The 524,199-nt window shown below is 43.3% G+C and overlaps 2 protein-coding genes across 10 annotated transcripts; one reads left to right on the top strand and one right to left on the bottom strand.

Annotated features, from left to right (window-relative positions):
- Positions 1-44,479: 44,479 nt before the first annotated feature.
- ERG (ETS transcription factor ERG) lies at positions 44,480-320,560 on the bottom strand. Of its 8 annotated transcripts, none has more exons than XM_061193910.1 (12): positions 320,495-320,560; positions 243,709-243,811; positions 228,256-228,343; positions 106,475-106,692; positions 86,859-87,010; positions 67,275-67,478; positions 66,355-66,435; positions 64,347-64,418; positions 55,935-56,003; positions 55,187-55,243; positions 54,468-54,515; positions 44,480-47,321 (listed from the first exon to the last, which is right to left on the bottom strand). In XM_061193910.1, the coding sequence occupies exons 3-12, from the start codon at positions 228,292-228,294 to the stop codon at positions 46,801-46,803; spliced, it is 1,461 nt and encodes a 486-aa protein (XP_061049893.1). In that variant the 5' UTR covers positions 228,295-228,343; positions 243,709-243,811; positions 320,495-320,560; the 3' UTR covers positions 44,480-46,800. The 8 variants fall into 8 exon arrangements, with proteins under 8 accessions (XP_061049893.1, XP_061049894.1, XP_061049892.1 ...); XM_061193911.1 differs by lacking the exon at positions 320,495-320,560 and adding an exon at positions 319,404-319,498; XM_061193909.1 differs by lacking the exon at positions 320,495-320,560 and adding an exon at positions 319,301-319,365.
- Positions 320,561-461,332: 140,772 nt separating this feature from the next.
- ETS2 (ETS proto-oncogene 2, transcription factor) lies at positions 461,333-479,532 on the top strand. 2 transcript variants are annotated; one of them, XM_061193907.1, is made up of 10 exons: positions 461,333-461,589; positions 465,697-465,768; positions 468,771-468,882; positions 470,058-470,177; positions 470,495-470,701; positions 472,216-472,299; positions 473,322-473,546; positions 474,380-474,643; positions 476,324-476,442; positions 477,334-479,532. In XM_061193907.1, exons 2-10 carry the CDS (start codon positions 465,697-465,699, stop codon positions 477,547-477,549), a joined length of 1,419 nt encoding a protein of 472 aa, XP_061049890.1. In that variant the 5' UTR covers positions 461,333-461,589; the 3' UTR covers positions 477,550-479,532. The 2 variants fall into 2 exon arrangements, with proteins under 2 accessions (XP_061049890.1, XP_061049891.1); XM_061193908.1 differs by having other exon boundaries at positions 461,334-461,589; positions 470,495-470,695.
- Positions 479,533-524,199: the final 44,667 nt, after the last annotated feature.

Here is a 524,199-nt window from a genome sequence, read left to right as displayed (position 1 = left end):
TATGGGCTTCTTTTTTTGTTTGTTTGTTTGTTTGTTGTATTTTTTAGATTCCCACATATAATAGAGATCATACAATATTTGTCTCTCTCTGTCTGACTTATTTCAGTAGCATGATACACTTGAGGTCCATCCATGTTGTCAAAAATAGCAATATTTCATTCCTTTTATGGCTAAATAATATTTTATTGTATATATATATATATATATACACCACATCTTCTTCATCCATTCATCTATCAAGGGATACAAATAGTTTTCATATCTTGGCTATTGTAAATGATGCTGCAATGAACATGGAGGTACATATACCTTTTCAAGATAATGTTTTAGTTTTCTTCGAACAAATACCCCAAAGTGGAATTGCTAGATCATAAGATAGCTTTATTTTTAATTTTTTGAGGAACCTCCATACTGTTTTCCATAGTGGTTGCACCAATTTACATTCCCACCAAAGTGCATGAAGGTTCCCTTTTCTCCATATCCTTGCCAACACTTGTTATTTGTTACCTTTTTGATAATAGCTATTCTAATAGGTGTGAGGTGATATCTCATCATGGTCTTGATTTGCATTTCCCTGATGATTAATGATGTTGAGCATCTTTTCATATACCTATTGATAACTTGCTTGCTTTCTTTGGAAAAATTTCTATTCAGATCTTCTGCCCATTTTTTAATTGGATTGCTTGTTTTTGTTTTGTTATTGAGTTGTTTGAGCTCTTTATGTACTTTAGACATATTTTAGATGATCATATATATGATTTGGGAATATTTTCTCCCATTCAGTAGCTTGCCTTTTCATTTTGTTGATGGTTTCCTTTGCTGTGCAGAAGCTTTTTAGCATGAAGTAGTCCCATTTATTCATTTTTTATTTTGTTGCTTTGCTTTTGGTGTCAGAATCAAAAAATCATCACCAAGACCTATGTCAAGGAGTTTACTGTCTATGTTTTCTTCCAGGAGGTTTATGGTTTCAGGTCTTATGTTCAAATCTTTAATCCATTTTGAGTTAATTTTCAGGTATGGTGTAAGATGGTGTTCGAGTTTCATTCTTTTGCATGTGGCTGTCCAGTTTTCCCAACACCAATTATTGAAGAGACTGTCCATTCCCCACTGTGTATTCTCAGCTCCTTTGTAGTAAATTAACTGAGCATATACGTGAGGGTTTATTTCTGTGCTCTCTTTTCTGTTCCATTGATCTATGTGTCTGTTTTTATGCCAATACCATGCTGTTTTAATTACTATACCTTTGTAAGATAGTTTGAAATCAAGAAGCATGTTACCTCCAACTTTGACCTTCTTTCTCAAAATTGCTTTGGCTATTCAGGATTTTTTGTGATTCTATACAAATTTTAGGATTATTTATTTTATTTCTTTGAAAAATGTCCTTGGAATTTTGATAGGGATGGCATAGAATCTTTAGATCGTGTTGGGTAGTATGGACATTTTAACAATATTGATTCTTCCAATCCATAAGCACAGAGTATCTTTCCATTTATTTGTGTCTTCTTCAATTTCTTTCATTAATGTCTTATAGTTTTCAATATAAAGGTCTTTCACCTCCTTAGCTAAACTTATTCCTAGGTATTTTATTCTTTTCTATGTGATTTTAAATGGAATTGTTTTCTTTATTTCTCTTTCTGATAGTTTATTAATATATACATATTCAATAGATTTTTTAATATTTATTTTGTATCCTGCAACTTTACTGAATTTGTTTATTAGTTCTAACAGTTTTTTGGTGTAATCTTTAGGGTTTTCTATGTACAATATCATGTCATCTGCAAATAGTGACAATTTTATTTCTTTCTTTCCAATTTGTATGCCTTTTATTTCTTTTTCTTTCATAATTGCTCTGGCTAGAACTTTTCAATATTATGTTGAGAAGAAGTGGTGAGAATGGGCATGTTTGTCCTGTTGCTGATCTTAGAGGAAAGGCTTTCAAACTTTTCATCATTGAGTATGATGTTAAATGTGGGCTTGTCACATATGGCCTTTATCATGTTGAGATACATTCCCTCTAAACTCACTTTGTTAAGAGTTTTTATTATAAATGGATGCTAAATTTTATCAAATTTTTTTCTGCATCTATTGAAATGATCATATGATTTTTACCCTTCATTTTTTTTAATGTGATGTATCACACTGACTGATCTGTGGATGCTGAACCATGCTTGCATCCTTGGAATAAATCCCACTTGATCATGGGGTATGATCCTTTTAATGCATTGTTAAATTCAGTTTGCTAATATTTTGTTGAGGACTTTTCATCTATGTTCATCAGGGATATTGGCCTATAATTTTCTTTTCTTGTGGCATCCTTGTCTGGCTTTGTCATGGTAATGCTGGCCTCATAAAAAGAGTTCCGTCCTATTCTATTTTGGGGAAGAGTTTGAGAAGAATTAGCATTAATTCTTCTTTGATTTTCAGTGTGGCCCTCAAACATGCAGCTGCCACTTGCCCCACAGGCACACATTAATGTGTCTAAATATTAGCTGAGGTGGGATAGAAAGATCCAGAAAAATTTCCTGAAAGAACCTAACACTAGTGCAACAAGAGAACATACTCACCAATCAAACTTCATTGAAAGAAAACCAAACTATCATCTTCCTTCACAATGATAGCAACAGCAATAGCTACCACTTGCTGGGCTCTAAATGTGTCTCACAGTTTCTGAGAATGTTACTAATGGGTTTATTTGCCTCTTATTCACCCAGATGGTAAGGGAGAGATTCCCACCCTAAGGTTATGGGGATGGTCAGACACACAACATTCAAAAATGGAGAAATGAGATCAATAGTAGTTTACACATACACTCACAGCCCATGGAAGGAAGATACTGCAAACCATACAGAGGTTGCACTTGGGCACAGAGGGAACAAGCTGGGATTGTGGGGCAGGCTTGGTAGTAACAAGAGGGTAGGGGGGCCCTGGTTCCCACAGGCACCAGGATGTGGTGGTTTACTTGAATAATTCTGTAGGCTGTCAGGGAACTGAATAAAACCTGCTACTCAGGGGTTAGCAAGAACAGCACTTGGTCCATTTGATAAGGAGGGTTGCTTGTTTAGGAGGACTTCATCTGCAGGAGCAGCATTTGGAGGGAACTGGATTCAAAATTCAGGTCATTTGAGGCCCTCCTGATTTGAACAGATGTCAAGGAAACACATAATACTGAGCCTTAATTTTAGGCCTAACATCAAAACACTTCATCATCAAAACACTTCATCATCAAAACACTCATGAAATATTATCACACCGTTCTACACATGGTGGATTCAAGGCTGAAAAGGCTAGTAGATTGTCCAGTGTTGGCCAGATGATAAGCGACTGAGCTGGTATTAAAATCTGGGTTTGTTGACCCCATAAACCATTGCTTCCAGGGTAGATGTAGTAGACCACCTTAGAAGTGGACTAGCAGAGGGGAAGAGAAAGATATTAAGGAGATCAGCAAATACACCTCACCCCATAGACAGAAAGTGCAATTAAACAAACACGGTCACTTTTGCTGTTTACCATTTGACTTTCTCAGTCACACACAAACTTCCCCCAAGGCAGCTGGGTTAATAACACAGCCCCACCGACCCCTAGCAGCCAGGCTCTGACTCTGATGTCCAACGTATTTTAATCAGTGGCTCCTGAAATGCCTACAAGCCCAGCTGCTCCAGACACAGTTCTGATTACACAGCCCACAGGAAAGAACCCAACCAAGCAGATCACGTAGCTCCCAGGTGCTTCAAAATCCCAAGCCCAGGATGGCCCCGAATTAATCACCCTCCTGGATAAGCATGTTGGGCATGCCAGTGGGGCTTGGATTTCTACAATAAATTCCTTTGCACTGAAAGAGACCTTATATCTCATCCAATCCAACCTCCTCATTTCACAGTTAAAGAAACTAAAGTTAAGTGGCATCCCCAAGGGCACAAGCCTAGTTAAGGCAGATCCTGCTTGGGTCCCTTCCTTAAACCCTTTACCAACTCCCTCCTCCCTTGCACCCCTTCCTTTATAAAGGTCTTCGTAGTTAAGGTGACACTCTGACCCATTTCCAGATGTCGTGCCATGAAGGAATCTGCTGGAGGGAATCTGGGAGAGAATTTTCCTCCCTGATAGAAGGCAAGAGACACGCAAACAGAGCGCTATTGTTTCCCTAGCCACCTGTTATGGGCTGAATTTTGTCCCGCAATATGTTGAAGTCTTAACCCCCCAGTACCTTGGAAAGTGACTGTAGTTGGAGATGCAGCCTTTAAAGATGTAATTAAGTTAAAATGAAATCATTAGGGTGAGCCGTAGTCTAATATGACTGGTGTCCTTATAAGAGGAGATTAGGACACAGACACGCACAGGCAGAAGACTACACAGGGAAAAGATGGTCATCTACAAGACAAGAGGAGAAATCTCAGAAGAAACCAACCCTGCTGACACCTTGATCTTGGACTTCCAGCCTCCATAACTGTGAGACAATAAGTTTCTGTGTTTAAGGCCCCAGTCTGTGGTCCTTTGTGATGGCAGCCAGAGGAGGAATATACCATTCCCTGCTCCCTGGCTCCTGTAATGGCCTGGGAGAACGTGAAGCTTGAAACCAGAGAAGGTGTCTTTCAACCAGGAGGGGAACCCCCAGAAATGCTGACAGAGCAACATGGCCTGAGACTCTGCATTTCTGAAAGCTCCCAGGGGATCCCCATGATACAGCTGGTACACAGACTGCACTTTGAGGAGCTCTTAACCTCTGGGTGTGTTCTCTGCCTGTCCATCCTTCCAGCTGGTGGGTCTGCTCTAACATCACACCCAGACCTTCTCACTATACTCCTGTAAATCCTGGGGTCAGACTGTCCTGACATCCTAGCAGCAATGCCATCAAACCTCAAATCCTGCACCAAATCCATGATTCGCACCTGCTTCCCCAGGTCTAGGGATTGCCACAATCCCAATGTCACCCTCAATGTTTCATGGTTTAGTCAAGTCACAGGGAGCTTGATTTATAATAAGACAGGAATTTGGAGGCAATGTGGGGCTCTATGGAGATTGAGTTCAATGCAGAGGAGAGGAGTTCACACACTCCAGGATTCCTGGAGCAAGTTGGGGACCTCCCAGCAGGACCTTGATCCCAGGATGGTCCTTGGACCAGAATCAATCAGTCCCTTTGTTCCAGCACTGTGCCCTAGCCCTGCCACCTGCTCAAAGCCTGCCCTGACCCCATTCACCAGCCTGACTGCACATCTGTCACCTGCCTGTGCCAGCCACCCCATACCCATCCCTCCCACCCACGGAGAAACCAGTGCCCATTGAGAGCCCCACTCCCTTCAAATACCAGCCTCTGTCTGGTTAAAACAGTGGATAACTGAGACTCTGAGCTTGGTCTCCCCCTACCCTTCCTCCACCAAACTGTGGGTTTGTGCTGCAAGAGTCCTGGTCCTGGAATTTTAAATATACTTAGCAGGCAACCCAGTCGTATGGTTTACAATACTTAGAGATATCTATGTATGCACATCTTATGCAGTAGAGACTCCTAAGGCTGCATATTCAGTATGCAATTAAGAATGTATTTTAGATGATGTGTTTAATATAGAATATACTTTAGCTCAGGACTTGACTAAGATAACAACAAGTGCTGAATGTGAGGGTCCAGTTCATGTGCCTGTCCTGAGCTGAAGGCTGCTGGGCAGATGCCAGGCAGACAGAGAGGCCAAGCCCATGCCCCAGCTCAGCCTCAGGGGCAAGTCCATACCAGGGGTACTCTTGGTGTGGTCTCCCACATAATAGAGATTGTTCTGAGTCCAAAGTCCTGCCAGAGGCACCACTTCCTTCCAGGAGTCCTGGAATTTGTGAAGCTCTGTGCCCCACTTAGAACTAAATCCCCACAGGGTCCCGAATGCCTGTCTTACCATAAGTCCAGCTCTCTATGACCACTAAGAGTAGTCAAAGTTTAGCAAGACTTGTGGTGTATATAGGGCAACATTTCACAGAATTTTCTACCAGGAACCTCCAGCTGCCAAGGGGGTGAAAATGTACCCAAGATCTGGAGGATAGCCTGGAACAGCCCCATGTCAGCATAGAGTGTCTTTGAAGTCTTGAATTTATCCTAATAATTCATGAGAATTTTACATTCTGCTCCAAAATATGCCGTATCTATTTTAAATTAAATATAAAATTAGTGATTGTCTGAAAACTCAAAAAAAATATTGATGTCCCAGGAAGCTGTGTCCGCAGTTCGCCTGCGGCTTCAAGTCACCTTGGGTGCAGGGCACTGTGCCTTGGGGGTTAAAAAATGCCCCCGTTTGAGAGCACAGATGTAAGTCATTTACCTTACTAACTATTCTAGAACCTTCTCTGGTTCACACTTAGGAAAACCACAGGCCGCCAGAGGCTTGAACTTAAGAAACATGCACATAAGGTGAAATCAACTAGAAGGCAAAATTTCCAGGAGATATTTGCACATAGGTCCAGGAGACCTTCTAGGGAACTCCTCACCCCCACCTCGTGCTGCCAAAATTAAAAAACAGCACCTCACTGTGAGGCAGTGACCCCTAACATTTTGGGGTGTCTGAACACTGTTGTAGCTATGGAGACCCTCCCCAGAAAAGACACGCAGTTTCTCAGGTCCATGTGTCCTCTGAAGATTTCCAGAAACCTGAAGCCGTCCGTGGGTCCCTAAGAATACAGGGATCTCACTGAGACACTTTGTCCTATTCCAGTTGTGGTAGGCATGGGTTTCCTTAAAACGTTTTAGGCCAACATTTAAAAATTGAGAAAGTTCACATTAATGTCTGGAGATTAGGGCCTGACAGCCTTGCGGTTCCTTGCGGCTCCTTGATGATGAGGATCGGCTGCCCCTGTAGCTGGGGCTTTCCCGTCCCCTCCTCTACTGCATCTGATCTTTCTCCATCACAGAAGCTGCCCGTTCCCTGGGGCAACTGTTACTGCACTGCAGCCCCACTTAGGGTGGCCCTGGAAGACTACGGTGAGGGAAAATTCCACCGGGTGGAGCTTTGGGTGGTGCCCCTTGTCATCCACTTCATGTAGAAGTGGTTAGAATATATACAGAGTCATGGGCAATGAGGAATGGCCTAGTTGCTGATCAAGGAGAAAAATAAGACTGAAAGATCAGGAGATGAGGTGGCCTGGGTATGATGTGTGTGGACTGACACATGTGGGTACAATGTGAGGATATTTGTATGGTGTGTCAGCGCTCTCCAGAAAGCACTCACCACGGAAGATACAATGTATTCGTCTGCTTGCACTGCCATAACAGACTGGGGAGCCTAAATGACAGAAGTTTATTTTCTCACAGTTCTGGAGGCTGGAAGTCCAAGGACGAAGTGTCAGGTTTGGTTTTTCTTGCGGCCTCTCCTCTTGCCTTGCAGACTGCCACCTTCTCGCTGTGCCCTTGTGCGGTCTTTTCTCTGTGCACGTGCATCTCTGGTGTCTTTTCCTCTTCTTATAAGGACACCAGTCCTATTGGATTCGGCCCCACCCTTATAACCTCATTTAACCTTAATTACCTCCTTAAAGGCTGTATCTTCAAATACAGTCACAATGAGGGTTACAGCTTCAACATATGAATTTATGGAAGGAACAATTCAATCTATAACAAGCACTAAGGCAAAAATAGGCAGAGTGACTCACCCAGCTGATCATCAACCACTTCAGTTCTGACACAATGGGCTCGTGGACAGAGTAGCCATGGTGGCAGGGAAGGAGGGTACACATAGACCCAACAGCAGGGCTTCCTACTCACCAAGGCTGATCTAACTCCTACTTCTACTGAATGTTCAACCTGACATATTGGTCCAACAAGTGACCAACAAGCCACTTGTTGGCAACTGATTACATTGGCCCATTTCCATCAGGGAGAGGCAATATACGTCTTTTTCAGGAAAAGACATATATTGAAAATATGGGTTGGTCTTTCCTGCCCACAGCGCCCAAACCAGACTCACCGTCTGAGTATTTTTGAAGGTTTGATCCATCAACAGGGACTCTCAAGAAAAGGCAGTGCTATCCCCAAACCCAGTGCTATACAGCCTCCTCCCAGGAGCCACTGGTCTGAAAGACAGTGGAATGGTCTCCTAAAGATACACCTGAGGCTTGGGGTTAGGGATGACAATCTGTGGGGATAGGGTGCCATCATACAGAATGTGACACACTCTAAAGAATGATCATCATATGGTTCTGTGTCCAAAATAGATAATTTATGAGGGTCTAGGAACCAAAGGTTGAAAGTAGAATTTGTCTTGCTGATCATCACTACTAATGACTTACGGAATTTGTGTTTCATGTCCCTACAGTTGTAGGATTTCTGGGTCTAGAGGTCCTAGTTCCCAGAGTCGGGAAATGCTTCCCCCAGAGGGGGCACATCAAGAGTCTCATTGAAATTTAAGCGATGGCTGCCTTCCAGTAACTTCAGGCTCCTTATGCCCAAGGGACCTATGGGTGAGGAAGGGGGTTGCCATGCTGTCAGTGGTGAGGGACCTGATCTTCAGAAGGTGGTCGTGCTGCTGTTACATAAACAACATAGAATAAAGTATGTTTGGCACTTGGGGAAAAGACTAGGACATCTCTTTATGTTCTCATGCCCAAATTAAACAATGAAATTAGCCATGGCCTAAAAAGGACATGGGAGACAGGGACTCAGATTCCTCAGAGATGAGAGTCTGGATCATCCCATCAGGCAGTCTGCCTACACCTGCAGAGATGTAACCGAGAGAATCGAGGCTGGACAGTTGATAAGGGGGATGATAAGTACCAGTTTAAGACCAACTGAAGCAGTGGAAGTGGCAGTTGTTCTAATAGTGTTTCTCATATAATTGTCAGGGAAATAAGACCAAACAAAATCCTACAGAAGTTCTTTCCACACAGGGCAAACCTACTGTAAGAAGCAAGTAGATCTGGACAGTGCAAGGGGTAATGACGGTCTTAGTCCGTTTCAGCTGCTGTAACAGAAGACCATAGACTAAGTGGTCTATAAACAATAGACATTAATTTCTCACATTATGGAAGTCGAAAGTACAAGATCAGTGTGCCAGATGGTCAGGTTCTGATAAGGAACCTCTTCCAGGTTGCAGACGGCCAACGACTTCTTGCTGTGCTCCCACATGGTGGAAAACGGGCTAGAGAGCAATCTGAGGTTGCTGTTATAAGGGCACAAAGCCTTATAAGGGCTTCACCCTCATGACCTAATTACCTCCTAAAGGCCCCACCTCCTAATACTGTCAACTTGGGGGGGTAGGATTTTTTTTAACTTTTTATTTTATATTGGGGTATAGTTGATTAAAAATGTTGTGTTCATTTCAGGTGTACAGCAAAGTGATTCAATTATACATATACATGTATCTATTCTTTGTCAAATTTTTTTCCCATTTAGGTTGTTACATAATATTGAGCAGAGTTCCCTGTGCTAGACAGTAGGTCCTTGTTGGTTATCCATTTTAAATATAGTAGTGTGTACATGCCAATCCCAAACTCCCTAACTATCCCTTCCCCCTACCCTTTCCCCCTGGTAACTTAAGTTCGTTCTCTAAATCTGTGAGTCTATCGGATTTGGGGGGTAGGATTTTCAAAATAAGAGTTTCGAGGAGACACACACACTTAGTCCATAGCAGATACTATAGGGTTTCATCCAGACCCTGGGTGGAGCAGATTTACTCATCTCCCAGGGGATGGTTTGGCTGCTGATGGCTCACAGCTGCATCCATTGATGGGAACTTCCATCAGCCACAGGGACCTGCGTTGCCTAATCTTATACCTCCTCCCAGGGGACAACTGTCGTCAATGACTGGCTTCTGCAGGGACACATACACTCAACCTCTCTTCCTCAGTTTGGGACAACTATGAAGGATCATCCCAGCTGCAGAGCTCCTGGAGATCAACTGAGGCTCCACTTGTGGCTGTGCTGTAGGCCAGCTCCTTGCTCCTCTCACTCTGTCTTCCTCACCTCCTTAGATGTGCACATCCCAAGAACACTCCCTGATGAACCTCGACATCCAGCTCTCTGAGTCTATTTTCAAAGTACCTATGACAGTACCCTTTCCTAAAACTGATCAGTCTGAGAGTGAGCCTGCATTCAGAATAGCCCTTTTCCCACCTTAAAAAACGTGTGTCTCACCCACTTCGAATGTACTGTGGCTCTTTGTCCTCAACTGAAATACATCCATGGCACCACACAAAAAGGTATTTATTTCTTTGATTAAACAAAGGCCATCGAACCATATGGCTTCCTGTCTTTCCCTGCCTGAAAGATATGTCTGTTAATTGGTGAAGCTTGGTATTAGAAATAGTGTATTTGGACCTATATTGTGATATTTTGAATATAGAACAGTCAAAGCAGTTTAGGTCATTGTCACTTGTTCTTATAAATGTAAACAGAATGTGAGCTTATCGAATTCTTCATGATACATCATATAAAATGTGCAGATAAAAATTTTATGAGATTCCTTCTACAGTTGGTGTGTTTTATTCAACAAAATAGTTAACGCTATTTTATCAAGTCACATCATATTTATTCTAATCGCCATCCATCATCATCTTCTTATTTCATCTTATAGAGTATTGTATGTTTGTTTTATTTAATACCAAGAAGTAGACTTTTTCAAGTTTATGATGAAAACATTTAGATACTAACTTATAAATACACACAGGGGTAGATAGATTTTTCAACCTTCTCTTAAGATGTCTGTGAACAATATAAAGTGTAACTATCACCAGAAGAAAAGGGTACCACTCATACATCCCCATATTCTCAAGAATTCAGTAAATAGAAACAAGTAAGACAAATTAGAGGCCAAAGTACGTAATGGATATCCCTCCACATGGGGTAGGGAAGAAGCGTTACCTCCCCCCAGAAATAACAGCCACATAATTTAGATTTTCGGGGTAGACCCCAGACTCCAATACTTTGATCTGTTTTCCTTAGAGAGCATGTAGGGCTGTCAGACAACTTGTCTTCTTTGAGGGAGGAATATGGAACACATAGTCCCTGTGACTACACACCTTGCCCAGCCTACAGAGCCTTGAAGCACAGAGGCTGCAGTATCCTTGGCTTCCTGGCCAGGTGCTCCTGGCTGGCCCTTTCCCCAGCAGTTCCCAGCAGACCTGGTTCCTGGCAGTTATGCCTTCACTTTCCTTCCAGGTCTATTTGTGCCCAAATTTGCTGACTCCCCACCACAAGTCTCCATTCCTTTTCCCCAAGGACCCTATCAGTTTTCATAAAGGAGGGTTTTCCTTGCCCACTCCTGGTGCCTCTGAGTCACAGCCACCATCTTTGCCAGTGGGCCGCCAGCCCACTCTGCTAGCTAACCAACAACCCTGTTTTTCCCTCCGAGGAAACATCCCTCGTGTGATCATCAGAATTTCAGCCAGAGGACACATGTGGGCAAAGCTTAGATCAAGGGCCAAAGGCAACAAACCCCAGGTGAAAACAGATGTGAAGTCATCTCCAGTGACTGCTGAGGCTCCAAACATACCCCTGGTAGAGGCTGAGATGTCCCTGGGGTGACCAAGAGTCCTCATTTCCTTGATATAGCAAAGTCAAGTGTCTCAGCCTTGGAGAGGTCAGGAGACTTAAATGGATATTTTCTGTGTTGAGCCTTCACCCCTGTATCTTGATCCTTGAGGTTATACAAATAGTTAAGCATGAAAAGTGTCACACTCAGATCTCATATGTTCTCCACCAAAAGGTATAAAGCCTGTAGATCCAGAAAAATGTGCACCATCGTCTGTGGTAGCCATGTCTTCAATTAACTTCTGTTCCAGGGAATGACACTTTAGCTCAGTGAGGGCATGGACAACCCTGTCTTATTCCTTATTTTATCTGTGATGCACAGATCATACTGTTGACACCTAGTAAGTGCTAAACAAATATTGATGGAATGAACACTCACTCTGATTGGAAAGGGCATTTATCAAGATTTTTACTCCATCAAACACAGGAAGTCATTGATGATGACCCCTTTTGCTCTAACTTTTCAGTGTTTGTAAAGATTTCTTTGCAGGGCTTCATCACCACCCCAACAGGATAAGGGGTCAGCCTTATCCAGCTCACCTGTACTACTTTTCATCCCAGGCACTCATGCTCTCCAATGTTTCTAAGTGAAGGCCTTTTTCTAATCATAGTGAGGTAGACTAGGATTAGAAAATCCCACACTCTACTAGGTGAGCCCATTTCTACTAGGTTCATGAAAGGATGAAGTTGTACTCATCCGAAGTTTTTCTCCCTGACTTGCCCCCCACTTTCTGATAGGCCAGCCTCAGAATATCTCCAAGAGCAAATGTTGTCAGGTCTTTGCCCAGAGAGAAAACTTCAGCTCCTTATTACCAAGGTTCTGTCTCTAAATATGTTATTCATTAACTGCCTCACTCTCTCTCACCCACTTGTAGGACATGGATTGGAGCTCTTCTATTGTCTTACTTCTGCAGTTGATCTCCAATTGTGATCAGGAATATAGGGAAAGGTTCAGCCCAGGAATTCCTAAGCTGGCAGGGAGGGAACATCCCCTCCACAACCATCTTCACAAATTCCTTTTCATCTTCTGCACCTCAACCTCCTCACTTCCCCAAAACAGTCATAAAATAGAACCACAATTTAGGATTAAAAGGTTTCTGAAGCACCCTGGCTGTCTACTATAATACATTGTCATCAACATATTTATAATCATATTTACAACTACAGAGTTTTGGTCTTGCATTTGCTCCAGAGATGCTGACCTCAAATGCCCCAAAAGCATTACAGTAGACTAGAGTGAAGTAGGTCTTCTGAGAATGGCAGGGATTGTGTGAAGATTAAAGAACCAGCCCCTTTCTTCTGACAGTCTCAATAACTTGGACTGTGAGACAATCGTTTTGTTCAGTCTTTCCCACTTCATAACAATCAAATAGTCCTCAACCTCAATGAAATCAAATGCAACAGCTTCACACAATGCAAAAGGCCACCATTGACTTGAGTGAGAAATGCCCTTTCCTATCCATGAAAACAGCCCGGGAGGGAGAAAGAAACCTACCACAACTGACACTGGAGCAGTTATTTCTGCTGACACTGCTGTAAACCTCTCTCCCCAGAACACTTCCTCTGTTATCAAGTAGAGCAAAGCCAGGAAAAAGTAAGTGAATCAAGTGTTTACTTGGCTGTTGAGTGTTGATAAGATGTTGGCCTCTGTGTGGTTCTGGACCAGGCGTGCACTCCACAGCCCTGCCAGCCCCAGGCTACAGAAAGAGCTGAGGGGCAGGTGATAGCACTTAAACAATACCCACTTGCGGTTTTCAGCCCAGCGTTGGTTCCCTTATCCTGGACGCTTGACTCAAGAGGGACCGTGTTTATGCTGAGTCCGCCTCAGGGTCACTTTTGTTGAATGGTGTCCACTGGTGCGGGTCCCACAGCAACAGACTGAGCACTGATTCCAGGAGAGATTAGGAGACTGCTGACATGAAAGGAAAGGACACAGAGAACAGCCCCAAGTCACAGAGGCTGCCAGGTTGCTGAGCTGATGGGAACTTGTGTCTACTTGTGGAAAATGAAAATCAGTCTCGAGTCTAGTCAACATAATCTTCCAACTGTCTGAAAACCATGGATCGTGGCATGGATTTATAGGCAACATTTCAGATTGGGAGCCCAGGAGAGCAGAGAGGAGTGGAATAAAAACCAGAGCCAACCTAAAATTTCACTCAGTTGAGACTAGAGCCCATCTTTCCAGAGGGGCAAATACTGATGATAAAGGTAATTATTATTATAATTATTTATATTATTATAATGATAGTACATTACATAAACATCCACTGAGCTGTTTGCTAACTTCTGCTGGTGTCGACGCTTTCAGGCTACCTTGAGGTTCACAGGAGCAATGTGGCAAAAAATAGACTCTTGCCCTTCTGGCCCCAAAAGGAAAGCAAATTATCTCAAGTTTTACAGCCTGAATAATCTAATTGAAAAATAAAGAGAATCTAGATATTTGCAACAAAATTAAACCATCATACAAAAGGATATTCTCCTTGTGACTGACCTTGTTAAAAACCAGAAGAGTGAAAAGATCTGTGTGTTGAGAGACCCGTGTCTTCCTCCTGGCTCTGCAGTGAATTGGAACCATGGCTTTGAGCATGGTACTGACCTCTGTGTGTCCTCTAAGGTCCAGGACAGTGTTGCTACCTACTGTGCCTGCCCTGATAGAACTCAAGCAGGTGGGGAAGCCCTCTGAGTAGGACAAAGTGCAGAACAGAAGCAAGGTCCGTGGGATGTAGATCCTATCACTGCTGGGCCTTTTACAAGGATATGCATTATGTAATCATTCAGTTTTGTAGAAATTAAACTTACTGGAATAGGAACTGTAGGTTGGAAAAAACTCTAGTGGAAAAGGCCAAGTAAGTTCCTTTGACCTTTACTTTTTATTTTTGATTACTTAGGCCCCACGATCACTCTAGTATCAGATATCACAGATGAAGAATCCCACACATTCAGACACACAGCCACCCCCAGATCATTTGGTCATATACCTCTAGAGACTCATTTGGGAAAATTCTTTCCAGACTGCTCAGTGATTCAGGAGGAGTAGGAGTAGGAGCAAAGGAGGAGCCATAAGTTAGGCATAGAAAGCAGGAACCTTAGACAAGCTTAGTAGAGTGTGGGATGCCTGCTCACACTCCCCCAGTGAAGGACATCTTGCCCCAGCTGCCAGGAGGACTATCAGCTCCTACTTGGATGGCCCCAGTTGCAGAGAGTTGCTTGACCAAGGTGGCCCAATGATAGATCAAGGGGAGAGTATAAAGGCCTAGCATTTTGGCCATTTTAACCCCCAAGGTCCCCATAGGGTCAGCTGAGACCATCTCTCTCATCCCACTCATGCTTTCCTTCTCCTCCCTTCCACGGGTGTCAATCTCAAGAGCACTCTTTAATAAACATCCTGTACTTTAAACTCCATTTCAGAGTCTGTTCCCAGGGAACCCAACTTGTGACAACTAGGAAATAGAACAGATGAAATTCCCCAAGACAAAGAGAAGAATAAAAGGGCAAAAGACAAATCTGCTTTCTTTTGTACTGTCATCACCTTTCCTTGCCTGGGTTTATGCAGCAGTCAGACTCTGGGGCACAGTGGAAAGGATACAGGAGTTAGGTTCCTAAGGCCACATTCTCATCTGAGCTCTGTCAGTCACTAGCTGTGTGATCTTGGATAAATCAATTTCACAGGGACCCTGTTTGCACACTGGCAAATGGGGAGACTAATGATCCTACATGAGAGTTGATTCATCGTGAGGGTCTATTAAGATAATGAATGTGAACATGTATGGGGAACCATAAAACTCCATCAGCTGGTGACTTCTCTTCCCTCCAACCAAAGCTTGGAAAGCCAGTGGCAGCTTGAAAACAACAGCCTGAAAGGAAGAGTTTCTACTCTGCTCTTCAATCCCCCAGCTGGTGGAGAGATTGCAGGGAAGAGTTAGGGGCCAGAAGTGATGGGAGGGGAGGACATGTCTCAGTAAACTCTCCTGCAGCAGGTAATTGAGTACCTGTTATATACCAAGCACCATGTTAGTCCCTGTCTTCAAGGTACTCACATGGGGGGTCGTGAACATTAACTAAAAACATCCCACAAACAAATAAAACCTCCCAAGGATATAAGCCAAGTAAGAACAGTCAGCGAAAGCCTCCCCAAGGAAGTGATGCTTGAACTGAGAAATATATGATGGGTAGGAGTTATGTCAATAAAAAGGAAGGGAAGGTGATTCCTAAATCTGAGAAAATGCAAGAGCAAACTAGCCCCCGTGGTAAGGAGATCAGTGAGCACAAGGCCTGGAAGCATGAGGGTGAAGCCTGGGGAGTCTGAGGAGTGAGGGGTGAGACAGGTCTGCAGAGGTGGGTGAGGGCCATGGTGATCAATTCCTGGCAGATCAATTAAAGGCCATCATCTTTATCCTAAGTGCAATGAGGAGCCATGGATGGGCTCTAAGTAGAGCAGTCAGATGATTATTCTGGCTGCAGAGGGAAGGACAGATAGGAGGGAGGACAGAGTGGATAATATTAAGGACAGCTTGCACTGATTAATTTACTATGTGCCTGGCACAATTGTAAGTTTAAATGAAGTACAGGCACCCAATAAAACAGGTACTCTTGTGATCCTCATTTTAACCATGAAGGAATGAAAACACAGACAGAATAAATAACCAGGATTCCAACCATGCTGTCTAGCTGCAAAGCCACACACTTAACAATGACACAATACGATACGAGAGGTAGACCAGATGGACGGTTATTTCAGTAATCTAAGTTAGGTGGTAGCAATGAAGCTGGGGAGAAGTGGATGCATTTTGCAGAAGTGTGGGAGATTAAAAGGCAAGACAGAATTCAGTTATAAATTGGTCATAAGGACGTGAGGGAGACAGTCTCAGGGATAGTGCTGCGGTGGAAGTGAGAAAGGGGGTACCAGTCACTGAGATGTGGGGCACTGGAAGAGAACCAGGGTCGTGGTGTTTCAGGGCTGGGGCAAGAGGCTGAGAACAGCGTGAGTCCACTTGGACCTGCAGAGCACTGAGGTGCCTTGGCGACATATTTGGTTGTACTGAATTCTTGGAAGGAGAAATGGTTCTATCCTCCCACGGGACAGCAGCTCCTTCTGCTTGGTTCTGATCCATCTGGCACATTCATTTGTTAACATGGTTTACCTACTACACACACAGGGGAAAGGGCCACTACCTCCCTTAAAGTCTCTTTGCAGAGGCCAGCAAGTCCCCCATCCCTCCTCAACCCTGGAAATTAGCACCAAATCATCCTATCAAGCATGAAAGCATCTACCATGAGGACAGGTGAGTATGGGGGATGGTTAAGAGCATAGATTTTTAAGTCAGATGCTGTATTAGTCTGCTCAGCCAGCCATGACAAAACACCAAAGACCGGATGGCTTAAAAAAACAAATATTTATTTTCTTACAGTGCTGGAGGCCAAAAGCCAAGATCAAGGTGCCTTGATGGTTTGGTTTCTGGTGAGGTCTCTCTTTCTGGTTTGTAGATGGCTGCCTTCTCCATGTGTCTTCATGTGGACTATTCTCTGTGTGCATCAGGGAAAGAAGAAGATCTCTGTTGTCTTTTCCTCTTCTTGTGAGGACACAAGTCCTATCAGATTATGACTCTACCCTTAGACCTCATTTAACCTTAATTACCTCCTCAAAGACCATATCTCTGCAGACAGTCACATTGCTGGGTTAGGGCTTCAGCATATATTCCAAGCCCTATCATTTGTGAGTGTTGAGATTATGCCTTTGCACAATTCATTAATCTTTCTAAAGCTCAGTTTTTCTATCTGTGAAATATGGTTACTGAGAGAATGCAATGAGATAATATATATGTAAGATGTAGAGCACCCAGAGTCTGACATGCAGTGGCCGAGCAATGGTAGCAATTATTATCTCTGGTGGTGATCATAGTAGATGAACCCTCGAATTGTTGCTCATTTCAGAGCTTGAATCCCTAGAACCATAGGAATCCCCTCCAATTGCCTCCTGTCTTTAGTCTTTTCATCCTGTGCCCTGTCTTGCAAGGATAGTGGTCATGAGCTATGCAGACAGTGCTGAGATGTCTTCTCAGACAGGGATCCTCATCATCTCAAAAATGTTTTGTCCCTGTGCAGCCATTTGCTTCCTTGCATGAAAAGGAAGGCCCACATATGAAGTTTGCTTAGTGAGAGCAAGTGGGGAGGGCAGAGGGAAAGGAGTTTATCTGAAGACAGTCTTGGAAACTGAAAGGTAGTTTTTTAATGTGAATAATGTTTGGAGCAATCCTCTTTGCAATGAATCCTTCTCTTTCCTCAAGGTTGGTTCCAAGGAAAAAATGTCATCACTTCCTGTGACCCTGGAGGAGTCTTTTCTTGAGATGGAGGCAGGAGTGGTGTCTCGTCTCCACTTAGGAGCTTTCTTCACTGAGGTCTCCCAAAATACAATCTGTCTTGGAAGGCAGTGGGTCCCATGTGCTGTGGCCCCTCATGGGGTGATTACAAAGCAGGCAACTGAGTCATACACTTTATACCCACTCAGGACACTGGCGACCTCTCACCCCAAGGGTAGGACAGGAAATGGGGCGGTTGAATCCCTAAGACTCTGATTTCACAGTCTGATGGTTTGGAGGTAAGAGGATTCCTAGATACCCCAGATGCTGGGAGGGAAAGTTCTCTGCTTATTAACCTTTGTGGGGCACAATCATGTCTGATTTGGGGGCAGGACTTCGTGGGGGAGGGAGACATTTACAGACAGGTCTCACCCCCTTCTCTGCAGCCCATGGCACCAGCAACCCACAGGGAATAGTGCGGTGTCTTTGCTAAGATACCTTGAGATTCTATCACTGTTTGCATTAGAAATAAGTAGCTAATTTTCCCAGTAATTATCACCATCTGCACTGAGAGAAGAAAAACTCACGTTAGCACATTTTTTTAAAAAAACAATAGTTTTCTTAAGAGAAAAGAGAAAAACAAACACACAAAAAAGTAAACTCATACTTCTGTGTGTACTAGGAAGAGGAAACAACAACAACAAAAGGCACCTGACCCCCAGGTACCCTTTTTCAGGATGGGAGGATTGTGTCTGGAATCTCACAAACTGGGGCTTCGTAAGGCACCCCTGCATCCCTGTTTCCTGGAATCTGCTGAAAGAAAATGGCAAACCAGCCAAGATATTTGACTGAGGTTTGTTAAGAACACACATCTAAGTTTGGGTGGTTTTCTGAGAGGAGAGTCAGAGAGACATGGTTTAAGTAAGAAAATTGCTCATGGACAGTTTCAGAAATTATGACTTTCTCCACTGTCCCACACGTCGCTGGCTGTAGTTACAGGAAGCAAAGTGGAGCAGTGTTTACAAATTACCTGGGGACTTGGGCAGGATGTACAACTGATTGAGAAGGTGGAAGGCAGGAAAACATCTTCTGTGTCAGCTATCAGGGAAATTCCATAGCTGGAGCATGCATTTAGTTACTTAAGTGGAAGGAGGGAAGGTTCTGATATCTGGACCCTGGCTAGACTTTGGAATGGAATAAGAGAATCTACTTCATCTGATTTGTGGTCCACACTCCCCAGAGAAGATGTAGCTCAGGTCTCTGACATCTACCCATTGTGAACCTCAAAGGACCAATCTTCATGCCCTTTTAATGTAAGTCTATTACATGTTAACCAAAGTCTAAACTCTTTGACTTGACTTTGAAGATGATTTTAGACAGTTACAGCCCATAGTATAACTGCATAAATGTTACTCGAAAGTGGGGTTATTTTGGTGGGTATCAAACCAATAGACACAACCAAGCCAAAGATCGGGAGAAGGATTTATTATTACTTGCAGCAAATAAGGAGCCACCAGGGATCTTCTCCAAAGCGGTGTCTGCCCAAACAGCAAAATTGGGGAAGTTTTAAGCTAAGGGTACATGCATATTCATGAACGGGCTTGAGCAGAGGAGAATTCAAGTTGACTTGGAGCAAAAGTTGATAGAGTCCAAAGTTGATTGAAATCAGGAGGGTCAACATCCTTTTGTTCTCTACCTGGATGGGGGCCTTAGTTCCTGCAGAACTCAAAGACATATTATTATGTATATCCCTTGAGGGGAATAGGACTCGGTTTTGTCATTGTACTATTGTTTGACTGCCTTTTCTCTGTTCCTGCATTCCTTTATTCCCTTAAGATCACTGATTACTGAAACCTGTTCAAGGGCAAGCATTGTGGCCAGTCTTAGATCACAAAACGGCTTAGGCCAAAACTGGGTTCTCTTCTGTCAAGAAAGCCATGCCTGATTCTCTTTCTTTGGGGACCCCCTACCCTGTCTGTTTACATGAACAGTTTCCATAGCTCTGAATCAACCCAATAAATAATAATAACAATTCTAAAAAGCAGATAATTTTGGTTGTTTGACCATCAGAATTAGTTCTTTCTCTCCGGTGTATCTTTGTGGTTACCCTTTGCAGTATCGTGTGTCTGTTACCCTCTATCTATTTGGGGAAGGATAAACTGAAGTTGTGTTACACTTGATTTTGCATTTTGGTTTAAGGACTCAAAAATTCTACCTAACTACCTTCAGTAATCAGTGGAAAATCTTAAATTTCTAGATCATGAAACTCACATATCAGATCAGTCATTTATACATGGTCATTTGTTCAAGAATTCGTTCATTCCCTCAGCCTATCAACATGTGGTCCATACCTGCAGAAGTCTGACCCCACCCTGAATGCAAAGAGCTTTCCAGGGACACAGCAACATCTGTAACACCACGGGAGGTCAGGGGAGGGTGTGGTTACTTTTCAGGGATGTCCCCAGAGAGGGAGAATATTGCTGTTAGCCTACAAGGATGGGAAGGATTTTGACAGGAAGAAATAAAGGGCTTTTAAGAAGATGTAGGTAGATGATTTTCCAAGCTTGAGCAAACTGAGGAAGCAAGAAATGAGAAAAATTGAGTGATTAAAATGGCGGTTGCCTGTGTCGACTGAAAAAAAAGGTACAACCTAAAAGTTGAGAATTATGTTTTATTCAGCAGACTTGCTAAGGACTTAAGCCCGGGAAACAGCCTCTCAGATCGCTCTGAAGGACTGCTCTGAAGAGGTCAGGAAGGATCCAGGATATACAGGAGTTTTTGCAACAAAAACCAGGTAGTGAGAACATCAAAAGATTACTGTTAATTAAAGAAAACCAGACATCTCAAGTTAATGACTTCAGCGCTTTTCTATGTATGGGGAGATGCAAGAGTCTGGGCTCACTGAAATCACTCCTTTGATATGCACCTTAACTATCTAGGGCCAGTATCCTGCTTTTCTCCACCCTGAATCCGCTCACAGCGCACAGTTGGGGGCGGCTACAGTGGCTGAGGGCTTGACAGTGGGCAGCCCTTTTGTCTCATCCTGAGTCCCCTCGGGGCTCACCGATGGGGTGGCTGTAGTAGTGTGATGGCTGCAACATCCTTTGTTTACTGATATGGACGGTGACATTCTTCTTCCACACCTGGAAGATGCAGGATGGAGTGTCAGGTGACTATGATGGGAACAAGTGGATGGCAAAACATAGAGCATCTTCAGAAGATAGGAGTTTGGGCCTTTTTTTTTTTTTTTTTTTTTGGTAGCGGCTGGGAAGCACAGAAAATGTGTGAGTAGGAGCAGAAAAAAATAAAGGATCTGGGGAGAAAGCGTAGACTGCTGTCAGCGTGAAGAATGGATTAAAGAGCTGCATGAGAAATGCGGGGACAAGAGACAGGCCAGAGCAAGAGCCCAAGAGAGAAGTAGTGAGGACCTAAGTGGGGCATTGTGGAGGGAAGGGAAAGAGGGGGTGGCTGAGGGAGGAGCTTTAGACTAGGGACCCTCACCCCTGGGCTTAGTCCTGGCTCTACGCTCGGCAGCTGGGCCACCAAGAGTTAATGCTTCCAGACTTCAGTTCCTCCAAAGTGAAGGCAAGAGGCTGGCTGAACCCCAACCTCCTGTACAGCAGCCCCTCCTGTGAGCCTCTGGAGACATCGTAGGGAGGAGAGCTTGACTGGTTGGGAAAAGAGAAACTTTTAGAGCCGGAGGCGACCTTGGTGATGCTGGTTCCCAAACTTTAGTGCAGGTCAGAATCACCTGGACGGTGTGTCAAGAGGCCAGTCAGCCCAGGACCCACCCCTGAAAATTCAGATGTAGTCTGAGGTTGCCTTTCCCACTGCACAACATTTTGTGAAACGCTAATCTCACAACTGGAGTGTTGTCCGACTCTCTCAGACTGGAGGAATTTGAAGCCCAGGGGCGGCTCAGTTGGTGTCCAGCCCGAAAGGGGCACCTCCCGCCTCCCTCACCATCTAGCCAGGGGACCCCCCCCACCAAGATGCTGCCACTTCTACGGCTGGCTCTCCCTTTCCACCTGGTCCATCTCGCCAGGACACAAGGAGAGCCTGCTGAGCTCAGAAGATCCCCAAGAGCCGAGACACAAGGCTGCGGATTTCAGAGCAGCTTGAGGTGGCCCAGGGGCTGTCCCTCTGCTGCCAGCTGCTTTGCGCTGGCCAGGCCTCATCACCATCAGTCATCAAAGCGAGGAGGCTCGGCCAGCACACTCACTTTATCCTTTGGCACCTCTTCATGCCTTGCTGTGCAGAGCATCACCCAGCAGCGGCTTCTGGAAGCTTATTGGAAATGCAGAATCTCAGGCTCACCCGAGACCCATGATCTGGAGTTTTACAAGATCCTGAAGTGATTTATTTGTGTTGTGTGCACATTAGAATTTGAGAAGCTCTGGTTTCTGCCTCCTCTGCCTTCTGTACATTGTTCTCCCCCAGCACCCCCCGCCCCAAGGTAAGGAAAGAAGAAAATGGGAGGGGAGGGGAGGGAGAAGAGGGGAGGAGGGAAGGAAGGAAGGGAGGAAGGAGGGAAGGAAGAAAGGAAGGAAGGAAAGGAAGGAGGGAGGGAGGGAAGAGAGGGAGGGATGGAAGGAAGGAAGGAGGGAGGGAAGAGAGGGAGGGAAGGAAGGAAGAAAGGAAAGAAGGAAGGAAAGGAAGGAGGGAGGGAAGGAAGAGAGGGAGGGATGGAGGGAAGAGAGGGAGGGAAGGAAGGAAGGAGGGAGGGAAGAGTGGGAGGGAGGGAAGGGAAGGAGGGAGGGAAGGAGGGAAGGAAGGAAGGAAGGAAGGAAAGAAGGAAGGAGGGAGGGAATGGGGGGAGGGAGGGAGGAAGAGGGGAAGGAAGGAAGGGAGAGAGAGATTGAGAATAGCTAGAGCTGGCCTCTTAAGGTCAGTCCAGCCACAGGACACATCTTTTCTTTTCTTTTTTTTTCTTTTTTTCACATGTAAGCTTTGTTGATGTCAAGTAGGACCAAAGGGTGGGGAATTTAAGAACCCCGAAATCAAAGACCTCTTATGTTTGCTTCCCACTTCCTAAAAGGGGAGGCCTTGGTCCCCATTCCTGTTAGAGATATTAAGCCACCTAGATTATGGCTGATTCGTCACACAGCCACTTGGAGCAGGTAGTACCTTAAACCCTGGAGTTAGTCTGCACGCATCTAATTGAAACCCTCAATTAATCGGATTAGCTTCCACCTTTAAGAGAAAAGCAAATACTAAGAAAACAAAGCAGCACCTGGCATTTATCTACTACTCAGAGCCAGTGGCTCCGTGCACAGGCAGGCACCCCCCGCCATCCTCCGAGGCAGGGTGGCGCGGTGGAAAGGGAGCTGGCAGTGGCAGCAGGGCTTCCATCCCAGGGCCACCATACACAGGTTGGCAAGTTATCTCACCTCCCCGAGGCTTGATTTTGTGGCCTGTGCATTGGGGACTAAGAAAACCAATAACCTGTTCAGTAGAGTCAGTGTGGAGAGGATTAGGACTTTGTGGAACTGCTCACCTGATAGCTTCTCAATAGGAATAAATTCTCTTTTTTTAAAAAAATATAATTAGAAACAATGTACGTCAACAACATGTGTAAAATAAGCTGCAGTTCAAATTAAAGCTGAACCACGAAATCATGAAAATTACCCCAACTAATATTTGCTGTTATATAGAACATGGCACATATTGTCAATAATTTAAAAGTGAATGTCTATTCTTCACATCTCCTAATCCCCCCAGGATCAAGTTCTCTGTCTTAATTCCTGTATCAAATTGCCCTTGTCCGACTCAATGGGGAGCCCTAGGCTGGCCCCAAGGCCTCACAGACCTGCACGAAGCTGAGAAGGCTTTGATTATGGGCAGCCGACTGTGGTCTCGCTAACACCAGCAGAGCCGGATGTTTCCCACTCTGGGGAATCCCAGTCAAGGTTTCCTCTGTTTTCAAGCAACAGCACAAACAAAATAAGAGCCTGGAGACTTGAGGGGGAGCCTTGCTGTGAGAAGCAGGGACGAGTTGAGCTGGGTCTCTTTTGGGAAGCTCCAGCGCCATCTGCTGGCCTAGAGCGGTATTGACTCGAGTCCCTCGTGGGTTTGGCGGGTCTTTTCATTCCCTCAACTGTACTTTCTAATTAGAACCGCAGGGTTTCTTCCCTGAGACACGTTCTTCACTTATTTTTAAGAATCTTGCATATTTCTGTTTTTTTCCTCTCTTACATCTAAACATTTCTATTTCTCTCTTTTCACTGGCTCTTTGACCGGATTCTTCCAAGCTGCCACCCTAGTTCCTAAATTTATAAATCAGTCCAAACCTTCTAATTCTCTAAGAGGATTATGTTTATCCTCTTAACACAAAGGGCCTTCCTTCTTACATCTTAGCAGAGGCAGTGGGCATAGCAGCTAAGATCCTGGACTCTGCTGCTGGACTGCTGGCGTTAGGGTCGCACCTCCCCTCAGCCGTCCGTCGTGTGACCTTGGGCAACTTACTTAACCTCTCTGTGGCTCAGTCCCTCATCTGGAAGACGAGGCTGACTGCAGAAACCACCTAGAATGCCTGGTGTAGAATTGGATGAGTTAATACCTAAAGCACTTAGGATCCATCCATGATGGATCGGCAGCTAGGTGTTTGCCATCCTTGGTTTCAGGGCGATTCTCCCGCCTCGCAGTACCTACCTCACCGGCTATGATTTCACCCACCAGGCAAGTGTTTTCTGCAGTGTGTGTGGTATAAGTAGATTAGGTCTGGGCCACAATCGGGAACGGACATCACTAACACGCAGGCACAGGGATTCAGATGCACACTCACCTGTGAGCCCACCCCGGGCAGCGGCTGCCCCATCATCTGCCCTCCCCATACCTGTGTAGAGTGAGCGCCTGGCCCCTCGGAAATGCTCTGCTCATGTTGCTTTCCTTCTCCATCTCTTCTGCTACGTGGTTTTTGAATGAACAAAAGACAGACTGACTGGATAGTAAGTTAAAATAACAGGACATCTCAGGGCAACTTACAGTCTGAGTCCTGCCGGTTGTTTTCTCCATGAAGAATACACGTGAACACACTTTCCCTGTTAGATCTGAGCCGTTTTTATGAACGTTATCCGAAAAGGAGAGGAAATAATAAATGAGTCTCTCATGACACAAATATACAGAAACAGGTTATTGGTGAAAATGGCAGGGATTCTGGCTCTGAATTTAATGATGTTTTACTATAAAGGGATGCCGTTTCCCTGGTGCATCAACCACCAAACACATCTTTAGACTTAAGGACATCGGATGGAGAGAAGAAAAAAGCAAAACCATCCCTCCCAGACGTGTGTTGCTGAGTTACAAACGCACCGCCTTTTGTGAAGGACTCGCAAGCAGTTACAATGGGCAACGGGGATCAAGTCTGTGCTCTTACCAAAGAGCCAGAGAAGTTTTCTCTGTTTTTTTTTGTTTTGTTTTGTTTTTTAAACATCTTTATTGAAGTATAATTGCTTTACAATGGTGTGTTACTTTCTGCTTTATAACAAAATGAATCAGTTATACATATACATATGTTCCCATATCTCTTCCCTCTTGCATCTCCCTCCCTCCCACCCTCCCTATCCCACCCCTCTAGGTGGTCACAAAGCACCGAGCTGATCTCCCTGTGCTATGCGGCTGCTTCCCACTAGCTATCTATTTTACATTTGGTAGTGTATATATGTCCATGACACTCTCTCACCCTGTCACATCTCACCCCCCCCTCCCCATATCCTCAAGTCCATTCTCTAGTAGGTCTGTGTCTTTATTCCCATCTTGCCACTAGGTTCTTCATGACCTTTTTTTTTTTTTTTTTCTTAGATTCCATATATTTCTCTGTTTTTATTCAGAAACATGGCCGCAGCCCTCAGCGGTCACCGCTGGCCACGCTGGCCCTGTTTTTGGCACCTGACACCACCCTGTGATGCCGTGGAACGCACAGCCCTCGTGCCTGAAGGGATTCAGATGCGCCCAAGAGGACCACGCCTGGGTCCTGAAATTCACGGCCAGGGAAGAATCTGCAGGAGGCTCCGGGGTTCATTGACTGGAATGTCCCCACACCCCAAGGGCCATCAGTAGCTCTGCTGACCCAAATCTTCCAACGCTGGCTCTTCTCTGGGGGACCTACTTAAATCTTCTCCCCATCAGTATGAACTGATGAACTGAAAGGACATTTGAAGAGCTCTGAGGTTGCAGCTCACAAAATCTAGACACACACACACACACACACACACACACACACACACACACACACACACACACACAGGGAGTTTTAAAAAGAGAAGTGTGTGCCCACAGATTCAGTCCCAAGCTCTGTCTCCAAGCCCTGCCCAGGCTCACGGGGGAGCCAGCCCGCAGCACGCTGGAGGTAACCTCGCAACTGACCTCTAACTTATTCTGGAGAGATGAGTGATGCCTGAAAAAGAAAATGATCAAAGTTAAGAAGGCAAATGGTGAGGTAGGAACTGGGTCTTGGGTCCCCGACCGCAGTGGCCGTGCGTGCAGCTCCAGCGCCACCTAGTGGATGGATGGGAGTCGTCCCCGCGCTTTCACATCAAGACGTGCCGCCACCTCCTGCTTGGCACAGAGGTCCTCTCTGCCCGTGGGTCCCTACGCTTGGTGACAGCACAGTGTGTTCTAGAAGTACTTCTAACCTTGGGTCTTCTTTGGGGGGCTCCTCCAGTAAACAGGGGAACAACTGCAATCTTCTCCCCATTGCTATGAAGTGAAAAGACGTTTCAAAGGAATTAGAGCTCTGAGATGGCAGCACGCAAAACACACACACATACACACAGAACATATACACACACAGGCACAGATACACACACAGAGACACATGCAGACACACAGACATGTACACACAGGGACACAGACAGACACACACACACAGATACACACACAGAGACACATGCAGACACACAGACATGTACACACAGGGACACAGACACACACACACAGATACACACACAGAGATGCACACAGGGATACATGCAGACACACAGACATACACACAGACACACACATAGTCACACACATACAGGGACACACAAACAGACACAGGGGCACACACACAGATACACCCACAGGGACACACACAGACATACACACAGACACACACATACAGGGACACACACACAGACACGACATTCAGAAGAAGTGTATGCCCACAGCTTCAATGCCACGATCTCCCTCCAGGCCCTGCCCGGCTCATGGGGGCAGCCTCAGCAGACTGGCTTCCCCAGATCTTGCCAGATTCCAGAGTGGGGAAGAAATATTAAACCCGTGACCCCTGGTGGCCAAAGCTGCCTTATCAAGGTCCTGCCCCTGTTTTGTTTTTTTTTGTTTTTTTTTTAAGTCTCCTTTTCTGCCAACCCCAGATAAGGATGCAGGTCTGGGCGTCCCAGGAGAGGGAACAATGGAACAAGCTGGGAATCTTCCGGTGGGGGAGAGATGGCCAATGGTTTACACTCACAGGCTGGCCCTCCTCGGGGCGACGGAAGGTCCGGGGGTTGGGTCACACACCACCAGCCCCTGCCCTCTATCAGGGGCTGCTAGCCCACCAGGCTGTGGAAACCTTCCTGGTGAGGGTTGGCGAATCGGGGGCTGGTAACATGACTTAGAGGCTCACGGCCTCTTCCCCAGAAAGAAAAAAGAAAGTGAGTGATGATCTGCGCTTCACAAGATACAAGGTTTACCCTGCTGGAGCCGATGTGAAATAAGTTACAAGCGGCCAGGGAAAGAGGATTTAGAAAAGATGAAGGAAAACGAACAAACAAACAGAAAGTGACAAAAGTCTGCAAGTCCTGACAGCTGCAGGAAAAGAAATCGGCTCCCTTCTGGCAGGAAACCTTGGCTCTCCGTCGTGGGTGTGAATATCCTACTTCTGAGCTGTGTGACCTTGGGCAGACCATTAACTTCTCTGAGCCGCAGCTGCCTCATCCACAAAATGAAGATTCTGATAGCGTGTGCCTCATGATGGAGACCAGATGAGTCAACGATATGTGTTTATCTGAATAAAAGTGGCTTCTTTTAGGGCCACCCTACATGGTAATCTGTCCAAAAGACCCGGAGTTGAATCCGTACTCTTTGAAAAGTAATGTGGGCCTTTACTGATTGTCACTTGAAGGTAGGTGGGGAGGCAGAGCCACAGAATACACAGAAGCTAAATTTACTGAAACAAACCAACAAACCAAGCTTTACCAACTTACCTCGCCGAAGTCCCTGGCAGCGGGCAGCTGTCCCAAACCTCTCCTCTCTCTCCCCTGAAAATATTATCATCCTTTCCAAGCATTCCCCCACCCCACACTCATGGTTCCCAGCCCTGGCTGCATTTTTAAAATTCTTATTCATATAGGATAAATACATATATATTCTAATATATATGTATAACTGAGTCATTTTGCTGTACAGCAGAAAGTAACACAACATTGTAAATCAACTATACTTCAATAAAATTCAAAAGGAAAACCTTTATAAAGGGCCAACCCCTGGGCCCCACTGCGGATGAATGAAATCTGAATTTTTGGAAGTTAGGTCTTGACATCAGTAATTTTTAGATGCTCTGGGGTGATTTTATTTGCATCTAGGGCAGAAATCGCTGTTCTTAATATTTTTAAAACTGTTCCTTTTAAATGAATCAGTTGACCACCTCTGGCTTCTGTCAATTCTCCTCCGTGTGTCCGTGATCACTCCCTTCAGTGTTATTTGCATAACCAGTGAGTTGAAAACAACCCCAAATCCCTTCGACAGGGGACAAGTCAAATAAAAATGGCACCTCTAAGCAACAGAAAACCAGGCAGCTATGAAAAATGAACCAGGAAGCTTTCTCTGAATGGATGGGGAAAGTCTCCGGGGTACATTTTGAAGTGGAAAAAGCAAGATACCCAGCAGGTACCTATCCTGCCATCTTTCAAATAGAAAGTGAAGAGGGCAGGAGGTTTATTTGTTGGTTTTTTTGTTGGTTTTTTGGCCACAAGGCATGTGGGATCCTAGTTCCCCGACCGGGCATCGAACCTGCACTCCCTGCATCGGAAGCACGGAGTCTTAACCACTGGACCACTAGGGAAGTCCCAGGCAGGAGTTTATGTTCATGTTGTCTTGCATATGCATTTTTAAAACTATAAAAGATACACAATTGAACAATAGTTGTTATATGTTGAGGGGAGCCTGGGAGGGGGGAGGATATGGTGAGAAATAAGGCTTTTCACTGTGTGCTATTTTATATTTTCAAACATTTGAGTCATGAGATCATGTTACTTATGCAAAAGTTAAGATAAAATGAATTAAACACAAGAATAAATCAAGGGAGCTGGCGTGTCTAAAACTTGCTCTGACCATCCCATCAGGTGTGAATTGAAAGCAAGACCGAGTCCCTTCCCTAGACAGCTTCCCTTCTGGTGAGGAAGACACAGTAAACATGCAAACAAGTAAATGTAGTGGAGGTGACAGGTGCGATGGAGGACATAATGAAGCAGGATATGAATAGAGGTGCCCCCATGGGGGGCGGGGGGATGCAGGTTTCAGCAGGGTGGACCTGAAGGCGGTGGTATTTGATCAGGGCCCTGAAGGAAGTGAGGGATGTGAGCCTTGAAGATATTCAGGCAGAGAGAACAGCAAGTGCAGAGGCCCTGAGGTCAGGATGGGTTTTGAGGACCAGCAAGGTGGTCAGTATCCCTGGAGTGGAGTGAATGAAGGGGGTAGTGGGTGATGAAGTCTCATAGGTGGTCAGAGGCTGGCAGTCAGATTCTACAGGGCATTGTTGGTCACTATGAGGATGTTGGTTTTTACTTTTACTCCCAGTGGGCCAGGCACCATTGGAAGATTTGAACAGAAGAGCGATATGATTGGATTAAGGTTTTAAAAGGAATTTTCTAACTGCCAAATTAAGAATGGAATTGCAGAGTAGGTGGGGAGAATAGAAATAGGGAGACAAGTTAGGAGAGATGGTAGATTGTCTTACTGTCCCTTTACTCTCCCAGGAGTTTCCATCCTGGGCTTACCTGCCTCCCCCTGGCAGAATAAACTCTCCCACCCTGTTGACTGTACACTTGACTGTGTGACTTGTTTTGGCTCAAGGGGCCTTGGGCAGAAATCACATCTGAGTAGAAGTTTAAGGGGCCATTGCCTGACTGGCTCTTACTTTTTTCCCTCTTCTAAAAGAACAGACATCCTAAATAGGAAGAAATAGGGGATTGTCCTTCAGCCCAGGTCCTTGAACTAGAAAACACAGAGCAAAGCTGCAAGAACTGAACACAGGCACTGACATGAAGCATGAATGAGAAATAGATTGTTGTCAAAAGCTTCTGAGGTTTGGGGATGTTTGTTAATCAGTGGAGCTGACTGATACAGGGCTTGTTAAGGTATGACATTGCAGAGGTATTGGTGGAAGTAATGTGAAGTGAGCTGATTTTTGTACATTTTCTGTAAAGTTGAGCCAATCAGATTTCAATTTGACATATGGCATGCAAGACAGAGTTTGATTTTGTTTGGGGACAGGTTAAGTTTGAGATCATTAGGCAGCCAAGTAGAGATTGGAGCCCATGGAAGATGTCAACTAATTACAACTTGGGAGTCATCTTTTTGCATTTACAGCCTAAGAACACAGAGATAGTCCTCAAAGACATGAGACTGTGTGGGATCAACCAAAGACGAGTTCTGAGGACTGGACCTGGGGTGCTCAAAAATGTGAAAGATGGAGATCTGAGATGGTCCTTGAAGGACGAGTGAGCACCGAGCAGGTGGTGATGTGGGGGAAGCACTTCAGGGAGAGGGAGCATGTGTGTAAAGACCAGGAGGGTGAGACAGCCCACTGGGGAGGTGGGCAGCCTACTATTCACCAGCCTGCCTGCGCTCATCTCCAGGACCCTGCCCTTCCTTATCTAAAAGGCTTACCCTCCCATCACTCACATCCCCAGTCACCATCCTCTACTTGAAAGTATTTCACTGAGTTCACTCATGGTGAACTACTTCATGGACCCCAAGATTTAAGTCTCTACCACCAATGACAAATAGCCTTTCCCTGTCCTGGCTCAAGCCCTGGTCATCCTTCCTTATTCCAACCTAAACGGAGCTTCATCTCACCCAGCTACAATTTGGCAATGTGGCCCAGCCTTGACCCAGCTTCTACCTCTAGATTGCTTTTGTCACCAGAGAGGTTTTATCTTGCCATGAAAGGCATGCAATTTGTTCAAGACTCCTCTTCTGGGTCAACGTTCCCTGCCCTCAAGTTTATCATTATCTCCCAACAATCTGGCCAGAGCACCCATCAGCAGGTCCTGCCCTAAGGACAGTTGGCTGCACTTCTGTCCAACACTCCAAGAGAGTTAATCAGCCTGCAGACCCACGAGCTGCTCCAGTCACCCTGCAGCCAGTTTCTCCTCCCACCCTGACCTTTCTCTGCCAAACCATCAGAGCAATCCTCCTAAGATGAGAAGGTTGCCCTTCACTTCCTTCCCTTCTGCATCTCCACCAGGTAACTCCATCACAGCTGCTCTCATCATCACTGGGACCTCAAGTCCCTTGACAGTCCCATCTCTGCTAAGATGCCTGGAATGTTCAGGAAATATTAGGAAAAGTGTGTCTTATTCTTGGAGTTATTGGGTAGAAAATGAACTCTGTATGTTCACATATCTCTACTCTATCCCTGACACTTTTTCTGGAATAGGAGAGGAACAAGGAAATGGATGGAGTGGGGGATTAAAGAAAGAGGGGAGAGAGAAGACAAAGGAATACCTTGGGAGGCTGGGGAAGAAGAAGCAAAGCCATATGACCCAGTGGCAGGGACTTTGGCATGGTTGTCTTGGGAAAATTACTTAAACTCACTTTGATTCAAGCCTTCAGATATACACAGAGATTATGGTGATAATTATAGCACCAGTAAAGAGATGCCAGAGATCTTCCTCAGAGAAGGAGGCACAGAACTGGTCCTTCTAGTGACCATACAAAGGGCAGACATTGATTTTACCCCAATCCACTCACAGTGTATCCCGGGAACCCTATGAATCCAACCAGGTCCATGTGTAAAACACTCGCCATATGGTGTCAAAGACATCATAGAGCAGGACCAAGTGGCCACATGAGTTCAAAATCATAATGCAAACCAGTAGCATGATGGCATCTGACCCCACCATGATCTTCATTTCATGGAAGGTGCTACAAGGCTGTTTCTCAAAAGGAAGTTTTGTTGCTTGATGCTTGCTACTGCTGGGACCACTCACTACCTGGATTTCTCTAGCCTTTCAGAACAGAAGCAGGACCCCAAATGCTCATTACCTTCCTAACCAGTGCTCTCTGCATGAAATCACATCTTTAGGCTCTCCTGATGAGGACAGTCATCAACATTAAGGTTAATATCATCTAGTTTTAATTTCTTGGCTTCATTAGAGAAATTTAGGAACCTTGATTAATAAACTCACAGAGAACATTTGGATTTATCTAAACTAGTAATTCCATTATCTACAAATGCATAGTCAGTTTAATGTAAAAGGAGTGTTATTTGGGCCCAAACCAACAGATTTGGGTATGTGTTTAGGGTCATTCAATAAAGCACAAATAGCTCTTCCTAGGTTTGTACTTGATTCACCATTAAAAGGCTTGAAACAAGGTCAATCTCTAGAGCAGTTGTTTTTAATATTTTAGGGTGATAGTAAACTTTGGGGATTTGATGAAAGCAATGGGCCATCTCACCAGAAGAATTCCCCAATGCAAAAAATTTTGCTATGCAATTTAGAGCATTACCAGCCCCAGTTAAGGATCTCTGCTTTATGGATTAAAATACTGAAATCATCCGCACTTTCTCAGAGCATGAAGACTACCACAACATTGGCGTGAAGTGGGTCCAGCGCAGACCCCTGCATGTATGAAAAGAAAAATGTGGACTCTTCCAAAGAGACTTCCTTCAGACTAGCGGGAAAATTTTTCCCTTTTGGTCACAATTCCCTCATTTCCCTTTGGGTGACAACTCCTTCCTAACCATCAAAGGTTTGGCTGTGATTGAACCAACCCTGGCTCTAGGGTACATGACTCAGGCTGGCCAATCAATGCATCTTATTTCTTTGGCTATAGTGATGGGTTCAGGGAAGGGCATGTGACCAAAGTCCAGGAGTGACACTTAATTCCAGGTCTCCTCTTTGAACTACTGGGGAAAAACAAATGCTTTTCTGTTGGAGTGGTTGAAAGGCCATAGTGTAGCTGGTGATTCTCAACCAGTGGTGATTTTACTCCCCATGAGATATTTGGGAATGTCTGGGCACCTTTCGTATTGTTATGTCCAGGATGCTGGCAAAATGGTGGGTAAAGGCCCGGGATACTGCTGAACATCCTACAAGGCACAGGACAGCAGCCTCACAACAATCATTTGGCCCCAAATGTCAATGGTACTGATGTCGAGAGATCTTCTGTAAGCCTTTACCTGGAGTTTTGTTGTGGCGACTATGTTGATATGACACAAAACAAGCCTACCCAAAACCAAAGCCTACAGAGAGAAAATAAAGCTGAGAGATGGAGGAAAACCAAGTCATGAAGGCCCTGGAGGCATCTCTGCTTGAAGTCTAGCTCTGAACTTTCCAAATCTGTCTCATTGACAAATAAAAACATCCTTACTGCGTCAACCTGCCAGGTGCCAGGACACTCCTTCATGGAGGTTTCAACAACAATGATGATGAAAAACAAATATGTAAAAGAGGAGAAGGCCAGTGCCAAGGGCCTTGACGGAAGTAGCCCTGGGGATGTGGGACAGTGTAGAAGGCTGAGTTAGATGTGGTCAGAGACGGCTTTGCTGAGACCCACAGGACAAGAAGACTGCCGCGTGAAGATCTGGAGAAAGAGCGCCCCATGCAGTGGGAGCTGCTAGTGCAAAGGCCTGAACTCGGAAAAGGCCATGGGTTTGAGAGAGAAGGACAGCAAGGGGAGAACTGAGCCATGAAACTAGAGAAGGCGGCAGGGGCAAACCCTGCAGGGTCTGCAGACCTGGTGAGGAGTTTAGTTTTATTCTCAGCATGATAGGAAGCTTCCACAATCGAAAGTCCCCTGCAGCTCCCTTGTGAGAAGGAACTGGAAACTGAACAATCTCAGTTTGTATCCCTTACAGGCCAACTAGATAGGAAAATATAAAGGATAAAGTACGCAGTGTTCGGCTCTCCTTCAAAAGCGTGGCTGCGGTCATGGTCATCAGACCCTCTCAGCATCTTCACGAGGTCTCAAGTTCAGAGCCCCTCGAGGACTGCTACTGTAGGCACCTGTACAGGACAGAGTGCTTCTGACCTCCAAAAAGAGATGCAGGATTCTGCCTTCAAATGGCATTCTATCCCCAGCTGGGAGCGCAGGGCATACACTTGTTACAAAGGATTGCCAGCACTTAGCCCCATGTCTGTCCCAGTTTCTGAAAGGACCTTGACGCATTTACATTCAACAAAAAATCACTCAGGTCAGCAGAAAGAACAGACTGTTCTGAGCAGAAAGGTACACGGCTGAGGGGCGGGTGGGGGCTGATGCGGAGCCCGTGCTCCATCACCAAGACCTGCGCCCTGGCTCAGGGACGCGTTGCCTAGAGACCGGGCCACATTGCTGTGAACCGTTCACCCACATGGCTCGTCGGTCCAGAGCATGCACCTTTCCTGTGTGCTGGTGGCGGCCCTGCTGGGAAAAGCTAATAGTTACCCAATCTCCTCTCTCACTCAGTCTCCATGTGAGTGAGCATTCTTCAGACTCCCTGCTGCTACGTGCTATCAGGGGGAAGTAAGCACACTTCGTCACGTGCTTTTTGTCCCTCTTCTTTATCCTTCCCTCACTGGCGCGAGCTGGATTGCAGATGTTACTCAGCCAAAGACGCATGGCCTGATCACACACACACACACACAGGACCTACTGGGAAGCATTAATTAGAGAAAACTCAAGGAGTCAGAATCAGAAGTGGGCGTATGGGTCACCTGTGGACACATTGTTCTGTGGCTGCTAGGGCACACAGGGCTAGCAGGGCCTGACATCAGGCTGCAGAAGAGGGCCCTACCCTTAGAGGAGTCTAAGCTTGCCTCTTCCAGCAAGACGAGGAGCCGGGATCCAACAGCAGTAGGGGTGGCCAGACTGTCTCTCGAGCCCTGTCCCAGCAGCTTCAGATTCATGCCTGGGGAGCACTGTCCCTTTTCTGGAGAACCAGGGCTCAAAGTCCAAGCCTTGGAGATGCAGTTTCTATGATGTGGCAGAAGGGACCTGATTTGCCACCTCCAGCACTCAGCTGTAGCTGTTTTTCATGGAGCTTTGCAGGAGACCGACTGGTGGGAAATCAGTCTTAGACTGGACTTGTAGCCTGAGATGGGCAGTTTCATGTGCTCTTGGCAGTTATTCAAACGTTAATCTAGGTGTTACTCTAAGGTGTTTTGTAGATGTGGTCAACATCCATAATCTGTTCACTTTAAGTAAAGGAGATTATCTTTTAATAATCTGGGTGGGTCTCATCCAATCAGTTAAAAGATTTTAGGAGCAAAATTAGGGAAGAAAAAATTCTGCCTGTGGACTGCAGTGTCCACTCTGGCCTGAGAGTTTCCATCCAGCTGATTCACCCACCAGATTTCAGCCTCACCAGCCAGATGCCACAATGGCAGAAGCCAATTCCTTGAAACAAATACATACACACATTTGTACATACATACATACATTAATACACACATACAAGCATATAGACATTCATATTCTACCAGTTCTGTTTTTCTGGTAGAACCCTAGCTGATACATAATCCAAGTCCAACTTTTGCTTTGCTGTGAATATTTTGGAGTTAGAGCATCAACCTTTGATCAGAATAACCACACATAGTGGAACAACAAGAGACAAAGATCCTGGATTTCCTGACATCACGGATGCCACGTCAGCCCTAGACCATCTATCTACATTTGGATTTTGACATGGAAGAGATGCAAACTTCTACCTTGATAAAACCATTGTTTTTCTTCTTCCATAGCCAAACTTAATTCTAAGTAACTATTATTTGACCAACAGAGAAGGAAAGAGAACTTCTGAGAAGCTAAATGCTATAACCAAGTTCAAACAGCCAGCAAATGGTAGGACTCAATGCATGCCCATGGGGTTTGGAAACCCACACTATTTCAACTACAATCTGCAAAACCCAGAATTTTAGGGTGCTAGGTGCTTATAATACCCCTTTTACATCTGTGGGAAAAGTATTTCTTTAAGCAATATCCTTCAGCCTCAGAAAACCTGAGCGTTGACACATAATTTGTCAACGGAATGACAGAAGAATCAGCCCAAGGTATTTCAGAATCAGAGGAATATCCAGATCTGAGGTCAACCCAGGCTATATCGGCTTAGCCATTCTTAAAGTGTAAAGCAATTTGGTAGGTCGGGAAGAACTCATAGGCAGCAAGATTGAGAAAGCAAGTTGTATTCTTCATCTATTGCAGTGTAATCAATTTGCCCAAAACATAGTGGCTTAGAACAACAAACATTTATTATCTCACAGTTTCTGTGGGTCTGGAATTCAGAAGCAGCTTAGTTGGGGGGTTCTGGCTCAGGGTCGCTCATGAGATTTCAGTCAAAATGTTGACCAGGAATGAGGTCATCTGAAGGCTTGACTGGGGCTGGAGGACTGGCTATCAGCAGGAGGTCTCAGTCCTTCATGGCCCTACCACTGGGCTGCTTGAGTGTCCTCCTGACATGGCAGCTGGCTTTCCCCAGAATGAGTTATCCAAGGGAGAAGGCAAGGAGAAGGTCACCATGCCTTTTACCATGTAATCTCAGAAGTCACAAACTGTCACCTCTACAACTTTCTGTTTATTAGCAGGTCATTGAGTCCAGCCTACACTGAAAAGGTGGAATCTTAAACTCTGTCTCTTGAAGGGAGAAGACTCACAGGAGACTCATCTTAGAGAGAGACAGAATGATGTACAGATATTCATCAACAATAACTAACCAACAGAGAGCATTTGGCACAGGAAGAAAAACCTGGGGAATACCGAAACCCACTGTACCAAAAGTGAACTCTCAGTCACCTCACAAGAGGAAACGGAGCATCCTCTGCAAGGAGCAGTCAGAGGGCGGCATGTTTCTCAGTGCTGCTAAACATTGCTCCAACAGCACACTGCTGGCGGGTGGGAAACTGTGGCTTCATATGTGTTTATCCTCTTTGTGTCATAGCATTTAAAAAACATTTGAATTGGAAGATACACCATAGGTACAGAGAGTGTTTAAAATGAATATACATAGCAAATAAAGAAATAGCTTTCATGATGGAAAAAAGAACATGGCCAGATTTTTTAAACACCTGAGCATCCCTCCTTGACCCCATCTCTCTTCTTCCCCCTGAGAAGCAATCACTATCTTGGCTTTGAAATCATCAGTCCCTTGCTTTTATTCCTATTTTGGAACACTTTTGCATAATCTCCGAACAATATATTATTTGTCTTTGCCTGCTTTTGAAATCTAAATAAATGAAACCATATTGTATATGTTTTCCTGATATTTATTTCTTTGGCTCAATATTAAATTTGTGAGTTTCATTCACCGTTGTCTGTATTTCCCTTATGTGGATATGCTAAAACTGGCTTATCTAATCTAATGTAGATGGATTCTTGGGTTGTTTCCAGTTGTTATTATTACAAGCATGCTTATAGGGGCACTGTGGTTCATGTATCCTAGTGGACTTATGGAAGGTTCCTGGTTTCCTTTGGAATTTCCCTAACAGGATTTTGGGTATACACTTTGTCTGTTCTACAATGAATGCCAAACTGTTTTCCAAAGAGATTGTACCAATCTCTGCTCCTACCCGTAGTTCATGAGACCTCCCTTTGTTTTACATCACCACCATCACCATTCTTAATTGGACTTTTTAATGTTTGCCAATACGGTGGGTATAAAATGGATATCATTTTGGTTTTAATTTACATGTCCTTGATTACCATGAGCTTGATGACTGTCCATACATTTATTGTCTATCACATTTCCACTCTTGAGAAGTGAGCTATTCAACCCTTTTACATATTTTTCTATTGCTTTTTTCTTATTGATTTATAATAGTTATACTTTCTGGATACTAGTAATTTGCAGGTTATATGAGTTACAAATACCTTCTCCCAGAGTGTAGCTTGTCTTTTTGCTCTCTTGAAGGATATCTATTAATGAAAAGAAGTTCTTAATTTAAACACAGAAAATTTTATCAATATTTCTTTTATTTCTTGTATTTTTTTTGTCATGTTTAAAAAATTCTTTTGCACCTCAAGTTCATGAAGATATTTTTCTGGAAGATCTTTGAAAATCTTTGTACTTTTGCATTTTAAGTTTTAGTCCTTAACCACATGTAACTGATTTTTGTGTGGTATTATATAACACTCCATCATATTTTTTCCCAATATAGATTTCTAATTGTTTTAGCTCTATTTATTAAAAAATCCATTCTTTCTGCACTGATCTTCAGTATCATTTTTGATTATGTCAGGTATTCAGATATGTTGGATTTGTTTATGGACTTTTCTTCTATTCCATTGATCTATTTGTCTCTTTTTGAGCCATCTCACACTGTGATTCTTAATTACTATAACTTTGTAAGATTTAGTATCTGGGAGGACAAAACCCACAAAATATAGACTGTGTTTTCTTCGAGAGTGTCTTCTGTATAAATTCTAAAGTCAGCTTGTACAATTAAAAAGAAAAAGACTTGGGAGTTTTTGATAGGGATTGCAGTAAATTTCCAGATTTTGCAAATAATAAACATCTTTATGATACTGAATCATCAACTCCATGAACATGATTCACCTCTTTATTTATTTAGATCTTCTCTGATGTCTCTCAGTGAAGTTTTATTATTTTCCCATAGAGATCTTGCATATCTGTATTAGATTTATTCTTAGGTACTACATATTTCATGTTATTGTAAATAATATTTTAAAGTTTATTTTTCTAAGTGTGTGTGCTAGTTATGTAGAAATGCAATTGAATTTTTATTTCAACAATTTTGCTAAGACTCTTATAAATTCAAAAAATTAACCTAAGGATTAATTTGGATTTTCTACATAAACAGTCATATTTTTTGTGACTAATGAAATTTTTTTTTTTCTTTCCAATACTTATAATTTTTATTTCTATCTTTCTTGCCTTAGTGTTCTGGTGAGAACTTCCAAAATTATGTGGAATATAAATGGTACTAGTAAACATCTTTGTCTTATTCTTGACAACAAAGTAAATGTTTCAATTTTAAATCTTTAAGTCTGACATTTGCTGTATGTTTCTATAGCTGCACTTTAACAGGTTAAAGAAGTCACATTCTATTCTTAATTTGCTAATAGTAATATATACCTGTTTGATTATATTAAACACATTTTTTGTGTCTATCAGATGATCGTGTTTTACTCATAATGTACTCATTATGGGAGTTACATTAATTGATTGTCCAATATTAACCCAACTTTGCATTATTTTGATACGTCCAACCTGGTTATAATGTAAGTGCTTTGTTATACATGGCTGAATTCTATTAGCTAATATTTTGTTTAGTATCTTTGCATCTCACGTTCATAAGTGTGATTGTCCTTTTTGTACTTTGTTGACTTTTGTTATTTTGTACAATTGGTTATGTTAGCATTACGAATTATACTGGGTCCCACTGTTCCCCGCAACGCACGTTTCTGTGGAGAGGGCTTTCCCCACAGTTACTCTTGCTTGCTCCCCACCACTTCCGGTGTCTCCTACAGGAAGAGACAGGACTTACCCTCCCAGAAATCTATTCTGGTTGCTCTCTCCCTGGGCATCACCCTCTCTGAAGAAGGCAGGTCGCTCTGTACTCTGCTCACCTTGTGCCAGCTTCTTGGAATATCCTGGCCTTCTAGTCAAGAGATCTTACCAAATGGCTTCATCACTTCTAGCCCAAATTCTTTCTTGCATATTTAACCTCAGCTCCCATCCCTTCCTCAGCATCTTAAGTGGAAAGCCAGCCTTGTCTCCCAGCCCCCGATGCCTGCTGGGAGGTGGAAACGGTTTTAGTCCGAAGCTGGGTTGAGGCTCCCTGGGGCTGCCCTACACTCTTTTAGCTGAGCCATGACTAATGCTGAGCAGGCTGGGACCAACAACCCCACGATGTGTGCCTTTATGGAAGAGTGTTGCAGGGGGCGGTCTTCCCGTTAAGTGAGAAAATGTGGAGGGGAACTTCAGCGGTCCTACCAGGCGGCTGCCTCTCCCCATTCACCAGGTCTCTGTGGTGCTGAACGGATATGTACACTTTAACCTCCAAGCAAAGTGGGCTCAAATCAATCTGGAGACATAAAGCCACAGGACAAGCAAATTTGGGGGATTCTAGTGTCTACATAATGTTTAATCCCCAAATGTGCTCCTGCCCTTGGGACTAAGTGATACTGACCAAGAGTGAGACTTCTAAGCTGTCATGCATTTCAGACCCTTTTCCCTGATCGTCCAGGAACATATATATATGACATTTCATCATTTTGCAGAACCTGAATTCTGTAGAACTGGAAAAGACCTAAACAGCCAAGTGGTCCACCTACCGAATGCTGTTAAATATCTGGTGATAAATCACATGGTCTATACTTGAGCACCCACATCCAGCAACTGCTGGGCAAAGGGTTGGCCATTCCATATGGAGCTCCTCTGACTGTTAAAACGTTCTTCTTTGAGTTTGGCCAATGGGCATCCATACTGAGTCCAACTATGGTCCAGACAGTTACTTTTCTGGATGTTCATTCATGTTCACAGCCGAAGACATTTACTGACAGCTTAATACTTCCATTCACCACACTGGGTCCTGGATTGATGGACCATAAATATAATCCTGCTTCCAGTATAAATACTGGACAGTCCCTTCAGCTATTCTTCCATGCCATAATCTTGGGTTCCCTCATCCCCCTCTCATCTCTATTAGGCTTGCTCTAGCTGGCCTATGTATCTGTGCAAGGTTATGTCCAGAACTGATGTTGGAATCAGTTCAAAACAGCATAAGCAAATTCTCTTTCACAATCTTTTTAAAAAAAATGCAACCTACATTAGGGTAGTCATGTCACTTTCCCATATCCTGTCAATATGAGGCAACATAGCTTAAGATGAAGAATAGAGGTTTGGACTACTGATACTATGTATAAAATAGATAACTAATGAGAACCTACTGTATAGCACAGAGAACTCTACTCAATGCACTGTGGTGACCTAAATGGGAAGGAAATCCAAAAAAGACGGGATATATGTATACGTATAGCTGATTCACTTTGCTGCACAGCAGAAACTAACACAACATTGTAAAGCAACTATACTCCAATAAAAATTAATAATAAAAAATAGAATAGAGGTTTGAGAGTCAGTACTGGGACAAGCATTAGTTCACCCTCTCACCTTGGGTGAGCTGGATAAACTGTTTAATCTGAGTGTCAGGATTTTTTACGTTTGGCTGGTTTCCTGAGGACGCCTGGAAGGAGTAATGAGACAACGCGTCCGAAGTGCTCAGTGCAGTGTCTGCCCTGCCCCTTAGCTCATTAATATTGTATATTCCACACATCACTGTCGTCGTCTCCAAAACCCTCATGTGCTCTTCACATGTGCTTTTGCTCAGTCCCACTCTCAGGTGCTTTGAATGTGATGCAGCTCCTAACATCAGTAAGCTCCAGTAAGCCTGGAAAACTTGGCCCATCCCTTTAGCCTCCTCTTTCGGATCCTGAAATTGTCATGTAACCTATCTTCCTTTCAGCCCACAGCACCTGGAGTTGTCTTTGGTGTACCTCCTATATCTTCACCCTAGTGAGGTATAAATGAGTAAGGTCAAGGGCAGAGGCCTGGAGTCTGTCCCCGGGACCTCTCTTCCAGATGGGTATTGATCTCTTAATCAGTACTCTTTGGCTGTGCTCAACCAGTTATGACCTTGCAAAATCTCAAAACTGTTTTATGAAGTCCTCTCAGAATGAAATCCTGGCTACCATTTGTGTATTATTTTCTTTAGGGAACATGCTATGTGTATCTATGAGTCATGAAAAACTCCTGTTTCTTTTTTTCATAAAGGTCTTACATTTAACATGCTTCCTGCGTAAGTCTGTAATTCAACATGTTCTGACACAAATGATAATCAAGTAATATTAGGGCTTGCCTTGACAAAATAATATCTTGTCAAAACTTTTTATGAGAAAATGAATGAAGCCATTTCACTTTATAAAATTAATTTAAAATAAAAGTTATAAGTTAGAAGAGTTTGCACAGTGATTTCTATATAGAATGAAGTTCGGCTGCTTTTTCAATAGAATCAAAAGAATATGTAAATACTATGAAAAAGTTAGCATGAGCCCTTACATTGTCAGCATAAAGGTTTTCAGATTGGTCATATTAAGACCAATAGACTTGTTCAAAGAAGTCCACATTGCCAGTGGGAGAGGCAGCCCTGGAGCCCAGGGCGTCAGTGCTGCTGAGTCGAGCCTGGCCTTTTGAGCAATGTGCATTAAAAAGTTTTGACTGGCCAAAGGATTTTAGAAAATGCTAGAAGACAGGTAGTATATCTATGGTGTTAAGCAGAATTCTAAGATGGTCTCTAAGATTCCCAACCCCTGGTGTACATGCCCTACAGAATCCTCTCTACTTGACTATGAGCAGGACCTGTGAACATGATGGCTTATCACTCCCATGATTAGGTTACATTCTATGGCAAAAGGAATCTTGCAGATATAACTAAGGCCCTTAATCAGCAGACTTTGAGTTAATAAAAAAGGAGATTCTCCTGGGTGGGCCTGACCTAGTCAGGTGAGCACTTAAAAGAAGTCAGAGAAATTTGAAATGAGAGAGGTTCTCCTGCTGGCCTTGAAGAAGCAACTTCCTTGTTGTTGAGAGGGCCACAGAGCAAGGACCTCAAGTGGCCTCCAAGACTTGAGAGTGGTCCCTGGTGATGGCCAGTAAGGAAATAGGACTTCAGTCCTACAACCACAAGGAACTAAATTCTGCCAACAACCAGTGAGCTTGGAAAAGGACCCCATCCTCAGAGAAAGTCACAGCCCTGGCTGATTCCTTGATTTCAGCCTGGAGAGACCCTGAACAGAAGACCCAGCTAAGTTGTGCCTGCACTCCTGACCCACAGAAACTGTAAGTTAATAGATGTGTGTCGTTTCAAACTGCTGAGCTTGCAGTAATTTGTTAGTCAGCAGTAGATAACGAACACACATGAAGGCGAGTTAACAGTAGGGAGGAGGGTTGGTCAGAGGGAGCGTAACTCAGGATGACACTTCCAGAGTAAACTGGCTTCCCTGATGGTTGATTTTCATGTGGCCACAGACAAAAATGTTATGGGATTGAGATTTCACGCTGAACATTCTACACATAGATACAGATTATCTTTTCCTCTGCTGCAGTGGTTCCCAAACTGCAACATGCTTTCAAATCACCTGTAAGGTGTGTTGGATCTGATGGCTGAGCCCCACCCTCCAGAGTTTCCAATTCAGCAGGTCTGGGGTGGGGCCTGAGAATTTGCATCTTTAACAAGTCCCCAGGTGAGGCTGCTGCTGGCCCTGGGACCCCACTTTGAGCACCACTGCTCTATGATAAATGAAGAGGTTCCAGTTATTTTTAATATTTGATTTCTATAGCCAACCTTTTCCCCATTTGACATGAAAACATTTCACCAAGATTTTTTTTTAAACCAAGGTTAAGATAAAAAGAAGGAATGGAATGTGATATACCTTCGAGCAGTCCAAAATCTTTTTCATTCTCCAAGTAGTCATCCAAGAACTTCTATTTGGGTGGCATGATGGAAGACCAATAAACATGATGCTCTTTTCTTTAACCATAGGTTACAGGTCAATCCGGGGGCTTGCGGGATCTCCATGTTTCCCCTATTTGCCATCACCGCCCCACATCCCAGGTGTCAGTGGTCCCTGCAGCATCTTGCATCCATGGCATGCCCCTCCAGACCCTTGTTCCCAGGTGGCAGGGGCTGCAGCAGCGAAGAGGTGCTTTGGAGGAGCAGAAAGTCCTCTACCTGCACCAGTCCTGACAAGTTGCTTCATCATGAACCCCTCTGACACATAGCAAGGACATCAAACTGGGAGCAAAAATGAAGTCTTGACTGAGATTTGGGAATCCGCAGAGATTCCACCATGTACAAATCCCAAAAGACTATTTAAAACAAGAAGAGGGCCCATCTCTTGCCAGCAGAAGGGAGATCCTGCAGGGATCTTGAGTGTACATCAGGGCAAACCGAGAGATGGGAAAAGCAGAGAGGAAAAGGTTCTTGATGTCACTATGAATACGAACTGGAGACTGCTTTGGAATTCGATTCTGCAGGAGCAGAGAGTGAACGTTATTTTAAGATATAATTGAATAATTATTTATTTGGGAGAACTCAGCATTATCACATTATCCAAAATAATCCCAGTTGCTCATGCTTGTCATAAAGTTTGCTAATAATCTGGATGGCAGGGGGAGGTGGGACCCTAACTGAAAACATCTGTTAAAATTGAAAATGAGAATTACGCCTTGTTTTTATTATTTTGTTCACGATACAATCCTGAAAGAGGGGAATTGAGTGATTATCCGAGTAAATGTCTATTTATATGCAGAATGGAGGTGTGCTTCAACTTTGCATTGCAAAATAAAAATGACTGATCTTTCCCATTAAAACAGTGTGGGTCACCCCAGCTGCCAGCTTTTATGCTTTTACTTATTTATGTCTTCCCTAAGGAGATACAGGCACTTTGCGGGCCCTTCCCAAGCTGCTGTAATTGATGGACAGTTGGACTTATTTTAATCCAAGTAATACCGAGTGTCTGCAGCTTTGGTAATCGGATCCTACCAGCTTTAGAGACCACTGCCAAAATATCCAGAGCACAGAGGTTTGGCAACGTCATTTAATCATCGCAAAAGGATTACAGAGTGCAAAACAAGCCCCCAAACAGCTAGGAGATGGGCCAATTCAGAAACTGACTCAGGCTAGGGAGCTGCTCAGGCTCGCCCCCTCTCACACGGCCTTGCATCCCAGCTCTCGAACTGCCTTCACCTTGGCCAAGGCTGGCATCCTTTGTGGCACGTAGGAGAGAAAAGATGTCAAGGGGAATTGACTTCGGATCAGAGAAATAAACAGTGTCTGATCATCTGTCAGGCTCAGGGTTGGTGAATCCCAAACCAGGGTACCCAGATTATCCTGGTGTGGGAAGGTCAAGGCCACAGTCTACCTGGTGAGAGCCTCTGATGGAGAAGCCAAATGGCAAATTTAGAAGCTGTCCCTTGTCTCGTTAAAGGGAGCCATTGCTGCTATCTGTGATGCTTTATTTATCAACAATAATACAGTTTACATGGAGAGCAATAGCTTGTTTGCCGTTCAATGGATGCTTTATAGCAGGAATTAAGGGTGATTCGTGACTAGGTGTGGATCTGGAATTTCTCAATTACAACCCCAGCTTTAGAGGCCTCTTTCCATTCTGGGTCTAAATCTGGAGGCTCCCAAATGAAAACCTTTGGTCCTTCTGCTCCAGACGGCTCCAGCTGGCAACAAGGCCCCGGAGAGGCCGCCACTGTTTGCGTGCCAAGCGTGCCATTTGCTTGGCTCTCCCTTGCACGAGCTCCTGGACAAAGGAGAATTCTAACACAAAACCCGCCCCTTGCAGCACAAGTTTCTAAAAGGCAACTTTAGTCACTAAAAAAGTGCAAATGCAGACTCCTGTGTAAATCTGATTTGCCATGCTAGGCCAAGCTTATTTTATTACATACATTCTGCATTCTAAGAACTAATAACTTCATATTGTAAACATTAAGCATACAGAGTTAAAGTTCAAGGCCACATTAGATCATTGATTGTCCCTTTTGTCGTGTATCTTTGGCTGGCCGAGATCAACTCGTAGTGTATAAATGCATAAGTTATATAATTATTATATAAAAAGGAAAAAAAAACCCATTGACTTGTCTACTTCATTCTGACAAACGCACAGCGTTCGCGACTCAAAAGGAAACCTGGAGCCCGCCTCGCCCCGATGCCTAGGTGATTTCGGATCGCGGTAGCCCAGAAGGCTAGCTCTTACCTGACCCTGTGGAGAGCAGGGCCCCTACCTAAGGATGAGGTCCTGAATGTTTCTTTTAAATATCAGACAATTCCAGTTACAATTTTTCTTTTGATAAACAAACAAAGAGAGAGATGCATGATTTTGTTTCTGAATTCTACTACTTGCCCTGCCTCCGTGACGCTGTGTCCTTGCTCGTAACACTGGATTTGGTACAACACTGACCCTAAGGAGCCTCAAGTCTCCATGACTCAATTCTCTGCAGAACCGACACCGTCCTAAGTCCAGTCTTTACTGCTCGAGAAGTTTCTTTCCCAGTCCTTGCCTCCTCTTCTGCTTCCTCCTCTCCCCCCTTGTCCGTCTACACCCACACGCTTGCCCTCCAGACACGTTCTCAGTCCCTCCCTTCGGCTCCGAGTTCCTGTCCTATCGTAAAGGAGTTGGAAGCTTTGGGTTGTCTTCACAGTTGGAGAGAGCTGACCGCTCTCCATCAAATGGAATGAATCTGATTTCGCCCAAAACTGCAAGTGCTGATGAGTTCCCTATCAATGTCTATTGATGGGCCACAGTCTCTTTTCTTTTCTTCTTTTTCTGTGTTGATATGTTTCTCTTTTTAAATACAGGTAGTTTTTTTTTCCTTCAAATGACATTAGAAATGGCATGTTAGGTCCAGACTGTGTTATCTCTATTGCTTGAGTTTAATCCCAGTTTAATGCATGAGCAGGATCCCAAAGGCTACTCTAAGGTTTACACACTTCTTCAGAACATTTTCTTTGGCACTTCGTCCTTATGACTTCATGCTTCTACTTACAATGCCTTTTACAAGGTTGGTCCACAGATGATCTGTCCACGTACATTACATTTGTAGCATCCTCTTTATCTCTGTAGTAATATTTTAGTAATTCCCTCCCACTGAGAGTCTCTGGATCTCTTCCCCGGCTTCCTCCCCCTCAGCCCCAGTCAAGCTTTTTCATTCCTCTTGAGGCACTTCTGATTCATGGTCTCCGATAGAGCTTGTGGCAATTGGTTGGCGGTTGCATGTCGCTGGGAAAGGCCTCTCTCGGGTCTTTAGTAGTAAGTGCCCAGATGCGAAGGCATATGGCTGGCTGGGAGCCTAGTGTTAGGGTAGATCCCTCCTGTTGGTGAATTCCAGTATGGGTTTGGGGCAGCAAAAAAACTGGACGATGTCACGGGGAGGGCTGGAGGGTGGGGGGCCACAAAGTTCATCTTCTGCGGGTGGGTGTGATAGGAGCCCATGTAAGGGAGGTCCGAGGGGTACTTGTACAGGGAGGACTCTGGAGGGTGGGGCTGCAGGGCCTGGGCGATCCCGTGGAAGTCAAACTTGTAGGCGTAGCGCTTCCCGTGGACTTTGGTCATGATGTTTTTATCATAGTAGTAACGGAGGGCCCGGCTGAGTTTATCATAGTTCATATTGGGTTTGCTTTTCCGTTCTCCCCAGCGCCGGGCCACCTCATCCGGATCTGTCATCTTGAACTCCCCATTGGTGCCTTCCCAGGTGATGCAGTTGGAGTTCGAGCTGTCTGACAGGAGCTCCAGGAGAAACTGCCACAGCTGGATCTGCCCGCTCCCTGATGAAGTGGGAACAGAGAAGAAAACCCCAGTGAGAACAGGATCTGAGCTAAAGGGGTTCTTTCTTCAACGATAGAAGAGGGGGCTGTGGGGTCCCACCCAGAGTTCCTTTACCAGGCTGGGCGCCCATCCCTCAGCAGCTGGGGTATTGGCTACTCTTGTCCCCCAGCTCCCCCTGCTTGTCTCCAGAGAACTGCCCTTGGCCGAAGAGGAGCTGCTTCATCCACCCCCAGGTAGCCCACAGCCTGATGGACTGACACAGGGTACCAGAGGCCGGCCCCCTTGCCTCGAAGAGGGACCAGTTCTGTGACGCTGGTCATGCCCCGGGCTCCGCATGGGATCAGACTAAAGCAGGGTTCCAGCTAAGGCCACAAGCTTCCTTCACTTTCCCCTGTCCGATCCTGCGTCCTCACTCCCTCTCTCCTGAGAAATACCCTTAATTAATCACTTGCACAAGTATCCTTAGCCCAAGCTCTGTGTCTAAGGAACCTGCCCTAAGATGATGATCCTTGGTGACTACCAGGCTGATCTACAGATCCAAGTCCTTCCTGGAATGCAAAGAGTTCCTACAGGTCAGAGTTCAAGTTTGTTCCATCCATTTCTGACTTCCTTAGAAGAACAGCCAAGTCAACTTTGTGTTTTGGGGGTGGAAGGGCTTACTTTTCCTCTTTTGTGAGGCAGAAAGTGCTGTTATGTGGCTGGCAATAATGACTTAATACCATTTATATTGGCTAGGTCAAGTAAAATAATAAAAGTCAGATTTAGGAAATGAACTTCAAAAAGTTTATGGAAAAAAATCGAGAATGGAAGTAAACACCGTTATTTCTAACATAACATTTGGCTGGCATGCAGAAAGCCATTCTGTCAAAACTTTTCCTAGAACAGAATTAACCCACTCAAAATGAGGAAGTTTAGAAAAAAGTTGGCTCTGTTTCAAACCAGATCACCCATTTCCAGTATTTAGGCAAATGCATCTTAACGGAAATCCATGTGTTGTCCCTGCGTTGCAATGCCAATTGTGTTAAGCAGTTTCCAAAAGAAAAAACTGTAACAATGAGCGATTGCAAGCCCTCTTGGGGCTTCCAACAGAGTCAATGGGACCTCATTTGACTGGGTGGACACAGAACTCTCTTGATCCCACTGGAGACCTATAGATGTGGCTTTTAGGTTTTATTAAATTCAGAGAAAAGTCCAGGCACACCATTCTAGACTCTATGCTACAATACTTTAAGATGATTGATGGCTTCCTAAAAGAGAGAAACATGCAAATATCAACAGTCATACCAGGAGTACCAGAAGAAGTACCAGGAGAGGTGAAGTACCAGGAGTATCTGGTCCTGAGTACCAGGAGAAGCTAAGATGCTTTAAGCAGATTTTAGAAGCTTTGAAAATGGATACATGAGGCAGGCCTTTCCTCCCAAACTCCCAAGCACTGCCTTGGGCTTATTACCAAAAAGATTATCTTGTATTATACTATCAGTAAGTATCAGTAGATATGATAAAATCATTAAAGGAACTGTTGACTATTCAGGGCATTGAGGAAATGTAAAACTCAATTATAAATGTGTTTTCTCTAAATCCTCCCCACTAGCTCCCTATATAAATTGTCCAACTCATAAATCTTTGTTTCCATGTTGGCTACATGGAAATGGATATGTTTGTGAATTTATCCATACAATAGCATCATGAGAAAGGTCAGCCTTTTCTGAATTTGTTCTGGAAAATTAGCATTTTCAGTCTAGCAACACATTTGAAATGTATTAACAGCTTGTAGTTCATCGCAATGGAAGCCTTTGCTTTTTCGGGACCACATATTCAAACTGTTCTCAATCAAGTTTTCTTGCCCCCAACATTTCATTAATATGCATTTAAAAAATACAAAGAATAGTTTGAGAAAACCATATGGTTTCAGTATATATATTGTAACCAAAGGATTACTACTTGAAAAAAAATTCCATATATGACCTGGGAATAAGGAAAAACATAGATTTTTGATTTAACAGTGTAACATGTTTCAATATAAACACATAGAGTTGTTTGAAAATAAATATTCACTGTCAACCTCCTCCCATACAGAGAACAATCCCACAGATTTTGTATAAATATACAGATCTTCCTAAACAGTCAAACTTATACTTGGTATCTATTCAAGCCTTGGCATTGCCTCTTGGGAATCTGTCCCTCACCCACTTCCTTTATAAACATGTATAGGAGAGAACCAGTGTACAAAAGTGTTTTCCCATCTCTCCTGTTTCTGAAGAACTAGTAAGTCAGGGAACTAAATTCATGGCTAGAAATTCAAAGTTCAAAGAATGGATGAGGAATTTCTCCCTAGACGATTCTACCCATCAGCCCTTGTACACAGGGTTCAGGCCTCTGAGCATTTCAAGAGTCTATGGGAATAAGACACCTGTAAACAAAACTCATCAGCTTCTGAACCTGAGAACAAAACCATAAATGCAAATCAATTAATGTTTAAGTAGATGTTATAAAATGTAACATTATGTCAAGCTCGTTACTTGTTAAATTTAATATGACAAAATCCACAGCGTTCACGGTCTACAGCAGATTTTCTCGCTGTTCGAGAATCCTCAAGGGGGCACAATGTTTGCTGAGAATTTATAGTCAGTGGTAAATTAAATGAGTTACTCGTGGCCACGAATTTCGAAAGCAATTTACTAAATTCATTCACTGTCGAAACAATAACACTTACTGTGCACTGAAGGTGCATTTTAGAATATAGAATAGGGATTCCAGAACACGAATGCCTAAGATTTGGAAGCCTGAGTGGCTTGGGTATTCCACTGGCCAAACCAATAAGTAAAAGGAGAAGCTCTTATAAGACCGGACCTTCCACCCAAATAGACTCACCACCTGCACCTCAAGAATTACCTTCTTTGGAAAAACTCTTCATATCTATTTTCTCTCTCTATCCTGATAACCTCCTTTGGAACATCCGTAAGGAGTAGCTACTTTTGCCCTAGTTTTGTCCAAGGTAATTAACTAAAAAGGCAGGCCGGGGAGGAGGGGGGGGACCCAAAGATGTCGGCTGCCCACCTACAGGAGAGTCCAGTGGGGTGAAGGGGCGTGGGGCGTGGCTTCAAAGAAGACAGAAGGCAATCCTTTAATTCTGGGGAGGAAAGTGGTCTCCGAATGCAATTAAAAAAAAGAAGAGAAACATACTAGTGAAGAGGTACAGACCGAGCAAAAAAGGGCAAAACATCTAAACGGTTTATAAACCACAGAGAAAAGCACAGCTGGGAGTGACTCAGCAGCTGTGGGTCAAGTAGGAGGGGTGTCCCCAAGCAGGGCACTCAGCAGCCAGCTGATGGAGGAACAGAGCAGTAAATAAAGCAGAGAGGGTCTTTAAAGCAGCAAGCACCACGGTGGCAATCACTTGGGCTACTTTCTACAGTAGCTGGAGGTGCTGCAGAAAACCCCATGTGCACAGCCTGGACCCCCCAGCGCATCAGGATCAAGGCAGCAGGCATGTGTCTCAGACGGAAGGCTTTGTCTGTGGCTCAGACAGGACTTGTTGGGGGGTGGGAGGGGCAGGGCAGTATGGTGGCCGGAAGCACCCCTTTGGAGTTGGCACTGTCGCAGCTGAATCCTGGCTCTGCCACTCATGGGACGTGGGGCAGCTCACCCGGCTCTCCGTGCCTCAGCATCCTCGTCTGCAAAATGCGGGTGATGGTAATACTATAAAGATGGTAGTACTATCTTGTAGGATCACTATGAGGATGAATTCGGTACGTGAGTGCTCTTATCATGATTTGTTTGAGCTGGAAAGCAGGGTTTAAAGAAAGGTACATCCCTTGCCTAGAGCCAGGAGATGCCAAAGGAAGACAACCACCTTCCCCCAAAAAACCCCATGCTGGCCGGCCAAAAGCTGGGAATGGTGGTATTCTCAGGGCTGGCCAGCATCATTGAACGCTGACTGGTACCAGGCATCATTCTGAACATTTTCCATGTGTTTATTTAATCCCCCTCCCCCCAGAATCATGTGATAGCCCATTGTAGGGATGAGGAATTAGAGCCCAAAGAGGTAGAGTGACTTATCTTGCCCAAGGTCAGCAAGGGTTGGAACCCAGATTCTAGGCCTTGGTGCTGAATCACTGTACAACAACACTGCTTTTGGGCCTCGTTTCTGCACACACCTCTGCGGTCTCCTCCCGTCTTTCCCTGGGCCTGGAGCTCGGTGGGTTCCCAGTAGAAGACTGGCCACTCCCACCTCCTCACCAATGGCAAAACATCCCTAAAACTGGTCTCTGGTTCTGCATGAAGCAGGTTACACTTTCATGCCCATCATTAAAGACTATCCAGTGAGCACCGAGGCAGCTACTGAACTCTTGCTCCCAAGAAAGCTCTTTCACGGAAAGGCAATTTCTGTTCATCACAGAAGCCACACTAAATGGTCAACCATTCTGACGGGATATAAAGGGGCTATGTCGCTAACATCTGATCCAGGACATAATAATGCAGGGACACACTCTTCTCAGCAGAAGAAATACGGTCCAAAGTGCACCGCAAATGCATATTTTGGATGGAGATGTTGCGATGCTGTTATCATCTTGTGCATTCATACTATATGATGTCATCTTTCCATTTAAAATGGTTTAAAAAACGTCTGTATTGTGAAAAGAGGAGAGGCAGCAGTTTAAAGTGGTGAAGGATTTATTTATCAGAGACTGGGGAACTAGAATCAAACAGGAGGAAGCATTCTCATTAATAGAATGATAAGACATTCTGGTTTTAGCGGGAAAGGCCACATGAAAGTAACTGACACACAGCCTAAGGATAGATGGAGAGAAGGCCTAATTCATTATAAACTAAGTAAAAGAAATCTTTATCTTTGAGTCAAAAGTTGGATGTTGCCACTTTCCCCGGGCCCAGTGGGCACAGCCTCAGTGGGATAAAGTGCAGTCTTTGCTTGCAATGCCGGTGCTGCTGAACTCTTAGGTACCAAGACATTTTCCCAGGCCAGTGATGGGTCTGCAGTCTCCTCCTTGCTCAGTCCCAGGTCCCTCTACCCGCTGTGGGCAACCCCAGGCTGCTGGGCACAGCATGAATAGACACTAAGCCCTCTGCTTAGGGGCCGGCAACTCTCTTTGGCCCCAAGCCACCAACCAAGCCACACCTTTGAGCTGCTACAACATGGGCACAGACTTACATTTCACTTAACCAATTTGTGTGGGTGAAAAGGTCGGTTTGGTTTTGTTTGGTGCAGCTTGACATGTTCCTCCTCTTCATCCCTGACCTCAGCCTCATCCCAAGCATTGAAACAGTTGTTAAACTGAACGGAAATCCTTTCTTTCTATTCTCTTGGTCCTCATTCTCCAAGACCTCCCTCTTCCAGGCTCACTCAGTGGCACTGGAGAGCCAGAAAATGTCAATAAAAGCAGATTTTGGAGACAGAGAGTCAGGGTTCAAACCTGGCCTCCCTTCTTATGGGCTGTGTGACCCAGGAGAAGTTACCTAATTTGTCTGGACCTCTGATTCCTTTTCCGTAGGATGAAGATAATGACCTCCCAGGGCTGTTCTGAGACAGGCATTTGCCCAGGCATGATATGGGGGAGGGGTGGGGGGAAAGCTATTGAATTGTTATTTCACATTATTGTATTAACTTTCCCAGCATGTTCCAGCTTCCGTCCTGTTCCCCTTTCTAATCTATCCTGAACATTGCTGCCAGATCAGTCTTCCTGAAGCCTGACTAATAATAATCATCTCAAAACATAGTAATCGTTTTTATGTGAATGGTTATAAAGGCAGTTGCAAATAGAAAGCTGAGCATAGGCAGGAGGACGGACCAAGACCCAGGAGACGTGGCCACCAGGTGGATGCTGGGGTGAACCTGTGTCCATTTCTCCACCAGAATGTAAGCTCCTTGAGGGTCAAGGATGGTATCTTGTTAGTCCTTGCATTCATTTATTCAACCAATAATTATTTACCACCTGGTCTAGGCCCAAGGGGTAGAGCAATAAACAAAACAGACCTTTCTCACTTCTAAGCTGCTTAAAAAATATTTGCTGAATTAGTTAACATTAATCAAAATTTAATGTCAAAGACGTGGATGCCAAATAATGATGATATTTTATGTTTTCAAAAGTATAGATTCCCTGTGGGGATGTACACTGATTGAACCTAAATTTTCCCATTTTTCTAACCCCATTTTGGCCTCAATGTTTAGGAAATATACATTCCAGCTTGTATTTGCAATACGCCTATGACATCTTGGCATCTGAATTTGCTGTTGAGAATATGCAGCATATGCTGTGAATTTCTGAAGTGGATGCCAGCACAGCTGGTTCTGATCTGAATACAAACAAATCAAACAATTTGGTTGGCACTGAAGCGTGATGACAGGTGACAATCCTTGGCAAGGGACAGGTTACAAATGGGCCAATTAAGAATCTGCACTTTCTCCTGGCATCTGAGTTCAGAAATAGACCATTCATTGAAGATGATCCTAAATTTGAAGTCTTGTGGTTGTCATTATGGTTCTTTTTTTTTTAAGATATTATTTTATCTGCTAGTGTCATGGGTTGAATTGTGGCCCTCCCCCCCAAATTCATATGTTGGATTTGCCCAGTACCTCAGAATGTGACGCTATTTGGAAATAGGATCTTTAGAGAAGTAATCAAGTTAAAGTAATATCATTTGAGTGGGCTCTAATCCAATATGACTGGTATCCTTAGAAAAAGGGAAATTTGGACACAAAGACACATATAGAGGTAAAGAGATACAGGCAGAAGATGGCCATCCATAAGCCAAGGAGAGAGGTCTGGAATAGATCCTTCTTTCATGGCCCACAGAGGGAAATAACCCTGACCACTTGATTTTGGACTTCTGTCCTCTAGAACTAGGAGACAATAAATGTCGATGTCTAAACCCCCAGTCTGTGGTACCTTGTTAGAACAGCCCTAGGAAACGGATACAGTTTGGATTAGGTAATGATGCTCTTTGCTGAAGCTAAATCTTAATTTATAACCCGACCCATTTTTTTCCACTTAGGCAAATAGTCCAGTGAGACCTACAACTTCAATTTGTTCAGTGGAAGGCATTTCTTGTCTACACAAGTTCAGTTTCAAAATAGCTACAGCCCAAAAGATAACTTTGTAAGAGCAAAATCATCAGCAGTATCTCACCTGGATTTGCAAGGCGGCTACTTGTGGGTCCAAGAATCTGATAAGGATCTATAGCAAAAAGAAAAGAAGTCAGATCCCAAAGGCATAGTTGTGAGCAGGTAGGATGTAGCTCCAGGAATAATGCTGACCCACTGCTGTTTCCAGATTTCAGAGTTGAAAATGTCCCCCAAGCCAAAGTCCCCCAGCACCACTTCCTGTATTAGAAAAGATGTCACATGGATCTGAGTGATGCTTCTTAGTAAAGGTCTCCTAGCTCGTAGCTGAGCTCAGATTTGGCCCAGGGTTCCCAACACCTAGCCCAGCGCCCTCTCCATCCCAGGATTTAAACAGGGCAGATGTATTCTGCCCAGGGCCGTGTGGGCCGTGCTGCTCAGCACACTGGCAGCGGCACCCTTCCACTGTGTTTCCGCACTGGACTTGGCACACACGCTGATGTAGCTGTATGTGACCTGGAAGGTGAAAATCAAAGAATTGCTAGGCCGCAAAGAAGCTGCCTGTGTGCACGCAGCATGTTTTTTTCCATATTTATTGCATGGGTTTTGGAAATGTTTTAGCAAAATCTCAAGGCATTCCCAGTTGAGTAGACTGATAATTTAGTCCCTGTTTTACATATGGAGCAGTCCTAAAGAAGACAAAGGAACATTAGTTTAACTTAGAAAGTGACACATTTTAGAAAGATTTCTTCTTTTATGGCCACCAAGATGCTCTGTGAAACATACCTAGCTGAGGACGCTGGTCTTCAGTTTTGGGCACTGTGGAAGGAGATGGCTGAGCAGCTGAAAATCCAAAAAACAAAGAGACAATTAGTTATAACTTGTATTTGGCTACTAGACTTTGACGCTGTTGTATCATCATTCCATCATTTACCTTAGTTATTAACATAATAGCCTTACTCTTATAATAAGAAACATGGTAAGAAAAAAATTTCCTTTCTAATGAAACCAAATGTAAATGTGGTAGCAAAACGAGGGCACTTTAACTTATTTTAAAAATTTATTTTTACCCCACTTTTTGCAAAACTAAAAAAAAATTGAGATGGTTTACAAAACAGATTAAAATGAATCAACTCTAAAATAAAAAGATAAAGGGAAACCACCAGGAAAATATAAAGTACGGAATACTTTAAACATGGCCAAGATTAGGAAATCACCCAGTATTTAATCTGTACTCAAGCATCCTATGAGACATGCATTTGTCCAGAAATGCATTACATCATTCATTACATCATTCATTTCTTTTTGTTATAGAGATATATTACATCATTCATTTCTTTTTGTTATAGAAATAGGTATAATGCCAATAGAGAAAGAATCATTGCATTTAAAGATCAGTTGCGCTTTGTTGCCAAAGGGACAAATGTATGTTGAAAAAGCACAGTTTGGCTACAGAAATTATCATTTACTGCATCAAGAGTTATCCACTGCCTTGTGATGTGAGGATTCAAGGCAGTGGGAACCAACACTGTACCTTTCGACTGGGGGGTGGGGTGGCCGTGACTGGTCCAGGCTGATCTCCTGGGTGGTTCGTAAGGTAAATCTGTAAAGATAAATAAATTGACTAAAAGATCACTAACGTAACTTGATAACAGCTATTTTGTGTGCTTTTTTTGGTTTTGTGTTTATTAGAATAAATATTGTGCAAGAAAACCCAGTTATCCAAAGTAATATTCAACCTGGATTCCACGAAATTTGGGTTTTATCTACAAATGATAACTTTGTATCTTTTACTGATCTAACAGTTTCACCCATTAATCTGAAAAGTCCCATGGACAGATTCTCTAGGAGCTGGCTGACTCTTCTAAGGTAATTTCCTGCAATCGTAGGTCAAGACCATATCAAAAGTTTCTTACAATCTAATTTGTCCTGCTTCCAGCTGGAATTGACATAAGTCCATCACCCCTTTATCATCTTCATGACCTGTCTGAAACACAGCCTACAACGTTGATGAATCAACCGATTCCTACTTGAGGTCTGACACTAAATCCACCAAATGACATTCACGTTCCTTCCTTTTCTTCTTCCTTGGAAACGAGCACTGCCTTCTCTTATTTGCCAGCTGCCTCTCTCAGCCACCCCTCATTTTCCCTCATCCACTTATATTAAATCAGTCTTAAGGGTCTAGTTATTTTTCTTTTTTTTTTAAATTAATTTTTATTGGAGTATGGTTGCTTTACAATGTTGTGTTAGACTCCACTGCACAACAGAATCATCCATACACATACAGATATCCCCTCCCTTTTGGACTTCCCTCCCATTTAGGTGGGTCTAGTTATTTTTCTATGCAAATGTCTACTCTTTCTCCTTCTCTAAATGAATTTAGAATTTCTCTAAAATGAATTGTAAGACTGAAATAGTACTGCCCCCGCAAAACATCAGCAATGACCGTAGAGCTGAAGTATATGCCAATGATTTCTTTTTGTATTTATAATGTATTGCTACTTGTCCCATAAAACTTCATCACACTTTGCATATGCAAATTTAATAATTATACTTCTGCATCCTCAGTGCAAGTTCTGTTAATGACTATGACTCTAAGTCGTTTCAAGTTTCCTTTAAAAATATATTCCAGAAACGTTATTATGCATGTTCTTACTAACTGTGCCTACATAAAGCTGGGGAGTGGGGTGGCCAGCTACATGCAATTTTATTACAGAACCATTTCAAAACTACGACTTCTTGGATTGACGGGTCTCGGTCCAATGCCATGTGTCATTCTGGGCCAGCTGAAAGCCATAGACAGGTACTTCAGCAGGTGTTCTGCTGCCAGTCACCTGGAGATGACTATAAAATCTCACTTGGAGAGATTTTAAACTTTGTTTAAAATTGGCAGTTTGGTGGGTCAATCTGTGTTGCAGAAGACATGTCTCTTCCTAGTTTCATATCCCAGAGAGAATAGCAATGAAATGCAACGTGAAATCCAACGCAGAATTGCCTTAATTTATTTGGTCTGTTTGGCTACAAGCATCTCGACTAGTGTGGTCTGTGAAATCCTACCCTCCAGAGCTTTGGTTGAGTTCGATAATTTTTCTTTTGAAATTCTTCTATTGCTCACCACTCCCTCTCCACTGGCATTTCTGTATTTTTGGACTGTAAGCATTTCCCACCCAGTTCCTCAGATTCTCACTTTTCTGGTGTTGAGGTTACACATGGGAATTAAATCTGCAGTCGCTATCAATTTACAACTAAATTTCAACTTAAGTCGCTGGGAGCACTTGCACATAGATTCTCATCTAGTTGCATTTTGTCTAGAAAATGGTTAGGCAGAGTTTCAATTTGAGAATTGTCTCAGAAAGAAAAATCTACTAGCAGGGCAACTGTAACAGCATCTCCCCTACTTTAGGAGCAGACAGCCGTATCAACGTGGGGCTTCGGTCTACCAAGTGAAAAAGCAAGAGAATCCAGAAATATGTTCTAGGTCCTTGTTTCTCCGCAGACCAGCAATATCGGCAATGTCTGGGAGCTCGTTAGAAATGCAGAACCTCACTCTAGATCTACTGAATCAGAATCTGCATTTTACCAGATTCTGGTAAAAAAAAAAAAAAATAGAGCTACCATATGATCCTGCAATCACACTGCTAGGCATATATCTGAAGAAAAACATAATTAGAAAAGATACAGGTACCCCACTGTTCATTGCAGCACTGTTTACAATAGGCAAGACATGGAAGCAACCTAAATGTCCATCAACAGAGGAATGGATAAAGAAGATGTGGTACATGTACACAATGGAATATTACTCAGACATAAAAAAGAATGAAATAATGCCATTTGCAGCAACATGGCTGGACCTAGAGATGATCATACTAAGCGAAGTAAGCCAGACAAGAGAAAGACAAATATCATATGATATCGCTTATATGTGGGATCTAAAAAAAATGATACAAATGAGCTTATATACAAAACAGAAAACAAAAAAAAAGATACAAATGAGCTTATATATAAAACAGACACAGAAAACAAACTTATGGTTACTAAAGGGGGGGAGGGATAAATCAGGAGTTTGGGATTAACATATACTCACTACTATAAATAAAATAGATACCAACAAGGACCTACTGTATAGCACGGGGAACTATACTCAATATTTTGTAATAACCTATAAGAGAAAAGAATCTGAAAAAGAAAATATATATATACATATATATATACACAATTTTATATGTATATATAAAACTGAATCATTTTGCTGTACATCTGAAACTAACATGATATTGTAAATCAACTATACTTCAATTAAAAAAAAGAATCTGGGGGCTTCCCTGGTGGCACAGCGGTTGAGAATCTGCCTGCCAATGCAGGGGATGCGGGTTCGAGCCCTGGTCTGGGAAGATCCCACATGCCGCGGAGCGACTGGGCCCGTGAGCCACAATTACTGAGCCTGCGCGTCTGGAGCCTGTGCTCCGCAACAAGAGAGGCCGCGATAGTGAGAGGCCCGCGCACCGCGATGAAGAGTGGCCCCCGCTTGCCGCAACTAGAGAAAGCCCTCGCACAGAAACGAAGACCCAACACAGCCATAAATAAATAAATTAATTAATTAATTAAAAAAAAAAAAAAAGAATCTGTATTTTAACAAGGTCCCATTTGACTTGGGTGTACACTGAAGTTTGAGAAAGCCTGTTCTAGACAATTTCCATTATTCTTTTCTAAAAATCTGTGTTCCTACAGATAAGGATTTCAGAAATGCTATCTGAGTGTGTTAATACAAATAAATGTGTGGAAAGAGTTCTAGATTGAATGCTTTTACCTGAAATATGAGAAATGGAATTAATAGCAAGTGTCAGTAGTTAGTCTGTTACTACTTTAAACATAAAGACATTGCCCATGAAATGTGACTGGAAGAAATTAAACACCAAACTACTAATAGGAAAATATTTTGAAACTCTTAATTCATAAAGTCCTTCTTAGAGTGTGTAACCTCATCAAAATATTGAGTATTGTGTGTCTCATCCTCCCTTGAAAATCAGTCAGGACCTAAACAACTCCAAGTCTGATATTTTGCCAAGAACTGGAGATGTTTATATGAACAATGATTAATGTGTTCATGAACATATTGCCATGGAAGATAAGTGGGCTTTTGTTTTTGTTCATGAAATTCTGCTCCAGTGTTCTCTTATCAGCTACCGATCACATGCCATGGGCACCAAGCCCCACCCCCTCCTGTGGGATGTGACATTGGGGAATGTTGAACTAAGGCTTGCTGAGATGGGTGACAATCATCTCAGTGACCCTGTCAGCAGCTACAACACCTCAAAGCAGAGCCAGCTTTGAGCAGTTCTGCTTTTTGGCTCCTTGAAAAATTATTACTCTGTGTACATTTGCTATTTGCCCCTTATGGAGAGTAGATCATAAGACTTCTAGTAAGAACACAGTTTACATTTCATTTTTGGTGGTCATTTCAATCCACTCTCCATTTCTCTTCAACTTTAATCTTCAAGGTCATTAACTCATACACTTGGCAGAAGGTCCTGTGTCAGGGAAGGCTGTTTTCTGGCATGGGTTCTGCTATTTTTTTTCTGTAACAGACTGTGTTTTAAAACTGAACTTTATAAAAGCCATTTCATAGGCAGCTGAGGGTTACCAAAGAAGTATGCTATATGCCATGATCTAGACCAAAAACCATGAAAACTACAAATAGGGAGTTTGACTGGTGTTGGCTCCCTCCACCCCAGCACCTTTGTTTATTTTCTGGGAGTCAAGATCAGTTCCTGATTCTGAATGAGACTCCTTCCCCCCAACTACTCCCTTCCCTAGACATCAATGATGTAAGCAAGCATCGTTGCTGCCCTTCCTGCAAGATTAAGTTCACCAAATTTTACACTCTCCTTTCATCAAGATTACTGAAGAACAGCTCACTAGCCCTCTTGACATCCACCCACCACTTTATTTTTTTAAAGGGCCAGAATTTGGATCATGGGAGAGCTTATCCTCATTCTGGGGATCCATGCCACATTTTCAAAGTAACTCTGGAGGTCCCTGGTTGCACTGGATGTGAAAGGTTGAATTTTGCCAGCTCTCAATGAACTTAGATGCTAATGGCAAAGACAAAGACCGAGAGCTATTGACCTAAACCAATCTATAAACCCCTATTTAATGCAAGGAATTTTCAGGGTCAAGCCTACTAACATGATTAAATCACTCTCTCTTGTTTTCCTCTAGCTCTCCCTACAGTCTTCTAAACTCCTCTGTCAAAGACATGGAGATCTGGGGGCATTTTGCCTTCCCTTTTCAACTAGGTGTACAGATGTACAGATCTGTGGTTAGAGTACAGTTAGGGCAAAGCCAAGAATGCATTTTCAGCCATTTGCTGTGATACAGGCTTTACTTAACTGAGGAGACAGTGCATTGGCTGTGTCATCTTGCTATGACTAGAGATGCTGAATGGCACTGAGCTGCAAACTCCAAAGGAGGAATCATTTCAGATTCCGAGAAACCCTTGAGGAGCACCAGCTGAAAAGGGAAAGTCAAGACTGCACTTGCAGACCCAAGTCTCCAGTCTCCTTCGATAAAATCCTAGATGCGTATCATGGTGCGTGGATTACCATGGTGATGGAGGAGGAGAAGGTGGGGTTACAGATCGTCCTGGGCACACACCAGAGCTTTCACATACACTGCTCCTAGGATGTCAGGCAGAGTTCACATCATGAGGTCAAAAACCAGCTTGCAAGTTTCTCTGAGTCAGACCTGTCTCTGTTTATGCCACTTGAGGCCTCAAGGGGCCATGGCCATGTGTTCACGGTCAAAAAGCATGTGTTCAGCAAAGAATGAGGGTGTTTACAGGGGAGATGGGGAAAGGGCTTCTGGTCATAACTGACTACCCAAGAAACACATGCGACACCATGAAATTCAATCGTAAAAAAAGAACGTAAACGGATCTGCCTATGTGCTAGCACTTTCTAAGAGGAGAGGAGAGACTCATCTAAATGCTAATTCAACAAAGGGATCATGAAAGAGGGTGCATTTTGAATCAGGAAAATTTGGATAAAATTAATAGGAACAAGCACAGGCAGAGAGGGGATGAGGCATGAACAAAAGAGTATATTGTCCGTCATGTGTTATCCTGTAAGGTCACTGAACAGTCCCGGACAATTGTGGGGGGGGGGCACTGAAACGACAGGGCAGGCAGTAAGGGGATTCTGGAATAAATGATCTTTTTGGGAAGATGGGCCATGACAAGAAGAAAAGGTAGACAGGGGTGGTTACTTGAGGAGGAAGGAAAGGAAGGAAGTGGGGAGGGAACACTGGGAAGTTGGACTCAGCAGGATGACACAGGTGGGAGGAAGGAGTCCTCTGTCTCCGTGGATGTGGGATTAGAGAAATGGATGGACACCAAGAGTGTCCATAAGCAAACCAAGAGTGCAGGGGAATAGGAACTCGGGTCTCTGTCCCCAAGGACCCAAGGACCTCTCCCAAGGAAAGTCAGCAACCAGCTCTTCTGAAAGCAGTCAGATACCCACCAACCAAAGGGACACAGCCAGATTCCCAGTGACCCCCTCCCCCCATGATCTGCAACACCCATCCCCCCTGACCCATCACAAACTTCTCCAACTGCACCGTTATAAGCTTTCACACTCACAAGACCATTCCTGCAAGGTTGATCACTGGTCCACCCAAGGTATACAAACAAGTCTATTCTCCAAGTTTGAATCCCTCAGTCTGGCTGACAGCAAACCGTTCTCTGGCTCATTCACTCTGATTTTCAATTCTTTGTAGCTCAGACACTAATATTTGTATCTCCATTCAGAATCACAGCAGCAATCACCAAAACACGTATTTTGGTACAAATCAAGTCTCTTCCAAGTCACACTCGAATGACAGACCCAAGAAAAGAGCATTATCAGAGCTTTGCTAGGTGAATTAGTGTTTGCCACCCTTGTCTCCCCCTGGGCTGAAGCACAGAGGGGTGTCCCAGCCAGAGTCCTCCCGGCCACTCTCCTCTCTGACACCTGGACGCGCCATCTTCCAAATCCACCATATCCTCAAATAGGGAGCAAAGGAGCTCCAGGACCCATTGTTCCGTCTATGAAGCAACAGGCAGCTGGCCGGCTGCTCCGACCATCATGTTGAACGAACTCATGCGACCACACAGCCCTGACACCAGCTCACAATCCCTGGCTTTTGCAACTCAGAGGCATCCATGAAATTGCTTCACACAAACAAACAAATAAGCAACCCATGGCCAAATGTTTCACAGATAGCTTTGACTTCTGTGAGTATGTATGGAAACTTCTTTAAAACACTCACAAAACCATTGTGATTTTCCTACACTTCCCATGTCCTCCCAAGGGACCATTTACTGGCGGTAAACTCAGGAATGTCTAGAGCTAGTGTGACACATGCATTTTCATTGTCCTTTCTCAGTACCCACAGCGGGTTTCTTTAGGGTCAATCTAGTTCACTCCAGACCCTGGGTCTTGTCCACGATCAAATGGCCTGTGTCAGAGGTAACTAAGCACTATCGCCAAGCCTTTCCACTATGCTTCCCAGGAGGAACGGTGGCAGACTTTATGAGGTTAGAGGACAGAAAATCGCCAGCCTGAAGTCGCAGTACCAGGGCTGTGTCGGGGTGAGAAAAACTCTGAGAAGCATCTTCACCCGGGCTATTTAGCTCACTGGCCCCCCTGTCTTTTTCACTGGGAAGAAACAGCAGCGCCAAGCTTAGTGCCTGGGACCAGTTCAAACTAGGACTTGGGCAGCCTGGACACGTGACAGACGTTCAAGAGCAACAGCTTGGGTCTAAGAAGACGTGAGTTCTAGATCCACGTGTGAATAGGGAAAAACCATCCCACAGCCCTAATCACGATTCCTCAGCTGTGAGGCTGGCATGTGTCATCCAGCTCATGGGGTTGTACATCCCAGCGAGGGGACAGATGTTTGAGCCATGCTTGCCCAATGTCACCCCCTCCTTCTCCACCTGGCAACACCTAATCCTCCTCTGGCATATGGTCCTTCCTCTGCAACGCTTCCTTCCCCCTTTCATGGAGGGATGAATTCCTTTCCCTTCCTGTTCCCACAGCCTCTGTCGTTAGAGGTGTTGCCTCTACTATAAAATCAGTGCTTTAGGTTAAACATCCATATCTGTCTCTCCGGGTCTAGGTACCTAGCCCGTAAGGTTAAATGTATATGTGTGTGATGTTTCTGGCTCTAGGTGGCTTTACATCTAGAAACATCTAGAGCTTTAGGCTGTGTGCCTGTGGGCTTGTTCTCTGCTGCACCCCCGTGGCTAGCACTCAGGAGGCTCCACGGACAACTGTGGAATGAACAGGCCAGCTTTCTGAAGACAGGAACCTTTCTAAAGTCTGGTTCATCCTTAGATTCCCAGAATCTAACATCGTGCTTGGCACTAATAGACACTTGATAAATAGTGATTCTTTTTGTGAATGACGCGTAAATTAATAACCTAATCAAGTCATCGGGAAAGACACAAAGTAAGACTCAGGTGTAAATATGATTGATTACATGCTTCTGGTCTGAAAGACTGGCTCTCGTGACAGCTGGGAACCAGCCACTAGTGTTAGGGGGATGCCTCCTGCTCTGTGCTGTGCCTTGAGGATGGATAGATTACACTTATGTCCTTCTGTAAACTCGAAACCGGATGGATTCCTTATCGCCAGGCATCCAGGATGCCTTCTTGGCCCATCTGTCTTTGAGAGCAGCTAGTCAAGGGGCTGACCTGCTTATAATCCCACAGTTCAGGGACTGTTCACGTGATCTCTGAATGGAACGGTCTGATTCTAGGCGCCAGATCCACAGGCAGAATAAGACTGTTTAGAGGTCCGATCCAAGATCAGCTGTCTTTGTGTCTCGTGACGTAGGTCACGGATCTCACAGGACATCCTGGGATGTCTCTCAATAAAGAGATTACACAGGGGTGTTTTCGTACCTGGCCTAGTTGTAATTCTTTGCGTAGCTTCAGGATATACTGAAGTATTTGGAAAAATAAAAGCTGCACCCCCTGCAGACAAAAGGAAAGACAAAACATGTGAAGGTCTTTTGCTGTGGTCGTTAATCTGATCTCAGCAACAGCGCCTAATCTACTTTGCCCCGTGACAACCAAGGGAGGTGGCCTACTAGAACCTGCCACGCCAGACTTCGGGAGAAGGGACTAGCACACAGGTCAGAAACAGATGCTGAAGATGGAAGAGATGTGACTCTCTCTGTGCCCCACTTGGCATAAGGCGTCTTGTGTTTTGATTTTACAGCTTCCTCCTGAAGCCCATCTGTGGGTCTGCCCATCCCCCTGCAAGCTCATTTTATTAAAACAATTCTATGGTGGATGTTTTAATTTTCAAATTGTATAAAACCCATAAAACACTTAACAGAGCCCTTGGAAAGTAGTACCAAAGAATGATAAATATTTTGCCAAAGAATATATGGATCTTTTTAAAAATTAATCCGTATCTCTGTTCAGATGCACATTTTCCCTTTCTCTCTCTCCATCAATTCTCAAATTGTTAGTGGAAATAATTCTCTTTTCACAGGTCAGTCCGTTTGGAATTTGTTGTCCTGCTTTTTGATTGCTTCTATGTTTAGCAATAGGAAAAATAATGAAGTCAGAGCTTTCCTGACACTTTCATCCTCTGCTAAAATTTTTTTAAATGACTAAGAAATTATCAGAAAGTGTGTGTATCTCCAAGGCATTTCCTAAGGGAGGGGAATTACTTTGTCTAAGGTGCTTGTTATTTCTGGCCACAAGGTCATTAATAGGCTGATTGTGTAACCTACATTGAAAAAGTGTATTATTGACTCAAAGCAATTTTTTTAAAATTTCAGATTAAAAGCACAACATTCTGGCTATTGGAGATCAACTAGCAATCCCTTTGTAATACTCAAGCCTGGACTCACTCACATCATACATTTAAAAATAACATGGCAAGTATTTGGAAAATGGCTGTATTCCTATGTGAGGGCTGATCATGAATTGGCTGGCTTGTCTATGAGGGGTTACTTAAGTCTTTCCAACACTAGATGGTTTTCTCCCTAGCCTGGTGGTGGCAGAGGGTCCCTGCAGGCTGATAACAGTGGGGTGAGCGGCCTGCGGCCATGCTTCTGTAAGTGTCTCCATCACCAGGGAGGAAATGGGTGTGACCAGGACCACATTCATCCACAGAAAGCCCAGCCTCTACTCTCAGCCTTTACTAGGAGGGGAGGGAGGGGGGTTAGCCAGGAAGAAGCATCATGTTAAACTCTAACAGGCTCAGGCAAAAAAAAAAATAAAATAGATAAATAAATAAAATGTAGAATCAATGGTTAGACATAGAATAGCAGGTATTTAGTTAGTCACTAATTTCAAATCTTCCGAAGTCATAACACAGTTTCCCTCACAACAAAAGCTCCCCAAAAGTAACCAACATTCCCTCCTACTGCCTTTTGCAAATGTACAAAGACTGTGCAAGAAGATTCAAGTCAAGTTGAATGGCCTAAAACTTTACCAAAAAGGGGAAAGCAAAACTCCTGCTTGTCCTAGTAAACATTCCTTTAAGAATAAAAATTTTAAAAGGAGCATGCTAAGGGCCCCTTTATATGGAACATGTTTTTAGTTTCTACAGTCAGCACAGAGCATGTTTGAGGACTAATAGCAGCAGACTGTAATCCAGCAAATGTGAGCTAAGGCTATGGCTGAAGGCTAATTCTGCACATCTCCTGGTTGAAAGAAATCCTTTGACTGGCAAGGGAAGCGGGGGAGTGTTCAGAGACCAAAGAGTGCCTCCTGCCTTGAGGCTGTGGTACCGCCAACACAGAGCCTCAACCTACCAAGGACCCCTCAACCATCCACCTCTGACTTCTGCCTTCCTGATGCACTGACTGTCCCACATTCTACCTGTAAAGCATGCAACCTGTAAACAAAACCCTACACTTGTCCTGGGGGGAAGGGGCAGGGCCAGCATTACCTGTGTTTCTAGCATGCATTAACCGTGGAGAGTTTTGTAAGGCTTTATCAACATCATCTGAAGTCAAATGTGGAAGAGGTGCTACAAAACAAAACAAAAAGCAACATCCAAATGAAAAAAGAGAGAGAGAATTACCTTCCTTGAAAAAAAAAAAAAAGAAGAAAAAGAAGGAAAACATCCACCCCACTCCCCACCCTATTATCATGGGCTGCTTGGAAATCTCTCCATGGCCCTGCTACTGGTTAGCATGTTAAAACCTAGATGGGGATCCATATTGAGTTCAGGGAAGAAGTGGCTGGGATGCCAAGCAAAGCATTTACACCAAAGAGTTCACACCACCCACTGTTGCACTATCTCTACTATCTCCTTCTGATCATGCTTGACATTTGAAATATTAAAGCATGCAGCAGACTCTGTGGATTCATGCCTCTCATTGCCAAGACGCCATTCCCATTGTGACAGGCTAAGCCACATCTCAAGATACCAAGTGAAAATGTTCCTCATTTTGTGTTCCAGTGGGATACGAAGGGGAGCTTGGTTTGGCTTTAGGGAAGATAAACTCCACAATTCCCATCAAGTAGGAGCCTTTCCATAATGTTTTTATTTCTATTTGGGCATCATGGAGATGAAATAATGTGTGACCAGATAAAGCTCTGATTCCCTTTGGCATGTGATCTTCTTGGCTGGGGGACCCTGGAGGAGGCAGCTGAATGGTAGTTGACTTTGCCGCTTCTCGTAAAAGCGCTGACTACTTCTCATTACGCAATCACCTAAGTCATCACTTATAAGCATTCTCTCAGATCCTAATGGGAATCGGGTTAGGGCAGCAAGATGCTGTCAGCAACTGGGCTAAACCCTCGCATCTTACGTTAACAAGGACCTCTCGACAGTGCTCTCTGTGGGAGCAGGGACTGCCTTACTCTCTCTGAGGTAGTGGAGATGTGACAGAAGGATGTCAGCGTTGTAGCTCGGGGTGAGCCTCTGAAAGTCATCTTTGGTCATCTTGCACAGCTCCTTCCCGTCAATATTCTGGAACAATAAGATGTCGACGTCCGGAAGGCCATATTCTTTCACTGCCCACTCCAGCCACTGCCGGACATGGTCCGTACTCCATAGCATAGGATCTGAAAGGGGATGGAAGCGTATTTGGTCAACTCCTGAAGACAAATTTCTAGGGTACAGCCATATCCCAGGTGGGATCTCCCACCAGCCATAGCTTTCCAGAGCATCCCCTCCCACTCTTCCAGAAGCACAGCCTCAAGCCAGGCTCAGGGACCAGTCTGAGGAGAATGTCTGAGGAAGACCAACTGACTCACAGTCAGAGATCATTGTCTTTAAAGTGAATTGTTCTGGAAGTTTAGGATTATTCACACCACCTGCCCTTTTGTTGCTCAGATAATCTAAAGTTTCCTGTAGGGATGGGATTTTCTTTTTATTAGTTTCTTTTAATTTTTATTTATTCATTTATTCATATAAAAATATGTGTGTGTGTGTGTGTGTATATATATGTGAATCACTTTGCTGTATACCTGAAACTAACACAACATTGTAAATCAACTATACTTCAATTTAAAAAAGAATGGGAAAAAATGAATAAGAATAAATGAAAACTTTCTTTCCTCAGAAAACTACTGGTATCTTTATATGAAATAAGAGCAACACATATCAGGAAGATGTTAATTACAGATTACCAAAAAAAAAAAAAAAAAAAAAAATCCCATACAGTATTTGTATGAAATACTGAAAAATACTGACCACAGAATTGGAGACGATGTGCAGGTCAACCAGAACCCTAGCACTTCCCAGGAGCTAGTGTTTCTAAGAGAGAGCCGTCAGTTACATGCTTTTCCTGCAGAGAACTTGGTTTTGCAACTAACTCACACCTGCAGGAGGCAAGCTGGCTGGGGGGCTTTCACATTCCACAGCTGGGGCACAAACACCCCACAGGATGCAGGCAGTGTCATCACGCTCTGCCGCCACGTATGGGAGGGGACCCCTGTATGACCAGGAGAGCAGGTCTCCGGGGAAAAGGAGCAGGTGATCCCCAACGGAAACACAAGTTGGGACCACCCCACACAAACAGCCTGGGTGGAGGGGTACCCAGGGCGCCTCGCCAGCAGACGGGGCTCCTCCCTGGGGTCCCTGAGCACAGAGAGACACCTGGGCAACGGAGCAGGAGCCCAGAGTCCTGATCCCAGGGTCTCTCAACGCTGCAGCCTCCAGAGGCTGCTTCTCCTTTCTGTGTCTGTTTCCAATGTGAAATGAAAGCCTTGGTCTGGGTCCTCTGGACAGGCTCATAGAAGGCAGGCATGCCACGATACTCAGATCATCGTGAGTGAAAATATCTGCTGTGGGAATACATCACCCTTTTGAATTGCTTTCTAGCTAATAGTTTGAGAAGCGTGTTTGGTCTTACTAATGTTTCAGGCTGCTCAAGAATGGGCATGTGATGTGCTGTTGGGATACATTTTCGGTTTCCAGGGTCAGTAGCAGTAACAGTGAGAAACAGCCAGCCAGCCACGGTCACCAGAATTCTCCTCCCTTTCTCCCTCCCTCCCATCCTTCCTTCTTTCTTTTCTTTTTCTTTCTCACTCTCTTTCTGCCTCCCCCTCCCTCCCTTCTTTTGTTCATTCCCTACTTTTTCATATCTTTTTTAATAGAAAGAAATTCTTTCAACTCCAATACAATGCATCCCTAACCCATTCCCCTCCTGGACACTCCAGGAGGACCCACTATCCTGAAATGATACATGCATCATCCCTATACACATCTGAATACTTTTACCATATCCACTGTATATATATTGTTGTGTGCCTTTAAGTTAACATAAATGGTATCTGATTTGCTTTTGGCGTTCGGCACTGTGTTTTCAAGATGTGTCCAAGTCAATCCATGGAGGTATATTTCATCATTTAAGCCGCCCTCGGATATCCCCACCCCCCCACAAATATACCCAACTTACTTATCAATGAAGACCCCTGTGTCTCCCTCCCCACCCACATGTGAAGCAATCTGCATTGGTCCACAGCCTGGGTTCCACATTAGAATCATGGGGAGATAAAAAACTACTGATGTCTGGTCTCACCCACAAAGATTCTGAGTTAATTCTGCTGGAGGGCAGCCCGGGCATCAGGGTTGTTAAAAGCTGTCCAGGTAATTCTAAAGTGGTTCAGACCATCTACGCTGGGGCTTCACTACTCAGAGTGTGGTCGTGGGATCTAGCAGCCTTGGCAACCCCTGGGATCTAATTAGAAATGCAGAATCCCAGGTGCTGCCACAGGCCTGCTGAATCAGGGTCTATATTTTCATAGGATTCTCAGCTGATCTGTGTGCACGTTAAGCTTGAGAAAGTGCTGGCCTAGGTGAGTACCTAGATGTAGAATCGCTGGTCATAGGGCCCATGTGTAGAAGCTATAAACTAAGAACTCTGGTTCTGCTACAAAGCGCACAACATCTACAAAAGCTCAAATGGCAGTGTTGACAGAAAGCTGTGCATATTCCTTTGTAATCCAAACACATGGAAACATTTTGTTAGCCTGTGAAAACCGAATGTGTATTGGGAATGTTAACTCTGTCCAAGTCACTGAAGTTCAGATGGCTCTTTGCCATTGGGTCAGCATTCTGCTTTCAGGGATAAAATGTTCTAAACTCCAGAATGTTTCCATAGAAAGTCCTTTTTTTCCTTTTTCTCATGGTATGTCATGACTCCTCATTATTCAGGAACAGATCATATATTGGTCTTAGGATGCCCTGAATTCAAGTCCTCTTTCCTTGGTTCTGTGCAGAGGACAGTTAAACGGCCCTCTCGGAGAGAAGACCCTCCCTTCCACAGGGGTCCCCAAGCCATTTCCTATAAATTCCACCACTAGGTATTAGCCAAACTCTTCTTTTTGTTTTGTTTTGCCTTTAACAACCTGGAAGGACTATATTTTGGTGTAACTACTTCCTAGAAATCAGTTCATTCTAGGAAGGCATTTTCTTCTCTTAATGGTGGAAACAGATATTCTAAAAATGATACATAAACATCTTCCTGAAAGTTCCTGGGTTCATGTTAAAATGGTCAAATGACATCTTAGGAAGATAGCCAAAAAAGAAGTCCAGTCTCTCCAGCATCCCTTGGTGTGCCTGTTCATTGGTTTCCCTCGCTAAGCCCAAGGTTGTAATGGCTTATTCAATTTTCCTTTAAGGGAATCACATGCAAGACCCCAGAGACCAATTCCTCCTTGACCTGCCCTGTTATAATTCTTAAATTCTCACTTTGGATTGGTCAAATGGCCATTCTCTTGTACTGCTGGCCTGAGTGTAAATTGCTACAACCTTTCCAATGAACAATTCGGCAATACATTTCAAATGCCTTTTAAAAAACTGTGTGTATAGTCTCTAAACTAAAAATTCCACTTCTAGAAATTTATCCTTAGGAAATCAGAGAGGAAGTGCGCAATGATTTATTTTCAAGGATGTTCTTTGTAGTGTTGTTTATAATAGCAAAACATTGGAAACACCCTAAATGTCCCACAGAAAGAGAACTAGTTAAGTTGTTGTACATTTAGGAACAGTCCTGTGATATTTAGAAACTAAAAATTACACTGCTGAATGTAGTCATTGATATGAAAACTGTTCAAAATAGATTAAATTTAAACATTTGAAACATTATGGTAGAATAATTATATTTTGCAAAGAAATATAAACATAACCATGGAAAGAATTTTGGAGAGATATGCAGTGAAATGGCAACTACTGTCTCTGAAAAAAAGGAATGGAGATTTAAAAGTTTTCTTTTCACTAAACTTTATCTTCTCTCTTTCCTACAATACACATATAATACTTGGGTTAAAAAGTTATTTATAAAAAAAAGTATTCTCTCTGTTTCAAAATCAAAACAAGGTTTTATAAAGGATTATATATATATATAATATATATATATTTGTTAAAGTGTTTTTATAAAACTTTCAAGAGTATAATATTTTAATGTTACTTTCTCATAGTTTGTTAATGGAAATTGCTTCATTTGAAAAGAATAAAATTACACAAAGTCAGGTTACTCCTGTAGCCTTTTGGAATTTGATCTCCATACCTCTGCCCTATACGTTTATAAGCAAAGAATACTAAAAACAAAATACGGCCACTTGATAGAGTAAATGAGATGTTCCTTTCTAACCTGTCCATGGGGCGCCATTACTCTGGACCTACTCTACAGGTGTAAAGAGAACAGTCTGCAAGGGGCAAGTCCAAACTCTTCAGCCTAAAGCACGTGACTCTTAGGTTTTGGGGCCCACCGTCTTCATAGGTATCATCCCTAGTCCTTCCCCAACCCCTTCATCCTATACACATCCAGCTGCCATCTCCTGAACCCACACCCCCTGCCTGCGCCCACACACCACCCACTGCTTGAGGACTCGCCCCTTCTTGCATCCTCACCTACACTCACTACCCACTTTGGGTGTCTGTCCTCCACGCTCTTGAGGTGTAAGCACTTATCGTGAATCTCTGGGCAGGGAAGTGATAACAAGACAGGAGGCCCTGTCCCTGCCCTGATGGCAGAGCCTACCCCGGGCTCCCCACAAACTCCCTGGGCCAGGCATGGATGGTGCCACTGTAGACAGTGTTGTTTAGGGTTCAGGTCAGTGTGTGGGGTCCCAGCTCACTCCTCAACTCCACAGAGTGCCCAGTAGAAGCTTCCAGGTCTCCTCCATGGCCCATGATAGGTCAGCAAAGTTTTCTTGCTTCTGGCCCACCCACCATAACAGAAGGGAGCTCACAAGGTCCCACAAGATTCAAGAGGCCTTATCTCTTTCCTCAACTATGCATGTGAAGGAGAAAGGGGAGGGGGCAACAGGATGAGCTCCAACCAAGGGTCACCTTTGCCTCTGTTCAGGGGTGGCATCCCACACCCTCTGCCCCAGGAAGTGATGCAGCTCAGAACCTGCCACCTAACCTCACGACTGAGCCTGGATTTTTGTGGTTTTTTGGTCATTTTATTATTATTTTTTTAATTGAAGTATAGTTGATTTACAATGTTGTGTTAATTTCTGCTGTACAGCACAGTGATTCACTTATACTTATATATACATTCTTTTTCATATTCTTTTCCATTATGGTTTATCACAGGATATTGAATACAGTTCCCTGTGCTATACAGTAGGACCTTACTGGTTATCTATTTTATATATACTAGTTTGCATCTGCTAATCCCCAACTCCCAATACATCCTTCCCCTATCTCCCTCCCCCTTGGCAACCACAAGTCTGTTCTCTATGTCTGTGAGTCTGTTTCTGTTTCGTAGATAAGTTCATTTGTGTCCTATTTTAGATCCCACATATAAGTGATATCATATGGTATTCGTCTTTCTCTTTCTGACTTACTTCACTTAATATGATAATCTCTAGCTGCATCCATGTTGCTGCAAATGGCATTATTTTGTTCTATTTTATGGCTGAGTAGTATTCCATTGTATATATGTACCACATTTTCTTTATCCATTCATCTGTTGATGGACATTTATAAAACAATGTGTAGACTCCAAGGACCCATAGGATAATGACTAAGCTGAATTTAACTGAGTTATTGAGCATTTACAATATACACAAGTATTTCAGGGATTCAGAATTGGCCAAGACAAAGATGCTGAGAATCTACTGAGGTAGGCAGCCATGAAGACAACCCACAAAGCAGAATGAAATCTGTGTTATCCAAGCAGGACGGGAGTACCGAGAAGTAGCAACTGATCCTAACCAGGAAAAAAGGGAAAAGTTTCACCAGAAGGGTTTGGCTTGAGCCTGCATTAAGGATTTTGACAGAAGTAGGGTGACAAAAGCAGAGAAGACCTTCAGTTTAGGGGAACAGCTTGAGCCCAGCTTCACGCCCACCGAGGCATGAAATATCTGATGGTTTTGAGGGACATGTGAGAAGTTTGGTGTGGCTGGAGTGGAGGGTTTAAGAGGGAGCACAGAGACATAGGAGGATGGAAATGAAAGTTGGAGACAGACCAAGGAGAGCCTTGAGGATCTTGCTAAGAAGGCTAGACTTTATGATCTAGGAATTTCAGAGTCATTGAAAATGTCTGAGGAATCAAAGAATGTCTTAAATTACATCAAGCACAGCAAAGTTGGTGATCAAATAAAAGGCTTTATTGGGAGCCAGAATACCCATATTTGGGCTCTGATTCAACCGTTCTTTAGATGTAAAAGTTAACCTCTCTAGAATTTGTTTTCTTTTTGCTGTGGGCAATTAAGTGAAATGTTAGGGGAAGAGAAAAGTAAATGAGATAACTTATGTGAAAGCACTTTGCCAACAATAACACATTACAGAGCAATAATGCATCCACGCACTGGATTTTGCACTGCAAACTCTGCTAAAATGAAATAAACAATCTATTATCACAGGGTCAGCCTCTTCCTCTAAACACAAAAGTCTGATTTATCACTGTATTTTAAGAAGTTTTCGGAGGTGCTTCTGTGAGATGAACCAAGAGCCACTACAGATAAGTTGTTTTGTTTTCAGCCCTCCAGTCCAATTGTTTTGAAAACATCTGTGTCATCACTCCACATTTCGTGGACATCCAAATGGTAAACCCCCATGGTACAGGGTAAAAGAAAAAGGAAGCCATCTCTCTCTCTGCAGTTTCTTATTTGTATCTTAGATTACATGGTTAATATCCAAAAGTTTTACAAATGCTATTTCAGCAAACTGGGATTAAAACAATAAATAAAAGCAAAGCAGAGTTGCACCGTTTAAGGTTTGGGTGGGGAAGCAGGGGGAGGAGGGACAAGCAGTGGGTGGGATTAGGGTTGAACATTTTTTTTACATTTCCCTGAAACTGGATTCTGTTCCACTGCTGCCAGGAAAATATTAAGTAGATATTTAAATTAAGCAAAAGGATATTGCATTGCTGAAGACATACTGTGCCTTCTTGAAACAAAATACCTCATGTAGGCAAACATCCTGTTTCAGAGACCCCCAACCCCACCCCAGAGGAATGAATAAAAGTAAGATTAAGCAAGAACCAAATTGGTGATAATATAAGCTCTGAGTGTCATTTTTCTTGAACAATATCAATGTAAAATATTGGCTTCCAGAAAGAAAAATCACCCTTGGTAATGAAAAAATACCAACAAAAATAAAATGTACTTCTAAATCATATCAAAATCCTATGAGGTCTTTGTTTATAAAACCAGACCTTGGTGAGCCTGCCAGTCTGCTGTCCCACACACTCAGAAGCCTGCAAAAATAAGATTTAGCATGTTGCCTCCTCATTGGAACAGACTTTACATTTACAGACTTTACATTTATAAAGAAGCTTAATAAAGAGAACTAGCTCACATTTGAGCTTCACTCCACAAGAAATTGAAATTTGAGCTCAAGTAAAGAGCCTACATCAAGGTTACTTCTGAACCTTTTCATTTCCATACTATGAATGGGGCTCAGTTATTGTTTTGATAATCACTGATTTCTAATTTTATGGTACTTTGCCCAGTGAAGGAGGTATAAGATACTGATTTTTTGAATACTGGTTGTTACTCCTTTGGTGGCCAATTTCTGCAAATTGACCACGCTTAAAAAGAAGGCTTATCTTCTAATTGTTGAGTGCAGGTCTCTATGAATAATCACTAGATCAAAATTAGTAATGCATATATAATTTTCATGTCATTGATCTATCAAAGACTGAGAAAGGCAAATTTAAATCTCTCACTAAGGTGGATTTGTCTATTTCTCTGTACAGTTCTTTATGTATTTTGAGGCTATGTTATTAGGTATATACAACTTTATCATTGTTATATATTCTTCATAAATGTAAACTGTTTTTATTATGTGATAACCCTCAATTTTCTCCAGTAATGTGTTCTGCTTTCTGTTTCCATTCTTGTCAGCTTTATTTTGACTGAAATTTAACTACTGTATCTTATCCCATCTATTTGCTGTCATTCCTTCCCTGTGTTAGATGTTTGTGTAAATAGTATATACATAACTAACTTTAGAATATTTTTTAAAAATCTACTTCATCACTTTCTGTCTTTAATGGCAAGTTTGGTCTACTTACATTTATTGTTACTGATATATCTGATTTCTACCACTTTATGCTTTCTATTATTGCTATGGCTGTTCTTTATTTCTCCTTTCCAAATACCTGATTGGATTGATCTATTTTTCTTTGTTCCTTTTTTGTTTCTCTACTTGTTAATCTTTAAACAAAATCTAAAGCTAATCACCAAATGTCCTTTCCCAAAGAATGGAAGGAATTTAGGAACCCTCAACACTAGTCATTCATCCTTATAAGATAATGTTGGCCAATATTTTTATTCCACCTTATTAGAGTCTGTGGCAGGAAAAAAAAGAAAGGTTAAGAGCCCAGAAGATAACTAGAGTTTTGTCAGTTTCTCCCAGCTCACTGGAGATTTTCTTCTACTGCCCTCTGTGCCCTGTTTTGTTGTTGAGAAGTCTGCTGTCCTCATAACTGTCATTATTTTCAGATAGTCTGTCTTCTTTCTTTAGTACTGGCTCTAAAGTACTTTGTCTTTGGTGTTCTTCAGTCTCACCATAATGTAATTAGAGAAGATGAATTCTTATTTATCCTTCTCTGACTGGTGTTTCCTGTATTTGGAGAATGGTTTTGTCCATCAATTTTGGGAAAGTCTTAGCTTTTATCTCTTCCAATATTTCATCTCTTCCGTTCCCTTTATTTTCTCTTGCTGGACCTTCTATTAGATCTACATAAGACATTACTGTAAGTCCTTCCCAACTGCTGACTTTTTTTCTCATTTTCCACCCCTCTGTCACGTGCTGCACTCTGAAAACAATCTCAAGTCTCCCTTCTCTAATTCACTCTTTGATGTTTTCAAATCAACTGTTTAATCCGTCTACTGAGTTTTTGGTATTTTTTGATGCTGAATTTTGAATACTGTTTTGTGTTTCTAGGAATTCTATTGTTTCTTCCTCAAGATTATCTATTCTTTTCCATAATATCTTCTTCCTCTCTTTTTTGGTTCCTTCTTTTATGTATCTAGTCACTTTTAAATCTATTCACTTTATATTCTCTATCATACTTCAATTATCTAATATTCTTGAGGGTTTAATCATGTTGTCTGTTGTTTCTGCTGAATCTTGGTCTTGGTAGATTGTTTCTTCCTGTTTTCATAATTTGGGGTTGCAGAATCATTTTCTGTGGGTCTTTGTAGGAATTCTGTAAAGCCTGGATTGAAGGCAAGCTTCTCCAGGAAGATTTTGTACTTACTTCCACCAGGTGCCCAAGGTTATCACTAGCTCATAACTACTTTTCAATGGTTAATTTCTCAGACTCAAGATTGTTGGACCACACAGTTGTGTGCATGTGTGTATAGAGTAAGGGGAGGGATCAGGTCCAACTCCTGCTTTGTGCAAGACCAAGATCTCATTTCCTGCCCCTAATTAACCTTTAAAACCCAAATCTCTGTATTATAGACATTGGAACCCCACCCCCACTCATGCCACCTAAGACAACCAGGTGACAACATGAGAATGGGCTGCCCTGTTCTCAGTTCCCCCCTTTTTTTTTAGTCCCTAAGAAATTCACTGACTTTCTTCTCAGTTCAGCTATGCATTTAAAAGGATGTTAGATTCTATGCATAATTTCCAGGTGCTCTGCAAGAGATCCTTTTAAATTCAGTATTTTACTAGAACCAAGAGTCTTCTCTGCGTATTTTTTATCCATTTACTTTAAAACTTTTCCATTTTCAATGCAGCTGTCAACCTAGCTCCCACTATGCTCCACTTCATTCATTTATTAATTAATCAATTGTCAAAAATTAATTGTACATATGAATGGTTCAATACCCTACAGCACAAAAACTGTAAAAAAAAAAATGTGCCTACTTTAAACTCTCTGAGAATCAACAATTCCATTATGTATTTTATTCAAAACATACATGACTACATTATTTTTGTTGGGCTCTAAAGATACCTTTGAAATTCTGACATGCCAAAATATTTCAGTGGATGGAGACATTCTTAACTCCTCTTGAGTGGATTATCTAGCTTGGGGATTTTGTTTTTCTTTACTTGTTCCCCCATTACCTCCCCTTAGTTATTCCGTGACAACGTTGCGTATGCTCATCATGTTTTAGAAATGGAGTGACTTGTCCCATTTCCAAGTCTCTCCCGGCTTTGGTTTTCTTTCTTTGCCCCTCTTTACACGTTGGTGTCCCTGGAGTTTTGTCCTCGGTCTTCCACTCTCCTCACTTCATAGATATCCCTGGGCGTCTAGGCTCTCACGTTCCAACTACAACACGCATGCTGTATTGGTTTCCAAGGGTTGCCATTAACAGAGGACCACACACTAAGTGGCTTAAAACAACAGGAATGTGGTCCCTCATAGTTCTGGAGGCTAGAAGTCTGAAATCAAGCTGTCAGGAGGGCTATGCTCCCTCTGGGACTCTGGATAAAATTCTTCCTTTCCTCTTCCATCCTCTGGTGGTGGCTGGCAATCCTCAGCGTTCCTTAGCTTGCAGCTGCATCCTTCCAATCTCTGCCTCCATCTTTACATGGCCTTCTCCCTGTGTCTTCACATCATCTTCCCTCCATGTATGTCTGGGTCCAAATGTCCCCTTTTGATAAGGACACCAGTCATTTTATTAGGCCCACCTTTGTGACCTCATCTTGATCAAATCTGAAAATACTCTATTTCCAAATCAGGTCACATTCCAAGGCACCAGAAATTAGGACATCAACATATTTTTTTGTGAGGGAACAATTCAACCCATAATACATGCTTATCCCTTGAGTCTAGGGCTTTCTCCCAAACGCCTGACCAAATATGAAGAGAAGAGCTGCAATTTTTGGAGGTATCACTATAACCCAAGCACTGTTTATGCACTTCACACATATGTCTTATTTAATCCATACAGCACCATATGAGGTAGGCATTACTATCATCCTTATTTTAGTGCCAAAAAAACTAAGGATCAGCAAGATTAAATGACTTCCCAGAGCCAGAAAATGGCATAGTTTAGAACTCACGTGCAGTCACCCATGATAAAGAATTTTAACCCTATGCTCTACATGGGCCCACTGAACTGCCTTGTGTGTATCCCGTGGGTATCTTAAGTACAGGATGAACCAAACCAGAATCATCTATCTTAATTTTTTTTTCTACATTTACTAACATCCACCCAGCCATTCTTGCCAAATCAAAGCTATTTTCAATGCGATTCTTCTCTTGGTTGTCAGGAAAAACAGAGAAATCATTATCATCATGGAAATGTAAAGGTTAAGGGCTGAGCAACAGACGATTTTGAACATCTCCTTTATCCCTTGACTTATTACTTACATCTCCTTTGAAAAGGCCATTTCAGAATCTACAACAATTTAACAAATTTATTCCATCATTCTATTACCTTGTGTTCTTCCTGGACATTTTTGATCATGCAGGATAGGAATAAGAGCTCAGACTATGGATTCAGACAGAACTGGGTTAGAATTCTGGCTCTCCACATCATTGGCTAGGACATCTTGGGCTACTATCTTATTTTCCCTAGTTTTAGTTTCTTTATCTGTAAAGTGAGAATAATAAATAGTCCCTAGACCATAGGATAGTTGTGGGATTTAAGTGAGATAATCCCTTTTTAATAAAGAACATGGCCAACGCCTGACAACAGTGTGCCCCCAACAGATGGTGACTGTTGCTATTTCTGTCTTTATCGTTTCAGTCACACGTGTAACCCAATGGCAGTTTCCTCAATTCAGCTCATAGTTTAAAAATATAATTAGTTTTGACTTTAGGATTTAAGTTTTAGTTGGTTTGGTTGTTTAGTTGCTTGACTTAGCATAAAAAATTGTAACCAGAAGCCTATAGAAACACATTCCATAATGCAGACATAATGGGAGAGATCTTTGGAAGTGTTTAGAGGCATGACAAAGTAACATAAAGAAATGTATAGTTTATAGGAAACAAATGTGTGGTTACCAAAGGGGAAAGGGAAGGGGGGGGTACAAATTAGGGGTGTGGGATTAACAGATACAAACTTTTATGTATAAAACAGATAAGCAACAAGGATAGACTGTATAGCTCAGGGAATAATACCCATTATCTTATAATAACCTATCATGGAGTATAATCTGCAAAAATACTGAATCACTGTGTTATACACCTGAAACTAACACAATATTGTAAATCAACTATACTGCAATTTAAAAAAAAAGAAAAAAGAAAAAAGAAATGTGTAGCTTTACCAACAATTTCCTAAGTATAAATGAGCACAGGCCTGGGATTTGGCTCTGGTCTCACCCATCTCCGCGTGTGTCCTCGGGAAAGTTGTTTCACCTCCCTAGGGCTCGATTTTCTCATGTTTAAGAGTTTTATGATAGTTAATTGTATGTTTCCACTGGACTGGATCATGGGATGCCTAGATATTTAGTTAAACATTATTTCTGGGTGTGTCTGTGAGGCTGTTTCCAGAAGATACCAGCATTTGAATTGTGAGACTGAGTAAAGCACAGACAGGGAGAGGGGGACAGAGAGAGAGAAAGATTGGTTCTGCTTCTTTGAAGAACCCTGACTAATACAAAGCTGAACGAAGATCATCAAGAATCTTGTACATCCATCTCCTATGATTCTGTGATTCCCACTAACTAAAGCTGGATTCCCATTCACTCAAATAAATGCATGCTTACTGACTTCTGCACACGGGCCACGAGCTTGCTGCTTTGTCTGGTGGTGAAGAATATGCAAAAGACATAATCACCAACTCACGATGCTCACAATCTAATAGAACAGACAGGCTTATAAATAACGAACTCTAATAAGATTAAATCGTAGTAATATGTTGGTCATCTGGGCTTGGTTGGAGAGTGTATTCTTCTATCGCTTGTTATTCATCTGCTTTCAAGCCCAGCTTGGAGATGTCATATGTAGAAAGGACCCTGTGCAGGTGATGAGAGACTTCTGCCACTCTGAAAACTCAAAATCCTGACTTTCTAAGAAACCAGACCAGCAAAGACTCACATTGGGCATATGCTCTCTGTCTGCACCGAGCTGTTCGCTAATGTAACTCACTCTGTCCGTGGAGGATGTCACAAGAAGCAGGCTGCCACTACATGGTACTGCCACTGTGGCAGGAAGGTGGTCACGACTGTAGCCTCAGTGAAGCCCGAACATAAAGTCCAGGGATCCTGCTTTTAGGATTCTGCACCAATAAAAACATTGCCTTCCCTGTGAAACTTTTTTGAAAACAGGCATTAATTCCCCAAATGGCTCTTTTTACGTTGGCCACCAGGAAGCTCAGAGCCATCCTGGAATCTTAGCTACAGCATCTTGGCCAAGCTTGTGGCCAAAATGGCTGCATTCCTCCTTCATGTGACCTTGGTTTTCCATTAATATTTGTAATTGCCTTAGTACTGATCTCTAATTTCTAACCGAGCAGTAGCTTGGTTCACATGATTATCAGTAGTTGAGTTCACAAGGCATCTCAAATCCTTCATGGAATTAAATGCTATATCCAGTATACAGATGCATTATAGAATATAATATAAAACCAAATAAAGTGTGGCGATGAAAGAATTGGTAAGACGTTGGCAGAGAAGCAATGAAGGTGCCAGCAGATCAAGGATGGCTTCCTAGACAGGGTGGATTTCAAAGATGCCTTGAAAAGTGAGAAGGATTTGTTAGCAGAGAGGAAGGGCATTCCGTCAGAGGGAACAGCATGGGCGAGGACACTTGTGACAACGCAGCACAGGAGTAGAATGATGTGACTGGAGGGCAGGACAGGGTAGGGTGGAGGCTGCAAAGGGATTTAGAAATCTTGTCATCAGGGAACAAAGGAAGCTTTTCTTTACTAGTCATGTTTATAGTCATCTTGTTCCTCAGCTATTTTGAAACATTTGTCTGAATCACTCATTTGAGCTCTTAATCATACTCTCTGCTGTCACGAATTACTTAACTTCATGTGGCTGGGTCTTATCTGCTTCTCACAGGCTTTGGTCATTTCCTCTGTGACTGGTGTGAGAGTAGCAAGTACTCAGTAAATACCTCACGCATTGAGTAGAAGTTACCCAGCAGGGAGGGCCTGAGGAAGACACAATACAAGAAGTTCTAGCCGTGTGTGTTTGGGGGCCAGGAACAGGGGGTTTTAAATCACATAAGAGCTTTTATTCTTGGTGACTAGAATATTCTAAGTGCTCAGTAAATGAATGAATGAATGGATGGATGGATGGATGAATGAATGAATGGATGAATGAATGAATGAATGAATGAAGACAGGGAGCCAGTTAAAAGATGAATGTGGCAACTTTCTGTCTCTCAGACTTCTGACACCCATGAGCATTTGTGCTCAAAGTGGATATGTAGAAAATAAAAATGGAAGTGTTTGAAAAGCCCCATGCCTTAGCACCCATTTTAGGGAATACAAATAAAGAAAAAGAAAAATCTTCTCAAAATGATGTAAGCTGCTGAAACCAGAGGTTCTGTTGCATTTTGGTCAGCATTTTGCAACTCTGAAGAAAAGCGGGTGAAGACCGTGCCTTCCTCTTTGCCAGCTCTCTCAGTTAGCACATCGCTGAACATACTGTCAAGGCCAAAAAAATAACAGTGACTGCGGGAGGCCAGCCGGCACACGGAGGGACAGCATCACTGCTGCAGAGGCTTCCTCAGACATCACAAAACTTACGTTCTCTAGAACAGATTAGTTCCATTGTACAATGGGGACCCATTCTTTCTAAACATCGATCTGTGTTCACAGCCGTGGTGAAGAAGAATTGGAAATACCACCTGCAAGTCAGATTCCCGGGTTGTCCCCGAGTTGTCTTGGCTGTTGATGGGAACACAGTAAAATGTATAAGGCTGAGTACTGCGCTTGATCTGATCTGTCTGAATGGAGCTCAGCGCTGCCACCAATGAATGGAGCTGCGGGGCTTCTTCCTCAGCTCTCACACTGTGTTTTGTGCCTTAAATGGCCCTGGATTTCCCTGTGAGTGCCTTGATGCAGGATCTTTACAGAATTTATTGTGCCAGCCAATGACAGCCCCCAAAACACATCTAAAGGGAAAAGCTTTAGGACAATTCTTTCTTTTGCCAACTTCCTTTTCTAAATGATGCCTTTATTTCAAATAATGAAGGTGTATGAAAGCAAAATTTATTTAGTGTCTTCTATCTAGCTTAGAGCACCTCAAACCTTAGAATTCATGAAAATCACACAGGAATGTGTTACCAATGTAGAATCCTCAACCCCACACCGGGATTCATAAAATTTAGAGATGGGCGTTCTTAAATCACAAGTCTCCCAGGGAATCCTGGTGCAAGTGGTCTGATCATACTTGGGAGAAACATTCCCCAGTCAGCCTCCAAATTAAGCTGAGCCAACAAAGAGCCATTTAACTGGGTCCCATGTCTAGGGCCCCTCTTATTAAGACTGATTTCACTGAATGATACTTTGATCTACAACTGTGAACATAAGAAACAGCCCAACCCCCTGAGATGTAGACCTAGATATACAGATATTCACACCAAATAGATAGATAGATATAGACAGACAGACAGGCAGGTATGATAGATAGATATAAATGATAGAGACAGATAGATAAATGATAGATAGATATAGATAAATGATATACAGATGATAGAAAGAATAGATGATTGATAGATGATGAAAGAGAAAGAAAGAAAGAAAGAAAGAGGGAGGAAAGAAGGAAGGAAGGAAGGAAAGAAGGAAGGGAGGAAGAGAGAGAAAGAAAGGAAGAACAGGTGTGATGTACTGTCCAACCACTACACTTTGAGGCGGAGGGGCACAATCACCAACCTTGCCAGGATGACAGGTGTAAGCCAGGGCTTCCCAGAATGTCTGGCATCTCTACTGGTTATTTTTCTTGTGCCTTCCCTGTTACCCTCCTACAATAAACCAAGGAACACATTTTTCTCTCGACTCAGAATTAATAGCTGGGCCGTCTTTCCCACATTTGTTTTCTTTTTATTCTAGGGACACTGAGGCATGTATTGATTGAGGCATCCCCTTCACACAGCCTGCTGACACCTTGGACCCAAATAACACCCGCTTTTTGCAACTGTGCAGGATTTAAAAGTTTGCGTTAAACATATATACATATATACATAAACATACAAACCCCCCTCCTGGTATCACCGTCTGTTAAGTTCTTACTTTAGCCCATGTTCTCTATCCGTTTACTCTGAAAATGGATTCTGTCTTGTTCCTTTATTTATATTTGTGTGAGCTTTCTTAAATCCATTTGGAAACAAGGAGAGAGTGTAAATATATCCAATGAAGGTATATATTTATTCATTAGGGTTATTTTATGAGTTTCTTTAAAGCTCTTGAGTTAAAGACAGTGAGTCTCAAAACCAGGAACTTTGAGAAGTGAGGAATTCAGGTCCAAGAGCCCAGTCTGAACACAGACAATACCCCAGGTTCTGCTTTTTCTTCTCGCTAACACACCAATCTTCGGGCCAGTGTGTATCAGGACCATTTTTAGGTCTAGGACATGAATGTCAGTATGTAGGTGATTGATGGTGCAAGTGCTTCAGAGTAAATAATGGGTTTTTTTTTTGTTTTTTTTTGGTTATCTTTTTGATTGGCACTTATGAGTGCCATTCAATGTGTTTAAGTAGTAGGAACAATATGAACCAGTCAGAACCAGGTTTGGAGAATTCTACCTAAGTATGCAGAGTTCTCTACACCCAAAATGTGCCCGAGTGAGGTGCCTGGATCCCAGAGCTGGGGCCTAAGGTACAGAGGCAGCAGCTGACAGAGTGGTCCCCACGTCCTGCCATCTCTACACTGGGGGATTTTCTGGATTGTGCAACGCAGCTCTGTGTGTGTGTGTTCATCCGTGTGTCTGTGTATGAACACACACACAGGAGGCTTGACCAATAACTGAAAGACTCACAACTTGCAAAACCAGCCACAATGAGCTCTCTTACAAACCCTGTTAACTGAATAACTGCCTCTGCGTTGGCATGAAGCAACCAAAGGAGGGAACAGCTGAAAGAGGACTTTCTTCAGGAGATGAAACCAGCCTTTACACAAAAACTTAATATGAGCCAATCTGTGTGACCAGGCTTCCACCCAACCGACTGACGTTTAATGAGCACCTACTACATAGATCACAAATGGTGGATGCTCTGACTTGATTAAATTGCTTCTTTGTCTCTTTCCCATGTAAATATCTCTCCTGTTTTCTAAACAGTTTACTTAACATAGGAAGCCGCAAGTCTGGCCCTACTGGAAAGTATATTGATGACATCAAAGGCTATTGCTGGTGGGACAGAAATAGGACCTCGTCAGTTAAAAGGATATAATGGTACCAGGCTTAGCTCCTGCGTCTGCGATTCTACACGGAACCCAGATAAGCATCTTTAACCTGGGCTTCTCCTCAGATTGATTCTCTCACCTTAGAGGACTAAAGACTTTGTTTTGCTTAAACTGAAGAAAATACTTTCTTAAGGAGGAAGGCAAAGGGTGAGATGGGCTTGGGCGGACATCCTCTGGGTCTCTACGTCATACCGTTCAGCTTCAGCCAGTGTCCGAGGCAACAGCATCCCTGCCTTCCCACTCCTCTCCAGGCACATATCTGTTCTCAAGCCTTTTTTAGGTACCACACATCCAGGATGGGCATCTCGGACATCTGCCCTTCCATATTTTTTCCCATTCAACAGGAAATGCCTCTTGTTCTAAGTCACAGTAACAAGTAATGGGTCTCAGGAATGCAGCTTAGTTCCCACGATCAAACCAAATACATGCCCTCTGCATAAATGTCAACTGTCTCTCAAGAAACACGAAAACCAGCTTTGTCCCTCTCCTAAGGCACACTTGAGACTCTCTCCACTGTCTCCTATAAAAGCCGTACAACGTGTGCTTCGAGGTCAGGGATGCCTGATCCCTTTCGTACCTAACTAACTGCATCAAATCATTTTGCTGCAAAGCCACAGTGACAACCCTGAAGGGAAACCCAGTCCATGAACCCAAGTCAGATGTTTTGCCAAGGACTCTGCACTCTGAACTCTCCTGTTCGGAAAGCAATGGGAACACAAGTCCACTGGATGTGATCTGATGCAGAATAAGGGGCAGGGGTGGCAATCATGACACGGAGGGGATTTGAACCCGTTTGCCATCACACTTCATGGAGATGAATAGAGGTGACTTCTGGGGCAAGGGAGAATCAAGTTTGCACCAACCTCACCCATGCACACCTCTTATTACTCCGGCAACAAGGAGCAGCCCGGGCAGTACTACCCAGTGGCTAGGCACCCCTTCATCCATTCCTCCCTCGGTTAATATTCACTGAGCACCTAGTACACACCAGGTACTGCACTTGGCCACGGAGGTAGGGCCTTTGTGGGGCTTACATTCTATTGAGGGAGGAGATAATAAGAGAGCTTTCACATAAATGTCCACTATAGTGACAGATGGGAATAAAGGCAATAAAGGAAAATGAGGCAGGTGGGGGTCTGAGAGTCACAGTGGAGTGGGGAGGGGGCGACTCTGGATGGAGTGGTCGGGAAAGGCTTCTGAAGAGATGTTTGCACAGAGCCCCGATGAAGGACAGAACTCCCTGGAATCAAGGGGGTTTCGGGCTGAGGCAACAGCAAGTTCAGCCCCTGAGGCAGAACAAGAGGGGGACCAGGTGGCTGCAGTGGGTGATGGGATGGCAGGGGCTACTGCAAGGGGCTGAGATTCATTCCAACCCCCCGAAAGGAAGAGAACGAAGGAGTCAGAAGGGCCTGAGCTCTAACTTGGCCTCTTATTAACTGCAGGCTGACCTCTCCAAGCTTCAGTTTCCTCATCAGGGCACTTGTGACAAAGACACTACCTATTTCCCAAGATTTCATGACACCAAAATTTCTATGTCTCCACATCGCTTATCAAGTACCTCATATAGAGTCAGGACCCACTGAGCAGTGATGGTTGTCACTGCTGCTATTGTTGTGGTGATATTTTTGGTTTTATGTAGTGCATTTCCTCTGAGGAGGTTTAAGGCATCCTTCCTATTACCTTTAGTTTTGCTAAATAAATAAATTCCTGGCATTTTCCTCAAATCCAGAGCTATTGTTTTGGCTTGGGTTTAGAATTACTTCTGGTAAAGAATTTTTCTGGCTCTCAGAGTCTGTGTTTATAGGTCAGTGATAGCTGGAATTTCAGAGTTTGAGATCAAACAATATAGGGTTCCCAACTTTTAATTTTGCCAGATTAAAAAAAAACTTTAAAAGCCTACCTTCTATTATAAATAGCACTTCATAAAAGGAAGGATATTTAACACCAAATAACCTCAGAGAAAAGCCAATTCTTCCTTAGAGAGGTCACTTTTCATGGATTCTCTCTCTCTCTCTCTCTCTCTCACACACACACACACACACACACACACACACCCCCCCCAGAGCAGTGAACATTTCGCTGTGGGTGGACCAACTTCTGCTGGCTTCCATTTACAACCACTGCTCCAGGCAGTGGAGGGTGACCAATGCCAAGGGCAAGAAGAGAGAGCCTGAACGAAGCTCTAGGAAGGCGTGGGTCGCTGACCGAGCCTCTGACCTGCTGGGACGATAACTCGACGCTCGTTCGTGGTCATGTTTGGGGGCGGCATATGCTTCTCCTCCATGTAGCCGCTGTAATTCATCGCGACAGTGTCCGTGCTACCCACCATCTTCCCTCCTTTGGCCATGCTGCATTCATCGGGGGAGTTCCTGGAGGGGAAGAAGACACATCCTTCCATTACTGCAGCAACCCAGAGCCCTCCTCCCTGTCTCCGCGTTGATACCCAGAGAAGCAAGGAGGGGCAGGGTGGAGGGGCGTGAGGAAGGGGGAAGAGACTGTGAAAAGACAAATGCAGTGTCTCTGATGAACTGAATGGCTGTGTTTCTTCCAAATTTATATTTTGAAGCTCTAATCCCAACATGATGGCATTTGGAGGTGGGGCCTTTGGGAGATAATTAAGTTTACACAAGGTCCTGAGGGTGAGGCCCCTATGATGGGATTAGTGGCCCTTACAAGAAGGCGAAGAGACCAGATACCTCTCTCTCTCTCTCTGTCTCTCTCTCTCTCTCTCTCTCTCCTCTTTGCCACTGAGTTTACAGTGAGAAGGTGGCCATCCTCCACCCAAGAAGACAGCTCTCTCCAGACATCAACTCTGCCAGCAACTTGATCTTGGACTTCCAGTCTCCAGAACTGTTGTTTAAGCCCGCAGTCCATGGTATTTTGTGATGGCAGCCCGAGCAGACTAAGACAGTGCCCTTGCTCAGTGGAAGCAGAGGGCAGGCACGTGGGAAGCAAAGCTGCCACCTGGCTTCTATTTCTCCAGCCAGCCCCTTCTGAAACTGTCGTGTCAAACCCCCTTCCGTGACAACTGATTGGAAACACTTGCAAGGAGCAGGGAACTGGCACTTGTTCTCCCCGTGTGACTGTGAACAGGCCACGCACACAGATGCTGGGAGACGAGCCTCAGCAAGGTTTACCCTAGAGTGCATGCCTCTCCACAACCTCAGAACGAAATCCTCGTGCCCAATTTCAAATCCCTGCAGCCAACCTTTAGACACAGTTTGAAGGCCCCCAGTGTTCCTGGCTTAGGTGCAGGCAGGAAGATCAGAGGAGGGGGCAGGACAGGGGACCCCAGCAGCCCTGTAGGACTGGGATTGGGGGGGTGAAACCAGCTATGTGCCTGCAGAAAGGAGTCAGCTGCTGGGCCTTGGGGAACAGCTCACAGGGCTGCTGTTCATTAAGACAGCCACGGCCTCTCGGATAAAGACAAACCTGCCTTTCTAAAAAAAGAAAAAAGGGGAATATAAATTTTTAAGTGAGATTTGAAAGTTATTGGACATGGTGAAATCATACATAATGGGGAAACTCCAAACAGAAAATGCAGCTTAACCAGGAAACAGAAAAATGTTTTTTTCTGAGGGATCTTGATGGTTGGGTTATGTCTTCTAAGGTGGATTTCTGGAAATTTCCTCTCAAGTGCTACCCAACACAGGATTTTTCATACTCTTGGGAATCTATGCATCTCCACTGGATTTTAGATTTCCATCCCAATGTCTGAGGCCCTGATGGTTGTGGGCTCCACTCCAGTGAGCCTTCCTTTGTCTCCTCCACACTTTGTTTGCTGGAACTCTGCAGCCAATTTGCAGAACCTTGGAACTATAGGCCTGGCATGGACATGACCTTCAAGTCAGAGATGGTCTGAGGCATTGAGGCAGAAGGGCACTCTCTGGGTGGGGCAGGACTGAGGTGTGGTGGAAAGGGTCATTCTGACCCAAGAGCCGTGGCAGGGGTGTGGACAGGAAGAGAAGACCAAAGGCCCTGGAAAAAGTTTGTTCAGCGTCTGGGAACTTTGAAAATACAGATTTGTTCTCAGCATCCCTTGCACATGTCTGGTGCTGATGGAGGGAGCTTAGGGCTGATGATGAGGAAGAAGCAGGTATGTCTGTGGATGGAGGTTATAGTTGGGGTCGTCCAGGACTAAGTTCCTACCATGGGCCTGGAAATACACAACCCTGTTTCATGGCATCCTCACAGCTGTACTAACATGAAGGAAATTTAAAAATAATAGCAGTCGGAGTTCCCACGGTGTGAACCCTCTATATTTCCAATGCTGCCTACACGTGCATTATTTCCTCTTGATGCTATTTTTCCTGGCTTCCAACATTTATCTCTAAAAGACCCATCCTAATATCAAAACACTGAATGTCTTCACTTGAGACTTAGTTTCCTTTCCCTTTGGAAAATTCCATCAGTTGAGTGGAGTATGTACGTTTTGGTCTATTGGTCTCAAGGAGAGAAGTTACTAGGGAAGAGAGTTAAAGGGGTTTGTTTCTTTAGGAAAAAGACCTTAGATGCTACTTAGGTGATGAGTGTCACTCAAGTAACATCTGTAAGGTCTAAGATGAGCACTGTTCAGATTCATTCGTTCACGCCTCCATTTAGACCATTTTTTATTGAGTGCCTGCTGTATGTCAGGCACCGTAAATTCTTTCTTCTCCAGCAAGGCAGTTATCCATCTAAAAAGTTAAAAGTCAAAGAGATGTATAGAATTATAGAAAGAGGAAACATGGGGGATTATGGACCCTACATTCCAACTCTCCCATTTTCTTACAATTCTATTGTTCAATTTCCATCTCTGAGGACTAAAGCTCTAGGAACAAATCAGTTTTCCCATGGCATTAAAATAGATCCCTCATCAAATACAGAGATATAATGAGCTATTAAATTGCATTTTACCAGAGCTTTCCAAAAATATGTGTAAGTATTTAAAACAGGGGCAGTCTTCAATAAGGTTAATTTGTCTTCATCTTATAACCAGAAGACATAATTCATCTCATTAAGCTTTTCCAGCCAGCTTTCATTGTGAAAAAAAGCAGCAGAATGAAACCCTATTTTCAAATGTTGTACCTTCAGTTCAATTAAAAAATTGTCTTTTTTCCACTGTACTTTGTTTTAGCTTCAGAGGAAGACAGAAGGGAACCATGTTTGTGATCACTTCAAATAGTTTTTGAATCTAAGTAATAAATCTAACAGAACTCCAGCCCCAAAGAGGGGAGAGGTCACCCCATAGGGCCACTGACATATGAGACTCAAGGCAGGTATTCAATAAATACTGGTTAAAGGGGCCCCAGGTGTTCTATTCTCACTGTTCAGTCATTTCGCCTTGTTTATTCTCTTGGAAATTTTAATAGCAAAAGAGTAGCATATATATATGTCGCCGTGTCCTGAGAGCTTAACAGTTACCAATCCTCACAACAGCCTGGTGCAGCGGCCGCTGGCATTGGCTCCATTTCTCAGAGGTGTAAACTGAGGACACAAAAGAGAAGGGAATTGCTCCAGGTCTCAGAGCCCGGAGGAAGCAGAACTGAGGCTTGAAGCTGGGCAGCCTCTACTCACTGGCCACACTTATAACCCCCGCACAGACAGCCCCACCCAGTAAAGGTAAGATGGCTAGGATGGTGGCCCTTTAAAAGGTAAAACAGATCTTTATTTCAGAAAGGCATCAAGAACGCCCTGCCCCACATGTTACTCTGGCTTAAGGTGTGCACTGTGATACATACACGATTCATAGTCTAGGCCACCATCCTTGCCCCTGGACTGTTCATTCCCCAGCACAGCAGATGTGTGACCCATCCAGAGCGTATCTAAAAAGACGGAAATAAGAAAGAGAGGGAAATCCTGGGGGAGGATTTTTTTTTTCATGGAATTTAGACACTGTTATTTTAAGAAAAAGAAATCTTAACATGATTCAGAGAATTGCAAAGTGTAGGTTGAAAAGTCTCCCAATAAATGCGTTTTCAGCTCTTTGCCCAGCTGTGGTAAGAAAAGATCCACACTGGAAATCTGCCCCTTGCTTACTGCACTGTTTAGCTCTACCTTCATTGTGCATTCCGAGAAGTCACAGGGAGACGCTTCCCACAAACAGCCTGGTATCCTACCTGTACCAAGCCTAGAACAGAGGATCCCATGTTCTCTATTCTAACATGGTAAGGGTTTGGGCATTCAGTACACTACTTTGAAATGCACGTAGCAAAGAGCATCCCTTTAAATATGATATTCTTAGTATTCACATATGTGTTCTTTAACAGTTCCTGTGAACGTTCTAAGGCAATTCATTAGATGCCTGCTAAATGGGTAATTAACTGGTGAATATGAAAGTTCGCTGTCTTATTATTTGGGGCATAAATTTCTTTATTGCTAATAAGCATGGTTCAAGATATTTCTCTCAAAGACTCTACCTTTTAAGGGCATGGAAAAGTGATTATGCAAGTCAAACCACAGTGAGATATCACTTCACACCTGTCAAGATGGCTATCATAAAAACAAAAACCAAAAGATAACAAGTGTTGGTGAGGATGTAGAGAAATTGGAACCCTCGCATACTGTTGGTGGGAATGCAAAATGGTACAGCTGCACTGGAAAACAGTATGGCGGTTCCTTGAAACATTTTTTAAAAAAACAACCATATGATCCAGCAATCCCACTTATGCACATTTATCCAAAAGAATTAAAATCAGGCAAGAGATATTAGCACTTCTAGGTTCACTACAGTACCATTCACAATAGTCAAGATGTGGAAACAACCTATATGTCCACTGATGGATGAATAGATAGAGAAAATGTGGTACACTCATACAGCAGAATACTATTCTCCTTAAAAAGAAGGAAATTTGGAAATAGATGACAGCATGGATGAACCTTGAGAACATTATACTTAGTGAAAAAAGCCAGTCACAGAAAGACAAATACTGCCCGATTCCCCCTTATATGAGGTATCTAAAAAAGTCAAATTCAGAGAATCAAAGAGTGAAATGTTGGTTTCCAGGAGCTGGGGGAGGGAGAAGTGGTGAAGTTACTAATCAACCAGCATAAAGTCTCAGTCAAGTAGAATGAAAAAGCTCCAGAGATCTGCTGTACTACTTGGTACCTTTGGTCAACAATAAGGTACACTTAAAAATTTGTTTAAAAGGTAGATCTCATGTTGTGTTCTTACCACAATAAAATAAATAAAAAATTATTGTGTCTTAACCATATTCTCAGATTCACATTTTCAGGTCTGGCTTCTATTTATAACCCACAAAACACTGGTCTTGACAACCCCATACAGTATGTGGCACCAGTGAGAGGGAACAGAAGGCAGGAAGACCGCTCACAGCAGGAGAAATCCCACATTGGGCTGGGGCTGCCCTGAGAGGGGGAGGCTGATTCAGACTGAAGAATTTCAGGAAGGCATTGGACAACAGCTGGGGTGCCAAAAAGTTGGGTGTATCAGCCTCCAAGTCCCTTAAAACATCCTTGGGGCCACACAACTTTAGGAGTTTAATCTCTGCAGCAATCTAACAGATTTCCATGCCACTTGGGTGTAATTGCGGTCACTCTAGGAAATAGAGAAATAATGTAGAAAGACCCCCTCAACCTTCATGATGAACAAGATAGGGGGTTGGTGCCCTTCTGATAACTGGAGACACATGCCCAACTAAGATGGCCTGTTGAGCCTCAATTAATTAATCACTCTTAAGTAGCATTTGGAGAATTAAGGTGAGTTGAGAACATGATCATTGACTTCTTAAAACATACTAGTATTATGCATTAATGATGAAAGAACATGGCAAAGAATATCAAATAAATTGGAAAATCTACTATATTTAAATGAAGGTGAGAAGGCAGACATGCTGCCAAACTCCACTGGGTTCTCGTAGGGTTACAGAATCAGAGGGCTGGGAAACTCCATTCCCAAGCCCCCAGGCAGGACTCTCCAGAAGCTACTTGGATGAACAAATGCTTAGCTTACATTAACATTTTTCTAAGGAGGAGAGTCCAACATTTCCCTCTGCAACTCCAGTTATATTTATGTGTATGTGTGGTGGCTCTGAATATACCTTCTTCCCCTGTCCTTCCTCAAACTATGTGACATTTGAGGTGGACTGCAAAAATGCACACAAGACATAAATGATCAAAGGAATGGAAGTGAAGGTTATATGAGGGCAGAAAAGCAATTAATCAAGAGATAAAATCAGCACATTGAGTAAGCTTACTATTTATAGTTGTTCAAGGTAGGACATCAATCTATCTCTGAACTTTCTACTTGCCAAAGCAAAAAAGGAAGTCTATCCTGTGACAATTCAAGGTGTCAAAAAGATACACATGAACCAGTCATTCAGCAGAAGCAAAGCTTTTCCTGGGCTGAAACTTGAGAGAAGCTTCTCTCGTGGCTTCTCTTGAAGAGAACTGGGTGATGTGGCAAGCAGTATCCTTCCCAGCATCCCATAACAGACCTGAGAACATACCACGCATAAAGCAGGATGCTCCAATCACACAGCTCTCAGCTGCTTCAGCTACAGGAACTGGGAGACTGTATTTCCTCAGCCAGCACTCCATGCTTACCATTTCTTGACACTGATTTTGGAGAGAACCGGCCAACCAGAAAAATGGGTGCAAAAATATAAAAAATAAATGATTAAAAAATGAAAACAATCTTGAGAGATGGAATGCTACATATTCCAGTTTCCACAGTCTTCTAATTTATATGTTTTAAATTCAAATTTGCCTCTGGGAAATTTACCTAACGCATGGGTGGGCAAACAAATATTTACAGACCTTATTTGGTTCATCTTCTATCCCGTATCTGACTGCTTACTCATGATAGGGATGGCTCCAAACTCTCTTTATGTATTCATGTTATAGTGAAACATTCAAAATGGTGCTTAACACACAACACAGTAAATGCTATGTGTTAGCTGTTATTATTCATCTCATCCACACAATTCCACGAGGTCAAATACCAATAAGCAGCAGCAATATTACAGGTGACTTGCAGAGAGGATGGAGGCAGGTCGTGCCCAAGGTTACACGACCAGCAGTGGAGCAGCTGGGATTTGAACCTACAGAGTTGGAGTCCTGAGTCCAAGGACTTGACCACCATGCTATAGGACCTCCCCTGGTAACTCCACACGAATGGGCTCTTTCGCAGACATAACACATAATGGGATGGACCCTCAGAAGACTCAAGGTCATCACTCTTGGGTATTTTCTGAAGAATATCCTGGGAGTGGCCCTGAAGACAGTCATGGATAGGGCGGCAGATGTGAGATGAGTAGGGCCAGCCCTGTGCAGACAAAGGCAGGGCCTCCTGGGAGACGCTAAAGGCGGCAATGTTTATTTGGACATACATACGAATTTTGATTAAGTCTGGTTTAAAAAAAAGGTGGCCACCTCGATTTACAGTTCAACATCATATGTTCCTCCCCAAACCTTCCTTGAGGCACTCAGCAGGGTGCAAGCTCTACAGAGATGATGGGTGAACATTCATGAATGTGAGGAAATCAGACAAGAAGTGTCTGTGCTCGGAGAGGAGAGTGGGAATGCCTGTGACTCAGATCGTGGGTCTAAGAAGACAGAACTGAGGACCAGCACAGAAGCTGGACCACTGAGAAAGTAGTCCATCTAATTTTTTTAAGATTAAGTGGACCCCAGCCCAAGACAAAAGCTTCTTTTAGCTGTTTCCATACATCATCCCTTTCTTTGAAAAGGGGTAATGTGCCTATAAAAATGTACCAAGACGTTAAAATTAGGGCTTTGGTTTTTGAAAAACAAAATAAACTTGACATGTGACATTGGTTTTCTCACATCAGCGTCTACTTACAGCAGGGCAGATTCCATCACAGAAACAGCCCGCAGTGAAATGGCCTAGATGCGACCGTTAGCTTGACAAGGATGTGCTGTGCCCTGAGCTGAGTGTGAACGGACCTCATTTATCCAGGAATGTCACTGAACGCAGCCCCAAGTGACAGGGCCGAGCTCACCAGCCACCTTAAATCTGTGATCCACCCTCACTTCACAACAGTCAGTGGAGGCGCTCAGGCCTGAGAGAAAGCCCAAGACAAGTCAACATCGAATTTGGGCGATCGATATAACTTCTCCTAGTGGGTGAAGGCAACCCTGCCAGTCCTCTCGAAAATCTACCCATTCTTCAAGTCCCATCCTCCTTCCCGTTCCTGAATTCCTCTTGCACTTGGAGACGGCTTTCCCCTGCCTTGCTCTCCATCACATGCTGGTGGAGTATTTTTTTTTTCACATTTGAAATGCATATTTTTTTAAAAAAACTTTCATTGCAGTATAGTTGATTTACAATGTTGTGTTAGTTTCGGGTGTACAGCCAAGTGATTCAGTTACACATATACATATATCCATTCTTTTTTAGATTCTTTTCCCATATAGGTTATTACAGAATATTGAGTAGAGCTCCCTGCGCTATACAGTAGGTCCTTATTAATTACCTATTTTATATATAGTAGTGTGTATATGTGAAGTAATTCAGACAGAGAATGACAAATATCATATGGTATTGCTTATACGTGGAATCTAAAAAAAATGGTACAAATGAACTTATTTTCAAAACAGAAATAGAGTCACAGATGTAGACAACAAACTTATGGTTACCAAAGGCAAAACGGGGGGAGAGGGATAAATTAGAGGGTGGAGTATTCTTGAGCTTTCCTTCCAGAGAGTCTGCTTTCCTGCTACCAGAGCCATCTTCCACAAAGACAAGTCCACGCTGGCCACGTGCAACCCAAGCCCTTCCTCGGCCCATAGAGCCTTCCAACAAATCCACACTCCCTAGATTCTCCTCGGCCATCTGGCCCTGGGCCTCCTCAATTCATTCATTAAAAAAAATTATTAAAGTATTGTTGATTTACAATGTTGTGTAAGTTTCAGGTGTACAGCAAAGTGATCCAGGTATGCATTTTATACACACACACACACATATGTTCTTTTTCAGATTCTTTTCCCTTATAGGTTATTACAGAATATTGAGTACAGTTTCCCTGTGCTATACAGTAGGTCCTTGCTGTTTATCTATTTTATATATAGTAGCGTGTATATGTTAATCTCAAACTCCTAATTTATCCCTCTCCTCCCTTTCCCCTTTGGTAACCATAAGTTTGTTTTCTCTGTCTGTGGGTCTATTTCTGTTTTGTATTATAAATAAGTTCCTTTGTACCATTTTTTTTTAAAAGATTCCACATATAAGCAGTATCATATGATATCTGTCTTTCTCTGACTTACTTCACTCAGTATGAGAATCTCCAGGTCCATCCGTACTGCTGCAAACGGCATTATTTCATTCTTTCTTTTGGCTGAGTAACATTCCATCGTACATATGTACCACATCTTCTTTATCCATTCATCTGTGTAACAAACACAGAGCAAGTCTACGCCAGGTACTGTCCCAGGTGCTGGGGACCCAACAGTGTCCCTGTTCTCGTGGTGCCTGCGTTTGGGTGGGTGAAGCCCCTCTCCCCAGCCCCACATACTCTGCTCTGGAAGACCACGGTCCACATCCCATCCAACCCTTCTGTGGACGAGCAAGCGAATGTCTACTCCCGTGCAGTCTTCAGCCCATTACAGTTTATTAGAATGGCGCTATCTTCCCAAATATTCTTTTTAGTTTATTAGGTGACTTCATGTTAAGAACTTGATGATGAAGCTAGACTACAGAGGCTTTCTTTGGCAGCTCCACCCTGAGAGTCCAAAGAGGTCAGTTCCACGAGAGGGTCCTAAGGAGGCTGGCCAGGGCATGCATCCCAAGTCTGCCTTAAACCTGAATAGGAATCAATCCCTCCTCAGGTGGTTTTCTTCATAAGAATCCTAAAAGCACATACTTAGTCCTAATCGACCGAACCAACTCCTAATCAAGTTTCACGCCATGAATGGAGGTAGTCACCACAAAAGGTATTTTTAGGACCCCAGACAAGGAGGGGATTGTCTGGAAAGCGCCGGGGTAATTTGTAGGTCTGGTTTATTTCTGAATCAGAGGCAGTGGAAAAGCTGCTTCAGAGCCCATGGCCTGAGTAGCGGGTGGAGCTCGGCAGTGATTCACGTAGCACTCTGGGCTCAAACTGAAACTGGAGATGTTTGTCTTCACAGCTGTGTGTTATTTTTACCCTTACTAAATATTCTCTCTTACACCTGGAATTTCAGCCTCTTCCCACCAGGCCTGTTCCCTTCTCCCTTCTCCGAAGCAGTTGAAGACGAAATTAATTTAAAAAGTCACCACCAACAGTTAGTTCTTTGTCCCCAGAAGGGGTTTGAAGTTTCCCTGAGAAAGTTTCATGGTTTAAGTGTATATTTCTCTTAACAGCCAAAAATGGGCATCAGCAAGATCACAGCACATTTAGATCTTGAAAACTGAGGAGGAAATGCATCCTTTGGGGACTCATCCTTTAGAATAAAGTATTCTGTAGAATAAGATGTCTACAAATAGTTACCTGACAAAGATGTGGCATCTTTTCTATCTTGTGTGCGTGTGTGTGTTTTTCTCAAAACACTTTCATTTTTCAGAGAGGAAAGAATTAAGCCCGATAGCCATTATGGTGCTTCAGGGTTTTATTTTCCTAAAAGGCTATGTAAATTCTGGTTAACCAAGATGATTTTCCTTTCAGGATAGAAAATGCCAAGCAGTGCCCTTGTCCCAATGTCAATATCCGCAGTGACCCGGTGGGATTCACTTAATCATAAGGAAGAGCACGGCTCTTAGGCTGTTCTACAAAATGGTGTCCATCCGTTTGATGCCCCAAGAAATGGCAAAGATGCTCATGAGTGCTACTAAGGAAGGGGGATGAGAAAAAGTCTGCTCCAGACAGAGAGGGAGCCCCAGAGAACTTGACTCTCTCACTAAATCTTCCCCAAGTGAGGCCCTTTCAATCCATGTCTCAGCCCTGCAGCCCAATGAACTGATGTCTGCAAAGACTCAAGGCCCCTTACAAGTAGGACAAACGATTACTACCCGACCTCACTAGCACATTTGGGAAAACCACTAGTTTTCCAGTCTCCAACACTGAGCCGCCCACAGCTTGGAAGGTTTGGAAGGTGGCCAAGCTTAACTAGGAAACATCTTTTATGCCAATCGGATTCAGAACCTTAAGGCAGAAAGGAACAAATGTGATTATAGCTGCAAATTTCACTGTCCTAAAAGAAGACATAAAGTCTTCTAGAAAATGTAAGAAAATATACATGAAGTCAAATCTCAATGCATCAAAGTAGAAAGGCATGAGGGAGACCAGTCCCAGGGAGCCGCTTTCAAATGTCAAATATTGAGTATTCCACATAAAATGAGAAAACTGATGTTAAAAGACCTTCAGCCAAGATCTTGTTCTGTAGGCAGGAATTGGGCAAAGCACCTCTTCCAACACAATGACACACAGGGAATTGGAATAGTCACTATCCTAAAACTGAGAATTTTTTATTTTTCATTTCAGCCCAATGAGTATTTACTGAGAGCCACCACGGGGCTCAGACCGTAGGTCTCCCATCACGCTAATTATTTTTTAAATGTGGTTCTGTTTGGAATCACCTCATGAAGGGAATGTAAAGATGAGTACAGTTTAATTGATCTGTTATAATAAAGTAAAATGAGAGGAAAGTAAATTTTTTTAACAGTGTAATATATACAAGAAATCAAAATATGGTTGGTGTTTGGATTTAATGCCTCTCAGAAGACAAAAAATCGGACATATTGCTCATCCATCACCTGGAGAAACTCCACCGTCCCTGCCAACACAGAGGTGACGCCTGGCTAAAGGAAGCAGCCCTGAGGGAGGAAGAGGAGCACAGGCCTGGGGTCACATGGCCCATGGCAGGCGGACTTAAGTTAGGGAGATGCAATGGTCTCCATGCATAAAATGGGTATAATCTTAATGCCATCTCATAGATTTAATGAGGAAACTGGATGATATGTTGTATCCTAAAATCTATTAATAAATCACAGTGCATTGTAGAAATATTAATATCACTCCTCTGGGAGTCTTTCCTGCCTGGGGAAACTGAGTCATACTCTCATCCCTGCTATGGCCAGGCCCAGAGCATCCCCCTGAACTTGTACTTGTCATGCGACCTCACGGAATCTTTTTCACCTTTGATGGACCGTAAGCTTCTCTTAACTCATCTTCATAGCACACACAGTCTATGATGAAGAGTAAACACCAAATAAATGGTTTAGTGCAGAGTTTCTCCGAGACTACAGACCTTTGGGGCCAGATGATTCTTTTTGGGGGCAGATGCTGTCCTGTGTGTTGTAGGACGCTGAGTAGCACCTGTAGCCTCAACTCACTAGATGCCAGGAACGCCTCACAGGTGTGACAGTCCAAAATGTCTGCAGACACTGCCACGTGGCTCCCTGGGGGCACAGTCACGGTGGCTGAGAACCACTGGTTTAATGAGTGAGATCCCCTGCACTCAGGCAAGGAGTCCAGAGCTCCTCCTATTTCGCCTGGTGCTTCTTAGAGGTAAGTGCAATTCCCCTGTGCCTGGGCTGATACTTAGAGGGGCCTAGGCTCGATTCTCAGGAGGATTCCAGTTGTGGTTTGTCCACCCCTCATTTGGGGTACACCCCCCCAAACCTGGGGCTCAGCCTCACTTCCCTCTTCCTCACTCCATACCCATCAGCAAAACACATCAGTTCTACCTTCAAAATATATCCAGAATGCAATCACTTTTCCCACCCCTGCATCGCAACCACCCTCATGCAGGCCTCACCATCTCTTACCCTAACTCCTGAAGGGCCTCCTAGCGGTCTCGGCTTCAACACAGGAGCCAGGGAGATCCGGCTAAATCTGAGTGACATCACGTCCCTCCTTTGCTTACAGCCCCCAGTGGTCTCCTAGCTCGCTCAGAGTGAAGATCAAAGCCCGTCACTGGCCTCACGATCACTCAACCTCATCTCCTATCACTCTTCCCCTTGGTCACTGAACATTAGCCACAATCGTCCTCCAACACTTGAGGCAGACCTCAGGGTCTCTGCACTTACCACTCCCTTTGCCTGGAATATTCTTCTACTGGTTAACCATGGGACCTTCTCCCTCACTGGCTTTGGGGCTTTACTCAAATGTCATGTTCTCAGAGGTGATCTTTTCAGGCTGCGCCTTCCAGAACTGCCACCCCCTGCCCTGCTTTATTTTCTTTCCTTAGCATTTACCACAATCTAACCTGTTAGCCTTTAGTTAGCTATCTGGGTCACTGGCTGTCTTTCCCATTAGAAAGTGAACTTAGAGAGGCAATATTTTTGTGTATGTTTTACGACTGTATGTCAAGTACCTAAAACAGTGACTGCACATAATAGGTGCTCAGTAAATACTTGTTGGATGAATGAATGACTCTGTGCATAACCAGGACGTCTGACACCAAGATGGACCAATTAGGTAGCCCCCTTTTCTGTCATCTTCATCACACTCCAGACAGCATGCTTTTAAAATATTACATCAAAAGCATCCCGTCATCTGATCCTAGGCTGGAGTTCTTCACAGCACACAGTGACTCTTCTTCCCAGACAACAGAGAGAGGCGAGGCCCAATCTCTCACCTCACAGGCTCAGCCAGACAAAAGCCACTGCAGTGAGAGGCCAGCGGGAGGCCCCTCCACCTAGGCAGACAGACTTCCTGAGAGCGAACCCTCCTCTGCACTTTGTTCTCCCAGATTATCCACTCTAGAGGCCACCTTTATCCAGCTCCGGGGATTCTCATTTTTTTATCTCCCCGGATGCTGCAATGGGGCTGTGTTTCTCAGACCAGTGAGTGTCAGAATCCCAGGGTAGGGGAGGGGGGCTTGTTAAAGCAGGAGTGCTGGGTCCCACTCCCAGAGCTTCTGACTCAGCAGGTCTGGGCAGGGCCTGAGAATCTGAATCTCTAACGAGCTCCCAGATGGTGCTGATGCAGCGGATCTTAGGGCCCCACTTTGAAAATCAGTGCACCAGGGGACCTCTCACCCAACAGACTCCAACGACAGATTAATGACTCCAGCTGGCTTGGGTACTGGGCTAGGAGCAGGACTCATAGTGTGGCACACAGAGTCATTCAATTCCAGCTGCAGTGAGCCTCCAGGTGGGCGGCACGGAACTGCCGTGACTTCCTGGTGGGCTACCAGGAGTTTTTACTGCCTGTGGAAGGATGAAGGATGCCCAATTCCACCCGCCTGAGCGTCGACTGAATCTCCGAGACAGGGATGCTGAGAGAGAGTAAAGGCTGGCACACCATACTGCCCACTTGTGATGGAAGACGATTTTCTTGTGGACCATATGTGAGTATGAGTGTGCGTGTGCGTGTGCATGTGTGTGTGTGTGTGTGTGTGTGTGTGTGTTTCTTGGTCTATCTTGCCAGTCTACAGGGGCTTGAGCCTTAGGAACCTCACATAGAATTAAGGCCATCAGCAGTGGGCTCACTGGAGGCCAGGCAGTTCTGAAGCCCCAGCAGGACCCTCTGTGAACAGCTGTTCCAGCTGGGTTGCACTGACACGTCTCCATTGTGTGAACACTTGGGGGTTTCTTGTGTGTGAGGCTGGAGTGAAGAAAAGGGAAAGGCAGGGTGTCGGGGACCACCGAAGCTGAGAAATGATGTCTTGTGCCCACACAATGTGCAATTGGATTAGTGTCTGCAAGAATCATGTCCTCTGATACGGCAGCCGCCAACCCAAACCCACAATTACATCCCTGTTGGCTCACAAGGCATGGTTCCTTTCTCTCCTGTTTTCCTTTTATTATTTTTTATAGAGCTCTGTTATAATGGCAGTAGATCTCATTTCACCACTCGTATTTCATTTCAGGAGCTTGTGTGCGCATTGGGGCTAAGGTTTTGCAGAATTCCATCACTTGCTTGGGAAATTCAGTTCCTCCCTCCTCCAAGCCTTGGCCTTTTCCTCCAAGGGTAATGGGTCGGTAGGGACAGAGGACCATTCCCAGGGACCGTATCTTATGCGGAAGGAGCTACGTCATGTTCTGGCAACGCCCAGGCTGTACAGGGGGCTCTTCCCCACAGGGGGTGTTTGCAAAAGAGCAACAAGGGGCCACAAAGGTAACAGCCTGCACGTTCCAGCCAAAGTCCGATTTTTGACTTACGTAAACTGCCCCTGAACTTGACTTCAAGAGGCAAGTGTACTGTGTGGAAGTCCACCACACAGAAGCTCAGAGCAAGGCCAATTACAAGGAGCTACTGGGCTGGGGGCCAGGAGATGCACTCCTTTTCTTGCTGCAGTCCCTAACTCCCAGCACCCCCGGCCTGGGGCTTCCCGGTGGTGGGTGAGGCAGCCACCATCTCCGGAAAGATGCAGGGAGGCGGCACATTGAGGAGCTGCACCCTGGTCCCTGGTGCTTGACCACGCTCACCTCTGCAGTGTCTCTGCCGCGAGCCCCTCCAGGGAGGATCCCTGTCTCCATGACCTGGGCTTCTGCCCCCTGACACCTTGGGCAGAGCTGGTACAGCCAGGTGACCATTCAAGGTCTCTGGAATGCAAGCAGAGTCAGTGCAGGTCCATGTTCCCTTTTATGGAACTGGAGCTGACACGTGTAAAGATCACGCAGCGAGCTGGCAAAATCTGCGGATCTGATCCCGGGCAGCCCTCTATCTGTCTGCTGGCCTCTTCTAATCCTCTAGATGAAACGGGTCTTAGCTCCGCTGATGAATTTTGAGTTTTTCCTTCCTCCATGCCCCTTCAGGCAGCCCGTTATGTTCTGAAGAGCAGACTGTGCCTCACCACCCACCTGCAATATTCCAGAAGGTCACAGCCTGAAGGGCGGTCCTGGTGATCCATCAATCTGATGTGTGACACCCCCCAGCACTTCCCATCCAGCCAGACTGAGCCCCTTCAGGGACAGGGAACTAGCGACCCCAGGAAATGCTGATTTGGAAATCTGAAAGGAATGGCCCCACTAACCACTGACCAGCCGAGGGGCCAGAAGCACCAGGTGTGGTCAGTTTCCTGTGTCCGCCTGGCCAGGCCACTGCACACAGTGACTTAATCCAATGCCAATCGAGGTGTTGGTCTGAAGGTATTTCATAGATGCGGTTAACATCTACCATCCATTGATGTTAAATAAAGGTGATTATCTTTGATAACGTGAGTGGGCCTCATCTCATCAACTGAAGGTCTAAAGAACAAAACCTGAGCTTCCCCTAAGGAAGAAGGAATTCTGCCTCAAGACTGTTGCATCTGAAATAGAGACACAGATGTAGAGAACAAAAGTATGGACACCAAGGGGGGAAAGCGGTGGTGGTGGTGGTGGTGGGATGAATTGGGCGATTGGGATTGACATGTATACAATAATAACTAATAAGAACCTGCTGTACAAAAAAATAAAATAAATTTGAAAAAACAAAAAAAGACTGTTGCATCTACTCCTGCTTGAGTTTCCAGCCTGCTGGTACACCCTACAGATCTCAGACTTGACAGCTTCCACAACTGTGTGAGCCAGTTCCTTACAGTAAATCTCTTCATTGTGCATTCCCCTGGTTTTGTTTCTCTGGAGAACCCTGACGGGCACACCAGACCAGCCCCACTGAGCTGGATCCAGCAGACACGGAGCTCGGAAAAGACGGGCAGAAGCCTCTTCTGCAAAGAGGATCAATACATGTCTCCCTCCTGTTTCCCCAGAACATTCCACGGTGGGGGGAAGGGGGGCACTTAGTGACCAGTTGACATCTGCATCATAGCTCAGTTCCACAAGCTGTGCTCCTCCCCCCTTGCTCCACACAGGGCTTGCCATTTCCCATCAAGTTCCCAGGCAAATGCAGGCAGCTGTGCCCCCCTCCCGGGCAGCAGCTGTTGGGCCAGCACCACCGGACATCCAGGAGGAAGACGAGGGCCACGACAAGGCTGACTTCCCTCGGTGGCCGCCACCAAAACACATCCCAGGTTGCTCCCAAAGCTGGAACTGCCTGTAACGATCCTCTGAGGGGACCATTCTGAGCATCTCAGGATTCCACGAGGGCCTGAGAGTGGAAGCTACTGACGGTTCCATTGTCCCCTTGCAAGAAAACGGTCCAGTTTCTCCAAAAACGATTTCCTTTCCCAGGAAAGAGACTCTCGTCTGAGTCCGCAGCTTCGCACCTGCCTGACAGAGGAATGGCCAAGAAGCCTTCCAAGGTCAGCCGGCCGAGGAACGTGGGTGAAGCTTTCCAGGGCCCCGGCCCATGTCTTTCTTGGGGACTTGAAGCCCCTAGGCCAGGCTCAGGGTCACCTCAAGTCCCCCCGCCCATTCCGAATCCCTGTGGTGACCACCTCGGGCTGGGAAGGCGGCCCCAGGGCTTGGCCAGGAGGGCAGGTGGACATCAGCTCCTGAAGGGAAGCACAGGCCGGCATTGAAGGAACCGGTGTTCACACTTCTCTCTTATTTATTTATTTATTCATTCATTTATTTGTTTGTTTGCCTACTTATTTATTCATGCATTTATTTAAGTTCAGCGAGAAGGAGAGAAAGTTTTATTTCTGCAACGCTGTTCTCACCTGCTCGCTCAGTCTCCTTTCTAAGGCTTGCTAAATGCAGACTGGCACTCCTGGAGCTGGCCCTGGGCCAGACTCCGCAGACAAGGGCCAGGGCACGGCTCACTCTGCTATAGCTGCCAGCTGGAAACCATCTCCGTGCCCTTTGCCCGAAGTGCTTTTTCCCTCTCTCTCTAATTATTTCTCTTCCTCTCTTTCCCTCTCCATCTCTCTCTCTCTCATGATCTCTCCCTTGCACACACAATCTCCCTGTCTCCCTCTCTCTCTCTCACACACAGACACACGCACACACACATATGCACGTGCTGATGTATTTCCCATAGGTAGAAACTAGCCTTGGAAGAAGGACGCTTTAGAAATCCACCTTGCTCTCGGTGCTCCCACCGTGACTACCGCGGCATGCACGGGGTCACGTGACTCCATCAAAAAATAGAATCCATCAATGTTTACAGGGTTGGCTCCACAACTACCCTTTTATATAAACACCGCTGCCTTCTTCAGAACAGGATTAACCTGCATGCCTCCAAGTCTCAGAAATAAATACAGTGAATGGTCAGTGGAACCATTCTATCAGATGGATAGGACTTACCTGTAACATATTTACATGTAATGATGAACTGGCCGGGACTCTGGCATCCTGGACCCTCTGATTGCCTTTTCTACCATGGTCCTTTCAGAAGTCTAGGAAATTAGGCCCCTTGATGAGGTCTAAGATGGGTCTGCCTTGGCTTGAATTCCCTTTAAAGGACCCGTGTCGTAGCAAATAGGCAACATCAGAATTATGATTCCCACTTTCAAGAAGAAACTTGACGCACAGAAGTGAACTGACTTCTCAGGGCCCAGGGAAGTTCTGGCCCCTCCCATCCCCCTGTTTGGCATGTCCAGCCTCATGGTTGACGTTCCCTCTGAGGGCTGTGACTTGGCACCTTCACGGACACCACACTAGAAGTTGATGCAATGGTTTCCAGCACTTATAAAACATGACACTTATAAAAAACATATTTCGCATTAAAATATATACGTAGCAAAAAGGGCCTATTATAGCTGCGACAGAGTGGGAAAAATGCACTGGGTGTGGAGTCAAACACCCTTGATTTGAATCCAAATTCTGAGTTGCTTAAATGCTGATTTGGGTTAGCCAGAAAATGCCTGAGTCTCAGTTTCCTCATCCATCAAATGGGGATAGGCATTCCTCACAGGGCTGCCTGGAGGACTGACAGGCCATCAGATGTAAAAGGGCTTTATACATAGTAAAGCACTAAAAATTGTGAGCTGTTCTTTTGACTCTGGGCAGATCATGCAAATTTAAATGAAATTATTCTTTCTTTGTCCTGAGATGTGATACGATTCTTTCTGAATATATATGGAGTATTATATCATAATTGAAATCAGCCTTACTCTTCAAAACTACATCCGATGAAATGCTTTTGTGGGCTTCCCTGGTGGCGCAGTGGTTAAGAATCCGCCTGCCAATGCAGGGGACATGGGTTTGAGCCCTGGTCTGGGAAGATCCCACATGCCGCGGAGCAACTAAGCCCATGCGCCACAACTACTGAGCTTGCGCTCTAGAGCCCGCGAGCCACAACTACTGAGCCCATCTGCCACAACTACTGAAGCCCATGTGCCTAGAGCCTGTGCTCCACAGCAAGAGAAGCCACCGCAATGAGAAGCCCCCGCTCGCTGCAACTAGAGACAAGCCCGCACGCAGCAACGAAGACCCAACGCAGACAAAAATAAATAAAATAAACAGATAAATTTAGAAAAAGAAAAAGAAATGCTTTTGAGTGCCAGGGATAATACATTCGATAATTCGCTAATACATTCTAGGTGACCGCAGCATTATCGTGACAGACTCAGGAGAGTTAATACTTATGGGTGACACTGGTGCTTGGTTTTAAGTGTAAGTAAAGATGAGAAGGAAAAGCAAGCATTCAGAGAAGGTGACAGAGGAGGGAAGGTTGGGCGGCGGGGGGCTGGAGGACACAGGAAGTAGGTCCATTAGCAACGTCATATGGCTTGGACATATGCTACACTGCCTGGCCACTAGCTGACACTCTCCCTCCATGAAAACAGAAGACAGCTTTACTTTCCAGGCAATAAAAACCTCAGAGACGAACTCTGCCATATGTGGGCAAGGCCCCCTCCCACAAAGCCCTCACGTCTGGGAAATGGAATTGAACATGTCATCTTCAAAGCGAGTTCTCGGTAAATGTACTACTGGTTTTACGACCTCTATCCTCCACGCAAACCACTGGAGAACACATTTTCTCAGCATTGCCCGGTGTTACCGTTCAATGCCCTCAGTTTCTGAAACCATCTCGGGGGAAGTGTGATCAATTTCCACTTTGCCTTTTCAAGGGGTGGGGAAACCAGAGGTGTGGGAGAGCGAGAGCCGGCAGCCTCCTTACCTGGAGCCGTTCACCTGGTTGGGGTTGCATTCCATCTTGATGGTGACCCTGGCTGGGGGTTGAGACAGCCAGTCCTGCTGAGGGACACGGGGGCTCATCTTGGATGTCTGTCCATAGTCGCTGGAGGAGGACGCGGTCATGTCCGTCTTGGCCAGGTGCGGCGTGCCGTATGCGCACTCAAACAATGACTGGTCCTCGCTCACGACAGATAACGCTTCCTGAACACCCAAAGAAACACACATTCAGGACGTTCCAAGGGCAGGCATGCTTCAAAAAGCTGCTAACTGTACAGTCATTTCTAACTGGGACCCCCTTTTTAGGTAGTTTTTACGGTATCCATGTCCACCTTTCAGCAGGAAAAAGGAGCTGGCTTTCTTTCCCCTAGAGACGGTAAGAGTTGGAACTGGCCGACCTAGAAAAACTTTTGTGCAGGTCTCCGAACATCCCAGCCTTGACCACAGCTGTGCAGATAATACCCACTTTAATCTCAACTCAAGGAAGTTGAATTTCAAAGGTCTTAGAAGACATCCAGTTGCATGTGTCATTATTTGACAAATGCAATCTATAATTCAAGCAGACAGGGTACAGAATGGTCGTGAAGATTAAAAAGACATGTGACGGCTAACACCTAAGCATCTGGCAAAACTGTCACATTCCCAGGAGATTTTAAAGAAGAGCTACTTAGAAGAAGAGTGAGGGGGAAATGGAGCACCAAAGGACAAAGAGACAAAGATACAAATTTTTCCACTTCTAAGTTATTAGCTGAAATAGAGTTTCAAGTGGCGCTTCCATGATGGTGAACATCTGGATGATAAATGAACCAAAAAAAAAAAAAAGCTGTGAATTAGCCAGAGGCCTCCAAATACAAGGATGTTTAAAATATCTAGATCACTGACTAGCTCTTTTTTTTTTTTTCTTTACTTTCTATTCCTATCTTTGCTCATTTTGCATGATTTGGTGAGAAGAAATAGAAATGTGTCATTGTTGGAGCATTCTTCTGTGGTTTTAAGTCAAACAAGTGGTTAGCCTATGGCTAGGCTGACATTCTACAGCCAAATCAGCAAAGGCAAATTCGATTGGGAAATTTCAGCTACTTGAATGACATACTGTGCAGCAACTACACAGAATAACTACAAGACCATCTAATTTTGCTTTCTATAACCAAAACAGAAATCCATGTGGTAGTTCAAGTTTATTTCAGTCCTTGGGCACCCTCGGTACTGCTGTGCAGCTGGTGAGAAGCAAATGCTGTCTGGGTCACACATGTTTTTTAAATGGAAACTTTGGAGCCAGTGGGGACTGTGGAGACCTGCTTGTCCAAACTCCTCATCCCCCAAATGGGAAAATCTGAGACCCAGAAAGGTCGAGACCTCACCTTGAGGTGAGCTGCCCAAGGTCAAGCAGGGAATTAGTGAGGACACTGGTGAGTGTTTTATCTCCTGCTCTCTCCTATGCCCACAGCCTAGGATGCCCTTCTTATATTCCTTGGTTTCCGATAACTGTCTACATGAGCACTCCTTTCTTATTCTTTGAATTGATACTTAAATAAGTAAGGATGCTCCCCCACCCCCGTTAATAATAGAGCCTTACGAAGCAGCCTTTCTAAGACAGAAGCCCCCCCTCCTTACGCAGAAGTGTCCGAATCTTTAGGGAACACATGCAATTTCACAAAGCACCCCCCAATCCAGTGTGTCCTCTCCCGCTCCATCCCCCACCTACCCAGGGACCAACTTCTTCATCGGTCCCCGAGTACATGAACTTCACTGCCAGGCACACTGTGCTATGAACCAGTGAGCAGGGAGAATTAAAAGGAACAAACTCAATGCTCTCCCTCTCAGAGTGGAGGCCAGGTGTCTGTGCATGGATAACCACCCCACCCCCCCCCCGGCACCACCCGCCGCCACGGCATCTCTAAAATCTCTTAGAATCGCAGCCCTGTGACAGTTTTGGAAAGAGTGAGCTGGGGGTTTAAACAATGACTCAAAATGTACAAAAGGATGGGTTGTGCCAGCCAGAGAGCCAGAATCAGGCACAAGGAAGAAAACAAAAAGTAAGGCATCTTGAACTGCCAGCAAAAGCAAACACATCAACAAACAGACGGCAACAATCCGAGAAATGGGCACGGTAGATTCGGGGGAGCCTGAGTCACGTGGCTCTCTCTTCTGGTCACAAACGGAGTGAGGGGATGTAAGGAATCTAAACTGACAGACGTGGGTTTAAAAGTCAAATCGGCACCACGGACTTAGTGCAGTCCTGCTGATTAATAAAGGCAAAATTATAGCTTCTTCAATAAATTGTGCAAAACGGGGTCTCCTTTCCCATCGCAGTACTGGATGGAATGGTTTTACGCACTGAGAGCAAAAAACAAGGCTGAAGTCTGCCTCCACTCTCCCGCCGGGTCCTGCAGACTCCACCAAGCCTCGGAGGGGAATGCCATTCTATGTAATGTCAGCGTTGGCTCACCGGTGAAGAGAAACATGAATAAATGCGCGATGTGTATCAGAAATTGGCAGAAACAGGTTAGATATAAGGTGCAGGCTAACCTTTAAATCACAAATGAGAAAGAAAATGGCTTTCACAACAAAAAGAGTAACAATGTTAAAATATGAGTATCTCCCCAAGATAAAGTAGGATATTCTCACAAACACAACCAATGACCAAATAAATGTAGCGTAAGATTTAAAAACTGGACCAAAATACTAGAACTGAAACAAGGCTTCAGCGTGTGTTTGGAGGGGGAGGAACCCCTTCTCACATCTGGCAAAGCATTTTTTCACCACATGGTTTTCTAAAGAAAGAAATCAAAGTTAATTGAGATCGATTTAGGGAAGAAAAAAAAAATCTACAAAAGCTAGAGATAAGGGGGGGACACACATCTTTTCTCCGTATCTTAAAATTCTCCTCCAAGTTAGTACTGCATAAAAATGAGAAAGGCCATATACTTCAGAATATCAAAAGTTGCTTTTGTTCGCTAGAGGGGAAGCAGTCTAAAAACGAGGACGCTTCAGGATAAACGTTTCATTTCCAAAGGGGTGAAACACAGTCCATATTCTGGAAAGACAGCGCATGCCCCAAAGTGATGCTAATTAAACCAAGGCAGGCAAGCACCTAGGGTTAAGTACAAGTCAGGAAAAGGAAACAAACAAATAAATAAATATCTCTCACACACACACACATGCTAACTTAGCACATCCGAACAATGGAGGAGTAAAAAGAAGCTGAAGGGTGGTCTTCAGAGACTGCTTCAAACAAAGATGACCACGAAAATTAACTGCTGTTCTTTAGAAGCAAACAAATGCTATGTACCAACAGCATGCCTTTGTTCACCCACTTGACTTTGTATATTACATGTAGGTTTCATCATCCCTTTGGTTGCAGTATGAATGACAGAGGCTGATGCATAGGATTCTCCCGCCCCAGCAGCCCTGGGACTTCAAAGCAGGGAAAGGATCTAGCCTAGTAGGATTAAAACCAGAATGGATCGCTACACACAGGCTGGTAACCAGGAACACATGAGTCCCTCAACTGCAGCTCTGCAAGTGACTCTTCCTGGCCTCGACGGATGCTGTCCCTGCTTCCCTGCCGTCTGGCTTCCCTCCTTGTCTGTGGCCATCTCACCTACCTACCTGCCTACCTGCCAAAGCTGTCGGCAGATGCCTTAGTTAACATGTACGGCTTATTCCCTCACCACCTTCAGCCAGCCGCGGGGACTTGCGAACTATTTTGGCTGCTTTATGACAGAGAATTCAAAAAAAAGTCCAAACGTGGCAGAAATGTGGCATAATTAACTAATATGCCTGCCTCTGTGTTACTATAAAAAGACATGGGGTTTCCCTGGTGGCGCAGTGGTTGAGAGTCTGCCTGCCGATGCGGGGGACACGGGTTCGAGCCCTGGTCTGGGAAGATCCCACATGCCGCGGAGCAGCTGGGCCCGTGAGCCACAATTACTGAGCCTGCGCGTCTGGAGCCTGTGCTCCGCGGCAGGGGGGGCCGCGGTAATGAGAGGCCCGCGCACCGCGATGAAGAGTGGCCCCCACTTGCCGCAACTGGAGAGAGCCCTCGCACAGAAACGAAGACCCAACACAGCCATAAATAAATAAATAAAAATTAAAAAAAAAAAAGACATGAACTTTAGATTGGTGTGTGCTTGTGTGCGGGGTGTTTTTTTCTGTAGCTCCAGGAAAGCTGGGATATTCTGATGTGCCCAGTGGCAGGCTACCAATGCCATTTTTCATGAACTTATGAGAAATGCATAAATTCTAAGCGAACTGCCCCCAAACAAAAGGGACCGTCGTGTTAGTATACAACGTTTATTATTTCATTTGAATACTGAATGCACCAATAACATGTGAGGACCACTCCTTCGGATTTTGGTCATCACAGCTGACTGACAGTTCTAGAAAGTGAAGAGAACTCAACGAGATTATATTTCATACGTGAGACTAAAATACGATTCTATTTTTAAGTAACTAGATTTGGGTACAACAAAGGTTCCAAAATGCTTAGATTTTTAAAAAAATTAAAAGTCGAATGCACTTTTAAGCATACTGACATTTCCAGCAAATGATTTCAGAGAGCCTAAAGCAGATGAATTTTTTTCTGTAACAGATGAATAGTTTGAGAGGCTCCTATGTTTCCAGCAAAAGAATTATAAAATAAGGGTCTGGGCTCAATTTTGCTCTTAACTTTTGATCCCCATGGTTCATAAAAACACTGAAATGTCAATCCAGAGAACCCAACATACTTAAATTTTCATGAAAATCTGGGCGTGGTAAAATGTTGAAACTAAGAAAGTCTTAAAGAATGATCGGCTCTCTTTCACAGCTGGAGCCAGTGAAGCATACAGAGGGAAATGATCCTTACGTTGTTTTCAAAAATCCAGAGGACGGCCAGAACTAGGTGTCCAGAGAACAGGATTCCCAAATTGACCCTCAGTTTCCTCAAGTCTTAGGTGCCTCAAATAGTTACGAAAAACAAATGGAAAAACTAAGTGGAACAAGCATGTTAAGATTATGGTCATGCTTTAGGAAAAAAATTCTTATAGAAGTCTTTGGTATCACAATACACTTTAGGAAGCCAAGGTCATCTTAAATCAATAGTCTGCCTTTCCCCCCCACATGTAACCAATCAGAATCTGGACCATCACATAACTGCTTACACTGCGATGAATAAGACATCTTTTAGCCACATTCTCTTGACTCATAAGCAGCTGATCCATCACATAATAAACCAGGTTATCTGGGTAAGCGCTTCATAGGCAGTATCCCTTTAAATCTTATGACACTGATTTTAAGATACACCTTTTTTCACGTTTTACGAGCTCTGAAATCTGGATGCATCTCACCATCGATGGCATGTCATGGGTTATTGGCAGCATGTCTCTCCTTTGATGGCCGGTAAAATAATGGTTTGTTTTATCATCAATGACATCTTAATTTTATGAAATACAGTCCTGACAATAGTCTTCTAAGGTCAGGTGTCATTCCTGCCCACAGGTGAGAAAGCAGGATTGGGAAGAAGAGTAATGTCAACATGAGGACAAGGTAGCAGCAGCGTTCGTGTCGGGGAGTGGAATCACTCCCTGAGGCTGTACACTCGCCACTCTGGGTGTGACGCGGAGAAAGAACAGATTGGGCTGATGGAGGTCAGATGCACAGTGCTTCACCGCCTTGTCACAGCTGTGGAAAGAGCAGAGCTGACAGCGCAGATAAGAGATGGAACCACCTAGAAAGAGAGAGGCTGGTGGAGGGAAGAGGTGGGAGAAGGCTGAGGGGATAAATGCCCAGAATCCCAGGACTTCGATGGAATTAAAGGATCAGGAGAGTAAGTGGAAAGCCTGTTGGAAACTAGGAGGGAAATTTCTAAGTACAACACGCTCTCTTATGAGGCTAAAAGCTATGCAGCAATAGGTCCCAGATACATTTAATTAGTCTTTCTTACTTAATAGTTTAAATCAACAAACCTGTTCTTTTCATTGGTTAATCAGATAATTCAGACCCAAACTGATGGCCGTGTATTGGGGTGTGTTCATTGCAGGTGGTTGCCTGGCTTCTCAATCAATACTGCAAGGGAAGAATAGGGCAGGTAGGAACACCATTTATAAATATGTTAGAGCCAGTGCACGTGGTGGCCTTCAATGGATGTCTGCAGACCTAATGATACTGTAAAACTATTTATTAGGCTGTCTCAAGCCCAGTTGTTTATAGCTTCTCTTCAAGGCAGAGTGCATGCAGTAGATGCTTCTGGAAAGTCTACTCCTAATCACATTTAGAGGAGAAAAAAGCAACACAAATAGAATAGACAACGTCTCTAGGAAAGACCTCCACTCCATGTGCCCAACAAAAGGCCAATCCTTCCGGAATTTTATTCTCAACGTGTATATTTTTGCATTCGAATATTGCCAACATCTCATGGGACGAGAAACTTCCTCTGACCGGTATCTTTTAATTACAACACAAAAAAAAGCCAAACATTGTGAGTTAAAAGATGCCTTGTCAGGCTGAGTGGGAATCATTTTGCCCCGTCTTGATATTATTTTCTTTCCTTAATTCTTCAGTGGAGGAAACATTAAAATCATATATTAAATGCAGCATCTAGCTTTGTGCTCACGTTTTTCTCATTTAACACATTGCTATTTTAGTCCTTCAAAAATATAAAAATCTTGGATTAACCTCAAAGGAAAAATGTATGTAGTCAAATGAAGTCCATCTAAAGAGAGTGTTTCCCCAATGTGGTATCGCTTCAGTATCAAACACGTTTACAACTGCAGTACCAGCCCAGCGCTAAGAGAATGAAACCCAGGACTGGTGCAGAGATACAGACATACAAATATATTCATATACATGCATACACATACATATTCATACACACATATATGCATGTTCACACACACATACACATATATATACATATTCATACACACATACGTGAATTTCCATATACACGCCTATACATACATACACACATAAATATATTCATATATATTCACACATACATGCATATTCATATGTACATGCACATACATATGTACATACACATACATAAACATAGACACATATATTCATACACACATGCATATTCATATACATACACAGACACATATAGTCATACACATATTCATACACACACATTCAAATATACATATACACACATACATATTTGTACACACATGCATATTCATATACATACATACACACATATTTATATACACATACATATTCATACACACATACATGCATATTCATATACATACATATGCATATACATGCATATTTACATACACACACATACCTATTCATATACAGACATTTACATACATAATACACATATATATATCCATCTATCTCTCCATCCTTACTATCTTTGCTCATCGAGCACTTTAGAGGACCTGTACACAGTCCTTATTGGTCAGCAGACCCCCTAGGGAAGATGTTGCCTAAATGATGTAGAAAACCAGGATTCTTCCCTTTTTGCCTTGACTTGTTTCTTTCTCAAACTCGAAGGTGCTTTTCCTCCCCTCAGCAAATCCCTTCAAGAAAAGACTGATCTGGAAACCAGTCTCCTTATGACCTTCAGACGAATTTCCCTGCTCTGAACTCACCGGATTTCTCCTTGGCTCTGAGCAGCGTAGCCAGTCCTGGGAATTCTCTTGCTCACATACTTCTCCCCCAACTGCTGCCTTTATGAAGATATGAGCATTTCCAGGGCAGGATCCTGTGTGTGTGTGTGTGTGTGTGTGTGTGTGTGTGTGTGTGTGTGTGTGTCCCTAGCATCCAAATAGCTTCTTAACATCACATTTTGTTGATGCTCCTATTAACCATAGAACTAAGTCATGAAATTATATGAAAGCCCCATCATAATGCTATGGGTCCAAAAACTTTTTTCACATCAGAACAAAGGAAAATATACTTGTGAGATGAAGTGTGCAGCCAGTGACCAGGAGTTTGGAAGCTAATCGCCCTGGCACTATATCCTCAGTCATATGATCCTGGAGCACATTATTGCAGGGTTTTACCTGAAATCTACGTAGGCTTGAACTAGGGACTCTGCGTAGGCAACATATGAAATAAATAAGACTTACTAGAAAATGAACATTAGCAAAGCAAGGAGAGAAGCATTCAATGGCTAAGCGCAAATCCTAGAACTCTTGCGGAGATTGGAGCATTGTAGAAAAATGTCAAGGAAAGAACAGTTAGGTTCCACATAAGGATAACTAGATTTAAATGAACCTCAAAAAATTAGAAACCCAACAAACATAATTTTAAAACAGCCCTTCTATTTACTTTCTCAGTTCTATGCAGATACTCTTTGAAACATTTGAAAGGAGGGTGAGATAGGAATATTTAGCCTGGCAATCAGAGGGTACAAGGGTTCAGGCATGCAAGATGAGTTAAGTCCCTGGGTTCTACGGCACAGCATCCTGCTATAGTTACCAATTCTGTATCATATACTCACAAACTTGCTAAGAGAGTAGATCTTATGTTAAGTGTTCTTATCACAAAAAATATATAAAATAAAGAGGGAAGGAGGAAGCTTTCGTAGGTGATGGATATGTTTATGGCATTGATTGTGGTGATGGTTTCATATGTAGATACTTATCTCCAAACTCATTAAGTTATAAACATTAAATACTGTACAGCTTTTTAGTATGTCAATCAAGCCTCAGTAAAGTCGTTTTTGAAAAAACAAAAGAAACAATGTGTAAGTGATGTTAATAGCTTCTTCGTTTTCCTGCAAAGAAACACATTTTCCCCCCATAGGCTTCTTTCCTTCTTTAGAGATGAATAAAAAAGTGTAAAAACATGTGTGGAAACATCCTGTTTGTGTGTTTTAAGTCGGAATGGGTGCAAAGAATGCAGTCACTACCCCCTTCAGATGCTTCTACTCACTCTTGGTTTTGTGGGGGGCGGATTCTACTCCTGACTTTCCGTACTTGTTCGTGTTTTTCTAATCACTGTCATCACGTGACACTCAGAGAATATTCATCCAAAGCCTTCATCTTATTTGTATCTCATTTGAAATAATTCATTTGAGATGAAAAGATGATCTGCTTTTCACTTTGATCACCCAATTTAGGATAAACAATGGAGATGCACCAAAATGTCGGAGACAGCACGGTAGAGCATGGTGGCACTGGATTGGGGCTCCAAAGACCTGAGGTGGAAGCTGTCCTTGGTCACTGGGTCACCCTGGGACTTCCACAACCCCACTCTGCTCCAAATTTAGTCCCACATGAGCTGCTGAGGGCTTGTTACAGATGCAGAGTCTGCGTGTCTGCAGCCCTGCTGAATCAGAATCCACTTCATAACATCATCCCCAGGTGAACCTGGCACACTCGCATATTCAAGTTTAAGTCCTGCTGCCTTATCCTTGCTTGAGTCTCAATTTCTTCAACTATGAAGGTGATGTTGATAACAGCTGCCCCAATCCCAACCAGGGCTCCCAATGGGCCAAATGAGCTAGTGTTATGTAAAAGGTTTTATAAGCCTTAATGTTGCATTTCAACTATTATCCCATCCTAGAAAGTTGATGTGACTGACCCAAGTTCTCCACGTGGTTCAAGACAATGGTTTGGACTATCCGTTTCAAGTCCTATTCTTCTAACAAGCCACATGCCAGGAAAAGTACATCGTCTCTTGTATGCCATTAGTCACTCATTCTTTCTTAAGTACTAAATTTAAAAGTCAGATATCTTTATCTAACATGGGGAGAAAGATGAGCTGGCATCTTTGCTTTTATTGTCGAGAGCATTTAGTCCAATGTGATTTAGCCTTTATGGTGCCCGGTCCAGTTTGTACATGGGTTTTTGGTTGTAATTCTACATTAGTTTGTTGGATGTCAATTAAATGTAAGTTTTGTGTGGGTAGGGATCTGGATTCCCTGTTGAAAACTGTGGCCTCAACAGCTGGTACGTTCCCTGGCATGCTGTTGTTCTCTATAAAATGAGTGGATGGGGGCTTCCCTGGTGGCGCAGTGGTTGAGAATCCGCCTGCCAATGCAGGGGACGCGGGTTCGAGCCCTGGTCTGGGAGGATCCCGCATGCCGCGGAGCGGCTGGGCCCGTGGGCCACAATTGCTGAGCCTGTGCGTCTGGAGCCTGTGCTCCGCAACGGGAGAGGCCGCGATGGTGAGAGGCCCGCGCACCGCGATGAGGAGTGGCCCCCACTTGCCACAACTAGAGAAGGCCCTCGCACGGAAGCGAAGACCCAACACAGCCATAAATAAATTAATTAATTAATTAAAAAAAAAATGAGTGGATGAATGGATGAATAGATGAAGGAATGAATGGATGAATATACCACGTTCTCATAACACAATTCCCATTCATTTCCCTAAAATTGCACACGGCACACAGCTGATGTTCCTCAAACTCCCCAAAAAAGTCTTCTCTTCCAGGATGTGGGATCCATGATGCTTTTCATCTTAACTTTCCCTAAAACCTCATGAGATTTTTAACAAACTTGGACAAGGAAGTGATTCTATGGCAGTCTTGCTAAGAAGCTCACGGAACTCTTTTACTCTTCTGATTTCTGAAGCTCACTCGCCCAGGGTGGGCTGCAAGTGATTCAGGTTCCAAGAGGCACAGAAGACCCTCAGAAGGGCACCGCCACGCCCACAGGGTGACAAAGTCATTAGCAATTTTCCGCTATTGGAACAGCCCTCTCTAAACCCCAAGGGAGAGATGGCACATCATACCTCTCACCTCCAGGAACTCCATGAAAACAGGCAGCTCTATGCTTGGCCTTTTCAAAACATACATTCAGACGCTAAAAATACAGTGCACTGCACATCTGGAATGTGTCTCATCCATGAATGTCTGACACATGGATTCATTGTTTTCGAGAAAATTCCAAGAATTTTATTCATGAGAAAATTTTGGCACAATGGGAAACGCTGGCAAGCAGAAGATAGCAGCAGCAGATGTGCTGGCCTCCGCCCCCAGGCCTGCGGCTGGTTCAGCCCGTTTGCATCAGGTACCTATCTCGTGCCTTCAAACTTCCAACTCAAACTTCCCCATAAAAGAGGGAGGCCTTAAGTTTATTAAGTGATGCGGTTCCCCCCACGTGGGTGCACAGTACCAGACGCACTCTGCAAGTGTCCGGACGGGCACGTGGGAATTTAAAAGGAGCAACAGGAATGCAGGGTCACTGGTGTGAGATGCAGCTGCTCCCTATGCCTCGTGCCCTGCAGCCACGGGCTCCTCATCTGTTAAATGAGGGTCTGGTCTCCTGATGTTTCCTGAGGTCCCTCCTTGCATCAAGATGAAATCTATTGTATTTAACTAGTGACATTCTCTTCCTGCTGGGGGCCAAACCACAGGCCCCACCTTCTCCATCTTTGAGCAGCTATGTGCCTAAGGGGAAAACCTATCACCTGGGGAGCTGCCGAAAGTTCCTACGAGTTCAGGTTCAAAGTGAACTGTGGGCTCTTTCCAGGCTGCCCTGGGTTTTAATTTCCTCTGGATAACTTCTTCCACGCTCGTGGTGGGAGGGCAGTCAAGACTCTGAGAGCTCATTTCATGTCTTCAACTGCCATTAGGACCTAATCTCCTGCACGGGAACTCTGGGTCTGTTCAGAAAACACATCAGCAACAATAAAATACAGAAAGTCTTACAGAGACTGGGCCTCTCGTAGGGGGAGGGAGCATATGTAAGAAGCCCTCACTTTTCCCAAGGTGCTCCAGGGACCTCCTTCCTCTCCCTTCCATCCTCATTCCCAAATAACTGTTGTCAAGGGCCACGCAACGTATAAAGCAGACACGAACACGAACATTTTCTTTTTCTTAGACGCCAACTCCCATGGTGGAAAGAGCCGAGAGCTCACCCACGGTGAGGGTCCAGCCCTGCCAACTCTCACTTCGGCTCCACGAATGATGACGCCTCTGTCCCTGGGGCTGGGAGGCTAAGCCTGTGCTTTGCACCAGATCTTCCAGCACATAAATCCGTGCTGGTGGCTGCGCAGGAAGGCGACCCAGGAGCTAGGGTATCATGACCTTTGTTCCCGCTCTGCGCTGAGCTCAATCTCTGCCTATCATGTAGTTCAGGGCACGAGGGAGGGCCCCGTCATCAGAACACTTTTCATGCACCAACCAGCTGGTTGCCAGGGAGACCTGATTTTTACAACTCTGGGAGTGTTGATCTCAAAACCTAATACGTTTGAATTATGCACTGTAAACTTATCCAACAATTTCAAACTACGCATACATATATCATACGCAACGAGGCTCTCCTGAGCCCCTCTGTAAATTGGTCTCTTTAAAAATCTGTAGATCCGTTCCTACCAAAACCACTCTAACCTGCAGAAAAGCTTGGTGGCCTGAAAATCTTCATGATGTCTACCCCAGGGTCTAAACTTCGGTTTTTAGATTGCCTCTTTACTTGGACCTCTTTACTTATTACGCTGAATCCCCAGGGAGGAAGCAGAACCACGAATGTCCATGTCTACCCACCTTTTCCAGGAGAAAGAGGAAGTTACCAGGGCTCAGAACTGTGTGCAGTGTCATATACATGTACAGGCACAAAGAGAGCTGCTGGACAGGTGAGGGGTCTGTGCAGATGTATCTCCTTTCCGAGGGGGTGGAGTTTCCTGTCACCCACCCATCTAATTTGCATAATGAGCCTTATGGGGCGGGGTCACATGGGGGCACAGCTACTTAAAAGGGCAACTTACTTAGTACAAAAGATGATTTGCCGTCCTGTCTTCCAGTCCGGTAAGACTTGCACTGATCACTATTTGCAAGCACAGGGACACTTTAATTTAAAAATTAAAACAAGGTGTAAAGAACTGTGAATCAGAACCTTGCTTTTCAGAGTCTGATCCTCGGACCAGCAGCACCAGCATCACCTGGGACTTTGTCAGAGAAGCAGAATCCCAGGCCCCACCCCAGAGCTACTGAATCAAAACCCTATTCAACAAGATTCACAAGGGGAAGGGCAGGCACATTTAAGTGTGGAGAACTGGGTGAGAAGGTGGTAAGTTTCCCAAAAGAAAGAAAAGGCAGGGCTGGGTGAGGAGGGGGAGGAGGAGAGGGCAGACTACTGTTTCTAATTAGAGTAGTCAGGGAGGTCTTCTTGGAGGAGGCGAGCCCTGAGCAAACTTGAAGGAGGCCCAGCGATAACAGAACAAGGCCAGAGGTGGTTTGAGGGTGGGTTTGAGGGTGGGACACAGGGATCAGGAACAGCCAAGGAGGAAGTATTGTCACAGGAGAGGAGGGGCAGGAAGTGCTAGCAGTGGACAAGGAGGTGAGCCAGTTGAGGCTGGAGGTCGTTGGCAGGACCTGGGCGGAGTGAAATGGGAGCCTCTCTAGATGTCTTGGCTAAAAGCCCAGGGATTGTCTTCTTTCCTAAGATATACTAATATTTTCCACCTCGTATGGGCTCTGCAAAGAAAATACTTTCTATCTTTTGAGTTTTATTATTTTATTTTTTTTTAACTTTTTATTTTATATTGGAGTACAGCCGATTAACAATGTTGTGATAGTTTCAGGTGCACAGCAAAGGGACTCAGCCATACATATACATGTATCCCCTCCCATCCAGGCTACCACATAACACTGAGCAGAGTTCCCTGTGCTATACAGTGAGTTTTATTATTGGGTTGGCCAAAATGTTCGTTTGGTTTTAAGTAAAAATAAAAGACATTTTTCATTTTCACCAAGAATTGTATTGAACAATGGATTCACTAACACAACGAACTTTCTGGCCAGCCCAATATTTTCAAAGCTCAATGTGACTTGCATGCATGTATCGTGCACACCACGTGTACACCAAAAGCCACACCTCACAAAATGTTACGGCCATCCTTTGCTCCCCATGCAATGGATCCTGTTCGTCATCGTACAGAGAAACTGTGGGAATTCAGAATATGTGTTTTTCATTCAGAGAGCCTGTAAATGGCCATGACCGCTGTTAAAAGGTTTTGCACAGACAGGAAATACCTCCCTGAGGCTCCTCTGCCCCCACCACTCTAACGGGCAGCCTCAGGGAGCCCTACCTCTGGAATCAAGAGGAAACACAGCACCAAAGGGATCCCCTGCTCCCAAGTCATCTGTGTGAGGCCCGCAGGTTCTGGCAGCTCTGGTGGCAAATGACAGGCCAGAACATCACTTCCTGCTGCCCCCCCACCCCCCATGCTGGACTGAAAGTTTCAGGGCTTGAGCAGGGATGCAGATGACCAGGTATCTCCTCTTTAAACACAATGATAAGCTTGCTTCAGGAAGGAGGCATTTAGGAGAACTGTTTATTGTCCTTGCCAGTGGAGAACCCTAATTCTCCGAGCTCTATCTGGTGGAAAGTGCCTCCTGGTTAATAAAGGGCGACTTCCCTCCTGCTGCGGAATTTTCTCAAGTCATCAACATAGGTCTCGTAGCCGTCTCCGAATCCAATCTCAACATTCAGTGTATAGTCTGTGTATTAGTTTTCTAGGGCTGTGAAGCCAAATACCACAGACTAGGGGGGCTTAACCAACAGAAACTCATTCTCTCATAGCTCTGGAGGCCAGAAATCCAAAATCAAAGTGTGGGCAGGGGTGGTTCCTTCTGAGGGCCATGAGCTGCTCCAGGCCTCCCTCCCTAGCTTGTAGACGGCTGTCTTCTCCCAGGGCCTTCACAAAGTCTTCCCTCTATGCACGTCCATATCTGCGTCCAAATTTCCCCTTTTTATAAGGACATGGCCATATTGGTTTCAGGCCCCACCTCACCACCTCATCTTGATTACCTCTGTAAAGACCTGATCTCCAAACACGATCACATTCTGAGGTTCTGGGGGTTAGAACTCCCACATATGAATTTAGGGGCACACAATTCAACCCTTAACAGGGCAGAGAATGTGTCCATTTTCTTTGGGGGGCTGCTGTGCGGCTTGTGGGATCCTAGTTCCCCGATCAGGGATTGAACTGGGGCCCCAGCAGTGAAAGCGCAGAGTCCTAACCACTGGACCACCAGGGAATCCCAAGAGAATGTGTCCATTTAATTCACTGCCTAGCACAGTGCCAGGTACCAGAATAAGAACAATAAGTCAGTGGTTCTCAAAGTGTGTTCTAGGAACCCCCTGGGGTCCCAAGGCCCTTCCAGGGAATCTGCTGCTCGACAGTTTTCACGACATGCTAGGACGTTATTTGCATCTTCCCGGCTCATCCTCTCACAGGTGTACAGTGAAATTTTCCAGAAGCTACAGGACATGTGATAGTATAACAGATTGACTGCAGGGGCAGATACGAGAATCCAGCTGTCAGCTGTTAAGCCAGACATTGAAGAGATATGCAAAAATGTAAAACAATGTGACTCTTCTTACTAAATATCTTTTTGGGAAATAGAGTGATTTTTCATAGCCGTGTGTTATTTAAATTAACATATAATGGGTTTATTACTGTTATTTTAAAATGAATTCATAAATAAATATTTTAAGAACATCTCAATTTTTATTTCTAATTCAGTAAACATCAACAGATATAACCCATATCAACCACTGCCCTTTAGTGTCCTGAGGCATTTTTCAGGGTGTCAAGGATCCTGAGACCACAAGTTTGAGGACCACTGCTGTACAGAGGTAAACTGGCTAGGACCTAATCTTTCTTCTCTGAAGTAACCCACAGTCTTAGGGTGATAAGACGCTTTATGAAGAACATATTTTTAGTAGCTAAGTGCCACAAAAAAGGAAGTTTGTTGGCCATCCCCTTAGGTTGACAACAGAGAGTTCTCATTAAGAAAAAAAGAAAAGTTGATCTCGACCTAGTGATGTGTTCAATTTGGAACATAAGAACTTAAAACACCAAGAGTTGGAGGGATCAGCATTTTTTTGCATCTCAACTGATCTGCCAAGTGTTGGCCCCAGACTCCCAAACACTGGACAGAATCTACTAAAGACGCACGTTGCCCACCCCCGCCTAGCTACAAACTACCTACAAACATCTATTTCCAGCTGAGCCTTCTTGAAAGTGGCGTGCCTCTTGGCAAAACGAGAGGAGGTCCATGAGGGACCCCAGACCAGCAGGAAATCAGCGGAGACTGAAGTACCACCTACCCACTACCAAGCTGGCTGTGCTTTGGATCCGAGCCAGCTTGGGAAACTGGTCCTGTCGGTGAGGGGCTGCAGGGCCCAGGCTCAGACTCCCTGCCCATCCCCCAGCGACCCCATTTTGGCACACCTGGTGCATCTCTGGATGCACAGGTGGCACTCTTCAATTAATGCTAAGGACCACTCTCCTTTTTTTTTTTTAATGACCAGGTTGTTTTAATTTTTAAACTTGTCTCTTATACTTGGGAGATCCTCCCTGTTTATATCCTTGCTAGGGATTGCACATAGCTATCTCATTTTAAAACCATTTCTCCAAGGTATCTGATTCAAATGACAAGTAGTTGGGTACCCACCATGTGCAAAGCAACTAGGGTGGGCACTGGCGGTAGTGATATAAGATGGATCATCCTCAAAGTCTATTATTCTAGACAGACTGTAATCACTTTAATAGAAGGACAAAACACCTGGGAGAAAAGAAGATGCATCAGGACTGGGGGAATGCAGGCTCCATGAGGGCAGGGGTGTTTTTTTCAGTGATGTTTCACCAGTGTCTGTAAAAGTGACGCACACACGCTGAACATCTATTGCATAAATTCTTAGTATGTAGATACTAAGTGTGGTGCTGAGTTTGTCTACTGCTTGGATGATGGAGGGAGGAAGGAAAGTAGGAAGGAGGAAAGGAAAGAATGAGTTGGATGATGGAGGGAGGAAGGAAAGTAGGAAGGAGGAAAGGAAAGAATGAGGGGAGGGAGGGAGAGATACTCTCCCTTCTCTATTGGAACAAAAATCCTACTCTGTCACTCTCCTGCCCTAAAATAAAATCCGATGTCCCAACATCTTCTGGCCCCTAGAAACTCATAAATCCTGCAAAGAGGGGTCTACAGCTTGTTATTCTTGTAAACTGTTTCTGCATTCACTTGTTAGTGACCTGAGCAATGAAGATAACTTCCGATCAACCAGAAGAGGCAGGTTAACTTGGCAAGGCACAACCTACATCATTTTGACTTGGAGGGAAAATCCTCCTATTCTACTAATTCAAGAAACATTTGGATGGGCTGCTGGGAATCAGGATTCAATCTTGGGATGCAAGTCACTTGAGTTAAGGACCTTGTTCTTTATCTGGATGAGGTCCCACTTTGTAGTTAAGAGAAAGACCAGACAAATGAAAGCAGAAAAAACGTATCACGGCTCAAGTTCATGAGCAAGAACACATTACTGTAGAATTCTTGTGCTGCAAATGTTTCCAAGGAAATAAGCACACTCCCGGCATGGGCACTGGAGGGAATGAACTGGGTTCCTGCGCTGTTGCCCCAAACAACCCTCTCTCCTCCAAGCTGGCCCCAGATCTTCTCTACATGATACTGTTTCCCAACAGGCAGTCGGACATCAAAATGTAAAATCAGAAACACACATTTTCTGGTGATGAAGAACCTAGGGACAGGACAGGAATAAAGACGCAGATGTAGAGAATGGACCTGAAGACTCGGGGAGAGAGAAGGGTAAGCTGGTACGAAGTGAGAGAGTGGCATGAACATAAATACACTACCAAATGTAAAATAGCTAGCTAGTGGGAAGCAGCTGCATCGCACAGGGAGATCAGCTCAGTGCTTAGTGACCACCTAGAGGGGTGGGACAGGGATGGTGGAGGGAGACACAAGAGGGAGGAGATATGGGGATATATGTATACATATAGCTGATTCACTTTGTTATACAGCAGAAACTAACACACCATTGTAAAGCAATTATACTCCAATAAAGATGTTAAAAAAAAAAAAGGAAACACATTTTCAAAGAACAAGTGCATTATACTAAGTAGTTAGATGCAGCGGGGGCAGGTGTATCTGTAGGGTTGGAGGAGCAGGGGAGGAAGGAGATTTGAGACATGAAAATAAGAAGAAGGAACCCCCAACAGGCACACAGAGACGGGTTCTGTAACTGTCAATGTGCTCTCATCAAATCGCCACCTTCAAAGGACTTGGATCTCAGGCCAGATAGAAATCCATTAATTTGCACCTTGACTTTGGGGCTTCCAAGAATTACTCAGTAGTTACCATCTCAGGGCTCAAACAGCGGAAAAGCAGTACATATGCAAATCACACAATCAATTGGTTAATTCCAAGTGAAATCTGCATACCAAAAAAAAAAAAGTTTGCTTTCCTGGCACATGATGTAGAAATCAGCCTGGTTAACAAAATGTAAAGCACACTTGCAGTGTGTGTGTGCCAGTGTGTCATCCGTGACCATGGGCCACATGCACGCCCAACACGAGTCAGTCATGCCGTGGCCTGTCACCCACTCTGGGAGGTACTGGAACCTTTGTCTTCCTCCCTCCAGCTTCCTGCCGTCTTAAAACATCTCACTGGCCATCAGCCAATGATCTGCAGCTGGGTGCAGAAAGGGGGAAAAGGTGAAACTCCTCTCCATCCACATCGGGACTTATCTGTGCTTCAGGGGAAAGGTTTGTTGGTGTAGAGCCAGGGACAGCCTGTGTGTGGATGAGATTTGTTCTTTACATGGATCTGCACCTTCCTCATCCCCCACTGGTCAGTTCATCAGCAGTGCTTCTCTCCTAACTGGGAATGGTCCACCTGCCTGACTTCTTCTCTCCCGTTGGCCTGTTAAGATGCTCTGAAGCTCTGGGCAATGGAAAACACAAGTGCTTCCCTGGATATGGAGGTGGAGGGGATGGAAATTGGGGTTAACATGGCAAGGATACTGTGAACTTAATTGTTTTCTAAAAGCAAAAATTAAATTTGAGACAAGCAAAGCTTTGCAAAATTCCCATAGCATTGGCCTCAGTTCCTAAAGACTTTTTTCACAAGAATCACGGAATGACTTTGAAGTTCTGGCCACCCTAATCAGCATATGTGGAAGAAAAGAGACACCACTGTAGAGTGAGGCCAGGTTTTACTATTTCTGGATCCCCTCAGCTAACCAGCATGTTAATGTCCAATGTGTATTGGGTAAGGTCATTGGAATTATGACAGGAAAAGAGACACAGGTAATCCTTACAAATAAATTATTTTTTTACTGTATGAATGGAAATAATTAATGTTAATCATCATTAATGTTAACATTAATAATAATTAATGTTAACATCATTAATGTTAATGATGCTAAAACATACACCACAGCAGAGGCAGGGATGCAACATTCTAGACTTCCCTTTGTCAACTGTAGCTCAAAGGGAGCCTTGCAGAGTCTTTGGTTCACTTCACACCCCATGAAGCCACCCCAAATAAACCAGCTCTCTGGACAAATGCAGTGTCCTCACGAAGAAAATGTGACGTGAAGACCGCACCCCCAGGCCCTTGTCCAATCAGATCATAGCTCCCCGAGACCTCTGATGGAACTGAAGTTTCCATTATAGAAGCTTTTCTACCAAGAATAGTTTCAGTCAGAGAATCTAAGAAATCTGTGAAGTTCAACCTCCTCTTCAGACTTTGGACATACTTGTTTTTAATATTATACTTATCACTCATGAACTAATTGATTCACTCATCAAACATGTGCTGACTCATTACTTTGTGCCGTGCACTGTGATACAATTTCAACATCTCTTACGAGACGATCCAACAGTTCTATCCACCTGCCATTTGTATGCCGTTATTTTATTAAAAAATCAGCCACAAATGCTCATACACGTCATCTTTGTGAGCTGGGCTCTATTGCTTTGGAAGATCCTGCCGTCCTAGAAAAATGAATGACTACATATGAACATAATTAATTGCATCCTCCCCCCAGAATCATTTTATTTTATTGCTTTGGGCTATTCTCTTTCTTTTTAGGATATATTGTGAAATGTCTCCTTTTAATTATCTTTTAGGCAATATTAATTTGTAAGAGACACATTTTATGACAAATTATTTTTCATGTTTATTTTCAACTAAACTGAGTGAAAAACTGAATTTATAGGCAGCTTGTAAGTATGTCTTGCTTTTACCTGAAAAAAGAAATAAGTGTACATGCTTATGTTTGTGTTAGTAAGGCAACATTGGGGTAGGAATTATAACTTATATTCCCTCCTGCTGTATGGCGTATGTGCACATACACAATCTCATTTGGATCTAATATAATCTTTATACATTATGGGTATTAACACTTGAAATATCTGGTACAAAGATTTCCCCAGGAATTTGTCTTCTTAATTTTATCATGTGTATTGCATACAGATGTTTACAATTTGTGAACAACTTGATTGCATAACCATGGTTTATTTGTCTGTCTCAGGCTATTAAACTGTAAGCTCTAGGAGGGCAGGGAGGTATCAAATTCACTTCTGTATCCCCAGGCACGGAATGAATGCAGCCCTCCTTGGTTACTTAACCTCTCTGTAGCTGTGTCCTTAGCTGTGAAATGTGGATAATGACTGCCCCTGTCTTATCTGTTCTGATCAACAAAACACTTAATGTCTGGCATACAATAAGTACTCTATAAGTGTTCTCCACTATTACTGTGGTTGTTATTTAGAGTTGATTGAATGAAAACTCCTGTAGGTGAGCTAACTTGCACAAGTGAATGTGATGGATAACTGGCAGAAAGAAAGGAATATCGGGGATTCTCTATCCTGGTCCATAGCTTTGTCTAGTCTACCAAAGTTGTAGGATTTTTTCTCAAAATTATTTCCATTCATACAGTAAAAAAATAATTTATTTGTAAGGATTACCTGTGTCTCTTTTCCTGTCATAATTCCAATGACCTTACCCAATACACATTGGACATTAACATGCTGGTTAGCTGAGGAGATCCAGAAATAGTAAAACCTGGCCTCACTCTACAGTGATGTCTCTTTTCTTCCACATATACATCTCATAATTACATTTGTCAAACAGCTTCCTAAGCAAAACCTTGTACCAGGAACCAAATGAAACTGACCCAGCTTTCAGAACATAAAAAAAGGAAAACGAAAAGTATAATCCACTTCGTCACCATTAAATTCTATTTGTTTCTTTGTCTAAGAGTCTATTAAAATCCCCCCACAGTGACAGTAGAATAGTCTACACCAAGTATTAACAAGAAAGGCTAAAGTGGAAATTGTCTCATAAGACTGGACGACGAGCTAGTCAAGGTGATGCTATTGGCAAACCTGCAGAAATTGATGCTGTTTCTCTGTACTCCAGGTAGAATACCCTACATCCTATATCGACTCTCTGCTTTATATATTTAGCGTATATATTACAAGCTTATAATTAGCTTGTATATTCTGCTTTATATATTGCAGCTTAGTTCACCATAGTGGAGGCCAGTGAACGATACATAAACATTAGAGGATTTTTTATAAATATGTTCATTTGTATGAAGGCTAAAATTAGATTATGAAATTCAGTGATGAAAGCGGGTAAACAGTTCTGTCACTTGATTGAAATATTAGAATAAGGGAAAACAAAGAAAGCTTTGTTTTGCTCTTACAGAAATAACTGCATCTGGGTTCTCAGCTAAAGGAAAATGCCTCTTATCTCCAGGCAGGAGGCTGTTTGGGAATATGTGGAGCCTTTTGGGTTGTCATGGCCATGGAGGGAGCATCTGGCAGTCAGTGGGCAGAGCCGAGGACACCTTCAAAATATGGTTTAGTTCTACATAATCCAAGAAGACTGTTGGCCCAAAATTCCAACAGTGCCTCCTGTTGAGAAGGGCAATACCTACAGAGCTCATCAAAGGATGATAAATTTCTAGAATCATTAGAGGCCAAAGTCTCATTCTTTCTGGATATATCCAATCACATTAAGCCTTTATGCTTATCCCATCTTACTTCTCCGAGTAAACTGGCCACACCTTCATCATGAGTATTAAACCTAATTAAAGATCTTAAGCTGATAATAAAATTACTCAATGACCAAGCTATAATTAGTTTTCTACAAGTTAAAGAAAAACAGTTTAGCATCACTGATAGTTTAATTTTGTTTAATTCTTCTTTTCCTGAATTTGAACATTAAGATAAAAAATTCTGAGAATTCATTAGCCTGCAAGAATGAATGAATATGATTCAAAGCCCCATCTATCTGTTAATGAAGAAAAGCAATTCCTTTTCTGATTACACTTGGAAATAGTAGTATTCAATAAACCTATTGAGGAAAAGAGGGATTGGGCTAGTTTTTCAATGTCTAAAAAGCACTTCATGTAAGCAATATCATACGATATTTGTCTTTCTCTGTGTGACTTACTTCACTTAGTACGATAATCTCTAGTTGCATCCATGTTGCTGCAAATGGCATTATTTCATTCTTTTTTATGGCTGAGTAGTATTCCATTGTACATATATACCACATCTTCTTTACTCATTCATCTGTTGATGGACATTTAGGTTGCTTCCATGTCTTGGTTATTGTAAATAGTGCTGCTATTAACATTGGGGTGCATGTATCTTTTCGAATTATAGTTTATATATATATATATACATATATATATATATGTATATATATATGTTCTACTGTATAGCACTGGAAACTATTTCAATATTTTGTAATAACCTATAAGGAAAAAGAATCTGAAAAAGAATCACTGTGCTGGACACCTGAAACTAACACAACATTGTAAATCAACTATACTTAAAAAAGAGAAAAAAGACAATAAAAAGCACCTCAGACCTAACAGGCTCAGAACAGATCACTTGATTCTCCTTCCAAAACCACCCTTCTCCCTATCATTCTCTTTTGCCTGCCTTCTTTGATTGCCTAGCATGTATGATTAGTGTATAATGTACATTTGTGTATTTGATTATTATCTGAAACACTAGATACACAAGAATGTAAAACCCAGGAGAGCAAAGACTGGTTTCCCCAGAACCTGAACAACTCCTGGCAAATCCCAGGCACTGAATGTTTGTAGAATGAAGGAATGAATGAGGTGAGGTACTATTACAGGCCACCTTCAGGTGCTCATATAACACACGATGTTCTAATGAGCTATGAACTGGATTAGCCATTATGCACAGTTGTTTACTGGATTATATGATGAGCGCTTTACAGTTTAATAAACACATTTTGATCATCATCTCATTTGATCCTCTTAACCGCTCCCTATTTGACAGAGGGGAGATTTCGTGATATCTAGTTTATAGATAAATACAGGGGTTGTGTTGCAAAAGTTTGCTTGTGAGTCTGTTGCCTGTTAACTTCTAACGCTCTGACCCTCCCATAGAGACGTGTCACCTTAGTGGTGAGTTTGGTGAGGCGCCCACGTAAGATGCTGCTGTCTGGTACCCCCTCTGAGCTAAGCAGCCTGTGCAGGGCCCCTCAGAGAGCTGGAGTCCTAAGATGCGGGGGATGCAGCTGACGCTCAGGAGGGAAAAGAAAGAAAATGAACGTTCTGAAAAAGGCATTCCTAAATCGCAGTGGCAGGGGGAAGGAAAGAAGTCGCAGCTCCTAAGTTCGTTTCTCTTTTTCCTGAAGAAGGAAATGACTGCCCATGGGCCAGTCTTGAGCTCCGCGCTGCAAGACTATGTAAATTTCTCTGCCAGGTCTTGGTGTGGACTGTTTCCATTTTGAAGAGCCCCCATAGGGCCCAAAGGAAATAAGTTTTGCAGCCCCATCTCCACTCTTGAACTTGGCTCCTTGTGCTGACCCCCAGCGCCCTGCCTACAGACCCAGCACCAGGCAGGCAGCAGCCACAGACGGGGAGCAGGGCTGGGGGGGCGGCCCAGGACCCGCACAACTGTCTCCTCCCTTCTGAGGTGGGATTTTGAAGTGTAGCATGTTTCCCGAGCACAGAACAGTCTACAAAAAAATGTACTGCAAAATGAAATGCAGGAAGTTCTCAACAAAGTAAAAAGAAAGAGGCCAAGATATGTCAAAAGGACAGAGGAACCAATGAACTCACGATTGAGAGAGGCAGAGAGAAAGAGAGAAAGAGGGAGAGAAAGAAAGAAGGAGGGAGGGTCCAATGGCCAAAGCTTGGACAAGTTCAGCAACAAAATAAATAATGAGAGTATTGGATTATAACCCAAAAAATCAGATAAATATCAAATGCCTCTTCTGATCTAAATAAGTGATGGAATTAAGTGAATATATGGGGGAGAAGAGACAACTCTTCTTTACAGAAGAATCCCAAATACTAAACATAGAAGGAGTGAGGGAAATAGAAGATCACCCTCAGAGTCACACAGTCCAAATGGCTGTAGGCAAGATGTACTGATGGGGCTCCAATTAGTGGGCGATACTTTAAGGAGAAACAGGATATCTGAATGTCCTCAAAGTATCTCCTTCAAAATATTTATTAATAGCTGTTGTTACGTTAATGCATGTCCACAAAATCTTTGATACTTCCCCCTCCAGGAGATGGAGCTTAATTCCCCTCCCCTTGAGTGTGGGCTGAACTTAGTAACTTGCTTCTAAGAAATAAAGCATGGAAAGGGGGAAAGCAGTGAGCTTGTGGTGAAGAAAAATGGCAGACACCACCTTCACCAAGGGATCCAGGTCAATATCGCCAGCAAGAAGACACAGCGATGTCATGTACCGCCTGCTGTGATGCAACGAGATGGGCGCATAAGCTCTGTGGTATTTTCTTCCTAAGAATCTATAACCTCTGCCTCGGCATGACAAACCCCCAATGAGGGACATTGTACAAAATACCTGAGCAGTACTCTTCAGAAACATCAAGGTCATGAAAGACAAGGAAAGAACATGAAACTGTCTTATATAAAGAGATATGACAAGAAAATGCAATGCAGCTTCCTAGATCAGAAAGGGAACATCAGTGGAAAATTGGGAGAATTTGGATCAAGTGTGCAGTTTTTTTAAAAGGAGGAGGTGGCAATTTTTTTTCTATAAAGAGGCAGATAGTAAAAGTTTTTCTCTTTGTAGGCCATGTGCTCAACTTTGAAACTACTTACCCCTGCCCCTGTAGTGCAAAAGTGGCCCAAAAAACACGTCAGCAAATAGTCGTGACTATATCCCAGTAAAACTTACATACAAAAATGGGCAGTGGTGAACGAAATAATGCCATTTGCAGCAACATGGATGGACCTAGAGATTGTCATAGTGAGTGAAGTAAGTCAAACAAAGACAAATATATGATATCGCTTATATGTGGAATCTAAAAATATGGTTCAAACGAACTTATTTACAAAACAGAAATAGAGTCATAGATGTAGAAAATAAACTTATGGTTACCAGGAGGGAAGGGGGGAGGGATAAATTGGGAGACTGGGATTGACATATACACATTACTATATATAAAATAGTTAACTAATAAGGACCTACTGTATAGCACAGGGAATTCTACTCAATACTCTGTAATAACCTACATGGGAAAAGAATCTAAAAAAGAGTGGATATATGTATGTGTATAACAGATTCACTTTGCTGTACGCCTGAAACTAACATTGTAAATCAACTATACTCCAATAAAAATTTTTTTTAAATGGGCAGTGGGTTGGATTTGGCCTGTGAGCTGAGTTTGCTGACTCCTAGACAGTAATACTGTACTGATGTTAGTTTCTCAGTTTTGACCATTGTGCCATGGTTATGGAAAATGTTAACACAAGGGGAGGCTGAAGGGGATATGGGATCTCTCTGTACTATCTTTACAACTCTTCTATAAATTTAAAATTATCTCAAAAACTTTTTTAATAAAGTAGAAATAATTTGGGGATTGTGTGTCATTTTTAGATGGTCTTTGTTACCCCTACTCTATACCTTCTTTCCCTGGTGACTATATTTATTCAAGAGGTGGTCATATATACAGATCACATGCCACAATCATGGCCAGTTCCAGGAACTTCCCTGTGTCTGTTCTGCACAGAATGAAAGACAGCGGGCTCATCACACCACGAGCGTTGGAAGAGGCAGCAGGAAGTACATCCTGAAATGAGGCTAAGCCTCAGGATGAATCCCCAAAGGGGGCTAATAGGGGTGACTTTGGATAGCAGTAGCCCCACTGTGCCTCTGTTCATAAAAATGGCTGGACAGATCCCATGGAAACCTAGGTCATGGTGCCATTTTTCAATAACCCAGCATAGCAAATGAAGGAGCTCCCCATCTTCCACTCCAAACCCCTCCTAATAAAGATGAGAAGTTCTTTGCTACAGCGAAGGAGAATGACCAGGACTGGAATTCATACCTCTGGGCGCTGCTCCTTGTGTAACGGTGGTATTAAAACCATCCTATAGTCAAGGGGCCATTTTTTTAAGCACGTCTTAGGCAGGACGGGAATGAATAAAGAAAGCAGCCTCACAGTGAAATGACATTGGGGCTGGGCCTCGGAGGATGGGTAGGGCTTTGCCGGCACACATGAGCAGGGCCCGGAAGTCCCCACCACGTTGGAGAACCCTAAACATGGCCCCAGGGTTGCAGGTAGTGGAACACAGAGTGCCCTTGGGCTGAGACTCAAATGGACCTGTCTGCCACGCCAAGCAGCGTGGCCTTTGTCACTTGTGATGGGGAGCTGGAAAAGGGTCTTCTGCAAGTGAGCAGCCAAGTCTGTGTTTTGGAAAGATGACACCAAAAGGGGAGGGGGATCCACTGCAGGGCATGTACCACGCCCGTGATCCAGGAGGATGAGCTGTGGGCCCACATCCCGAGGCTCCAGGAGCAGGGGCCAGAGATGCAGGTGTTGGACCTTCTTAGTGGGAAGGAATGAGGTCCTGACCCTGGGGCTGCAGCCATTTCAGGGGGCTCTGAACCCATGAGCTGACACCTACAGGGAGCTGAATTTTCTCCCTCTGGGTGCACCCCAGGCTGCTCAGCGTTAAGTAAGGAGGTGCTAGTCGCTTCTGAAATGTAAGTTCATAACTCAGACTTCGTAAGTCACAGGCACAACACAGGCACTAAAGGCACACTCTGTACTGAACTCAGCCACGTCGAGCAATTTCCCAAGTTTGATTTCCAATCACTTCAACCCCATCTTGACATCACTCACACTGTCTAGGCAGGCGAGGGTCGGGTGAAATCATTTATCCTTAGTAAATCCCTTAGTTTATCTTGTTCAGCTGTTCATTGTTCTTTGGCACACGGAGCCCATTTTTTTTTTTTTTATATGAACACGATCCTACACTTAATTCTATATATAAAAAATTTTCTCTCTCTCTTTTTTTGAAGAATACTTTAAATAAGAAAACAATTATTTTAGATACCAGAGAGCGGTGAAATTGTAATGATTCAAACTTAACCCTATGTTGATGTATGGGAAATTGACTCAAGTTTGGGAGCGTCAGAAATTCAGAAGCATTTATAAATGCCAAGGAGGAAATATCTTTCACTTTGTGACCAAGAGAAAATAGTCAAGGTGGGTGAGTGAGATGTAGTGTGGGGATATTATTACTTTGTGAAATGACATATTTAAATGTATGGTACAGATATTATTTTAAAGTTCACTTACATTCTACCTATGTAAAGTGGGTGAGTTTGGATGTAAACAGGTATACTTATTTTATTTATATTTATTTATACATATATATGACATCAAAGGAGGAAGTAAGTTGGAAAGATAAGCCAAATGATTTCTTTCCTCAGATTGGCATGAGTGTGGGACTAAATAAAAATGGTTGAAAGTTTACTCATCAGTAAATCTATCTTTCAAGGTCTTCCCATAAACAGCAGAGAAATCTGGGAGGGGCAATTCTTGCCCATGTATGAGTCATCCATGGAGTAAGAGGTAAGACCCATTGCTGGTCCGGGAATCCACGGACAAAAATGGTCATGCCTGAGAATTTCCTCTGTCCTCTCAACCCTCCCCCGACCCAAGGCACTCACTGCTTGTGTATTCCTTAGAAGAATTCTCAAATGGAAAACGAAGAATTTATCAGGAGGAAAGCCAAGAAATAAGGCAGCACATGCAAACTTAAATCCCATTCGGTACAACCTTCACAGGCGTTCAGGGCCACAGAGTCAGCATGTTGGCTGAGCATCCCTGGCTACAGCATCTTCTGTTTGCCTCAAGTGACCTCCAGCATCAGAGCCTGCTGGTCCCTGCCCCCTGCCCCTCAGTGCCACAGACTGTCAGAGGCCCCAAAGAGGCAGTGCCCCAATGATGCAAACTTCTCGCTCTTCTCTGCCTCAGCTTTTCACCCTGAAAATCATGTGCTCCTTGTGGGTTTAAAAATCTCATTAAGCCACGTGATGGTTTGTGGGACAGATAAAGCACTTATTCTTAAAAAACCACTGAAAACCCATGAGATTCCTGGCTGTTTGGAAGGTGGTAACTATGCATCCCTTATTTACAGAACTACAACGACAGCAACAACAAACAGGGTGAAATGAAAAACTCAGCTCAACTGATTTTTTTTTTGGAGAAAACATTGTGACAAGAAGTCTCCAACCAACAAAAACATCTCTAGACTTAATGATAATTTATGCTCCCTTTTTTTAAAACCTTTTATTTTATATTGGAGTATAGTTGATTAACAGTGTTGTGTTAGTTTCGGGTGTACAACAAAGTGATTCAGTTATATACAATTTATGCTCCCTTTTCTCAGCGAAATAGATGGCTCTAAATAAGGGAAACAGACGATGTTGGATCTTCATAACAACTTTAATGGATCATCAAATCGTGGCTCTCACTATGACAAGTGCCTGTGTGAATTCATGCCTCTAACCTGCATGTTAGCTTTTTAAAGTAGGAGCTACCATGATCCCATTTTAATGATGTGGAAACTGAGGCTCACCTGATTAAATAAGCTACCTAGAGCACATGGCTAGTAAACACCAGAGTTCTAGCAGCTGCCAGATTCCAAAGGGCATGTGTTTAACCACTGAACACGCTGCATCAAATAGCCTGGAACTGAAGCGGCTGCAAAGGCACTTTGAAATGCAGGAAACAAGAGAGTATTGAAAACTAGCCCAGCCAGTGAAAAGAGACAATGTATCAGAGACGCCATGTAAGAAGAAGGGAAGGTAACCTAGATCATTTAACTTTTCCTTCATGCCTTTAACTCTGGGCTCCTGAAAAGGGTGCCCCCACTTCACTGGTACCCCATGGCCAAGGCGTTCCCATCTTTTCACACCTAATGGAGAGGGACCTGGTACAAGACGGAACCTGACAACAACTGAAGCAGGTGGACCTCTTCTTTAGGTAGGATGCTCTTCTTAGCGCGTCCTCTGAGAAATCACTTTACAAGAGGCGTGATGCCCACCGCCTGTACACAGGCTCCGCCTTCCAGCTGCACAAGTACGGTCGCTGCTCCCAGACACCCAAGCCCGTCCCTGCCTCAGGGCCTTTGCCCTTGCTGCTCCACTCAGCCCACAACACTTCCCCAGGATATCCAGCCCTTGTCCGCACACTCCCTTCGCATCTCTGCCTGACAGCCTTCCCCAGCCACCGAGTCCAGGCCAGAGCCCGTCGTCCCTGCCAGCACGCTCTCTCCTGTTTGTGGCCCACGCTTCCCACCTCCTGATACATCATCACTGTTCCGCTGTGTTCCATCTGTCAGACCTCCCCATCTCCACTGGACCAAGAGCACCGGGTGAGCCCGTCCGTCCTGCCTCACGCCCCCACAGCACCCAGAGCCACGGTGGGTACCCAGGAGCTCATCAGAATACACGGATGAGTTGATGCCCACAAGCCAAACCCAAAGGGATAAGATGACGCTGCTCTTTTGCCATGCTCTTTCTTGGAGGATTTCTTGAGACAAACCAAAAGTCATGAAGCTACCTGTCACAGTAAACTAAAATCTGCCTACTGTTTCTAGGCACATACGTGAAGACAATGTCTATGAAATCCCAGAAATTAAACAGAAGCTTGAAATGTGCACAGGAATTAAATGAAGTGTCCACTGCCACAGAATTCAGTGTGGACGCAGCAAACAGAACTCCTCACCACTTAGGTGGGCGCCTTAAGAATGAAGACCTGATCATAATTGTTTTAACATCTTCAGCAGCAAACAAAGCCCTAAGTGTCACTCGGCATCCGTCCTAGGAGCAGGGTCCTGCGGGGGCGCGGGGAGCAGCTGCACGGACGTTGCGCCTTTTCACTGGAGCCTGGGTGTAAGGGGTTCGATTGTCCCCACTGTTTATGAGCCTCGGCCTTCGTAACACCCCCCGAAATGTGTTCTCCTAAAGATGTTCCCTGAGATATGACACCGCTCTGCATTGTTTCACTGCATACCAGCGTGAATATCCCAGAGTAATCCACCCTTCTTTTAACGGCCGATGACAGCGCCAATGGCTGGGCAAAAATCAGTTGAAGGAAAAGGAAGTCTTGTCGGAAATGAGATTAATCTTGTAACGAGTGTTCAGCCCTGATAACCCATCTGGGCACACAACTGCTTCAACTGGAGAGCAATTAACCTTCACCCGACAAGCTCTGTCCAACCGTTATAAACATTAAAGAGACAGAATCCTTCCCCCCCTCCTTGTAGACTAAACAACCAGATTTGAATTCCACATAAATGGCCTCTTTCTGCAGATGTGCAGTGATGACAAAGTCCAGGGCGCAGGTGGGTCAGGACTGCGCTGATAACTCAGGTAACTTTGGGCTCAGTTTGCTCAAATTGAGGTTATTAGCGTGAAAAATCACTAGGGGCATTTTTCAATAAAATCTCTAGCTTTAAGGGAGTTGGACAGAGTTCCTTTCATGCAGGAACACATGTCTGCTAGGAGAAACACAATTTGAGTGTTTTTTTCCTTTTCTATTTCTTTTGTCCAACAGGAGGAATATTTGCATGGAGCTGGCCCCTCGCTTGCACTCAATTCCTCTCTTCCAACCAATGCGGGCATTTGCATGAGTGATGCAGCTTGTGGTCACCAAAGGGAGATTTTTTTTTTTTTTATCTCTGAGAAGTTATTAGCTTTCATGGGGCACAAACCTGTGATCTTGCCTTTATCAGCATATGCTGTAACTGATTGAGCTAACCAAGCCGGCCCACGTAAATTATGAAGTGGTTAGGAAATCTACCACCTACAATTGAAAATAATTTTTATGACACTGAAGAGAAATCTCTGACATCATTTAACTCATCTCTCAGGCAATAGCTCTCTTTAGCATCAGTTTATACTGGGCCATTGGGTTGTTTGTATCCAGGATATTAACAATGAATAGATAAAGGAGAAGGCCCCTGAACCTTAGAACTGGTGACAAACCAATGTGGGTGCATAATATACCCCACTTATGGCGTTTAAACAAGAAAAATATTTAAGTACATATACAAAGTAGTATGAGGGACAGATGTTCTATGTAACTAACCTCTCTGCTAGTGTGACTGTAACTCAGATTTTTAAAAATAATTAGAAAATAATAAAAGGAAAAAAGGAAAAGATTCATTTAGCATGTTCTAAGCAAATTTATCTCTCCAAGATTTTAATCCAGTCTTCACAATGACCAAAGACAGCTCTCAAAATAGTTCATCTTAACATTGCATCTTAGCTCTCCTTTGAACCTGGTTTCTCTTTTTCCAGTGGATAAGTCACGATTTACCAGGCCTCAGGGCTGTGTTTGCATGTACACAGCAAAGCTGAGTCTCCAGGGTAAATCTCACCCATGCTGGTCTCTGGACCGGCCTCTATTAACAGCATGAGAGAGTGACATGGTAGAGGGTATGCGTCATATCGGGAAGTGTTATGCAACCAGGACAAAATATCCCGGCCTCAGGGTCTTGCTTTCTGAGTTTGCATTCATTTGCTTCCCACAGTGCCTCCTCCTGCCAGGAGTGGGTAAAAACCTGCCTACCCTCCAGAGCAGGAGCTGTGAGAGGAAAGCAAATGGACCAACTTTTGCATCACAGGGATTTAGACCATCTCTGTATTTGCAGCCAAGTTGATGCCAGCAAGGGATTCCACTGGGCCAATTCTCCCAGTCACCCGGCAAGCTTTTTGGTGACTTAGCCTGAGGCAAGGTGGAGATGGGCTACCGTCACTCGAGCTGGCCAACTTTTCATCCCACAGTGAACATCGGGTGTACTTGAAGTAGATGAGGGCACACACAAACAGCATGACCAAAGTCCCTGACTGGTTCTTGATTTAAGTTTGCATTTCTTTCCCAAGAAAATCTTGCAGAGCTTCAACGTCAGTGACAAGATGAAGTTCAATTTTACTTACAGTCAGATTCATTTCATAAGACATAAAAGCAGAATGTTTAGGGGCAGTTCATGTTTCTGGTTCCAAATCCTCTACGTATATAACCTCGGCAGATATACAGACCGAAGACAAAAAAGAAATCCTGGTGCCTGACAGTCACACAGTTTATGACGCCATTTTATGCCTTAGAACAGTGCAGTTTCAACTCGAGGACGTTATGAAAAAAGCCACAGGAATCATTTTTTTATAAGATGTAAACAGCACACTCAACCATTAGTCTAGACTGAACAGATAGGAGGAGGGTGACTTGCTGCCCAAGTCCCCACGTGACTCTGATGAGCTCGTGTGGGCTGCCCTAACCTTGTTGCACTTCTTGACATTTACCAAGGAAAACGATGAGATCAGGGAAACCACAACATCAAACTCAGTATCTTGTGAAACTGAAACGGTTGCAGAGTAAACACTTTGCCTGACAGTGATTTTTGTTTTGATCATCATACTGGATGGAACGATGGGATGGTTGACATCTATGCTGTGCAGTTGTATGTTTTTTTCAATGAAACTAACTGCATTACACTTTCCAATATGATACTGACACCCGAGTGATTTCTACCTAAGCATGAATGTAAGAATTCCAGCATCAGCACTTCAGTCATTAGGCTTTACCAATGAGTAGCGCCTTGCTCTTCTAATGGGCAAGAAACGTGCAGAAGAGAAGATCCACCTTGAAACCTACTTTGTCTCCTCCCTACCTGAGGAGCGGTCCCCAAGCCCACCTGGAACCTCAGAATGTGACCTTGTTATAGGGTCTTTGCAGATGTAATTAAGGTAAGGATTGAGATGAGACTGGATTAGATTAGTATAGACCCTAAATCCAAGGAGAGCATCCTTATAAGAGACCAAAAAGGACAGACAGAGACTCAGAGAAGAAGGTGATGTGAAGACAGAGGCAGAGATGGAAGTAATGTTGCTACAGCCCCAGGAAGGTAAGGATTGTAGGAAAACACCTGGAGCTGGGAGAGAGGCATGGAGTGGATTCTCTTTCGGAACCTCCAGAACCAGCCCTGTTGACACCTTGATTTTGGACTTCAGGCCTCCTAAACTCTGAGAGAATAAATTTCTGATGTTTTAAGCCCCCAGTTTGTGGTTATTTTCACGGGAGCCCTAGGATACTAATACACTACCTGTAGATGCTGTTTTTAACAGTTTACCATCTCAGGGCATTATATGGCCCACTAATTGCCTTATAGAGTTAGTACAGTTTCCAAAAGTGCTTGAAGGTAACTCCCAGATTCAGCAACCAGAGAGCCTGAATTTTTAAGAACAATACTAACTTTGCAAAGCTTTTCTTGTAAACTCCTTTGTCTGACCATGCCCTGATTTTTCTGCTTAGGAAAATGTGTCTCTTGTACCACTGGGGGAAAAATGTCTGATTCACCTTCTAATAAATGTCATGATCAGGAGGGGAGGTGTTTTAACAAACATCTTTAAATCTCTCAACATTTGTTTGAAAAGACTGTTAGAAGTTAAAAAAAAACAACCAAAAAAAACAGCCAATGGAAATTAAAACCTAATTTTTTAGTATGTTTTTCCAGCTAACATGTGGGCAAATTTTTCAGATTATGATTGCTTCATATATATATATGGAATCCAATTTTATCACCTGGCTTAGATAAGTTGGTTGTTAATTGCTATTAAAGTTAATTTTTCTCATAAAGCAGATTATCTTGCAATTGAATACAAAGAACTTAGCTATTTATGAAAATGTTCTCCCATATATATACGTATATATATATATGAAGCAATCATAATTTGAAGTATATGAAGCATAGTGAAGTATATGAAGTATAGTGAAGTATATGAAGTATAGTGATTTACAATGTTGTGTTAGTTTCAGGTGTACAGCAAAGTGATTCAGTTATGCATATATACATATATCTATTCTTTTTCAGATTCTTTTCCATTATAGGTTATTACAAGATATTAAGTATAGTTCCCTGTGCTATACTGTAGGTCCTTACTGTTTATTTTATATACAGTAATGTGTATTTGTTCATCCCAAGCTCCCGATTTATCCCTCCCCGCTGCTTCATGTATATTCTTTCCCTAACACAATTCTAGTTCTCTTAGGAGTTCCTTTCAATTATCCTAAAGAAAATTAAGAATTTCCTGACCCAAAGGAAAACTGGGTTGAGAAATACTGGACTCCTCAATGGCCAGTCAAGTTTCTTCCAACATTTTGACTCCCAAATAAAAGTTGTTGCCTTCCCTTCAACTCCTTAAAAACTGGATCATAGTGCTAGGAGAGGGACAAAGTCAGACCTCTTCTAATGACATATACTGCCAAAGACATGGTTCCCTCAGGGAAAGATTTTGGTACCCATTTATTGTTGTGTTCATTCATTCAGCAAATATTTATGAGTCAGCACTTTATGTGCTAGGCACTGAAGAAACGACAGTGAGCCAAATACTTGAATTATTAGATTGAAAAGTTATTAGATTGGAAGTTCATTTTAGAACTCTTACCAAGATAACCAAATTCTGTAGGTTTTATGAAAGATCACATTTTCCTTGGCTTATATATAATACTTTGACCATCAAGCTCATTAAGTTAATAATATGTTTGCTAAATTTGAAATTTCAGTAGGGAATCCAATTTTACTACCTGGCTTAGATAAGTTGGTTGTTAATTGCTATTAATCTTTCTCATAAAGCAGATTATCTTGCAATTAAATACAAAAGAACTTAGCTATTCATGACAATGTTGTCCCACATCATATCCATTGCAGATGTTAACTGTATAATAATTACAGTACTGGAAGGGCTGCCTGATTCACCAATGAGCACGGAAACCCTCAGTGTGAACCAGTACATTGGATATCAGCACATGTGTTTAAGGGATCAAGTTACAGCATCACTGAAATTTCTAAGGAGTGACTGCAGTTAACAAAAGAAGAAAAGCAAATGGTGCCCATCATAATCCATTAAACACAACTTTTCATGACTTTGTGCCCAGGAGGACTTTTTGCATAGTGGATTGTTAATAGCTGAACATTTAGATAAGCCAATGCAAACCTTGGAGAAACACCGGTAGGTGTTGCCACTCAGTAAAAACAAAATTGCTGCTTGGTTTTGCCTCATCCAAACAAGTGTCATGTAACAAAATTCAGGCTCTGAGAACTGTGTTTCTGCTTTTAGTTTTCACGTGGACGCATCTCCAACCACGGGCCAGCACAGACACGTGCATTTATCGGGCACGTGCTCACAAATGTTCAAAACCCCATTAGGTTCTGGGAAGCCCCACGATCATCAAACCTTCCCAAGCCCAGGCAGGTTCTTTAAGGTAACACACACTTATGTCTAACATCTGGCATTCAAACTGGACACAGGGGCATGCAAGACATTGGTCCCAAGACATAGTAATAATTCTGTCTTCTGATCAAGAAGTACAACTTCTCTCCTAACCTCGCGGGGGGCGACTTTACGATGCTTTGCATGTAAGAAATCAGTAATTGCTCATTGAATTAAATGAATTAATTCTCTACGATGTTATCAGCTCACTAATTAATGCACTCGTTCATGCATTTATCATCCAGGCAGATATTCATTTACTCATTGAACAGACATTATTAAAGGCCTGCTGCTTACCAGGCATGGTCAGCACAGATAAAAGATGACAGGACCCCAGCCATATAACTTAGGGCATAGAGGGCTGAACTTTAACAAGCAATGTTTTGAGAGTTTCTGTTGTTCAATGAGGTTCCATAGATTCCTAATCATGAACATTCACTGGCAATATGGTAAATCAGAAGACGTCTGCTTGCCTCTAAAGAATGTGTCAGCCAAAGTAGTTGGTTCAAAATAGCACTTGACTCCTTCCATGTTAGGACCACTCCAGAGACCAGCTGTGGCTCCCCACTGCAGGAACACATTCATTCATTCAATCAATCATTCATTCATTCATTCATTCATTGGCACAGGCCAGAGAAAAGGCAAGGAAAGAGACAGTGAGTATCCTGCAGCCCTCCATCTTGGTTTTCTTTTTGGATCCTCAAAACTATCGGATTTCTGGGCTCAAAAAAATGCAGCTGAGTTCAGCTGCTGAAAGTTTGGTTAATATGTTGCTTGAACTCCTAAATGGACTCACAGTGGTGACTCTGTTGCATTTATTCTACTATCCTCAAATGAATGGCACGAGAAAGAAACCAATTACATAGAGGGAAACACTTCCATCCCTTTAGAAGAAGCTATAAATATCTAAAGGGTATTGGAGGAATCCATTCAAAAGATGAACAGTAGAAACAAACACAGTCAAGAATTGATTACTTCAAACAAAGCAAATAAGATATGACAGTAAATTAAATAATAAGAATGAGACTAGGATTAGTAACCAAAAAGAGCTCACATTAATGAACATTTTTTGCACACAAAAACACATTACTGTTCAAGCATGGACATGTATTAAGCTGTTGGATCCTTGAACCACCACCAACAAGCAAGCGTTATTATCACTACTGAGTCTATTTTACAGATGAGGAAACTGAGGCACAGAAAAGTGAAGTGCCCTGGCAACACTCGTTGGAACAAGGGTCAGCCCTAGGCAGTCTGGTTGTGCTCCAGAATAAGACACTGGGTCCTTAGGAAGGGATATGGGGCCTTAATCTCTAGAGGTGGTCATCAAAGTTCAGCCCTCATTCCTCTTTTCTTCACTATCCTGGAAGAAAAAGGGAATGAAAAAGGACTACTGAAATGAGTTTAATTTCTCCAATTCTATTATGCTTTTTAAAGAATATACCTGTGTGCATGGAAAACAGAAAAAAGAATTCAAAAAGAATCAAATCTTAGCAGACCCCTGATGGTGTAATATCAATTAATTTAACTTCCTTTTCTAAATTATTTTCTAAGCTGCTACAATAATTGTTTTGGAAATGGGGGAAAAGAACAAAGTTTTTTATTATTATTTTGTTTAAAAGATATTTTATCCTGTGGGTTTATTAAACCTGTATTCAGGTTGAAGAAAACAAAACAGAACAAAACCACCCACCATCCTCAGGCAGGCAGTGGTGATTTTCAGAGAGGATGTGTCCAAAATGAGTCTACCAGCTATACGGCCCTGCACCAGCACCACACGACCGTGATTCCCGTGGCACCGGAACCAATACAGACTCAGGAGACCAGAGAAGGCATTTTGCAAAAAAGCAGAAGTGGCAGGAGGCAGCATCTGGAAGGAAACAGGTAGGGAGATGCCTTGTGGAGTTTCACTAAAAGGTAACAAAACTGCACAATGAAGGGGGAGGGGGAGCAAGTACAGAGGAAGAAAGATCTTCATTCAAACAGGAGGCTCCTGAGATGTTACCCGGTGTCTTCCAACAAGATGAGCAAAAGCGTATAAACAAATGGGTCTCCAAAAGAAAAATATCACTTTGGCAGTTTCATGTCAATTCCACCAAAATCGTGCCTTGAGTGACTGTGTAAATAAAATCATTGGAGTATGTTCACAGCACCTTCATGAGACAGTACTACATCTAAGCACGTCTGGCAGCTTCTCAGGGTCAGATATAATCTCTGCCTCTCCCTGGACAGCCACCAACATCTATGGAATACATACTGGACGGAGAATCTCTATTGGACACTGTCCTCTTGTCCATTTTAATGCAAAGCTCACAGGCGCTTTCTGATCATCAAAGGAGGCACTTCAGCATGAAGTGACCCGACAATTAACAGCGGCTCCCTGTTCTGATTATTTCAGGGACCCGTAGGAGATCAGGGTGGAGCTGTAGGTTTCCATGCTTAGAGTAAGTAAACATCGCTCTCTGGAGTTTTGCCAGTGCTTGAGCTGAGTGGCTTTCAGGTGCTATTTATTTTGTTTAGTTTATTGTTCAGTGTTACTGTTTGTTGACTTGATATATTTTTCCCCCCACAAAGGGGCCAGTCGGTAAGGACATATCCTGTAGGTGGAAAATTGATGATTCCCTATTGTTCAGTGTTTGTGTGTGGTGGTTTTATTTGCTTTGGTTCAAAGGACCTAAACAATGCATTCATTGGAATTTAACAACTGGTGTAAAATCAGCACAGAGAACAATCTGTGCACTGAGATTTTTGTACCCAAATTGGGTGATCTCTGCTTGACTAAAGAAAGCAAAATCTAAAATGACCTTTACATCTAAATAACCACAGAAAAGAAAACCACTGACTGAATCTCAAAGAGGCGTATTTTTCAACAAATACAAAAACAGACTCATGCATCACTCTCCGTGATTCCAAGGAGACTAAAGTGCCCACAGGGCACAAGTCTTACTCATGGACATGTCTAACCTAGTTACCCTCCTCTCTGTAAAATCCAACCAGCAGACAAGACCAAGGATGAGAACAAGGGTCTAAAGCCGTTACCTTAGAAACGTCGTATTTTCACCTACTTCAAGACAGTGAATTCTGCCAGAAAGTCTGTAGCGATAGGCTCATTCCCCTTGGAGGGCAGCGAACGCGTCACAAACTGTGCATTCGCAAAGGAAGTTTCCATCGGGAGCTCTTCCTGCATTGGTGAGTCTCTGGTGGGGTTGGCTATCTGTGTAGGAAGTGGACACAGGAAGTATCTGTCTACAAACCCTTTATCCTCAAGGTAATTGCTACAGCAGCATTTTACTGTTTACTAAAGCAGTAAACATGTGATCTAAAAAAAGATGTTTTCCATCTCCAAAGAACAAGGCTTAAAAAAAATATATGTGCGCTTATTTCATAACCAGCTTCTTATCAAAACCGTCGGCAATATGACTGTGCTTCCAAGAGTGAGTGAGTCAATGGGAACAGCTTTTGGGGTAGAACAGAAGCTTCTCTCTCAGGGATGCCCGAAAAACAAAGCCTGGTTTTCTTTACTGAGATGCTACTCTAGCAAAGTAAATTTTATTTCTCTTCTAAGCTTAACACAGGCTTAACAAGAGTCAGGGTCTTTGGCTGAACAGGTAAAGTCAACAAGACTTTCCATGTTAACTCAAACTGGGAGAATGGATAGCCCATAAAATCACTTGTATTTGACCTTGGGCAACATTCATCTTTTTTATGTGGATATAAATATGCTTCTGGCCCTAAGAGTTCACACAAGAAGAAGTTAAAGATAGAACTCAAACGTGGACGTGTGGCTGCTGCTTTTGATGACTTTTACCCGGGGTAGGCAGAGCCTCCTGCCAATCTTCTCTTTATTTCTTTACTCCAGATGAAAAGCCTGTGAGCCTTCACTGTCCCAGGTTTCCTGGGATGACAGGAGTGACTGGATATCTGTGAGAGGCAGTGCGGGGCGAATGGAAACAGGTCCGAGGAGAACCCTTGAGCACTGGAGATGTTCCAGGGGGTCCCCCCAATCATTACTGTTGTCCTTTATGTTTTGAAAAGCCCTGGTTGGGTTGTTAACTATTGCAGAGAGGAAGAAAGAGGAGGGAAGGAGCATGGGAGTGAGAAGCACAGAGAGAAGCAGAGGGTAGCAAGGCCCCAAATTTCTTCTCCAGGGCCGGCCATGCAGGGGCTCAGGCGGCCTCCTGGGCAAGCACCTCTTAGCACTGTCTTAGGTCATCACAGATAAAGCACGGTGAATCACCGCGAGCCCACTGGTCTGCAAGAGTCTTTATTTCTCAATAAAGAGAAAAGAACATGTTAATCAGAGGAAAATTGGCTACTTGAAAAAAAAGAATCGATTCACAACCTGTTGTAGAAATTAAAAAACAAAACAAACAAACAAAAAAACCCTTCTATGGATTTCCTGATTTTAGTCCTAGAAGGAAAATTGATTTGACTCGAGTGAATAATAAAATTAGCTAACAAGTATTAAGTACCTCTGATGTGCTCCATACAATTCCAACTCGGTTCATCTCCCCCTAGCCCTGCGAAGTAGAAACTGTGGTTACTGCTTTTTACAGATGGAAATACCCAGAGATCGTGAGGTGAGGGACCTGTCCAGGGTGAAATGCCAGGAAGACCATTTCTATTTTCCCGAGAAGGAACTAAGGCCTGGAGAGGTGCCTTCACCTGCCGAGGCCCCACGGCATCAACTGCAGCCTCAGGCCAGCCTCTTTCCACTGCCCCTCCCTAGCCTCCACATCTATGCCTCCCTTTCCTCGTGAACAAGATAAGACCAACCCTTTCCCCAAAGAGGCTATTTTAAGGATGCCGTGAAGAAATAGAGTGTTCAGGGCCTCCCTGGGCATAAGATAAACATGGCTGGGCTCGCTCTATTTCACCTTCATGCTTCTGACGCTCTTGGGAACATCAGGTAACATCCACGTACAGCACAGATCCAAAGGGGACTTCGCAATATAAAACCACACACACTTTTTTTTTTTTTTTTAAACTCGGAGCAACATCTTAGGAAATCTACCTCAAATTGAGACACAAACTAATCGTGTTGACAAATTCTCAAGTGTTGTTTCAACAGTTTCCTCTTCCTCAAAGGTGAGCATCACATGCCTACAGCTAACTTTAAAAAATAAAAGTCAACAAGACCCAATGGGATCCAAAGGGAATGAGATGGTAAAGTCCCTATTGGCTGATGATTTGAATTAATAGACTTGGGGGCCTGTGGATGGGGGCGATGGGGGGCAGATTTTCTCTTCAGTGGTGACTCTGTTTCAGTACTTGCTAAATTAAAAAACCCCATCAGTTTGCTATACTATAATTTTATAATGGAAAGACAGATGTGAAATCATCAAGGTAGAGTGATTTAAAGGCCATTGTGTTAGATTCAGGAGTGCGAGTTCTTTGCATATGTTAGAAATGTTCTTTATTTTATGCTCCAGAAATTGACGTGCATTGTCTTGAACAAAATCATTTGAAGTAACAGCCCTGATGTTAATGTTATGATTGGATTATGATGTGGCTTTAAAAATAAATAATTTTGCTTGGCCTTGGCATTTCTTTTCTAAATGTCTCGGCACTTATCTGTGCCTAACAGCAGATTACTGTTCCTCCCAGAGTCTAATTCCATGAACACCCCTGCGGAAAGACTTGGTAAGGCCTGATGGAAAACTCAGAGACGTGGGCAAGGAAGTTGATACTTGGGGTGAGGAAACTGAAATCAGCAGCTGATCTGGGATCTGCAAGCACGGGCCCCTTGGATATTGCCAAATATGGAAAGAATTCTTGGCACCAAGCAAATGGAGAATGGGGTGCTAGAGTTTTAGCTGTTCAGTTTTCTAGCGCTTTATCTTAATTAGCCAGTGAGAGCATAATAATTGTTGGCTGTGGGGCGTTTCACACAAGAGTGGTAACTAACATAAGTTAGCCAATTATAATAATTTTCATTATTTAATGTATCACTATGTCATTTAATAAACCGTTTTTTCTCCTGCACAGTAATTTATTATTTGGAGCTAAGGCAAATAGCAGGAAAAAAAGATCAGATGATGATAAATTGAGGGGAAACAGAGTTGTGTGCCTTGAGCAAGTTTCCTAGCCTCTCTAATCCTCTATCCTTATCTGGACAAAAAAGCACCAGGATGCAGGCTGTGGTGAGCATCTCAGGAGATAACGTGAGCATCCAGCACAGGGTCTGGCCTGGAATAAGCCGTTACAAGGATGATATTAATTTGGATTATGAATTCAAGCTACAAGATCTACCTTTTTAAAATGTTTTTCTCTATGATCTTTTCAACAGCAATTTAATTCTATGTAGTTAATTCGTATTTAAACTAGGAGAAATATCTCTAAAGAAATACATCTATTTAAAATCTGCAATAATGATTATCTTGCTAATATCTTAACTTTCTCTTGATGACCTTAAAGGATTTTAATCAAAATTTATTTTTCAACAACTATTTATTGAACCCCTGTGCTTTGCCAGGCTCTGTCAAGGACACGAAAGAGACGGACAGACTATCACAAAAAACCAGGTTCTATTGTTTACACAGGTAGACAAAAAGTAGAGTCACACAAACACAAGCAAAGCTGGGAGCATGTGTCGCCAAGAGAGAAAACAAAGCAGGAGAGAGTGGACAGAATGAGGAATGTTCTTAAACTTTATAAAACATGCCTCAGCCAAGTTCAATAGGGGAAATATGTGGGAAATAAGTTTGCTCAAACAGGGAATGAACGTGTGAATAAGAAAAAGATCCAGAGGTCACAGTGGCCACTAGTTGAAATAGGTTCACAGCAAAAAAAAAAAAAAAAGGGTAATGAAATACTGTAATTACGGAAATACAAATAAAAATGAGATTCCATTTTTGCCTGTCACAATGGCAAAGATTCAAAGAGTGAAATATTCAGAGTTGTTATGAGTGCAGGGGAACTGGCCTTATCTATGGCTACAAGTGGGAACTGGTACAACCCTTCTAGAGAGTAAAGTGGTCATTTTTTTTTTTAACTGGCAAATATTTAAATTTGGCAGAGACTTTAAAAATATGTACACCCATTGGTCCAATGATTCCTCTTCTAAGCACTAACACTAATAAAATAAATTTTTTAAAAATTACATAAAGGGTACATTGCAATGTAATTGGTGAAAAATTGAAAGCAATATTATTTCCTACAATAGGATATTGGTTATATATATCATAATACTTATTTTAAGTGGAATATAATTAAGCATAAAAATTCTGCTTATTAAAAAATTGTAGTGACATGGGGAAATGTTTCTAAAACAATGTTAACTGAGATAAGCAGGACAGTCAGGGAGACAGAAGGACAGACAGAAACACACAGTAGGAAGACACACACCTAATGTTGGTAATTTTCTCTGACTGGTTGGGACTAGGAACAATTTATATTGACTTTGTAATGATTTCTTTTTTCATTTTCTCTACAGTGAGAATGTTTTATTACTGTAATTTGTACAAAATAACAAGATGCATTTTTCAAAATTAATGAGAATACAGGACAGTGGAGGATTCCAGTAAGCCTGTTGCTGCCCTAATCAGGAGCAAGAGGCATTGCAGGCCCCCGCCCTCCTTCAGCAACGAAGCAAACAGCCTCCATCCTCAGAACAGGACTAAACCAACCCTCTGATCAGCCATGCCTTGAGGGACCGCCTGGACACTCTGCCTGCCCAGGTGTTTGGTACCTGCCCTGCTACACCCTTATCCAGGGACCCCTACGAGCTCCTTGCTCCTCACCTCTCCAGGCTCCCGTGTGCCCTGCCCTGGCTGGGAGGCCGCAGTAGTGACCTGTGGAAGTGACCTGTTATTCTCCCTGTCTCTTCAAAAGTGTTAGCACAGAGTCTGTGTGCCTCTGGGCTTCACAACTGAAGCCGGGTAATGGAACACATAGAGAGAATTCAGAGCAGGGCCAGAAAGACAGTGCAATTTATTAGCGAAGGTTAGATGGACTTGGATTGTCTGATGGCATCTGCCATTTATTGAGCACTTACTAAAGGCTCTCCCACCCTGGACTCGCATCAGGACGGTCATTATAATCCCGCCTTATAGGTGAGGAAACGGAGCTCAGACAGGTTAGGGCCCTTGCCCAGGGTCACGTGACTAGGAAGGGTTCAAATGCAGGTGTGTCCGTGGCCACATAAGTAAAGAAATCTCAGAGGTGATGGGGGGACAAAGTCCCCTGAGAAGAGAAGAGCCGTCCTCCATCCTGTGGGGACAAAAGGAGGGGATGGGTCCCCTGCTGCATTTGAGGTGTTCCCTAAGCCCTAGGAAAAAATCCTGCTGGAGCAGATGTGCCACCACCATTGGAAAGGCCTGGAGACGGTCTCTGTCAAAACCCCTTCTCGGAAGATTTTACACTGCAGAGAAACTCTCTGGTCCTGGCTTTCCAACGGCCTCCTGTATTGTGATTCTCTTCTGTGTCAGCTGTTACATCTGCCAGGGTATTGGGATGCCAAAGCAGAATGCTCTGCTTTGGGTCTCCCCTCCCACAGAGGGAACCTTATTCTGAAATTCTAAACGCAGAAGTAATATTCTCCTGAAAGCATCAGGAATGATTGTTTCATTTATTTATTTTATTTCTACGTATGGTTTTTCAAGAGACATCGACAAGCATATGTATGTGTCGGAGTGGAGAGATTTAAGCAAAGATCTGTTTTGTAAAAAAAAAAAAAAAAAAAAAAAAACAAATTTAATGAAATAATCACTTTAAAGAAAATATAGATAATTAAAAAACAGTTCAGACTTCCAGAACATTCTCTGAGAGTATTGCAGTCCTCCATAAGTATATTTCATGGGAAGAATGATCCACGAATTCTATCCTTTCCAAGGCCACTGAGGCAGCGTGCCCAGCCACAGAGAGAGCTGTAGGGGGAAGAGTGCTGTGTCCCGTCCAGAGGGGGCAAACTGTGTCCAGAGCCACCCACGGACGCAAGCAGCAAGTCATTTTAAGATAATGGCCCATAATTCCACCTTTAGGCCAGTGCTCTAGAAACATGACATTCACATAGTGGTGCAACAGTATTTTCCGTTTTCTACTCCTTCCACTGTCACAGAGTCCTCTAAAGTAACAAGGGATGAAACAACTCAAATTCCACTTGAGCCAATGAGTTGTTGAACATTCATATGCCCTAGAGCTATTAAACTCATTCACCACATCCCTTAAAATCCTATATATGAAGGAGATGAACTTCCTTCATATAACCCTGAGCTTTTAATTTTAAACAAGTTTGCTTCACACATGATAGCAAATATTCAGCAAGAGCCTGCTATGTGCAAGGCATGAAATACGTAAAAGAAGCGTCATGTTTTTAAATTAACTTTTTTTTTTTTTTACTGAAGTATAGTTGATGTACAATATTATATAAGTTACAGGTGTACAATATAGCGATTCCCAATTTTTAAAGGCTCTACTCCATTTCTAGTTATTATAAAATATTGGCTATAATCCCTGTGTTACACAATATATCCTTGCAGCTTATTTTATATATAATGGTTTGTCCTCTTCATCCCCCACCCCTACGTTACCCCTCCTCCCTTCCCCCTCCCCACTTGTGACCACAAGTTTGTTCTCCACGTCTGTGAGTCTGCTTCTTTTTTTTATTAGTTGTATTTTTTAGATTCCACCTATAAGTTATATCATGGTGATCATCAAAACCCTCCAACCTCTGTCAAATCAAAGAAAGGAACTTCTTTAAACAGCTCATTGAAACCGTCATCATGTTCTCCCTCAGCAAGCCTTGTTAGTAACTTTCCATCCCCTGTCTGATTCTAAGATGCTCTCCACTCAAGCTGTTTGCAGCTTGCTCTCTTCTGGTCTTCCAGTGCCAGATCTGTGATAAAGGAAAATGCCCACAATCCCATCTTAAAGACTAAGGACCTTTAAACTCTAGGATCAGGGGCTGTAACCTGGGGTTCACGGACCACCCAAGGAGTCCAAGGACAGAACTGGATTTCAACAGTATTAGCTTCCGTTGTCACTCTATGTATTGCCTTTCCTGCATTTTAAAAGCATTAATCTGAGAAGGGATTGCAGGCTTCATTAGACTTCCCGAGTGGCCCAAGGCATAACAAAGGATCAGGGAAGTAAGTCTTTGGGAGATTGGATTAAAAATCCTAACCGAAGCAAAATCAAGTTCCAAGGCTAACAACTGGCTCCTTGGAGTCTGTAAGCAAAGGCAGCACTGTTTTGTGGAGAAGGAAGGGAGGGGGTGTAAAGCACCCCCCCAGTATCATCAGGTGGCCCCAGAAGCAGTGGAAGCACCAAAACTGATTCGTGAATTACATATGGGAACATCATTCTTGATGCTTACGTTTTTATTAGAACTCTTAATCTGATCTTAAAATCCACGGCCCTTTAAGGATAAACCAACCGACATACTCACATAAACTCATAAAATTCCTTTACTTCTTCCCATGGAAACACTTTGTTACCATTTCCAAAATACCAAGGGAAAATGATGGTGAGAATCATAAAGACGGGATAAAAACACTGAGCTTTTCATAGTGCCTCATAGGGTCTTATAGATATTCACGCCAAAAAAAAAAAAAAAATCCACTGAGATGCGGAGACCAACTTAACAGATTCTGTGCATCTGATGCTTGATGGACTAATTGATTTATTTACTGAAACAACAAAAAACAGAGTGCGTTTGAGACTGGAAATTGCCCGTATGACAGACTGTTTCCTAACTCCAACGGACAGCCGTAATTTTCTCTATGCTAATTTGAGCTTTGCACTAACATAATTAAAACTGCAGTCAACAGACTCAGGCCTCCTTTTTTCCACTCTATAAACAAGTCTGTAAAATCATCTCATTACTTTACCCAGGAAGCCTAGCAGAACATTTCTTAAAGGAAGTTACCTATAAAGAGGGGCTATTTTATTTTAACAGAGGATTAAAAAGAGTCCACTTGAAGTCATTTTGAAAGTTCACTTAAGCTATATATGATATACAGATAATGCAGTGTAAACAAATGTTAAAGTAAGCATAGTATCCTGGGTAAGTGGAAACTGTTTCCCAAAATTCATCCTGAAAAACACAAAACGTTCAAGCTTCAAAAATATCTTCATCTTTTCAGAAACGTATACTTTAAATTAAACAGTATGACACATTTGTATTCTATGCAAAACATACCCCACACCCTAAAGGATTGTCCGTTATTTCAATGTCCTTTAATACACTGATTTTTTTTTGAAACACACACACACACACACACACACACACAAATTGTACCCAAGCTATTCAAAATTTACAAAGAACATTAGATTCAACTGCTATGAAATATGGACACAAATAAGGGTAAAAATAAGAATTAAGAGGGCACCATTTGGGGTTATAAAATCAAATATTTCTACTCATATAGCTCAAAGCAGAGTACATCAAACCCTCAATTTTAAAATTCCTTTCTATACAGTTATACCTCAGCAGACTTCAATCCTTGAAGCCAAAGAAAGAAAAATCTCTGTAAGATTAAAATCTTTGATACATGATTTTTTATATGTATTATTGAACATACCTTGAAAAACAAAACCTATCTTGAGAAATAGAAACTGAAGAGAACTTATGAAACATAGTTTATACAACGGGTATTAATTAAATCCTCTCGCACAAATATTTCAAATTCCAAATCAAAGAGGCTTTTAAAAATTGTCCTGGCCCAATTCTGGGCAAACTTCCATATTCATGAGCTTTCAGATCAACTAAAAACCCTTGATGAAAACACAACCAAATGCTTCTCACCTACATGCAGCAAAACTAAAGACATGCAACCAATAAAACTTGCTTTTTCCTCCTTTCAGTATCTGTTTTTGCTCCTGCCTTTTTCTCATTTCTAGAAATGTCACCAAGGTGTGCTGGCCTTGAAAATATTGTAACAGACCACTTCATGGGCTCTATGCCGCCAACTTGCACTAACCATCAAACTGGCTTCAGTTCCAGGAATCAGGCTACATTCACGTTTTTACCTCTGTGCGTTCACCTCCACCTTAATCTCTCTCTATTTGCAAGAAAAACAAAACATCAGACCACACACCCCAGAGCACAGAGAACGAACCGGCAATTCCCACAAAGCAACCATCACGGAGAAGAAAGTCTACTCTCAGTGCACCGAGGAGTAGGTACTTTATTAAAGATAAACACATAACCGAACAAACCGAATTACCACCATTTGAATTATGAGAACGCTCTGTTCTCAGCCTGAAGGTTCCAAAAATCAAGTCAACATTGGCATGTCCCATGACCGACAGCCACTTGCCAGGCATCTCTTCATTTCCACAGGGACCGGCTGGCATCCCTGATGGTAAGGAGGCCTTCAAGAACATCCAAAAGTTCAACATTTCCAAGCCCATCTTTTTCTCCGACCCTGCCCTCCAAACTCTCCAAGTCCATTGCCTTCCAGCGGATACACATCCAGGCACCGCTAGAGATAGTTAAAGAATATGAAAATTCGGACGCGCTCTGAAAAGCTTTTGCAAAAAGTCATCCACAGCCCTCAACCGTGAATTTAGAAACCCCAATTTTTTTCTGAGTTTGAAGTTTTTAAGCCTTGCGGATGGTTGGAGTAGGAAAAAGGAAATTTACTAGGCAGTGCAAAGGAAATCTTGTTGTCCTCTATTGTGGCAGCGGGGGTGTTGCCCAATGCTAACTTATCTGCGTTGATAAAGGAAACCAAAGAAAAGAGTAACAAGCACAAGATTTGGTCAAATGAAAAGGAACCCTCTCCTTACCTTAATAGTGCTGGCCATAATGCAATCAAGTTTATTGATCGTTAATAAATGTTAATAATAATTATTGCTTCTCTCTGACCAGAAAGTAGTTTTGATCAGGTTGTTTAGAGCGGATGAGATTGTGCTAAGTCTGGGAAATGAAGTCAGTCAATGGCAGGAAGAGGTTTCTATTGGTCCTGGCCGCCCAGCCCGAAGAAACAGGATATTTGGGAGTGGAGAGATAAGAGACCCTGAAAACAATGTTGTTTTTCTTGATGATATGCAGCCAGGAGATTTTTTTTTTTTCAATTAAAAAAAAAAGACATCCATTGCCTGGGCCTGGGATGACCACAGCAGGTGTGACCCAGTGTGTCGCCGTGTGACACGCCGCCCCGGGCAGGATGCAGATGTGGCGGGACTCCGAGTGGCTTCACGTGGGCGGCGAGCTCCTCAGGGTCCCTGGGTGTGGATAGGACTTCTGGGCCTCTGTCTCCCCGGATCTGCCACACGCCTGGGTCACAGGGCCTAAGGCCCCTACCCACTGCCTGCTCCATTCTCTTCAAAGGAAACTTTGCAGGTAGCACTTATTTCATGTTAATAGGCGACGACGTTTAATAATAGCCATTCACCTGATGATTTTTAACAACCTCCACTGGTTCAGCATCTCAAGTGAATGTTCCAGAACAGTTTCATTTTCTCCTTCCAAACATAAGTAATTGCTATCGGCTCCACGATAAAGTAGTTGAAAATGCAAAGACTCTAGAATGAAAGTAGCTAAGAGAAATAAAGAGGAAAATAAACCTGTCAAATCCTCGTTTTCAAATATTTATTTAAAATCCAAAGCACTTAAATGACTACGAATGCTTTATAATGGCAGCAAGCTGGCCCCCTCTGACAAACGTCCAGGTTGCAGACAACAGACCCCAATAGAACTCTTGGCTACACAGAGATGCCACGTCCTCATTAAGTGTTTTAAAATCTGAGCTGTAAGTTCAGGGCCACACGTCTGTTTTCCACTCAGAGGAAATACAGCTAATGTAGGCCTGAACATTCCTTAGAGGATTTCAGGCCCTTTAATTACTCATTTTCAGGAAATTACTTGTTCTCTGGAAGAAACAACATTTTGCTTTGAATCTAGCTACACGAAAGTTGGGCCAGTAAAGAGGTGTGGTCTCCATAGGGGACCCCCAGAACACAATAGACCAAACCCTGAGTCATCCAGCAGCTCTTGGTTTCAGAGGCAGACAGTCAGTGAATTGATTTCACTCAGACTTAGGCCTGTCTACATCAGAGCTCTAGAAATGAGCCCAAGTTTCTATATCTTTCACTGATCCCAAGATTTCCCCTTGTGATGAGGAGAAGGAGGGGGAGGAAGGAGAGGAGGAGAAAAGAAAGAGAGAGAGAGAGAGGAAAGAAAGAGAGAAAGAAAGAAAGAAAAGAGGGAAGGAAATGAAGAAAGAGAAAGAAACAAACAGAGGGGGAAAAAGGAAAACGAAAGAAAGAGAACTATAAGAAATCTCATGTAAAAATCAGAACCTGACAAATTCTCAGCATCTACATTTTGAGGGGATGTTGATTTCCGCTCTTTTCATCTCCAAACAATAAATGAGATGGCAGGCTGATTCAAATTGTGTTTCCCCTAAAATTTCAAAGTACTGAGTTGTTTTATCTGGGCAGCTTCCACTAGGATTCAGGAGTGCTGGGAAAAACGCTCTTTCAGCTCCACTGAGATTCCTTGTTTTTTACTCTCCTAAGAAGCATCAATTTCAAATGTGAACTGTAGTACCCTAATAAGCAGTGTTCTATTATGAATTTCTCAAAGAGCAGCCTTAAGTAGGGTGACCCCTTGCTAAAAAAAATAGCCATGGAAGAAAGTTCTGTGCGGTCCCATCTCACCACTGCCGCCTGGTTTCTGACACAGCCCTTGTCCTCTACAGCAGGAAAGCATCAACAATTTTATGGAGATCTAATTCTTCGTTGAGGGTCTGCCCTGAACTCCTTGGTTCTTGTTTAATTCAAATCAGTGAACAGTAACATTTTTTTAACTCTTTATTTAGAAATAACATCAAACTTCAAATACCGTATGATATCACTTATATGTGGAATATAAAGTAAGACACACCAATAAAAAATTTTTTTAAAAGCTCATTTTAATTAAAAAAAAAGAAAGCAATAAAACAAAATAAAATACGATACAAATGAACATATCTACGAAACAGAAACAGACTCACAGACATAGAGAACAGACTTGTGGTTGCCAAGGGGGAAGGGTGTGGGAGAGGGAAGGATTGGGAGTTTGGGATTAGCAGACGCAAACTATTATATATAGGACTGATAAACAACAAAGTCCTACTGTATAGCACAGGGAACTATATTCAATATCCTGTGATACACCATAATGGAAAAGAATATGAAAAATAATATATATATATGTATAACTGAGTCACTTTGCTATACAGCAGAAATTAACACAACATTGTAAATCAACTATACTTCAATAAAATAAAAAAGAAAACAGAAAGAATGAAACTTATAGAAAAGTTACAAGATAATACAAAGAACTCCTAATATCCTTCACCAGTTCCTCCAACTTTGGTAATTTACATCATTTGCTTTGCTATCTCTCTCTCTCTCTCTCTCTGTCTCTCTCTCTCTGTCTCTCTTACTTATGTCTAATGCATATATATGTATATACACACATTTTATTCTTTAATAAAATTTTGTTGGACTAATGTACTTGCTTGGAACTTACACACAGAAAACTCTATGCTACTCTTTGATGTATTCCCTGAAGATTCTATCCATAAGCTTCATTGTGTCTAATTCTGAAAATGCATATAACACAAAGTGATGTAATAAAAATCCAGTTTTGAGATAATGAGTTGTAAACCCAGTTACAAAATTAAAAAGGCAAATCTTCCTCATTTCTAGTGACAAATGCTGACTGATGTCTATCATCTTCCAAGAGAATTATTCCTGATGTCTAGAGTGGCATAATAGCATCCCACTTCAGTATTCTGACTATTTGATGCAAAGTTCTAAAAAAAACAAACAAACTTCAATTGGCTATTGACAGCATAAGGCATATCTATTAATTAGAATATATTTAGTAATGCAGAAATCATTTCCCAAACATCATTCTGGGGGAAATCATCTGAAGATATAGGTATCACTCTATGCTCCCATCACCCACAACCAAGCCTCTGCCATTAAACGGCCTCAGCACCAGATCACTCAGCGGCCTAAGGACCGGGCTGCCCTCCCAACGAGACACCACCCCTCCTTGGGGGAAACCACCCTCAGGTCACTATACAGACCCATTTTGGGGCAACTGCAGGTAGCCTCCACCTGGGTCACCCTGCCATGAATCTGTCAAGACAGGGTCCTTTTCCACCCTCCTTGGGACTCAGTAAACACCATGCTGGAACAGTGTGGCACCTCCAGCATATGTGTGAATAAACTGCACATTTCCATTCTGTACTTATCCATCATGGACCCATTACCCATGAATTTACCATAGCCCTTCAAAAGCCTGTTCATATCTTACCCCAAATGAAGAAGGAAAGAGTGTAAAATAGACTCTACCATTACGATAACTATAAAAGGAGCACTGCCATTTATTTATCCTAAAACCACAACCTCCCATTTTCTGAAGTCAACAAATTCTCAACCTTCTTCTCCTACTAACTTCTCTGTGTGGGATCTACAGAGGAAGGTCAAGGGCTGAGAACACTTTTGGGTGAAGGCAACATAGTTCTAAAAATCATGTATGAGCGTAGCAAAGAGATAATGAGCCAGAATCTTAATTGGAGACACAACAGAAGATTCACTCATGATTGATTGATTGATCCCTGTATTCAACATCCATACAATGACATACTTATCATCATTGAAAATACTGCAGGAAAATGATGTAGTAGATGAATACTTAGTGATATGTAAAATTATGGTACGATGTCTGGTAAGTTTAAAATGAGGTTATAAAGGAGAATTATAACACAGACTCATTTTGTTAAAAATAAAAAGGCAAAGTAGAAATATTAGTCAGCTACATACTACAATACTAATAGTAGAGAATCTTTTCTTTTTTGTTTTTCCCCCTTTCCCCCTTGGTTCATCTATATTTTCAAAACAGTTATAATAACTTCAATAAAAATAAAGAAATAGTAAAATAGAATAAAATTTACTCACCTATTCTACAAAATATGTAGAACATATTGCTTCATATGTTCAGCAAGCCAATATTATGAAAAAAAAGTGGGGAAGAGGGGAGGAGAGTTCTAGATTCAATGGAACTTAAGAAACCCAAAGCCCAAATGCAAATGATGGTCTACAATTAGATACTGATATGAACAAATTAGAAGTCAAAGGCTTTTCCAGGGGTGCTAGAGAAATCTGAATATATAATGATTGTTACATCATATTATAGATTTATTGTTAACTATTTATAGCTTTAAGAATACTTTGTAGGAAAACGTCCTTACTACTTAGAGCTGTGTTCCAAAGTATTGAAGATGAAAAGGTAATAATTTCTGTAATTTATTTGAAAGAATTCATGAAAAATGACATAATGCAAATATAACAAAATTGTACAATTGTCAAATCTCAATCATAACTTACATGAGTGTTCATTGTATTATTTGCACTCCTTTGAGTTCTAAATTTTTTATAATACAGTGTTAAATAAAAATTTCTCATAGATGTCTTTCTTTAAAAAAGTTACAATAAACATGTTACATTGTAATGAAAAAGTTATATAATAAGCAACATGCAGTGTTCTATTTTTTTTCCTAAATATCTGTATAACATGCAGCACACGATACCTATTTGTCAAACTCTATATGTGTGTGTACCAAAATGCACATTCTTTTATAAACATCTACAAGAACAGAGTAGCTCTTTTTGATTAATTTCATTAAGGGAACCCTGCAGACACTCATGTGCTTTGTAATGGTCATCTCCCCAGTATTATTCCCTCCAGTCAATGAGTGCCTTTTCCATGCCCACTCAGCACTCTGGTGGGCACTAGGAAACAAGGATGACAGGACGCTGGGTGTCCCAGACACCCAGTCCCTGGGTGTCTCAGCATTCAGGAAGTCTCTGTTCGGCAACTCAAATTCCGCACACATAAAACTGCAGAGCGTGGGACCAATCCATGAACCGCAGACTCTTTATGGGCAAAACAATAGGATAAAAGTGCTGTATATTTATTGTCCCTAGGATGATACATGAATCTTAAAATGTGTAATGTTTGGATTATTCAAGAGAGCCCGGCAAGAAGGATGTCCCAAGGATTTTTGGCACGGACATGCCTGAGATTGTAGATAAGGATCAAGCATCTGGAGCTGTCCCCACAATGGAAAACTACATCACTCAGTGGAACTTTTCCGTCTCTATCAATTGGAGGATTTGCCTGAGAACACAGGGAGCATAAGGCACTCTTAGCCCCCAAGGTCATCCATCTTACACTGGTTAAGGACCATTTTTCTATTCAAAGCAGACTTCATGAGGACAGTTTCACTCCATTGGGTAAGACTCTGTGTGTGTGTGTGGCGTACCCTCCAGCCGCTCATGAAGAAATAATCCAATTACAATTTAAATAACTACTGTTTCAACACTTTCTCTAAGTGGTTAATATAGTCTTCAGCGTCTTGGTGGATTTGAACTAATCTAAACCAAGGAAATTGTTATCACACACTAAATCCTCAACTTCTCAACACCAAGTTGCTTAATTTGGAAGCATGTGTCAAGTTGAGTTCTATGGGCTCAGCTGGAGCAATGATTTCAGTGCACACTATTTCATAAGCATCACCTATATCCTCACATGCCGCCAACTTTGTCTCTTACCCAACGGTTCTAAAAATGCAGGAGTATTAAAACCCATAACAGGAACCCTAAGTATGTCAACTTAATACTCGTGGCTGAAAAGAAAATTTTTTTTAATTAAAAAGCAGAAACAAAAGAAACAAGAGTACTTACTTTGACACACTAATTTAGTATAAAGGAACATTTAAATTTCCTTTCTCAAAGATCATGTTTCTATATATAATTTGTGAACCATTAAATGCATTTCAAGGTCTTCATCCATCTAACTGCGGCATAAATTAGTATAAATGTTATAGTCATCAGATTGCCACTGGTTCACCACAGGACAGTCTAGCACCCATGTCACATAACTGGAAGGCACACGGCCCTCTGCCTAAAGGCTGTCCTGTTCCTCTGCCTGCTACTCAGATCTGGGGTTCTGTGTGCCAATGACTATCCTCAGCCATCACCCCTGGCCACCCCGAGAAGTTATCTGGAGCTATTGAAATTAAGTTAGATTTTGATCACTAGTTAGATTTTTAAATGTTTTTTTTTAAGTGTGTCAGTCTCACTTATAAGATACTGGACATCAGCATTTATTTTTGTCTTGATCTGTAATGATGTTGTAAATTATTTCTTAAAGAAATTATATACTATTTCTCAAAGAAAGAGCATTCAAATCGCACCATAATGTCACACAATTAATGGAAATTTACAGAGAAGCCTGCATCCCACAATTGCTCTGCCTGTTTATAAAGCCGTTTTAGTTTCAGATTGAGATGGCCTTTCTTTCCACATCACTTAATTTGTTTATGTTTTTGCTGAGATATTTCTATCGCAATTGGAATCAGAAAGGAAGCCAAGGAACAAAGTGCTGTGCCATAAATAATGCATTTAGATTTGCATGAGTGTAATCAGGCAACCTGCAGACTTAACTTAGTCCTAGGCCTACACCTTGAAGGCAGGTATGTGAAACAGGGTCTCACTATGGCAGCCCCGCTAGGCTGTATTCTCCCTGCATTGTACCCTCTCTGCACTGTGCTCTTTCTCTGCATTGCATCCCCTCTACACGTACCCTCTCTATATTGTATCCTCTCCCTCTGCAAAGTGAGGTACAGAACTGTTCCTTCTTGGAGGTAGAGAGTACAGGCCAGATTTTTTCCAGTTCACCTTCACGGAAAGAAAATTTGTTTACTTCTATTTAAATACACTGAATTGACTCGAAACTATGATGTAGGTTAATTCATAGGTTGCATCTGATCCCAATACAAATCTCAGCACATAATTTGGGAAAAGTTGCAGTCTCCGGGGACAAGTGGAAATGTTCTTTCTGAATGTATTGTCAATGACAGGCCAGAGAGAAGCAGCGGTTTGCCTAGAGGATACTATTTTATCCTTTATTACAGCTACAAAAATAATCCTGCCTCAAGAATTTCAGGAAGCAACCACCTACTGACCAAAAAACTAAAGTGCTTTGTCTATTTGCTAGCTGGAAACCAGAAGTAAGCTTTGCAGGGAATTTCTTTTTGAACTGCTTGATTGTTGTCACTAGAGGGCGCTAAATGTCCCTCTAAAAGGTCCTTAGAGGGGAGATGAGTATGCATAATTCTTGCCTCTACGTTTCTTGAATTGATATTATTACCCTTCAAAGTTGTCTCATTTATCCACTAAAATCAAAGTCCAACATTCAAAATGTAGAACATTTTTGAAAATTTTAAATTTTTCATTATTATGGAGCATAAGGAAATATAAATTATATGCATCTGCACATAAGACGGAATTCCCCATAGGTCCAGTGGTTAGGACTCCGCACTTTCACTCCAAGGGCACGGGTTCAACTCCCCGTCGGGGAGCTAAGATCCCACAAGTCCCACCGACGCGGCCAAAAAAAAAAAAAAGATCTGCACATAGCACTAACGGCATCACTCTGGGTGAGATTTGACTATGGAAATTGTATAATTGTTCTACATCACTATTAATAATTTCAAACCCTGAAAAATATTCTATTTCACAATCATTCTAAAGGGCTCAATATGTTCCCAGTGCAAGTTTCATCAAGTAAATGGTAAGTTTTGAGTGCATTTATTTTCTGGTTTCAGGGTTAAGCACTTTGCCTGAACTCAGATATTAGTATACCCTTTCCAGACATGAGACCTGTAGGAGGGATATGGATTATACTGTAACATGTGAGAGACACTTTGTGGTCCCTTCCTTTATTTAAAAAAAGAAACTGTAGTCTCTTGGGATATGCTTATAATACAACACTTATCAAAATGATATACAATATGAAGGTATATATAAATATAGTTGAAATAAAATAAGCTTTAAAACTAAATACGAGAGTCTTCTTGAAAATAACCCTATTATGCAATTACACGGACTTTCAGGTCATCAAAAACACACTTAAAGCAAAATGCAGTGTCTTGGAAATGTTTGCAAAACCAAAAAAGTTAACTGATTTTGCAACTTTCCTCTTTTTGTCTTCACTTGTACTTAAACATATCTGTAGAATTTCCTTGTTTTTCTTCCACTTTGGTTCCTATACCAAGGAAGAGTGAGGGCAGTAGATGAGGGTTGTTTGGGCTCCTGGCTGTCCAGAGGGGGGCTGCGTGGGGATGGCTCCCACAGACATCTGAAGAGGCCCCAGTAACTGCAGTTGACGATGGATTTTCCTCTCGGTCTGCCAGTGGAGCAGAGGTTCACATGCGGTGTGTTCTACGGAAGGATAATTAAGGCAGTATTTCATCTGTCCGTCTGTATTTTTAAAGGGAACGACAACTTTGACTTGGGCACGTAAATGGCGCAGAGTAGTGGGGCGAGGCGTTGAAAACTGTAAGAGCAGGGAACCCCTCATCCAGCTTCACACTGACCCAGCTCCAGATACGGGATGTCAGCAGCTGAGGAGAGCTCAGCCAGCACCCACAATCCTAACTGCCAACGATAAGCTGGCTCAGGTGGGAACTGAGGATGTGAGCGCAGGGCTACCGCCTACGTCCGCAGGTGAAACAGACCTGCACACGCTGGCGGGGGAGCCTGGGGACATCCCCCAGGGAGCACGAGCCCAGGGTGGCACCCCGATCCCAAGGGCCTAGGCTTAGGGCGGAGGGGCCTCAGCCTGGCCTCATTCTCAGCCTCCTTAGTGACTTAAGGAGGCATCTAATTCACCTGTCCCAATTTTCCATGTGCACATCGATGAGTAACGCTGCAGGCTTGTTCAAAGGAGGAACTACCACACATTGTGCTTGCTGCTCTGTGCCACCCTCCGGCGCCCCACAGACTGAGAGCAGCAGCCCCCAGGGGGCCCCAGGGCTCTGTCACAGCGCTGGGGCGCAGCAAGCCTTTGCTGAATGAATGAATGAATGAATGAACGAATGAGTGAATGAAGATGTCTACAGAGCCAGGAGCCCTGGGAAGGGCAGCATGGGCTGTGCCAATGGGCAGCCCAGGAGGGACCAAAAGTCAAACTTTGGTCAAGGGACCCTGGGTAACAACTTTGGAGGTGACTTTCCTGAGCCATTGCCCCAGATCAAGGTGCTGGGAAGTGAAGAAGGCAAAGGGTCTCTAAGAGATCTTCCAACTCTATAAATTATGGGATTTCCATCTCAGTAACTGACCTAAATACCTGGCAGTGAGTAGATATTCAATCATAAATAAATAAATACTGAATGAATGAGCAGGCAAAAAAAGACTGAACGAGTGAGTGAGTACATGCCCTCTATTTTGCCTGCACCACATTGTATTTACAGCAGATTTACCCGACCTGCAGAATGAAATAATGGCTCCCATTTGTACGCTCCATAGCCCTTGCCATTTTTCAAAGTAACTCTGACGAAAATTATTTCCAGCTAAACTATTTCAGCAACCAGGTTGGCTTCACATGCACTGAATGACAGATTCATTGCATTTCTAGGCACTTGTTGTATCACCCATAACAATTATGTTTCCCAAGACAGTTCAATAAGATGGCCTGTCACACAATCCCATCTTACAAGGTGACATTGACATTGCTCCCATCCAAGCCGGTGGGCTTGTGACTATAGCGTTAAGTTCAGCTACGTGACTTCCAAGGCTACCTGTAAAGATGATACAGCTTCCACCTGGTTTTCTGGGGAACAGCGACTCCTACACCTCAACCACCATACTGAGAGGAAGTCCAAGGCACACGGAGAGGCCATTTGTAGGTCATCAGTCAGGCCAGCAGCCCGCACCAACCTCCAGCAGTGTGAGGCAACCTTCAAGGTGACTCCAGCTCCAACTGCCACTTGACTGCCACCACCCGAGAGACCCTGAGCGAAAACTGCCTCTCTCAGCCCTGTCAAACCCTGGAACCACGAGGAGTAATCAAATGATCATTGTGATTTGAAGCCACTAAGTTTTGGAGTGATTTGTTAGCAGCCATAAGGAATGAGGATGCCATCAGAAGATCCTTTATCTTTTGCAGCATTGTTACAGCAGAAAATATTTTTGCTATGTGATTATTCATCCATTCATCAAACCTTTATTGGCACCCATGATACGCTCGGCATTGTGTCAGCCACTGAAGATGCAGGAAAGAAGAGAAACAGTCCTCAAAAAAACGAACAAAAAACCCTGTATATTAGTTGGAGAGAAAAAGATGCCAAAATCACAACAGCATCGTAACCCAAGAGAAAGGACAAACACTGTAAACATACAGCTCTTTCCTCTCCGCTTCTACCTTCTTCCTCTCTCTGCTCATTAAATGTAAACGTGCCTCAGGGTCACTGGACCCCATGGAGATGGAACCCCTGCTGCTCTGCCCCTGGCCTTCACCCTGGGTCCACACCCAATGCCAGCAGCTCCCCAGGCTTCATACGCCTGGTGCCCCATCCCCATTTGTTAGAAACATCTCTGCCCATCGACCCCAGATGACTCTCCCAAGGAGACATGGGAAAACTTTCATTTCCCCCTCTGTGACTTCACAGAAAAGGGGGTGGGAAATGAGAAGCAGAGGGAGAGGATTCATTACCTCGAGTTACTAAGAAGAAAAGCCCTAGTGTTTAGAAGGTGTTGTTATTATTTTCCCTGAAACATTAGCTCCTAGAAATCAGGGGCTCTGTCCCCATGGCCGTCTCGAAGCCTTCCAGGACGCCTTGGGGGCTGCCGTCGGTCAATTTTTGACTATAATGAGTGCCATCTGGAAGACGGCAATGGTGGGTCTGGGACGAGAGCGCTGGGACGAGAGCTTTACTACGAGCAAAGGAACACACAGTAGGTCTGTGTTTCCAAGAACCACAGTGCCGCGGGCTCACGCCTCAAAAGAGGACGAGGAAAAGCGCAGTCCTGAGTGGAATTCTCCCTGAACATTTGAGGTTTAATTAAAGAAGGTCAGTTACCTTGCTTTTAACCCCTCACGTTGAATTCTTGTAGATGAGACATCGCTGTTCCTCTCCTCAGGCAGCTGAAGCACCCAAGCCTCACCTCCCAGACTGAGCTAGGATTTGAGATATTTGATTCCATATCACTTAAAGCTGTCTCGAGCTTTTCATCAGGAATGGAAACCATTAATGTGTCTCACACGCCTCTCTCTGTTTTATGGAATTCTTGCACTGGGGAGCTCTTTTTCTTTTATTCTTTTCTTTAACAGCCAGAAAACTGGGAAGTTCACAAAGAAATTGTTCGACTGCCTTAAATGACCCTTAACCTAAGAGGTTTGGCCTAATCTGTAAATTGGAGTTAAAAGTATTTCAGGACCTTTGGAGTGGGAAGCTCTTTGTCTTTAAAAGAGCCCGGAGACCCCTAACAATGGGGCTACACATACCTTGGGCTTCTTTGTTAGTTACTGCAAACCAAAACCAGATGTGAAATATCAGTGGCTACCTTGTACTGACCCAGGGAAGTTGAGGCTAATCCAGATCACTCTTAATAACTCAAAACTGCCACCCTTTAACTATCTAATTTTTTTCTCACTTATAAATGCAAAAAAGAATCGACAGTACACATTAAAAACCATTTCCCTCTGAACACATACGGATTTTCTCTGATAAGAGCCAGAAATGAAAGCTCTCTCCACCAAATTGTGCTGTTGTCATCTGACTAGGTTTTAGGCTAGGTGATCATCGCCTTTAACAAAACAAGATCTGAAAGGAGAGAATTTATACTGAAAATGAGGTATTTGTCTTGTTACCTTTTCCCAAGACTCAGTAGGTACACAGTTCCTTGAACTAGCCAGAGTGCTTGTAAATGTAAGAAAATAGGTTTAAGGCAAAAAATCTAGCAACCTAAAATGTTTCTCTAACATGGAAATCATTTGAATTTCCAATCATTTTCCCGAATTTTAAAAGTAATCGATATAAGTGAAAGGGAAAATATCAATAGAAACAGGAATGATTCAGAACCTCTCAAATGGAGAAATCAATCATTCTGCACTAAATTTGAACATTCTATCAATATTGTCTATTTACTAAATCCAAGAGGAACTATTTTAACATAAAATTAAATATAAAATTGTTTTAGACATTGAATATTGTTTTTTACCTTAAAGCAGGCACAGAGTAGAATGATTATAGATACAAGGCTAGACATTGACTGATTTTTAATGCCTGTAACTATGGCAATTACACTGTCATGCTACATAGGACTTCTAGTCTTACACTGAAATTAGACTGGTGCATATGTATAAATAAGAGAAAGACTAAGACAGAGTCATAATCACATGTCATCAACAGAAGACTGTGGATGAGAAGATGTAAAACACGCCATGATTTAATGTATCACTCGGAAAGAAAAAAAAAAAAATTCAGCCAAACAAAATTAGCCATAACACTTGCTTATCCATCAACTGCAGACACATCCCAACTTTTGGAAACCAGTATGTGCCTTAGCGTAGAGGTAATGTGGTATACTCACAGAAGAACAAATCATGAGAGCACTAAAATGTTATTCAGAGCAGACTGCAGGGTTTCTCAACCTGTGAGCTACTGACATTTGGGGGCTGGATAACTTTTTGCTGTGGGAGCTGTCCTGTGCACTGTAGGATGTTTGTTAGCATCCCTGGCCTCTGCCCACTAGATACCAGTAGCATCTTCCATACCTTCGGTTATGACAACCAAAACTGTCTTCAGACATTGCCAAATGTCCCTGAGGGTAGAGGCAAAATCACCCCAGTTGGGAAACACTGGAACAGAGCAATTCAATTTGATCAGCTTAACAATATAATTTAGTTTATGTATAAATGAGAAACTGGAAAGCCAACTGGAAAGTGTACTGTTAGATGAGATGTACTGACCTAAAAAACATTACATAAACAAATAGTTGGTGCATGGGTAAGAGTGCCTGTTGGCCATCCCAACCAATGGGATGTACAAGAGCTCTGAAAAGCGCTCAACATCACCAATCATTAGGGAAATGCACATCAAAACCATGATGAGATGTCACCTCACACCTGTTAGAACTGCTGTTACCTAAAACAAAAACAAGAAAAGGAAATGGCAAGTGGTGGTAAGGATGTGGAGAAAAAGGAACCATTGTGCACTGTGGGTGGGAATGTAAATTGGTACAGCCACTATGGAAAGCAGTATGGAGGTTCCTCAAAAAATTTAAAATATAACTACCATAAGATCCAGCAATTCCACTTATAGATATTTATCCCAAGGAAACAAAATCACTATCTCAAAAAGATATCTGCACACTCCTGTTCACTGCAGCATTATTAACAATAGTCAAGACATGGAAACAATCTAAGTGCCCATCAACAGATGAATGGATAAAGAAAATGTGGTTTATATATAAAATGGAATATTGGTCATAAAAGAGAATAAAATTCTGCCATTCTCAACAGCGTGGATGGACCTTGAGGGCATTATGCTAAGTAAAGTAAGTGACACAGAGAAAGACAAATACTGCATGATCTCACTTATATGTGAAATAACAGTAATAATAATAATAATGAACTCATGGATACAGAGAACAGATTGTTGATTGCCAGAGGTGGCAGGAGAGGGGTGGGCAAAATGGGTGAAGGTGATCAAAAGGCACAGAGCCCCAATTATGAGATATTTATCTTACAGCCCCCAGAATGTAACGTACAGCATGATGACTATAGTTAACAATACTATGTTGTATATTGGAAAGTTGCTAAGAGAATAAATCTTAAAAGTTCTCATCCCAAGATAAAACAATGTGTAACTGTGTGGTAATGGATGTTAACTAGACTTACTGTGATAATCATTTCACAACACATACATATATCAAATCATAATGTTGTACATCTAAAACTAATACAATGTTATATGTCAATTATATGTCAATACAATTTTTTAAATTAGAAAAATTAAGTAACGTGCATGAGGCAAGTCACTATCACAAGATGTCACTATTTATACAGACTATCCAATAACTATGAAAAGAATTAAAGAAAATCAAAATAAGGAAGAAATTAAAGAAAATCAAAATACAGCATTTTGGGCCTATCCATATTGAATATTTTCAAAAATGAAAAAATTTTGATTTTTGCAACACTGGCAAGAATGTGGAGGAAAGAGCACTCTCATTCACATTTATTAGGAATATAGATTAATACCTTATCAGAAAGTTAATTTATCTTTTGACTCAGCAATTTCTATCCTAGAAATCCACCTTTTAGAAATATTCACAAGAGACAAAGACAGGTGCAAGAATGTTCACCTGTTTAGCAATCGTAAAAAAATGAGAAAAAATTGAATGCTATCAATCAGAGACTACATAATAGACTACACAGTATTAAGAAGAATGAGATCTAAATTCACTGCATAGAAAGTGTTCAAGGCATAATACCTTTTAAAAATTACCAGATGTGTGTTACTAAATGCAGAGAAAACATCCTGAGGTATAAACCTCAGTTTAGAGGTTGGGATCACGGGATAATTGCCTCTTTTTAAGTCAAACATTTGTGGGAAGTTGAGCTATAACACATATGTGTTGCTTCTGTAATCAGAAAAAAATTTAATTCATATTCTGATAAATATTAAAATGTCACAGAATTTAAATATATTAATAAAAACATATAATAGGCTACAGAATAGACTTTACAAAATACATAACATAAATACACAGTAATATAGATACAAAGAGGTAGAGGTTTAATCTCCTAACCCAGAAATATTTGAGCGTCTATTTTATTAAATTAATGTTAGTAAAATAATAAGTGAGACTCATTAATAAAAGCTCCTGGGAAAAATAAAATTTTAGTTGAGTCGCACAGGATTAGAATGTGTTCAGACTGTAGGGGGAAAAAGTGTCAAAGTATTTTAGGAATAAGAAATTTAAAAACTCAGGTAAAGGAGTTGGTTCAACATGAAAGGAACAAAGAAGCTGCAGGTAAGATTATTCCAAGAAATGTGTCAAAATGAGGGAAATATCTTGTCATCTACAGAAAGGTATTTATTATTGATTCATTTTGGCAATGAGGATTCACAAGACTAATTTAAAGGACACACATAAAATGCTTCAGATTAGAACATATTTTAGGACATGGCATGAAGAAATGGCTGTAGAAATTATTTATATCCTAACTTGAACTAGGTTTGGTTCTGCAAATTAAAAAAGAAGAGTAAATACGAAATGGATTAGACAATAATGTTACTGTTTCTGTGGTTAATCTCTCACAGGAAACAAACAAGGGTATTAATCTTAAGGAGTTAGAAAAACCCAAAGAAAAAATAAAAAAGATATGAACAAAAATTTTTCTTAATTTTTTTTTTTTTTCTTTTTTGGCCGCATGGCATGTGGGATCTTAGTTCCCTGACCAGGGGTAGAACCTGCGCCCCCTGCATAGGAAGTGCGCAGTCTTAACCAGTGGGCTGCCAGGGAAGTCCAAGAACAAAATTTATAAAATAAATAATGAGCATGCAGTGGAAAAAGACTAACAAAGCCCAATGTGGTTCTTTGATAAGATTAGTTATTTATAAATCCTTGATGAGTACAAATAAGGAGAAAAGAGGGAAGGCTGAAATAACCAAAGTCAACAATAAAAAAAGGGGGACTTCCCTGGCAGCCCAGTGGTTACAACTCCATGCTTCCTCTGCAGGCGGCATGGGTTCGATCCCTGGTGGGGAACTAAGACCCTGCATGCCGCAAGGCATGGGGGGAGGGGGAGCTAATAAAAAAGGGGCCATTATTACAGATCCTACAGACATTAGGAGAATTATAAGAGCACATTATAAATAATTTCTTATCAATACATGTGAAAATTTAGCTGAAATTGATAAAATTCTTGAAAAATATAATTTACCAAAACTCCCAAAGAAAAAACAAAAAATCTGAACTACTGTAACTAGTAAAGAATCATCTAAAACCTTCAGAAAAATGAAGAAGGAGCATTCCAAGCCCAGATTGATTTATCAGCAAATTCCAACATACACTTAAACAGGAATTAATGTCAGTCTTACACAAACTTGTCCAGATAATAGAAAAAGAGGAAAGTTTGATATCAAAATGTGACTAGGACATTATGAGAAAGGAAAATTATAGACTAATCTCACACATAAATGTAGATGGAAAAAACTTGAAAATTATCCCAGAAAACCAAATCAACAGTATATAAAACAGAATCATATGTACTATGATGAACTTGGGTTTATTCTAAGACTGCAAGGTTATTTCAATCAATATAAATTATTCAATTTGCATTGTAAAGAAGAAAAATCATATGATGATCTCAAATAAAAGAGGATAAAATTCAGTATCAATTCATGATAAAAATTCTTAGTAAATTAGAGATAAAAGGGAACTTTAACAATATCATAAAGGGCATTTACCAAACCCTACAATAAACCACATACTTTAATGGTGAAATACTGAAATCTAATTTTTTAAAGTTCGGAAAAAGACAAAGAGGCTCACTATCACCACATGTGTCACAAATTGTACTGGTGGTCCTAGATGGTATGTAAGGTAAGAAAATGAAATAAAATGCCAAGGGATTGGGGAAAAATAGATAAAACTTTAACTATGTGCAGATGATATAGTTTTTTGCATAGGACTTCCAAGAGAATTTAGAAATGAGTCATCAGAATGACTAAGTTTGGGAACTTTGCTGGTTACGTCAATATAGATAATTCAATTTTATTTCTATATATCAGCATCAGTAGAAAATAAATTTTAAATGATAGTTTTTGTATTAGCATCAAAAAAAACTTAAAATATGGGAATAATATAAGATGTGCAGGACCTTTACACAGAAAACTACAAAATATTATTGAAAGAAGAGCTAAATAAATGGACAGCTATACCATATTCATGGATTGAAAGACAATACTGTAAAGATGTCAATTCTCTTCAAACTAGTCAACAGATTCAATGTAGACTCAATCAAAATTGCAACAAGATTTTTGTAGAACTTGACAAATTGATTCTAAAATTTGTATGAAAATGCAAAGGCCAAAAATAGACCAGATATTCTTAAAGAAGCGTGATTCTTAACGACAACTTGCTCTAGAGTAGTATTCATGCAGGTAAAAACAAACAATGGAAAAGAAAAGAGAGCCTAGAAACAGATTCACACATATATGGACACACTTAATTTCTGACAAAGGTATCATGCTGAGCAGTCACGAAAGAAAGAAATTCTTAGAAAATAGTGCTGATGAAATGGGATATCCATACAGGAAAAAGAAACTTGACAACTAACACCATCACAAAAATCAATTCCAGGTGAACTGTAGATATAAATGTGAGAGGAAAACAAAGCTTCTGGAACATAATATAGAAGAATATATTTATGACTTTGGGATGGAGAAAATTTTGTAAAAAGGCACAAAAACACTAACTATAAAATTAGACTGGTAAATTGAACTACATTAAAATTAAGAAAAACATTAAGAACTTCTTTTCACCAAAAGACACTATTAAAAGAATAAAAAGGCAAGCCATGGAGTAGAAGATAATACTTTTAACACATCTAACCTACTATTCATATCCAGAATATGTAAAATACACCTATAAATCAATAAGACACACAACCCAATGGAGAAACAGGGAAGAAAGTTGAACAGGCACTCATAAAAGAGGCTATCAAATGCCCATTAAATATAGGAAAAACTCTTACCTGGTTAGTAATCCAGGAAATGCAAATTAAAACCACAATGAGATAACACAACATATACATCAGAATGTCTAAAATGAAGAGGAATGACAACATTTTTGGCAAAGATGTAGCAACAAGAACTTTTGCACACAGCTGGAGTTTGGAAAATATCTTTATTTATGAGTCAGTGTTCTTATAGGAAACAGATACAGAGAGTTTAATGAAAGAACTTATAAAGATAAGGGCAGAACTGAGTAAAAACTAGAGGGTGATGAAGTCCCAAAGGCCAGCAAGAACAGGAAGGCATTACGATCCTCAGGCTCAAAACAGCAAGGGAGAAGGTGGTTATTAGCACCTAGAAACAGATGCAGCTGTAGCTTTAACTATAGGTGAGGACAAACAATAGGAGCTGTGGCTTTCCCTAGAGAGAAAAAGCCACTGCCAACCTGTGGCCAAAGAGAGAAAGTTGGGGAACTAAATATGTAAACTCTCTCTCCTCCTCCTCTCTGATTTCCTCCTGGTGTTTCTCATGAGCTGAACTCAGTGGAAGACAGAGGACCACGGAGCATGTCTGACGTAGTCCACAGGTGTCCAACTCCCAGGTAAGAAGCAGGGCAGAGAAGGAGAGAGAGCAGACTGGAGAAGTAAACGGAGAAAATCCAGTACATCTATATCATTAAAGACGTTGCAATTCCACTACTTAATACATACACAATGAAATGTATGCATATGTGCACCAAAAGACACATATGGTAATGTTCTCAGCAGTATTCACTGTCATAGCCTGATGCTGGGAACAGCTCAAATACCCTTCAGTGGTAGAATGAATCAATAAAGTGTGGCCTACTGTGGCACACTGGACCCTCTACAGCAATGAAAATGAAGAAACCACACACAGCAATACAGATAAATGCCACAAATGTAATGGAGAGTGAAAGCCCGACACAAAGGAATACAAGGTATAATTACCTTTATATAAAGATTGAAAAGGAGGCAAAGCTACATTCTAGTGACTAGGTATGCATAGTTAGATGAGAAAACTACAAAGAACAGCAAAGAAGCAATGATCTAAAAATTAACATAATATCTACCTTTAGAGGAAAGGAAGGAGGAGTAAGGATCAGGGAGGGGCACGAGTGGGGCTGTTCCTGGAATTATAATTAACCACGGTGCACATTTATCTTTCAGGTACTTTTCTCTCTGTGTTACACTTCAAAATTTTTTAAGTTAATAAAAAGGTTATGTAACCATGAAATATTAGATGCTAAGAATCCATTCTCTTGTTTGCTCAGTTAAACAGTGTAACTGGCTATGTAATAGGGAAGAAACTTTGTATTCTATTGCAAGTTAATCACTAAAGGGATGTTGCAGATAAGCTTAAATTATACATAATGGCCCCTCTCTGGGAATCCTGCCTCCCAGATAATGAGCATTAAGCTACAATACCTTTGTTTAGCTCACAGGAAACATCCTGACCAGGCCCACCTGTGAATGGCTGCAGGAAGGAAGAAAGTAACACATCCCCTCCGGAGGCTGTTCGCAACCAGGACTTTACCCCCTTCCCCTATTAGTATGAAAGCAGCCTGAATTCTAACTCGGGAAAGATGGTTCTTTGGGACACGAGTCCACCATCTTCTCAGTCTGCTGGCTTTCTGAATAAAGTTGCTATTCCTTGCCCCAAAAACTCGTTTCTTGATTTATTGGCCTGCCGTGTGGCGAGCAGTACAAGCTTGGACTTGGTAATGGCTACATGGGTTAAGATGTAAATTAGGACAGAGACCCTGACCAGGGAGAAGGGAACAACTGAGAAGACTTTGCCACCCAATTAGCTTCCAAATAAGGGGAACTCAGAGCAGGTCATAGAAAACATTTTATGTAAAATACCTTTTGTGTAATCCCTCCTCAAAAAGAAAGGAAGAAAATGAAGGGAGGGAGGGAGGGAGGGAGAAACCTCCAGGGCTACCTCTTCTCCTCAACTCAGCAGATCAAAATTTTTCACATAGGGAATACTTTTACAGGCAGCCAGATGAAACATGGGATTTGGCAGTGAAAAAGGGATAATCGTGACTTGCGGTAATATACCAATTCCACCTTTCCAGGTGGGAGGAAGTGGAGATCAGTAATATGAAGGATAATGAATATTTCTCCTGACCCTCACCATTCTTCAATGAGGGGCATCTCCTTGGTGAGGGTCCAGGAACTGGAGAGAGTGGCCCTCAGTGACATGGGGCCCTCACCAGGAGGTGGCGTTAAGTTAAAATGTACACAACAAATAGGGGCCATTTACAGATGCAGAGGAGCAGCCCTCCAGGTGAGAGACCAGCTACTTCAATATTCCTGAGTCAGGCTGTCTGGCACATCAGAGAAACAGAATACTGGAGCGCCATGAGCCAGGGCCCAGTAATTTCATCCAGTGTCTGCAAAGCGGGCAAGATCCAGATCATACTCAGGAGTTTGGACTTATCCCCAGTATGGCGGGAAGCCACTGGGGCTGGGGATGAAATAAAGATTGTATGATCTGATGGACGTGCTCTAAAGGCTCCAGATGCTGCATGAAGGAGAAGATTGTCAACATGCACAAAGGGAAGCTGGGAGAATGCAGCTAAGATGCTACTGTGTCAATCCAGGTGAAGGATGACGGACCAGGAGCCACCAGAGGAAGAGTTGACAGGATTGGCTGATACACTGGAGGCAGAGACTAAAGAAAAGAATCAGAGATGATTTGTGGTTTCTGGATGTTGTTTTGTTTAATTGCATGGCCTTTGCAACTGGGAAGGTCGTGTTTCCACTTTACAGAGATGGGGAGACTTGGAGATTACAAGTTTGGGGAGGACAGGTCAGGATTTGTACGTAAAGTCAAAGTTGCTCATGGATATGCATGTTGAGATATCAATTAAGAGATGCTTATAAACAGGGAGGTAAGATTGGGAATCATTGAAATTGGTGGTGGGGGAGGGGAGTGAAACCATGTGATCGGACCACATTTTTTAAGGGGGAGGTGGGTGTGGACAAAGTGATTAAAGCTGAGCCTTGGGACTGTCCATCACTTAGATGCTGAGCAGAGAAAAAAAGAGCCAGCCTATGACTCAGGGCAGTGCAGGAGGATGTCGATGCAGCCTTGAATGCCTGTCGGAGATCTGTGGTCACAAATGCCGAGTGAGAGCAGCCAGCACAGTTCTGTATGTTCTCTCAGGTAACGTTCAACGGCTCAAAGTGCAGCTACTATGAATGGAGCCAAGCCCAGGGCCAATCATCACAAAACCTTACTAGGTATGTCTACTCTTAGCTGAACTTTACAGCTGAAAGTACGGAGGCCCAGAGAAGTTAACTAACATGGCCACCGTCACAGCAATTAGGGGATAGTTATAATCAGGGCAGCAAGAATGGGAATCATCAACTTTGAGGCAAAGTCTTTCTCAACCATATGTCATATCCTTAAACACTGTTCTAACGCTACCTCCAAAGGAAGGGGGAGAAAAGGTACTCTGGGACCAAAAAAGCCCACAAAAAAGGAAACTGACAAAAAGAGCCAAAGTGTGGAACTTAAGAACAATATTCAGGGTTCTTGGGAAAGGCATCCTCCACAGAGACACAGTACGGTTCATCACAGTGCGATGAATAAAATGAGAGGAAAATGATGCAAATGAAGTTCATTGAATTTGTTTGCAAGAAACCGTAATTCAGGTTTTGAATTTTGGAAACTAAAATAAGATGGGGAACCACTTAGGAAATGTTTTAGAAATTTGCAGCCCAGATTAGACACAACGATGACAAAGCTCCTCTGAGCAGGCAGAGTTAGATTACCTGGAGCTCCAAACAAAAGAACTCAAATTGTCAATTATGATCAGACAAGCGTTAAAAGGGGCTCTGGGGGTACATTTTCAGATCCAGACACTCTTATTTGTGATATTCTTGATCATATATTTGCAATGTGTGGTTTGAATATTAAAAATATGATGTAAATGAAATTCAGTTATTTCTGGGTAAATTTGATAATCAGCCCTCTCATCAGCTAAAGTTCTCAGTATGAAGGGTTGTAATTTGTGTTACGTGCAGTAACTACAAATAGTACCATATGAAAATGGAGTTTCCTATTATGGAAAGAATTGCTTAAATCTAAACCTAGAGTAGCATTCATAATTTTTCATAATGTGTGGTCCCCTCCCTATGAATAAGTGATGGCAAAAAAAAAAGGTTTGCTTTTAGAAAGTGGTATAAGTGTGACCTGTTTCATATATAAATTTTGGTAAAATATAGTCAATTGAATTAAAAGATGTAATAAAAAGATGCACTTTTTCTCAAATGAAAGGAATGATTTACTTCTGAAGTAATGGTCTTTACAAAATATGCATTTTTGGTTTCCTTTTTCTTAGTGTCTGTAAATTTACTAATAAAAGGTTTTGTCTTGATTTACTAACGTTTGAAAAGATGCATTATATTGGTATTGCAAGAGGATATCATAAATTAAAAATCCATACATGAACTCTATTCTCTTATTTGCAATATGACAAATGATTATATAAAGTCACAATCAATAAAAGCTGTTTGAAAGTTATAAAGTGGATTTGGCCATAACTGCTCTACCAGCAATGTTAAAAACACCCCAACTATTTTTAATTATCAGTTTATAGTGCAGATCAAGCATGTCAAAATATGTCATTTTAATCAAGCAATTATCTATATGTGGCTTCATTTTACAATGTGAAAGTTCGATCAGATATTTCCAAGGTATTTATCAAAGTTCAACAGTGGTCCTGTCTCATAAATCGATTTCACGCTAGACAAAAGGAATAAGCAAATTCTTGTTTGTTTCAGTATTTTCCAAGCCTATCCCAAAAGACACAGTTGTTTTTCTCATGTGAATTTCCAGTAAAAATCTGAGCAATCTTGCTCTGACCATCTGTTTAGATACGATATGCTGGAAATAATACCAAAAAAGAAGGTATAAGCTCTATTAGACTATTTCTCTTGGACATAAAATGTGTTTTGGGAAGAAATGAGTTGTTCCATATGAGCTAGGGGCAGTTATTTCTTACGTGGGAGCAACTTTGGCTGTGCAAAATGGTTTATCAAAGGAGGCTTTGTGTTTGGGGGAGCTGAGCTTTCCACTCAAAATCATTTCAAGTAATGCCATTGGATCCCACACTTCCAGGCTCCCTCCCCGAAATGGGGCCTATAGTTCTCAAAAAACCCACACAGGTGGCAGAAAGGGCAGACTAAAAATAATGTGGGTTAATATTTATATACTGTGCATGGTTGTCTATTGCAGATAAACAGTCCATTATGTTCTTCCTGTACCTTTTCATAGAATCCAGAGTACTGTTACTGTTGCTATCTTATATAACACCAAGTCTGTATTTATAGTAAACATTCTAATGAGTACCTATCACTGACATCTCCCCAAAAATACTCAGAAAAAAAATATCTAAGAAAACATCTCTTTTCTATTCTATCTAAACAGTGGTATTGGTTATTAAAATAATGACAAACACTACTAATTTATCATATGCCAGGAATCCCTATAAATGCTTTATGTACATTAATTATAAGCCGTTAATTCTTAACCATAGTCCTACGAATGAGATGCTATTCTTCCCATTTTACAGATGAAGAAACTAAGGCTTAGACAGGGTAAGTCCTTTATCCAAGTTCAGAAAGTAAGAGGCAGGGTCAGAGTTGCAACAAAGAACTCTCTAACCACGAAACTGGCGGTCATCCTGACCTGCTTCTCTGGGCTTCCACCCCGGTTAATGTTCTGTGTCTATTCTCACTCCATTCATTATTGTAATTCTCAATTAACATCCCAGTACCCATGTGGAATACTCATCTACATCTAGCCCAATTTGCTACTGGATTTCAATGTTATTTCATATGAAAACAATCAATAACTGAAAGGGCCTGGATCTGGTTTCAAAAACATAATTTCAAAGGAATTCACTCTGAAAGCTCCAAGAAGCCCAGTGATCTCCGACCAGCACCCTGGAAGGGCTTCTCAGTCACCTTCACTCTCCACTGGATGCCTCCATCCATCTAAAAATACGTGTCTGGCTTCTCCCGCTCATAAACAGAAACAGAGCACTAGTCTCCAAAGGCAAAGTTGTGCTTTTAAGAGGCACTCTGTTTTTGTAGGTGTTCAAGGATTTGGAATCAAAGAGGCAGAATTATTAAAATTAATCCAATTTTCTTTCATTTAGTTTGTTAGTTCATACCTCTAAAAGATATATTTTGGAAGGCATCGTTCAACCCAACCATTTACAAATCAAAGCTTTCTTTGGAATCCCAGAGACCTAACCCAAGCTAGGCAGGGACCCTCTGCCAGCTCTGGAGCCCTCCCCACTGTCAGGAATATGGCAGCACTATTTGATTTGTGCTCACATTTAATTACAGTGTCAAAAATCTACCTTAAATGGCTTTAATCAACTGCCAGAACTGTGAGTCTTTCTGGCTTGGATTTCCATAAACAAAAAATAAATTCAAATATGTCACAAAGTGGCAGCAACTTGGTGACCACTGGACTAGGAAGACTTATGCAACCAATGCTGGCTGGGAAGAGAGTCCATGTCTTCATATACATGACTCTTGGCTGATCATTTCAAATGACTAATCAACAGAACCAGCACAAAACTAAATGAGCGACTGCCCTGAAATCCCTCAGCCTCAGCCATCCAAACTGGCAGAGTCTGAACAACGCTGTCAATGACTTTTCCTGCTCCCTTTCAGAGCATTTTTAGAAACATCATTGCATGTTTAAAATAGAATAAACAAAAGAATCCTTGAAAACAGAACATTCTGTTATGAGAAACTCCCAAATACAGAGAGAGGTGAGAAGAGGTTAGGTTTTCTTTATTGAAGTGGAGAAGACAGGAACCTGTAGAAGTACCCAAAGCAAGAAATTCCAGAGCCAGAAACAGCACCCTTTATTTGGGAAACATTTAAAAGTCTAAGGAGTGATCTCCCAGTTCAACCTGAGCACTTCTGAAAATAGCTTCTGAAATTTTCCTGCAGAAGAATTCTCAAGACTCCTCTGTTTGAAATTCTTCCCAAAGAAAGTACAGAATTAATGCAAGAGGCAAGAGCTCGTGCTAATTACAAACAATGAGACCAACAGTCATAAATTAGGACTCAATCCATCACAGAAAGTATGCATTGCTGCTTTCGACATGAAGCCACTGTTGGAAGGAGTGGAGAATGATGCAGAATTAACAGCATTTATAATCACAGAAAAAGATCAGAAAATGAATTTGAAAAAGGAAAAGGGAAATTTATTTCAGATGGTCCCAGAAAATGAGTAAAGACAGCGTAAGAGGAGTCTCAAGACCCATCTCTGCTGGTGTGATGTGAGGATCATGGCAGTGGAGGTGACACCACTCACATCTCCTTCCTGGCTCCTGTTCCACCACCTGCCCTGGGCATTAGTCCTCTAGCAGGTTCCCGCCCACGTCCTCTGTGAAAGGCCACGTCCCCACCCACCTCTTAGACTGATACCTTCACAGCTACCCCAGCTCTGCCCCCCTCCTGATGCAGATCTGTATCTCCAAATGCCTGCCAGACGCCTCACCTGGATGAACACTAGCCCTTCAACAAAACCTGATCGCCACCAAATGCAGAGGTCTCCTCGGTGCTTCCCCTCCAGGGTTCCCCACCACGCCCCAGTCTCCGGAGCCAAGATACAAGGGGTCCGTTTGCGAGCCGTCTCACTGCTTCATCCCCACCGTCCCGTTCACCCCCGCGATCCCACTGACTTAACCCTAATCTCCTACGTGGTGCTATTTAACTGACTTCAGCCAGAACAGCTTCTTACGGGGCAGGAGAGGCATATTTACATCAGTGGGAAAGCTGATTTCTGTACATCTCCCGTCAGATCCTAGAGCTGGGAGAGGAGAGGGAGAAAGCAAGCTTGAAATCGCGGTTTTCACCTGTCTGTCCTTAGCGACCACACCTTTGGTTGAGACATGGGTCTGTGAGTTTGAAAAGGTCGACTGGAAGCCAAGTGAGCCGATGAGGGGCTGAGCAAAACATAAAGCTCATTTTTTCTGTAAGGTGACGAGGTTCACAGGGATACCTGAGGAATCCATTTTTTGAATAGAATACTGTTTCAACTCTTGTGGGGGAAAGGTAACTCTAGGGTTGGGGGGAGGGGCGCTAATTCAAAGACAGGTGGAACTGAAAAAGGAGTCCTGAAGAAGAGATGATGTGGTCTGTTACACACCCAGATGCTTTGCGCGAGGGAGGGGCTGGGGAAACTCACTCAAGGAACTCTCTCCTCAGGGGCGTGGCTGGAGGACAGGGATTGGATGTCAAGGAAAGTATAAAATAATCCGTGAATGGACCAGCTTCCCTGGAAGCAAGAACCCAGAGCCAGAGGTGATTAGGAAAAAATGTAAGCTCCACTCTACACTTCTCTCTCTCTCTCTCCCCTTCCCTCCCTCCCCCACCTCTCTCTCTCACCAAATAAATGCATTTCTAGAATTTTATACTAGATGAATTAGATGTATTTACTGTAATATTAATCACAATTTTGTCTGTGATAGCGAAAAACTAGAAACTACCTAGAAGAGTCAAAGTTGTAATCTAAGAATATATGAGAGTCATATGTCATATTTACTGTCATAGGAGACTATGTCACAACAGGAGAAGATACTCATGATTCTACCAATAAACAGCAATTAATAAAACTCTAAGTTAAATATTTTTAATTTCAGTCATTTAAATCATTCGAGTTTTACTTTTTAAATAAATTTACATTATATTCTTATATAAATGTGTATAATTTAATTAAAATAAACTTTATGTATTAACTAGAGGACTACTACTGAAAAATAACAGATATTATTTCTGAGTGATGGGGCTAGGAAGGTTTTATTTTTCTTTTTACTAACTAGATTTACTAAATATCTACCATTATTAACTTTGTAATAAAAATTTACTTTTTCAAAAAAGAATAAGAAACACAGTTATAGAAATATTATCAGGACATATGAAAGAACAAAATCAAGCAGCAGAATTGGAAAATTAGGAATTCTGAGTGAAGCTGTAGCAGTTGAGAAAAATCCTCGTTCTGAGCATCTTATTAGACAAAGTAATGAGAAAAACAGAATTTTTTTATTGAAATATAGTTGATTTACAATGTTGTGTTAGTCTCAGGTGTACAGCGAAGTAATTCAGTTATACATATGTATATATATACACACACATTCTTTAGATTCTTTTCCGTTATAGACTCTTACAAGATATTGAGCATAGTTCCCTGTGCTCTACAGTAGGTTCTTGTTGGTTATCTATTTTATATATAGTAGTTTGTATCTGTTAATCCCTAACTCTTAATTTTTGCCATCTACTAAGAAGCCCAGCAATTTATAAGAAGAGAGTCAATTTATCTACATCCTCAGACTCGAGGGTAATTTTCCACGAAGGACACCCAGCAACAAAATAAGCAAAGCCCTTGAGAGGACTTCTCTGAAATGGAGACAGACACCACAAGCGTGGTCTACCCCACACTGGCTCTTGGTGAAATTCAAGACCATAATATCCAGTTGGAGTTGTGAGAAGAAAATTCCCCCTGGACTGGGGACAAGAACATGGTCCAGTCCTGGGAGGTCAGAGCTACTCAAAACATGGTCTCCAGACCAGCAGTATCAGCATCATTTCACTGGATGGAAATGAAAGGCATGGGCCCCTCCCCAGGACCCCAAAAGAGCATTTCTGAGGTAGGCCAGGAAACCATGCTTTAACATGCCTTATAGTTTGAAGACCCTCGTGGCAGACAACTCCCTGCTTGCTTAGTAGAGGGGCAGTGCTTAGTGAACACCAAGGAACGACCCCTACATCATTCCTTAGTCTATCGAATTCCCTCCTGGCCAGAATGCTGCACAGCAGATGGCAAACAGGAACGTGGTGACAGGGGAGGTTCTGAAGAGGGGGCATGGATTGCTGTTGACTGAAAGGCGACCCATGGTGTTTCCTGCTCCTGCCCCACCCCCAGCTCTCTTCTGTTGGAGGGTCACCAAAGACAGAGCAGGAGCTTTCCATTAAGAGCAGGGTCTGTTAAAGACCAAAGGGCGGCTCACTATTCTGTGCATGGCCTTGCCCAGAAAAGGTCTGAGATCTTCAGTGTTCCCTGGCTCGTATAAGCCTGAACAAGAACTCTATCTTCATCTTCACATGGTGTTCTGCCTGTATATGTGTGTGCGCGTATCTGTCTCCAAACTTCCCCTTTTGATAAGGACACCAGTCATATTGGATTAGGGCCCACGCTACTTCACTATGACCTATTCTTAACTCATTACATCTGCAATGACCCCATTTCTAAATAAGGTCACATTCTGAGGTCCTGAGAGTTAGAACTTCAACATATAAATTTTGTGGGGACACAATCCAACCTATAACAGGTCATTTAGTATTATGTACTAGGAAGCTATAGAAAACTTTTCAAAAATGACTATTTATTGAGTTTAGTAGAATTAATATTTAAATATCTTTCCTGACAAGATTTAGCTAAAATATTCAGCTTCATTTAGAGTACCATGATATGGGATGGGCACTATTAATAGAATGATCTTTTAATTATAAAAGGATCCTACACCTGCATTGCAATTAATTCATAGTCAATTTTTCAGGTATAAAGGAAATAAGAAAATCACTGTCAACCTTTTGAGTTATATCCTTGTAGATATTTTTCTAAGTATATGTTTATAAATAGCCATGGGTAAAATGTTTCAGCCAAAAATAATGGGATTTTCTATGTATATCATTTTAAAATTCACTTTGCTTTTTTCACTAATTATATATCATCGTCTTTCCCTGTGAATACATATAGGTCTAGGTTATTATTTTAATGGCTGCCTAGGAGTCCTTTGAATGGCTGGGTCATTGGTTTTCCCACACGTCAGGTAGGCTCCCACCTTGGAGCCTTTGTTCTTATTCCTTCTGCCTGGAAGGTGTCTCCCCCAATTCATCCATCCGCCTCGCTCCTTCCCTCCTTCCAGTGTTTGCTCAAAGGTCGCCTTCTCTGCAGCCTAGCTCATCTCTTCATGAAACACTACAGTTCCCGCTTCCCAGTACGTCCTGTTCTTCTTCGCTTGGTTTTTCTCCATCTCACTTATTTTATTACGTATTTTATTTAATTACCCTGGTAACTGTCTTCCTCCTCAGAATGACAGCTCTCAGAGAATAGGGATTTCATCCTTTGGGTTTGGTCAAGAACAGTGCATAGCATTTAGCACAGACTTAAATAAAAACTGTTGAATGACTTAACTACCTTCTTAGTAGTAGAAAGTTAAGTCAGTTCCAATATTTCAATATTGAGGACAAAGTTTTTTTTTTTTTTTAGAATTTTGGTAGGAACTTCATAAATTTATTTATTTATTTTTGCTGTGTTGGGTCTTCGCTTCTGTGCGAGGGCCTTCTCCAGTTGCGGCGAGCAGGGGCCACCCCCCATCGCGGTGCGCGGGCCCCTCACTATCGCGGCCTCCCTTGTTGCGGAGCACAGGCTCCAGAGCGCAGGCTCAGTAGTTGTGGCTCACGGGCCCAGCCGCTCACGCAGCATGCGGGATCCTCCCAGACCAGGGCTCGAACCCGTGTCCCCTGCATTGGCAGGCAGACTCTCAACCACTGCGCCACCAGGGAAGCCCTCTTTCTTTTTTAATAGTTTGATCCTTTCGGATCTTTTTAAAACTATTTTGGCAGCACTCAGAAGCACTTAGTCTAGGGCTAATTACTCCCCATATTCTCCAGTACTAAGGCAAGACCTTTCTTTTTTTTCTTTTTTTTTCTTTTTTTTGGCCTCACCCCGCAGCGTGCGAACTTCCCCAACCGGGGACGGAACCCACACCCCCAGCAGTGGAAGCGTGGAGTCGTAACCACTGGATCACCACGAAAGTCCAAGAAAAAAGTTATTTTTAAAAATGCCCAATAATTCACTTAGAAAAAAAGCCTAGAAATAGTATTAAGTCAAAGGATACAAATGTTTTGAAAGTTCCTGTAATGGTGCCAAATGTGTGCCTCACACTGGATTATCAAGCTTACAATTTATAAATTATTTCCAGATACATGACCACATTTAAATCACACCAATAATCTAACAGTAGTCAATGATATAATAACTCATCCTAAAATCTATCCATTCTTGAGGTTAGACATGTAATTGAGACACCCTCATCTGAGATTCACTAATGAGAAATCAGATGATGAGTTTTAATCCAGCAGACGAATGGATTTGACATTCCGTTCTCAGAAGCAAACGCTTTTAATGTCATGTATACGAACCATCGTATGGGGATGGTGTCCAAGGATTCAAACGCTGAAAAAAAAATTTTCCAGGGGTCTTTGTTGGGCTTAATACAATTAACCACACATCACATAAACAGAGGCAAGACTAGGTCACAATTAGAATCCTGTGGTTTGGGGGCCTTTGTTCAACCTCTGCTACAGACAAACCAGTGTCTATGGCTGGCATTCAGATCTCAGTTCAGGGATTAGCACTAAAATCTTCAGTCATTCAAGTGTTTGTTTGTTTAGGAAATAAGCTACCTGTAGGCAGTTACTAAGAAATTCACTATGCTTAAAAAAATTAATGAATTTCTTAATAACCTTTTTTACCATTTATTTTATTTTTTATTATTTAAGAAAAATATTTTTAAGCTTAATGAATTTCTTAGTAATTTTTTTTTTTACTGTTTATTTATTTACTATTATCTTTTTAAAAAGTTTTTAAGCTTAATGAATTTCATAGTAACTTCCTGGACACTCTGGAAGATTCCCAGCCCTTGCAATTATTGGGACCTTGCGAGAGACTCTGGCCACCGGATTATAAACACAAGTGAAGGATGTCACCGGTGCTCCAGGGATCGTATAGAACAGGTATTAGTTCTGTGTGTCTCTTTCCCTGCTACGATGGGCCTGGAAGCCACGTGTTGATGCAACAAAGTCATAAGATGGGGGGACTTCTGTCAGCCTGAGTGACTGTGTGGGAGCTTGTTAGGTTAACCCCTGGGATTTGGAGTCAATTTGTTACCACAGCTTCCTCAGAGCTCCATCAATGGGGTCGCTGGCTTTACCAACTTTATATCCTTGTGAATTATTTGCACTTTTTAAATGAGCAGATAATTATTTATATAACCTCACACATACAAACATAGTGAAGTTCTCCAGTAAAGCTCTCCTCATATGGAAAAAAAAAAAGTTAGTGAAATCAGAATAGGGAGCACTAGGCCCTTGTGACACATTGTAGGTCACTCAGAGAGAGCACCCCACAGTTGAAGAAACTTTGCTGGGCTTCCCTGGTGGCGCAGTGGTTGAGAATCCGCCTGCCAATGCAGGGGACACGGGTTCGATCCCTGGTCCGGGAGGATCCCACATGCCGCGGAGCAACTAGGCCCGTGAGCCACGACTACTGAGCCTGCGTGTCTGGAGCCTGTGCTCCACAACAAGAGAGGCCACGATAATGAGAGGCCCGCGCACCGCGATGAAGAGTGACCCCCACTTGCTGCAACTAGAGAAAGCCCTCGCACAGAAACAAAGACCGAACACAGCCATAAATAAATAAATAGATTTAAAAAAGAGCAGAAAGACAATGTAACTTATTCAGCTCTCTTAGTTAAGAGAAATTAAAAAAAAAAAAAAAAGAAACTTTGCTGCTTGGATCAAATCAGAAATACCGCATTGACTTTTAGCTTTTTTACTTTTTTTATTATAGTATAATTGCTTTACAATGTTGTGTTAGTTTCTGCTGTACAACGAAGTGAATCAGCTATATGTATACCTATATCACCTCCCTCTTGGACCTCCCTCCCACCCCCCCGATCCCACCCACCTAGGTCATCACAGAGCACTGAGCTGAGTTCCCTGTGCTATATAGCATGTTCCCACTAGCTAGCTATTTTACACATGGTAGTGTATATATGTCAAACCTAATCTCCCAATTCGTCCCACCCTCCCCTTACCCCTGTGTCCACATGTCCATTCTCTACATCTCTATTCCTGCCCTCCGAATAGGTCGCATTTACTTTTAGTTTTTATTTTTTAGTTGTAGTCTGACAAGCACAGAATAAAGTGACAGGATGTTACAAAGTGATGCTAGTATAGGAAGCACACCCATGGGAGAGCAGCCAGGATGATACAGGAAATAAAAACCATGGGAGAGAACAGGGGAGGAAACCAGGGGTGCTGTGTTGAAAAAGAAGAAATAAGGATCAGAGGGAGACATGAGTGTCTTGTCCTCAAATATTTGAAAGGTTGCATGTGAAAAAGGGATTCACTTATTCTTTGGGCTTGAGTAGTTCTGGAGGGTCTATCTAAGACCAAGGGGAGAACTTTTCCAAAAGGCCAAAGGGTTCCTCCAGTAGAAGAAAGAGGCAAGAGAAGGTGGCATAACATCTTTCAGGATTCTCGGGGGGAGATTCCTCCACTGGGTGAGGGGTTGGTAGGTACAGCTTTAAATTTCTCTCAATCCATGATCTACATTTTTAGGTTTCTTGGAGAGGAGGTGATGCCTTCATTTCCCTAAATCTCTCATACACAGGCAGTTACATATTCAACTAGCACGTGGCTTTTCCCGATGACAGTGACACAGGCTAGAAAAGCAAGCTTTTTCTAGATAGTGAACCTGACTTCAATAGGAATCATTTTATATTTTTCAAGATTCTAATAGAAAAGTTGAAAATGTAAAGATCTGCAAGAGTGGTGATCTTCAAAGTCCCTTCAAGGTTTACAATCTAGGGCTTTGTAGTTATGTCTAAACATAAAAATTCCTGTATCAGAAAATGCTCATAGTATTTAATATTTAGCTCAAAAGGACCAAGAGAGTTCTACTTGGGCAGCTGCTGAGCTACAGCCCATGCCCGACAGTCATGCCCAAAGAACAATTACTGGGCCCAAAGACATGAATATTAATAACAAATCACTGTAAACTAGAACTTTCTTTAGTTGGGAGAGCGGGTTTCAGGCTTGGCTTTCCTTCAGCAGGGGTAAATGCAGAGTAGTATCTGGACATGTGCAGCTCACAGGACAGGTCTGAAGCTTGAAGCGGCTGCCCTAACACATCTGGTGACCAGTAGTGTGGATTCCCCAGGGAAGGGATGTCAAGGCGTCGTTATTCAAAGGACCCCCCCCCCTCAACTGGGATAATCAGAAACAGTTCACAAATCAAATAAGCCATAAGAGTCTTCATCTTCTCTTGGTGCCCTCCCCCACCTGGTGACATCATTCGACATGTGGCCACACAGTTTTTCCAGGACTTTTTTTCCTCCCCAAGATTGGAATCTGGCTGCAGGCTAAAATTACCACTTAAAACAAGGATTGACCCTTCCTTGACACTTTGAAGAAGGATCCGTGTAAATAGTTACCCTACCTCCTTGGACTCGCCAGAGGGAAAAACCTCTGCTTTGCTTTGGTAAGACATGCTCTACCTTAACTGGTAAAAGATTTTTTTAAAACCTAAATGAATAAAGAGATGCCATTTTCAATTGTTTTATAAGTCTGGCATGGCCATATTAAGGCAATTGCTATTCTATATGTAGAACAGGGGCAAACAAATCTCAAGGGATTAAAAACCATGTTCTTGTGGTTTGCTTTTAAAAGCTGCAAATTTGAATTCAATTAAAAAAAAAAAAATCATGGCACAGGGACAAAATAAGAACGAACAAAGCTGGGAAAAATGTCCGTACCATTCTTCAGAGTCAAGGGCCACTGTGAATGTACATGTTTCCAATTACACATGTTCAGACAGAACCAAAGTACAGGGTGTTAAGCAGAACCCCCATCCAGAAAAAGCTTCCCAAAGTCGTTCTTTCATCTGAAACAACCACATAGACAATTCAGTTCTCTAAAGAGAAAAACACGTAAAAAAAAATATTATCATATGATTTCTCTCTTTTGCCTCTCAATACAAAGCCTAGTCACGTCAGTGTAAGAACCAATATTTTGCATTTTCTTGGTTGCTTTCAGAACAATTGTAAGTAGCAAAGAGAATAAGTATGAGAGAGAAAGCTCAAGCCTTGCCCAGGAGAGCTAGCAAACAGGGAGACCTTCTCCCATTATTCACAGACGGACAACCAATGCTAACTAGACGCATGAAAGTTTTGACAAGATGAGCTAATATTTGAGTCACAGGTGTTCATTTCTGGCTTCATTTGAGCTGCAGGGAAAAAAATACCGATTTTTTTTTCACATAAGAAAGACCCAATAGCTGGAGATGAAGAGAGTATTTGGGGGGAAAATGTGTCTGTGGGCTGCCATTCCAAGCGATAGGAAATCATTCCTGAAGTCACTTCTAAAGGTTATTTCACAAAACTGAAAGAAGCCTCCACACCTGTGTTCTCCCTTCATCTGGAACAATTCTAGTTTGGAAAAGGGGACTCTTTGTAGAGGATTCCAAAGGAGGAGCTTTACGGAAAAGCCTGGAGGATCAGGAGAAGCTTCAAGGACTGAAGTGAGGAAAACAGCTGAAAGCAAAGATCTCTGACGCTAGTCTCCGGCTGTGTTCAAGCTGAGAACAGACCATCTGTCATCTCAGATTATTCTGATGAGAAGAAAGCTTCAATGATATCGCCTTGAACACACACTCTCAGCTCCCCGTCCCCCAACTCCTCTTACCTGGAATTCAACGGTCTCTACAGATAGAAGCCATGATCACCCGAACATTCTCATTAGTGGTTTTGTGTGAGGTAGACTCAAAAGAAATATAAAGATACCGAATAAGAAAGTTACATCACTTGACCTAACAAGCTTCCCAGTGCTGTATCAGTCATCACCTGTCTTCAGAGACTTTTGGTAAAAATTAACTGCTTAGTAAGATACAGAGCTTCCTGAAGGCACTATTTCTTTTTCATCTCTGTGTTTCCCGAACCTGAAAGTCAGCAAAATGCTTTTTGGATGAAAATGTAGGAAAGCACTTTGAGATTTCAGATTTCTAAATTAAAGGGTATACACAAAAATGTATTTTTTTTCAGACAAGGGTTATTAGAACCCAGGAGTAATACCCAAGCGAGGTCACAGAACACCTTTTTCTAAAAACATTTCCAAACGAGATACACAGAAATCTAACAAATGACTGAATGTGAACCCAAGTCGGCACGTGGTCCGGGCAATGGAACAGCTGACCTGGAAAGCACAGCCCCATGTTCTTATTCTGGAATTCCTCCACCGTGTGTCTGCTATCAGTAAATCGGCCATGCCCTTATGTAAATGCAAAGAAGTCAACACACTTAAAAATGCATCTCGGGCTTCCCTGGTGGCGCAGTGGTTAAGAATCCGCCTGCCAATGCAGGGGACACGGGTTTGAGCCCTGGTCCGGGAAGATCCCACATGCCGCGGAGCAACTAAGCCCGTGCGCCGCAACTACTGAGCCTGCACTCTGGAGCCTGTGAGCCACAACTACTGAGCCCACGTGCCACAACTAGTGAAGCCCGTGCGCCTGGAGCCCGTGCTCCGCAACAAGAGAAGCCACTGCAATGAGAGGCCCATACACCGCAGTGAGGAATGGGCCCTACTTGCCACAACTGGAGAAAGCCTGTGCACAGCAACAAAGACCCAATGCAGCCAAAGCTAAACGAGTAAATAAAAAAATGTTTTTTTAAAAAAGCGTCTCATTTGAGCTTCTTTGTGTCAAACTCAAAGAAGCCTCACATAAATGATCAAAGACTTTTCAGTGGTTCCTCCAAATGCGTGGATGGGCAAAGGCTGCTCCACTTCAATAATTTTCAGTGAATCCTCTAAAATGAAGGTTTTGAAGATGCTCGCCAATGGAACGTCCTGCCTCACAGCTATAATATTTTTTAAAAGGCATTCAGTTTAAATTAATATATTTGGCCAGACAACGGTATTAAAATTCTTGTTATTTTTTCTGTTATAATGGTAGCCTGTGGTATGACTAGTCTTCTTCAAAAATCTGTAGAGTTATTGCTTCTCTCTTGCCTGGGGTACATCATATGTTTTTCATTTGCGTGTGCTACATGGCAATACCTCATTAAAACACTTAAGCTAAACGAAAGTCTTCATATCGTGCCACAAAGGGCGTACGTAAACTCACTTGGAAAGTTTCAGAGCCTCATAACTCGTTGCAAAGCTCTCTTATACCAGCGGCTCAACTGATATTTCACTCTGCTGGATGATGCCACAGGATCCATGCTCTTAAAATTGCCTGCCTTTGGCAAGTATATATTCTTTCTCATACAGTAAGCAAGGGGAGGTTCAGGAGTAAACAGAGCCATTTTTTTCCTACACAAGAAACACCCCCTCTCCCTTGGCCACACACACACACACACACACACAGAGGCACACACAGAGGAACACACAAGAGCACACACCAAACACTTCACTTCTACTTGCGGTGCAACAAAAAGTTGTAGTACATTATGTGCAAATAAAGCCTTGCCTCTCTCCTGCTGGACAGCTCCTTCACCCACGTATTTCCCAAGACAGATAATACCATAGGGTCCACTCCGATCTCATTATCTGCGTTCAATCCTGGGATGACTTACCTACTAATCTTAAGCTTTGAGTGGGCCCGAAAATCATTGTTGACAGAGGACCGATCTGTGGCTTTTCATAAACAATTTCTACTATTTTTAAAGCTTTGGGAGAAGAGGTTGTTTTGGGTGTTTCACCAAAGTTGTGATTGCCAAAAAAACACTTGATTCAAAGAGTTCTCAAAAGTCACACATAGGAAGCTTATGACTTCAAAATATAGTCTTCTTTGAAGAATGATTTCTTAAAAGGTACTGACTGATAGAAGACAAGCAGGTGGCACTCGATAGCTTCATTCATTAATCTTAAAAAAAGAGTTTTGCACCTCAACGCATAAGGATGGCTACTATGAAAACAAAAACAAACACAGAAAATAGCAGGCGTTGGTGAGGATGTGGAGAAATTGGAACCCTCTGACACTGTTCATGGGAGTGTAAAATGGTGCAGCTGTCATGGAAAACAGTATGGCACGTCCTCAAAAAATTAAAAATAGAATTACCCTATGATCCAGCAATTCCACTTCTGGATATATACCCAAAAGAATTGAAAGCAAGGCCTTCAAGAGGTATTTGTACACGAATGCTCACAGCATCATCATTCACAACAGCCGAAAGGTAGAAGCAACCCAAATGTCCATCAACAGATGAGCAAATGAACAAATGTAGTATATCCATACAGTGGAATATTACTTAGCCTTAAAAAGGAAGCAAATTCTGACATCTATCACAGCATGCATGAATCTTGAGGACATTATAATGTGCTCAGTGAAATGAACCAGGCACAAAAAAGACACATACTCTTCTGTGAGGCTAGTCTATTTGACTAGAATAGTCAAATTCATAGAAACAGAAAGTAGAATTGGTGGTTGCCAGGGGCTCGAGAGAGGAGGAAATGGAAAGTTGTTGATTAATGGGTACAGAGTTTTGGTTTTATAAGATGAAAAAGTTCTGAAGATTGGCTGTACAACAAGGTGAGTATACTTAACATTACTGAACTGTACACTTAAAATGCTTAAGATGGTAAATTTTATGCTTTGTGTATTTTACTAAAATTAAAAATAAAAATGATTTTTCAGCACCTATTACAGACAGAAACCATTTGATATCTTACACTGGTAACTATTTCATGATTTTCAGAGCACCTTTTCCCATTCCCTCATTCATTCCTCCATATACCCCGTATTTATAGATAACTCACAATGTGTACACCTATCAGCTAGTCAACCTGAAAGACTCAAAGATGAATCAGGGGTGTGCCCTACATTTCAAGATACTGCAGGGCCATAAATACAAAGTAGAATGTGTTCACTGTTGAAAGCTGCTGTGTTTCCAAGATTTTTTTGACGCAATGGCAATTTCAAGTATTCTGCCACGTTGGCCCCATAAATTCACTAGTGTTTACAAATTAATGTGCTTGATTTTGACACAGCTTTCCTTTTCACCAAAAGGATACAGATAAAATGCTATGGGATTCCAGGAGTAGAAGGTACCTCCTGTTAAATCCACATCTTCAACCTTTAAGAAACACACACATAATTGTTTTGGGTTCTTTTAATCAACACTACCTTCTTGGTGCTTTTTCATATCTCATCCTCTCCGCTGCTCTGTGCTGCCTACACAAGCTGTCTCTGGACCCAATCCTAGGTTATTATATCTGATGATAAGCATTACATGGGCCGAAAGCCATCAGCTCCTCTGCACCCCTAGGAATGGAGCTCACGTGCGGACTTCCATCAGACCAGGATTAAATATCTTGCTGGAACGTTAGCCCTGAAATTGAACTCTCCAGGTAGACACTGAGGTAGTCTCCAACCAAACCCAACCTATGCACAGGGGCTCTGGGAGCCACCAGAGCTGTACAGTAACATGGTAACATCTCCATCCAGGGTGCAAACTAGAAAGCTGGTCAGGTAATGTCAAGGGTGAGCCATGGGGAGAAGCAGCCCACATCAAATAATTGTGGTTTCTAGAACAGCCATTTGCTCCAGGTCTAAAATAACTCCTCCTCCTTTTTAATCTACCTTGAGAACTCCTCTCCATCCCTCTGTACCAGATCTAGCCTCACCTCCTAGTGAAGCCTTCTCCTGGAAGTCACCCCCGCTTCTGTGTTCTCAGCCTTTTGTGCCTCGTCTGTCAAAGCTCCTGCTTGTACAGCTATAGCCACCATTACATGTGGAGGCAAGAGGCCATGCATTTGAATGTTCAGAACCCAACACAGAGCCTGAGACTCTGTGTGTGGTGGATAAAAGGATGAGTGAACACACAAGGCAAGGGGGTCTCATCAGTATTCATATTTCAACACACTAGCTAAAAGTTGTGCAATTAGCCATGACTGATCTGTACTTAGAAATGCCAAACTCATATGCCTGAAATTATCTCAACCCAAAAATTTCTTTTTGCAAGTGAAGTCTTTGCCTAACCAAAAAAAAATTTTTTGATAAATTTAACAGATGCACTTTTGTGGGGGGTCAGCAAAATCTCAGGAGTTAGCACTATGGAAGGAAAATAGAATTCAATGTGTCCTTGAGTGTTCCTGGATCCAGTAGGTCCTCCTTCCTTTGCGGCTCTTGGACCACAGAGATAGAAATATATCCAAAGTGATGAAGGGGTCCGAGAACTGGGCTCCCATCCAGTCACCAACCACTTTACTACCCAACTGAGAGGCACTGGCTGGGGGCAATTCCAGATTTCTGGAATTGGTGTCTGGCCAGAGCTTGTCCTAGGGCTAAGTGGCTAAGTCAGTGAACTAGGCTGTTGGTTTCCATGTTTTCAACAGAGTGGTGCAATTTTGCAAGGTACCACAACCCTTTGCTTTCAGCCACATGGCCAAGTGTGACTGATACTGACCAGGAGACAGGGATAGGAAGTGCCCTGGATTCCTGGTTGTAACCAGCAAGTCAAAGGAGCTCTCCATGTGGCTCTCATTCAATGTCCACTATTGGCTCTCCTGAGACCACCAGGATAGCTACTTTTCTGCTCCGAGATTCACTCTTTAGTCTGTAAAACGAGATTGAGTTCCTTTCAGTTGCATAAACCCTTTCCCCCAGAAACAGAGACTTCTCAGAGTCTATCCAGGACAACCAGGAAACCAGAACGGCAGTTCAGCCTTCCTAGGAAGGAATAAACAAGCTTCGTTAGGTCATAAGAATCTCAGATTCCTCACCTACAAAATGACAAAGAATAATGCTTCTTTTACCTCATTCACAAAATTGTGAGATCAGGAACTGCCCTATTTGTAAAGGCACTTGAATGATAATGATGTTGAAGCCCTAATGTGCCGTGTGATGGTCCTCATCTCCACCTACGGAGCGTCTCTGGAGCCCAGAGAACCCAACAAAAATAGTAACTTCTAGATCCGCGCCCCCTACAGCAGCCACTAGCCACATGCGGCTTTCGAGCACTTGAAGGTGGCGAGTCCAAATTGAGATGTGCCGTAAGAGTAGAATACACACCAGATTCTGAAGACTTGCTATGAAAAAGGAAAGCGAAATATCAATCATTTTTATATTAATTACATGTTGAAAGGATATACTGCACTCTCTAGGCAGATACTGACACAGTATTTAAAGAAACTATTTAAAGAAAATATGCAATTAAAATTCATTTCAGGGACTTCCCTCGTAACAGAGCAGTTAAGAATCCACCTGCCAGTGCAGGGGACACGGGTTCGAGCCCTGGTCCGGGAAGATCCCACATGCCGCGGAGCAACTAAGCCCATGTGCCACAACTACTGAGCCTGCACTCCAGAGCCTGCGAGCCACAACTACTGAAGCCCGCGCGCCTAGAGCCCGTGCTCCACAACAAGAGAAGCCACCGCAATGAGAAGCCCGCGCACCACAACGAAGAGTAGCCCACGCTCGCCGCAACTAGAGAAAGTGCGCATGCAGCAACGAAGACCCAACGCAGCCAAATATAAATTAATTAATAATAAAAAAATACAAAATTTAAAACAAAAATAAAATTCATTTCACCTGTTTCTTTTTACTTTTATTTTTTTAATGCGGCTACTAGCAAATGTAAAATTACATACATGGCTCACATTCTTATTTATATTGGACAGCACTTCTCTAGACTGATGAATATAACTTTTGAGTTATTTTTAAGCATGGGAGGATAGAAAGAAATCAGTAAATAAAGCCAAAAAGTTAAAAAATAGAGACATTTAGCAATCATGACTATATTTTTTGAAGCGGTAATTTCCTTGAAGCGGTAATTTTTTGAGCATATTCCTGACCACTGAGGCCGATGACTGCCTGACTTCCCCTCTCCCTACCTTTCTTTTCTGCTAATGAGTCCAGCTCCTGTGCAGACACGCTCAGGCAGGAACAGCCCTAGGACCCGGCAGGACGTGCAGTAAAAGCACGTGACATCCAGAAACTCCAGCACAGCTCTAATCCCTGTGGGCATCACAGGGAGCAGCATTTTTCCAGTTCTTCTTTGACTGTAGGTCTGATGGGCAAAAGCAGCACCTGGCTCACCCAATCTTTTAACATCATTCAAAAATATTTAGTTTTCTCCTGCCATTTTTTTTTTTATTGAAGTGAAATTCACATAGCATGAAATTAACCGTCTTAAACGATTCAGAGGCATCGGCATCTAACACATTCACAATGTGTGCAGCCACCACCTCTATCCCGTTCCAAAACGTTCCCATCACCCCAAAAGGAAACCTACTCCCCATTTCCCCCTCCAGCCCTACTGTTTTGTGCACAATTGATTTGCTCTTAGCTATTAAGTTAAAAATGAGTAAACTACAAGCCCATGGTGAGTGAATTATTTAGTATCTCTCAATATCCTGACATGGAATGATTCACCTATAACACAATGGAAGACATTGACAAGAACATATATATATGGTGGATATATATATCCACCCCCCTACTCCAATGAAACCCCCTCCACAGAGCGAGGCCCAGCCAGGGGTCAGGTCCTGTGACTCCACAATACATCAACACACAGGCAAGCACCAGACCCTGCTTTGGAGAGCTTTCCAATGTCCCCTGTCATCTCAATCTAATCCTTCCATGAATTAGGCTTTTCTGAGCGTTGCAACTTCTCAGTCGGCCTCCATACAATACTTGCCACATGCCAGCTGACGAACCAACCTCCAAGATCTAAGGGAGAGGACCTGTGGTGATGACAAGGGTGGGGGACACACTGGGGAGGCTGATGGAAGTGCCTGAGGATGGTCAGGCCAGGATCATGTCTGGACCTGTCTCTCAATCCAGCAGAATTCACAAAGGAAGGGCCAGCTCTTGAGGGTCCAGGGCGAGAGCTCCTTTCTTTAGCTGTCCCTTCAGCACTTTGGTGGTTGTGAGAAGTCTGGGGGAAGGGATTTGTAGATTTCAAATTTCTCTTAACTGGATAGCAACCGCGAGTGGTAAGCACACCACTGTGTATCTGTCTTGCCTTTCTGTGCAATGTTTTTAAACCTCGCACAGAACCCATCTGGATGAAAGATGCCCTCCAATTATAAATTCTTATTACTCTTTTTATTGCCTTGTAAGCGTTCTGATGCTGGCTTTTCCACGCCCAGATGTTTCTGTTTAAGGCGCTTCATTCAAATGAAATTTGAAGAAAAGTCCAGATTACCCAACCACAATGACCTGAGTAAAAATCCCCTCAATCATTTTGGTAATCCAAATAAATTCAGATCATGAAGGTGGGTTGCCTAGATAGCCCTGGCCAACAAATGCTTTGTCTCCTGTTTCACTTTTCATTATTATAACACACTTAACTGCACTCCATTTATAGTAATGGGAAGGACTTGTTTTATGCCGTAGATTGATTGCCACTCGCTGTAGTAGAAAACAAGCCTTAAACGGCTGATATAGCACTAATATTAACTGAAAAAAGCAATCATAACATACACTTTAAGGCAATACATCAGGCTTAAACAGAATCAAACTATTTGAAATTTATTTTGTGAATGACTGAAATTGAAATGCCATCAGATTTATTGCAAAAAAGTTTTATTTCAAACTGATTTAAAATATATGTGGAATAAAACGTACAATTTGTAATGTACTAAACAGAGCAATTCAAGTAGAAATCATGTCATTCTTCTAAAAAATAATCTGAAAAGATCAACAGCTTCAAAGCAAAAATCCTGTATACTGTTAGTTCTATCACCTCATTTATAAATCCATCAAGATGCCCTGTGATTTTTCCAATTAAATTACTCAAATTACCGACTTTTCTTTGTGTGTATTTTCGAATGGTTTGTTTATGAATTCTGATAGGTCTGCTATGATTCCCGAAGGCTAAAAGATGTTTACAGGACAAATGACATCATCACCATGACAAGCCTGACCGTGTTTATACCAATTGGCTTTAGAGGGTCTTCAAAACATGGCTTTAAAATCTTAGTTACCATGTAGCTTAATGTGTTCCTGATGTTTCCGGAATAATAGATTTCTAAAAATTGAGATATAGTTTTGCTAAAAGAAAATCAATTACTTGTCTGATCTATCGTGTGCAGAACTAATTCACACTCTTCTCGGATAATATGACACTTAAACTGTGAATACAAAGGGGTTTATCACCGAAAAATATATAAGTAAATAAACACTAAATAGGTATTTCATACAAGTCATTATTGTATAAGAAATAATTCGGATATTTTATAGAAAAGGAAAAATATCCACAGGAGTATAAGAAATTTCCTATTACTGTATGCAAATCTACTGTTACCAGTTTAAAACTATTAATAGTTTTTTGAATTTGTTTTGCTGCTACCTGAGATTCTTCAGATGAAAGCCCTCAAGTAGAACATGTGGCCACAGACTTTCTTTTTTTGGAGATTTTTTTTTTTTGATGTGGACCATTTTTAAAGTCTTTACTGAATTTGTTACAATATTGCTTCTGTTTTTATATTTTTTTGGTTTTTTGGCCACGAGGCATGTGGGATCTTAGCTCCCCAGCCAGGGATCGAACCTGCACCCTCTGCATTGGAAGGCGAAGTCTTAACCACTGGACCGCCAGTGAAGTCCCAGCCATAGACTTTCTATCTGAACTTCCAGTGATGGAAAATTCTGTCCTCTAGAATTTAGTCCCACTGGTGTGTGACCAATGAGAGAGAAATGATCTTTCTATGGAGCTGCAATCACCCTTTCTGTAGCTTTCCCCATCAATGTAGGTTCTGCCTAGTCTAGATTTATGTAAAGAAGTATAATTGGTCTTAGACACCATAATATCTAAAGCATCCATCATGCGCCTCCACAGCCTTCTAATCTCCAGGCCAAACATTCCTCAAAATGTCCCTTTAGCTGATGTGATTTCAGATCTTTATCTTCCTGGTCATATTCCTGCCATCACCTTCTATTTATCAATATCCCTATTAATACATCAACTATGTATGCATAGGTTAAAAAAAAAGAGATTACACTGAAATATTAATGGAGATTATTTCTACATAGAATTATGGACTATTTTTATTTTCTTCTTTATGCTTTTCTGTGTTTTCTCAATCTTCTACCACGGGCATGTGTGACTTTTGCAGCCAGGTAATTCAATATTCATTCATTCAACGACCATTACTGAGCACCCATTATGTGCCAGAAACTGTCGTGTGAGGTGAGGATGCAGCCACAAACAAGCGAAATGAAAACCCCTGCCCTTGTGAACTTACCTTCTCACTGAAGGAGACACGAAGTTAAAAAAAAAAAAAAGAGTAAAACTAATAGCTTGTTAGAAGGTGCTATAAAATTGAGAAGGAGAACAGAGGTGAAGTGAGGGGAGCACTGTGAAATAGGATGGACATGGAAGGCTTTACAGTAAGTAAGTCTCCTACATACGAACCTTCAAGCTGCAAACTTTCACAGATGTGAACGTGCGTTCGCATGTCCAATCACGTAACTTAGTTCACGTGTCTGGCGTACATTGTCCCGTGAGGGCATCCTCTACAAGTGGTTGTACTTTTGTGTACTTTACTGTACAGTACTGTATAGGGTACAGTAGTACAGTGTCTTTATTTCTTGCCTGTTCACTCAATGCCAGCCCCTGTATGCCAGCTGCTGTACTGTTCTACTGTACTTTTCAAGGTACTGTACTGTAAGATTAAAAATGTTTTCTTTATTTTTTGTGTTTGTTTTTTATGTATTATTTGTGTGGAAAGTATTATAAACCTATTACAGTACAGTACCATATAACCGATTGTGTTAGTTGGGTACCTAGACTAACTCTGTTGGACTTACGAACAAATTGGACTTATGAACGCACTCTCAGAACGGAACTCCTCCTTTCTTATGTAGGGAACTTACTGTACTATGAAGGTGATAAAGACCTAAAAGAAGTGAGGGAATAAGCCACTCTATGTGGGCAGAACATTCCAGACTGAAGGAGCAGCACCTGCAAAGGCCCCGGGGTAGGAACAGGCCTGGGATGCTTGAGAAACACCTAGAAAGCCTGTGTGGGTAGAGTGGAGAGAACAAAGGGTCAGGCCATAGGAGATGAGGTCAAGGAAGGATCTCGTCAGATGGTGCAGGGCCTCAAGGACCAGTGTGAAGACTTGGGCCTTTACCCCCGGGGAGGTGGAAGGCACTGGAAGATCTGCCACAGTGGAGTGACGGGGTCTAACTTAGTGGTTTTTTTTGTTGTTGTTTTTTTGTTTTTTTGGCTGTGTTGGGCCCTGGTTTCTGTGCGAGGGCTTTCTCTAGTTGCTGCAAGTGGGGGCCACTCTTCATCGCGGTGCGCGGGCCTCTCACTATCGCGGCCTCTCTTGTTGTGGAGCACAGGCTCCAGACGCGCAGGCTCAGTAGTTGTGGCTCACGGGCCTAGTTGCTCCGCGGCATGTGGGATCTTCCCAGACGAGGGCTCGAACCCGTGTCCCCTGCATTGGCAGGCAGATTCTCAACCACTGCGCCACCAGGGAAGCCCTAACTTAGTGTTTTAACAGGTCACTTTAGCTGCCTGGAGAACAGACCCACGGAAGGTTAGAACAGAAGAAGGGAGGCTGGGAAGTAGAGCAGAGGTGTGATCCCCGCACAGGACAATGGTGGCCCAGACCAACAGCAGCAGAGAAGTGGTCCTGTTCTGGATTTCCAGGGTTCAGTCAACAAGATTTGTGGAGAAAACACAGTTAAAGGTCTGGAACTAAACACCACACTCCAAATGTGGCCTCACCATGGCAGAAGAGGGAGACGATTTTATGTTTCCTTTCCCAGGGTATCCTATTCTCACAAACACCCTAAAGGCGAGCCAGCCAGCGTGATGAAAATGATTACATAAGGTACACAGCCCATGTGGGGTCTGACCTGACGAGGGCAAAAGCATCTCTAACTAAACTCCCACTAACCACAGCCCTCTCTCCTTCTATCTTTCCCTCTCCGGCCCTCTTTCTGAAATGTCCTTTGTTAAGTTCCGTCTTCCATATCTAGACTGTTTTCCCAGATCCCTTATCAACTCCTGGTTTCACTTACCTCCCTGTGGTCATCTCAGTATCATCTTACTGGTCCCTTGAAATCTCTCATCTCTTAATAACCAAGAGGCCGGGCGCCCCCTCTTCCTTCTCCACCCTGATCCCAGAGACTGAGCATTGCTGGGGAAACCATGCAACTGTATTGGTCGGGTCTACCACAAATTCCGTAATTTTTCAAACTCATTTGGAATTTACATCTACTCCTTGACTTTTTTTTTTTCATTTCTAATTCACCTTCTAGGTAATACCCAGCACAGCTCTTGAAAACCTTCTATTTTTCTGCCTCTTACTCCAAACCTGCTTTCACGTCACTCATAGACGATCTTGCTTTTTATTTTGTTGAGAAGAAGGAAGCCACAAAAAGTAAGTGCTTTCAGTGTGAGCCTCTAACTCTCAAGGTTTCTCAGGAGAGTCACCCATATCCTCCCACTTTTCTCTTGACTCAGAGGAAAAAAATCTCCCTTGTGCCTTTCCCAATTTAACCCCTCCTTCTGTGCCCTTGAAACAGACCCGCCAAGGTTTGCTAGCATGCTGTCTTATCCACTGTCTATTCCCTTTTGTACCTTCCATCTTTCTTTCTGCAATGGATAGTTTCTCTGTGCAAGAGAAATTTCTTCTATCCTAAAACAAATAATCCAAAACATCTCTTGACTCCACTTAAGCCAACATTCAATATCTCACTTTCCCCTGTTTCAACAAAAGCTAATTAAGCCAGGAAGCTGCTAAGATTCTCAGACACAAAGACAAACATGATGGGGTTCTGGCCTTCGCCATCATATTTCTCAAAAGAAAGAACAGTCAACACACCTTGCTATGTCGCCCGCTTTCTCTTTAATTACTTGCAAGGTGGCTTCTAGTGAACTCCACTGAGAGATCTTTCGTATGGGACCACACCCATTCCCAAGGGTGAAACTCTCCCCTCCTCAGTGATCTTCAAAACCCGCCAGCTCCGGGCTGTCCCATTAGCTCCAATCTACTTCCTGCACAACATCTCTACTTGACTCTTGAAAGCCAAAGGTCAGAAACCAAATTCTCCAAACTTCTCCTCCCTTCTCTTTTCCATCCAACTCCATCCTTGTCTTCCTCATGAATGTTCCCGTTCCTAGAAATGGCATCCTCACCTTCCAGGCCTCCAGGTCCAGCCTCCGGTCACCTTTAATTCCTCCCTTCCCAGGTCCCCAGCCCCAGGCAGTTTTAAAGGCGTTTGCTCTATGTGGAGCCTCCCATCGCCCAGCTCCATCTTCCATGCCCACATCTTGTCCCTTTATCAGTAAAGCCTTTTTCTACCCCAGATGTGAGTGGCAACCCTCTCCCTTAAAATCCCATAAAAGTTTTGATTTTTTTTCTGTTACCCCATCCACTCATATTAGAACTTTTTATGTTATGTCTGACCTTCCCCTACTCACACAGAAGTGCTCCAATTACGGGCACCCTGTTCTATTCCCTTTCCCATCCGCCACAGAACCTCGTGCAACAAGGGCTGTCCTAGGCTTCCTCCAGTCTTGGTTTAACACGCCCTTCGCTATCCAGGTGTGGGTTCATGTGATACCACCACAGGCACTGCTTACTATGCAATACGTCTTTGCCACTATCACAATCTTGTGATATGAGCTCACTTCCAGGAGTTGGCACAAGTGCCCACACTCCTAAGAGAATACATTTTTCCCATTCTGTGATATACAGTTTTCAACAGCTCTACTCTGGGGCTAAGGTCTTTTTCCTCCTACTCTCTGCGTCCCCATCAACAGAAACACAACGAGGAGGAGGCTGGGGGTGGCACTAAGAAACAACTTAGTCCAGACCCAGCCCGCAGCCACCACAGAGATGCTTGGAAGATGCTCATTAGAGGTACCGGCTCCTGGACTCAACATCCCGGAAACAACTGCACATCTTCTGAGGAAACTTTGAGTGGGCAGTGCAGAATGCCAAGGTCAAGCTTCCTGCTGACCTTGGTTATCCGTCTCCCTGTCGAGCTCCCTCCCTTAGCTGGACATTTCTGAAGAATAAGAATGGTGTCCAGGTTAATCCAAACATGTTTACTGGCTGGCAAAATGAATCAATGATGATTTATTTCTTGTTTGGGTGGATACATGAAGTGGTTCGCAACCCAGCTGACAACCATTAGGAATAATATTCCTCTCCTAGGCCTCGAAGGTGATTTTACCTGTCTGCAGGCAGTCTGCCTTTCTGTAGAATTGCTTCTTATAATTTCCTTTGCGTTGGAGTATGAGCTAGGGTGTTGGAATAAGGAAGAATCTAAGGGAGACCCAGGGAATTTCCCATCTATTTGTTCTAGTCTGTCCTGCATAACTTCTGAGCCAGTTCACAGGGTTAAATGAAGAGACGTGGATTTTCTGCCATCTTCTCGACCTCAAATGCCCTGATTTAGCATTAATATTCAGCTTCCCACGTATGTGGCTATGGGTTTATTCTTGCTAAAATATTTGGAATTGAGTTAGTGACGGAAGAGGGTATATTCTGCATGCACATAAGATTAGCCTGGCTGACCATCGGCAGATGTTTGACTGTATATGACATTAAAACTCCACTATCAATGCACTAAAATGAAGAGGGTATCAAACTTATTCTTAAAAAAACAAGAGGGAAGGCTACCTCTCAGTGGGAATGGAGCCATGATCTGGGACCCCTGGAAGTGATTCTCCTAACAATGAACAAGAGAGAAGCCAAAGTGAACAGTGAGCTTTTAATTCTGAAAGAGGACAGCTAGATCCCAGGCAACGTCTGCCCTTAGTGCCAAAATGCCACTCAGGTTGTGCTGGCTCGTGGATGTTTTTTGTTTTGCCTTGTTTGTTTTATTTACTCTGTGGAAATTGACTTGCATTTCATAGGCAAAATAAACGCAGGTATCACCACATACCTTTACAAAAAAATGATAAACAGTGCCTTCATCCCATTCAGCTACACTCTTGGCCCTTGAAATACCTCCATGAATCTAACAGGCCAGGAACAGCCCAACACCAGAACCTTTGTTACCCCAGCCAGCATTTGTAAGACTGCACCATTGTTATTTAATTTGAGGCAATTTTTAATGTGTAAGGTGCAATCACGTGTAATAAAAAGCACAAAATGCACAAAACATGACATAATCCTTTACTTCTTGTCCAATTCAACACATAGATTCTAAGCAGGAAAGTATCTAAGATACCTAAAATTATGCAATTATAATTGTTCTGCATCAAAATGACTTTGAGATGTATGGTAATATTTTTCTCCAAAAAATGTTGCCACATCATTCTCCAGGTCTTTCTCCGGCCCTTAAGGTCTAAAAAAGTAGAAGAGCTAGACAGACACAAACTGCACCTGTTGGCAGCTCAGTGAAAGCAAAAGCTAGCAAAAGATGCCCCTCCTGTCTCCCTGAGCAATCTCTCTGATTATCTCAGAGTGAGGACCATATCCCACCTGGTTTTGGACTCAAGCCATCAAGAGATCTATGACAGCTTATTTTAAAAATTGTGACACCATATATAACTTGACAGTTATTCATTATTCATTTAATGTTTTAACTTATGTTAAAAAATAAAGCCTCTTAAACCAATGCAGGCAACCATTCTGAGATTCCTAAATTTGCTTCCCCTGAACAGAGACCATTCTCATACGAATTTTTAAAGGAAAATTAAATGATAATTTTTTAAAACTCTACATAGCATGACTTTGGAACAGTATTTTTTATTGTTGCTATTTAGAACAGTGGTGTGGAAGCACATTAGAATCACCTGGAGGCATTTTTTTAAAAGACAGACCAGCCTACTCCTGACCAATGAAATTAGAATCTCTGGGGATAGGGCCCAGGCATAGGCATTTTTTAATGCTCCCTAGATGATCCCTGGGTATCTCAGGTTGTAAACCAGTGTGTTAAAAGCATCATGTGACAGCTCCTTAAGAGTATTAGAGAAGTTCTGAATTAAGATGATGCTCTGTTGCACGTCCTAACACTAACCAGCTGTGCAGCCAAGACAGGGACATATCCAAGCAGCTAGTTTAGCTACCTTACAAAAATCTACGACTAAAAATGTGTCAGATTCCATCTAGTAAAGCTTAGGCTCCCCTAGCCTAGATGTTCAATAAGCTTTTCTGTGATTTGATGTCTCTCTTTCCCTCTCTCTCTCTCTCTCTCTCTCTCTCACACACACACACACACACACACACACACAGGAAGGCACAGTGGAGTGACTGATAAGGATTGTTTCACACTCGTGACTTCTTTAGTTGTATAACAGGACAATGTCATGGGAGATGAGTCTTTCGAAAGAGGCTAGTTTGTGTGCATATATTTATTTTCATGGGAAAACAAAGTACAGAGAAAAAAACATGCCAGAAGTAATGTCTGTTCATACAGGGTGTTTTAGCCTGGATTTCTTAGAACACTTAGCCTGAAGGGAAGCCTAAGCGCTGTTGCTTCATTTGGGAGCTGCAAACCCAGGGCGGGGAAAGTGAGGGGGACGGAAGCGGGGGGGAGGGGGGGGAGGGAGGCACGGGGAGCAAGGCAAGGTGTCCCGTGTCTGCCAGCTGCACAGTGAGCCACGGGCAGAGAGAGCAGCCTCTGCGGAGACATGCGGATGCCTTCTGGCAGGTTGTAGGAGAAACCCTGCCTCATGGGAGCCCATGGGAGGGAGGGAGGAGGGACTTCAGTTGCCTATGTTATTTCTGCATCTTGTGTGCCATTAGTCAGAGTTACCACTCCCAAAGTCAGATGCTACGGCCCGTGTGGGGTGCTTCATTCAAGGGCAGAAATGGCAAGAGGATCCGGAATCCCTTGCACTTGGGTGCTCAACCACGGGGCGGAAGGCTCAGCCCTACCTGGGCTGGCCGGCTCCTGCCAGGGGAAGCAAGAGGAGTTAGTCGGCCGACGCGGCGTGGAGGCAGGGCGGGGGGCTGAGGGTCTCGGCGGGAGGGGATGCGCAGAGGCCACGCGATGGGCTTCGACGCGCACGGTGTACCGTCTACCGTGTAAGCAGCTGACTTGTAGAAACTGAGAACGCAGAGACTATACCTAGTGATACAACTGGCCAGAGATGGGCCAGTGCAAATGGGACTCAGTTTCACACAAAGTTTGTGACGTAAGAAATAGGAGGTAGATGAATCAGCAAGGCCAGCAGTCAGGAATTAACATACAATTAACGGGTTGATGAAACAAACTACAAAATCTGGAAACAAACCTCTGTATCCATAAGAATTTAGGAGGAAAGGGGACATCAGTTAGGTTAAAATGAGTTATTCAATAAATAGCACTGAGACAATCATTTATTTTTTAAAAAGCTACCTTATATATCTAAAATCCAAATTGATGAGAGGTGTAAATATTAAAAATTAAGCCATTAAAAAAGAAATTTTTTGGGCTTCCCTGGTGGTGCAGCGGTTGAGAATCTGCCTGCCAATGCAGGGGACACGGGTTCGAGCCCTGGTCTGAGAAGATCCCACATGCCGCGGAGCAACTGGGCCCGTGAGCCACAACTACTGAGCCTGCGCGTCTGGAGCCTGTTCTCCGCAACAAGAGAGGCCACGATAGTGAGAGACCCACGCACCGCGATGAAGAGTGGCCCCCGCTCGCCGCAACTGGAGAAAGCCCTCGCACAGAAATGAAGACCCAACACAGCCAAAAATAAATAAATAAATTTATTTTTTTTAAAAAAAGAAATTTTTAAGAGATAAATATTTGTATAATTTAGGGTGGGTGGGTACAGCCTCTGTCATGATGAACTAACAGAGTCCATAAAGGAAAACACTGATAGATTAAACTACATTTTAAAAAAGTAAGATACCCTGTACGTTAAAAAAGACTAAATTAAAAAGCAAATAGTTTTGTTCATTCTCAATGACAAAAAATATATATATTCTTTGTAAAAAAAATTAGAAAATTTTCAACCACCTGGGGAAAATATTTGAACTACCTGTGACAGCTTTTTAACATCCTAAACATATAAAAGAAAAACCTTCCCACTTTCCTTTGTTCATTTAACAAATGTTTATTGCCTGTCTACAGCAATAGACACTGGCAAGATATATGAGGAACTGCAGAAGAAATATTCAAGACCACATGGAAAAAAATGGGCAAAGGATATGAAGAAGTATGAATGGCCAATAAACATTTTAGAAAAATTAATATTAAAGAAAGTGAAAACAAAATGACATATCAATTTTTTGCCATTTACACTGTCAAGTTAGAAAGATTTAATAAATATTGGCAAGCATTGGGGAAAAAAAGTACTCATAAAGCGATGCATGCTTAAGCTGGTACAAGTCTTCAAACGGCAACTTGGAAATTCCTGTAAAATACTAGAATTTTGTGTATTTTTGACTTAGCAATTCCACTTCTATGATTGCAACTTTAAAAAGTTATCATAGGTCTAAGGAAAGATACAGGATATTCAACACAGCACATGTAAGAGCCAAAATTTGAAGCCTAAAAATGCATCAATAAATATTTAGTTCAGAATTCATGGAATATGCATAGAAATTCCATGAGGTCACTAAACAGTGTTTAGGACATGCAAAACCATCAATGCAATATTTTTTTTTTTTAATTAATTAATTAATTTATTTATTTATGGCTGTGTTGGGTCTTCATTTCTGTGCGAGGGCTTTCTCCAGTTGCGGCGAGCGGGGGCCACTCTTCATCGCGGTGCGTGGGCCTCTCACTATCGCGGCCTCTCTTGTTGCGGAGCACAGGCTCCAGACGCGCAGGCTCAGTAGCTGTGGCTCACGGGCCTAGTTGCTCCGCGGCATGTGGGATCTTCCCAGACCAGGGCTCGAACCCGTGTCCCCTGCATTGGCTGGCAGATTTTCAACCACTGTGCCACCAGGGAAGCCCCATCAATGCAATACTTATGGATGATAGAAGAGCAGTTTCCAAAAATATTTACTATGGCCCGTTTTTGGCAAAAATAATTATATGTCATTTTGTTCATGAAAAAATAGACTGGAAAGATGTCCATCAAAACATTAATTGTGGGTATCTGAGTTGGTGGGGTTTTATGTAATTATTTTATCTTTGTAAGTTGTTCACAATGACATATAGAGTTTTGTCATGAGAGAAAAGAACAAAAAGACGTTTATTTTGTAGCCATAGAAGGAGACAGGAAGAAAAGAAAGCCACATTTGGAGAGAGTAATGTGAAATGACGGACCTGCAGCTCCTCTCTGATTCAATCAGGTTTCCATGGCACTTCGCGGGCACAGGAGAAACAAGCTAAGCATTTGCTGATGTCCCTTTTCCTCCTGGGTACCCAGGTAGACTATATTTCCCAGCCTCCTTTGCAGTCAGGTGTGGTCATGTGACTGATTCTGGCCAATGGGAAGTGGATGGAAGTCTGGTCTATGAAACGCTCCTACACTCAATCCGCCATTCTCTTTCCCACCCAGTGGCTGAATGGAAAGGCTTCTGGGGACACTGAGAAGAGCAAAGTCTAGTCAGAGGCTGGGAGGGAAAAAGGCTGGATCCCTGAGTCACTGCTTACAAAAAAGATACCAGGAGAGCCACCACACCAGGTACCCCTGAACTGGACTGAGTGAGAAACTTTTTTGTTGGACCACTGAAATCTGGGGGTTCGTTAGAGCTGTCAGTATTCCCCAGTTAACTCTGAGGTAGTCCCTCACTCCTGCCCAGCACCCCCAGCAGAGCAGCCATCACTTAGAGTGACGGGATCTTCCTGCACGTGCCACTCAACCCCATCCCATGCTTTGTGACTCTGCACTTGAACACTCACAAAGCACGTGTATTCAGCCACTCAAAGCTATAGGTGCTCGTGAAGAGGAAGTTCTGTTTCTGTGACCTGGTACCAGTGATGTCATGGATGACATTCCTCGGAGTGCCAAGAAAAGTGTCAAATCTCTCCGATAACTATGGAAAAATGAGAAATTTGGGACTTTATTTTTAGTTGCTAACTTACGCATTTCTGAACACTTTATTTAAAACCAAAGGAAACATTTCCATATTGAATTTCAATAGTGCAATATGCTGTTTTAGAATAAAATGAAAAGATCCGGTACATAAAGATCTGTAAAGTTATATAATCCCTGCTGGTTTTCACTCTGATGGTGTACCTCCAAGTTGCAAGTGGATTGGTAAGACTTTGTGTCACCTGCTATTAGGAGACATCTCCCATATTTCTAAGGCCACACTGGGGGTTTTAGGGATCTGTGAGGATCAATGACCCAAGATATATTAGCTTGAGAAAAAGCTACTATTTTTAAAAATAATAATGGTTAAATGTTTAACAGCTTAGTAGTCTCGGGGCTTCAACCAGCAAAAACAGCAGAGTGACAATTTACATGGAAAAGCTCTTCAAGGTGCAGATTAAATCCTAGCCACATGAGAAAAATAATACGTGTTGTGGACAATTTCCCTTGTTTCCTCAGAAGACTCTCAGAATGTTCTAAAGTATGTCTTTGGGGATGACTGTTCCATAAAGATGCACGCCTACACACCATCTGCATATTGACCTTTCTTCTTTGCTCCTAAAGATGCAGAATTAACTGAGACTGGGGAGATGTACAAGGTTTTCCTTGTGTGTCAAGAAGTGAATAAATTTTTTTTCAATTCTCTATGGCTTGGAATTGTTTGACATATGCTATTGGCAACTGGCATTTTATATTTAACTTTACCGTGTTTTCTTTTTTAACTGGAGCAGGACATTAAATTTCTGGTGGAACTTAAGAGTTTTGGTCTCAGACTTGCAGCAGAGGCCCTCATTATAAAGTGAGGGACACAACTACTGAGTCAGAACATGTTTAGAGTTGCCCTAAACCTGGCCTGGTGAACTCAGCCCATCACTGATTTCACGGGCACAGGAGGAGGAAGATGACAGGAGAAGTGGGCAAGGAAGATGGGACAAGAGGGGACTGACCACACCCTGCTTCCACTCTGAAGTTTCTCACCCTGAAACAGGTCAGAACCAAGGAGGGCAACAAACCTTAAACTGAATAGGAGATTGAAGTTTGTTTAAGAATTAACTGGATTTCCCAGGACTTCCCTGGCAGTCCAATGTTTCAGACTCTGTGCTTCCACGGCAGGGAGCACGGGCCCTGGTCGGGGAATTAACATCCCACATGCCATGCAACGTGGCCAAAAAAAAAGAATTAACTGTATTTCTCAATACCTGAAAATAAAATTGTGTATTAACAATTGTAAGTGATTATAAAAACTCTGGATGCATCTGATGTATCATTTGAGAGAAGAAGAGGATTTTTACTCTAAGCAGGTGGGAAGGAGCAGTGGTGAGAAAAGTAAGGTTTTTTTTATTTATTTATTTTGGCTGCGTTGGGTCTTCGTTGCTGCGCGCGGGCTTTCTCTAGTTGCAGCAAGCGGGGGCTACTCTTCGTTGCAGTGCGCGGGCTTCTCATTGCGGTGGCTTCTCTTGTTGCGAAGCACGGGCTCTAGGCGCATGGGCTTCAGTAGTTGTGGCTCGCGGGCTCAGTAGTTGTGGCTCACGGGCTCTAGAGCACAGGCTCAGTAGTTGTGGCGCACGGGCTTAGCTGCTCCGCGGTATCTGGGATCTTCCCGGACCAGGGCTCGAACCCGTGTCCCCTGCATTGGCAGGCGGATTTTTAACCACTGCGCCACCAAGGAAGTCCGAGAAAAGTAAGGTTTTATGCACACTTTACTGAGTCCAGCTCATTCATAAAAATGGTATCACTCTCCAAATCCTCAAATGGTAAATAGTGAAGGCATGGAAATAGAAGATAAAGTGGTGTTTAACGTCGCTCCAACATTCCTGCAGCCTGGAATAGCCCTTCCTCAGGAGCTTTATTCTCCATCATATATGAGTAAAGAAAGTGGCTTTAAGTACGCCAAAAGTAAGATGTGAAGAAACCTCCCGGAAATACTTACCACACACAGAGGTGACAAAAATTATACTGCAAAATGAAAGGGAAAGTAAATGACTCCAATGAATAAACTAAAAACATTAAGGCACATTTAAAAGAAATGAAGCATGATGGCAGTATTTGTATACAGCTTAACCATCAACACAGAGGAAGGTGAGAAATGTACAAGGTCCTTCATCAAGATGGAGGGAAACATACAAAATAATACCAAAATTATTGACTAGATAATCAGGATGTAAAGAAAATATTAGACAGCCAAGAAAGAGAAGAGAGATCAAGATTCAGTCTCCTATGGGGACACAGGACAAACAGAAGTGCCACAAGGATGAAGGCTATCGATAGATGCCCCACAGTAGAGAGAAAGCTTTGCCCAGCGTTGAAGCCACAGACCTTGCATGAGGAAGCCTAGAAGGAGCCTTGTGTGGAAACATCAGGAGTAGAACAAGGAAATCCATGTGAGTACCCTCCCCCAATTTTTTTTCTGGTCCAGAAATTCCCAAATCTGGTAGAAGCAAAAGGCTGGAGCAGGAGCATGGCAAAAACATGGGTAGAGGTGCCTCCTGGTGCCCACATGTGAGGGGAGACCTTTCTTTTTTTTTTAATTTAAGTATAGTTTATTTACAATATCATGTTAGTTTCAGGTGTATGGCAAAGTGACGCAGAGATATATATATTCTTTTTCAGATTCTTTTCCCTTATAGGTTATTACAAAATATTGAGTATAGTTCCCTGTGCTACAGTAGGTCCTTGTGGTTATCTATTTTATATACAGTAGTGTGTATGTGTTAATCCAAACTCCTAATTTATCCCCCCGCCCCCCCGCCTTTCCCCTTGGGAACCATAAGTTTGTTTTCTATGTCTGCGAGTCTATTTCTGTTTTGTAAATAAGTTCATTTGTATCTTTTTTTTTTTTTTAGATTCCACATGTAAGTGATATCATATGGTATTTGCCTTTTTCTGTATGGCTATTTCACTTAGTATGATAATCTCTAGGTCCATCCATGTTGCAAATGGCATTATTTCAATCTTTTTTATGGCTGAGTAATATTCCCTTGTGTGTGTGTGTGTCTGTGTGTGTGTGTGTACCACATCTTTTTTATCCATTAGTCTGCTGATGGACACTTAGGTTGCTTCCATGTCTTGGCTATTATAGTGCTGCTATGAACAGTGGGGTGCATGTATCTTTTCAAATTATAGTTTTCTCTGGATATATGCCCAGGATTGGGATTGCTGGATCATATGGTAGTTCTATGTTTAGTTTTTTAAGGAACCTCCATACTGTTCTCCATAGTGGCTGCACCAATTTACATTCCCACCAACAGTAGGAGGGTTCCTTTTTCTCCACATGTGAGAGGACCTTTCTGCTTTCTAGCACCATACATGGTAGGAAATCAACTCCCTCTCCTTGAATCTCATTTCATTTCAAGCACTGAAGATCACAGCGGGGCAACCCAGGCCCAAGGTAGCGTTAGAATAAAGCCCCAATTACTAGGCTTAACTGTTGGGGGGCAAAAGGTTACAGAATGACCAACATGATTCGGGTGTTTAGACTTGGGATCTGAGGAACCAATAAATGACTTAACCAAAAGCCCAAAGAGAAATTTACTGTCAACTCTGAATTGTAACTGAAGAGGCAAATAATACAACAAACAGAGTAAAAAATTGTTTATCCAGAGGTCTAAACCCAAGAAACATCCAAACAATAGCATTAATAGTCAAAAAGGATTTTTTTTAAATCATCTATTTTTCTAAGCATTCCGATTTTCCATCATGGTGGTACTGGATAAATGGTGGAACTGCCCAGCAGTGAAGTGCCCCAATCCAAGTACTAAGGACAAGAGGCTATCCATGTTGTGAAAATCACACAGATTTTGTGACAAAGGGCACTTGCTATTCAGCAGAAGATAATCCTGCAAACGGTAAGTTTGCACCCCACAAAAAAGGAAAAAGGGGCTTCCCTGGTGGCACAGCGGTTGAGAATCTGCCTGCCAATGCAGGGGACACGGGTTCGAGCCCTGGTCTGGGAAGATCCCACATGCCGCGGAGCAACTAGGCCCGTGAGCCACAGCTACTGAGCCTGCGCGTCTGGAGCCTGTGCTCCGCAACAAGAGAGGCCGCGATAGTGAGAGGCCCGCACACCGCGATGAAGAGTGGCCCCCATTTGCCGCAACTAGAGAAAGCCCTCGCACAGAAACGAAGACCCAACACAGCCATAAATAAATAAATAAATAAATAAATAAAATAAACCCAAAACTTTAGGGGAAAAAAAGGATAAAAGATGGAGGAACAATGTCAAGCAAATGATGACCCCGCCGGGCTTTTCAAAGCAGGTGGCTACTCCCTGCTCTTGCTTCTGCAGATGCTTGTGGCAGCCCCAGAGGTGTGCCCCGCAGGTCTCCCTTCAGGAAAGAAGCCAGCGTTCACCTGAACAGCCTCCAGCTGCTCGCACCCCCTCTGCCTCATCTCAGACACCAGAGCCAATAACCGCACCCAGTGGGGTGCAAGAGCCTGGCCATTTCTGCCCATCACTGGACTGCTCCAAAGGCAATGTCTGCTCCAGAGCTTCCCACCGGGCTGGTCAAACTGTCCAATCTGCATCTGGGCTGAGGCTGTTTCTGCCGAATCCTGCTTCATCCTCATTTTATCGTTCACAGGAGTACCCTCCCCCTCAAATAAACTTCATGCGTTCCTAATTCTGTCCCAACATCTGCTTCCCAGGGAACCCAACTAACACAATGCTCCTAAAACCAATACTAGTGGAAAGTGACTTTCCACGCCCCAGTCCAAAGATCAACTTTCCGGAAATTAAAATTTCATGCTGTAAACTACTAAATACAGAATGGATAAACAACAAGGTTCTACTGTATAGCATAGGGAACTATATCCAATATCCTGGGATAAACCATAATGGAAAAGAATATAAAAAAAGAATATACATATGTGTATAACTGAGTCACTTTGCTGCACAGCAGAAATTAACACAACATTGTAAACCAACTTAAAAAAATTATATCATTTCATACCAAAAAAATATTTCATGCAATTCCCATTAACCATGTTATTTGGCCATTTCAAAGGGAATAAACAAGCATCACAAATTTCAAGCGTCAGTGAGTAAACCGATGATTGAAATGTTGTTATTGTCATAATGACACAAAATAATTAGGATTGCATGTAACATGCTTTTACATGTTCAGGTAAATCTAAATACTGTTATTTGATGCAAAAATAACAGCAGATACTTACTAAATACTTCAAGTGATTTACATCATATCAATCAAAAGGTTTTCTAAGACACATATTTTAATACTGTAAAATGCATTTAAAAGAAAAAACCTGGGAGGGCATTCGGCTAAGTGAAATAAATCAGATAGAGAAAGACAAATACTGTGTGATTTCATTTAAACGTGGAACCTAAAAAAGCCCAAACTCATAGAAACCGAGAGTAGAATGGTGGCTGTCAGGGGGTCGGGGTGAGGGAAATGGGAAGATGCTGGTCAAATTTCCAGTTATAAGATGAGTAAATTCTGGGATCTAATGGACAGCATGACTAACAACACTGTACTGTATACTTGAAAGTTGCTAAGAGAGTAGATCTTAAATGTTCTCACCACTAAGGAAAAAAGAGAGAATTTTGTGAGGTGATGGAGACATTAACTAACCCTATTATAGCAATCACTTCACAACATGTACCTGTAGCAAATCCTCTCATTGTACACCTTAAACTGACACAATGTTACATACCAATTGTATCTCAATAAAGCTGGGGAAAAAAAACAAACAAAACAATACTTGCGTCATTTTTTTCTTATTCATAGCCACATTTCTTCACCAGGTATGTCTTATGTCACAGAAGGTTTTTTTTGTTTTGTCTTGTCTTGTTTTTATTGATTATCAATCCATTTTATTTCAACAGCCCTAAGATCAAAATCACTTTGGAAAAATGACTGTAAACTTGATAAACTAGTAGTATCAGAGCACTGCCCTACTTTTTTTTTAAATTGAAGTATAGTTGACTTACAGTATTGTGTTAGTTTCAAGTGTACAACAAAGTGACTCATATATATTTTTTCAGATTCTTTTCCACCATAGGTTATTGTAAGATATTGAATATAGTTCCCTGTGCTATACAGTAAATCCTTGTTGTTTTTATTTTTTTAAATTTCACTTTTGAGGAATAAAGTAAGGGGTTTTTAAAGTCCTTTTATTGAATATGTGTGAACTTTCCATTCCTAAAGACTAAGGAATATAAGAACAGCAGCATATTGTTTAAATTATTCAAAAGACAAAAACATCTTCTTTCTTTGGGGAAATAAAGTTTTTGTTCTTGATGCCTTTGTTCATTGCTAATATTGCCTATTTTATGTATAATTCTCCAGGATAACCTCCCCTGATGGCCAAATAGGAAACTCACTCATCACCTCTCCTTTCACCTGCAGGCTCCTGATCCCTTCTGTAATGTGTACGGAAATAGGTAAATTTGCATAACTTTATTTTCAAATAATAATGGAAAGTAAGAATTTGAATTGTGGGCTTTTCAAACAACATAAGTCATCAAAATTTTGACTTATTTTTGACTGTTACTTTAGTCATACCCTTTTAATTTGTGATGATAAACTTAAACATAAAGACATTCTAAACTTGGGTTTTAAAACAAAGGATATGAGAATCACGTGGTTAGAGTTATATACTTCTGTCAGCTTCAAACTGAGTTGGAGCAATAATACCACTATCATAAAATTTTATGGGGCTAATTTGGAGGTCCATATAAATTGGTGTTATTGTTTATTTTTGGATACTGATAATAGCAGCATATTAGCAGTTCATGTAGAATGCAAATGAACAGCCCTTTTCAGAAAATCCACAAAGAATCACTAAAAAATTAATAGCCATGCTTCAGTTCCATTTGTTTACTTTTTTAAAGTACATTCTCAAAAGTAACATGTACTCTCAATTAAGCCAAACACAACCAGGATTTTCATTTAACCCTGGAATTTGATCTTTAAAATTAAAAAAAAAAAAAAACTTTCTCTGCTATTTACAGTTCCTGCTTTGGGATAAATTCCAACATCTGGATACCAGAATCAGAGCAGCAAAATCTACAGAGACACATGTGCAATTTTATGCTTGCAAACCCACTATTTTTTCGGATAAAACGACTAGGGAGGTGCTTCCCCCTCATTTCTTATACCACAGAAATCTTGAGGAGTGTTTTCCAAATGTACCCAGAGTAAAAAATCATGTTACATAACACAAGCCAGTATATGCACCTACGCATATATAACTAAAAAGGTTTTCCAAAAGAATACTTTTCCTTTCTATATGCGACACACCCTGATAGTTTCCATCCTATTCCATTCTATTCCATTTCCTTTGGTTAATACTGGCTTTGACTCGCTTCCACACATGGGTCTTGACCTGTAGTTTGAAAACCAGGGCTTCAGGGCCTTGCTGTAAAAATGCTGGTCCTTGGGCCAGCAGCACCAGCAGAGGCCTTGTTTGAAGTGCAGAATCTCAAGGCCCATCCATCCTAGTCTCCAGGTGACTCATGTGCGCATTAAAGTTTGAGAAGCTTTTCTCTAGAACACAAAACTGCAGAATAAGGATCTGTCATCTGAACTGAATTTAGACCAAGAATGTGCCTCGAAACAAGCTTTGTTCAAAGAAGCTCTGTCATTCCACTGACTTCAAGAGGCAACACATTTTCTGGCAGGCCAGTTAGGTGCAAATGAAAATTTATTTTCAGTTTTATCAACTGCCTCCAATGGGGTTTCCATTGCCAGCACAGAGCTCCCAACCTGGGATCCCTGGGCTTCCGAGGGCTGGGGGGCACGGGTGCTGAATTGGCTGAAATAGATCTGTGAGCATATAAGAGAGTGTGTGTGCGTGTGTGTGTGTGTGTGTGTGTGTTTGTGTGTGTGTGTGCTTACCCTGAGGGGAAAATATATAGCATTCACCAAATTTTTAAAGAGTTCTAAGATTCAGAAAAGTTAAGATGAGCTATCAGGCTATGACAAGACTTACAGGAAACGTAAACACGTATCACTAAGTGAAAAAAGTCAGTCTGCAAAGGCTATATACTGTATGATTGCAACTTTATGACATTCTGGAAACCACAAGACTATGGAAACTGTAAAAAGATCAGTGGTTGCCAGGGACGGGGTGGGGTCTGGAAGGGAGGGAAGGGATGAACAGGCAGAGCACAGAGGTTTTTACGGCAGTGAAAATACTCTGTATGAAACTACAGTGATAGAAACGTGTCATTATACGTGGGTCCAAGGCCACAGAATATACAGCACCAAGAGTGAACCCTAATGTAAACTTTGGAGTCTGGGTGATGATGACGTGTCAGTGCAGGTGCATCCACTGTTAACAAATGTACCACATTAGTGGGGCACGTTGACAGTGGGAGGGGCTGTGGGTGTGTGGGAAGAGAGGGTACGTTGCTCAATTTTGCTATGAACCTAAAACCGTTCTAAAAAAAACTCATAAAGTTACATATATAAAACTATACAAACAAAAGTTAAGACACACTGCCCTTGAGAACACATTGTCTCTTCTGCAAATGGGCTGTGTGGTTACAACCATACCTGCAAAGGAGGAGAGAGAAGGGTAAGGAGTAGGTGAACACTGAACTGGGCCCTCGGTCCCAGAACAGAACGAAGTCCCTGGATCACTCTTGCTCCCCTGTGACCACTGCTTATTCTGTTCCATCAACACCTCTATGCTAAGGATCGACCAGGCACAGGGTACCATGAAAGACACTAAGGTGATTATAGGATCACTTTAAGTAACGTACAATCTACACGCAAAGAAAACAGTCACAAAAATCATCAATATATGGTGAATACCCGCTCCTCTCTCCAAATGTCAAGGAGCAAATGTCTAGATTTGGAGGATGAAAACAAAAGCAAGAGGCCAGAACAGCCTGGAGGAAGAGGTTCAGTGCCCTGGCACGTGGGCACTCGGAGGAAGGATAGAAACACTTCGGCAGAGGCACCAGGTGTTTCCAACCGTGATCTCTTCTGGTTGGTCTGCCTTATTCCCACTGGTGTGCCCGTGCCAGTTGTTAAATATTATATTTTGATTATCCTACCCTCCAGGGGAAACTAGCAGAAAAAAATTGCTGCCAAATTAGGCTGGGTTCCTTGTGCACAGAACGCAGAACTCAAGACCCTGGGTTTGATGCTGGCAGCAATTCTGCGTGTCTTCTGTGAACGCTGAACGACTTTCTTGGTGGTTTTTAAAATAATATACATTTTCTTTTATTTCTATTAAAGAAGCCATATAGAAAACTGGGAAATACACAAGAGTAAAAGCAAGAAAAATAGATAGGCACTTTTTAGGTTGTAAAGTGAAGGGAAAGATAGCAAAGAAGAACATCAAGAGGTGTAAGCAAATAAAAATATTTATCTCGTGGAGGTAAAAATTAAAAGGCAGAATAAACATCAAAACCAATCTGTATGACAAATATGACATAGCTCGAGGTAGATATCATTAAAGCATAATGTATACAAGTTGTTGAGGAAAGAACAAAACCTCCTAAATCCCTGAAAAGAGTCACCTGCATGAGCTGTCTGCACTTGTTCAATCTCCCTTTTGGGTTTGAACCAGTCCAATGTGGCTTTTGTCCACTCCATGCAAATCCCTCTTCCCAAGGCCACCAACCAATTCCATGTTGCCAAAGCTGATGGTCTTCCCCTCTATGGACCTGGAAATCTCTCTGTTCTTCTTCGACCCACCGTCTCTTCCTCTCGGCCTCTGACGGTTCCTCCTCCTCTTCCCAACCTCTGTGTGTTGCAGGGACTCAAAGCTCAACCCTAAGGCTCTTCTGTACCTTGGTATCCAGGTGAGCTCATTAGTCACCCAGCCTCAAATACAGACCGATGACTCATAATGTAAATGACTCAACCAATGTACATTATATTATACTTCAATGAAGCTGTTTACAAAATCAGAAAACTTCAATCAGATCAGGTCGCCCATTCTACTTAAAACCCCCCAATGGTCCCCTGTCCCCCAACATGCAGAATAAAATGTAAAAGTCCCTGTCCTTGCATATCAGAACTTAACACATGGCCTCACCCTTACTCTACACCAGCTCCAATCTCCCTGCTGTTCCTTGGACATGCCAAGCAGGCTCCAGCCTAATGGCCTTTGCATGTGCTATCCCTTCTCTCTGGGACACAATTCCCTGATCTGATCACCACTTCCCTCAGGTCTCTCTCTGAATTTCAGCTCTTCCCAAAAACCTTCCTTAATCTCCTGGGCGAAATGGCACCTCTCCCCTCCATCACTCTCTTGATGACCTCTTGCTTACTTTACTTTTATTCTAAAGAACAATAACCAGCATTTTAAAATACACACACACACACACACACACACGTTGTAATGCTGGTTGTAATGCTGTAATGCTGGTAATATACTATATATATTTGAGCTTCATCTGTCTTACCCCCTAGAATGTAAGCTTCATGCAAGCGGGGATCTTATCTGTTTGGTTCATGCTATACCCTCAGCAATGTTGAATGGTTTCATTGAAATGGGTCCAAAAAAATTACAAAAGAGATATTATAACTTGCTGATAAGCATATGAGGAGAAGACCACTTGCAAAAGTTTCCAAATGAAATAACTTTGATAAAACTCCACTCATCAAATCAGCAAAGGTTAAAAATCACAATAGATTGTGATAAAATGGCATTTTCAGATACTCCTTGGAGAAGGAAGAAGGGCACAATTGGGTGGGGAGATATTGTTATCAAAAGCCTTAAAAATGTTCCTACTCCTGGAATTAATCAAGGTTTCTGATCAGAGAGGTGCTGAAGGAAGCCTTCTTGTAGGAAGATTAACCTGGCAGCATGAGATAACAAGCACATAAGGAAGGCTGGGTGGAAGAAAGCAGCGGGCAGAAGAATAGTCAGAGACAAGAGATAAAGCAGACCTGCTATGAAAAGGTACTACGAATCAGACACAAAGTGAAAAGTGAAAGAGAGAAAAGTGTTAAAGATATGCCCTAAATTTTAAGCCTGGTAACTGGGAGAAGTGGCCGTGATGAAAAAAGGAAAAGGGGGATTAACAAAAAATTTAAATGGTGACAATTATGATGATGATAGCTAACCACTATTCACTAGACACTGTTCCAAGACCTTCACATGAATCACCTTATCTGATCTTCCTACAACCCCAGGAGGTAGACACCATTCTCATTTTACTAATGAGAGAATTGAGGCTCAGAGGGGCTCAGTGACTTGCCCAAGGTCAAATAACAAATGTCATGCTGGGGATTATAAAGCAGGAAGTCTAGCTCTACAGCCTGTCTGCTCACCCATTACTCTGGAGCTGCCTTGTCCCAAAGGGAAGTGGTTCACCAGAAATGACATGATATCATAATGAATGAACCTGGCCTTGGAGGAGGCTGGACTCTCTGTGACCTGGACAAACAAGCTAAGCTCTGCATTCAATGCACCAGAGTATATGAAGATGCTCCAGAGATTCGAAGCATCACACAACGTAAGTATGGCTCCTCTGATTGGTTGCTGAGTTGAAGGCACTAGTACCCTAATCCAGGTGATGTGTCCAGCCTGCACCTAGAAATGTGAGGCTGGAGCTTGGGAGAGAAACCAGAGCCAGAGATAACAGAGTCCCCTGTACGGTGACAACTGAAGCCATGAGAGTTTGAGGTCAGAAGGTAAAGAAAGTACAAGAAGAAAAGCCGAAGGTGGAATTAAACCATGGAGAACCTGTAAGTTAAGTCCTGTCCCCACTCAGGCAGAGCGTTAGGTGCGCCCGTTGGGAAACACAGATGTCGCATCCTGGACTCACTGTCCCCACTAAGCTCACCTCCAGCTCACGCCCCCTCCTCCAGATCAGCAGTCACAACACCAGTCTTGCAACAAGGATAACGATGCTCAAACCCCAAATGCACCAAAAGAGCCACACGGGCAACATCGGCGTCTGCCACAGAGGCTGACAACTCCAAAACACTCAATTGCTGGGGGCTGACCTGAAACATTCTTGATTCAAATTCTTGATTAGTTAATTTCCCATAAGGCGGAAGAAGGGGGAAGGACACTTCTCTCCTGGACTCTCATTACACCCAATCACGGAGCCCAGGAAACCTGCTGGCATTCTGAAACCCGAGTCCAAATAATGTTCTCTAAACCCTTCCACGTGTGACTCAGATATTCAGAGCAGTGGTGCAGAACAATGCAGCCGCCAGTGTAGACAGAAAAAAAAATCAGTTGCTTTGATAAATATTTACCATAAGGCTAGGTTAATAATTAGTAATTATTCATTATCTAAGCAAGGTCGACAGAAACACCTTAGGTGCTTGTTAAAATGAAGATCACTGAGCCCAACCCAAATTTACTGGAGAAGCGGCTCTGGCAGACAGCCCAGGAATCTGCATTTTGATTAGAATTCCAGGATACCTTTTGAGAACCACTTCTGGAGGAAAACTGCCCCAGAGGGGCTCTAAGCCAAGCACGGACAACTTCTAACCATTCTCCAGGGAAGTGATCTGAACCTCTTCTGACCCGCGTTTACACCTCTCGGTAAGGCGGGTGCCCTCCCTGAATGTCAGCGTCACTGAATCTTAATGAGGCATTGCTAGTTTGGGAAGGAGCATGCCATTAAGGCCCCCTGCACCCACCCTGAGCACAGCCCCCAGCAGGTGACCAGGCTCAGCCCCGAGGGGCGCAGGAAGCCAGCGGGGAGAGACAGAAAGTACAGCCCTGCTCCAGCAAACCTCACCTAGGACACCTGCAGGTGAGACGCTTGGATGTTAGAAGTCTCCACAGTTGTGCCATATGGAATGTCCTGAAATTTTTAAAAAATATTACCTTCTGGTTATAAAAAGTAATACGCATTCATTGTGGGAATTTTCGCAGATTTGCTCTTCTGTGTTTCATTAAGTGCCACCATCTCGCAGAAAAATGAAAGAGCAAAAAATGAGCTGGCAGCTATAAACAGCCAGTCACCAGGCTTATTGGGATGTGCTAACCCCACTGGCATCTGATAAAAGCTGATCTACTGAGGAAAAAACAGGCAGCGTATCAAAGGCTTACATCATCTTCACAGTACACAGATTTGGGGAGGAAAACTCTGGCCTCTGTTGAGTATATCATCGAAAGGATAAGCTGTCCACCTTCCAGGGAAGCAAAGTCACTATAAATCAGATTTGCAAGATGTGCAAAATGCTTACAATTCAATGGGTCCTTTGTCAGTCACATAGGAGCTAGGTAGTGAGATCCACTCTTCTCCAGGGCGATGGGATAAGTCACCGCCAGCCACAGAAGCCACCTAATTGCTTACTCGGGATGCAGATCAGGGCACTTTTTGTATCTGCCTCGTGTTATTTTAAAAGCATTCTGCTCATCTTCTGGGTTCTCAGGCCTCCCAGTGACCTTGTGCTTAATACTGGCTACTTCTTAAATCTTCTTCAGACCCTTCCTTCTATGAAATGCAAACAGGGTTTAAGTTTAGCATCTTTTATAGTCAGAAATATTTAGCATTACTTCCAGAGAGGCAGCCACAGAATCATGTGGGAAAGAAGTCAGTTCAGCAGTTGGCTTCTTGGCAAGTACTGACCCTGTTATCTTTCCAGTTCTTTCCAGAATATTCCCTCTTCTTCCTTCTCTCCTTCTACTGCTATTATGTAAGAGCATGCTAATATATAATATTATATATTAATAACGTAACTTTATATTATACAACTGCTTTAGTTTTTAGTAATAATATATTGCTATATCATTAACAATAATATTAATAATATATTAATATATAACATGTTAATAATATATTAATTATATATAAATGTATAAAATGTTAATATCAGTAATATATAAACAATATAAGAATATATTATATAATTACTATAACATAAAATACAATATATAATATATTGTATCATATATTAATACATTATATAATGAATATGATATTAATGACATTATAATCTATTAATAATAATAGGTAATGTTATAATAAGTGTTAATGGGAGCTGGGCACTGCTCTGAGTGCTTTAAAAGCATTAACATTAACTAATTTAATCCTCATGATTCTAGGAGGTAGGTACACTATATACCCCCATTTTACAGCTGAGGAAACTGAGGCAACTGATAAGAAGTGGCACCAAGCTTCAAACCTAGACCATCTGGCCCCAACCCTAAAAATGGGCAAAAAAATATAAAAGTTAAAGGGGAAAGGAACAGGAAGGCAAAAAAATCATTAGAAACAAATCCTGAGTAAGCCGATTTTTCAGTCCTTTTCCACAAGTGGAAGGAATCAACTAGAAACCAGAACAGAGAAACTGTTTACCCCGTGGTCAACTGTGACTGATCCTCACACGAAACCCTGGGGAGCAGGAGCTGGGATGAGCTAGTCATGGACACCAGAACTGAGCCCGGCGTCCTCCTCAGGACGACAAAGGGTCAACAGGGCAGTGACAAACTCCAGGCATTTCTAGACACAGAGGCATGTAAGCTGCACCTGGGAGCTATCAGGCCCGTGAAGTGCACTCCAAATCGCATGTGTGCTCTACCTGAAATACCCGGCAACGTGGGACCCCCCAGGAAGACCCTGGAGACACCAGGCTGTCTCCAGGCAGAAGCAATGCTGGCCGAGCACAGGGCTAGGAGCGGGACGAGCTGGGATGCGTGAGGTGGCGGCAGGGGGGAGGCCCAGCCTCTGCCCTGTGCCATGTCCCAGAACATGTGTTTGGGAACATGTGTCCTGTGCCCCGGATGGCAGGTGCTGTGTCTTTATGATCTCTTATTCCCACACCCACACTCCCAACCTGTTTTGAGTACAGGGAAGGCTTTGATACATGTTTGCTGAATGAATGAACGAGTGAATCAGAGACAAGATTCCTTGCTGTGAAAGGGTGCAGCTGAGCCACCCACAGAGCTACAGGCGGGTGGACTCACTCAACTCAGAAATGACCAACAGGCTCACAAACAGAGAACAGACTGTGGTTGCCAAGGGGAGGGGGAGAGATGGATTGGGAGTTTGGGGTTAGCAGATGCAAACTAGTATATACAGGATGGATAAACAACAAGGTGCTACTGTAGAGCACAGGGAACTATATTCAATATCCTGTGATAAACCATAATGGAAAAAAGAATATTTTTTAAATATGTATATATATATATATGTGTGTATGTATAACTGAATCACTTTGCTGTACAACAGAAATTAACCCAACATTGTAAATCAACTATAGTCCAATAAAAAAAAATAACCAGAGCTGCCTGGAGAGCTTCGTGCTCAGCTTCCGTGTAGACACAGCCTCTCACTGCAGTCCCTGCCCAGTTGTCACTTGACCAGAGCTGGCTCCCACCCGCCTCAGCAGCTAGACCAGTGCTGGACGAAGCGATCTCTAACACTGACGATCTGCCGCAGTGCAGAATGGTTTACAGTTAGAAAGTGTCTTCCCAAATATCATGCCACCTTGAGCTGCCCACCTTGATCTTCCCTTTCTCTTCTTTTAGTATCTTAAGTTCTTTACTGTAAATATCACTCTTACACAAATATGATATGTGATACTTGTGCAAGTTAAAGAATAAGAAGCAAACGCTCTTGCATGCATCCTCAGCCCACAACAGGCAATACCAGGATCTCAGAAGCCCCCTGACTCCCTCCCCAAAGTTCTCCCCTCCCCCACAAGGCAATTTCTATCCTGAATTACGTACATATTGTGCCTTTTGTTCTTCTTTTTGCCACATACGTGTGTGTCTATGAACAACATATGTTTTGTAGTTTTGCCTTTTTTTGATCTTTATACATGGGATCATACTGTGTATAAAGTATGATACTTTATTCTTAAATAAATACAGTATGATAAATACAGTATGATACTGTATTTATTCTTCTGTGACTTTTTTTTCACTCAACCTTGAGAATCATGCACATCGATGCACAGACACAGGTAGATGCTTGTAGTTTTTTCTTCACTGCTGTATAGTATTCCATTGGAGGACTAGACCACAAGTTACTTATCTGTTCTCCTGGCATTTGGGTTGTTCTAGTTTCTTGCTTATGCATGTTTCCTGGCACCTGTGTGCAACAGGGCATATGCCCAGGGGTGGACCTGCTGGAGCATCATTAGCTTCAGAAGATAACGCCAAACTGGTACCAAAGCACAACTGGTATTGTACCAACTTACCACCAGTGTGGAGGAGAGGACCCTCTGTGTCCCATCCAAACCTCCATGGTAGGAACTGACATTATCTGTATATTATTCCTATTATTTCCCTTATCTCCTAACCACCTCTCAGAGCAACTAGCCAACATGTCCCATATATGCACTCATCTCCTCTGATGTGGTCATGATATGTTTTAGATACATACGTATCCACGAAAAGTACATGATGTCTTTTGGGAAGTGTACATGTTTTCCTATGTGTAAATAGTATTGTGCCACAGAGCACATCCTGTTTTAGATTTTTTTCATTCAAGTCAATATTTTTTAAGACATACCCATGTCGCTCTGTGTATATCAGACACGACAATGTTCTGTCTTCGAGATGGGTATGTTATCCTCATTTTACAGACCACAGGAGCTCTCAGCAGGGTCTTGGTGCATTACCCGTAATAGTAGCTCACTGAATCCTCACATTAACCCGCAAAGTAGGTGCTTCCACTTCAGACAAGAGGAAACCAACGCACAGAGAGATTAAGGAACTTGTACAGCATCACCCAGTTAGTAAGGAACAGGGCAGGATTTGAACTGAGTCCTAGGACACTAGGACCCTCTCTCTTATCCATGATATGAACCTAACTAAGACAAATAAAATGGATTTTCTAGTCTTTTTTCCCTGCTTGGGATGTAACAGAGAAGAACAAACCTGACTCCCTATTAGATCCATTCTTTCAGCTCTAACCCTTGCGCTCTGTTGCCTGTGCTTAGTCATGCTGGCTCTGCACCTTTTGTAAAAGAATGTTGCCTAGAGCCTGAAATATACAGGACAGCCCACTCTCAAGGCTCTGACTTTTAAAGGTGTAACACTTTTCCATTCATATAGAGATAAAAAGTTGCAGAGCAGAAAATAACAATTGTCTTGTTGGAGGTTTATAGGACAACTGTGACCAGACCTAGTGGACAGCTGTAAGAACAAAGGATTCCGGCACCAAGAAGTCTGCAACAATCAGCCACGCCCCCCTCCCCTTTTAGTATAAAAGCAGCCTGAATTCTAACTCCGGTAGGATGCTTCTTTGGGACAGTAGTCCACCATCTTCTCGGTCTGGTGGCTTTCTGAAAGCCACTATTCCTTCCCCCCAACAACCTGTCTCTTGATTTACTGGCCTGTCATGTGGCAAGCAGTTCCAACTTGGACTCAGTAACAGGGATAAGAGTCTGGGTCTGTCTTTGGCAGTGAAAGGTGCTACCCCTTAGCAGAGCAGAGGCATGGTCACATGGCCTAACTAGCTCAGAGCATACTGGTGTGACACTCACCATAATTTCTATTATAAGACAGTGCTTGGAAGGGCCGGCAAAGAAAGACAAATCAAAATGTGCTTAATAACTTAATATTTTCACCAATAAAGAATAAGCTGAAATACGTTTAAAGTTCTGTTCATTTTCTTTGTAAATCAATTGCCACAATTGTTACATTACTTAAATCAAGAATATCTAATATTTCACAATTATTTACCATCCTTCCTATTTAAAAACTATTTTCAGCTCCTTACATATATGAAAGGGTAAAAGTAATTTGCTCTGGCAGAAAAGAACTATAGGAAATTTTGCGGAATACATTTCCTAAATAAAAAGGAACATTTCTTTCCTCCAGATCAGCCTATGGAGGGATACGAAGGCCACATAAAGTCTTTATGGCTGTCTCCTTGCACACCCGCCAGGTGAAGTCAATTCTGTGGAGAATTCAAGTCCTTTTCAGATGAGAAAAACATTTCTGTAGCAGTGAGCCAAAGACAAAATCTTCCACTATCTACATTAACATAGCAAGTGGAACCTGTCACGTGTCATTTATAAGAACTTCCTCTCCCAGAAATAAGAGCTGCATTCCTCAGCCCACAACCAGAAACTTCTCAGCATAGAAAATTTTCCTGAATAAATTCCCCAAATCGAGTATTTTAAGGGAACAGTGGAAGGCAAACTATTTTCCTGACTGTTGTCAAGGACACCAATTTCATATACAAAAAAAAAAGGAAGTCCAGGAATAATTATTCAAATTCCAATAGGTGGAATTTGACAGATTTACCAAGGAAGCAAATGTCTTTAGTGCAATTCTCTCTGCCTCAAAGCCAACATCAGCTATCAGTATATGCAACTCTAAATTACCAAATCATCTTCAAAAGACACAGAAGCAATTTTAGTTGAAATCTGTTTTTAAGAGACTCTCAGGGTTCCATTTCTTAAAATTATCTGTCACTTATATTTACGTTAACCAATGTGAGGATAATAAGATAAATCAGAGCTAAAAACATAGCTCATTCCTGAGATCAAATACAGAACATTTCTACTAAACACTTTTTCAAAGATCATGTTTCTCAGATGTGTCCGTTTGCACTTGATGAATTAACTTTTAAAAATCTGCAATAATTTCTTGCTGACTTCATCTTTTCCTTCTGGTTGGTTACGAATAAAATGCCAGTCAAAGTGGATTTCAGTTGTTGTCGCTCATACTCTGAACTACAGAAGATATTTCTTATATCAGCTTCTTTCCCTGAGAGCTTTTCTTTGCATCCTGCAGCTTCACGGTCAACAGAGGCTAAAAGAAAAAAGTCCCCTCCCCCCATCTGTGTGTAGCACAAACACATTCCAGATATTTCTGAAGAAACCTTATCACATCCACAGGAGTTTTCCCACTTGCATTTCTGTAGACATAATGGCCATGCCCCAATCAACTATCACACAGAAATCAAATGATAGTGTCAACCCAGAGGATCTGCCCGTGTCTGTCCCTGGATGAAACTCAGAATGCTCCACACCCCTGGGATTCCCCGTATCTCTGACACTTGCAGTAACACCCCCAAAGCTCAGAAAATGCATTTAAACTCTTATTACTTCTAATTCCACTTTCAAAGAAATTAAACATGTATGAATGTGAGTTGTACATGGTACATAACACTTTCGCAAATATACTGCTTTTAAAATGCACGTGAGTCTGTAAATGTGTGTGTGCACGTGTCATTTTGGAGGGCGTTTTATATTTTAGTCCAAAAAAAAAAAAGATAAATTTTTCAATACCATAAACTTTCCTCTCCTTTATAAGCCACTTTCCATTTTCAATAAGTGTTTTAGGTAAAGAGTAAAAATTAGTAAAACCGATGAGGCCATTTGGGGAAATGAATTTATATGGGGGAAGCCAAGAACTGGCAAGGTAGTGAGTGAGTTGGGCCAATGTAGACAGCTGAACCAATCAGCACAGGTGTAGACAGCCTACCTGGATCATGTACCTCAAGCCCCAACTTTTTCTGTAACTTTTATTTGGGTCAAGTATATGAAAACCATCACTTCATTTCTCCCGGTGGCTATAACCATGTGTACGTGGAGTATTGAAAGGAATGGGGCGGCTTCCTCTCAGGGACTTGCCTGGGCTGGAGTCTCACTTCCCTGTTGTTCTCTCACCTCCAGAGCTCCAGGAAGAGCTGTCAGTGAGCAGGCGGGGCAGGTGTGGGGTGACAAGCTGCTGAAGTGTCAGCACGCCCAGATGAAACGACACGGCTGAGCACTGGAAACCCTCTCGTCTCTCCCTAGGTAACCCCAGGAAGTGTAAAGCAGATGAACTTAGAACAGAAGTTAGAGAATTTGGATGTGGTTTTCAGTGTTAACTCAGGGGTCAGCAATCTTTTTCTGCAAAGAACCAGATAGTAAATATCGTCGGCTTTGCCACCCTATGTTCTTTGCTGGAAGGACTCAATTCTGCCGTGACAGTGTGAAAGCAGCCCTAGACAGCATGGAAATGAGTGTGTGGCTGCAGCCCAGGAAAACTCTCCTTCTGGACAATGAAGTCTAAATTTCCTATAATTTACATGCACTATGAAATACTATTCTTTTGATTTTTTTTCAACCATTTAAAAACGTGAAAAGCATTTTCTTAGCTCATGGGCTGAATAAAGACAGGTGGTGGACCGGGTCTGGCCCACGGCTGTGGTTGGCTGACCCTTACGTTCGCTGACAGGTGGGCAGGCATCTGCAAAAGTCCAGCCAAGGAGGAAGCCAGGGCAGCTTCCTGGCCGAGATGGAACCTACCTTGATATGAGCTGCCGGGTCTGGGACAGTCTGAATCATGTCCTTCAGGAGGCCATCACGGTTACCATCTGTTCAGAACCTGAGGCACCTAGAAGACACAAAGGGGCAACACAAATAGTAATAAACAACCAGGTTTCTTTGTTTGGTTTTCCATTAGGACTGAACACAACACACCAATGGTAAAATAATCCCAGCTCTGCACTAAACATTTGCCTTTAGATATGCAGAGTAAATGAAGTAACGAGAAAACCCAGCTCTCTCCCGTTGGGAATGTCACTTACTTTTAGTCCCCAAAACCCTAATACGACAAGTCCCCCAAAACCCAAGTCAAATTCAGTTCACGCACATCATTTTACATGGGCAGCATCTATAAGTGATCATTTAAAGGAAGAAATGAGACCCCCAAAATGATATTTTCTCTTATATTGAGAGAACTGGACTTTTGAACTTTCTACTGAAACTAATGCCATCTACACATCTGTAAGCCTCATAATTAAGCACTTAATAAAAAGCACAGATACTGGTCATCGAGTGCTTAAGTGGCAGCCCTGGGGCTAAGGGCTCCACACACATTTCTCATTTAACCTTGACCACCACTCTGAAAGCTCACATTCCCATCGTCTAGTCGGGGATATGGACACCCAGGGAGGTTGCTAATTTGTCCATGATCACTGGATTAATAAGCAACGGAGCCAGGATTCAAGTCAGACTGGCCTGACTCCGAAGCCCATAAGAAACTTTGGTTTGACATAATTAACAGGTTTCACTCTGTATTTTGAAGATACTTTAATTCATTTGAAAATTTAATTTAAACTTAAATGAATGAAATATTAAGGTGCCCATACTCTAGGGAGAAATACTTCATCCAAAATTTTCCTTTCTTCAGATTCTGCACCAGTGCGTTCTGGTTCTTGTCTGCCTGCCCCTCCCCATCCCAGATTCTCCACCCCCGCCCCATGCCCCCCCAGGGCTGACCCCTACAGACTACCTCGGCTGGGCTCCTTCGCCTTCTGGCCCCCGTCAAGTTTGATCAACATGACACCATCTGGAGATCACGAGGTGGGAGGAGAGAAGAGTAAGGACATTTTGCCCCCAACCCTTCCCACCATCCACTCGAGGCTCCCTCCATTCTTGGCCATGGTCTGGCCATAGCTAGATCCTATGGGGACCTCTCCCATCCTCGGGACCCTCCCCCAGGGCTCCAGGCTCCAGGAACCATTCCCCAACCCATCTTTGGTTCTCTGTAGATCTTAGCCATCAGTTGTTTTCTGGCACTGAAAATACCTCTTCTAATTTACATTTTTAGGTGCCATGACTTTTTTATTAACTATTATTTTTGTGTGTTTTCTTCTTGGTAAATCTGGCCTATGACTCTTAGCAGTAGTAAACCACAAAACAAAAATTCACATCTTCATTACAGGACTACAGACACAAAAGCTGACTTTCAAGTTTGCTATTGAACACATTACTCCAGGGATCTGCCGGGCACTCGCCAGAGTCCCAAGTACATCTGTATTCTGGGCTTTCCGACCCTCTCCAGGTGCAAACACATCCACCTCCAACATAGATGGGCTTCTCATGGGAAGTCTTCGCCTCCAGGTCTGTGTGTGGGGTGGGTCTGTCCCCCAGATGGCTCCACGGAATCCTCCCAAGATCAGGGGAAGCTTGGCTGTCCAAGATGACAAACTTGGAACCTTAGACATTATTTTTTCCCATAGCCAAATTTCTTGATCTTGGAAAGTATGCAATTTCCCTCCTAAGTCTAAAGCAAGTCCTTTTGGGGGATAAGAGTTGATAAAAATGCACAAGGAATGAAGCACTGTCTTGAAGTTGAATTGGGCAGCTCTTGAAGGTAACCCACGCTCTTGGTGCACAAGGGAGAGGACAGAGGATGGCAGGGAGCCTGGACAAAGGTCTCTCGGAGCTGGCTCCTCTGGGAGGGGGGTGGCTGGGTAATTCCTTCCACTCCTCCAAGACGGCCTCCTCAGGGCAGCAGAAGTCACCCCAGGAAAAGACCACTCTGCTCCTAGGGTCATTCAGCCCAGAGAGGTCCATCCTGGAGGTTTCCTGACAAAAGCAAGTCCCCCCACTGCAGGACCCCACATTCAGGAACAACCGCTTTTTCTGTAGGTTTTAGCATCTCTCTAGGGTAACCCAACCCACACAGTCGCTCCCCCCTGCACCCACAGGCTGCTGCTCGAACCACAAGCTTGTCCCCTCCCCTCCAAGCCCAGCTGAGTTAATGACTGCCTCTGATCCAGAGACCGCTGCAGAAGGGATGCTCTGGGATCCTGAGCTCAGACCTTCATAGAACCAGAAGCTTTCCCTTCCTGCCTCTGGGAACCCAGTCCCTGTGCCCCAGGGCAGCACGTGGCAGAGGCCTGAAGTGGGTGTCCAGCTGACACCTGCACCATGTGCCAGGCCCACGAGGGAGTCATCCTGGACATTCCAGAACGGTGGTTTCTCAGGTGACTGCAGCCCCTGCCGACACCAAGAAAGGAGAACTACTGTCCAGCTGAGTCCAGTCAACCCACAGGATTATGAGAAATAGCAAGTGGGCTCTTGTTTGAAGATACTCGTTTTGGGGCTAGTTGATGACACACATAAATAATCGAAATACCCTTCGTGTGTTGTAGATACACAGAGAAGGTAGACTAAGTAGCTTACATTTTCCTGTCACACTATGGTAGATTAAATGATGGTTCCAATTCTCTGCTCCTCCCTGGGTCCATGCCTTTTGCCATGTGACTGCGGTTCCTCTCACTAAGTAGGGTCCGCTTCCCCAAGCCTTGTTTTCGGGCTGCCCATGGGATTGCTTCATCCAACAGAACACAGCAGGACAGCCCAAGTCTCGAGAGGCATCAAGTGTTTGCACTTGTAACTTTCCAGCTCCATGGGAACACACGCAGGCTGGTGTGCTGGGGATGAGAGGCATGTGGACAAAGCCCAGTCATCCAGTCTCTCCAGCCAAGACCACTCTAGGTCATCCATCTGAAAGACTACCAATCCCCAGGCTTGTGAGGGAAACTACAGAACCAAAACTGCCCAGCCACGGCCAACATGGCCGACCCACAGGCTCATGAGCTGAACAAATGCTACTTGTTTTAAACCGCTGAGATTGGCAGTATATTGTTACACAGCATTTTTGTGACAGTCAATTACTAATATACACAATACGCTCTTAATAACCAGGTTACCAAGACGCCCCTTAAAACTTTCCTAGCTAGAGAGATAAAAGGAGACTCCGACAGAAATTTCAAAGGAAATTCATCCCAACCCACAAACAAACCATTTCCATCCATCTAAGAGACACGATCTCAAACCCTTATCCCACCCTCAAAATGAGTTTGGAAACTGAAGAGTAACCGAGAAACTCCAACCAGAAGACTCTGGGATTCTCAGAGCCCTTCTCAGGAACAGCTGAATTCTCACTTAACATGATGGGACCCTGTCAGCCTGCTGGAGATTCCAAATATAATGAAACGGAATCAACATTCTGGATATCCAAGACCATAGAAACATCACAGAAGTTACAAAGGCCATTCAATCTGTAACCAAGCAAGACATAAACCTAATAACAACTGTTTATGTCTCATGTCTTGTACGGGGAAGTTCTGGGCACTTTCAACGCATAAAGATGAAACTATGGCGAAGGGGATATATAGATTCCAGATGCAGCACTGTCGCACCCCTCCAGGGATAGAGATGGGGAAACAGTTCACACAGATACCCAGAGGTCAGTCCTGAGAGGGGACGGCCAGTGGCAATGACAGATGAGGGACGCGGATAATACCTAGGGGAGGGAAAGAGCTGAGTGATACAGAGAATCAAGGAGATGCCACCAAGGAGCCTTGAAGAACAAGAGGCATGTACGTTGGCAGGAAGGCAGGGAAGCAGGGACCAAAAATTCCTCCCAGCTCCTCCACCTTTGGGAGCCAGAGTCTATGACCCTAACCCACCACCACCATCAGGATCATCATCAGCTCAAGGGATTTACTAACCAGTCAGTGTGAATGGTGCTGCCATCCTCCAAACCAGATCAGCCAAGAAGCAAAGTTCCTAAAGCCCAGAAGATGAAAGTTCTACCACCTTTCCCATGCCTCTTCCCTCCACAAATACCCTTGACTGTTTCTGCAGTCATTTGGTGTCTGTTCTTTTTGCCATTTGAGGGGTTTTTATGGATTTTTTAAAGAGCACTCCTAATTTACTTTTGTGTTTCTAATGAGCACTTCTCAAATATTTAGTCATTGATGAATGACGTGATGCTTTTATATCACTGTGGGAGCCTTCTATTTTCTATTTTACTTGCCCTTGAAGCCTTGCAAAACCTGAATCCATGTTATCTAAAAACCCTTTCTTTACTACCTATTTCTTGCAATAAATTCCTTTGGTAATGTATATGTTTATGACTTTGGATTTCACAATCCAATATTATTTTATTACTGGGTATCTTGAAAAATGAAACGCTCCCTTCTTCGTTCTTGTTTTGCAAATGCCCATGGCTTACTACACAGAAACAAATATTTGATTTGGGTTGCTTTAGCTATAATTGCATCGAGTATGGACTGGCACACAGGGCCAAAGGGAAAATAAGCATTTTGTAATTAGGGAGGCAATACTGTAAAAATGGTTAAGAGAAGACCTGAATATCTGCAGGGCTGGGGCAAGAACAGAAATGGGCGCTCCCTACCCCTCTTCTCTTCCCAAGCCAGTTCTGGCCTGTTTGCAAGGTCCCCACACAGTCGTCAGGACACTCCAATCCACACGGCCATGCTGGCCATCCTTCAGGCCTAGAGAAGCACACACAGGACCTGCCCAAGGAGATGGACTGCAGGAAAGAGGCCTGTGTAGGCCCGAAAGATGCTCAGGCCAGTTTGGGCAGGAGCTCTGGGTTCCCAGGCCCCTCAAGGGCAGTGTGGAGTGGGAGATGGGCAAGAGAAGGCCCTAGAAGGCATGGGGGCAGGGCTCTCATGGAGGGTAGTGTATCCAAGCAGAGGTGCAGAGTCAGATGCAAGATGGAAGCCAGATTCGGTTTCCCTCGCCAGAAACCTAGAAAAGGTCACTCTATTCTCTATGGTCTTTCGTTACACATCTGTAAAATGGGGATCATATTACCGTGGTAGAATAAAAAACACACTTGGCCTTTGTTGCCAGTTCCTGGCACAGAGCTCTTAAATTTCCTGAGTGCTAAGGGTGACAGGACCATGTTTTGCTCTAATGAAGTGACTCTTGGCAAACCCCTAGAAAGCTTCAGGATGGTCTCAGAACCACCAAGCCTGGATGAGAGGCCTGGAACTTTCAGCCCCACCCCCTTCCTTTGGAGAGAGAGGAAGAGCTGGAGATTGAATTCATAATTCATCTTGCCTATGTGATGAAACGTTCATAAAAACCCCTAAACGACAGGATTCGGAGAGTTTCCAAGTTGGTGAGCACATCTATGTGCTAAGAGGGTGGTCCCCCCCGACTCCTCGGAGACAGACGCTCCTCTGCTCGGGACCCTTCTGGACCTCGACCTACAAACCTCCATCCGTCTGTTCATTTGTATCCTTTATAATAACCTGTAACAGTAAGTACAGCATTGTCCTGAGTTCTGTGACTCCTTCTAGCAAATTACTGAATCCTGGAGGGGGGGGATTGTGGGAACCCGCAACTCTGAAGCCAAGGTGGACAGACGGGTGGGTAACCTGAGGACCTGACGCTTTCTGCTGGCCTCTGAAGTGGGCGGCAGTCTTGGGGCACCGAGCCTTTAGCCTGTGGTGTCTGGGGCTAACTCCAAGCAGTCTCAGAATTGAATCAAACTGTAGGATACTCAGTTGGTACTGGAGAGTTGGAAGACTGGCGGATGGTATTGGAAAAGACACCACCTATTTGATGTCAGGAGGGAAAATAGCCTCAATTACCACCTCCAAATTGATGTTCAGCGGTTCACACAGGTGTGACGCAAGATTTGGCCAGCCTCTATTGCAACTGGTTAGTCCCTGAGTAGAATCACTGTTTGGCTCATCTTCCCTGCCTACTCCATACGGCCTTTGTGAGGATTAGACTGAATCATGCCTCCAAAACCTCTCAGAGTGCTATGTACAGAGTAAGCACTTAATAAGTGATAATCATTTTTGGGAAGAAAGCAAACATTCTGATATTGTATAAAATCTTGCACCTTTGAGAAAAACAATCCTCAAGAAATAAATTGCCAGTTCTTCATAAGGGCCCTTTGTCCTTAATGTTAAAACTGAATTTTTAATTTTAAGCTAACTAGTGATTAAGTGAAGACATTTTAGACAAAATGGCCCTGAGCAAACTCATCATAATGGATCCATTCACCGAATGAGCCGATCACGAGACACACTCGTTCTAGATGAGTGGGTATTAGGCATGTCAGTCCCTTAGCAGCAAAACCTACCCTAAGAACTACACAGGGCTGACTCTGCTCTGGGCAGTGGTCTCCTAAATGGAGTGGGAGGAGGGGGAGGCCAGTGAGACGCCCACCTGGGGCCCACGATTTAAGGAGGTGCCCCACCCCCGCCCTCAGGCTCCTGCAGGTGCTCAGCTGGCACCTGAGAGGGAACATCTCCTTAAACTTTGTGCCTCACTTGGCTTACCCTGGCCCCAGCCCTGGTGCCTGCACTCCCCAAGGTAAGCAAGAGAGACCAGTGGGAGGTGGAAGAATGAGAAACCAAATGTACCTCTATATCTGTCTAAAAATAAGAAACTGAACTCCTTCAGTAGGATATGGCTTATCTTTCCAAATGAATACAAATAACTACTGCAGTGGGTTGAACTGTTTCCATCATGCAACCCTTCATGGGTTGGAGCCCAAACGCCCAGTAGCTCAGAACGTGACCTTATTAGGAGACAGGGTCTTTCTAGAGGTAATGAAGTTAAAATGGGGTTATTAGGGTGGGCCCTAACCCAATATGACTGGTGCCCTTTTTTTAAAAAAAAAAGGGAATTTTGAAACAGAGACCTGTGTAAAGGGAAGACAATGTGAAAACACAGGGAGAATACAACCATCTACAAGCCAAGGAGAGGGGCCTGGGAAGACTGTCCCTCACAGCCCTTGGAAGGAACCAACTCTGCACTCACCTTGATCTCAGACTTGCAGCCTCCAGAGCTGGGAGAGAAGAAATTTCTGTTGCCTAAGCTCCCCCAGTCTGTGATACTTTGTTACAGCAGCCCTGCAAACTAACACACCTTTATTTTCAATATTTTAACTGATGAAGAATACAGGCCCTGATGGGGGCATGGCCTCAAGAACCACATCCAATTTAATTGCACTGTTTCTTACTGGGCACAAACTCTGCTCAAGGCCCGTCCCAGGCACCATGAACTGTTGTGCCATCTACTCATCACTCCTGGCTTAATGTCAGCAGAGGAGAGACTCTTTTAAGTTCTACGGCCTAAGTGAGTGTTATACAGGGCCCACCATAATCTCTTCCAAACCCTGGAACGCTTTTTGGAGGGAAGCCTGACAGTCCTGAAGAGCTAAGGGGCATGTTTTGTAGATAAAGTGCTGAAATCCTCCACCTTTATTTATTTTTTTGCATAGCTAATGAATGCGTAGACTCAATCCCTGTGTGTGCCTCTCGAAATGAGGTTTCAATCGAATTCAGGCAAAATAACTATAAAATAACTATGAACAAAACCTAGTAATAGGACAGAAGAATATAGTTATCATAAAAGCACAGGGCTGTGGACATTGTTCTTGGTCCTTTGGCTCTTCTGGAAGGAGCAGGAGAAAGCGGAAGGCAGTGTAGAAAGGAAGAGTTGTGATGATGGCAGTACCTAGAAAGCAGTGATTTTAAAAACTCTACAGCAGAGACCTTCAAGATGGCGGAGGAGTGAGATGTGGAGATCACCTTCCTCCCCACACGTACATCAGAAATACATCTACATGTGGAACAACTCCTACAGAACACCTACTGAACGCTGGCAGAAGACGTCAGACCTCCCCAAAGGCAAGAAACTCCCCACGTACCTGGGTAGGGCAAAAGAAAAAAGAAAAAACAGACACTAAAGAATAGGGACGGGACCTGCGCCAGTGGGAGGGAGCCGTGAAGGAGGAAAGGTTTCCACACACTAGGAGCCCCTTCGTGGGCAGAGACTGCGGGTGGCGGAGGGGGAAGCTTCAGAGCCACGGAGGAGAGCGCAGCCACAGGGGTGCGGAGGGCAAAGCGGAGAGATGCCCGCACAGAGGCTCGGCGCCGAGCAGCACTCACCAGCCCGAGAGGCTTGTCTGCTCAGCCGCCGGGGCGGGCGGGGCTGGGAGCTGAGGCTCGGGCTTCGGTGCTAGCCGGGAGGGAGTCCGGGAAAAAGACTGCAGCTGCCAAAGAGGCAAGAGACTTTTTATTGCCTCTTTGTTTCGCGGCGCGCAAGGAGAGGGGATTAAGAGCGCCGCTTAAAGGAGCTCCAGAGACGGGCGCGAGCCGTGGCGATCAGCGCGGACCCCAGAGACGGGCATGAGACGCTGAGGCTGCTGCTGCCGCCACCAAGAAGCCTGTGTGCGAGCACAGGTCACCATCCACACCGCCCCTCCCGGGAGCCTGTGCAGCCCGCCACGGCCAGGCTCCCGTGATCCGGGGACAACTTCCCCGGGAGAACACACGGCGCGCCTCGGGCTGGTGCAACGTCACGCCGGCCTCTGCCGCCGCAGGCTCGCCCCGCATCCGTACCCCTCCCTCCCCCCGGCCTGAGTGAGCCAGAGCCCCCGAAGCAGCTGCTCCTTTAACCCCGTCCTGTGTGAGCGAAGAACAGACGCCCTCAGGCGACCTACACGCAAAGGCGGGGCCAGATCCAAAGCTGAACCCCGGGAGCTGTGCGAACAGAGAAAGGGAAATCTCTCCCAGCAGCCTCAGAAGCAGCGGATTAAATCTCCACAGTCAACTTGATGTGCCTGCATCTGTTGAATACCTGAATAGACAACGAATCAACGTATATTGATATATGAATATTTTTTTCCTTTTTCTCTTTCTGTGAGTGTGTATCTGTATGCTTCTTTGTGTGATTTTGTCTGTATAGCTTTGCTTCTACCATTTGTCCCAGGGTTCTGTCTGTCCCTTTTTGGTTTTTTTTTTTAGTATAGTTTTTAGCACTTGTTATCATTCGTGGATTTGTTTTTTGGTTTGGTTGCTCTCTTCTTTCTTTCTTTCCTTTTTTTATTACTTTTTAATTTTTTTATTTTTAATAATTATTTTTTATTTTAATAACTTTTTTTCTTTTCTCTCTCTCTCTCTCTCCCTGTTTCTTTCTTTCTTTCTCCCTTTTCTTCTGACCCGTGTGGCTGATGGGGTCTTGGTGTTCTGGCTTAGTGTCAGGCCTGAGCCTCTGAGGTGGGAGAGCCAAGTTCAGGACATTGGTCCACCTGAGACCTCCTGGCTCCACATAATAGCAAACGGCAAAAGCTCACCCAGAGATCTCCATCTCAAAGCTAAGACCCAGCTCCACTCAACGACCAGCAAGCTACAGTGCTGGACACCCTATGCCAAACAACTAGCAAGACAGGAACACAACCCCACCCATTAGCAGAGAGGCTGCCTAAAATCATAATAAGGCCACAGAAACCACAAAACACACCACCGGACGTGGTCCTGCCCACCAGAAAGACAATATCCAGCCTCATCCACCAGAACACAGGCACTAGTCCCCTCCACCAGGAGCCCTACACAACACACTGAACCAACCATAGCCACTGGGGGCAGACACCAAAAACAATGGGAACTACGAACCTGCAGCCTGAGAAAAGGAGACCCCAAACACAGTAAGTTAAGCAAAATGAGAAGACAGAGAAACACACAGAACATGAAGGAGCAAGGTAAAAACCCATCAGACCAAACAAATGAAGAGGAAATAGGCAGTCTACCTGAAAAAGAATTCAGAGTAATGATAGTAAAGATGATACAAAATCTTGGAAATAGAATGCAGAAAATAAAAGAAAGGTTTAACAAGGACCCAGAAGAACTAAAGAGCAAACAAACAATGATGAACAACACAATAAATGAAATTAAAAATTCTCTAGAAGGAATCAATAGCAGAACAACTTAGGCAGAAGAACAGATAAGTGACCTGGAAGATAAAATAATGGAAATAAGTACTGCAGAGCAGAATAAAGAAAAGAGAATGAAAAGAATTGACGACAGTCTCAGAGACCTCTGGGACAACATTAAACGCACCAACATTTGAATTATAGGGGTCCCAGAAGAAGATGAGAAAAAGAAAGGGACTGAAAAAATATTTGAAGAGATTACAGTTGAAAACTTCCCTAATATGGGAAAGGAAATAGTTAATCAAGTCGAGGTAGCACAGAGAGTCCCATACAGGATAAATCCAAGAAGAAACATGCCAAGACACATATTAATCAAACTATCAAAAATTAAATACAAAGAACAAATATTAAAAGCAGCAAGGGAAAAGCAACAAATAACATACAAGGGAAACCCCATAAGGTTAACAGCTGATCTTTCAGCAGAAACTCTGCAAGCCAGAAGGGAGTGTCAGGACATATTTAACATGATGAAAGGGAAGAAACTACAACGAAGATTACTCTACCCAGCAAGGATCTCATTCAGATTCGGCAGAGAAATTAAAACCTTTACAGTCAAGCAAAAGCTAACAGAATTCAGCACCATCAAACCAGCTCTACAACAAATGCTAAAGGAACTTCTCTAAGTGGGAAACACATGAGAAGAAAAGGACCTACAAAAACACACCCAAAACAATTAAGAAAATGCTAATAGGAACATACATATTGATAATTACCTTAAATGTAAATGGATTAAATGCTCCAACCAAAAGACATAGACTGGCTGAATGGATACAGAAACAAGACCCGTATATATGCTGTCTATAAGAGACCCACTTCAGACCTAGGGACACATACAGACTGAAAGTGAGGGGATGGAAAAAGATATTCCATGCAAATGGAAATCAAAAGAAAGCTGGTGTAGCAATTCTCATATAAGAAAAAATGGACTTTAAAATAAAGACCATTACAAGAGACAAAGAAGGACACTACATAATAATCAAGGGATCAATCCAAGAAGAAGATATAACAATTGTAAATATTTATGCACCCAATATAGGAGCACCTCAATACATAAGGCAAATGCTAACAGCCATAAAAGGGGAAATCAACAGTAACACAATCATAGTAGGGGACTTTAACACCCCACTTTCACCAATGGACAGATCATCCAAAATGAAAATAAATAAGGAAACACAAGCTTTAAATGATACATTAAATAAGATGGACTTAATTGATATTTATAGGACATTCCATCCAAAAACAACAGAATACACTTTCTTCTCAAGTGCTCATGGAACATTCTCCAGGATAGATCATATCTTGGGTCACAACTCAAGCCTTGGTAAATTTAAGAAAATTGAAATCATATCAAGTATCTTTTCCAACCACAACGCTATGAGACTAGATATCAATTACAGGAAAAAATCTGTAAAAAATACAAACACAGCGAGGCTAAACAATACACTACTTAATAACCAAGAGATCACTGAAGAAATCTAAGAGGAAATCAAAAAATACCTAGAAACAAATGACAATGAAAACACGATGACCCAAAACCTATGGGATGCAGCAAAAGCAGTTCTAAGCGGGAAGTATATAACAATACTATCCTACCTCAAGAAACAAGAAACATCTCAAATAAACAACCTAACTTTACACTTAAAGCAATTAGAGAAGGAAGAACAAAAAAACCCCAAAGTTAGCAGAAGGAAAGAAATCATAAATCAGATCAGAAATAAATGAAAAAGAAATGAAGGAAACGATAGCAAAGATCAATAAAACTAAAAGCTGCTTCTTTGAGAAGATAAACAAAATTGATAAACCATTAGCCAGACTCATCAAGAAAAAAAGGGAGAAGAGTCAAATCAATAGAATTAGAAATTAAAAAGGAGAAGTAACAACTGACACTGCAGAAATACAAAGGATCATGAGAGATTACTACAAGCAACTATATGACAATAAAATGGACAACCTAGAGGAAATGGACAAATTCTTAGAAAAGCACAACCTTCCGAGACTGAACCAGGAAGAAATAGAAAATATAAACAGACCAATCACAAGCACTGAAATTGAAACTGTGATTAAAAATCTTCCAAAAAACAAAAGCCCAGAACCAGATGGCTCCACAGGTGAATTCTATCAAACATTTAGAGAAGAGGTAACACCTACCCTTCTCAAACTCTTCCAAAATACAGCAGAGGGAGGAACACTCCCAAACTCATTCTATGAGACCACCATTACCCTGATACCAAAACCAGACAAAGATGTCACAAAGAAAGAAAACTACAGGCCAATATCACTGATGAACATAGATGCAAAAATCCTCAACAAAATCTAGCAAAAAGAATCCAACAGCACATTAAAAGGATCATACACCATGGTCAAGTGGGGTTTATCCCAGGAATGCAAGGATTCTTCAATATACGCACACCAAGCAATGTGATACACCATATTAACAAATTGAAGGATAAAAACCATATGATCATCTCAATACATGCAGAAAAAGCTTTCAACAAAATTCAATACCCATTTATGATCAAAACCCTCCAGAAAGTAGGCATAGCAGGAACTTACTTCAACATAATAAAGGCCATATATGACAAACCCACAGCCAACATCGTTCTCAATGGTGAAAAACTGAAACCATTTCCACTAAGATCAGGAACAAAACAAGGTTGCCCACTCTCACCACTATTAGTCAACATAGTTTTGGAAGTTTTAGCTACAGCAATCAGAGAAGAAAAAGAAATAAGAGGACTCCAAATCGGAAAAGAAGAAGTAAAAATGTCACTGTTTGCAGGTGACATGATACTATACATAGAGAATCCTAAAGAAGCTACCAGAAAACTACTAGAGCTAATCAATGAATTTGGTAGAGTAGCAGGATACAAAATTAGGGCACAGAAATCTCTTGCATTCCTATACACTAAGGATGAAAAATCTCAAAGAGAAATTAAGGAAACACTCCCATTTACCACTGCAACATAAAGAATAAAATACCTACGAATAAACCTACCTAAGGAGACAAAAGACCTGTATGCAGAAAACTATAAGACACTGATGAAAGAAATTAAAGATGATACAAACAGATGGAGAGATATACCATGTTCTTGGATTGGAATAATCAACATTGTGAAAATGACTATACTACCCATAGCAATCTACAGATTCAGTGTAATCCCTATCAAACTACCAATGGCTTTTTTCACAGAACTAGAACAAAAAATTTCACAATTTGTACGGAAACACAAAAGACCACGAATAGCAAAAGCAACCTTGAGAAAAACGGAGCTGGAGGAATCACACTCCCTGACTTCAGACTATACTATAAAGCTACTGTAATCAAGACTGTATGGTACTGGCACAAAAATAGAACTATATATCAATGGAACAGGATAGAAAACCCAGAGGTAAACCCACGCACATATGGTCACTTTACCTTTGATAAAGGAGGCAAGAGTATACAATGGAGAAAAGACAGCCTCTTCTATAAGTGGTGCTGGGAAAACTGGACAGCTATATGTAAAAGAATGAAATTAGAATACTCCCTAACACCATACACAAAAATAAACTCAATATGGATTAAAGACCTAAATGTAAGGCCAGACACTATAAAACTCTTAGAGGAAAACATAGGCAGAACACTCTATGACATAAATCACAGCAAGATCCTTTTTGACCCACCTCCTAGAGAAATGGAAATAAAAACAAAAATTAACAAATAGGACCTAATGAAACTTAAAAGCTTTTGCACAGCAAAGGAAACTGTAAGCAAGATGAAAAGACAACCCTCAGAATGGGAGAATATATTTGCAAAGGAAGCAACTGACAAAGAATTAATCTCAAAAATATACAAGCAGCTCATGCAGCTCAATATCAAAAAACCAAACAACCCAATCCAAAAATGGGCAGAAGACCTAAACAGACATTTCTCCAAAGAAGGTATACAGATTGCCAACAAACACATGAAAGGATGCTCAACATCACTAATTATTAGAGAAATGCAAATCAAAAGTACAATGAGGTATCACCTCATTGATACCAGTCAGAATGGCCATCGTTAAAAAATCTACAAATAATAAATGCTGGAGAGGGTGTGGAGAAAAGGGAACCCTCTTGCACTGTTGGTGGGAATGTAAATTGATACAGCCACTATGGAGAACAGTATGGAGGTTCCTTAAAAAACTGAAAATAGAACTACTATATGACCCAGCAATCCCACTACTGGGTGTATACCCTGAGAAAACCATAATTCAAAAAGGGGCATGTACCACAATGTTCTTTGCACCTCTATTTACAATAGCCAGGACATGGAAGCAACCTAAGTGTCCAGTGACACATGAATGGATAAAGAAGATGTGGCACATATATACAATGGAATATTACTCAGCCATACAAAGAAATGAAATTGAGTTATTTGTAGCGAGGTGGATGGACCTAGAGTCTGTCATACAGAGTGAAGTAAGTCAGAAAGAGAAAAGAAAATACTGTATGCTAACACATATATATGGAATCTAAAAAAAAAAAAAAGGTTATGAAGAACCTAGGGGCAGGACAGGAATAAAGACGCAGACAGAGAGAATGGCCTTGAGGACATGGGGAGGGGGAAGGGTAAGCTGCGATGAAGTGAGAGAGTGGCATGGACATATATACACTACCAAATGTAAAATAGATGGCTAGTGGGAAGCAGCTGCATAGCACAGGGAGATCAGCTCGTGCTTTGTGACCACACAGAGGGATGGGATAGGGAGGGTGGGAGGGAGACGCAAGAGGGAGGAGGTATGGGGATATATGTATATGTATAGCTGATTCACTTTGTTATAAAGCAGAAACTAACACACCATTGTAAAGCAATTATACTCCAATAAAGATGTTAAAAAATAAAAAAATTTTAAAAATAAAATAAAATTCTCCCACCTAAAAATAAAATAAAATGATGCATGAAGAGCTTACTAAACTCTACATATAGCTAACTATACATTCATTTAGCCATTGGTGTATAGCCAAGGTTTCTCTCCTCAGTGTAGATCCACTAAGTCATTGCTATTCTATGCTGCATAAATCAAACATCAGACATCATCTATAATATCCAGTTTTTGTTTATTTAAATAGTTGAGAGTCTTAAGACACCTGTGAAATAAGATTCCCCCCACTGATTTTTGCGGGGGTCTTTTCTCTTAAAAAAAAAAAACAACAACAACTCTACAGTGTTGAAGGCAGGAACAGGTAGTACTGGGCAAGGGGCATCTTATTTGTGCGGGAGAATCAGTGGAACCAACATAAGTCCTTTAAGTACACCAAAGGACCCAAGAAAAGGTCTTTGGAGGTTTGGGACCACAAATATCAAATACTGAAGATATAAAATATTTATATTCACATTTTTCTAAAAATTCTTGACTAGGAAAGGTAGGGTTTTCTGGGTTTTGTTGTTTTACCTTTAATTGCCCTTGGCTCCCCCATCTTTTCTCTCTGTGAGTCATTTGTCTTGCTTTTGGTCAACACAGCTTTTTCCTGGGTCTTTAAAGATCTTGGAACAACCTGAAAGAGAATTTCAATATATTAAGCCCTGTTTTTTTCCCAAATATTAAAACCAAGGATCGACTGTACATTTAGTGACAAATCCTATTTCTGAAACATTACGTTAAAATATCCTAAAAGGGGAATGAGCTTAAAAGTCTTACTTTAAAAAAAAAAAAAAAAAGTGAGGGGGGAGATGGGGCACCATTTCTCCCAGGGAAGTTCAGCATTACGAAGCAAAAATCAGGAATGAAATGAGGGCCAAGCCTGAACGGATATACTGAAGCCCACGTATACTTTTGCAAAGAAAATATTTTGAAAATGTTTTCCTTTCCTCACAGCCCACAGCTTTAGTAATAATGGTTTCCCCAGATCATTACTTTAGCACTTTTGTCTGCTCAAAACAAAGAGTAATGGGGTTTATTCAACATCCTGAGAACTGTAATTAGACAACTGTTTTAGTCCCAGGAAAGAAACAGTCTTTTTAATTTGTAGATGCCACAAGGATCCATATTTTTTTAAGATATTAGAGAACTACCATATTAAAAAAATAAAAATAAAAATAAAAAATCTTCCTCAGAATATGCCTGTCGGTACAGCTCTAAAATCTAATCTGTTTTTTTTTTTTTTTGTAGATACAGGAATTTCTGTGCTTATGCAAGTTTCCAAATCAAATATCCAATCCCAAAATATTTAGTACATTTAACAAAATCCTCACAACATGACAAATTGCAAACGGCAGCTTTTTCAGTCAAAAATATTTCCAAGTTAGAAAATGCCTTAAGTATTGCATCAAAATCAATATTTGCAATGGACAATATTATTTATAAATGGTTCCACAGACCAATTGAGCCTCCCACTCCACCCAAGAGGCCCCCAGCCAACTCCACCAGAAGGCTGCGGGCCTGTGCATCGAGATATTTAAACCAAATTGCCCAACTGGTGGGGCAAAGGGTTTGGTAGGATATGGAAAATCCAAATTCTTGGGGGAAAATTAGGATACAAAACCATATATATAGTCTGATTCCAATATCATAAACAGAAAACAGATGGATGAAAAACAAGAGGGGAAAAAGGGTACAAATGAACTTAGTTACAAAACAGAAGTAGAGTCACAGATGTAGAAAACAAACTTATGGTTTGTTTTCTACAGGGGATAAGGGGAGGGATAAACTGGGAGATTGAGGCTGACATACACACACTACTACATATAAAATATATAACTAATAAGAACTTAACTGTAGAGCACAGGGAACTCTACTCAATGCTCTGTAATGGCCTATATGGGAAAATAATCAAAAAAAAAAAGAGTGGATATATGTATATGTATAACTGAGTCACTTTGCTGTACAGCAGAAACTAACAACATTGTAAATCAACTATACTCCAATAAAAACTAAAAAAAAAAAAAAAAAAAACCAAGAGGAGAGATAGAAAGAGGAGGAGGAAGGCTCTAAGAAAGTGCAGGAAATCGCTACTGGAAGTGGTCTTTGGGTTTCCAATGTGATTTCTGGGGAGTCTTATTTTCTTCTTTATAATCATGGGCATTTTCCAAATTTTCAGAACCAAGAATATTCATCTTGATAATCAGAGAAGAACTACATGATAATGCTTGTATAATCCTAAACACATTTGCAAAGTGTTTTCTTCACAGTGATGTGGGATAAGCATCCAGCCTCATGGAACCATGGGGCCTCCCATGCTCAGAGACAGGCCGCTCAGCAGGAAAGGAGGGGATAGCAGTGAATTAGGTCATGCTTTGCATGGCCGCACAGATCTTGAGTTAATTAAGGTGTTTCCAAATTTCTTTTTCTCTAAATCCAAAAGCCAATATTGACTATTATTTGGTTAAATGCTTTCCACGGACAAGTGGTTAAAATAGTATTTAGTTTCCAATTGCTGCAAAGGGAACATGGGTTTTAAAAGCCTGGGCTAAAATTTCCTATACTGTGTCATCCTATAGTACATTTTCGTGCCCAAACCTCTTCTATGCCAAAAGAAACACTTGATTTATGATTGAATGTTATTGGACCTGATTTAAAGACAAGAGCAAAGGCCAGAGAAGATTCTATTAAATATGTGCAATGGGTATTTTTAAATTAGCGTTATAATGTTATTAATATTTCATCTATCCAGAGGGCATTTATCTGACAACGTAAATTATCCGTAATGCAGCTGAGAAGCCCACAAAGGATCCAAAAAGATGTCACGAAGTCTAGGGAGAGAGAAGCTTTGCCAGAGAAAGGCACGCTACCAGCCGCGTGAGGTAACAACCGGCCCAATCAAAGCAGAAAAGTCAGAAAATTATGTAAACCAGACTCAAGAAGTCAAAAAACACAGCCATTTGAGAACCTTGGTATGAGAGCAAACTGCTCACGCCAGCTGAACAGCCTTTGGTCCTGCAGAAAGCAGAGGATGAAGAACATGGCGCCCAGCCCTGCCAAGGTCAAGTGCTCTGAACCCCATCACCCCTGGATCCAATAAGCCCCCTGATCTACGCAGTAGGAGAACACATGTGATCGCGATCATTGGAAAATTCTCACTGGAAATGGTCAAAGTTAAACACACCTGAGCATCTCAAGGGCAAGTTTAATTTGCAAAGCAGTCGCGGTGCACAGACAGACTGGGCTCAGAGCCAGATTGGTGCTGACCACCAGCAGCCAACAGACCGCTCTCCGCCTCAGTCTGCCCATCTGCAAGCCACGGGTTAGAGAGAGATGGTGCGAGTCCAACGAGACAGTGTTTGTGGCAGTGCCAAGCGAAGAGACACAAGGCATCGTATGTTCAGGGACATGCAACGTCCTCGTTCCATAAACACGCTGACAAGAAGCCACTCCCTACGCACAGATTTTCCTGGCCACCTGTGTCAGCAACAGTGAATGTTTCATACGCTGAGGTCAGCTACTGGGAAGATGGAACACTAGATGTCCTAGAGAGCTGCTGCCTTCTCGACAGAAAACACCCCGGACCTTGAGTGAACAACAGCCGTCTTTTGTGAAAAGGCTCCATTCCCACCAGCGACACCAGGCACAGTCACGGTGAGCTGTGAGCCCGCTCATGTGTTTATCGCCCCCTCCCCACAGGTGGCAAAGGCAGCAGACACACTGGCTGCCCCCTCCTCCTGAGAAAGGAAACCCAACTTCGCTTGGGTATGTAGCCCAGCCCCCCGACATGCCCTGGCGAAGGCTGACCCTGCCCCAACTTCAGGGGCAAATCTTGTCACTGGGCACCCATTCCTCTTGCCACTGATTGGTTTAGGGATGAGCATGAGGTTGAATTTTGGCCAATTCAACCCTGGGGGACATAACAAGACGACTCCTGGAGAAGGTATCTTGGCTGACAAAGAAAGGTCATGTGATATTGTCCTGTCTTGGGGACAGTTGGAACTGTGACAGCCATCTCAGAACCATGGGAGGAGGGGGCCTGAGGACAAAAGCAATATGCTGCGATGTCAGGGGTAAAAAATGAAGGCAATCCCCTGGGATTCTGCTTAGGGTGGGGAAGAGCAGGATTAATCAACCCTGAAGACACGAAGCATCCTATACACTACAGTGTCTATGTTCAAAAGAGCCACCTTCCTCTCTTTTATTATCTGTGTCCAACTCAAACAGACACGCTGAATACACTTTTCTGTTCTAATTTTTTAAATAAAATGATCTGCTGGAAATTAGCCCAGCCCATAAATCTTCCTATTTATAACATTATATCTAAGACTTGAGAAACAAATAACTATTATCAAGATAAGTGATCTATCTCAGTCTATATATGTGTTGAGTGTCCAGGTACTAGAGGTGACACAGAATGGTGTCCTCAGTAAACAAAGGATTTGATGGGGGGATTACATTTCTGGTTCAATGACTGATTGGAGGCAGAATGTGGTGAGGGTCATAAGAGAAGTACAAAAGAGGTGGCAATTCCATCTAGCCTCATGGAATGGCAATGCCTCTTCATAGGAGTGAGTATACCATAGGCACTTAGTATTCAATAGATGGGAACAGGGAGGAGAGTATACAAGGTAGAGGAGACAGATGAGCAAAGGTATGAAAGTGAAAAAGTACGCAGGAGAGGCACCCTGTAGAGTGTCTTTTACTCTCAGAACACAGTTCAGAAATGTTGAATGACTTGTCTCTATAATTAAGAAGTTATGTTGATACTTGTTTCTTTTCACAATCTAAGTTCAACCTACCCTTCAAATCCATTCATTCATTCAATTGTTCCTCCATCCATTCATCCATCACCCATTATCCATCATCCATCCATCCATGATCCATCAATCTATCCATCCATCAATTCATCCATCGTCCATCCATCTATCCATCAATCTACCCATCCATCATCCATCCATCCATCCATCATCCATCCATCCATCCACCAATCTATCCATCCATCATCCATCCATCTATCCAACATTCACTAAGTCAGTTTCCTCCAGGTGCCATCACTGAGCTAAGCACTAACTAGGGGTGGGCTCTGCCATGAGTTCAGAGTCTAGTGGGAAAGACAAGGTTGTAAAGGAACAATCACAAATACCAACTCCCCCATTACCACGCTTGACCCTCAGCTGCAGAATAACTCCCACAAGGGAGGTATGCAGGCAGAATTCAATTGAGCAGAGCACCTGAGCTATTTGAGAGACTGAAGGAGGAAAACTGGACAACCAAGAACACAGGAGGAGCAGTCAGAGAATTAGGAAAAAGCTAGAAAGGACCCAAGTCCTGGATGCCAAGGAAGGACGTTCAGTAAGGCAGAAACAGTTCACAGCGTCGATCTCCAGAGAGCTGAATACGAATGAGAAATTCAATCAACCAACCACACAAGGTGATAAAAAGGTATTGGATTTGGCAAGTCAAAACCTCTGGGTGACCTCCAATAATGTTGCCAGTTTCCAAAGGTTTGCTAGTGGAAGGTTGGGAGGATATGGGAAGGTCAACATAGGCTATTCATGAAAGACACTAAGCAACAAAGAGAGCATAGGGGAGAGTAGTTTAAGAAAAAAAGAAACACTTATGTGTTCACTCACCCAACATTTGTTGCATGCCTACTGTGTGTCAGAAATTGCCAGCAGCTAGGAATGCAAGAGTGTGCAAGACTCAGTCCTGCCCTCAAGAAGTTTACAATCCAATTAGAAGAAGGTTTATCTTATTTGTCTAGTTGGTTTGTTAAGGATGAGAAAAGCAGGTACATTTATAGGTGGGATAAAGGGAAAGGTGTAGTAGCAGAGATAGATTCTAGAGACAGAGGATCAGGGACAGTCCAGTCTGGAAGAGACAGAGGAAAGGCCAGGCCATAATGTCAGCTCTCGCGGGTGGAAGGGACCCCAGTGTCTCAGAAGTGGTGTGTTACTAAATGTTTAGCAACCGGCTCTCCAGGGGAAATCCTCTGATTTGAAGCATTTGGCAATTCTTGTGGAGTAACTATCCCTGTCATGGGCAATTTCAAGAAACTAACAGAAGTCCCTGAGTAGAGTTGAATAGAGATATGGGCCATCTTTCTAGTAAGTCCGAGGTGCCAGCCCTGGCACACCTGTGCTCCAGAAGCCAAGCAGAGAAAAAAGGCCCCGAAATTATTGTGAAGTTAAGAGGTGATGGCGAGGAAATCTGTGAAGACCAACCAAAGCAGCTGCTCTGCCAGTAGCTGAGTCCCTGAGACATGTCACTTGTAAGCAGGGCAGAAACTAGGGAGCTGGTGTTCCAGAGCTAGAAAACAGGGCAGTGCTCTGAAATCGCCATCCACATCAGCTCTTCTGCCTCCTGAACCTGCTCAGAACCCAAAACATCGTATGCTGTTCATCGTTATCATGCCTCAACTTGACATTGTTCGTGCACACACGTGTGTACCTTTCCACTTGTAAATCACTGTGCTGCCTTATCCGCTCTAACTCAGAACTCAGCGAGGCAATTCTTGGCAGCTTTTCAAATTCCCCAAAGGGGGTCCTTTGACTCTCCATCTTAGAGAAACGTGGTAAAAATATACCAGAGCAGTTCTGCCAGAAGAAAATGGCAAGAGTCTTCAGGAATCACGCCTGTGCCACGCATGGCCATGCCTGGATGCTGCTTGTCAGTTTTGTTTTTTTTGTGGTTGTTTGGTTTCATTTTATTTTGTTCCTTAGGGTCAGCCTTTTTGCCATTCACAGCCTTAAATCAACCTCCATCCTTAATGCTTCTTCCCTTATTCTTTTTCCAAGGAGAGAGCAAAACGAACCTAGACATTAATGCGCCTTACGAGCCTGTGATGTCCTTGGAGGAAGGGACACTGGGTCTTTCTCTCCTTCTCGGCCTCGTCATGCGCACGTGAAAGCATTCAAGCTTTCACGGCGGGGTGGCCGCCGCCTTCCACCACGACAAGACGCGCAACCACCAAATGGCTCCACAGCCCCTCGGTCTGGGGTCCATGGTCTGCCTCGAGGTCCCCAGTAAAAATGAGACATTTGAAAGAAAACAGGCTGCGTTTGAAAGGCGGGTGACATCCAGAAAAGGGAAAACAACTATAAATACTACTTCTCTCCCATTTTACACTGAGCCTTCTGTTAAAGGAAACACATTTACCAGAGTTGTGTTTTTTTTTTTTTCCCTAAGCTCAACTGGAAAAACATAAATATTTAGTCATTTCATAACAGCAGACAACTGACAAGCAGGCCACAGATTAAAGGGACATGATGTATTTCTAAGAAAGTTCATCAAACAAAATATATCTTTGAGAACAGAATCCCAAAGTCTGTTTTAGAAGCAAATTTGGCCTTCAAAATGAATTTTGTCTTGATGTAATCACAAGGGCACATCTTAGAGACAGCAACTGCCTCAATAGCCATCTATGCAAACAATGAGGTCTGTTTCATATGTTTAAATTAACAACACTGGGCAGAAAAAAGTAAAACACTGTTAATGCATAACTGTTTTAGAGGATGCATATAAAATAACTAATTGCTAGTTAAATTAATCAATATTGTATTACCATCTCAATATTATAAATGCAAAATTCCTGAGCAGCAAGTTCTATAACAGAGCAAAAATGAAAATAACTTAAATTAATAGAGATATCCTATGTAAGGGACCCAGAGAATATCACAGAGCATCTCTTTCAGATGAAATTCTTCTTTCAGCATCCCTCTAATGTGTTTACTTTGAATACAGTATGGAGAGGCAGGTCAGGAGAGTTAGAAGCTTTTCCTAAGGAAAATCAACTGGCCTAAAGGCAGAAAGAAAAAATACTGAGGCTCTCCAATAATGTAGATAATTCTCTACATTATCTGCCATTAAAAAACAAACCAACTGCCAAATACTTACAGAATATTAACTGGGAAAGGTTTCCTTGTGCTCTTTAAGAGTGAGGAATTTCAAAGAACCTTTAACTCATCCTGAAAGTAGTTTTGTGTCCACTGGCTTGGCTGAAACACTTTGGCCTCCCTGGTGATGGGATTTTCACCACCAGGAGCACTGAAATCAGCTTTTCCATTTCTGCTGATTTTGATTAGTTTAAGAGAACTGCATCAAAATTGCCTCATTTGTACTGGACACAATCTGGAAACAAAGATTTTTCACTCTTCTTATATATTTAAATAGAAATCACGAGCCTCACCACAAACGCCCTTCGCTGATACAGTGTAAGTCCCCTACATACGAATGAGTTCCATTCTGAGAGCGCGTTCGTTAAGTCCAATTTGTTCGTAAGTCCAACAAAGTTAGCCTAGGGACCCAATGAACACAGTCGGCTATATAGTACTGTACTGTAATAGGTTTATAATACTTTTCACACAAATAATACATAAAAAAACAAAAAAGAAAGAAAACATTTTTAATCTTACAGTACAGTACCTTGAAAAGTACAGTAGTACAGTACAACAGCTGGCATACAGGCTGGCATCACGTGAACAGGCAAGAAGAGTTACTGACTGGAGGAGGGAGAGGAGGTGGGAGATGGTAGAGGTGAAGGGTCATCAGCAATAGGAGATGGAGGGCAAGCTGCAATTTCATTCACACCTGACGTTGATGGCACAGGTTCTGGTTCCTTACTGGATTCAATTCTATCTACCCTCTTGAAAAAACAATCCAGTGATGTTTGGGTAGTAGCTCTTTTTTCTCATCATAGATGACACGGTAGCACTGGATTGCATTCTGAACGGCTGCTGCAACCTCTGTGTACTGTTCTACGTTCGGGTCCTGTGCCTCAAAAACTAACAGTGCCTCCTCAAATGAAGAAAATCTCCTTGCCATTTCCTGCATTGTGAATCTCTCCAGTTCTTCGATTATTCTTCTCCTCTTGTCTCCCTTCGTTCTTTCTCTAGGACAAAGACAATTCAGGAAATTCCCAGGCAGCTACCATATCTGCACTCGCTGCCTCGCCAGTTTTACATTGGGAAAGTTGGCTCTAGCCTTGAACCTATGAAACCAGCCGTGGCTGGCATTAAAAGATGTGCCCTCTGATTCTTCGCCGTGTTTCTTCTTCAAGTCTTCATAAAGGCTTTTAGCTTTCTCTTGAATTAGCATTAAGCTGAGCGGGACTCGATGCTGGTCCTCATCCTGAGTCCACACACTGAGAAGTTTCTCCATCTCCTCCATCACTTTTCCACTCTTCTTCGATATTACTGTCAACATCTCCTCCATAACTTTTCCACGCTTCTTCGATATCATTGTCGACATCATCAGCATGGCAGACTTCACATGTTCCATAATCTTGTCCTTGTTCTTTAAAATCGCGCCGATGGTTGAACGTTTCATGTTATAAGAATAAGTGACATCTACCATCTTTTCGCCTCACTCCACTCTCTCAATTATTTTCATTTTTGTTTCCATCATTATCGCTTGGCGCTTCCTAGCAGTACCAGCTACATCACTGCTGCTTTTACACTTGCTTCCGGACATCCTGGGCTTGAAATAAAGATACTGTACTACTGTACTCTATACAGTACTGTCCAATAAAGTACACAAAAGCACAACCACTTGTAAAGCATGCACACACGTGACAATGTATGCCAGACACGTGAACTAACTTATGTGATCGGACGGGTGAACGCACATTCACATCTTTGAAAGTTTGCAACTTAGAGGTGCATACGTAGGGAACTTACTGTACTCAGGAGGCGAGGTTTATAATGTGCCTCTGGCTGTACAGCTATGCATTCCATCCATACAGAATCTTCCAAGAAATACATCATTAGCAAGTCTTCTGTAAGTATTAACTGACGACATCATGCAAAGAGCTGTGTCCAGGGGTGAGGTAGGATGAAGAAGTTCCAAGGTGTGTTTCTCATGCCTTGTGGGAGAGTTAGCATGTGGCCTAATGTTTTATGATACAGAATAAGGGGCAACATAGCAGCTTCGATAAGATGCACTGGGACAGCTCAGGGAAGAGGAAGAGGGAGCTTCAGCTTTGGGTGGTAGGATTTAAATCAGATGATGAAAAATATGAAGAATGTTATACAGACATGAGAGAGGAGGGCAGCCCAGGCAGAAGGAATAAGTGCCACAGGCCATCAAGTACAACAGGACTGCAGAACACGAGCCTATAAAGGGGGCACAAGGCAGCCACCTCTGCATGTGAGTAAAAGTCTCTGTGAAACAGCATAACATCCAAATCATCTTTGCCATCACCTGAGATGGTCAAGGAGGGCTTTTCAAAGCAGGACAAAGGCCTCGGACAGAGAGTGTGGAGAGAAGCTGGGTCAGTCCCTCAGGCAGATGTTCAAGAAAAGCAGGAAAGTGGGAGAGCCCAAGGGGGGGATGGTGGGCTCCGTGGCTGGACCAGGAAGGCTTGTGTGGATCGCGGAGGGCCAGACGGAGCCACAGAGAGAGCCTCAAAGTACAGGCTAGGAAGTGTGGCCCTTGCTCTGAAAACAGCAGCTGGGGATTTTTGAGCATCTGTAGAATGGAGTTTCCCAAAGAGGCTTTTGGGAAGATTCCCAAGGCAGCTGACTGCAGGGAGGGAAATGTTACCATGGTCCAGCCAGGAGTGAAGGTGGTCCAGCCAAGGAGCAAGGAGGCAGGACAGAGGGTAGGGGAGATGCCAAGACCTGGGGGCCCATCGGACACCGAAGAGGAGGGGGAGAGAGAAGGAGAAGGACGGAAAATGGGAAAGTGAGGTCTTGATGAAGATGGGTCATTCTGTTCCAGTCCCAAGGATGAAAAATTTCATCCTCAGGCCCCAACCCATGAAGCTGGGCAAGGTGAACAGCTCCAGGGCTTGGTCCAGGCAGGGACTGGGCTTGGACTCTCTCGGGGCCGCAGAGCAATGACAGTTTCCCAGGGCAGGGAGGGTGGCTAAGATGGGGGCTGGGGGAGGGGCTACAGGGAGATGGAAGGGGCTTGTCGTCCTCCTGCGGGGCCGAGCCTGACCTTCATCCTCCGTACACCCGCCTGCTGAACCCACACGCTGTCCCGTTCGGGGATTATCTTCTAGCTTGAAATTTCTCTGAGTTTTCTGTTTGCAGCATTCACGAGATACAATGATAACGTTTATTCAGCACTTTTTTTTCTTCTTGCTGGGAAAAGAGCTATCAAGTACCTGGACTTTTCTTTGCCAGTCTAACCCTCTGAAATGTGACCAGGTTTTGCAATCTCGAAACCAGATCCTCCAGGCTGGCTCTCTCTCTCTAAAAAAGAGGAAGGAGGGCCCTTCTCCCTTCTCGTTTTATGGCAGATAGAATAACTTGATCTTTGTGTAAAAAATGCATCAGAAGCCAGTTAACCCAGCAAGGCTGCTGCAATTCCCCTGAGTGGTAGTAATGGCCTCGTTCATCACCCAAACTGCAGAGCCTTTGATGGCACTAATCATCAGCTGGTGTACTGAGAGCCTGGGAGGTGGTTATCACTCTCCTTGTTTCTCTGATAAGGAAGTTGAGGTCACAGATCTGCTAAGTGGATGAGCAGGGATTGGAACTCAGGATTCAAACCCTGCCTCTATTTATTCCGTGAACCTTGCTGTCTTTTCCGTGGAGGAAAAGTCACACTCTGGTGTGACGGCAGAGAAGGCAAGCATCCCTGAACCGTCTCTATGTGTCATTTCCACCGTGGGGCCCCCTCCCGAGATCCATGATCCTCTTTTGGTTAAAATCCAGGATGAGTGGGAAGATGTCCCTTAGAGAGCTGAACGCTGTTACCCTGATCACTCAGAACCAGCTCATGCCCCAAAGACAAAAATCCACAGGTATGGACACATGCAAGCCAACCTTTGCCTTAATGCCTCTCAGTTTCTCCTTAGCTTGTCTCTGAAATGCTAAGTTTTGTCCATTCATTCTCTGAATCAACTTCCTAAAATCTCACCCAGCCACTGTGGCCTTCTTGGGAAGGCTCAAGAATGTCATTTCAGGCTGAGTGGGTAGTGGGGACGCTCCCAGAAGGTGTTCCCCTCGCTGGTGTTTCAGACGTGGCGTGAACCCAGACATCACACCACCCGCTCTCCACCCCATCGTGTCCGTCCCCATTTACCAAAAACACAGGCAGCCGAACAGAAAGCCTTGAGACCTTGCAGAGGGAAGCTGAGCAGACACCCATGTATCAGGTCTGGGAGGAGAGCTCAGCTGCCCTCATTAACGTCATCGTCTTCTTTATTCTCCCCGTGACCACCAGCCTGCTATTCGCTCTTGAGAACTTTCCTCCAAAGCAGAGAACGAGGCCCTGGTCGCAGTCCAATTCACAGCTCTCAGTCTACCTGGGACCCAGAAAACATTCCAGCCGCCCTTGGTGCTGAGGAGGATGAATGAACCCAGGACAACCCCATCACCTCCCTTCCATCTACCCCCGCTTCGTGTTTATACCTTCCTGAGTGAGAGAAGGACAAGCTGTGTAACCCTGGGTGAGTGACTTGGCCTCTCTGTGCCTCCATATGCATATCTATAAAATGGATACAATAGTAATATCTACTTATAAGTCTGTTGGGGGAATTAAATGAACTAATATATTTCAAAAGCTTAGAAGAGTTCTTGGAATGTAGCAAGTGCTCAATAAATGTGAACTATTGAATTAGTTGCATAAAATGGTTTATGGAGAAGAAGTTCCAACGAGTTTTGGGGGATTACTTGTGAATGTTAAATACTTTGTCCACTGGAGTCACAGAGATCATTTAAAGGTGAGCGCTTCCAGTGAGTGTGAATTACACACCCAGGGTAGGCAAGGCAGGGCATCCACTCCTGTAGCTCAGCTTTGCTAATTAACTGGTTTTGCAGGATGGGTTCTCAGGGGAGCAAAACCTGAGTCAGAGATAAAGGTGGAGGGCATTTGACAGGGTATATCCTGTGGGTGCAGGGGGTGGAAGCAGGCGTGGACGTGGGGGGAAAGGTGAGTTGTCAGGCAGCCCTAGGAAAGGCCTCACACATGCCCCTGGGGTACTCTGCAGCTGATCTGGCCCTTCACAGCTGGGAGTCAGGGGCAAGGGGCCAGGCCTTGAACCCCTGCTGTGTGGTTAAGTCTATGTGTCAACTGGGCTAGGCTATGGTGCCCAGCTGTTTGGTCAAACACTAGTCTAGGTGTTTCTGTGATGGCATTTTGAGCATGTGGTCAACATCTACAATCGGTTAACTTTAAGTAAAGCCGGTTACCCTCCCTAATGTGGGTGGACCTCACCCAATCAGCTGAAGGCCTTAAGAGAAAAAAAGAGGTTTGGCGGGGAGAAGGGATTCTGCCTCCAGACTGTAACAGAGAAATCCTGCCTGAGTGTCCAGCCTGCCGGCCACAAATTTCAGCATCAAGACTGGAACATCAGACCCGGAGATTTTCATACTGAGTGAAGTAAGTCACACAGAGAAAGACAAATATGAAATAACATCACATTACGTGGAATCTAAAAAATAATACAAATGAATTATTTACAAAACAGAAAGAGACTCACAGACATAGAAAACAAACTTCTGGTTACCAAAGGGGAAAGGCGGGGAGGGATAAATTAACTGTATGGGATTAACAGATACATACTACTATACATAAAATAGACAAGACGGGGATTTACTATATAGCACAGGCAATTATATTCAATATCTTGTAATATCCTATAATGAAAAATAATCTGAAAAAAATATATATATATATATAACTGAATCACTTGGCTGTACACCAGAAACTAACACAATATTGTAAATCAACTCTACTTCAATTAAAAAAAAAAGACTGGAACATCGTCTCTTGCCTGAGTTTCCAACCTGCTGGTCCATCCTATAGATTTTGCCAGCCTTCACAGTTGTGTGGGCCAATTCCTTAAAATAATCTCATTAAAATAGATATAAAAACAGATAGAGATGATATAAATCAGATATATAGACGTAGACATAGATATAGATATAGATAGATATCTACACATATATATCTAAATCCATCCTATTGGATCTGCTTCTCTGGAGAACCTGACTGGTACCCCTGTGCTGAGAAGGCATTGGCTGCCCCAGGAAGGAGGCATGACCTTGGGCAGGGCATCATCTGCAGCTGGTACTCCCCAAAGGGGGCCGACAGCTGAGACATCTTCCAGCCACACTCCCAGCATCTGAGGCAATAAGCCCTCCACTCCTGAGGAGGGAAGCACATTCCAGAGTCCATGCTAACCGGGCAAACTGAATAGGTACAGAGTAAATGACCAGAACTGTCAGGTAAAAACCAGGAGGATAACATCACGTAATTTAGAGTTGGGGAAAAACCTCAGACATCACTAATTTAGTGTGAAATACTCTGGCACAAATGGACAGCATCCGATGATCATGGTACATTGAGGCCGATCTCAGCAGACCAAGGCTCTGCACATGAAGTTATGAGACCTCTGATAGCGGGTGGTCCAGGACCTTCCCGCACAGCAAGGATGAAGCCTGACCCCTCCCCGTGCACAGGAGGGAGGGAGCGTCTCTAAAATCCAGAGTCAGGGCGGGGAGGGTCTGCTGATTTCTGTGTGCTGTAACTATGACCCCGCCCGCAGTTTCCACGGGCCAACAGGAGTTGTAGGGAGAGAAGCGCACATGGGTCCTCACAGCTCTCACGTGGGACACTGAGTGGGGAGGTCAGAGACCCCGCACTTCTTTAGCGGGAGTGTTGCCAGCGTCTGTGCAGTGTCTCCCCCACCCCAAGGGGTGAAGGGAAAAGGGACTTAGATGGTGAAATTGCACAAGCATACACACGCGCACACACAGAGCTCAAAGCTTCAGAACCACCATTTGGGGAGCCTCATGGGACCCCCAGGGTTCCAAGCTGCCGGGGCAGAGGCACTGGTGCCTGACTTCCAGGGGAAGAATCTCTCAGAGAGGCAGCCTGGAGCCACCTGGCACAGGTAGGTAGACGGGCCATGGTGGGAGACAGCTGAGCTGCCATCAACGGCCTGAGCATCCTCTGGAAAGTTGGATGCCAGACTTCCGGGAGCAAGTCAAGCCTGAGAGAAGGCGGCTGGAGGTGTCCTAGGGGTGGAGAAGCTATGAGGGGGGCGTCATAAACCACGCCACGGAGAGCTGTGGTCCCTACAAGACCCCTGAGGAACCTGCCAACTCGCCCCACGCAAGACAGCCGGTGCTTGGACCTCAGCTTCACAAATCACAATGCGCTGGGGAGCAAGCCTTCCAACAGCCCCTTGCCGCCCTCCCCTTCCTGCTCCAGCCCTGGAGGAGCAGAGGCAGAGGGCAGCAGAGAAGGGGGAGAGGAAGGGCAGGGCTGGGAGACAGGGGCCCCAGAAGTCTTTCTGATTCTGAGACAGGCTCAACACGCAAAGGATCTTTAAATAGACTGAAAGACAGACTTGCATTGATTAGACTTCTCAGTACTTGAAAATTAGACTGTTACTTAGCCCCTGGAAGTTCTGGGGAAAGTCTGGCATCTATGAGACTGGGATGGGGGTGAGACGTGCTTTAGACTTGAACCGTGAGTTTGGGGGAATAAAGTTCATCCTGCACTGCGCCCCCACTGAGTCCAGCGCATTGGAAACACAGATGCCCGGCTTCTCACAGGTGTGGTGGAAGAGGTGAAATCACGGAGGAGTGGAGGCCGACCTCGGGGACAGGGACAAAAAGTGAGACACACATCTGGACAAACACCAAGAGACAGAACGGTCTAGAGAGGGTGAGTGACCCAGGCTAGTGACAGACCCACACTCCAAGCCCCACCCCGGCTTTGGCTCACCTGGGACTGCAAAGTAATGAGTGAAAACACCTGGCTGGGAGAACGGCTGTACATCAAGGAGCTCTGACAACATCACAATCAGAAGCACCTGCCTGTAGGCCAGTGGCTGGAAGAAATGTCCCAACATACAGACTCGAACGCTTAGAGAAACACAAATACCGTATGATATCACTTATACGTGGAGTCTAAAACAAAGGATACAAATGAACTTATTTACAAAACAGAAACAGACTCCCAGACACAGAAAACAAACTTATGGTTACCGAAGGGGAAAGAGTGTGGGAGGATGAACTGGGAATTTGTGATTAATGGATACACACTACTGTATATCAAACAGATAAACAACAAGGCCCTACTGTATAGCACAGGGAACTATATTCAATGTTAGCACAGGGAACTATATTCAATGTCTTGTAATAACCTGTAATGGAATTGAATATGAAAAAGAATATATATATGAATCACTTTGCTATACACCTGAAACACTGTAACTCAACTCTACTTCAATTTAAAAAAGAGAACACTTCCAAGAAAAACACACACAAAATTAATTAATTAATCAAAAAATAAAGTTCTCAGTTGGGTTCACATATTGCCTGCGGGAAGGGTGGGTGAGACAGAAAATGTCCCCCGAAGGACAGGACACAGAACAGCTCCAGTGCAGTGTCACAGAGGACCCCCTCCCCTGCTCCACAGAAGGCAGCCCCCCCAGGGTGCGATGAAAGGGTCCAAAGGGGACGCTGGAGTGACGCCACCCTAGGTGGCAGCCTGTCTCATGACAGGACTGTAGGGCGTCATCAATCCTGTCAACCACCCCTCCCTGCTCTTGAGAGGAGTGAAGAAGAGCAGGTAGGAGAAGTTCCATTTTATTTGACCAAGAAATGCAACAGCAAGAAATCTTAATAAGGAGGAAATTATAGCACCAGTAGAACGCAGAATTAAACAATTAAGAGACACTTCCGGCTGAAATATGCCAAGAGGTTTTTATTTCTTTGTTTATGTTTTAATTTTTTTAGACAACCAGTAACTAATATTGAGTATCTTCTATAGGTGAGCCAACAAGACGTCAATTGGAGATTTCAGGCAGTTCCTAAACCCTGACAGAGCTCACGGAAAATGAGAGGCAGCCCGGCGATTCCAGCGTGTCCATGTGTCCGGCCCCACCGGGAAATCCTTGGCTCTGAGACGCCCACGTTGTCACCATTAGTTTCTTCCATCTCTGGTTACAGCAGTCAGGTTTACAGGGAACAAAGAGACAACCAGAAATATCACCTCTACCTACAGGACATAGGGTTCATCAGCCTGTATTGTTGGAACTGATAGATTTCACATAATTCAGAGAATCACTGGGTTCCAGAATTGGTCCCAGGACCTCCACCCGCCACTCCCCACTCCCACCAATTCAGATAACATAGCCTAAAACACAACAGCCATATGAGGCAGAAATCCAACCTGATGTTTAAATAACATGAGTAAGGGGAAGGCTCAACTGCGAGGATACCACGGTCTCGAAAGATATACAAAGTTTGGTAAAGCTCAAAGGAAATCAAGGCAAATCTCGAAGTTAATTTATGAAGCAATCCAATCCCATATTATTGTACTAGACATGCTCAACTGGAGAAAATCAGAGACATAGATGATAGGTAGATAGGTAGGTAGATAGATACATAGATAGATAGATAGATAAATAGATAGACAGAAGGATGATAGGTGATAGATAGACACAGATGATGGACAGTTAGATATTGATATCAATATTTTCAGTTTTAATTGCCAAAGGCTAACCAGAGAATTCAGGATGGCTATGGGCGTGGCGGGGGGCGGTTAGAATCACGACTAAACATTGTCCCCATACCAGAGGAATTTCTCCCATTTTAATTGTTAGATGACCTGACTCCCCAAGTTTCTCATCCCCTTGACTTGCTCCCATGAGCATTTTACTCCTATTTCTATTTTTACTGACCCTATTTCTGCGAGCATTTCCAGTCACCACTTTAAGGAGAGAGGATAACAGTTTTCTCCTAGAATAATAATAGAAGCAACTTTAAAATAAATTCATAGGCATAAAAAAACTAAAATGAGAAGAAGTCAAAGCTTACCAAACACTTTTTGAAAAGGAAGTTATTTTACGAAAAGCGTTTTGAACTTGGGAAGACTTTGAAGGTCCTCAGAGCCACTTCCATTGTCTTTCTGACTGCGTTGCATCCTGTTATTCGCACTTGGCATAAACCTCCTACTTCTTGATTTAATTTCGGCCTTTAACTTTTGACACTTTCATTGCAAATGTAGGAACTTTGAAAAAAAGAAACCAAAACAGCTGTGCAAACATCAGACATTCGAAAATGAAACGATTTTTGATAAATATTGACTTTAAATGGGGAGGAGAGGTGGTGAGGAGTGAAAAGGCAGCAAACTGATATATTTACAGTAATTTAAATCCACCCTTATCATTAAAATGTTTCATTAAATTATTATATATTATACAAAATTATCATTAAAAATGCTTCTGTGTTTTGTAACTAGCAGCACAGAGAAACGGCACTGAAAATAATGCTTAATAACACACTGATGTGTGGGTTTGCCCTTTTTCTCTTCTTTCTTCTCTCAAGCCCTTTTGAAGAATATCTTTGAACACCTCACACTGATTTGATGCTTAACGTTCAAGTCCTTTCAGCAGCTGGAAGTTTCCTGAATAAAACACATGAGCCTTTCATTCCTGAAACTCTAAGATCTGGTGAAAGTCCTCAAAAAATTATGATCCAGTTGGGTGGAATTTCCTCCTGAGAAGTGAAAGATAAACCACATCAAAAAAGGTACTGAAGGGCTTTCTGTCTCTGCTGAGAACGGGTGAGCTTGGCCATGGTCGGGGCAGGAGCCCAGCTGTGCTGTCGAGGCAGGGGGAGCTCAGACTTATTTCAGGCAGGAGCACAGGCAAGGTGACATTGAGAACCTGTCCCGTCCAGGGCACCAGGAGCATGCCCCAATGTCAAACTGAGCCAGTTCAAAAGTGTTACACTTTTAATTTATATCCTTATCACCTAAAGAACTTGTCTTTGAGAGGGTTATCTCTGCCACAGGAAGAGATCTGAAATGTGTCCAAATCAGATCCTTTTTCAACAAAATTGCATATAATTTTGCAAGGTCTCCAGCAATGGGCCTTAATTGAACATTCTTCAAGATTTTCAGACAAAAATTGTATTAAAACTGACAGATATCAGAGCCATCCTTTGTGGTTCCCTGTTCTGGGACTTTGGGGGAAGCGCCACCTGTGTGGGAAGCGGTGGATTTGGGGTCCGCCATTTGAAACACCCAGCTTTCTCACTGGTTTTACTGCATTAATCAGCTATTTTGCAAGCAAAGTCACAAACTCAGACATGAAGAAGTTCCTTCAGACATCGCCCAGGTCCAGGGAATCCTTGACCCGGTTTTTGGATCAGGAAAGTTCCCTGATGAGGTTTTCAACCATCCTTGGAGAAATAGGGGGAGAAATGGAAGAAGAGTAACTTTACTCAAAAGCCTAAATTAAAAGCATTTTCCTTTCTTTTGAGATTATATCTTTTTTTTTTTTTGATGTTAAAATGTCCTTTATTTGTGGAAATGCTGTGAAATTACAGAATAGGTTTTGTTTGTTTGTTTCTTCTTGTTTTTTGCTTTTAATGTCCTTATTTAACAAAACAAATTGGAAATCCTGATTCCCTTTCTTTTTTTTATTTTACTAGTCCCACGTCTTAATCGCAAGTCTCCATCTAAAATGTCTGCAAAATTATGAGAATTTAATTAGATACCTGAAAACATTTACCATAATAAATAGAAGAAAATGCAAAATATTATATATAGTATGATTATGGCCAGGAAAGAGAACACACAAATGTGATATAAAATGCAAAATGAAAATAGTTGCAAAAGAATGGTATAATTGGGACAATGTAAAATTTTTTAAATTTCTTTTTAATATTCCTATAGAATTATCTTTTAAATTAAAAGAAGTTTTGAGTGAATACATACTATCGATTGAAGCATACACAATTCTCTCTGTAGCCACTGGAGTGTGTCTTTCCAAAAATATTGACATAAATGTTAGTTCTTTTGTCACTTTTATAATTTATACATTATGAGTATTATTTATTGGGCATTGTCTAAGGACTAATCCAGTCTTCATGTCCATTTTGGGTCCTACAGAACAGTCTAGGCCATATTCAAAGACTCCTCTCTGATAGGGTCAGCTTGAATAGGAGCGATTTTAAAATCTTCATAAAAGTTCTGTTAGCCTTGCACCACTACCAGATTCAAAATCCATTTGCTCTCCTACTGGGAGTCTGAAATGTTAACTAGAAAGTGTACATCTTTCCTCTTTTCTTTCCCAATTCTAACTGAAGGTTCCGCTTTGGTTCTCCTTAAAACAATCTTTGCATTGCACCTATAGTTAACAATAACGTACCCTACACTTAGAAAGTTATTAAGATGGTAGATCTCATGTTAAATATTCTAATAATAATAATACATCAGTGCTTAACAGATGAAATCATTTTCTCTATTTGTCCTCCCTTCCAACTTCCTCTTTCCCATAGTTGAAGGTTTACTTTCTTGCTGAATTCTTAGTTTTTCCTACCAGATGAATGGTATGACTTTTATTTTCTTCCTCCCCACTTCTTTCCACTGTTTAAACCATTAAGAAGTTATCTATACTATCCCAATGCTTTCAACACCAATAATAGAAAATTATATATAGCAAATCATCTTTGAGTGGTACAGTAGCCACTGTCATCCAACGAGTTTTTAAAAAATGATTTCTCTTACTGAATACCCATTCTGCCTCTGGGCTTAACTAGAAGTACAGTAAATATTCTTCCTAAAATGCTACCCTAGGTCACCACATGTCAGACTCGCCTGACACAGTCAAGGCTCTATTCCCATTACAAACACAGTGAAATACTATAGAACAAATAACAACCAATACCCACCACTCAGAAAAAGAGTCTGTATAATACCCAAGAGCAAAAGAAAGAGAAATCCACAAGCTCCAGAATCAAAGAGAAAAAATAAAGCAAGAGTGGTAAGTACTAGCTGAAATCACCAAACCCCACAGGAATTTGGGCCACAAATATAGGTCCTAAGAACTTGGCGGGAGGTGGGGGGTAGATTCTAAGGCTCAAACAGGGACAAAACATGGCTTACGATTCAGGGGAAGCAGGAGAACTAGAATTGGGACTCTTCCTAGCAAGAAAGCTTGCTAAGTGCCCAAGGCCTTGTGCAGAGGGGGAAAAAAAAAAAAAAAGCTATCTGTGAGAAATCAAAACCACATTTCTGTTATCTGTATAGAGTATATTAGCATAGCTAGATTAGATAGGTAGATAGATAACTGATCCATAACCATCAAAACCCCTAGGACTCTGGCAGGAGCAAACAGAAAACCTACTCTGTAGGGACACTTTCACATCTTAGGTTACAGTAAACTTACAAAGAAAAATTAATTCCCACTGAAGATGAGCTCACAAGAAAATATTACAAAGTACATGATGAAAAAACTAAAATGAATAGATTTTAGTTGATGTAGATATGCAAAAAGAAGGAAGAATAACACCCCAAAAACTGTGGATAAAAGATCAAACAAACAAAAATCTGTAAAATAAATTTAAAATAACTTTTTCAAAAAGTATCTAAAACCATAATGAAAAAAGCAGGACAGTATAAACCAATCACAAGCAGAGCTGAAATAACTGAAGACACTTCCAGAAATAAAAAATTTAATAGATCATTTAAAAAACAGTGTTTCATAAATGATGGAAAAATTAGTGAACTACCTAGAAAGTAGGAAAAAGAGAGAGGGAGACAGAGAGAGGTATTAAGGAGCATGGAGGCTAGGATGCAATGTCCAGTGCCTACTAGGATTTCCATGATGAGTGAATAGTGAAAATGGGGGATAAAAAATATTCCAAAGAGATAACTGGGAAGAAATCATAACCAGGTTTGAGGAAATAAGTGACACTTCAAAAGAAAAAAGAAAAAGAAGCCCTGTGCAAAATATATACAACTAAATGCACAACTATAGTCGTAGCATGATGAAACGTGGAAGACAAAGAGGAAATATTAAAAGTGATCAGAGAACAGAAAAGAGATTAACCACAAAGGAGCCAGTGTGAATTGATACAAGACTTCTCATCAGCAAGAACAGATACCAGAACACAATGAAACAATATCTTCCAAGTGCTGGTAACCTAAACAACTGTCAGGCAAAATGATCATTCAAGAACCAGGGGGAACTGAGAAAATGTTGAGGGAAAGACTGAAAGATTTTCCACTCATAGACATTTAATTAAAGAACTACCAAAGTATGTCTTCAGTAACAAGGAAATTAAGCCCAGAAAGGGAAAAAAATTAAATTCAAGAAGCAAAGGCACACAAAAGAAACTAGTTAGCAGTTGAGAAATCCAGATAAATGTCGATACAATTAAAAATACGGCAACAATGGTCAATTTTAGAAGGATTTTAAAGCAGTGAAGAACTACGGAATTTGGTGACAATAACATGAGAGATGGGAGTCAGAAGCCTTGTATTTTGTAGACAGAGGATAGAGATACCATTTAACTTTGAACTCTGTTAGCTAAGGAATACTTGTAAAATTGTAGGAGTAGCCCAAATTGACTAAAATTAGAATGTATACATTCCAAAAACAGTAGGTGGGGAGAGGAGGAATAAATACATTTGATAAAGTCAGAAAAGGAGTAAAAATGGGAAGCTGAAAAAAAACAGTAATAAATACAAATATATATAGTAGTAATATTATAAATATATATTTTGTCGATTAAACTCAGTTATCAAAACATAAATATCCTCTTTGGGTTTATTTTTTTAAATCCGAGTTATATTCTGTTTACAACAGATAAATTTAAAATGTAAACAGGAAAGTTTAACATAAACTTGTTGAAAAAGATATACCTGATATAGCAAGAAAAACTTCACCTACTAACAAAAAGAAAGCTGGAGTAGCGATTTTGTATCAGGAAAAGGTAGATTTTAACACAAAAGTCATAATTAGGGATAAAGACGGGCAATGCTCCACGATAAAATGGGGTGATTTACCAAGAAGATATAAAAAATCCAGAAGCTCTATGCCCCTAACAAGAGCCTCAAAATATTGATAGATAAGCAAAAATTAACAGAATTATAAGGAGAAATAGACAAATCTATTATAGGTTATGGAAAGAAATTGTCACTTTCTCCAAAACTACTGTTATCAAAAAAACTAGTATGCATGGTTCTCAGAGGATGTTTTGTGAGACTTTAGCTGTCACCTGAGATTTGGTGGCTAAAACCCAAAACTGAGGACGAGAGAGACATGAGGGGCTTGGGCTTATTAAGAGATGGGTGCAGTGTCCCTCACCAGTTTATGTAGGGGATGGGGCCAGTCCAGGATGTTTCCTAGGGACGCTGTAAGAGACAGCGAGTCTTGAAGCCTCTTGCTGATACAGAGATGAGCTTGGGAATCAGTAAGAGCCGCCTGCCCAGCCAGGAGGCTGCCAGAGCAAACAGAGGGACCCTGGAAGCAATCAGGCCAAAAGGGGTCTCCCACTCCAGGGAACGTTACAGATCCCCCTGATACCCTTACACATGGGCTGCCACCCAGAGGGCCTCAGTAGGACAGTATCAGACACACAGCGACAGCCAAGCTTCTCCTACAGAAGCAGCCAGACAACTCATTTCACCTTATACCCACCCCTATACCCATACACTGGGGAGCCAGAACCAGGTGGGGGACAGAAAACAGAATAGACCTCCCCCTCTATATCCCCGTGGCCTGTCCCTCGTGCCTTGGAGGGCAGTTTAGGGAGGACGGAGGGGTAAAATCACGTAAGGGTTTTTAATTAGTCTAGACCAGACTTTTACAAATGGCTGAAGGAGACTGGAAAGTTTGAATCTACCAGTGAGTCAGCAAGAAGGGCTGTGAAAGAGATTCATCTACACAAGGATAAAAACAGAGGGTGAAAAAAAAAATCGCTGAATGTGCCTATTACAGATAGATTTGAAAAACACAATGATCCAGCTAGATCTAACAGGTTTTCAAAGGATCCTGCACAAAGTAGAAAAATTACACTCTTTTCATGCCCATGTGGAGGATTTATAAAAACTGACTAGGTAGTAGGTCCCAAAGAAATAATCCACAAATGCCAAAGAATGAATATCCACACTCTCTCACTACAATGAAACAAGATTAGAAATAACAAAAAGACGTCTCAAAAAAAAGACTTTTAAACTAAAAAATAATCTAATTATGAGTCAAAGAAAACTATGAAAAACTTAGAACTGAACCACCAGAAAAATCGGTATATAAACTAGACCTACACATACCAATATTGATAAACCTTAAAACATAAAGTTGAGTGGAAAAGCAAACTGCAGAAGAATATGTATGGAATAACACTATTTGTGTAAAAAATGTTTAATGCATTTACAGAATACACGTGTGCGCGCCTGTGTGTGAATGTGTGTGAGATGCGTGGCACATACATGCAGAGTGAGGGGAAGAATACACACACCCATTTCTGGCCACTGAACGGAGATGGGAGAGCCGAGACTGGGAAGGGACGTAAATGAATCACTGACTATTTGAAGTATTTCTTTCAAAAGAATCTGAAGAAAATAACAGCTAAGTGTTAGCAAATGTTAAACTGGGTCAGTACATGGATTTTGTTTGTTTCATTATGACCGGTCTTGGCGTATTTCAAATACACACCATTAAAGAAGAAAAGCCACTCCAACACGCAAAGCCTGTTTCTAAGGCAGCTTCTGCTTCTCTGAGTGTGGCTCTGGCTGGAGCCCTGCAGGCGGGATGGACCAGAAGCCACGATGAAGGATGGAGGGAGGTGCAAGATCACAGCGGGTTGTGATTCAGCACAGAAGCGTTGCCATCAGTATTCAAACACGCAGCAAGTAACTGAGAGCAGCTAATGCTTCACTTGCTCCTACCCACAAAAGCAAAGCTTCCCAGGAAGGAACGAGAACTGAAATGTTTTCCTAAACGTGCTGGATTTTGACAAATCAGCTCCGAGCTCAGATCCTGGTGGGGTGAAGGGCACACCTTCAAAGCTCCCGGCAGCTCCCGGCCACGCCCGCTTCTGTGCAACGGCAAAGGTCACGACCCAAAAGCTGCCCATCCGTGGCCTCAGCCTCCCTTCTGTAACAGGTCAACCTGGCCAGCGTCCACCCACACCTCCGCCTTCCAGCCTCCCCCGTCTTAAACCCGATCCCCGCAGTCAGTGTGAGTGCCAGCAGGAGGGGGCTGGATTCCTCGAAGTTTCGATGAAAACACAGCATGCAGACCGAAGTGGGCGATACTGAATTGCAATCATACCGCGCTTCCGGACAATGAACTTTTGATCCGAGCCATCATTCTGCTCTGCGGCATGGGAAAGGAAACCTCAGGAATGATACTCGCCTTCCTGTGACCACACAGCACCGTGCATCTGGGCAGCCTCTCCCCATCCAGCGCCTGGTCCTGCACACAAAGCAGGGACGCGCAGGAGGAGGAGAAGTCCACGGAGAGGTTGAAAAAGGAAGGCAGTGCTTCCCATGAAGGAGGACAGACGCTTCGAGTAAGATGGCTCAGCGAAAAAGCCCTCAGCACTGTTCCCCCTGTGCTGCCACCAGAAACTCCTCTCGCCCAAGAACCACCGAGACCGGCCGGCGGAAGGTGGGACACAGACGTGCCAGCTGCTCAGACCCCAAATCGTCAGCTTCGTCCTCACTTCCTCTCCTCCTCTCACGCCCAAACCACAACCAGAATGTGATACACCCACCCCCAGACCTCCAGGAAAACCACCCTGCACCAAACCACTATCATTTCTCATCCGGATTCATCCCAGAGCTTCCTGTGTTTTCTGCTTCGAACCAAAAAATACTGTCCACACGGCAACCAGCGTGATCTTGTAAAAACATACATGATATCATGTCACCCCCGCTGCTCAAAACCCTGAGTGTTGGGCTCCCATCTCACACAGATTAAAAACTGAAGACCCATGTCCTCACAGCGGCCTGTCAGCACCCTCCACCCTCGGCCCTCCCTTGTTTCTCTGACCTCATCTCCACTCTTCCCGGTCCCTCTGTCCCCCTCCCACACTGGCCCCTTTGCTGCTTCTCAACGCAGAAGGCACCGGCTGTCCCCTCTGTCTGGAATATTCCTCCCCAGCTAGCTGACAGCAGCCCCTCACCTCCTGCAGGGCATTCACTCAAATGTCACTCTCCTTCCATTACTGGTCACTATAAAATCCTGACCCTCAACATTCTCTATTCCCTCGTCCCTGCTTTATTTTTCTTCTTAGCACTAATTTCTACCCAATCAGGCCTTTTGCTGTTTATCTCTTTTTTTTGGACTGTCTCCCCGGGGAGAACGGACGCTCCAAGGGCAGGGCCCTTAGTCTGCTCTGCTCTCAGTTGTATCCTCAGCACCCAGAGCAGGGCCTGGCACGTAGGTCATGAGCAATAAATCTCTGTGAACTGAATTACACTGAGAGTCTATGACAAAATAGGAGGGTAGGGAAGGCCATACTTCTGTTTTCTGGTTTATGAAACTCATGCTAAGCAGGAAAAAAAAAAAGGTGTTCTGTGTGATTCTTCTTTCCTGAGTCAAAATGTTAATGCCTTTGATTTTTAAATAAACTAAATTTAGTTGGAGATATTTTAAGTGAGTTTTGTCAATAAGTTATATGTACTCTAGCTTGTAAATAGGAGGAAGAATGTGGGTGACATTTCCAAGACTGGAGCAAACGCCAGCCAAGTAAAAAACATACAAAAATGTCCTGAGGGTCCAGCCATGTCGTGCTTGAAGAATTCAACTTTACAAGATCATGGTCATAAAATGTTTAGAAAAGTTTAAAATACTACTTAAGTGGGACCTTAAAATTCTGCTCAAAAATAGTTTCCTGAAAATGTGATTGACTCGGATTGATTTCCCTCTTTTTCTTCCTTTTTTTTAAGAAATAACATAATAGGAGTAGCATTTTGATTAAAGCATATTAGTAAAACTTTGATATTTTATTTGGTTATAAAATTTTTTCATTTTCTATCATTACACATGGTGCCTCCCTTATAGTCTATTTTTCATAAGGCTAAAATCATGTGTCATGGGAGGATTCCTTTTACATCAAGAGCATTTGCATATATTAAATCCTATACGTTCCTTTTAGAAATGTCCCCTTGTCTTCCTCCATCTTCCATTTCAACTGGAGAATTATTTAAATGTTTATGAATAAAAAGATGAAGAAATGAAACACAGCAACTAGGTACCATTACAGTTATTTGCTTTGACATTTCTAAGCAGCAGATTATATTTGCAAACCATGTTAACTGTTTGTAAAAGATGTACAACTCTGAACAGGGAGAACCCTCGAAGTCCCAATTCATCTTAGTTTGCTCGCTGGTTCTTATCGGCATAACAAAATATTCATCTTGTCAACTGCATTTCAAGCACACAATTGGATCGGTGTAGCAGGGACTCTGGATGTGTCCACCCCAGGGCAGCCGGGGACACATTGATCATCTTATTTAAGACTGTTCAGTAAACTCACAAGTGAGTCCAAGATGCTAAACTGCCATGAGTTTAAAAAAGAAATCACGGGCCTTTAGTCAGGCTTAGTTTCCAAAATAAAAATTAGAACAAGCAGCTACTTTCTAGTATATTGCTGATGTGTGTTCTCTAAGAAGTGACCACAGTATAAAATTCGATGATCACAGTGTCATCAGAGCTGTTGGATGAATTCATGAAGCCCAGTCACTAAAGCACACATGACCCCATTCCAATGAAAATGAAACACAGTCATGGAGAGCACCACTTCCCTTCCTTCCGTGTTACAGTGGGCTGTCCATTATTTCCATACACTGTCCCTAGAGCGCCAACTTCAGCAAACAGCAGCAGTCAACACCCCTGCAGACCAGGGTTCTTCACTGTTCACTATGGGGACAAGCAAGGGACAGCGCCACTTTTTTCCCCTCTGTCTCCTTCAATCCATTCCCACCAACTCCCTCACCAGCAGACAGACTGCTGTCCTGGTAAAACAGTGAGGGTGACCAATGGCCCTGAAGTTGCTCCATTCCTTCCCATTAGGAAGCAGAGAGGCACCATGAAATCCGAGATACCTGGTTAATTCTGCACTTCCCTAAAGCAAATAACCTGCTTGCAGAATTTAACCGGCAATACCAGTGTTACCCACACAACCCGCTGCTACCTCGCCGGTAGATAAAATGCCGGGTGATGTAAATTTAAATTTGAGAAGTGCTGAATTATCTAGCTGTGTAAAACGATTATCTGAATAAAATGTCCAAAATGACTTGACTTGGGGCCTAAAGGTCCCCCAGTTCCTACGCCTTGAAGTGAAGCCACTGTACATGTGGACGGCACCTGTTAAAAGGCCTGTGTGGTCCTTTGGAAAGGTCTTCTGGAAGGAAGCAGCGGAGCACGATGCTGGGCTCCATGGGCTTTGAGGTCAGGGTCATTTCCGATTCTGGCTCCGACGTTTACGATTTGTGCGACCTTAGTTAAATTTCTAACCTCCCCGAGCCTCAGTTTTGCGGTCAATGGAAACCATCTCAGAGGTAGTTGTAAAGATATTGAGACAAGGTCGGTAAAGCAACTGGCATGCAGAGAGCCAGATAAACAAATGGCTTCTATTATATAAATAATAATAATGATATTAAATACAGGCACACCTCAGAGATAGGGCGGGTTTGGTTCCAGACCACCACAATAAAGTGAGTTACACGGAATTTTTGGTCTCTCAGTGCATATGAAAGTTATGATTACAGGAGACTGTGGTCTCTTAAGTATGCAATAGCATGATACCTTAAAAAAATGTACATGCCTTAATTAAAAAATACTTTATTGCTAAAAATGCTATTTTTTAGCATTCAGCGAGTCGTCAACTTTTTGCTGGTGGAGGGCCTTGCCTCCATGTTGGTGGCTGCTGACTGATCAGGGTGGTGGCTGGGAAGGCAGGGGTAGCTGAGCCAATTACATACAATAAGACAACAATGAAGTTGCCGCATCCATTGACTCTTCCTTTCCCTTGAACACTTAGCAGCCATCGTAGGGTTATTAAGTGGCCTAATTTCAGTATTGTTGTGTCTCAGGGTAGAAGGGAGTCTGGAGGAGAGGGAGAGAGATGGGGGAACAGCAAATTGGTGGAGCAGTCAGAACACACACATTTATCCATTAAATTCACCGTCTTATATGGGTGTGGTTCATGGCGCCCCAAAACAATTATAACGGTAACATCACTGATCACAGATCACCGTGACAAATATCATAATAAAGAAGAAAGTTTGAAATATTGCAAGAATTACCAAAATGTGACACAGAGACATGAAGTGAACAAATGCTGTTGGAAAAATGGCCCCGAGAGACTTGCTCGATGCAGGGTTACCACAAACCTTCAATTGGCAAAAAACACAGTATCTGTGAAGCACAATAAAAAAACGAAGTGCGGTAAGACAAGGTCCACCTGTAACAATACTCATAATACATGATAGTTGATTATCAGAATGTAAGCTTGAGGCAGGGGCACGCTGGTAAAAGTGTTGTCTGTTTCTTAGAAAAAAAAGCTCCAATTTGTAGCCATTACCAATTTCCATGGTGCAAATACTCCCACTGGGGCCAGCTTCCAGCTATCAACGTGATGTCACTGAATGCAGACTTGGGAAGGTAATTTATACTATCAACTCCTATGAGCAGTAAGACAGCAGCTCAGCACTGGTCCGGCCCAGTGATTCCTGTTGTTCATTGTGGGCTCTTGCGTGTGTGGCATAACACCTGGCATGTGGACACTAAGAAACATTAAGTGAATGAATGGATGGTTGATTACGATTCTTCAGACACTCAGCTATTTTCATCTCTTAATCATCTGGCATAGATTTGACCTGGGACTCAGAAAAAAAATGTTTTGATGAATATCAGAATAGGGAAGGGATATGTTTAAGAGCTTGGGTTGCGGCCCACACTCAGCTGTGAGCACACCAAATAAGGACAGTGCTTTCCCATCATCTCTGTCCGTCTACATTGACATCAACCTATATATGGAGCCAAAGGATTCGGAAAACCAAGAAATTCCCTGAAGATTCCCAACCAAGGTCCATCCATACATCAGAATATACTGAGAGAGACAGCATCTCATCAAATTATCTGCCTGGATTTCTAGCAAAGAGGCCTAAGGAGTCACATCACATTCTGCTTCCCCAAACCCAACTTCTAAATGATCTCCACTTGGAGATAACAGAGTCGCATTTAATAACACTGCTGTGTCTGGGTAAATGTCATTTTTTTCCCTCATGGATTTTGGCAGAGATGGCTTCAAGCTTCTTCCAATTCTAAGACTCAATGGTACCATAAATATGTCTTAACTAAGGAAATTTAATGAAAAATTCCCCTGGAAAGAGCTGTTCATGGGGAAACACGGGCCCAGCACACCTCAGGCACAGATCACGTGCTCTTTTCCAGCCCATCTCTCCAACCACAGCAGACCTGGAACGGCCTGCCAGGGGGATCCTGCAAACAGGCCCATGTTTAGCCTTCCCCCAAACCAAATGGAAAGGGCAGGCAGACTGCTTGCCCAGCACAGGGAACTCTCCACACACCATCAGCCGCCCCTGACATTTAGAACATTTTATTTAATAAATTTAGAGTTGTCCTGAAAAACGTCCCTCTGCCTTCATCTTAAATGGCCTTGATGGATTTTTTAAAGAAGAAATAAGTGTAGCGAGGCACCCTGTTCGCTTCACCTCCTTCCTCACCTCTTCAGCTCATGACAACATTCACTGGACAGGAGACAGTGCAAGCCCTGAACCCATTTCTATTCCACATAGTGACTCAAGTCACTGATAACGTTTCTATTTCATGGAAGTGGTATGGAGATTTCCATCAGTTTCTGTATTATTTCCATTTCACCGTGAACACTTGATACCACATGTTCAGACTGAAACTGAATGTCGTTTGTTTCCTAAATGGTTTGTTGAGAGTCTGCTGCTGAGGAAGCACCAGGAGGAATCCGTCTCCAGAGGAGAGAGGCGAGGAAGGCTCTCTCTTCCCCATAGGGATGCTCTCACAGGTGACAGCAAGCAGAGGGGGGGAGCACCCAGTGGCCCCAAGTCAGCCTGGAGCAGCCCCTGGGAGGCAGGGCAGCCTGGAGCAGCCCCTGGGAGTTAGGGCAGCCTGGAGCAGCCCCTGGGAGGCAGGGCAGCCTGGAGCAGCCCCTGGGAGTTAGGGCAGCCTGGAGCAGCCCCTGGGAGGCAGGGCAGCCTGGAGCCGCCCCTGGGAGGCAGGGCAGCCTGGAGCAGCCCCTGGGAGGCAGGGCAGCCTGGAGCAGCCCCTGGGAGTTAGGGCAGCCTGGAGCAGCCCCTGGGAGGCAGGGCAGCCTGGAGCCGCCCCTGGGAGGCAGGGCAGCCTGGAGCAGCCCCTGGGAGGCAGGGCAGCCTGGAGCAGCCTCTGGGAGGCAGGGCAGCCTGGAGCCGCCCCTGGGAGGCAGGGCAGCCTGGAGCCACGGTTGAAGAAATGACCAGTGGGCATGAGGCCATGCGTGTCGGGTGCAACTTCTGCTGCTTCACGGGAGGACAGGGGGATGGAGGCTTCCAGACCATCAGCAGTCAGATTAGAAAGTCAGACGACATCAAAAAATCAAGGCAAAGCCACAGGTGGGAAACTGACAGAATCACCTGCAGCAACCCAGCTCCCAGCCCCACAGAAGTCGGGAGCCAAGCCTGGAGTAAGACCCCATCATGTAAGATGCTTTGAGGAGTGAAAGTGGCCCTGCAGGCTGTGCAAAACCAGGGTCAAAAGAGCAGCTTAGAATAAACAGATTCATTCAGGAGATGACAGGAGTGGAAAGAGCAAACATCAGGATATAAATTGGTGAAAATTTATATACAGGCCCCTTAGAAATCATAGTGGACGATGAAAAAGTAACACAGAGTGATCATCATAAAGCAACTTAGATCAGGTTGAATCTCAAAGACATTCTTTGGCCCCCAAAGCAAGAAGCTTGGTTGGTAACATTTTAAATCACCGTAACTATAAGGTTAGCAAGAATGATCAAATTCCCTCACTTGGGGAAATAAAAAAGGAAAAGAAAGAAAAATTTTTTAAAACTTTAAAAATTCATAACTTAATAAAACAGAAAATAGTGAGCCCTTCAGAAAATTCCTCTAGAGAAAGGCCATGGCCGCTGGGCAGTGCAGCTGTTCTGTCACTACAGCAGTAATGGCTCCCCCACCCCCAAGACATGGGGACATTCAGGACCAGCCAGCACTGAAAAAACTGTTCATCCCCCCCGAGACGGGGAAAAGAGTACATGAGGACTAAGCCCACTAAGGTGCATTCACGCTCCCCTCCACCACTCACTAGCAGTGTGACACTGGTCAAGTTACAACTTTGTGCCTCAGTTCTACCAGCTGTCAAAGGAAGATAAAATTATCTAAGCCCCCTGGATTGTGGGGACCACTAAGTGAGTGGCGACTGGAACCCAGTTCTGAAAATTTAGCGAGTACTTAATAAAACAAAGTTAATGACTAAGGAAGGAACTGAAGAGGAACCTAAAATATTAAGGAGATGTCACGGTAAAGGGTTATGCGAAGCTGGGTTAAGTGGGAAGCCTATCGGGTCCGCCAGGTATTTCCAATCAAATCAAATTCACTGGGTTCTGCTGCCATCCATCTCCTGACATCTCCAAGATGGCGCCAATGACAGACTCTACCTGTAGACTCCGTCCCTTCCTCATACCCAAGGCAGTCCAGATACTAAGCTGAAAGTATTTCAAGGACTCCAGCTTCATGAGCCAATGGAGTCTGGTATTGTGGCCCACAGACCTGGCATCCAGAAAACCAGAGAAGAGCCTTGGGCACTTCTAAATGTCTCCTTCAAGACGTGACATTTCCTCCTTCTCCCTCTCCCCCTTTTTCTTCCTTCTTCCCTTTTTCCTCTCTCTCCCACTCAATCTCACTGCAATCCCAGCTTACCTCACCCCCTGGCCTCACAGTTCATTAACACCGTGGCCCTCAGTCTTACCTGGAAAGAAACAAAATGGCACACGGGGTCTCCTAGCAAACCTCAGAGCATCACTTTTCTGAGAGTCTAACTAATGGGGACAGCTCAGGAGGCCCTGCACAATGTACTAGATGAATCTACTATATTTCAATCTACACTGCCTGACACAGTTTATAGAGCCAGAATTTATTACCAGCCTTACGGCTTCATAAATTAGCTAGTCAAGCCACTGCCCCATCTCAGTGCGCTCTTGTATCCGTAAATTTATGGTATGCTGGCTTCACGTAGCATTACTGCCATCGCTTTCCAGTACCATGAGCATTAATTTTATCCTGGGACATAATTCATCACAGCAATTATGAAAATACCAACAAAAACACAAGAGAAAGAAAAATATGTAGGTTATGGTCTAATTGCCTGAATCTATCCCAAAAGGAAAGGAGATACTTGATAAAGTTTGGAAGATTTTTGAATGTGCTTAGTGTTATTTCAACTCAAAAAGCTTTACACACTTGAATGGGAAAACATGGGGTGAAGAAACCATTGACAATCCGCAGAACGCCAGCCAAGCAGAAGTGCTGCGTTCTGTTGAGATATCTGGGCTGGGTTCCCTCTGTAAATCAGTATTTTAAGTGTTAGATAAAGAGACTCCATAAATTAGGATTATATTCCTTCCACATGATCTGGTGTCTTCAGCAAGGATCTTCTGCTATTTGGCTGTTTGGTCTGGTCAGGTTTTACGTGGTCAGTTGCGAGTTTGGTTTGGTTTCGGGGTTGGAGAGGTTGAGCAGTGGAAAAGCTATGACTTGTTCTTTTGTTCTACTTCATTATTCCAAGGACTAAGAACAATGCCAAGTCAACTCTCCTGCCCATGTGTAATAGCCAAAACGAACCTTTGGCTTCTAGCTACAAAATCCCCAGTGTGTTCTGCAGCCAGCTTGTCTGCTTAGGAAGGAACAATACTGTAATTTGAAAATGACCAACGAAAGAGAACACTGGTTCTATTTATTTTACAATACAGCTTACGTTGTCTCATGCATAAGGAATAGATTTTTTTTCAATAAATTAAAAAATGGAGATTCTGAGCCATTAAAATCTGAGCCATCACTAAGATTTTAAGGATGCCACAGCAGCTGACTTTATCACAACATTGTGTAGCAGAAAAAGCATGGATTTAGGAGGCAGAAAGATATGGATTTGAATGTGGGTGCCACCATTAACTATTATCCAAGGACAGGCCTTTCTCCCCACCAGTCCAGAGCTAAATCGAGTTTCCCCTTGCAGATGTGGTCAGGGGTCATCAGGTGGGGAGCAGAGGGCTGGTAAATTTGGTCTGAGGAGCCTGGAAAGTGGAATCTCTTTGGAAGCCGCTTACCCACACTCACGGACACACAGACTTGTTGAGTTAGAAGGGCCTTAGCCATAATCTAGCGCACTTCACCCCTGGTCTCCAGGGAAAATCTGAGGATGATGCCAAGGGTTTTCACCATTTATTAAAAAAGCACAGACTATTGGAGGAACGATTTTAAAAATGCCCATTAGGCATCCAAGTAAGATGTCAAGTCAACAGTTGGATATAGGAATTTGAGTGTGGCGGGACCATCAGGGATGGAGATGTTTGGGAATCACCAGCCCATGGGTGGTGTTGGAAGCCAGGGGGACTAAATGAGGTCACTCAGAGAGTAACAGACTAACCCCTTCTGTGAAAAAGGAATTATGGCAGATTATTGTGGATTACTGTTCTAACTCGTAGCTCTGTCCCTCCTGTAAGAGAATAATGCAGCCCCACTCGCTGTCTGTGACTTGCCCTGGCCTTCCTGTGGGCACAGGGCACTCACTTCCCCATTAACTTTGGTCTTGCCCATGCATTTGGTTCTGACCAATAAATGTAGGCAAAAGTGAAAGTGTACCCCTTCCAGGAGGCAACTCCGAGAGGAATCACAGGACTCTGCTCACCCATCAGCTTCTGTCCCTTCCACCCGGGACCCAGAAAGGAGCCCAACAGAGCCACATCTGACCTGTAGTCTTCCAAGAAAGAAATAAATATCTGTTGTTATAAGCCACTGAGAGTTTTAGGACTGTTTGTTACTGCAGCAAAAGCTAACTAATACATAAATGAAAATTATCACTGCCAGTAGATACTTCCCAAAAAGCAGAGTAAGTCTACCTCAAAGATGCCAGGGCCCCAAGCCTGAGAGTGATCCAGGGAGCTGTGCAAGGTCAGCCCAAGGCCAGACGATGAAATGGTCCACGTTTACCATCAGAACTTCCAGACTTCCCTTAGGTGCTCTCCATCCCACTTCCCACCAGTGCCTTTCCCACAGGGAAAACCTGCCCTGAAGAAAGGTTCTGATATGAGCCACTGTGGTAGCTCATTTCAACAAACAATTACAAGATTTATGAGCCAGCAGAGTTGCTTACATACAAAGACGAACACAAGACAATCTTGGCCTTAGTGGGTTGACATCCAGTCTACTCACTGAGTGCAAAAGACTGGGAAATTGACAGAGGGCAGAGACTGCCTTGAACCTCTGGGTAAACAAGCAAGCGACTGCTCTGTAATGCAGCCTGACCCAGCACCTGTGGGACTCTGGGTCACGCCCACACTGCTCAGGTGCAGCCCCAGGTATGCCAAGCCACAGGGAAGAAGGGTGGGCACACCCTGCAGTCACCACCACCTCAGGTGCCGCCATCCACTGTGCCAGGACACAACCTGTCACAAGCCTTCCATTCAGGAGGGGCACTGGATATGCCCTCATTTTGACCGTAATCTGGGCTTTTCACTCTCCACAGGTCAATACAACTCACCAAAGAGCATTCCTCTTTGCGTTCTCAGCCAAATCAATGGAGGAGATTGAAGGCTGGCTGACATCTAGGAAAATGAGACTCTGCCATTCCTGAATGAAAGGTTTCTTAGGTCTCTTTCAATATCAAATAGCTAACACACACACACACACACACGCACACACAGTTTCCATGAAGTAAACAGAAAGCAAATGAAAACACTGATTCATTTTTCTTGCAGCGCAGATTAGATTCAAACTTAGAGAAGACCAGCCAAATGTAAGATCTTTACACATTATCTCTGAAATATCTGTCATGCTCAAAATATGATTTCACTTATCTCTTCACCTGTCGGGTAGTGTCTGGGGGTTTTGTCACCTGAACTATAATAGCACGTTTCGCAGTATCACAGTGCAACAGAGCTTTTACACGTGTTAGCTTGTTTTACACATCATTGTAGCAGAAAATGAAAGTCCTAGACTCAGATGCGTTGCTCCCTAAAGAGAAGAAGCACATGTGTTGCTCTGCATGGACAGCACACCTCTGACAAAGGCATAGATGATCACCTACCTGGGAGGAATTGAACTTGAAATGAATCTATGCATTTGGGCCCCTTGCCTGTGACACACAAGAAACCTTCCATAACGAAACAAGGCAATTCGTAACATTCAGTCATTAGATTTCTTAAAGGACATCCTGGCTCTATCTTCACTAAAACATAATTCAAGGGAGCCATTTCTTCCCTAGCAAATTTTTTACAAAAGAAGTTTTAAAGCTCTCAGAGTTGTTGTCATCACATAGCAAATAAAAACATTCTTGAGATGCTTTTCATTTTGAAGAAAGAAACTACTTATTAAATAATCTCAGCTTTCTTCATCCTTCAGGCTGCATTTGAAGCCTTAGGGTAAAGCTCTGAGCTGAGCCGACCATGGGACTTAGACGACCTCACTCCTACCTTTTGGGTCACCTCTGGCCATTCCTCACCGTCCATCCTATGGTCCGGCCTCGGTGAACCGCTGACTGTCACCAGAACGCATAAGCACTAGGTGGCATGCTTTTGCATATGCCTCCTGGAAACTTCCTCCCTACTCAATCCAGCTAACTTGTGTTTTTGCCTTTAGACCCAGTGCACGCACTGGCTCTTCTGAGAAGCCATCCTTGACCCCCAGACAGTCTTGGTGAAACCGCACTTCCATGGGTCCTTCTAGAGCACCTGTCTCCCTCCATCCTCGTGTAACAACCTGGGTTTGACTCTCAGCTGCACCACTGGCCAGCTACGTGACAATGGTATGAGCCCTCACAGAGCAACCAAATTCAGCTACATAGCCATAGTCAGTAAGAAGAAGTGCTAAAAACACTGTATGTCACTTGGAAAGATGCACTGGCAAACGAAACAATGAAACTATCAAAACTTAAGCAGCATTTTACATTCAAAACATTTTTTTTTAAAGCTCAAAACAAAACAAAAAATATTTGCAAGAAACAGCATTCATTGAAAAGCAACAGAAGCAGATGTTCAATATTTCATATAAAAAATGAACGCTTTTGAAGACTTCTAGTGAAGAGGGATTTGGGTTGCAAAAACTAAAAACAAACAAAAACATAAAATTGTCAAGACATCCATGTAAAACTGCATCAGAGGAGTCTATTTGGGAATGTCAGGTGAATCTGTAACCAAAAAAAAACCAAATAGGTAGATCAAATACCACTTCCCAATGATATCCTAACTCAATGTTTTCAAGACAGGACAGAGAGCATAGCTACAATTCCAGGGATCTAGTATGAAATAGTTGCCCAGCTTAAGGTGCAAACACTTGAATATAAACTCAACAACTGCCTCCCTTCTAGAGAAAGTCTCATGCTACAAGGAAAAAAAATGTCAGCTGCATAACACACTTAGCGACATAAGACCTGAAAGCTAATGCAGTACATTCAATATTTCTGTCTTCCTTACGCGATATTATGGAAGACAAGCAGAAATGAACTCCAGTGTTTCTCTAAGAAACCAGCATTTTCCCAGCTTTTTAAAGATGTGAACTAGACAGACTTGCTTATTCATCTGATCTCCTCAGTATTTTTACTTTTTTGTAAAAAGGAACATTTATTTATTTTTGGCTGAGTTGGGTCTTCGTTGCTACGCACGGGCTTTCTCTAGTTGCGGTGAGCGGGGGCTACGCTTCGTTGCAGTGCACAGGCTTCTCATTGTGGAGGCTTCTCTTGTTGCGGAGCACAGGCTCTAGGCACGCAGGCTTCAGTAGTTGTTGAACGCGGTCTCAGTAGTTGTGGCTCGCGGGCTTTAGAGCGCAGGCTCAGTAGTTGCAGCGCACGGGCTTAGTTGCTCCGCAGCATGTGGGATCTTCCCAGACCAGGGATCGAACCCGTGTCCCCTGCATTGGCAGGCGGATTCTTAACTACTGCGCCACCAGGGAAGTCCCTCCTCAGTATTTTTAAGTATCATAATACTCCTAGGCAAAGAAGGGATGCAGTGTTCTTTCAATGTATATCTTTATATAACTATGCATAAAAGAGTCTGGAACTATATAAAACAATATAGTAACAGTGGATAACTCTACAAGGACATTACAGAGAGTTTTTTTCTTCCTTTTGCTTCTCTGTATTTATCATCCTTTTCTACACTGAATTCCACTCATGCCATTAAGAACTAAAGACCACAGAGTCATAAGAGGGTGACATGAGTTCAGCCATTTAAAAACATCTTTAAGAGCTTTGCCTGTCTAAGAGATCACGTGAGCTGTCTATCACTGACGGACCCCACACGTCACCCAGAACCACAAACACAACCAGTATGAATGTGATGACCTTAGGATGCGGATGAGGAAGAGTCAGTTAAACACACAACACCCCACCCCTAGCTACTGGGCCAAGCAAAGCGTTAGAGCATTCATTCCAGGATGTATAGCAGAATACAGGATCTATAGCAGAATAACTGGGAACGGAGCACAGTCTGCCAGTTGGGCAGCTCAAGAGTCTACCTGGCCACCTCCTTCCCAGGATCTTGTTTCCCGTGGAAGTGGGGCCCTCCCGGGGCGGGGGGCACAGCACCTCTAATTCCCTTCCCATCGAAACCTCCCACCTCTTCCGTCCACATGCTCCAAGCTCTCAGAATAACCCCTGTTATCCACAGAGCCAACCAGGCTAGGTCGAGCACTTTTACACAATTTCTCATAAACAATCACTGTTCATGTATTATTAACTTTTTTCTCTTTTATCAAAAGATAAAGAGAGCAGCGATACACAGCTTTTGCTTATAAATGACTAGGGTCCTCCAAAGTGTCCCCCTTCTACCGAAGTATCCTAAACTAATTAATATTATCATTATTATTATTGTGGTTATTACTATCACTATTATTATTAATGCTAAGTAATGACCTGTTTTTAGGTAGACAACATTTACAATTCAGTAGCAAAGTTTCCCATGCTGAGTTCACAATTCACAGCATCCTGCAGCCCCTGGACAGGAATATAGAAAGCTCAGAGATGCCTGCTTGTAGACCTCTCCAGTGGGAGACAGTGACAGGTAAACCCTCGGAATAGGAGGTAGGAAACCTAAGCCCCTCCATCCCTGCTCAAGCTCTAAGCAGGGAACCTGAGACCAATCAGCCACTCTCTCTGCCATAGACCAGAGGCGATTATAACTGACTTCCAGGACTGGTACACCAGGACCTTAGGACCTCCTCCACCGGGAGGTTCGCATCACAGTCAAAGCAACAGACAAGTGTATTAGTTAGGATTCATTTTAGTTGTAAGCAACAGAGATAACATTAACTTCTTTTTATCATTGTATTTATAGTCAGTTGATACTTACCCTGCAACCCTCATTTTCTTCTACAGTTATATTTGCTAGTATAAAGAATCCATTTTGCACCAGACACATTTACACATGTCAAACATATCTTTTCTGTTCATTATTACATTTTTTACATCCTTCCTATATGAGCCCCTCAAGTGAATATGGACAAACAAGACACTGGGCACATTTTGAAACTTTCATTGTCACAGAGTCTCAGGAAAACTAAGAATAAGTTGGGCATCTGAATTCAATATTTTATTAGTTTCATCTATGGCTCTGTGATTTAAGAGATAACATTGACTTTTAAAAATGGTAGCTTTTCAAAACAAGCAACCTAATTTAAAAATGGGCAAAGGGCTTGAACAGACAGTTCTCCAAGGAAGATAGGCAGATGGCCAATAAGCCCATGAAGAGGTGTTCAACACCATCAGTCATTAATGAAATGCAAAGCCAAACCACAATGAGATACCACTTCACAGCCGTTAGGATGGCTACTATCAAAATAACAGACAGTAACTAGTGTTGGTGAGAATGTGCAGAAACTGGAACCTCTGGGCATTACTGATGGGAATACAAAATGGTGCAGCCACTGTGGAAGAGTGTATGGCGGTTTCCCAAAAAGTTAAGCATAAAATTACCACGTGACCCATTAATTTAACTTCTGCATATATACACAGAAGAATTGAGAGCAGAGAATCAGATACTTGCATGCCAATGTTCACAGCAGCACTGCTCACAGTAGCCAACAGATAGAAAGGACCCAAATGTCCATCAACAGATGAATGGATAAACAAAATTCCATATTATTCAGCCTTAAAAGGGAATGAAATTCTGAAACATGGTACAATATGGATGAACCTTGAAGATATTATGCTGAGTGAAATAGGCCAGACAACAAAAGACAAATACTATATGATTCCACCTATATAAGGCCCCTAAAGTAGTCAAATTCATAAAGACAGTAAGCAGAATAGAAGTTACTAAGGGCTAGGGGGATAGAGGAATGGGGCGTATTATGGACTTAATGTTTGTGTTCCCCTAAAATTCACATGTTGAAGCCCTAACTGCCAATATGATTATATTTGGAGATGGAGCCTTTTGGAGGTAATTAGGTCATGAAGGGGAGCCTTCATGATTGGATTAGTGCCCTTATAAGAAGAGACAAGAGAAAGTTTGCTTCTCTCTGTTTCTGCCATGTGAGGACACAGCAAGAAGGCAGTTGTCTGCAAGCAGGAAGAGGGCTCTCACCAGAACATGACCATGCTGGACTTCCCAGACCCCAGAACTGTAAGAAATATATGTTATTTAAGCCATCCATACTACAATTTTCTTATAGAAGCCTGAGCTAAGACAGGGAGTTAGTTTAATGGGTACAGAGTTTCCATTTGTGATGATGAATAAGCTCTAGCAATGGACAGTGGTGATGGTTACACAATATTGTGAATACTTCATACCACTGAACTGCACACTTACAAATGGCTACAATGGTAAATTTTGTTATATTTCACCAGAATATAATTTTTTTAATGGTGGCTTAAATCATATCAAAATAGTTAGATAAAGACTGCTATGATTATCAGAGACCCAACTCCTTCTGTTTTGACGTTCTACTACCTCAACACACAGCTTACTTCTCGTAACAAGATGGCTGCTCCAACTCCAGTCATCACATCAGCAATCCAGCAAGTAGAATGGGGAAAGGAAAGGAGAAGGGCATACGTTTCCCTTTAAAGACTCTATCTGGAAGGGCAACTTCCTAGAAGTTGCCTGCAGCCCTTCTGCTCACATTCTATTGGCCAGAACATAACCACATGGCTGCACTCAGCTGCAAAGGAAGCTGGGAAATGTAGTCTTTGTTCCAGGCACCGACCTTCTCAGCTAACATTCAGGAGTTCTGTTACTGAGGAAGAAGGGAAGGATGAGGACTGACAGAACACAGGCCATCTCTGCATAAGTTGAAAATCACCTTGCAAATGTTTTTTGGCACAAAGCTGCAAATCTTCAAGATTTCCTAGGATCACAACGCAGAAAGGGGTAGCTTTAAGAAATAGCTGTGACCAAGTGAGTACTTTCTTCTTTGGTAAGCTCACTTGGCAACATACAAGGAATCTGGACCCTTACAGAGATATGCAATACAAAAGTTGTTATTCACCATGTACTCCAAGGAATAAGTACAGCTAAATTGAGAAGCAATTAAAGAAAGAAAGAAAAAAAGCAAAAGAAAGCAAGAAATAGGGATGGAGGGAAGGGAGGGAGGGAGGGAAAAAGAAAGAAAATAAGAAGAAAATTTTAAACAAAAAGATGAAGATAAAGAGTTACTTTCCTAATGCCTCACCCCATCCATTTTGTAGAATTTCAAACACCTGGAATAACTGAATACAAAGAAAAGCCCTCATGACCTGGGCTGCGTTCAGCTTTGGCAGAGACCAGGAAGCACCCACTGGCACATTCATGACATTTCAGGTGGGTAACAAACACTTGCCGTTTACAGGGCACCCACCTCCCTCAACTCTGAATGCCTCCTGCCCTCAAGGAAAAAGATTCAGCACCTTCAAAACGTCCGCTCTCCTACACTTTGTTTCCCATGAAGGCTGTCTTTGGTTGAAAATTTCAGAGGCCAAGGACAGGATTTCACATATTCACACAGTTAAGAGAGAGGATGAGAGTTCTTATGAGTCATAGAAAATTTGGTTTCAAAAACAAATGGCATCAGGAAGAATCAGAAACACTAAACGCCCACATGTCTCGTCTCTTTAAAGCACATTGGGGGAAATTTTGCTTTTAGTGGTAACCTAACATTCTGTCGCTGCTATATATGTCACTTTCAGCAGAGGCGAAATAGCTAACAGCCTGGGAAGACTTTTATAGCCTTCTCACCCTTTTTAAGGGATGGCGTCGTCCCAATTTTGACCTTCCTCTTACTACTTTCCTTTCCTTTGGACAAAATCCATGTAATCCTCAGTAATACTACAACAACTCTGTGTGACTGCGTATGCACACCTGATTCCCATGCCTTTCTCATCGCCTGTTTTGGAAGAGATCTACCTGTACATAGAGGTATAAAGCCCCCACACCCCTGTTCTGGCAGCCATAGCCCTTATCCCAACTCAGCCCTCCTGGCATTACCTGTCTCCTGCCACCGATTCAAGCCAGGAAGCACTTCAGACCCAGGCCTGCAAACAAAATCCCGTAGACAGTTCTAGAAGGTGTGCTTGGCTGAGGAAGCCAGCTTAAATGGCTTCTGCTTGAATCATCCCTCCATCAGCATCACCCCTACAGAAAGTCATCTCTTGAGTTTTAGAACACTTTAAACCCTCCCTTTTATTTTTTAGCATTTATTATCCATCTCATATTACAGCTTTTCATATGTCATCTCTAAGGGAATCACACATTCTAGTTCGTCCAAGACAGTTCTAGTTTGGCCTGTTGTCAATATAATTATTCATTGTGTCTTCTTTCACTTCAAGTTTGGAAGAAAAATTATACGGACACCCAACTAATCTCTCCAATGTGTGCGTCACCTCCTTGATAATAGGAAAGATTCTGTCCTGGCAACCTTTCCGTTCTCCAAGGAGTCTCCCCTCATATAGCAGCTGACCCAGGCGGGCACAAGTAGTTATTTGTTGAAAGGAAGGAAGGGAGGGAGGGAGGAAGGAAAGAAGAACTCTCTCCTACTTCTCCTCTTGCTCAAAATCCAGCCATGAGCCCAATATAAGGATAAGTGTGAGAAAAAATTACTTGAAAGAGCAGCATTCTCCCCTCATAGGGGGGGATATAACACAGTGGATGAAAGTAAGACTCTGCCTGACTGTCCAGATTCAAATTCTGATTCCATAATTTACTATCTATATGACTTTGAACAAGCTGACTAACCTTTGCTGCCTCCATTTTCTTATCCCTAAAATGGGTATAGTAAAAGTGACTCCCTACACACAAATGGCCATCACACACATGAAAAGATGCTCAGTATCACTGATCATTAGAAAAATGCAAATCAAAACCACAATGAGATACCACTACATACCCATTAGGATGACTAATATGAAAAAGAAAAGAACATGTGTTGACCAGGATATGGAGAAATTGGAACCCTTGCACACTGCTGGTGGGACTGTAAAACGGTGCAACTGCTATGGAAAATAGAATGGAGGTTCCTCAAAAAATTAAACATAAAATAACCATATGATCCAGTAATTCCGCCTCTGGGTATTTAATCAAAAGAACTGAAAGCAGAGTCTTGAAAAGATATTTGCACACTCATGTTTATAGCAGCCTTTTTTTTACTGGCCAAGAGGTGGAAGCAACCCAAGTGTCCATCAACAGATGCACGCATAAAGAAAATGTGGTATATACATATAATGAAACATTATTCAGCCTTAAAAGAGAAGGAAATTCTGTTACATGCTATAACGTGGATGAACCTTGGGGACACTAGGCTTGGTGAAATAAGCCAGTCACAGAAGGACAAATACTGTATGATTCCACTTATATGAGGTACCTAAAGTAGTCAAATATGTAGTATAACGGTGGTTACCAGGGATGGGAGGGAACGAGGATGGGGAATTAGTGTTTAATGGGGACAGAATTTTACATATGCAAGATGAAATAGTTCTACAGATCTGCTTTGAAACAATGTGAATATACTTAATACTACTGACTGACTGTACACTTAAAAATGATTAAAACAGTCAATTTTATATTATGTGCTTTTTACCACACGGACAAAAAATTTATCATTAAAAACATGCTGTCACATGGATTAAACCAGTTCATACATGTAAAGCACAGAACACTGCCTGGCACAGAGTGAATGTTTTGTAAATGTCATCTTCATCAATGAATCCACGTATTTTGTTCCACACTACATCAACGTGTGTGAATTATTTTAGGTTTGGTTTGGTGTCTTTTTACTTGTTTGGGCTTTTGTTTTCTTACTTCTTTTCATCTTCTCGGTTTTCCATATCATGTATTGCTCTCTATGGCTAATTGTTTTAGAAGCTTTACACATTCTGTTTTAAAATTATTCATTTTAGGATAAAAATAAAAAGTATAATATGAATTTTTTAAGGAAAAAATCAACCGCCAATTATTCAATTTCATAAGATACAGTCTTAAGTTTGGATTATTCTCTTTGCTTAGACTTTTTGAGAGCCTTCCTATTTACTATGAGCTTGCAGCAGTTGATCAAAAAGAGACATGGTTGTTTTCAAAGGCAGTATGACGGGGCTGCCCCGGAGCTAACACAGTTAGAAGCATCAAGCCCAGATCACAAAATATAATGGTCCCAGATTTCTTAGGGACCATTCTGGACATGAATTTCTAAGAAGAACATTGATTAAAAAAATAATATATCCAGAAAAATAAAACTAATATATGATAGCTCTAAAAAATGTATTATATGAAATAGGGGTTTAAAAATTAGTTGTGTTTTATCTGAAAAAGCGAGGTTTAAGGAAATACTCATTTGAAATATATGAAGGTCGGTCAAATGTTCACACATTCACTTGTTCAGTTTTGAGATTATTTGGTAAATATTTATTGTAAGATTTTTAAGAATCAGGTACTGTGCTATAGGTGTTAGCAGTACCAATCATGAGCAAAAACAGCCACTTTACTGTGTTATCCTAGAAGGTAGAGTAGACAGGATGAAGGAGAAAATCTGAGGTCACTCAAAGGAAACACATACTGATAAACAGCTATCTTGCAGTGGAAAGGGCTATTTAGTGAGGGAGTGAGGTCCCCATCCCTGGGGCTATGCAGGCAGAGGCAATACGAGCATTAAGAATGTGGAGAAGAAACTTCTACACTAGGTTCTAAATAGATGTAGTGAAGGTAACAATCTACCTCTCCTCCAACCAGAAACTCTATGAAATCCAGTTTTAAAGCACACTGAGTGGAGAGAATGCTGGTACATTCAGAGTGACCTCAAGATAAAATGCTTAGAAAAGCTTCACTACTCATTCCACATGACAGCCTGATAGGAGACCTAAAATGATGTAGATCTATACTAAGTCTGCAATATTTATTATATCAAATATAACCATGTCTCTTCACGTGGGTACATACTGATGATCCATTATTAGAATCTCAATGTAAATTACAATAGCACAGCAGTTCCTCTACAGGTAGCATCCTTCCCTCACAAATTTCATTCCAGCTTTGAAAACAATCCTGAAAGTGATTGCTAAAACTTGGAAGTAACCAAGATGCCCTTTAATAGGTGAATGGATAAACCAGCTGTGGTACATCCATATTGTGGAATATTATTTGGCTATGAAAAGGAATGAGCTAGCGAGCCACAGAAAGATGTGGAGAAGCCTTAAATGCATATTGCTAAGAAAAAGAAGCCCCCTCAAAATCACAGTACTGTGTGATTCCAACTATATGACATTCTGGAAAAGGCAAAATATTGAGACAGTAAAGAGGTCAGTGTTCATCACGGGTTCGAAGGGATGAATTGGTGGAACACGGGGGATTTTTAGGACAGTAAAACTATTCAGTATGGTACAGTAAAGGTGACTATATAGCATTAGATGTTAGTTAAGATCCATAGAAAGTACAACACAAAGAATGAACCCTAATGTAAACAATGGACTTTAGTTAATAATAATGTATCAATATTGGTTCATCAATTATAACAAATGTACCACCACACTTAAAAACAAACAAAAAACTACACTGAGATGGAAAAAATTTAATAGATTCAGAGATAAGTAAATAGTAAGTAATTAAAGAAATGAAAAACTCATGAAACTTCACAGGCCCGTCTTCCTTTAAAGGGAAAAAAAATGTTCTCATCTCTAAAACCCAAAAACTATTGCAGAAGAATTCAATGTGATATTTTTAAAGCACAATTATTGAGTATAAAATGCAATGTGACAACACACAACTTTGCAATAACTTTCTGTGTTTAGGTAAGGTCAACTGTATAGCTGAAGGCTGAGCCATAGATGTTTGGGGTCACAGTGACAGAGATCCCCTCTGGCTATTACCACACATGTCCAAACGTGGTTGACCCTAGCGGGACTAAGGGTGGAATGAGATGCAGGAAATAAGATACTGGGCAGGGTCCCCACTTTGCCAATCACTAGTTCTGCAAAGTTGGGCAACTGACTTTGACGGGCGTCTGTTTTTTCAAACAAGAAGTGAACAGAACAGACCAGCCAGCAGTTTTGATATTGGTCTCCAGTGGAAGAGAGGGGCTGGGTACAGTGGGGATGGGAGGATAGGGAGGGGCAAGAGGGGACTGGCTTCCACCAAAAGAGTTCCACTCTTTTGGGGGAGGTTTTACTTACTGGGCTTTTGTGTACAATTTTATTTGAACAGAGACCTCCTTAGCTAAAAAAAAGAAAAAAAGAAAATTAAAAGAGACATCTGGTTCCTTTTCCCTGAAGGTATTTGCTCGTGCCAAGGAATGAAGCACCTGTGGGTGAGGAGCAGATAAAAGCTGGAAATATAAAAACTTGAGAGAACCATTTTTTCATTTCGAAGGGGATTATCGAAGGCAGAATGTACTTTGGCTCCTATAAACCCGTCCAATATCTCATCTCCCACCTTGGCCCACTGTCGCAGTTCTTCAGGATGTTATCCAAAGTGTTCCTCTCCCATTCCAATGGCCTAAGGGGGGAAGATTCTACCTGAAATACTGGGGCCTATGTTTGGAAGGATGGGTGAGTGCCATCTGAGTATTTGTCCTACTTAGAAGGAAGCAAATATTTATTCAAAAGCATTTATTAAATAATAAGACAACGATCAAAAAGGAAAGGGCAAACACCCATTATAGTTTACATACAAGAATCATGGACTCTTAAGTTATAAGACACTTTAAATGAGAAGGGAAATAAAGCCACAGAGGAGAAAAATGTTGTGAAGTGTTACATAATAGGAGGTAGACCTGGGATCCAAAGCTGGTACTGCCAGTGATGATCTACTCGAAGTGAAGATCTAGATGAAGAGCCTTCTACTCAGGCACCAGCCTCTCTGTGTTTTCTAGTCAGTGTAACAAGCATCTCAAATGTTTTGCCTTCCCAGTCTTCTGAAAGCCACATAGGCATGTCTATGCATTCATGTCTGTGTGTGTGTCATTGCATATGTGCCTGCCTTTCTGTTGAAGCTCACAAAAGGATATGACCTACCTGCAAATTGGCAAATGGAACCTGACTGAATGAAGAAACACTTGATTGAGAGTTTAAGAAACAACCATTTGGGGCTTCCCTGGTGGCACAGTGGTTAAGAATCCGCCTGCCAATGCAGGGGACACGGGTTCGAGCCCTGGTCTGGGAAGATCCCACATGCCATGGAGGAACTAAGCTCATGCACCACAACTACTGAGGCTGTGCTCTAGAGCCCGCGAGCCACAACTACTGGAGCCTGCCTGTCTACAGCCCGTGGTCTGCAACAAGAGAAGCCACCGCAATGGGAAGCCCGCACACCACAATGAAGAGCAGCCCCTACTCACCGCAACTAGAGAAAGCCCACATGCAGCAACGAAGACCCAACACAGCCAAAAATAAATAAATTAATTAATTATTTTTAAAAAAAGAACAGAAAAAAAAGTTGAAGAAACAACCATTTGGATTTCTTACTGCCATCAAAACTTGAATGTTAAAAATAGCCTTTATTTGACTCAATTTTTTGAAGGATACCAAGGTGTAGTGGAAAGAACCCACAATTTGGAAAAGACCCTGCACTACTAATTAGATGTCCATAGGAAGTGACTTAATATCTCCAAGTTTCAGTTTCTCAATTTAAAAGGAGGATTGGGGACCTTCAAGATGGCAGAGGAGTAAGACGTGGAGATCACCTTCCTTCCCACAAATACATCAAAAATATATCTACTGTGGAACAGCTCCTACAGAACACCTACTGAATGCTGACAGAAGACCTCAGACTTCCCAAAAGACAAGAAACTCCCCGCATACCTGGGTAGGGCAAAAAGAGAAAAGGAAAAACAGAGACAAAAGAATAGGGATGAGACCTGCACCTCGGGGAGGGGGCCGTGAAGGAGGAAGTTTCCACACACTAGGAAGCCCCTTCACTGGCGGAGACAGGGGGTGGCGGGGGGGAAGCTTCGGAGACACGGAGGAGAGCGCAGCAACAGGGGGTGCGGAGGGCAAAGTGGAGAGATTCCCGCACAGAGGATCAGTGCTGACCAGCACTCACCAGCCCGAGAGGCTTGTCTGCTCACTGGCTGGGACGGGTGAGGGCCGGGAGCTGAGGCTCGGGCTTCGGAGGTCAGATCCCAGGGAGAGGACTGGGGTTGGCGGCGTGAACACAGCCTGAAAGGGGCTGGTGCGCCACAGCTAGCCAGGAGGGAGTCCAGGAGAAAGTCTGGATCTGCCTAAGAGGCAAGAGGCCACTGTTTCGGGGTGCGTGAGGAGAGGGGATTCAGAGCACCGCCTAAATGAGCTCCAGAGACGGGCGCGAGCCACGGCTATCAGCACGGACCCCAGAGACGGGCATGAAATGCTAAGGCTGCTGCTGCAGCCACCAAGAAGCCTGTGTGCAAGCACAGGTCACTATCCACACCTCCCCTCCCAGAGCCTGTGCAGCACGCCACTGCCAGGGTCCCGTGATCCAGGGACAACTTCCCCGGGAGAGCGCACGGCGCGCCTCGGGCTGCTGCAACGTCACGCTGGCCTCTGCCGCCGCAGGCTCGCCCCGCATCCGTACCCCTCCCTCCCCCCGGCCTGAGTGAGCCAGAGCCCCCGAATCAGCTGCTCCTTTAACCCCGTCCTGTGTGAGCGAAGAACAGACACCCTCAGGCAACCTACACACAGAGGCGGGTCCAAATCCAAAGCTGAACCTCAGGAGCTGTGCGAACAAAGAAGAGAAAGGGAAATTTCTCCCAACAGCCTCAGGAGCAGCAAATTAAATCCCGACAATCACCTTGATGTACATGCATCTCTAGAATACCTGAATAGACAACGAATCATCCCAAAATCGAGGTGGACTTTGGGAGCAACTGCAGAATTGGGGTTTGCTTTCTGCATCTAATTTGTTTCTGGTTTTATTTTTATTTTAGTTTAGTATTTAGACCTTATTATGATTGGTAGATTTGTTTATTGATTTGGCTGCTCTCATTTTTGTTTTAATAAATATATGTTTTCCTTTTTCTCTTTTTGTGAGTGTATGTGTATGCTTCTTTGTGTGACTTTGTCTGTATACCTTTGCTTTTACCATTTGTCCTAGGGTTCTGTCTGTCAGGGGTTTTTTTTGTTTTTTTGGTTTTTTTGGTATAGTTTTTAGTGCTTGTTATCATTGGTGGATTTGTTTTTTGGTTTGGTTTTTCTCTTCTTTTTTTTTTTAATTACTTTTTTATTTTTAATATTTTTTTCTTTCTTTCTTTCTTTTTTTTTTTCTCCCTTTTCTTCTGATCCGAGTGGCTAACAGGGCCTTGGGGCTCCGGCCAGGTGTCAGGCTTGAGCCTCTGAAGTGGGAGAGCCGAGTTCAGGACACTGGTCCACCAGGGACCTTCTGGCCCCATGTAATATCAAACGGTGAAAGCTCTCACAGAGATCTCCAATCTCCATCTCAACGCTAAGACCCAGCTCCACTTGACAACCAGCAAGCTACAGTGCTGGACACCCCATGCCAAACAAATAGCAAGACAGGAACACAACCCCACCCATTAGCAGAGAGGCTGCCTAAAATCATAATAAGTTCGCAGACATGCCAAAACGCATCACCGGACACGGTCCTGCCCACCAGAAAGACAAGCTCCAGTCTCATCCAACAGAACACGAGCACCAGTCCTCTCCACTGGGAAGCCTACACAACCCACTGACCCAACCTTACCCACTGGGGGCAGACACCAAAAACAACGGGAAATACGAACCTGCAGCCTGTGAAAAGAAGACCCCAAACGCAGTAAGTTAAGCAAAATGAGAAGACAGAGAAACACACAGCAGATGAGGAGCAAGGTAAAAACCCACCACACCAAACAAATTAACAGGAAATAGGCAGCCTACCTGAAAAAAAATTCAGAGTAATGATAGTAACGATGATCCAAAATCTTAGAAAGAGAATGGAGAAAATAAAAGAAACTTTTAACAAGGACCTAGAAGAACTAAAGAGCAAACAAACAATGATGAACAACACAATAAATGAAATTGAAAATTCTCTACAAGGAATCAATAGCAGAACAACTGAGGCAGAAGAACGGATAAGTGACCTGGAAGATAAAATAGTGGAACTAACTACCACAGAGCAGAATAAAGAAAAAAAAATGAAAAGAATTGAAAACAGTCTCAGAAACCTCTGGGACAACATTAAACGCACCAACATTTGAATTATAGGGGTCCCAGAAGAAGAAGAGAAAAAAAAGGGACTGAGAAAATATTTGAAGAGATTATAGTTGAAAACTTCCCTAATATGGGAAAGAAAATAGTCAATCAAGCCCAGGAAGCACAGAGAGTCCCATACAGGATAAATCCAAGGAGAAACGCACCAAGACACATATTAATCAAACTACCACAAATTAAATACAAAGAACAAATATTAAAAGCAGCAAGGGAAAAGCAACAAATAACATACAAGGGAATCCCCATAAGGTTAACAGCTGATCTTTCAGCAGAAACTCTGCAAGCCAGAAAGGAGTGGCAGGTCATATTTAACATGATGAAAGGGAAGAAACTACAACCAAGATTACTCTACCCAGCAAGGATCTCATTCAGATTCCACGGAGAAACTAAAACCTTTACAGACAAGCAAAAGCTAACAGAATTCAGCACCGCCAAAACAGCTTTACAACAAATGTTGAAGGAACTTCTCTAGGCACGAAACACAAGAAAAGGAAAAGACCTACAATAAGAAACGCAAAACAATTAAGAAAATGGTAATAGGAACATACATATCGATAATTACCTTAAATGTAAATGGATTAAATGCTCCAACCAAAAGACACAGACTGGCTGAATGGATACAGAAACAAGACCCGTATATATGCTGTCTATAAGAGACCCACTTCAGACCTAGGGACACATACAGACCGAAAGTGAGGGGATGGAAAAAGATATTCCATGCAAATGGAAATCAAAAGAAAGCTGGTGTAGCAATTCTCATATTAAAAAAAAGGGACTTTAAAATAACGACTATTACAAGAGACAAAGAAGGACACTAGATAATGATCAAGGGATCAATCCAAGAAGAAGATATAACAATTGTAAATATTTATACACCGAACACAGGAGCACCTCAATACATAAGGCAAATGCTAACAACCATAAAAGGAGAAATCGACGGTAACACAATCATAGTAGGGGACTTTAACACCCCACTTTCACCAATGGACAGATCATGCAAAATGAAAATAAATAAGGAAACACAAGCTTTAAATGATACATTAAACAAGGTGGACTTAATTGATATTTATAGGACATTCCATCCAAAAACTACAGAATACACTTTCTTCTCAAGTGCTCATGGAACACTCTCCAGGAGAGATCATATCTTGGGTCAAAAATCAAGCCTTGGTAAATTTAAGAAAATTGAAATCGTATCAAGTATTTCTTCCGACCACAACTCTATGAGACTACATATCAATTACAGGAAAAAATCTGTAAAACATACAAACACAGGGAGGTTAAACAATACACTACTTAATAACCAAGAGATCACTGCAGAAATCAAAGAGGAAATCAAAAAATACCTAGAAACAAATGACAATGAAAACACGATGACCCAAAACCTATGGGATGCAGCAAAACCAGTTCTAAGAGGGAAGTATATAACAATACAATCCTACCTCAAGAAACAAGAAACATCTCAAATAAACAACCTAACTTTACACTTAAAGCAATTAGAGAAAGAAGAACAAAAAAACCCCAAAGTTAGCAGAAGGAAAGAAATCATAAAGATCAGATCAGAAATAAATGAAAAAGAAATGAAGGAAACGATAGCAAAGATCAATAAAACTAAAAGCTGGTTCTTTGAGAAGATAAACAAAATTGATAAACCATTACCCAGAATCATCAAGAAAAAAAGGGAGTAGAGTCAAATCAATAGAATTAGAAATGAAAAAGAAGAAGTAACAACTGACACTGCAGAAATACAAAGGATCATGAGAGATGACTACAAGCAACTATATGCCAATAAAATGGACAACCTAGAAGAAATGGACAAATTCTTAGAAAAGCACAACCTTCTGAGACTGAACCAGGAAGAAATAGAAAATATAAACAGACCAATCACAAGCACTGAAATTGAGACTGTGATTAAAAATCTTCCAACAAACAAAAGCCCAGGACCAGATGGCTCCACAGGTGAATTCTATCAAACATTTAGAGAAGAGCTAACACCTACCCTTCTCAAACTCTTTCAAAATACAGCAGAGGGAGGAACACTCCCAAACTCATTCTACGAGGCCACCGTCACCCTGATACCAAAACCAAAGATGTCACAAAGAAAGAAAACTACAGGCCAATATCACTGATGAACATAGATGCAAAAATCCTCAACAAAATACTAGCAAAAAGAATCCAACAGCACATTAAAAGGATCGTGCACCATGATCAAGTGGGGTTTATCCCAGGAATGCAAAGATTCTTCGATATACACAAACCAAGCAATGTGATTCACCATATTAACAAATTGAAGGACAAAAACCATATGATCATCTCAATAGATGCAGAAAAAGCTTTCCACAAAATTCAACACCCATTTATGATAAAAACCCTCCAGAAAGTAGGCATAGCAGGAACTTACCTCAACATAATAAAGGCCATATATGACAAACCCACAGCCAACATCTTTCTCAATGGTGAAAAACTGAAACCATTTCCACTAAGATCAGGAACAAAACAAGGTTCCCCACTCTCACCACTATTATTCAACATAGTTTTGGAAGTTTTAGCCGCAGCAATCAGACAAGAAAAAGAAATAAAAGGAATCCAAATCGGAAAAGAAGAAGTAAAAATGTCACTGTTTGCAGGTGACATGGTACAATACATAGAGAATCCTAAAGAAGCTACCAGAAAACTACTAGAGCTAATCAATGAATTTGGTAGAGTAGCAGGATACAAAATTAGGGCACAGAAATCTCTTGCATTCCTATACACTAAGGATGAAAAATCTCAAAGAGAAATTAAGGAAACACTCCCATTTACCACTGCAACAAAAAGAATAAAATACCTACGAATAAACCTACCTAAGGAGACAAAAGACCTGTATGCAGAAAACTATAAGACACTGATGAAAGAAATTAATGATGATACAAACAGATGGAGAGATATACCATGTTCTTGGATTGGAAGAATCAGCATTGTGAAAATGACTATACTACCCATAGCAATCTACAGATTCAGTGTAATCCCTATCAAACTACCAATGGCTTTTTTCACAGAACTAGAACAAAAAATTTCACAATTTGTACAGAAACACAAAAGACCACGAATAGCAAAAGCAACCTTGAGAAAAACGGAGCTGGAGGAATCACACTCCCTGACTTCAGACTATACTATAAAGCTACTGTAATCAAGACTGTATGGTACTGGCACAAAAACAGAACTATATATCAATGGAACAGGATAGAAAGCCCAGAGATAAACCCACGCACATATGGTCACTTTACCTTTGATAAAGGAGGCAAGAGTATACAATGGAGAAAAGACAGCCTCTTCTATAAGTGGTGCTGGGAAAACTGGACAGCTATATGTAAAAGAATGAAATTAGAATACTCCCTAATACCATACACAAAAATAAACTCAAAATGGATTAAAGACCTAAATGTAAGGCCAGACACTATAAAACTCTTAGAGGAAAACATAGGCAGAACACTCTATGACATAAATCACAGCAAGATCTTTTTGACCCACCTCCTAGAGAAATGGAAATAAAAACAAAAATTAACAAATGGGACCTAATGAAACTTAAAAGCTTTTGCACAGCAAAGGAAACTGTAAGCAAGATGAAAAGACAACCCTCAGAATGGGAGAAAATATTTTCAAAGGAAGCAACTGACAAAGGATTAATCTCAAAAATATACAAGCAGCTCATGCAGCTCAATATCAAAAAACCAAACAACCCAATCCAAAAATGGGCAGAAGACCTAAACAGACATTTCTCCAAAGAAGATATACAGATTGCCAACAAACACATGAAAGGATGCTCAACGTCACTAATCATTAGAGAAATGCAAATCAAAACTACAATGAGATATCACCTCACACCAGTCAGAATGGCCATCATCAAAAAATCTACAAACTATAAATGCTGGAGAGAGTGTGGAGAAAAGGGAACCCTCTTGCACTGTTGGTGGGAATGTAAATTGATACAGCCACTATGGAGAACAGTATGGAGGTTCCTTAAAAAACTGAAAATAGAACTACCGTATGACCCAGGAATCCCACTACTGGGTGTATACCCTGAGAAAACCATAATTCAAAAAGACTCATGTACCACAATGTTCTTTGCACCTCTATTTACAATAGCCAGGACATGGAAGCAACCTAAGTGTCCAGTGACAGATGAATGGATAAAGAAGATGTGGCACATATATACAACGGAATGTTACTCAGCCATAAAAAGAAACGAAATTGAGTTATTTGCAGTGACGTGGATGGACTTAAAGACTGTCATACGGAGTGAAGTTAGTCAGAAAGCGAAAAACAAATACCGTATGCTAACACATATATGTGGAATCTAAAAAAAAAAAATGGTTCTGAAGAACCTAAGGGCAGGACAGGAATAAAGACGCAGACATAGAGAATGGACTTAAGGACATGGGAGAGGGAAGGGTAAGCTGGGACAAAGTGAGAGAGTAGCACTGACATATATACACTACCAAAATGTAAAATAGATAGCTAGTGGGAAGCAGCGGCATAGCACAAGGAGATCAGCTCGCTGCTTTGCATCCCCCTAGAGGGGTGGGATAGGGAGGGGGTATGGGGATATACGTATACATATATCTGATTCACTTTGTTATACAGCAGAAATTAACACACCATTGTAAAGCAATTATACTCCAACAAAAAAGTTAAAAAAATAAATAAAAAATAAAAGGAGGATTAAAATGTCCATCTTGCAAGGTTGTCATGACAATGAGCTAGTATATACAGGGACCCAAAAAGTAGCAGCTAGCATTACGTTAATATTATTAATGACTTTAATTATTAAAATTATTAATAATGATAAATGTACATAATTCCACTGTAATGCCTTATTGGCTTGTTTTGTGCTCAGTCGTTTATTCTGCATATCTTTTTTTAATCGGTGGTGTTATCTGTCTGCTTTACATCGTGTATTTTCACAGGTTTTGTGTGTGTGTGTATACACCCATGTAAGTGCTCCAACAGGAGTTTCCATTTTCCCATTAGAAATTTTCCTCTGGAGTCTGTACAATTATAAAAGCAAAATATTCAGCACTGCGAAAATGTTCACTGAATGGATTCAAGACCAGGAGAGTTCTCATTATATCCATACCCATGAACATACTACCTGGACATATCCACAGAAAACAAATGTCTAAATGCTAAGGGATGGGACATGGCACACGTGACTTCGGAAATAAATGTTGGGGACAGGGTGTGATCCAGGGGAAGACCTGTGGCTCATGGGACTCTTCAAAAAGAAAAACTAGTGTGGAATCTGAGGTTTTCCTCAATACCAGGAGGAGAGTTTTGAGAGGCTGCCAGAAACACCCCCCTTCCCTGCTTAAGGACAGTGTTGTGGTCCAGGTCTCAGCCTCTGCATGAGCCAGCCTGAGTCCAATATCCAGCTCAGCCACTTCTCCCCATGGGACCCTGGGCACATTACTCAGAGATTCCAAGTCCCAGGGTCCTCCTCTGTGAGTTGGAGAGAATGGGTCTTCCCCCATTGGGTTGTGAGGATTAAGTGAGTTAATACAGGTAACGTGTGTCACAATCAGCACTCTGTAAATGTTGGCTTCATTAGGATCGTGTTATCATTTTGCATGGATCTAGCCCTTCCCACTCACAGCTGTTGTAGTTCATGATGAAACACAGTCCTTATCTGTGAACATTTGCAACTTACTTCATCGCTAAAACATAGCACGTCCCATTTAAAAATGGCATGTTGGACCCATAAGCTTACCTTCAGAATAATATCACAAAAAGTAGAAACCCAGGCAGACAGAGGAAAGAAAGAGGAGACATCGGCCTAAGGGAGATACCCCCACAGTTTGGAAGATGAGAAGCAAATGGTTAAGTGGCAGCTGATGGAGGGGACCTCTGTGCCAGCAGAGGAGGAAGCCAGTAAAGGGAAATACGATTCACACCACAGAACCCCAGAGAGGTCCAGACGTCTGAGGGCCCAGCACGTGGTGGAGGGGGAGAGGAGGGGCAAAAACGCGAGTTTAAGGAAGTTGGCGTTAGGAGCAATTCAAGTGCCCTCCTCTCCTGGGCGTACCCTGGCAGGAAATTGGAGGTCCCACTCCAGGGATGGTGAGGCTTCCAAGCCCTGCAGAGTGTGGGGATGAGGCACTGGACTGGAAGGAGAATTAAATGAATGGTGAGACACGCCCCCCTTCCAAGGACCTTCTCTCTACTTGACCTTCAGCACACTGCAGCCAGGCTCTCACAACCCCCAGCCTTCCCAGGGTAGAAGGTTGCAGCACCCTTCGCTGGAGATACTGACCAGCCCCACAGAAAAAGCTCCGAAACAGCCACGTGTTCCCCAATGCCATGGTCAGGACCCACCCCCGTCATGGCACACACGACAGCCAACAACCCCACCTGGGCTCGTTCTTCATCAGAACAAGCATCCAAGCACCACCAGATGGGAGAAAACCCCCAACATGAGAGACAGTGACCGAAAACCAACAAACAGAAACAAAGAAAAACATAAAGCAAAAAGATGACATGAAGCAGAGAAAAATATTTTAACTTATAAAAACTATCATTTAGATACTAGAGATAAGTAAAGATGCTGCCTCCATTTTTTTAAAAAAGGATGCTGAAATAACAAATCAGAGAAGAGATTCAACTCCTAATTGATGAGTTCTAAGAACAGAGCACATGAAAAAATGGAAGGAAAATTATCAAAGAAATAATACAGGAAAACTTCCTATAACTGAAAGGCATGAACTTCTAGACAGAAAGGGCCCCCTGAGCACCTCACACAATAAAAAGGAAGCAAACTCTGACTGAGGCACATCAGTGTGAAATTTCAGAACACCAGGAACAAGGAGAAAAACCTGAAAGCATTCAGAGAGAAGAAACAGGAACCATATAACCTGTAAGAATTGTGAATCACTATTATACCTGTAACTTATATATTGTACGTCAACTATACTTCAATAGAAAAAAGAAACAGGAACCAGGGGTCAATGAAGCATCACTTTCCAAATCGTGAGGAAAATGTTTTTTGAAGAGAATTGAATGCCTGACCAAATGGCCAAGCTGATGGCCACCCCAAGAATGAGAAGGATGGGATAATGGGGGCACAGGGAGTCCCTCACAAGAGATCCCCAGTTCTTGGAAGCAGCCAATTCACCTAGAACCTAAGAACACAGGGCTCCCAAGGTCATCCTCTCCCTTCCCTCCAAAAACCTGAGAGATTATTGAACGTATCCTCCCACTCTGGCGGGAGATGCCAGTTCTGCTGGGGAGTTGACTGGCGTCTTACTGATACGTACATAGAAAAACTAAGGCAACACTCAAATCCCAGGTATTAAAGACAAAAGGCAAACGCAGCACACCATATGGTTCACCTTTAATAATAGTTACATAGTTATAATCACTTAGAAGTGAACATTAATGTAACTGACATCATTGCTTTACTACTTGGAAGGTTGGAGGAACGGGGAGGGGATGGGGTGGGAGATGGGGTGGGGGATGGGCAAATTCTGCTCTTCCTTAATAGAAAATCAATAGTGCCCAAACTGGAAACTCATAAAGGAGCAGCACAAGCCCATGATTTATGAACATGGAGGTAAATGACAGAAGAACAGCTAAGACGACAGGAGTTACCTTTGGGAGGCATTGGGCAGAAAACTGCTATTTTTCATTATAAGCTTGGAAATACTATCTGACTTTTAAACTTAGATAGATAGATAGATATGTATTATTTTGAGAACAATAACAACTACATTAGAAAAGTGATAAACTATGTAGGGGACCATCAGAGTGAATAAACTAAAGAAGAGGCAGTTGTGGAGCAGATTTCTGAGGATGGATCAGGAGCCTAGAGGTGGTATAAAGCACCTCCTGCAGGACTGTCACACGCTCACCGTCAGGGCTGCGGCATCTGCCTGGTGGTTTGACCAAAGCTCTATGCGGAGAAAGAGGCACCAAACACACCCCTCTTCATTATTTTAGTAACACTTGTTTGTTTATTTAGGTCGTGTCACTATAGCAAAAACTAGCAAAAGCCAAACAGCTCAGTGCAGTTATCTGGTGTTCTACAAACCTCTTCCCCAAATCCACGCACAAATTTTTTCATCCTTCACTTTTTAAAAGCCTTAAAGCTTAAGGTGAAAATTAGTTTAAAACAAAAAATATTTCTGAATGGTAATTTGGCAGGACACATCAAAAGATTAAAGACATACACCCTTGACCCCAAAATTCCACTTCCAAGAATGTATCCTAGTCTTTGGTAAACTAGACCACTGGTTTGCAACAGTGACCTTAAACCCTAAGAGAATGTGAGAATACTGATTCCTGGGCCTCGCCCCCAAGACAGCCTGATTTAATTGGTCTGTGATGGGGCCAGGGCATCTGTATTCAGCAGCCAAGATGGAGAGCTCTTGGTTTATAATAAAGAAAACTGGAAACAGCCTAAATACTCAACAGAGAGGATGGGTGAAGTCCATCATGATAGGGCCATACAATGGAATCCTAGACAGTGTTAGAATAATGTGGCAGAAAAAAGATATTGCATTAAGCATATTTATTGACATGGACAGATACTTACAATGTTAAGTAAAAACACAGGTTATAAAAGTATACGTGATATGATCCACTTTTGGAAAAAAGTGTATACAAAAGAATTGCCACTATTCTGGAATTAAATGCAACATTGTCAGTGGCCGTAATGTCTGAATGTGGAAAGATTTAATTTAAATATTTTTGTCTATCTGTATGTTCTAATATTTCCACAATGAAGAAAGTATTATAGAGACTGCCTATTACAGACATCGCCTTCCAAAGTTCAAAAACGCTTAGACATGTCATTTGTAAGTTTTAAACATTTTAACACTGTTCACATAGATTTCACCCCACGCCCCACTCCTGGTCAACCAATAAATCTATATACACACCCAAACTCTCACCTGAGTCTTTCGGGGCACACTGCTCCCTGCCAAGTCTCCAGGGTGAGAGGACAACTTTCCATGAGTTTCCTCTCTCCTTTGTAGGTAATAAAGTTTGGCTGCCTCAAACCCAGAATATCCTAGTTAACCTCCTTACACCCCCTGACCTTCTAAAGTCAAGGGATGAGAGGGGAGCTGTTTTTACTGTAATAATATCAGGAAACCAGAGAGTGGATTCGTGACTCTGAGAGAGACAATGAGGAAGACACAAGCCCACCTCCAAATCCCCCAAATTCTAGCCCTGCTAAACCATTCGTGTAATAGGGAAGAACAACTCTGACTCTGTACTGGATCTGTTTCTTTTACTTTAACCTTTGTATTCTATTGCTTTTTTGCAAGTTAAGAATGTTGCCCATAGCCTGAAATATACAGGACAGCCCATTCTCAAGGCTCTGACTTTTAAAGGTGTAACACTTTTCCATTCATATAGAGATAAAAAGTTGCAGAACAGAGAATAACATTTGTCTTGTTGGAGGTTTCCAGGAACATCATGACCTGACCCACATGGACAGCTGCAAGAATAAAGGATCTGGCACCAGAAAGGTTGCCGCAAACAACAAATCCCCTCCCCTTTTAGTATGAAAGCAGCCTGAATTCTAACTTGGGTGAGATGGTTCTTCGGGACACTAGTCCACCATCTTCTCGGTCAGCTGGTATTTCGAATAAAATCGCTATTCCTTGCCCCAATAACTCATCTCTCGATTTACTGGCCTGTCGTGCAGCAAGCAGTACAAGCTTGGACTTGGTGGTAACATTCAGGATCACTGGTGGAAGCTGTTGGGAGAGGTAGGAGGGACGAACTGGTCCCAGTAGGCATTCAGAACATGCGTGTGTCTTCCCAAGAAGCTTTGAGCATGAGGAAGGGGCTGAGTTACAGATCACAGAGCATGAAACACCTGCAGGGGACAGACCTTCATATTCTGAGCAAAAGTTGCAAAGGGCTTCACCCTTCACTTTACCCACCCTGACACCCATTGCCTTCTCAGTGCCCCCTTGCCTCAGTCTTTGCATCAAAGTTGTCCACTAAAAAGAACCAAGTAAGCTGCAGAGTTCTGCAAATCGCTATCTTCAGAAGTTTTTGAAACTCAAGATAAAAGCAGTCAGGGAATTAAGACCAAACGCCAAATATGTGAGAAAAAGGCTTGAACATGTGGTGCAGTGTGAAGCGTCTGCTCCCCAGGCCCGGCCTTTTGCCAACTAGTAGCAATCAAGCAGGATACCGCAGCAAGCAGGAAATCTAAAGTTAGGTTTTACTACCTATAATGGAGGATTTATTGACTGGTTTAATTGGTAGTCTCAGGACTAAACCCCAAGGAGGGAACAGAAACATCTTTCTGGACATACCTGGTGAGCCCGCATGCACTCCACGAACCTCACCTACAGCCCATGGACCTGCAAGTCTGCAGGGGGACAGAGCCAGGACGCAGCTCTTCCTTCCTCTAACCTTGACACATCCCACAGCCAAGAGCACGGTAGTCCCTGGTCCTTTATTTAAGAGGCAAAATGCTTTCTTATGGTAGAACAGGCCTTCAGACCACACACAGAAGCTCAGGTGTTCAGTGGAACAAAAGGACCCATTTGATCAGCCCGCTCCTGAAATATCCCAACCCACGAGAACAACGCTCAAAAGGTCAAAGGTAGATTCGACTCAACCAAGACTGTTCCTTTTCAGGGCTGGCAGGATCATTTGTAAATTTTCCCAGTTCCATTTTTGGTCAATGTAGAGAATCATGACATTGTGTGTTTATGTAAATCCCATGTGTTCAGAGAGATTTCAAGTCAATATGAGAAGAGAAGCACAAAGGCCTTGACTGGAATGCTGACTGGTGATGTAGGGCAGGTAACAAACCCTCCCCTGAAGGGGGTGACTCACAGCCCAGCACCCAAAGAAACCAGCCACTGCCGAAGGCTGGGGTCCCCAGGGACTAGCGTGACCATAACAGTCCCTTCTGTCACCCTTCTCCCTTTCTGTCCCATCAGCTCAACAAACGTGAGTGAAGCTGTCTGTCTTCCCTGGAAGGGTCTTTCCAGCCACACTCACCCCCTCTCTGGGTGGCACCCGTGGATCCACTGTGGATGGACTTGGAGTCAACAGCCTGAATCAAGGCCAAGGCATAAAGAGGGGAGGGAACAGCAGGGACGGTGACTGCCTTTCTGACTCCAGTGAAAATGGGGCTCCATTTTTTAGAGTGGCATTCTGTCTGCAAACCAACGTGATATTATTTTTACTCAGTAGAAGAATCCCTTTTAAAAGAAGCTTCTATTTATTACAACATACTATAAAATAATGGGAAGATATCTTTGCTTTTAAAAATCTTATATTTTTAAAGGGGATTCAACTCTCCAATGTTAAAAGAACTTTCCCCAGGTTCCACTAGTCTTGTGAAGGCTTCTGTTTAGGTGTGGAGCCTTCCCGTACACGGGCAGCAGGTGCCTTGACCTACAGGAGCCCCATAGAAGGAGATCACATAGAACATGGTCTTTTTCTACCTGAGTAATTAGCAACAGAGTGAAATTCAGTAAGACTGGGGTCCTCCTCGGACCTCTCTGAATGTGGTCTAAGAAGAGACAACTTATCCTGAATTCTAGGCTCTGGTGAGAGGTTATCACAGTATTTACAGGATTATTGCAATATTGTAATTAATCTATGCAATAGTTTATATGTATAGTACACATGAAATCTATGTACTAGATTATATATATGTGTGAATGTATGTGTGTGTGTGTGTATATATATATGTGTATATATATATATATATGTAATAGCTTATGTTTATTAAAAGATTTGGGGCGGGGGAATGCCATGCAAAAATCATGTTAAAGACAATTGAGCCAAGCAGTGAAACAATGCTGAAATGGCCTAGAAAACCAAATGGTATTTGATATTTATTTTTCTGGACACAGACGTGGACTTCATGTTATCACTGACCCTGGTTGGTTAGGATCTTCAATGTTTTCTAAATTCCTAGACTGCTTTATAGTCAACAGTCTCAATTAGTAAGTTCAAAGGGAATTCCCCAGAAAAGGCAGAGTGAAATGAGTGTCAACGATGGCTGCAGAAGATCAGATATATAGCTTGTAATATAAATAACTGTTTAGGCATACACTGTGGTGTGTCATTTAATCTGGTCCTATTACCAAAAAAAGTAAATAACAATGTAATTTTACTATGGCATGTACTGTGAGAGCAATCATAGTTTGAAGAGGCATTTTGAGCGATTTTTAAGGGCAAGCACTCATCAACTTCCAAATCTGTTCTTCATGTGACCACGACATAGCACTTGGTCAATTCTCCTGTTTGGTTTTCAAAATTCTGACTGTGGATCACCACTGACTCAAACTATTTGTAAGAAATGAAAAAGAAGCCTTGTGTGAAGAAGAGGGGGAAGGGTGAGGAGAGAGAGAGCTTTCATAATTCAATGTTCCTTGCTTGGAGGTTAGCACCTCTTGAAGACAACAAAGACAAACAGAACCCATGAAAATGCACCTTTTACCTTCCAAATGCACAGCACAGACAGCGTCAGGGGAGGGACAGATGGAGCAGCCGGCTCTGCATCACATCACGGGCTCAGAGATGCTCAGGCCCAGATACCCGCCTGGATCGCCTATCTCAACAGAAGCAAATTTCTTGGTGACATTCCAGAAAGAAGCATACTCCCAGAAAATATCATAACTCCTCCTATACCATGAGCTGGAGGTAAGCGTTTTTTTAAAAACTTAACCTTTGTGCGTTCTGCACTCACAGTAATGTTATTTATCATTGGATTATTCTAGAAAAAAAGGGACGCTGGATACTCTTACTGGCTCTGAGAACCAGAGGATTTGGCAGGACTGCTGGTGAGGAGGGGAAACTCAAATACAATGTGAGCTTCTTACCAAACCGCGCTGGTTTCACAGCTCGCACGTCTCTCCCTTCCTAAGAATCTGGTTTCTTCCCTCATCCAGTGTTTCCTATTTTCGGTATCACAGGGTCCCTTCTAGTAAGTGTCCCGTCAGCTCCGGCCGTGGGCAGGCTGCTCAGACTCTGCTCAGAACACTCACCCTCCGCCTCTGAGTCAGCTGCCTGTTCATGGAAATACTATTCCGAGATCATTTTCATAAAAATTTGTGCTGGCTTGGTTTTGTTTCTCTTGACACTGGCCCAAATGTTTTTCTCTGCTGATTGATTTTTGGTTTCAACTTGGCGTGTTTTGGGGGGGCTGTTTATTGTTTAATATATTTCCATTTTTACTGGAGGGGAAACATCAGCGCCAAAGGGATCCAGCTGCATCCAATCGGCCACACAACCTGTATTTCTACATCCGAGACTATGGGGAAGTGCTGTCTGCAGAAGCAGAGGAGGGCTGCTCCTGCCCAGATGGGCAAGTAAAGGTGGCCTTTCTGGTCACTGACACGCAAGGGTGCCCTGGCCTCCTGGGGACTTGTTTTTGCAACTTGGGTGTTTCTGAAGACTTGCTGATCGTGTATACCCTAAGTCTGATAAGCACCCCATCACCTGTTCTCGTGTGGAGAGTGTGTGTGGTCAGCAGAAATGCATGGTCAATGGAGCCTTTTGAGAAATACACAAGGAGCTATCAACTTCCTTTGCTTGAAATTAACCCAACACTGTAAATCAACTATACTTCAATAAAAAAATAAAATTTAAAAAAATTGCCCTTGCTTTAATACTGTCCGTTTTCAGGCCACTCTGGATACAAGGGAGAACGTAATTCCCCAGCATAATGTCCTGAGTCCCTTTGGATTTCCCCCCCTCTGTCAATCCTTTCTAAGATCAGGGACTGGCATCGGCCATCTTTTCTCTAAACAATCAGCATCTCTCGAAGTTAAGCCATGCATTCCCAAGGAGGCTAAAATCTGTTCTTGGAGGAGGAAAAAATGTCTCACTCTTTTATGTATAAAGCATAGATACACCTAAATGTAGATATACATGTATATGTATAATGTAAGATTCCTAAACCGATATGCTGTGTAACTGTATTAAATTTTCATGTGGGAGAGGGGTGATTAGGGGAAAAAATGTCTGGAAAGACTCCTTAGGGGATTGGTTATGAAAAAAGGTTGAAAAATAATGTAAGCCTGAGGGTAACTACATCACAAAATATTATGACTTCTTGATATGTTTAGCACCGGTGCTTCAGTGATAAAGAAATCCTGTTTGCATTTACTCCAGTCTGTTTACGATGTGCCCATAATTATTTCTTTGTAAACTGGGAATTGGAAGAGTTATGTTACACTGAGATACTCTTTCACCAACAATTCACATACATGTCTCCTCTTGTTTTAGAAGCCAATGGGCACTGAGCGCAAGAAACAAAACCAAAGAAAAAAACAAAAACTAGAAAAGGAAAGAAAGAGCTAATACGCTGATGCAAATGAAGCAGATGCTTGTACTTATTTGAAAACAATGACCTATTTTTTTTTTAATGTCTACAAACTAAAGATCTCTCAGAATATCTTCTCATTCCATATTAAATATCCAACGCAGCAAACAATCTTTGCCTTGCCTTAGTCTATTAAGAACCTTACTTATTCCAGAAAGGAAGCACGCGTTTATCTTTCTCAAATACATGACGTGCAATTCTTTTTTTTACTTGCTTGGAGCGAAGACTAAAAAACGGTGTTTTATCTTGCTTCCTTTGCCAGTGCCAACGTAACTGATTCTCATCCTCATTTCCACTTTTTGTATCTCCTTTCATCTGAGTTAAGCCAGAACTCATTCCCAGCCCTTTGGAGAGATAGCCTATATTTCCAACAGGGCCGTCCACGATGCTACATGTTTTCCTGACCTGCGCTGCCTGTGCCCTTGCTGGAGAGAGAAACGGAGTCATTTTGACTCATAATCTCAGAAGTTACGTAAGCCAGCATCACAGAATACAGAAGTAACTCTGTGATGACCTCAAAGTGTAATTTATGGACAGTAAGTGGGGTATGTTTTTGGTGCTAAAACTCCCAGACTAGGGCAGACTTATGAATAATTTTCAAATATCAGGAAGTCTGCGAAAATCCTCCCTGTCTGATAAAGATTGCATGGTGCTCGTTGAATCTCCTAAGGCCTCTGACTCCCTCCCCTCTTCGGAAGTGCCTGGACCAGAGTCCTGACAGCCGGGGCCAAAGAACGCAGTCACCTGCCTCCAGCAAATCCACTCCGATTCCCCCTCATTCCCAGACACAAATTTCCATGAAAACCAGACACAGGACAGAAACCAGGGGCAGGATATTCCAAAATCGCTTCACATCTGCAGCCTGATTTCATTAGACTCCCTGTCTTGTTTCTTTTAGCCCCTGTGCGTGTCCACTGCAGGTCACACTTTGCTGACACTGACCTTCAAAACCGTGCTATCCAGACACTTAAGGAAATAAGACCCGTGCAGGAGAGACAGGGGATCTGGCTGCAGAGAGGCGGATCAGTGAGTTTAGAGACCACAGGGACAGGGAAATGCTTAGCAACGCCTTTAACAAGGTGACTCTACTGGGTGTTACTGGTCCTGTCACTGAATCCGCCCACACATCCCTACAGCATATGAAAGCTGTTCATCCCAAAGGGGGGAAAGAAAACACTCCACAGTTGACATTCTTAATCCAAGTTTACCTAAATACAGCAGTTCCCAAGAGCACATTTTAGCCATTTCACACCCACAAACATCCAACCAGAGAAGCTGGTGGGGAATCCATGTGGGGACAGGGCAGGCAGCCCCGCTGGGTCCCTGTCACCTTCTCTGTGCCCCAGCCCAGAGCTGCAGCCACGAGCTGTCAGAGCCGTTGAGCAATTTGCCTCCAAGGTCTTGTTTGAGGATGTGGCAACTTGCAAGGACCCCACACAGAAGCAACTGGACCTCAACTTTTCCCTGCCGAGCCACGAGGCCAGTCGAAGGCTCTGGGTGCCAGTGCTGACACGGTTTTTCCTCCAAGATTTTAAGCACATGTGGCTCGCATCAGTGTGGTCTCATATTCGCTCTGTTTAGACCACTTGCCTCGCACGTTCTCATATTTACGCATGTTCACTGAACATAACCCCGAGTGAATTATTTAAGAAGGCTTAATGTGCTGCAGACTTCTCAAATATAATTTAGACTTTAAATTAAATTTGTACTCCCGTGGGAAAGTGATGCATTGAACGCGGCGTACGGCATCGAGCGGACATGCAGTAGGTCTCGGAACAGAATTGCAGTTACGTTGACAGGATCTCACCTGGCGGCCGATGCTCCATGTTGAACGAACCAGGACGGAGTTACAAGATTTAACGTGTTGCCTGTGTTTGAAAGCAGCAAAAACATACACCGCACAAACCCTCTCGCTTTTTGGTTTATTCCTTGCTGACCTAAAATGAAGCATCCCGACAATGAGACATGCGGAACGTATAGACCAGCACACAAAGCCACATTTGTTAGTTCTGAGTTCTCTGGGTTTTTTTAATAAATCGCAAAATCCTTTCTCTCTGTGTTTGGATGCCAATAACTGCCCTGAATTAGGTGTTAGATTCTGCACAGCAAATTCGAGTTGAGAAAAGGCACACATATCTTATTTAACACACTTTTGTTTCGTTTACAGTAAACACTGCCCACCAGCAAAAATAAACCAGAACAAGGGAGTTAAATTCCCTCCTGCACGGGTGGTAATGAACACAAACTATCTAGAAAAACGTGCAGACAAGGAGTTCGCTGCAGACTGGGCCCTGAACTGAACACAAACTTCTTATTCAGGGGAAGGTGAATGAGTAAGAATCTATACGGAAGGTTTTTTACCTTGCATAAAAATTAAATTAAATCAGCTCTAAAACATGCATACGGTAAAAGGGCTAAGTTATTCAATGACACATTACACATAGTACACCGGCAATAATGAGCAGCATGCGACTGACTTGGCCATGAACTTCAGCGTTACAGGAGAGGGAAAGGCCCGCGTTAGATGCAATCTGCCATCACCAAATTGTGCGAACGTGTCCTCTGAGAAGTTAATTCTGTAACAATCCATCTGACGGCTATCCTTTTTTTCTCTGGGATTCTAGCACCTCAAGAACGCTATTCCTCAAAATGATAAACTGTATTATCCTCAAGATACTATCCACGGGCAAAATAAGAAATATGTCATCCTGCCGGGATTACCCTTAAACAGGGAATACTCAAATAAGATGTTTATATGAGAAGTTGTCAGAGCATGATTCCAACAAAAGCAGCACTATTTGTCATCAGGCATATGAAGTTTCAGTCTGAAAGTAGATATTTGGTTTTGCCTCTTAAAAGTATGAAGTGAGTCAACAGGAAATCATACATACGTGATCCCTCCAATCTGAAAACTGCAGGTTTGATACTGAACATACCATGTTAGCATTCACTTTTTTATTGCTATCATTTCTGGCTCCAACGTGATATATTGGGCGATATTGCCAAGGGGGACACGAAGTCACAAAAATTCTATTACTGTGATCAAGTTATATAGTAGACTTCACAACTACTAATTATACGAAATCTGAACGCCTATGCTAAATAGTCTCGACCTGCACTGTCCAATACAAGAGCCACATGTGGCTACTGAGCACATGAAATGTGGCCACTGAGCACATGAAATGTGGCCAGTCCAAATTGAGATGTGCTCCATGTAACCCACACACTTGATTTTGAAGATTTAATACAGAAGAAAATGTAAGAGCTCATCAATATTTTTATATAGATGACACTTGAAGTGATAATATTTTGGACATGTATTACATAAAATAGATTATTAATTTTTAATAATAATTTAATAATAGTTAATTATTAATTTCATGTTTCTTTTTCCTTTTTAAAACTACACGTGAGACTCACATTCTATATCCCCTGCCCAGCGCTGCTCTGACCTTCCACCCACCCTGCCTCCATGTCACCCTGCCCCCTTCTTGTCACTTCCGTAAGTGGACCCTCTGTGCTGACCAAGAGAACTCCCTGTAGCAGTGGGGATGCAGAGCCGACCCCCAGCTGGGTTCTGACTCTGCTCTGGCTCTGACTATCTGTGTAACTCTGGGCACATCACTCAGCCCTCCCAAGCCTCACTTTGCTACTCTGGAAAATGGGGCAATAAAGCACCACCTTCACAGAGCCGTGGTGAGGATGCCCTGGGGCAACAGGGATCCCATGTCTGCACCGCCTGGTGGAGTCACGGTCAGTGACCACGCTCTAAACATCACATCTCGCTTCCCCTTTGCAAGATTACTTTATTCCCTGCCTTTTAACTTCACACTTGGGGTCTAGCTTGGTCCTTCCAACACCAGGGGTTGGGCAGTTCCTGTGCTGTGTCCCCCAGCTCCCAGGGGGCACTTCCCACACTCCGAGCACCGCAGTGTCTGACTCCGCCACGCGGCTGCCTGCGGCTGCCCTCCCACCCCCTTCCCTGCCTATCTAGAGCCAGGATACGCCATGGTGGAGGCCCAATGCACCAACCTTCGGGAAGCATTTTTTGGTCTCCCTCTGGCACGGTCTAGATCCCTTTTTGATTGTATGATTCTTAGGAGGTGGACTATTTTATTTGCACTCTATCTTGTTCCGTGAAAGGATTTAAAGTGATCCACAAGGATACAGGTGATATAACAAGGTTTTTTAAAAATTCCAAAGTAGATGCAAATTAAACAATAGAGATGAGGCTAAAGGGAAACAAGGGGAAGAACGGGAAGAGGAGCAAAGAACGCGGTAGCGCACCAAGCAGGTCACAGGATCCTGCACCCGTGCCGGATCTGGGGCACACGCACACGTCCAAGCTGGATGAATGACATCCAACTCAGACAACTACTCCTGATGCTGAGTCGACCCAAAGTCTTGAAGAGAGAAGGGCCTGTGTGATAAGTTAACAAGCTTGCCCAACAGCTGACCTACAGCAGGCATGGGGATGGTCTCTGTCATGGCCCCGAATGCAGCACATCAGAGCCCGCTAGGGACCACTCCCTCCATCACTGCACAGCCTAGGACCCTGGCTCACTGCCACACCGGCCTGGTTCAAGCAGGTGGCACTGATGAATGTGCCATTTTCGCTGGCCTGAGCATTCACCCCCTTTCTAGAACCCATGGCCTGTGTGTTCATCCCCTTTCTAGATCCCATGGCCTGTATGTTCATCCCCCTTCTAGATCCCATGGCCTGTGTGTTCATCCCCTTTCTAGAACCCATGGCCTGTGCATTCACTCCCTTTCTAGATCCCATGGCCTGTGTGTTCATCCCCTTTCTAGAACCCATGGCCTGTGCGCTCACTCCCTTTCTAGATCCCATGGCCTGTGTGTTCATCCCCTTTCTAGATCCCATGGCCTGTGCTTTCATCCCCCTTCTAGATTCGGTAGCATGTACACTCACTCCCTTTCTAGATTTCAGCTCCTGAAGGCCTGACCCGAGGCTTCCCCACAGTGCCTTGCACTGAAAGGTCAGCTTGCCCTTCTAGTCTCTTCCTGGCGCTTGCCTCTCTGTGACTCAGAATGCCCCTCCTCTGCTGGAGTCCTGAACCTTCCAAGCCTGGGTCAAATCTGACCTCAGACAGGTCTCTCCCTGCTCGGCACTCCCTGCGTTCTCCTGCATGAATTTCCACCTGTGGATATTTACCCCAAGGACGTTGCGTTCAGAGTGAATGCTATTAGCTATTTGGAGTGGAAGGGGCTATAGTTTTGTTTACATGTTGTCAATACAACTAGTTGAGCAAAGAATAATTGAGGCAGGTCACTAATGGCTGGAATCAAACAGGCAGACAGGCAAGCTCTGAAATGTTCTGGCTTCTCCATTACATTTGCAGTTGCTTTTCTCATCTCTAGATATGTCCAGCGTCCTATGTGATCCACATTCCCATCTCTCTTTCAGGACAGTGCTCTCATTTAATAGGTGATCAATAAATTTTGATTGAGAAATGTGTTTCCAGGTTGCTTCAATTTAATAAAGAAAATTCAACATGATTTAATGTTTAACGTTTGCAAAGAAAAACTTACATGGATGCAAAACATAGTTACAAATGCGATCTTAAAATTAAAACAGATATAACCCCTTTTCTGCCTCCCAGTAGTTTACTGTGGGTTTTACATACTTATGGGACGATTTTTCTGGACTTACCTCCAGTTTTACAATTTGGGAATAAAGTGCGTAGGAGAAACTGGTCTTGAGGGATGTTCTGTTTAATCATCTATATTTACAAGTCTTAGAAAACTGCAAAAATCCATCAAATTTTCTCATGAGATAGGATTATAAGCCACTTCAGACCTGATACTACTTCAGCTGTAAAACCCTCTCCCTTTGACCCTGCAAGCAGCAAGCAACAATCTCTTTCTCTGCTTTAATGGCAGGGTTTTGGGTGGGGTTTCAGAACTTAAATCCTGGTAATATGCTGACCTAACACCCCTTCTCCAGAAAAGACTCGCAGTATTCCCTGGATTTGATCTTCATTGTCATTATTTCTATTTTAAAGCTCTGTAGAGAAGTAAATGTTCCTGCCAGGGTCAAATAGACTAGAAAGTACTTTTCGATACTGAAGAAGCAAATTTTTTCCTCCACTTTTGCTTATTCTGTCATCTTGCTACTGTAACTTGCACTCCAGAAAGAGCCAGCCTTGCACAAGGCACGTTTAAATTTTGAGCAATTATAGACCCAGTTTTGTAAATCCGGCAGCAGGCCCGCATCAGCTCTGTGAGATTGGATATGATTTTAATGAGATTCCATTCTTCTTAAAATGCGATCTTCTTAAAATGTCCCTAAGACGCCAATTGGCGTCTTGTTTCCCAATAAAAAGAAATCTCGATTTTCTGATATATTTAATTTCAAGTTTTATGTTGAGATGGCAAGTGTGCGTGGTGTGTTTCCAAACATTTCACTTTACTAGCACACACTTCAGCTATTATTTATATTCAGCTTGGTTCTTTGTACGTCCCATGGGAAGACTCCTGAAATCGTCCTTGTTCACTCCCGGGGTCCCAAGGTGCCACCGTGCTCACCTCCCTCCCGCCAGCCTCCTCAAAACAGCTTCTTTCAATCTCTACTCAAAAGCCTGAGCTCTCCATTCTCTCCAACACAAGCAAAATTCCAAGCACCAGTAGTACAGAGAGGAGGGAACAGTGCTTTTCCATCGCCTGTTCCAATCAATTGATTATATTAAGGGAACGGGTCGCTAACAGACATAGTAAGATCCTGGGTTTCTCCTGTTGTTCAGAAGAGCACAGAGCCTGACGTCCAGCTTAGTTCAGACGGAAAGGTGCACAACACCAGTTAATCCATTTCCGCGATGCTGCTCATGACTTTTCACAAACTAATCCTTCCTCAAGGTGGTGCCACAAACCCCCCTGCCTGGAGCACCGAAAAACGTGCACACGCATCTCTCTTTTACTTTGCAACTTAACTACTTTCGTAAAGCCCCAAGGATCCATAACCCACATTTCCACTCCCTCCCGGAGGAAACGAATCTCTCCACCAAGAACAGAGAATCGCTCAGTGGAAATAGGACCAAACGAGTACATTACCGCTCAGAGCTGAGCCCCTTCACTCCCCTGCACGCAAACTAAGGGGCAAACACTCTTCTTCACTTTTAAATGAAGGGTTTGGGAACCTCAGCCAAACCCTTAATCAAGTGAAAGTAAGGGTTTCCTGTTTTTGAAAAATCACCGTAGACGTGCCTGTTTTTCTTTTTTCTTTTCTTTCTTTTTTTTTTTTAACCATTCTTTAGGTTTTATTTTTCATTTATTTATTATTTTTTACAATATATGTTTTTCTTCCTATCCGTTGCAGGGATGTTTTTCTCCCCCAGAGTAGGTTTTCCTGGGGGAATAATTATTAAAATAATAGTAGCACTAAAAGGAATCCGATATGAGACACTAACGTGTGAAAATCTCATTCCCACTAAAACAGTTCAAAATTAGACGGTATGTTTTAACTACAGATCTAGGTTTTCAAAACCCTTAGACATGCTAACAGTTTGCTCTAGATCAGATCTCCCGTCTAATTCTCTAGGGTTGTGATTCTCAAAAGTGATAAATTAATTCAAAAGGCCTATTGTACACACTTTAAGGATATTTTAGGCTTCACCCACAGCCATTCTGAAATGGGAAAAAGTCACAGAACTAAACTTCCTTTGCTCCTGCTTCTGACCATGCGCTGAGTCAAGGTAACTGAACCCCTTACTTTCATTGTTAAATTACTGCTTCTCATACGCAATCAGGGTCTTCCAGATTATGACAGGCCACTGTCAAAATAGAAGAACTTAAAAGTTACTTTAAATCTAAAACTCAGACCCAGTGCTCCATTTTTAGATGCACCCTTTAATTACTTGGTGGTGTCTACATCTTACTTACGCTTAAATTTAGCAAAGTAATTTTAGATCACTCGCCTTTAGATCACTTCACTACCTTCACTAGATCTGCAATGTTACAAACATAGAGCACCGAATCCTCTCTCTTCTAAATACTAAAATGTTTAAAATAAAAGGTAAAAAAGTTAAAAGGGCAACATTTCCCCCTGGCTATTTTGAAAAACTGGTGCGAATGACAGGCCAGCCATCGGAGACTTCCGTTTTTTTAATCTACAGAACAACTGCTTTGAATCTATCAATGTGAGAAGGTGTATACTGACAATGCACAATGCACAGATAATTTACCTGTTCCTAAGCCAAGTGAGGGTGCAAACAAGTACCAAGGAAGATGCCATCGTGACATCAACAATACAGGAGCAGCTAGGAGACCTCCTGTGTGAGTGTCACCAACTACGGCAGGAACTTTCAAAGTCCCCCCCAAAACTCACACTGCTACCACCACGTATCAAAATTTTCTGAAATTGTGTCCAAAATATTTGAATCCCTCTGTTGCGTCAGCTTGTTTTTCTTACAAATGCAACTCGAAAGGTTTGAAGAGTTTCAAATTCAAGGTGCAGATCATAAACACAGGCTGTGTTTTGAAGGACGATATACCCTGGGAATGCCCAAGTATCCTTACACTTTGGAGAAAGAAAATGGAACCCCTTTGGCATTCTCCTCCTCACTGGAAAAGCTTGTCCAGGAAGTAAAGGGTGATCAAGCCAGGAGGTGACAAAGAGACCTGCATTTAGAGAGATCGACCCCCAGCTTAAACGGAGGACTGACTTGCAGCATCACAAAGCCGGGATTCTGCTTATAATGACTTCCTTCTGATCTAAGTTACCTGGACCACTTCTTGCTTCCCAGGCTCCAGCAGTCTCATTAGAAGTGGGTGTCTCTCTGTCGACACCTCCTGAATGAAGTTCCATGAAAGAGTGGGTGGCACCGACATTTATTCAACACAACACTGTCTCCCCACCCTCCATATCATCTGACTGATGCTGACCTGCTCTGGTTTTTCACTGGGGAATAGCAAAAGATCTTAGGAACATTAGCTCCCCTGTCTTGTGAAGAAATGAATCCCCCTTTTGTTATTTTTGTTGTTGTTGTTGTTTAAGGACAGGTAACAAGGAAAGACCAGAGCTAATATTAATTTTAGAAAAAAAAGTTGAAAATTTCCTATTACCTACTTACAAAGCATGATATATTCCATATACGCACAACATATAAAATTTTAGAATAGTACGTAAGTTAAAAATCAAGGCTGACATCTTTCAAAGAGGCTTTACTTCTTACTTATATATCCGGCACTCCACTGGGATCTCAGCCCTTACCACAAATAAAATAGCTGATTTTATGACATGAGAAACTCAAGATTTTTCTTTAATACCAAAACAAAACAGGGGACTTCCCTGGTGGCGCAGTGGTTAAGAATCTGCCTGCCAATGCAGGGAACATGGGTTTGAGCCCTGGTCCGGGAAGATCCCACATGCCGCGGAGCAACTGAGCCCGTGCACCACAACTACTGAGCCTGCGCTCTAGAGCCCACGAGCCACGACTACTGAGCCCATGCGCCTAGAGCCCGTGCTCCGCAAAGAGAAGCCACCGCAATGAGTAGCCCGCACACCGCAATGAAGACCCAGCACAGCCAAAAAATAAATAAAATTCAGATAAATAAAAAAAAATAAAAATGAAGTTGCTTTAAAAAAAAAAAAACAAGAAGTGGAGGAGGCAATGGTTATAAACACGTATACATGCAGCCCCATTACATAATCCAATGGTAAACAAGAATTCTCAAAAATTTACCTAAAGAAGGCGCATCAGAGTAAATCACCAAGAACTCATCATGAGAGAATAGATACATGGAAAATAATATATCACAATGCTACCCCAAATATTTAAAAATAAAATGAAGGAATTATAAAGTGTTAGAAAAGAGAAGAAACCAAAATTTTAAGTATAACTGTAATTATATATTCTTAAATAACTGAAAAATATATAATACCTATTTGCTGGTTTAGTGTTTCCAAAAGTCATTGAGTCAAATCGAAGCTGGGGTTACCAGACCGCAAACAGTATTTGTGATATGTGTAGAACTCATAATGCCTTTCTTCAGAATTAGAAAACTTCGCATAGTAGCCACAAATTTGCACAGCACATCCGGTTTCCACTAGAATTGTAATTTCAATGGTATAATTAGCTCATTCATAATTTGATACGTAGTGAGTTAATTTATCTGGTTGGATTTTTAAGTAACTTCTATTGCCTGGTCTTCCCACTGATGAAGCCAGTGCAAGCTGCTGCCAGCAAAGCAAGGGTTAACCGCAGGAATGTGACAGTTCTCCTGGTGATAAGGTGACGGGTAGCTGAGGCCAGGTCAAGGGCTCTAAGCTATTTGGAGAGAATTGAAAATACTCAAAAATAATCTCAATGGTAAATAAACTCTATGCCCTATGTATGTCACCAAGGGAAGACTAAAAATTTTTTTAAATCACATTGAAAGTTTTCTGAACTACAGAAGCTCCAGAAACATGCACAGTGGGAAATCCGTGGCACATATGAATATGTTCTTTGGAAAGATAACGAAATTACCCCAACGAATAAATAAACAACTCTATGTATTAAGTTCACATCGGCATTAAAATGGTTTATCCATTTTATTGGGCAGTTTAGTCTGCTATTGGTAATAGCATCTAACTGCTTTAAAATGTTAAAAATAATTTTATGCAGTACCTTCTGTAAAACCTCTATACAATATATAATAGCGATACATAGATGTTGGATTTCAGGTAGAAACCAAGAAGGCTAGCTGATATATATATATACATACATACATACATAATTTTTAAACATGCCAAGTTTCCCAATTAAGGTGGTAAACGGGAAGCATATAAACATAACAGCTGCAGGCTGAGGTGTCAGAAGGTGAAAAGACAGAGACAGAAGTGCAGAGAAGAGACTAAGCCCAGGTTTAGGAACGCGCGGTGAGAGCGCCGTCGGAGGGCGATTCCACGCACTGAAGGACCGACCCGGCAGTGACAGCCAAGCTCACACCTGGTCTCGACTTTCAGCCAAGCGTGGGCTTTAATTCAAGCCTTATTTCCATTCCAGACAACAACAAATAACCTCTTTCTCGGTGTCCCAGACGAGGCCCCCGCGGTCAGCTTTTCCGGCCCTCGCCTATTGCGGGGGTCTCCACTCCTCTCCCTCCGTCCCGGGCGCGCGCGCCTTCCGAGGACCCGGGCAACGATGAGCCGTCCCTCCCGGCGTCCCCCACCTCACCTGTCCCGGCGCCGTCGGAAGAGCGAGGTCACCCCTCTGCCACCGTCCCCGCCGCCGCCTCCAGCGCAGGAGCCGGGCAGAGCGCGCGGGGCGCGGGACTTACCGAGAGGCGAGCGCCGCCGTCGGGGGAGGGCGTGTCCCGCACGTGGGGGTCCGCGCGTGTCCGCGCCCGCGTGTGCCCGCGCGCGTGCCTGGCCGTGGGCGCCGAGCCGGGCGGCACTGAGTCCCTGGGCGCCGACGGGCTCAGCCCATGGTGTGGGCGCCGGCCTCCGGGAGGCTCTGGCTCCCGCCAATCGCCGAGCAGGGCTGCCGCCCCGACGCACTGCTCGAGATCCGGGAGTGCACGCCGGCCGGGGGCGGGGCGGGGCGCGGGGGCGTGAGTGTCCCGGGGCGCGTGGGTGCGGGTGCGCGCGCGCGCGTCCAAGTGCGCGTGGGTATGCGGGCGCGCGTGGCCGTGAGCGCGCCCTCGGGCCGGGGAGCGCGGGCGGCGCGGGCAGGTCTGGACCCTGTTTGGCTCTAGGAGGCAGCTGGCGGCTCGGAGGAGGAAGAGGAGGAGGAGAAGGAGGAGGAGCGGAGCCTGGGACGGAGGGAGCCAGCGTCCAGGCCCCGGCGGCGGCGGGAGAGAAAGCCGGGAGGGGAGAGGAGCGAGGACCGGAGACCAGGCGAGGGGAGGGGAGGGGAGGGCCCGGGAGGTGGGGGACGCCGCGGAGGTGCTTGCTCCTCGGAACTTAGTGAGAAGTAACTTTTTACCCAACCTCGGCCGTTACACATATTACAAATAATAAAAGTTAAAACTGGTTGTTTCGGGAGAAGTTTAAAGTGACCATCGACTGCCTGGGATGCTGATCAGAATTAAGACGACGTCGCCCTCAGCTTAATGAAGAGACGCGGTGCCACGTGCCACCGGCTTTAGTAAGACCTGGAGTCACTACCCGCGCGTCCCGAGAGCGTTGGGACCCGATGGAGGAGGCTGAGGAGAAGCGGGACGCGGTCGCCAGGATGCCAAGATGTCCAGGAGACACCCTGGTCTGATGGACAGACGCGGTGACAGCGGCCCTCCTGAGAACGGTGTCTGCAAGATACGGCCTCCAAAAGGGGGAGCCGCGAGGTTTGGCTCATCGGCCCGGGGGCCCTGCGAAGACCCTCCATATGTTTTAGTTTATAAGTGATTTCTGACATCAAAATTGCGCTTACCTGACTGCTGCTTCTCTTCACTCATGTCCCGCGGGGACCGTCCCGACCGTCCCTGCCTGATCGCTAGGAACCCATCCTAGAGCGTCCTCTTGCAGACTCTCCCCTTTCCGACCAAGTGAAAACTACTCGTGTCCCTCCCTCTCCAAACTTTAACAGCCAAGAATTTCAGCAAACAGCCAGAAAGAAAACTAAGCCCCCCCCACCGCCCGCCACCCCAAGGGAAGGGAGGGAATAAGCACTCCTTTAATTTGAAAAATAATAATTAAAACTTCCTCAACTTTTAAGGCCGGGCAACATAATCTATTAATTGGTTGCTATTAACATGCAGTTTTATTGACCATAGCACACAGAAGTCTGATTGTGAAGGAGGAGTGTTTTCAATGAAAGTGGAGTTATTTTAGCTGCAGACGTGTTTACATTTCTGTGGTTTAGTCTATAACTTTCTCTTTTTCTTGCTTCAGAATTCTGCTCCATGAAGCAAAGCCCTTAGCTCCCAGACATTCCAAAAAGTCTGCCAAAATAATAGGAAAAAAAAAGAGAGGGAAGAAAAAACACACAGAGACCCCCAAGTCTGGGTCAGGCTCAGGGTTGTAAGTGGGCATCACCAGTATGCCCCCTCTCCACACAATTTCCAGTTTAAAGAAAAAAAAAAAAAGAAAAGCCCTTCAGGGCTCCATTTCCTGTTTGCTGGGGAAAAAATAGGATGGGTCTAAGCAGCTGAGTTTAGAAACCGCCTTCTCCAGGACCTATAGATTCCAAGAGGTTCTTTAACCCTAGAGATGCCAAAATGAAATCATTGATACGAAAATCTACCATTCCACACTCTGCAAGGAAGTACCTCTCTTTTAAGTGGACGACCTTCACAAACTACAAATGCATTCCTAGGAAATTTCTTGAACAAACAGGCACACCATGGTAGATGGGATGCAAGCCCATCTCTCCATAGGTGGCCAGGAGAAGATACCAATAAAAATAAATATCGAAAACAGATTAAGTTTCTGAGAAGCATGCAATCCTTTTCTTTCTGAGGATGCTGTACAAAAAAGCAGAATGCATATCAAAAAGTTCATATTTAGTAATAGGGTTATGTTAGTTTTCACAACCTGTGCTAGAATCAAAATTGGCAGAATTGTTTGACTCCTTTGAATTGCTCGCTAGTATCGCAGAAGTCACAGTATTGCCATTCACGTGATCTTAAAAAATATTCAACCTGCCTCCCCACTAAACTATCAAGTGCATATTTCGGTTCCTATTCTTCAGAACTATTCTCCAAAGATTCCAGATCCAAGAAACCTCACTGTATTTAGAAATCTTCCTCTTAGCCACTCATGTCCCAAACTCACCACAGAGAGCCTTTGTGGTTTAGGGGAGTGCTTTAAAGTGAATAGATTCTCAACCTGACCAATGAGGTCCGCAGTCCACGGCAATGACTCTGCTTTGTAATACATTACCCTAGCAAAGTTCCTTCAACGTCATCACTTGTACTGAATACTCTAATAATATAGAACAATGCTGAAAGTAATATAATGTGTGCTAACTGACAAAGGAGCTTGCTTTATGAATTAAGAACTGTACTTTCATAGTAGAACATGATTTCAACAATCCGTTACCACTGTTGAGAACAGAAAAAATGAGTTCAGAAAAACCACAATATTTGAAACAATGTCATCTGTGGCTCGCCCTTGCTACTCTCTCCCATTCCCCCAAATATACCACACAGAGAGAGGAGGAGGGGTGGGGGGGAGGAGAGGAGAAGGGAGAGAGAGAATTGCGTAAAAGACAAAAGCACATACTAAGCCCACTCTCAAAGCCGAGGTTATTAACGTTGAAAAATCTTAGAACCCAGAATCCTAGAGTTTCACAAAGTTAGGACACCATCTCCTCCAACTGACTGTATCTTGCAGTTGCAGTTAGGAAGTTCTTTCTATTGTCTAATGTAATCCCCACCTTCTACCACAGCATTCCGTTGAGTCTGGTCCATAATCAAGGTCAAGTAGTGGGAAGTCAATTTCAACTAGTTAAATCAATTGAGTTAATTTGAGAGGCCAACAGAACACAAGTAATGGAGATACATTCACCATCTATCTGTGCTGCAAGACAGATAGGAAATATGGTCATTCTAAGTTCATAAAATACAATATAAAAGGAAGGATTTTATAAAAACACCGCTTGACACATTCCACAAGAATTAGTATTTTTAAGTATTTCATACATGAGATAATCTTTCTATGTAAAGTTTTGTGGTCGACTTAATTCTTTTTGAAATCCCTTTTATCCAAAAGATGTTTTGGATTAATTTGAGTATTTGTTACTGGAGAATGTCAAGCTCTTGTTCAATGAAATGTCCTGAATTGGGTTGTCACACCTGTTAAATATAAGCCTCCTTTTCTTTTGATATTCTGAGAAGGGCCTTAAAAGGTTTACATCCTTCAATATGGAGATTTAATTGCTTTACCTATAATAAAAAATAATCCCTATAAAATTCAGATTGTGGATATTTCAAAGCTGAAAGAACTATTGGATTGGGATGTAAAGGTTGCAGTTCAAAAAGCCTTCCACGTTTAATATCACGTGCGTGGAGTTATGAGTTATAAACTCCTGGTTATCATTTTGTAAGGTCTGGCCTTTGTAGTCCTCGCAGGGAGCGTCTTTGAGCTTACTTTATGGCTTAGCAGTTCTGTGTGTGCACGTGTTAAATATGGAAAGGGGAGCGTATCCCCCTGCGGTAAAGGCTCTCAAGGGAGGAAGTCTCAGATTCAGTTTTAAATGAGGTACTGGAGTGAGGTTCGCCACACTGACACTTTTCACATCTTGGGTGAGCTCAGACCTGGCGAGAAGCCCTTCTGAGGGACAGCCCTGGTTTGAGAAAGGAGACAGTATGTGTGCTTCGGCCACTGGCCATTTCCCACTGTTCAAGCCCTGAACATCTTCAGTGTTTCTCGGGGCATCCAGAGCCCACCCCCAGCCCCCCGCCACAGCCTCCACTCAATCAATTGGGACCTTCTTTTCATCCTGGAGGTGGGTTGGATGGGGGTCCTACCATTCCCTTGGGGCAACCCAAGACAGGAAAGGGAGGAGAATAAGCGTTAGAATTCTAGAGTTAGGGTCCTAAATGTAGCTTCCCTGGGGGCCCTCTCCCCACCACCATCCTCATCCCATTCCCTGACTTTCTTCATTATCGTAAGTGAACACGAGAGGGCAGAGGTGTAAATTCTCTTGGGAGAGTCTTCAACCCACCACAAAAGCATCCCCGCTATCACCAGGATCGTTTATCATCAGCTGCTAAGAAGTCAGTTTTATGCGCGCCTTACCCTCCTAGACAAACTAATTTCATGCAACACCCTTATCCTCTGAAGCACTTTTTCAATCGCCGTCAGATGTAGTTTAAGCCTGCAGTATACACAGCGGTTCTTAATAACACGTGGTGACCACAAACTGCTCCGTGAAATTGCATAATGCATAATTCCTATCAACTTGCATAATGCACACGATGAGTTCATATGAAACACATTGTACATCTGTCAGTGAGCTTTGGTGACAAAGGTTATACAAAATGGATCGGGAGACTGTATTTGCATTTTTAAAATGGAATTACATAGGACACATCAGGAGATTTGCTGCAGCTCTTCTGATGATTATACTTACACTTATTTGCTTGTGAGCTTCACATACATACTGTGACACTAATTCTATCAATGAATAGTTTCGTCATGTACGTTTTCATCAATGGGATTACTCATGAGTGCGAAAATAGTTGCATTTTTAGAAAATTGACACAACTTCTCAGTGATTTTTTTTTGTATTGATAAAGACCTTAGCATAACAGTGCCTCAATGCAAATAAAATCCATGTCTTAAGGACTTTCTTTTGTATCCTAGAAAAGAAAATTATTATTCTATGATTATGGGTGACCTGATATAATTTAAATGGGGGAAAAGTCTATTTCAGATAAAATACACAGACAATTGACAAGGAATGAGTGAGAAGAGGAATCCAGCACTTACCAGCCTTATGACCTTGGGCAAGTCACGGCCTCTCATTGAAATCTCAATTTTCTTATCTATTAACTGAGGCTATTGGAGTGGATGACCTCAAATAGGCTAAACAAAGGAACTCCCAGGGGAGAATTTGGGTTATTCATCTTTATCTCCCTGCTTTTTGCATTGTGACTAACTGATTCATTAACTGAGGGCACATATTAGAAATTACACCTCTCTTCAATAAGCCCTGAGCACACACCTCCTGCTTCTCTCCCGTGCACCCATGCAGGGAGAACAGCACCCTCTGGGCAGAGGTTCCCTTACATTTCAGTCCAGGCGTGGGTGGAGAACTGAGGTCTACACAGCAGTGATCAGAGCCCTGCCTCTACGTCAAAACCACCTGGCAGCTTCAAAAATAATGCCATCCTCCTGACCCCATCTCAGACCGTGTGAATCGGAATCTTGGGGGACAGAGAGGTCTATGGCACCAATACAGATGTTTGAAACGCCTCAGGTCGTTGGCATGGACCTCCAGGGTCAATGATCACAGCTGTTGAAATGACAGTCATTCACTGAATAAGGAAGGAAGTCCAGAATCTCTATCTAATGAGATAATTCTAGAAAATGCGCTTCAAAGATGAACTCTGTCCCCCAAAACAGTCGTCTGGCCAGACTGCCCTCCTTCTGTGTTTAGTGTCAATCTTCACTCAGTCCCAAAATCCTAGAACCTTAGGACTTCTTCCTCATTTTGCCCCTGTTTCCTGGAATGTTCTTCCTTTCTTCATTGTGGTCTACCATTCAACAGGCATGTTTATCATGCAGGTGCCTTTCAGTCACTTATGCAGTAGTAACAAGGCCTGAGGCACTCCAAGTTCAAAGGGCTCCAATGTGAGTCAAGACTCAGACCCAGATCTTGGGAGTTTTCACTGTGTGGCCAGTTCATCACCCTTCCTTATTCAAAGTCTCCTTCTGGACCCCTCTTGGCCAGCCCTGAGCCTAATTTAATTCCCGCCCTCCAGCAAGCCTTCCCAGCCTTGGGACAGCACCAATTTCTTGTAACTGCATCATTCACACTTTGGAACTCAATAAGAAATACTCAATAAGAATTGACCTTTGAACCTGCCCATCATTTGGCCCCTAGCTAAATGGTCACCATCGGCCATACTGAGTCACCACAGCTCCCATGGACAGCTGCTTTGTCTATTCCCAGGGTCCAGGTCTCTCACTTGAGCTTTTATAGCCTCTGGCCATGGAGGCTGTCTCCTAACTGCCACCCACTCCTTGGCACTATACCAAGTACCATCTGGCCAAAGGGCCTTCACCTCATCACACCACAGCTGGCTTCAGAAACCTTCAGGAGCACATCTTGCCCGTTGGGTAGATTCCAGATGCATTTCTAGTGCACCAGGTGAGAATTTGGAAATCATGGACAAGCCTTGCAGAGGGCAATCTCTTCACCTCCATGTCTACCTACCTGCATGGAGGGGGAAGGGGGATTAAGATTTGTTGCAGAAGGAACTAAAGGTAGAAGATGCTGACATGCAAGTAGGATTAAGGGGCAGGACAAGAGCTCCCTTCTCGAAGACCCTCGGCCCTTATCGGCACTGCACAGGCCTGGAGCACCCCGCTCAGGGAGTCCTCCCACGGTGGCGGAGATTAGAGTTCTCCTGGCCATCAAGATTTAGCTGGGCATTTGGATTCAGGAGAGGAGAGCATAATATAGGGGAAAGCCCACCCCCTTCTGAGGCCCACGGATTGGTGAAAGATAAAGGGAAGAGTCGTGAATAAGAAAGTCTGGGTCCCTATTGCCTCATTCTTTTTCTGTGCAGAGATGCAGGGATGTGAGGCCAGCGGTGGGGAAAAGGGGGTTCTGACACCCAATCCCTAATGAGGGACCTGGAAACTCCCACGCCCCAGAGTCCAGGGCGACAGAGGGGGACTCACATGTCCCCCCCTGTGGCGTGGATTCTGAGTTGTGATCCCCGGAGCCCACGTGGTGAGGTAAGATCACTGTCACCATGGGAAGTTAACCTCTGGGCTCACAGGCCAGGTGGAGGTTTCGGCCAAGCCTCGGAGGTGCCCAGAAGGGGTCTGAACAATGGGCCCCACCAGCCACAGGCTCTGGTCACAAGGCTGCCAGCAGGGTGAGTGACAACCAGGAGGATAAGGGGCCTTCCCCTGAAACCTTAGGGTTTATGTCTGAGAGCCCCATCTCTACCAGAAGACAGTGCTACTCCAAGTGTGGTCCCTGGATGGGTACCAGTCTGTGAAAGACTGGATGAGTACCAGTCTTTGGGAAGACCAGGGAGGCCTAGCCCTGCCTAGAGAAACTGTTTAATTTATTGGGTCAGGCTAGAAGTGCTAAACCAGACCTACTCATAAAGCAAATATTTTTCCTGCTAACCAGCAGGTGGGACAGAGGAGGGAGCTCAGAGTCACTGAAGAAATCCCCTTTCTCTGAACATGTAAATCGTGGTATGAATTAAGATTTGTGGTTCCTTGACATAGGTATTTGTTTTACATAGATATTGACCCACAATCTGGGTCCAGGTTTTCTTTGTGATTTGATACCCATCACTTCCTTACATGAATCTCTCAATATACCCAGTTTCCTCTCCCACTCTTTTTTAACTGTGCACAGCGTACCATTTTCATTTTCGTAGCACCAAGCACAGCGTTGGAAAGATAGTCCATCTTACAAATGTCTGTTGATTCACGGACCTTTAGCATCACATCCTAAATCTCACACACTTGTGACTTAACTCACCTCCTGGTACCTAAATATGATCAACGCAGTCTACGCCCTGCGCTGGACCCCACTGGCCCCTCGAGCTCACCCGTAGTGTGGTGGACCATTTCCTCCTGCGTCCACAGTTTCTGTCTGAGCCTCTCTGACTGCTTGGAGAAGCCTTCTCTGGGGTGCCCAGAGCTTGCTCAGCCCTTGTGCAAGGTAGCCCAGGAGTGCCGGGGAGGCACAGATCCCAGCCCTCAACCATGAGGGGTGGCACGTGGTGGGCCAATGTCCCAGCTCAGAGACACAACTCTGAAGCATAGTCTACACGGCTCCTCAGATGGTTTCCAGGCATTGGGCCCTAACTGCCCATTGGTGCAGAAACCACCTCCAGAACACGTTCTTTTCATTGGTTTGCCCTCCCCCATCCCTCTTGCCCACTCCCTCACTCTTGCTTGCTGGGATCACTTTCCAGATAAACTTCTTGAAGCCAAACCCCTGTCTCAAGTCTGCGTTTGATGGGAGCCATACAAAACATCACCAAGGGGCCGTTTGTTGTCCACGTGTGCCCTGACCCTCATCCTGCCACTGTCAGTACAGAGCAGACCTGTGGACCTGATCCAGGGGTGGACCGAGGCCCAGGCGGTACAGCCAGCACTAGGCTCTAGAACCCAGAATGAGCCAGAAGGCCACGTCTGTGGAGAATTGGACCTTGAGAGATTTGGGGCCTCACCCTCTCACAACCTGACTGGTGAGGATGCTGGTGGCAAAGAAGGTGGCATCTCTGCCACTGTCTAAAAATGCCCAAAGCTCCCTGTTATCCCGGAGAACCTCACCCTTCCAACCATCACCACCAAGGCAAACAGCACAACCCTCTCCCCTCACAGAAAGAAGTCCTGGGAGGTCAGGGTAAAATGCACGCAGTGTCACCTGCATCGCCCACGGGTGACCCGGACCGCATGACTCATGGTGTCAGAGGAAAAGAGCCCCACCTGGCACAGAGCACAGCTCACAGAGCAACACAGACCCACTGGGCACTGAGAACGTAGGTGCTCATCTCTCTGTGAACGTCAGAGAGAACGTGCTGGCAGAGAGCATCGCACAGGGCAGTCGGCAGTCGTGGCTGTTTCTCACGCCGCCCCTCCCACAGGCCAGGCTGCACCGTGTCCATCTTGGTTCACACACTTGTCCACTACGGAACTCAGCACGGGACACTGATGACATCTGCCTCTGTCTCCTGCCAAACAGGCAGGCTGCTTGCTGCTTGGTTTTGTCATATTTATCTTAGTACTCTCAGAGCCTGGCACATGGCAGATATTGAATAAATGTTTTTTAAATTGGGTTGAAAGGAATTAAATTGGATCTGCTTTGGCTTGGATTAAAATACACTGGAGCTAAGAACAAAGCATAATGTAGTTTGTGTGAGTTGTTCGAGAGATAGATAGATGACGATAGATAGATAGACAATAGATAGATGATAGATAGATGATAGATAGATATGATAGATGGTAGATAGATATGATAGATAGATATGATAGATGATAGATATGATAGATGATAGCTAGATAGATATGATAGATGGTAAATAGATATGATAGATGGTAGATAGATATGATAGATAGATGATTGATAGATATGATAGATAGGTAGATAGATATGATAGACAATAGATAGATGATAGATATGATAGATAGAAATAATATATGATAGCTAGAATAGATGATAGATAGATATAAATGACAGATAGATAAAAATATAGAAAGATAGAAAACTGATAGATTGATATAAATGATAGATAAAAAGATAGAATGATAAATGATTGATAGTTGATAGATAGATATTTAATAGATAGATGATTGATAGATAGAAAATAGATGATTGATGGATAGATAGATGATGATAGATAGATAGATAGGAAGAATAAATACTTCTGTGGGAACACACACACTCTTCCAAATGTGTCTAAGTTGAGGCAGGCCGATTTGTGTTCATTCCATGAATCAATCAGGTCCAGAGTTCTGTTCATTGATGATGAGGTTCAGCAGACAATCCCAAATCATCATCGTGGGAAGACAACCCCAGAACCCAGGGCCTCACAGCCCAGTTCCAAAGAAAAGAAAACGTGAACCTTTTCTCCAAAGCGTTCAGTTCTAAAGAGTGGTTTTCCCTGTGGGTATTGTTTCTAGGCCGGCACACGAGAGCCAAATTGCTAATGAATAGGCAGCCTCAGCTGTCGATTTACTCTTGGCAATTAAGATGAAAGTTACATACTTTTTATGATCTCCGCCCCCCCCGCCCCCCCCCCCCCCCCCCCCGCCGCGAGCGGGTATAAGCCCGTGGCAGCTCTGCCTCCCCCCAGCCTTGCCATTTCCCACCGCCTGTGCGGCCACTCCTGGGACTGAGCCCCTTTCATGAGCTCCAGCGGAGCCCCGCCAGCCCCCAGGTCCCACCGCGGGCCACATTGCCTCAGACCAGACCACGTCTGTTGAGCTAGCTGTCTGTTTCTATGGGGGCTATCACCAAATTAGTTACATTCTTTCACCACTAAAGTCACTGGGATTTTTTTTTTTTTTAACAATCCTTGGAAATGATCCCAGTTTAAGAAGGAATGAAACTCAACATTCAGCCAAATACAACTTTTGAATAATTTAAATGAGTGCTACTTAAGTCTTCTGAAAACAACTCCAACCCTGTGTTCTCTGATGTGAACAGAAAAAAAAAAAAAAAAATTATGCACCAGCATGCAGAATTTGAGCCCATGCAGATGGCATGCTTTGCACCATAGGCTGTTGTTCCTGTCTTGGCAGAAGTGTTTCTATGACTGGCACTGCGGAGGGCTCCACGCCCGTCCGTTTGGCAAATTGGGTCTCGGGTTTTGCCGTGGAGAGATCTCTAAATTCTATTACAGTTAAATGCATCATCAGACTTTCCTGGGGTTTCGTTTCTCCTCATTTTAAATGAATACATCAGAGTCTGAGTTACAGCCAGAAGCCATGTTTCTCTGCCTCTGTTTGGCCAAAATGTCCTCTCACTTCCAGGACAATCTGTGGTGGTCATTTGACACGTAAAGACAGAGTAGAGCATTTAGATATTTTCCAGAGAAAAATAAAGCTTAATCAAAAATTGCCTTTCTCTCAGCCGTGAGCACAGCGCCACATAAAGAAACACCCAACAAGATGACTTGCTTCCCATGCACTTGTGACGCGCTGGGCAGACGTAAAAGAGAAATTCAAGAGATTATTGCCCCCTGTGCCCACAACACACGCTTTCCCATGCCTGGTGCAATGCGCAGTACAAAGATGTAGAACTAAATGATCCCAGTTTTCCCGGGCTCACTTCCTTATAAGGAAATTAAGTCGCCTACACAAGAATCTACAAAAAGGATATGTAAAATAAGGGCTATAGAAGTAAGGCAGAGTATTATTGCAGAGTTTAGCTGCAGGCGAAATCTTTTCTGACCTCGGGAACCTAGGTGGGCTTCCTGTAAGCGGTTCAAACTGAGATGTATTGCCTTTATGCTTTCTTCATTCCACTGAAAGCGGATCAGGCACCAACTGGAGAAGCACACATCCATTTAAGCACCTAGTGAGTCTATGCATCATGCCAGGCAATAAGGATGAAAAGACGATATGCCTTCTGACCTCCAGGAATTCACGGTGTGATGGGCGAGAGAGGTATGCAAACACATCCTTGCAGAGGACTGTGCTAAGTGTAATGAGACAGAGAAATGGACTCAGTTCACAAGAGTCACTCGGGTGAACGCAGATGCAATAACAGATTAGATAAGATCTCATTCGATGGTTCAGCAGAGCTATTTAATTTTAAGTAGGTGCAAACTATAGCCATCTAGGAAGCTGTATTTAGATGTCCAAGCAAAATCACAGCAAGGCAGATGACAACTATTGATACAAACATTATAAATAAAATCACTGTGTGAATGAACAGGAGTCAAAGCAGATAAATCTTGGAATACAAATTCCATAGATTAAAGTTAAACCCTGCTTTATAGACATATTATTATCCTAATCAGATAAAATCCAAACATACACATTTAAATTAGGAGTAAAGGAATAAAATGTATTCGACACAATGTATATGGCACATATTTGGATTTTTGTTGTGTTTATTGATTCAAGATTTGGGAATTCAACCCGTGTTCTATAATCTAAGCATGAATTTGCATGGTCTTCTGTAAAAGGCCAGCAGTGCCTCCTAAAGAGTTTATAATGTTTTTAAGGGAACATTTAGTGCTGGGGTCTAGCACTATTAAGAAAATTGGTTATAAATTCAAAAGTGAAATTATGTTGTGGGGTGTTCCCGGACCTCCTTGGCCCACAAAAATCTCTTATTCAAGGTGTCAGAAACCCCCTTCTTCTCTTACTGTTTGTCTCTTTCTGCCTCATACAGCTGGCTTTTCATTTCTCAGCTGTAAGGACTTTGGTCTTTTTGCTGAGGTTGAGGAGTTTTCAAAATCTAGTCAATTCTCCCCCTTTTTCTAGTTCTCAAGTTCTCTGGAACACTGGTAAATGCAGGAATTTTTAAAGTGTTGTTGGATCATTCATTTCAGCTTAGTGGCTGCTGAATTGCCTTTGAAACAATTAAGATACAGTTGATTTTCTACAGCCTACATAGTACCAATGTATAAAGCAGATTTTAAAAAAAGTCGGCAAATTAACCGATTCTGAAGATTTGAAAATTCTACCCAAGTTCTATAATATAAGGATGATTTTGCATATTTTTAGTAAAAGGCTAGCAGTAATCCCTAAAGAGTTTATAACACAAACTACAACTAGGCTCTCAGGTTTTAAACCTCTAGTTAACAGCCCCATGGGTACCACTCTGTGGGGTGTATTTTAAAATAGACTAGAGAGGGGAGACAGAAAAAGAAAATATACAGAAGTATTTGAATTTTCTTATCATTTACTTATTTGAAGCTTATTTTCATACTGTGCATTCACTACTTCTGTTTTGCTTTGTTTCAGTGAAAACTGAAACCCGTCTTCAGCTTTCTGAGAAAATATTATTTTGTTTTTGATACCCAATAAACAGCACTATTTTATTCATACTTCTCTTTAAAAATGATTTTCTATATTATTATCTTTGTCTGTTAATCACATATGGAAGCAGCTTGGTAAACAGAAGAATATGAGCTTCATCTCCATAGAAACTGCAGAAGTTTTGGATGAGATTAAACAAGGCAGCTTTAAACAACCAAAACGTGAATCTATCCCAGCCCTTGTTGGTCAAATCACACGGACCTTCAACTACCTGTCTCATCTTTTTAATAAGCATCTCATCTTATTAAATAAATTCAGTAATAATACGGGTTTTTTTAAGTCTAAGTTTTAAAAAATGACTTTTTTACTCCCCCCCCAGAACAGGATACATAAAAATTCTTACAATTAATAAATGGCATTAGTGTCATAAGAATTTCTCCATTTTCTTCTATTAAGTGACTAGATTTTAACCTTAATTATCAGCACACTCAACAAGATAGGCCCCTGGTAATAGAATGAGATGATTTTTTCACTCCCCAAAAGCCCTTTTATAAGACAATGTACATTTCAGCAGCGGCGTCAATAACGGCGTTGTTGTTCCCCGCCTCTCTTCCTACCCTTCGCTGCCCCAGCTCCAAACTGCACCACACCTCTCTAGAAATACTCTTTCTTAATGAAAACCATATTTAAAAAAAAAAAAAAAAAAAAGGTTTGCATGACCCGCTGAAACGCCTGGACAATCTTTAATGCCAGCTTCAGATGACACGTGTCTTATGAAAGTGTGGGGCCCCTGCTTGTCTGGCAGAGCAAGCTCTGTCCCACATCTTTATGAGAAAGAGGGACAAAATTTCTGTTTTTGGCATTTTATGTTGGAGTCTGTTTTAAGCGAGGAGGAAAAAAAGTAGCAACGTAGAGTCTAGACAGAAGAGATGGGGGTGAAATCTGGAAGCCATTCACCCGACGAGGGCAGCGGCAGCCCGTCGGCAGCGGGGATCGCCTTACACTGCCTAATTACACATGAAAAATGTACACATCATTTCTCTCAACTGCTTGGAAAAATAGATGCTCAGATGGCGCTTTTAGACTGTGGGACTGAACCAGCCATATATACTCTGGACGTGGGATATCTTCCTCCCTGCATTTTGCAATGTGATTTTTTTTTTCCAGGAAAGTCGGGATCCCTCTCAGCCCTCCCCCCCCCCCAAAAAAATGTTCATCGTGTTCTAAATTTGGCAAGTGGTCACATTCTATGAAGAATATTTAGATGTGAAAGTAGGTTATATGTGTGATGAAATGAGACACATTTCTATTCTAAAGACTTGCTCAAGAGTAAGATGAAGACTCTGAGGTCCGAAGGCTTATTTTAGGATCTAATTTATGGTCTGAGTTGATTTGTTGTTACAATGATAACTTCTAAATCATTAGCTTGGCCTGCTCGCACAATCACAGCCTTCTTGCTGGGCATGGTTCTACATTTTAGGCAGGATAATGACTTTTTAAGAATCCTTTAATATAGTGTCTTTTCCCAAGACTTCAAAGCATTTTTCAGATATTAACACTTGGTCACATAATATTCTTGGGACCTGAGGAAGGAGATGGGGCTGTAGCCAGGAGCTGAATCTGCAGAGGGTACTGTGTACAGGCTTTGATGCCATGGAGTCTCTCCATGCAGATAAATGAAAAAGGGTGTGGGACTTAGACCTTATCCTTAACTAGTGTGTGTGTGTGTGTGTGTGTGTGTTAAAGAGAGACAGACAGAGACACAGAGAGACAGACAGAGACAGAAACAGAGACACAGAGAAAAAGAGAGATACAGAGAGAGAAAATGACTGGTTCATAAAATGAGAAATGAAATATGTTTCAGTGACTTGCCCAAGTTCACACAGTGGCCTTCATGATTGAGACCAAAATAAAATAATTCCTATTGTCTCCTTTACATTTTCCAGCCTTCACTAAGGAAACTAAACAGAAGAAAGTATTTCATGAGAATAACAGGATACATGATCTGCCGACATGGATAACTTTTTTTTACTCTTTTTACATTTTCCTTCCTACCAGCATCCTTTCTGCAAATCTTTGCTTTGGACTTAGAGACTCATTCGTCACTACAGTTTAATGTTCTGTTTCAACCTGATAGGAAAATTTGATCATCTGTCTTTATGAATTTAGTGTTTGTCCAAAATAGGAAGGCTCTGTCTAGATTAGGGACTTGGGTGCCCAGGAGTGGCAGCTGGCTTTGTAACCACTTCCACGCAGGTGTCCTCACCCTGACAACCAGGGAAGGGCAAGGTCATGTGTCTCCCTCTATGACAGCAGCAAATCCTGGGAGGATACAAGGGGCCTTCATGGTGTTTAGTGGGAAGAGTTGGGGCTGGAATGGAAAGAGAATTGGAGGGAAGGGATGGGAGAGCTGACGGAGAAGCCTGGATAGGGGAAAGGTTTAGCTCCTTCATGCCAAGGCCAAGGTCACCCTTGGCCCAAGTCGCAGGCCCTACCTGTAGCAAGGTTGAATGGGAGGGGCCGAGGCTTCTGGTCTGAAGGAGACTTTTCCTCCCCACAGCCAAGGTTCCATCTTCTATCTCAATGGGACCCTCAACCCCATAGACAAGAACCCCTTCCTCTGTGTGTCGTGGATCCCCTCGGCTCTCTGGTGACACCTGTGGACTGCTCCTCAGGAAATGTTTCTAAATTCAAAAAATAGAACACATAGGATCTCAAAGCAAATCAATGACATTGACATCAGATATCAAAACAGTACAAAAATATATTTGTGATTGACATGCTTCTTTATTAACTTGTTAAATAAAATGATCTAGTGGTGTCCCTGATAGTTATAATATGAGCAAAAAACAGATACCAAGATATCTGCAACACCTATAATATGCCCTGAAAACATGTGAATGGTATCAGTGACAAAATCACAAGTCCTGCTAATGATCATGGGGAGAGCTTAGCTCATGTATAAGTCAACAAAATGCTAAATATCAGTGAGGCCGTGGTGAAAATGGGGATCATTTTTTTTTGTCATCCAAGTTCATCAACACCAGATTACTAACCAGAGCCTTAGCGAGAGCTCTTCTAAAAATCCCTCGAGCAATAGCCCCACTCTGACACCCCCCTGCCCCCAGGAGGGGGCAGTAGAAAGTCACACGCCCACAGCCTCCCCCCGCAGGCCCAAGAGGACACCCTCACTTTCAGCCTCAGGCAGCATTCTTTTTTTTTTTTTTTTTCATTTGAAGTATAGTTGATATACAATGTTTCAGGAGTCGAGCAAGGTGATTCAGTTATGCATAACTTCTTTTCCATCATAGGTTATTACAAGATATTGACTAGAGTTCCCTGTGCTCTACAGTAGGTCCTTGTTGGTTCTCTATTTTATATATAGTCGTGTGTATGTTAATCCCAAATCCCTAATTAATACACCCCACACATTTCCCCGCTGGTAACCAGCAATGGAGAAAACAAATTCTGGCTCTTGTGGAGTGTGCATTTGACGTTGCGTGGAGGGCGAGATAGACCACAAAGTGATAAACAGGTGCCAGGTGAGGAACGTTGAAGTAAGACCAGGCAGGTGAGGGGTCAGAGAGGCCGTGGAGGGGCAGAGATGAGGGAAGCCCTTGGATAAAGCGACTGCTGCACAGAGCTGAAGGAAGGGAGGATGGCAGAGAGATATTTGAGGAGGGGTCACGCGTGGCAGGTTTGGAGAACGGCAGGGACCCAGGAAGGGTGGAGCCTCGTGCACAGTGGTCAAGGTGCCAGGTGCGCTGGGTCACCTCGTGGAAGGCTCCCTGGGGATTGCGGGGAGCAGGGACAGAGGGGCACCGAGGGGGACGCTGCTGCAGCGGCGCTGGCAGAGTCGGTGAGTCTGGACCAGAAGGAGGAAGGGTCTAGGAACACTTCCCTGACTCTGATTCAGGGCTGACTCTGTTACCCCTCCAGGACCCAGGGGTGACGCTGGTGGTGGCAGCGGCAAAACACCAAAGATGAGGAGCCCCTTCTAACATTAGATTCTGTGTGCCCTGCAGTAAGGATTGTTGAGTAAACTGGGGCAACCCCTGCCATTGACCACGCACTGTGTAGCCACTGGAAACACACCGGAGGGGGATACCCACACGGGTGCTGCACTGATCAAAATTCATCCAACTGTGCACACTTCATTTTTGCTTACATAAATCATGCTCCATTAATAAATAGCAAATCGATTAATTTAAAAAATTAAGTCTAGTCCAAGCCTTGTGCAAGCCTCTGAATTCCCCTGGTCCTCTGTTCCTAATTTCAGCAACAGTAATAGCTAACTCTTACATTGTCTTTGCAATGTGACCACCACTCTTCTGAACATTTGCATAGGTTAAATCAGTTAATCATCAGATAGATACAATTAATATCTTCATGTTGCTGGTGAGGAATCAGAGGCACAGAAATTTCATGAGATTCAGCCAGTTTCTGGCAAGAGAGTAAGTGGCAAAGCCATAAGCATCCTTGCCCTCCCTCACAAGGCAATTCCAAGAACCAAACGAGAAGCAGATACCAAAGGGCTCTGAAGAGGGCCAGGGGCCTGGACCAGCGAGCAGTAACCACATCTGGCCAGAATGCCCCCTTCGAGGACAAATTCCTATTTGTCTATGGAGTTAGGAATCGCTGGTCAGTGGTCAGAATCCAACCAAGGTCCTAAGAATGATAGCCACCCCTCAACTTCCCTCCAGGAAATGAATAATTACCTTAATCCCCTGTCCTAAGAGGTCTGTTTGCCATCCTCAGAGTCATTACTTTTGTTCTTTTCTGAATTCTATCCAATTTTCCTACACCCCTCTACAATTTTTTTGGAACACCCTTGACCTTCAAAGAAAGTTTGAAATAGTTTACAATGAAAGACACCTGCAGTAAGACCTGCAAAAAACAAGCCAGTTTATCAGAAGATTTTGACACCCAGGAGTGACATATTCATTTTACCAAAACCCTGGCTTAGATGCCAAACTTAGATCCCAAGTGTTTAAGACACCGATGCTGAAATGTTTCTGTTATGAGACCAGAGGTCCAGCGGGCTAGGGAGGTGGGTCAGTGATATGGAGGTTGCCGTCCAGGATGGTTTTGGAGGTTGTGGCCCCCTGAAGTCTCCAGGAGAACCCAAGGCCTCCAGCCTCCTACCCCAGCTGGGGGCTCCACTTTCTAAGTGACCACTGGCAGGCTTGACTCTGGCCAGGCAGCTGCCTTAGGGCCACACGGCGTGACTGCAGTGGCCAATGCCTCCTTCACCAGGTTGGCAGGGTGCAGTGTGAAGGGCACAGGGAGACCCCAAAAGGAATTCTGCTTCTACCATGAAGCTGTGCAATGTGGGACAAGTTCCTTAAGCTCTCTGGGCTTTATTCTCCTTTTCTATAAAATGGAGATAGTAATACCTCCCTCCTAGGGTTTCTGAAAATCAGAGGTGATAAGAAGTAAAATGCCTGACTGTACTTAGAGTTCCCCAACAGCACCCTTTGTGATGATGGTGGAAATTGACACCCCGTGTTCCATCCCAAGGTGTGCTTTCCAAGGGCCAGAACTTGGGTTTCCACAGTTGTCACTTACAGGCAGACACAGAGAGAGTGAGCCGACATTTCAGGCCTTTCCCACAAGCAGATTTTCACATCCGAGACCGTCAGAGATTGGATCACTCAGGCTGGTGGGGAGGAAGAGGAAAGAGCATCACAGCACGGGAGGTACAGAAGGCAACTCAGCTGAGCTGACATCCTGCCTGGGAGAACATGCCCCCTGGCAGCCCTGAGAAATAGCTCCCATGACTGCTGCTTTTGGGCATTTACTGAAAAGCTCCACCTGACCAGGGGGAAGCTGGTGGGTTTAGCCAGAGATAACCCTGCAGTTCTCTCTCTGGACCCTCAACAGTGCCTCAGTAAATCTTAACAGTGCTGAAGTCTTAGGACCAATCATGTTTTTTTCTTGTACTGTTTTAATTCCAGTACACATAAGCCCAAATTAAAAAAAAAAAAAAAAAAAAGAATGAAATAGATGTTAAGTACTGACATGGCAGTGTATCCACTATTTGCCATGAGATGGCAAATAAAATTAGTGAGTTGCATACAAAAGACATTATCCGTGTTTATGTGTGGTATGTTTCATATGTTTGACTCTGCATATATATTTTTTTTAAATAAATTTATTTATTTATTTATTTTTGGTGCCTTGGGTCTTCGTTGTTGCATGCGGGCTTTTCTCTAGTTGTGGCGAGCAGAGGCTACTCTTCATTGCGGTGCGCGGGCTTCTCATTGCAGTGGCTTCTCTTGTTGCGGAGCACGGGCTCCAGGCGCATGGGCTTCAGTAGTTGTGGCACGTGGGCTCAGTAGTTGTGGCTCACTGGCTCCAGAGTTCAGGCTCAGTAGTTGCGGCGCACGGGCTTAGTTGCTCCGCAGCATGTGGGATCTTTCCGGACCAGGGCTCGAACCCGTGTCCCCTGCATTGGCAGGCAGATTCTCAACCACTGAGCCACGAGGGAAGCTCAACTCTGCATATTTTTAATGTGGAAGAATGAATGGATATATCCCCAATGTTGAACAATGATTATCGTCTGGGAATGGTATTAAAGATGGTACTCTCCTCTGTTCTTTATACACTTCTGAACTGCTGATTTGTTTTTTACACGTTTGAATTTTATAATTAAAAAAAAATTTTTTTAATGACACCTATCAAGAGCTCCAGTCTTTTTTGTTCAATCACAGAACCAGAGGTTGTTATAGATTTGGAAATGACCGTGGGGATTGCAGGACATCTACCTTCGTGATTTCCCCCTTTCTCTTCCTGCTGGAAGGGGTTTTATCTCATTGTTGGGCAGCCCCGCTCTCCCTGGGTGCAGAGTCTAACTCAGTGATCCTGGAGGAAGAGGGGCACCCTCTCCCAGGAAAACACTCAGTACCTGAGCCCTTACAGGTGGAGAGATGATGTCTGGGGGGTCGTACACCCCAGCTTAAGAACCTCTGGCCAGCTGTCTTGGGGGACCTGCACACTGAAGGGCCCTCTGTCCTTCTGTCCCTCTTATTCCAAACCTTGGGGGTTATTGTTCTGACCCACTGGAGGGCATCCTTGCCAAGCTGTCTGAAACCATCCATTTCAAATGCCACTTTGGCTTGCTTGTGGAAGAGCCATTGAAAATTTCCAAATGTTGGGTGACTAGCCAGTCTGCTTTTCAAATGGCAGTCATACATATAGGATGGGGCGAGGGAAGGCCCGCAGGGCCGGGGACCAGCCTGCAGTAAGAATAATTTACAAGCTCTTCAGAATGTCCCTGGACTTTTAGCTCTGCCCTGTCCCTCATACTATGCTTCTCTGACTTAATCCGTGGGTCCTGCTGCCCTTTTTTTGAACAGCCATCCAGCCTGTCTGTACATTCCTCTTCATTCCCCTTTCCTCTGTATCTCTCCCACTCCCCCATATCTCTTCCTGTTTTCCCTTTTATCTTCCTTTCCCAAACTCTTTACTAACGAGAATGTGGAATGAAAACACTGGTTTTTGTATATTGGATTAAAAATAATGCTTTCAATTTTTTAACTTTTAAAACTTATTTTTCCAACATCTCAAATGATTTGAATTTTTTTTCTCCTAATGGCCCTTGATGGATTTTTTGGTAACTATTGTGATTTGATTGCTCACTTCATTTCTTTCTTTATTTTTAATCCACCTTATTCCAAAATCTTCATTGGGTGATTTTTAAAAATCTATATTTACGCCTTTCAAAAAACTATTCTTTACTCAAGGCTTAAAGATTTAGTAGAACAATAATGTGTGACATCCGTTACTGAGAATAAGAATAAGAAAGGAGAATTGAAGGCTTCCAGGAGCCCAGACCCACCCTGCAGGAGTCTCCCCAACTGTAGCTCACCTACGTTTAACATGCTGGGTAAAATCATATTTCCCCATTTCTCAGGCTGCGTGGTCCACAAGGAAGGTTCACTGTCAACCCATGGGGTCTTTGAACCCTGTTCCCTTGCCCAGATAGTAAATCGAGTGAAGGGTGCCAATGACCTTCCAGAATTGATGCACACTAATGAGACCATGTTGGAGAAAACCCAATCTGGAGACACGAGGCAAGGCTCAAGATTGTCATAATTACACTCGTCTGGTCATACCATCGTCTAAGAGAAGCAAATAGAGTCTAGGATCAAGACCAGGTAAAATGGTTTGGACCATTGTGAAAGGTTTGCTGAAACTGGATTGAAGCAGACCAAGGACCACCGATGGGAACCCACGCCACCAACATGAGACCCCATCATCTCCCCAAAAGCAGAGAGGAAAGTGTCTCTGCTGTAGTTAAAGTCCAGTTTTATCAACTGTGCCAGATACATGCCAGAGTGAAGAATCAGGTTCCCGGAGTAGATGTTAAGCGTGATCCCAGACTTCAAAGACATACAGCCTGGGTGGCAAGTAGAAGCACATCGTAGATTGGGTTAGTCCCTGGCAGAAATAAGCATCAAGAGATGGTGCCATGACTTCCCAACATGAATCCTTCCATTATTTGTATTTCTCTGGTCTTGGTAGGTGTCAGAGAAACCGACCAGAGGAAGTGAATCACTTCCTGTGGTCATTCCTCTGCCCACAGTTGCACTATTTTTAACAATCTGCATAAAAATAATAAATCCAACCCTGGGCGTGTATATTATTTGCTTAACAAGTACCCAATAGGATGAGGTGGGAGTGGAGACAAAAATGGGCAGAATCGAGACAGTGAGGAGGCAGCAGTTCAAAAAGTCCCTCCAGATAAAGACAATCTTTTTGTTAACTTCTTTTGGAAAACTTGGCACAAAGAATGAGAATCAACTTTTTAGAATCACTTCTCAGAGTAATTTTCCACTCCCTATGGAAGAAACTAATGTTTAAAGCAAAACAGCTGCCCAACTTTCACAGTGTCTATGGTAAATTATTCAAAATATTCCAGCCTTCAGCCGGGATGACTTTTGAAAATCTCTCTGCCCTTTATCAGTGCTATTTCCTTCACTTCAGATATGTATCATCATTTATACAAAATCTGTGAATAATTAGACGAGAGATGTGAAATGATTTATGAAGAAATGTTTACATATTAAAAGGAGAGTTTCACTCTAACATTGAATGAGGTGGTGTATTCATTTGCTAGGGCTGCCATAGCAAAGTACCAGAGACAGGGGGTTTTAAAACAACAGAAACTTATTTTCTCACAGCTCAGAAGGTCAGATGTCCAAGATCAAGGTGTTGGCTTGTAGATGCCATCTTCTCTCTGTGTCTTCATACCATCTCACTTCTGCATGTGTCTGTGTCCTAAACTCTCTTCTTAGAAGGACACCAGTCCTATTGGATCAGGACCCACCCCAATGACCTCATTTTAACTTAATTACCTCTGTAAAGCCCTATCTCCTAATAAGGTCAGATTCTGAGGTACTGGGGTCAGGATTTCAACATATGAATTCGGGGTAGGGAGAGGGAGGGACCACAATTCAGCCCACTACAGATAGAAAGTCCAAGTAAGAGCTAAATGTCTCTGTTACATTGTAATTTTAACACATACCAGGGTTTCTTAGTCATTAAATATCTATCTAACCTCTCTAGGCTCTCTGCTTCAACATTTAGCCCCCAAGAAGATGTAGAGAGAGGAAAACCAACGTGAATTCTGGAAGGGGTGCTGGTGCCCCATCCTGCCCACTGCAGACACCATAATTCAGAGACCAGGTTTCCTCCTGTTAAACCGGATGCAGGTTCACGTGCCCGATGCACAGCGAGGCCAAACAATACCGAAACATTGGAATTTGGAGCAGAGAAAGGTTTACTTCAGGGTCATGCAAGGAGAATGGCTGGCTCATGCCCTCCAAAACCCCGAACTCCCGGAAGGGTTTCAGCAAAGCTTTTTTTTTTTTTCACACACACACACTGCATTTTATTTTTACAAGAGATAAATAAACTAACACCAAGCATTGTAAATGGATGGCCACAACAAAAGCAACAATGATTGCAATTACCAAACACGAAACACACTCATACTATGTCATAAGATTGACATTCAGCCCAGTAATCCTCCACTGTAACAGCTCCTTTACTCTGCAGTGAAAATTGATTTGTATATTTTTTGCCTCTGAGTCCTTGTGGGATTGTTTTTTTTTTATTCAAACAGAAAGTCACAAAAATTATAATCATCCTCATCAGTTCACTCAGTCCCATGTAATTAATTTTTTTTTATCTTGATCTTTTGTTAGCACTTTTATGAGTTCATCAGTTTTTCATTAGAGTTCTGAAAATGCTTATTCATTCAGTTCAGCTGTACAGTCAGTTACCAGAAACCTGTACTTGTCAGAGTCTTTTCCATGAATTCCTTGAAGATGAAACCCTTTTATAGGAACATTTTTGCGAAAGCATCAGAGTACCCCCAGAACTGTCTGTAAATGACAAAAGACTTAAAAATGACCACGGTTAAAGATTTGATGAAAGTTCATAATAATGCAATTGACAAGGAAATTTAGTTATTTCTGAGGTATACATTTTAATGTAATAACTAGAATTATGACTTATAACATTATACCAGAACATATAAAATTTTTAGAAATTTCATGTAATGTCTGAAACATTTATATTAACATATTTCCATACAAATAACCCAAAGAAAGTTTAGTATTAGTTGTTTTTTTTGTTTGTTTGTTTATACTGCAGGTTCTTATTAGTCATCAATTTTATACACATCAGTGTATACATGTCAATCCCAATCGCCCAATTCAGCACACCACCATCCCCACCCCACCATGGTTTTCCCCCCTTGGTGTCCATACGTTTGTTCTCTACATCTGTGTCTCAACTTCTGCCCTGCAAACCGGTTCATCTGTACCATTTTTCTAGGTTCCACATACGTGCGTTAATATACGATATTTGTTTTTCTCTTTCTGACTTACTTCACTCTGTATGACAGTCTCTAGATCCATCCACATCTCAACAAATGACTCAATTTTGTTCCTTTTTATGGCTGAGTAATATTCCACTGTATATATGTACCACAACTTCTTTATCCATTTGTCTGTCGATGGGCATTTAGGTTGCTTCCATAACCTGGCTATTGTAAACAGTGCTGCAATGAACATTGGGGTGCATGTGTCTTTTTGAATTATGGTTTTCTCTGGGTATATGCCCAGTAGTGGGATTGCTGGATCATATGGTAATTCTATTTTTAGTTTTTTAAGGAACCTGCATACTGTTCTCCATAGTGGCTGTATCAATTTACATTCCCACCAACAGTGCAAGAGAGTTGTCTTTTCTCCACACCCTCTCCAGCATTTGTTGTTTGTAGATTTTCTGATGATGCCCATTCTAACTGGTGTGAGGTGATACCTCATTGTAGTTTTGATTTGCATTTCTCTAATAATTAGTGATGTTGAGCAGCTTTTCATGCGCTTCTTGGCCATCTGTATGTCTTCTTGGGAGAAATGGCTATTTAGGTCTTCTGCCTATTTTTGGATTGGGTTGTTTATTTCTTTAATATTGAGCTGCATGAGCTGTTTATATATTTTGGAGATTAATCCTTTGTCCATTGATTCATTTGCAAATATTTTCTCCCATTCTGAGGGTTGTCTTTTCATCTTGTTTATGATTTCCTTTGCTGTGCAAAAGCTTTTAAGTTTCATTAGGTCCCATTTGTTTATTTTTGTTTTTATTTCCATTACTCTAGGAGGTGGATCAAAAAGGATCTTGCTGTGATTTATGTCAAAGAGTGTTCTTCCTATGTTTTCCTCTAAGAGTTTTATAGTGTCCAGTCTTACATTTAGGTCTCGAATCCATTTTGAGTTTATTTTTGTGTGTGGTGTTAGGGAGTGTTCTAATTTCATTCTTTTACATGTAGCTGTCCAGTTTTCCCAGCACCACTTATTGAAGAGACTGTCTTTTCTCCATTGTATATCTTTGCCTCCTTTGTCATAGATTAGTTGACCATAGGGGCATGGGTTTATCTCTGGGCTTTCTCTCTTGTTCCATTGACCTATATTTCTGTTTTTGTGCCAGTACCATATTGTCTTGATTACTGTAGCTTTGTAGTATAGTCTGAAGTCAGGGAGTCTGATTTCTCCAGCTCCATTTTTTTCCCTCAAGACTGCTTTGGCTATTCGGGGTCTTTTGTGTCTCCATACAAATTTTAAGATGATTTGTTCTAGTTTCATAAAAAGTGCCATTGGTAATTTGATAGGGATTGCATTGAATCTGTAGATTGCTTTGGGTAGTATAGTCATTTTCACAATATTGATTCTTCCAATCCAAGAACATGGTATATCTCTCCATCTGTTGGTATCATCTTTAATTTCTTTCATCAGTGTCTTATAGTTTTCTGCATACAGGTCTTTTGTCTCCCTAGGTAGGTTTTTTTTTTTTAATAAATTTATTTATTTATGTTTGGCTGCGTTGGGTCTTCGTTGCTGCGTGCGGACTTTCTCTAGTTGCGGTGAGCGGGGGCTACTCTTCATTGCGGTGCACGGGTTTCTCATTGCGGTGGCTTCTCTTGTTGCGGAACACAGGCTCTAGAACGCAGGCTCAGTAGTTGTGGCGCACGGGCTTAGTTGCTCCGCAGCATGTGGGATCCTCCTGGACCAGGGCTCGAACCCGTGCCCCCTGCCTTGGTAGGCAGATTCTTAACCACTGTGCCACCAGGGAAGCCCCCTAGGTAGGTTTATTCCTAGGTATTTTATTCTTTTTGTTGCAATGGTAAATGGGAGTGTTTCCATAATTTCTCTTTCAGATTTTTCATCATTAGTGTATAGGAATGCAAGAGATTTCTGTGCATTAATTTTGTATCCTGCAACTTTACCAAATTCATTGATTAGCTCTAGTAGTTTTCTGGTGGCATTTTTAGGATTCTCTATGTATAGTATCATGTCTTCTGCAAACAGTGACAGTTTTACTTCTTCTTTTCCAATTTGTATTCCTTTTATTTCTTTCTCTTCTCTGATTGCTGTGGCTAGGACTTCCAAAACTATGCTGAATAATAGTGGTGAGAGTGGACATCCTTGTCTCATTCCTGATCTTAGAGGAAATGCTTTCAGTTTTTCACCATTGAGAATGATGTTTGCTGGGGTTTGTCGTATATGGCCTTTATTATGTTGAGGTAGGTTCCCTCTATGCCCACTTTCTGGAGAGTTTTTATCATAAATTGGTGTTGAATTTTGTCGAAAGCTTTTTCTGCATCTATTGAGGTGATCATATGGTTTTTATTCTTCAATTTGTTAATATGGTGTATCACATTGATTGATTTGCGTATACTGAAGAATCCTTGCATCCCTGGGATAAACCCCACTTGATTGTGGTGTATGATCCTTTTAATGTGTTGTTGGATTCTGTTTGCTAGTATTTTGTTGAGGATTTTTGCATCTATATTCATCAGTGATATTGGTCTGTAATTTTCTTTTTTACAGCAAAGCATTTTTAAAGGCAAGGTGAGGGAGGCGGTGTGGCTGGTTGTTGCAGACTTCTTGGTGTCCTTTGTTCTTGCAGCTGTCCATGTAGGTCAGGTCAGGATGCCCCTGTAAACCTCCAACAAGACAAATGTTATTCTCTCTGCTCTGCAACTTTTTATCTCTATAGGAATGGGAAAATGTTATACCTTTAAAGGTCAGAGCCTTGGGAATGGGCTATCCTGTATATTTCAGGCTCTAGGCAACATTTTTAACTCCAAGCAAGAGCAATAGAATACAAAGGTTAAACTAGAAGAAGCAGATCCAATGTGGAGTCAGATTTGTTCTTCCCTCTTACACTTCTGACAACATCTCAGATGCTCTAACACTAGACTCCAGAAAGATCACAGACCATACTCTGAGAACTGTTTCTGGTTTAACATACATGACATCCTATAAAAGCCATACAATGAACTGGGATCGTTCACGGTCTCTTTGGTGATGCTCTGGATGAGGAGTCAGCAAACTTCTCCTTGAAAGTTATTTCAAGGAGAAGATCAGGCAGCAGATATTCCAGGCTTCGAGGGTCATTCTGTCTCCTCACAGCTTCTCCACTCTGCTGCTGTCCCATGAGAGCAGCTCTATGCAAAAGAACGAGCGGGATTGAGTTTCAGTAAAACTTTTTAAAATAAACATTAACATTTGACTCGCATACACTCTGCACGTGTCAGATTCCTCATCTGGTTCTCTTCCAATCATTTAACAATATCAAACCCTTCTGAGCTCACAGGCCATTCGAAACCGTGGTAGTCGGACTTGGCTGGGGCGTCTTCGGGGGCTGGCCCCATCCCTTTTTGTTCCTGGTGAGACACAGTCATCTTCACCTTATGTCTGTTTCTTCCTTTCAGGTCCTGATTTATGCCTTTTGGTCCATACTGACCTCTTTGTCCCAACACAGCCCTGCATCCTTTTCAACTGATTTCCGGAAAGGTGTTGCTTCCAATGCATTCTGAGAGATGACAGCTCAGGAGGAGCCTCCACCACCGTCTTCCAAGTCTTGGCTTCCCTTGACCAGACTCTCCTTTAGGATCAGGATTTTTCCTTGCTCTGGCCAAGGGGTGGTGGTGAGAGTTGAAACCTCTGGTTGTAGGCAGGGTCGTTTTTTACTTTGAGAGGAGCTGAGAACAGCTCTACTACGGAGCCAAAACACAAACACCGTGACACTTCTTATGAAACAGCCTCTAATGCCCTCCCTCCACCGCCTGCCCTCCTCCAGCAGCAGCCCTGGGCATCCCTCTTTAGCTGTTTTAGGCTCAATATTATGTCGCTGGTTGGCCAGCTTAGCAGAGTTCTGGGTAGTACCTAGTGAACCTTCCCTGAACGTTGCCGGAGTGGGGATTGAAAACCCACAGTGTGATGATATCTCTTTATTGCAAAAACCATTTCCTGAACTACAGGTTCCCCTCTACTCTGTGCTGAAGGCAAATCCAATCCTCTGTTTGAAAGAGAACAGTTATGGAAATCTCTTAGGTGCGGAAGAGTGGCTCGGATTTGCAGGCTATAAACGCAGAGACTGGTGATGTTATTTTTCATTCTAGCAATTAATTAATCAGCTAGTGCACCTCTGGTAAATACACACGAGAGGGCGACTGCCTTTCAGAGGAAGCATAAGGCATCACGAAACCCTTGTTATGGAGATAAGTTACAGATTGTACTTGTGATGTGTCCCATGACAAGGAATTTTCAAATGGCATTAGAAACTTTGGTTTAGATGTTAAAATTTGCCTTGTCCTGTTCGTCTTAAATCATGGTGTTAATTATGTTTTCATCATACTCACATGCTGCCCATATTTGAAAAATGAAGACATATCCATGGGATATTTTCCCCAAGTACGAAGTCTAGTGGCGAGGATGAGACACTGTCTGACTCTGCTCAGATCTGGCGTGTCGGCTCAGACCTGAGACAGGTCATTGCTTCAGCTCCATCTCAGACTGTAAGATCTTTGAGGGCAAGGGCTGTGGGCTGAAGATCTCACTCAGGATGCCCAAGCCAGCAGATTGCAGCAGATGCAGTGATGTGGGACGACAGCTCTCTTTGCATGGGAACCAAGTTTGGCAACTGTCCAGGGCAGATGTGCTCAGCTCCATCAGGACCTCTCCCGGCCACGAGTCCTAGGCAAACCTTAGGGTTGCTTGCTGGCAGCTTCCCACTTCATCTGTTTGCTCGCTCGAGTTCCCTGGATGACTTTGTAACTGGATAGCAACTTTTTTCACAAGGTCATGGGTTCAAGAGCAGCCCAGGTCCTCTGGACGTGGCCATGAAATTCTGCTTTCTTCTCCCCACACCCAGTGTGCACGGCATCATGCAGACACCTAGGGCTGCCTATCCCTGCTCTGCCCCTTTCCCAAGGTGGGGCATAAGCTGAGCTCAGAGCCGGCTTTCAAGCACTGAGTTTCCACAGAGCTCCATGGTGTGAGGCCACCATGAGGAGCCAGACCACAGAGACAGGAGTAAAACCAAGGGGTAGCAGGAAAATGACATGACCTGTGGGAATCCGACACCTCCTGGCCTCCAGGCAACCAGGGCCATCTCCGCCAACAGCATCCCACAAATGAGAATGGTCCTGGAAGGTCAGCACGGGTCACAGAGCCTTTCCATCAGAGAAGGAGACCAAGAGGGACTTGTTAAAAAGGAAAGTGTACGGACTGGTAAAACAAATATGAGTTCACCAGGGGATAAGATATTTCCATTCTGAGACTATAATCATTGTTCCCATCATCTTCACGATGCAGCCCCATCCTCACCTCTGACTCCCTTAGATTAATTTTTAAAAGATAAATAACATTCAGGGGCTTCCCTGGTGGCACAGTGGTTGAGAATCTGCCTGCTAATGCAGGAACACGGGTTCGAGCCCTGGTCTGGGAGGATCCCACATGCCGCGGAGCAGCTGGGCCCGTGAGCCACAACTACTGAGCCTGCGCGTCTGGAGCCTGTGCTCCGCAACAAGAGAGGCCACGATAGTGAGAGGCCCGCGCACCACGATGAAGAGTGGCCCCTGCTTGCCGCAACTAGAGAAAGCCCTCACAGAAACGAAGACCCAACACAGCCAAAAATAAATAAATACATAAATAAATTAATTAAAAAAAAAAAAGATAAATAACATTCAATGTTGCTGTTCCCAGGACATTAAACTGCTCAGGATGTGAACTTGGGGTGCTGCCCCCTAAGAGGGCTGTGTGAAATGGTATTGTTCTGATTCCAAGAACTAAAAGGAAACTTTAGTTTTCCTGAGTTACTTGGCAGTTTTCCGCCAAGTGCCCTGGTCCTAAGTTTGATCTCATCTAAGGGAAGGGTGTGACCCCTGTTACTCCAGCCCTGAGACCACAGCCCTCTGCCTGGTGCATCAGCTTTGCTATTAAGAGAGGTTTCTCATGGTTTATGGATAAAATGAACTGAAGAGTTCTCACCAGGGACTGCTAACCAGCCAGCTGTTAGAGGCCAAAGAGAGCTGATTCTAGAGTCCACATTCTAACTGAATTCCAGGAGATATACAGTCTGCTTTGCCTGCAACACACCATAGACAGGGAGGCTTAAACAATGGAAATGTATTTTCTCACAGTTCTGCAGACGCCAAAGTCTTAGATCAAGATTCTGGTGGGGTTGGGTTCCTGGTGAGGGCTCTCTTCCTGCCTTGCAGATGGCCACCTTCTCACTGTGTCTTCATATGGCCTCTCCTCACAGAGAGACAGGGACAGAGCTCTCTGGTGTCTCTTCTTATAAGGACACTAATCCTATTGCATCAGGGCCCACGCTTTGACCTCATTTAACCTTAATAACTTTCTTCAAGGCCCCAATGCCAAATATAGCCACACTGGGAATTGGAGCTTTAACACATGAATGGGGTGGGGGGAGGCATTAAGGGGGACACAAAAGCTCAGTCCTGAACAGTTATGTGAAAAAAGCACTTTCCTGGACCACTTTCACTCTTCATTCATTCACGTGTTTGCTCACTTATTTAATACCTGTTCACCAAAGTTTCCATTCACCAGGACCTGGGATTACAGTGGTGAGCAAACAGCTGCCCCCCAAGGAGCTATCATCCTGGGGCAGGGGTCAGATGAATAAACCTATAAAGAAACAAGAAAATATCATGTGATACATCCCACAAAGAGAATACGTTGCTTTTCATTTGTTCTCAACTTTATGCCAGACCTGAAATAATCTGGCTTATAGTTTCTGATAGAAAGTCTGTCCTTATCCCTTCTTTAAACTTTGCCAAACAGGATGAATATCTTTCAATTTTTGGAAGTGATGTCCTCAAACTTTTTAGACTACACATCTCTCCTCTGCAGAATTTGAACAATGTCTCTTGCTGTTCTGTGTTGTTCACAATAAGTCATAACAGTCATGGCCACAAGAACTGGGTTTGAGCACAAAAGTGGGTATGATTTTAAAAATAAGGGTATGAATATATTTCTCCTCTGAATAACTATAAATTATCACAAAGAAGCCATTGTTTCTTTCTTTGCTAATATCATTTTAATATGTGGATCTCTATGTTTTCCCCCCAGATTTGTTGCTCTGGAAAAAAAACTGCCATAAGAAGGAAGAGACACCAGTGGGTACAGTCATTAGAGACTTGACATTTCTAAACTGGGTTTGACAGTGGAACTTTGAAAATATTTATCTATCAGAAAATAGTTTCAGCCGTGGGCAATTTGGCGAAAAGGTTTAGTTGATGGAAAAACCATAACTCAGTGTGACTGGCTTTAATGTAAGATGTTCTTGAAGGCCACAGGATAACCAGCATTTCCAACAACCTGGAAAATTTAGACCAGCTTGGAAAAATAACAGGGGGCTTGGGGAGGTAGCCAAAGCACTGTACAGGATCAGATAAATTTATGTGCTTTAGAGACTCAAATTTTAATATTAAATTATAAACGAAAGCAACACTCAGGCTAAGTGTTTAAGCAGGTGTCTCTGTCTATGTCCTATTCTTCCTCCCTCTAAAAGACTGGGACAATTTTTCAGTAAAAGGTGTTCTGCTACACCTACATGTAATTCTTTTCCATTTGCATTTTTGTGTACTTTTATGGCTCCTTTATATAGTTAAGAAGGACTCTGCCTTGGGGCGCTGGCCTGTGTCTTGGTATTTTTGTGTGGCTTCCAAGCTCAAGGCAATGGCTTGCCATCCTTGCCATGGCTGGTGGCTGGAAAAGCTGCCCCACAGCTGCCCTGCACAGCTACTCGAAGAATCTGTGCTGACTATCTGAGGTCCTCCCTTCTGCCGGCCCTGGCTGGCCCACTACATAGGCAGTGGGCTGGGTCACTTGAAGCTCTGAGACCATTTCTTCTGCCTTTTTCACCCACAACTGCCCTGGAACAACTCCCTTCTTGAACTGTCTCATGAACATGATCATATTTTCTCCATCTTTTTTCTGCTTCACACCAAAATGAAATAAAGTGACTCCCCCAAGAACAAACAAACAATCAACAGAACAAAGGAAAAGTATGCCCTGGCCTTTATCCCAGTGATCCTCCCTGGCACAACTCTTGCTCCTCCTTCTAGCCCTCAACATGGGTACAGAGTGGCATAAACTATGCTTCAGTTTAAAACTCTCCTCCCCGTTACCCTGGAATCATTTCCAAAGCTGTATCAAGGTTTACACCCCCCCACCCATCGTCAGAGCCTCAGAACTCCCCAACGCCCACTTTACACTATTTCCACCACAGCCAAGTATGTTCTGTTCCCCGTAAAGCACCCCAGGCCTTGGAACATTCCAGAACAGAAGTGTTATTCTTACAATTCCTGTTCCTCCTTCAGTTGGTCAACTTCTATTCCTTCTGCAGGGTCCCTGCTTTCCCTAAGGGTGGCCCCAACACTGGCTTAAGTGCCCCACCGTGACTTCTCTGCTGTTATTACATGTTTGTACAGCTGCTCCCCATCAGGGTCTCGGAAGGCAAGGGCTCTGTCTTATTCCCTGTTGTATCTTCACAACCTAGCACTGTGTCGGACACATGCATGATAAGTGTTGAACAGCTACTTGACTTATGGATGAATACAAGAACAAGAACCAATGTTTAGATTAAGCCAAATGAAATTGCTGATATTTGATGAATTTTTACCTACCAAAAAATGGCAATTTTATGGTTCTATCTAATATACAAACTGTCTTAGAAATACTGTCCCCCAGCACTAAAAATTGCTAAAAATTGCTTCCAAAAGACAGGGGTTTAGACGCCTTGAAGAGAAGCTTCAAATAACACAGAAGGGGACAAAGGTGAAAGTAAAAAAGGATATTGTTTAAAGAAGAAAAAAAAAAAAAAGGACTGGACAGGCATTTCCAATCAATTATATGCTGGGAAGTTTTCCTAATCTCCCAAATATTACCCCTCAGCCTTCCAAACCATCTGGAAAGTTCTTTCTTCTGGATGAAGCATAATCATGACAAATGTGAACTCTGCACCCTCTGACATTCATGAGGAAGCCTGTCAAATTATGTAGCAGTATGGGAAAGAAAAAAGAAAATCTTTTCGAAATCAGAAAATGATTCAATCTTGTTCAGTCTTCAGAGAGCTCAATAACAATGGGATTAATATGCTGAGTGTGTAGCATATTGTGGGTTTATAAAAACTAATGTTCTGAAAAACTGGATTCTAGAAGGAAAATGAAGCTCAAAATAAGAAATGAGAAAACATGAGATGGTCTAATTTGGGTGGAAGTTGAGAACATGTCACTCTTGTCATGAGTAATTGAGAGTTTGATGGTTAAAAAGAAAAAGGATCTGACCCGTTTCTCCTCCCCTGTAGGTAAGGTAGTCAAGGACATAAATCCCCACTCAAATCCAGTCCCTCCGACTGCGATCCAGGGGAAGCTGAGAGTGTTCAAGCAGCAATCACAGTTCTCCAGGGTGGGAATTTCTCCAGGTAATCAAATGACACAATTTTCAAAAATACTAGGAAACCGACCCCAAAACTAAACTACCATGTTTATGCATAGAACTCATCAGAGTAACGTGCATTCAGGTTGCATAGATTCTGTTTTAGAAAGATGCTCCTAAGAGCTAGGATGTGTTCAACAGTGTCATCGACAACACCACCACCCAGGGAATATCATTCAACCACCCACCAAGGAATCCTACCAAAACCATTTACCAAGCATCCATCAAGAACTTGGCTGTGGGGCCAATGGGCACACAGATGAAGGAGCAATGACTCTGGTTTTCCAGGAGTTTGTCCTCTTATGCAGGAGCTGCACAGACAGAGCCCCTGAAGCCAAGTGGAATGGGCAGGTACAGAACAAGGATGCAAGGAGACAGGCCATGATTAGCGACCCAGTGTGAGTAGTGGACCTGGTGTGCTGAGAGTCAAGAAAAGGATGGCAACCGGTGAAGACTGACAAGTCTGGGAAGACGTCTTGCAGGAGACAAGCTGATCAGTGTTGAAAGGTGATAACTGATGTGAACCATTTCTCTGATACATCTTTTAAAGGAGCATCCTCGAAAATGAAAAGGGGGGGTCCAGGTGCCTTATGCTTTGGGCCTAAATCAGGGATGAGAAATACAGCTGGTGTTGTGAAATCTAATACCCTCTGCATTGGTATGAAGCCAGTAAGAAAGTCCAGCTTTGTCTAACATACAGGCACAATTATCTGTTCCAGTTTTTTTAACTGTTTTCCTTTTATAGCTAAATTTATCTCATTTACTTTTATTAAGATGTTTAGAATTAGTTCTATTTTTTAAATTTCCTTGTTAGCTTTCTGAATTGTTTTTTGACCGTTAATTAACGTATAACATAAGTGCAGAAAAGTGAGCAAATCAAAAACGTACATTTGAAGGATTTTCATAGAGTTAACGCTCCTGCGGAGCCAGCACTCAGATCAAGAAGCTGAACATGACCATCATCTAAGAATCTCCCCCTGGTGGCCCTTCCAGCCACTAACTCTCCCCCCACAGGTAACCATTAACCTGACTTCTAACTCCATAGATTAATTTTGCCTGTTTTTGAACTTTATATAAATGGAATCTTACAGTATAGACCTTGCTCAATATCATGTTTAAGAGATTCAATAATATTGTTGCATATGGTTGTATTTTACTCACCCTTATTGCTGTGTAGTATTCCGTTGTGTGAATATACCACAACCAATGTATCCATTGTACAACTGAAGAGCATTTGGATAGGTTCCTGTTTGGGGCTATTACGACTACTACCACTATGAATATTCATGTACTTGTCTTTTTGTGAACATGTGTATGCATTCCTGTTTGGCACACACCTAGGAATGGAACTGCTAGGTTATAGGGTTTGTGGATTGTCAGATTTAGTAGGTTCTACCAAGTAACTTTCCTAAGTAGTTGCACAAATTTATATTCCCACCAGCAGTCAGAAAGTCAATAAGATTTGGTTAACAAAAAAACTCTAATGCTCCCTCAGGCAATACATGTATACTGAAGAAATCTCTTCTCTACCAAGTCAGCATGGCCTGAGAGCTTAAGTATTAAATAATTTTTTGCTTTCTTAGAACAAAATTAAGAGTTAGCTGTACTGTTTTTAAAAGGAAGGAGACTAGAAAGAAGGGTGTTCTGATAAGCATTAAGGACTCCTTTTCAAGATGAATGAATAATGTAAAATAAATAAAGGTTGATAAAATGGCACAAAATAACAGTTAAGAGTAACCAAGATCATGCCAGACGGTGGTTAGAGAGCCAGATGTTTCCAGGAAATTATGGTTCTTGTTTTGAACTTAGCTGGCTTAAATCTGGGTAAAATTGTACATGTCAAACTCTCAGGGCTATCTGACAACAATGCTTAGCCTATTTTGCAAAGAAAAATTTCCTTGGGTGCATCAGGAAGAAAATGCTGATGAAAATTTTAAAACTCTTGGGATAAATTTTTAATAATTTTCCAATTTTTCTCATTGATGCATCATTTTCTAGCATCGTTAGCTCAAAAAAAAAAAAAGTTGAAGGAAATTGAAAGTGAGCATCCAAACTGGCTGGAGACTTTAAAAGGTGAAATCTCTTTTAAACTGCAGGAAAATACAATGGAACCACAGTTACAGAGACACACCTTTGTGATGATTTCCCATAGATTTACAAAGGGTGTACAGTGTAGGCGTGCAAACCTACATACAAAGGCGTAAAATATTTCCAGAACAAGACGCAAATCTCACCACATTTGTTCTCTCCTTAAAATCCCCAGTGTTTTCTTCCCATTGCCTAAAATCCCAGCTTTTTGGCCTGGCATCCAAAGACCTTGATGAGCTAGCCCTTGCCCCTCCGCTCCATCCCATGGTCACTGCCATTCACCCCTTCCCCCTTGCACGGTTCATTCCAGCAAGAGCGAACAACCTCCAGGTCACACAATCCTCTCTGACCTGGCTTTGGTTCCCATTGCCCATCTGATTGTTCTCATTAAGGTCACCAGGAACCTCCGTTTTGCCCAAACATGTGGTCCTTTCTTGGTCCTCCTCTTACTTGGTCACCCTCTTTCCAGTATATTCTGGGCACCTTACTGCCCAGGCTGTCCTCCTACCTCACCGGCCTCTTCCTCCTCTGCCTCCTCTTCTAAGCCCTGAAAGTCGAGGTGCTCGAGGTGCCAGCTCTTGAGGCTCTGCCCATCTTTATCCGTATTACCTCCTGACTTGATCTCAGCTGGTTTCATGGCTTTAATCGGCACAACATACACTGCCGATCCCCTAACTTTATATCCCCACCCCAAGTTCCTTTCTGAGCTCCAGCTGCCCCTTCCACACTTCTACTTGGTGGTCCGCTAGGTGGTGTCCTAGACCTTCACCAGGCCCGTGTGTCCCTACCCCGGGGGGCTGTTGGCTGCTAATAGCACACAGCTGCACACTCTCTGGAGTGTTGCCTTGGCTGATAAAAGATGCTCGGGATAATGAAAAACCCCTCACCCAGGAATGTTGGGGGGATTACACCCTAGAAGGGGTGAACGGGCGCCCTAGCCAATGAGTGGCTGTTACAGGGATACAGAAGCCCAGCCTCTGTGCATCCAGGAGGGACAACTCCACAGTGCCGTTCATGCCCCAGAGTCCCATGTGGGATCAGGCTGAGACGAGACCAGACTGCAACCATGGCTTTGCCCAGCTGAGTCTCCTGCCGTATCCCGCATCACTTTCTGTGGAGAGCTCCTCCTCTATAAATCACTTGCACAAGAATCCCCAGCTCAGGCTCTGCTTCCAGGAAGCCCAATCTAAGAGTTACGTTTCCCACTTACCAGCCCAAACCGTGCTACCGATCAACTCCTCCCACATGGGTCCTATGACCCCTGGATCCTCTTCATGGCCATAAATGGCACCTTTTCCCAGTTGCCCGGTACAGAAACCTAGACCTTGTCCCTGTTTCTTCTCTTCCTTTCATGCTCCAGATCCAATTCATCAGAGAATCCTGTTATCCTCACCTTTAAGAAAATTCCTGAATCTGAGCCCTTCCTGCACCACTGGAGAAGCCTCTGTACAGGTCTCTACCTCCCCATTCTTCCCAAAATGTAAATAGAAGCAAGTCTCTCCTCCGCTCAGAACCCCCAGAGGCTTCCCGTTTAGACCTGGAATTGCCTGGCCCCCACTACTTCTCTCCACACTTCACCACCAGAGGGAACATGACATCTCTAGAATGTTTTAAAACCCCTGTTTAAAGTGCAACTATACATATTAATTTCATGAACTTTATAAAGATACATGATTACTTCTGTTACCATCACGACTCAATGTTCATCCTTTAAAAATTCAAAGTGAAAAAACATTTCAAGAGGAAAAAAAATAAAACAGTACATATCCTATCTAAAAAATATATTAATTAGCAATGTCACCTGCTTTATCTTTAAAGGAAAACAGAATAACAACTGGCGATGGATGAAAGTAAAAAGTGGATACTCACAATAGTGTTAGAGTCAACATGTCCTTTTAATGTTTCCTGGATCTAAATAGGGTGTGGGGAGTGTATGCCGTGTGTTTTCTTGTGTCATCCTCTCTTCTCCACTAAGGAGAATATCAACCGCACATGTTGAAAAGATTCTCAGTCAGGAATGACCTTTTAAAAAAGCTGAGTGTGATACTTATGCAATAAGCATCCCTTGGCCCTACGTCAGATACTGCTATACCTCAACGCCTCTTCAAGACCCTATTCAAAAGTCACTTCCTTTTGCAGCAACACGGATGGACCTAGAGATGATCATGCTAAGTGAAGTAAGTCAGAGAAAGACAAATATCATATGATATCACTTATATGTGTGGCATCTAAAAAAAATGATACAAATGAACTTATTTACAAAACAGAAATAGACTCACAGACATAGAACACAAACTTATGGTTACCAGGGGGGAAGGTGAGGGGGAGGGATATATTAGGAGTTTGGGATTAACAAAAACACACTACTATATATAAAATAAACAACAAAGCCCTACTGTAGAGCACAGGGAACTATATTCAATATCTTGTAATAACCTATAATGGAAAAGAATCTAAAAAAAGAATACATGTATAGATGTATAACGGAATCACTTTGCTGTCTAACACAACATTGTAAATCAACTATACTTCAATAAAATAAGTTTTTTTTAAGTCACCTCCTCTGGAAGCCTTCCTGACCTTCAACAGATCCCAACCTGTTGCCTCTGCATTTCCATTTGATTTTGCCCTGTTCATCTTCTTCTCCTTAACAATAAGCCCAGGCCCTGCGCACAGACGGTGTTAAATAAATGTTTGGTGAATAAATAATTGAATGAAAGTATTAATCATCTAGAAAAGTGACTGTGGAGTGGGCTGCCCCCCCTCCTCATTTCCCCACTTCCTTATGAGGAGATGAGGTGTGGAAAATCTAGGAAGATTAGAATTTGTTCGCACTGAACTGTTGTGAATGAGCACGAAAGGAAGCTCCTTCTGCGCTCTGCCCGGTTCAGAAAACACATCTAGTTCAACACTCTGCTGGTACAAGAACATCTAAGCAAAGTTTTGACATCTCCAGACCAAATGTACTATTGCCTGCCAAGAGATTCATTCAGCACACTTGAATAAAAACACCTTTCTGGAAAGGCTGTTTGCCCACCTGCTTCTGTTTGCAGCACCAAATATCCATCACGTGTGTTTTCAGGAATCAGTGAGGACGAACAATAAAAAAAAAGTGACTCAAACGCTCCTCTGGGCAGGTGCTTGTGAGCGGCTCCCTCGGAAGGTTTGCTCTGGGGGTGAACATGACCCACCACCTCTTGCCAGGTGTCCACACCCAGACAAATAGGGAAGAAGGGATGAATCTCTCCACAGTTGTGGAGACAGATTCTGGGTGTGCAAGCCATTTGGCCAAGTTAAGCATTAAACATTTGGAAAGTCTGGTTTTGAGAGAGTCCGACGGGTTGCATTTCCATGCACCTCCCATAATTTCAAACCAAAAAGAACAACGAACAATTCAAATTAGACAAAACGTCGGAGTCTTGTGAAAATGCCAAAGAGAAACGTCTACAAAATTGTTCTTTCTTTCCCTTTTTTAAAAAAAATAGACCCTTGTAGATGCTGGTCCTCTTTCAAAGGCACTTTGAACGGCATGGGGTGTCCTACAGAGGGCCGCGCAGGAGCCTCGGAGAACCCTGGGACCTTGCAGAATGGCACTCAGCACAGTCATAAAGCTCTGCTTTTAGGTTTAACTACAGCGTCTCTGGCAAGCCACTCAGGGACAAGAATTGAATACTGACAGAGGAGATTTGTGTTCACTCCTACCTGCAGGTAGAGAGAGCCCTTTCCCCGTGCCCACACCTTAACGGGAGCACAGCTGTTTGCCCTCCTCCAGGTGGCCTCCCCCACCACCGTCAGCCTCAGCCCACCTGGCTCATCCCCTGTGGAAAGCGGCAGCGGGAGGTCTTGGTCCACCTTCTGAAGCTGGAGATGCTGTCAGTAAACGTCCAGACCCTTTCTGCAAAGCTCTGGTTGAACTGGTCCCTGTGGATCGCCATCGAATCTGACCCCAGGGGTGGACCTTGAGATCCATGTACCCATGGTAAGTCCTCAAAGATTCAGAAGAACTATCCTTCCCCAAAGCCTTAGCCACAAGAGCAGAATATCCTGTGTCAAGTGCTGTGCTAGGTGTGAGGCATGATGCTAAAAATTAGGATGAGAGAAACGTTTCCCTCAGACTCCGGGATACTTCCTGCCCATCTCTGTCCCACCAACTGGAAATTAAGGAGCAGCAGCCCTGACTTCTCTTAGGTGACCCCCTTCAACACTGGCTGTCCCTCAGACCCCACCCTATCCCACCCACCCCTTGTCTCCTCATCACCAACCCCCCAGGATGCTTCCTACCTCTTGAGACCCAGGAGAGTTTAGAGAAAAACACCCTGCTCTGTCTTCCAGAAGGTAATACCAAAAGCCATGTTCCCCATCCTCAACAGAGTGAAAATTAAACAACAGGAAAGTATAATTCAAATTGGCAAAGATTAAAAAAAGAAACTCACTAACTTAATATTGGTGAAGTTTGAGCATATTCTCCTCTGCTGGGAAATATAAACTCATTTAACCTTTCCATAGAGCTATTTGGTTACAAATATCAAAATTTTAAAACTTTTGTAGCCCCCTAATTTCACTTCAAGGAGTTTATTAAGAGGGAATAACAAAACATCTAGGCAGAGATGTAGTCACTGGCGTGATTGTCTCAACCTTGTTTATAACAGTAAAAATTTGGAAACAGTCTAATTTTCCAATAATAGGGAATTGGTTAAACAAAGTAAGACTTGTGTATGTAATGGGATCTCATGCAGCCATCAAAAGTGATGTATAAACATCAGCATGGCATATTATCAAGTAAAAGTTAAAGCAACTACCAAACCAAACATGCACAATTACATCAGTCTTGTAAAAATCAGAATACATCTACAGGTGTACCTCAGATATTGTGGGTTTGGTTCCAGACCACTGCAATAAAGCATATCTGGTTTCCCAGTGCATATAAAAGTTATGCTTACACTATCCTGCAGCCTTTTAAGTGTGCAATGTGTTATGTCTAAAAAAACAATGTACATACCTTAATTTAAAAATACTTTATTGCTAGAAGATGCTACCCATCATCTGAGCCTTCAGGAGTTATAATCTTTTTGCTGGTGGAGGGCCAAGAGTACCTCGATGTTGGTGGCTGCTGACCGATCAGGGCGGTGGCTGGGAAGGTAGGGGTAGCTGAGCCAATTACGAACAATAAGACACAATGACGTTGCCGCATCCATTGACTCTTCCTTTCACTTGAACACTTAGGGGCCATTGTAGGGTTATTAATTGGCTTAATTTCAATATTGTTGTGTCTCAGGAAATAGGAGGGCCAAGGAAAAGGGAGAGAGATGGGGAACAGCCGGTCGGTGAAGCAATCAGAACACACATAACATTTACTGATTGTTTGCCATCTTATACAGGCAAAGTTCATGTGGCCCCAAAACAATTACAATGGGAACATCAAATATCATTGATCAAAGATCACGTAACAAATATCATAATAATGAAAAAGTTTGAAATATTCCAAGAATCACCAAAATTGTGACACAGAGACACAAAGTGAGCAAATGCTGTTGCAAAAATGGTGCCAACAGACAAATGTTGCCACAAACCTTCAATTTGTAAAAAACACAATTATCTGCAAAGCACAATAAAACGAGGCACAATAAAATGAGGTTTGCCTGTACTAGCAGAAAAAACAAAATCCTGAAGAATCATTGTTGAACTTTAACAATGATATCTGTGTCTGGAAACATTATAAAAAATATTTTGCTCTTTGTATTTTACGTTTTTCTTATTTTAAAAATTAACGAACCTACAACACGCATTAGAATGGCCAAAATCTGGAACACTGACAACACCAAGTGCTGACAATGATGTGGAACAACAGGAACTCTCATTCATTGCTGGTGAGAATGGAATACTTAGTAGGTGAGTGGATAAATAAACTGTGGTACGTGCAGACCATGGAATATTATTCATCGCTAAAAAGAAATGAGTTATCAAGCCATGAGAATATATGGGAGAACCTTAAATGCATATTACTAAGTGAAAGAAGCCAGTCTGAAATCGCTATAGACTGTGATTCCAACTATATGACATTCTCCAAAGGCAAAACTATGGAGACAGTAAAAAGATCATTGTTGCTACGGGTGAGGGAGTGGTGACTAGGCAGAGCTCAAGGGGTCTGAGGGCAGTGAAAACACTCTGCGTGACACACTAATGATGGATCCATGTCACTACACATTTGTCCAAACCCATGGGATGTGAATCACCAAGAGTGAACCCTAATGTAAACTATGGATTGGGGTGATGATGGCGTGTCACTGCAGATTTATCAGTTATGACAGATGTCCCCCTCTGGGGGGGCATGTTGACAGTGGGGGAGGCCATGACATGTGGGTGCAGGGGGCATACGGGAACTTTCTATACTTTCCCTTCAATTTTGCTATGAACCCAAAAGTGCTCTAAAAAATTGTCTTCAAAAAAAATCAATGAATCTCTAGTCCAAGTCATCAAGTAAAGTGTTAAATGATATCTTCCAGGGCTAATAACAAATTTTCTCCCAGTTTTCTCTGTGCATCAGTACTCAGGTAGGAAATGCTCTGCTCCACCATCAACTGTCCTATCAAGACATGGAGAGAGAGGACACATAATTAAATAAAATGGTAGCAAAGTGATAACATTTTGTCTGTGAATAATGTACTCTGGCACAGAACCCATTTTAGGAAAATTGTTCCACTCTGCCTCTCCAGCACATTCTTATTCCAATATATTGATTGATTCTTTCATTCATCAAAATTTTTGAGCCTACTGTGTGCCGGGCACTGTTATAGAAGAACAGGACAAAATCCCTACCTTCGTGGGCTTACATCCGAGTGAGGGCAGGAAGGAGGAGGGAGAGAGAATGGCAGTAAACAAGTGAGCGATGCTATGAATAAGATAATTTCTGGTTGTGGTGTCATGAGAGATATAAGGCAGGTGATATGATGGAGAAAATAGTAGGGAAGGGGGCTGCTTTAGATCTGGAAAGGGCTCTCTGAGGGAGTAACTATTAGGGAGTAACTGGAGAGAAGAGCAGCGAGTAGCAGAGGAGAGGAGGGGAGGGGTGTTCCCAGTAGGAGAGACGTCAGGTGCAAAGGTCCTGGGGTGGGAAGACTTTGGCATGTTTGAGGATGGGTGGAGACCAGTGAGTTAGGGTGAGGGGGGGATGAGGCATGACAGGAAGTGGGGCAGAGTCTAGACCACAGTGAGCCTTGTCTGGGCCACCTCAGCTTAGAGATGCTGACAACACATCAGAATGGAATTAGGTATTAGAGCCTCATGTCTGGAGCTCAAGGGAGAGATTAGGGCTGCAGATATAAATTTGTGGAGTTTCCAGCATTGGGTGGGACTTAGAGCGACCAGCTCATCTCAGTTTGCCTGGGACTTTCCTGGTTTTCAGCACTCAAAGTCCCACGTTCCGTGAAACCCCTCAGTCCCAAGCAAACCATGGTGGTTGGTCACTCCAATGGCATTAAAGCTATGAAAAGGGACAGTATTATCTGGGAAAAGAGTGTTGATGGGGAAAAAAAGAGGCCTCAGAGGTGGTCCTGTGCATCTCAACACTTAGAGGTCAAAGAGAGGAGAGGCTCTGAGTCCGTCTTGCTGTAAGAGCTGCCCGCGACCTCTCTTAAAATCAGATCAGACACATTCCCCGCAGTGAAGTGGTGGGCAGAACGCAGAACGGGCATGAATTGTATTATACTGAGGGAAGAGGGCTTGGGGAGTTGAATCCCCCAACATCATGCAATGGGGGTCACGGAAGTGGCGTTCACACTGAGACCTGGAGAATGATGAGGCTAGCCCTGCGGTGGTGGGCAAGGGTGGAGAGGGTGGTTTTCCAGGCACATCGAGAAGGGCACAAAGGTCAGAGAAAGAAGTTCAGAGACACGTGGGTCCAAGGGGAGGTCGTCAAGGCCGGAAGGCAGGGCCATGACTTTAAACTTCATCCTGTGGGCGAAGGGGCACAATGGATGGATTTTTAGTGGGAGAGTGATGGGATCAGATTTGCATTTTATTATTTTTTAATTTTATTGAAGTAAGGTTGATTTACAATGTTGTGTTAATTACTGCTGTACAGCAAAGTGACTCAGTTATACATATATATATACATTCATTTTCATATTCTTTTCCATTATGGTTTGTCACGGGATACTGAATATAGTTCCCTGTGATCTACAGTAGGGACTTGTTGCATTTTAAAAAGATCAATGGCTTAAGTGCAGAGAAGGAATTCATTCGAGGAGAGTAAGGATGAGAGGTGGGGACAACAGTCCTGGTGAATGAAAGGTTAACATGCATGTGACTTAGGGCTTTTACTTTTGCTTCCCTCTGCTTTCTAAAATTTCCCCCATGAACATAAATTACTTTTTAGAAAAGAAAAATCAATAAAATGCCATTTTTAAGGGGAAATTGTACAGAAGTCAGTGAAAAGAAGAGAACGTGATTGAAAGATGAACACGATGTCGTGGGTGTGAAAAGCCACGGGGAACCCCACCGCTGTCCCCCGGGCACACCTGCCAAAGACAGGCATTCGTTCACCCCTGGACTCCCCACTTTCAACTACACGCAGGATGAGTCTCTTCAGATGAGTTTCCATTTCTGGAAGTTTCAGCCCTACATCATGCTGATGCACCCACAACCGAGAACCTCGCCCCCATCGCCATCCTGGTGCATCTATCGCTTTATCCTTTACCAGGATAAGCTAGACACCATCTGTGTGTGTGGCAGGGCGGAGCGGAGAGGATGGAGAGGGGCCTCTTATACCAGCCGGTCCTTTTTTGTCTTTTCACCTTCACAGCTAACGGAGTCTCATGCTCCTGTTCAGTTTAGAAACTGACACTCATATATATCAAGTCGTTGGTCCCAAATCACAGAGCTAGTGAGTAGCAGGACGAGGGTTTGTACTGCTGTCTCCCAGCCAGCAGAGCCATTGAAATACAATACGGCAAATTGCAGGGTGGACTAAGGAGTGGGACTTCCTGGTTCAAATTTCAGCTCCACCACTTATGAGCTGTGTGACCTTGGGAGAGATATCGACAACTAACATCGACAGACCTCTGTCTGTGCAGTGGGTTGTCAATGAGGGTATCTACCACATAGATTTCTCGGCAGAGCGGAACTGGGAATTCATGGAAGGTGCTTAGGACCCGCCTGGTACAACACAGACTTATAGTTGTTTCCACTAACCCACCTTGCCTTCCCACCTATCCCAGACCCCCAGCCTTGGGAAACTTTTGGGCATCTTGCTAACCAGCGTCCTCAGAGAGGCTCCAAGATGGCAGCTTCCCTTGGTGAAGAAGACACCAGCTTACAAAATAAAGGTCAGTTAAAGCTAAGCTCTCTACTGTTTCTGCCCTTTCAGGAATATTTCTCATGCTCAGAGACGTTGGAATCATCCACCTCGATTCTTCTCAACACGTGTTGATAAGCCCCAGCCTGAGCTCTGAACAGTCCTAGAATCTCCCTGAGTCGAAGTGACTTTATGTCACTGAGTCACTGATAATCTAGTGACAGAGACAAGAAAACTGTTGATGAACAGGGACTGCTTGAGGCAAAGGAGAAGGAAATGCAACCCGAGAGAAATGGATGGAGGAGGATGCAACAAGGGTGCGGAGCCGGATGCTGCACAGCTGGGGGCGGGAGAGAAAAAGGAGCGTCTTGCTGCGAGTGCAGCCCTTACTAAGCTGCGGCACGTAAGCTTCCACGTCTTTCCAGAGGTTTGTCAGACGAAAGCATGGCGTGATACTGATGAATTCATTGCAAGGAGAAGCGTAAGCGTCAGGTGGCTGAGCAGCGCTGCTTCGCCCCCTCCAACCCTGCTCAGGCAGATACACGAAAGAAGACAAATTGCGATGGAAAGGCAGCTTGACCAGCCTGAAATCGCAGCCATTGGCTGTGGTCATCAGATTAGGATCCTGATGCGCTTTTCTCCCCTGAGGCGCTTCCCTGTGGCCCAGAGCCCACACTTAACACTGTGGTCAGGGCACCGTCTCCCTGCGAGACGTTACAACGTATTGCCAAGCTGTGGACCTGATATTACGTGGGATGCTTTCCCCGAGGCACCCAGGGGTGGTAGATTTCAGGTTACAAGTGAATGGCAAAATCGACTTCAATGTAAATATTTTAAATAGTCAAGATCTAATTGGAGAACTCACCCACATCAAGGCTACAAAGAGGTCAGGCTTGGGAGATGCAGGTTTTGTGACAAGGATTTCCCTGGAGAAAAGTACAAAACACCCTTGTAGGGGTGGCACATGGAAGTGTGCCTTTCTCTTCCTTTCAAACTTCCGTAGGATGGATTGGAGACGGGGCTCCATGTGCCTGGAACTCTGGGAGTCCTGGTGGACTGATGTCTGACATCTGTGCAAAGAACCCAAAGATGAGAAGCTGTGGGCTGTGGGTTTGCGGCAACAGCAGGCAGGGAGAGGGGGACGGGATACAGGGGGCATGAGGTAACTCCCATCGATGGGCTCACGGAACTCCGGGCTGTTTCCCACGGACCAGGTGTGGGCCATGATGGAGAGACAGCAGATCTTAAAGTGTGCTCAGGGGAACATCCTGGAAGGGCACTGGTGCCACAACAAAGAGATTCTGGGAGAGGGGAACTCCATCAACCAGGGGCAGGGCCGAGCTGCACCAGGGGAGCCTACATCACCTGCCTCATGGAAAGGGAGGTGATGCTCGAAGTGGGACCTCGGAGATTCCCCCGAGAAAGGGCCAGCTGCAAACAAAGCCAAGTCCTGCTCCTCCAAAGGCTTGGTTATATCAGGAAACCAGAGTTGTGGGCCAGTGCCTGGGAGAGACAGTGGTCACTGCTCAGGTATCATTTCAAAATCTATGAAGACAGGGAAATATGGAAAGAATCCAGAATTCGATCAAGCAACAAAGAATTGAGAGAAGGAAATTAGCTGGAACCTTAATGGGCTGCCTTGTCTACGCAAATCAGATGGAAGCATCAGACAATGGAATAACTTCAACCTGAGGGGTATCTGGAGAGTGTACCCCTGGAGCTGCCTGTTACATAAAACGCTCAGTGGGTCCCCATCTAGTCTTGCAAATAGGATCATGCTTATATCAGTTTGATCAGAGAAACAGAAGCACTTAGGAAGTGATAGATTCAACAAGAGATTTAACTGTATACAGTTGTGGGAGCTGGTGAAACAGTCTCCCAAAGGCTGTTGCCTTTGTGTCTGGTGCTGGAGCTTGAGGTCTGCAGAGCAAGCAGTCAGATTGGGAGACTTAAAAATGGTCTCCTAAATCACAGCTACACAAAACTAGAAAGAAATGCAGTGATGCTGTTGGCTAATTTTGTCTGCAAGAATAAGCACAGAGAGTTCTGTTTTGGAGGGGGTGGTTTGGGCGTGCCTATTGTGGTCTTCATAGATCCCCACTAGGCCCCTGGCCACGAAATTCTTCCTGGAGGTATAGTTTGATAGGAAAAAAACACTTAGATTCTCATCCACCTTTTCCAAACCCATTATCCCTCATTAATGGAAATAAAGGACCTAATTAGGGGCAAGGGAATGAGTTGGAGGGAAAGAGGACCCAGGTCAGGAGTGGAGAAAAGAGCTTCTGATAAACTGTACAGTTGTCAAGACACTTTCACATTCCTGTCCTGTTTCACTGGAGCCTCAAGTCACCCCACAGGGCAAAATAATCCGGCATTATTATCCTCCATTTATAGAGGAAGGGACAGAAGCCCACAGATCTCACCCGAGGCCACACCACTGAGGGAGGGAATACACAGATGCTCGTCTGGGCCTCGGGGTCCTGACTCGCGGGGTCTCCACTTCACTCCGAAACTCTCAGCCTCCCAGCTCGTCAAGCTGGATATAACAGTGCCAGAAAATGACAGGCCTTGGTGAGATGCGTCCTCTCCCCCAAGGCCCCCCGACACCCCAGCACCTCTCACCCTGAATCTAACTTCACATGTACGCGCTCCTCGACCCCTGTGTCTGCCAGCACTCTTGCTCACTGGGTGGTTGAGGAACAGGACCGGGGCCTCAGCATCCCAGGCAGAAGTCAAGTAGACCGAGGCCAACAGAAACAGTGAGACAGGGTGTCATCTGCCTCTACCCTCATCTCAGAGACAACAAACCATACAGAGACTTGGAGTCTTCAGTACAGAGAGGATCCCGCACGTGACCTCTGTGGTTCGCAACACAGTCACTTACGGAGATAGTTCAAAATGCAGATGCCCAGGGCCCCACTCAGAGCACCTGATCCAGGAGGTCTGGGATCGGCTTCAGACTTTGCATTTCTAACAAATACCCCTGCAAGAGTCTCAGGGAGTACTCAGAGTCGTTATTCCTGTTATCAGAACAGGGAGAGGGAACACAGCTGGTGTAATGACGGGTCCCAGGTCCCATGGCTACGGAGCAGCACATTCCCATGGCTCCACCCCTCCCCCGCTCCCTCCGTCCAGGTGAGAACCGCATCACCGTCCCCTGTGCCCCGGGCAAATGGCATGGACCACATCCAGGCATACTGCTGTGCATCCATCCGGGGACAGAGGCAGGGACCAGAATACACATTTAGGGACATTGGTGGGTAGCAGAAAACACCAAAAGCGAGTGAGCTCTTGTGTGACCAACTCATGATGTTCCGCCCCTTGGAAGATTGTTCTGAAAGAAGAATGCCTGTATCTTACTGTGTTCATTTTGAAATATTCACTCTTCACTAAGACTCTGGAAGGAACAGACAAATGACAGGAGTAGAGAACTGGCATTTATTTTCCTCAGCACTGCTTCCCTCGCCTGCCCTGGGCAGGCTCACGGGGTGAGAGCAAGCAACTAGAAACGCAAATGACACTTCACAGTCGAGACACATGGTTTGGTGTCTTAATTGATTCCATCTTTGCTTTTTCGGTCAAGCCAACAGACCAACAAACTTTTTAGCTTTCATCTCCCCGGCCCCCAGAATGCAGAGGGTCTTTATTTTAATTCAGGGAGGAGATTCAACCTCCACCTTATCCTCCTATGACAGTAGGAGGTGATGTTTCCCTGACGCGTCCAATTCAGTTTAAGCCAGTTTGACTGATTAATTGAAGAACTCTCCCCAAACCTGACAAAAGACATCTGCAGGCTGTGATACGGTCTCACTGCTTCTGCAGGGAGATGGTACTGCATTCAGAACACGTTTATCAGAGAGCCAGGGGCTCCCAGAGGGCCACCTGCCAAACCCAGCAATTACACTTCGCAGTTTCCCCGATTAAAAAGTGTTTAAACATCTGCTACTTAAAGGATACTTAAAAAGTCATAAATTAAAAACAGGGGGTAAAGGAACTCAAAGTGAACAGAGAGTGAAAAGCTCTATGTAAATAGAGAAGCCGTATTTTTTCATTTCTGAAGGTATCCCTTGACAACTTAAAAATACGCGCTAACTCAGGTGTCCATAGGGTAAAATAAATCTGAATTAGCTTAACAAAAATCAGGTAGTCATCCACAATAAAATGTAATATCCTCACTCTCTTACTTCTAATCGCGAGGTTTGCTTTGCACTGGCTTTTACTGAGAGATGGGGGCCGCCTAGCTAGTTAGGGCAATTGTGGGCTCCAGGAGCCCAAGCCCATGCAGGAAGTGGGCTGGAGCATTGCAAACTTGACACACAGAAGATAAGTTTGTTGAGCCTGGTTAATTTTCAAGAAACTTGCCAGCTTTCCGTCATGTATGGTTCAGTTTTAAAGAACCCTATTAACTATTGCTCATAACTGGCAAAGACTCTATCACTGCTGCTTCATACTTTGGCATTTATTTTCATCTCTCTTACAAATTAGATAACATTATATTGTCCCTTGCAGTTTAAGCATCTCTTTCCTACACACGACATTATTTAAGAATATTCTACTAAAAAAGAGTGGATATATGTATATACATCTACTTTGCTGTGCAGCGGAAACTAACACAACATTGTAAATCAACTATACTCCAATAAAAATTAATTTTGAAAAATAAAATAAAATTCTGGGGTAAAATATAATATCCTAACCTACAGTCTTTTCAGTCACACCTATCTGTAAAGGAAAAGTTAATTTCCAAAATGAAAAGTTTGGCCGTGGCACCCCACGTACATGGAGAGAACGGGAATTAATGGGAACGCAGCCACTTAAAAATTCTGTCCATCATTTATATAAACCCAATTCTGTGGGTCTTCTGGGTCACACACAATTTCGATTCCCACACTCTTCCAAATACCCTGATGGAGGCCTGAACAGTCTAATGTACTTGTAGTTTATTCTCTTTTAACAATGATTGATTTAGTATTTAGCTCAAAAATAGATTTCTTTTTTGCATATTGGTTACGTTATAGTCGTGGGTGGACCGGTTTGTATAAATAAGCATTCAGAGTGTGTATAATCTGTGTAGCTGGCAGTTGCCTCCCTCATCCTTTTCCTGTCTGGATGTAAAACCAACTTTTCTCCTTGGTCTCTTTTGCAATTACAGGGAACTTCAGCTGTGGCCCTCACTGGGTGTGTGTTTCACCCATGCAGGATAGAAATCCTGGTGTCAAAACGGAGCTCAAGGTTACAATCAGCCGACCTAGGTCAGGTCCTGCCTCCGCCTCTCACAGGCAGACTGACCTTCAGGAAGATACTTGGTTCCTTTCTTTCCCTTTTCAAAAAGTACAATGGGAATAATAACATCCTTTCATAACTCCCAGAACCACTGCCAAGTTCAGGTGAGTACATGAGTGCATGCAGTCATACCCAGAGTTTTTTTATATGATGACTGTTTAGTATCTCAGTAATAAATTTAAAAATAAATGAAAAGAAGGACTTGTGGTCAAAGACCTGTGAAGATGCTTCACTGTTATTTCCACAAAGGACAGAGACTTGAGCATTCAGTGGTATTATTCTTTTAAATGACTTCTGTTGTATATTCCTAATTCCAAATGAATACATGTTCTTTCTTAAAAATTTGAAAAAAAAATGTCACTTAGAACAAGAGATAACAATTCTTAACATTCTTGTACCCTTACCTAACAGTCTACATCTATGAAGATAATTTTTTTTTCTTTCTTACAAAATTTGGATCATAATGCATGCAAATCTGGGTTCCTGATACTATTTCATTTGGATAGGTTCTCAAGAGTGAACTTACTTGGTCAAAGGATTGAAAAATCTTTGAAGGCTCTTCGTAAATTCATCCACATCTTTTGAGAAAATCTGTACCCATTTATAATGGCACCAGTAGGGAACAAGAACACTTATCTTGCAGCAGCGCCCCTAGCACTAAGTGTGATCATTATTTCAAAATTTTTGTCAAATTTCACTTATTTGATTATTATTGAAGCTGAATTTTTTTCATATCCTACTTGCCATTTGTGATTCTTATTTTTCACATTGTGTTTTCAGGAATGCTCTGAGCTGCAAGTAAGAGAAAAATCTGACTTACAATGATGCCAACCAATAGAGTTTTTCAGAATTCTGCAGAAATTGGCTGCCATTGTTGGTTCAGCAGCTCAATAGTGTCAATGACAGTGTTTCTGCCAATCTCATGGCCTCGCACTCATGGTGGCAAAATGGCTGCCCCAGATCCAGCATCACATCCAGGAAGAAAGGAAGAAGAACAAGGCAGCCATATCCGTTCCTTCCCAGAACCCTCCCCATGAAGATTTATGCTTATGTCCCATTGAACTATGACACATGGCCATGCTAGGCACAAAAGAGGCTGGAAAAGATGATCAGTTTTTCCAGCTCCTATAATGGAGTTGGGCAAAATTGAAGGGGGTTTGAAAATGGATGTTGGGTTAGCCAACAGTCACGGTCTTATCTTTTATACACCACCACTATAAGATTTCTAAATGGCGTGTAAAATGCCAGCCTTCCCAGTAGTCCTTAGAAGTATTAACTACCATTAAATAAATAAAATTGCTGATAATCACCTTGGCTCATGCTACATAGGTTAATCATGTGAGAGGCAGCTGGATCACAAACCAATGTCTGCATTTTCAAGGCACTCTCCATGTGACTCTTTGCCTCATTGGAAACCACTATGCTTTTTTCAGTCCATGACATCTAAACACATTTGCCATGTTTCTTCAATGAAACTTGCTTCTTACAAGATGGCAGCTTCACTCACAATTCACACAGTCACCATTCAGTGGGAAAAAGAAAAGAGGGTAACCAGATGAAAGGCAAAAAAGTGATTCAGGAGGGGCTGCCTGTCCTGAGACTAGCAGCTACTTCTCCATGCCTAAGCTATGCCCGTGGCTTCCTCGACAGCAGAGAAGCCTGGGGAAGTGACTTTTCCTTAGCTAGTGGTTGGATTTCTAGGCCATATGAAGGTTCTGTTAATAAGAAAGAAAGGGGAAAACATGAATATTGGGTGAGCTGCTGGCATTATCTACCGCAAACATATACAACTACAGCACCAAGAATCCTCCTTATTGATACATTGAATTTTTAGTCTCTGCTTTCAAATGGTAGAATGGCTATCGTCCAGGGTTCTTGGCCTTCCCCAATCAACAGAAATTGATTAGAGGCCAGACAAGAAATTCAGGCAAGGCTTTGTTGGGATCCCCGCCTCAGCAGAAGGGAGTGAAAACAAGTAACAGTTTCCCTTGCTTGCTCCCCAAGGTTGGGGGCGGGGCGAGCTGGTTCCTTATATGGGGTGAGGGTAGGGGTGTGTGGAGGGGTCAGGCCAGAGGGTGGCTTAGGTGTTTTGTCCGCCCCTTTAGTGGTGTGGAGTGCAGGGGGCATGCACAGTACCCTGCTTTTGCTCCTGGCTCTTCAGAAGAGGCAGTTGATTTTGAGGGGGGTGGGTCTTTTTGTATCATTTTGTCTATAATTTGCCCCAACTGTGCATGAAGCCAGTTATTTTTAGTCCCTTATAGTTTCTTTGTGTTTTTTTGCTCCAGGAGATGTTTGTCCAGGTGCAAACACTGCAGCAAAGGGTCCCAGGTCTCAGGTCCCTGGTCCCAGCCTGTCTCAAAATGAATACAAACTCCTAGATACTGGCTAACTATCACCCACCCTACTCCATTTTCAGCCTGTTTCCTTATATTTGGCACTCCTTTCTTCAGCCTTCATCCCTCTCACAGACAAGCCTGCAGAGGTGCAGACAAAGCCCCCAGGGGCCTATAGGTTCATTACTGGGCCCTCAGCGGCTCATCAGTCGAGAGGCATGAAATCACCCTTTCCCACTGTTATCTCCCCCATTACCGGGAGAAACAATTTGTATCTGCAAAGACTGCCCTCTGCCCTTTATTTGATGAGCTATATACCCTGCATTGTTTGTGTGTATGTGCGTGTATGTGTGTGAGACAGAGAGTGTGTGTGTGTGTGTGTGTGTGTACACAGGCATGCACACTTCACGGCTCCTTAAAGAAGTCACCAAATGCAGACATGAGGCTGCCTCCCTGGTCCCTATGATTTTGACTCACCTAGCAGGACCACTTTCGATTTCTGAATGGTTCCTCCATTGTACCATGGAATTCTGCCAGGTATTTCTTAAATGGTTCCAACTTTCTTTCTTCCCTGAACATTTTAACAACATAAAGACCAAACAAAACATGCATAATCTTTAAGTAAACTCAACAAAGCTTGTTTCATAAAAGCATTATCCTTTCCAAATGTTTTTCCTTCCCCCCCCAATTCCTCTTCAGTATTATGAATTATAGATGTGGAAGATTAATCATATAAGGTCTCTATATTGCAAGCCTGCCAATGACTTCATTTCTCAGTGGTGGCCAAATTTACAAATGAAAACAGGTGTATATTGCTATATGACAACTGGACACAGGTGGGAGTGCCCATCCCCCTCACACAACTGGTCCTTTCCATCACCTCCCAACTAGCTATCTTGAAGGTATTTTTGGGTATCCCCTCACTAATCTAGCGGAGCCTGAGGCAGAAGTTTCTGAGAATTGTAACACAAGGACCTATGCCAATGAATTCTAAAGTGCTAGAGCTGAGAAATGTCCCTAGGAATCCCCTGACTAGCTTTTTAATTTTAAAGATTAGAACTCCAAGGCCCCAAAATGTCAAGGTTCCCAGACCTCTCCTTCCAATTTTAATTGCTACGTTGCATTAAACAGTGCAATTTGTTCGCGCTCTCTCTTCCTATGTTGGGCTACCATTGGCCTAGAAATAAATACCAAAAAAAAAAAACCAAAAAACTCTGGTGCATTTATGAGTTTTACACTCAACCAACCTAAAGATAATAAAACAGAAAGAAAATAAGATCAAAATAAAATATTCTCCCACTTGGCCACATGCCTTCCCCACCACCATCACCACACCAGTCCCAGCCCAACATCCAATGGTCCAGTGTCTATCTCTGCTCACCTTCACTCTGCCAGCTCTTAGTGCAGATTTCTCTCTACCCCACAGTGGTGTTTACCATTTGCAAGGAGAATGGGAAAAGTTTATAGAAGCTTTGACTTCCAGTCATCACTTGTAAATGTTCCGTGCACGTTCATGTAGCCAACCAAAATCATGTGAACTCACAGGTTCACACTCTCTCACACCCCTCCCCAGAGTCCTAGGGGTTATTTCAAAGGGGCTGGATGGAAAGCTGTTTCTGGTTTTGGTTTTGGTTTAGGTTTATATTTTTATTTTTGTTTTAAAAAGGCAGCTCAAGGAAGCAGTTGGCTAAATGTCTCACGTAAAATCAAGACTGAGAGACACAATGAGTGACCTAAAGGAGATAACCAAGTAGTAGAGATTCTAGAAAATACTCAAGATGGGAGAGAAGTCTACGTAGAATTAAGCCCAAGAAATACTGAACTGATTTACAGCTGATCTAATATATTTCAGAGAGAGGAATAACTTTCCTCTCACAACTCTGCTTCATGGATTTGCAATGCATATTATAAATGATGCAAGGAGGGAACTGATCTCTATTTCCTGGTGTTAATTCCTGGAAAAGAATGTAATCATCTAAGGGTTCCAAAGGAGATTCTCTATCTCCACATGAATATCTAACGTATTGCAGTTTCTGAAGTTGTAAGACATTTTTCTTGTTAAAGTCGTTTATTATTAATCATCACCACCACCATCATTGTCGTAATAAAAGCCACATTTCTTGAGTGCCATATGAAATCAGCCATCATATCCATATCACAAAGCACACTGACTATGTTTCTTGTGGTCTGTTGAATGCACATTTCAATTTGCTTCTAGACCATGTCACCAGTGTGTGCACCCTGCAACAAAAGTGTATTTGGGGCAAGCATAAAAGCAAACAAATAAACACAAATGAACATAAATTACTAACAGGGAGATACCTCCCACTATCATCGCAAATGTATCCATTTTTAATACAAAATTGACCTGAGCTACAAAAGGCTACAGTCTGGAAGAGGTCAGACTGTGGTGGACAGGTCGCAGGGTCTAGAATCGGGAGACAGGTGTTCTCAAGGGAGACTGACAATGCTGGTGTGCAACCAACAGTAATTCCTTGCGTTTGTTTTGCCCTCAGTTTTGCAATCTAGGAAATTCACTGGATGTTCCCTAGGCCCCGCTCAGGCGTCCTGTGTTATACAGGCACAGGTGCATGCACCCCCATGCGGCGGGGCTTGAAGAGGGAGCAAAGAAGAAGAAAGAAAAGACGATGTAGTTGATATTTGTTATTGGCCTTTCCAGCACTCATTGCTGCCTCGTTGAGTAGACTCCACTCTGAGTCCATGAAGCCTGGGTGAGGCTCAACCCTCATTTCCAGGAGTGGAGGATGCAACTCAGGCTTAGCCAAGTAAAACACCACAGTCCTCCAGCCTTAAGGATCAGGTGAGGGATAGACTCATGACCTAAAGAAGTCAAGTTAGAATTTATCTCAGAATGTGAACAGAAGTTACTCTTTCCCCATAGAATTGAATCTGGAAGGTTGTTGGCTTAGTTGGAGTTACCTTAGCCATTGTGCCAGCTGTGACAAAGGTGCTGAGAGGAATAGCCAAGGGACACAGAGAAACTAAGTCCTGATGATGCACTGGAGTCCCCAGGCCAGTGGTTCTGAGTGTCTAAAATTCCCTTTTAGACAGCGTTTTGGCTTGGATTTCTGCACGAGCAGACTATGAGATAAGACTTCTAGTGCAAGTAGTTAATTTGGGAGATGGTCCCAAGAAAGACCAATAGGGAAATGGGATAGTGAGACAGAGAAGGAGATGAAGCCAATAAAGGGTGTTCTGGTAGGAAGAATAATGGTCCCCAAGGATGTCTGCATCCTGAGATCTGTCCATATGTTGGATTACAGGCAAAGGGGAATTAAAGTTGCAGATGGAACTAAGTCTGTTAATCAGCTGGCCTTAAGATAAGGAGAGTATCCTGCATTATTTGGGTGGGCCCAAAGGAACCACAAGGGTCTTTAAAAGGAGAAGAGGGAGTGGAAGAGAGACCCAGAGGTGGTAGCAGGAGAAGGACTCAGCCCAATGGTGCTGGCTTTGAAGCTGGAGGGAGGGACCACAAGCCAAGGAGTGTGGGCAGCCTCTAGGAGATGGAAAAGGCCAGGAAATGGATTCTCCCCTACAGTCTCCAGATGCACCTGCTGGCACCTTGATCCTCAGCTCATTTCTGCCTTTTAACCTCCAAAACCGTAAGATAATAAACATGTGTTGTGTTAATCACTAAAGCATGAAAATTTGTAGCAGCAGCAATAGGAAACTAATACAAGCGTGTTAGGAGTCAGCTACCATGTGGGCAACTGGAACCCAGGCACACTGGGGGCTTCTGGAAGATGGTGGACAGCATGCTTCCAGGTCGCCCAACCAAGGGTGAGGAGCTGGGGCATCCACCACTGATCTACAGCCAGCAGGGTGAACGCTCCAGCATTTCCGGTTGTTCTGTGCATCTGAGAGGGCTCTGTAGTCGTCCCGCAACAAGCCTGCAGGCAGGAAGTCTCATGTGTTCACAGTAAGCAGCCGTTTGTGTCAGAGATGACATCCAAGGACACCAACAGCATCTGCGACAGACGACTTTTGGAGATAAAGCGTGTGCGTGTGACGGGGAGTGGGTTTTACTTGTCACAATAATTGGGGGTTCCTACCTGTATTTACTGGCTGAGGCCATGCTTGGGATGATCCTGCACCAGCAAGAAATGTCTCACCCAACATGAAGAAGCACCCCCTTAAGAAATGCTGGCTGAGACCAACTGGCTTCTACTCCCTCCTGTCAGACTAGCTAGCTATTTCCTCCCCGCTTGGCTAATTTGGAATGAGTTTCCCTTCAGTTAGCCCAATGGCTCTCAAGATATACACAGAGGACAGGGATAGACAGAGTTACATGGGAAGATCTAGGTGTTGCTTTTTGTAAAAAAGGCCAACAACAGTTTCTGAAGAAAAGAGAAGGATAGCCAATAATTCATACCAGCTGGGACTCAGTTCCCACCCATTCTTTACACTTTTTTGCATAGTGTTGAAAGGAGCATAAAATCAGCCCAGCCCAGTTAGAACATTCTGTCATAATGTAACAGAGACACATTCCAAAAAGAAGGAAAGGGGATTGCAGTATGCTTTCCTACTCCCTGAAGGCATATAGACAATAAACCAGTAAACGTTTAAAGATCAAATGAGAGCCTGAACAAACTGCTTCCTAATGTCTGTCTAACACCCCTGTCAACCAATAACGTACAGGTCAGGGAGGAAGAATTGAAGGAAGTTTACAAAAGGTCAGAAGGAAGGGCCGGGGGGCAGGGAGGGAGGGAGGGAGGGAACTGTTTCCTTTTCTTGTCTTTCTTTAAAATACCCTGTGGAGTTTTTTGACCACATGAGACTTTTGGTAGGCCTTCCACCTGCCCTCTGGAATGGAAAGCTATGTTAGTAGCACTTGTTTCAGACATGGGCGACCCCGGAGGAGAGGTGCAGAGGGAAGAATCTGGAAGTTGTGGGGCAGGCCCAGAGCTACCCAGGTGTTAATTCTCTCAGACAATCACCTTTGCTAGATACCTCCTGGATGAGCCCCCCCAGGGCTGCCATAACAAATGATCATCAACTGGGGGGGCTTAAAACAACAGAAGTATGGTCCCTCCCCGTTCTGGAGGCCGGAAGTCCGACATCAAAGTGTCGGCAGGGCGGACCTCCCTCTGAAGAATCTAGGGGAGGGTCCTTCCTGCCTCTTCCAGCTTCTGGTGGATGCCAACAGTCCTTGATGGTCCTTGGTTTGTAGACACATCACACCAATCTCTGCCTCTGTTGTCACATGGCATCTCCTGTGAGTCTGTGTCTCTCTGTGTTCAAATTTCCCTCTTCTTTTAAGGACACCAGCTATTGGGTTAGGACCTACCCTAACCCAGTACAGCCTCACCTCCATGTGATGACATCTGCCAAGACCCTGTTTCTGAATCAGGTAAATTTCATAGGTATGGGGGGGGCAGGGGGTGGGGGGCGGTGGGGGGCGCTTAGGGCTTCAGTGTATCTTTTTGGTGGACACAAGTCAACCTATAATACCTCCTCAAATCACACTGGGTAAACAGCCCCTCAGTCATACAGCTCGGACATCAGAAATATTTTAAGTTATACTTGTGATGTCAAACGACCAAGACCTGGTGTAAGGATAACAGAAGGTCCACCCCTACCATTGCATCCACATAGCAGTCTGCTGCCCAGAGTCGTGTGGCCCCAGTGGACCTGATCCTCCAATACCTGCAGCCACCAGGACTTAAAAGAATGGCTTTTAGAGCACATGGAGGGAATGAGGGAAGGAATTTACCTGCAATGGCGCTTTGACCAGGTCGTGGTCCTGTCTTTCCAAGAAACTCTTTTTGTCGACGTCTTTCCCGGTCTTCACCTGGCAGGGATGCTCTGGACATTTCTTCCAAGTTTCCTGCCTCTGAGTGGACCCTCAGCCCCCTTCTCCTGCTCAGCTCTGCAGGCTGGGCTCGCCTGCCCACTGCGTTCCAGCTGGGTTTGCCTGGGGCGAGCATAGGCAGGAAACTAGTGGAAATATTAGGTTAACCATATTAAATCACCAATACTTGTCCATTTTGTACCTGCAAAAGCAGTTTCATATCAACTTCTCATCATTTCTGTTTTGCTGATGGGCGTCTCAGTGATGCACTGATTGAGCTCAACTGCAAAAAAAAAAAAAAAAAAAAAAAAAAAAAAATCCACCTTGCTGGAAAGATTGGCCACCAAAGCTGCAAGTCACTTCCAAAGTCAGAAGAGGCAAAAAAACTATCCATTTTTCTTTCAGCATGTGCTAATTTGTTGATCATATCCTTTAATTCCCTCCAGGACAAATCAGCCCGTTTAAACTTTGCTAGGAAAGGAAACAATAATTGTCAGGAGCAGTGTGAAGGGAATATTAGTTTGAGGTATAAGAATTTTCAATAATGGTTTTTAACCAATAAGACCTACGAATAAAAATACAATAGAGGTCTCAGGCTTGAGAAAACCTGAATGATTTTAAATCCCAAGATTTAACCTCTAAATTCATGTATCCCTCTTCAGAGCTGTCTCTCTGAAAGACTGTGACCTTTTTCCAGGGTTAACGTGAAGGGATCAAAACAGCTCTCACAAACCTCTTTGACGTGGCTTTTCAGAACCACCTTTTTATTTATATAGTAATTTCACTCACCCCGACAACTCCCTTTATTCATCAAGTTGATCACTAACTGACTTCTGGTTGTTTCAAAAGATCCAGCTCATCTTTACGTGGGATGAGTTGCTGTCACTTACTAGATTCCAAACGAGGCCTGTGAAAAGGTACTGAGACTTGCCGCGAGGTTTCCTACGGGTAAGTGTGTAAGCCCACAACGTGGCTACTTAGAAAAGGTCTGTTTTTTATTTAGAAATTTAAGTTATACATTGATTTGTCTTTAAGTACCTGGATTGTATAGTCCCACCTATTTGTGACAAAACCTCCCTGTCATTCAAAGGAAAAGCAAAACTCATTTAGGCAAAGAAGCGTGGGAGTGAGTATAATCCCGCTCCAGCCCAGCTTCTGGGGAATCCAAAGCTACTTGTTCCCTAGGGGACTCTGCAAGGCCCTAACTGGTGCCCGAGTGGCTTCCTAGTGACTGTCACGGAGCCTGAAACTCACGCCGTCACTGCTCTGGGTTGTCATTGTACCCAGAGGTCCTGCTGAAAGATACAGATGTAAAATGATGAAATGACCTAGTAACACTTTGGAATCCACTACAAAACGGGTATTGTCTTGGTTTGATGAACCATGGGAAGCAGATAGCAGGAGCCTATTTAAAGGGACATAGGAGGGGAAATGGGGGGGGGAGGGATAAGTTAGGAGTTTGGGATTAACATATACAAACTACTATATATAATATAGTATATATATATATATTGTGTATATATATATATATAGTGTATATATATATTGTATATATTGTATATATGTATATATTGTATATATTGTATATATTGTGTGTATATATATATATATATAGTATATATTGTATATATTGTATAGCTCAGGGAACTATACTCAATATTTTGTAATACCCTAGAAGGAAAAAGAATCAGAAAAAAATAGATATATATGTATGCATAACTGAATCACTTTGCTGTACACAACATTGTAAATCAACTATATGTCAATAAAAAAATTTTTTTTAATTTTTTTAAATTTTTTTAAATTAAAAAAAATAAAGGGACCTGGGTGGAGGATTGTTTCAGGAAAGGACGGCGCATTTAAGAGTTAGGTGTTGAGCTTTTAGCAGCTGTTATGGACCATTTTATTGAATTTGTTACAAATTCAAATGCTTCTGTTTTTATGTTTTGGTGTTTTGGTCGTGAGGCATGTGGGATCTTGGCTCCCTGACCAGGGATCGAACCTGCACCTGCTGCATTGGAAGGGGAAGTCTTAACCACTGGACCGCCAGGGGAGTCCTCTGTTGAGCAGTTAAGAGGCAGAACAAGGACACGGGGTCCATGGCTGAGTCATGGGAATGGAGAGAGCATAGGGTTGTGGACGGCTTGTGGGCTGTTTCAGCTGGGCGGGACTCAGGCAGGGGAGCAAGGTCGCGGTGAGTGTCACGGGATAGAGGAATTATAGGAATTAGACCTTCCACAATTGTGGGAGGAGCTGAGTTAAGCCAACGTTGTTGGGGGGGGGGTGGTGATGATCAGTGTTGGAGACCCCAGTCCATCAACTTGAGAATCAATCTTCACACTGCTAAAATGAGAGCACAGAGGCAGATCTGGGGAGAAGGCTGCTATCACCTCTGCAGCCAAGAGCCTGAGAAAGCCAGTGGTCAGGGTCAAGAGCCGGCGGGGAGCAGAGAAGGGAGATGATGACTGAAAGCCACCAGACCTCTGCGTCTACCCACCTCCACATCCAGATTCTCCAGAGACCTCAGGGAGTAACGGCCACTGCTTCACTGCCTTTCAAAAATCACACACATTTCTCTTCTGGTTAACTCTAAGTCAGACCCACACAGGACCATTCAACTGGAGATTCTGGTGAAACATTTTATAGAAACACAGCATCACTGGAATGATTGGGGAGTGAAAAGATTAGATTATTGATCAGACGTATTCACTCTCCATCCTTCTCTTAAAGGGTGGAGTATATTTCCTATCCCTTGGCTTTAAGTTTATTCATTGCCTTGTTTCATCAATGGAACCGGGAGAGATGGGTACCAATCCTGAGCCTCAGCCTTAAGAGGCTTCACGTGTTCCGGGCTTCCCTGGTGGCGCAGTGGTTGAGAATCTGCCTGCCAATGCGGGGGACACGGGTTCGAGCCCTGGTCTGGGAAGATCCCACATGCCGCGGAGCAACTAAGCCCGTGCACCACAACTACTGAGCCTGCGCGTCTGGAGCCTGTGCTCCGCAGCAGGAGAGGCCGCGATAGTGAGAGGCCCGCGCACCGCGATGAAGAGTGGCCCCCGCTTGCCGCAACTAGAGGAAGCCCTCGCACAGAAACGAAGACCCAACACAGCCAAAAAATAAATAAATAAATAAATAAATAAAATTAAAAAAAAAAAAAAGAGACTTCACGTGTTTCAATGCACCCTCTTTTACTTCTGCCACTGGCAGGAAACTAGACCGCTAGGCTGGACTGTTGGCTGGCCGAAGGGGAGGAGGAGAGACACATGGAGCAGAGCTGAACCGCCCCAGATGAACCAACCACAAGTCAGTTCATCACTAGCTGACCCCCAGATGTGTGAGTAAACCTGGCCGAAATCATCAGACTTGCCTGGCCAAACCCAGCCTAGATTAGCTGACCCCCAGCTGACTCCAAGATGCATGAGTTAAATAAATGCTTACTGTTGTAGGCTACTGAGATTTTGTAGTTGCCTCTTACACAGCATTGCTTTGGCCACACAAAACCAGAACAAAAATTGGTACCAGAATTGGAGTGCTATTCTAACAAAACCCAAGGTATGTTGAGTTGGTTTGAGGGTTGAGTGGCAAGAGGTTGAGAAACTTAAAGAAGGTAAGAAAATGGTTAGAAAACAATTTTAGGGGGCTGAAATAATGATGATGCATGGTGGGAGTAGAAAATGGAAAATGTACCTAATGAACTTGTGAACCTGGACAAAGAGATCTCCAGGCAAAATACCAAAAGTGTGAGTTGGTTGTTTTTAGCACATGTGATGAGTTACTTCAAGAAAGAAATGAGATCAGGAAGAACCAGCCAGTCTACAAGCAGAATTTGGAGGGAATATAGGAATTCAGAACTTACTGAGTTAGAAAATAAAAGTGTCTCTCATTTCCAGCCTTTCCGGGTAGCAAAATATTTTCAAATCAGGATACAGCCTGGCAACAATGATTAATCCAACAACGCCCCCAGTAAGACCTGGCCTCAGAGTAAAAACCAAATTAAGCCTATGGATGTAAGAGCTTTTGTTATGAATTTTGTAAATCTGATGTACTTTCTCAATTGGACAAAAAGACTTTTAGAAAACGTAGGGTGGGGTGCAAGGGCAGCCTGATGTGACTATAATAGCAGTAAGTACATTGAGAGATGAATATCTCAAAATGAATTATGTGTGTGGTTTTGGGTACATGGAGTAGACTGCAGCCAAATATATATAAGACACACAACATTTTTGAGGCAGCCACGTAGACAAAGTGTTGGCAACCAGGGGTAAAATGATTGTTCAAAACACAGAAAAATCTCTGGGACTGTGTACCAGTCTCCAAAAGAACAGAACCAGTAGACAGAAGATAGATGATAGATAGAAGATAGATGATAGATAGATAGATAGATAGATAGATAGATAGATAGATCCTTTATTTTGAGGAACAGGCTCACATGATTTTGGAAAGTAGCAAGTCCAAAATCTGTATGATAAGCCGGCAGGCTGGTGACCCAGGGAAGAATTGGTGTTGCAGCTTGAGTCTGAAGGCTGTCTACTGATAGAATTCCCTCTTCTCTGGAGGAAGTCAAACTTTTTCCTACTAAGGAACTAGTTGGATGAGGCCCATCCACATTATGTAGGGCAATCTGCTTTACCCAAAGTGTACTGATTTAAATATTAATCTCATCTACAGAATATATTCACAAAAACATCTAGGATAATGGTTAACCAAATATCTGGGTACTGTGGCCTAGCCAAGTTGACCTGTAAAATTAATCACCTCAGCCTCCAACTTTCTCCTGACAGAAAGTAGACCAAGGAAGTTTCTGAGTCACCAAAAATAGCTTATTTTCCAAAGTCCTCTTCAGAAGTGTCCCAGAAAAGGGATGCAAAAGAGAGGACAGCTCAGAGAACATAGCCATGAGCCATAGTGAACAATGGAATGAGGAACCACACCCAGTGAACTGAATCTGGTGTTAATTGGGGAAAACTCACCAACCCCAATGTCGTAGGGCATGGGAACATTTGCCAAGCAAGACTTTAAAATTGCTAAGGACCAATGACGGCCATTCTTCCCTCTTTTAGATGGACATATTTACTGTGCTTATCCTGTCTGTTTCACTGTATTATTTTGTATATGTGTAGAGAGGAGGGATCAACTTGTTCTTTAAAGTCTCCAAGAAAGAGGAATTACATCTGGCCCTGACGTAGATCATGAGATCTTGACCTTCAAGTCTTGACCATGATTGGATGAAACTTTGGGGATCTTTGAATAAGGGTTAACATATTTTGCATGTTGAAGAATAATTAATATTCATCAAGAAGAGGGTGATTATAACTTAGATTATTGTTCACAAATATTCACTTCCCACCACCACGAGCAACACACACACGTAGACACACACACTAAGGCAGAATATGTTTCGCTGTCTCTTGGCTTTAGGGATAGCCACGTGACTTGCTTTAGCCAACAGAACAAACATGGGAGTGATGATGTATCGGGTATGAGCCTTTCTGAGGCTTCATGTGTTTTCACTTGCCTTCTTGAAGAAACAAGCCCAGACTAGCTTGCTGGTCCCACAAGGAGGATGAGAGTCACAGGAGTAGAGCTGAGCCCGGATCAACTGACCTCCAGCCAATTCCTAGATGCATGAGCAAGCCCAGCCGAGATCAGATGAGCCTTGATTAGGCCACCTGATCCCCGGACATAAGATGCAAAATAAACCCTCTTTGTCGTATGAAGCTGAGACTTTTGTTTGTGACACAACATTATTGTGACCATAGGACACCTATACAAAAAGTAAGCTGGGAAAGTGAATAGGGTAGGGAAAGTAATACTTACTGAGAGCTCCACTGTACTGATTCTTTTAATTCCCAGAAAAAAAAAAAAGATGAGATAGAATACTAATATATGCCTCCAATTTAATAAATGAAAGCCAAACTCCTCTTTCCTACTCTTACCCTCCCATCATCACCACACCCCGACATCCTCACCATCTTGAAAAATGGCTACTTTGTGCTACCAGTTGCTCAGGTCAAAACTGTAGAGTTTCCTTGGTTCCTGTCTTTCTTTCACTTCTCATCCAATTCGTCTGCAAATTCACTTGACTCTTTGTTTAAAATATATCCAGGATCCAAAAGTATATCTCATGCCTATTGCTCAAGTTCAAATCACAATCCTCCCTGACCTGGACTTTGACTGTTACCCCTGACAATGTTCCAGCTTCTCCACCCACTTGCCCTCCAACACGCTGTTCTCCACGCAGCATCCAGACTGTCCTTCTAGAACAAGTCAGATCATGCCATTCTTTTGCTCACAACTCTACAATGACTCTCATATTACTCAGAATAAAATTTTTTACAATGGCCCACATCACCCTAAGTGATCCACACCCCCATCCCTTACCTCTTTGGATGGAACTCCTGCCACAGTCAGCCTTGCTGGTTCTACTGTAGCTACAATGGCTTTTGTGGCAGATGCTGGCAATATCCAGAATCCATCCCTCAGTACTCAGCTCCTTAGCCCGAGTGATGACTTCCTGCTGTAAGAACCTGTGACTCTCAGCTTCAGTGCTTTCTCTGGTGCTTTTTCTGGTGCTTTCTCTGGTGTGAGGGGCCCGTACTCAGCGAAAGCCAGCCCTCGGCTAACGACAGACTGGATTTGGAGGATCGATACTCCTGTTTCCTCATCCCTCAGGTGGGACAACACAGAGGGCGTATTTGACACTCCCTGTGGTCCTGACCAGTTGTCTCCAGTGACAGCTCACTCATTAATGTCCCTCAGATTTTCTTCCTTCCCTTCCCTATCTCACTTCCCCACTTGTGGGATCCATCTTCCTGGGATCACCTTCCAAGCAGTCTACTTGCACTTGAATCCTTGTCTCAGAGTCTGCTTTGAGGATAACTATCTTATATAGTTTCCTTACTGCTCCTTAAACAAGCCGAGCATACCTCAGGACCTTTGCACTGACTTTTCACTCTGCCCCTATTGTTCTTCATCCATATACCCGATTAGCTCACCCCATGCTCACTCATTCTCTCAATGTTACTTTATCCCACACCTCCCTGAGGAGCTCACCTCTCCCATTCTTTCTCTCATTATTCTTCTGAACACTCTAACTCCCCTGTTTATTTGTTGTCGTCTGTCTTCCCCACTCAAACACGGTTCCATGAGAGCAGAGTCATTGCCCACATCGATCATTCCTAGACTGCTGCATATCCAGCACCTAGGACAGTGCCTGGCACAGAGTAGGTGCCCAATAAACATTTATTGAATTAATATTAGTTTTTCCACTTCACAGATGTTAATGATAATAACTAACATTCATTGAGTACTTGGTATGGGTCAGGGATTTACATATGTTGACCTTTAACTCTCTCAGCAGGTACTACTACTATCCTCACTTCACAGTTGAAGAAACCGAGGCACAGAGAGGCTAAGGGGATCACTCCAGCCATGCAAACAAGATGAAGGGCAGCCAGAATTTGAACCCAAGTAGTCTGGTTCTAGAGTCCATGGTCTACAGCACTTTCCTACTCTTCCTCTGAGTCCCAGAAACGTCCACAATCACACTAGTCACAAAGGTGATCAAACCACAAACTCCATGTTGTTTTGAGTTCGGAATTTTACTTTGTGTTTTTTCTAATTATAAAAAAATACATATTCATTGAAGAAAATTTGGAAATTCAGGGAAAAAATAAGAATATTAAATCACCTAGGAGCACTGTTCTCATGTGGTTGTTTTTATTCCAGACTTTTTAAATACAAATGTATGTCTCAATTATTTGATGAAAAATTAGTACTGTGCAGTTCGACATTCTGTCTTACTTTTTACAATCATAATTTTATATAATGAACATTCGTTGTGCTAATATGCTTTGAAACATAATATGTAAAGTCTACACAATATTCCATTGAACAAATTGACTTAATTTATTTAGAAATGCCCTTACTTTTAAACATTTAGCTTGTCTTAAAATTTTGGGAGTAAATGAGCATGTACATGAATCTCTGTCTCCATCACTAGACTATTTCCTTAGGACGAATTCCTAGAGGCAGACCTGCTGGGTCAGAAAGTGTGCATGTGGCTAACAAGGCATGTGATTCATGCTTCCAAATGGTGCTCTCAAAAGGCTTGACTAATATTCATCCCCACCAGGGCAGATAAAACCCTAGAGCCCTGTCACTAGAGGTTTCTTGGATGAATCATGCTGCCCTCTCAATGCACCCAAACCCAGATTTTACAGATGAGGAAAGAGGGCCCAGTTTAGCTGGGTGCCTTGCCCAAGATGCGTGGCAAAACCAGGCAGGCAGGAACAACGAATAGCATTTCCTCAGAAATAGGAGAAGGTAGACCAAGAGCCAGGTGAGATTCCTCAGCCTGGGATGTTACCTCTCCACCCCTCAACTTTTGGCCACCCACATACTCTCTTGCAAAGCAAATGACACACTACGTCTTTAGTGATTCCAGAAACTGCATCTCTTGGAAACTGCCAGAACGTTTCCAAATCATGGTCAAATTATAATTTCTCTCACCCACACAGTCACCAAATGACCCATGTGATGAGGAACTTGCTATTCACTGCAGACAAGATCCAACACCAATAAAATATCCTGACCTCAAGCTGTTCAAAGGGAAGCCTCTGTTTTCAAATCTAAAATAAAAATAATAATAAATTTGACAGCTGTCAGCAAGTCATAGATAAATGAAAAACACAGGTCTTTGTCTTTTGCCTTTCTCTTAAAATAAGACAAGATTTCTGTCCACTACAGTGCTTTGGGTCACGTCAGTGGGACCATACTGGTTTTAGAGTTTAATCAAAGCTGTCACTTGAAGAGCAATTTATATCACCATTCCAAAGCCAGGGCTGCATATTAAAATATTCCCACTTATCCTTTTAGAACTGGAGTTTCTAGTTTCTTTGTCCAAACATATAACAAAAATGATCTTTGAGAAATGGCAATTCAGCCCTTGGATCATTAATCCTGTTTTCTCCATCCACTTTGGAAAAAAAAAAAAGATATAGTCACAGATAGATATAATGCAGATTTATCACACAAGATTCTCATTTTTGTGTGTGCTACTATTTTATTTTTTAATTGAAGTATAGTTAATTTACAATGTTATGTTAGTTTCAAGTATACAGCAAAGTGATATATATATATATTCTTTTTCAGATTCTTTTCCATAATAGGTTATTACAAGATAATTGAGGCATATGGATCCTTGTACTATAGAGCAGGTCCTTGCTGTTTATCTATTTTATATATAGTAGTTTGTATCTACTAATCCCTAACTCTTACTTTATCACTCCTCACCCTCTTTCCCCTTTGGTAACCGTAAGTTTGTTTTCTATGTCTGTGAGTCTGTTTCTGTTCATTTGTGTCATATTTTAGATTCCACATATAAGTGATATCATATCTGTCTTTCTCTGTGTGACTGACTTCACTTAGTATGATGATCTCTAGGACCATCCATGGTGCTGCAAATGGCAAAATTTCATTCCTTTTTATGGCTGAGTAATATTCCATTGTATATATGTGCCACATCTTCTTTATCCATTCATCTGTCGATGGACACGTGGGCTGCTTCCATGTCTTGGCTATTGTAAATAGTGCTGCTATGAACATTGGGGTGCATGTGTTTTTCCGAATTAGAGTTTTTTCCGTTCTAATTTTTTTAATTGGTAAGGATATTCTACACAGAGGGCACCAAACTTCTGTAAGCAAATGCAGGGTCTTCAAGAGCTTGAGAGGTGTCTATAATTCATCTTCTTTTAGGCATTTTAGATCCTTTCCTTTTAATCTTGCTTGTACTTTTATTTTGTACTTTCATATAATTTTTCAGTTCAACCAAAAGTTAGCCTTGACTGAAAACGCCTCAAGATAAGCTCCTTCTCCTGTCACCTATTATCTTCAAACCACCCACCCCATCTGGTGCCCAACACTTAGCTGATTCTCTTTACACATTTGTGTAGCAAGGGAGAAACCTCACGGTTGTGAGGTGATTTACCCAGGTTTCATAATGAGGCTGTCAGAGGCAGGTTCAGAACCCCCTTCTGAGTCTAACCTCATTCTAGATCCCCACCCAGAGGGAGAGGCTGGCTACAGGACCTGCAGGCCAGGCCCCATTCCAACTGCCTGTATATCCATTATGTTGTCTTGTAATGCCAGTTAGGACTGTTTTGAAATCATCCTTAATTGTAATGCATTTTTAGACATATAAAATGTTAATGCATTTTGGTCACAAACTTCTATCACTAGGACATTTAACCCACACTCTTAATACCTTTTAAAATGCTGATTTGTAAATGATTTACAACAACTGTTCTAATAATTTTACGTATATTATAAAATAGAAATGTTGAAGTTTGAGATACAAAATAAATATAAGTAGAATTCCTAAATTTTCTTTTAGCACTCCAGGGGGTCAACTCACAAAGCCTGTGCACACACACTACACACACACTCTGGGGTGTACACACTTTTTAAAACCTTCCAATCCGGTTCATTCTGGAGACTGGGTCTGTAAAGTCAATGCTGTGACTTGGCCATCAACCAGCTGTGACGCCAGGTGATTTGGCTACCATGGGGGGGTGAGCCATTTCCATTTAGATCTATCCCAACATAGACAGAATGCTGAAAAAATAGGTGAGAAAAAGAGTATTTCCTGAATGGTCCTGTTATTGTATTTTTATATCACCAAAGCATATCATACCCACCCATTTATAAATAATACAATGTATATGATTTTTAGTTGATGGTGCAGATTCTTATTTCAGTATCTTTAAACTCAAATTATCGCAAGAGAAATGTGTAGAGTTATTCAGAAGAAAACTACCTACATTAGTAAGGAAGAATATCCATCATAGTCACTTTACAGAAAGTGGGTAAGGATGAAGATTGTACAAAAACCAGAAGAGCGACCTCAGCAACTTTCCAAGTTGATCCTCAGCGATGGGCGGAGGTCGTTCCCGTTTCGGCCAGGCGGTGGCGCTCCAGGCAAATGGTGCTTCTATATTGGCCCTGGAAGCGCGGATCCTGAAGATGCTCTCCAAACAGGATCGTCAGAGAATGGACTTGAGATGGTCAGAAACATCGCGTTGGGGTGAATGGGAGAAGCATCTGGAAGTCATGCCGGGAAGACGAATAAAAGGGCCCCAAAAGAGTGGGGCGCCTCAGAGGGAGACCACGCTATTGGATACGAGGAAATGCCAGAGCAGCCGGGACCAAGCGCAGCACCTGCTGCAGCTACAGGAAAAGAAACGGATTGCCTGAAAACGACTGCCCCTCGGCGGCAAGAATGCCAGGCCCTGCCCTGGGAGTAAGAGGGCGCTTGGCAGGGTCCCTGCAAGCAACCCGCAGCTTCCGGCCCAGAGTGCAGCCTAAAAGCCTTTGTGCAGGTAAAAGCTAGGAGCAAAACCCAGATCTTAGAGAGACTTATTGGGACTAAGCATTTGAGAATTAACCCCCATTTCTGCCTTTCAGATGTAATAAGAGGCCTTTTCAAGATACGTTTGTTCTTCTTTCATATGCAAATGAATTCAAAGTGATTGTTTTTCCCCCCGGGTGTCTTATCACCTTACAAAATTATGATGGCCTTTTGCAAGTAAAAAGATCTGTCTTTCCGATGACTGTTAAAATATGGGTAATTCTTGTCTCTATTTAAATAAACATAGGAAAATAAAATAGGGCCAAATAGGCAAAAGCTCATTTTAAGGAAGGAAGTTCTCCTAAAAGCTAGGACTGTACATTTAGCTTAAGTCTGCTTATTTTTTCAAGAAAATACTTCTAAAATGGAATGTTCCTGAAACCCGGCATTTTCTAGTCTTTTCAATAAGCAAATCATATTCTGCAACCCTGCCCTTTACAAGAATAAAGTAAACTTTCTAGAGATGTGTACATTTGGATTCATTTCTGATTTCTCAATAACCTCTAATTGGAGTCATAATTGTAAAAACTTCATTCAATTCCTTGAAAATTTAGGGAAGGACAAAGAGAGAGGCTTGTGGCTCAAAATGATGCATTAAGGAAGAATAAAGAAAAGAATGAGAAAAGGCCAGCATCCTCCAGGGCAATAACCACTTTTTATGAGGCTAAGCCATGAAATAAATTGACCAGAATAATCACACACCTCTTCCAGAAACACTGAAGTTCAAGATAGACTTTTTAGTAAGAGAAGAGAACAAGATCTTCTGTCGTGTCATTTCCTATTTTTCTGTTTCATTTTGTCCCTTGTCCCTTGCAAATTCTCTGTGACTTCGTTTTCCAACTCACGAGGCCTCTCTCTCCTGGGAGGAGCCAAGTCCTATAAGAAAGAGAAACTAAGACTTTTTCCCCCCAGTAAACACCCTTTGAATATCTGTGCACGTGGAGTCTCTTCCCAAACTCAACTCACCTATAACCCCCAAGAGTGTACACAGATGTTGAGTTATGCCCTATTCATTGTGCAATTTGAAGAAGTAGGCAGAAAAATGGAAAGCGTGTTGTTCAAATTTGTTCCGGGTGGCTGATTAGAAAACACCTATGCAGAAAAGACAGTCGATGCTCTATTTTTTACAGCTGCACACATTCTTTACAGGAGATGTACACTTCTGTGAAATACAAGGTCATGGCTGGTTAAAAAAAAAAAAGAAAGAAATGCTTATATGAAGACGATGTAGTCTTTTCTCAAAGTTATACCATAACCCAATTTAAAATAGGAAGGATGCAAATGGAAATCAAAAGAAAGCTGGAGTAGCAATTCTCATATCAGACAAAATAGACTTTAAAATAAGGACTACTACAAGAGACAAAGAAGGACACTACATAAAGATCAAGGAATCAATCCAAGAAGAAGATATAACAACTGTAAATATTTATGCACGCAACATAGGAGCACCTCAATACATAAGGCAAATGCTAACAACCATAAAAAGGGAAACCTACAGTAACACAATCATAGTAGGGGATTTAACACCCCACTTTCACCAATGGACAGATCATCCAAAATGAAAATAAATAAGGAAAAACAAGCTTTAAATGATATATTAAACAAGATGGACTTAATTGATATTTATGACATTCCATCCAAAAACAACAGAATACACTTTCTTCTCAAGTGCTCAAGGAACATTCTCCAGGATAGATCATATCTTGGGTCACAAATCAAGCTTTGGTAAATTTAAGAAAATTGAAATCGTATCAAGTATCTTTTCTGACCACAACACTATGAGGCTAGATATCAATTACAGGAAAAAATCTGTAAAAAATACAAACACAGGGAGGCTAAACAATACACTACTTAATAACCAAGAGATCACTGAAGAAATCAAAGGGGAAATCAAAAAATACCTAGAAACAAATGACAAAGAAAACATGATGACCCCAAACCTATGGGATGCAGCAAAAGCAGTTCTGAGAGGGAAGTATATAACAACACAATCCTACCTCAAGAAACAAGAAACATCTCAAATAAACAACCTAACTTTACACCTAGAGCAATTAGAGAACGAAGAACAAAAAAACCCCAAAGTTAGCGAAGGAAAGAAATCATAAAGATCAGATCAGAAATAAATGAAAAAGAAATGAAGGAAACAACAGCAAAGATCAATAAAACTAAAAGCTGCTTCTTTGAGAAGATAAACAAAATTGATAAACCATTAGCCAGACTCATCAAGAAAAAAAGGGAGAAGACTCAAATCAATAGAATTAGAAATGAAAAAGGAGAAGTAACAACTGACACTGCAGAAATACAAAGGATCATGAGAGATTACTACAAGCAACTCTATGCCAATAAAATGGACAACCTGGACGAAATGGACAAATTCTTAGAAAAGCACAACCTTCCGAGACTGAACCAGGAAAAAATAGAAAATATAAACAGACCAATCACAAGCACTGAAATTGAGACTGTGATTAAAAACCTTCCAACAAACAAAAGCCCAGGACCAGATGGCTTCACAGGTGAATTCTATCAAACATTTAGAGAAGAGCTAACACCTACCCTTCTCAAACTCTTCCAAAATATAGCAGAGGCAGGAACACTCCAAAACTCATTCTACAAGGCCACCATCACCGTGATACCAAAACCAGACAAAGATGTCACAAAGAAAGAAAACTACAGGCCAATATCACTGATGAACATAGATGCAAAAATCCTCAACAAAAAACTAGCAAACAGAATCCAACAGCACATTAAAGGGATCATACACCATGATCAAGTGGGGTTTATCCCAGGAATGCAAGGAATCTTCAGTATATGCAAATCAATCAGTGTGATACACCATATTAACAAACTGAAGGATAAAAACCATATGATCATCTCAATAGATGCAGAAAAAGCTTTTGACAAAATTCAACACCCATTTATGATAAAAATCCTCCAGAAAGTAGGCATAGAGGGAACTTACCTCAACATAATAAAGGCCATATATGACAAACCCACAGCCAACATCTTTCTCAATGGTGAAAAACTGAAACCATTTCCACTAAGATCAGGAACAAACAAGGCTGTCCACTCTCACCACTATAATTCAACATAGTTTTGATGTTTTAGCCACAGCAATCAGAGAAGAAAAAAAGATAAAAGGAATCCAAATTGGAAAAGAAGAAGTAAAACTGTCACTGTTTGCAGATGACATGATACTATACATAGAGAATCCTAAAGATGCTACCAGAAAACTACTAGAACTAATCAATGAATTTGGTAAAGTAGCAGATTACAAAATTAATGCACAGAAATCTCTTGCATTCCTATACACTAATGATGAAAAATCTGAAAGAGAAATTAGGGAAACACTCCCATTTACCATTGCAACAAAAAGAATAAAATACCTAGGAATAAACCTACCTAGGGAGACAAAAGACCTGTATGCAGAAAACTATAAGACACTGATGAAAGAAATTAAAGGTGATACAAATAGATGGAGAGATATACCATGTTCTTGGATTGGAATAATCAACATTGTGAAGATGACTATACTACCCAAAGCAATCTACAGATTCAATGCAATCCCTATCACACTACCGATGACATTTTGCACAGAACTAGAACAAAAAAATTTCACAATTTGTATGGAAACATGAAAGACCCCGAATAGCAAAAGCAATCTTGAGAAAGAAAAATGGAGCTAGAGGAATCAGACTCCCTGACTTCAGACTATACTACAAAGCTACAGTAATCAAGACAGTATTTATGGCATAAAAACAGAAATATAGATCAATGGAACAGGATAGAAAGCCCAGAGATAAACCCACACACATATGATCACCTTATTTTTAATAAAGGAGACAAGAATATACAATGGAGAAAGGACAGTCTCTTCAATAAGTGGTGCTGGGAAAACTGGACAGCTACATGTAAAAGAATGAAATTAGAACACTCCCTAACACCATATGCAAAAATAAACTGAAAATGGATTAAAGACCTAAATGTAAGGCCAGACACTATAAAACTCTTAGAGGAGTACATAGGCAGAACACTCTATGACATACAGCACAGCAACATCTTTTTTGACCCACCTCCTAGAGAAATGGTAATAAAAACAAAAATAAACAAAGGGGACCTAATGAAACTTAAAAGCTTTTGCACAGCAAAGGAAAATATAAACAAGACGAAAAGACAACCTTCAGAATGGGAGAAAATATTTGCAAATGAAGCAACTGACAAAGGATTAATCTCCAAAATATACAAGCAGCTCATGCAGCTCAATATCAAGAAAACAAACAACCCAATCCAAAAATGGGCAGAAGACCTAAATAGACATTCCTCCAAACAAGATATACAGTTTGCCAACAAACACATGAAAGGATGTTCAACATCACTGATCATTAGAGAAATGCAAATCAAAACTACAATGAGGTATCACCTCACACTGGTCAGAATGGCCATCATCAAAAAATCTACAAACAATAAATGCTGGAGAGGGTGTGGAGAAAAGGGAACCTTCTTGCACTGTTGGTGGGAATGTAAATTGATACAGCCACTATGGAAAACAGTGTGGAAGTTCCTTAAAAAACTAAAAATAAACTACCATACGACCCAGCAATCCCACTCCTTGGCGTATACCCTGAGAAAACCATAATTCAAAAAGAGTCATGTACCACAATGTTCATTGCAGCTCTATTTACAATAGCCAGGACATGGAAGCAACCTAAGTGTCCATCGACAGATGAGTGGATAAAGAAGATGTGGCACATATATACAATGGAATATTACTCAGCCATAAAAAGAAATGAAATTGAGTTATTAGTAGTGAGGTGGATGGACCTAGACACTGTCATACAGAGTGAAGTAAGTCAGAAAGAGAAAAACAAATACGGTATGCTAACACATATATATGGGATCTAAAAAAAAAAAAAAAGGTTCTGAAGAACCTAGGGCCAGGACAGAAATAAAGATGCAGACATAGAGAATGGACTTGAGGACATGGGGAGGAGGAAGGGTAAGCTGGGACGAATGAGAGAGTGGCATGGACATATATACACTACCAAATGTAAAATAGATAGCTAGTGGGAAGCAGCCGCATAGCACAGGGAGATCAGCTCGGTGCTTTGTGACCACCTAGAGGGGTGGGATAGGGAGGGTGGAGGGAGACACAAGAGGGAGGGGATATGGGGATATATGTATACATATAGCTGATTCACTTTGTTATAAAGCAGAAACTAACACACCATTGTAAAGCAATTATACTCCAATAAAGATGTTAAAAAAATAAAAATAAAATAAAATAGGGTGGGAAGCAACCCGCTGATATTTTGATCCAGCTCTAAATTAGAGTTCAGAAAACCAAACGCCTAAATAGTTCGTTATGTGAAAGCTTGTCTAAATTTTGGCCACTAGATTCAGAACAAGCATCAGTTTACCAAAATTTGCTTGACCTTTTTTCTTCCCAGTAAAGACTAATGAAGGATAAGCAGCCGTAGAGTGTTCCTGATTAAATACCCAGAATAAAAACCCTACATTAAAAGACCATGTAGATTAGGTGGCGGGGAATGCAGTTTCTGGAGATAGATTTCCTGGGTTCAAATCCCATCTCTGTAAAGAGTGGTGTCCATGGGCAAATCATTTAACCCTTCAGTGCCTCAGTTTTTTCATCTGTTAAATGGAGATAACCACCACTCTTGAGGTGGCTATGAGGTTCAAGTTAATACATGTAAAGCATTTAAGATCGGTTCTGGGGCAAGAACATATAAGGTGCTCAATGTATTTTACTCTATTACTATTTCTCATAGGAAACACATATTTCCCAATACACAGGTAAAATTTCATTCCCACCATGTATTAACAATCTTGTGTCTAATACATCATGTTTTGTATGGTTTTCTAAAATGTATGTTACTTTACTAGCAGAGAGAGTAAATCAGCTCTATAGTTTAGAGATAGCTCTATATAATAAGTATAGAACTAAGTTTGGTTTTTTTTTTTTTAATGTGTTTTGATGTTTGGGGAAAAACCCTAAGTATCCAACAATAGGGAAATAGTTAAGAAAATTATGGAAGGGGCACAGAATGCTTACAAATAATTTAAATAATATAAATAAGTGCAGTAACATGTTAAGTTCAACAAAGGTATGAACATTTGTATAAATAGTATACTCTCAAACAGGTTAAAAAATGAATAGGGAAGGACTGAAAGTCAAATGCTATTTAGTTGGTTCTGTGAGTCGTGGAAAATGGGTGACTTTATTTTCTCCATTGGACTTTTCCAGACTTGCCAAATTTTCACAAGGTTAATTGAGCACTTAGTTTGTGCAAAGCACAAACTTATGTCTAAGTATCTAATGCGTATTAAGTCATTTACTCTCACAAAAACCATTTTACGTAGATGCACTATTGTTCCCATTTTACAGATGGAAAAAAAAACAAGGGAGTGTGGGAATAAATAAACTGCTCGCGGCTATACCCCTACCAAATGGGAAAGCCAGAATTCTAAAGCAGGCTTCTGACTCCTGAGTGCCCTAAACCATCAAGCTACATGGCCTCTTCATGTATCCATCACTTGAAAATCAGGAAAGAAGATCATTTTTTAAAGAATTTAATTTTGTCTGACAAACATCTTGACAAACTATGGTGTTTACAATACAACCATTCTTCATATAGATTTTGGATTTAGTCTTTATACAGCCCAAAATAGTATCTGAAAAATACTAAACGTGTATGAGTTGTTTTGATTTTTCTAAAATATTATTTCTTTCCAATATCTTTGTTGAAAGTACCTTCTAGAAATACAAATCCAGATTTCTCCTCTAAACAAAAGACATAACTACTATATCATTAAAAGAAATGTGCTTTTAGAAGCGTATTTGAATTGGGGATATCTTGGAATATTTTTCTGCAATTTGGATCTGGAAATGGCTGTATGGAAAAGAGAATTACAGACTGAGCAGGAAATAAAAACTGACTTCCACTTATTTCAGAATCATAAACCTCCACACAATTCCAAAGTTTATTTCATTTTGTATCTTCTTTGAGGATCAAGGTGGAGAATTTGAACATAAAAGTGGGAAAGAAGATATTTCTTCTTCATTTAAAATTACATTCAATTTGGCATCTTAAGAAAAGCTTAAAAAAAAGGATTGCTGGTTCAAGATCCCAACATTATGGGAGGTGGCAGGTTACAATGACCTAGGCCATTCACCCCATTAACTGACATTCCAATATTTTCATTCAACAAATATTTATTGGATATCTTCTATTGTGCCAGTCACATTTTTAAGATTTAAAAGCATTTGGCAAATCCTTTCTGAAATGCCTGCTCAGTCCAGGAGTTTGAAGTTAAAAAAAGAGTTGCAGATGTTTGGATCTCAGGAAAGAGAACGTCAGGGATATGTTGAACCATCCAATGTCAACTCTGGACAAAGCTTCCTTTTAAAGAAGTAAACATAAAGATTTCTCCTTGAAAGTGTGTTGGTAGACGATGAAAAAGGTGGACAAGGGCTAAGTTGGTGATGCGAGGTGGAAGCTAGCAACTGAACTTGTGAAAGATTCTGGGAAAGCTTTGTTCATCAGTGTGCCAGCAGTAAACCTAAAATAAGCGGCATCATTCGAGAAGTGAACTTTGGAGAATTAAAACACGGTTAAGACTCTGAAAGCAGGACACTCCCTCATTGGCTCTGTCATAAAACCATGCCCTCCTGGCTTTCCCCTTTCTGTTTGCCTGTTTGTTTAATCATATTACACTGGCCGTCCTACAATTGCATAATATTGTGATTTCTAAAAGGAAACCATCGGAGTTCACTGTATTTGCATCAATCAAAGAAGCTTTCTTACCCTTAAAACTGACTTCCTTCTAGCCTTTAAAATTAAACTAAGGGGTGGCTTTTGTCTCCCAGTCTTACCAGGAAATATGAAAATAGAACAATTTCATCTCTCTGTAAGCAGTCTGCACATAGGGATTTGCCCAGGAAACTGCAACTAAATTGTAAAATATTCCTGTTCTGCAGAACAAAAGTGGTGTGGTGAATTGTGAAGAAGTCTTTCTTTCTTTTTAAGATATAACATTAAAAGGGACATGATGCAACAGGTTTGAGCACAATATGTGTCTAAGAAAGAATTTTTAGGAGATGCGTCTAGACCCCAAGAAACAAAGAGTGATTGATGTGCCCCTGGGACCTGGAATCTCAAGGTGCAAGGAAGTTCATGGTCCTGACCCAAGGTGATGAGGAGGAAGACCCTTCACCTCTCAAGCCTCTAATTCCACACCTGAAAAAAAAGAAAGTCTGAACAAGAGTCTCCCCAAGACTCCTCCTTGTTCTCACATTGTGGTTCTAGAACAATGACATGTCAGGAGCCCAGGAGGCTGCCTTTCTCTGCCAAGTGTGCTGGGCACCGAGGAAGACCTTCCTCCTTTCCACCCCACTGGACTGTACTGAACACTTCGGTTGCCTCTCCTCAGGGCTTTTCTTTCTTTTTTTTCTTCTTTTTTTTCATTTTATTTATTTATTTGTTTGTTTATGTTTGGCTGCGTTGGGTCTTCGTTGCTGCATGCGCACTTTCTCTAGTTGCGGCGAGCGGGGGCTACTCTTTGTTGCGGTGCTCGGGCTTCTCACTGCAGTGGCTTCTCTTGTTGCAGAGCACGGGCTTTAGGCATGCGAGCTTCAGTAGTTGTGGCACGCAGGCTCAGCTGTTGTGGCTCGCGGGCTCTAGAGCGCAGGCTCAGTAGTTGTGGTGCACAGGCTTAGTTGCTCCGCAGCATATGGGATCTTTCCGGACCAGGGCTCAAACCCATGTTGCCTAATTGGCAGTCAGGTTCCTAACCACTGCACCACCAGGGAAGTCCTCAGAGCTTTTCTTTATCACCCTTGAGCCAACCCACACCCTCCTGAGCAATGGGGCTTGAAGCCACCAGCGGTCAACAGCTCTGACTCTTCTCTTGGGTTTTTCAGTATCCCCTTAGAGCCCCAGGCAACAGGAGAAAGAACTTAATATTCATCCATAAAAATAATGAGTATTGGGAATGAATGAACAAATATTTCATAATCACCTATTATATACCAATTCTTTCATCCTTCCAGCAACCGGATGGAAGCCAATCAACCATTCATTCACCCAGCAAATATTTCAGAGCCTATTCTTATGTGGTCAGCGCTATGAAGCTCTATTCTCCAGTGGGGACAAAACAGAATTGCACCCAAGGAGGTGACTCTCTGAAGCAGGAAACAAATAGGAAACAAGGGAGCACGCAGACTCACAGATTACTCCATATTCTCATGGTTCCAGAGAGGAAAGGGGAGTGCTCTTAGAGGAAGTGAGGGGGGACACCTTACAGGGAGGGGACATTAAAGAGAAGACCATTGCAGCTCTATTTACAATAGCCAGGACATGGAAGCAACCTAAGTGTCCATCAACAGATGAATGGATAAAAAAGATGTGGCACATATATACAATGGAATATTACTCAGCCATAAAAAGAAACGAAATTGAGTTATTTGTTGTGAGGTGGATGGACCTAGAGTCTGTCATACAGAGCGAAGTAAGTCAGAAAGAGAAAAACAAATACCGTATGCTAACACATATATATATGGAATCTGAAAAAAAAAATGGTTCTGATGAGCCTAGGGGCAGGACAGGAATAAAGACACAGATGTAGAGAATGGACTTGAGGACACGGGGAGGGGGCAGGGTAAGCTGGGATGAAGTGAGAGAGTGGCATGGACATATATACACTACCGAATGTAAAATAGATAGCTAATGGGAAGCAGCCGCATAGCACAGGGAGATCAGCTCCGTGCTTTGTGACCACCTAGAGGGGTGGGATAAGGAGGGTGGGAGGGAGACACAAGAGGGAGGGGATATGGGGATATACATAAGCATATAGCTGATTCACTTTGTTATACAGCAGAAACTAACACAAAACTGTACAGCAATTATACTCCGATAAAAATGTAAAAAAAAAAAAAAAAAGAAGACCTGAGGGAGTGAAGGAGCCACCATGGCGGGTAAGGGTGCAAGGCCAAGGCCACAGAGAGCCTAGTTAGTGAATTCCAGACTGGAGAGGTCAGTGCGGCTGGAGCTTAGTGGACAGAACACAAGATGACATCCCTAGACAGGAAGGACCAGTTCCTGCACGGCAAGTGTGGGTTTTATTCTGAGTGCAAAGATCAGCCACATGCAAGTGAGTCTAGTGCAGCTTCCATCTGCAAACACGCAGGCTCCCAGGACCTCCCCACACCCTTCTCCTTGTCCCTAGACAAAGAGGCACCCTCCACGCCACTTCCGCTATCCTCCACCTGCATGCTGTATGTATCTCAGTCACAACTGCGACTTGGTATTTATGTCTTATTTTTCACTGTAGCACAGAAGGGTTTGGCCTCTGCGATAAAAATTCAAGATCCCAGTCATTTGAGGAAGGAAGGGGGAAGAAGGGGAAACAGGCTAGCTTCCCCTACCTCACTTATGCAATAAACCATCGTGGTCCCAAACGGTCCAATTACAAGAACTTCCCTGCAGTTGTTTTAGAGAAGCTTGGGGTCCACTTTGACTGAATTGTTGGATTTATTAAAAGGCAGTATTTCTCCAAGTGTGGATGGTGGATGTTTTGAGAGCCGTCAAACTATGTTATACGGAAAGGTTTGGCAAAGATGGAATGAAGAGAAATGAAGTAGATTTCTTGACCACAGGACTTGTCAGAGCCCTTGACCTGGAATGGCAGGGTGGGTGTCTGTCTGTGTCACCATAGCAACTATATTGGTCCTACCCCTGGGTACCCTGCTTTCCTTCTGTATCTACAGTATAAGCACCAGGAAGGCAAAGACTGTGTCTTCTTAAATATTCTGTGTCTTGGACAGTGTCTCAAACATAGTAAGATCTCAATAAATATTTATTAAATAAATAAGTAAAGGATTCACCAACCGATGGTCATTTCCCAAACTCATGGAACACGTCTTGAGACAATTGTTCTAAAGAACAGACACTTTAGGAAGTTCTCAGGAACATTGCTTGAGGGAAAAAACAACAAAACTATGATGTTGTCCAGGTTTTTTCACTGCTATGGAAGATCCCAGAATTCATTCTTGTATCTTGTGCTTTTTTTCTCTTAGAGAATTGTTCTGCCTAAAATTTACTTCAACTAAAAATATCATCATCATCATCAGTCAAAATAGCTGTCTTGCTGTTACACCCCCTCCCTCTCCTTCTCTCTCTCTCTCTGTTTCTCATGCAAACATGCAATGATGCATAGCCATCATCATTAAAAATTATTTAAGAATTGAAAAATGCAAAGAAAAAAAAATGGGTAATCCCACCACAGCAAAGATTTTGGCATCTTTCTTTCTTTCTTCTGGCCTTCTTTTTTTTTCTTTTTCTTTTTGAACTGTAGTTGATTTAAACTGTTGTGTTAGTTTCTGGTGTACAGCAAAGTGATTCAGTGATTTGCATATATATATACACATATGTATGTATGTGTGTATATATATATATATTCTTTTTCATATTCTTTTCCATTATGGTTAATTACAAGATATTGAATATAGTTCCTTGTGCTATACAGTAGGACCGTGTTGTTTATTTGTTTTATATATAATAGTTTATATCTGCTAATCCCAAAGTCCTAATTTATCCCTCTCCCATCCCTTTTCCCCTTTGGTAACCATAGGTTTGTTTTCTATGTCTTTGTGTCTGTTTCTATATTGTAAATAAGTTCATTTGTGTCATATTTTAGATTCCACATATAAGTGATAACATATGGTATTTGTCTTTCTCTTTCTGACTTACTTCAGTTAGTACTATATAATCTCTAGGTTCATCCATGTTGCTGCAAATGGCATTATTTCATTATTTGTTATGGCTGAGTAGTAATCCATTGTGTATATGTTCCACTTCTTTATCCCTTCATCTGTTGATGGACATTTAAGTTGCTTCCATGTCTCGGCTATTGTAAATAGTGCTGCTATGAACATTTGGGTGTATATGTCTTTTTGAATTACAGTTTTCTCCAGATATATGCCCAGGAGTGGGATTGATGGATCATATGGCAACTCTATTTTTAGTTTTTTAAGGAACCTCCATACTGTTCTCCATAGTAGCTGCACCAATTTACATTCCCACCAACAGAGTAGGAGGGTTTCCTTTTCTCCACGCCTTCTCCAGCATTTATTATTTGTAGACTTTTTAATTCCAACCAGTATGTTGTAGTACCCCATTGTAGTTTTGATTTGCATTTGTCTAATAATTAGAGCATCTTTTGCATCTTTTCACATGCCTATTTGGCCTTCTTTCTTTACTTCTTCTTTTTCCAAATCAAATTTTTCCATACACACACAGAAAAAGCCATGGAGGGGACCCCCGCAGCTACCTTCTGCCCCTCTAAGAAGTCCAGTGTGCCTACCAAGCCCATAGACCCCTACTTGGGCCAACCCAAAGTGGTTCCTTACGCACAAGTATCACAAGGCTGCCACAGGTCACCAAGGGTCATCACCTGGCCAGAGGCACATGGGGGGGCACTGAGATGAGCTGACACAAGCCTCCTGCCTGTGTGGGCCGGGGACAATGCTACATGATGCTCCCAACTCCTACTAAGTCTAATGGGAGGCCCAGGGAGACAGTCCACAGAGCCAGAGCATGACACAGAGACCCTCAGACACAAAGCAGAGAGCATGGGTCTGAGAGGGGCTCAGTGAGGCAACAGCAGGAGCACAGAAGCAGAGGAGGAGGGAAGCACCATTCCCAGGGTGGCCACCTCCATGGAGGAGGGAGCCGCAGGAACCTCCATGCACGCCCAGGATGCTGTGCAGCTGGGGCCACTGGTCCGGCTGCACCCAGAGCTCCCGTACTGAATGACTTCCACCCTGGTTGCTAAGTGTCTCACCCCAGCTGCCCAGCCACACCAGCCCTTTCCCTGGGACATCCCTCAGCCCCACTTGGTCTTCAGGACCCTACTCCCGGCATATGGCCCAGCAGCTACTCTGATTGGTGGGAGTGCAGGGGCTGATGGGAGACAGGGGTTTCAGGTGGGCACTGTTTCTCTGTGGTGCAGGTGGAGCTGGGCTTCCTGTTGTCTCCATGCATCCCTCCTCCCCTCCCTGTATCCTTATAAGGAACCCAGTCACTGAGGTCACCCGGACCTCCCTTTCCTCCTCACAGCACGATACCACCTCCCTGGCACAATTACATGTGTGGGATACACAACTGTGTCTGGTGCACTTCAAGCAACTCAAAACAAAAACTAAAACAAAATAAAGCAAAGCTAAAAAATAACACCATTACTAAGAAAGAGAGGAAGCGTTACCCTACCTGTGAGACTTTGTACAAGTGAAAAGATAATTCTGTTCTGCAAAAGTAGCTAAATATTCGATAATCTCTTCTATAAAATCAAGCCCTTTTCATCTCCAGGAAGGTGTCACTTGGGGTTCCTAAATCACAGGCGTAAGAGGATGCTGAGGGGTAAATAAGAGATAACCATGCCCAGTAAACAAAGTCTCTTGATATTCCTTCTTTGAGATTTGACGACTAATTGTACTGCCTAAAAAAACCAAATGGACAATATCGGTATATCTCTCTTAATTATATGAAACCCAAAGTGTTGATTGTTGTTTGGTTTGTTTTTTATCAATAGAATCAATATTTAATTAGCATATGTTCAATATGTACCTCCCTTGCCTCAGGCTGTTAGGACAGAAAATCTTTAGCAGGGTAACTAGCAAATAAAGCTAGGCTTACAACCTCATACCTATGCTTTCTCATGTATGTCACCGAAATATGTCACAGATTGCACCAGGAAACTTCTACCATTAATTACCTACACTCTTAAGTAAGATGTTGTGTCTAAAATGTCTAGCCTGGTGCCTGCATGTAGTAGGTGTTCAGTAAATGTTAGTTCCTGTCTATTTTATCCTGTTTTATTTTATTTTATCTTAATTTATTTTAGAAACACACTTTTTCATATAACTTAAAAATTTTTTTTTATTGAAGTATGGTTGATTTACAGTGTTGTGTTAGTTTCCGCTGTACAGCAAAGTGATTCAGTTATACATAATATATATTCTTTTTCATTTTTTTCCATTATGATTTATCACAGGATATTGAATATAGTTCCCTGTGCTATACAGTAGGATCTTGTTGTTTATCCATTCTATACATAATAGTTTGCATCTGCTAATTCCAAGCTCCTAATCCATCTCTCCCCTACTCCTCCTCCCCCTTGGCAACCACAAGGCTGTTCTCTGTGTCTGTGAGTCTGTAGAAACACACATTTTAAAAGCTCTTTACAAATATTAACTTGCTTAAGACTCATAACATCCCAGTGGGGCAGTTACTATTACTAGCCCATGTTACAACTGAGGAATCAGAAGCACAAAGAGATGAATCATTTTTAGATCATGGTGCTGGCTTCTTCCACTCCCTTTCCCAGTTGTGGCTAGAAATCCATGATCCTTTGTCTACCTGGGCTTTCTTACAGGGTTTTCGACTCTCCTTCCATTTATGATCAAAGGAAGAGGCATTTAACATGGTGCCCGGACTTCCTCCCTTCCCTCTCATCCTTCCATCTCCAGGACGATGCTTGAAGGGGCCGCAGTGGTCCATGCATTGCCCTTCCCCTCAGCCCTTGGCCTCCCAGGCCTCTCCCCATCCACCACCAGCTCCTAAGAACCAGCTCTGCCTTGGCTGCCATAAAAAAAACACCACAGACTGGGTGGCTTAAACAACAGGCATTTATTCGCTTGCAGTTCTAGAGGCTAGACGTCTGAGATCAAGGTGCCAGAAAATTGTTCACATGGCCTTTCCTCTGCAGGTGCGGAGCGAGAGCTCCCTCATGTCTTTTCTTCTTCCTATAAGGACACCAGTCCTATATGACCTAATTTCACCTTTGGTACCTCTTTAAAGGCCCTGTCTCCAAATACAGTCACATCAGAGGTCAGGACTTCAACATAGGAATCAGGAAGGGGGAACATAATTTAGTCCAAAACAGGCACCATGGTCCAGTGGAACCATGGTGTGAGTCTTCAGTGACATGTGGACTTGTCTTGGGACAGGTTGAAGGGTCTTCCTCAGTCCCTGACTGGGTCAGGCCCCTCACATTCCACACCTTCCAAAGACCCCAACGACTGGGGCAAGTGGGCATTCGGACACTTTTCTGCTCACTTTTGAGAAAGCGAATAAGCATGCTTTTTTGTCCCCCTCTAAACATTTGAATCCCAGCGTTCGTAATGTGCAAGCAAGCCTTTCACAGCAAAGCATTATAATCTTATAATGAAATTAGGCGCTTGTGGGAAACAGCACAATTAAAACCAGCAAATAATTTAGAAAGATTAAACCCATTAGGGTAGGACATTTCTTCTTTAGTGGAGAGGAAATAAAATTAGGTAAACTAACTTATTAAAAACACCTACACAGATATCTGAACGTCTCTCAAATGCACTGAAACGCCTTGCTCTCCACGAAACAGAGATTCCACTTCCTTTTTTTGCTAAATCAAATTAGAAAGCCAAACTCAATGGTTCCCCTGGAGAAATATTTACACCTCAAAGTAGATTGAAAGAAATTTAATCTGAAGCTGCCTGGAAATTATTATAGAACTAAGTTATTTCCATCGTTTCAGGGTGGTAAGCTCCGGATTTTGTGCTAAGTAGATCTCTTCTAGGACCTAAATTTATATAAACCTTAAAGAATAAACCAGAAGGCAGAAATCTACTTTTCAGGATGCAGACAGTTCTTGTGACCATGATAACAACATAAGGACATGTACAGATGTGACCTAACTGATTGTACAATAAATAATTTGGGTATTACATTGACCTAATGTACGTGCATGTTAACTGTATATATGGGAAATGTTATCAACCAGATATCCTCAGTGTTTTGATGATTGAAGAAATATAACATAGTGATTAAAAGCTTGGCTTTTCGAGTCAGACAGATTTGAGTCCAATGTGGCCATGGAAATGTTACATATCTCTCCAAAGCTCAGTCTCCTCATCTGTAAAATGGGGGTTCTGGAAACTTCTTTTAGTACTGTTATGAGGATTCAATAAGGCAATGCCTGTAGGTTTCTTAGCATTGCCCCTGAACTCAGGAAATACCCAAAGTGAGCTATTTTTAAAGAATAAAAATAACAGTTCACGCATTTACAGCTTGTAGTATGATCCAGGCTCTGCTGTAATTGTTTTATGTATATTACCTTATTTAACCCTCACAAATACCTTGTGAGTAGGTGTTGTGAATTCCATCCCCATGTTGCAAAAGAGGAGACAGAGGCACAGAGGGTTTGGGTAACGAGCCAAAGTCGTACAGCCAGCAAGTAGCTGAGCCTGGGCTCAAACCCCTCAATCCAGTAGCATGTTATAAGAACTCAGATCATCTTCAGCAGGAGGAGAAGGTGGTCTCCGGAGCAAGGAAACAGCTCTAGGAACCCCAGCTAATCACCGCATTTCAAAAAGCAGTGTCATCAGTGTTAGCTAGTTAAAGCATGGGGTCCTCATTTTGTTACTATACATACAAACTTCACTCACCATGGTCTAGTTAAATAACACTGGTTTCCCAACAACACGGTTCAAATTTTGGTTACCAGGGTGCATTAACTGAGTAACTACATGAGGTACAAACCTTGATGCTAGCTCTTCACTCCACAAATGGCTGCTTAAATAATAATCACGTCACTTCTTTCCATCTGTGGGTGACTGGTCACTGCATGTCTGTGATTCAGTTCACACACAGGCAGCAAAATGTGTAGTTGTGTTGCTTCCTTGTACCCCACTGATAAACCCACATGACATTTTACAAAAATGGACAATTGAAAAAGGGAATTGGCCAAAAAAAAAAAAAAAGAAAGTACATCAAAGGAAAAAAATGGATAATGTCGAAGTGAAATATGAAATATGTACACGGAGTTATAGAAGAAATAGCTGATCATGGAATGTCAACACTGCCGCTGTTCCAGAAACTTCTAGATATGCAGCTAGAGGAACCGAGTGAAAGCCGCTTAATGACATTAATGAGCTAAGTGGTTGTGATATAAAGGCTAACGATGTCCCAGAGGAAGTAAAAATCTTGTCATTAAAGGAACCCGCATAGATATTTCACAACATTGAAAGCACAAAAGCTAAAATGTGGGAAGCTGATCCAAACTTAGAGTGGAGTATGCCAATTTGCCAAGGCAAAGGAATGATGCTCTCTCAGTATCACACACTCTATGATGAGAAGGCAAGCATTGTTCAAACTACCCTCGATGTGTTCTCTACAAAGAAATAAAACACGATGATTCTCAATGTTTCTGTTTAAATTACAATATATAAAGTAAACGTTAGTTTTATGTTTTTAAAAATTGCCCTACATATTTATAACTGATACTTACAGCTTTTAATTTCTGACAAAACCTTTTTAAGGTCACAGGACAATTGAAATTTTTCCCATTGATTAATAAGATCACTTTCTACAGTGTGTGATCGTTTTTTCTGGTCCTGAACGAATGTGAGAATGCTGTATATGCTAAAGGTCTATACACGTGAAGTGGTTCATTTCTTCCCAAATGGATCATAGTGCTATGTGAAAGTGTACGCCTCCTACACTCTTGGGATCCTTGTTGTTTCCACTTGTCAGTGTGCCTCGGGCTGGGTCCCACCTTCAGAAGGGATCGTTCCTGTATCAGAAGCTCTCCTTCCTTACACCTCCTCTCGTGTGGCTTGCCCTGCCCCCCTAACCTGCACCCCACCCCCGTCTCCTCTTCCTTCCTCCACTTCTTCCCGATGCCCACCCCGCCCCGATACATGGGCCCTCTCAGGCTGTCCCCAGCACCCTTCCATCCCATGACAACAAGAACTAACATTTGTTAATACCTATTTCAAACTCTCCAACACAAGCTCTGCTTTGGTTGGAGGTTGTTTCGTGTAATAAAAAATAGAATTGGTCAGCCATGTCAGAAAGAAACAAGAAGATAGAAGAGAGAAAACACACACACATTAGGAATAAGAGGAAAACATGAATTAAAAATCTATTTAAAAAAAACTAGTGTTTGTCGAGTGCATGCTTACTTGTAACTCATTTCATCCTCACCCTCACAAGCCACTACGAGCCTGGTGATACTAGCATCACTTCCACTTTGCCGAAGAAACTGAGGCACACAGAGAGAGGGTAACTTGCTCAGGTCACCAGAGAGCCAGGTGGTCTGGCTTCAGAACCTGTGGCCTTGACCTCTAAGCCTGGCTCCCCTGAGTGGTCTTCACTCAGATCCAACTTAACAATTGGGTCTTCAAGCTTCTTGCAAGATTACAAAATATATTTTAAATTTGGTGAAAGAAAAATATATACAGTCTCCAGAATATGAAAACTGCAGCAACAAAACTAATCCGCTTAAGTGTGTACATAATGCAGCATTTATCAACTTAAAAAATAACTAAATTTGGTGCCCAAAAAATTCCATTATTTTTCAAAATAATGTGTAGGTTTGATTTTATGATTTGAAAACATCCCTAAGTATACAGAGTAACTGCCTAGACATCTTAGCCAAGCATAACACAACTCATTTTTAAAACAAATGGTATAACAAGTCTTTCAAATTATTTTATAGCCAAATACATATGTATGTGAGATGAGATGTGGCTGTATTTTAAAATGTGTGACTCGGGGCTTCCCTGGTGGCGCAGTGGTTGAGAATCTGCCTGCCAATGCAGGGGACACGGGTTCGAGCCCTGGTCTGGGAAGATCCCACATGCCGCGGAGCGACTGGGCCCGTGAGCCACAATTGCTGAGCCTGCGCGTCTGGAGCCTGTGCTCCCAACAAGAGAGGGCACGACAGTGAGAGGCCCGCACACCACGATGAAGAGTGGCCCCCGCTTGCCGCAACTAGAGAAAGCCCTCGCACAGAAACGAAGACCCAACACAGCCATAAATAAATAAATAAAATTAAAAAAAAAAAAATGTGTGACTTGATGTAGGCAGGGGTCTCCCCTTAAAATAAAAGGAGAGCTCAGGGCCTCAACATGGTCTTGTCTTGCCCTGGACCCTGGTTTCTAACACCACTCACTTGTAGATGGTCCCCCCCAGGCCCTAGATCTGCATTTCTCTGCCTGGGATCCCCACCCTGCCCCCAGCTGTACTTCTGCACAGGACAGTCAACCTTTGGTCCAAGGCCAAAAGGTTTCAGGGCCAAGACACTGGAGCCAGGCTGTGTGGGTTCGAATCCCCATTCTCCTGCCAACACAGAAGGCAACCTCAGGTGGGTTACTTAACCTTTCTGCTCTCAGGTGAAGATGACAGATAGCCTACTTCTAGGGGTTGTTTGTGAGGATTGAATTAATACATGGCACATGGAGAGCGCTCAGTACATTCATTCATCCAAAAAAAAAAAAATATGCAGCAACAACCATGTGTCAGGCACTGTTCTAGGGACTGGAACAGCAGACAAAACAGAAAACTGTCTGCCTTTAGGGAGCTTACATCCCGTGAGGGAGACAGATGATAAACAGGAGACGTGGAAGACAGAGCATGCTGAGGGGTGAACAATGCTAGGGAAAGAAGTTAGGTGGGGAAGGCATCGGGAGAGTTGGGGGCTCCCCGTGTGAGAGAGGTCATGGAAGGTGGTCTCTGAGTGAAGACCTGAAGCAGATAAGTTATGAGGAGTCTGGGGGAAGGGTGTTCCAGGCAGAGGGAACAGCCTGTGCTAAGGTCCTGAGGCAGGAGTCTGCTGCCCGTGTGTCTGAGGAGCAGCAAAGAAGCCAGCATAGCTGGAGTAAACTGAGGGAGGTTGTATTAGTCTTCTAGGGTGGTCACAACAGTTACCATGGCCTGAGAGGCTCACACACAGTTCTGGAGGCTGGAAGTCCCAGACCAAGGTGTTGGCAGGGTTGGTTTCTTTTGAGACCTCTGTCCTTGGTTTGTAGATGGCGTCTTCTTCCTGTGTCTTCACAAGGTCTTTCCTGTGTGTGTGTCCCATCTCCTCTTTTTAAAAGGACTGGGTTGAGGCCACTGTAATGACCTCATTTACTTCTTTAAAGACACTGTCTCCAAATACAGTCACATTTGGAAGTCTTAGAGGGGAGGGCTTCAACATGTGGATGGGGGGAGGGGGCAGGGGAGGCACACAATTCAGCCCATCCCCCAGGGGAACGTATTAGATGTAGCCTGGGAACACGGAGCACAGGATCAGGAAGTACTGTAGGTGAGTCACACGCGGCGGAGTTGAAAACAGGGACTCTCGCTTACAGAGCATTGGATGGACCTCAAGGAAGACTCTCAGAACCACACAGGGCTGACAACCAACCCCACCCCCCAGGGGAGCCACGAGCCACGACGTCACCGCTGGAGTGATGAGTCCAAGAACACGTACCGATAGGCGCCACCTAGGGTGTGGTGAGGTTTCGCACCTGCTGATTTAACAAGCACAGAAACTCAGCGCACGGCGAGCTGGCGAACCCTGCATGGAACCGAGCTAAGAGCTTGCTTTGCTCTGTTGCACTTTTTCAAGTACCTACCTGTTAACCTTTCTCTTTGTTTCGTTCACCTCTTCTTAGACCTCTTCTTTTCCTTTCATCCATTCTTGAAAGCCTGCCGGGTACCTCTCATCTACGCTGCTCCTTCTCCAAATCTTTCACATCACCCCTTCCATCTCCTTATTTTTTTTCCTGTTCCTATCACGCTTGCAACTATCTCCTCCAAAATCCGTCCAGTCCATAGCATCATTTCCAAACTCAGTTCTACTCGGTCACATCCTTTCACGGCTTCTCCCCCCTCCCCTCTGCAAAGAGCCATTTTCTTATTCTCCCAGGAGCCAAGATTGTGGCTTCCGTGGATGGCTGCACCAGACCAAAGAAAATCCCTCCATTGGGAAATGAGAGCAGATGTCTCCTGACCAGGAACGAGGCTGATGCATCCCACAGGAGGCTGGCGCCGAGCATCCGTTAGGCCCTCAGGGGGACCGGACACTAATGCACACCCACGGCGACTCAAGCCAGGTGGGGGGATTTTCACCTGCAGCGACAGCAGCAGATCGAACGCATCACTTAGCTCCCTTCTCCCTCCCGCATCAGGACCATATCGCTCCCCCTCCACCTGGAGGAGAGCACCTCGTACCACAGCATCCCTCCCTGCGTCGCGGCTCAGAGTAGGAGTCAGTCCCCAAGAATCCGGCGAGAAAGGCGGTGGGTTGGCGGGAGCCGACGCTGCCCTTGGCCTCCGCGGGTTCCCCCTGCTCCTGCGTCCCCTGCTTTCTGCCGAGCTCTGTCCTGAGCTCTGTCCTGAACGTTAGCAGAACGGCATCTCTCCATCCGGCTGAGCCATCTGTGAAAATGACTCGGGGTGAAAGCCACCGGATTCGACACTGACGACCTGGCGAGAATTAAGTTGGCACGTTCTTTCCATTCCCAGACTCCTCTTTTGTCGGGAGGGAACGGTGCCCCGTTGGGGGCCACTTCAGACCCCACCAAGCAAAAGGAGCGGTATTTAGGGAAGGCGGGGAGGATAGGAACTTGTGTTTTCCAGCATCTTCTGTGGCTTGGCCCTTTGGTGGGTCACAGGGGTGAGGTGGAGAGAGGGCCCCCAGCCAGCACCTGGGGCACATCGCGTAAGTGATCCGGGGGCTCTGGACTCTGATGGCCTCTGCGGGATCCCCTCCCACGAGGCAAAAGGCCCCTTTCCCCCTGAGATCCTGGGCTTCCGCCTGTGATACACAGATAAACGCTCCCCCCACCAACCAAAGGGTCAGCAGGCAGGAACACCTTCCACAGAGTGGCTCTCCTTACCCCCAGGACCATTTCTTCTGTGTCCCTGCTGTCTCCCCAGTAAGACTGAAAGGATAGATCAGATCGGGCCAGACTCCCCAGGACAGGACACCGCTGATCTGACAAGATCAGGCCTGGACAAACCTCCACCTCCCCCAAGAGGGGGCCCTTTCTCAGAGACCCTAGTGACAACTTGGCCTCCTGGGGAAAATGGGAAACCACACCAATATGCACCACAAAATAGGGCACAGGGGATTCCATGCTTCCTACAGCAATTCTGTTGCTTATATCGCTGGGAAAAAAATAATATACTTTGTTTTTGAAAAAGCTGATGGGCAGTGAAATTAGCAGGGCTGCTCTAACGCATGGAGAGCATGGAGAGCAAGTGGTTCTTCTAAGTGAGAGGAGAAGGAGCAGGTGACCACCTTGGGGACCGGCCAGATAAGCTGACAGCCACGCAGGCAACTGACACCGCATCTTCAGGAAATGGAGAAGATGACTGATCTCTGCCTTTGCCACACTGGACAATTTCTGAAAACTTTGGGGGGAAAATCAAGTTGATTTTCCTAAAAAGGTAATATCTTGGAGCAACATGGATAGACCTAGAGATTGTCATGCTGAGTGAAGTAAGTCAGACAGAGAAAGACAAATATCATATGATATGGCTTATATGTGGAATCTTAAAAAAAATAAATGGTACAAATGAACTTATTTACAAAACTGAAATAGACTCACAGATGTAGAAAACAAACTCATGGTTACCGGGGGGAAGCGGGGGAGGGATAAACTGGGAGATTGGGATTGACATATACACACTACTATATATAAAATAGATAACTAATAAGGACCTGCTGTACAGCACAGGGAACTCTTCTCAGTACTCTGCAATGACATATATGGGAAAAGAATCTAAAAATGAGTGGCACAACATTGTAAATCAACTATACTCCAATTAAAAAAATTTTTTTAAATGTAATATTATGTCATCCCTTTAACTCTCTCTCTCTCAAGTCTTTTTAATGCATCACTTGCCTTATCATTTCCTTGTCTTAACTAGGATTGGTTAAAGTCTGGGCTAAATTTGTTTAAACAAGCTCTATAATATTGAAAAAAAGAAGAAGAAAGCAAAGTACATAGAGTTTCCAAGTCTCAAGAACATTCCGTTCCCAGTTTACAGCTGAATGTGTTTTACGTTCAAAGACAAGCTATAGCTTGTACAACGAATGTGGAAATAATCTGAAGTATGAGACATCCATTATTTATTACATAATTGGAGAAAATTCTGGCTAGGAAAAATCTTTAGCTGAAAGCCAAGATGATCCGTCCTTAATTGTTCTTAAACAAAATTAAAATGTATCTGTTGCTTTAATAATATCTTGGTGGAAGGCAGTTCCTCTTTTATCCTGCCACGTGCAACTTGCCAAGTTGGGTGTCACACACGTAATCGTAATGATGGCCAAGTGAGAGTTCCTTGGGCAAGAAAGTCAAATATTTCGAGTGCTGATGTTTTGTAAAGTAGGTTTTTTTTAAAGCACACTCAGCGTCTTAAATTTAGAACTATGACATTTTGTCTCCAAAATCAGTCATCGTTAACAGCATCCAACATAATTCTCTTCGAGAACTGTCTATGATTTTAAAGCATTGTGATATTATTCCATAAACTGCCCCCTATTTGCCCCCAATCTCTTCAAGGTATAAAAATAGTTCCAGTTCCATCAAGGGAAAGAAATGCTTTTAATGACTTTTTTATCACTTTCCTTTAACAAAACTGTTTCCCTAGTGGCCCCTCCCTCCTACCGGCCTGGACTTGTGGAGGTCCAACATCCCGTGAATGGATGTTGACTTTATAAAATGATCATCCTGCATCTCTTGCCACTGGGGCAGGCTTTGTGGAGGGCTGGGGCATTCTCAGCTTTGTGGAGGGGGGCGTCCCCACAATCCTCACCTCCACCACAATCATGCTCTCCCCTAAAGCTGCTTTATTTTCTTCACAACACTTAATACCCTCTCAACTATATTACTACTCAACTCATGTATTGTTGACTTTCTCTTCTGACAGGAAACGAAACTCCAAGGGTACAGGAACTCTTTCTGTCTTATTCACTTCTGTATCCCCAGGTTCTAGAAAAGCACCTGACACATAGTAGGTGCTCAATAAATGTTTGTAAGGCTGCTTAATTAACGAAGAACTATAATGACAAAAGGCACTGTGAATTCATTAATGGCATTGAAAGATTGTGTCTTTTATTACATGCAATAAATACATACATGTAAAAATGGCGGTATACGTGTATGAGTGTGTAAGTTATTATTTAATCATTGTTATGGATTTCTGAACCGCTAGTAGTCACTCCAAGACAATCCATTGAGAATCATTGATGCAAGGGAGCAAGTGATAAATTGAAATGCTGAAGACTTGATCCTATTACCGGTTATGTAACCCTGAGCAAACCCATGTGATTTCCCCAGGTCTTGGTTTCCTTGTGTGGCAGATGGGAGTAATAATAGCAGATCTACCTACCCAATAGGATTGAAAAGAAAATGAAACTGATGTATGCAAACAAATTCTGTAGGCTACAAAGCACCATATACATATAGCTAATTCTTATGAAAGTTTATTATAATGAACCTTTTGGTCCATGATCCCTGTGAGGCAGAGGACTGCCCTGCCTGCACCTTTTGTCAACTTGGTCACCGTGGTCTATCATCACCAACATTGCAATAGGAGCACTTTCTCTCTTTGAATCTGTTGATCTCCCACATGCAAGAGAGCCCCATGTAGATTTGCTTTGAATGTAGACACCCCATTTCCCACAGTGGTTGTATACTGGGCTCCTGCTATGTGGATTCAATGACTCATGGAACGTACATCTTTTGTCTTTTAGCCTTGGCAACTGCTCAAAATGTTCTCTCTCGCAGTCCCCCTCAGCTGTTGTACTATCGTCTCAGTAGCACTGCTGTTTCTTTAGGCCAAGTGAAATTTTAAAGCATGTTGGAAACATTTTACCTCTGACCTTCCTTTTCTGTTTAGTGCCCCCAAAAGTGCTGTGCAAACATAAGAATCATAATGATGGGTTGTTCTCCCCCATTCTGACCAATGTGCTCTTTATCACCATGGTTACATAATGACTAACACACACAGTGGAACCCAGCCTCATCAAGGCACCCTGGTATAGATTATGATTTTCCTCACTGGGGATACCTAAACATTGCCAATACCAGACCCAAATAACTCTGCAGTTTTTAAAATGTAGAGAGACTGTGCTATGACTTTTCATGTTACATATACTACACAACAGAAAAGTGTCCAAATAAGAAATGAACAGCTCAATGAATATAACACACACACGTACACACACACACCTGTGTAACAATGCTGCAGGTCAAGAAAAAGAACATTCGGAGCACCCGGTAGCCCCTAGTGTCCCCTCCTGGTACTACACCCTCCCCACCTCCAAAGACAACGGTTATCCTTTCCTGACTCTTGCTAAACATTATCTTGCTCTTCTATAGTTTTACCACCTAAGCATGGCTCCCTTAACACCATAGTTAACTTCTGCCTGTTTTTAAAATTCTATGTCTATGGAATTCAACCACAGGTTTTCTTGAATATCTGTCTGACTTCTTTTGCTCATCATTATGTTTGTGAGAGCCATTCATGTTCATGTGACTGAACTCAATTATTTTCACTGCTGTAGAGTAGTTTATCATGAAAACATTTTCGTGAATCCTTTCCATTGTTGATAGACAGGTTGCTTCCAGTCTAAGACTACTACAAATAATGCTGCTGTGAAAACTCTTGTCAAGTCTCTTGGTGAACACAGACAGGATTTTCTTCTGTGTATCTACCTAGGAGTGGAACCACTAAGAAAGAAGGTATGCATATATTCACTTTAGTAGCTCACACCAAACTGCTTCCATCAGTTATTAGCACTGCAGTGTATTGGAGAGAGTTTACATCTTTTTCTTGATGTAGACACTCCCCTTAATTTTACCTACTCTGGTGAGCATGTTGTAGAATCTCAATGTTTTTAATTTGTATTTTCTATTAATAATGAAGTTGAGCATCTTTTCCTATGTTTATTGGCCATTTGAATATCCTTCCTGGTCAAGCATCTTCAAGTCTTGTCCATTTTTCTATTGGGTAACTTGAGTTTTGTATATACACCTCATATCAAGGAGTCTTGCTAAACTTACTTATTGATATGACTAAGTAACCTGAATCCTAATTCATTTTTTGATTCTCTATATACATAATTATATCATTTAGGAATACTGACGATTTTATTTACTCCCTTGCAAACCTTATATCTTGTGTTTCTTTTTCTTGCCTTACCACAATCATTTGTGTTTCTTTTTCTTGTCTTACTGCACTGGCTAAGATCTCCAATGCAGTGGAGAATAGAAATAACAATAAAGATGTCCTTGCCTTGTTGCTGATTTCAAAGGTAAAGTTTTCAAAACTCTACCATAATGGATGAGATTTCTTTATAGGTTTCCTATCTATCAATTGACAAATCAAGGAAGTTCCTATCATTCCTGATGTGCTAAGACTTTTTCTCATGCCTGGATGTTGAATTTTATAGAATGCTTTTCCTGCATCTACTGAGAAGACCTTATTATTTTCTCCTTTATTCTGTTAATGTGGTAAATTTACAATGATCTTTTTCCAAATGTTTTCCATCTTATATTCTTGAATTAAACCCAACTTGGTCATTGTGTGCTATCTTATTTCTATATTGCTAGATTTGATTTGTTAAGACTTGGTTTTGGATTTTTGCATCTATATTGCATTCATGACATTGGCCTGTAATTTTTCTTTCCTGTGATGTCTTTGTCAGGTTTTTGTTTCAGAGATATGCTCTTGTGAACAGTTGAGAAGTGGTTCTCTTTTTCTACTCTGTGGAACAGTTTGTGTAATTTTAGTGATATTCCTTCCTTAAATATTTGTTAGATTTGCCAGTGAAGCCCTCTGACCCCAAGAATTTGTGTGTGAGTGGTGGGGAGAGGGGTAGGTAGCCAGTGTTAAATTCTGGGTTCGATTATTTTAATAGTTGTAGAACTATTCTAACTTTTCTTCTTTTTTTAAATTAATTTATTTTATTTTATTTATTTTTGGCTGCATTGGGTCTTCATTGCTGTGCGCAGGCTTTCTCTAGTTGTGGCGAGTGGGGGCTACTCTTCACTGTGGTGTGTGGGCATCTTATTGCAGTGGCGTCTCTTGTTGCGAAGCATGGGCTGTAAGTGGGTGGGCTTCAGTAGTTGTGGCACATGGGCTCATTAGTTGTAGCCCACGGGCTTAGTTGCTCCATGGCATGTGGGCTCTTCCTGGACCAAGGCTCAAATTCGTGTCCCCTGCATTGGCAGGCAGATTCTTAACCACTGTGCCACCAGGGAAGTCCTAACTTTTCTTCTTTTAAATGTTACTTTGGTAGGTTGTATCTTTCTAGGAATTTGTCAATTATTATCTTAATTTTTAAATGTTTTGCAACAAAGTTAACCATTGTATCCACTTACCATAGAAACTGTAATGTTATCTCCTTTCTAATTCTTAGTGTTGATTATTTATGTCTTCTGTCTTTTCTTTCCCCTTAATCTGTCTTGCCAGAGATTTATCAATTTCATGAATCTTTCTAAAGAACTTTGGCTTTGTTAATTTGCTCTATTAAGTGCTTGTTATATAGACATAAGACTCATTCATTCCTGCTCTTATCTTTAATATTTCCTCTCCCCTCTTGACAAACCCTGGGTTCCATAGTTTCATCCCCGGAGGCTCAGCCTCTTTACCTTTCCGATGCCCTTGCAGGAATCAGAAAAAAAAAAAAAAAAAAAAAAGCAGCCTAAGATGCAGGCTACCATCTTGGAATTTCATCCTCCCCTGCATTTTGGCCGGGTAATTCTTTACTATTTTGTTGGCTTTTTGATGCTCTCAAGAAATTTTTTTTTAATTTCCAAATATATTGGTCCTTTTATTTACTAGGAAATGCCAAGAAATCAATATTAGGGAATCTTTTTTTTTTTATTGGAGTATAGTTGATTTACAATGTTGTGTTACTTTCTGCTGTGCAGCGAAGTGAGTCAGTTATACATATAGATATATCAACTGTTTTTTAGATTCCTTTTCCATATAGGTCATTACAGAGTATTGAGCAGAGTTCCCTGTGCTTTACAGTAGGTCCATATTAGTTATCTATTCTATATACAGTAGTGTGTATATGTCAATCCCAGTCTCCCAATTTATCCCTCTCCCTTCCCCCCTGGGTAACCATAGATTGTTTTCTACATCTGTGACTCTATTTCTGTTTTGTAGATAAGTTCATTTGTACCATTTTTTTAGATTCCACATATAAGTGATATCATATGATATTTGTCCTTCTCTGTCTGACTTACTTCACTCAGTATGATAATCTCTAGGTCCATCCATGTTGCTGCAAACAGCATTATTTCATTCTTTTTTATGGCTGAGTAATATCCCATTGTATATATGTACCACATTTTCTTTATCCATTTCTCTGTCAATGGAAGACAAAAGTTTAAAACTAGTTTCACCGAATTTCTGGCTTCCCTGAATTACCTAGCCAACTATTACAATATAAAATTCCCTTCTTCAACTTAAGCCTGGTATGTGCACAGGAATGCTTGTTTCAGTGGCAAAATAATGTGTCGATGATAAAATCCATGTTCTGAAGTAAGAATTATGCCCATTTTCCTGTTCATCAACTTGAGGATAAGCATATACAATAACTAGAAAATTGTACTGTTGGATCGAGGTAGACCCTTCCAGGCTCTGCTTTCTAAGGAACTCCCAGGAACTCCTCATTAGTGAGATTATGAAAATGTTATAGTATTGGCCCAACTGAGATTCTGCTTTTTCCAGGTTACAGAGATCTTCTTTCTATCTTCTTTGGCTTTACTTTGTTTCCTCCACGTTCCATGCTGGTCTGCATGGCATTGCTCACATTCCTATTTCAGGACCTTGACTATTTACAGGTTTTTCTAGATTGTGCTGATGCAATTACTCACATTTCACTCCAAAGACTAAGTTTTCATCGATTCATTTTCATGAAAGTTTGTTCTTTTCAATAACAAGTAAGAGAAAGGCCTTGTCCTTGGATGGAGGAATCCTGAGCCTGGTCTTTCTCACACTTCAGTAATAGGAGGAAGGTGGTCGAGTCCACCCTTTTGGCTAAAAAAATTACTTCTGAGTTGGTAGCCAATCTGAAAACGGATTTTCCCAAATGTCCAGAAACATGAGCACCTGCAACGTGCCCCTGCCCCCTGCCCATCTCCCGCCACCCTGTTTCTTGGGATCCAATCTTCTTTAACCATTTTATCTGCATTTACAGGCATTATGCTGCTTTCGCTATGGCCAGTATTACTGTCAGGAAGCACCCTCATGGTATCTTTCTTAATGATGTGATAACATCTCTCTTCATGAATGTTCTGACAAGTTCATGAACACATTTAAGAGGTACAAGTTCCAAGAGTTCCCGCAAAATAATGACAGATTCCACAGGCCACAGAAATCGTCAGTCTCATTCTTTCATGGCCATCTCCTAAGCACACTTCTTTTGAGGAGGTAGAGATGTCAGGAAGGCTTCTGAAGTTCTTATGCCTCCGTTATTCCTGCAAACTATTTACGTTCACCTGTGTGGGCAGCAGACCCCTGCCCTGCCACAGCCCAAACCGGAATCCTACAAGGCAGTGATAAGCTGTATGTGCTTGTGAATATGTGCGTGTGTCTATAAAATGAAACCATTTTTAAAGGCTAAACAAAGACAAGTGTTTCCCATAATCCTACCATCATAAAGCAACCAATGTTAATACTTGACTATTATTATGTAACTTTGAATATTTCGTCTACCCTATCCTTGCCAGTGTTAGAGAATAGTATGATATTTTATCCTTTTCTTGTGAATTTCATAGGTTAAAAACTGTTATTTTCCTTAAATTCCCATTTCCTCCACTGCTAGTGGAACAATTTCTCATAAACTAGGTACTAGTTGCACTTCCTCTTTTGTTCACATCCCATGCCCATTCACATGTTTTTGTGTGCCTGTATCACTTACCCAAGAAAGATTTGGAAAACCATCTTTGGATAATACAATATTTTACCTATCACAGTGTGACATGAAGATGCACCCAGTTTCATTTTTTTAGCCCAGACTTTCCACCATTTAGTGGAACTAGAATCCTCTGTTCCCTCAACCTTGTATGTGTAGGACTCTCGAAATTTGTGTCCCCAGCCTGCCAGGGGATTCAGTCCCTCCCTCTGGGGCTCTCATCTTGTGCTTGTCCTTCTGTTTTGCATTTGTTCACTCCACACATATTTATGGTGCATAAATATACCGGGCGTAGTTCCAAGTGCTGGGAATGAAGGAAAGTACATGCCTTGGTGGCATTTACAGCCTGGAGAGGGATGGAGGCACCCAGTACAGTAAACAAATGAATGTGTAATGTAACATCATGTTCCATATGCTCTGAAGAAAAATAAAACAGGACAAAATAAATCTTTCCTGGTAAAGAATGACCAGGAAAAAAGGGTGGGAAGAGCTACATAGAGAAGAATTATACATTCCACCTTGCCTTGTTTTATGATCAGAAAAGCCATCTTGAGACTGTGCTTTCTGTCTGATGCTACACACACACACACACACACACACACACACACACACACACACACACACACAGGCAACCCCCTGACAACAGTGTCAATGTCTGTCTCACATTTGAGTGCCCACAAGGCCTAACACAGCACTTAGGCAGGACTGATACAATTTTGTTAAACAAGAAAAGCTTTTTGGGATGTTTCCATTCATTTAACCCGACCAATGAGCAATTTCTGGAAGTTTCTGGAATTTTCTGGAGCACACCCCCTCCCCCCCACACACACATACCTTTCTGCAGCCTCTGTCTACCCAGTTGGTAGTTTCTGGGGCTTTCCCACAGCTGTTCATGTTTATCTGGTATTTGCTGGATGTTGCTCTGTAAGATGACATTTGTGGGCCTGGAAGGTTTCACTCCATCAGTTTGGTTGGGTTTCAGCTTTGCATGTAAACAGCTCCCACCGCAATGCCAACAAACTTGGACTCTATTTCTCATTAGAAGGCGCTCTTTTCCACCCACACAGTCCCACAAAACCTTCTGACTCCAATAACTCATCATTAAACACCATGTTACATGGGAGGCCCTGAAAGCCAGGCAGGCAGGGCGCTTCGCTTCCAAGAAAAGGGGGCCCCTTTCACCGTCCACAATAAAACGCCAAGTTTGGCAAAAACGTAAATAAGAGCCTTGTTTCAAAACTGCCAAAAAGCTCAAACTTCCATTTGTGCTTCTGTTTATATTAAATAAGAAGCCCATTTTTCTATGAATAAAGGCTCTTGGGTGGGTAGTGAGAAGGACTGTCGAGACGAACTTCTGCTTCTTACCCCGTGCTGGACCGGACCCGGCCAGCCCCCAGCCAGCCACAAGAGAGAAACTGCCCAACGGAATGATCAGGCTCTATCAGATCAAAGCAACAAACCATGAGATGGCACGATGGAGAAACATTTTAAGATAAAACCCTGCTAAAGTGGTTTCTGATGAAAAGTAGGGAACAGTTCCAGCAACTTATCTTTAATAAGATTAAGCATCATATAAAATGGGTCCTTGACCTGCAGAAATAATAATTGAGGTGCGTTTGGTGCTTTAACTCTGAAAAATATACTCTTACACGCTTTATCCGGCTGATTCTCAAATACCTCCGAGAGCTTGGCACTGTTATTTTGTACATGTTATAGGTGATGAAACTGAATGTCTGAAGGTTGTCTGTCCAGCTGTTATGGCCTAAAATGTATCTCCCCAAATTCATGAATTGAAGTTCTAATCCCCGGTACCTCAGAATGGGATCTTATTTGAAGATAGGTTCTGTAAAGATGTGAATAAGTCAAAATGGGGCCATTAGGGTGGGTCCTAATTCAAGATGACTGGTGTCCGTATAAGAAGAGAAACTTAGGACACAGACACACACAGAGGGATGATCATGTGAGGACATGGGGAGAAGAGAGCCATCCGCAAGCCAAGGAGACAGGTCTCAGAAGACACCAAAGCACCCAACACCTTGATCTAGGAACCCAGCCTCCAGAACTGAGAAAATACGTACCTGTTGTTCAAGTTGCCCACTCTGTGTTGCTTGGTTATGGCAGCCTGAGCCAACAAAGACACCAACACAAGGTCTCCCAGGGCTACAGTGGGGCTTCTGCTGTTTCTTGAAAGCTCTTCAGATTCTGCAAAGCTGCGGTCCCATTCTGAGATGACTTCAGTAAAAGGTACAGGGCACAGGCACCCCACCTGCTCATTCCCCTCTCCTCTCATGGCTCCTCACTTTCCCTCCCGTCTCCACCCTCTTCCCTCTTCCTTTCTGCCCCCTCCACACTGGGCTTCACATTTGCAACCATCTGTGGGATGCACATTGTATTTTGTGTAAGCCCTGGTACCTGGTGTTATTTATTTCACTATGTTTCTGACTCTTTTCCTTTAGGACTATTTTGAAGCTCAATTGTTATTGTAGGATGAATACCTAACTTATTGTAATTGTAAATTTCTGAAAATATCTTTATTCTGCTTTTGCACTCGATTAATAGTTTCTGTGGGTATAGAATTCCAGGTTGAAAATCATCTACCTCCAGAACATTCTATGATCTTCTCATTCCCAGAGTTGCTGCTGGGAAAGCTGAAGCCATTATGAGTCTCGATTCTTTGTATGGTGCTTTTTTCTTCACTCCCTGGAAGCTTGCAAAATCTTCTTTTGTCCTGGTTGGTCCGAAATTTCACAACACTGGGCCTTAGTGTGGGTCTATTTTTACCCATCGCACTGGGCCCTTTCAACCTTCATTCTTGGAGAAGTTTCTTGAATTGTGTTTTAAAGACCTCTCACCATCTTCCCTGTTCCCTCCTCCTGGACACTTCCATCTGGACACTGCACCTCCTGGACCGGGCCTCCCATTTCTTATATTTTCTCCCCTTTTTCACTCTGTCATTTTGTTCTATTTTCTGATAGAATCTTTCAACCACACCTTCCAACACTTCCACTGGGTCTTCCATGTCTGCCATCATGTTGTTACTTTCCCAAAGAGCCTTTGGATGTTGTTGTTTCCTAAATGTTGCTTTTTTATAGTATCCCTTTCTTGATTCATAGCTGAAAATCTTCTCATCTCTCTGAAGATGTTGAGAGCAGGCACAGTCTCTGTTTCCTCCAGGGTTAAAATTTTTTTTTCATTGAGATATAATCCACCTAATATAAAATTCATCCTTTTAAAGTACATAATCCAGACTTCCCTGGTGGCGCAGTGGTTTAGAATCTGCCTGCCAATGCAGGGGACATGGGTCCGAGCCCTGGTCTGGGAAGATGCCATGGAGCAACTAAACCCATGTGCCACAACTACTGAGCCTGCACTCTAGAGCCCATGAGCCACAACTACTGAGCCCGCATGCCACAACTACTGAACCTGCTCTCTAGAGCCTGCGAGCCACAACTACCGAGCCCACGCACCACAACGACAGACGCACACACTCCCTAGAGCCCGTGCTGCAACTACTGAGCCCACATGCTGCAATACTGAAACCCACGTGCTCTAGGGCCCACGTGCCACAACTACTGAGCCCACGTGCTGCGAGTACTGAAGCCCATGCACCTAGAGGGGCCGTGCTCCGCAACAGGAGAAGCCACCAAAATGAGAAGCCCGTGCACCGCAACGAAAAGAAGCCCCCCCTCACCGCAAATAGAGAAAGCCCATGTGCAGCAACGAAACCCAACACAGCCAAAAAAAAAAAAAAAAAAGTACATAATCCAGTTGGGTTTTTTTAAATATATTCACAAAGTTGTGCAACATTTAATCTCCTTTTTGGATCTCTAGATTTGTCTGTTGGGGACATTTTATACAATTGAAATCATATGTGACTTGTGTTGTATTTGATTCTCAGGCCCCTTCAGTTGAAACGCCCTCTTTAGAGCAATTCACAGCCAAACTGCTTCCAGAGATAATCGGTAGGGATCACAGGTTTTTCTATTAATCACCCTTATTAACAAAGCTAGGAAGGGAACTTGGAGACTTTCTAGACCAACATCCTCATGTTGCTCCTGGAGAAACTCAAAGAGGCTAAGTGGGAACCCCAAGCGCATGGCAGGTGAGTCGCAGGTTTGGCATCACTTCTGTGGGACGAGAGGAAGGTGTGGGAGAAGATGGCTCCAGCACCTGAAGGGGGACTAGGAAAGGGGCTGTGAAATGCCAGCAGAGAGGAAACGTGAATAGGGACTCATGACCCTCCCCAGTCCCCACACCTAGGTCTGACCTAGGAAGATGCAGGGTCCAGAAATGAAGCCCATGGAGGACTCTGTTACTGGTCGAATCTTGTCCCCCAAAATGATGCCCTGGAACATGACCTTATTTGGATTATTTGCAGTTATACCTAATTAAATTCAGAACTGATCATACTGGATTAGGGTAGGCCCCTCCCTAATCCCACATGACTGCTGTCCCTATAAAGAGAGGAGACTCAGACAGAGCTGCAGGGAGAAGGCCAGGTGAAGACAGAGGCAGAGATTGAAGTGATGTGTCTACAAGCCAAGGAGTGCCAAGGATTGCTAGAAACCAGCAGAAGCTGGGCAAAGTAAGGAAGGACCCTACCCTACAGGTTTCAGAGGGAGCATCGCCCTGCTGACACCTTGATGGGCTCCAAAACTTTGAGAATAGCTTTCTGTTGTTTAAGCTTCCCAGTTTGTGGAACTTTGTTACCGCAGCCCCAGGACACTCACACGGCATCCAAGTCACGAGGGTGAGGCTTGGGTTTAGCTGCTACTCTGCCTTTAGCCTTTTTCCTCATCCTTATTTTGATTGATCTTACAGAAGTAACTGCTTTCAGGCCCATTGCGTTCACTCTCCATCAGCATAAACATCCCCAATTGCATTAGTCGATTGCCCGCCTGTGCTCTGCAGGGGTCTCGAACTGTAGGTATCTTAGCTCTGAGCCCTGGGGGCCAGCCGGGGAGGAAATGGGGGGAGGACTTGCCAAGCCTGCTGTGCCCAACACCTCTGCTGCCACATAAAAGGCACGCTGGACATATTTAGAATGATGTCAAATTCTACCCCCAACATGCCATTACACACGTGAGGTAGGCTGAGGCCAGGCTACCTGACTGGTATCCTGGTCTGTAGAGCATTCTTGACTAGTATCCTTGGCTAGTGAAAAATGATGCCCTTATTCAAACTGTAAGTGAAAGATAATGTCATAAGTGGAAGGGGAAAATGGCAGAAGTGAAAACACAAAAGTGCCACTTGTCTAGTAAAAGAGAAAGTGTTTCGCTAATTTAAGTTATAAAGTCAGTACATGATGATTCAAAACACTAAAATTACATAGAAGCATATAGAGTCAAAACAGAAGTGCCTCTGCCTCTGTTTTCACCCCCAAAACCTGTCCTCCACATTCGGACTCCCCAGGAACTACTATATATAATATGTGCTGAGTCCGCCTAGCAGAAGACTCTCCATTGCCCATACAGACGTGCTGTAACACCGTCTGTTTCATTTCATTGTATTTTAAAAGCACAGTGTCTGACAACTTCCTTTTTCACTCGCTAGTACGTTATCGACATCTTCCCACATCAACGAAGAGAGACTTATCTCAGAAAGTAACTGTGAATCGGTCTTGGGGTAGCTCTGGAAAATATCTGGGTGATTATAAATTTACAGTGTGCCTTGGGGAAACATACCACATGTTTCTGTGGGTACAGAAATTTGCAGCACGTGAATCTGGCACACCACAAAGGCTGGGGAGAAATAGATTTGAAGGAGATCAACAGGAGAAATGGAAAAAAATTAAGCAGCCAATTTTACCGCTAAGACTTCCCGCCATATATGTGTGAAGTCTTTCTTCTGTGGCTGGGAGAAAGTGATCCCTAAGGAAGCTCCTGAAAAAGTCAACAGTTATGGATGATTAGACATTTCGTCAATGGAGAAAGGAGTTGAAAAGCCAGGGGAAATGATATATTTTTATCTCGGGTCAAGTAGAAGGTAGACCTAATTTACCTAGTGCGAGGATGGCTAATGTACAATTTCATTCCTAAATCTTAAAATTTGGGGAGGTAAATTGCATAGAAAAACAAAAATGTGACCAAAAAAAGTGTTTAAGAAAGTAAAAGACTTTATCTTCTTGAAGAGGATAAGCAATCTTGAGATTCAATAATTCCTTGAGAACCCTAGAAAAACAAAATTCAAGATATTTTAGACACTGAGAAGGGCAGAATGAATTTTCCCTACCCTGATAAATCATGTTATATCAGGTTCTCAACCAGGGCAATTTTGCCCCTCAACCCCCCGCAGGGGACATGTGGCAATGCCTGGAAACAGCTTTGAATGTCACCCTGGGGTGGGGGGGAGGAAAGAGTGCTACTGGCATTCGTGTGTGGAGGTCAGGGTTGATACTCAACATCCTACAACATATAGGACAGCCCCCAAAGACGAAAAATAATCCAGCACAAAATGTCAGAACCGATGAGGCTGAGAAGCCCTGCGTTATAGCTTTTCTAAAGGGATTGCTTTTTGTTTTATAATGGGTATGAAATCCTATTTAACCAACTTCATAAACACATCCAAAACAGATTCATACCATTTTCTTGTGAATCTAAACCAATCTAAACTCAACTCCCTGACTCTCCCACCAAAAAAGTTGGAGTGAAACTTTCGAATGAGATTTACTGCACTTGTAAAACTATGAAGAGTAAACAGTGGTACCCAAAACACAGAACAGGATTTCTAGGCGGGCAAGACACGGGTTCAGACGCTGGAGGGGAAGGCTGATTCTCAGGGAGCTGATCCGGGCACTGTTGTGTACCTCACAATAAACCTACTCGCAGCTTGAAATGACACTCCGAGCCTGGGGAACATGGCTTAAAATGATTTCCATCGTAAAGGGAAGGAATAGAAACGCAGCCTCGTCTGTGGCTAGTTGCCTAATAAGACACAAACACACACACACACACACACACACACACACACTCCCCACTTATTCTGGATTTTTGTGACTATAATCCAGTTCAAGCCTAGGAAAAAATCATAGCCAGAAAAATCTCCCCTTTTATCACTGGGTACCAGCCATAGGTATTAGCCTCTGGAGCCCTGCATGAGTTTAACTTGTCACCACTCCACCTCCACCCCACCCGGAAACAGCTATGGATTTTGTACTCCTGAGGTCACCTTGGGTATAGTACAGGTTGGGTATCTCATTGCCTCACACGTGCTTTCAAAGTCACCATTGTCTTTTAGTGAGTTGTCTGAAGTTCTTTAAGCCCCCCAGCGAGGCAAAAGAATGTGGCACGTCTCAGACAGACAGCAGCAGCATCGTGTACTTAAACTGTTTACTTAAGGGCAGGGAGTAATAGACAGTGGGTGAGCCAGGAGTTTCATCAATAGGTTCACGGTGGCCTTAGAAAAATCCATGCAGTAACCACAGGACCAGAGATGACGGAGAATTAGTTCCACGAGGCCTCTGCGGGAATGAGGGCTGCCACCCAGCGCTGTGCAGTTCAGACCCAGCGCGAAGGCCCCACCCAGGGGTCCGGGGAGGCTGACTCCAGCCCCCACTGGCTGTCCTTGTTCTGCCCCAGGAGTGGAGCTTTCCTCTAACCCTCACAGGACGCAGTATCGACTCACAGCAGCCTGATGAAGATGCTTTGGAGGAAAATGCAGAACGATAGCCATTCTCTGTCTTATAATGAGGGGGTTCCTCCAAAGTAGCTTTGCTCTGTCCTGTGTTTCCATTAGAAATGAGAAAACTGCTGATCCTTATTTATTTTTAAGGCTTCATAAACTAAATAATCAGTGCCCATTAATGACTCTAATTATTCAGCTCCTATTTTTAAATGCTGGTCTTTCAGCATGCTCTAAGTGAGTGGTTTTAGTTAAACCTAATTGCAGATACATCACATCCAAATATACACCCTACACGAATGATTAACAATGCTTGGAATCTAGTTCATTAAATAGGGGTTTGCAATGGGATGATAGTGTACCTCAAACTTAAACGTATCATATAAATTACCCTTCTGGTAACTGTGATGATGAGAGGGTTGTTATTAGAGTCATTTAGGATACAGTCTAGCGTCAGTCTCAGAAGTTCAATTCTCAGTTGTCAGGTTCACAGAAGCTTTGTTTCCTTGAAGCTCTAAGTCGGAATGTACTGGTTTTGATTTTCTTTTGGATTTGTATGCCCAGATATCTTCTTCCAAAAGAGTGTCTTCGAACATGGCAACATGATATTATCATTAAAGAAGTACTAATCTTAAATAAAATTAAAAAAAAAAATCACTTTCTGTGCAAAGTGCGATCGCTCATCAGCCCTTCCCTAGAAGTCAGCTTTTTATCGCTAACAGCACACTCTCACATACTTTATCCAGCTAAATCTCACCTGACTCTGGAATACTTCCAGGATCCCGGTGTTGCTATTTTTTACATTAGAAGTGAGGAAACCGAAGGTGGGAACGGTAATTTGGCCAGCACAAGATCTCTGCAGGCTGGGCTTTAGGTTCACCTGCTTGGAGAACTCACCTGCAAAGGTCCGATTTGTATTGGAGACCTGATTTCCTTGCTCTGCACCGTTACCTCACTTAGCGTTACTCCCCATGGGCGGAGCCATGCAGCCCAGCAGCCAATCAGGGGCCGCCATAACAAGCACCCCGTGACTCCGCTCCCTCCCACCTGCTCATGCAGAGTCCACATTGTACATTCACCATCGAGGAAGGATTTGACACTTTTACCAGAGCCTTTCACAGAACACAGTCAGAGCAAGTAAAAATCGTCCTCAGTGCCAGGCTGCAGTCTGCCTGATCTTGCAACAAAGACGCTGCAAAATACTGTTGGAAAGTTCATCAGAAAACCGTCATAGCTGTGATGTTCCTGCAGTGCCTTCATCAGAGGAGATGTCAACTAGTTCAAATCCAACAACAAAATATACATGGTCTGTAGAGACAATCACTGCCAGGCGGGGTTTCTGTTGTTCTTGGAAAGTTATTCCTTGAGAGAATATGTTTCTGATGCTCTGAAGTAGAGATGGATGGTCCGTGACAGTGCGAGAATTGGACTGGATTATAACAGAGGCACACAGAATTTAAGTTATGTCCTGTTTCAGGCATGCGTGGCCTATACCAGCTTCCACCATTGGCCTTACCTTTCAGCTGAATTGGGAGGGGTTCCTTTTAGTCCAGGTCAGAGGTTTGGAGGAGGAAAAGCAAAGGCTGGTTACTGTCGGTGGTTAGATTTGACCCTTACATATTTGGCCACCCAGCACAGTTGACTTGGATGAAATGTGTAGAGAAGTTAGGGTGGATATCATCTCCTCCATTATCCACGTGTGACATCAGGTGCATTAGTTAACCTCTCTGAGCCTCTGATTTTTGCATCTATAAAACCGGGCAGTCACGCTTAAATTACTGAGTCATTGTGAGGTTCAGATGAATTAATGGGAATAAAGTGCCTTGCTCACAATAAACACCAACATGTATCAAAGAGGGGTCTTTTTTTAAATCAGGGTATTCCTCCTGAACTTAGAATTAGGACCATGTTGCAGAGCAAAGCCAAATTAATCATAATCCTTAAATATTCTCTAATGAACTTAGAGAAGTAGATGGCACTCAAACCCCTCCACACCCCACACCAGTCTTGATTGCAGACTATTGTGTCAGTGTCTACACCAGTCTCATTAACAGACAAATATTGAAACCACCGGAAAACAATGTGCAAAAACAATGCAAACTGATGACAAAGTGGAAATTCAAACCTTGCCTGGGATAATAAGTTTCCTGAAGTTAAAGAACACGACTGAGGAACTACTGGAATTGTTCAGTGTGTGGTGAAGGCTGACGTTGCAATTATTACTTTAAATGTATTAATCAAAAAACAATATTTATTTTTGTCATTTTTTAAAGGTTTATTTTCAAGATGATGTCCCAGTTGTCACTTTCCTCCCACTGGTTCTGTGAAATCATGTTCCCCATCCTAATTAAGTTCACTTTAAGTGGCCTTGATTCAGTTGAAAATATCCTCCAAGAAAAGAGGCCCTTGTGTACATAGACTCACATGGGTCATTTCACAGAATAAGGAAGAAATGGCTTCATAAATTATATTCCATCAGTAGGAACTCTCTTTAGGCACAAATACAAGACAAACACGTGTTGAATAGGATTAAATCTCCTGTGTGCCACCAGTGAATGGGGTGGATATGGGACAAGATAAAGAGAAGGCAGCAAGAAGAAGAATCAAACAGACAATATACAGAACAGGATTCTGTTAGTGAATCTGCTTCCCTGAAAAGCAGTGCAGACCTCCCGGGGCCTCTGAAAGCAGGAAGCCCTCCCACCTGAAGCCAGCAGAGCCCTATGGAGAGGAGACCAGAAGAGTTAGTCTGCTGTGTGCAAGAAACCTCACTGCCTGAGCATGGCTTTCAAATGCAGCGGAGGGCGGTTTCACCCTGGGTCTTTCCTTCTCCAACTCTCCATCAGTGTCTGATTCGTTGGCATTGTTGCACTCCATAATGCCAGCCTCAGCCTCCCCTACCCACTTCCAATCTGCCCAGGCCCCATGCTCCTCCGTGCCAAGGCAGTGGTTGTATAAACATCCCTGGGAATGCAGCTCCCAGCCTTCATGCTGGTCTCTATTTGAATGAGTAATCCCATTACCAGTCTTCTAAGCAAGCCAGCTCCCACAGGAGTACCATCCTCCAGCCCTCACAGTACAAAAATCATTCATTCGTCCATCCATCACACAATAATGTGAGTCGCGTGTTATAAAAGCCAAAAGGATGTATGTCGTGTACACAGAAATCTAAGGTTTGCAAATTTCTAAGATTTAACTTGACTGGGGGAAGGAGTGGGCTAGAAATGAATGCCACATTTCTTCAAAGTGAATTGTATTAAAAACCCACGTCATGCAACATCTGTGTGCATCAGTCTCCCAGGACTCAATGTAAACAGTTGTTGATATAAATAGATGTGCTTTTAAGCAAAGACAGATGTCCCAGACCAAAATGTTAAGAAAACACATAAAACAGTTAAGTTCAAAGACATCTTGGCTTCCTTTTATTTTTTTTCTCCAATAGGTGAATCTTCACTGGGCTGTGACAGTAAAGGGTGGAAGAGAGAATATTTTGTTTTGTGCCACAGAAGCAGATGTGTGAACAGCACACAGTCGAGAAGAGCGTCCGCTAGCCTGTGTCATGATACGTTCTCCTACTCACACATTCTCATGGTACCCATTGATTAATTTGAAGAACATTCCGGAAGGCTCCTGGACTTGGACTGCCTCAGAATATTATTTCAGGGAGTACTAAGTGGGAGGCATTGGGAAATAAGTCACTGGGAATTTGGGGTCAGTCATGCTGACGTCAGTGGAAGAAGAAGCTAGGAGCCGGCCGGATTCTGGAGTGAGAGCGGCCGCAGGACCACAGTCCTCACTGGGAACAGGCCTGCCTCTCATTCTCTTGGGGCAAGAACTGATCAGAAAGTTGATAAACGAATCCACATTTCAGTGGGAAGGATACTCTCAGTGAGATTATCAAGAAAACTAGAACCAGGCAGAAAGGTCATTTATAAATAGAGCAATTCACATTTTTTGCATGTCAGGCACTGTGCTAGGAAACATTTTCACATGCATTCCCTCTCTGAATGTGAGCGATGTAGTAAAGCATTTAAAACTCCAAAGGAATTAGAGACGGAAGACAAGTATGGATTTTTGACTCTCCTACCCTTTATATGGTAAAAAGTTCTACCAGACTCTGCAAAGCAGGTTCCCTTCCTTCCAGGAGCATGTGGCAAAGAACATTGCCTTTGGATGGAGGTTTCCCCAGAAGGAAACTGGCTACTTTGCAGGGGCTGAGGACTGAGATGGGGGGCCTGAGCTGGAGGGCAAAACAGGCTGGAAAACCCCCGAGGGGTCGTCTTTGCCAGTCCCCTCCCCATCCAGTCAGTGGACACAGGAGAGAGGGCTGGCACCCCTGACCTTGAGGGCATGGCAGCCTTGCTGACCATATGCAGGTGTGGACACACAGGCTGGCTGAGGTTTAAGGTAGAAAAGCCCCACTTTCGTTTCATTTGTCATGAAGCCAAATGACCTGGAACATGGTTCTTTCTCAAACTGTAAGAAAAGAAAGTCAAAACAAAGCCCCAATCACAATACAGATATGGATATAGATATAGATATAGATATCTATATTGTGATATATAGATATAGATATCTATATAGAATTTTTCAGATTCTTTTCCATTACAGGTTATTACAAGGTATTGAATATAGTTCCCTGTGCTATACAGTAGGCCCTTTTTGATTATCTATTTTATATATAGTAGTGTGTATATGTTAATCCCAAACTCCTAAATTATCTCTCCCCGCCCTTCCCTTTTAGTAACCACAAGTCTGTTCTCTATATCTGTGAGTCTGCTTTTGTTTTGCATATAAGTTCATTTGTATCATATTTTAGATTCCACATGTAATCTCTCTCTGTCTGACTTACTTGACTTAGTACAATAATCTCTAGGTCCATCCATGTTGCTGCAAATGGCAGTATTTCATTCTTTTTTATGGCTGAGTAATATTCCATTGTATATATATATACCACATCTTCTTTATCCATTCATATTTTGATGGACATTTAGGTTGCTTCCATGTCTTGGCTATTGTAAATAGTGCTGCTGTGAACACTGGGTATATCTTTTCAAATTATAGTTTTGTCTGGGTATATGCCCCAGGAGTGGGATTGCAGGATCATATGGTAGTTCTATTTTCAGTTTTTTAAGGAACCTCCATACTGTTCTCCATAGTGGCTGCACCAATTTACATTCCCACCAACAGTGTAGGAGGGTTCCCTTTTCTCCACACCCTCTCTAGCATTTGTTGTTTGTAGACATTTTAACGATGGCCATTCTGACCAGTGTGGGGTTGTACCTCATTTGTAGTTTTGATTTGCATTTCTCTAACGATTAGTGTTGTTGAGCATCTTTTCACGTGCCTGTTGGTCATCTGTGTGTCCTTTGGAGGAATGTCTATTTAGGTCTTCTGCTGGGCAGTATTATTTATAGGAAATTACCTCTGGGTTGCATGCACAGGCTGAGCACATTGTCAAGAGTTGCAGAAGCATCTCTAACTGTGTTCATATAATACCGTCACCAGTCAGCGACCTGAAGATTTGGTCTCCTTGCTGCTAGACATCTGTGAGTATTGGGATAAAATGTCGTATTAATCAAACATTCAGATGCGGCCACAGGTGATGCTTGGTCTGTGTGGACAGGCTGTAGTAGAGGTGGGCGAGGCAAGATATTCATAGTTGCTTGTCCTCGGCCTGGGCACACAGGAGGATGCATTTCCCGGCCTCTCTTGTGGTTAGGTTGGCCATTTCACTGGGTTCTGCCCAGTGGAAAGTGGGCAGAAGGTCTGGGAGTTATGGCTTGGCCTTAAAGCTCCCTGCATGATCTCTGATGCGTGCCCTTCTTCCATCATGACCCTAGAGGTCATGTGTGAAGATGATGGCTTCACAAGATATAAGGAGACTGGATCCCTGGGCTACCACTTGGAGGAGAGCCCAGGAGAGCTGCCCAGCCTGAATCAGACTGTGGAGGAGGGAAAGCATATCTTTATGATGTTAAGACAATGTTACAGCAGCTAGCATTTATTATCTGACTGATGCATCTAGTTCTGGGAAGTATAGATGGATACCACTGAGCAGGGTGCTTACGGGTAACTTCTTTTTCAGATTTTTTTCCCGATCAGGTGTGTAGTTCAAAATCAGTCCCAAAAGGTCACTTTTGGGAAGTTGGGAAGAGAAAGAGAAGTGGGGAATGAAAGGAGTGCGGCGATGCTCACTATTGCCCTGATTCACATACATTCCTAGAGCAAAAGTGTTATTCAGTCCACTCCCTGCTTCTAAATAAACACAGCTGCACTCAGGTCATCCTTGAGGGGTAGTCTGTTACCCTATTCCTAAAGGCAGCCAAGAGTGAGATTCCACAGCCCACCCTAGTAATTCAGTGACCCAAAAGTCGGGGACCAGGGGGTTCATTTTGAAAGCTGACCCAAGCCCATTGGCAGACACACCTTGTTCCCATTCATTCCGTTCAATGAAGGACAGACTGCTCACAATTTCCACACTGTATGTCTTCATTTATTTGGTTACTGACACCACATGAATGCCTCATGGCTCTTTCCTCACTAGGTAAAATAATGCGTTGCTCTGAAATTTATTTAATCCAACCAGCAATGGCTGAGGCTCAGTCTCTGCCCTAAAAGAGATAAGACAGACATAAAAGAGCTAACAGGATCTTATGTTTACAATGAATGAGAGATATCTGAGGAAGAGGAGGAAGAGATGGGCTACAATCGTCGAAGAGGGATTCCCAGATGAGGTGGGCTTCCAGAGGCCCTAAAAATGATGAGAACATGGAAAAGTCAAGAAAAGGGTAAGGTCATTATAAGAAAATCTGGAGGCCAAGACTGTGAGAACACCAGCTTGGCTGGAGTGGAAACTTCCATTGGGGAGTAGAGAAGAAGGCTCAAGGGAATGGGAAGACTCAAGAAGAATGAGATCTATTCTTGGAGGGTACGGGTGGTAGAACAATGGCTCCCCAAGGGTGTTCAAGTCCTAATCCCCAAAACTATGAATGTTACCTTCCATGGCAAAAGGGACTTTTATAGATGTGATTAAGTTAAAGACCTTGAGATGGGGACATTATCCTGGATCACCCAGGTGGAACCTAAAGGTAATCACAAAAGTCTTTATAAGAGCGAGGCAGGAGTCTCTGTCTCAGAGAAGGACCTATCACAATGGAAGCCAAGGTCAGAGAGAGAGATTTCAAGGTGCTATGCTATGACCCTACGCCTTGAAGACGGAAGAGGGACCATTAGCCAAGGAAAGTGCATGACCTGTAGAAGCCGGAAAAGGCCAAGAAACAGATTCTCCACTAGAGTCTCCACTAGGAATGCAGCCCTGCCAACACCTGGATTTTAGGTCTTCTGACCTCCAGAACTGGAAAAGAATAAATGTGTGTTGTTTTGAGCCACTAAATTTGCAGTAATCTGTTACACTAGCTGTAGGAAACGAATACCCAGGACTTTGAATTTGAGGCTGGTGAGACTTTAACTTGTAAAGCAATCAGAGTCTTGGACTCGGAAGGCATGACATCACTCATACTACACGTGTGCATTGCAGGAGGTCTCTGTAAGCACCACAAAAACAGGTCCTTGCCTGTATTTGTCCCCAAGAGCCCCAGAGTGGAGAGCAGTGCCTGCCACCCAGATGAAACCCAGTAGAATATTTTCTGGATGAATGACAACGTGGACAGTAAAGGCTACAGTGTCTCTAGGAAGTTCTCATGCCCTCCCACCCGAACTATTTCACTATCTACATTGTCGGCCGCTTGGCCTTTGATCTTGTCTCCATTCCAACCTGCTGCCATGTTCATCTTCCAGTACAAGCTCTGGTTCTGTCATTTTCATTCAAATAAAATTTAAATTCTTTCAAATATTATTTAAAGTGCTCTGTGACATAGCCTCAGATTATCTCCAGGAGCAGAAACATCTACACCCAAACAGGTTCCTGTCTACATGGACGTGGCTTCACTGTTTAGCAGCCCTCCCTAACATGACTGTACCATCCCACTGTGCCCTGGAAAGTAAAAGTTACTAACTTTATTGTTGGTTTCAGGAACTTCCCAGAAAAATCCATTTAAATAAACGTCAAGCTGTTCCACTCTTCAATAGATAGATAGTATCAAGGATTGTTTATTCTCTGAGACTCTTTTGAGTATCCTGCTTTAAAACCCTCATCTTGCTGTTCATATTCATCCTAAACCATTATTTCATGATTCTTATTTCATAATCAAGCTTCCTCCCACGTTGAAATACCTGCCAAACCTCCAAAACCTTACAGACATCCTAACGTGGCCTCACCCATCAAAACACTACTTGGACTCTGTCAGGATTATTCGCATAGTACAGAAGAGACACCAAAATGGAACCTGGCTCTCAGACTGATTTATCCACTAGGTATCTTGGGCTTAAACTTTTAGCCGAGAACTTTTTGAGGGGCCTGTGAAAATGTTTGAAAGCCTAGATGAGAGAGGAAAATTATGAAATCCAAATTGTTTCATTGAATGTCTACAAACTGTAACCCTATCTCAATTCATTAATTGTTGAATTTCGAATAGGTACAAATTCCACTATGTTTTAAAACAATTTGTAAGCTTGATTTTCTCAATTTACCAGAATACAGAATTCTCGACTATAGATTAAAGTAGCTACTTGTAGCCAGCTCATTTTGGAAGCAATGTTATTTTTTAAAAACATCTTCTCAGGTTATTTTACATTCAAAAAACATTTAAGATGGGAAATGAGTACATTTTAATATATGTGATATAATGCATTATGGCTCCTTCAGAAGTGAGGGAGACCCTTAAAACAAGTCTGCTGGTAGATAAACAAGGTCCTACTGTATAGCACAGGGAACTATACTCAATATCTTGTAATAAGCTGTAATGGAAAAGAATCTGAAAAAGAACATATACATACATATGCATGTGTGTGTGTGTGTGTGTGTGTGTGTGTGTGTGTGTGTGTGTGTAACTGAATCACTTTGCTGTTCACCTGAAAATCAACTATACTTCAATTAAAAAAATAAAAATAAATGTAAAAACAAAAAACAAAAAAAACAGGTCTGCTGGTTATGGGGCAGAAAGACAGCATGCCTGACAGAATGTTAAGGACACTGGTAATAATAACTGTGGTTAATAGTCATCGCCACTTATCATGTACCATTGATTCCTTTCATCTTTTTTTTCAATTGAGGTGAAATTCACATAACATAAATTAGCCATTTTAAAGTCTACAATTCAGTGGCATTGAGTACATTCACTAAATGCTTCGTAGCCACCACCTCTCTCTAGTTTCAAGTCTTTTTCATCAACCCAGAAAAATACCCAGTACTCAACAAACAATGACTCTCCATTCACTCCTCCCCCCCATCCCCTAGAAACCACTGATCTGCTCTCTTTCTTTATGGATTTGCCTCTTCTAGACATTTCATATGAATGAAATCATACAATATGTGACCTTTTGTGTCTGGCTTCTTTTTTAGAATAAAATTGACCTTGAACAACATGAGTTTGAACTGTGCAGGTCCAATCATACCCGGAGTTTTTTCAACAGTAAATACTATAGTACCAAGTGATCCTTGGTCAGTTGAATCCACGGAATTGAAACTGTGGATAGCGGAGGAACCATAGATATGAGTAACTGCATATACAGAGAGCCGACTATAAATTACACTCGGATTTTCAAGTCCACAGAGGGTCAGCACCCCAACGCCCATGTTGTTCAATGGTCAACTGTATTTACATTACCTCAAGAAAACCTGGTTCTCATTATCTATCACCCCATTATCTCTCCAGTCCCACCAGTCATAAGCAACCATTAATCTACATTCTGCCTCTATAAACTTGCTTATCTATAAACTTGCTTATTCTGGACATTTCATATGAAAAAAATCATGCAATATGGGATCTTTTGTGACTGGCTTCTTTCACTTAACATAATATTTCCAGGGTTCATCTGTGTTGTACTTCATTCCTTTTTATGACTGAACGATGATGTTCCATTGTATGTATACATCACAGTTTGTTTATCAGTTTGTCTTTTAATGGGCATTTGGGTTGTTTCCACCTTTTGACTCTTATGAATAATGCTGCCATAAACATTCACGTTCATGTCTCTGTATGGACATACATTTTCATTTCTCTTGGGTACATACCTAGGAGTGGAATTGCTGGTTAATATGGTAACTCTATGTTTAACTTTTTGAGGAACAGTTCCTTTCATATTCCTTCACAATAGCAATGTGAGGAATTGGAAATAGGTATGATCGTGTGCCCAGGGTGACACACCAGTAAGATGTAGGGCCATAATTTCAACTTGGGTCAAACTGAGTTTAGAGCCCCCATCCTTCCACTCCCCTGAGACTCCTTCTTACCAGTGCACAAGAGATAGTGTGTAGTGGGAAGAACTCATGGGCCATGTGCAGGGCAGGACAAGAAGTAAAGACTAGCAAGTATATGATGTGTCCAGGTGCGTCCTGAATGGAGGACTCTGAAGGTGGACGGTGGCCAGATCCTGGGCGGGTACTCAATGTCAGGATGGTAGCCAAAGTCAGGTAGCTGAAAGAAGACGGGCTTTGAGGACCAATGTGGCCAGGATGTATCATTAGGGCCTTTTAGGGACTCGGGTAGTAATGGTGACCAAGAGTGGGCCAGGTTTGAGAGCCCATACCAGGGGACAGACCTGAGCAAAATGAGCAGCGCCATAGGCTGCCTGCATTACTTTTATGATTATGTTAACAGAGTCATCATCTTTTTCTGAGAAAGAGAAACGAACAACAGTGCAAACACAGAGACACACGTAAAAGAAGTAACCCCCAGAGCCACAGCCACAGAGGCTGAAGCAATTAAGGAAACTAAATAAAGAAGTCAGAAAAATCTGTGTGACCAGCCCAGAGAAACTTTGCAAATCTGTTGAGATATGTGGACCCTCTCCCACATACACACAAAATTTGGCGATTTCAGGGGTCCCACTGACTTCTTGAAGATCTAATCTGCAAGTTTGGATCCCAAGTTTTTTTATTTTGCTGTTCTTTCTCTTGTAATATTAAGACGGATATTTAACTCATTTGTGTTCAGCCTTTTCCCCCTCAATGTGAGCATTTAAAGCTATGAATGTACTTCTAAGTTCTGCTTTAACTGCATCCCCCAAGTTTTAATATTTAGTATATTCCTAGTCGTTCAGTTGTGTATTTTCTAATTTCCATTATGATTTCTTCTTTGACATTTTGGTTTGGTTATCTATTGCTGCATTAGAAAAAAAAAAAAAAGCACAGCAGCTTAAAACAACAATCATTTTATTTTCTCTCACCAGTTTGTGGGTCATGAATTTGGGCAACTTTCAGCTGGGTGACTCTTTTGCTCCCCTCAGTGTTGACTGGGGTAACTGATGATATTCAGCTGGTAAATGGACTGGTCTGGAGGGTCCAAGACAGCCCCCCCCATACATGTTTTGCATCTTGAGAGGGAAGGGTAGACTCAGGTGAGACTGTTGGCTGGTATGTCCACACATGGCATCTGCCACACAGTAGTCTCAGGATGGTTGGACTAATTCAACGTGGCTCAGGGTTCCCAGAGAGAGTGCTCTAAGAGGAAGGAAACTGCCAGTCTAAGGTTTAGACCTGGAAACTGGCCCAGCACCACTTCAGCCATATTTTCTTGCTCAAAACAACCACAGAGACCTCCCAGATGCATTGGAAGGGACACAGATCCTGCCTCTGGATGGGAGAAATGGCAAAGAATTTCTGGTCATCTCTTTGGGCTGACTTGTGTCCCCTCAAAATTCGTATGCTGAAACCCTAACCTCTAGTACAGAATGTGACAGTATTTGGAGATAGATTCTGTAAAGAGGTAATTGGGTTAAAATAGAGTCATTAGGGTGGTACTTAATCCTTATAAGAACTGGTGTCCTTATAAGAACAGGAGATTAGGACACAGACACACAGATGAAGAGGTGATCAGGTGAAGACACAGAAAGTAGGCAACTATTTGCCAGCCTAGGAGAGGGGCCTCACGAGAAACCAAACCTGCCAACACCTTGTTCTTGGACTTCTGGCCTCCAGAACTGTGAGGAAATAAATTGTTGTTGTTGCTGTTATTGTTTTTTTTTTTAAAATGAAAGAGAAGGAACTGCTAGAAATAACACTGGGGTAACACTAATGAGAAAAGTAACACCAATTGTATAGAAAGCAGTTCTAACAACAGGAATCATAATATTATAAACTCTGACATTCTGAAACATATTATTACCCTCCCATCAAGTTTTTATAAACATAAACAACTAATACAAACAATTCTAACAACCAATACAAAAGAGACAAGTACAAAGAGAATAGCTAACAAAGATGGCATCATGAGAGTGACACTCAAAGGGAAAGTTTAAAAAGAACTGGCAACGTATGTAGTAAGGTAAGGACTTTTTTCCCATTTATTAAAATATATTCAGGATTTTGACGGAGTAGTAGCGATGACTAACTGCTTTGTTCTTCTTGAGAGTCAGGTCATAGCAAGAGAGTTATATCATCTAGCTTCTAGGAAAAGAAGTTGTGAATTCCTTGAATTTATGCCAGGAGAAGTTGTCTCTCCTCTCTGGCAATTCTGAAGGAAAGTATAGTCAGCTATTCTTGTTGATATTCAACATAAAATCTAGCTTAGAATCATGGTGTTCATTCTATTGATACATAATAATTATTCCTCTGCCTTATTGAGCTACAGCTCCCTTTTGAGATTCAAGGATGGATATTTCTATTTACATGTTTTGTCTAATTTAATCTTCTCGACATTTTTTGCATTGCCCAATCACAAAACCCAATCACATGGGTTTTCTTCTAGTTACCTTTTTGTTATTGATTTCCCATGTAATAGCATTGTAGCCAGAAAATGCGGACTCCAATTTACCAATCATTTGAAATTGGTTGAAGCTTGTCTTTTAGCCCAGTATGTGTACAATGTAGGTGAATATTCTGTGCATGCTTGACAAGAAGGTGAATCTATAGTTATGGTTCTGTGGTCCTTCTATAGCTGTTGGGTCAGGCAAGGGGGCTCAAGAGAAGTGAGTGATGGTGGCCAACTTCCTTGCTGCCACCAGCTAGAAATAAATAGCCTTTGCTTTTCTCTCTTGGGCAGTCTTTGTTATTTCCACACATGTTTAGCTGTTTTGGTTATTTTAACCACCATTTTCAGTTGTTTTTTAACCTGTCATGTGGTCTGGTACTTCTCAATTGATGGTTTCTTCTTACCAATTTCCACAATAAAGAACTTGCTCTGGACATGGACTCAGCAATGCTCCTTTCATCTCCATTTCCCTTACCTCACAGCCCTCTTCTAACCTGGCCTCTTGGCAACAGGCTTCCCCCCTTCATCTGTTCTCCACACAGTAGCCAGAAAGATGTTTCTAGAATGAGAGTTTGCTCACCTCACTGCCGATCCACCACCGCCAGGCCAGCCCCGACCTCCACACCTCTTGCTGTGTACTCAGGAGACAACTGTTAAGACCCCACCCAGTTCATTGTGTTGTGTGTAAATCTGCATTAATTCTCCCGAGAAAGGCAAGAACCTCACAAAGGGTGAAATTAACAGGATCATGGCCGGTTCCGTGTAACAGTTGGTGGTGAGCATCTGAAGCCAGGAATGGAGCTTCACTGGGTGAAGTGCTGGGGTTCAGATCTGTCTTCCTGGCTTTCACAATCTGACATGATGGGAACTAGAAGAAAGATGTTGCTGCATAACCGAAGGCAGACCTCTGTGGGAAGTTGGTCTGTCAGTGGGCATCCTCATCCATCTGGGGAAAAAGCCAGGATGAAGAATCTGCCTGTAGGAAAAGGAACTAGTATTTGGAACACCCCAGTGGCCCTGAGCATCTGTTCTACCACCCACTGCCAGAAGGCTTCCTGGGTCACTTTGCTCAGAATGGAACCTAGCCTGAGGTCAGAAAGGTCCTCCCTGTAAGGTCATACTTAAGAGTGAGACCTGCAGAAAGAGTCCCAGTTAGAAAGGAAAACTCTTGCCCAGAATTTCCAGCTTTACTGACTGAATGGCTGCAGGGCTCTGATCTACCATTTTAAGTCTGAAATCGTAGATAGAAAACTTTTAAATGTAAGGGATTCATTTGGCATCTTAAATTGAGTGTGCATTAGTCAAATTTGGTTCTTCAAGAAAAAGAGAGAGAACCCTCTCTCCGGAAGGTTATCAGCCTGATCAAGTACTTATCAAAGAGGAAGGCTTTCAGGACTGTAATTCATTTTCACACGATGGTCTGCTTTGGGCATGCCAGAGACATCACTCATTGCTAACCAAGCAGCAGGTTCTATTTAAATCAAAATAGTTTCTATTTACATAACTTAAAGAAGGTCTTCGGAGAAGGAAGAAACAGGCTTTTTTAAAGCATTTCCTCCAGCCCGGCTCAAAGCAAACATTGTCTCATCAATCTTCCCCACTACAGTAAAGGGAGGCTCAGAACTTCAGAGTTCCATTTTTATAGAGTAAGAAACTGGCTGTGTGCCCAAGTGGCTACCCATAGCCTGGGGGCCGTAATCGCTTATTTAAAACAGTAGGTTGATTCACTTCACTGTCCGATACAATTAAACTGAACTTTTAAAAAGTCATTTCTGTTCTGTTACACAGCAGTAGGACAGAACAAAGACCAGAAAAGAGTACCTTACAGTTTCTTCTCAGCTTTCCATTTTTACCATGTTCTACTAGATTCTCAAACTTCCATCCATCTAAGATGTTCTCAAATTAGAGAAGTAAACAATCCTACTTTACATGAAAGCACAAAATCACAAGGAGGTATCACCTCCCTCTGGCCAGAATGGCCATCATCAAAAAGTCTACAAAAGATAAATGCTGGAGAGGGTGTGGAGAAAAAGGAACCCTCCTACTGTTGGTGGGAATGTAAATTGGTGCAGCCACTATGGAAAACAGTATGGAGGTTCCTTAAAAAACTAAAAATAGAGTTACCATAAGATCCTGCAATCCTACTGCTGGACATATATCCAGAGAAAACCATAATTCGAAAAGATACGTGCAACCCAATGTTCATTGAAGCACTATTTACAATAGCCAGGACATGGAAGCAACCTAAATGTCCATAAACAGAGGAATGGATAAAGAAGATGTGGTACATGTATACAATGGAATATTACTCGGCCATAAAAAAGAATGAAATAATGCCATTTTTGGCAACACAGATGGACCTAGAGATTATCATACTAAGTGAGGTAAGTCAGAAAGATGAAACTGAGCAGGAGCCTGTGGGGTTCCTGGGCATGGAAGCCTTCCCTTGTCCCCCCATTCCTTGTTTGTAGAGAACAGGCTCCAGCCTCCATGACCTTCCCTGAGTCCCAAAGGGCAGATTCCAACAGTTGCTAATCAGGGAAGGGAGGGGATGCAGAGACAGGGGAGGGGCAGCCAAGAAACAATAGTGCAGCCTTGGGGCAGGGTCCTGGTTCCACCTCAAGGGATACACATTAACAATATCTTTGAGCTCTTTACAGAACTAAAACCCCCAACAAATGGAAGATGTAGCATTCTTCAGATTAAAGGAACTAGAGAAGCTCATCAAAAGATTACTTGAGACCGGATTAAAAGAGTACAGGCCTTGCACACACTCCAGTCTTATCAGCAACCCCGCCCTTGAACCATTGCTATAAAACTCCTCACCAAATTCTCCCAAGTGGGACACACAGTTTTGAGGGGCGTGAGCCCACTGTGTCACCCTTTGCCTGGCAAAGCAATAAAGCTATTCTTTTCTTCTTTGCCCAAAACTCTGTCTGCAATATTTGATTTGGCACTGGTGCCTAGAGGCCGAGTTTTCGGCATCGAAGAGAAAGACATATCATATGATATTGTTTATATGTGGAATCTTTAAAAAAAAAAGGTACAAATAAACTTATTCATAAAACAGAAAAAGACCCACAGATATAGAAAACAAACTTACAGTTACCAAAGGGGAAGGGCAGGGAGGGGAGGGATAAATTAGGAGTTTGGGATTAACATATACACACTCCTATATATAAAATAGATAACTAACAAGGACCTACAGTATAGCACAGGGAACTGTACTCAATATTTTATAATAACCTATGAGGGAAAATAGTCTGAAAAAAATATATATGTATAACTGAATCACTGTGCTGTACACCTGAAACTAACACAACATTTGTAAATCAACTATACTTCAATTAAAAAGAGAGAGAGAGAGACAAAAGCATAAAATCGAATCATTTTTGGATGCAGCGTAGTCAATGACATAATTTGTATTTCCTGCACAGATTGTGCCAAAACACTGTAGCCTGGTCTACAGACTGTGTGATAGGTAGATAGATAGATGATAGATACATAGACAGAAGATGGATAAATAGATAGATAAATCAATCAACCATCAGGGTGGCTACTTACCCTCACAACACCACTGAGGTAGGTGTTAACGATCGCCATGTTACAGCTGAGGCCCAGAGAGGGTCAACACCTAGCCCAAGGTCACACAGCTAGTGAAAGGCAAAGCCAAGATCTGATCCATACCAGAATCTAATCCACACTGTCTGGCTGCCTCTCAAAATACATCCAAAACAGAACTCACACTTTGTATAGTGTGAACAGTTAATTCTACTGGGTTTCTACTGAATTGAATTACATCTTAGTGCACTGCAAACTAAAATATCCAGTAGCAAAAAAAATAAAAATTAAAAAAATAAAAAAATAAGCCAGCATACTGTATATTAGTCTAAATGTGGCTGTTTTGGGGCCAAGTATTTCTTTTAAAGCTCTGTCCTAAAATTAAGTTTTTATAGGTTTCTGAGCCCAAATGTGGCAGTTTAGGCCCATTAAGTTAATTAAACAAAGAGGCCATTAGTCTGACGTGGCTTGATGCTGTGGCAGCTTCATAAGCAAACCAGAACCTAAGCCTGTAAATGCCTCAAAGTTCCCAAATCAAAAGCTAAGGACAACCAATTGCAAACAGCCAACTAAGCCTCACGCTACAATCAACCAGTGATTTCCTGTCTTTGCCTCCACACTCTCTCTATATGTATCTTTCTTCTTTGGGAACAGTGGGTGGAGGGCTGAGAACCATTTCCAGTCTGGTGCTGCCCGATTTGAATAGATTTTTGCTCAAAGAAATTCAAAACATTTTAATATGCCTTAGTTCCTCCTTTAACAGGCCCCAAAGGTATTGTTAAAAAATGATTAAAGACAGCTTAGGTGATACAAACAAATTTTACTTAACCCTTCATGAAGCGGATAGTCTCCATTAGGAAAATGGCAAAATGCGGCAGAAGGCAGGAGGCGTTTACAGGATAAAGCATAAAAAACAAGGACTTGAGTGCAGAGCCCAGAGTTGGCTTGGCGTTTGGGGAGTGGCTGGCCAGAGACACTGCGTTTCTGGTCAAGCAGAGCATTTACAGGGCCACCAAAATTATGTTTCGGTTTGCTGACGTGGTACCCCCGGGTCCAGAGCATCTCCACCTGGGGCCTGGTAATTTATTTCAACAATACCTAAAGCTGCAGAGTTTAGTGATCACCTTGGCCCTCGAGGCTGGGGGGATGGAGGTTCCAGGGGGACTGAGGGCCAAGCCAGATGCCTGGGAACACAGTCGGGTTATGGTCTCTGTAACTGTATGTTTACTGCCTAATTTTTCTCAAGTTTCTCCTGAAATTCCTGCTCATCCTGAGTATCCACCACTAAGCAACCATTTTTTTAAGTGTTTTTTTTTTTTTATCAAGATAGGAATTTCCTTGTAAAATTTATGGTTTAATGACTTTGTAATATATATTGTTTCTTCTACAATCTGTTTCTGACATTCATTCGGTAAATATTTATTGAGCATCTACTACCTGCTGAGTGAATTGACATAAGGAGAAGCAGGAACAAGCGTCATTTAAGAAGCCTGCATGTTCTCATTCACTATATTATACCACTGGGTAAAACACAGTGCATCTGATTCAGGTAGATCTAGAATGTTCTTATGAACATGCTACATTGAGTAAGGGGTCCCAATCCTTAGGATGCATGGAAAGATGGGCATTAACTTTGTCCGACACGAACAAAAGCAAAGCTTCTCACCTTACACACCTCCACAACACTGACCCAATGCAGAGAGCTTAATGTCAGGGTCTTTGGTGTGTGACTGTCCCCAGTCATAAGTGATACAGATGAGTGAATGTCACTAATAAGAATGGCCAGCTCTTATAGTGAGAGAGATAAGGGTACTTAAATGTCATTTCAATAGAAATAAGTCAATAGTTCTTTAAACTATTTAACATTAGCATTAAATATGGTGTAAAATTAGTTATATATTCTAACTTTTGTCTAGATCATTTCTCTAGATTTTAAAGCAATGACTTTTTTTTTTTAAAGTTGGCATTCGTATTGAGCCCTCTCATGAGACAGTATTTACAGGCCCAGATTTTCTCCATTTATGCTTAATTATAGTATAGCTTTATGAACAAAGAGTTGAAAATTTGAAAAGGGAAACATGAAAATGAATTATTTTATAAAGAACAGTACATTAAATGTCACCTTAAACTTACCCTAGAGTCTCAGTAAACATGGTAAATATTTAATAATTCAAATTTATGATGGCTCTAAAAGCTTTATCAACCAAATTGTTTTATGATATCAAAAATGTCTGAAGAAAAACAAGGAACTAAAATCTTAAAATATAGATCCTTACTTAAAACCGTTAAAGGAATAAACTTCAGAACTCTGGAGTTGCTCTTCCTAATTCTAATAATAACCCATTTCTTTCTCTTGCAAAGCCCCCTTCCCTCTCCTCCTTCCCAGAAATGCCTCCGCCTTACCCCCATGAGGCTGGTTTTACATTTTTACATTCTAAAAGGGGTACAGACCACCTTGAGAGATCAGAGAGGTAGTGGAGGAACATAACAGGTCTTGGGTCTCAGCTTAGAGATCCCCACCAATTCCCTGGGCCCCATCAGCTGGGTACAGGGGACATCACCTTCCTTCCAGGTGGTGAAATCTTTGCTTGCACAAGCCCTGCCGGGCCCATCGGGTGAAGGGCACCATATTGATTTTTCTGCTTCGCTTCTGTTTGTCTCATTGGTCTTTGATGGGGCCCAGTGACTCACTCCCAGCCCAGTCAGGACTTTCTACATCTTGATAACACCTAGATGACTAATGCCTACAACACCTGGGAAGCTCGGTGAAGGCACTGTTTGTTCAGACCACACTTGCTCCAAGGGCTTGTCCTTCCCGGAATAGAGATCAAGTGGTGCCGATTGGTGGCTATGTCTCTCCAGTCCCTGAACAAGAGGAGTTGATCCATTCACTCTAGTTGGCTGTGATTAAGCCGACTTGGGGCCTCCCGGGACAGAAGTCAAGGTGTGTCAAATACACCTGTCCAGAAGGTGAGAAGCTCTTCTAAGTGTGACCAGCTGACACAGAGCAGCTCATTACCTCTCCCCCTTCCATCAAGATGCAGCTTAAATCACCTTTGCTCCATTCATCAAAGGGAATATTTACTGTTATTGTAATGACTCTTCTCACTGTACCCAAGGTTACACTTAAGACACACAGGCTTTTCAGAAAGCACAAAGGGGCATTGTGTAAACCAGAGCCCAGTGAGATGGAGGAAGTAGTAAACATGCCATTGACAGCTGTGCTCCTCCAGCACATATGACTTACCTTGGGCTGTGGGTGGCCATTGAGTTGATACCGTATTTATTTCAAAAGTCGTGCCTTCATTTTAAGCATAATTAAATACCTAGGCATTTGCTTTGCATTCAAATGATCAAGCAACAAACATTATGCTGGGGAGAGAATCTTGGGCTAAGGTAAGAAGTTGTGCATCTGGTCCTCAGTACGTGGTACTGATCAGCTGACAGACCTCATAAACTCACATTGGGATCTCTGTTTTCTCATCTAAAAAATGAGATTGGAGTACAACAGGGCAGTAGTTCTCAAAGTGTGTTCCAGGGCACCTATGGGTCCCTGAGCCTTTTTCCCAGTGTCTGTGAGGGCAAAACTTACATATTTGCTTTTTTCATTCTCACTCTCTCATGAGTGTCCAGTGGAACTTTTCAGTGACATGTGATATTGCAAGGGATTGAATTCAGAAGCTGATATGAGGACTTCCCTGGTGGCACAGTGGTTTAGAATCTGCCTGCCAATGCAGGGGACACGGGTTCGAGCCCTGCCCCGGGAAGATCCCACATGCCCTGGAGCAACTAAGCCCGTGCACCACAGCTACTGAGCCTGCGCTCTAGAGCCCGTGTGCCACAACTACTGAGGCTGCATGCCACAACTACTGAAGCCCATGCGCCTAGAGCCCATGCTCCACAACAAGAGAAGCCACCGCAATGAAAAGCCTGTGCCTTAAAGAAGAGTAGCCCCAGCTCGCCACAACTAGAGAAAGCCCGTGCGCATCAATGAAGACCCAACGCGGCCAAAAATGAATAAATAAAATTAAAAAAAAGAAAGAAGCAGATATGAGAATCCAAATGCCTTCCATGAAGCCAGACATTAAGAAGATTCACAAAAATGTAAAACAATTCCATGGATCACACTAATGTTTTGTTGTTTTAGAACATTCAGTTACCTCTCATTAAGAAATGTTATTCAGGTGAACATGTAATAGGTCAATGGTCAGTATTTTTAAATAAATAAATATTTTCAACATGTTTCAGTTTTGATTTCTAATATGGTAAAAATGTATATGATCCATATAAACAAGATATTTTAAGAATATAAAGGTATCCTGAGACAAAAAGATTTGGCACCCATCGCACTAAGTCATCTTAAGGTCCCTTTGTCATTCATAATTTAGATTTCCTTGCCTTGTTGTCAGTTTTTTTTTCCTCTTTACCCACAATGCACTTATGGTCATTTTAATTACTCAATACTACTTACTTGTTATGCTTCTTATTTGTCATGTGTATTTCTCTGCTGATGTATAAACTCCATGAGGGCTGAGATGTTCGTCTATTTTGTTTTAAAGTATCCCAGGCTGCCTAGAACTGGGGCTGGCATGTGGCAGGCACCTGATAAATATCTGTGGATGGGGAGGGGGAGGGGGAGAGGGAGGAGACAGGGGCATAGCTCTTCCAGTATCTGTATAATTGACAGGGCAGGTTGCATTGTCACTGTTTTATGGGAGAAACTGAGGCATCGGAAGTGAAGGTCCCTGTTGGAGGTCCCATGGTGGTGGTAAAGCCCAAACTTCCTGTTGTAGCTTCCTCTGTAACGTGGCTCTATAATCCGACCCCAGAAGGCAACCCTTTCTCCAGTCGATCCTAGGGGTATCTGAGCCCCCTGGAGTTGGTATTAACAGAAAGCCTGTGTCCAGTTGACACTGAAAGATGCATAGATTCCCAGGAAAGAACTCAGAGCCCTTTGGAGGAGCTCAGCAGGAAGGCTCAGATCAACGCGGGTGGTGTGAGGAGATCTCTGGGTCTGTGAACAGATCCAGGCTTTGGAATCCACAGAAAGCCTTCCAAGTTCAGTGTGGTGACACAGGTCAAGCCCCGTTCACCAGCCCCGGAGTGTTTCCTGCTATGTGAGGCATGACCTCTGAGGGCCACCCACCGCTTTTGCTCCTGGTTAAGTCCATGATTCAGTAACCACAGCCACAGACCAGGCCTGGCTGCCTCTTCTGGAAATCTCTGGGAAGGAAGAGGGGTTCTTGCAATCAGCCAGCCAGGATCCTGACATCCACTGAGCTTGTGGAGCCCATTTCAATCTCAGCCTCTCCAGCCTGGAAGTAACCCCCTGCAACTCCTCTAAAAGATCTGATGCTCCCTTCACCCAAGAAGGCTCAAGGCCTGGGTGAAAGGGGAATTTTCTGGACCTTCAGGAAGCTTAGAGTCTCTAGGCAGAAACAGGCAAAACTGACTGTTACAGCCCAGGGATTAAGACCCAGGAGTTGGCTCAGAGAGCCAGCAAGGCTACTGTAAGGACCGTGTGCAAAATAAGCAGAGACCTCATGATCCAATCACCTCCCAAATCCCCCACCTCCAAATACCATCTCAGGGTGGGTTAGGTTTCAGCATATGAATTTGGGGGCCACACAAACATTCAGACCATAGCAATGATTATTCAAAAAACCCTCAGTACATTTCTATTTTGTTTTCTCCTCACTCTCTTCCCTTCCCTTGGCTGGATCTTGAGGCTCACAGGGTAGGTGATGTGGGGTAGCAGGAGACAAGGCTGGCAATGCAGATGAAAGCCATGCCAAGCTGTTTACATTTCATTTTGAGAGCAGTGCTGAGGCACTGAACGTCTTTGAGCAGGGGAATAACATAATCAGAGCAATGGATTAGGAAGCGTATTGGGCTGCCTGGTGTAGTACTGACTGAAAGGAAGATACCAGGGGGAGGGCATCTGATGGGAAAACAACTGGCTGACACTATTGTGCTCATCCCTATTAGATCAGTAAGAATAGGAAGAAGAGATTGTTAGGGAAATGTCAGAGCTAGTATCCACAGTTCCCGTTTCAGATTGATTTGGAGAGGGCAAGAGATAGAGAGCCTGAGGAATGCCCCTGGTCAACAGGGAAATAGCCCAGGGGGAGGGGCATATCTCAGGGATGGATGTAGTTGAGTCTCTGCTTGCCCTTTGGTTAGCCATTCTTATCACAGGCTCATCCAGCCAGAGACTACACTTCCTAGCCTCCCTTGCAGCTAGATGAAGTCATGTGACTCAATCCAGACCAATGGGAACAAGCTGGACTGCCATGTGCAATTCTGAATCGTGCCCCTAAAGGGAAGTGCCTCTGCTTCTCTTCCCTCCTGTCCCAGGAAGGAATGTGGACATGGTAGTGAGTCATCTTCTACCAGGGGGACAAGGGCTGAACAAGATGGGAGGAGCCTAGGTCCCAACATCACTGAGCCACCAAAACCAGCTTTGGACCACCTTCTCTGAGTGTTATGCCCAGGATCAGTAAAATTCCGTCTCATTTAAGCCCCTGTATTTGTGGCGTCTTATTTCTGACATGTTTACGTGCCGTCCTATGTGAAGGGCAGACCCATTTGCTTTTGTTGTATTTTAAGGGACCAACAGGTTGAGAAACTCTATCTCTGGACTAAAGGCTCTCAGAGCCACCCATCCTCTGCCCACAAGCTCTGCACTGTGAGGTGTCCACAGCCCATGCCAGCCCAGGAACAGAGGCCGTTTAGGTGTGCAGCAGGCATCCGGGCAGCAGCAGACACTTCACAACTGCTCTGGCAGGGCTGAGCCAGGACACACTCCTGACTGAGTGAGGGCCTCAGGGTCGCTAGGATTTCACAAAAACAAGTTCCATCGGTGGCACCTGATGGGCTTATTGGTGAAGCAGAAAAGGTGAATGTGACATGTTATTTGTTCTTCAGCAGGATATTTCGCCCAATGTCTTATATCTTTAAGGGCAGTTATACAAAATGAGTTAATCATCCCTAGGTTATCGTCACCCAGAGGGAGAGTCCTAGTGACATACTATTGATTCTTAGTCACTATTTGCTCAACGACTTGCTTATCAAGGTTATAGTTTACTCAAAGTGGTTAGTAATGGAAGATACTTTGGATAACAAAACTTGGGAGTCGTGAAGATCTGAGAGGTAGGACTGGTACACTGAATCCAGTCAGATTCATTCATTCATTCACTCATTCATTCATTCACCGAAGGTGCTGGGACACAGCAGTGAACAAGATGGACAAGGGTTCTGCTCTCACTGAGCTTGTGTTTTAGTTTGCAGTAGAAAGACAGCAAAATAAAAGAAACAGATTAATGACAATTTTTGAAGTGCTAAATGCTAGAAAGAGTGTTACAAGTGTGATGTGATAGTGACGGGAAGGTGAGGCTCCTTCTCATCAGGGATCAGAAAGGACTGCTTTGAGCCAGTGATATTTATCCTGGATGCAGAGACAGGGCAAAGAACATTCTGGAGAAGGGCAAGTGCAAAGGCCCTGGGGTGGGAGCAGTTTCAGGTGTTTCAGGAACAGACAGAAGTAGGCGTGCTGGAGTATAATGATCAAGGGGAAGAATGATGGGCAAGAAGGTGGGGCCAGGTGTTCAGAGCACTGGAAAAAGTTGAGATTCTATTCTACTTAGAATGAGAAGCTTTTGGAGGATTCTGAGGAGAGATGTAGCATTGTGGGATTTACTTTTTCAAGACTAGGTTGACTGCTGTGTGAAGGATGACTCATAGGAGGGCTGCAGTGAAGGGTGGTCCACAGTTAGGAGACAGATGCACGGTCAAGGTGAGCAAAATGGTGACAAGAGTATAGAAGCAGAAAGAGTGAGACATGGTTAGATTTGAGATATGCTATGGAAGTAGAGTCCACAGGATTTGCTGATGGTTTATGGGGCTGAGAAAGGAAAGAAATCAAGGATGACCCCCAGGACCTTGGCTTGAGTAACTGGATGGTGGTGCTGGTTCCTAAGGTGGTGAATCGTTTTCTCCATCTCCACCATTAAGTCACTGGTGGTTCCAGCCACCCTGGCCCCTACCTTTACTCCCAGTGCAGTCACCTGGCTGGCCTTCCTGAGGCCCCCACTCCTGTCCTCCACAGTCTGTGATGGAGTATGTTGAGATCAGCCCCGGAGTCCCACAGAAACACTCGCACGTGCTAACAGACGGGCTGGAAGGAAATCCCAGTGTGGTTCATGCTCAGAGGAGAGACAGACAGGTGGTCACTATAAGGGACTGTCCTTGGATGGCAGAACTTGGACATGCTTCTGGCCAGGGAGGGGATTGAGGACACCAAGCAGGGGAGAAGATTGAACTGAAGAAACAAGACCAAGGCAGAAGCTCCGTCCTGGAGACCAGAAGTGAGGGAAGGAAGAGGTCCTGGTGCACAGAACAGCAGCGACCAGGGGACTTCTCAGGACCCAGCAGTGACTCTGGGTCCAATCTCCACCAGACCACGGGGCTTCCTATTGGGGTAATTTTAGCTGCTGTCCAAAAGTCCATGGGGCCAGCCCAGTTCTCTTCCCAACTCAGGAACAGGGACTGGATCAGATCCCAACGTTGAGGGGCCCCAGAGAGCCCAACAAGGAGAAACTAGGAACAAACAGGGACAGGAGAGCCAAAGGCGACCTTCTGGTTTCTTCTAATCTTCGGGCCGTTGACCACTTCACAACGTTATTAACATGTAATTGATCTGAATTCTAAGCTCTTATTCTTTTATTTTAATGATTTTTTTCACATGAATCGTAGACGGTGACTCACTCCCAAGATTGCACTTAAGAGTCCAACGTGTAATTGCCACCATAAACGCATGTTGCCCCCACTGGCTGGAGCATTCGAGAAAGAAGTTTCATAAACCCCTTTTTCTCATTTTCTTGTAGAGAATGTCAAAGATCCAAGTCACTGCCTAATTCAACTTTTTACTTGTTACCCTATTTTTTGTTTACTCAAAACTTCCTTACTGCTGCTAAGACCCCTCACTTTCTTAGAAAGGTTCCTGTCCCTTGACTTCACCCCTGGCGCCTCCTTTCTCTCCTTTCAGTGTCTTGTCTCACAAAGGGATTGTATTAGTTTCCTGTGGCTGCTGTAATGAATTACCACAAACTCAGTGGCTTGAAAAAATGGACATTAATTCTGTCACAGTTCTGGAGGCCAGCAGTACAAAATCAAGGTGTCACTAGGGCCACGCTCCCTCTGGAGGCTCTGGGGGAGGGTCCTTCCTGCCTCTTCCAGCCTCTGGTGGCTCCAGATATCCCTTGGCTTGTGGCCGCATCACTCCAACCCCAGCTTCCGTCTTCACCTGGCCTCCTCCTCTTCTCCCTGTGTCTCTCCTCAACACTTATCACTTGATTTAGGGGCTGCCAGGGTAACACAGCATGGTTTCATCTTAAGATTCTTCACTAAGTACATCTGCAAAAAACTTTTTTTCCCAATAAGGTCACATTCGTAGGGGGTTAGGACAGAGACATATCTTTGGGGGGGCCACCATTCAGCTCACCTCAGGGATATGACCACTACCCCTCATGGAGAGTTACTGCACAGGCCAAGAGAAGGGGAACCCACCCAAGTCAAGGTGAAAAGCACCCTGGGCAGTGGGGGAACTCCTTCCCCCCATAGCCACGTGGCTGGAGCAATTGAGACACGTCTCAGCCAAGTTTCAAAACCCAGCCCACCAGGGGTCTTCAGGCTGCCCTCACACGATGGAACTGACCAACATGACAGCCTCGAATGCCGAGGGTCACGTCATACCTCATTCTGCAAAGCACAAGGATGGCCTTATCTGTTGTCCAGTCAGTACACAGAGCAGAGGCCTGGTCCTGGCCTTCAGCTTGGCCAACATCCGCAGGGCAAGACGCTGGCCAGGCTGAGTCACGGTTCCCTCACTGGTTAACAGGGATAACAGGGCATGTTCTGCTTCCCACAGGGCAAGGGACTGGCAGCCGATGTCTGTGAAACAGTGTGCAAACTGTCAAGGGCTACACACATGCGAAGTACTATGTACTTTAACGGGAAGACACTCAATGAAAACTTCAGGAGATTTTAGTCCTGAATCACCTTGAAGTTTGCTCTGTGACTTTGGACAAGTCATTAAATTGGAAATACTAATGTTATCCAAAATAAGTAATGTCACAGAAGGTAAACCTAGGAAAAGCATAAAGTACAATGTAAATGCAAGGTTCTGTCACTATTCTGGTTTTTACTATTTCAGCAAAGTATTATAAAAGACATTGCTAAAAAACTACAAATAGAGCTACCATACGATCCTGCAACCCCACTCCTGGGCATATATCCAGAGAAAACCATAATTTGAAAAGATACATGCACCCCAGTGTTCACTGCAGCACTGTTTACAATAGCCAGGGCATGGAAGCAACCTAAATGTCCATTGACAGATGAATGGATAAAGAAGATGTGGCATAAACATATATATATATATATATATATATATATATATAATGGAATATTACTCAGCCTTAAAAAAGAATGAAATAATGCCATTTGCAGCAACATGGATGGACTTGGAGATTATCATACTAAATGAAGTAAGACAGACAGACAAAGACAAATACCATAGATATCACATGTGTAATCTAAAAAAATGATACAAATGAACTTATTTACAAAACAGAAACAGACTCACAGACTTCGAAAACAAACTTACGGTTACCAGCGGGGAAGGTGAGGGCGAGGGATAAATTAGGAGTTTGGGATTGACATATACACACTACTATATATAAAATAGATAATCAACAAGGATCTACTGTATAGCACATGGAACTCTACTCAATATTCTGTAATAACCTAAATTGGAAAAAAACTTGAAAAAGAACAGATATATGTATATGTATAAATGAATCACTTTGCTGTACACCTGAAACTAACACAACGTTGTAAATCAACTAAACTCCAACATAAAATAACATTTAAAAAAAAATTTAAAAATGAAACACATCGTATAATGTATTTATCTCTTTTTATTAGTAAAACTTTTCACATCTGCATCCATACTTATCAACCAACATTTTACGTGTTCCTCGGAAAGGTGACAAAAACTCATCCTCGGAATTCATGAGTGTCATTTACTCAACAAATATTTATTGAGTGGTGTGTCAGGAATTGTTCTGAGCACTGTAGAAAAGTAGTGCCCCAAACGGATGCAAGCCCTGCCCTGATGGAGTAGAATTCGTGCTAGGGAAATAGAGAATTAGCAGGGTAAAAAAGTAGAATGTCAAAGGAACATTACATAATGACAAGGGCTTTAGAAAAAAAAATCATGCTGTGTCAGATGAGCAATGGTTGAAATGTTCGATGGGGGAGGAGCTTTCCCAGGAAAGGAAAGATCCCGCCTGGTGTTTGGGGAAGGCCAGCTGGTGCTCTGAGGAGTACCAGGATTGGGGAAAGAAGAGAATCACAGACACGGAGGGAGGCCGGGTCACAGGACCTCGGGGGTCCTGGTGGGGCCTCAAGTTTTTCCTCTGAGTCACCCGGGGCCACTGGAGGGTTTCAGCTGTTGAGGGACAGGTCTGATGGATTTTTTTTAACAGGATCCCTCTGACTGCTGTGTTGAAAACAAGCACAGTGTTTAGGTCTTTAGAAATGAGTATAAGTCACACTGAAAAGTCATTTTTAAAATGTCAAATGATGCCAATTATATCTCAATAAAACTAGAATGAATGAATGAATGAATAAAATGTCAAATGGTTACTTTTAAAAAAATTAAACCAGATCAGGTGGTTCTTGGAGGGAAATAGTTGACTCATTTTTCTACACAAACCTCAAAGTGTAGGGTGAAAATAAGGGAACAAGAAGAGATAAAATAAGGGAACAACTCGCTGAGTTTCATCAGACATTCTTCTCCCTCCTTACCAAGAAACACATGTGCTAGAGATCAGAGGTGATCTTTAGGGTCACCTCTTGGTCTTCTTGGTCTCTCCTCCATCCCTTACGAGGAAGGCCTGGCTGTTCCTGGCGTGGCCCACTGCCAGGAGTGCCGCTGTGAGGGAAGCACAGATGGGACCTAAAGGAAGCCCTGTGATGGACCGTCTGGCATAGCCCAGGCTGCTCCTGCCTGGACTGGCTTTGCTTCTTCCTCTGCTACCCAGGCTGGTCCAGGAAAAGAGCATCAAGGGATCACCCCTCTCTGGGTGTTCAAGATGCTCTAAGACTCATTGATAGGCCAGCAGTTTCACAGGTAGTTGCCAACAGAAACCAGACAATTGTATATAATAAAATATATATTGCCCATAAAGAAAAGTGAAACGCTGACACAGGCTACAACATGGGTGACCCTTGAGAACAGTATGCTGAGTGAAAGAAGCCAGTCACAAAAGACTATGTATGGTACGATTCGGTTCATAGGAAATGCCCAGAATAGGCAGACAGAAAGCAGATTAATGGTTACATAAGGCTGGATGGGGATAGAAGGGCCGATGGGGTGATAGCTAATGGACACAGGGCTTCTTTCTGAGGTGATGAAAATGTTCTAAAATTGACTGGGGTGACAGTTGCACATATTCGTGAATATTCTAAAAACCAACAACGAATTATCTATACTGTAAATGGATCAATTTTATGGTATGTGAATTATATCTCAATAAAGGTGCTGATGTGCGTTTGTGGAGTGTGTAGTTTGAAGAGACCAAGTCAGACTGACACAGAGCCCCAGACCTGCCTCGGGAGCGGGAAACTGATGGTTACACGTCTGCCGTGTGTTCTGTGTGACAGAAGTGCCCGCTGGCTCCCTGCACGCGGGGAAGGGCGTGGGAGAAATGTCCCACCTAGGACCGACTACATAATTCGCAGAGCCCTCTGCAAAATGGAAAAGAGCCTCTTATTTTTTAAAAGAAGTATTAAGGGAATTCCCTGGTTGTCCAGTGGTTAGAACTCAGTGCTTTCACTGTCAAGGGCGCAGGTTAGATCTCTGGTCAGGGAACTAAGATCCCACAAGCCGAGGGGCATGGGCAAAAAATTAAAAATAAATAAATAAATAAATAAATAATTTTAAAGTGTTAAGAATTTCAAGATGGCAACTGGGACCTGGTCCCTTCACTGTCCCTTTCTCCAGGCGTGGAGGGGGAGGGGGGTGTCCCTGCTAGTCAGCTCTGCTTTGTTTTGATTAAGGGGGCACATAAAGGGATGTTCCTTTGCTAGGAGAGCTGGGGTGCCTCCTGCAGCATTCTGTGAGAATCTTCCAGAAGATGAGCGCTGTTGGTTATCCCCCTTGACAGCTGAGAGTGGAGGGTGGGCCCTCCTCCTCACCCTCAACCAGAACCAAAGAGGCATGTTCAAGGTGACAAGTCTGGCATTTAGAGGTAAAGCAAGCATTAGCTTTAATGAAAAGAGGTGATTTACATAACGACTATAAACAAGAGACGCTAACAACTCAGTGGGTCTGAAATAGACACCAAAATTCATAAAAGTGAAGAAGTGAGGGAAAAAATCTTGCAGCAATTGGAAAGCCATTCCTCAAAAGAAGGTGAAACAGGAGGGAAGGGGGCTGGGCACAACCTTTAAAAGAATGACATACCAGTTGAGGATACAACATAAACTGGTTAGAACCAACTAGGTCCAAGGTGGCAGAAGATTCGACTTCCAGTGGACCTTAAGCCTCATTATACGCTCATTGTAATACATCAGCACATGCTATATGACACGCCCACAGGCGCCATGACTGTTCCAAGGGTAACCCTAAAAGGCCGAAAAGTAGGCGGTGGCCCAATTCTTGGAAATCTCCACCCCTTCTCCAAAATAGTTGGAATAATCCTCCCACTCATTAGCCTATGAAATTACTCAGCCCATAAAAACTAACCACCCCATATTTCGGGGCATCTAGCCTTTTGAGATGCCCCACACCCTGTCTGTGGAGTCTGACTGTTTCACTCCCCAGGGCCCTTCTTGCCTCTTGAGATAGACCTCATTCTGTATATGGAATGTGTATCTCTCTAAATAAATTCACTTCTCACCTATCACTTTGCCTCTCGTTGAATTCTTTCTGTGCTGAGACATAAAGAACCTGAGTTTCATTAAGTCCTGCGACCAGGTGTGCAATCTCAATTAGAAGACGGTGAGTTCAAGTCCTAATCTGGGTTTTGGCTGGGTTCAACTCCCAGCTTGAGGTGTGTGGTTTCAAATGGACATAATATAAATATCCCGTTTTAATGATTTATTCATGTGTTGCTTATGTCTGTTACATTATTGAACTTTAAAACGCTAATCCAGGTTTTATGTTGTCACCTAAAGTGGCATGAGAATTAGCCTTCCTTAATCGTTTGCTGGACTGACAGGTACAATAGAGACTAAGTCTTCATTTGCGTGAAGACTAGCAGTTCCGCGTCCAGTTTGCAAGACAAATAATCAAGTTGGTGCTCGAAGCATCATTCAGTCCAGTGTGTACTGTGGGAATCATTTTGTGCTTCAGAAGAAACACACACAACTCCAAAGTCCTCTATCTGTACAGGTCTGACACACTGCAGACACATTTATTTAGGGATTATCAATCCTACAGAATACAGCAGGTCCCTCTTACTATTTTTGCTGTTCAGACTTGCCTAAAGCATGTCATCACACAGTTTAATATCACAGTGGATTTTGAAGGTGGTTTATATACTCCAAGAGCACTGCCTTATAAGGAAAAAATGACTGCGTCAGGGAGGCAGTGGGGGCAGTAGGTCTAGACTGAGGCCCCAGGCCCACCAGGAAATCGTCCTATGACCGTTGGCAAGGAAATGATCCTCCTTGGGCCTCAGCTTCCTGGTAAAAACAGGAGTTGGTCTCACTTATCAACTCTAAAGACTTTTCCAGTTTTAAAATTCAGTGTTTCATTCCCTGGTCTCCTGCTACCAAAGGCAAGAGAATTATAGTGAAACTGTGAGCTCCAATGGACAGCATTGGTCTTGACCTTATTCCCTACTGTGAATCAAAATCCTGCTTAGAGTGTAGAAGAAGGCATGATCAGAGGTGGCTGAAGGGGATGGCAGGACCAACTCTCTGCGGAGCTGTTGCTTGTTTATCACAACCTTAGACTTAATTATGTGCCAGGTATTGTTCTAAGTACTTAAGAAACTTTAACTCACTTAATCGTCACACAACCCTAGAAGAAAAGCAAGGCTATTATGCAAACTTGACAGAGAAGGAAACTGAGATCCAGACAGTTTTAAGTAACTTGCTGGGGCCACAGCTGGACAGCTAGTGAAAGGTTGAGGTGGGATTTGACCCCAGGAAGTCTGACCCCACAGGCCGCCCTTCAGAGGATAAGATCGCAGGCTCTATCTAGTTATCCTGCCTTCATGCCCCAGGAAACACAAGGGACCAATGAGGCTGCCAAAAGCAGCTGAAATTAACATAGGACATTAGGAGAAGTTTTTGACCTCCCATGGGTAGTCCCATGTTGGCTGTTCCGAGGAATCTTAAAGAAAAGGGTAGAAACTACCTGCTCTTGCATAGTGTGGGACCACCTTGTCCGGGGGAGGGGGCTGGGAGGCTGCTGGATGACCCTAGCTTGACCCGGATTCCAGGAACCAGTGCCAGCCTGTAGATGGGCACAAAGAGAGTGCAGCTGGATGGTATACACATTGTGTGCATATTTGTTGTGTGTGGTGGGAGGAAATGGGGGAGGTTATAAAGTTTAATTTCATCTGTTCCTTGACCCCAACATGCATCAGTGGAATAACTACCGCCAGTCATGACCCCGTGACTGCAGGGTGAATGGTCAGCAAAGGAAATGTAGGTGCCAGAAAAATATGCATGCATTAAATTATTTCTATCTCTAAGTGCATTTCCCCCTCCACTGCCCACCCCCCTCCCAGGATTTCCAAAGTCTCACATTTGTGCATGATTTTTGCAGAACAGTGGACTTCATTTTTACTTCTTCAAGGGCAGGGACTAAGCCCTTACTCATCTGTCTTCTCAGCCGCTGACACTGTGTTTGCTAAATGAATAAATGATACATCTCAGACCAGATGACGTCTGTTTAGCTTGCAAGTGGAAACCACCTGTATGGTTTCCACTTGCAACTGTATGTTGATTATTGATTTGGATTTCAAGATAAATACAGACGTGTTTCTAAGGAAAAGTTTTTGTTGTTGTTGTTTCTACAGGATAACTTGGTAAGCTAATCACTTTTAATAATTACGTCTGGATTCTAAAGAACTCTTTAGCTGCATTTTACCCTCTAGACATTTACTATTTATAATGCATACATTCTACTGTAATTTCCTCTTTCTTCTTCTCCTCTATGAGCTTCCCTCTTTCTTAAAGGAAGAGTTAAGACTGCTCTTACACTCACCTGACGTGGTACATCTGGTCATTTCACCTGATGGGCCTCCTGACTTTTAATTTCCTTCTAACACCTTTGACTTTTGATCTTGAAGCGCAAGGGCCATACTTTTATTGGGTTTAATTTACTGGAAAACCCGATGTTCCTTGTGAATCAAGCCATAATAGTCAATGAATAATCACAGGCTGCAGCCAGGCTGGGTTTTAGTTCTGCTGAGTAACTAGGAAACCAACTAACAACAGGAAGGTAAAAAATGTTAGGAACCCTGATATGGCCCCAGAACTAGGATAAGACATTTTATTATGAGCATGTGACCACCCAAGCGTAGAGGGGGATCAGCCACCGCGTAGGACCCAGGGCAAGGGGGTTGCTTGACTGAGCCCAGGGCTCCTGGGAAGGGGAACAGGGAGTGGCAGAGGCCTGGGTGGGAGTCAGGAGTACCGGCTTGTGTGTGACCCCAGCTTCCTCTCTCCAGCCTCTGCATCTCTTTCAGCTCTGCATTTTGCTCCTGGTTAGATTATTTTCTGTCGGGTTTCACACATTTATATCTGAGAGCGTAAAGATGATTTTTTTTTTCATGTATATATTTTTTAAAGGATTTTTCATAAAATGCTCCCAGAGGGGAGCTTGGAAAAAGACAACAGCTATATCATTTTGAACCTCTCTCTACCATGTGCTGAACAAATTCTTTACAAATTTGGTACTGTGTCAAATGCCCATCACAGCCTGATGACATAGGTGCCATAATCACCCTTGCTTCTATAGAGGCGAGAACTGGCCCAAGGTTTAGCCAGTTAGAGCAGAGGAAAAGTTGGTTGTCAGGAACGGACTGTCTCCAGACTCCAGTGCAGCTTCTTTTGACATCTTTCTGCTCAGATGTGTTGGAAACGCCCCTCCCCCTGACCAGCCCCTCAAGGAGGAAAGATGTCTTCCCAAAGAGTCAGTGGACCTCAGGGACTCAGGGAGCCCCTGATCACCTAGCACCGGAGACCCACGGGCACGGGAACAGGTCCTATGGACAAGGCAGCCCCACTCCGGGCAACTGAACTTGACCTAATGGCTGTCTGTACCAAGCTTCTCAGATGCTTTCAGTAGCCTGGGGGAAAAGACCCTGTATTAGCTGAAACTGCAGCCCAGATGAGTCAGTATTTTCTGCTACAGTTAAAAAAAAAAAACATACTCTTTATGTCTCCATGGTAACTTACTATGGATCTGTATCCCATTTATGAAACTCCTTCTTGACCTATCTGTGATTTCTGTTCCAGGCCTGAATGTACATGGAGAAACCATCAGAATCAGTTCCATCTGCTGGAAATATCAATCTTCTCAGCACCTGGTTGTTTGAGCCATGTAGACTCTGCCTCTGACCCATGCAATGGTGATACCCGGAGACCCTCAGGTACCTGGAAACATTAAGGTGCAATAGTATCTCAATTATCTGGATAACTCCTGGTTTAGGGTTGCCATGGAAACCAGGAACCTTGGTAACAGAGAAGTGAGGCCTTTCCTCTCTCCCTTCACAGCACTGCAGTCCCTGAGATGCACCAAATTTCAGCCCCTGGCCTCACCTAAGCTGAGCTATTTCATTTTATAACCACTTTTAGGAATCTAAATATTCCTCCAAAATATTGAGAATCTGACCTGAATCTGAAAAGGAAATGTGCACGTTTCTAGCCAGGGACTCAAGCATTGAATATTTCCTGCTAAAAATGGAAATGGGAGGTATGGGTGATGGTTTTGATCATAGTTAGAAGTCAGATAAACTGGAGTTTCAACCCTGAATTTCCCATTTATATGTCTTATGACTTGGCAAGTTATTTACCCTGAGGGTCAACTCCCTCATATTTAAAGTGGGGACAACAATGCCTTGGAGAATTATCATGAGGATTAGCCCAGGGAAGCTCAGTCAAGGCTGGTTACTACTAAGGCACCGCTCAACTCTAGGGGGTGCCGCTCACACGGAGGCTGTAGGAATGGGGCTTCTCGGAGCAGGGGGCCTCCGTGACCCATAAAACGGCCCATTTTGCATCTTTATCATCTCAGCGTCAGCATGACAGAATGATCAGAAATCATAAGTCCACGAGGAGGTCCAAGAATGAGGCCAGAATGAATCCCTCATGACCCCAAGCCCTGCGGCCACTCGGTGGCACCAGCACTACTCCAGTCCTGCCAGGGCACGTTTGGGGTTAAAGCCTCCGGACCCGGGGAAGAAACCAAAGAAAGATTCTCCTCCTGAGCTCCCGGGACACACAGGGCACGGGGCGCCAGGCCTCGGAGTCCCCGGCCCAGAGCGGCCCTGGAACAGCAGGCGAGGGACAGCCGAGTGACATCGGGCGCCGAGCGAGGTCCCGCCTGAAAGGTCCGGCTCCGCCCCCTGCTCTTCTCCTCCCCCCTCCCCCCCGCTGCCCTCCCCTCCACTTCCCACCCCTCCTCTCTCTCCACCCCTCGCCTCCACCCGCCCTCTGCAGTCTCTCCTCCACTCCTCCCCTCCCCTCCCTCCTTTCCCCTCCCCCTCAGCCCCTCCTCCCCTCCTCGCTGCCGTCTCCCCTCCCTCTTCCCTCCTCCCTTCTCCCCCGGCTCCTGAAGAGCGCGCGGCGGAGACCAGCCGGTTACTTCCTCCAGCGGCTGCGCGAAGCGCGGTGTAGCCCCAGCCCCGAGCGCCCGCAGCCCGCCCGCCAGCAGCCCGCCGCCCGCCGCCCCCGGCCCATCCCGGCCTCCCGGACATCCCCCCCCGCGCGCCCGCGGCCGCGCCCGCGCCCTAGTCGGCGCGCACCGAGGAACCCGGGCCCCGAACCGCCGGCGGCCCTGCCCGAAGAGGCGCGGTAAGAGCGGGATCGGGCCGGGCGGGCGGCCGGGGTCCGGCGGGGAGCGTCCTCCGGTGCCGGATCCTCTATCGGGGGACCCAGGAACCGGGAGGGGGACGTGGGTGGCGCCGAGGTCCGGATCCCGGGGCGCAGCCGGGGTCCAGGCGGGGTGGCGGCTATCCGTAGCATTCGGGGGTCGCGCGTCTGGGATCCGGTCCGCTCGGGGCTCGTGTTCCTGGGGCCGAGTGGCTTTTGGGGCGGCGGGCCGAGCTCGGAGTGGGCCCGGCGGTGACGGGCGGAGCAGCCTGCGAACTTGGGCCGCGGCCCCGGGGTCGTCGAGGTGGCAGGGGCGGGCGGGGCGCGCCGGCTTGTTTCACTTGCTTTTGTTTTAAAAGGAAACGCGGGCGTCTTAGGGGGGCTCCTGCCAGTGGGCGCCCGGCGGACCTGATTTCGCGAAGGGGTGGGGGACGCTGGAGAGGGTGTCCGAGGGGCCCCGGCGCGCCCGGGTTTGCGGGTGACTTACGGGAGGACGCCGGGCCCGGGAAGATCTGGGGTGCCGGGCGCCTGAAACACCTGGGAGGCTGCGGCTTCCCGAAAACGCGCCGATCCCAATCCCCCGGTCACCTGCGCGGCCAGGTCCCGGGCCCGGCCGGGGCGGCGGGCGAGGGAGGGGCCGGGAGGGTCCTGCGGCTCCAGTGGGACCCCCACGGGCGCCCCAGGACCTCTGGATCCGGGCCCCTCGGTCCTACGAGGCGAACATGGGGAGCCTGTCGGAAATGGAGATGTGGGTGCACAAGGCTGACTTTATTTTCCCGTTCTTAGAGCATTTTGGATGAAGGGGTAACAGCGTTTGAGCGTGTATGGCTTTTTTATTTTAGCACATGAGACTTTTATATTGGTCTGTATTCAATTTTAGGGTATCCGAAAATAGTAGTTGACCTGCTTCTACTGATTTAGAAAGTAAAGAAGTGAGCAGTCCCCTTTGGAGATAGGGGTAATTTATTTTAATTTACCCGTAAGAGATTATGTTTGTTCTGTACAGTGGAAGCGGCTGTGCGCTGTCTGCTTGCCCACATCACCACCAATCAGAGAGATAAATCTCTAAGTTAAGGTTTATTAAAATTCTGAATAATATCACAATATAGTAAACGCTAGCACTCTGAGTCCTGCAGGGAAATAGTCAAACACTCATTTCTGGGATTAGTCATTCCTCTCTCTAAATTGATAACTTTCAAAGGAAAAAGCAAACCAATCTTCAAAAGTGCGTTTCAGGTTTGTTTTTGTTTTTCTTTATTCTTGCTTTTTTTAAAGTTACCTAAATGCAAACCTGTGCTCTAATCTCACATAAGCGATCACTTGTTCCCATAAGGGTACTGTTGTCCGGCAAGTTCTGCTTGTTTTAAAATTTAACCATTCTCAGCCCTTCCATTTCTGCCATTTTCCCTTTTTTTTGTTGTTCAAAAGCATCGATCAATAGGGCAACACCAAAAAGATCTAAATGTGAAATTGACTTAGGTGGAGAAACTTGGCCTGTCTGCCACCTTCACAAGCTGTGTTGAGTAAAATAAGGGAACTTAAATTTGATTAGCTATGCGTTTGTCAGAAACCATTGGTAGAGCATTTTGATTCTACATGGTTTTTACAAAACAAATTAAAAGCCGGACAACAGAAGAATTCTATTCCATAGCTAGTCATTACAGCTCTTTATGTGGGAGTGGTAGACTGCCTCTCCTCCTGGTATTTGTACACAAAAACCAGGCGAGGCTTCTCCATTGCCTTCCACATCTATTCTCTGTCCATCTCCGTGAAGCTGAAGAATGTGGAATAAAGTCTGCAAACCAGGTGAAGAAGATGGGTAACTGACAACACCCAAGGTGTGCTTTCATTTTGGTCTCCTGTTTGAGGCTTGCTGATGTAATCAACAGGTGACAGGACTTAGTTCATCTAGGTCAGTGGCATAAAGCTCTACCTTAAGGAGCATTTCACATCATGAAGCGTCTCGAGCAGGGGCCTAGTCTAATGATATCTGTGTGCCATCTCTGCTCTTTATTGATGTGCTGGGAGGAGGGCACATGCCTCATCATTCGGGTGATCCTGGCTCCTGGAGGAGCTCAGGAGGTAGGGCCATACTCCCCGGGGGTTTGGTCTGCCCTGTGCCCCTGAGATGCCCCCGCAGTAGCTGTGTGATCCTGGGCAAGATCCCGAGGTCTCTGTTGCCTCACTGTAAGATGGTATAACATCTGCCTCTCAGGGATGTCAGACAGTTGAGTGAGGTGGGAAGGTGTGGTGCCCCAGCTCAGGCTTAGCCCTTAGCAAGGTGGGTTCTACCAGGGCAGTGATCATCAGTAATGAGTATTGATTCTTGAGTGCATGTGGATGACAGGATCCACCAAGTAGAGATTCTGAGCAAACGCGCGGTCACTTTTGATCCAGGACAACTCCTCCCCTCCAAACCCCTACTCCCACCCCTCCACCCCCAACTATGATTTACTGTCAAAGCTTTCGCGCCTCCACTGGCCCCCAAGATAATTACCCGCACTCTGAGGGTTTTTACAGGCCTGTCCAGTGCCTCTGACCTCCCTGGTGGCTGGGACTCTCCTCCCATACTGCCTTTCTAGCCAAGGGGGTGTGTGTGTGCTGAGTTGTTGGGAGGTCTGTTTAGCCATAACGTTGACTATAAAGAGAAAACAAGAAAGTACAAACTCGAATTAAGTAGTTACAGGAAAATAAGCTGTTTGCCTCTGCCAGTGAGTCTATCCATTGCGCAATGTTTTAATTACTCAAGGTTCTCAGTTGTAACAGGTAGGAGTGCTCAGTGGAGACCGCAAGGTGGGCAGTTAGAGGTACCCCATAAAGCTTCCTTCTAGACCTCCACTTCAAGGCCATGAAGCAGGGAGGGTGGGTTACTGTCATAGGGGATTCCCAAGTTATTTGAAAATCAGCTTTAGTTGCTCTGTTTTTTTAATCTAACACTAGGGCAGGATTATCTAAGTACCTTTCTCACTTATTAATGTTTAACTTACCCCACCAAACAATTACATTTTAGGGCCCCAAATAAGTTTTCAGTTGATTACAGCAATCACAGGTCACATATGGAACTGTCCAAATGCCAGTCACCCATGTACTCTAAGTTTCCTAATAGCCACGGTAAATATGGTGAAATTAATTTCCACGTATTTCAGTTAACCTCGCACATTCAAAATATGACATAAACATGCAGTAAATACAAAATTAGTACCGAGATACTTTACTTTTCGCTACGAAATCTTTGAAATTGAGAGTGTGTTTTGCATGCTGAGCACATCGGAGCTTGCCCTAGCCCAGTGCCAAGCGCTCAGGAGCCCCGCGTGGCTGGTGGCCGCCACGTTGGTCAGTGCAGGTCCAGGATAAGCCCAGACCACGCAAGTAAGGCAGATCCGTGATCAGAATTACTTCCGCTTGAAGAAATGCACAGCTGAGCAACACGCAAAGCAGGCGTATTTTGAGCGTGTGTATTCAACGCAGGAGGATCTAGACAACGCAAGAGGGTTTGAGCTCCAGCCCTGGTTCTCCTTTTTATCTGCTTCCTGGGCCTGTGCTTCCTCACAGCTTGGAGAGGGGAGGGGGCCTCCGAGGAGGGTCTCCCAGCAGGCTTTCCTGGATCTGGATCTGTCTGGGAGCTGCAGTCGCATGTCATCCCTGCGCTTGCCCTGGAGCTCCCAGGTTGAGCTGACTGTCCCCCTTGCAAACGGGAGATAGCCCTCGGCCTGCCCGGCAGCCCCCCCAGGCCCACACCCCGAGGTGACCTTGGAATTGACGGCGGAAAGCAGATCCTCCCACTCCTGTCCTGGAAGGACCCAGGCCCCCAGCCCAGCTCACCCAGCCAGCCAGAAGGCAACTTTATCCGTATGCCTCAAATCTAAATAGAATTCAGCGGAGAATCAGCATTATTATTTAATTACTTAAGTAGCATCCCGTTTGTGAGAAGAATTCCTGGCATTCAGTTTTGAATGACCTGTTAGGGCTGGAGAACTTGGACCAACTGTGCCAGAATTAGGTGTGGATGCGCCGATGCAGACTTCTTAAAAATGGACTTGATTTGTTGCCTCTTTGACTTTCTTCATTTCTTTTCTTTTTTCTTTTAAGATGAATGATTTTGGAATCAAGAACATGGACCAGGTGGCCCCTGTGTCCAGCAGTTACAGAGGGACACTCAAGGTGAGTGAACAAGTTTTAATTAAAACTTAAAAAAAAAAAAAAATTGGAAAACTCAATCTCTAGGAGAAAAAACAGTGGGTTGGGTCCCAGAAGACCGGTTCTAGCCCTAGCTTTTTAATTAACTGGCTGTGTGACTCTGGACTGTTTGCTTAATCTCTCTGGGTCTCCGTTTTCTAGTCTGCAGAATGGGTGTCCTGGTGCTTGTTCGATTTGTCCTCCAAGATATGAAACCATTTAATTTGTAGATGGTGAGGCCTTTGTAGTTTCTTTCGGAGGCTCCTACCAGGTGAAAAATCCTATGAATTCTCCAGAGAACAGAGCTGGGGGAGCTATCTGTTCTGTCCCCCCAGGAGTTTTCTTGGGTGACAGAAAAGCTGTTTAAGAACTGAAATGAAAGAGCTTAGAAGAGCCAGGCGGGCCCAACTGCTTCCATCAGAAGGGTCAGTGCCCACCGGGATGCAGGCAGTCTGTCCTTCCAGGCACAACTGCGCCTGTTTATGTAAACCAAAGAACAGATTAAAGATGAAAGAGCCTTCTCAGCTGCGTAATAAACATTCTGTGTAGTTTCTGTCTCAATCCCTTTGGGGAACATTCTTTAGCAGCACGAACTGATAATTTCCCATTTACCTTCTACAAATGTGACAGCGAGATTTGATGGGGGTTTTTTTAGTGTTGAGTAGTAAACATGTCTCAGAAACAGCGATTTTAAATTGGCCTCCTCCTAGCTTGGTGTTTTGTATGATAATGTGTCTCTGGCATGTTACATTTTTCTCAGTAGATCAGCATGAGGTTATCTGTCTGATAGAGCCCCAAGAGGCAAAAATTGGCACAGGCCTTTCTAGAGTGTCATGAAATTTATCAGACGTCAAGTCAGCGAGGTTTTCTTTTTTCTGTTCATTTTGGTCAGACGTTTTCAGTGTTGGCATGGCAGAAACCATACAAGAAATTATGGTATTAAGTTTGAAACGACCCCTCTAGAGAGAAGACTTCTCCTATAAACTAGAAGAGTTTGACGATGCCTGTGCGTGCGATCTCTGGGCTTGGGGAAGAAACTGTCATTGCTGAAATTTGATGTGTTGAAATACGCAGCAGGAATTTGTCTTGTCTTTTGGCTTCCTGGTTTTAAAAAAAAGAACAGTCAGGAGTACAGTCAGGAAAGGGCAGGCATTTCTTGGTCACCTGGGCAATGCTAGTGGGAATTTTTAAAATCTATTGGCTATTTCACCAAAATTGGCGCTGCTATAAGGTAGTTCATAAGCCGAGATGAGTATTTCACACTCGCAGGATTGGTCTTTCCCCCGTGGGTTTTGGGCAATTGGACATCCTTGCTTTGGGTTTTGGGGGGCTGGGCTCCAACATCATTGGGACATCATTGGGTTGAGCTCCTACTTCTTATGTAATGCGTCATTCGTTGTTCTGCATTTCTAAAAAGAAAGCACACAAACTGTGTGATTTGTAAATGTGTTACACATTTTTTAATTGATGACTCAACAGATGGATCATTGCATTGCACATGACATGGGATTTCCAGCTTATGTTGGAAAAATATAACCTTTCTTCACGTTTTTCTTCAACAAGTTAGGCAATGATGAATCAAGCCTTTATCTGTTACATGTGTTACTCATAAATGAGTCTTTTTTCCTTTTTTTGACCGTGCCATGCAGCATGAGGGGTCTTAGTTCTCAACCAGGGATCGAACCCGTGCCCCCTGCAGTGGAAGTGCAGTCTTAACCACTGGACCACCAGGGAAGTCCCAGTGAGTCTTACATTAAAGGCTATTCCATTTGTAAATGTTAGATGAGATTATTAGAAATCCTCACAGCTCCAGGCTTATCTTTCTCTGTGTATTTCTCCCCCTCTTTCCCCTAAATTATAGGTAGTTTAACTTTAAACCTATTTCCTTTAGAAATTTTTCCCCTTAATAGATGATGGGGGAGGGGTGTCCTTTTCAATACACTAAACTTTTACAAAATTAAGTCTTAAGGAATGTTCTCATACGTATTATTATTTTCTGAACCGTTGGAATAGATGAGGACAGACGTGTAGTTTCAGTTGCAGTGTTTCATGGTAAACATTTCAGAATAAATGCTTCAACAGAAAAAGTAATATATTTTGTTGTTTGATTTTTCATTTTCATTAAATCACTCGCCTTTCATTTTAACTGCAGTGAACCAAGTCGTTTTTCTTATACACACAGCCTAAGCATCTCTCCCAAGTAGCTTAGAAGGCCCAGGTGTTTGGATCGCAGTGGTCTCTGAGTCCCTCTAGGCACTGTTCTAAGATTCTCTTGGTTTTAGGTTTGTTTACTTAATTTATTCATTTAAATTGGTTAGGCCATTCAAAATAAATTCCCAGTCATTCTGGCTCTGTGGTTGATGACAGGCAGACCTTGTTGTGTTGTACTTCGCTTTACTGCGCTTTTTACAAATTGAAGGTTTGTGCCAACCCTGCATCGTAAGTTTATCGGCACCATCCTTCCAACAGCATTTGCTCTCTTCGTGTCTCTGTGTCACATTTCGGTAATCCTCGAAATATTTCAAACCCTCCACCAGCGAAATGATTACAACTCTCTGAAGGCTTAGATGATGGTTAGCATTTTTTAGCAATAAAGTATTTTTTAATTAAGGTATGCCTAGTTTTTAGACATAATGCTATTGCACAATTAATAGTGTAAACGTAACTTTTACACGTATTGGGAAACCAAAAAATTTGTGTGACTCGCTTTACTGCAGTATTCGCTTTATTTTGATGGTCTGGAACCACACCTGCAGTATCTCCAAGGTATGCCTGTAGGTGATCCAGAGTAAAATAGAATCCTTCTGGTCACTTTGACCCTGTCAGAAGTCTACTCAGAGTACTGGCTGGTTGATTCCATGCGTGGCTTTATGACTGGCGGCTTAATCAGGGAGCATCAGTGAGGCTGCCCATGGACCACTTTGAAAATAGGTCATTAAATAAGCTTAAATGTCATGCTTCCGTTTTCTCTCCCTCTGCCTTTGCAGCGCCAGCCTGCCTTTGACACCTTTGATGGCTCCCTGCTCGCTGTTTTCCCCTCCCTAAATGAAGAGCAAACACTCCAGGAAGTGCCAACGGGCTTGGATTCAATTTCTCATGGTAATTTGTTATTCAGACTTGACAAGTTGCGCGTGATGTCCCTAAGTAGTTCAGTTCATAGATTATAATTCATAAGTGACGAATGTTGGTATCTTGAATCTTTGTATGAAAAGTCCGGTAGAGGCTCAGATCTGAGAGAAGACAGATTTCCTTTTTTATGCGCTTGGTGACTCTGAAGTCCTCACTTGCCAGACACACCTCAGGGAGGGTGGGTGCCCTGCTGAGAGCAAACCACAGGGGGTCTCCCCCCCACCCCCCAGCTTCTCTTTAGGATATTTCAACACTGCAGCCAGCCCGGGCCCCATCTCCCAGTCCCCTCTGCGAAGCAGACCAGTAGACGTGAAAATGCACCCCAACTTTTCATCCCGGGTTCGCATCCTTAGCTGGATCTTCCTCCCCTACCCCGAGTTTTGGGGCAACAAATTATTCCTGCTCATCTTTACCCATCTGCGTTTGCTTCTGTAGTTCTTAACGTCATTGTTTATTCTTTTTAAGGGAATAGCACGTCAAGTAATGCCTCTGAGATTACTGTGATAGAGTTATTAGTTGGAAACATTCCAGAAATTACTGTGTCATATGAAGTAGGTGCTAGAAAATACAGCCCAGAAAATTAATTAAAACACACATGCTTGCGTAAGCGTGCCATCATGTGACGGTCATTTATCATTCTTGAAATTGCTGAGGGAATCCAGAGGAGGCTGTGTTTCAATAAAAATTGACGTCACGGGTGCTAAGTGCTGTGTGTTCCTGTTACATCTGATGTTCCTTTGCTGCCGCTTAGTTTAATGGAAGTCGCTTCCAAATTAGCCGTTTACAACCCCTTAAGGCTTTTGGCCAAAAACCTTGCAACTTCTTTCATTGTCAAAAATGTAAGAATAGCCTTAAATAGAAATGTTATCTAGGCATCACTGTTCTATGAAGTTTGGCAAGAAATCAAACTCGGGTTTTATTTTAGATTTTTTAAAATAAGTGTAGTTATGAGATGTATAATATTTTCTCAATTGCAGTTAAAAAAAAAACAGTTTTTGTTAATATTTACACTCATCTAAGGAATGATGCGGAAGGTTTGAGATCAGAATTGTTCTTCCCTAGAAGCTAAGACTTCCCCCCCCTCAATTCTCCCTGTGTTGCTGCCAGCTTGAACTCCTAACATCCCCGTGGGGTTTCTTTTCCAGACTCGACCAACTGTGAGTTGCCTCTGTTGACCCCATGCAGCAAGGCTGTGATGAGTCAAGCCTTAAAAGCTACCTTCAGTGGCTTCAAAAAGGAGCAGCGCCGCCTTGGCATCCCGAAGAGTAAGCGCTCCTTCCTGGAGCTTTCTGCGCCTGCGCTGTACTAGACAGAGCCATCAGGCTGCCATAGCTTGAGATGACTTAATTTCAAGCGTTTGTTTAGGGCGTATTGAAAAGAGGGACAGAGCTGTCATTAAGCTGAGCCAGTTTTTATTTCAAAATCCAACCAAATGAACACTTCATCCAGCACTGCTGTTAGTGCTTCAACATCTTCCTGGGTGTCTCGTTCATTTCCTTGGACTCTGGTGCCCGTCTGGGCTCTGTGGGTAAATCAGGAGTGCTTCTGGCCTTACTGCCTCCTTTTCTTCCCTCCCCTGTAGATCCCTGGCTGTGGACTGAGCAACAGGTGTGCCAGTGGCTTCTCTGGGCCACCAACGAGTTCAGTCTGGTGGACGTCAACCTCCAGAGGTTCGGCATGACCGGCCAGGTGTTGTGTAACCTTGGCAAGGAGCGCTTTCTGGAGCTGGCACCTGACTTTGTGGGTGACATTCTCTGGGAACACCTGGAGCAGATGATCAAAGGTACCGGTGAGCGACTGGGTTCCCGGGGCAGGGTGAGCATAGCAGGGAAGAGTGATGGGGGGGGGTCATGCTTGCCAACCGTAGGGCTGGCATTTCAGTGATGTAGGGCAGATTGTCTGAAAATGCCACTGGCGTGAGTCAGCTACATGGCGGTGATTTATGGATTTTGACTCCACTTAAGTACGTGTGTGGGGAGCATTGGCCACAAGGCAGGAGCCTTAGTCACCAAGGTGTTCAGTGTCGCCAGACGTCATGAGTTGGAGTTGGAGGCATACGTGTGGCTCAGGTGAGGAGACAGCAAGAAGGCCCGTGTTTGGGGCTCACTTTACAGAGCCTTAGGAAATAAGTCAGCCTCGGCGAAAGTGAGCCTTTATTCAGATAAACTGGGAATTTTATAGTAACATTTCCTAAGACCAAATGGAATCCAACAGAGAATTTTTTTGTTTTATGTTTATAAACCAGTGTAGAAGTAATTGATACATATTTACACACTGACATATTATACAGGAACTGGCCTTTGAGCAAAAGAGCTCTTATATAGAAAGTCTTGATTTAGACCTAAAAAGAGCATTGACACCAATGTTAAAAATATATTGAGTTACAAAGGAGAAACGGTATAGTGAGGGAATCCTTCAAGTTAAAAATGTAAGAAAATAAGCCCGTTAGAAGAGTTCAGGGAAGTATTCCTCATTTAATTGATTTTAAACTCTGAGTTTCAACGTCTGTTACAGACTCAGAGTCTTAAAAAGATCTCAGGGTCGCCCGCCAGCTCTTCTTAGTTATGGCTTCTGAGGGCCAGGGAAACTTAAAGACCCTCAAATTTTCCCTGAACTTGGACACGTCCGGTCTGACAAGTTTCTGGTGAATCTATTTGCTGGCCAGTTAGACCTGTTTTGCCATTTCTCGCTGTGTGAGTCTGTGTGGGTCTGGATTTGTGGGTGTGCATGTGGTTGTGTGTTTGTAGGACGTAAGTACATACAGGGAATGCTAACCTTTTCCCTTTAAGTTCCTGGGCGTGTGTGTCCCCGTTCGGATGCCCATAGCACTGCTTTGACCTCTCTTTCTGTAGCGCTCACCACCTCTGGACACACCTCAGGGTTTGAGACGATGGGTCAGAAGCTTCACCAGGGCAGGAACTGTGTTCATGTTACTAATCTGCTGTATTCCAGTCCCTGGTACAGGGGGTACTTTGTAAACATTTAACCCTTTGTCAACTACATAGATGAATTCAATACACCATCTAGATCTCTCAAATTGTATACTAGAAAATTTAACTTTGCCAGTGACAGCACTGAGGAGCTTAGAAGACTTATTCTAGTTATTAGAAAAATGCATTTCTGTCTCTAGTGCTTTTAAACAACATGATGACATGGAACACTGTTGGATTAAGCGGGAAGTGCTAAAATGCATTTTGTTATGCTGAAATAACCATAGAACAGTAATTCAGAAAGGAACTTTTTTTTGTGTGTAGTTTAAACCTCTCAATTTGTAATCTCATGTCTCCTCTGTCTATTTTTCAGAAAACCAAGAAAAGACAGAAGATCAGTATGAAGAAAATTCACACCTCAACTCAGTTCCCCATTGGATTAATAGCAATTCGTTAGGTCAGTGCAATTAATTCTGCCCTTAAGAGCTTCTGAGTCTTCCTGTTAGATTCACGGAAGGTTCGAAGGCAGAACCTGCACTGTCCCATACGGTGATCACACACATTCACAAATCCAGAAGTGCGGCTGGTCCACATTGAGATGTGTGGTGAGAATATAACGCACACCCGCCCAATCTGAAAGTCTTAGGCTTGAACAGAGAATGTCAATATCTCCTTAATAATTTTAAAAATTCTGATTACATATTGAAATGATAATGGCTCTCTTAGGTCAAGTAAAATATTCAAATTCATTTCGCCAGTGTCTTTTTAGTTTTTCAGTGTGGCTACTAGAAAATTTAACGTCACATCAGTGACTTATGTTATCTTTGCTTTGGCCAGGGCTATAAATTGGCAATTTATAGCTCGAGGGGCAGAATGGAGTGAGCCAATTGCTGTGGTCAGATTAGTGTAACAAACCAAGGTGGCAGGCCCAGGAAGTGTGTGGACAGCAATACTAAATTTGCTCTGAACTTTGGGGTTTAAACAGGTGTCATGGAATTCTGTCCCTCCTCCTGGTGGTTGACACTGGCGAGTGTAGGTTTTGGTGGTCCCCCAGCCAGAGTGGGCAGGGCAACTGGAGATACTCCCTTATGGGTCACTGGCTGGACGGCAAATCACTTCATCTGTCTGAGCCTTAGTTTCCTCAGAAGCTGAAAGATCCAGTGACCCTGTTGTCCCAAGGCTCACATGGAAGCACTTGAAAAACAAGAGATGTAGAAATATTCACATGAGGCATTGCATCCGGGGTCCAGGGGCTGCAGGCGTTTTGGAAAAGGGCTCACTGACTGAGAAGACGAACAGTTAGAGAAGGGGAGGACACAGTAGAAAACCTGCCCACCCAAGCCCACACGGCCACTGGGGTTTTGGGGAGGGAGGGCTGGAGCGGGCAGAGCTGCTCGCCCTCTGTTTTGAGGTGTGGAGGGTCTCTGGTCGTCACGTTGATGTCGCCTGACGGCTCTGTCATCTGTGGTCCTGTTGCAGGTTTTGGCGTGGAGCAAGCGCTGTATGGAATGCAGACGCAGAACTACCCCAAAGGCGGCCTCCTGGATGGCCTGTGCCCAGCATCCTCAGCGCCCAGCACGCTCGGTCCTGAGCAGGACTTCCAGATGTTTCCCAAGGCCCGACTCAGCACCGTCAGTGTCAACTACTGCTCCATCAGCCAGGACTTCCCGGCCGGCACCTTGAATCTGCTCTCCAGCAGTTCTGGTAAGATCCAGGCTTCCGAGCGCCCTTCTCAGCAGGGCTGTCGGTTTGATTCCCGGAGCCACGGTGACATGAGCTTAGACATCCGGAGTTCAGCCAGTGGAGGAGGTCAACGACTGGTCCCTTGGGTCACGGTCCCAACAGTGGCGCTCGGCGAGCTTACTCCTAACGTACCTCAGGTCCCGGGCACTGGGGGTGCCGGGTAGATGACACAGTCCTTGCTCCTGTGGCCAGAGTCGTCCACGCAGTGGGCTACTGGGGGAGGCAGTGTAGGAAGGTGACAGATCTCTTTGTACGGGGATGCATATGTACTGTGCATGAAGCTCAGGTTGGATTTTTCCATATACACCCCTGTGTGACAGCCACCCAGATTGACATGGAGAGGGTGCCAGCACCCCACAAGGCTCTCTCACGCCCCCTCCCAGTTAATAGCATCCCCACCCCAAGAGGATCTCATTGTCCTGACTTTCATCACCATAGTTTTGCCAGTTCTTGAACTTGATACAAGTTGTGTTTTCTTCTGTGTTTGTCTTTTGCTCACATTGTGCGTGCCTGAGGTCCATCCACGTTGCTGCCCTTTTCCTTGCTGGGTAGCCCTCTGCTCGGAGCTACATTTGATGCCTCCGTCCTGCCGTTGATGGAAGATGCGATTGTGTAGCATATGTATCATAAGGAATAAGCAGCTCTGTTTCAGGGCATTGTGAAAAGTCTGGGTGATTCTGCACCAGCAGGGCGAACATTTAAAGGGGGTGATGGTGATGACGCCACCTCCGTGGGTGGTAGCACCAGACGTTCCGTTGTCCTGGAGGGTCAGAGTCTGTCGTTGTCTCTGCCAGGGAAGCCCGGAGACCACGACTCTGCCGAGACGGGTGCCGACAGCTTCGAGAGCTCGGAGTCACTGCTGCAGTCCTGGAACAGCCAGTCGTCCCTGCTGGACGTGCAGCGGGTACCGTCCTTCGAGAGCTTCGAGGACGACTGCAGCCAGTCCCTCGGCCTCAGCAAGCCGACCATGTCCTTCAAGGACTACATCCAGGAGAGGAGCGACCCGGTGGAGCAGGGCAAACCAGTTATACCTGCGGCCGTGCTGGCCGGCTTCACAGGTGGGCGCCACCCCGGGTCCCCGTCCCCTCCCCTGCACCCGCCCAGCCCCGCGCCGCCCTGTTTATCAAGGGCGTTTCTCGCTGGGCCACATTGTGTTGACACCCCACGTTTTATGCGTGGGGTGTAATCCTGAACCCAAGCGAGCTGTCTCCCTGAATTCAGAAAAGGCCAAATTTGCAGGGATGTCCATGGACACAGGGTTCCGCGGTGTGGATGAGAATCTTCAGGCTGCTCCCTCACCTGGGATGCGCCCGGCCAGTGCCTAGAGGGGCAGCAGCAGGGGACACGGGCCTGTGGAGGCTTCAGCTCTGACTCAGCCACGCCTGGAATTTCAGAGAATGTAAACTGGCTGGGGGAGGGGTAGCAGAGCCAGCCTCCAATAACCCGGGGACTGTTTACCTTTTCTTGCTTCTCAAATCCATCTTATTTTGAAGGTTTGGGTAAGAGCTATTCTAGGCCGGGGACAAATATTAAAGCTGTTTTTAGAACCAGATATTTCCAGTACTTTAGCAAAAATATCAGAAAATTTTTTTTGTTGCTTCATGTGTTCTTAAATGTGCTTTTTATTTTCTTCATATTTTGAACATATGGAGCCACTGGGGATTTAAAAAAAATACCTACTTTAAAAAATCCAATAGGTTAAAATAAGAATACGTAGGCACCCATTTTTTTCCCGTCATAGAAAACAAATAGCCATGAAAAAGTGTTAAAATACTCAGAGAGTGTGGAAACTACTGTAATTTTCATACATGGGCATCAGGGTCTGATAAGAAAGTAAACAGCCATGGTGTTGGTGGTTTTCATTTTAATATTAGTTACCGTGCGTTGCCTGCCAGCTCCGTGTGGTTAACTAGGCATATGGTCAGTAGACCCTAGGACAGCCTAGCATGGGTGGTATTAACCCATTTTACAGGTGGGGAAATGGGCTCAGAGGAAGGTAGCAGTCTGTGGTCACAAAGGTCACACAGCCTTATCAACAATACAGCCACTGTGCCTTGCGCTTGGATAAGCGTGTGATCCAGGGAAAGGCACCCAGCCGCTGAGCCCATCTTATCCTTCATCTTTAAAATACTGATGCAGTGATACTTCACAAGGTGGCGGCAGTTCTAAGTATTAATCAAGAAAAGGTATATGAAGAGCACTTTGCAAAGCATTATACCTCATCGAATAGAGGCGGTGAGGCCATGGCTACAACCCCAAATGCCCCAGCGACCTCTGAGTAAACCAAGTCTTGGGTTAAGCAGTTTGCCCATTGTCATCTCGCAAGAAAGCTACGCATGGGATTCGGAGAATGACACGCCTCATCCTGTGTTGAAAGGCTCCTTCCACCGCCCGCACCCCTGTCCCACTGGGTGTTTCTAGAAATAAACCTTGAAAGTTATTACATAAGGAACAATTAAATAGGGTGAGGAATTTTGATGCCAAGAGTTGGTGGCCCAGAATTTTTTTTTTTTTTTTTCCGAAAAAGACCAACCCCAGCAATCAAGGGCCCAGCGGCCCCTTTTTCAGGAGGAGGAGGTGTAGAGGAAGCCCTCCAGGATTCTCACCAGCACCCAGAGTCACCTTCACCTCGGCACCCAGTCCAGAGCCAGATCTCACATTCCTTGTTTCAGTAGGATGACTAAAGCCATGCTGTATTTCAAATCTAGAAAAACACAACCTGCCCCCTATCCCCTCAGGAAGCGGACCTATCCAGTTGTGGCAGTTTCTTCTAGAATTGCTGTCCGACAAATCCTGCCAGTCTTTCATCAGCTGGACGGGGGACGGATGGGAGTTTAAGCTTGCTGACCCCGATGAGGTACGTCCAGAACCTGGGAACTTGCTCTCCAGGCTCTCAGACCTGATTCCTTCACTTGGGGTTCACAGATCCAATTCTCTGGGGTCACCAGTATACAGATGAGAGCACTTCCACAGGAGGCGTTCCAGACTGTCGGGAAATGTGGAGTCTTGTTTTGCTGATGAACAGTTTATAGTGTCCCCTGTTTATGCACCCAGCACCAGGCAGGCTTCACCGCCCTGCTCTGTCATCTAGTTAAAAGGTGAAAGCTGTCAACTGAGGCTCTCGCCTGATCATCTGAAGGTGTTTTAGGAAATTTGCCTTTTCCCTTGGACGGACTGAGCCCTCTCCTCAGCTGAGGTTGGCGGGGCTGCTCCAGCCCCATCTGGAGGAGAAAGCCGAGGGCAGGTCCAATACCAGCCCCTCGAGGACGGTGTAAGGGGGGAGCCCTTGGTCTCTGGTACCAGTAGAGTGCGGTCTGTCACCTCCCCAGTATCCTGGGGCAGCAGAAGCACTGAGGGATGCAGAATGGCCTGAGGTCCTGATCCCACTCAGCAGCTGTGGACATGGTGGTCAGAATTCAAACCCGGGAGGTGGGTGGGACACAGCATTTCCCTTGTCTCAGGACCTCCCTGCTTCTGAACCCTTGGCTCCTGGGGGTTTTGCTGAGTGAGAGGCCTCCGCAGACGGAGCTTTGGGTGGGGTCACCTCGCTCTCGCATCAGCACCTCCCTCCATCCCCCGAGAAACAGCCGGGGAATGCAGAGCCCTGGCATGTGCACAAAAGCAGAGGACACCTCTGTGGTCCTTACGTAGTGGTCAAGTGAGCATGCGTCCGAATCATTGCTGGGAAAGTGATGCACTTTTTCTTAATTGCCAAATGGAATGGAACTCTTTTCCATCCGTCCCACAGGTGGCCCGCCGGTGGGGAAAGCGGAAAAACAAGCCCAAGATGAACTACGAGAAGCTGAGCCGGGGTTTACGCTATTATTACGATAAGAACATCATCCATAAGACGTCAGGGAAGCGCTACGTGTACCGCTTCGTGTGCGACCTCCAGAACTTGCTGGGCTTCACGCCCGAGGAGCTGCACGCCATCCTGGGCGTCCAGCCGGACACGGAGGACTGAGGCCACCCAGGGCTGGAACTGGGGCCGTGGGGACCCATCCAAGGACCCTGAAAGGCAGGATCGACGCGTCTGGGAACGTCTCCAAGAAGCAGTGGCCTTATTTCATCTGGTACCGCGGTTCTGCGCCAAAAACAGCACAGTTTCTCGCTTCTAACGCCTGCTGCCAGGAACACGCAACTTAAGACGCTGTTACGTTAGAATGGCCCAGAAAGACGCGCCGGGCAGCCGTCCTGGCTCTGGGCGGGCTGCGTCGTGACAGGATCGTTCAGGCTGTTGGGTCTTCTCAAAGGAGCGAGCATGTTGTGGACACACACTTTTGGATTTTCTTTTGCCTTTTGCAACCAGGAAACGCCAATGCCAAAGAGGTCTCTGGTTCAGAGGGGGAAGAGAGTGCAAGGAAACAATCATGCCATTTCAGAAGTTAGTTTGTATATATGACTGTAACCTTATAATTGTTATCAAAATCCCCTAACAGACCTATTTAACAGAAATTGTATATTGTAATTTAAAATAATTATATAACTGTATGTGAAATAAGAATGCAGACGGCATTTTGCAATGTATTCCAGTTGTCAGGAGCACAGGTGGCATTTTGCAAACATTTAATCTGCCAGGGCAGACTAAGAGAAGTTGTAAAGTGTGTATTATTTACATTTAATATACCTACAGGAATAAGGTCTAAGAGGGTTAATTCCTGGTTTTTTTCGTTTTGTTTTGTCTGGGTTATCTATGGCAAGGACTTTGTACATTTGGGAATTTTTATAAGAAACTTAATGTTATTATCTGGGGGCCCGTCTGGCCTCTCTGCTTCTCCTTTAATTGTAATGTAAAAGCTATAAAGCAGTATTTTTCTTGACAAATGGCATATGTTTTCCATTTCTGTGCATGCCTTTAAATCAGTTTATATACAAAACTTATTTTTTAGTTCAACTGTTTTTCCCCCAACAACTAACCTCCCCTTGACCAGACATTTCCTTCCTGTGCCCCAAATTATGCTGTTTGATTAAAATAAGAATACTATTTTTGGAAATATGCGACTCCTTTTCAGAGATCAGGAGGGATTTATGTAGCAGCTATTTTTACTGCAAAAGTAATTCACTGGAAAAAAGTGTGATTTGTAAAGAAAGTTTTATTTTTATCTCAGCTCCATGTAAAGCTGACGTACAGAGCTGAAGGTGCAGGGGGAGGGGAAGCTTTATTAAACCTCCTGAACGTGAGTAAAGCCTGATTTGCCCCATCTTGTTTACCTGTCGAGTCTTGGGCTTTCTGGATACCAAGCTGCTCCTTTCTGTTTAGTGTCCACAGTTTTATTTTCTTGGACGCAGAATGCCCGGAGGCAAAAAGAGGGCCAACAAGATGGGAAAGAGAAGGGATTGGGGTTGTTCCTGTGAAGAAAACATCTTGATCATGATAGAGACTTTTGTAGTTGTTTCAAAGGAATCCCTGGTTCAGCCTGTGCCGCCTGCCTTTTGTAAATGATCAAGTCAAGTTGGTTTCAAAGTTGGACAGCCTTCACTAGCAGCATGAGGCGATACTAGGACCATCGGTGACATCTCTAAAGAAGAATCGTCCACGCGATGAGACCAGGGGCTTGGGTGGTAGGGCGAGCGGGGGAGAGCAGAGCTGGAAGGGGCACCACACAGCCTCAGTACCCACACAAGGCTGTATTCCAGTATCACTACGCACAAGGTGTTTTTCTCAAGCAGGACCTGTTTATCTCTCAGACATCTGTTTATAACATCAACAGACATGGGACTGGGAACATCTTGCTGCCAAAAAGAAATCTTAGCCATTGGCTCATTTTATATGGGGTTTGACCACATGAAATTGCCAATGTTTGTCTGTTTCATCTACGAAGTTGGCAGTTTTATGTGGCTCAACCCAATAGTTATGGAAAATCAAATCCATGGTAAACCTTTGGCGTGGTAATGAACAGGACTTGAGTATAAAAGTTTTGTAATTTGGCCTTTCTTTCTCAAATAATAAAGTATTTTGTTTATATAAACTCCTCCTTGTAAGGGTCCTCATTCTTCGTCCCCACCGACCCCCCGGCATGGAGTGGAGTCAGGATACTGGGCTCAGAACCGCCGGACACACACCTGCTCAGTCCCTCAGAATTACATCTCCCTTTCACTGATATCACACACCCATCCCCTAGTAAATCGGGACCAAACTGGAACCAACTGTGAGCACTTCCTGAAGGAATTCCCCAAAAGTGTTCCTTAAGGTGAAAAATTTTCAAGAAGAGATTAAAATAGAAAAATCCAGGGGTCTAGTCTTTGCCAGGGGTTTGGCAGAGATAACAGAAGAGATTTTAGGATGTTTCTAATAAGAGCATTGGGGTTTGAAGTTCAAGGACTTTTGTAACTGAGGCCTTGACTCCCCTGGAGTTCTGATGTTGCCGAGATGACTTATCATAGATGAGGTTGGTGGTCCCTAGGACACCTCTTCTCAAACTCATTCTTGGACCTCCTTTCTACTCTCCAAAATAAGCGAGGATTCTAAAAACTTAGGTAGATTGTATCAGTGGTGTGCTGAAGCTGGCTTGCCATGGGCTGGCCAGAGCTGAAGGTGAGGGCCTCTCCCCAACTTTGCATCAGCGAGGTATTAGTAGCTCAAACTTGTTTGGGACGAGAGTAAGTTACACCACTGAAACCAGCAAACGCTACAAATCAGGGCTTCCCCCACCAACCCTTCTCAGGGAGCAGGTTATTAAACATTTACTAGCACACCACTGGTCCTCAATGTTAACCATATTAGAAATTAAAACAAGTTTAAAACTATGATTCATTTTTGAAATTACATCTATATTAATATTTTTATAAAAAATAACTTTTTCCCAAAAAGTGAGAACAGCACTATTTTACATGTTTTTAAATCTCTTTGATGTCTGGTTTAGTGGGAAAGAGCTGGATTCCTATATTGGCTTCTGCCATCAGTCTGTTGTGATACATTTTGAAGAAAATCAGGCCTCACAGGGATCTGTAATTGGAACAGGCAGGTGTGTTTTATAGCGGTTTCACATAACTGGATATTGCTTTATACTACACCTAAACTGACAAATGGTAGTTACTTAAATTCCAGTTGGCATATGAAACTGTATCAATAAACTTTCCTATGGTTACAGTAAATTCCATTGGTCCATCTTGCACTTTGAATGGATCTTTTACCCATGTGTGGTTTTGTAACATGCATTAGTCATCGGAAAACACTGCTTCAAAATGTTGACTCATTTCAACATATGATATCAAACAATCACATTAGTTACTCTCACCACCAGTTTCACCAGAAGAGTCCTGAGAAGCTATCAAGCTCCCAGTGGCAGATACAAATCTTCAAAAATTCAAATTTTCACTTGAAAGCTCAAATTTTATCATCAGCAACAAATATTCAAAGTTGTTCTTTTGGAAGTGACAGACTGATTTCATTTACTTTTGCGGAAATACCTGCCAAATACCCAAGTCTGAATAAACATCATTTGTCAGTTGGTCTTTCAAATACATATGGCGCTTATGAATGAAATGGTTAGTTTAGCTTGCAGCTCAAATCCACAACTGCATTTCCCAGGACAACCAATCTATCTCAGTAGCACCAGACCTTCTGTGTACTTTTCCATGTTATTACCCAGAAACTAAAAAGATGTGTCTTCACTTATTAAGAAACTTAATTTTTACTGCTTCATCAAGGACATTTTTTAAAGGAAACTAGTATTTTTTTCCTGAAAGTACATGATGAAGAATATCGTGATTGCTAGTACAGATTAGTGCTAAGGCTCCAGGAGTTTTAAGCACCATCAATGCAAATGTCAGCGCAGTAAAAAAAGGTGAATGTTTTAATATTATTATAAAAATCATTTTGACCTTGAGGATCCCTCTGAAAGGGTGTTGTCTGTGGACCTCACTTTGAGAACTGTTCTAGAAAGAGGAGAAGCTCACCCAGAATAAAAGGGGTGGAACTGGGGCAGGGAGGGGGGCACAGGGAGGGAACATTTTCTTTTTGTCTCTCTAATTCAGTGTCTGTGTTTCCAATCTTACCCTTTCATAGCCAGTTAAGATGAAGCATCTTTTATTTAAAGCAAATCGAATGGTCTAATGTCTTGCATGATAAGGAAAAATTCATTCATCCAGGCTGAGATGGATCCTTTCAAAGTCCTTCTATTAGTCTCACTCTTTGTCCTTTTCCTTTTCAGTTCCACTGAGATTCCAAACCTTTTTTTAAATGTATATTTTACCATAATATTTAAAAAAAATTTTTTTTTCCTAACATAGTCAAATCTGAGGTCATAAAGAGAAGAGGTTCTTGTGGCCTGTCTTCCGGCTTTTCCACAAGGTGGAGAAGAAGCGGAACTAAGTTGCCTTTAGCTGCCCCCTCCTCCCGGTGTCCCAGCTATTCCTCGTATTAGGGGCCTGAGAGCTGCAAACGGTGGGCACTCACAGTGGATGGGGACTGGGAGACTGACGGGTGTGTGAGGCACAGGATGTGGGGCCGGAGGAGGTGGGCAGGGTCCAAGGAGCGGGGCAGGGTGGGCTGTTTCATCATCTCTTTGGAAACATCAAGTTGGCAGTAGGGTTTATTGTGCTTAGGAGCCTGACCTCAGCTTATCACTCCTACCCGGCCTTTGCGACCGTGGGCACGTGACTTACTCCATGCCTCAGTTTCCCCTCCACAAAATGAGGTCCCTGGTGGATGTATCCATGGTTGGTTTAAGACTGTGGGAAGTCAGTGGCCTGGGGACTCCATTGAAGTCTCAACCAAAGCCTTCCAGCAGGGGTTTGCAAAGAACACGGCTCCTCACAGTAAATGCTCTGTTTCCAGAAGCAGCATGGGTGCAGAGTTCAGCGATGAAGCTGACGCTGAGCAGAACCAGGACTCAAACCCAGGTCTTCTGTTTCCTGATGTTGTTCTCTTGCCAAGATAACCAGACTGAGTTTTGTTGATGTCATTAAAACTGCTACCCAGGGGCTCCCCCAGGCTTCTGTGCACTGCCCTTGGTTTTGAATTTTAAATTATCCAGGAACCTCCTACAAGAGAACACAGAGTCCTTGGACGCACAGCAGCTGGCAGCAGCTCCGTTCTCTGAGCAGATGAGAGGATCCCATAACCTGGGCCAGAAGTTAATCTGTCTTTTCTGTAGGAGCACAACAGAAGGGTGAGACTCAAGCAGGGAAAGGGGAAACCCCTTCTTGTGTAAACTCTTTTGATACTCCTGGACAGGTTTAGAACATGTGATGCTGCTTGAAATCTAATATTAGGGAAAAGACCATTTTTGGTCACAGCTGGTGTGTTGACACCTTTGCAACTGGAATTGGCATGACCTTTGTCCATGTGCTATGAGTGAGTGACCCCTCCTTGCTTACCGAATTCATGTTCAGATGGCAAAACAGCCCCAGATTGCCACATCTGATCCCCACCAGTTGTTTCTGTGTCTATGGCTTCATGCGCTGAGTACATATAACCAGGGCTCAGCACACACCTGTGTGTTTACATGGCTGGGGGACAGACAGGCTGATTCAAGGGGGCCTGTGGCCTGGGCTGGCTGGAGGATGGAGATAGAAATGGAAGGAAAATGGTAAATAGAAAATGAACAAAAATATTGTGTATCAGCCATGATCCATCTCCATGTAAAGCCCTGCAGAAACAATTTTGCCATTTGCTGGTAAACTCCACCAAATTGGGTATTGAAGAGGTTATTTTTCATCACAATGCAAATAGGACAGGGCCCCACCACTCTGCACTGACTTGTTCTTTTGCACAGAAAAGACATGGCCTGGCCCTGCTCTGACCCCCTAGGTTTGCTGTAGGGCCAGGTGGGGCCTAGAAGGGTCCAGCTCCAGGCCGTGATCAGCACTTTCCACCTCCCCCAAGGCCTGTGTAAGTGATTAGATCACTTTCTATTTCAAAGCAGTTAGGGAGAACTGTTTCCTAGAACCTGGCTGGCCTCCCCTTCCCCAGCCTAACGGATCAGCCCTGGTTGTCAGGCACTTGTTTACCTTGGAGACAGAACACTCTGCAGGGTTCTGAGTGGTCAGTTGAGACCCAGAGGACACTGGCCCTCAGAGGCAGATCTGTGGAGCCCGCACAGCCATGGAAGGTCTGCCACCTGCTCCCTGGTCCACTTTCCAACTGATCCTGGAACACCTGTGGGGTGCTCTGCTGGTGGTTCCCCAAAGCTTGACGCACCTCCCAGGTCTCCCTGCGTTTCCCTGTGAGATCCTGTTACGTGCTGTGCTCCTGGTTCTGACAGTAAAGAGACGGCACACTTTAAGAAGTGTGAAGTTCCTAGGGAAAAGGTCTTCTGACCACGATGAAGTCTGTGGAAAATGTAATGAGAATATTGGACCAATAGCTCAGGCTGATGACGTCCTCAGGCCACCTGGGTGGAGGCCAGTCCTCCCAGGTTACAAACTGAGCTTGTCGGCAATGAATGCAAACCTGAGCAGGTCATCATTTTAGGACACTGTGGACTTTCTGGAAAAGGTACACAACAGCCAGCCTCCTCAACTTTCCCAAGTTACTGATGGAAAACACAACTTTAAAGAATCAGAGGAGGATGGAGAACAACCTCAGCAGAAAGAAACAAATGATCTGAATAACAATGTTGATTTTCCAGAAAGTCTAGAACTGTCTGACCAAGAAATTGAGAGAGAAAAGCGGCGAGTCCAGGAAAAGGAGGAGCTGGGAGGAAGCCTGGAGCAGTCGAAGGCACGAAAGGAGCAGGTCCTGAAAAAGTCAGCAGATTAAGATCCATAGCAGAACACCTGCTGACAATCTTCTCCTCACCTGACCCCCTTGGAGATCACGTGGATGAAGGGAACTCAGACATCCAGCCAAAGAAGGAAGCAGAAAATGGGCATTGCCCTGTCCATGGGGCAGAAGTTGACCTGAAGGGCATCATTGATGATGTTGACTGCAACGTGTCCCTGCCACGTCCTGAAGAGGAACATCAAGGAACAGCCAGACAACTGAGGGAAGAAAAACAAATGATCAAAGAGCTTACAGGACAAATCACGAGTCCCCAAACTGAGGAAGCATCTCTGCAGTGTGAAACTTTACTTCTTGACAGTGAGATTCAGCCGCTGAAGCAGAAACTTCAAAGTCTGCCTGATTTACATGACGACTATGTGATGCAACGTCACAAAAAATTGTTTAAGGAGGGAGCACACTGCTTAGGATTGAAGAAACTTTTCAACGTGTGTAGAGCCATGAACTCCATAATCAGAACCGCAACCTCTCCAAGAAGATAGCCAAAGACGTGGGCAAAGAATTGGAGAGAACCACTTCCTACTATCACCAGGAGACCTGCCTCCATGAGAAAAAAAGCTCAAGAAAGCTGGGTGGTAGAGATGGAGAGAAAGCTCAAGGAGCCAAGACAAGAGAGTGACCACAAGAAGCAGATGCTGGCCAAGGTCGAGTCCAACATCCAGCCACTCCCAAGGGGCCGTTGTGCTCCTGCTGTCCCACCACAGCCCACAGAGGCCCGGAGGTGTCAGGGGATCCCCTGGGTCATCAGGCACCACCCCCCCGGAAGGAGGAAGATCATGGCATGAGGGCTCAGGGACCTGGGGTCACTTGCAGGTTTGACTCAGCTCACAGCAGCCGGGTCTGGACACTCACAACCAGGATGAAACATCTGCATGTGTTTTCCCTTTTTAGAGTAATTTTGATTTGTATCTTTTTAGTTTAGCTTCTATTACATAATTTATTTTTTATTCATACAGATAATGCATTATAATTTGTAAGATTTTTCAAATAAAGTTTTATTTAATACAATTCTTATGAATAATTTATTTGTATGTCTTGCACCATCTAGAACATGATAGTATAAATAATGTATTTTAATTTAAATCAAAAGTCACTATTCCTTAAGCCATCATTGAAGTTTAACATAGAGAGAGATGTTTGAAATAATAAAGACAATTTCTGTATGCTATGAACTGTTATTAGAAATCTGTACAGGTAATCTAAAATTTGCCCCCAATAAATTAGATGGGTTTTAAAACACAATGCAAACAAACAAACAAAAAAACCCTTGAATATACTACCACTGAAATGTCATAATTTTTTATTAAATGGTCTAAATTCATTGAATAATTTAGAGGAGTTGACATCTTGCACTCATTTTTTGTTTTATTATATTTTTAACCTTTGTTATTTTGTTTAAAGTATTGTTTGTTGTTTAGACATTTTTCAGGTTTATCAAGTGAAAATAAAAGTTTTCTATTGGCAAATCACATATGCACACACACACATACACACATGTACACACAGACATACACAAACACACAAAGACTACAATGTGGGTTAAGACAATTTATTTGTTATTTCAGTACCTAAGGAAAATGTAAAAATAAAGAGAAAAAAATTTTAGTTAAAAAAAGGAAAAATAAAAATCACACATGTGCAATTTGTGTGTATAGGGACAAGATATCTAAATCTTATACACAGAAAAGATAGTTATTAAGAACAGGGGACCGAGGTAGTAATTTTACTGGCCACTCCCACCTGGATGATGGCGTGGCCTGGTTTCAGGGCTGAACGATGCCAAAGGATGTTTGGATAAGGGACTTGTTATTTATTGTCTCTAAGCTGTGACAGTGAGGAAGCCAGGAAGTGATGGCAGGAGATGGAGGGGGTGGGTTTTTTAGTAAGGACGATGCTGCCAATGAAATGATAAACCCACTTTTCACGTCTCCTTGAGCTCAGGAATAGGGAGACAAGTGCGGAAAGTCTGGGCTCCCCTGGTGATATTCGGGTCGCTCTAAAGATGAGAACGCTCACGGAACGAGGTGAAACGATAGGACCCTGAGCACCGACACCCCCAGTTTGGTTCCTGTGGGACTGGGGCCAACAGGTGACAAGGCGGCTCAGGATCCTGTGTTGAGAGCTTCAGAGAGGAAAAGTGCTGGCCTGCAGCTGGGTTGTCCCAGGTGCTCTGGGGACCATGACACCATCTCTGGTGCCACAGCTCCTGGCTGGTGGCGGCTGCGGGCATCTGATCCCGAAGGACCAGGATGGGTTCAGAGTGACGAGCAGGTGGAGGACGAGGAGCGGGTTTCCATGGCAACACACGGACGGAGATCAGACACTGAAGAAGGTTCTGTCCTCGAAGCCCAGGTGAGCAGCAGCTCAAGGTGACAGAGGACATCAGGCCCACGTCACCTGCATGTCCACCGTCTGGGCGCCCACCTCCCTGTCTACACGCAGAGGGGACCACCCTCACGCCGATCCTGTGAGGTCTGTGTAGGGTCTCCAGTCTCCAGGTGAGAAACAGGTCAGATTCAGTAGCTGGTGAGGCCAGAGCAGGATGTGAACCCGAGTCTGCGAAGAGCAACGTCTCCGCCCCTTCCCTTCTCTGATCTGCCCGCTCCGTCTTTGTCTCCAGTTGCTTCCCGCCTCCCCTCACTCCCCTTCCTGCCTCTTTCCTCCCCTTTCCCACCTCCATCACTCCTTCCCTCCCTCACCTCCTCTTCCCACCTCAATCCAGCTCATCTGCCCGACATCCATCCCAACCCCACCCAGGTTGAACACGTGATGGGCGCCAGGCACTTGGAGACACATGGAGAAGTTCTCCCCACCCGGGAGCACTTGCAAATATGCTCATGAAATTACAGGGAAAAGGGTTGCGTTCAGTGTTTTCCACTGAGAAAGCAGGTGAGCTGGATATTTTACTCATCTCTCCTTGGTTGGTTTCCATTTCTAAGCAAAGTTCAATAATCATTTCAAGTAAACCCTGCTGATGCGTGATTCAGGGAGAGGAGCTTCGGGGTGGGGAGATACCTGCTGGGCAGCTGAGGACCTGCCGGGAACCATCAGGAAGGACAGGGGAGTGGAGGGGAGGGGAGAAAAGTCAGCATCCCCAGCGGGAACTCAGGCTTTCCCGGATGCTCCCGTGATCTTTCAGGGAAGTAGAATCTTCTTCATTGAGAAATCGCTCCCTAGTTTTTGGGTTCATTGTGAACTTAAATCCTCTCTGAGCCATTATTTATTCACTGTCAATCATTATGAGCTTTAACTATGAACTGGGATTTTCCAGTTTAAAGAATAAGAAAGAAATGGGTCAAGTTCTCTGTCATCAACAGGGATGGAGAGATCTTGGTGGAAGAGTGAAAATATCACCTCTCTCACTGATCAGAAACTGATAATATTATTACCAGCCTAAAACATTGCACCTCCTCTTTATTGTTTTACAATTTCTGATGACTCCTTTTGAAAAAAATACCTAAAATCAGATATCCAAGTGTAGGTCAGATATCACAGATAGTAAAATTTGGGGAACACTGCAAGGAGTGTTTGGGAAAAAATCAAGGGTCCCCGAATATAGCCCGAGGCAGGTTCTCTCGTTCTCACCTGTCCTCCCTCAAGGGTGTGTCTTCTAAGGCCCCGCCTGTGCCCACAGGCACCTGCTCTGTTCATACCTTCCTGTGAACCTGGTTGGAGGATACACTGGCTTTGGGAACAGGTCTGACACCTGCCCCCTCCCTGGACCAGAGCTTGACTGTCACCTCTGAGTCAAGGAGGCGAGGTAGGCTCCCCACCAGACTCTCTGGATTTGAATTCCAACTCTGCCACTTACTGACTCTGAGTCCTGGGGGAATTTATCCACTCTGTGAGCCTCAATCTTTTCATCTGTTAAATGGGGGAATTCTTCATACCTACCTCATAGTGTAGTTGTGGGGATTCTCTTAATAACACTTGTAAAACTCACAGCACGGTGCTAGCACATAGGACGTACTGTGGCTCCCAGTGGCAGGCTGGTGAAGACCATGGGCCCCTTCTCAGAATCATATTTTTAAACGCATAACATAAAATTCAGAGGATGACAAATGAAACCAGTTACTGACCATTGAAATGCATATTGAAATATAGTTGTGGAAAAGTGATCTATGTGCTTTTTATTAACATGTTGTAGAATAAGATCAGTGGCAGGTCTAATAACTATTGCAATTTCAAAGCAGTTACGAGCAGAGGTGGTGTTTCGAGATTTCACAACAGCATTAATGCGGTATGAAATATCTGTGATTTCGATTGGTGACAAAATCACAGGTGCTGCTAATGCTGCTGTAACGTGTTGCCTCCATTCAATTAATGAAGAAAATGCTACATTTTAGTTGGAAGCTAGTGAAAATTAAAATGTTGTGGGGTTTTTTTGCCCATACAAGTTCATTTATGGACCCTGAAAAGTCACGTCCCTGGGTTTTTCCATGATCGCCAAGTGGGGGTCAGAAGGGTGGGGATACTGGAAAGAACTCACCCCTGGTTCTGAGCTGGGACCCCGTGGAAGGTGCAGAGTCACAGAGGAGGACTGGTCCTGCTCCCTCCCTGTGCTTCTCCTAAGAAACAGGTGTTTCAGAAGAGGGGATCTTCTCCCAATCTTTCTCTCGATTTACCTGGATATTCAGTTCAGAGATGCTCTAGTCTCTCAAAGGAACCCGGGGGTGGAATATGGTTTAAATGTCAAGTGCACCAGTCTGCTGGCACAGCCTGGAGAAAGCTCTGGACTCACCGTGGTGCCTGTCACCCAGGACGGGGCAGAGGGGCTCGCAGCCCTTTCTCCTGTTATTCAGGTGACGTTCTCAGGTTTTCAGAGTTATGAGATGGTCAGCAAGCAGGGGTTTTTAGAGGCTCTTTGTCACATCCAACCTCTGCTGATTGCTGTCTCCCAACTCTCACTAGGTGCCAGGAAACACATCCCCTCGGGGAGGCTGGTCTCTGAGCACTGGTAGTGGAAGCCTGATGCTGGCTGCCCCGCATCTCTGCCCCCTTCCCTGCCTTCTGGGAGCTGCCCTCCTCCAAGTGGGAATGACCTCCAGCCCTGAAGTACAGGGTGGGCATGTGACCCCTGCAGGCCCAGGGCCAGCCCTCTTTTACAGATTAGTACAGATGTTAAGAAAGAGGGAACTTCTCTCAGTTTGAAATCATGAGCACCAAGAATCCTGTAATCCTGGGGCATCATTGGTCATCTCCTCCCTTTTGGAGATCTCCTATTTGAGAACTAAGCTACTGCAGAGAAAGCAGTGAAGCCAAAAGACAGACAGAGCCAGAGTCCTGAGAGCTGGACCCTGGATCCAGCTGTTCCTGAAGTCCCATATCCTCCTCTCTTAAATGCCCTGAGCCATTGAGTCCCCTTTGAGGCTTAAGCCAGACAGAGCTGAGTTTCTATCAGTTGCATGTGAATGAATCCTATTGGTTATATTTTTATAATCATTCTGCCAATAGCAAACTCTGTCTTAAATAGAACACTCTGTTCAGAGTTACAGCGTCCATCAGAACAGACAAGGTGAGAGAGCTCAAAGGTGCAGTTGGCCACACGTGGGCTCATGCTTTACAAGTATAAGAGCAGTGACAAGCATCCCTGTTTCTGAGTTTGCAAGGCATCCTCCCTCTGGGGTCACCCTCTGTCCAAGGCTGTTGCACTCTCCTTGTGGGCCCTCAGGGAAGGGGATTGTTTGGCCCGGCTTCCAAACTTCCCAGGGAAGACAGCAGGGACCACAAAGGCTCAGCCTTCACCAATGACCCATCAGACCCACAGCAGCTCCTCCAGGGAGCAGGGCTGGCGCTGGGGGCTCCCACTCCTGTGTGTATAGGGAGCACCTCCCTGCCAGGGAAGCTTCTGGGGAGGTGCTGCCACTCTCCTAGAGGAGGAGAGGCCACAAGGGGCGAGACCCAGGTATTCTGTCCCCAACAGTGATGGTGGTGAAGTGCTCTCTGGATTTCTGACTGAGGGTTACTCCTGGACCTTCGAAACCAGACCTGAGGAAGAGGGAGAAGCTGGTCCTGATTGGAACCCCCATCCTTAGACCCCTAGAAGTTATCAGCAATGCCGGAAGACAAGGCACCTAATCGGACAGATCCATGGAGCTCTCACGTCATCCACAATCACAGTTTTTCTGCCATTTCATCCCACACCAACATCTGACCTCAACCTTGGCAAATACTCACTGATGCAATTTGGTCAATGAGTGTCAATGATGGCCAGTTTGGGGCTGGTTTTCTATTTGAATATTCTCTCCAGTTCCCACTGCTGGTGAAATTTCAAGTCTGAATCATGAGGTCAGGATGAACAAAACCTGGGAGATTCGAGTAGTTGTAAGATTAGAACTAATGGGCAGGTCTATATCACATGCCTTCTAAATATCTCATTTCAGGCATCACACAGAATCTTTAAGCTGAAATAAAATCTCTACCCGCCATTGGACTCTCTGAGTGGGAGGAGACAATAAGGCAGCTCCTACCCCATCTATTAAGATTTATTAAAAACAGGCTGCAGATAAATATATATATATATATATTTTGTTTTTTTCTCCTGGGCAAAGTTAATGTCAAGCCATCTCAACTAATTTCTGAGACAAAAAGGTGTAGGGAACAGTGTTTGTGGAATTTGAGACTTGAAGGAGTTCCCTTGACCACCCCCCAAACACAGACTACATCACTGCAGCCACATACCCTACTAGAGAACGACCTATGAGATGCAAACCCCCCATCCAGTTCCCAGGTTCATAACATAATGGTGAGGATACTAAATCCTGGAGGCTTTACCATCAATTGGCATAAAACTCCACCCAGAACTCTTGCCTTACCGCTAAAGGCTAACCCCCTGTGTGAACTACTGTGTTTTGAGTTAGGCCCAGAGGGTCCTCTACCCATTGCTAGGGCGACAAATCTGCGCCCTCACCCGGGGCTCACCCAGGCAGCCACCCTCCTGGAAGGCGGCCTTTCCTACCCCCTCCCAGAGCTACAAGCTGCTCTACAGCTCCATCATCCCTGGACCCCAGATGATCAAGGGAGGAGGAAAGGCTGCTGACCATGCACAGACACCTGGGTGTGGGGTGTGTAGACTGTGAATGATCCATGGGGGGAGGGCAGGACCCCCTGAGAACCGGGGGGACCATGGTAGACGTGAGACACAATCACCATGGCAACCTGCTCGCCAGCCCTGGCCCTCCCCACCTGTGCTCATGACACATTTTTCCTTCCAGAACGCTTTTCCTGAGGTTGTCTTCAGGATGTGGTCACAGGTGGGTCTTTCCACCCATCTGCAGTGTGAGGTGACTGATAGACACATTTGATGCCTGTGCTGGGTTGAACAGCATCTCCCCAAATTCATGTCCACTTGCAACCTCAGAAGGTGACCTTATTGGAAATAGGGTCCTTGCAGATGTCATTAGTCAAGATGAGGTCATACTGGGTTAGGGTGGGCCCCTAATCCTGCATAACTGGTGTTCTTATGGAAAACAGACACTGACTCACAGGGAAGAAGCCACGTGAAGACAGAGGCAGAGACCCAGATGCTGGGAGAGGGGCCTGGACCAATTCCTCCCTCAGGGCCTCCAGAAGGAACCAACCCTGCCGACACCTTGATTCAGACTTCTGGTTTCCAGAACGGGGAGAGAATAAATTTCTGTTGTTTTAAGCACCCCCGTTGGTGGTCATTTGTTTTTTGTTTGTTTGTTTGTTTTTTTTAACATCTTTATTGGAGTGTAATTGCTTTACAATGGTGTGTTAGTTTCTGCTTTATAACCAAGTGAGTCAGCTATACATATACATATATCCCCATATCTCCTCCTTCTTGCGTCTCCCTCCCTCCCACCCTTGTGGTCATTTGTTATAGCAGCCACAGGAAACGAATACGGTGCCACATGATACTTCAAAATGGAGGCCTTGCAAAACCTCTAAGCTGGGATTCAACTGGCCTGAACCTAGGATAGAATGAAAAATGTGTCTGATATCTACTCCTTATACTTTTAAGGAAACAGTAAAACAATACAGAAAAATAACACACACGTGCCCACGCACGTGCACACACACACACACACACACACACACACACACCCCTTAGATATTTTAAAAGTAATCTTCTAGGGAATGTCCTGGGATTGACACAAACTCATCATGACTCGACCAATGACCTTGAGTTCATAGTTTGCACCTGCGTGTAATCCTGCAAATGCTCCATGAAGACAAGTTCTGTTCTGTTTGCTGTGCTCGGCTCCTGGGAGGCCCGTCTCTGTCCCAGGATGGGCAGGAAGGAAAAGTGAGGAGAGGCAGTCCCGCCACACCTGTGACCTCAATCACGTCCTCATAAAGGTTCTCTTGCTGGGACGTGTTCACAGTCTATCCCACTGACTCTCCTTCTGTGTGGCTCCTCGCCTTCCCTGGGGGTGAGTGAAGAGGTGGCTTTAAGTCAAACCTACCAGGAAAAGGCATTCATGGACCTGCCTATCCTCAAGCCCTGTTACGTGAGCACTTCAGCTGAGCAGCGTTTCACATGTGTGCGCAGTGATGGGGGAGGTACCAGGACATTTCCGATGTGACTCCACCCTCCACTACCGGATGATCCAATCGGACCCAAAATCCCAGCCCGTGGAGACCATTGGGAAACCATCGAGTCTTTCCCAGGGACAGTCTGAGAGCAGCAGACATCATCCCAATACCTAATAGGAAACATTCACCTGCTCTGAGACCAAAAGGTGCTGCCTTAGCTTTCCTTCCTTCACACCTGTGATCCTGCATCCGCCGGGGTCCTATGCATCACGGGGCAGGGATGCTTTCCTGTCAGAGGTGTGATGGGGGTCCTCGGTATTTGCTCCATTAAGGTGGGGCTTGGGTTCACCTTGTGTGAAAGACCATGGCCCTTGTGTTCTCCGCCTGGACCCACGATGGGACCAGCTGACCCTGGGGAGGCACCACCTCCAGCACATCTGCCTTCCAGTGAATAGGACTGGCCTCCATGGCCACCAGGTCAGGACTGGCGTCAGCCTGGGTCCTTGGTCCCCTCAGTATGAGTCACACACACACCCCACAGGTGTCACCTCAAAACACATCTACATCAGGGATCAGGCCAGGGCCGTAGCTAGTGTCCTCAGCTTTGGTGGGGGCGGGGGGCGGAGGGAGAGAAATGGGTTACTACAGAGGACTTTAGTACATTCTGAAATGTTCGCTCCTTTTAGGGCAAAGCTTAAAAGGTATTACAGTGTGAATTCTAGTTAAAACTTCACTCTGCAGTGGCCACTGTTGGTATTAAAGTTCAAGTCCAAAAGGATTCCCAGTCTTTCTTTTCTTTAATCTTTTTCTTTTTTATTGAGATACCACACTTGCACTGCAGGTGCTTGAATGTTCGGGGTACCATTCAGGGACCTTTAACATACGTCTCCAGCATGGGACACCTCCCCGAGCAATATGCAGAACTTTCCAGGCCCCAGCAGGCCCCCTGGTCAATAGCAACCCCCATCAATAATCCCCAAGCTGGAGATGGCTGCTGTCCCGACCCCCAGCCCCACGTGTTACTGAACTTCCTGCAGGTGGATTCACACAGTACATGCGCTGGGATCTTTTTCTTTCACTTGACACTGTGTCTGTGACGTGTCCTCGCCTGGAACAACTGTTTGTTTGTTTACTGTGTACCGTCCCATTATGTGAATATAGCACAGTTGATTCAACTTGTCCTACAACTGATGACCATTTGGGTTAGTTCATGTTTGGGACTATTATACGTAAAAATGATTATGGACATTCTCACGAGTGTCTGTTGGTGGCCCGAGCCCTCATCTCACCTGAGTGTACACACACCCAGGAACCGCTGGTCATGGAAACACGTGTGTTTACCTGTAGGGGATACAGCAGAACAGTTTCCAAGGTGGTATCACTCTGCCCTTCAGCCACGGATGTCTGAGAGCCCCAGCTGTCCTACCATTGTCACACTGGTCAGTGTCTGGAATTTTAGTCATTCTAATAGGTGCACGAGGTAATTTACTATGGGTTCGGTTTGCATGTTCCTCTTGGCTAATATCTTTGGGCACCTTTTCATATGCTTAGTGGGCTCTTGGATTTCTTCTATTACAGGATCTGCAGATTTTTCTGAAAGGGGCTGATAGTAAACCTCTTTGGTTTACAGGCCACACAGTCTCTGCCCCAACTCATCAGCCCCGTTGCTGTAGAGAAAAGCAGCCCTTGACCACATGGGAGTGAACGGGTGTGGCTTTCTTCCAATAAAACTATTTATAAACCAGGCTGGGGGTGGGGGGGACTTGGCCTGAGGGGCCTTCATTTGCGGACCCTGCTCTACTGTAAAGCACCGGCTCAGGACTTTTGCCCATTTTTTAATTGGTTCGCTTGTCTTTTTCTTAGTGATTTGTGCAGGTTCTCTGTAAGTTCTGGATCCCAGTCTTGTGTTCTTAATCATCTATCATGTTCTGGAAATTAGAAGAAATGATGGTACTGTGTTGGACCACTGCTCCAGCCTTGCCCTCGAGGTTTCTACCACAAGGCCCCTGGGGAATGAGATGACCGTGGTCACAGGAATCCTCCCCTGACACGTGGACCCGGGAGGGCCATCCTCTGCCAGAGTCACCCCGAGGGGCACACCTGACGCACAGCAGCCCAAGCCCGGGCCCCTCTGCTCCTCTTGCTGCGACTCTCCGAGCCAGGACGGGCTGCGTGAAAAATGACCCTGACTTGTTCAACTGGACACATTTTTCCAAAAGGAACACAAACTCAGTGTGGATAATGAATGTATGTGCCACCAGGAATTATTTTCTCATTTGAAGGTAATTTTCCAGTTCTTCAGACCACAGATGTTCAGAATGGGGAGGGGGTGGGACGCCTTTTCCGTTGTGAGCCAGACCTTCTCAGGCTGGGCCTCAGCTGATGCTGCGATTGGAGGGAAATTGCCCACCTTCTGGGTTGCTTCACTAGCAAAATGACCATTGTCTTTGCCCTGCAAAACCTTTTTCACAGGTCAGCTCCCCAGGGGAGCCGCGCCAGGTACCAGGTACGAGGGCACAACAGGGGCAGAGCGTTGCTTTGCCTGTGGGATCTCAATTGAACAAACATTATCATCTCATTTCGCAGCAAGAAAACTAAACTCAGAGAGGTTAAATGACTTGACCAAGATCAGAGGTTCAATAACTGAGCAGCCCAAATGCTTTACTTCAAAGCCCAGCCCTTCCCCACTGGACTGTACTCAGATCTCCCCTTACAAAGATCGGGCTGGAGGGGCTGTTTTGGGAAATGTGGTCATTTCCGCCCAAGATAAATGAGACCTTGAGGTCTAAAGGGGGGGTCAAAGGACTCATCACTCAGGGTCCCCAGCAAGCTAGCTGCAACGCTGGGATGAGAGACCAGATTTTCTAAGTCCAAAGCTTTCCTCACATATTTTTTTTCTTATTTAAATAATTTTGATTTTATGACATCAACCACAATGTAAGCTGCATAAAAACAGCAATTTATTTTGTCTTTTTCTCCGCTGTATCTAGTGTCTATAACAGCATTCATTATTGAGACACTCCATTTCCTGAACAAATGAACCATAAAAAAATAAGTAGTAAGTGGTTTGTTTTCGTCCTGCAAGAAAGTTTTGATGCTGTTCCTCCCTCTGGCTCCCTCTCAGGTCTCCACTCAGACAGAGAGGGTGGCTGGATGCCCAAACAACAGCCAGCACCCAAGGCCAAAGGGAAACTCACATTACCAGGCCTCTTTTCCTTATATCTTACTAAAATTGTAAGCATGCAATCATTCATTTCCTTGACAGATTCTCTCATTACAGAGATATACAGAAATATGGAGAATTCTGCTTGTTTCATCCAAAGTGGCTTCAGATGGCCAAATATTCTTCCTTTCATTTTACCCATTCCAAACATACAGCTCCTTAGGAATGTAGGAAAGCTGTTCACAGCCCCTAAATGTGGGATTTATCAACTCGTGTATTGTTTATTCTTGTGCAATTAGCAACATCATTTCTGAAAAAAGGACTGAATTTATGTCATTTTCCTAGCAGTGATTCTGCTTCTTTATGCCTGGTCTCATTTCATACCAAACTTGGTTTATGGGAAGTTTGGGTAAACAAAGCTCTTATGAGTAATTAGTATTTAATTAGTCTAAGTTTCATGTCTGTGTGAGTCAAGGCCTCCTTTTCCAACCTCTGGGACGAATTAAGTATGTCAGGCCTCTGTTTACAGAACAAGGCCCAAGACTGACTCCCCTGGGCATTTCCCAAGTTGTTGTTAGTAGCTAGACCTCTAGATTAAGCTACTAAATATTTTTCTTGGCTCTTGCTGCTGGTGAAAGGGCAAGACTGGTGACCCAGTGATCTAGGTCCTTCTTCTCTGTGTTTGTCTTGTAGGAGGTTCCACAGCCCACCAGCATCCCCACCAAGAAGCTTCATCCTGACAGAGGGAAGGTCACAACACTGCCCTCTGGGAAAAAAGGTCATGACACTGTCCTTCCCACCATCAGCCTATTTCAAGTGAAGAATCTGGAGTGAGAGCCTCTTTGCTGACAAGTATTTATACCGGATTTCTTTTTCCCAATTTCATATTGTGAACATGTTCGAGTACACAGAAAGGGAAAGGAAGAACACAATGAACATTTGTACACCCACCAGTGAGATTCAAAATTTCAATTCACCAACCATCAAAATTGTGTTTAACCATTTGAAAGTGAGTTGCCCTTCCAATATTTCTGCATGTATATACTAAAAATAAGGATACTCTTCAATACAACCAAAGTAATATTGTGACAAAAAATTATCATTTCATTTAAGTTATTAAAGTAATTGGAGTAATATTGCTCATATTTTTTTTATCCTTTTAAAGCCTATAGTGTCTGTAGTGATGCTTCTATTTCATTCCTGAAGTGGTAATTTGTGTCTTCTCTCTTTTTTTCTGAATAAGTCTAGTTAAAGGTTTATCAATTTCATTGTGTATTCTTTTTTTCAAAGACTTAACTCTGGGTTTCATTTATGTTGTTATTTTGTTGTTGTTTTTCATTTCATTGATTTCTACTTTTATGTTTATTATTTCCTGCTTCTGATTTTTGGATTTAATTTGCATTTTTTTCTTTCCTAACATTTTAAGATGGAAGTTTAATTTATTTTTTAAGCTATACCTCACAAATTTTGCTGGTATTTTTATTCTTGTTTAGTTCAAAATATTCTTAATCCTCCTTGTGGTTTCTTCTTTGACCCATGTGTTATTTAGAAGTATGCTGTTTAATTTCCAAATGTTTGAAGATTTTTCAGATATTCTTCTGTTGTTGATTTCTTACTGAATTCTGTTGTTAAGCAAAGGATAAACTTTGTATGATTTCAATCCTTTTAAAATTTGTTGGGCTTCCCTGGTGGCACAGTGGTTAAGAATCCGCCCGCCAATGCAGGGGACACGGGTTCAAGCCCTAGTCCAGGAAGATCCCACATGCCGCGGAGCAACTAAGCCTGTGTGCCACGACTACTGAGCCTGCGCTCTAGAGCCCACGAGCCACAACTACTGAAGCCCGTGTGCCTAGAGCCTGTGCTCTGCAACAAGAGAAGCCACAGCAATGAGAAGCCCATGCACTGCAATGAAGACCCAATGCAGCCAAAAAAAAAAAAAAAATTTGTTGAGGCTTATTCTATGACTCAGCATATGGTCTATCTTGGTGTATGTTCCATGTGTACTTGAAAAGAATGGTTTATTCTGCTGGTGTGGGTAGACATTTTTATGTCAATTAGGTCAAGTTGGTGAATAATATCCTTACTTAGTTTCTGTTTACTTGTTCTATAAATTATTAAGAAAGGAATGCTAAAATTTCCAACTAAAATAGTTGATCTGCCTAGTTTATGAGGCCTGTTAGTTTTGTTTTACTTATTGTATATGTACACATTTAGGATTGTTATGTTTTTGTGGTAAATTGACCTCTATCCGTATGAAATATTCTTCTTTACCCATATTAATAATTCTTCTGAAGTCCATCTTCTCTTAAAAGTTAATAAAGCTACTCTTACTTTATTTTGTTTACTGTTTTCATGGTATATCTATTTCCATCCTTTTATTCTTACGTATCTTTGCCATCACATTTAAAGTAGATTTTTTGGAGATCACACATAGTTTTGTTTTTTGTTTTTTAATCTTAGAATATCTGTCTTTGGAGTGTAGACTATTACATGTGTTATCATTATCATTATGGTTGAATTTAAATTGGTCATCTTGCTACTTTTTTATATTTGTCCCGCCCCTTTTCTATTTCTTTTTTCTCTTTTCTTACTTTCTTTTGGATTAAATGTATAATTTTTTTTACCATTCTATTTATATTCACTATTGCCTGATAGGCTATATTTTTCGTGTTTTATCATTATTATTATTTTTAAAAAAATTTTTGGCTCCATTGGGTCTGCATTGGGTCTTTGTTGCTGCACACAGGCTTTCTCTAGTTGCAGTGAGTGGGGGCTACTCTTCGTTGTGGTGTGTGGGCTTCTCATTGCTGTGGCTTCTCTTGTTGTGGAGCACAGGCTCTAGGTGCACGGGCTTCAGTAGTTGCAGCACATGGGCTCAGTAGTTGTGGCACATGGGCCCTAGAGCACGCGAGCTTTAGTAGTTGCAGCCCATGGGCTCGGTAGTTGCAGCACACGAGCTCTAGGGCATGCAGGCTTCATTAGTTGTGGCACATGGGCTCAGTAGTTATTGTGCGCTAGCTCTAGAGCACAGGCTCAGTAGTTGTGGCATGTGGGCTTAGTTGCTCCACAGCACGTGGGATCTTCCCAGACCAGGGATCAAACCCATGTCCCCTGCATTGGCAGGCGGATTCTTAACCACTGCACCACCAGGGAAGTCCTATTATTATTTTTGAAGTGGACCATTTTTAAAGTCTTTATTGAATTTGTTACAATCTTGCTTCTGTTTTATATTTTGGTTTTTTGGCCCTGAGGCATGTGGGATCTTAGCTCCCCAACCAGGGATTGAACCCACACCCCCTGCATTGGAAGGCAAAGTCTTAACCACTGGACTGCCAAGGAAGTTCCTTATTGTTTTTAAAGCAATTACTCTAAGGCTCACAATATTCAACTTTAACATATCACAGTCCGTATAGAAATAATATTATGCCACTTCATGTACAATATACAATTCTTAAAACATTATACAATACTTCTATTTTTTTCCTTGCTGTTTGTGCTATTTTGTTATTGTCACATTTTATTTCTCACATACTAAATCCACAATACATTTTTTACATTTTGCTTTCAATATTCAATTATCTTCTAAAAGAATTTTTAAATGAGGCAAAAAATTTATATTTACCACATATTTGCCAATTTTTTGCATTCTCCATGTCTTTATATAGGTCTAAGCTTTCATGTGGTCACATGTTTCATATTCCTGTGATACAAAGAACTTGGCTTCAATTTATTGTAGAGCTGATCTCCTAGAAGTGAATTATTGCAGTTTATGTTTGTCTGAAAAAGATTTTATTTTACTTCCATTTTTAATGGAATAATAACTTCCATTATTTCCCTGAATATAGAATTATAGGTTGACAGGATTTATTATCTATCATCTATCTATCTATCTATCTATCATCATCACTCTATCTCTCTTCCTTTAATATATCATTCTTTTGTCTTCTGGGCTGCATAGTTTCTGACAAGAAATCTGCAGTCATTCTTACCTTTTCTCCTTTGTACATATGTCCATCTTCTCTCTCTGCTTTTAGAATTTTTCTGTCACTGGTTTTCAGCTCTTTTATTGTGATGTTTTATGGTGTAGTGTGTGTGTGTGTGTGTGTGTGTATCCTACTTTGGATTTGTTGAGCTTCTCTGGCTAAATAATTTTCATCAAATTTGGAGATATTATTTCTGCAAATAATTTTCTGCTTTCTTCTCTTTCAGAGATTTCAATTACCATCATGTTAGAGGGCTTGAAATTTTTCCACAGATAATTGAAGCTCAGCTCATTTCTTTTTTCAGTTTTTTTTTCTCTCTATGCTTCACTTTGTGTAAATTCTATTGTTATATCTACAAGTTCATTGATCTTTTCTTTTGAAGTATTTAATGTACCATTATTATTCCTTCCACTAATGCTTTTTAAATTTCCTCTATTGTATGCTTCATCTCTTTAATTTCCATTTAGTTCTTTTAAATGTATTTCATTTCTCTTCTCATTATATCTTCCTTTAAATATTAAAATCTAGTTACGATTCCTGATGTAATGTCATTGTCTCCCAATTCTGTCATCTCTGTAATTTCTGGTTTGCTTCTAAAGACTGATATTTCTCCTAGTTATTGGACTTTTTTTTGGCTTTTTGTAATTTTTGCAAGATACTGTAAATTTTATGTTTTAGTGTCTAGATTTTGTTGCTTTCCTGTATAGAGTGATGGACTTTGTTTTGGAAGGAGAAAAGTTACTTGAAGATCAGATTGATCCCTGTGAGCTCTGGTTTTAAGCTTTGCTAGGGAAGGTCTAGAGTAACTTCACTCCACAAAGAGTTCAGTCCTACTGATATGGTGTGACTACTCTGGGGTCTTCAATGAATGCACCAGGTTGTTACTGAGGACCCTCCACTCTGACGGGTCAGAATTTAAATAGTCCACTTCCTTCCCGGTGTGACTCTGATACTCTGTCAGCTTACAACACTTGGTCATTCTTGGCCTATGTCTGTCAAGGTTCACTGTACCCAGAAGCACTCTAATACTCAGCAAACACCTAAGGAGTCTCTGTGTAGATTTCTGCAGCTCTTTTTCTGAGTAGCTCTTTCCTATTTGGGAATCTGCCTATGACTTCGTGTAGCCCCAGCCTCCTTAAATTCTGATCTCTATCTCTTCCACTCATGAGGGCACTGGGCTCTGTCTTGGTTGCCCCTCTGTCATCTATGGTCTGAAAAATGTCTGGAGGTAGAAAGCTGGGGCAATTGTAAGGCTTATCTTTTTTGTTTTTCTATTAGTAAGTATCATAGTACTATGCTATCTATTGTCTAATGTCTGAAAACAGTTGTCTAATCTATTTTGTCCAGTTTTCAAATTGTTTACAGTGAGAGGGTAAATCTGACCTTGTCGTCCCTCTTGGCCAGAGATAGTTCTCATTATATTTTAACTTCCTTGGTTTCATTAATTACTTTCCCCTTGTCATTGTGTTTATAATTGTGTTTCTCTCTTTCTTCTTAAGTAGGTGTTGTCCACTTTGTTCTTTGTTGTTTTTTTTTCATGAACTACATTTGCATTTATTATTTATACTATTTTTTTGTTTCTATCTCCTCATTAATTATTGTTTTTATCTTTATTATTTGCTTTCTTCTGCTCTCTCTTGTTTTGCTTTTTAAAAACTTTTTAATTTGGAACTTCAATTTCTTATTTTCTTTTTCAATTAATTTTTTAGCTGAAGCTAGGACTGTACTTCATGCCATGAGCATATCATGAATAAACTTTGTGAAGTTCAAATCTCATGCATTACTTTTTTTAAAAAATTATTTATTTATTTATTTATTTATTTTTGGCTGTGTTGGGTCTTCGTTTCTGTGCGAGGGCTTTCTCTAGTTGCGGCAAGCGGGGGCCACTCTTCATTGCGGTACGTGGGCCTCTCACTATCGCGGCCTCTCTTGTTGCGGAGCACAGGCTCCGGACGCGCAGGCTCAGTAGTTGTGGCTCACGGGCCTAGTTGCTCCACGGCATCTGGGATCTTCCCAGACCAGGGCTCGAACCCGTGTACCCTGCATTGTCAGGCAGATTCTCAACCACTGCGCCACCAGGGAAGCCCATGCATTACTTTTTTAATAGATGGAATTCACATACCATAAGATTCACCTTTTAAAAGTGTATAATTTAGTGGTTATTCATATACTGTACAGTCGACCCTTGAACAGTGCAATGGTTAGGGGAGTCAACCCGCTGCAACTGAAAATACATGTAAAACTTCATAGTCAGCCCTCTGTGTCTGCAGTTCTGCTTCTGTGGATTCAACCAACCTTGGATCATGTAATTCTATACCATTGAAAAAAAACCATGTAGAAATGGACCCATGCAATTCAAACCCATGTTGTTTTAGGGCCAATTGTACTCACAAATGTGTGCAGCCATCACTGTTATTTTGAAGCATTTCCACCACCCTCAAAGTAAACACTGTACCCATTAACAGTCTCTCCTTTCATCCCTTCTCCAAGCCCCTGGTGACCACTAATCTGTTATCTGTCTCAGTGAATTTGCCTATAATGAACATTTACTATGAATAGTATCATACAATATCTGGTATTTTGTGACTGGCTCCTTTCACATAGCATAATGAGTTCAATATGCATCCATATTCATGGACTTCCCTGGTGGTCCAGTGGCCAAGACTCCACACTCCCAATGCAGGGGGCCCGGGTTCAATCTCTGGTCAGGGAACTAGATCCCACCTGCCTCAACTAAGAGTTCGCATGCCACAACTAAAGATCCCATGTGCAGCAATGACGATCTCGTGTGCTGCAACTAAGACCCCACCCAGCCAAATAAATAAATAAATATCTTTTAAAAATGCATCCATATTCAGTATGTATCAGTACTTCATTCCTTTTTATTGCTGAGAAATATTTCAATAAATATTTATTTATCCATTCATCAGTTAATGGATATTTGTGATTTTCTATGCTTTAGCTATTACAGATAATGCTTATATAAACATTTGTGTATAGATTTTTGTGTGGATATATGTTTTCAATACACATGGAGTAGGTCCTCGAATTGCTGGGTCATATGGTAACTTTCTGTTTCAATTTTTGAGGAACTGCCAAACTGTTTCCCAAAGTCACTGCCCTGTACTATTTTAAAATGCTACCAACTAAACTATACTTCAATTTTAAAAAAAGAAAAAAAAGGAAATCAATAAATGTAGTTCACTATTTAAAAAATATAAAAAAAAAAACACTACCAACTACGAATGAGGGTTCTAATTTCTCCAAATTCTTGCCAAATTCTATTTTTAAAAAATTTTAGCCTTCCTACTGTGTGTGACATGTGTCAAATTTTAGTTTTGATTTGCATTTCTTGAACAACTAATGATGTTGAGCATCCTAGGTCATTTGTATATTTTCTTTACAGAAAAGTCTACTTAAATGATTTGCCCATTTTTAAAAATTGGATTATTTTTCTATTATTGAGTTGTCAGAGTCTTGTATGTATCCTAGATACAGGTCCATTATCAGATATGTGATTTGCAAATATTTTCTCTCATTCTGGGCATTTTGTGCTTTGAAGCACAAAGTTTTTTTTTAAATTTTCATGAAGCCCAATTTATATATGTATTCTTTTGTCACTTGTGCTTTTGGTATTGTAGCTAAAAAACTATTGCCAATTCAAGGTCACAAAGATTTACTCCTGTGTTTTCTTTTTTTAAAGTTTTATAGTGTTAGCACTTACATCCAAGTCTATGATTCATTTTGAGTTAATTTTTGTGTGTGTTGTGAGATAGGGTCCCAATTTTATTCTTTTGCATGTAGATATCCAGTTGTTCTAGCACCATTTGTTGAAAAGTCATATATCATTTTTGTCAAGAAAGAAAAAACACTCTTCTAATATGTAAATGAATGACTTTGAAATTTCATAAAGTCATAGGACATTATTCCTAGAAATACGCTAAGAGGTAACTTAGCCTTCAAACAAAGTCAATTAATTTACTCAAGGCCATCCTTGCACCAATTCTGTTTCCAGCTAATGTATCCAGGATCTGTACCAAACCAGAAATGGTGCAGCTGGTCCACTCCTATGTTATGGTCAGAATTAATTTCTCCTTTTTATCCCCACATATTTATAGTTCCACCCAGAAACTGAAAGTCTCAAAAGACTAGTGAGTGTGGAGGTTTGTGGCATGGAGGGTTTGGGGAGAGATTGCTGGTAAAAATTTTCATTTGAGAAAATAAAGTTCAGGGGAAGAAGATTCAGGCAGGAGAAGCCCTAGAGTTAGTGTGAGAAGGAACTATAGTTTTTTCATATCCTTCTTTGGTACAGAGTCCCAGGAAATCAGTGGTGTATTGTGAAGACCAGTTCCTATGCAGCAAAACCCACCAGAGATGAAGACCTCCTGGATCTGGGATTGTGGCTAGATGTGTTCCATCTATCACTAAACTTGTTTAGTGCAGTAGATTTTTCATAGGTTCACTCAAATGCCATTCCTACTGCCTTTTAGTGAGCCTTCCAGAATTACAGATGCTAGGAAACTAAAAACCTCATTTAGAAGAGCCAGGATGGTGCATGTGACTTAATTTCTGACAAGTAGAAACCTGCATGACACTAGGAGGATGCCAGTAATGTGAGGCAGTGGCCAAGCACAGGGAAATTAGGGGTCTTCGCAAGCAAGGTGATAGGCACATTGGTTCTCCTGGGGCAGCTCTGGCAGAGTTTCTGAAGTCTGGTTCCTAATATCTTAGGTACTGTGCAGTAAGTGGTGACAACAGTGAGGTTTCCACTAGAAAAGTTCCATACACTGTTGGTCATTTCCCTTGGTTGCCACTGTTTCTGATTGTGTAGCAATCAAATCTCATGCCCTGGGTCTCACTGAGATTCTGTAAGCTTCATAATACCATCTGATAAATCACTTTTTATGCTAACTAGAATGCATTCTGTTATCTGTCACTATGAGCCTTGACCAATATAACCAGCGACCTCATCCACAACGAAAGGGAAGTTAATACGTTTTTCTGTAGGCCATCCTTAAGCCTAAATAAATGTTTCTTCTTGGAAGAGTACTTCATTTCTAAAAGGAAAAAAATTGATATGGTACCAATTTGAATAAAGTTCAAAAAAGTTGAAAGAAACAACAATCCAGAAGACTCAGAGGAGGATGAAGAAATTTCTGAAAATGATTTACTACAGAAAAAAGAAATGTTATTTTGGAAATAGTTTTCTATCCTTGGTAGAATACAAGAAGGTGGTACCTCCATGAAACAGGATCAGAAAATCAAAATCTAGGAACAGGCTAGGGTGAAAGAGTAAAAACAATGAGCATTAAAAACAGAAAGATAGGACATCCCTGGTTGTCCAGTGGGTAAGACTCCACGCTCCCAATGCAGGGGGCCCGGGTTCAATCCCTGGTCAGGGAACTAGATCTCGCATGCCTACCACAACTAAGAGCCCACATGCCGCAACTAAGATACGGCACAGCCAAAATAAATAAATAAATAAATAATATATGAATAAATATTTTAAAATAAAGAAAAATAAAAACAGAAAGATGGTAGGTAGTATACTGTGTGAGAGGCAAGTTTTTCACCAGCTCCACAAGAGTCTGTGGCCCAATGAGTCAGGGGAATAGTCATTGTAATGTATGAGAGATTTGAGGAAGGATTAAAATGTGTGAAAAATGGCCTGGAGCTCGCTCCGTGGGTCTGACGTGGTGGACCCTGGTCCAGGGTGTCCTGCACGCATGCGGCACCATCTTCCTGGAGCACCCATGGGAGGTCAGATCCAATCTCTACTTCTATAGAAATCGTGATGAGATGGAAAGGTTGGATGGACCATCCAGCTCCCCAGTTTACTGCTCCTCCACCCAAGGTGGTAGGCTGGTCTGAAGGTACATGGTTACCCTCTGTGCCTGTCCAGCAGTTCCCTACTGAAGACTGGGGCACCCGCCTGCCCCTGAAGACAGGGCTGCAGTGCAACTGAGTGGTCCTCGCTGCTCTTTCTGAGACAATGGAAATAAAGTTGATGAAAAATAAACATCACTTTCTTAAAAAGCAAAAAAAAGAAAGATGAGCCAAGACTATAAGATGAGGAGATAAACAGATAAACAGGTTTGGTGAGATAAGGAAGGAGTCTAAGGAAACTAAAATTGCAGTAACATAAATATGTTTGGGAGGAGGAAAAGATTACAGCGTCAGAGTTGATGTAATTAAATACGTACTTGATTCTTTAAAAAATATAATAGATAAACTCTAGGCAAATATAATCAAGAAAACGGGAAAAAGAGCAAATATAGAAATGAGAAAAAAGTCAAATAAATAAATTTCAAGCAAATATAATCAAGAAGAGAAATGGCAAATAAGAAATCAGACATGAGAAATTTCAAGACAAAGAGAGTTGGAGGGAGAAATATATAATCAAAGAAATGTAGGAGACTTATCAACAAATTGTAAGGTATGGACTCAAACAAATCATAAACATGCAAAAGATAATTGGAGAAAGGTGAACACAGAATGGATATTTGATGATAGTAAGAATTATTGTTTATGTTTTAGGTGAGTAGTAATATTATTATTTTTTAGAGTCTGTATTTTAGAGATAAATGCTGAAAGCTACAGATAAAATTATGATGATAAGATTTGTTCAAAATAATGAGGGAGAGGGGGCAGTAGGTGAGCAAGTGAATGAGGGTATCGATAGAATAAAGTTGTCCATGAGTTGATCATTATTGAAGCCAGGGGGTGGAACGGTACTACATTGCAATATTCTCTCCAATTTTTTTTATAATAAAAAGGTTTTTTAAAATGAAACTGAGGTGAAAACAAACCTGATAGAAAATTATGATATTCTATTCCATGCAAAATATAATTGAAAATCTTTAAAAAGGGGAGGGGGCATAATTTTCTGGGCTTATTACCAAAATTGACCTAAGAAGAAATTTTAAATGTTAATAGATTACTACCCACAGAAGAAATATAAAATACAAGTAATGCATCTCAAAGTTTTTTCTTTTAAATTTTTAAGGAATTAGTTCATATCAAGTATTCCAAAGCATAGAAAAAGATAGAAAGCTACACAATCTATTTCATGATGGTAATTAACCCTGATTCCAGCACCTAACAAAGATAACACAAGAAAAGAAAACTATAAACCAGCCTCACATAGGATTAATTTTAAAATCTTAAATAAAGTAGCTTCAAAATAAATAGTATCTTAAAGGAATTTTCTATCATGATCAAGAAAAGACTTTCTTAGCCTGGGATTGCAAAAGTGTTCACTATTAGGAAATTTGACATTATAATACTTTATGTCAGTAGCACCCCCTTTTAATAGTGGCTTAAAGGACATAAATAACACCTAAAACACAGCCCCAAATTATAAAATATCCCTAAGGGAAAAATAGAACAAAAGGATGCTTCTTTAACATCATAATAATTACATAAACAAATGGCCAACATCTTACTTAATAGTGAATCACTGAAGGTATTCCTATTAAAATCAGAAACAGGGCAGGCATGGCTGCTTCAAGCATTAGTATTTCATGTTGCTTAAGAAGATCTGACTCATGTAATAAGATCTGAAAGAGAACTAGGAACTATAACTGTTGGGAAGGAGGAGACAAATATTGTATTATATTCCAGCGATATGATTAGGTAACCTAAATATCTAAGAGAATCAACTCTGAAACACTTGGAACTTAAAAGAAAGCCTAGCAAAAGAGCCAGATTTTTAAAATAATAAATGTATAACAGTCAATAGCTTCTACATATACCAACAAGAAGCTAACAGAAAGCATACTGTCATGGATGGAAAAGATTTCTTATTAACAACATGAAGAAAACAACAAAGCTTGACGGAAATGCAACACAAACATAATGGACAAAAAGCACATTAAAATAAGCACAACCATTAAAAATCTGCAATGATGTGTGAAAATTGTTCTGCAAAAAACAAAACTGAATAAATAAAACCCAGAATCCCGAAGAGTATATTCACTGTGATTCCTTTTTGTAGAATAGAGATGATATAAAGTCCCAAGAAAATAAAAATAAAAAAGATTTCAGATAAACCTAAGAGATTTTAATAATAATTATTATTTTTATGGAGGTAGATTTTCAGATCATTTTCATTTTCTCTGTACTTTTATGCTCTATTATCTGCAACAAGCAAATATGATTTTTGAGGTCTGAAAAAATTTTGACTTGAATTGAGTTTAAAACCAATCAAGTGAAATATAATAAATTTGTTGGCTACTTATAATTTTCAAGATTCAACATTATGCTTCTCTGAATCAATCTGAAGAGCTTCTCTAAAACATGGGATAATACCCAAGAGCAAAGAGTCTGGGACAAAGTTCAAATGGACAAGTGGAAATATTTCTCCGGCTTTCCCGAGCTCGCCAGTCTGTCTAGAAACTAATTTAAGAATATGAAATGACATCATTGCAGGTGTTCTTTCAAAGTAGTACATACATTTATAATGCTCTGGCTGACAAACTTGGAAGGGAGACAAGATTTTAAAAGCCTCAGATATTCTCTTTGTTAATGCTAACCATCTTTATCTTCAAATAAAAGTATTTCTATTTCTTCCTTCTGCCCTTTAGGCTCCAGTTCTCGGTTAAGAAATGTCTCATAAACTTCAGAATAGGAGAAAAACATAAGATATTTGTTAGTACATAATGTTCTCTTTTTTAAGACTATAAATATTTTAACTTCTAGAAGAGACCACCTATCATGAATACTTCAGATCTTCCTAATCTTATAAAGATTAACTATAAAGTTTATTGTAGTTTCCAAACTCAAGTAGAATATGCAAGATTGGCTTAAAACATTTGGAAATAAATACACTGAACGTTTGCCAAAGGTCAAGATACTGGAAAAGGTTAATGTCAAATTCAAAAGCTGAAAAGTAAAAGAAGCTGTCAATCAAAATATTAAACATATAAACTTGACAAACTTATTTTAAGAAAATCAACAAGTTATACCACTATACTATACAGGCAGAGCCTAGCACTTGCTGACAATCCAATAAATATCAAGTACCTGCTACTGACAAAGAATTGTGGTGAGCACTGTAGAGAGAAATATCTCTCTACAGTGAGATAATATAATCCTTGGTAAAATATCTCAAGGAATTTAGAGAGTAAAGAGGTAAAAAGACAAGTACAGAAATAAATAGCAGAACTCCTACAAATTAACGTGAAAAACCAAAGCACTTAATTTTAAACATAAGCAAAAGACTTGAACAGACATTTCACAAAAAAAGATATATGAAAGGCCAGTAAGCATATGAAAAGTTACTCAACAGTATTAGTCATCAGAGAAATGAAAATTAAAACTACAGCAAGATGTCATTTCACACCCACTAGAAGAGCTAAAATAAAAAAGACAGACAATGCCAAATGTTGGCCAGGATGCAGAGCAACTGGAACACTTGTACATTGCTAGGAGAGAATGAAATGGTACAACTGCGTTAGAGTTCTGTTTGGTATTTCCTTTGAAGTTCAATAGTCATCTACCCTATGAGCCAGAAATTCCATTTCTAGGTACTTATCCAAGAGAAATGAAAGCATGTCTGTAGAAAGGTATGTGTAAGAAGGTTTATTTACAATAACCAAAAAAGTAAATGCCCATCAACAGGAAGATGGATAAACAAGTTGTGGTATATGCATATAGTGGAATATTACTCAACAATAAAAAGGAACTGATAGGTGCAACCACATGAACACATCTCTAAAACACTGAGTGATGGAGTCATGCACACAAATGCATCCTGGAAGAATCCAGTTATTTGAAACTCTAGAACGGGCAAAGCTCATCTATGGTGACAGAAGTCAAAGAGTGGTTACTGCCAAGGTCATGAGAGTGGGCCAATAACTAACTGGGAAGGGGCAGAAGGGGATGGTGTGTGTGCTCTAGATCTTGATAGAGGTGATGGTTGCACAGATGGACAATAGTCCAAACTTATTGAACTAAACATCTAAGAGCTGTGCATTTTATTATACTTCACTTATACTTCAATTTTTAAAAAATGGTCAGAAAAGGTAAAAATAGAAATAGTAAACATTGGTGAGTTTGCATAGCAAGGACTACAAAAAGCCTCATACTTGCTATCTTAGTCAATTCAGGCAGCTATGACAAAATACTATGGACTGAGTAGCTTAAACAACATGTATTTCTCACAGTTCTGGAGTCTGGAAGCACAAGATCAAAGTGCCAACAGATCCCATTCCTGGTGAGGGTCTTCGTCCCGGATTGCAGGTGACCGACTTCTTTCTGTGTGCTCACATGACAAGGGAGGAAGTTCTCGTGCCTCTTCCTCCTCTTATAAGGACACTAATCCCATCATGGGGGCCCCACCCTTAGGACCTCATCTAACCCTAATCACCTCCCAAAGGCCCCACTTCCTAATGCATCACATTGTGGGTTGGGGCTCCAACATGTGAGTTTAGGGGGAGCACAAACATTTAGTGCATAACACTTGTTAATATCACTACAGAGCACAACTTCACCAATAAAGTGTCCCTCTGTCACATGAGGAGGTCAGGAGCCAGCACTGGACGATGAAGCCACAAGGAGGCCAGGTGTTGAGGGGAAGCAGGAACCACCTCTGGGGACCATCCCTGCAGGATCTGAGGCTCAGAAAAATATAACTCACCACAACTCGTGAACCTCTGCAGTAGCTGGCAACTGCTCAGAAGGGGAAATTTACATCCCAAAATGTAATCACTGCAAGATAGAATATTAAAAACACCAGATGAAGCCACAGAGAATGTTTTCTATATGAGGTTTAAAATGACAGAGACATCTCACCTCCTGAGGAACAAAACCACATTAACTAAGATATTTACCCACCACATAATCACCACCCCTCAGAGTCTAGCTGCCTCTGAAAGTGATGAAGTTTACATTGGCTCTGTGATCTGAAATGGACACGTGGAAAACTACTGGAACACTTAGTTGCTTCGTTAAGATACACCCTTAAGAGGCTTTAAAACATTATACCATGTTGTCTAGTGTATTTCTGGTCAGGATACCTTCTTGGAATATAAATGATAAAAATAAAGAGTTGCCCTAGAAGAGAGTTTACTCATAGCAGACAAGAAGAGATATTAGTTAATTTCAACGTGTTACAACATTGATCCTCCACCCTTTCCCTGCCCTCACACACCAGGAGTAAGACACATCATTGCCCATCGGTACTGATGCCTCCTTAAGACAGTGGTGTGTTCTAAAGAGGGGAGCCATAAAAAGACTTTCCAGGGGTCGGGGGGAGTTATGACATACAGCTCCCCTCCCCGACCAGGAGAGTCACTGATTCCATCAGGGATTAAACTAATCCAACACCATTTGCCTATTATATTTTTTGCTCAGGCCCATCCTTGATTCTTCTCTTTCTCCCCAACACCCCACATGTTCTGGCCCATGCTCTAAGGTCATGCTCTAAGTGGGGCTGAACTCTGTCCTCCTCCAGACAAGTTCTTCGCTCTCCTCCCATGTTCTCTTTCCTTCTTTCCAGTGCATTTATCACCTTCAACATCCTGTGATATTGGCTCATTTTATTATATTTATTACCTTACTGTATTACACTTATTATTTATTATATTACTATCTTACTATATTCATTGTTTGTTGCCTGCTCTCCCTGTGACAATGTAAGTGCCTCATGGCAGGGTTCTTTGTTTTATTCATTGACATCTTCTAAGCACTTAGGACCCTACCTGTCACAGAGCAGGTGCTTAAAAATATTTATCAAGTGGATAAGGGTATATTTTTCTATGCTCCTCTAGCTAACATAAATAATGACCCTAATGTTGCCATTGTAAGAATTTATTTCATCTTTTCCTTCCACCTACCCAACCCTCCACTTAGGGGAGACTTATAAGGACTGTGCTGAACATCAAAGACAAGACTAGTGACGTGAGTGGTCTGAAAGCCTGTGATGGCAAACAGAGGGGAAAACAACTCAGAAAACAACCCCAATCCCATATTTTTCTACCCCATGAAATTTGTGAACAGTTGCGTCTACGCCACAGCAAGGTCTCCAGCCCTATCTTGTGATCTCCTTCCCCCTCTGTTTCTCTTACTCCAGTACAGCTCTTACTCAGCCAACAAAGTAAGGAGATGGAGCAGAAAGCATCTGAGTGAGTCTCTCCTTAAACTTGGACTCGAATCATTCTGAAAAGTCAAGTAGAATAACGTCACTGGCATTAGTTTGTCATGTGTGGTAGATAAAGGTTCATCTCATTTGATAATAAGGAAAAGACTCATTCAGTTCACCTTAAGAACTGGGGTTTTATGGTATATTTAAGGAACTATCTGGTGATAAGGGATACAAGGGGAGGACAGAATCTAATGTACTACTAGCCCCACAGAGGATGAGCGTGGGAAGTTGTTCAGGACAGAAGGTAGTTCTGGGTTCCTTGTTGTCTTGTTGCCCCAGTAGCACCAGGCGTTCTTGCATCTTCACTATGGCGCCCCCATTAGCCTGGATCCCCTACTGCCAATTGGTCTCCACTTCTCTCTGGAGGTCTCCTTGCTTCTCCTTTTGGTACCAATTCCATCTATGTCTCCATGAAAGAGACCATAACCATCCTTGCTAATTATTATCATCCCTACTTAAGGTTTTTATCCTACACTCCTTCATACGTCATTACTCAGCCCACAAAGTGGCCGCCCTTGGTTTGGGCAAGACCCTCAACCAACTCAGTCTCTCCAAGGATGGGAATTGTGGTTTGGAACACTGTGATGGTTAATTTTATGTGTAAACTTGATTGGGTCATGGGGTGCCTGGATATTTGGTTAAACATTATTCTGGGTGTTTCTGGACGAGATTAACATTTAAATCAGTAAAATGAGTAAAGCAGATTGACCTTCCTAATGTGGGTGGCCCTCATGCAATCAGTTGAAACCCTGAATGGAACAAAAAAGCCAGGTAAGAGGGAAACTCCTGCCTGACTGTGTGATTGGTCTTTTCTAGCCTTTATGCTCCACTGAAACACCGGCTCTTCTGGGATCTCCAGCTTGCTGACTGCAGGTCTAAGGCCTTCCCAGCCTCCATCACTGCATGAGTGAATTCCTTATAATAAATCTCTGTACATAGATATAGATACATATCCTATTGTTCTCTGGAAAATCCTGACTAATAGAGACATGGTCACCCATGAATAAGGAACAGATTAGAGATGCTTCCCTCGGCTTAGCTATGGGCTGAGCCTTCTTCGCCTCCAGAAGGGGCAGCCATGGCAGGTGTGTGAGTCATGGCCTCAGCACGGTCCTCCTGACTGCGTGAGCCAGATGCGGAACCAGTGGGCTTCTGTGTCTGACCACGGCCATGGCCAACGATTCTCCTCAGGACCTCTGGGATTATAGTAAGCTCACTTCACTGCCCCAGTGCCTGGGGCCCCAGACTCTGAGTCTTCAGCCTCCACTCAGGACACATCGTTCTCACTCCCCATTTCTAACTCTGCAGTCCTCAGTTTGGGGAGGGTGTTGACAGCTTAAAACAGAGCAGCATCCCTACAACACAACCCTGCTGGTGTCCAGTAACTCTCCAGCTCCCGGACTATGGCAGCCAGAACAACCCAAATCCCATGTCTATAGGGTCCAGACTGGATTTTGATAAGCACTGAGAAGAAGGCAAACAGACAGAAAAAGGCACATATCATATGATATCATTTATGTGTGGAATCTAAAAAAATGATAGAAATGAACTTATTTACAAAACAGAAATAGACTCACAGACATAGAAAACAATCTTATGGTTACCAAAGGGGATAGTGGGGGGAGGGATAAATTAGGAGTTTGGGATTAACAGATACACACTACTATATACAAAATAGGTAAACAACAAGAGCCTACTGTATAGTACAGGGAACTATATTCAATATTTTTTAATAACCTATAAAGGAAAAGAATGTGAAAATGAATATATATATATATGTATGTATGTATGTATAACTGAATCACTTTGCTGTACACCTGAAACTAACACAACATTGTAAACCAACTATACTTCAATAAAAAAATGTAAAATAAAATAAAAAATATAAAATAAAATAATAAGAAGGTGGCAAAAAGGACGCATAGGCTCAACGTAATGTCCACATGACCCAGGGCTCCCCTTAGCGAAACTGAGGAGGGTAAACGAAGTGACCACGTATAGGAAAGAAAAGCAAAGTTTCCATGGATAGAAAAGGAAGGCACGAAGTCTAGAAATTCCATGGCATGTAGCCATACCCACAAATATTTTGCTTTGGGAAAATTATAGGCATCAGGCTCATCAATTCAGAAAACGACCTGCTGGCTGCCGTGGCCATGCGTTCCCCACGCTGTGCAGCAGGGGCAGAACACTGCTCGGAACTCATAGGACCCCTCAATGTTTGTTTTTAGCAAATATTTGCCGAATGCCTACTATGCCCCAAACTTGGTGGTTAAGAGCAGGCCTCCTCCTGCTGGTGTTTTCATTTCAGTCTCTGGGCTCTGTCCTTAACTTGCTGGAAGCTGCAAGGAATTTAGTGCTCTCGGGGACAGGTCTCCACACGTCCAGTGTACTCGGCTGAGTCTCTGATGCACTCTGCCATCCAAGAATAAAAATAGAGACTGATCCATTAAAACAATCCTGGGCGATTAAAGGATTTCTAAGCCAAAACAAGACCTGAGATAAACTGCTTACGTGTGAGCAAGGAGGCAGCATCGGGTCCGGGATGCCAGCAGCGTCTGGGAAGGGCCCCCTGCAGCCTGATGAGACTTGTTCCTGCAGCCTCTTCCCTCCTGTCCTGTCAGATCTGCAGGAGGGGGTGGCAGGGCGCTTAGGCGAAGCCCTTCAGGCCGCCGGCATCCCCGTCCAGGGTCTCTGCTCTTGTCTTTTTTGCTGGGTCATTTCCAGTTAAAACTCATGTTTGTATTGTTTTAAAGGTCTATTCCACTCTTCACAAGTGCCTTTAGTAACCAAATCACTCTCCTCCATTTGCCGAGCTTGGATATCTCCCTGTCCCCTAGGAGAATTGGATTGGATCATTCCTCAGCTTCAACACAGATTTCTGGTCTCCTCAAGGGCTCACACAGCTTGGCCCAGAAAGGAGTGGAATGCTGACACATGACCCAGGATACCTCCACATGAGGCGACCGCTAGGGGAGGGTCTTCCTGGAGCATGTAAAGGGCCACACCAGTGCTGGGTCCTATCCCCTGCATGGGGTGACCTGCACACACCCCCAGACAGCACATCTGGACTGTTTGTCCACAACCAACAGACAACCAACCATGTGCAAAGATGGGAAGACAAATAATAAACCTCTTTGCATTTATTTCCAGGTTTGGAAAAGCCAACTACTCTATGGTTTTGCTTTAGAAAGACGCTAGATTTGGAGCTGGAGGACACGATTTCTCGTCCCCCCTCTGCCCTCATTATCCATGTTACCTTGGAAAATCGCTCTGGACCTCAGTTTCCTCACCTGCAGCTCCTGGGAAATACTTGCCCTCCTCACATTCACAGGGCTGTTGGGAGGATCCAAATGAGATAAAGCACTTGAAAATGCTTTTCAAGTCTACAGTACCAAGTAAAAAGGAACTTATTGTTATTATTATTATTTTTATTACTATTATCGTCATCATCATCTTTCACCCCAAATGGACAGCTTGACCTTTGCCTTAGGGAAATGGTTTTAAATAAAAAGGGACTGTGTTTTATGAATATGAGTGCAATGGAAATGGAGGTTTTTGTAACTTCCATCAGGAGGGAGGAAAAGGGCCAGTGGCCTTTTATTAGATCACAGGTATGGAATGTTCCAGCGGGAAGGGACCTCAGAACCTCTCTGCCCAGCACACAGTGCTCCCCGTACACAGAGCCCTCCACAAACACTCATTATTGGTGCTGATGCTGATACAAGCTCCTGGGTATTGAGCGCTTGCTGTGTACCTGCCTGTCTGCTAAGAGTTTTGTGTGCTTTATCACAAAAATGCTCAGAACAGCACCAAGAGATCACAGTACACAAATGTCTCCACTTAACACATGACAAGACTGTGTCTTGACAAGGTAAGGCTTTTCCCACAGTCCCACAGCCAGGAAGATGGAGGACGGGAACCCAGGAGCCCCCATGCCAACCCTGGGCTGGTTGCCCACTAAAGAACCAATGACTGAACACCCTTATCACACAGGTAGGGAAACTGAGGCTCAAAGAGGAGAAATGACTTGCCCATGTCACTCTGGAAACCAGCTAGCCTGAGGCCAGTTCCTATTCCCAGACTAGGCTACTTGGACCTTCTCAAGAAGAAATTCTGCTCGAATCGACCCTTCCAAAGTGCAGCCCACGGTGTGTCCCCGGACAGTGCTGATGCAGCCATCTGGTCTACCCCAGTCTCTCTCTCTTCACATCAGGTGACTTTCCCAACTGTCTGCTAATCTCACCTTTCCTGGACTCTCCCTTTCTTGGCCCACATGCTGCCTGAGTGGCACGCTCAGTGCTGTAAATGAGGGTGTCGTGGCGTGTTTTCAGGTCTTACTGGAAGTGCAGTTCTTAAAAAACAATCTAGTAAACAGCCAGCCCAGCCAGTACACGTCAGCAGCCCTGCTGCGAGGCTCCGATGTCAGCTAAGGCGGGCTGAGGCCTCAGGCCAGAGCCCTCTCCAGCTGCCATGCTGCCCTCAGGCCGGCCCCGCCTGCCCACGCTTTCGGGATGAAATTGGCCAGCGCCTGGCAGAGCTGACCCCTCCCTCGCTGGCTTCTGGAGCGCCCAGATTTCCGGGGGTAAATGGCCCCATGCTCAAAATTGGGACCTGGGAACTGCTCCCGGGGCAACCACATTCAGCTGCGCAGGAGAAGCGAATCAGAACACGGATAATGAGCGGATCGCCGAGTCTCTAAACAGAAATTGCATGGATTGGTGAATTGCTGGCTAGAGTGTTTATTTTGTGCCTCAGTGACCCGGTGGTCCCATCCGGGGTCTCCTTGTCAGTTCTCGACAAATGAGAACTGTTTGCTTATAAAAAAAAATCACAGCTCAGCCAGAGGTCATAGGTGGCCTAAATAACCTATTGGAAGAAAGAAGTAAAAGCTCCTCGTTAGAAACATGAGGACGGGGGGAGGGGTAGTGGTGGGATGAATTGGGAGATTGGGATTGACATGTATACACTAATACGTATAAAATAAATAACTAATAAGAACCTGCTGTATAAAAAATAAATAATTAAAAAAAAAAAAGAAATATGAGGATGAAGACTCAAATTGGCTTCTCTAAAATATCAGTAAAAAAGAAAACTATGGCACAGAAGCATTAAGGCCATTACAGTGTTTTAGTAAAGGCGGACAGGAGGCTTCTTCCCTGGATCTAAGAGCTCACCATCCTTTACCCCTGCAGAGGACAATGCTGTTGGGTAACCAGCCATGAGTAGGCATAGAAGTGGGTGTATTGGTAAGTTCTGAATCCAACCGTTAAGAATAACAGGAGGAATAAAACAGCTACTACTTATTAAGCCTCAGCCTACCAAAATGTCAGCTCTCAGGGGCAAGGATTTTGTTTTATTCCCTGCGTTATCTCTAACCTAGAACAGTCCTTGACACATAGCAGCTCAATATATGTGTTTTAGACAGGTTTGTGCGGGCATGCATCCAGATGCGCCAGACACTGTATTTCGCACTGTTTTTGTGTTACTAACAGTCATTTCCACCCCTATGAAGCAGGTCTAATTCCCATTTTACAGATGCACAGGGAAGCTTGGGGAGGTTGAACGTGGGTTTGCAGCTGAAAGTAGCAGAGCTTGGCCAGAAAGCGGGGTCAGTCCTCCCCCCGGCCTCATACAATTGACCACCAGGCCAAACCTCCTTCCTGTGCACTGCATCTTTACCCTGGGTCTCTGGACAGGTCCCTGGGCCCCCAAATTCCCCCTTGAATTGTTAAGGGTAGCTCAGCACCCCTGAAAATGTATGTAAAGTGGTGAGTCTAAGGGCTTATCTATGCTAAACAGAAGAGAAAGCCCATGGCCTTTAGATTCTCAGGAGACTCAGGATCAAAAGACTTGTAAAAATCACTGTTCTAGACCCTAACATAGCAACTAATAAGGAGGGAGGGGGGACCAACTGTCTGGTTTGCCAGGGTCTGTCCTGATTTTAGCGCTGAAAGTCTCAGGCCCTGGTAACCCCTCATTGGTAACAGGGCACATGGACCCCCCCAGGAGGAGAGGCAACGTGGGCCTGAGTCCAGATTCCTGGTTTTCTCTTTCTCAGCAGGAAAGAAAAGGCCGGGGGGAACCAGGGATGTGGGGGGCAGGTACAAAGCCTGGACACTGGAAGGCCTGGGAGGGGTTGAGGGGGGAAGATGGGGTGTTTGGAGCAGCAGCACGTGGGCGTTGGGGGGCAGAGGTTTGGGCGCCATCCCCCTGCGTCTTGGGACCTGCCCGCTAGCTCTCCCTTCAGTGGGCGCTGTCTCGAGGCAGGCTGAGGAGGAGGGCCCAGAGGTGGGGATTCTGAGGAGGGAGCGTAAGGGTCGTCAGAAGCACCCCTCACTCCCCGCACCCAAATTCTGCGGCTCACGTCTGTGTGAGTTGCGCCGGGCAGTGGCGGTTGGCATTGCGTTGGCACTGTTCACATTTCGGAGAGTAACTCTCCCCTTCCCAGATCCACCTGTGGGGGGCAGGTCCCAGGAGCCCAGGAAGATGGACGAGCGGTTCTAGATGTAAGGCTCAGGCCCACGGAGAGCAGGAATGTTCCTGGACGCATCCCAAAGCCAATTCGGTGCCAGGAACGGGAGCCATGTGTTCATGGCTAGCGGGAACTGCAGCTGTGAGCAGAATGCTCCAGGCCTGAGGTCTCCATCACAGGTGATGGGGCTGAATCACCCGGCCTCGGCCACGCCCCCAGAGGGCCTGCGTCTGACATCTGGACCATCAGCATTTACAGCTCAGACGCGGGGCTGACACACATCTCCATCTCGCACTTGCTCTTAGCGATCTCCCAGGAGATCCTGGGCTTCCCGGATCCGTGTGCGGCTAGCAGTCGGTTTTAGGATCACTCGGTGTTTGCCTAACGATTCCTCTGTCTCCTGTTCTTTTGTTTCCTGAGTTCAGGGTGTCCTTGCCTACTAAGCATGTTGGGATGCATGCTTCTGGTCTCCAAGTGGCTGAGCTCCAGCTAAGGACCAGGCAGCCCTGGGCTCTACAGAACTGACAGTAGGGAGTCCTCTGCGTGCACCCTGAGATGCACGGTTGCCCCAAAGCCAGCCTCACTCCTTAGGAAAAGCAGCCACGCTTGTCACTCAAGCCCAGCTGGGCTTTGCCTTTTATTTGCATCAAGCATGGCAGGGATAATCTTATCCAAATAATTAAAGAGTGTCGGGGCTTCCCTGGTGGCGCAGTGGTTGGGAATCTGCCTGCCAATGCAGGGGACACGGGTTCGAGCCCTGGTCTGGGAAGATCCCACATGCCGTGGAGCAACTAGGCCCGTGCGCCACAACTACTGAGCCTGCGCGTCTGGAGCTTGTGCTCCGCAACAAGAGAGGCTGCGACACTGAGAGACCCACGCACCGCGATGAAGAGTGGCCCCCGCACGCCGCAACTAGAGGAAGCCCTCGCACAGAAACGAAGACCCAATGCGGCCAAAAATAAAATAATTAATTAATTAATTAATTAAAAGAAAAAAAAGTTAAAAAATAAAAAAGTGTCACCTCGCCTTGGCCATCTGTGACTTCAGTACTTAAGGACTTATGGGTCAGAAGGCACTCCCTTTAGAACACTTGTCCCTACAGAGACAGATCTGGGCCTTAGGATCACCAAATCCACCGAGGTCAGTAAGAAATGACCACTGACCTCGCGAACGCCATGGACCAGCTCCAGTATGAGCAAGGCCGTCCACCTCATTGGCCACACACTTTGCCTGTGGAAGGAAGCCCAAGGCAACTTGGGTGGAGGAATTGCCAACTGTGTTAAATTAAGTGGTTTTCAGACCCGGGACCAGGAAGCAGCCACAGGGCTCCCGTCCCTCCTCCCGAAGTTCTTAGGGCGCAAAAGGCAACTTCGCCAACCAGCCGCGCCAATCCCAGGCAGAGCCCAGCCCTGTGTCTGATCCATCATCAAGGGCACTGGGCCGGTGTTTCGGGAAGAACCCAGCTTTCAAAGTTGACTTCAGATTGCTATGAATCACCCTATCTGATTCAAATGCGGGCTTGGGTGGACTTAGAGATAGCTGATTGCCTCGGATTAATCCACAATTGCCTCAGCAGGTAATTTACCTCTGGGAGTTCCAAGGACTGAAAAGAACAATGCATTTGCATAAATAGTCTAAACTCCGAGTCCAGGCAGCATGCCATTCTTTGGCTGGCAGCACCCAGTGACAGGGAGGAATCCTGGGATTCCAGGCCTCCCCCATCCTCTCCCCCCCTTCTCCCCCTGTTCCCCGCCATCTATATCCCATAGATGAAAAGCATCCTCCAAGTCATGACTCGGTCCCCAGCCACTGCCCCTGATAAGCGGGCTCCCCACCCCAGTGCTCCTAACCAGGTGGTCTATCTCTCCATGTTCCGGTAACTTCTGCTATCACAGAATTCTTCCTCACCCTGGGTAGCAATCCACCACCTCATGGCTCCAGCCACCCTCCAGGTCCACATGGTAGAAGTCAACTCGCTTTGTCATGGGACGTTCCTTCACGTTTGTGAAGTGCATTCTGGCTTCCCTCTGCACACCAAAACCCTAGACTTCCTAACACATCATGGTTCTGGAAAGCTCCACCGTCCTGCCCATCTTCCTCCCCATCTTCCTCCAGCCTTGCTCTTCTTGGTGGCCTCCCTCTGAGAATGTGGCAGCCGTACCAGGGGTGGTCTCACCAGGGCCACCTCCCTTGTTTCAGCCACTATACTCCTATTAATATAATCTAAAATCACATTGGCTCTTTTTTGGCAGCTCAACCCCATCGTGGCTCTTAATGAGATTTATTTAGAGTCAGCTAAAACCCTGTTGTAGATGGGCGCTGTTTGGCCTCCTTTCCCCCAGTCAGTAGCTGTTCTGTTGGGTTTTGGCGCTAAATGCCGCACTTTATATTTATTCCTGTTATATATCATCTTTCTAATTTGACCCATCATTCCTCCCCTGTCATTCACGGTAATTTTCTGTCATTTGGAAACCTGTTACAAAAGCGCCTTCTGTGGCTTGACCCAGATTATCACTTAAAAAGCAGTTTCAGTTATGGACGCACTTAATCACGTCAGCCTGCAGCTTGCTTTTCTCTACCTTTTTCAAAAGGTAATATGTTAATTGCTTTCTAAAATATCTTAAAATGTTAGAGCCAGATGTTAGAGGCCATGTGGTTCAAGCCCTTCGTTTGACAGATGGAGGAACTGAGGCCAGGTGAGGTGGAGGGATGCTGGGGGAGCACGCAGCTCCCCATCTGTGGCAGAGTCAAGCATCATGACCCAGATATGCCAACCCAGGTATCCTTCGCTTATGTGCTCAGCAAACAAGTGATGTGCACATTGATCCAAGTCTACTGGAAGTTTCCAACAGTGGACAACAAAAATGCTGCCCAAAGCCACAGCAACCCATCAGCTGATGAATAAACAAACATCATGGTCCCTGGCCATTCCATGGAATATCATCCAGCCCTGGAAAGGAAGGAGACACTGATACATGCTGCAGCATGGAAGAATCTTGACAATATTATGGTAAGTGAAAGAAGCCAGTCACAAAAGGCCACACATTGTGTGATTCCAGTGATGTGAAATGTCCGGGATAGCCAAACCCATAGAGAGAGAAAGGAGTTGCCAGGGCCTGTGGGTGGAGGAGGAGACCGGGAGTGACAGCTAACGGTACAGGATCTCTTCGGAGCGTCATGAAAGTGTTCTGAATTAGTGCATAACTTCGTGAATACACTCAAAACTACTGAATTGTGCACCTTCAAATGGCGAATTTTACGGTGTGGGAGTTATATCTTACTTTTTTGAAAAGAAGCCACAGGGGGCCTTTGGCCTCGTGGACCCTGAGGCAGAAAGGAGGTGCAGAGGCAGTGAGGGTGTCCAGGGCCAAGCCCGGGCTCTGGTCCCAGCGGCCACGCTTTCCAGAGGGCGGGCCGGCGGGGAGGGGGCGCTCCGGGTGGGGACCGCGCGGGACACGCCTTCCCCGGTCCACAACATCAGCTCCGAGTTTGTGGGAAGGGCCGTCCTCTGCCCTCAGATGCCCCATCTTCCCAGCCATCCAGCGTCCGGAGGACAAGGCTTCCTGGGGAAGAATTCTGGGGCGGCCCCTGCAGCATCCTCGGGGAGTGACAGCGGCGACCCGCCAGCTCACGGGGTGTCCAGTGAAGGACGGGGCGGCGTCAGCACCGATAGACCCTTTCCCGGGGCGGGAGGGGGATGCTGACCAAGGTCTGCAGAAATCAGGACGAAGACAAGAGAAGCAGCACTTGGGGCGGGCGGGGGTGGGGTGGGGTGGGGTGGGGTGGGGTGGGGCTTAAAGAAAAAACGAAAACTCCCTGTCACTTGGAAGCTAATTCCTTTCACGTTGGCCCGACTGATCCGCGTGGGCGGCACAGTGCTGGCAGCGGGCCTGGAGCGGGGGCGGCCTTAGTTCCCGGAATAAAAGTTCAAGGCCGCGGAGCAGATCACCTAAGGCGGCACGCCCCTCCCTGCCGGCCTCCAGCCCCACTTCCCACAGCCGCCCCCCCCCCCCCGCCCCCCGCTCCCCGCTCCGTCCTCCCTCCCTTCCTCCCCCCCCCCCGCCCCCCCACCGCGCCCCGTTCTCCCCCTACACCTGCCCTGGCAGCACCAACAGCCCAGGGTCAGGGAGGGCGCATGCCCCGGGAGCGAAGACATGCACAGAGGTACACACACCACACACACGCAGGTCCACATACACCACATACACACCACACACACGCAGGTCCACATACACCACATACACACACACCACACACACGCACACACCACACACGCACACACCACACACACACCACACACACCACACACACAAACACACCACACACATACACAGCACACACACACCACACACAAACACACACACACACCACACACACACCCCACACACACCCCCCCACACACCACACACCACACACACACACCACACACACACAAACCACACACACCACACACACACCACACACATACACCCCACACACAAACACACACACACACCACACACACCACACACACCCCCCACACACACACCCCCCACACACACACCACACACCCCACACACACACCACACACACACAAACCACACACACACACCACACACACCACACACACACACACACCCCACACACACCCCCACACACACCCCACACACCCCACACACACACCACACACACACAAACCACACACACATACCACACACCACACACACACCACACACATACACCCCACACAAACACACACACCACACACACACACACCACACACACACATACCACACGCCACACACACACCACACACATACACCCCACACAAACACACACACCACACACACACACACCACACACACACCAAACACACACACCACAAACATACACACACACCCCCCACACACACACCACACACCCCACACACATACACACACCACACACACAAACACACCATACACCACACACAAACACACCACACACCCACACACACACACCCCATAAACACCCCCCACACCCCCCACACACACCACACACACACACACCACACACAACCCGCACACACCCCACACCAAACACACCCCCCCCACACCACACACACACACCACACACAAACACACACACACCACACACAAACACACACACACCACACACCACACACACACCACACACACACCACACACACACACCACACACCACACACATACACACACACACACCACACACACACACCACACACCACACACATACACACACACACCCACACCCACACCACACACCACACACACACACCACACACACACCAAACACACACACACCACATACACACCACACACACCACACACATACACACACCACACACACAAAAACACCATACACCACACACACACCACACACCCACACACACACACCCCATAAACACACCCCACCCCCCCCACACACACCACACACACACACCACACACCACACACACAAACACACCACACACCACACATACACCACACATACACACCACACACACACCACACACAAACACACCACGCACACACACCACACACCACACACACACACCACACATACACACACACCATACACCACACACACACCACACACAAACACACCACACACACACACCACACGCACA

The sequence above is a fragment of the Eubalaena glacialis genome, chromosome 6 (assembly GCF_028564815.1).
Source record: "Eubalaena glacialis isolate mEubGla1 chromosome 6, mEubGla1.1.hap2.+ XY, whole genome shotgun sequence".
Lineage (NCBI taxonomy): Eukaryota > Metazoa > Chordata > Mammalia > Artiodactyla > Balaenidae > Eubalaena > Eubalaena glacialis.
This window is presented reverse-complemented; position numbering and strand designations above follow the sequence as displayed.

Bases quoted from the DNA above. Each gene is read 5' to 3' on its own strand.
- ERG (XM_061193910.1), bottom strand. From the start codon at position 228,294: ATGATTCAGACTGTCCCAGACCCGGCAGCTCATATCAAG. The intron at 87,011-106,474 runs GTAAGGAGGCTG...CTTCCCCTCCAG, and splicing joins AACCAGGTGAACGGCTCCAG to GAACTCCCCCGATGAATGCA. The intron at 64,419-66,354 runs GTAATGCTGGCC...TTTTGTCTGCAG, and splicing joins AATGCATGCTAGAAACACAG to GGGGTGCAGCTTTTATTTTT.
- ETS2 (XM_061193907.1), top strand. From the start codon at position 465,697: ATGAATGATTTTGGAATCAAGAACATGGACCAGGTGGCCCCTGTGTCC. The intron at 465,769-468,770 runs GTGAGTGAACAA...CTGCCTTTGCAG, and splicing joins GTTACAGAGGGACACTCAAG to CGCCAGCCTGCCTTTGACAC. The intron at 470,702-472,215 runs GTGAGCGACTGG...TCTATTTTTCAG, and splicing joins GCAGATGATCAAAGGTACCG to AAAACCAAGAAAAGACAGAA.